General features: G+C 50.9%; 2 protein-coding genes and 1 pseudogene across 2 annotated transcripts in view; 1 reads left to right on the top strand and 2 right to left on the bottom strand.

Moving 5' to 3' along the window:
- Positions 1-36088: 36088 nt before the first annotated feature.
- Positions 36089-325986, top strand: ppp2r5d (protein phosphatase 2, regulatory subunit B', delta). Its single transcript, XM_072500311.1, has 16 exons — positions 36089-36198; positions 36389-36454; positions 137834-138011; positions 211637-211836; positions 231394-231504; positions 232252-232344; positions 253764-253894; positions 257180-257239; positions 262590-262698; positions 271663-271716; positions 273019-273189; positions 276376-276503; positions 276907-277008; positions 285533-285605; positions 291265-291381; positions 320463-325986. The coding sequence occupies exons 1-16, from the start codon at positions 36172-36174 to the stop codon at positions 320598-320600; spliced, it is 1758 nt and encodes a 585-aa protein (XP_072356412.1). The 5' UTR covers positions 36089-36171; the 3' UTR covers positions 320601-325986.
- Positions 102540-102735, bottom strand: LOC140411760 (cytochrome c oxidase subunit 7C, mitochondrial pseudogene; annotated as a pseudogene).
- Positions 325987-332404: 6418 nt separating the features above from the next.
- Positions 332405-431291, bottom strand: part of mea1 (male-enhanced antigen 1) — a 110186-nt gene continuing 11299 nt past the window's right edge. Inside the window, exons 2-3 of the mRNA XM_072500312.1 lie at positions 386128-386224; positions 332405-335189 (exon numbers count right to left, since the gene is read on the bottom strand). Of these exons, the coding sequence (XP_072356413.1) occupies positions 335023-335189; positions 386128-386224 (264 nt within the window). The 3' untranslated portion in view covers positions 332405-335022. The remainder of the gene's footprint in view (positions 335190-386127; positions 386225-431291) is intronic.

Here is a 431291-nt window from a genome sequence, read left to right as displayed (position 1 = left end):
CTGGGCAGTGTGAACTCCTCCTCATCATGTGCCAGGCTCAGTTTAATTCAGTTTAAGGTGGTGCATCGGGCCCATATAACGGTGGCAAGAATGAGTAAGTTTTTTGGGGTGGAGGACAGGTGCCCGATGTGTGCAGGGAGTCCGGCGAACCATGGCCATATGTTTTGGGCATGCCCGACGCTTAAAGAATTCTGGCAGGGGTTTGCGAGGGTGATGTCTAGGATTTTGGACACTCGGGTGAGTCCAACAATAGCGATATTTGGGGTGTCGGAGGATCCGGGAGTGCGGGAAGCGAAAGAGGCCGAGGTACTGGCCTTTGCCTCCCTGGTAGCCCGGGGACGGATCTTGCTAATGTGGAGGGACTCGAAACCCCCGAGTGTGGAGACCTGGGTTAGCGGTATGGCGGGGTTCCTCGGCCTGCAGCGAATAAAGTTCGCCTTGAGAGGGTCCTTGATGGGGTTCTCCCGGCGGTGGCAACCTTTCCTTGACTTTCTAGGGGAGCAGTAAGTGTCAGCAGCAGCAGCATCCTGGGGTGGGGGGGGGGGGGTACTGTTGATACAATGTGAGTTGGGCGTGGAGACAAAACCCACCCTGTTCTGTTTTTAAAAAAAATTCTGTTGTGTAAGTAGTTTCATTGTAAGCTTTGGGATATGTTTATTGTTATTTCTATTTTTGTTATGTAAAAACGCTCATTGGAAAAACTTTAATAAAACTTTTTTTTAATGTTGTACGTGGGGCCGACGCAGGCCACCGCCGTATGCACGTGTGGCCACGGAGCCGGCCACTCTGCGTCCGTATTGGCAGGGCTTTACGTGGTTGTAGCACCGTCAATATGATGCGAGGCAGGTTGAGGTAATGTCAATTGAAGGCTTTATTAAGCAGAACTTTATCCCCAGCAGCGTGGTTACAGAATGCAGCTGCTGAGGGAAATGGAGGGAAAAGCTGGGTTCTTATACCGGCATTTCTGGGTGGAGTCCAGTAGGTGGCAGATCCTATCAGGACCTGGCATCCCTCCACCAATAGCCTGTCGACACGTGGTGTACCGTATTACCCCTAATACATACCACCACATTCACCCCTTGTTGAAAAAGAACCCGGCGGGATGGTGGTTCGCATGGTGTTAGGGGTTTACAGAGTCGGTACTGTGCCGTAACTTTGAACAAAACACAAAATTATCGCTTCAACTGGGCCAACGGGCCAAACAGGGTCGGCATGATGCCATAACTATAACAAGACACAATAACTGAAAACGTTGAGAGTTAAAGTGATTCGATGAGCCGGATGGGCGTCCTGGTCGTCCTTTCCGATCGTCTTAGGTGTGGTGGTAATGGCGCTGGCTCGAGTCCCGTCGACTCTGGGAGCGTAGCGCTGTCCCCTGTGTCCTTACTCCTGGGTGGGTCTGGGAGGAGAACCGAACCCCCCGGGAAGGGGGTGGCTGCAGGATGAACCGGCGGGAGTGAGGAGGTGGTGATTGGCGTTGGGGGTGTGTGGGTAGTTCCGGCGGGCGCCAGGTCTCGCAGGGAAACCGTGTCCTGTCGGCCATCGGGGTACTCCACATAGGCGTATTGCGGGTTGGCGTGAAGGAGATGCACCCGTTCCACCAACGGATCTGACTTGTGCGCCCGCACATGTTTCCGGAGCAGAATGGGTCCCGGAGCTGCTAGCCAGGTCGGAAGTGGCGTTCCAGAGGAGGACTTCCTAGGAAAGAGGAGGAGGCGCTCGTGAGGCGTTTAATTCGTGGTGGTGCACAGCAGGGACCGGATAGAGTGAAGGGCATCCGGGAGGACTTCCTGCCAGCGGGAAATTGGGAGACTCCTAGACCGGAGGGCCAGCAGGACGGCCTTCCAGACCGTTCCATTCTCCCTTTCTACCTGCCCGTTCCCCCGGGGTTTGTAACTGGTCGTCCTGCTCGAGGCTATGCCCTTGCTGAGCAGGAATTGACGCAGTTCGTCACTCATAAAGGAGGACCCCTGTCGCTATGGATATAGTCGGGGAAACCGAACAGTGTAAAAATGGTACCGAGGGCTTTAATGACCGTGGACGCTGTCATGTCGGGGCAGGGGATGGCGAAAGGGAAACGGGAATATTCGTCAACGACGTTCAGGAAGTACGCGTTGCGATCGGTGGAGGGGAGGGGGCCTTTGAAATCCAAACTGAGGCATTCAAAGGGTCGAGAGGCCTTAACCATGTGCGCTCTATCTGGCCTGAAAAAGTGCGGTTTGCACTCAGCGCAGATCTGGCAGTTTCTGGTGACTGTTCGGACGTCCTCGACGGAGTAAGGGAGGTTGCGGGCCTGAAGGAAGTGGTAGAAACGAGTGACCCCCGGGTGGCAGAGGTCCTCGTGGAGAGCTTGTAGACGGTCCATTTGTACATTGGCACATGTGCCGCGAGATAGGGCATCGGATGGCTCGTTCAGCTTTCCGGGACGGTACAAGATCTCATAATTGAAGGTGGAGAGTTCGACCTCCACCGCAAGATCTTGTGGTTCTTGATCTTGCCCCGCTGTGCATTATCGAACATGAAGGCAACCGACCGTTGGTCAGTGAGGAGAGTGAATCTCCTACCGGCCAGGTAATGCCTCCAGTGTCGCACAGCTTCCACTATTGCTTGTGCCTCCTTTTCCACTGAGGAGTGGCGGATTTCTGAAGCGTGGAGGGTTCGGGAGAAGAAGGCCATGGGTCTGCCTGCTTGGTTGAGGGTGGCCGCCAGAGCTACATCCGATGCGTCGCTCTCGACCTGGAAGGGGAAGGACTCGTCGATGGCGCGCATCGTGGCCTTTGCGATATCCGCTTTGATGCGGCTAAAGGCCTGGCATGCCTCTGTCGACAGGGGAAAAGTAGTGGACTGGATTAGCGGACGGGCCTTGCCGGCGTATTGTGGAACCCACTGGGCGTAATAAGAAAAGCCCAGGCAACGTTTCAGGGCTTTGGCACAGTGGGGAAGAGGGAACTCCATGAGGGGGCGCATGCGTTCAGGGTCAGGGCCTATCACTCCATTACGCACTACGTAGCCCAGGATGGCTAGACGATTGGTGCGGAACATGCATTTTTCTTTGTTGTAAGTGAGGTTCAGGGCGTGAGCGGTCTGGAGGAATTTTTGGAGGTTGGCATCGTGGTCCTGCTGATCGTGGCCGCAGATGATGACGTTGTCGAGATACGGGAACGTGGCCCGTAAACCGTGCTGGTCAACCATTCGGTCCATCTCTCGTTGGAAGACCGAGACTCCGTTCGTGACGCCGAATGGAACCCTTAAAAAGTGGTATAACCGCCCGTCTGCTTCAAAGGCAGTGTACTTGCGGTCACCGGGACGGATGGGGAGCTGGTGGTAGGCGGACTTGAGGTCCACGGTGGAAAAGACCGTGTGCAATCCGATTGACCATGTCGGATATGCGGGGGAGAGGGTATGCATCTAGCTGAGTGTACCTGTTGATGGTCTGACTATAGTCGATGACCATCCTCTGTTACTCCCCGGTCTTAACGACTATCACCTGGGCTCTCCAGGGACTATTGCTAGCCTGGATGATGCCTTCCTTCAGCAGCCTCTGGACTTTGGACCGGATAAATGCTCGGTCCTAGGCGCTGTACCGTCTGCTCCTTGTGGCGACGGGTTTGCAATCCGGGGTGAGGTTCGCAAACAAGGAGGGCGGTTCAACCTTAAGGGTCGCGAGGCCGCAGACAGTCAGTGGGGGTATAGGGCCGCCAAATTTAAATGTTAAACTGGCGTCCGGGGTCCAAAATGGCGGGGTCCGTTGGTCGCACGTGGATCGCTGGGGGGGCTGGGTCTGTGGTCCCGTTTCTTCCCCGGAGATAGCGGCGACCCCGCGGGACTTGCACACCATCGTGTAGTGGCCCTTCTTCCCGCAGCTTTTGCAGGTAGCCGCGCGGGCCGGGCAGCCCTGCCGAGGGTGTTTCGGCTGGCCGCAAAAATAGCAGCGGGGCCCCCCCGGTTGGTCTGGTGTTTTGGCCGCGCAGGTTTGCGGGGGTGGGGGGGGTCGGAGAGTCGACCGCAGCGGGGGTCCACGGAGCCCAAGGGGCTGTAGTGCGGTCGGGCGTAGGCGCGGGCGTTACGCAAGGCCACATCGAGGGATGCCGCCAGGGCCCGAGCTTCTGTAAGTCCCAGAGATTCTTTCTCCAGAAGCCTCTGGCGGATCTGGGAAGAGGCCAAACCTGCCACATACGTATCGCGGACCAGGAGCTCTGTGTGTTCATTCGCTGTTACCGCCGGGCAGTTGCAGTTTCGACCCAGGATCTGCAGGGCGTTATAAAACACGTCCAGCGATTCCCCCGGAAATTGCCGTCGTGTAGCGAGCAAAAACCTGGTTGGCGGGCCGGATGTAGATATCCTTCAGCGCGGCGATGGCACCGGTGAAACCGTTCTCGTCCTCGATAAAGGAGTAGATGTCAGGACTCACCCTGGAATAGAGGACCTGCATCTTTTGTTCGTCTGTCGGTGTGCCGGGGGTCATTCGGAGATAGCCCTCAAAGCATGCCAGCCAGTGCTTGAAGATAGAGGCCGAGTTAGCTGCTTGGGGTGCGATGCGCAGGCACTCCGGGGTGATTCGGAGCTCCATGTTCCCACGTCGTTTTCTTCAATTTAAATTCTGCTTAATAAATTGTAGCACCATCAATATGACGCGAGGCAGGTTGAGGTAATGTCAATTGAAGGCTTTATTAAGCAGAACTTTATCCCCAGCAGCGTGGTTACAGAATGCAGCTGCTGAGGGAAATGGAGGGAAAAGCTGGGTTCTTATACCGGCATTTCTGGGTGGAGTCCAGTATGTGGCAGATCCTATCAGGACCTGGCATCCCTCCACCAATAGCCTGTCGACACGTGGTGTACCGTATTACCCCTAATACATAGCACCACAGTGGTGCAGCTGCTAGCCCCCCACCGGACAGGCATCAGTGCAGGGGCGCCGCCGACGTTTTTGTCATCCTCCGGATGTAGCCGCAGAATTCGAGAATCCAGCCCGTGAACTCATGTGAAAGGTAGTTCACATGGGTGGCATTTCATAGTCAGGTATTCCAGGTCCGGAGAGCAGGAGTTCGCCAGGGTCGCCACATCTGAGCTGCAGGAGGAGTTGATGGGGAGGCACACCCCTCCACCCTTTGCTTTGCCCGATGACGATGTGCGGTCCGTCCGGTGTATTGAGAAGCCATCAGGTTGTATGGCACAGTCCGGTGAGGCAGGGGTGAGACATGTATCTGTAAAACGGAGCACACAGCAGTCTCTTACTTCCCTCTGAGAGGTAAGTCTAGCGTTAAGCTCATCCAGCTTCTTTCGATCGCTTGGACATATGCCAGGAGTACGCTGGGAGAGGAGACTTGAAACCGTGTTGTTTCAGTCTGACCTGCAGACCACCACGTTTCCCTCACTTCCTCGGTCGTCGACTGCTTTTGGATGGTCCTGAGATCCAAAGGAGAAATCCGACCTTCTGGAAGGTAAGTGGTTGCGTCGGGTGGGGTCCCGGGCGCTGGTTGTGGATCACCGGGGAGGGGGGGGGAATGTTCGCGGTCCGATCAGGCCCCGAGGTTCCGCGAGGATGGGCCTACTATTCGCCGCCTTCGGGTCCTCACTGGTGTTTTGGGGGTGGTTTAGTCTGGGTTTGAATCGCAGGCAGGGTCTTCCTGGGTCAGGTTGGGCCAGGTCACGTGCTCAGTTCCAGCGTTGGTGGTCGAGTCAGGCGCTCCTGGAATTGGGCCTTGGAGTAGGCCCGATCGGGCCTCCAATGGATTAGTCTGCTTTCCTCCATCTGCCGGTAAGTCGGGGTACTGGGCGGGCCTCTCCCAGTCGGGTCGCTAGACGGGCCTCTCCGGGTCGGGCCGGATCTCGTGGATGGGGGCCGGGTCGGGCGTTCCGGGAGCTGGATCGGGCGCTCCGGGAACGGGCATCGCTTCCCAGGCTGAATCGGCACTCCAAGAACCTGGTTGTGTCCTACGTAAGGTTGGATATCTGGGTCAGGCCTCATCCGCTTCCAGGTCGAGGCCAGGGTGGGGTCGTTGGAGAAGTCCTGCCGGGTCATGTGGACTGGCCCACAGACGTCTGAGGATCTTCAGACCTGTAAGGGAACATAAAAGTGAAAGGTTTGAGATAGTGTTTGTGTTAGAATGAAGTTTTAAAACGTTAGTACAGTTATAAGAAATGTAGGAAGAGGATCAGTGGGAGAGAGCTCGCTGAGAGTCGCCATGCTCTGGCGCCACTTTGGATTCTGGTTGATCTGATCGTAACTGTAACTCCACATTTCCAGCTATCCCTGATGACCCTTTTCCTATCTCGCTCTGCCTTACAAATATACAAAGACTCTGCTTCAACTGCTTTATGAGGAAGAGAGTTCCAAAGACTGATGACCCTCTGGAGGAGGCCATTCACCGCATTATGCCGTGCCAGCTCTTTGAAAGATACATGATTTTCCCGTAGTCCTTTGAGTTTCCATTACAAGCAGCTCTGTAATTCTCTTTTGGAAATTGCTAATACACAGAATGTACAGCACTGAAACCGGCCAGTCAGTCCACATGGTCTGTCCCACTAATGAATCTGTCTCCACCCTTTCAAGACATTTCTGTCTTAAATGAGCCACTCCTTATTTTTATACAGTGACCCCTAGTTCTAGATTCTCCCACAAGAGGAAACATTCTTTGCACATCCACCCTGTCAAGACCCCTCAAGATGCTATATGCTTCAATCAAGTTGTAGCACAATCAATCACTCACGAGACGAGATGAGAAGGAGTCGCACGATGGCTTTATTACGCAGACCTGTTCCCCAGCAGCACAGTTACAGAATGCGGCTGCTGGGAGAACCCGGGCTCTTATACTCCGACTTGCTGGGTGGAGCCAGCAGGCAGCCTGATCCAATCGGGATCCAGTGTCTATCTACCAATAGCCTCTCAGCATCCCAGGGTACCTTAATACCCCTAATACACACCACCACATTCACCCCTTGTTAAAAAGGAACCCGGCGGGGTAGTGGGCCGTATGGTGGTAGGGGTTTCCAGAGTCGGTACCTAGGATGCCGCAAACACGGCGGCTCTGCTCCGATACTAACTACTTACAATGCCGCTTTTACAGGGCAGCCAAACCAAAAAAATTATTTACAGAGGCATGTCGTGCTTCATTATACAGATTCGATGAGTCGGATGGGTGCCCTGGTCGTCCTCGCCGATCGTCTTAACCCCGGTGGTGATGCAGGCACAGGTTCCGGCCTCGTCGTCTCTGGGAGCGTCGCGATGCATCGTCCCGCTTCAGTATCCCAATTCGGGGTCGGGGGAAGGACCGATCCACCCTGGAAGGGGGCGGCTGTGGGGTGGGCCGGCGGGAGGGAGGGGGCGATCGGTGTTGGGGGTGTGTGTGTGGCTCCAGAGGGGGGTCACTGGTGTTGGGGGGGTGTGCAGGGCTCCGGCGGGTGCCAGGTCCCGCAGGGAGACTGTGTCCTGTCGGCCGTCGGGGTACTGAGGGTTCTGGTAGGCGTATTGAGGGTTCGCGTGGAGGAGATGAACCCTCTCGACCAACGGGTCCGATTTGTGCGTCCGCACATGCTTTCGGAGCAGGATGGGTCCCGGGGCTGCCAGCCAGGTCGAAAGTGACGTTCCGGAGGAGGACTTCCTAGGGAAGACAAGGAGGCGTTCGTGAGGTGTTTGATTCGTTGATGTACACAGCAGCGACCAGATGGAGTGAAGGGCGTCCGGCAGGACTTCCTGCCAGCGGGAAACTGGGAGACCTCTGGACCGTAGGGCCAGTAGGACGGTCTTCCAGACCGTTCCGTTCTCCCTACCTGACCGTTCCCCCGGGGGCTGTAACTGGTCGTCCTGCTCGAGGCGATGCCCTTGCTGAGCAGGAATTGACGCAGTTCGTCGTTCATGAAGGAGGACCCCCTATCGCTATGTATGTAGGTGGGGAAACCGAACAGTGCAAAGATGGTGCCGAGGGCTCTAATGACCGTGGCCGCGGTCATGTCGGGACAGGGGATGGCGAATGGGAACCGGGAGTATTCGTAAATCACATTGCGGAAGTACGTGTTGCGATCGGTGGAGGGGAGGGGGCCTTTGAAATCCAGGCTGAGGCGCTCAAAGGGGCGGGACGCCTTTATCAGGTGCGCTTTATCTGGCTGGTAGAAATGCGGTTTGCACTCTGCGCAGATCTGGCAGTTCCTGGTGGCGGTCCTGACCTCCTCGATGGAGTCGGGCAGGTTGCGGGTCTTAACGAAGTGATAGAACCGAGTGACCCCGGGGTGGCAGAGGTCCTCGTGGAGGGTTCGGAGACGGTCCACTTGTGCGTTGGCACACGCGCGGGATAGGGCATCGGAAGGCTCGTTCAGCTTTCCAGGACGATACAAGATCTCGTAGTTATAGGTGGAGCGTTCGATCCTCCACCGCAAGATCTTGTCGTTCTTGATCTTGCCCCGCTGTGCATTATCGAACATGAATGCAACCGACCGTTGGTCAGTGAGGAGAATGAATCTCCTGCTGGCCAGGTAATGCCTCCAATGCCGCACAGCTTCTACTATGGCCTGGGCCTCCTTTTCCACTGAGGAGTGGCGGATTTCTGAAGCGTGGAGGGTACGTGACAAAAAGGCCACGGGTCTGCCCGCTTGGTTGAGGGTGGCCGCCAGAGCTACGTCGGATGCGTTGCTCTCGACTTGGAAGGGGAGGGACTCGTTGATTGCGTGCATCGTGGCCTTTGCGATATCCGCTTTGATGCGGCTGAAGGCCTGGCGGGCCTCTGTCGACAGGGGGAAAACCGTGTACTGGATTAATGGACGGGCCTTGTCCGCGTAGTTGGGGACCCACTTGGCGTAATAAGAGAAGCCCGGGCAGCGTTTCAGGGCCTTGGAGCAGTGAGGGAGGGGGAACTCCATGAGGGGGCGCATGCGTTCGGAGTCGGGGCCTATCACTCCATTTCGTAGCCAAGGATGGCTAGACGGTCGGTGCTAAACACGCATTTCTCCCTGTTGTATGTAAGATTCAGGGCGTTTGCGGTCTGGAGGAATTTCCGGAGGTTGGCGTCGTGGTCCTGCTGGTCGTGGCCGCAGATGGTGACGTTGTCGAGATACGGGAGCGTGGTCCGCAAACCGTACCGATCAACCATTCGGTCCATCTCCCGTTGGAAGTCCGAGACCCCGTTAGTGACGCCGAATGAAACCCTTAAAAAATGGTAGAGCCGCCCGTCTGCTTCGAAGGCAGTGTATTTTCGGTCACTCGGGCGGATGGGGAGCTGGTGGTAGGCGGACTTAAGGTCCACCGTGGAAAAGACCTTGTATTGTGCAATCCGATTGACCATGTTGGATATGCGGGGGAGAGGGTACGCATCCAGCTGCGTGTATCTATTGATGGTTTGACTATAGTCTACGACCATCCTCTGCTTCTCCCCGGTCTTTACAACTACCGCCTGGGCTCTCCATGGACTATTGCTAGCCTGAATTATGCCTTCCCTCAGCAGACGCTGGACTTCTGACCGGATAAAAGATCGGTCCTGGGCGCTGTACCGTCTGCTCCGAGTGGCGACTGGTTTGCAATCCGGGGTGAGGTTCGCGAACAGGGAAGGCGGATCGACCTTGAGGGTCGCAAGGCTGCAGATAGTGAGTGGGGGTATAGGGCCACCGAATTTAAACGTTAAGCTCTGGAGATTACACTGAAAATCCAACCCCAGGAGTGTGGCAGCGCAGAGGTGGGGAAGGACGTACAGCCGGTAATTTTTGAACTCCCTCCCCTGCACCGTGAGGTTCGCGATGCAGAACCCTTTTATCTCTACCGAGTGGGACCCCGCCGCCAGAATTTTTTTTTGATTACTCAGGTGGATCGGAAGGGAACAGCGTCTTACCGTATCAGGATGTATAAAACTCTCCGTGCTCCCAGAGTCGATCAGGCAGGGCGACTCGTACCCGTTTACGAATATCGTTTTTGATGCCGTTTGGAGCGTTCGGGGACGCGACTGGTCCAGGGTCACCAAAGCCAGTCGTAATTGTTGCACAGTGGCGTTTTCTTCAGGCCCTGTGTGGCCATCCATCCCGGGGTCCTTAGACGTCAGCCAAGATGGCGGCATCCACGGGTCGCACATGGTCGGGGTTGGGCAAGATGGCGCCGCCTAAGGCTCACACGTTGCCGGGCGGGGCACAAAATGGCGGCGCCCATCCTTCCTGCGTGGAGTCCGGGACCCAAGATGGTGGCGCCAGCATGGATCGCTGGGCGGGTTGAGTTTGGGGTTCTCCCCCGGAGATTGCAGCTACCCCCCGGGCCTGGCACACAGCGACGAAATGGCCCTTTTTCCCGCACCCTTTACAGAGGGCCGAGCGGGCCGGGCAGCGCATCCGGGGGTGTTTCCCTTGCCCGCAAAAGTAGCAGCGGGGCCCCCCCGGGTGATCTGCCGCTCTGGCAGCGCAGGCTGGCGGGGGCCCGGGGGTTCGGTCGTGACGGGGGTCCACGGTACCCAAGGGGCTGCCGCGCTGTCGGGGGCGTAGGCGTGGGCGTTTTGTGACGCCACATCGAACGAGGCCGCGAGGGCCTGTGCCTCTTTGAGGCCTAGTGTGTCTCTTTCAAGCAATCTTTGGCGAATTTGGGATGAAAGCATACCTGCCACGATTGCATCTCGGACCAGCAGCTCTGTGTGTTCATTCGCCGCAACCGATGGGCAGTTGTAATTTCTCCCCAGTATCAACAGTGCATTGTAGAATTCGTCCAGCGATTCCCCGGGGATCAGCCGTCTTGTCGCGAGCTGGTGGCGTGCGTAGACCTGGTTGACGGGTGAACGTAGATCCCAATCTGCATCGCGATCGCCGTCGAGAAATCCTCCGCATCCTCTATAAGCTTGTAGATATCAGGGCTCACCCTGGCATGCAGGACCTGGATTTTCTGTTCCTCTGTAGGTATGCCGGGGGCCGTTCGGAGGTATCCCTGGAAACACGCTAACCAATGTTTCTTTTATTAAATATTTTATTGAAAATTTTTGGTCAACCAACACAGTACATTGTGCATCCTTTACACAATATTATAACAACACAAATAACAATGACCTATTTTATAAACAAAACAAAAAAAAAAAAAAAGAATAAATAATAAATAACAAAAATGAAAACTAGCCCTAATTGGCAACTGCCTTGTCACAAGTAACACTCTCCAAAAATATAATTTAACAGCCCAATATATAATTATCTGTAGCAACGACCTATACATACTATACAGTATATATTAACAACCCTGAGAGTCCTTCTGGTTCCTCTCCCCCCCCCCCCCCCCCCCCCGATCCTGGGCTGCTGCTGCTGCCTTCTTTTTCCCATTCCGTCTATCTTTCTGCGAGGTATTCGACGAACGGTTGCCACCGCCTGGTGAACCCTTGAGCCGACCCCCTTAGGACGAACTTAATCCGCTCTAGCTTTATAAACCCCGCCATGTCATTTATCCAGGTCTCCACCCCCGGGGGCTTGGCTTCTTTCCACATTAGCAATATCCTGCGCCGGGCTACTAGGGACGCAAAGGCCAAAACATCGGCCTCTCTCGCCTCCTGCACTCCCGGCTCTTGTGCAACCCCAAATATAGCCAACCCCCAGCTTGGTTCGACCCGGACTCCTACTACTTTTGAAAGCACCTTTGTCACCCCCATCCAAAACCCCTGTAGTGCCGGGCATGACCAAAACATATGGGTATGATTCGCTGGGCTTCTCGAGCACCTCGCACACCTATCCTCCACCCCAAAAAATTTACTGAGCCGTGCTCCAGTCATATGTGCCCTGTGTAATACCTTAAACTGAATCAGGCTTAGCCTGGCACACGAGGACGACGAGTTTACCCTGCTTAGGGCATCTGCCCACAGCCCCTCCTCGATCTCCTCCCCCCAGCTCTTCTTCCCATTTCCCTTTTAGTTCATCTACCATAGTCTCCCCTTCGTCCCTCATTTCCCTATATATATCTGACACCTTACCATCCCCCACCCATGTCTTTGAGATCACTCTGTCCTGCACCTCTTGTGTCGGGAGCTGCGGGAATTCCCTCACCTGTTGCCTCGCAAAAGCCCTCAGTTGCATATACCTGAATGCATTCCCTTGGGGCAACCCATATTTCTCGGTCAGCGCTCCCAGACTCGCGAACTTCCCATCCACAAACAGATCTTTCAGTTGCGTTATTCCTGCTCTTTGCCACATTCCATATCCCCCATCCATTCCTCCCGGGGCAAACCTATGGTTGTTTCTTATCGGGGACCCCCCCAAGGCTCCAGTCTTTCCCCTATGCCGTCTCCACTGTCCCCAAATCTTCAGTGTAGCCACCACCACCGGGCTTGTGGTGTAGTTCCTCGGTGAGAACGGCAATGGGGCTGTCACCATAGCCTGTAGGCTAGTCCCCCTACAGGACGCCCTCTCTAATCTCTTCCACGCCGCTCCCTCCTCCTCTCCCATCCACTTACTCACCATTGAAATATTAGCGGCCCAATAATACTCACTTAGGCTCGGTAGTGCCAGCCCCCCCCTATCCCTGCTACGCTGTAAGAATCCCTTCCTCACTCTCGGGGTCTTCCCGGCCCACACAAAACCCATGATGCTCTTTTCAATCCTTTTAAAAAAAGCCTTCGTGATCACCACCGGGAGGCACTGAAACACAAAGAGGAATCTCGGGAGGACCACCATCTTAACCGCCTGCACCCTCCCTGCCATTGACAGGGATACCATATCCCATCTCTTGAAATCCTCCTCCATCTGTTCCACCAACCGCGTTAAATTTAACCTATGCAATGTGCCCCAATTCTTAGCTATCTGGATCCCCAGGTAACGAAAGTCCCTTGTTACCTTCCTCAACGGTAGGTCCTCTATTTCTCTACTCTGCTCCCCTGGATGCACCACAAACAACTCACTTTTCCCCATGTTCAATTTATACCCTGAAAAATCCCCAAACTCCCCAAGTATCCGCATTATTTCTGGCATCCCCTCCACCGGCTCCGCCACGTATAGTAGCAAATCGTCCGCATACAAAGATACCCGGTGCTCTTCTCCTCCCCTAAGTACTCCCCTCCACTTCTTGGAACCCCTCAACGCTATCGCCAGGGGCTCAATCGCCAGTGCAAACAATAATGGGGACAGAGGGCATCCCTGCCTTGTCCCTCTATGGAGCCAAAAATATGCAGATCCCCGTCCATTCGTGACCACGCTCGCCACTGGGGCCCTATACAACAGCTGCACCCATCTAACATACCCCTCTCCAAAACCAAATCTCCTCAACACCTCCCACAAATAATTCCACTCCACTCTATCAAATGCTTTCTCGGCATCCATCGCCACTACTATCTCCGTTTCTCCCTCTGGTGGGGCCATCATCATTACCCCTAACAACCTCCGTATATTCGTGTTCAGCTGTCTCCCCTTCACAAACCCAGTTTGGTCCTCGTGGACCACCCCCGGGACACATTCCTCTATTCTCATTGCCATTACCTTGGCCAGGACCTTGGCATCTACATTTAGGAGGGAAATAGGTCTATAGGACCCGCATTGTAGCGGGTCCTTTTCCTTCTTTAAGAGAAGCGATATCGTTGCTTCAGACATAGTCGGGGGCAGTTGTCCCCTTTCCTTTGCCTCATTAAAGGTCCTCGTCAGTACCGGGGCGAGCAAGTCCACATATTTTCTATAGAATTCGACTGGGAATCCATCCGGTCCCGGGGCCTTTCCCGCCTGCATGCTCCTAATTCCTTTCACCACTTCTTCTACCTTGATCTGTGCTCCCAGTCCCACCCTTTCCTGCTCTTCCACCTTGGGAAATTCCAGCCGATCCAAGAAGCCCATCATTCTCTCCCTCCCATCCGGGGGTTGAGCTTCATATAATTTTTTATAAAATGTCTTGAACACTCCATTCACTCTCTCCGCTCCCCGCTCCATCTCTCCTTCCTCATCCCTCACTCCCCCTATTTCCCTCGCTGCTCCCCTTTTCCTCAATTGGTGTGCCAGCAACCTGCTCGCCTTCTCCCCATATTCGTACTGTACACCCTGTGCCTTCCTCCATTGTGCCTCTGCAGTGCCTGTAGTCAGCAAGTCAAATTCTACATGTAGCCTTTGCCTTTCCCTGTACAGTCCCTCCTCCGGTGCTTCCGCATATTGTCTGTCCACCCTCAAAAGTTCTTGCAGCAACCGCTCCCGTTCCTTACTCTCCTGCTTCCCTTTATGTGCCCTTATTGATATCAGCTCACCTCTAACCACCGCCTTCAACGCCTCCCAGACCACTCCCACCTGGACCTCCCCATTATCATTGAGTTCCAAGTACTTTTCAATGCACCCCCTCACCCTTAGACACACACCCTCATCTGCCATTAGTCCCATGTCCATTCTCCAGGGTGGGCGCCCTCCTGTTTCCTCCCCTATCTCCAAGTCCACCCAGTGTGGAGCGTGATCCGAAATGGCTATAGCCGTATACTCCGTTCCCCTCACCTTCGGGATCAATGCCCTACCCAGCACAAAAAAGTCTATTCGCGAGTAGACTTTATGGACATAGGAGAAAAACGAGAACTCCTTACTCCTAGGTCTGCTAAATCTCCACGGGTCTACACCTCCCATCTGCTCCATAAAATCTTTAAGTACCTTGGCTGCTGCCGGCCTCCTTCCAGTCCTGGACTTCGACCTATCCAGCCCTGGTTCCAACACCGTATTAAAATCTCCCCCCATTATCAGCTTTCCCATCTCTAGGTCCGGAATGCGTCCTAGCATCCGCCTCATAAAATTGGCATCATCCCAGTTCGGGGCATATACGTTTACCAAAACCACCGTCTCCCCCTGTAGTTTGCCACTCACCATCACGTATCTGCCCCCGTTAGCCGCCACTATAGTCATTGCCTCGAACATTACCCGCTTCCCCACTAATATCGCCACCCCCCTGTTTTTCGCATCTAGCCCCGAATGGAACACCTGCCCCACCCATCCTTTGCGTAGCCTAACCTGGTCTATCAGTTTCAGGTGCGTTTCCTGTAACATAACCACATCTGCCTTAAGTTTCTTAAGGTGTGCGAGTACCCGTGCCCTCTTTATCGGCCCGTTCAGCCCTCTCACGTTCCACGTGATCAGCCGAGTTGGGGGGCTTCCTACCCCCCCCTTGTCGATTAGCCATCACCTTTTTCCAGCTCCTCACCCGGTTCCCACGCAGCTGTATCTCCCCCAGGCGGTGCCCCCCCGCCCATCCTCTCCCATACCAGCTCCCCCCTCTCCCCAGCAGCAGCAACCCAGTAATTCCCCCCTCCCCCCCCCCCCCCTAGATCCCCCGCTAGCGTAATTACTCCCCCCATGTTGCTCCCAGAAGTCAGCAAACTCTGGCTGACCTCGGCTTCCCCCCGTGACCTCGGCTCGCACCGTGCGACGCCCCCTCCTTCCTGCTTCTCTATTCCCGCCATGATTATCATAGCGCGGGAACCAAGCCCGCGCTTCTCCCTTGGCCCCGCCCCCAATGGCCAACGCCCCATCTCCTCCACCTCCCCTCCTCCCCCCATCACCACCTGTGGGAGAGAGAAAAGTTACCACATCGCAGGATTAGTACATAAAACCCCTCTTTGCCCCCCACATTCGCCCCACCACTTTGTTCGAACGTTCTTTTTAATAACCCGCTCATTCCAGTTTTTCTTCCACAATAAAAGTCCACGCTTCATCCGCCGTCTCAAAGTAGTGATGCCTCCCTCGATATGTGACCCACAGTCTTGCCGGTTGCAGCATTCCAAATTTTATCTTCTTTTTATGAAGCACCGCCTTGGCCCGATTAAAGCTCGCCCTCCTTCTCGCCACCTCCGCACTCCAGTCTTGATAAACGCGGATCACCGCGTTCTCCCATTTACTGCTCCGAGTTTTCTTCGCCCATCTAAGGACCATTTCTCTATCCTTAAAACGGAGGAATCTCACCACTATGGCTCTGGGAATTTCTCCTGCTCTCGGTCCTCGCGCCATTACTCGGTATGCTCCCTCCACCTCCAACGGACCTGCCGGGGCCTCCGCTCCCATTAACGAGTGCAGCATCGTGCTCACATATGCCCCGACGTCCGCTCCCTCCACACCTTCAGGAAGACCAAGAATCCTCAGGTTGTTCCTCCTTGCGTTGTTTTCCAGTGCCTCCAACCTTTCCACACATCGTTTCTGATGTGCCTCCTGCATCTCCGTCTTCACCACCAGGCCCTGTATATCGTCCTCATTCTCGGCTGCCTTTGCCTTCACGACCCAAAGCTCCCGCTCCTGGGTCTTTTGTTCCTCCTTTAGCCCTTCGATCGCCTGTAGTATCGGGGCCAACAGCTCTTTCTTCATTTCCTTTTTGATCTCTTCCACACAGCATTTCAAGAACTCTTGTTGTTCAGGGCCCCATGTTAAACTGCCACCTTCCGACGCCATCTTGGTTTTTGCTTGCCTTCCTTGCCGCTGTTCTAAAGGATCCACTGCAATCTGGCCACTCTCTCCTCCTTTTTCCATCCGTATCCAGGGGGGATTCCCTTCTGGTTTACCGCACAGTGTTTTAGCCGTCAAAATTGCCGTTGGGGCTCCTATCAAGAGCCCAAAAGTCCGTTTCACAGGGAGCTGCCGAAACGTGCGACTCAGCTGGTCATCGCCGCACCCGGAAGCCACGCTAACCAATGTTTAAACGTGGCCGCTGCGTTTGCCGCGTGGGGGCTGATTCGCAGACACTCCAGCATGATGCGGAGTTCCATGTCCTTAAAAGTTTGCGTAATAAATTGTAGCACAATCAATCACTCACGAGACGAGATGAGAAGGAGTTGAACAATGGCTTTATTAAGCAGACTTGTTCCCCAGCAGCGCAGTTATAGAATGCGGCTGCTGGGAGAACCCGGGCTCTTATACTCCGTCTTGCTGGGTGGAGCTAGCAGGTGGCCTGATCCAATCGGGATCCAGTGTCTATCTACCACTAGCCTCTCGGCATCCCAGGGTACCTTCATACCCCTAAGACCTACCACCTCTTATTCCTCTAATCAGTGGACAAGCTGAGCCTGCCCAAACTTTCCTCATAAGATAACCTGCCCATTCCAGGTATTGGTCCAGAAAATTTCTGAACTGTTTCCAATGCATTTACATCCTTCTGTAAATATGGAGACCAATACTGCCTGTAGTACTCCAGATGTGGTCTTACCAAGTACATATATAACTGAAGCATAACCTCCCTACTTTTGTATTCAATTCCCTTCACAATAAATGATAACATTCTATTAGCCTTGCTAATTATTTGCTGTATCTGCATACAAACCTTGAGATTCATACACTAGGACCCAAGATCCCCCTACATCGCAGCTCTGCAATCTCTCACCATTTGGATAATATACTTTTTCATTTTTCCCACAAAAATGAACAATTTCAAACTTTCCCACATTATATTCATTTGCCAGTTCTTTGCCCACTCACTTAACCTATCTGTTTCCCTTTGTAGCCTCTTTGTCGTCTTCACACCTTATCCACAGAATCCCCAAAGTGCTGAAGGAGGCCATTCAGCCCATCGTGTCTTCACCGACCATCTGAAAGAACACCCTAACTAGGCCCACTCCCCTGCTATATCCCTGTAACGCTCCCTAACCTGCACATCTTTGGATACTAAGGGAAATTTTCTTTAACATGGCCGTTATCCACCTAACAATCCACCTAACCTGCACATCTATGGAATGCGGGAGGAAACCGGAGCACCCGGAGGAAATCTACGCAGAAACGAGGAGAATGTGCAAACTCCACACAGACATTCACCCAAGGCTGGAATTGAAACCAGGTCCCTTGCTGGGTTTCCTCCGGGTGCTCTGTTTTGCTCCCACAGTCCAAAGATTTTTTTTTTTCCCCCACAGTCCAAAGATGTGCAGGTTAGGGATTGGTCAATCTAAATTGCCCTGTCGTGTCCAAAAGTTAGGTGGTATTGCTGCGTTACGGGGATAGGGTGGAGGTGTGGGCTTAGGTAGGGTGCTCCTTCAGGGGCCGGTGTAGACACGATGGGCCAATTGGCCTCCTTTTGCACTGTAAATTCTATGAGCCTGTCCATCATCTACAAGGCGCAAGTCAGTAGTGTAATGGAATACGTTTCACTTGCCTGGATGAGTGCAAGTCCAACAATACTCAGAAGTTTGACACCCATCCAGGACATAACAGCCTGTTTGATTGCTCCTCCTTCCACAAACATTCAAACCCTCCACCACTGACGAACAGTAACAGCCGTGTGTACCATCGACAAGGTGCACTGCAGCAACTTGCAAAGGTTCCTGATGCAGCATCTTCCAAACCCACGACCACTACCATCTAGGGCAAGAGCAGCAGATACCTGGGAACACAACCACCTGGAAGTTCCCCTCCAAGTCACTCACCATCTTGACTTGGAAATATGTCATCATTCCTTCATGTCATTGGATTAAAATCGTGGAATTCCTTCCCTAATATCACTGTGATAGTACCGACACCACATTTAGAAAAATGTGCCCATCCTAAGTTGCCCTTCAGAAGGTGGAGTTGGAGTCCCTGAGGAGTAGGTGCACCCTCGATGCTAGTGATCGTGGGTTTGGAAGGTGCTGTCAAAGGAGCCTTGGTGAGTTACTGCACTACATGCTGTAGATGGCACACATCTGCTGCCCCTTTGTCAAGAAGCAGATTTAGATTTGTATTGTTTAATTTTAGAAATAAGGTATAGGTTTATGTGGGTTTAATTTCGCAGTTCGTGTAGGACAGGGTACAATTCTAAATTATTTTTAAACAAAGGTGTTGCATTGTGGGAGTTTTGCTTTCAGTTCAAACTGTTTTTCTATTGCGCTTATGGAGAGTTTATAGAATGAAAAGTGAACACGAGCTTGAGGACAGAGTTGTTGTTGAGCAATCAGGGACCGTTCGGCTAGGTAGGTTTTTTGAGTTTAGTTTTAACTGGAATCCAGAGGAGAAAGAGCTCTGCAGCTAGAGAGCGAATATCTCTCTCAGCTTTGCTAGAAGAAAAGTTACAAAATGAAATAAGGAGCAAGGAAGCAGATGCTGAAAAACTAGATAACAGCTAGTTAAGAGAAATTTTTCAGAAGTCTGAAGTTAAAGAAACAGAGAAAACTGGAACAGATATTGTTCAAAGTTCTCAGACAGAGCTGAGAAGGAGTTGTCTAGTGAAAAGCCAGAAGGATTGGATTGGGTTGGATTTTGTTTATTTCACGTGTACCGAGGTACAGTGAAAAGTATTTTTCTGCGAGCAGCTCTACACATCATTAAGTACATGAAAAGAAAAGTGAACAAAAGAAAATACATAGTAGGGCAACACAAGACACACAATGTAACTAGATAACACCAGCATCGGATGAAGCATACAGGACTGTAGTGTTAATCAGGTCAGTCCATAAGAGGGTCGTTTGGTAACAGTGGGGAAGAAGCTGTTTTTGAGTCTGTTCGTGCGTGTTCTCAGACTTTTGTATCTCCTGCCCGTTGGGAGAAGTTGGAAGAGTGAGTAGGCCGGGTGGGAGGGGTCTTTGATTATGTTGCCCGCTTTCCCTAAGCAGCGGGTGGTCAATGGATGGGAGGCAGGTTCGTGCGATGGACTGGGCGGTGTTCACGACTCTCTGAAGTTTTTTGCGGTCTTGGGCTGAGCAGTTGCCATACCAGGCTGTGATGCAGCCAGATAGGATGCTTTCTATGGTGCATCTGTAAAAGTTGGTAAGAGTTAATATGGACATGCCAAATTTCCTTAGTTTCCTGAGGAATTATAGGCGCTGTTGTACTTTCTTGGTGGTAGCGTCGACGTGGGTGGACCAGGACTGATTTTTGGAGATGTGTACCCCCAGGAATTTGAAACTGCTAACATCTCCACCACTGCCCCGTTGATACTGACAGGGGTGTGGACAGTACTTTGCTTTCTGAAGTCAATGACCAGCTCTTTAGCTTTGCTGGCATTGAGGGAGAGATTGTTGTCGCTACACCACGCCACTAGGTTCTCTATCTCCCTCCTGTATTCGGACTCATCGTTATTCGAGATCCGGCCCAATATGGTTGTATCATCAGCAAACTTGTAGATGGAGTTGGAACCAAATTTTGCCACGCAGTCGTATGTGTACAGGGAGTATAGTAGGGGGCTAAATACGCAGCCTTGCGGGGCCCTGGTATTGAGTATTATTGTGGAGGAACTGTTGTTGTTTAATCTTACTGATTGTGGTCTGTGGGTCAGAAAGTCGAGGATCCAGTTGCAGAGTGGGGAGTCATGTCCTAGGTTTTGGAGCTTTGATATGAGCTTGGCTGGGATTATGGTGTTGAAGGCAGAGCTGCAGATCCAGCAGAGGGCAGTAGAACGGAGCTGCTGATTGGCTGTTGCCGGGGAAATTTGCATACGTCCGTGTGCTCACCCTAACTTGAAGGTAGTTTGTGGAGGAGCTGTTGTCAAGTGGCACTTAAACCCAAAACACTCCTTCAGTGTTTCCCTCCCTACCCCCTCCTCTAACCAAAGAAAAACAACCACTGTAAGGATCCCAGCCGAGAGGAAGGCTCGAGAGCAGGTAGAAGTCGAAATAAGTTGAACCGTGATGTCACAGCCTGCAGGTAAGGGACTGGCTGGTGACTGGTAAGTAGTTTTTTATTTTATTTTCTGCGGGGCGCAGAGGTTGCTGCATGAGTACTTGCTGAGAAGGGGAGTGAATAACAGGTAAGCTCTTTCTTTCTTTTTCTTTTTTTATCTAGGGAGGATGGCAGGGAAGGTAGTGCAATGTTCCTCCTGCAGAATGTTTGAGGTGAGGGACGCTGTCAGTGTCCCTGCTGATTTCATCTGTGGGAAGTGCACCCATCTCCAGCTCCTCAGAAACCGCGTTAGGGAACTGGAGCTGGAGCTGGATGAACTTCGGATCATTCGGGAGGCAGAGGTGGTCATAGATAGAAGCTTCAGGGATGTAGTTACTCCGAAGAATCAAGATAGATGGGTGACGGTGAGAGGGGCTGGGAGGAAGCAGTCAGTACAGGGATCCCCTGTGGACGTTCCCCTTAGTAACAAGTATACTGCTTTGGATACTGTTGGGGGGGGGGGGGACTTACCAGGGGTACGCCATGGGGTACAGGTCTCTGGCACAGAGTCTGTCCCTGTTGCTCAGAAGGGAAGGGGGGAGAGGAGTAGAGCATTAGTCATTGGAGACTCCATAGTTAGGGGGATAGATAGGAGATTCTGTGGGAATGAGAGAGACTCGCAGTTGGTGTGTTGCCTCCCAGGTGCCAGGGTGCATGATGTCTCGGGTCGTGTTTTTGGGATCCATAAGGGGAGGGGGAGCAGCCCCAAGTCGTGGTCCACATAGGTACCAACGACATAGGTAGGAAAAGGGATAGGGATGTAAGGCAGGAATTCAGGAAGCTAGGGTGGAAACTTAGATCTAGGACAAACAGAGTTATTATCTCTGGGTTGTTACCCGTGCCACGGGATAGCGAGACGAGGAATAGGGAGAGAGAGGAGTTGAACACGTGGCTAAAGGGATGGTGCAGGAGGGAGGGTTTCAGATTTCTGGATAATTGGGGCTCATTCTGGGGTCGGTGGGACCTCTACAAATGGGATGGTCTACACCTGGACCAGAGGGGTACCAATATCCTGGGGGGGAAATTTGCTACTGCTCTTCGGGAGGGTTTAAACTAGTTCAGCAGGGGCTTGGGAACCTGAATTGTAGCTCCAGTATACAGGAGGTTGAGAGTAGTGAGGTCATGAGTAAGGTTTCAAAGTTGCAGGAGTGTACCAGCAGACAGGAAGGTGGTTAAAGTGTGTCTTCTTCAATGCCAGGAGCATCCGGAATAAGGTGGGTGAACTTGCAGCATGGGTTGGTACCTGGGACTTCGATGCTGTGGCCATTTCGGAGACATGGATAGAGCAGGGACAGGAATGGTTGTTGCAGGTGCCGGGGTTTAGATATTTCAGTAAGCTCAGGGAAGGTGATAAAAGAGGGGGAGGGGGGTGGCATTGTTAGTCAAGGACAGTATTACGGTGGCAGAAAGGAGGTTTGATGAGGACTCGTCTACTGAGGCAGTATGGGCTGAGGTTAGAAACAAGAAAGGAGAGGTCACCCTGTTAGTGGTTTTCTATAGGCCTCCGAAAAGTTCCAGAGATGTAGAGGAAAGGATTGCAAAGATGATTCTGGATAGGAGCGAAAGCAACAGGGTAGTTGTTATGGGGGACTTTAACTTTCCAAATATTGACTGGAAACGCTATAGTTCGAGTACTTTAGATGGGTCTGTTTTTGTCCAATGTGTGCAGGAGGGTTTCCTGACACAGTATGTAGATAGGCCAACGAGAGGCGAGGCCATATTGGATTTGGTACTGGGTAATGAACCAGGACAGGTGTTAGATTTGGAGGTAGGTGAGCACTTTGGTGATAGTGACCACAATTCGATTAAGTTTACTTTAGTGATGGAAAGGGATAGGTATATACCGCAGGGCAAGAGTTATATCTGGGGGAAAGGCAATTATGATGCAATGAGGCAAGACTTAGGATGCATCGGTTGGAGAGGAAAACTGCAGGGGATGGGCATAATGGAAATGTGGAGCTTGTTCAAGGAACAGCTACTGCGTGTCCTTGATAAGTATGTACCTGTCAGGCAGGGAGGAAGTGGTCGAGCAAGGGAACCGTGGTTTACTAAAGCAGTCGAAATACTTGTCAAGAGGAAGAAGGAGGCTTATGTAAAGATGAGGCATGAAGGTTCAGTAAGGGCGCTCGAGAGTTACAAGTTAGCTAGGAAGGACCTAAAGAGAGAGCTGAGAAAAGCCAGGAGGGGACATGAGAAGTCTTTGGCAGGTAGGATCAAGGATAACCATAAAGCTTTCTATAGATATGTCAGGAATAAACAAATGACTAGGGTAAGAGTAGGGCCAGTCAAGGACAGTAGTGGGAAGTTGTGCTTGGAGTCCGAGGAGATAGGAGAGGTGCTAAATGAATATTTTTCGTCAGTATTCACACAGGAAAAAGACAATGTTGTCGAGGAGAATACTGAGATTCAGGCTACTAGACTAGAAGGGTTTGAGGTTCATAAGGAGGAGGTGTTAGCAATTCTGGAAAGGGTGAAAATAGATAAGTCCCCTGGGCCGGATGGGATTTATCCTAGGATTCTCTAGGAAGTTAGGGAGGAGATTGCTGAGCCTTTGGCTTTGATCTTTAATGTGGAGATGCCGGCGTTGGACTGGGGTCAGCACAGTAAGAAGTCTTACAACACCAGGTTAAAGTCCAACAGGTTTGTTTCGATGTCACTAGCTTTCGGAGCGCTGCTCCTTCCTCAGGTTCCATTCACCTGAGGAAGGAGCAGCGCTCCGAAAGCTAGTGACATCGAAACAAACCTGTTGGACTTTAACCTGTTGTTGTAAGACTTCTTACTTTGATCTTTAAGTCATCTTTGTCTTCAGGAATAGTGCCAGAAGACTGGAGGATAGCAAATGTTGTCCCCTTGTTCAAGAAGGGAAGTAGAGACAACCCCGGTAACTATAGACCAGTGAGCCTTACTTCTGTTGTGGGCAAAATCTTGGAAAAGTTTATAAGAGATAGGATGTATAATCATCTGGAAAGGAATAATTTGATTAGAGATAGTCAACACGGTTTTATGAAGGGTAGGTCGTGCCTCACAAACCTTATTGAGTTCTTTGAGAAGGTGACCAAACAGGTGGATGAGGGTAAAACAGTTGATGTGGTGTATATGGATTTCAGTAAAGCGTTTGATAAGGTTCCCCACGGTAGACGACTGCAGAAAATACGGAGGCATGGGATTCAGGGAGATTTAGCAGTTTGGATCAGAAATTGGCTAGCTGGAAGAAGACAAAGGGTGGTGGTTGATGGGAAATGTTCAGACTGGAGTTCAGTTACTAGTGGTATACCACAAGGATCTGTTTTGGGGCCACTGCTGTTTGTCATTTTTATAAATGACATGGAGGAGGGCGTAGAAGGATGGGTGAGGAAATTTGCAGATGACACTAAAGTCGGTGGAGTTGTGGACAGTGCGGAAGGATGTTACAAGTTACAGAGAGACATAGATAAGCTGCAGCGCTGGGCTGAGAGGTGGCAAATGGAGTTTAATGCAGAAAAGTGTGAGGTGATTCATTTTGGAAGGAATATCAGGAAGACAGAGTACTGGGCTAATGGTAAGATTCTCGGCAGTGTGGATGAGCAGAGAGATCTCAGTGTCCATGTACATAGATCCCTGAAAGTTGCCACCCAGGTTGAGAGGGTTGTTAAGAAGGCGTATGGTGTGTTAGCTTTTATTGGTAGAGGGATTGAGTTTCGGAGCCATGAGGTCATGTTGCAGCTGTACAAAACTCTGGTGCTGCCGCATTTGGAGTATTGCGTGCAATTCTGGTCGCCGCATTATAGGAAGGATGTGGAAGCATTGGAAAGGGTGCAGAGGAGATTTACCAGAATGTTGCCTGGTATGGAGGGAAGATCTTCTGAGGAAAGGCTGAGGGACTTGAGGCTGTTTTCGTTAGAGAGAAGAAGGTTAAGAGGTGACTTAATTGAGGCATACGCTAGTCTGTGAGTCTAGCTTGGTCTGATATTCTCTCTTGGCATCTCGGATGACTTTGCAGAGGTCGTACCTGCATTACTTGTATAGGTCAGGGTCGCCTTATTTGAACGCCTCAGACCTGTCCTTCAGTAGGGAGTCAATCTCGCGATTGAGCCATGGTTTCCGGTTGGGGAACGTCCGTACTGCTTTCTTTGGCACGCAGTCGTCCGCACATTTGCTGATGAACATAGAACATACAGTGCAGAAGGAGGCCATTCGGCCCATCGAGTCTGCACCGGCCCACTTAAGCCCTCACTTCCACCCTATCCCCGTAACCCAATAACCCTTCCTAACCTTTTTGGACACTAAGGGCAATTCATCATGGCCAATCCACCTAACCTGCACGTCTTTGGACTGTGGGAGGAAACCTGAGCACCCGGAGGAAACCCACGCAGACACGGGGAGAACGTGCAGACTCCGCACAGACAGTGACCCAGTGGGGAATTGAACCTGGGACCCTGGCGCTGTGAAGCCACAGTGCTATCCACTTGTGCTACCGTGCTGCCTGTCTGTGACGGTGGTGGCATACTCATTCAAGTTGGTCGCTGAGTTCTTAAATATGGACCAGTCCACTGTCTCTAAGCAGTCACGTAGGAGCTCTTCTGTTTCCTCGGACCAGCACTGCACAACCTTCTTAGCTGGATTCTCCCGCTTGAGTTTCTGCTTGTATGCCGGGAGAAGGAGCACCGTCTTATGGTCTGATTTCCCAAAGTGCGGTCGGGGGATGGAACGGTCGGCGCCCTTGATTTTTGAGCAGCAGTGGTCAAGAGTGTTGTCGCCCCTGGTGGGACAGGAGATGTGCTGGTGGAATTTTGGCAGTACACTCTTGAGGTTGGCCTTGTTGAAGTCTCCGGCCACGATGAACAAGGCCTCCGGGTGTTCTGTTTCGTAGTTGTTTATAACTGTGTATAGTTCGTCCAGCGCCTTCCTCACTACTCCCTGAGGTGGGATGTAGACTGCTGTGATAATGGCTGAAGTGAACTCACGTGGAAGATAGTGTGGGCGGCACTTCACGGTCAGGTATTCCAGGTTCGGAGAGCAGTAGGTCACCAGAATCGCCACATCCAAACACCAGGAGGAGTTGATGAGGAGGCAAACCCCTCCACCCTTCGCTTTGCCTGATGACGCCGTGCGGTCCGCCCGATGAATTGAGAAGCCTTCAGGTTGTATGGCACAGTCCGGTGAGGTGGGGGTGAGCCATGTCTCTGTGAAACAGAGCACACAGCAGTCTCTCACTTCCCTCTGAGAGGTAAGTCTAACGTTAAGTTCATCCAGCTTGTTTTCGATCGTGTTTGCCAGGAGTATGCTGGGGAGAGGGGTCTTGAAACCGCGTTGCTTCAGTCTCACCTGCAGACCGCTGCGTTTCCCTCACTGCCTTGGTCGGCAGCTGCAGCTGGATGGTCCTGGGATCCGATGGGAGAAGTCTGACCTTGTGGAAGGTAGGTGGTGTGTCTGGCGGGGGCCGGGGCGCTGGTTACGTTTCCGGGGTTGCGTTTGGCAGGGTCTTGGGTGCTGGTTGAGGTAGTGGGGTTGCTGGGGGGGGGGGGGTGGGGGGGGGGCAGGTTTGCGATCCAGACGTATCCCAGCGTTCTGCGAGCACGGGAATACCTTGCGGCACGTTCAGGTCCTCGTGCGGGGTCTCCGCCGTTTCGGGGATCCTGGGTCGTGGGCAGAGGCTTCCTGAGGCAGGTTGGGCTGGGTCCCATGTTCTGTTCCCTCCTTTGGCGCTCCTGGGGTCGGGTCTTGGAGTAGGCCCGGTTGGGCCTCCCCCTGGATTTTTCTTTCCTCCATCTCCATGTAGGTCGGGTTGCTGGGCGGGCCTCGCCGGGTTGTGTCGCTGGGCGGGTCTCTCTGGGTCGAGTTGGGCCGGGTCTCGTCGTTGGGGGTCGGGAGCTCCGGGGACTGTGCCGGGCAGTCTGGGGGCTGGCGTCAGTTGTTTGTCTGGGTTGGGCCCTCCGAGGTCCGGGTCGGATCCAAATCGAGGTCGGGTCATATTGAACTGATTCCATGGATATTGAACTGATTCTATGCTTCGTGATATCTTAATACAGCCTGTGAAGGGATAGTTTAAATAATTGTGGATCAATCATTGGCTGGATCTAGCATTCAAGACAAAGAATATTGACAGGAGAGTTGTAAAGTCTGGATGCAGATGCTTGTTGCTGAGACAGCTAAGAGAAAGCCTTGTGTCATGATATCCACATTAACATATCATGGTGCTATCACACACACACACACACTGATGGACAGGTAGTTGGACCAACCAACACACACACAACATCGCAGCCAATCACAGTGAGAGCACATGCACTATAAAACAGGGAACACCACAGTTCCCGCTCATTCTATCAGGAGATAGCTCAGAGCACAGAGCTCACAGCGCGTCACTCAGACATACACCATGTGCTGAGTGCCTCACTAAGATAGTGCTAGGGCTGGGTCCACAGGTTAGCTGGTGAAGTACGAACCACAGCCAGAAGTTAACAGTTATTATTGTACAGAACAATAAAACAGAGTTGTACCATCTACAACCGTGTTGGTTCGTTTGTGTATCGGAACACCCAACACGACATGATACCAGGACTGGAAACCCGCCAGCGACTGTGAGACCTACCTGCACCTCTTCAGAAACCCGCCATCCTGCACCATGGAAACCATCGGCCCGCTGCAGCCGCTCCGGATCGCTGGAAATCTTGGCGTCAACTGGAAGCTGTTTAAACAGCGCTTCCAGCTCTTCCTGGAAGCCACAGACAGGGAGAATGCATCGGACACCAGGAAGATCGCCCTCCTCCTCTCCACGGCGGGGCAACACGCCATCCACATCTACAACTCCCTGGCATTCGCGGAAGGCGAAGACAAGACGAAATACAAGACGGTCTTTCTAAAATTTGAGGAACACTTCAGCGTGGAAGTTAATGAGAGCTTCGAGAGGTACCTCTTCCAGCAGTGCCTGCAGGGTAAGGATGAGCCTTTTCAATCTTATTTGACACACCTCCGTATCCTCGCGCAGTCCTGCGGCTATGAGGCCACCTCCGACTCCATGATTCGGGATCAGATAGTTTTTGGGGTCACCTCGGACATCCTACGCTGGCACCTCCTGAAAAAAAAACCCTCAGCCTAGCCACCGCCATCGAGACCTGCGTCCTCCACGAAAACGCGACCAGCCGCTACTCCCAAATCCAGGCGGCCGAATCTGCACGGCAGGGGTCCTACGAGGGTCCAGTCGATCGGATTCCTCCTGGCCCGCGGCCCGGACGAGGGCGGCCATTTCGCGTGCTTTCTGAGGCCTCCCGCGCTTTTACACGCCAAAAGAGGGGACGTCGACGCAGAGGGAGGGGATGCGCAGGCGTGCTCTACGCAGGACCGCACCGCGCATGCGCGGTGGTGCAACGAGCGCCATGACATCACGACGTGCGGCAACTGTGGATCCGCACACTTAAGGCGGCAATGTCCGGCCAAAGCGCGACAATGCCTCCGCTGTGGCAGCATGGGCCACTACGCTGCCTGCTGTTGAGCAGCTCAACCTGCCAACTCTCCGCAATTCCGCCAGCCTCGCAGGGACGTGCGGGCCATTCAGCCCCCATACACCGAGTCATACCCTGACGACATGCAGACCGGTGATACCGACGATCGGGAACCCTTCCGCGTTGCGGTAATAAACAAGAACCGGATGTCCCCAAGTCGGACCCACCAGCCGATGCCAGTGCACAGCGTTAATCCGGGCGATGAATGGTGTGCCACCCTAACGGTCAACCGATCACCAATCACATTCCGCTTAGACACTGGTGCCTCCGCCAATCTCCTTGCATGGTCAGCCTCCCACACCTTGATGGTTAAACCACCGATTCTGCCATCCCACTGTCAGCTGGTTGATTATAACGGAAACGCTATCCCGGCCATGGGGTCCTGCCAGCTCGAGTTTACACACAATTCACATACAGCCCCACTGTCTTTTGAGATAGTCGGATCCTCGAAGGACTCTCTGTTAGGCGCGCAGGCGTGCAAGATCCTCCACCTCGTTCATCGGGTACATACTCTGTCTCCAGAAGGCACGTCCGATTTCCCGGATGCAGACTTTAGGGCGCAGCTCCACTCGCTCCTCGCCCACAACCAGGAGGTTTTCGAGGGCATGGGCACACTGCCCTACACATACAGAATACGGCTCAAACCGGACGCCACCCCGGTCATTCACGCGCCTCGTAGAGTCCCAGAACCACTCGAGGACCGCCTCAAGCAGCAGCTGCAGGACCTGCAGGACCAAGGAGTGCTTTCCCGGGTCACGGAGCCAACGCCATGGGTCAGCTCCATGGTGTGCGTATAAAAGCCCTCCGGCGAGCTCCAGATCTGCATCGACCCAAAAGACCTGAACAACAACATCATGAGGGAACACTACCCCATACCCAAACGGGAAGTATTTCACGAGCGAAATGGCCCGGTCAAAAATATTCACCAAGCTTGATGCCTCAAAGGGTTTTTGGCAGATTCAACTGGATCACTCCAGCAGGAAGTTGTGCACTTTCAACACTCCCTTTGGCAGATACTGCTGCAATAGGATGCCGTTTGGCATCATCTCGGCATCCGAGGTGTTCCATCGTATCATGGAACAGATGATGGAGGGCATCGAAGGGGTACGCGTCTATGTTGACGACGTTATCATCTGGTCCACCACACCACAGGAGCACATCAGTCGTCTCCAGCGTGTCTTTGCACGGATACGAGATCAGGGCCTGCGCCTCAACTGAGCCAAGTGCTCTTTTGGCCAGACTGAGCTAAAGTTTCTGAGGGACCACATATCCCAGTCAGGGGTGAGGCCGGATGCCGACAAAGTGGCAGCCATCGCAGCCATGCCGCAGCCGGCAGACAAGAAGGCAGTGTTACGCTTTCTCGGGATGGTCAACTTCCTGGGGAAGTTTATTCCCAACATTGCCTCCCACACAACGGCTCTTCGCCACCTGGTCAATGAAGACAACGGAATTCCAGTGGCTGCCCACACACCAGAAGGAATGGGAGGACCTCAAGATCAAGCTCACCACCGCCCCGGTATTGGCGTTCTTCGACACTACTCGAGACACAAAGATCTCGACTGATGCCAGCCAGTCCGGCATTGGGGCGGTACTCCTGCAACGGGACGACACTGCATCATGGGCCCTGGTCGCCTATGCCTCGCGGGCCATGACCCCCACAGAACAGAGCTACGCGCAGATTGAAAAGGAGTGCCTGGGTTTGTTGACCGGCATCGACAAATTCCACGATTATGTGTATGGTCTTCCGCAGTTCACTGTGGAGACCAACCATCGCCCCCTGGTCGGCATCATTCAGAAGGACTTCAACGATATGACCCCTCGCCTCCAGCGCATTCTGCTCAAGCTCAGGAGGTACGACTTCCAACTTGTCTACACCCCAGGAAAGGACCTCATCATCGCGGATGCTCTGTCCAGGGCAGTGAACACACCGCCCGAATCGGAGGGGTTCGTTTGTCAGGTCGACGCACAAGTAGCCTTCACATCGGCCAATCTGCCGGCTACTGACGCACGTCTGGCCCACATTCGCCGTGAGACTGCGGCTGACCCCCTTCTACGGAGTGTAATGCGCCACATGACGGAAGGGTGGCTCAAGGGGCAGTGCCCACAATTCTACAATGTCCGGGACGACTTGGCCGTCATTGATGCTGTCCTCCTAAAGTTGGACCGGATTGTGATCCCACACAGCATGCACCGGCTTGTCCTCGAACAATTGCACTAAGGCCATCTCGGAGTTGAAAAGTGCAGGCGGAGGGCCCGAGAAGCTGTGTACTGGCCGGGCATCAGCGACGACATCGCTAACATGGTGCTCAACTGCTCCACCTGCCAAAGGTTTCAGCCAGCGCAACCCCCTGAGACACTTCAGCCCCATGAGTTGGCCACGTTCCCCTGGGCAAAGGTGGGTGTGGACCTCTTTCATGCGCTCGGCAGGGACTACGTCATTATAATTGACTATTTTTCAAATTATCCGGAGGTCATACGCCTGCACGACATGACATCATCAGTTGTCATCCGAGCATGCAAAAAAACCTTCGCTCACCATGGAATTCCGCTCACCGTCATGTCTGACAACGGGCCCTGCTTTGCGAACCAAGAATGGTCTTCTTTTGTCGCTTCATGCGACTTCACACACGTGACGTCCAGTCCTTTGCATCCCCAGTCGAATGGCAAGGCGGAAAAGGGCGCCCATATCATGAAGCGGCTCCTCTGCAAGGCTGCTGATGCCGGATCTGACTTCTGTTTAGCCTTGCTGGCCTATCGCTCGGCCCCACTGTCCACGGGCCTCTCGCCAGCCCAGCTGTTGATGGGTTGCACCCTCAGGACCACTGTGCCATCCATTCATGTTCCTGAACCCGACCATGGTCCAGTACTGCAAAGGATGCGACAGCAGCGTGCTCAGCAGAAGGTGGCACATGACGCTCGGGCAACTGATCTTCCTGCCCTGGCGCCTGGAGACAACGTCCGCATACACCTACCGGTGGGTGGCTGGTCGGCAACAGCCGAGGTTCTCCGCCGTGTGGCTCCCTGCTCGTTCCTGGTTCGCATGCCTGATGGCTCCATTCGCCGGCGTAATCGGCGGGCCCTTTGGCTGTTTCCGCGCTCGCTACGAGATCATGCACCGGTGCCACGCCCTCCTGTTGTCCCTGATGTTGACTTCGTGGAGCTTCCTGCCACTCTGCCTATTCCTCTCTCGCCTGTGGCCAGGCCCATTCCTCAGCCAGTGGATCCTGATCCACCCTTGAGGCGGTCAACCCGAATTCGTCGTCCACCTAATAGACTGGACTTATGAGCCTGTTTGCACGTTGGACTCACTGAATTGTTTTACAGACTGTTAACGGGTTTCTTTCTTGTCGTTCCAGAAGTTCTCTTTCGATGTTTGATGATTGCACTTGTTTTGTTAGTGATACAACCTCGTTGCTCTGTTGCACCTGACACCTTCCTCTGTATATAGTTTAGCCTCATGTACATGTTGTAAATATTGCACACACATACTCAGATGCACTCAGTACACACCAATATTTATTAGCATGTAGGCACATATCCTTGTGAAAAGGAGGATGTCATGATATCCACATTAACATATCATGGTGCTATCACACACACACACTGATGGACAGGTAGTTGGACCAACCAGCACACACACATCGCAGCCAATCACAAGTGAGAGCACACGCACTATAAAACAGGGAACACCACAGTTCCCGCTCATTCTATCAGGAGATAGCTCAGAGCACAGAGCTCACAGCGTGCCACTCAGACATACACCATGTGCTGAGTGCCTCACCAAGATAGTGCTAGGGCTGGGTCCACAGGTTAGCTGGTGAATTACGAACCACAGCCAGAAGTTAATAGTTATTATTGTACAGAACAATAAAACAGAGTTGTACCATCTACAACCGTGTTGGTTCGTTTGTGTATCGGAACACCCAACACAACACCTTGTTTAAAAGGATAGATGGAAAACCTTGAAGTGGATACTTGATAAAAACAGCTGAGAGAAGGCATTAGTTTGGAAGAAGATTTTAAAGCATGTCATTTTGAGAGTAGAGTTTGGAAACACTTGTATGAGAAGAGTCAGGAGCAATCAACAGAAGACCGAAGGTGCAATGGCAAAATTCTCTCTTATTGAAGGCATTTGTCTGGCGTGAATGTTACTTGTCACATGTCAGCCTGTACCTGAATGTTGTCCAGATCTTGCTGCATTTTGACAAGGACTGTTCCAGTATCTGTGGAGTCATTATTGGTGCTGATCATTGTGCAATCATCCACAATTCTGACCTTACAATGGTGTCATGATAGTGTCATGTGAGAGTACCTTTAAGAAATGGATGTGTAAGCAATGTACCTTTAAGAAAACAGTGATATTAGAGAGTGGGTGGAGCTGAGCTCAGTTCAGCCATTTTGAAGTTTCAGTTTGGAAAAGTGCCTGGCTGGTTTTGCTGAGAGCAGTTTAAAAATGCCTGGCTGTTTTGCTGAGAGCTGCTTAAAAGGAGAAAGCCAGTTTGAGACAGCAGCTTGAGAAGTTCTGGTTTGCTGTGAGTTGCTTGAAGGGAGAAAGCCAGTTTGAAAAAGCAGCTTGGGTGTGTCTGTGTGTTTCCAGAGAGCTGCAGGAAGAAAAGCAAGGTGCTGGAGCTGAAGTCAACCAAGCTGATATATCTCTGCCATAAAACAGAAAATATATATTAACTGTGACCTGGTGTGTTACTGTTTTGAAGGTTTGAAGCCTTTTGGATGTTTGAAGGAACATTTTGAGGGATTATTTAGTGTTGTATTATGTTCGGGATTATCTTTGAAGTAAGGGGTGTTAAGGGATCCAATGTTTGTTTAAAAGGTTAAGTTGAGTTCATAGAATAAACATTGTTTTGTGTTAAAAACCACCTGTCCATAATTGTAATGTCACACCTGGGGAACAAGCCACGTGCTTCAAAAGCAACAATCCATTAAAGGGGGAGGTTGGTTGAACTCCATGATACATTTTGGGGTTCTGAAAACGCCTCGCCCATAACAATAGGGAGATATTATGAACTTGGGTCCAGAAATGGGATCCAAGATGTAGCAGGCAATGTAGGGGTTAAACACACTGAGGGAAAAGACTGCTAGCAGCAGAGTCAGTGGGATACACCAACAGCCTGGATTACCTTGTCCCATCCAGACTTAGCCTCATTCGTGGGAATACACAGGATGCCGCGGTTCAGCCAGGATGATCCACCCAGAATCCATTGTCATTTGGGTCAACCTTGTTTGACCAGCATTAGCCCATCACAGAGTCTAATGACCTATTTGTCCATCAATGGAATGTTAGTTGCATATAAATGGCATAGCTCTGCTCTTTTATACAAACAGGAGTGAGCAATCAGCCAAGGGACTATAATAGGTTCAAGTCTGGAAACCCGAAAGAACCTTTGTTTGAGGGCTGGACAGAGCTTAGAGAGAAAGAACAGTTCTGAACAGTTACAGGGAGAAGGCGGAGAAAATCGACCAGGTAAGTTGTGAAAGTTGCCACCAAGGCAGGCTTTGGAAAAGGATTCTGAACAAATGTCCCTAACAGAAGAAAAATTGCTTTGTAAATGCAAGTATTGCCTTGGCCTGTCTGTGTAAGCAGCATGAGAGTGGCAGGGTTATTTAAAGTGATGTTACGCATACTATTAGCTTGGAGGGACTCAAAGCCCCTGAAGTCGGAGACCTGGCTATCGAACGTGGCTAGCTTTCTCTGTTTGGAGAAAATCAAGTTCGCCTTGAGAGGGTCACTGTTAGGGTTCGCCCGGAGGTGGCAACCGTTCATCGACTTCTTCGCAGAAAATTAATCGTCAGCTGAGGGGGGGGGGGTTAGTTTAGCTTAGAGTAGGGGGTTAATAAAGGTGGGACCTGTAAAGGAGATGGCTTTTGCACTATGTTTATAGTTTCATGTACATTGTTTATTGTGTTGTTGTGATAATACCAAAAAATACCGCAATAAAATGTTTATTAAAAAAAAAGTGATGTTTAATGTGAACTAATGTGTTAAGATTCAGAAACTGCAGGTAATCTGTTAGTGTTAGAGCTGAATTAAAAGTTCAAATATTGTTTTCTTTTGTTGTCATAAAGTTTGTTTATAAAATAACCAAGCCCTATTTCTTATATTATCACTCCTGGAACAAATCGATCTTTCCGCACTGTATTAAAACTTTAAAAAATTATGACATCTGGTCTAGTCTCTTAGCCACTGTTGAGAGCTGACCTGGCATCCATAACACTGGAGGGAAGGTCATTGATGAAGCAGCTGAAGATGGTTAGGACTAAGACATTACCCGCAGGAACTCCTGCAGTGATGTCCTGAAACTGAGATGATTTATCACCAACCACAACCATTTTCCTTTACGCCAGGTATGACTCCAACCAGTGGAGAGTTCCCCCCGATTCCCAATGACTCCAGTTTTGCTGCGGCTTCTTGATCCCATTTTGGGTCAGTGCTGCCTTGATGTCAAGACAGTCATTCTCACGTCACCTCTTGAATTCAGCTCTTTTGTCCATGTTTGTGGCTGTTTTCCTTAGAGCACAGAAGGCTGAGGGGGACTTCATTGAAATGTACAAAATTATGCGTTATATAGAAAGGGGAGATTGGAAGAAATCTTTCCCCTTAGTAGAGGAGGTCAATTATTGGAGGGGGGGGGGCGCATCGATTTAAGGTAAGGAGCAGATTTAGAGCGGATTGAAGGAAAAAGGTTTTCACCCAGAGGCAGCACGATAGCACAGTGGTTAGCGCTGTTGCTTCACAGTGCCTGGGTCCCAGGTTCGATTCCCGGCTTGGGTCACTGTCTGTGTGGAGTCTGCACATTCTCCCCGTGTCTGCGTGGGTGTCCTCCGGGTGCTCCGGTTTCCTCTCACAAGTCCCGAAAGACGTGCTATTAAATAATTTGGGCATTGTGAAGTCTCCCACTGTGTACCTGAACAGGTGCTGGAATGTGGCGACTAGGGGCTTTTCACATTATCTTCATTGCAGTGTTAATGTAAGCCTACTTGTGACAATAAAGATCATATTTTTAAAAAATTAAAAAAGGATGGAGGGAATCTGGAACTCACTGCCTGAACGGATGATAGAGGCAGGAACCCTCGGAACATTTAAGGAGCATTTAGAGGAGCACCTGAAACACCACAGCATATAGGGCTGTGGACCAAATGCTGGCAAATGGGATTAGGATAGGTACTTGATGAGCTGTAAAACTCTATGACTCTACGAATCGACGAATCGGATTGGTTTTTACAGCAGTTGACCAAGTTTTTGTCGTCTCCCTTTTAAGGTGGGAGGTGAGGAGAATTTTTTCCTCCCAGCGGGTCTTTAGTCTGTGGAATTCTCTTCCCCAGAAGTCTGATGGGGTCGGGTCATTGAATTTATTGAAGGCTGAGTTGATAATTTTTTATTGACAAGGGCATCCAGGGTTAATGGGGGGGGGGGGGGGGGGGGAGACGGGAAAGGAGAGTTGAATGTTGGAGCAGATTCGACGGGTTAAATGCCTACTCCTGCTCCCAAGTTCCCATAAGAACAAAGGACGCTGGAAAAACTCAGCATCTATTAAGAGAAACAGAGTTAATGTTTCGAGTTCTATGTTGACTTGTTTGGATTATATGATACATTCCTGGGTGCATTGTTACATTTTCTGAATAGATTCAAACATTGTTGGCACATGGCACTCATTGAACTGACCCGTACAGATACGATGGGCAGTCAGACCTCCTCCTTGCTGCAATCAATGTTCACCATTGAGGTGGCTGTGCCCAGCCCCAGCTGGAGGGAGCTGTCCAGGTAGCGCTGGAAAGGAGCAGCTCCAGCACCAATGGAAACACCGAGAATGCGCATGCGCGAGAGGAAACAGCCATCAGCCAATAGGAAAGTCGCATAGCTGGGTTCCAGCCAATAGGAAAGCCGCTTAGCCGGGCTCCAACCAATAGGAAAGCCGCTCTGCCGGGCTCCAGCCATAGGAAAGCCGCTTAGCCGGGCTCCAGCCAATAATCACCGTGGACGGTCCTGGCCAATTGTTTGTCGATGACGCCCGTCCAATGGGGTTCGAGACAGGCTTTTCCAGCCAATGGATGAGAGGTCCCTCAGCGGGCTCCACCAATCAGCGTGTGTGTGCCTACGCGCACGCGCGGCCTGCAGCTCCGGCAGTCGAGCTCGAGCAGTCGAGAAAAAAAAAGCGGGCGGTGCGCGCGGCGGGAGCAACGGAAAATGCCGAATAAAAGCAAGAAAGACAAGGTAGAAAAACCCGCCGCTTCGCCTCGGCAGCTCGCCCGCGGCGCCGGGAGGGGGTCTTACTGTGAGAGAGATTCTCCCCCGCGCCCCCCTCCCTCCTGCGGCCTGGACACCCACTCGGCGCAGCCTCTTTTCTTTATTTCTTTACCTGTCTCTTGCTCGGTTGACGGTCATTTTCTGTCTCCCACTGCAGGAGCCCAATAAACCCGGCAAGACGGCCAAAAGCGGCGGCAAGGATGGCGCCGAGAGCACTGAAGAGGTAATAAAAATGAAAGTCGGTTGCAGCTCAGCGGCGTCCCGCCGCCCTCCCCCCTTCCTTCGCCCGCCCATCGCCCCCTCCTTCGTTCTCCCTCCGCCAGCCCACTGCCCGCCCGCTGCCCTCTGCCCGCCCGCTGCCCTCTGCCCGCCCGCTGCCCTCTGCCCGCCCGCTGCCCTCTGCCCGCCCGCTGCCCTCTGCCCGCCTGCTGCCCTCTGCCCGCCCGCTGCCCTCTGCCCGCCCGCTGCCCTCTGCCCGCCCGCTGCCCTCTGCCCGCCCGCTGCCCTCTGCCCGCCCGCTGCCCTCTGCCCGCCCGCTGCCCTCTGCCCGCCTGCTGCCCTCTGCCCGCCCGCTGCCTCTGCCCGCCCGCTGCCCTCTGCCCGCCCGCTGCCCTCTGCCCGCCCGCTGCCCACTGCCCGCCCGCTGCCCACTGCCTGCCCGCTGCCCTCTGCCCGCCCGCTGCCTCTGCCCGCCCGCTGCCCTCTGCCCGCCCGCTGCCCTCTGCCCGCCCGCTGCCCACTGCCTGCCCGCTGCCCTCTGCCCGCCCGCTGCCCTCTGCCCGCCCGCTGCCCTCTGCCCACCCGCTGCCCTCTGCCCGCCCGCTGCCCTCTGCCCGCCCGCTGCCCTCTGCCCGCCCGCTGCCCTCTGCCCGCCCGCTGCCCTCTGCCCGCCCGCTGCCCTCTGCCCGCCCGCTGCCCTCTGCCCGCCCGCTGCCCTCTGCCCGCCCGCTGCCCTCTGCCCGCCCGCTGCCCTCTGCCCGCCCGCTGCCCTCTGCCCGCCCGCTGCCCTCTGCCCGCCTGCTGCCCTCTGCCCGCCTGCTGCCCTCTGCCCGCCTGCTGCCCTCTGCCCGCCCGCCCTCTGCCCGCCCGCTGCCCTCTGCCCGCCTGCTGCCCTCTGCCCGCCCTCTGCCCGCCCGCTGCCCTCTGCCCGCCCGCTGCCCTCTGCCCGCCCGCTGCCCTCTGCCCGCCCGCTGCCCTCTGCCCGCCCGCTGCCCTCTGCCCGCCCGCTGCCCTCTGCCCGCCCGCTGCCCTCTGCCCGCCCGCTGCCCTCTGCCCGCCCGCTGCCCTCTGCCCGCCCGCTGCCCTCTGCCCGCCCGCTGCCCTCTGCCCGCCTGCTGCCCTCTGCCCGCCTGCTGCCCTCTGCCCGCCCGCTGCCCTCTGCCCTCTGCCCGCCCGCTGCCCTCTGCCCGCCTGCTGCCCTCTGCCCGCCTGCTGCCCTCTGCCCGCCCGCTGCCCTCTGCCCGCCCGCTGCCCTCTGCCCGCCCGCTGCCCTCTGCCCACCCGCTGCCCTCTGCCCGCCCGCTGCCCTCTGCCCGCCCGCTGCCCTCTGCCCGCCCGCTGCCCTCTGCCCGCCCGCTGCCCTCTGCCCGCCCGCTGCCCTCTGCCCGCCCGCTGCCCTCTGCCCGCCCGCTGCCCTCTGCCCGCCCGCTGCCCTCTGCCCGCCCGCTGCCCTCTGCCCGCCCGCTGCCCTCTGCCCGCCCGCTGCCCTCTGCCCGCCCGCTGCCCTCTGCCCGCCCGCTGCCCTCTGCCCGCCCGCTGCCCTCTGCCCGCCCGCTGCCCTCTGCCCGCCCGCTGCCCTCTGCCCGCCCGCTGCCCTCTGCCCGCCCGCTGCCCTCTGCCCGCCTGCTGCCCTCTGCCCGCCCGCTGCCCTCTGCCCGCCCGCTGCCCTCTGCCCGCCCGCTGCCCTCTGCCCGCCCGCTGCCCTCTGGCCGCCCGCTGCCCTCTGCCCGCCAGCTGCCCTCTGCCCGCCCGCTGCCCTCTGCCCGCCCGCTGCCCTCTGCCCGCCCGCTGCCCTCTGCCCGCCCGCTGCCCTCTGCCCGCCCGCTGCCCTCTGCCCGCCCGCTGCCCTCTGCCCGCCCGCTGCCCTCTGCCCGCCCGCTGCCCTCTGCCCGCCCGCTGCCCTCTGCCCGCCCGCTGCCCTCTGCCCGCCCGCTGCCCTCTGCCCGCCCGCTGCCCTCTGCCCGCCCGCTGCCCTCTGCCCGCCCGCTGCCCTCTGCCCGCCCGCTGCCCTCTGCCCGCCCGCTGCCCTCTGCCCGCCCGCTGCCCTCTGCCCGCCCGCTGCCCTCTGCCCGCCCGCTGCCCTCTGCCCGCCCGCTGCCCTCTGCCCGCCCGCTGCCCTCTGCCCGCCCGCTGCCCTCTGCCCGCCCGCTGCCCTCTGCCCGCCCGCTGCCCTCTGCCCGCCCGCTGCCCTCTGCCCGCCCGCTGCCCTCTGCCCGCCCGCTGCCCTCTGCCCGCCCGCTGCCCTCTGCCCGCCCGCTGCCCTCTGCCCGCCCGCTGCCCTCTGCCCGCCCGCTGCCCTCTGCCCGCCCGCTGCCCTCTGCCCGCCCGCTGCCCTCTGCCCGCCCGCTGCCCTCTGCCCGCCCGCTGCCCTCTGCCCGCCCGCTGCCCTCTGCCCGCCCGCTGCCCTCTGCCCGCCCGCTGCCCTCTGCCCGCCCGCTGCCCTCTGCCCGCCCGCTGCCCTCTGCCCGCCCGCTGCCCTCTGCCCGCCCGCTGCCCTCTGCCCGCCCGCTGCCCTCTGCCCGCCCGCTGCCCTCTGCCCGCCCACTGCCCTCTGCCCGCCCGCTGCCCTCTGCCCGCCCGCTGCCCTCTGCCCGCCCGCTGCCCTCTGCCCGCCCGCTGCCCTCTGCCCGCCCGCTGCCCTCTGCCCGCCCGCTGCCCTCTGCCCGCCCGCTGCCCTCTGCCCGCCCGCTGCCCTCTGCCCGCCCGCTGCCCTCTGCCCGCCCGCTGCCCTCTGCCCGCCCGCTGCCCTCTGCCCGCCCGCTGCCCTCTGCCCGCCCGCTGCCCTCTGCCCGCCCGCTGCCCTCTGCCCGCCCGCTGCCCTCTGCCCGCCCGCTGCCCTCTGCCCGCCCGCTGCCCTCTGCCCGCCCGCTGCCCTCTGCCCGCCCGCTGCCCTCTGCCCGCCCGCTGCCCTCTGCCCGCCCGCTGCCCTCTGCCCGCCCGCTGCCCTCTGCCCGCCCGCTGCCCTCTGCCCGCCCGCTGCCCTCTGCCCGCCCGCTGCCCTCTGCCCGCCCGCTGCCCTCTGCCCGCCCGCTGCCCTCTGCCCGCCCGCTGCCCTCTGCCCGCCCGCTGCCCTCTGCCCGCCCGCTGCCCTCTGCCCGCCCGCTGCCCTCTCTCTGCCTGCTGCCCTCTCTCTGCCTGCTGCCATCCCTCTTTTTGTTGCCCATTTGCTGCCTACCCTCCCTCTGCCCACTTGCCCAACCTCCCTCTGCCCACTTGCCCAACCTCCCACTGCCCACTTACCCACCCTCCCTCTGCCCACTTGCCCACCCTCCCTCTACCTACCCTCCCTCTGCCCACTTGCCCAACCTCCCTCTGCCCACTTGACCACCCTCCCTCTGCCCACTTGCCCACCCTCCCTCTACGTACCCTCCCTCTGCCCACTTGACCACCCTCCCTCTGCCCACTTGACCACCCTCCCTCTGCCCACTTGACCACCCTCCCTCTGCCCACTTGACCACCCTCCCTCTGCCCACTTGACCACCCTCCCTCTGCCCACTTGACCACCCTCCCTCTGCCCACTTGACCACCCTCCCTCTGCCCACTTGACCACCCTCCCTCTGCCCACTTGCCCACCCTCCCTCTACCTACCCTCCCTCTGCCTACTTGCCCAACCTCCCTCTGCCCACTTGCCCACCCTCCCTCTGCCCACTTGCCCACCCTCCCCCACCTACCCTTCCTCTGCCAGCTCGCTGCCCACCCTCCCTCTGCCAGCTCGCTGCCCACCCTCCCTCTGCCAGCTCGCTGCCCACCCTCCCTCTGCCAGCTCGCTGCCCACGCTCCCTCTGCCAGCTCGCTGCCCACCCTCCCTCTGCCAGCTCGCTGCCCACCCTCCTTCTGCCAGCTCGCTGCCCACCCTCCCTCTGCCAGCTCGCTGCCCACCCTCCCTCTGCCAGCTCGCTGCCCACCCTCCCTCTGCCAGCTCGCTGCCCACCCTCCCTCTGCCAGCTCGCTGCCCACCCTCCCTCTGCCAGCTCGCTGCCCACCCTCCCTCTGCCAGCTCGCTGCCCACCCTCCCTCTGCCAGCTCGCTGCCCACCCTCCCTCTGCCAGCTCGCTGCCCACCCTCCCTCTGCCAGCTCGCTGCCCACCCTCCCTCTGCCAGCTCGCTGCCCACCCTCCCTCTGCCAGCTCGCTGCCCACCCTCCCTCTGCCAGCTCGCTGCCCACCCTCCCTCTGCCAGCTCGCTGCCCACCCTCCCTCTGCCAGCTCGCTGCCCACCCTCCCTCTGCCAGCTCGCTGCCCACCCTCCCTCTGCCAGCTCGCTGCCCACCCTCCCTCTGCCAGCTCGCTGCCCACCCTCCCTCTGCCAGCTCGCTGCCCACCCTCCCTCTGCCAGCTCGCTGCCCACCCTCCCTCTGCCAGCTCGCTGCCCACCCTCCCTCTGCCAGCTCGCTGCCCACCCTCCCTCTGCCAGCTCGCTGCCCACCCTCCCTCTGCCAGCTCGCTGCCCACCCTCCCTCTGCCAGCTCGCTGCCCACCCTCCCTCTGCCAGCTCGCTGCCCACCCTCCCTCTGCCAGCTCGCTGCCCACCCTCCCTCTGCCAGCTCGCTGCCCACCCTCCCTCTGCCAGCTCGCTGCCCACCCTCCCTCTGCCAGCTCGCTGCCCACCCTCCCTCTGCCAGCTCGCTGCCCACCCTCCCTCTGCCAGCTCGCTGCCCACCCTCCCTCTGCCAGCTCGCTGCCCACCCTCCCTCTGCCAGCTCGCTGCCCACCCTCCCTCTGCCAGCTCGCTGCCCACCCTCCCTCTGCCAGCTCGCTGCCCACCCTCCCTCTGCCAGCTCGCTGCCCACCCTCCCTCTGCCAGCTCGCTGCCCACCCTCCCTCCGCCACCCGGTAGCCTCTCTGCCTGCCCACTGCTCTCCGATCAGCCACTCCCTTTCCGTGTGGATCTGATCTGATTTTTTTCTTCAGATCCAATTTTTTTACGTCATGGTTGAAGCCGTCTTCACCACGCACTTGGGCAGTGCATTTCTGATTCAAACCACTCACTTTTTTATTCACTGAATATGTGTTCGCTGGTTCTTAACCCATCTACCCATGGGAATGATTTCTTCCTATTTGCTGTGCACAGACCCCTCATGATTTAAAACACTTCTGTCAAATCTCCTGTCGGTCTCCTCTAAAGAGAGCCACTCCAACTTCACCAATTTATCCATGGAACTGACGCCTCTCCTGCCTGGACCATTCCTGTGAATATTTTCTGCATCATTTCTACGTCCTTCCTACAATATAGTGCCATTATTGGACACGATGCTTCAGTTGTGGCCAAACCACTGTTGTGTAAAGGTTCTTTACATTTTAAAAATTCATTTGTGAGGTATGAGTGTCATTGGCAAGACCAGCATTTATTGCCCATTCCTTATTACACTTTAATGTCTTGAACTGTCTTCCTGAATTGCTGCTCTTGCAGTGTAGGCATTCCCATGGTGCTGTTGGAGAGGTAGTGCAAGGGTTTTCACCCAGTAACAATAAAGGGAGGCCAATTTCATTTCAGGTCAGGAAGATGAGTCACTTGAGAGAGGAACTTGCAGGTGTTCTCTTGTGTCTACTGTCAGAGTTTGTCTAGGTGGAGACCGTGTCTTTGGAAAGTGCTGTCAAAGGAGGCTTAGCAAGTTGTTTCAGTGCTTCTTGTAAATACATATGAATTAGGAGGAGGCCATTCAACTCCTTGAGCCTGCTCTACCATTTTGTAAGAACATGCTGATCTAATTGTGTGTCCATGCTCTGAACCTTTTGATTTCTTTCTCTTAAAGGAATCAATCTAGCTCAGCCTTAAATGTATTCAATGACCCACCTTCCATTCTTCTTTGCTGAAGAGAATTCTACAGCGACACGGTAGCACGGTGATTAGCACTGTTGCTTCATAGCCGCAGGGTTCGATTCCCACTTGGGTCACTGTCTATGCGGTGTCTGTACGTTCTCCTCATGTCTGCGTGGGTTTCCTCCAGGTGCTCCGGTTTCCTCCCAGAAGTCCCGAAAGACGTGCTGTTAGGTGAATTGGACATTCTGAATTCTCCATCTGTGACCCGGACAGGCCCCGGAATGTGGTGACTCGGGGATTTTCACAGTAACTTCATTGCACTGTTCATGTAAGCCGACTTGTAACAATAAAGATTATTATTAGATTAAGGACTCCCTGAAGGTAAAATATTCTTGTCTCTTGTTAGAAATGGGAGACCCCTTGTTTTTAAATTGTCCCATGTTCTAGTCTCTTCCACATGGAGAAATCCTTTCAGCGGGCACCCTGTCAAAGTCCCCTCAGAATCTTTTATATGTTTCAATCAGTTCACCTCCTCCTTAACACCAATAACTCCTTCACCCCAGGAATCAGTTGAGTGAACCTTCTCTGGATGACTTTTAATGCAATTATATCCTTCCTGAAGTAAAGAGACTGAAACTGTGCACAGTACTCCAGATGTGGTCCCACCAACACACTGTATAGCTGCAGCAAAAATGCCTTACTTTTATACTCTATTCCTCTGACAATAATGCTGACATTCCATTCATTAAGCTTCGTAATCACTTGCTGTATTTGCATACTAACCTTTTGTGATTCATGTACCACGATGGCCAGATCCCTCTGTACTGCAGAGTTCTGCAATCTCTCTCTATTTAAATAAATGCTGTTTTAAGTTTTCCTGCCAAAGTGGACAAGTTCACATCTTACCGCATTACTCCATCTGCCAAATTCTTTTCTACTCATGTAACCTGCAGACTCCTTATATCCTCTTCACAATTTACTCTCCAACCCATGTGTGTCATCCGCAAGTTAGCAGCCAACCGTTCATCCAAATCATTGATATAAATAGTTGAGACCCCAGCACTGACCCCTATGGCACTCCACTCATGCAGCTTGCCAACCCAAAAATGACCCATTAATCCATTCTTTCTGCTTCCTGTTAGCTAGCAAATCCTCAATCTCACTATTTACGCAAGGAGGGAGAGAGAAAACGGGGAACTACAGATCTGTTAGTCTGACATCAAGTGGTAGGAAAGATGCCATAATCTATTATAAGGGATATGACACGTGAACAAAACCAGGGACCTGAGTTCATTTCTGACCTTGAGTGACTCTGTGTGGAGTTTGTGCGTTCTCCCCATGTCTGCGTGCGTTTCCTCCGGTTACCTCCCATAGTCCAAAGATATGCAGGTTGCGTAGGATTCTCGGGATGGGGTGGGGGAATGGGCTGTTTTGGAGAGTCGGTTGAGACTTGATGGGCCAAATGGCACCCTGCACTGTAGAGATTCTATGATTCTAATGGTAGGGGACACGGATTTGTCAAACATGTTGGAGTATTTTTTGAGGATGTAATTAGCAGAATCGGGTGGGGGTGGATCTGAATTTTCAGAAGTCTTTTGACAAGATCTCACGCAAGAGGTTAGTAAGCAAAATTAGAACGCATGGGATTGGGGTAATATACTGGCATGGATTGAGAATTGGTTACGAATAGAAAACAGTCGGAATAAACTGATTGTTCTCTGGTTCACAAGCTGTTACTATTGGGGTACAACAAGGATCAGTACTTGGGGCCCCAGCTGTTCACAATCTATATCATTGATTTGGATGTGGTGACCAAATGTAATATTTCCAAGTTTGCTGATAGTGTAAAACAGGGAGGGGGGGGGTGCAAAGAGGCCTCAAGGGGATTTAGACAGACTAAGTGAATGGGCACGAACATGGCAGCAGGAATACAATTTGAAAAAATGTGATATTATCCACTCTGTTAGGAAAAACTGAAATAAATGCAGAGCATTTTTAAAAGGTGAGAGATTGGGAAGTGTTGATGTCCAAAGGGACCTGGGTATTCTTGTTCATAAGTCACTGAAAGCTAGCATGCAGGTCTAACAATTAAGAAGGTAAATGATATGTTGGCCTGGCCTTCATCGCAAAGGGATTTGAATATAGGAGTAAAGATGTCTTTGCAGCAATTGTCTGAACCTGGGTGAGACCACACTTGGAGTACTGTGTATCGATTTGTTCTCCTTACCGAAGGAAGGATATATTTTCCATTGAGAAGTGCAAAATTCTTACAATGCTTGACATGGTAAATGAAGCACAGATGTTTCCCTTGGCTGTGGTTGGGGGAGGTCTAGAACCAAGGGACCAAGTCTCAGAATAAGGGCAGGCCATTTATGTCCAAGTTGTGGAATTTCTTCACTCAGAAGGTGGTAAATCTTAGGAATTCTCTGCCTCAGAGGGCTGTGGAGGTTCAGTCATTGAGTATCTTCTAGACTGCGATTGATTAAAATTTTTTGATAGTAAATACATCAAGGGGTACGGAGATTGCGCGAGGTGGGGTGATGAGGTAAAAGATCAGATAATGAATGGTGAAGAGGCATGTGAGACCAAATGACTTATTCCTGCCCCTATTTCATATGTTTCTATCCATGCTGATATGTTGCCCCTTCGATCACAAGCTCTTATTTAGTGTAGTGACCTTTGATGTGACATCTTCTCAAATGCCTTCGGAATTCATCTACGGGTTCCCCTTTATCCATGTTCTTTATCACTTCCTCAAAGAACTATTGCTAAATTAGTCAAACAAACATTATTTTCCCTTCATAAAACCATGTTTGCATTATGATTTTCTAAATGTGCTGCAAATACCTCCTTACTGATGGATTCCAGCATTTTCCCTAGGACAGATGTTAGGCTAATATGCCTGCTGTTTCCTGTCTCTTAATTTCTTGAATAGAGACCATAAGACATGGGAGCAGAATTAGGCCATGCGGCTCATCGAGTCTGCTCCGACATTCAGTCATGGCTGATATGTTTCTCATCCTCATTTTCCTGCCTTTTTCCTTGATCCCCTTATTAATCAAGAACCTATCTATATTTGCCATTTTCCAATCTAATGAGACCTTCCCAGAATTCAGGAAAATTACAGCTAATGCATGTAATGTCTCCATATTTGAGACCCGAGGTTGTAGGTCATGAGGTCCAAGGGGCTTGTCAGCCTTTGGTTCTCATAGTTTTCTCTAGTTAGTGTAATTGTTTTAAGCTCCTCCCTCCCTATGACCTCTTGATTTACAAAGTATTTCTGGGATGTTATTTGTATTCTACAATCAAGATGGGCCCAAAATATCTGTTCAACACTTATTCATTATTAATTCCTCAGAGCCACTCTTGAGAGGAACAATCCTTACTTCAGTTAATCATTTCCTTTTTTCCCCTGAATTTAGAGTACCCAATTCATTTTTTCCAATTAAAGGGGAATTTTGTGTGGCCAATCCACGTATCCTGCACATCTTTGCGTTGTGGGGGCGAAACCCACGCAAACATGGGGAGAATGTGCAAACTCCATATGGACAGTGAACCAAGGACCTCGGCGCCATGAGGCAGCAGTGCTAACCACTGCACCACTGTGCTGCCCAATCTTTTCCTTTTTTAAATGGTTGTAGAAGCTCTTGTTTTTATATTTCTCGCTTTCTCTCATTCATTAATTTCTCCTTAATTTTTTTTAGTTCTTTTCTGGTTTTTAAATTCTGTCCAACCTTCTGCCCAACGACTAATCATTGCTAAATTGTAGGCATTTTAATTCAATTTGATACTTGCTGTAGTTAGTCACAGATGGTGCATCCATCTAGAGTCTTTCTTACTTGAATGTATCTTTGCTGAGTGTTGTGAAATACCTCCTCAAACGTCTGCCATTGCACCTCTACTGAGCTAGCCCGTAACCTAATTTCCCAGTTCACTTCCGCCAGCTCTGTCTTTGTGTCCTTGTAATTGCCCTGGTTTAAATTTAAAACACTAGTCTTAGATCCCCTCTTCTCAACACTAATGCAAAATGTAATTATGTTGCAATCACTGCTATCTGGAGCTCACACTTATTATGTGGTCATTAATGAATCCTGTCTCATTGCATGCACATTGCCAGTCTAAAACGTTCTGTTCCTTGGTCTGTTCCAGAATGTATTCGTCTACGGCACTGTCCCAAATTATCAGATCTAGAAAAGCCTGCTCTCTCGTTGGTGCTAGAATGTGCTGCCCTAAGAAACTTCAGAAAACACTCCCATGAACTCATCTTCCAGGCTACTTATTCCAGTCAGATTTGCTAATCTATATGTAGGTTAAAATGCCCTGTGATTCATTGCAGTGATTTTTTTTTCTTAAATTTGATTCCTTCCTACATTTGGGGGACCTATAAAATACTCCTACAAGTGGCTTCCTACTGTTGCTATTTCTTACCCCCTACCCAACTGATTCTACATGTTGATTGTTAGAGCGAAGGTCCTCTCTCACTAATGTCATCCTTAATTAACAGAGCTACCTCACCACCTTCGCTTCCTGTCCTTCTGCAAGTGGATGGCACACCCAGCTGTCACTGTGTGCGAGCAGTGGAGGGTGATGGATGGGGTGCCAATCCAGGAGCTTGCTTTGTCCTGGTTGGCAGAGCTTTTTGAGTGTTATTGGAGCTGCACTCATCTAGGCAAGTGGAGAGTGTTCCATCACACTTTCTTTATTCTTTCATGGGATATAGGTATAATTGGCAAAGCCAGCATTCAACATTTCAGAGGAAAGTTTCAGAGTCAACCACATTGTCGTGGGTCTGGACTCTCATGCAGGCTAGACTGGGTATGGATGACAGATTTCCTTCCCTAAAGGACATTCGTGAACCAGATGGGTCTTTAAGTAAATCAATGATTGTTGTCATGGTCCCGTTACTGAAACTAACTTTTTTCTATTTGAGATGTATGAATTGAATTTAAATTCCCCCAGCTGTCATGGTGGGATTTGACCCAAGGTCCCCAGATCATTACCCTGGGCCTTGGGATTTCTAGTTTAGTGACATGACAGGTTGAGTATATTTTATCTCAAACCATTGGGGGCCGAATGTGTTTTGATATTCTGATATTTTCAGATCTGTATATGATGGCCTAGGTCTACTTGCATCACAAAGCAAGCTATAGTCCACAAATACTAGCTTGTGTCTCCATTTGCCAACTTTGTCTCACCCTACTTCTAGCTTGTTGATACTTACTAAACCTGTAACATATGACGTTGCTTTCTAAACATACAAATTAATTGCTCAGGCATGCAAATGTTCAATTTTTGGAGGTGTTTGGTTTTCAGATGTGTAGTTCAAGGATATTTGACTTGTACTATTATACCACCTTCTCTCCATTAATGCCTTGTAGATGGTGGATAGACTTTGGGGAGTCAGGCGGTGGGTGACTATGGAATTCCCAGCCTCTAACCTGCTCTTGTAGCCATTGTATTTGTATGGCTGGCCCAACTCAGTTTCTGGTCACTGGTAACCCACAGCAGGTTGATATTGGAGTTTGTGATGGTAATGCCACTGAATGATCAGGGTTAGATTCTCTCTTGATAGTCATTGCCTGGCACAAATGTTACTTTCCAATTATCAGGCCAAAACTGAATACTTAAGTTGGCAGACTGCTTCAGTAACCGGGGGAATGTTTGCTTTTGCACTCTCATACTCTTGTTTATAAAGTCCAGCATTCCGTATTCCCTTTTAATCATTTTAGTAGAGTTGACCAGGGAGAGCTGGCGGATCTGGTTTATATAGACTTTCAAAAGGCTTTTGACAAGGTCTCACAAAGCAGATTACTATGTAAACTTAAAGCGCATGGGATTGCGTGTAGTATCTTGAGACGGATAGAAAGGTGGTTAGCAGACAGGAAGCAAAAATTTGAAATAAATGTCCTTTTCTGATTGGCAGGCTGTGACTAGTGGGTTACATAGAACATAGAACAGTGCAGCACAGTACAGGCCCTTCAGCCCACGATGTTGTGCCGACCATTTATCCTAATCTAAGATCAACCTAACCTACACCCCTTCAATTTACTGCAGTCCATGTGCCTGTCTAAGAGTCGCTTAAATGTCCCTAATGACTCTGACTCCACCACCTCTGCTGGAAGTGCATTCCACACACCCACCACTATCTGTGTAAAGAACCTACCTCGGACATCTCCCCTACACTTTCCTCCAATCGCCTTTTGTGTCCACAAGTGACAGCCATTTCCACCCTGGGGAAAAGTCTCTGGCGATCCACTCTATCCATGCCTCATCACCTTGTACACCTCTATCAAGTCACCTCTCTGCCTTCGCTCCAGTGAGACAAGCCCTAGCTCCCTCAACCTTTCTTCATAAGACATGCCCTCCAGTCCAGGCAGCATCTTGGTAAATCTCCTCTGCACCCTCTCCAAAGCATCCACATCCTTCCTATAATGAGGCGACCAGAACTGGACACAATATTCCAAGTGTGGTCTAACTGGAGTTTTATAAAGCTGCAGCAAAACCTTGCGGCTCTTAAACTAAATCCTCCTGTTAGAAAGCCAACACACCATACGCCTTCGTTAACAACCCTATGAATTTTGGTGGCAACTTTGAGGGATCTATGTATGTGGACCTCAAGATCCCTCTGTTCCTCCACACCTCCAAGAATTCTGCCTTTAACCCTATATTCAGCATTCAAATTCGACCTTCCAAAATGAATCACTTCACATTTACCAAGGTTGAACTCCATCTGCCACTTCTCAGCCGAGCTCTGCATCCTGTCAATGTCCTGCTTTAACCTGCAACAACCCTCAACACTATCTACAACTCCCCCATCCTTCGTGTCATCGGCAAACGTATGAACCCACCCTTCCACTTCCTCATCCAAGTCATTTATAAAAACCACAAAGAGCAGAGGTCCCAGAACAGATCCTTTCGGGACACCACTGGTCACCGACCTCCAGGCGGAATACTTTCCATCCATTACCACTCGCTGTCTTCTTTCAGCCAGCCAATTCTGTATCCAGATAGCCAAATTTCCCTGTATCCCATGCCCCCTTACTTTCTGAATGAGCCTACCATGGGGAACCTTATCAAATGCCTTACTGAAATCCATATACACCACATCCACTGCCCGACCTTCATCAATGTGTCTCGTCACATCCTCAAAGAATTCAATGAGGCTTGTGAGGCATGACCTGCCCCTCACAAAGCCATGCTGACTATCTTTAATCAAACTATGTTTTTCTAAATAATCATGAATCCTATCGCTCAGAATCCTTTCCAATATTTTGCTCACCACAGATTTAAGACTGACTGGTCTGTAATTCCCAGGGATTTCCCTATTCCCTTTCTTGAACAGGGGAACAACATTCGGCTCCCTCCAATCACCCGGTACTACTCCAGTGGAGAGTGAGGACGCAAAGATCATCACCAACGGCGCAGCAATCTCTTCCCTCGCTTCCCGTAGTAACCTTGGGTATATCCCGTCAGGTCCAGTGGACTTATCTATCCTGATGCTTTTCAAAATTTCCAGCACGTCCTTCTTCTTAACATCAACCTGTTTGAGTCTATTAACCTGGTTCACACTGTTCTCATGAGCAACAAGGTCCCTCTCTCTCGTGAATACTGAAGCAAAGTATTCATTTAGGGCCACCCCCATCTCCTCAGACTCTAGGCACAAGTACCCTCCACTATCCCTGATCGGCCCTACTCTCACTCTGATCATCCTCTTATTTCTCTCAAGTGTAGAACGCCTTGGGGTTTTCCCTAATCCTTCCCACCAGGGATTTTTCATGCCCCCTTCGAGCTCTCCCATGTCCTTCCTGGCTACCTTGTAACCCTCTGGAGCCGTGCCAGATCGTTGCTTCCTCAATCTTACGTAAGCTTCCTTCCTCTTGACTAGAAGCTCCATTTTCCTTGTCATCCAACGCTCCTTCACCTTACCAACCCTTCCTCGTCTCGTGGGACAAAACTATCCAGCACCCACAGCAAGTGCTCCTTAAACAATCCCCACATTACTGTTGTGCATTTCCCCAAGAACAGTTGTTCCCAGTTTATGCTCCTCAGCACCTGTCTAATAGCAGTATAATTTCCCCTCTCCCTATTACATACCTTCCCATACTGTGTGTTCCTATCCCTCTCCATGACTAGGGTAAAGGTCAAGGAGTTGTGGTCACTGTCACTGAAATGCTCTCCTACCGAGACATCTGGCACCTGGCCTGGTTCGTTGCCGAGCACCAAGTCCAATATGGCCTCTTCCCTAGTTGGCTTATCTACATATTGAGTCAGGAATCCTTCCTGTACACACCTGACAAAATCTGCTCCATCCAAACCATTTGCACTAAGGAGGTTCCAGTCAATATTGGGGAAGTTGAAGTCACCCATGACAACAACTCTGTTACTTCTGCACTTTTCCAAGATCTGCCGCCCAATCTGTTCCTCTATCTTTCTGCTGCTATTGGTGGGGGTCTATAGAATACTCCCAATAAAGTGACTGCTCCTTTCTTGTTTCTGACTTCCACCCATACTGACTCAGTAGACAAACCCTCTTCAACTACCTCCTTTTCTGCAGCTGTGATGCACTTCCTAATTAACAGTGCCACTCCCCCTCCTCTTTTACCTTCCTCCCTATTCTTCTGAAAACATCTAAACCCCGGAACATCTAACAACCATTCCTGCCCCTGTGAAATCCATGTCTCCATAATGGCCACAACATCGTAGTTCCAAGTACTGATCAAATGCTCTAAGTTCATCTCCCTTTTTCCTGACACTTCTTGCATTGAAACCAACACACTTTAATCCACTCCACTGAGTGCAACTTTGCTCTATTAACTGTCTATCCTTCCTCACAGACTTGCTGCATCCTATTTCTGCTTGTTCAACAGCTACCCTATCCCGGGTACCGCAGGGATCTGTGCTCGGGCCCCAACTGTTCACATTATATATTAATGATTTAGACGAGGGAACTAAATACCAAATTTGCAGATGATACAAAGTTGGGTGGGAGTTTGAGCTGTGAAGAGGATGTGGAAATGCTTCAGTGTGACTTGGATAGGTTGAGTGAGTGGGCATATGCATGGAAGTATAATGTGAACAGACGTGAGGTTATCCACTTTGGTAGCAAAAATAGGAAGGCAAGTTATTATTTGAATGGGTTTAAATTAGAGAGGTGGATACTCAGCGAGACCTTGGTGTCCTCGTGCATCAATCGCTGAAAGTAAGCGCGCAGGTACAACAGACAGTAAAGAAGGCAAATGGTATGTTGGCCTTCATAGCGAGAGGATTTGAGTGTAGGAATAGAGATGTTTTGCTGCAATTGTAATAATAATAATCGCTTATTGTCACAAGTAGGCTTCAATGAAGTTATTGTGAAAAGCGCCTAGTCGCCACATTCCGGCGCCTGTTCAGGGAAGCTGGTACGGGAATTGAACCCGCGCTGCTGCCTCGTTCTGCATTACAAACCAGCTGTTTAGCCCAGTGTGCTAAGCCAGCCCCTTGTATAGGGCATTGGAGAGGCTACACCTGCAGTATTGTGTGCAGTTTTGTTGTCCTTATCTGAGGAAGGATGTTAATTATATACGTGTTGCATCCTGGTATTAAAACATACCAGGAATGTGTTTGGTGCCAACCGGCTGTATCTTGGTGTGCCACCTTCAGTGATGTGTTCATAGATATCCTCAGGATTCTGTTCCTGCACCTTTCCCACTCCAGAAGTCAGCTGAGCAAGAATATGGATAGCTGCTGAGAAGGAAGATAGAGGCTTGACTGCTTTTGTGCCTAAAAGTGTAAATTGAGCTTTACTTCTGGTCACCATGCTTTTAGGTGCAGAAGAGTTTTACCAGAATGGTTCCAAAGGATTATGCAAGAGTTTTAACTACAACGTTGGGTTGGAAAGGCTGGGCTGTTTTCTTTGGCGAATAGAAAATTATGGGGACATTGGTGTGGATTATGACAGGTTTGCATAAGATAGATGAGGAAAATTCTTCCCATTAGCTAATGGTACCAGAGCTAGGGATCAATCACCGGTTTGATTGAAGGGCAGACATGCAGGCAGTATGAGGAAGAACTTTTTATGTTTCATGGGTTGTGGTGGAACACTGCCCATGAGGAAGAGCAAATAAACAGTGATTTTGAAAGGAAATTTGGTGCTTGAAGGAAATAAACCTGCAAGGCTACAGGAATTAAACAGGAAAATGTGGCTGGATTGCTCCTTGGAGAGTTGGCATGAACTTGATGGGTCAAATGACCTTCTTGGCTGTAAATGATTCTCCAATTCTTTCACTTGGGCTGAACAGGAAATGAGAGCGAAATTGGCAATTTATAAGAACTATTTAAAATGTGTTCTGCTTGTGCATCTGGCTTTGTTCCATGGTTATTTAACAGTGTGGTAAGCTGGCATGGCGGCATATTATTTTGTACCTGGCTTTTAATTACCATATTGATGAGATCCCAAGTTAGTGGAGAATGTGTGATATTTGATTCTCAGAGAATCCGATGTTTGTCAGCCTTGTTTGCTTTTGGCTGGGAAAAGTTTACGACAAGTTCATAAGATAAATACAGATGGGGAGGCAATTTGAGCTCCCCATCCAAAATAAAAGATCTACAGCTGCCACCAACTAACTGTGAAAATCATTGTCGACAAGCCAGATTTTAATCTGCTGAAATTAATTTGCCAGCAGTAGATTCTGAATAACTTTCAGTTGGAGCTGTGTTTTTTTTTGTTCTCACCAGTGTGTAAGCATTCAGGCTTATTGTATCGCTCAGCTGCTAATGGCTAATTCAGACAGCCAGTAAATGTGAAACTTCACAGCTTGGCTCTTGGGAGACAACCTGACTGCACCGCCATGTTTTCTTATTAATTTAAAGTTCAGCATAATTTGGTCACTAAATCCAATACAGAATTCAGGGGAAACCTTTTTCCAGAGAATGGTTAGACTGTGGAACTCGCAACTGCAAGGCATCCATGTAGGTCCATTTTCTAACTTCCCGAGGTTGGCACCTAATTTTTAGATATGCTTTGTGCTGTTGCTCTCCTGCACTCTTCGATGAACCAGGGTGGTAAAGTAAGGGATATGCTGGGCCATGAGATTAGAGGTCTCTTGTGAAAAACAATTCTGTGGATGGTCTGCAGCATTTGGAGCTGCTGGATCTGCTTTGAATGTATACATTTAGCACAATGGCACTGTCACACAACACAATTTGAGGATATTCTGAGTGTGAAGATGGGACTTCCCCTTGACGGGGTTGTGTTGGTGGTCACTCCTACCAATATTGTCATATATATGCAACAGATTGGAGAGAATCTGAGTCTGACAGATATGACTTTCTGGACTGGCCTTCAATATTGCTACCGAGCCACTGTTGGTGATAGATGCTGAAGTCCCTCACTCAGAGCACATTGTGCCCTTGCTCGACTTGATGCTTTTTTTTTTCAAGTAATTTGGATATCTACATGCACAAATCCCTAAAAGCATTGGGAGGATATTGGACTTGGAGTGGGTACAGCACTGCCTTAACAATGATTTGAAGGGTTAAATTATTGAGATTTTTGGTTTGTACTCACTCGAGATAGGCTTTTAATCGATAAAGAGGTTTTTAAAAAATATATATATTTTATTCAAAACATTTTTCGGCCAAACAAAACAGTACAAAAATTTTTCCCTTTTACAACAATAAAACAATATAAATAATAGTGACTGTTTTTAACAAATAAATAAATAATATATAAACTAAATGGCAACTGCCATAACAAAATATTAACTCGTCCAAATAATAAAGTCAAACAAGCCAATATACATATCCAAGTAAAAATATCCATACAAAAACACCCCTGAGGACCCCCCCCCCCCCCCGCCCGGGTTGCTGCTGCTACTTTCCCAGTTCCTTTATCGTTCTGCGAGATAGTCAATGAACGGTTGCCACCGCCTGGTGAACCCTTGGGCCGAACCTCTTAGTGCGAACTTTATCCGTTCCAGTTTTATAAACCCTGCCATGTCGTTTATCCAGGCCTCCACGCCCGGGGGTTTAGCTTCCTTCCACATTAACAATATCCTTCGCCGGGCTACTAGGGACGCAAAGGCCAAAACATCAGCCTCTCTCGCCTCCTGCACTCCCGGCTCTTCTGCAACCCCGAATATAGCCAACCCCCAGCTTGGCTCGACCCGGACCCCCACCACCTTCGAAAGCACATTTGCTACCCCCACCCAGAACCCATGCAGTGCCGAGCATGACCAAAACATGTGGGTGTGGTTCGCTGGGCTTCTCGCGCATCTCCCGCACCTATCCTCTACCCCGGAAAATTTACTGAGCCTTGCTCCGGTCATATGCGCCCTGTGCAAGACCTTGAATTGTATCAGGCTAAGCCTGGCACACGAGGACGAAGAGTTTACCCTGCGTAGGGCATCTGCCCACAGCCCCTCTTCGATCTCTTCCCCCAGCTCTTCTTCCCATTTTCCCTTCAGCTCATCCACCATGTTCTCCCCCTCGTCCCTCATTTCCCTGTATATATCTGACACCCTACCATCCCCCACCCATGTCCCCGAAATCACTCTATCCTGAATCTCCTGCGTCGGGAGCTGTGGAAATTCCCTCACTTGTTGCCTCACAAAAGCCCTCAATTGCATATACCGAAATGCATTCCCCTGGGGCAACCCGTATTTTTCCGTCAGCGCTCCCAGACTCTCAAACATCCCGTCTAGGAACAGATCCCTCAGTTGCACAATCCCTGCTCTCTGCCATGTTCTAAATCCCCCATCTATTCTCCCCGGGACAAACCTATGATTGTTTCTTATCGGGGACCGCACCGAGGCACCCGTCATTCCCTTATGCCGTCTCCACTGCCCTCAAATTTTCAGCGTTGCCACCACCACTGGACTTGTGGTGTATTTCTTTGGGGAGAATGGCAACGGCGCCGTCGCCAATGCTTGTAGGCTGGTTCCTTTACAGGACGCCATTTCCAGTCTCTTCCTCGCCGCTCCCTCCCCTTCTCCCATCCACTTACACACCATTGAGATATTGGCGGCCCAATAATAATCACTTAAGCTCGGCAGTGCCAGTCCCCCCCTATCCCTGCTACGCTGCAAAAACCCCCTCCTCACTCGCGGGGTCTTCCCAGCCCACACAAAGCTCATAACACTCTTCTCAATTTTTTTGAAAAACGCCCTCGTAACCATCACCGGGAGGCACTGGAACACAAAAAGAAATCTCGGGAGGACTACCATTTTGACCGCCTGCACCCTGCCCACCAGTGACAGGGACACCATGTCCCATCTCTTAAAATCCTCCTCCATCTGTTCCACCAATCGTGTTAAATTAAGCCTATGTAGGGTTCCCCAGTTCCTGGCTATCTGGATCCCTAAGTACCGGAAATCTCTTGTTACCCTCCTCAGCGGTAAATCATCTATTCCCCTGCACTGCTCCCCCGGATGCACCACAAACAACTCGCTCTTCCCCATATTCAATTTATACCCCGAAAATTCCCCAAACTCCCTGAGTGTCCACATTATCTCAGGCATCCCCTCCACTGGGTCCGCAACATACAGCAATAGATCATCTGCATACAATGATACCCGGTGTTCTTCTCCTCCCCTGAGTACTCCCCTCCACTTCCTAGAGCCCCTCAGTGCTATGGCCAGCGGCTCAATTGCCAATGCAAACAGTAACGGAGACAGGGGACACCCCTGTCTTGTCCCTCTATAAAGACGGAAGTAGTCGGACCTCTGCCTGTTCAAGATCACCCTTGCCACCGGGGCCCTAAATAGCAGCTGTACCCATCCAATAAACCCCTCTCCAAAACCAAATCTCTTCAACACTTCCCATAGGTAGTCCCACTCCACTCTGTCAAATGCTCTCTCAGCGTCCATCGCCACCACTATCTCCGCCTCCGGCGGGGGCATCATCATCACCCCTAGCAGCCTCCGTATATTCGTGTTCAGCTGTCTCCCCTTAACGAACCCAGTTTGATCCTCGTGGACCACCCCCGGAACACAATCCTCTATCCTTGTCGCCATCACCTTGGCCAGGAGCTTAGCATCCACGTTCAGGAGGGAAATAGGCCTGTAAGACCCGCACTGCAGCGGGTCTTTTTCCTTCTTTAAGAGTAACGATATCGTCGCCTCCGACATAGTCGGGGGCAACTTCCCCCTTTCCCTGGCCTCATTAAAGGTTCTCGTCAAAAGCGGGGCCAGTAGGTCCATGTATTTCCTATAAAATTCCACCGGGAACCCATCCGGTCCCGGGGCCTTCCCCGCCTGCATGCTCCCAATCCCCTTTACCACCTCCTCCACCTCAATCCGTGCTCCCAGTCCCGCCCTCTCCTGCTCCTCCACCTTCGGGAATTCCAGCCGATCTAGGAAATGCATCATTCCCTCCTTCCCCTCCGGGGGCTGAGCCTTATACAGCCTCTCGTAGAATGCCTTAAACACCCCGTTCACCCTCTCCGCTCCCCGTTCCATCTCACCTTCCTCATCCCTCACCCCACCTATCTCCCTCGCCGCTCCCCTCTTCCTCAGTTGTTGGGCCAGTAACCGGCTCGCCTTCTCTCCATACTCATACTGTACTCCCTGCGCCCTCCTCCACTGTGCCTCTGCCTTGCCCGTGGTCAGCAGGTCAAATTCCATATGTAGCCTTTGTCTTTCCCTGTACAGTCCCTCCTCCGGAGCCTCTGCATATTGCCTGTCTACCCTCAGAAGTTCTCTCAACAGTCGCTCCCTTTCTTTGCTCTCTTGCTTCCCTTTATGGGCCCTTATGGATATCAGTTCCCCTCTGACCACCGCCTTCAGCGCCTCCCAGACCACTCCCACCTGGACCTCTCCGTTATCATTAAGCTCCAGGTACCTTTTGATACACCCCCTCACCCTTTGACATACCCCCTCATCTGCCAACAACCCCACATCCAATCTCCAGAGTGGGTGCTGCTCCTTTTCCTCTTCTACCTCCAGATCTACCCAATGTGGAGCGTGGTCCGAAATGGCTATGGCCATGTACTCCGTCCCTGTCACCTTCGGAATCAGTGCCCTTCCCAGGACAAAAAAGTCTATCCGTGAATACACCTTGTGAACATGGGAGAAAAATGACAACTCCTTACTCCTAGGCCTACTAAATCTCCAGGGGTCTACTCCTCCCATCTGCTCCATGAAGTCCTTAAGCACCTTGGCCGCTGCCGGCCTCCTCCCGGTCTTTGACCTAGACCGGTCCAGCCCTGGATCAAGCACCGTATTGAAGTCTCCTCCCATTACCAGCTTTCCCGCCTCCAGGTCCGGGATACGCCCCAGCATACGCTTCATGAAGTTTACATCATCCCAGTTCGGGGCGTATACGTTCACCAGAACCACCGCCTCTCCTTGCAATCTGCCACTCACCATCACGTATCTACCCCCACTGTCCGCCACTATGGTCTTTGCCTCAAACAGTACCCGTTTCCCCACTAAAATAGCCACCCCCCTACTCTTCGCATCTAAGCCCGAATGGAACACCTGCCCCACCCATCCTTTACGTAGTCTAACCTGATCTGCCAGTTTCAGGTGCGTCTCCTGCAACATGACCACATCTGCCTTTAAGTTCTTTAGATGGGCGAGTACCCGTGCCCTTTTAATCGGCCCATTCAGCCCTCTCACGTTCCATGTGATCAACCGGGTTGGGGAGCTCTTTACCCTCTTTCCCCCCCCCCCCCCAAGTCGACTAGCCATCCCCTTTTCTAACCCAGCTCCTCACCCGGTTCCCACGTACCCGTATATCCCACCGACGGTGCTCTCCCGTCCCGACCACCCTGCCCCATAACAGCTCCCCCTTCCCCTTATCAGCAGCAACCCAGTTAACCCCCCCCCCGCTAGATCCCTTTCTAGCGTAGTTGCACCCCCCATGTTGCTCCCAGAAGTCAGCAAACTCTGGCTGACCTCCGCTTCCCCCGTTTGTCCTCGGCCCCTCATTGTGCGAGGCCCCCTCCTTCCTGCGTCCCCGTTCCCGCCACAATTACCATAGCGCGGGAGCAAAGCCCGCGTTTCCCACTCGGCCCTGCCCCTGATGGCGCAGTTCCCTTCTCCTTCCCCTTTCCTTCCCGCTGGCGCCCACAGCTCCCCAAACTCCCCCCCCCCCCCCCCCCCCCAACGAGGGGAAAAGAGAAAAGTTACAAGATTGAAAAAATTCTCCCCCCCCCCCCCCCCCTTCCCCTTCCTCGTCCCACATAATCACCCCACCACTTTATTACAGAAGCTTTTTCTCTCGCCAGACTATTCCAGCTTCTCGTCCACAATGAATGTCTACGCCTCTTCTGCCGTCTCAAAGTAGTGGTGCTTCCCTTGGTATGTGACCCACAGTCTCGTCGGCTGCAACATTCCAAATTTAACCTTTTTGTGGAGCACCGCCTTGGCCTGGTTGAAACTTGCCCTCCTTCTCGCCACCTTCGCACTCCAATCCTGGTACACGCGGATCACTGCGTTCTCCCATCTGCAGCTCCGAGTTTTCTTCGCCCATCTTAGAACCATCTCTCTGTCATTGTAGCGGTGAAACCTCACCACTATGGCTCGAGGTATTTCTCCTGCCTTTGGTCTTCGCGCCAGAACTCGATAAGCTCCCTCCACCTCCAAAGGGCCTGTCGGGGCCTCCGATCCCATTAGCGAGTGAAGCATCGTGCTCACATATGCCCTGACGTCCGCCCCCTCTGTGCCTTCGGGAAGACCCAAGACTCTTAAATTCTTCCTCCTCGAGTTATTCTCCAGAGCTTCCAACCTCTCCACACACCTTTTGTGCTGTGCCTCATGCGTCTCTGTCCTTACCACCAGGCCCTGTATTTCATCCTCATTCTCCTCAGCCTTTGCCTTCACGACCCGAAGCTCCAACTCCTGGGTCCTCTGCGCCTCCTTTAGCCCTTCAATCGCCTGTAGCATCGGGGCCAACACCTCCTTCTTCAGCTCTTCCACACAGCGCCGCAGGAACTCTTGTTGCTCCGGGCCCCATCCCAAACAGCCACCTTCCAACGCCATCTTGCTTCGAGCTTCCCTTCCTTGCCGCTGCTCCAGTGGATCCACTGCAACCCGGCCGCTATCCTCTCCTTTATCCATATTTATCTGGGGGGATTCCCTCCTATTTCACCGCACAATGATTTTGGCCGTTAAAAATTGCTGTTGGGGCTCCTAATAAGAGCCCAAAAGTCCGTTTCAACGGGAGGTGCCGAAACGTGCGACTTAGCTGGTCATCCCTGCACCCGGAAGTCATCGATAAAGAGGTTTAACAGAGCATATACAGAAAAGCTATTTTCTCTGATGTGGCAATTCAGACAAAGGCCTAATCTTATAATTAGAGCGAGGCCATTTAGGAAGTAAATCAGGATGGTTTTTTCCCACATGCGCGGTAGTGGACATCTTTCCAAAAGGATGCAGATGCTCGGGTGCAATTTGAATTTTCAAGGCTTTGATCAATAGATTTTTCCGGGGTTTGACTATTAAGACAGGTAATTAACTCATTTTGGTACAGATTAGCCATGATCTGAATAAACGGTAAAACTCATGAATTGGGAATAGGCCACATGTCTTTTCAAGCCTGCTCCACCATTCAATATGATCATGGCTGATCTTGGGCTTCAATACCATTTTCCTTCCTGCTCCCCATTTCCCTTGATTCCCTGAGACACCAAAAATCTGTCTATCCCATCCATAAATGTATTCAACGATGAATCATCCGCAAACTCCATCCTGTACTTCACTAATGCCTCTGCTGATTTGAACAAAGAACAATACAGCACAGGCCCTTCAGCACTCCAAGCCTGTGCCGGTCATGATATCACCCTTGGCCAAAACTCTCAGCACTTCCTCATGCCGTCTCCCTCTATACTCATCCTATCCATGTATTTGTCGAGATGCCTTTTGAACACTTTTAATGTATTAATGTATCTGCTTCCACAACCTCCCCAGGCAACGTGTTCCAGGCACTCACCACCCTCTGTCTAAAAAAAATTTTTTTAAACCTGCCTCGCACATCTCCTCTAAACTTTGCCCCATGGACCTTAAACCTATGCCCCCTAGTGACTGGCCCCACCACCTGTCATAATATACACGCATGTATATAATGAAGTGCAGACAGGCAGTGATTGACACACAGGATGACCAGTAAGCACACAGCACAGTGCAGCCAACCACCAGACAGGACACCACCACTATAAAGCCAGAGGGCACTAGGTTTATCGCACTCTCGGGACCCAGCCACTGAGACAGTCAGAGTCCACGAGCTAGCACAGTGCAAACACCATGCGGTAGCTAGTAAGTCTGGTCAGGCTAGTACAAGGTCTCCAGTCAGTTCAGTATAGTGTCGACCCATAGTTAAATTAGTATGTCCGTTCTATCGTTCAATAAAACCGTGTTGGATCTTCTACAGTGTTAGAGGTCTGTTACTCGCATCACTGCATCAAGTGCAGTCCACACCGAACCGACCTGCCTAACACATCATGGTACCACGGAGTGATACGGAAAATTGACGGACCGACCTCGAGTGAATCAGCATTGACCAGCAAGCAGCCATCCGGTGACATGGAAAACATCCAGCCTCCTCCGCATCTCCGGCAACCTCGGCACAAATTGGAAGCTCTTCAAGCACTCCGCATCTCCGGCAACCTCGGCACAAATTGGAAGCTCTTCAAGCAAAAGTTCCTCTGGTACATCGAGGCCTCTGACCTCAAAGCAGCATCGGATGCCAGGAAGATCGCGCTATTTCTCTCCATCGCGGGGGACCACGCCACCCACATCTACAACTCCCTCACGTTCGCTGACGGTGAAGACTAAACAAAATTCAAAACCGTCCTGCTGAAGTTTGATAGCCACTGCGACATAGGTGAATGAGAGCTTTGAACAGCGTTTTCCAGCAGAGACTTCAGGGTAAGGATCAACCTTTTCAGTCCTTCGTCACCCATCTCCGCATCCTAGCGCAGTCACGTAACTATGACTCGACGGCTAATTCCATGATCCGGGATCAGATCGTTTTCGGGGTCCACTCCGACTCCCTTCGGCAGCAGCTCCTGACAGTCACACAGTTGACCCTCTCTGTCGTATCGAGACATGCGTTGTCCATGAGCATGCTCAGAATCATTACTCCCACATCAGGGCGGCAGAAACAGCCCGTAACAGCCTCCCCGAACAGGCGCCGGAATGTGACGACTAGTGTCTTTTCACAGTAACTTCATTTGAAGCCTACTTGTGACAAGCGATTTTCATTTTCAACTGTGAAGCTGGTCTCCCACGAGGCGGAACGGGTGCATGCCATTGCACAAATGCAGGGCCTGAGCATCGAGGACAGTGGCCGTTTTGCGCGCTTTTCCCGGGTCCCTGCGCATGCGCGCCACGACCGAGTGGATGACTAGGCTGACAACCCGACTGCGCAGGTGCGTACATCGCCCGACCGCACTGCGCATGCGCGATGGCGCACGGAACGTGCTGACATCGGCGTCATGGCGTGTCTGAATTGTGGCTCTGCCCACTTAAAGTGGCAATGTCCGGCAAAAGGACGCCGGCGTCTGCAGTGTGGCAAGCGTGGCCACTACGCAGCCCTTTGCAGATCTGCTCCACCGCTCAGCAGCCAGCGATCCCAGCTGAGGCGCAGAAGTGTCCGCTCAATACAACAAGGCATGCCAGAGTATGATCCCGACAGCCCAATGGACCCTGATGTTGAGTGCCTCAAGTCCCCATACCGGGTGGGCATCATAACTACACATGCGCTGCCTTCCACCACACCTACGCAACGCCTCTCGATCCTCAAGTGTGGATCCCGACGACGAGTGGTCTGCTGTCCTCGCAGTGAACAAGGCCCCCATCTGGTTCAAACTGGACACCGGCGCGTCGGCGAACCTCCTCTCGAAATCTGACCTTGACGCATTCTTCCACCGGCCTGCCAGCTCCTTGACTACAGTGGCAACGCCATAGCTGCCAGTGGCCCGTGTCAACTGGGGGTATCCAATAAGGTGATCAAGGCGATGCTGCGGTTTTAAATCATCGGACCTGACAGAGCATCTCTGCTCGGTGCTCGTGCCTGCAAATTCCTGAACCTTGTTCAACGTGTCCACACCATGTCATCATCACCGGCGACGGCCTCGCCTGATGGAAACTTGCAAGCCGAAATAGATGACATCATCACGCAGTACCACAGCGTGTTCGACGGAATGTGCACGCTCCCACACCGATACAAAATCCTGCTCAAGCCGAACTCCACCCCTGTAATTCATGCCCCTCAAGGATCGTCTGAAGAAGCGATTACAGGACCTCCCAAGACCAGTGCATCATATCAAAGGTTACAGAGCCCACAGACTGGGTCAGCTCCATGGTCTGCATCAAGAAGCCGTCAGGGGAGCTTAGCATTTGCATTGACCCGAAGGATCTAAACCGCAACATCATGAGGGAGCATTACCCGATACCAAAATGAGAAGAGTTGACCAGTGAGATGGCTCATGCCAAATTCTTTACTAAGCTCGACGCCTCCAAGGGTTTTTGGCAAATACAACTGGACGCGTCCAGTCGCAAGTTGTGCACGTTCAACACCCCGTTTGGTCGTTACTGCAACAACCGGATGCCTTTTGGCATCATGGAACAGATGATGGAGGGCATCGAGGGGGTGCAAGTGTACGTTGACAATATCATTATCTGGTCCACAACACCCCAGGAACACATTGCTCGCCTCAAGCACGTATTTCAAAGAATCCATGAACATGGTCTTCAACAGGGCCAAGTGCTCATTTAGTCAATCGGAGATCAAATTCCTAGGTGACCACATCTCGCAGCAGGGCGTACGGCCAGACGCCGACAAGGTCTCGGCGATCAACGCCATCAAGACCCCAGAGGAAAAAAGGCGGTCCTCCACTTGCTCGGAATGGTCAACTTCCTCGGGAAATTCATTCCCAATATGGCATCCCACACCACGGCCCTCCGCCATCTCGTCAAAAAGTCGAATGAATTCCAGTGGCTGCCTACTCATGAAGAGGAATGGCGTAAGCTGAAAGCAAAACTCACGACAGCCTCGGTCCTAGCGTTCTTCGACCCAACCAAGGAAAGCAAGATATTAACTGGTGCAAGCCAGGACGGCATTGGCGCGGTACTCCTTCAGCGGGATGACTCCGCGTCCTGGGCTCCAGTGGCGTATGCCTCCAGGGCCATGATGCCCACTGTGCAACGGTATGCTCAGATTGAGGAGGAGTGTCTGGGCCTCCTAACAAGGATAGTCAAGTTCTACGACTACGTTTATGGCCTGCCGAAATTCAAGGTAGAGACGGACCACAGGCCTCTAGTCCACATAATCCAGAAGGATTTAAACGACATGCACCTCGGTTACAGCGTATTCTTCTAAAGCTGTATGTTAGTTCCATCGTTCAATAAAACCGTGTTGGATCTTCTACAGTGTTAGAGGTCTGTTACTCGCATCGCTGCATCAAGTGCCGTCCACACCGAACCGACCTGCCTAACACATCACCACCCTGGGAAAGAGTGCCTGCCCATCCATTCTATTCATGTCCCTCATAATCTTGTAGACCTCTATCAGGTTGCCCCTCAACCTCCGTCGTTCTAATGAAAACAGTCTGAGTCTATTCAGCCTCTCCACATAGCTAACACCTTCCAGACCAGACAACAACCTTCTCTGCACCCTCTCCAAAGCCTCCACATCCTTCCGATAGTGTGGCGACTAGAATTGTGCACAATATTCCAAGTGTGGCCATACCAAGGTTCTACAATGTAGCCTGACTTGCCAGTTTTTACACTCGATGCCCCGTCCAATGAGGGCAAGCATTCCATATGCTTTCTTGACGACCGTGTCCACTTGTGTTGCCACCTTCAAAGATCTGTGGACATGCACACCCAGATCTCTCTGACTTTCTATATTCCAAAGAGTTTTGCCACTTACTGTATATTTCCCCTGTTAGACCTACCAAAATGCATTACCTCACATTTGTCCCCTTGTACTTGCTAAAAGCTTCTCTTTTCCTTCTCATTGTATCCTGAATGTCTCTGGCCAACCACGGTTCTCTGGGCTTGTTACTCCTTCCTATTATCCTAGAGTGAACACATTGGGGCTGGTTTAGCACAGTGGGCTAAACAGCTGGCTTGCAATGCAGAACAATGCCAGCAGCGCGGGTTCAATTCCCGTACCTCCCCGAACAGCCGTTGGAATGTGGCGATGGGGGCGATTCACAGTAACTTAATTGAAGCCTTCGTGTGACAATAAGCTATTATTATTAGGCTTGTACCTTCCCAGTTTCCTTTTGAATGCCCCCCCACTGCTCTTCTATAGATTTCCTCACAATTAACTCTTCCAGTCTACCTTGGCCAGATCCTGTCTTATTTAACTAAAATCCTCTCTTCCCCAATCCAAATGATCTATTCTTTGTCCATAACAGTCTTAAATTGTACCATGTTGTAGTTGCTGTCACCGAAATGCACCCCCTCCGATGCATCAACCTGCTGTCTGGCTTCATTCCCCAGAATTAGGTCGAACACCATGCTGTTCCTCGTTGGACCCTCTACACGTTGACCTAAAAAGTTCTCCTGCATACATTTTAAGAACTCCTTTTCATCTAATGACTATGACTATCTCAATCAATGTTGGGAAAGTTGAAATCTCGTAATATAATTACCCTATTGTTGTTTAATGCACCTCCACGAATTGTGCACATATTTGCTCCTCAATATCCTACTGACTTTCTGGGGGCCTATAATAAACACCCAGCAATGTAGCTGTCCCTTTTTTAAAATTCCTCTTTTTAATTTAAAATATCCAATTCCTCTTTTCCAATTTAGCATGGTCAATCCACCTACCCTGCACATCTTTAATTGTGGGGCTGAGACCCACGTAGACACGGGGAGAATTTGCAAACTCCACATGGACAGTGACCCGGGGCCGGGATCGAACCCGGGTCCTCAGCGCCGTGAGGCACCAATAGGCCGACTAGGGGAGAGGCCATATTGGATTTGGTGCTTGGCAATGAACCAGGCCAGGTGTCAGATGTCTCGGTGGGAGAGCATTTCGGTGACAGTGACCACAACTCCTTGACCTTTACCATAGTCATGGAGAGGGATAGGAACAGACAGTATGGGAAAGTATTTAATTGGGGGAGGGGAAATTATACTGCTATTAGACAGGAGCTGAGGAGCATAAACTGGGAACAGTTGTTCTTGGGGAAATGCACAACAGTAATGTGGGGGTTGCACTTGCTGTGGGTGCTGGATAGTTTTGTCCCACGAGACGAGGAAGGAATGGTAAGGTGAAGATGCCTTGGATGACCAGAAAAGTGGAGCTTCTAGTCAAGAGGACGAAGGAAGGACGAAGTAAGGTTGAGGAAGCAAGGATCTGGTACGGCTCTGGAGGGTTACAAGGTAGCCAGGAAGGACTTGGGAGATCGAAGGGGGCATGAAAAATCCCTGGCGGGAAGGATTAGGGAAAACCCCAAGGCGTTATACACTTATGTGAGAAATAAGAGGACGATCAGAGTGAGAGTAGGGCCAATCAGGGATAGTGGAGGGTACTTATGCCTAGAGTCTGAGGAGATCGAGGAGGCCCTAAATGAATATTTTGCTTCAGTATTCACGAGAGAGAGGGACTTGTTGCTCATGAGAACAGCGTGAACCAGGTTAATAGACTCAAGCAGGTTGATATTAGGAAGGAGGATGTGCTGGAATTTGAAAAGCATCAGGATAGATAACTGGGCCTGACGGGATATACCCAAGATTACTACCGGAAGCGAGGAAGGAGATTGCTGCGCGTTGGCGATGATCTTTGTGTCCTCACTCTCCACTGGAGTAGTACCGGATGATTGGAGGGAGGCGAATGTTGTTCCCCTGTTCAAGAAAGGGAATGGGGAAATCCTGGGAAGTACAGACCAGTCAGTCTTGCGTCTGTGGTGAGCAAAGTATTGGAAAGGATTCTGAGAGATAGGATTTATGATTATTTAGAAAAACATAGTTTGATTAAAGATAGTTAGCATGGCTTTGTGAGGGGCAGGTCATGCCTCACAAGCCTCATTGAATTCTTTGAGGATGTGACAAGACACATTGATGAAGGTCGGGCAGTGGATGTGGTGTATATGGATTTCAGTAAGGCATTTGATAAGGTTCCCCATGGTAGGCTCATTCAGAAAGTTAGGGGGCATGGGATACAGGGAAATTTGGCTATTTGGATACCGAATTGGCTGGCCTTAAGAAGACAGCGAGTGGTAGTGGATGGAAAGTATTCCGCCTGGAGGTCGGTGACCAGTGGTGTCCCGCAGGGATCTGTTCTGGGACTTCTGCACTTTGTGGTTTTTATAAATGACTTGGATGAGGAAGTGGAAGGCTGGGTTAGTAAGTTTGCCGATGACAGGGAGGTTGAGGGAGTTGTAGATAGTGTTGAGGGTTGTTGCAGGTTACAACAGGACATTGACAGGATGCAGAGATGGGCTGAGAAATGGCAGATGGAGTTCAACCTAGATAAATGTGAAGTTATTCATTTTGGAAGGTCGAATTTGAATGCTGAATATAGGGTTAAAGGCAGGATTCTTGGAAGTGTGGAGGAACAGAGGGGTCTTGGGGGCCATGTACATAGATCCCTCAAAGTTGCCACCCAGGTTGATAGGGTTGTTAAGAAGGCATTCATTAACAGGGGGATTGAGTTTCAGAGCTGCGAGGTTTTCCTGCAGCTTTATAAAACCCTAGTTAGACCACTTGGAATATTGTGTCCAATTCTGTTCTCCTCATTATAGGAAGGATGTGGATGCTTTGGAGAGGGTGCAGAGGAGATTTACCAAGATGCTGCCTGGACTGGAGGGCATGTCTTATGAAGGAGGGTTGAGGGAGCTAGGGCTTTTCTCACTGGAGTTAAGAAGGCAGAGAGGTGACTTGAGCGAGGTGTACAAGGTAATGAGAGGCATGGATAGCCAGAGACTTTTCCCCAGGGTGGAAATGGCTGTCACGAGGGGACATAATTTTAAGGTGATTGGAGGAAGGTACAGGGGAGATGTCAGGGATCGGTTCTTTGCACAGAGTGGTGGGTGTGTGGAATGCATTGCCAGGAGAGGTGGTGGAGTCGGACTCATTGAGGACATTTAAGCGACTCTTGGACAGGCACATGGACAGCAGTAAATTGATCTTAGATTAGGATAAATGGTCAGCACAACATTGTGGTCTGAAGGGCCTGTACTGTGCTGTACTGTTCTATGGTCTATGATCTCTGCCTCCTCCCCCTTCAGGATGCCCTGCAGCTGTTCAGTGAGCTCTCGGACTCTTTCACCAGGGAGTCAACACACCATCCTGGAGTCATGTTGACGGCCACAGTAGCATCTGTCCCCCCTCCATACAGACAGGCTGCTTGTGGTGCCAGAAGCTTGGCTCTGTCTGCACTTCCTGGAGGAATCTGCCTCCAAAATGGAATACCAATTTGTGAGTGGGACCCCAGGGGACACCTGATCTAATACATGTCTGTTTCTCTTGGACTCTTGGTGGTCACTCATTCCCTTCCTTTCTCCAGTCCCTTCAGCTGCAGTGTGACCACCTCTCTAAATGTACTATCCATGATGCTTTCAGACTTCACGGATGCTCCACAGCGTCCCGAGCTGCTGTTTCAGCTCTGAAACCCGAGCATCCGGGAGCTGCAGCTGGACACACTTCCTGCACTCGTACTGCTCCCAGGAACTGGCAATGTTTCGGACTACCCACATAGAGCAGGAGGAGCCATGGCTTTGAGCTCTCCTGCCATGACTAAACCCTTTAAATGTAAAATTTGAGAAGACTTTTATATTTAAAGAAGAGTAAATCAATTATGTCTCTACCTTTGCTGAAACAAATTTGATATAATTTGCAAAATACCCATCAGGACTTACACATTGGTCCCACGTCACTTTCTGAACTGTGCAGTCACCTCTTAATGTCTGCACTCCCTGGAGGAATTAGCCTCCAAAGTGGAATATCCTATTTGCGACCGGGCCCCAGGGGACTCCTGAACTACCTGACCTTGGACTGTCTGGTGGTCACCCATTCCATTCCTTCCTCAAGCCTCTCTCAACGTGCTATCCACGATGCTCCAAAGTGTCCCCAGCCGCCATTCCAATTCTGAAACTGAGATTCCAGGAGCTACAGCTGGACACACTTCCTGCACACATACTGGTCCCGGGGACTGGAAATGTGACCGGCAATCCACATAGAGCAGGAGCATAGCACAGCTTTGCTTAAACCCTTTAAATTTAAAAGTTAAGACTTAAAAAAAAAAAAAATCAAATAAGTCCACATCCTTACTAAAGCAATGACTTACAATTCAACATTGTTTGAAAATATTCACCAGACGTACTCGCCAATGAGCTGGCTCTGTTGGTTGCACTTCACCTAATGAACTGTGACGTCGCTTCTGAAAGCCGGTTTGGTGACCCTGATGATGGTCCTTGCTGCAAGGCTGCCACTCGCCTTTGAAGACAGGTAGGAAATGGAAGGAGCACCTTGCTTCCTCTTCACTGAACTCCCTCAGTCACAAAACTTCAACTTAAGCATCCACTGCAGCCCAAAGTCAGCACTCCAGTGTAAAATCCAGTGCAAAGATGAGAAATCGCGTACAAAGTTTGGAGGGCAGAGGTGAGAATGATGAACCAGCTGTTTTTCCAGGAATGTAGGGAGAATATAGAAGATAAATGTGAGAGCACCCTTGAATGGACTTTATAGAATTAGGTTGCGGAAAGGGACTTGTGGTGCAGGCAGCAGATGTACCTTCTAGCAAGAATCTGTTTTATAATTCAGACTGTGTTAGTTCCACCACCCTGAGTCCTAGTAATCCCAAACAGTTGGCTGTCACCCTCTCGCTGCTAGGCAATCGATAATTGTTCCCTGCAATGTGCTTGATAACTAACATTGGCGAGCTGTCCATTTGAACAGCGTTGACTCACCTATTTTCAAAGTAGCTTCAGTACAGGAGACAATTTTGTGATTTATTTCAGGGATACATCAGGCACCCTGTTTCAAAATCATCAAATTGTATAAGCACTGGTTGCTGAAATACCATCTTCTGCAATCACTCGCTAACGCGTATGTTGGCCATCTAAGAAACTCTGTGTTACTGGTCATGGGTTCTGTGGGTCCTTGCATGGCTGCTGTGCCTGACCCTAGGACCGCATCTTCAACTCGCGCACTTGGTGCACGTTCCCAGGAGGTGGGATTGATCCGGGCACTCTAGATTGCTTTTTATTCCTTTCTCGGGCTCCTTTTCTGGGCCATCTCTTGCCGTTGGGTGTCCTCGAAGAATTATGTCCCTTCAATCAGGAGGTTCCTCTAAATAGGTCTTCAGAGCAAGGATCTCCCAGGCATTGGCACAATGTTGTTTTGCTTGAGGTCAGCCTTCAGGATGTCTTTCAAGCGCTTCCTCTGTACTCATCTTGTTTGGAAGGCTTCCTTGGGCAAAGAAAATATTATTTGGCAGTCGGAACTCTGACATCCGAAGCACATGGCCGGCCCAAGGGAGTTGATTTCAGATGATCATGGCCTCAATGTTGGTGCCGTTGGCCCTTTCGAGGACACTGATGTTAGTACACCTGTCCTCACAGCTGTGAAGGGAATCCGTCTCAGACAGTGTTGATGGCACCTCTCCAGTGCCTTAGCGTGGCGGCTGTACGTAGTTCAAGTTTCTGAGGCGTATAGAATAGTTGGGAGGACGTACACTAGGATTTTAATATCAGCACGGATGTCACGGTTGTCAAAGCCTCTTGTCCTTGGGTGTCCGAAGGAGGCATCCATGGATTGAAGATGGTGGCGATGACGGCATCCCTGAGGTCGGCAGGAATTTTGTCTCTGGCCCAGATTTTCTGCAACAGCTGACTGAGATGATAGGTGATCTCTCCTCCTCCAAGTTTGTTCCTCCACTGGAATCGAATCCGCACCTGCGACTTTTCCATTCTTCATGTATTTAATGGCGAAATACCATAGGAAGTAAGACTGGTCCATCACAAGTGTTTGGCATGATATATGAGGTATAATGAATATTCTGGACTGCACAGACGTATGTTGTGAAGTGACCACAAAACCTGCTAAGATGGCTACAACTGAACACATGACTGGACAGTATTTGATCCTGTGGCCAATATTTAGTTAAACGAGGACCTGAATAAGAGTGCTTCACTACAACCTGTGAAGTTTAAACATCTCATTGTGTGGGAATGAAATGGCATTTGAAGGTGGTACGGTGGCACAGTGGTTCGCACTGCTGCCTCACAGCGCCAGGGACCCGGGTTTAATTCCGGCATCGGGTGACTGTCTATGTCGAGTTTGCACTTTCTCCCCTTGTCTGCGTGAGTTTCCTCCAGGCCATCCTAAATTGCCCTTCGTATTTAAAAAGGTTTGGTGAGGTTGCTGGGACAGAGTAGGACTCTTACCGAGGGTCGGTGCATACTTGATCGGCCGAATGGTGTCCTTCCGTACTGCAGGGAACTGAGTCTATGAACATGGGTTCTCTAGACTGTTGGTCTGACTGCTTAGATTTGCTAGCAATAAAGAGTATTTTGGAAGTAACATTGATTAATGAAGAAAAATTAATTAACGCATACTAAAAATGGCAGGATGACTGTAGAATGTGGGAGCACCTGGATGCTGGTGTGATCCAGAGCAAACACATTTGCAGTGTCTATGGCTTGAGGAACTTGGCTCAAGGAGGCTGAGCTGCAGACACTGCAACATTTGGGAGGGTGGAAGTTACATGGGTGTTTTGTACCTGGAGACAGTCTCACACCTTGCGATAGGGTCTTTTGATTTTGGGTCAGGGCTAGGAGAGTGTCACTACAAGTGAAGCAGGTAAGAGGACCGAGAAGGTAGAAGTGAAGGAGCCTCAGCCTTTACTATTGTCCAGCAGATTAGAGGTACTTCCAGCTTGTACTACTGAAAAGTTGGGGTTGCAGGGTGAATGAGTGAACTTACCAAGGCACCATGGTACAAGAAGCCATTCAAGTGGGGAGAGTAAACCGGAATGTAGCCATGTTGAGAACAGTGTAGTGAGGAGGACAGACACAGTTCTCTGTAGCGAAGAGCAAGAATCCAAATGGCAGTATTGCCTGCGGTACCAGGGTTCAAGACACCTGTTCTGGGCTGGAGAGGAACTGACCGTGGGAGGGGGAGGACCTAGTGGTCCTGGTGAGTGTACCAACGACCTAGGTCGGACGAGGAAAGAAGCCCTACTTTGGGAGTATGAACAGTTGTGGGCTAAATTAAAAAGCAAAGCCCCAGATGGTAATCTCTGGATTATTAGCTGAAAGAAATTTGGTGTGGGATCACTAAAATGAGTGTTAATGTGTGGCTCAGAGCTTAGTGCAGGAGCAGTAGGTTTTGATTCATGGGGCAGCAGGAGCTTTACATTTGGGATGGTCTTCACTTGAACCACGCTGGGACCAGTATTTTGGTGATTCATATAACTCTGGCAGTTGAGAACGCCAAACTAAATAGCAGGGGCAAAGAACAAAGTGTGGGAGGACCAGACAAGAGGTGATAATCAGAGTGTGATTTGAGTGTACCAGCAGATAAGGCCAGAAATGCAAAAATGATGATAAATACTGTTAATGGTTTTGTATCTGAATGCACATAGCATTCGTAACAAAACCGATGAATTCGACTCAAATAGAAATTTAAAAATGGCCATTACAGAGACATGGCTGCAAGATGTCAAACGCTGGGACCTGAATATTTAAGGATACATGACATATCAGAAGGACAGGAAATTGAGGATGGCAGTCGTACAGTAGAAAGAGATGACCTTGGTTCTAAAGATGTAGAATCACTTCAGGTAGAGAGGAGAAATAGTAGAAGAAGTCACTTGTGGGAGTGGTTCATCGACCCCCTAACGGAAACCACATTGAAGGGCAGGGTATACAGGAAGCAATAATGGGGGCTTGTGAGAAAGGTTGTGGATAATCACAGGTGATTGTAATCTACAAATTTATTGGGAGAGCAGATTGACAACGGTACCCTGTAAGATGAGTTGAGTGTATTTGGGACATCGTCTTAAAGCAACACATACTACAGACAACTAGACTGCAGTCTATCCGAGATCTGATGATTTACAATGAAATGGGATTAATTAATGTCCTCAATAAAGTCATCCCTAGGTAGCAGTGATCATAACATGCTTGAATTTTGCATTCAGTTTGAGGGGGAGTGGGTCTAAGATTAGTATTTTGAACTTCAGTGCAATTATGAGGGTGTAAAGACAGAGCTGGCTAAAATAACTGGGAAATTGGTAGGATCTCTTAGTTTCTAATAAGTGACGGGGTCCGGTGGTAGTTTGAGATTGAGTTTATTGCAAAACTTGGTTCGTTCACTTGCAAATACCAGTGCAAAAGAAACAAAAGTCCAGCAGGGCAAAAGAAACAAAACAATGGAAAGAGAACAAAGAAGAGAGAGTGAGAGAGAGACATGTGCCAAGAACTTTTTTCCTGCAAATTCTGATACGCGCCCTTCTCTGCACCCTATTGGTTACAAGTTTTGATTGTGACTTCTGAATTGTGTTTCACACCAGCCTTCACACTGGTATCTAACTTACTGGCTGTGCACATTTGCAGTCTGGATCCTGAAAGGCTGGTGTAACATTTTACTTTTATCACTGCCAAAATGCAAATTCCCCCCCCCCCCCCCCAAAAGACAAACTTGACCGTCTCCAGCCTCGGGAATTCCGGCAGGTCGCACACCCCCGCTTTCGGCAGCTCCGGGTCCTGCCACATGAGCAAAATCAGGGCTATCAGGATGACAAAAGCCAAAACATCGGCCTCCTCAAAAAAACGACTTGGGACGAACATTGGGAGGTTCTGGAACACAAACTAAAACCCTGGCACACCGTGATTTTTACTGTCTGGACCTGCCCTGAGAGTGACATCTCAGGTAGCACATCCCACCTCTTGAAATCCACTTTCATCTGCTATTTGAGGAGATATTTCATAATGTGCCATCCTCTACAACAATCCGAAATCCCTATCAGCTTCAAGAAGACGACCATCATCCCTGTACCAAAAAAAAGTCAAGCAGCGTGCCTTAATGACTATCGTCCAGTGGCTCTGACATCCATCATCATGAAGTGCTTCGAAAGGTTAGTCATGGCACAAATCAACTCCAGCGTCCCAGATTGCCTTGATCCACTACAGTTTGCCTACCGCTGCAACAGGTCCACAGCAGACGCCATCTCCATGGCCCTGCACTCTACCCTGGAACACCTAGATAACAAAGACACCTATGTCAGACTCCTATTTATCGACTACAGCTCAGCCTTCAACACCATTATTCCTACGAAACTCATCTCCAAACTCCGTGGCCTTGGCCTCGGCTCCTCCCTCTGTGACTGGATCCTGAACTTTCTAACCCACAGAGCACAATCAGTAAAGATAGACGACAACACCTCCTCCACGATCATCCTCAACACCGGTGTCCCACAAGGCTGTGTCCTCAGCCCCCTACTATACTCCTTATACACCTATGACTGTGGCCAAATTCCCCTCCAACTCGATCTTCAAATTTGCTGATGACACCACCGTAGTGGGTCAGATTTCGAACAATGACGAGACAGAGTACAGGAATGAGACAGAGAATCCGGTGAACTGATGCGACGGCGATAATCTCTCCCTCAATGTCAACAAAACAAAGGAGATTATCATCGACTTTAGGAAGCGTAGTGGAGAACATTCCCCTGTCTACATCAATGCGAACGAAGGAGAAAGGGTCGAGAGCTTCAAGTTTTTTGGTGTACAGATCCCCAACAGCCTGTCCTGGTCCCCCCATGCCGACACTAGTTAAGAAAGCCCACCAACGACTCAACTTTTTCAAAAGACTGAGGAAATTTGGCATGTCAGCTACGACCCTCACCAACTTCTACAGATGCACCATAGAAAGCATTCTTTCTGGTTGTATCACAGCTTGGTATGGAGCCTGCTCTACCCAAGACGGCAGGAAACTACAAAAGGTTGTGAATGTAGCCCAGTCCATCACGCAAACCAGCCTCCCATCCATCGACTCTTGTCTACAATTCCCGCTGCCTCAGAAAGGCAGTCAGCATAATTCAGGACCCCACTCACCCCAGACATACTCTCTTCCACCTCCTTCCGTCAGGAAAAAGATACCAAAGTTTGAGGTCACGTACCAACCGACTCAAGAACAGCTTCTTCCCTACTGCCATCAGACGTTTGAATGGACCTACCTCGTATTAAGTTGATCCTTTCTCTACACCTTGCTATAACTGTAACATTATATTCTGCAGTCTCCTTCCTTCTTTATGTACGGCATGCATTGTTTGTACAGCATGCAAGAAACAATACTTTTCACTGTGTACCAATACATGTGACAATAATAAATCAAATCAAATCCTTCGCTAATTAAAGATAGTATTTACTTGAAAGAAAAAAGCAACAATTCTGCAAATATTAGTGGGGTGTTATAAAACTGGGCAATATTAGTGGGGTGTTATAAAACTGGACAATATCAAATTTAAAAAAAACAAAGAATGGCTTCAAAAAAGGCAGAAATTAGAGCGTAAAGGGAGAGATTAAAGAGAGCCCAAAATATACAAACATATTACCAATATTGAAGAATGCAAAGAGTTTCTCCAGTGAATGTTGGCCCTTGAAAGAGTGGAAATGAGGAATTAATAATGGGAAATAAGGAAATGGTGGCTTAATTGATAGGTATTTTGCATGTTTTTCACGGTAAAGGATATAAATAACCTCCTAGAAATCAGTGTGCATCAAGAAGTGGGAGGGAAGAACTTAAAACAATTAGTCACCTGTAAAACTGCATGGAGAAAATTATTAGAACTAAAAGCGAACAAGTCCCCAGGTCCTGATGACTTCATCATAAGGTCTTAAAATAAATAGTTGCTGATATAGTAGATGGATTGGTATTAATTTTCCAAATTTTTCTAGATTGTGGAAAGGTCCCATCAGATTGGAAAACAGTGCAGGTAATTCCTCTTTTTAAGGTAGGAGTGGGGCATACAGCAGGAAACTACAGGTCCGTTGTTGTAACATCTGTCCTGGGGTGGAATCTGACAATGAAGAAGTTATAGTGGGGCACTTAGAAAATCTCACTGTACTGGAATGCACTGCCTGGGAGGGTGGTAGAGGCAGGATGCCTCACATCCTTTAAAAAGTACCTGGATGAGTACTTGGCAGGATTTAACATTCAAGGCTATGGGACAAGTGCTGGCAAGTGGGATTAAGTGGGCAGGTAATAATAATCTCTTAGCGACTTCCGGGTGCGGTGATGGCCAGCTAAGTCGCACGTTTCGGCAGCTCCCGTTGGAACGGACTTTTGGGCTCTTGATAAGAGCCCCAACGGCAATTCTAAACGGCCAAAATCACTGTGCGGTGAAATAGAAGGGAATCACCCCGGATATTGATGGAAAAAGGAGAGGATAGCGGCCGGATTGCAGTGGATCCACTGGAGCAGCGGCAAGGAAGGGAAGCTCGAAGCAAGATGGCGTCGGAAGATGGCCGTTCGATATGGGGCCCGGAGCAACAAGAGTTCCTGCGGCGCTGTGTGGAAGAGCTGAAGAAGGAGGTGTTGGCCCCGATGCTACAGGCGAATGAAGGGCTAAAGGAGGCGCAGAGGACCCAGGAGCTGGGGCTTCGGGTCGTGAAGGCAAAGGCTGCTGAAAATGAAGATGAAATTCAGGGCCTGGTGGTGAAGACAGAGACGCACGAGGCGCAGCACAAGAGGTGTGTGGAGAGGTTGGAAGCCCTGGAGAATAATTCGAGGAGGAAGAATCGAAGAGTCTTGGGTCTTCCCGAGGGCGCAGAGGGGGCGGACGTCGGGGCATATGTAAGCATGATGCTTCACTCGCTAATGGGATCAGAGGCCCCGACGGGCCCTTTGGAGGTGGAGGGAGCTGATCGAGTTATGGCGTGAAGACCAAGGGCAGGAGAAATACCTCGAGCCATAGTGGTGAGGTTTCGCCGCTATAATGACAGAGAGATGGTCCTAAGGTGGGCGAAGAAAATTCGGAGCTGCAGGTGGGAGAACGCGGTGATCCGCGTATACCAGGATTGGAGTGTGGAGGTGGCGAGAAGGAGGGCAAGTTTCAATCGGGCTAAGGCGGTGCTTTACAAAAAGGTGAAATTTGGAATGCTGCAACCGGCAAGACTGTGGGTCACACACCAAGGGAAGCACCACTACTTTGAGACGGCAGAGGAGGCGTGGACATTCATCGTGGACGAGAAGCTGGAATAGTCTGGCGAGAGAGAGAGTTTCTGGGACAAAGTGGTGGGGTGACTATGTGGGACGAGGAAGGGGGGGGGGATGATTTTTCAATTGTTAACTCTTTAATCCTGTAAATTTTCTCTCTTCCCCTCGTTTTGAGGGGGGGGGGAAGTATGAGGAACTGTGGGCGCCGGTGGGTAGGAAAGCGGGGCTGAGTGGGAAACGCGGGCCTCGTTCCCGCGCTATGGTAATTATGGTGGAAACGGGGACGCGGGAAGGTGGGGGCCTCGCACAGTGAGAGGCCGAGGGCAAACGGGAAAGCCGAGGTCAGCCAGAGTTCGCTGACTTCTGAGAGCAACATGGGGGGTGTAATTACGCTAGAGGGGAATCTAGCGGAGGGGGGGGGGGGGGAGGGAGCTAACTGGGTTGCTGCTGCTAAGGGGAAGGGGGAGCTGTTATGGGGCGGGGTGGTCGAGGCGGGAGGGCACCGTCGGTGGGATATACGGGCACGTGGGAACCGGGTGAGGAGCTGGGGTAAAAAAGGGGATGGCTAGTCGACAAGGGGGGGGTGGTAAAGAGCCCCCCCAACCCGGTTGATCACGTGGAACGTGAGAGGGCTGAATGGGCCGATTAAAAGGGCGCGGGTACTCGCACACCTAAAGAAATTAAAGGCAGATGTGGTTATATTGCAGGAGACGCACCTGAAATTGACAGATCAGGTCAGACTACGTAAAGGATGGGTGGGACAGGTGTTTCATTCGGGTTTGGACGCGAAGAATAGGGGGGTGGCTATTTTAGTGGGGAAATGGGTACTGTTTGAGGCAAAGACCATAGTGGCGGATAGTGGGGGTAGATACGTGCTGGTGAGTGGCAGACTGCAAGGGGTGGCGGTGGTTCTGGTGAACGTGTACGCCCGAACTGGGATGATGCAAACTTCATGAGGCGTATGTTGGGGCGTTTCCCAGACCTGGTGGCGGGAAAGTTGGTAATGGGGGGAGATTTCAATACAGTGCTTGATCCAGGGCTGGACCGGTCGAGGTCCAGGACCGGGAGGAGGCCGGCAGCGGCCAAGGTGCTTAAGGACTTCATGGAGCAGATGGGAGGAGTAGACCCTTGGAGATTTATCAGACCTAGGAGTAAGGAGTTCTCATTCTTCTCCCATGTTCACAAGGTATATTCACGGATAGACTTTTTTGTCCTGGGAAGGGCACTGACCCCGAAGATGACCGGGACGGAGTATACGGCCATAGCCATCTCAGACCATGCTCCACACTGGGTAGATCTGGAGGTAGGAGAGGAAAAGGAACAGCACCCACTGGAGAATGGATATGGGCCTGTTGGCGGATGAGGGGATATGTCTGAGGGTGAGGGGGTGTATCGAAAGGTACTTGGAGTTTAATGACAATGGAGAGGTTCAGGTGGGAGTGGTCTAGGAGGCATTGAAGGCAGTGGTCAGAGGGGAACTGATATCCATAAGGGCACACAAAGGGAAGCAAGAGAGTAAAGAAAGGGAGCGATTGCTGAGAGAACTTCTGAGGGTGGACAGGCAATATGCAGAGGCACCGGAGGAGGGACTGTACAGGGGAAGGCAAAGGTTACATGTGGAATTTGACCTGCTGACCACGGGTAAGGCAGAGGCACAGTGGAGGAGGGCACAGGGAGTGCAGTATGAATATGGAGAGAAGGCGAGTCGGTTACTGGCCCAACAATTGAGGAAGAGGGGAGCAGCGAGGGAGATAGGTGGGGTGAGAGACGAGGAGGGAGAGATGGAACGGGGAGCGGAGAGAGTGAATGGGGTGTTTAAGACATTCTATGAGAGGTTGTATAAGGCTCAGCCCCCGGAAGGGAAGGAGGGAATGATGCATTTCCTGGATCAGCTGGAATTCCCGAAGGTGGAGGAGCAGGAGAGGGCGGGACTGGGAGCACAGATTGATGTGGAGGAGGTGGTAAAGGGGATTGGGAGCATGCAGGCGGGGAAGGCCCTGGGACCGGATGGGTTCCCGGTGGAATTTTATAGGAAATATATAGACCTACTGGCCCCGCTTTTGACGAGAACCTTTAATGAGGCCAGGGAAAGGGGGAAGTTGCCCCCGACTATGTCGGAGGCGACAATATCGTTACTTTTGAAGAAGGATAAAGACCCGCTGCAGTGTGGGTCCTACAGGCCCATTTCCCTTTTGAATGTAGATGCTAAGCTCCTGGCCAAGGTAATGGCGACGAGGATAGAGAATTGTGTCCCGGGGGTGGTCCATGAGGATCAAACTGGGTTCGTTAAGGGGAGACAGCTGAACACGAACATACGGAGGCTGGATGATGCCCCCACCAGAGGGGGAGGCGGTGATAGTGGTGGCGATGAATGCCGAGAAAGCATTTGACAGGGTCGAGTGGGACTACTTGTGGGAAGTGTTGAGGAGATTTGGTTTCGGTGAAGGGTTCATTGGATGGGTACAGCTGCTATATAGGGCCCCGGTGGCAAGTGTGATCACGAACAGGCAGAGGTCTGACTACTTACGTCTTTATAGAGGGACGAGGCAGGAGTGTCCCCTGTCTCCGTTACTGTTTGCATTGGCAATTGAGCCCATGGCCATAGCACTGAGGGGCTCCAGGAAGTGGAGGCGAGTACTCAGGGGAGGAGAAGAACACCGGGTTTCATTGTATGCAGATGATTTATTGCTGTATGTTGCGGACCCAGTGGAGGGGATGCCTGAGATAATGCAGACGCCGGGGAGTTTGGGAATTTTCGGGGTACAAATTGAACATGGGGAAGAGTGAGTTGTTTGTGGTACATCCGGGGGAGCAGAGCAGGGGAATAGAGGATTTACTGCTGAGGAGGGTAGCAAGGGATTTCCGGTACTTGGGGATCTAGATAGCCAGGAGTTGGGGAACCTTACATAGGCTTAATTTAACACGATTGGTGGAACAGATGGAGGAGGATTTTAAGAGATGGGACATGGTGCCCCTGTCACCGGTGGGGAGGGTGCAGGCGGTCAAAATGGTAGTCCTCCCGAGATTCCTTTTTGTGTTTCAGTGCCTCCCGGTGATGGTCACAAAGGCTTTTTTCAAGAAGATCGAGAAAAGCGTTATGAGTTTTGTGTGGGCTGGGAAGACCCCGAGAGTGAGGAGGGGGTTCTTGCAGCGTAGCAGGGAGAGGGGGGGACTGGCACTACCGAGCTTAAGTGAGTACTATTGGGCCGCCAATGTTTCAATGATGTGTAAGTGGATGGGAGAAGGGGAGGGAGCGGCGTGGAAGAGATTGGTGATGGCGTCCTGCAAAGGAACCAGCCTACAAGCACTGGTGACGGCACCGTTGCCGCTCTCCCCGAAGAAATACACCACAAGTCCAGTGGTGGTGGCAACACTGAAAATTTGGGGGCAGTGGAGACGGCATAGGGGAATGACGAGAGCCTCGGTGCGGTCCCCGATAAGAAATAATCATAGGTTTGTCCCGGGGAGAATAGATGGGGGATTTGGAGCATGGCAGAGAGCAGAGATTGTGCAACTGAGGGATCTGTTCTTGGACGGGACGTTTGCGAGTCTGGGAGCGCTGACGGAAAAATATGGGTTGTCCCAAGGGAATGAATTTCGATACATGCAACTGAGGGCTTTTGCGAGGCAACAGGTGAGGGAATTCCCGCAGCTCCCGACGCAGGAGATTCAGGATAGAGTGATCTCAGCGACATGGGTGGGGGATGGTAGGGTGTCAGATATATACAGGGAAATGAGAGACGAGGGGGAGAACATGGTGGATGAGCTGAAGGGAAAATGGGAGGAAGAGCTGGGGGAAGAGATTGAAGAGGGGCTGTGGGCAGATGCCCTACGTAGGGTAAACTCTTCGTCCTCGTGTGCCAGGCTTAGCCTGATACAATTTAAGGTTTTGCACAGGGCACATATGACCGGAGCAAGGCTCAGTAAATTTTTTGGGGTAGAGGATGGGTGTGGGAGATGCTCGAGAAGCCCAGCAAACCACACCCACATGTTTTGGTCATGCCCGGCACTGCAGGGGTTCTGGGTGGGGGTGGCGAAGGTGCTTTCAAAGGTGGTGGGGGTCCGGGTCGGGGCTGGCTATATTCGGGGTTGCAGAAGAGCCAGGAGTGCAGGAGGCGAGAGAGGCTGATGTTTTGGCCTTTGCGTCCCTAGTAGCCCGGCGAAGGATACTGCTTATGTGGAAGGAAGCCAAGCCTCCGGGCGTGGAGACCTGGATAAATGACATGGCAGGGTTTATAAAACTGGAATGGATAAAGTTTGCACTAAGGGGTTCGGCTCAGGGGTTCACCAGGTGGTGGCAACCGTTCATTGACTACCTCGCAGAACGATAAAGGAAATGGGAAGGTAACAGCAGCATGGGGGGGTGGGCTCAGGTGGGTCCTCGGGGGTGTTTTTGTAAAGATATTGGTACTTGGTTATGTATATTGAATTGCAGATTTTATTGATTGGGAGAGCTATTATTTTTGTTATGGCAGTTGCCATTTAGTTTATATATTATTTATTTATTTGTTAAAATACGGTCATGGTTATTTATATTGTTTTGCTGTTGTAAAAAGGGGAAAAACCTTTGTACAGTTTTGTATGGCCGAAAAAGTTGAATAAAATATATTTAAAAAAAAAAAAAATCATAATAATCTCTTATAATCTTTATTATTGTCACATTGCAATGAAGTTACTGTGAAAATCCCCTAATCGCCACACTTCAGCGCCTGTTTGGGTACACAGAGGAAGAATTCAGAATGTCCAATTTACCTAACAATACGTCTTTCGGGACTTGTGGGAGGATACCGGAACACCCGGAGGAACCCCATGCAGACGCGGAGAACATACAGACACCATACATACAGTGACCCAAGCCGGGAATCGAACCTGGGACCTTGGTGCTGTGAAGCAACAGTGCTCACCACTGTGCTCTCATGACATCCAGGTCAGGACCTTTCATGTGTCGGTGCAGACATGATGGGCCCCAAGACCCTCTTCTGCACTGTCGTATTCTGTGATTCAATGAGGCAGTCAACATGATTTTTGCGAAAGGGAACTCGTGTTTGACTAATTTATTTGAGTTCTTTGAGGAAGTAACAAGTTATGTGGGTAAAAGGAAACCTGCGGATGTGCTGTACTTATCTAGAAGTCATTTGACAAGAATTACTACATGAGATAAGAGCTCATAGTGTAGGGGATAATGTATTAGCATGGATTGAGGATTTGTTAGCTAACAGGAAACTGAGTAGGCGTAAATGGTTTATTTTTTTGTTTTGAATTTCCACAGGGATCACTGTTGGAGCCTCAACTATTTACAATCTACATTATTGACATGGATGGGAGGGATCAAATGTATGGTTGCTAAATTTCTTGACAACACAAAGCTAGGTCTTAAAGTAAGTTGTGAAGATTGCAACAGGGTATAGGTGGGTAAGTGAGGAGACAGAAATTTGGCAGATGGAGTGTAACATTGGGAAAATGTGAATTTGTCCACTTGTGCAGGAAAAATACAGCATGTTATTTAAAATAGAAAGAGCCTCCAGTTCAGAGGGATCTGGGTGTCCTGGTACATGAATCTCAACACGTCATTATGCAGGTAATTAGAATGGTAGACAGAAAAAGACCATAAGATAGAGGAGCAGAAATAGGCCATTTGGCTGATGGAGTCTGTTCCGCCATTTAATGAGATCATAAGACCATAAGACATAGGAGCAGAATTAGGCCACTGGAGTCTGCTCTGCCATTCTCTGATAACGAAGATGAGATTTTGGGCCTGGCAATTAGAGTGGAGGCGCACGAAGATCTGCACAAAAGATGGAAAGAGAGGCTGGCAGATCTTGAAAACAGGTCAAGGAGGCAGAATCTGTGGATTCTGGGTCTCCCTGAAGGCGTGGAGGGGTCGGATGTATGTGACCACGATGCTGGGAACGCTGCTGAAGGGCGTGGGGGCTTTCTCGCGAATCCCTGGAGCTGGATGGGGCGCATAGAGTCCTGGCAAGGAGGCCTAGGGCGAACGAGCCGCCGAGAGCTATGGTGGTAAGATTCCACCACTTCACTGATAAGGAGTGTGTCCTGCAATGGGCGAAGAAGGAGCGAAGTAGCAGGTGGGAGAACTGTGAGATCCGTATTTACCAGGACTGGGGTGCAGAGCTGGCCAAGAGACGTGCGGGATTCAACCGGGCCAAGGCGGTTCTCCACAGCAAAGGGGTGAAGTTCGGGCTGTTAAAACCGGCGAGGCTGGGTCACATATCAGGACCAGCACCACTATTTCGATACGCCGGATGAGGCGTGGGTGTTGTTGGGGCATGCTGGTTGGGGGGGGGGGGGGTGTTTTGTTTTTTTTCCCCCCCCGTGTTCTCTTTTGTTTTTGTAGCCCCCTTTGCCCTGGGCCGTCGTTGTTCTGGGCTGGGTTGCAGTTGGGGAAGAGCTGCGTCACAGGTGATGGGGTCGGGCCAGACAGTGAGAGCAGTTTATCCGTTCAACGTTGGGAGTAGCACCCGAAGTTTGTTTGTTTGAGAGAGTTGTGTTTTTTCTCTGTACGCACGGGATGTAGGGGGGGGGACGGGACTCTCTTTAGAGTCGGGCTGGGTGGCTGGAGTGTGCGGGAGGAGCGGGCATATGGCTGGCCTAAAAAAGGAGATGGCTAGTCGGCAGGGGAGATAGTTAACCCCCCAACCAGGCTGATCACTTGGAACGTGAGGGGCCTGATGGGCCGGTCAAGAGGGCCCGTGTGTTTTCGCACTTAAGGGGGTTAAAGGCAGACGTAGCCATGCTACAAGAGACGCATCTGAAGGTCGCGGATCAAACCAGGCTGAGGAAGGGATGGGTGGGGCAGGTCTTCCACTCAGGGCTGGATACGAAGACCAAGGGGGGTCGCAATCTTGGTGAGCAAGCAGGTGGCATTTGAGGCGGGGGGTATTGTGGCAGATAAAGGGGGTAGATATATTATGGTGAGTGGCAAACTGCAGAGGTCCCGGGTGGTGTTAGTGAATGTGTATGCTCCGAACTGGGACGACACAGGGTTCATGAAGCAGATGTTGAGTAAGATTTCGGATTTGGAGTCGAGCAGTCTGGTAATGGGGGGGGTCTTCAATACTGTCCTGGACCCGGTACTGGATCGGTCTAGGACTAGATCGGGTAAGAGGCCGGCAGCGGCCAAGGTCCTGAGGGGGTTCATGGACCAAATGGGGGGAGTGGACATGAGACATGAGTGGAAATGGGAGATTCGCTAGGCCAAGGGCGAAGGAGTTTTCTTTCTTCTCCCATGTTCACTAGGCGTACTCGCGGATTGATCCTTTCGTGGTGAATAGGGCGCTAATCCCAAGAATGGAGGGGGTAGAGTACTCGGCCATTGCGATCTCAGACCATGCCCCGCACTGGGTGGAGTTGGGGCTGGGGGAGGAGAGAGGCCAACGCCCTCTGTGGAGGCTGGACGAAGGACTATTGGCGGATGAGGAGGTCTGTGGGCGGATTCGGAGGTTTATCCAAAGCTATGTGGCGACCAACGATACTGGGGAGGTTTCAGTGAGTGTTGGTCTGCGAGGCGCTGAAGGCAGTTATCAGGGGGGAGCTAATTTCAGTCAGGGCCCACAGGGAGAAGAGGGATAGGATGGCGAGGGAGATGTTGGTGGGGGAGATACTTAGGGTGGACAGGAGGTATGCGGAATCCCCCGAGGAGGGGTTGTTAAAAGAACACCGGAGTCTGCAGGCGGAGTTTGACTTGCTTACCACCGGGAAGGCAGAGGCTCAGTTGAGGAAGGTACAAGGAGCGGTGTACGAGTATGGGGAGAAGGTAAGCAGGATGCTGGCGCACCAACTGCGGAAGAGCGAGGCAGCTAGGGAAATTGGGGGAATTAGGGACGGGGGGGGTAACACGGTGCTGAGCTCGGCAAGGATCATTGAGGTCTTCAAGGACTTTTATGGTAAACTGTATGAGTCAGAACCCCCGGAGGGGGGAGAGGGGATGAAGCGATTCTTGGACCAACTGAGGTTCCCTAAGGTGGAGGAGGGGTTGGTAGAGGGATTGGGGGCCCCGATTGAGACGGAGGAATTGGTTAAGGGTTTGGAGGGTATGCAGTCGGGCAAGGCCTTTGGACCGGACGGATATCCCGTTGAATTTTGCAAGAAATTCTCAGAGCTGTTGGGCCCGTTATTGTTGAGAACCTTCAACGAGGCTAAGGAAAAGGGAGCCCTTCCCCCGACGATGTTGCAGTCTCTGATCTCGCTCATCCTTAAGCGAGATAAGGACCAGTTGCAATGTGGCTGCTACAGGCAGATATCGTTCCTTAATGTAGATGCCAAACTGTTGGCCAAGATCCTGTCCCGGGAGTGATCAATGAGGATCAAACGGGGTTTCTGAAGGGCAGGCAGCTGAACACGAATGTACGGAGGCTCCTGGATGTGATCATGATGCCCTCGCAAGGTGGGGATGCAGAAGTGGTAGCGGCAATGGACGTGGAAAAGGCCTTCGATCGGGTGGAGTGGGAGTACCCGTGGGAAGTGTTCGGCAGATTTGGATTTGGCAAGGAATTCATAGGGTGGGTTAAATTGCTGTATCAGGCCCCTGTAGCGAGTGTGTCAATGAACCGGCTGCGGTCAGAGTACTTTAGGCTACATCGAGGAACGAGGCAAGGGTGCCCCCTGTCCCACCTGCTGTTTGCCCTGGCAATCGAGCCGCTGGCCATGTCGTTGAAGGAGCCTAGAAACTGGAGGGGGCTGGTTCGCGGGGGGTGGGGGGGGAGCATCGGGTTTTACTGTACGCGGATGACCTGCTCCTGTACATTTCGGATCCGGTGGAGGGGATGGGGGAGGTCATGCAGATCCTTAAAGATTTTGGGGTTATAAGTTGAATGTCGGGAAAAGCAAGCTTTTTGTGATACATGCGAGGGGCCAGGAGAAGAGACTGGGAGAGCTACTGCTTAAGGTGGTGGAGAGGAGCTTTTGCTATTTGGGCAGACAGGTGGCTAAGAGTTGGGATGCCCTGCTCAATCTAGCGCGACTGGTGGATCAGATGGAGGAGGACTTTAAGAGGTGGGACATGCTGCCGCTTTTCCTGGCGGGCAGGGTGCAGTCCGTGAAGATGGTGGTCCTCCTCAGGTTCTTGTTCGTCTTCCAGTACCTTCCCATCCTCATCCCCAAGTCCTTCTTCAAGCGGGTGAATAGGATTATCACTGGATTTGTGTGGGCAAACAAGACCCCGCGTGTTAAGAGACTGTTCTTAGAGCGCAGTCGGGGTGGGGGTGGGCTGGTGCTGCTGAACCTCTGCAGCTATTATTGGGCAGCGAATATATCCATGATTCGGAAATGGGTAGTAGATGGAGGGGGGGCGGTGTGGAAACGGTTGGAAGCGGCATCTTGCAGGGATACAAGCCTGGGGGCATTGATAACGGCACCGCTGCCGCTCCCGCCGACAACGTACACCATGAGGCCGGTGGTGATGGCGACGTTGAGGATCTGGGGTCACTGGAGATGGCACGGGGGAGGTAGGGGCCTCAGTCTGGACCACGATACGAAACAATCACGGGTTCGTTCCAGGTAGAATAGTCGGTGGGTTCCGAAGCTGGCACAGAGCGGGTATTAAAAGGATGGTTTATTGACGGGACTTTTGCTAGCCTGAGGGCGCTGGAAGAGAAATTTGGGCTGCCCCCAGGGAATACCTTTCGGTACCTGCAGGTCCGGGCTTTCGTGAGGAAGCAGGGGTGGAATGTCTGCTGCTACCGGCCCAGAGGATACAGGACAGGGTGGTCTCGGGCGTGTGGGTAGGGGACGGAAAGGTATCGGACATATACCAGGAGCTGCGGGAGGCGGAGGAGGCCTTGGTGGAAGAGCTGAAGGGCAAGTGGGAGAAGGAGCTGGATGAGGGCCTGTGGGCAGACGCCCCGCAGGGTCAATTCCTGCTCATCTTGTGCCAGGCTTAGCCTGATTCAGTTTAAGGTGGTGCACCGGGCGCATATGACAGTGGCGAGAATGAGCAAGTTCTTTGGGGTGGAGGACAGGTGTGTGAGGTGTTTAGGGAGCCCAACAAACCATGTCCATATGCTTTGGACATGCCCGGCACTTACAGAATTTTGGGGCGGCTTTGCAAAGGCTATGTCCAAGGTTTTGGACACTCTGGTAAAGCCGAGTTGGGGGATAGCAATATTTGGGGTGTCAGAAGATCCGGGAGTGCAGGATTCGAAAGAGGCCGGAGTCTTGGCCTTTGCCTCCTTGGTAGCCCGGAGAAGGCTCTTGTTCATGTGGAGGGACGCGAAACCCCCAAGTGTGGAGACTTGGGTTGGTGACATGGCTGGTTTCTAAGTTTGGAAAAGATAAAGTTTGCCTTAAGAGGGTCCTTGCAGGGGTTCTCCAGGCGGGTAGCAACCGTTCCTTGACTTTCTCGCGGAACGTTAAGTGGAGGTCAGCAGCAAACCAGAGGTGGGGGGGGGTGGGGCGGGGGGGGTGGATAGATTTGACTGGTAAAGGGCAGATACCCCACCTTGTTTTTTGTTAAGTTGTTGAATTCGCTTTTCGCTTTTCTTTATTGTTATTATGTTTTTGTTGCTTTCTTTCTGTAGTGGTTTGTAAAAATTTTGAATAAAAACAAATGAAAAAAAAAAGAACCTATCTATCTCTGTCTTAAAGACACTCAGTGATTTGGCCTCCACAGCCGTCTGCGGCAAAAACTTCCACAGATTCACCACCCTCTGGCTGAAGAATTTCCTCCTCATCTCTGTTTTAAAGGATCGTCCCTTTAATCTGAGATTGTCCTCTGGTTCTAGTTTTTCCTACAAATGGAAACATCCTCTCCATGTCCACTCCATCCAGGCCATGCAGCTTACTGTAAGATCCCCTCTCATCCTTTTAAACTCCAACGAGTACAGACCCAGAGTCCTCAACCGTTCCTCATATGACAAGTTCTTCGTTGCAGGGATCATTCTTGTGAACCTCCTCTGGACCCTTTCCAAGACCAGCACATCCTTCGTTGGATATGGGGCCCAAAACTGCTCACAATACTCCAAATGGGGTCTGACCAAAGCCTTATACAGCCTCAGAAGTACATCCTGGTCTTGTATTCTAGCCCTCTTGACATGAATGCTGACATTGCATTTGCCTTCTTAACTGCCGACTGAACCTGCACATTAACCTGAAGGGAATCGTGAACAAGGACTCCCAAGTCCCTTTGAAATGAAAAAAATGAAATGAAAATCGCTTATTGTCACAAGTAGGCTTCAAATGAAGTTACTGTGAAAAGCCCCTAGTCGCCACATTCCGGCACCTGTTCCGCGAGGCTGGTACTGCAATTCAACCGTGCTGCTGGCCTGCCTTGGTCTGCTTTAAAAGCCAGCTATTTAGCCCTGTGTTAAACCAGCCCCTTTCCGAAGCATTTCCCCATTTAGAAAATAATCTATGCCTAGATTCCTCCTTCCAAAGTGCATAACCTCACACTTTTCCACATTGTATTTCATCTGCCACGTCATTGCCCACTCTCCTAGCTTGTCCAAGTCCTTCTGCAGCCCCCTTGCCTCCTCAATACTACTTGTCCCTCTACAGATCTTTGTATCATCTGCAAACTTAGCAACAGTGCCTTCAGTACCTTCTTCCAGATCATTAATGTATATTGTAAAAAGTTGTGGTCCCAGCACAGACCCCTGAGGCACACCACTAGTCACCTGAAAAAGACCCCACTCTTTGCCTTCTGCCACTCTATCCATGCCAGGATCTTACCCTGAACACTGTGAGCTCTTAACTTATTTAACAGTCTCCTATGCGGCACCTTGTCAAAAACATTCTGGAAATCTAAATAAATCACGTCCGCTGATTCTCCTTTGTCTAACTTGCTTGTTACCTCCTCAAAGGATTCTAACAGATTTGTCAGACACGACCTCCCTTTGACAAAGCCGTGCTGACTCAGTCCTATTTTACCATGCACTTACAAGTGCTTCGCAATCTCATCTTTAATAACAGACTCTAAAATCTTCTCAATGACCGAAGTCAGGCTAACCGGCCTATAATTTCCCGTCTTCTGTCTCCCTCCCTCCCTTAAACAGTGGTGTTACATTCGCCATCTTCTGGTCCTCTGGGACCATTCCTGCTTACAGTGATTCCTGAAAGATCATGACTAATGCCACCACAATTTCCTAAGCTATCTCTTTTAGGACTCTGGGGTGTAGTCCATGTGGTCCAGGTGACTTATCCACCTTCAGTCCTTCCAGTTTCCCCAGAACCTTCTCCTTAGTAATGGTCACTGCACTCGCCTCTGCCCCCTGGTTCTCCTGGAGCTCTGGCATCCCACTGGTGTCTTCCACCGTGAAGACTGATGCAAAGTAACTATTCAGTTTGTCTGCCATTTCTTTGTTTCCTGTTATTACTTCTCCAGCCATATTTTTGCCTCTCGCTTACCTTTTATATATTGAAAAAAATCTCTTCCTATCTTCCTTTATATTACTAGCTAGCTTGCACTCGTACTTTATCTTCTCCCCCTTATTGCTTTTTTAGTTGTCCTCTGCTCGCTTTTAAAGGCTTCCCAATCCTCTGGTTTCCCACTAATACTCGCCACTTTGTATGCTTTTTCTTTCGCCTTTATGCAGTCCTTGACATCCCTCGTCAGCCATGGATGCCGTGTCCTCCCCTTAGCATGTTTCCTCCTTGGGATGAATTTCTGTTGTGCCTCCCTAATAACCCCCCAAAAATTCTGCCGTTGCTGTTCCACTGTCTTCCCTGCTGGGCTCCTTCTCCAATCAACTCTGGCCAACTCCTCCCTCATGTCTTTGTAGTTACTCTTATTTAATTGTAATACCATGACATCTGATTGCAGCTTCTCCCTCTTAAACTGCAGGGAAAATTCGATCATATTGTGGTCACTGCTCCCTAAGGGTTCCTTCACCTTCAGTTCCCTAATCAAGTCTGCCTCAAATCTGCCTCATTACACATAACCAAAGCCAGAATTGCCTGTTCCCTAGTAGGCTCTGTCACAAGCTGCTCCAAAAAACCATCTCTTAGACATTCCACAAATTCCATTTCTTGGGATCCACTACCAACCTGATTTTCCCAGTACACCTGCATATTGAAGTCCCCCATGATTATTGTAATATTGCCCTTTTTACATGCCTTTTCTATCTCCTGATTTATTTTCTGCCCCACATCCTGACTACAGCTTAGGGGGACTGTACATAACTCCTATCAGGGTCTTTTTACCTTTGCAATTCCTCAACTCTATCCAAAGAGACTCTATGCCTTCTGATCCTATATCGCTCCTTGCTATCGATTTAACTTCATTCCTTACTAACAATGCAACTCTGCCCATCTGCCTGTCCTTTCGATAGGACACATATCCTTGGATATTTAGATCCCAGCCCTGATCCACTTGCAGCCACGTCTCTGTGATGCCCACAACATTGTACCGGCCAATTTCAATGTGCGCAACAAGCTCACTTACCTTGTTCCGTATACTGTGCGCATTTAGGTCCAACACCCTCAATCCTGCATTGGCCACCTCCCTTTTCGCACACTCCTCCGTCACTGTACCCTGCACTGTAGCCCTTTTTGATTTTTGACTGTGGCTTCTCTGCCTTACACTTTCCCCCTTACTGCTTTTTGTTTCTGGCCCCGTTTTACTTCCCCCCCCCCCCCCCCCAACTTCCTACATCGGATCCCATCCCCCGCCACATTAGTTTAAACCCCCCCCCCCCCCCCCCCCCCCCCAGCTCTAGCAAACCCCGCCCCAACGACATTGATTCCAGTCCTGCCCAGGTGCAGTCCGGTTTGTACTGGTCCCAGAACCGGTTCCAATGCCCCAGACATTTGAATCCCTCCCTCTTGCACCATCTCTCTCGAGCCACGCATTCATCCTATCTATCCTGACATTCCTACTCTGACTAGCCCGCGGCACTGGTAGCAATCCTGAGATTACTACCTTTGAGGTCCTACTTTTAAGTTTAACTCCTAACTCCCTGAATTCAGCTTGTAGGACCTCCCAGAATGTACTGCAGCCGCTCCGAGACATCCTTGACCCTTGCACCAGGGAGGCAACATACCATCCTGGAGTCTCAATTGCATCCGCAGAACCGCCTGCCTATTCCCCTTATGATTGAGTCCCCGATCACTATAGCCCTGCCATTCTTCTTCCTGCCCTCCTGCGCAGCATGACTGATATGATAATCCTCAAGTCTATTTTCCCACCGTATCTCCATAATCTTTGATTCCCATACTGATAAAAAATATCCATCTTGAACATACTTATTGATCCAGCCTTTCCAGCCCTTTGTGGTAAAGAATTCCACAGATTCACAACCATCAGAAGAAATTCCTCCTCACCTCTGTCTTAAATTGGTGACCCTTTAGTCTGAGATTATGCCCTCTGGTCCTAGACTCTGCTACAAAGGGGGAACAATCTCTCAGTATCTATCCTGTCAACTTCCCTGAGCATCCTATATATCTCAACAAAGTCACCTCTCTCATTCTTCGGAACTCCAGTGAGTACAGGCCCAATCCATTCCCTTTGATTTAAATACTAACGTTCCATCTGCCTTCCCTATTATCTGCTGAATTTACATGATAGCTTTTTGTGATTTATGCACGATGACCCCCAAATCCCTGTGCTGTAGCTTTCGGCAGTATTTCGCCATCTAAATAGTATTCATCTCCTTTATTCTTCACCAAAGCACATAATGTCACATTTTTCACTTCACATTTCCGACATTACATTCCATCTGCCAAGTTTTTGTCCACTCACCTGTCCTGACTATCCCTCTGTAGACTGTTATCAGCACTTGCCTTCCCACCTATTATTGTGTCATCTGTAAACTTGGCAATGATACATTCACTTCCCTCGTCCAAGTCATTAGTACATATTGGAAATTATTGTGGCCCCAACACTAATCTTTGTGACACTCCACTAGTTACAGGCTACCTTCCTGAAAATGTCACTCTTATCCCAACTCTCTGACTTCATAGAATTTATCATAGAATTTACAGTGCAGAAGGAGGCCATTCGGCCCATCGAGTCTGCACCGGCTCTTTGAAAGAGCACCCTTCCCAAGCCCACATCTGCACCCATCCCCGTAACCCAGTAACCACACGAAGGGCAATTTTGAACACTAAGGGCAATTTAACATGGCCAATCCACCTAACCTGCACATCTTTGGACTGTGGGAGGAAACCGGAGCACCCGGAGGAAACCCACGCAGACCCGGGGAGAACGTGCAGACTCCGCACAGACAGTGAACCGAACCTGGAACACTGGAGCTGTGAAGCAATTGTGCTAACCACCATGCTACCATGCTGCCGTGATGTCTGTCAGTTGACCAATCCTCTACCCATGCTAATGTGCTACCCCCAACAACATGGGCTCTTATCTTATTGAATAGCCTTTTGTGCGCTACCTTGTCAAAACACTTTATGAAAATCCATATGAAATGAAATGAAATGAATGAAAATCGCTTATTGTCACAAGTAGGCTTCGGTGAAGTTACTGTGAAAAGCCCCTAGTCGCCACATTCCGGCGCCTGTTCGGGGAGGCTGGTACAGGAATTGAACCCTCGCTGCTGGCTTGCCTCCGTCTGCTTTCAAAGCCAGCGATTTAGCCCTGTGCTAAACAGCCCCAGACATATATATTACATCTATCCAAAAATATTACAAATTTTGGTTCCCCTTAATCCTGCTCGAGGTGGTATCGTGGCACTGTGGTTGGTGTCATGAGAATGTCGCTTTAAGAAATGTTTGGCTGCTCATATTACTGCAGTGATGTCAGAGTGTGGGTGGAGCTGGACTGTCTGTCAGCTTTTTACTTTCGGTTTAGGCTGTTTGCTGCAGGGTGTGTTTAGTTTTGTTTTCAGAGCTGGATAGCTGCAGTCACAGCCAGAAGATGTATTAGAGTCTCTCGGTAATCTAAAGACTGTAAATCGATCCTGGTGATTTAAAACTAATAACAGTAGTGACTTTAACCTGATGTGCTTCTGGTAAAAGGTGTTTTAAGTCTTATGGATGTTAAAAGGAAAGCTTAAAGGATTACTTAGTGTTGTATTCTTTGGGGGTTGTATTTGAATTAATGGTTGCTAAGATGTTCACTGTATGTTTTAAAAAGGTTCACTTGAGTTCATAGAATAAACATTGTTTTGCTTTAAAAAATACTTTTCCATTTCTGCTGTACCATACCTGTAGAGTGGGCCGTGTGCTCCCCATACCGCAATCTATTAAAAGTTGTGGGTCAGGTGAACTCCATGATACACTTTGGGGTTCTCTAAACCCTGGCCCATAACATGAGCACTGTTGCATCACAGCTCCAGTGACCTCCGGATTCAATTCCAGCCTCTGGTGACTGTCTGTGTGGAGTTTGCACTTTCTCCCTGTGTCTGCATGGGTTTCCTCCCACGGTCCAAAGATGTGCAAGTTAGGTGGATCGGCCATGCTAAAATTGTCCCATAGTGTCTAAAAGGTTAGGTCGGGTCACAGGGATAGGGTGGAGGTGTGGGCTTAAGTAGGGTGCTCTTTCCAAGGGCCGGTGCAGACTCGATGGGCTGAATGAAGTCCTTCCATACTAAATTCTATGCTTTCTGCGTTACCTCCTCAAAGAATTCTAATACATTTTTCAGGATGACTCTGCTTGATTATATCATGTATTTCTAAATGTTCTGCTGTAATGGGCTTTATAATGGGTTTTAGCATTTTCCCAATGACAAATGCCAAGCTAACTGGCCAATAGTCACCTGTTTTTTGTCTCCCCTCTCTTGTGAATAAGGCAAACATTGACAGTTTTCCGATCTCCTGGGATATTTCCAGAATTTAAAGATTTTAGCAAAATTAACATTAGTGCACCTTTGTAGCTATTTCCTTTAATATCCTAGAATGCAACCGATCAGCCCCAGTGAACCTATCGGCCGTTAGTCTTGTTTCCCTAGAACAATAACTATGACTAGAGAAAAGGTATTTATTTCCTCCCCCTCTTTTGCCACTTGATTATTTAGTATCTTTGCAATGTTATTTGTGTCTTCCGTCATGAAGCCATTTCCTGGCTCCCCAATATTATTTCCCCAGTTTCATTCTCTCAGAGCCTTTGTTCATTTTGGCCTCTCTTTTTATTTATTTAAAGAAGCTGTTACTGTCCGGTTTTATATTGTTTGCTAGTTTACCCTCAGAATTATCTCTTTTTTTGGGGTCATCTTTTGTTGGTTTTTAAAACTTTCCCAATCCTCTGGCTTACCACTAATCTTGGTTTACCACTAATCTTTCCCCACAGTGTATGTTTGTTTCCATTTAATACTATCCTTAATATCTTCCTTGGTTAACCATAGTACGAAGTCTTACAACACCAGGTTAAAGTCCAACAGGTTTGTTTCGATGTCACTAGCTTTCGGAGCGCTGCTCCTTCCTCAGGTGAATGAAGGGGTATGTTCCAGAAACATATATATAGACAAATTCAAAGATGCCAAACAATGCTTGGAATGCGACCATTAGCAGGTGATTAAATCTTGACAGATCCAGAGATTGGGTAACCCACGTTAAAGAGACCTCTTTAACCTGGGTACCCCATCTCTGGATCTGTAATGACAGACATTGTCACATTCCAAGCATTGTTTGGCATCTTTGAATTTGTCTATATATATGTTTCTGGAACATACCTCTTCATTCACCTGAGGAAGGAGCAGCGCTCCGAAAGCTAGTGACATCGAAACAAACCTGTTGGACTTTAACCTGGTGTTGTAAGACTTCGTACTGTGCTCACCCCAGTCCAACGTCGGCATCTCCACATCTTGGTTAACCATGGTTGATTTGGCCCCTTCTTAAAATCCTGCTTCCTCACTGGGATATATCTTTGATGTGAATCATGAACTATTTTTATAAATGTCTGTCATTGCTGATCAACAGTCTTTTCTCAGTCCACTCCTCGTCAGCTCCTCATCCGTTCCTTTGTAGTTACCCCTATATAAGTTTAGCACAGTTATTTGTGACTCAAGTTTCTCACTCTAATGCTGAATCCTACCAGTTAGCTTCACATCAGTCATGGGGAAGATGCTAGAGTCTATTATAACAGGTGTGATGCGATAACCGAACATTTGGAATGCATGAATGGGATTGTTCAAAGCCAGCATAGGTTTATGAAAGGGAAATCCTGCTTAACAAATCTACTGAAGTTTTTTGAGGGTGAAACTAGTGGAGTAAATAAGGGAGAACAAGTGGAAGTGGTGAATTTGGACTTTCAGAAAGCTTTTGATAAGATACCAAATAAGAGCTTTGTGGGAAAAATTAAAGTGCATGGAATAGGGGGTAATGTATTGGCATGGATCGTGAGTTGGTTTCCAGACAGGAAACAGTGGTAATAGAATCATAGAATTTACAGTGCTGAAGGAGGCCATTCGGTCCATCGAGTCTGCACCGACCCTGAAAAGAGCACCCCACCCAAGGCCACACTCCACACACGTCCACACCTCCACCCAAGTCCACACCATCAGCCTAGGAAACTCTTTGTCATGGCTACATCTGCCAATTTGATTTTCCCAATCCACATGAAGGGCAGCACATTAGCATAAGTGGATAGCACTGTGGCTTCACAGCGCCAGGGTCCCAGGTTCGATTCCTAGCTGGGTCACTGTCTGTGCGGAGTCTGCACGTTCTCCCTGTGTCTGCGTGGGTTACCTCCGGGTGCTCTGGTTTCCTCCCACAGTCCAAAGACGTGCAGATTAGGTGGATTGGCCATGATAAATTGCCCTTAGTGTCCAAAACAGTTAGATGGGGTTATTGGGTTACGGGGATAGGGTGGAAGTGAGGGTTTAAGTGGGTCGGTGCAGACTGTATGGGCCGAATGGCCTCCTTCTGCACTGTTTGTTCTATGTTCTATCCCTGTGACCCAGCAACCCCAACCAAAAATTTTGGACACTAAGGGCAATTTATCATGGCCAATCCACCTAGCCTGCACATTTTTGGACTGTGGGAGGAAACCAGAGCACCCGGAGGAAACCCACGCAGACACGGGGAGAAAGTGCAAACTCCATACATGCAGTGACCCAAGCTGGGAATTGAACCTGGGACCCTGGAGCTGTGAAGCCACTGTGCTACCTAAATGGGTCTTTTTCCGAGTGGCAGTCAGTGACTAGTGGGATACTGCAGGGGTCAAAGAAAATTACAGAACAGGAACAGGCCCTTCGGCCCTCCCAGCCTGCGCCGATCCAGATCCTTTATCTAAACCTGTCGCCTATTTTCCAAGGATCTACTTCCCTCTGTACCCCGCCCGAACATATATCTGTCTAGATGCATCTTCAATGATGCTATTGTGTCCGCCTCTACCACCTCCGCTAGCAAAGCGCTCCAGGCACCCACCATCCTCTGCGTAAATAACTTTCCACGCACATCTCCCTTAAACTTTCCCCTTCTCACCTTGAAATCGTGACCCCTTGTAATTGACACCCCCACTCTTAGAAAAAGCTTGTTGCTTTCCACCCTGTCCATACCCCTCATAATTTTGTAGACCTAGTGTTTTGGTCCCAACTGTTCACAATATATAAATAACCTTGATGAGGGAACCAAATGTAATATTTCCAAGTTTGCTGATGCCCAAACTGGGCGGAATTGATGTGTGAGGAGAATGCCAGGAGACTTCAAGGTGGTTTAGACAATTTGAGTGAGTGGGCAAACACATGGCAGATGTGGCTAAATGTGAAGTTTTCCACTTCAGTGTGAAAACCAGACAGAAATGAAGAGTATTATTTAACAGTGAAATATTGGGAAGTGTGGATGTCCAAAGGCTTTTACTGGTAACCCAGTCAATGAAAGTGGACAGGCAGGTGCAGTAAACATTTAGGAAGGCAAATGGTATGTTGGCCTTCATTACCAGAGGATTTGAATTCAGAAGTAGAGATGTCTTACTGCAGTTATACAGGGCCTTGGTGAGACAGATGTGGGTGTGGCTTGAAACCCAGAAGTGTTAACCCTGCAGTCCTGCAGGTGAAACTAACTTTCAGGAACTACAGGATAATGCAACCTGAACAAAGCACATTCAGGAGAGGAACATCTGTGACTCCAAAACAGCTGTAAGTCTTCTAATGCAGCCCAAGTGTTGTCCTTGTTCAGCTTCCAAATCTACCCGAGAACCACAAATCTGGCTATTCGTTGATAAGAGGCTTTGCAGCTTCATGAGAATTCTTTTGTTTCGAAAAAGCCTTTACTCCACCTAAAAGTAGCGACTCAATTAAGACGACAACAGGCCAACATTGACATAGAGTAAAATTCCATATTTATAATTACTGCTTTAACTTAATCTCTTCTTTGCATGCACGCTAATGTGCATGAAACAAGTGAATGAGACATCACATTTAAAACATCCCGGACAAATGTGTGTGAATAAACACTTTTATTTTTTAAATCACCAAAACCCTGCTGCTATAATTTTTACATTAGGAAAAATCAACAAGGGTCAGTAAGTGTTACATCTTACACACAAACATCCCGTTGATGGACCAGAAGGGAGCACACATTCTGGCCATATCGAGGTATGAAAGATCAGAACTAACCTGTTGGATAGCTTTATTAAAGGACGAGAAATGGGATTAAGTTTGAGGTCAGACGTGGACAGTGTCAGTAAATGAAAGACTGTTCGAAGTGATAACTGTGGGTAGTTGTGAAATTCTGCAATCCTGATGGTTAATTGCAAGGCGATGGCGATTATTAAGTCTGCACTTTTTGCTGGCCACTTGTTTTCACCATGCACAAAAGGACAATTTGGATCAAGATCCTTGCCTCTTCCTGATCCTTCTTCAGCATATGTCATAATGTATCTTGGCTTTCCTGGGGTGGGGTAGGAAGTGTGAAGTTTGTAAAATTGGAGTAAAACTATATGGTTAGTTAAAATGCATGTTGTTGGTGTGGACTATGTAATTGTTGTAGGATTTGCACTCTTGATGTTCTACTGAAATAGATGTCAATCGTGAATAGTTTGTAAATCAGAAAATCCAAGATGATGATGGTTTTGGGCACATATTGTCAATATTCTCGAGTCAGGTGTAGGACAACGTGGACGAGTAAAATTCTGGCTCCAATTGGTGTTTCCCTTTGTTGTGAATGGCCTGTTCCAGTCAATGCAGGTTACCTTTAAATTTTTTTGCACTGCCAAGGAGACACATTTATCTTCAATGGGTGAGTGACCAGCATGGTGCTTTCTTGGTTGTTGCACACATGTGCATCTTAAAGGGAACATTAGCCCTGATCATAATGAAATGTCACTGCAACCATCAAATGTTTTTTTCCCTTTTCCCACACTAGCCATTACTGCATCTCCAGCTTGGTGAACTTTTTGGTGATGTTGCAAGATGTGGATCAGCCTTGCCATTGCGCTCTCACTGCATTACAGTGCTCTGATTAGGTGGAATACAAGGAATGGAGACGGCCCTGCATGATGCTGATCAGAAATCTTGCTCTGGTTTACCATTATGGGAATTTTTCATAATTCTGTTCTGTGCTTTTATTTACTGCTTAATCCAAACTTTTTACATCTAATATAGTCATTTAATTAGTTGTACACCTCTCCGATGTATAATTAGCTTTTAAAAAAGCTACAGCAGTCAGCACTTTATCTGGATATACTTTATCTGGATACACTATTCTGTACCAGTCCAAAATCATAAGATAAAACTTTGGCCCAAGTCTAACTTAAAAGCAAACATTTCTACAAATTTATAAAGCGAAAAGGAGTGGCTAAGGTCAACATTGGTCCTTTTGAGGATGAGAAGGGGGAATAAATAATGGGAAATGATGAAGTGGCTGAGGCATTGAGCAGGTATTTTGTGTTGATCTTCACAGTGGAAGACACTAATAACATGTAATAATTGTTGGCAAGGAGGCTGTGGCAGAACCTAGAAACGATAATTTTCACTGAGGAGGTAGTGTTGGGCAAGCTAATGGGGCTAGCGGAATGCACCCCAGGGTACTAAAAGAGATGGTAGGGGAAATAGCAAATGCGCTCCTGGTAATTTAGCAAAATGAGCTGGACTCTGGGGCGGTTCCGAAAGAATGGAAAACAGAAAATGTGACGCCATTGTTTTAAAGAGGAGGTAGACAATAGGTGGATAACTGTAGGCCTGTTTGCTTAACTTCAGATGGAGTACAATTTTGGTAAATGTGAGGTCATATAACAACAAAATAGACTATTATTTAAATGGTAAAAAATTGCAGCATGTGCTGTGCAGAGGGACCTGGGTGTACTTGTGCATGGATTGCAAAATGTTGGTTTGCAGATGCAGAAGGAAATTAAGAAGGCAAATGGAATTTTGTCCTTCATTGCTAGAGGGATGGAGTTTAAAAGCAGGGAGGTTATGGGTTATGTTGCAGCTATATAGGGTGCTGGTGAGGCCATACCTGGAGTACTGTGTACAGTTTTGTATCCTTACTTGAGAAATGTACTGGCATTGGAGGGGTTGCAGAGGAGATTCACTGGATTGATTCTGGAGTTGAGGGGATTGGCTGATGAGTAGAGACTAAGTAGGCTGGGACTAAACTGATTGGAATTTAGAAGAATGAGGGGGATCTTATAGAAACATATAAAATTATTAAGGGAATAGATAGGATAGAAGCAGGGAGGTTGTTTCCACTAGTGGGTGAAACTAGGACGAGGGCATAGTCTCAAAATACGGGGAAGCAGATTTAGGACTGAGTCGAGGAGGAACTTCTTCCCTCAAAAGGTTGTGAATCTGGAATTCCCTGCCCAGTGAAGCAGTTGAGACTACCTTGTTAAATGTTTTTAAGGCAAAGGTGGTCAGATTTTTGAACAGTAAAGAAATTAAGGGTTATAGTGAGCAGGTGGGTAAGTGGAGCTGAGTCCACAAAAAGATCAGCCATGATCTTATTGAATGGCTGAGGAGGCTCAAGGGGCCAGATGGTCTACTCCTGCTCCTAGTTCTTGTGTTATGGTAATCTCTAAACTAGTGAGACAGTTGTATTGTGATGGGAAAGGAAATCTTCGACCAGTAGCAGGGCTATGTACTTTTTTTGATGAGGGGAGGGATGGCTGTAGCAAACATTGAACATTTGAGGCAAAAATGTACACTATTGGAGCAGGTGACTTGGTCACATCAGTTGGGAGCCTGGGATTGGGGGTTGTTTGGTTGTAGGACGTTTTATAACTTCCTGCAAGAGCAGTTCCTCTTGTTATGCAAATTATTTAGTCTTCTGCTATGACTGTGGGTCCATGCAAATGCTGTTGTAAACTTAAAAAACAAACTAATGGATGTTCAATAATGAAGTCGCAGCCTCCAGATATTTGCACAATTCTTCATGTGCACAGGATTTTTCAGCATCCTAACTGAGACCATTATTTCCCTGACAAGTTTGTTTGCCACAATAACCCCCACCCACAATGCCTGCTTCCAATGTTCTGCAATGCTGGACTACTTGCCAGCACTTCATTTTTTGGCAGTCACTTTTCTTAAAACTACTTTGATTATAATGTGAGTTTACCCTTTTTGAATACTCATCATAAAAGGTCTTCAAATGGCAGCAGTTTGGGTTGTACTGTTCAATACCATTGCTGTGTTTACATTGTACTTGCCTGCTGTGCTCTAATGTTTCAAAGCACTCGTGAATTGATCATCTCCAATCACTTCCATGGTTACCACCACCTGTGAGTGATGCTGTATGTTCTGAGGTTATTGTTTAGTGATGAGTTAGCAGATTTCAGCTAGAACAGCAGCTCGTACAATAATAGGAGGTAATAGCACAAAATCAGGCCATTTGACCTATAAAGAATGTGTGATTATTTTTCTCCGTACTTTAATTCTGTAATAGAATGCACTTTAATTCTGGTGATCCAGTTGAGTTTCTGAAAATGGCATCTGTCCTGCTGGGCTATTGGGAAGGGTCTCAACCAGGATTCCTGCCCTTGATCTTTACACTAAAGCAGGAGGTGATCTTGGGATGGGCATCCGGCAACGAAAGTACTGGGCTCCGACATGTTGCCTACCAAGATCAGCTGTTTTGGACAGAGTACTGGGGAGCTGCTGACACCTAGAACTGTTAATGTGCTATCGGTCAGGCCACTTTGAGATTTGTTTATAATGAGTCAGAGCTAGGGTGCTGCGAGAGTTGGATTCTGCAGTGATCTGATGGCATCTCCTTCGTTTCTTGTAGTACCCAAGGATATTTCCTGCTTTTAGAAAAGGTGAATGAATGCTTTTGACAATGCTTCCAACTTTGACAGTCACCCAGACTCGTAATGTTCGCCCCCTTCTCTCTCCACAGAGACAATCAGACCTGCTGAGATTGTCCAGTGTTTTCTGTTTTTGAATGAATGTGCGTGGTTTATGTTGCATCCTCTGCTCTTGTTTCTTAGTTTGGAGCTTGATGTGATTAGTGTGCTAGATGTCAATCGGCAGCCTGGCAATTTAGGAAATTACCAGGCTCTAGTGTACAGCAGAACGTACCCAATTCATTTTTTTTCCAATTAAGGGACAATTTAGCGTGGCCAATCCACCTAGCCTGTACATCTTTAGAGGAGAATGTGTAAGTCCACGCAAATATTGACGCAGGGCCGATTTCGAACCCGGGCCCTTGAGGCCCTGAGGCAGCAGTGCTAACCACTGTGCCGCAACAGAACTTGGTTTTAGAAGCATTTCCTCTTGCTCTGCTAATTGTGCTTTTTTTTGTAGAACATCAAAATCCATAAGTAACAGTGTAAGCAAAGTGAGTAACTAACTGCTTTTTGCTGGAGCCTAACCTCACATTTGTAACTCTGGTACGAACTGCAATGACAGAACAAGCTAAGTTATGGTACATCGTGCCAGTGAATCAAGATTCACTTGAATTACTCTTTGCAGCTATCTGATTTGTGAGGTGTGGAAGTAGATCAGCTGATCAATTATTTCCACTGGCTGGTAAGGCCTGATCCTTTGTTGGGTGTGGTTGTTAATATGAATGGAAATGGGGAAAGTGTCTATAACTCCAAGCTGTACCTGCTCACCTATTATTTGGATTCTGTTTTCTGATTGAAATTGGGAATCAAATTGACTGAAAATTCCCATCTTGCTCCTGGACCTGACCTGACGATTTCCAAATTTTCTGGTCAACAAAATGCAGTGAGAAAATAAACCTCTAGTTAGGTAATTTGTAGTAACATAGAGTGTAGAGAGATAGGTGGACTTAATCTGGAACTGCTGGCTCACAGGACAGCATTTAAAAAATAAAATTCTCAAAAATAATGTACAAGTGACTGTGGATGGGATACTGAGATGGTGAAGTGACTCCCAGCACGGTAGCATAGTGGTTAGCACAATTGCTTCACAGCTCCAGGGTCCCAGGTTCGATTCCCGGCTTGGGTCACTGTCTGTGCGGAGTCTGCACGTTCTCCCCGTGTCTGCGTGGGTTTCCTCCGGGTGCTCCGGTTTCCTCCCACAGTCCAAAGATGTGCAGGTTAGGTGGATTGGCCATGATAAATTGCCCTTAGTGTCCAAAATTGCCCTTAGTGTTGGGTGGGGTTACTGGGTTATGGGGATGGGATAGGGTAGGGGTGTGGGGTTGGGTAGGGTGCTCTTTCCAAGAGCCGGGGCAGACTCGATGGGCCAAATGGCCTCCTTCTGCACTGTAAATTCTATGAAACCCCTCCTCCACCTCTCAATTCTGTGGCAAGAGAAACTTTGGCCCATATCCCTTAATATCTTAGCGTAACAAAAATCTATCTCGGATTTAAAATGAACATCTGATCTAGCTTCAACTGATGTTTGTGAGAGAGAGTTGCAAACCTCTGCCATCCTCTGAATGAGCTTCTTACTAACATCTCTCCTGAACGGCCTAGCCCTAATTTTTTAATTTGTTATAATTTTATTTACAAGAACACGGTAGCAGCACGGTAGCATTGTGGATAGCACAATTGCTTCACAGCTCCAGGGTACCAGGTTCGATTCCGGCTTGGGTCACTGTCTGTGCGGAGTCTGCACATCCTCCCCATGTGTGCGTGGGTTTCCTCCGGGTGCTCCGGTTTCCTCCCACAGTCCAAAGGTGTTCAAGTTAGGTGAATTGGTCATGATAAATTGCCCTTAGTGTCCAAAATTGCCCTTAGTGTTGGGTGGGGTTACTGGGTTATGGGCATAGGGTGGAGGTGTTGACCTTGGGTAGGGTGCTCTTTCCAAGAGCCGGTGCAGACTCGATGGGCCAAATGGCCTCCTTCTGCACTGTAAATTCTATGAACATCTCACTGGAAAGATTGACAGCAGAGATTCCCTCATGACGATTTAAGCTGCTCAGCAGACATCACACGACAGTTGAGATGGAGTCCTACTGAATAACATTGTCTCATTTCTTGAGCATTTGGTGCCAGACTAAAACAAATGGGGCAGCGAAGCTAGAACCAAAGAATACTGCCATCTTTGCCAACAGCCGCCACTTGGTTCTCCATAGAAAATGGCCAGTTTTTTCCCGGGCCTTCCTCATAGTGCGATCTGCAGATCAATGAAGTGCTGAAGTTACGGATCGTGCGTGCCAACAACATGTCTTCCAATTGCAGCCACTCGAACCGTCTTCCGAGCCCTAATTTTCAGACTATGCCCCCTAGTTTTAGAATCTCCAGGTCAGCACAGTTGCGGAGCGGTTAGCACTGCTGCCTCATGGCGCCAAGGTCCCAGGTTAGATCCCGGCCCTGGGTATTTGTCCATGTGGAGTTTGCACATTCTCCCTGCGTCTATGTGGGTCTCGCCCCCACAACCCAAAAGATGTGCAGGGTAGGTGGATTGGCCTTGATAAATTGCCCCTTAATTGAAAAAGAAAATTGGAAACTCTAAATTTAAAAAACATTCTCCATTGGAGAAAAAATTCTCCAACCAGTGGAAATAGTTTAACTTTATCTACCCTGTCCTTCCTTGTTGATACCTTCGATCACCCCTTAACCTTCTAAATTCTGGCGAAAACCAGTCTAATTTGAATAATCTCTCCTCGTAACTCAACCTCTCGTCCAGGTTTCAGTTTTGTAAACCTACTTTGCACTTACTCTAAGGCCAAAATATCCTTCCTGCGGTGTGGTGCCCAGAACTGCTCACAGTACTCCAAGTGGGGTCTTACTAGGGTTTTGTAAAGCTGCAGCATAACCCCTGTTTTTATATTCCAGTCCTCTAGATATAAATTATCAAAAAGACTAATTCTATTCGCCTTTTAAATTATTTTCTGCACTTATTCGTGGCATTTTAAGGATCTATGCACTTGAACCCCCGAATCCCCAAGTCTCGTTGGACATCCATTGTACCTCACTTCTTCCCATTTTGAGTGCAGTGCTCTAACCTTTTTTGGTCCAAAATGGAGAACCTCACACTTTCTGACATTAAATTCCAAACCAGCAGAAATCAAGAATTGCCCTCTATAGATACTTGATTAAATAGCAGATAGCCGTTTTTTGTGCTGAACCTAGATAGCAGCTCAGGGATTTGGCATCAGGACATAATATTCTTCATTATTGTCACAAGTAGGTTTACATTAACACTGCAATGAAGTTACTGTGAAAATCCCCTAGTTGCCACACTCCGGCGCCTGTTTGGGTACACTGAGGGAGAATTCAGAATTCTCAGCTGGTACGGGAATTGAAGTGTATTCATTTGCACATAAGCTGCATCAGTGGACCAGAAGATATGATTTATGTAGGATTGTTTCTCTTGACATCAGGATAATTGAGTACAGTCATAGTTTTTAATAGCTGTGATCTCTACAACCCCACACTTCATAAACCATGGGCGGGATTCTCCAATAATGGAGCTATCTCCCCATGCCCGCGGGAAAACAGGCGCAAATCACTGCAGAATTTTTTCTAGAAAGTCCGGAGTGATTCTCCGTTTTTAAGGGGGCTAGCAGGGCCCCGGAGTGCTCCACGCAGCTTCGGCTGCCGATACAGGGCCCTGCACCTCCGGCCGCGGGTCCGTGCATGCGCGCGGCGCCGGCCACGTGCGACATGGCAGATCCACACAGTGGGTTGGAGCCGAAGAAGGAGGCCCCCCCCCCCCCCATCCGGGACTTGGCCCACCCGCCCGCCGTTTGGTGATGCCTGATCGCGGGCCTGGCTGTTGTGGAGACCCCCTCCCCCGGTGATGGATCCCCCCGCCCCCACACCAAGACGTCCACCGAAACCATGACTCCGAGCTCCCGCCGGGTGGAACCATACGTGAAACACAGCGGCAGGGAATCGCTGCGGGGGCCTCTTTCAATGGCCCCCGACCAGCGCTCCACGTGCGCGACTGGCGCCGATTCGCCGGTTGCCAGAGAATCACGGTAAGCGTCGGACCCAATCGCAGGTCCGACACCCCAATCTCCCGCCCCCCCGCGCCAAGTGAGATTGTGGCGCTGTGGCTCTGAGAATCCCAGCCCTTATGCCACACGAGAGGAATTTCCTGATCCAGTAATTTGGAGACTGATCATTCTGCATTGATCATCCTCTTGTCCATCCATGGACAGTGGCTAGCCGACTTACCCAGTCACTGAGTTTGAATGTGCTCAATGATCAGTCTTCCTTTCTTCACTTGTGTTGCATTTAATGTTAACAAATAGCCCAACAGTCTTGTAGCTTATTTTATGAATATCTAATGATAAAGCGATACTGTGCAGATCATGAAGGTATCAGATTCAAAGAGCCAGGATGGTGACAATGCTCAAATGACTTTCCTTGCTGTGAGCCAGCAATTAAAAATTTAAGTTTGCTATCCTAGCCACAGTACAATCATCCCTAGCGGTGTACTTGGGTGAATACAAGATCAAACTTGATCGAGATACATTCTCTCTGGCCCCCTCCCACTGCGAAGTGATGTCTTTGGCAATTTGAAAGTTTTGTCTTAAATTTAGAGTGCCCAATTATTTTTTTTACCAATTAAGGGGCAATTTTGCATGGCCAATCCACCTACCCTGCACATTTTTGCGTTGGGGTGAGACCCACGCAGACACGGAGAAAATCCACACAGACAGTAACCCTGGGCTGGGATCGAACCTGGTTGCCATAGGCAGCAGTGCCACCATGCCACTTTAGCGAGGGTGAAAGTTATAGGTGTTTTTTTAAAAATTGTTCATGGAAAGTGGGCGGCGTAGGCTGGGCCAACATTTACTGCCCATCCCTAATTGCCCTAAAACAACAGCAGGTTCTTTTTCCAGTTTTAAAAAGCACAAAAACATTCAAGGATAGCAATGACAGATTTGAATGGAAAAATAACAAAACACTAATTGGGAAGACTGATTTTTACACCAATGTAACAGCACTATATTTTACACAGAGAACTTCTGGGTGACTTGTCTGCACATTTGGTAGGTTGCAAAATATTGACAAACCTAGGACTCCAAATTATACTCCGCAAAGCCAGAAACATCCAGCATCATATGGGGAGGCGGTGGCATAGTGGTATTGTCACTGGACTAGTAAACCAGAGACCCAGAGTAACCCAGAGTAATGCAGTGGGTTCAAATCCCGCCACTGCAGATGGTGAAATTTGAATTCAATAAAAATCTGGAATTAAAATGTCTAATGATGACCATGAAACCATTGTCGTAAAAACCCACCTGGTTCACCAATGTCCTTTAGGGAAGGAAACTTGCTTTCTGGTCTGGCCAACACTTGAGTCAGCAGCACTTTCTTTGATGTACAGATTTTGGAGTCCAGGCTGCAGCTTCAAGAACCTGATGCCACTGCATATTGTGCACTGCTTATTGTGGTACCGAGCCAATCGCTTTAGAAACATCAGAAATTGTTCACTTGTCTGCACTGAGCTGTCTGAGCATTGAAACTGACATCCATGTTGTTTGAAGGTGAGATTGGTTGCAGCTGTAGGATGCAGAATTATAGATTAATGATCATCTTTATTAGTGTCACAAGTAGGCTTACATTAACACTGCAATGAAGTTACTGTGTTGCCACACTCCAGAGGGTACACAGAGGAAGGATTCAGCATGTCCAATTCATCTAACGAGCACATCTTTTGGGACTTGTGGGAGGAAATCGGAGCACCCGGAGGAAACCCATGCAGACACGGGGAGGACATGCAGTCTCTGCACAGGCAGTGACCCAAGCCGGGAATCGAGCCCGGTCCTTGGTGCTATGAAGCAACAGTGCTAACCACGATGCTAACGTGTTTGAGTTGATCAATGAGTTGATCAACTCAAACAAACCACATTCTACCCTGCCGCATCCTAAAGTGCTAACACCTTTAAATAGTTGATCCCTGCTAAAATTATGGCTATGGTCACTTTGTAGATTGCTTAGAAGGCAGCACAACAAACACTGGTGATAGAGGCCTCTTGGCATAATACGCAAGCCAGATTCATCCATAATTCATTCATGATAAAACTATGGTAGCAAACCTCTCCCAGTCACCACCACTCCTGCCAATCTGAAGAAGAAGTAGTAATTAGGGGCTGGTTTAGCACAGTGGGCTAAACAGCTGGCTTGTAATGCAGAACAAGGCCAGCAGTGCGGGATCAATTCCCGTACCGGCCTCCCCAAATAGGTGCTGGAATGTGGCGACTAGGGGCTTTTCACAGTAACGTCATTGAAGCTTACTTGTGACAATAAGTTATTAATATTATTGTAAACAAGCAGGAAAGTTGTAAAACCTCTTGCCTTTAGTCGTTGGTGGTGTGACGTGAGCTTTTGGTGGAGGTCATTGTAGCAGCCAGTATATTTGGGTTGGAAATCATTGAAAGATGGTTGATCGTGTGAGCTCCAATGGAGATAGACGTGTTGATCCAAGTGAAATTAGGGATTTTACAGTTCTCCATTGGATAATGTGACTATGTAGATTGAAGCTGACCACATACCTCGCAGATCTTGGTTAGGAACAGTAGATCGAGAGGAGACACTCCGGACAAAAGGTCGATCCAAAGCCGTTTGTTGGAACTAACTGATGTTTACCATTCGAGGCAAAGATGACCATTTCCATCATCTGCAGTGTTTGGTGGGGTTCTGGTGGGTATATAGGTAATTATGAAAGTCAATCTACACCCAGAAGGTTCTGCTGCAAACAGGACAGGATACTGCAGACACTGTGTTTTTGTCAAGCTGTTGGCTTGGGATTTTCTCCCCTGGCTGTTTCTCTCTACCTCTGATATGCATTTGCTTTTGAAGGAGACTTAACCCCCCTTTTCATTTGGTTGGGTCGGGTGGCGTGATCATGAGCAATCTTCTTCCGGGGCTTGAAGTCAACATTAAACTCCCAGGTGGAGATTTCAGAATGTCTTTGCGGCATTCCTTTCACTGGCTTGAGAGCGTACCCTTGACTTGAACTCTCCAGAAGATTCACTTTGGTAAACAAGTGTCAGACATTCTGACAACATGACCAGCTCAGCTCAATTGTGACTGACTCAATATGGTGTGGATGCTTCACATGACAGCTTGAGGAAACATTTCAGTGACTGGTATTTTGTTCTATCTGTTCATCAACTTTGTGGTAAAACCAGAACGTGTGTGCGTGGTTTGCAGGCCCTCTCGAATATCGCTCACAACTATTCTCAACCTCCTCAAAAACAACTCATTCTGGCCTCGGTGAGATGTGCTCTGAACACCACCTTGAGTTGTATCAAACTTAATCTCGCGCAGAATGAAGTACCATTTACCTTGCGGGGAGAGCTGCCCTCCACACCACCTCCTCCATAATGGGACCCTGCTTCACCTCCTTCACCGAGACCTGCTCTTTCCCCATGATCCGTCCATATATCCCGGACGCGCTGCCCTCCTCCGGCCCTGCACAGGAAACTGTCCTTTCCAGCAAAGTGGATGGCGGCGCCACCGGGAATGTTGAAAAAGCTCGCCGGACCCAATTGCGCACCTGAAAGTACCTGAAATTATCCACCCAATGAAGGCCTGCTTTCTCTCTTAGCCCCTCCCAGTCAGCAAATTGACTCTCCAAAAATAAATACTTTATCCCAGCCCCCTACCTCTCCAACCCCCAAATGTGGCATCAAATTTCCCCAGCTTAAACAAATGATTCCCGCAGATAGGGACCACCATGACCCCGAGAATGGTTCCGGAGATGAAAAACTTCAGTTGTCTAGATAGGATTGAAAAGCTGGGACTGTTCTTCTTTTGGAAGAGAAGACTGAGAAGAGTAGATGGTGAGGAATTGTTTCTATTGGTGGAAAAATTTAAAGGAATTTGGATCATTGCAGGGCTACGCGGAAAAGGCAGTGGTGGACGGATGGGCATGTACCTCCTGTGCTGTAACCATTCTAATTCTTGTTGAGTTCAGGGTGCTTTCCCGTGTAACCAGAAGCAGTGGAGGAGATGTTAATGCAATTTCTCTGGAGCTCTCCTATCAGTCACCAAGATACAGATCAGTTCTCAACAGCAATACAGGAATGTGGGGGTCTCCAGTGTAAAACACTCACTGCTGTACTTTGTTAGAAGGCTCAGCAGGTACAGCTGATCTGGTGTTCAATCTCCTCATCAATGCTGGCCTTTTGAGAGAGTTGGTTGCCAAGATATGGGAATTACGCACCATATTCGAGAGCGAGTCTCTCAGTGTACATGAAAATGGAATATTTGACTAAGTGTGGGTTAATATGAGTTTTAATTTGGTGAGGCAGAGCCTCTTGTATCTAGAATCGAAGAGATAGAGAGTGGCTCACAAATTTGGCGTATTAGGCAATGATATTGCAGTCATCTGCAAACTGTAGATCATGTATGCATATGGTGATTGGTTTAGTTTTGGCACAGATGCAATTGAGGTTGGACTTTTCCATCCAGGCAAGACTTAATGCTGACACCAGAAGGCCGCTGATTATTTGAGGTGAATAGCTACTATCAGATTATCAATAGTTTAGTGTCCTTTAAGTCATTTTGAAGCATTGAGCAAAACTCCTGCAAAATCAACTTTGATGGACTGGACCCTGTGTTCAGTTGGCCAGAAAATTTCTCTTTTGCCAGTTTGATTGGGGAGTTGGGGATTTTTTTTGGGGGGGGGGATTTTTTTTGGGGGGGTGCACACGGCAAAGTGGAGTTGAGAAACAACCAGATCCACCGTGATCTTATTGCATGACGGAACAGGCTCGAAGGGCTGAATGGCCTACTTTTCCCACGTCTTTAGTTTTCAACTCAAATGGCCAACGTTCCGGGACAATAAAGGAAAAGCTTGAAAGACATTCTGAAGCTCTCCTTGAATCGCGCTGTCATTGAAATTAATGAGTTGTTGGCAATTTTTTGAAATGGCAAGAACATGTCCATCAAGTATATATAAATGATTTGGAGGAAAATGTAACTGGTCTGATTAGTAAGTTTGCAGACGACACAAAGGTTGGTGGAATTGCGGATAGCGATGAGGACTGTCTGAGGATACAGCAGGATTTAGATTGTCTGGAGACTTGGGCGGAGAGATGGCAGATGGAGTTTAACCTGGACAAATGTGAGGTAATGCATTTTGGAAGGGCTAATGCAGGTAGGGAATATACAGTGAATGATAGAACCCTCAAGAGTATTGAAAGTCAAAGAGATCTAGGAGTACAGGTCCACAGATCACTGAAAGGGGCTACACAGGTGGAGAAGGTAGTCAAGAAGGCATACGGCATGCTTGCCTTCATTGGCCGGGGCATTGAGTATAAGAATTGGCAAGTCATGTTGCAGCTGTATAGAACCTTAGTTAGGCCACACTTGGAGTATAGTGTTCAATTCTGGTCGCCACACTACCAGAAGGATGTGGAGGCTTTAGAGAGGGTGCAGAAGAGATTTACCAGAATGTTGCCTGGTATGGAGGGCATAAGCTATGAGGAGCGATTGAATAAACTCGGTTTGTTCTCACTGGAACGAAGGAGGTTGAGGGGCGACCTGATAGAGGTATACAAAATTATGAGGGGCATAGACAGAGTGGATAGTCAGAGGCTTTTCCCCAGGGTAGAGGGGTCAATTACTAGGGGGCATAGGTTTAAGGTGAGAGGGGCAAAGTTTAGAGTAGATGTACGAGGCAAGTTTTTTACGCAGAGGGTAGTGGGTGCCTGGAACTCACTACCGGAGGAGGTAGTGGAGGCAGGGACGATAGGGACATTTAAGGGGCATCTTGACAAATATATGAATAGGATGGGAATAGAAGGATACGGACCCAGGAAGTGTAGAAGATTGTAGTTTAGTCGGGCAGTATGGTCGGCACGGGCTTGGAGGGCCGAAGGGCCTGTTCCTGTGCTGTACATTTCTTTGTTCTTTGTTGTTAAGCTCCATCATGCTTTGAGTCACCTCATCTTAATGATGAGGCAGAACAACAGCAGAGAAGGAAGCAAATCCTGCACTTTGGATCTCAACCTGGTGGGACTTCTGCCCCATGTGCCTAAAGATCACGAATCAGCCTATCCAGTCACATTAAGATCCATGGCAGAAACTGCTGACCCTTAGTAGACACCATCCTCAAATTGAGAGTTGGCTATGGCATATTACTAGGACAATGAGAGAAGGCATACTACTCGCATACAACCTTCACCAGGCTTCATTTGGAAATTGTGTCCAGTTTCTGGTCCACTCACATGGTGGACAATATTATGGCTTTGGAAAGGGTTCATTGAAAGGCCACTGAACTCCGCTATACAAGGCATCTTGATTATCAAGATAGGCTAATGGATTTGGAACTCGAGAGAAGTATAGCCTTAATGGTGGTCTGACTTTAGGTTTCTAAAATTGCAAAGGTAATAAGATTGTATTCTAGTAGACTGTACAATTAGATAGATAAGGAATGACCAGGGCTATCAATTTGTGTAAGGCCAGAATAGGTTAAATGTCAAGAGATTGTTCCTTTTCTAGAAAATAGTGGACTTCTATGGTGGGTCATGGGGTTTCTTAGAGAGGGATGGACCCGTTCCATTTGGAAGCAGACAAATCACCAAAATATGGGCAAACCATGTCCCAGAGTGACTTCCTGGACTAGTTTCAATCATCTAAATGGGTCAGAGAAGCATTTCTTAGATTCTTCTCCTTTAAAATCAGCCTAGGTTCTCAATCTGCTTCTTTGCTGCTCTCAAATGATCACACAATTTTGGGTGAGGTACGGAGTGCATATATTAAGTTGGATGGTACGTTTTACAGCATGGAAAGAGGCCCTTTGGCCCATCGCGTTTGCACCAGCCATCAAGCACCTCTCTTAATAACTTTCCAGCACTTCACCAGTAGCCTTGTATGCAGTGGCGTTTCAAGTGTTCATCTAAATATTACTTAAATGCTGTGAGGGTTCCCACCCTCTGTGTGAAAATGTAACCCTGCAAATAAGGAGTACAGCTGCTTCCTACCCATCCTGTTCATACCCTTCAATCTTATGCACCTCAATCAGGTCTCTCTTCTCTTTCCCCCCCCCTCCCAATCTGCTTTCTCTGCTCTGAGGAAAGCAACCCCACCTATCCAGTATCTCTTCTTAGGATTGGATTGGTTTATTGTCACGTGTATTGAGGTACAGTAAAAAATATTGTTCTGTGTACAGCTCAGACAGATCATTCCGTACATTAAAAGAAAATACATAATCGGACAAACATAAAATGCACAATATACAGACATAGACACAGGCATCAGGTGAAGCATACAGGAGTGTAGTACTACTCAGTGGAGAAGATGTGTGAAGAGATCAGGTCAGTTCATAAGAGGGTCGTTTCGGAGTCTGGTAACAGCGGGGAAGAAGCTGTATTGAATCTGTTAGTGCGTGTTCTCAGACTTTGTGTCTCCTGCCCGAAGGAAGAAGTTGGAAGCACTCTTCCAGTAAGCCGGGGGGGGGGGGGGGTCTTTGATTATACTGCCCGCTTTCCCCAGGCAGCGGGAAGTGTAGACAGAGCCAATGAATTGGTGGCGGGTTTGTGTGTTGGCCTGGATAGTGTTCACAACGCTCTGTAGGTTCTTATGGTCTTGGGCCGAGCAGTTGCCATACCAGGCTGTGATGTAGCCAGATAGGATGCTTTCTATGGTGCACCTGTAAAAGTTGGCAAGAGTCAATATGGACATTCCGAATTTCCTTAGCTTCCTGAGAAAGTGTAGGCTCTCTTGTGCTTTCTTGGTCGTAGCGGTGACGTGGGTGGACGAGAACAGATTTTTGGTGATGTGCACACCTAGGAATTTGAAGTTGTCAACCATCTCCACCCTGGCCCCGTTGATGCAGACAGAGGTGTATACAATACTTTGCTTCTTGAGTCAATGACCAGCTCTTCCGTTTTACTGACATGAGGGAGAAATGAAATGAAATGAAAATGAAAAATGAATGAAATGAAAATGAAAATTGCTTATTGTCACAAGTAGGCTTCAATGAAGTTACTGTGAAAAGCCCCTAGTCGCCACATTCCGGCGCCTGTTCGGGGAGGCTGGTACGGGAATTGAACTGTGCTGCTGGCCTGCCTTGGTCTGCTTTAAAAGCCAGCGATTTAGCCCAGTGAGCTAAACCAGCCCAGAGATTGTTGTTGTTACACCACTCCACTAGGTTCTCTATCTCCCTCCTGTATTCTGACTCATCGTTGTTCAAGATCTGACCCACTTTAGCAAACCTGTAAATAGCTGAGACACTTGAGCCCAGACAACATCCTGGTGAACCCCTCTGCATTCTCTCCAGTATAATCGCTTCCTTTCTATAATGTGGAAACCAAAACTGCACTCAATACTCCAGCTGGGGCCTAACCAGCATTTTATACCGCTCCATCATGGCCTCCTGCTCTTATATTCTATGCCTTGGTTAATAAAGGCTAGTATCCCAAATGTCTTAACCACCTTATCTACCTATGAGCTATCACACTTGTGTGTGACTGGCTGTATGGACCACAGGGTCTTTAACTGACTAACCAGTTATTTTATATCTCTTTTAAGCCAATGATCCCATATTTTAGAAAGTATTTTCAACTTTCCCTGTCACCTTTTATATACATAAGCCCCTAGGTTTCTGTTCCTGCATATCATTTCCTGCATATCATTTAATTTCTCTTGCTTCTCTATTCTCCCCAGCGAAATACATCACATCACTTGCTTTCATCTGCCATTTGTTTATCCTCAAGTCCACTGCCATTTTCTTTGCTGTTTAATGCATTTTAATGTTCACGTCCTCTGAAGGTTTTGTCATTTTTGTCCTATATACCCAAGGCAAGGTCACCAATATAATATGCATATTAGTTGCATAATATGCATATGACTAGGGAAAGAGTAGGACCAGTCAAGGGCAGGGATGGGAAATTGTGTGTGGAGTCTGAAGAAATAGGCGAGATACTAAATGAATATTTTTCGTCAGTATTCACTCAGGAAAAAGATAATGTTGTGGAGGAGAATGCTGAGCCCCAGGCTAATAGAATAGATGGCATTGAGGTACGTAGGGAAGAGGTGTTGGCAATTCTGGACAGGCTGAAAATAGATAAGTCCCCGGGACCTGATGGGATTTATCCTAGGATTCTCTGGGAGGCCAGGGAAGAGATTGCTGGACCTTTGGCTTTGATTTTTATGTCATCATTGGCTACAGGAATAGTGCCAGAGGACTGGAGGACAGCAAATGTGGTCCCTTTGTTCAAAAAGGGGAGCAGAGACAACCCCGGCAACTATAGACCGGTGAGCCTCACGTCTGTAGTGGGTAAAGTCTTGGAGGGGATTATAAGAGACAAGATTTATAATCATCTAGATAGGAATAATATGATCAGGGATAGTCAGCATGGCTTTGTGAAGGGTAGGTCATGCCTCACAAACCTTATTGAGTTCTTTGAGAAGGTGACTGAACAGGTAGATGAGGGTAGAGCAGTTGATGTGGTGTATATGGATTTCAGCAAAGCGTTTGATAAGGTTCCCCACGGTAGGCTATTGCAGAAAATACGGAGGCTGGGGATTGAGGGTGATTTAGAGATGTGGATCAGAAATTGGCTAGCTGAAAGAAGACAGAGGGTGGTGGTTGATGGGAAATGTTCAGAATGGAGTACAGTCACAAGTGGAGTACCACAAGGATCTGTTCTGGGGCCGTTTCTGTTTGTCATTTTTATCAATGACCGAGAGGAAGGCGCAGAAGGGTGGGTGAGTAAATTTGCAGACGATACTAAAGTCGGTGGTGTTGTCGATAGTGTGGAAGGATGTAGCAGGTTACAGAGGGATATAGATAAGCTGCAGAGCTGGGCTGAGAGGTGGCAAATGGAGTTTAATGTAGAGAAGTGTGAGGTGATTCATTTTGGAAGGAATAACAGGAATGCGGAATATTTGGCTAATGGTAAAGTTCTTGAAAGTGTGGATGAGCAGAGGGATCTAGGTGTCCATGTACATAGATCCCTGAAAGTTGCCACCCAGGTTGATAGGGTTGTGAAGAAGGCCTATGGAGTGTTGGCCTTTATTGGTAGAGGGATTGAGTTCCGGAGTTGGGAGGTCATGTTGCAGCTGTACAGAACTCTGGTACGGCCGCATTTGGAGTATTGCGTACAGTTCTGGTCACCGCATTATAGGAAGGACGTGGAGGCTTTGGAGCGGGTGCAGAGGAGATTTACCAGGATGTTGCCTGGTATGGAGGGAAAATCTTATGAGGAAAGGCTGATGGACTTGAGGTTGTTTTCGTTGGAGAGAAGGTTAAGAGGAGACTTAATAGAGGCATACAAAATGATCAGGGGGTTGGATAGGGTGGACAGTGAGAGCCTTCTCCCGCGGATGGAAATGGCTGGCACGAGGGGACATAACTTTAAACTGAGGGGTAATAGATATAGGACAGAGGTCAGAGGTAGGTTCTTTACGCAAAGAGTAGTGAGGCCGTGGAATGCCCTATCTGCTACAGTAGTGAACTCGCCAACATTGAGGGCATTTAAAAGTTTATTGGATAAACATATGGATGATAATGGCATAGTGTAGGTTAGATGGCTTTTGTAGGGTTATTGCAATACTTTTATTTGCACCATGACTCATGATACAGCCGCCATCTTTGTTTCCTGCGAACAGATATTAACAAAAGTTAAAACTGACTTGAAAGAGACATCTCCAGGGAGGGACCGAGAGACGAACAAAGCCATTGGACTGCTGCAATCAATCGGGCAGTTAAAGGGTCCCACGCACACTATCTTGAATGAGAAACAAAAAACCTTGATCTTCTCTACAGGGCCAACATTGCTGCTGAGATATTTTTGCCATTTCAAAGCCTTCACTTCAGACAACGTAACACGGCAATTATGAAACAACAGGCCTGCTCTGAAACAGACCAAGTTAAATAGCATTTTCCTGTGTGTGTGTGTGTGTGTGTGTGTGTGTGTGTGTGTGTGTGTGTGTGTGAAATGAAAAAATGAAATGAAAATCGCTTATTGTCACAAGTAGGCTTCAATGAAGTTACTGTGAAAACAGTAATAGTCGCCACATTCCAGTGGCCTGTTCGGGGTGGCTGGTACGGGAGTTGAACCGTGCTGCTGGCCTGCCTGGGTCTGCTTTAAAAGCCAGCAATTTAGAGTACACGTCATTGTTGCTAGGTTATTTAAAATTGACATGCACACTCTGGTTAACAAATACACATTAGGACTTCCGGGTGCGGCGATGACCAGCTGAGTCGCACGTTTCGGCAGCTCCCTGTGAAACGGACTTTTGGGCTCTTGATAGGAGCCCCAACGGCAATTTTGACGGCTAAAAACACTGTGCGGTAAACCAGAAGGGAATCCCCCCTGGATACGGATGGAAAAAGGAGGAGAGAGTGGCCAGATTGCAGTGGATCCTTTAGAACAGCGGCAAGGAAGGCAAGCAAAAACCAAGATGGCGTCGGAAGGTGGCAGTTTAACATGGGGCCCTGAACAACAAGAGTTCTTGAAATGCTGTGTGGAAGAGATCAAAAAGGAAATGAAGAAAGAGCTGTTGGCCCCGATACTACAGGCGATCGAAGGGCTAAAGGAGGAACAAAAGACCCAGGAGCGGGAGCTTCGGGTCGTGAAGGCAAAGGCAGCCGAGAATGAGGACGATATACAGGGCCTGGTGGTGAAGACGGAGATGCAGGAGGCACATCAGAAACGATGTGTGGAAAGGTTGGAGGCACTGGAAACCAACGCAAGGAGGAACAACCTGAGGATTCTTGGTCTTCCTGAAGGTGTGGAGGGAGCGGACGTCGGGGCATATGTGAGCACGATGCTGCACTCGTTAATGGGAGCGGAGGCCCCGGCGGGTCCGTTGGAGGTGGAGGGAGCATACCGAGTGATGGCGCGAGGACCGAGAGCAGGAGAAATTCCCAGAGCCATAGTGGTGAGATTCCTCCGGTTTAAGGATAGAGAAATGGTCCTTAGATGGGCGAAGAAAACTCGGAGCAGTAAATGGGAGAACGCGGTGATCCGCGTTTATCAAGACTGGAGTGCGGAGGTGGCGAGAAGGAGGGCGAGCTTTAATCGGGCCAAGGCGGTGCTTCATAAAAAGAAGATAAAATTTGGAATGCTGCAACCGGCAAGACTGTGGGTCACATATCGAGGGAGGCACCACTACTTTGAGACGGCGGATGAAGCGTGGACTTTTATTGTGGAAGAAAAACTGGAATGAGCGGGTTATTAAAAAGAAAGTTCGAACAAAGTGGTGGGGCGAATGTGGGGGGCAAAGAGGGGTTTTATGTACTAATCCTGCGATGTGGTAACTTTTCTCTCTCCCACAGGTGGTGATGGGGGGAGGAGGGGAGGTGGAGGAGATGGGGCGTTGGCCATTGGGGGCGGGGCCAAGGGAGAAGCGCGGGCTTGGTTCCCGCGCTATGATAATCATGGCGGGAATAGAGAAGCAGGAAGGAGGGGGCGTCGCACGGTGCGAGCCGAGGTCACGGGGGGAAGCCGAGGTCAGCCAGAGTTTGCTGACTTCTGGGAGCAACATGGGGGGAGTAATTACGCTAGCGGGGGATCTAGCGGGGGGGGGGGGGGGTGGGAGGGGGGAATTACTGGGTTGCTGCTGCTGGGGAGAGGGGGGAGCTGGTATGGGAGAGGATGGGCGGGGGGGCACCGCCTGGGGGAGATACAGCTGCGTGGGAACCGGGTGAGGAGCTGGAAAAAGGTGATGGCTAATCGACAAGGGGGGGGGGGGTAGGAAGCCCCCCAACTCGGCTGATCACGTGGAACGTGAGAGGGCTGAACGGGCCGATAAAGAGGGCACGGGTACTCGCACACCTTAAGAAGCTTAAGGCAGATGTGGTTATGTTACAGGAAACGCACCTGAAACTGATAGACCAGGTTAGGCTACGCAAAGGATGGGTGGGGCAGGTGTTCCATTCGGGGCTAGATGCGAAAAACAGGGGGGTGGCTATATTAGTGGGGAAGCGGGTAATGTTCGAGGCAAAGACTATAGTGGCGGATAACGGGGGCAGATACGTGATGGTGAGTTGCAAACTACAGGGGGAGACGGTGGTTTTGGTAAACGTATATGCCCCGAACTGGGATGATGCCAATTTTATGAGGCGGATGCTAGGACACATTCCGGACCTAGAGATGGGAAAGCTGATAATGGGGGGAGATTTTAATACGGTGTTGGAACCAGGGCTGGATAGGTCGAAGTCCAGGACTGGAAGGAGGCCGGCAGCAGCCAAGGTACTTAAAGATTTTATGGAGCAGATGGGAGGTTGTAGACCCGTGGAGATTTAGCAGACCTAGGAGTAAGGAGTTCTCGTTTTTCTCCTATGTCCATAAAGTCTACTCGCGAATAGACTTTTTTGTGCTGGGCATTGATCCCGAAGGTGAGGGGAACGGAGTATACGGCTATAGCCATTTCGGATCACGCTCCACACTGGGTGGACTTGGAGATAGGGGAGGAAACAGGAGGGCGCCCACCCTGGAGAATGGACATGGGACTAATGGCAGATGAGGGTGTGTGTCTAAGGGTGAGGGGGGTCATTGAAAAGTACTTGGAACTCAATGATAATGGGGAGGTCCAGGTGGGAGTGGTCTGGGAGGCGTTGAAGGCGGTGGTTAGAGGGGAGCTGATATCAATAAGGGCACATAAAGGGAAGCAGGAGAGTAAGGAACGGGAGCGGTTGCTGCAAGAACTTTTGAGGGTGGACAGGCAATATGCGGAAGCACCGGAGGAGGGACTGTACAGGGAAAGGCAAAGGCTACATGTAGAATTTGACTTGCTGACTACAGGCACTGCAGAGGCACAATGGAGGAAGGCACAGGGTGTACAGTACGAATATGGGGAGAAGGCGAGCAGGTTGCTGGCACACCAATTGAGGAAAAGGGGAGCAGCGAGGGAAATAGGGGGAGTGAGGGATGAGGAAGGAGAGATGGAGCGGGGAGCGGAGAGAGTGAATGGAGTGTTCAAGACATATTATAAAAAATTATATGAAGCTCAACCCCCGGATGGGAGGGAGAGAATGATGGGCTTCTTGGATCGGCTGGAATTTCCCAAGGTGGAAGAGCAGGAAAGGGTGGGACTGGGAGCACAGATCGAGGTAGAAGAAGTGGTGAAAGGAATTAGGAGCATGCAGGCGGGAAAGGCCCCGGGACCGGATGGATTCCCAGTCGAATTCTATAGAAAATATGTGGACTTGCTCGCCCCGGTACTGACGAGGACCTTTAATGAGGCAAAGGAAAGGGGACAACTGCCCCCGACTATGTCTGAAGCAACGATATCGCTTCTCTTAAAGAAGGAAAAGGACCCGCTACAATGCGGGTCCTATAGACCTATTTCCCTCCTAAATGTAGATGCCAAGGTCCTGGCCAAGGTAATGGCAATGAGAATAGAGGAATGTGTCCCGGGGGTGGTCCACGAGGACCAAACTGGGTTTGTGAAGGGGAGACAGTTGAACACGAATATACGGAGGTTGTTAGGGGTAATGATGATGGCCCCACCAGAGGGAGAAACGGAGATGATAGTGGCGATGGATGCCGAGAAAGCATTTGATAGAGTGGAGTGGGATTATTTGTGGGAGGTGTTGAGGAGATTTGGTTTTGGAGAGGGGTATGTTAGATGGGTGCAGCTGTTGTATAGGGCCCCAGTGGCGAGCGTGGTCACGAATGGACGGGGATCTGCATATTTTTGGCTCCATAGAGGGACAAGGCAGGGATGCCCTCTGTCCCCATTATTGTTTGCACTGGCGATTGAGCCCCTGGCGATAGCGTTGAGGGGTTCCAAGAAGTGGAGGGGAGTACTTAGGGGAGGAGAAGAGCACCGGGTATCTTTGTATGCGGACGATTTGCTACTATACGTGGCGGACCCGGCGGAGGGGATGCCAGAAATAATGCGGATACTTGGGGAGTTTGGGGATTTTTCAGGGTATAAATTGAACATGGGGAAAAGTGAGTTGTTTGTGGTGCATCCAGGGGAGCAGAGTAGAGAAATAGAGGACCTACCGTTGAGGAAGGTAACAAGGGACTTTCGTTACCTGGGGATCCAGATAGCTAAGAATTGGGGCACATTGCATAGGTTAAATTTAACGCGGTTGGTGGAACAGATGGAGGAGGATTTCAAGAGATGGGATATGGTATCCCTGTCAATGGCAGGGAGGGTGCAGGCGGTTAAGATGGTGGTCCTCCCGAGATTCCTCTTTGTGTTTCAGTGCCTCCCGGTGGTGATCACGAAGGCTTTTTTTAAAAGGATTGAAAAGAGCATCATGGGTTTTGTGTGGGCCGGGAAGACCCCGAGAGTGAGGAAGGGATTCTTACAGCGTAGCAGGGATAGGGGGGGGCTGGCACTACCGAGCCTAGGTGAGTATTATTGGGCCGCTAATATTTCAATGGTGAGTAAGTGGATGGGAGAGGAGGAGGGAGCGGCGTGGAAGAGATTAGAGAGGGCGTCCTGTAGGGGGACTAGCCTACAGGCTATGGTGACAGCCCCATTGCCGTTCTCACCGAGGAACTACACCACAAGCCCGGTGGTGGTGGCTACACTGAAGATTTGGGGACAGTGGAGACGGCATAGGGGAAAGACTGGAGCCTTGGGGGGGTCCCCGATAAGAAACAACCATAGGTTTGCCCCGGGGGGAATGGATGGGGATATGGAATGTGGCAAAGAGCAGGAATAACGCAACTGAAAGATCTGTTTGTGGATGGGAAGTTCGCGAGTCTGGGAGCGCTGACCGAGAAATATGGGTTGCCCCAAGGGAATGCATTCAGGTATATGCAACTGAGGGCTTTTGCGAGGCAACAGGTGAGGGAATTCCCGCAGCTCCCGACACAAGAGGTGCAGGACAGAGTGATCTCAAAGACATGGGTGGGGGATGGTAAGGTGTCAGATATATATAGGGAAATGAGGGACGAAGGGGAGACTATGGTAGATGAACTAAAAGGGAAATGGGAAGAAGAGCTGGGGGAGGAGATCGAGGAGGGGCTGTGGGCAGATGCCCTAAGCAGGGTAAACTCGTCATCCTCGTGTGCGAGGCTAAGCCTGATTCAGTTTAAGGTATTACACAGGGCACATATGACTGGAGCACGGCTCAGTACATTTTTTGGGGTGGAGGATAGGTGTGCGAGGTGCTCGAGAAGCCCAGCGAATCATACCCATATGTTTTGGTCATGCCCGGCACTACAGGGGTTTTGGATGGGGGTGACAAAGGTGCTTTCAAAAGTAGTAGGAGTCCGGGTCGAACCAAGCTGGGGGTTGGCTATATTTGGGGTTGCACAAGAGCCGGGAGTGCAGGAGGCGAGAGAGGCCGATGTTTTGGCCTTTGCGTCCCTAGTAGCCCGGCGCAGGATATTGCTAATGTGGAAAGAAGCCAAGCCCCCGGGGGTGGAGACCTGGATAAATGACATGGCGGGGTTTATAAAGCTAGAGCGGATTAAGTTCGTCCTAAGGGGGTCGGCTCAAGGGTTCACCAGGCGGTGGCAACCGTTCGTCGAATACCTCGCAGAAAGATAGACGGAATGGGAAATAGAAGGCAGCAGCAGCAGGCCAGGATCGGGGGGCGGGGTGGGAGGGGTGGGAGGGGTGGGGGGGGGGGGGGTGGGAGGAGGAACCAGAAGGACTCTCAGGGTTGTTAATATATACTGTATAGTATGTATAGGTCGTTGCTACAGATAATTATATATTGGACTGTTAAATTATATTTTTGGAGAGTGTTACTTGTGACAAGGCAGTTGCCAATTAGGGCTATTTTTCATTTTTGTTATTTATTATTTATTCATTTTTTGTTTGCTTTTTTGTTTATAAAACAGGTCATTGTTATTTGTGTTGTTATAATATTGTGTAAAGGATGCACAATGTACTGTGTTGGTTGACCAAAAATTTTCAATAAAATATTTAATAAAAAAAAACCAAATACACATTAAAAAAAATTTTTTTAGAGTACCCAATTATCTTTTTACAATTATGGGGCAATTTTAGTTTGGCCAATCCACCTACCCTGCACATCTTTTTGGATTGTGGGGGTGAGACCCACGCAGACACTGGAAGAATGTGCAAACTCCACACGGACAGTGACCCAGGGCCGGGATCGAACCCAGGACCTCAGCACCGTGAGGCAGCAGTGCTAACCACTGTGCCACCATGCCGCCAATAAATACACACATTGCCTGTGATGACATATCTATAACACATTGAAAATTGTCTTTGACTTACACAATATATCTAATATGAAGCAGTGACCTTTATGAGAAATATCTCTCTTCGCCAATCTAAAAAAATGTTCATTGCTACTTCTTTCTGTACTGCTTCTTTGCATCCCTTGGGTTTAAAGGAACCCCATATCCCCTGGAGTCCAGATCCATCAGTCTCAGCATTGAACATACTCTAATGTGGCAATCTGCCTTCTGATCAACAGAGTAGATCGGGGAGACTGTTCCTATTCTTGAAGGGAGCAAGAGCAAGAGGGTACAGATTTTGTGATTTGCCAAAGTGGTAAATATGATATGATATAAAACTTCACACAGTGAATGGTTCAGGTCCGGAATGAACTGCCTGGCATTATGGTGGAGGTAGGTTCCATCGAGATATTCAAGAGGGTATGTGCAGAGATATGGGGGAAAGGCAAGAGAATGGCATTAAGTCATAATGCTTATTTGTAGAGCCGATCTGGACCCAATGGGCTGAATGGCCTCCTTCACTGTAACAATTCTGTTAAATTCTGAAGATTAACAATCCTCGAATTAAGGAAATATCTTCTCACCCCCGTCTTAAAATAGATGACCTCTTATCCATGCTTCCTAGTTCCAGGTTCTCCAGTGTGATAAATGTAGGAATTTTGGATTCATTGTATCATAGGTATTTGGTGCAGTAAGGGTGAAAAGCCTGTGTATGACTGCAGCTGTTGTGTTCTAAAAGAATCCTGGTTGAAACGGCAAATATGCTTTAGGAACCAGAGGTGCATTTAGGGCATCATAATAAGCTTGGACTAATACAGTTTTGTTTGGATTAAAGAGAGTTCGCTGTGGAGTTAATTAGATTTCAGCTTGGTAAGATGTAGTTATTGGGTGGAGCTAAGGTACCAGGCATTTTGTGGAAAAGCAGAGTTTCAGTTGAGAGTTGGATGGAAAAATAGAAAATACTGGACAATCTCAGGTCTGACCGCATCTGTTGAGAAAAGGGAGCTAACGTTTTGAGTCTGGATGACTTTGTCAAAGCTGTAAGACCTGCTGAGAGTGTCCAGTATTTTCTGTTGTTTACGATTCCAGCGTCCACAGTAATTTGCTATTATATATGAGAGTTGGATGGAGCTGTGAGCAGAAGTCGAGCATTTTGCTTTCACTGCAGTTCCGTTAAAGATATGTCTGTGGACAGATTAGCAGTCTTTCCAAGCAGTTCAGAATTGTCTGATTTAGGAGGTGAGCTGAAACAAGTTGAGAAGCCTCTTCTGGAGGAATACAGCCAAAATTTCTGCATGGTTTTGATGTGATTCAGGTCTTTTCTTTAAAGCAGTGTCAAATGATCTCTCTTTCCAAAGAGCATCTCTGTAAAGCAGGTATTCCTGAGTATTAAATGTATTTTAACAGTGGATTGAGAGCTGAGACGTTTTTTGTTGTTGTTTGAGTGGGGATAAAGATAGCAGTTAAGGGTTATTGTGCCACTGCATTGATTAACATTTTTTAAGGGGTAACTAGGTTATTTTCTGGTGTGACGTTAAAAATATTTTATACTGTGTTCAGAATAAAGTTTGTTTTAATATACCATTCCCGTATCAGCCTCCCCGAACAGGCGCCGGAATGTGGCGACTAGGGGCTTTTCACAGTAATTTCATTGAAGCCTACTCGTGACAATAAGCGATTTTCATTTCATTTCATGAAATCACTCCTGGAGCGCGAGATATCCTTTCCTCAGTCTTACAAAATTAAAATAAAATACTAGGGTTTCTAATAATAATGACCTTTATTGTCACAAGTAGACTTACATTATCATAGATTATCATAGAAATTACAGTGCAGAAGGAGGCCATTCGGCCCATCGAGTCTGCACCGGCTCTTGGAAAGAGCACCCTACCAAGGTCCACACCTCCATCCTATCCCCATAACACAGTAACCCCACCCAACGCTAATGGAAATTTTGGACACTAAGGGCAATTTATCATGGCCAATCCACCTAGCCTGCACATCTTTGGACTGTGGGAGGAAACCGGAGCACCCGGAGGAAACCCACGCAGACACGGGGAGAATGTGCAGACTCCGCACAGACAGTGACCCAAGCCGGAATCGAACCTGGGACGCTGGAGCTGTGAAGCAATTGTGCTATCCACAATGCTACCGTGCTGCCCTGCCCTGCCCTGCCCTTAACACTGCAATGAAGTTGCTGTGAAAAGCCCCTAGTCGCCACATTCCGGCGCCTGTTCACAGATACACAGGGAGAATTCAGAATTTTCAGCTGGTTATGGGAATTGAACCCGCGCTGCTGGCCTTGTTCTGCATCACAAACCAGCTGTCATGCCCACTGAGCTAAACCAGCCCCATTGTCTAGTGTCATAGCCACTGTTGGGGTCTGGTCTGGAATAGTAATTCCAGCCAAGGCGAATAGTCTCTTGACATTTGTGTTGTTTTGCAGAACTGTCCTTCATTCCTATTCACCCATCGCCACAACATCCCACAAAAAGATTTGATATATAATCAAGTCAATTCTACATGACTTGGAGAGAAACCATGAAATGTGTAACCTTGGGAGCCTGGGAGATACTATCATTATAAGCTTGGTGCATGCTGTGGATAGGACATACTTCAACCATAGCATCACAGTGTAGGATATGGAAAATCAGCCCAATTTGCTGGGGTGCTCATTGAGTGAAATACTTTGTTCTTGCTCGTGTCCTGCAGCTGAACCTTAGTAGAGAAGCTTTGAGGAGTCAGGAAATATGCCACTTTTGCAGAGCATCGAGACCTTGCCCCACCCCATTGTATAGCATGGTATTCACATGGCTTGTTAAGTTACATTTTAATCCGTAATGACCCTTGCCCGGGATGAGGCAACTTTTGAAGATCAGGGTACTGATTGTGCTTTTTTGTTTTGTTGGTTAGAGTCTTTATCTGGTCGGTATGTTGTGGATGCTCACTGCCAGTTGTCATCCCGGTGTGGATCTTGTTCAAATACTGCTTTAGACAAGTATGGACTGCTTTGTTAGCAGAAAAGTTGTGAATTGAGCTGAACGCTTTGAATTATCAGCAAACAGCTCCACTGTAGGTCAGTGATGGAAACAGTTGAAGGTGATTGTTGAAGGACACTTGGGGAATTCCTGCGCTGATGCCGTAATTGTTCATCGATAACCATGGCCTGATTCCTGTTGTGGAGATGCCGGCGTTGGACTGGGGTGAGCACAGTACGAAGTCTTACAACACCAGGTTAAAGTCCAACCGGTTTGTTTCGATGTCACTAGCTTTCGGAGCGCTGCTCCTTCCTCAGGTGAATGAAGAGGTCTGTTCCAGAAACACATATATAGACAAATTCAAAGATGCCAAACAATGCTAGGAATGCGAGCATTAGCAGGTGATTAAATCTTTACAGATCCAGAGATGGGGTAACCCCAGGTTAAAGAGGTGTGAATTGTCTCAAGCCAGGACAGTTGGTAGGATTTCGCAGGCCAGATGGTGGGGGATGAATGTAATGTGACATGAATCCCAGGTCCCGGTTGAGGCCGCACTCATGTGTGCGGAACTTGGCTTCACTTCAGCACTTCAGCAGTCAAGGGCATTCAGCCTCTGATCTCCGGGTAAGCATTCTCCAAGGCGGCCTTCAGGACCCGCGACAACGCAGAATCGCCGAGCAGAAACTTATAGCCAAGTTCCGCACACATGAGTGCGGCCTCAACCGGGACCTGGGATTCATGTCACATTACATTCATCCCCCACCATCTGGCCTGCGAAATCCTACCAACTGTCCTGGCTTGAGACAGTTCACACCTCTTTAACCTGGGGTTACCCCATCTCTGGATCTGTAAAGATTTAATCACCTGCTAATGCTCGCATTCCTAGCATTGTTTGGCATCTTTGAATTTGTCTATATATGTGTTTCTGGAACAGACCTCTTCGTTCACCTGAGGAAGGAGCAGCGCTCCGAAAGCTAGTGACATCGAAACAAACCTGTTGGACTTTAACCTGGTGTTGTAAGACTTCGTACTGATTCCTGTTGTCAGGCGTGGCTCTAACTGGGGGAAGATTATCCCGTTGATCTTTATTGACCTAATTTGCTTGGTATCCACCATAAAATCTGGCTTTTACAGCATTTTTGTTGTGCTTATTAATTAAACCTGTTCAGTTGTCTTAATGTTTAATAATTGAATTGGAGCAGATAGAGCAGGTGCTTTTCTATGCTCAATAAAATTTTGATGTCAATTTGTTGGAAGAGAGACCACCCGAAACCAAATTGGTCCAATTATAATGAAATTCAACAAGGTTAATGAGGCAATGAGCAAGTATTCCATATGCTTTAACCACAATTCACCTGCTCTTAAGGGACTAGTGTACATGCACACCAAGGTCCTCGGTGCTTCCCACGGTCCTGCCGTTTATCGTATATTCCCTTGTTTGTCATGCCCAAGTACATCACTTCGCACTTATCCAGATTGCAATTTCCACCCTCCGTATTCTCAAATTCATCTGAATCTGTTCCTAGTGATTATCAACTTTATTCACAGCCAGCTTTTCTGTTACCATCTCTTTATTGATTTTTAGACCATGTTTGTTTAGAGACAGGCACAAAGGGCCAAATGGCCTCCCGCACCATAACAATTCTGTGAATTTTCATGGTCATTTTAAAATGATGGTTTCTGGTTAGTGAGTTCCCAATCAGAAGAAATAGTCTTTCCCTTTTAATCATAGAATCACCACAGTGAAGAAGGCCATTTGGTCCATCGATTCTGAAAGGGTGCCCTACCTAGGGTTAGGCCCCCACCCTATCCCCTTAACCCAGTAACCCCACCGAACCTAATCTTTTGGGCACTAAGGGGCAATGATCATGGTCAAGCCCCTGAACCTGCACATCTTTGGACTGTGGGAGGAAACCGGGGCACCCGAGGAAACCCACGCACACACGAGGAAGAAATTACAAACTCCACAAAAACAATCACCCGAGGGTGGAATTGAACCCGGGTCCCTGGAGCTGTGAGGCAGCAGTGTTAACCACTGTACCACCATGCTTTGAAAACTCTCCCTAATTCTAAAAACTGCATTGCATTTTGTTCCTGTTGTCCCATTGGCTCAAGCCGATCCAAATTATTATTAGTTGCCATCTTTGGCAAAATTTAGTGCTGTCAGCATGGGTTGTTGGTGCAGAGACACTCATTTCACACCATCTAATCTGTAAAATTAACCAGTCATTTATTTGCAAGGCACTATTGTGACCATTTTTTAAAGAAGTTTCCAATCTGTATATTTCTAAACTATTAAACCACAGACTTTAACTTCTAAAGCCTGACTTGTCGAGTCGAAAATGAGAAGTTCTTAGAAAAAAATGCATCATTATCTGGTACAAAAGCAAAATATGAGGATGCTGGAAATCTGAAATAAAAGCAGAAAATGGTAGAAACACTCAGCAGGTTTGGCAGCAGAAGAGAAAATGCTGGAAAATCTCAGTACGTCTGGCAGCATCTGTAAGGAGAGAAAAGAGCTAATGTTTAAGTTCAGATGATCTTTTGTCAAAGCTAAAAGACGTAGAAAGTGGAAGATATGTATACTGTAGGGTGAGAATCAAAGATGAGTTATGGCCACAGAAACCAAGGGAAAAGAGTGATAATAGCCCCCGAAACCAAGGGAAACGAGTGCTAATGGCAGTCCCCAGAGAGAATAAAAGGTGTGAGAGGCCAAACAGCAGAGAAACTAACATCAGGTCTGGCAGCATCATGGAGAGAGATTCAGTTAACATTTCGGGTTGAAGGCCATTCATCAGAACTGGATTTTTATTTATATTGTGTTGCAGTTAGGGGTACAGTAACAAATCCCATCTCAGCAGCTAGGAAATTTAAATTGAGTTAATTAGCCCCTGCTTTTACAATGGCATCTCTTAGCATCCTTGAATGATCCAGGAGGGAAGGGACTTCAGGAAGAGCAGGCAGTTTGTTGACATTTCCTGTTTCCTTTTATCAAAGGGTGACAGGCATTCCATCTTCCACTTACTCCTTCATGTAATGTGTGAAGCAGTTGATTTTTTTAAAATCTCCTCTTTCTTTTCCCACATCCTAAAAAAGTGTTGTTTTCCTGCTTGTTCTCTTTCTGTTTATAGTATTTGTGCAACTCAAAAGATTGACGCCAACTTTATGATAAGGTATAACAGTTCAATCCATCCCTCAAAAATATTACTTGTGCGTAAGTGATCCATTACTTAATGCCTAAAAACTTTGATAGGGGCTTTTCACAGTAACTTAATTGAAGCCTAATTGTGACAATAAGCGATTTTCATTTCATTTCATCTAAAAATTTACACAAGTATGTATGGTATATGTGACTCCAGACTCGAGCATGGGTTGACTCTTAAGTGCCTTCAGAAATGGCCTAGCAAAGCATTTGGCTTTGGAGGGAAGCATAATAAACACTGACCTTGGCAATGACGCCCACAGTCTGAATGAATTGTAAGATTTACAATGCAGTAGTTTCTTCATGTACGTTTGCTGGGTTTAGCAGCTTTCATAACTATTGATTCAGGCTTTGGGGATTGGAAGGGAAATTTAAGTTATGAAATCTGTTCATCTGCCAGAAAAATACCAACCAAAAAAAATCAGTGTTAAAAAGTTTTTTTTTAAACCTGCAGATGCGGGCAAATCAAGCCAGAAAAGGCTGAATTGCTGTTGATGCTGAGCAAATAGAGAATCATTGAATGGTTGCAGCACAGTAGGAACCAATTCAGCCCATTGTGTCTGCTGGCTCTCTTCATGAATGTTCACCCCCTCTCTCTCTCTCTCTCTCTCTCCACTTCTCTCTCTCTTCATTTGAAGTCACAATTGAAATCCTGTCTCCATCACACACATTCCCAATCTTAACAGTTGCTCTGTTTAAAAAGAAAAAAATCTTCATGTCACTGTTGCTTCTTTTGCCAATCACCTTAAATCATTATCCTCTGGTTCTCAACTTCCACCAATGGGAACAGTTCCTCCCTATGCACCCAGTCCGGATGCCTCATGATTTAATAATAATAATCTTTATTGTCACAAGCAGGCTTGCATTAACACTGCAATGATGTTACTGTGAAAAGTCCCTAGTCGCTACACTCTGCCGCCTGTTCGGGTACACAGAGGGAGAATTCAGAATGTCCAATTCACCTAACAGCACATCTTTCAAGTCATGGGAGGAAACCGGAGCACCCGGAGGAAACCCACGCAGACACGGGGAGAATACGAGAACTCCACACAGACAGTGACCCAAGCAGGGAATTGAACCTGAGACCCTGGCGCTGTGAAACAACAGAGCTAACCACTGTGCTACCGTTTTGTCAATTTTAATTTTTATCAATTAAATCTCCCCTCCGTCTTCTCTTTTCCAAATAAAAGAGTCCCACTCCAATCTATCTATGTAATTGAAGCCCTTCATCCCTGAAATCATTCTTCTGAATTAATCCTGCACACTATTGGTGCCTCCTAAAGTGTGGTGCCCTGAATTGGACTCTGTGCTCCAGTTGAGGCTGAACTGGTGTTTTATACAGGTTTACTATAATTTCCTTGATTTTGTACCCTGTGCCTCATTTATAAAGCCCAGGACCCTGCATGTTTTATTAACCACTTGCTCAATCTGCCCTTCCACCTTGTGCCCATATACTCCAGGGTCCCAGGTTCGACTCCCGGCTTGGGTCACTGTCTGTGCGGAGTCTGCTCGTTTTCCCCGTGTCTGTGTGGGTTTCCTCCGGATGCTCCGGTTTCCTCCCACAGTCCAAAGATGTGCAGGTTAGGTGGATTGGCTATGCTAAATTGCCTTTGGGTTAGGTGGGGTTACGGGGATAGGGTGGAGGTATGGGCTTAAGTGGGGTGATCTTTCCAAGAACTGGTGCAGACTTGATGGGCCGAGTGGCCTCCTTCTGCACTGTAAATTCTGTGATTCTAAGGTCCCTCTGCTGCACTTTTATAATACCCTATATTTTATATTGTGTCTCCTTGTTCTTATTGCCAAAATGAATCACTTCACTTCTCTGCATTAAAATTAATCTGGCATTAAACCGTCGATTCCACCATCCAGTCCATATTTATTGAAGTTTATCGCTATCCTTCTCATAACTTGCAATCCTTCCAAGTTTTTGTCATCAGCAAATTCTGTCCTGTGCTCTGTAGTCTAGGTCATTAACACCCATCAAGAAGAGCAGGGATCCTGACACCAACCCCTGTTGAACTCAACTACGTATCTTCCCCAAGTCTGAAAAATAATCATTCACCATAACTTTCCGTTATTCAGCTAATTTACATACGAACTACGAGCAGGGATAGGCCAGGCAGCACCTCGGGTCTGCTCCACCATTCAGTAAGGTTTTGGCTGTAACTCCACATTTTTCTCCATTCCCGGTAACCCTTGTTAGCCAAGAATCTAACCACCTCTGCCGTAGAAATATTTGAGACCACTTCCACTGCCCTCTGGGGAAGAGAATTCCAAAGAATCACCGCTACCGTTTCAATTTCACACCCATGCTGCTTCTGTCCCTTTTTAAAAAGTAGAATCTACCTTTACTGACCAGGCCTAGTATGTTGCACTTCATCAAATACCTTGTGGAAATCTATGTATCACAGTGCATTAACCTAATCAACTCTGTTACCTCATCAGAAAACTTAAGCAAGTTGGTTGAACACTGTCTGTCCCCAAGAAAGCCATGGTGACTTTCCTTACTTCATCCACATTGGTGCAAGACTGTTAATTTTGTCCTGACTTACTGTTTCTGAAAAGTTTCTGGCAGCTGCCAGAAACAGACTCTTCCCCCCCCCGGTCATGTGGATGTACCTTTAAGAAATGGGTGTTTTATCAAATAGCTGCAGTGATGTCAGTGTGTGGGTGGAGCTGGGCTGGCTTTTACTTTCGTTTTGAGCTGAAAAGCTGCTCTTGGCTCTGTTTTTGGTTTTGTTTTCAGTGTTGGAGAGCTGCATTCAAAGCAAGAACATGTTCTGATCTCTCTCTACAAGCTAAAGAATGTCTTCAGCTCACTTGATGATTTCAAAGTAATCTGTAGATTACTGTTTCTATAGAGAATTTAAACCTGCTGTCTTTGTAAAAGGGTTGAACTTGTGGGCAGCACGGTGGGGCAGTGGGTTAGCACTGCCAGTTCACGGCGCCGAGGTCCCAGGTTTGATCCCAGCTCTGGGTCACTGTCCGTGTGGAGTTTGCACATTCTCCCTGTGTTTGCATGGGTTTTGCCTGCACAACCCAAAAGATGTGCTGATTGGCGGATTGGCCACAGTATATTGCCCCTTAATTGGAAAAAAATGAATTGGGTATTCTAAATTTATTTTAAAAAAGGGTTTAACTTATGGATGTTGCTAGGAAAGGTATTAAGGGTTACCTGTAGAGTATTGTATCTGTGGGGTTATGTGTGTTGGTAGTTGATAAGATGTTTACTGTGTGTTTATAAAATATTAAGTGGGTTCATAGAATAAGCATTGTTTTGTTTTAGAAATACTTTAAGGTCTCTGTTGCATAACACCTGTAGAGTGGACCCTGTGCTCCCCGTAACAGCTATACAGCGAGAGGACACCTCAGAGGGCAGTGAGGCTATATGGGTAGAGATCAGGAATAAGAAGGGTGCAGTCACAATGTTGGGGGTATACTACAGGCCTCCCAACAGCCAGTGGGAGATAGAGGAGCAGATAGGTAGACAGATTTTGGAAAAGAGTAAAAACAACAGGGTTGTGGTGATGGGAGACTTCAACTTCCCCAATATTGACTGGGACTCACTTAGTGCCAGGGGCTCAGACGGGGCAGAGTTTGTAAGGAGCATCCAGGAGGGCTTCTTAAAACAATATGTAAACAGTCCAACTAGGGAAGGGGCGGTACTGGACCTGGTATTGGGGAATGAGCCCGGCCAGGTGGTAGATGTTGCAGTAGGGGAGCATTTCGGTAACAGTGACCACAATTCAGTAAGTTTTAAAGTACTGGTGGACAAGGATAAGAGTGGTCCGAGGATGAATGTGCTAAATTGGGGGAAGGCTAATTATAACAATATTAGGCGGGAACTGAAGAACATAGATTGGGGGCGGATGTTTGAGGGCAAATCAACATCTGACATGTGGGAGGCTTTCAAGTGTCAGTTGAAAGGAATACAGGACAGGCATGTTCCTGTGAGGAAGAAAGATAAATACGGCAATTTTCGGGAACCTTGGATGACGAGTGATATTGTAGGCCTCGTCAAAAAGAAAAAGGAGGCATTTGTCAGGGCTAAAAGGCTGGGAACAGACGAAGCCTGTGTGGCATATAAGGAAAGTAGGAAGGAACTTAAGCAAGGAGTCAGGAGGGCTAGAAGGGGTCATGAAAAGTCATTGGCAAATAGGGTTAAGGAAAATCCCAAGGCTTTTTACACTTACATAAAAAGCAAGAGGGTAGCCAGGGAAAGGGTTGGCCCACTGAAGGATAGGCAAGGGAATCTATGTGTGGAGCCAGAGGAAATGGGCGAGGTACTAAATGAATACTTTGCATCAGTATTCACCAAAGAGAAGGAATTGGTAGATGTTGAGTCTGGAGAAGGGGGTGTAGATAGCCTGGGTCACATTGTGATCCAAAAAGACGAGGTGTTGGGTGTCTTAAAAAATATTAAGGTAGATAAGTCCCCAGGGCCGGATGGGATCTACCCCAGAATACTGAAGGAGGCTGGAGAGGAAATTGCTGAGGCCTTGACAGAAATCTTTGGATCCTCGCTGTCTTCAGGGGATGTCCCGGAGGACTGGAGAATAGCCAATGTTGTTCCTCTGTTTAAGAAGGGTGGCAGGGATAATCCCGGGAACTACAGGCCGGTGAGCCTTACTTCAGTGGTAGGGAAATTACTGGAGAGAATTCTTCGAGACAGGATCTACTCCCATTTGGAAGCAAATGGACGTATTAGTGAGAGGCAGCACGGTTTTGTGAAGGGGAGGTCGTGTCTCACTAACTTGATAGAGTTTTTCGAGGAGGTCACTAAGATGATTGATGCAGGTAGGGCAGTAGATGTTGTCTATATGGACTTCAGTAAGGCCTTTGACAAGGTCCCTCATGGTAGACTAGTACAAAAGGTGAAGTCACACGGGATCAGGGGTGAACTGGCAAGGTGGATACAGAACTGGCTAGGCCATAGAAGGCAGAGGGTAGCAATGGAGGGATGCTTTTCTAATTGGAGGGCTGTGACCAGTGGTGTTCCACAGGGATCAGTGCTGGGACCTTTGCTCTTTGTAGTATATATAAATGATTTGGAGGAAAATGTAACTGGTCTGATTAGTAAGTTTGCAGACGACACAAAGGTTGGTGGAATTGCGGATAGCGATGAGGACTGTCTGAGGACACAGCAGGATTTAGATTGTCTGGAGACTTGGGCGGAGAGATGGCAGATGGAGTTTAACCTGGACAAATGTGAGGTAATGCATTTTGGAAGGGCTAATGCAGGTAGGGAATATACAGTGAATGGTAGAACCCTCAAGAGTATTGAAAGTCAAAGAGATCTAGGAGTACAGGTCCACAGATCACTGAAAGGGGCTACACAGGTGGAGAAGGTAGTCAAGAAGGCATACGGCATGCTTGCCTTCATTGGCCGGGGCATTGAGTATAAGAATTGGCAAGTCATGTTGCAGCTGTATAGAACCTTAGTTAGGCCACACTTGGAGTATAGTGTTCAATTCTGGTCGCCACACTACCAGAAGGATGTGGAGGCTTTAGAGAGGGTGCAGAAGAGATTTACCAGAATGTTGCCTGGTATGGAGGGCATAAGCTATGAGGAGCGATTGAATAAACTCGGTTTGTTCTCACTGGAACGAAGGAGGTTGAGGGGCGACCTGATAGAGGTATACAAAATTATGAGGGGCATAGACAGAGTGGATAGTCAGAGGCTTTTCCCCAGGGTAGAGGGGTCAATTACTAGGGGGCATAGGTTTAAGGTGAGAGGGGCAAAGTTTAGAGTAGATGTACGAGGCAAGTTTTTTACGCAGAGGGTAGTGGGTGCCTGGAACTCACTACCGGAGGAGGTAGTGGAGGCAGGGACGATAGGGACATTTAAGGGGCATCTTGACAAATATATGAATAGGATGGGAATAGAAGGATACGGACCCAGGAAGTGTAGAAGATTGTAGTTTAGTCGGGCAGTATGGTCGGCACGGGTTCACCACTCTTATCCTTGTCCACCAGTACTTTAAAACTTACTGAATTGTGGTCACTGTTACCGAAATGCTCCCCTACTGAAACATCTACCACCTGGCCGGGCTCATTCCCCAATACCAGGTCCAGTACCGCCCCTTCCCTAGTTGGACTGTCTACATGTTGTTTTAAGAAGCCCTCCTGGATGCTCCTTACAAACTCCGCCCCGTCTAAGCCCCTGGCACTAAGTGAGTCCCAGTCAATATTGGGGAAGTTGAAGTCTCCCATCACCACAACCCTGTTGTTTTTACTCTTTTCCAAAATCTGTCTACCTATCTGCTCCTCTATCTCCCGCTGGCTGTTGGGAGGCCTGTAGTAAGCCCCCAACATTGTGACTGCACCCTTCTTATTCCTGATCTCTACCCATATAGCCTCACTGCCCTCTGAGGTGTCCTCCCGCAGTACAGCTGTGATATTCTCCCGAACCAGTAGCGCAACTCCGCCTCCCCTTTTACATCCCCCTCTATCCAGCCTGAAACATCTAAATCCTGGAACGTTTAGCTGCCAATCCTGCTCTTCCCTCAACCAGGTCTCTGTAATGTCAACAACATCATAGTTCCAAGTACTAATCCAAGCTCTAAGTTCATCTGCCTTACCCGTAATACTTCTTGCATTAACACATATGCACTTCAGGCCACCAGACCCGCTGTGTTCAGCAACTTCTCCCTGTCTGCTCTGCCTCAGAGCCCCACTGTCCCTATTCCCTAGTTCTCCCTCAATGCTCTCACCTTCTGACCTATTGCCCCCGTGCCCACCCCCCTGCCATACTAGTTTAAACTAGTTGCATCCTTGAAGAATTCCAGGAGATTTGCTCTGTCTGATCCTGCCACTATTTTCTAAGTATTCTGCTACAAAATCTGCTATAAAATCTTTGATATCTGGCGAATCATGTAACTCGGACGGTTGAGAGCTTTAACTAAAAATTAGTTATTAACTAAATAAACTAGAGACCTCTTCATTCACCTGAGGAAGGAGCAGCGCTCCGAAAGCTAGTGACATCGAAACAAACCTGTTGGACTTTAACCTGGTGTTGTAAGACTTCGTACTGTGCTCACCCCAGTCCAACGCCGGCATCTCCACATCATAAATATTGGGAGGTTGTGGGATTGAGGGATCGGGGGATCATGTGAGAGGTAATGGAGTATTAAAGTAATGGAGCCGGGCAACAGTTGGGTAAATAGTGTGCCGGGAAGAGACAGAATATACAATCTTTAAAAAAATATATTTAGAGTACCCAACTCATTTTTTCCAATTAAGGGGCAATTTAGCGTGGCCAATCCACCTACCCTGCACATCTTTGGGTTGTGGGAACGAAACCCACGCAAACACGGGGGGAATGTGCAAACTCCACACGGACAGTGACCCAGAGCCGGGATCGAGCCTGGGACCTCGGCACTGTGAGGCAGCAGTGCTAGCCACTGTGCCACCGTGCTGCCCTTGCATATACAATCTTAAGAGTTACAGTTAGAAAGAAAAAACTCAAGGGGTGGGCCCATCACCTGTGGTTAAGTGAAAAAGTTAAAGACAGTATTAAACTTAAAGAAAAAGCATATATTTGCACAAAGAAGCGTAGCAAATCAGAAGCTTGGGAAGAGTATAAGGAACATTAAAAAATTCCAAAAAGATAAACAAGGAGAGAAAACCTAGAGTATGGGAGAGAACATTAGCCAGTAATATAAAGACAGATAGAAAGAGTTTCTATAGATATTTAAATAAGAAAAGAGTTGACAAAGTGAACATTTGTTCTATAGAAAACGTGTCTGGGGAATTGGTAATGGGAACTAGGGCTAGGGTGAATGAATTAAACTGGTCTTGTGCATTTGTCTTCAGTATTGAAGACACAAGTAACATCCCATGAATGGCTCTAGATCAGGAAATGGGAGGGAGGAACTCAGGAAAGTTACAATCACCAGGGAACAAATTGTTGGGTCTGGAGGCTGACAAATCCACTAATCTGGATGGACTTCACCCTAAGGTCTTGGAAGAAGTAGCTAATGAGATAGTTGATGCACTGGTTTTAATTTTCCAAAATTCCCAGGATTTCAGGAAGGTTCAGGAATATACATTGAATAGTCGAACCCTCAAGACTATTGACAGTCAGAGAGATACAAAGAACAAAGAAAAGTACAGCACAGGAACAGGCCCTTCGGCCCTCCAAGCCCGTGCCGACCATGCTGCCCATCTAAACCAAAATCTTCTACACTTCTTGGGACCGTATCCCTCTATTCCCATCCTATTCATGTATTTGTCAAGATGCCCCTTAAATGTCACTATCGTCCCTGCTTCCTCCACCTCCGGCAGCGGGTTCCAGGCACCCACTACCCTCTGTGTAAAAAGAACTTGCCTCGTACATCTCCTCTAAACCTTGCCCCTCGCACCTTAAACCTATGCCCCCTAGTAATTGACCCCTCTACCCTGGGAAAAAGCCTCTGACTATCCACTCGGTCTATGCCCCTCATAATTTTGTAGACCTCTTATCAGGTTACCCCTCGACCTCCGTCGTTCCAGTGAGAACAAACCAAGTTTATTCAACCGCTCCTCATAGCTAATGCCCTCCATACCAGGCAACATCCTGATAAATCTCTTCTGCACCCTCTCTAAAGCCTCCACATCCTTCTGGTAGTGTGGCGACCAGAATTGAACACTATACTCCAAGTGTGGCCTAACTAAGGTTCTATACAGCTGCAACATAACTTGCCAATTCGTATACTCAGTGCCCTGGCCAATGAAGGCAAGCATGCCGTACGCTTTCTTGACTACCTTCTCCACCTGTGTTGCCCCTTTCAGTGACCTGTGGACCTGTACACCGAGATCTCTCTGACTTTCAATACTCTTGAGGTTCTACCATTCACTGTATATTCCCTACCTGCATTAGACCTTCCAAAATGCATTACCTCACATTTATCCGGATTAAACTCCATCTGCCATCTCCCTGCCCAAGTCTCCAGACAATCTAAATTCTGCTGTATCCTCCGACAGTCCTCATCGCTATCTGCAATTCCACCAATCTTTGTCTCATCTGCAAATTTACTAATCAGACCAGTTACATTTTCCTCCAAATCATTTGTATATACTACGAACAGCAAAGGTCCCAGAATTGATCCCTGCGGAACACCACTGGTCACAGCCCTCCAATTAGAAAAGCACCCTTCCATTGCTACTCTCTGCCTTCTATGACCTAGCCAGTTCTGTATCCACCTTGCCAGCTCACCCCTGATCCCGTGTGACTTCACCTTTTGTACCAGAGATCTAGGTGTACAGGTCCATAGCCCTTCAACCCATTACCAATTAAAAATCCATCTAACTCCTCCTTAAATTTACTCATTGTCCCTGCATCCACCGCATTCTGGGGTAGCAAATTCCACAGATTCACAACCCTTTGGGAGAAGTAGTTTCTCCTCATCTGTTTCAAAATCTTCTACCTTTTATTCTAAGATTATGACTTCTCGTTCTAGAATGCCCCACAAGAGAAAGCATCTGCTCCACGTCTACTTTATCCTTACCTTTTAGCATCTTGTATACCTCGATTTGATCTCTCCTCATTCAGGGGAAATAGTTAATGGGAACCTGAGGACCAAATGTTTAGCACAGAGGGTGGTAGGTGTGTGGAATGAGTTGTTGGAGGAAGTGGTTGAGGGACATTGACGACATGTAAAACGCATTTGGACAGATACATGGATAGGAAAGGTTTAGAGGGATTTGGGCCAAATGCAGGCAAATGGGATTAGCTTTGATGGGCTTTTTGGTTGGCAGGGACCAGTTTGGGCTGAAGGGCCTGTCTCCGTGCCATAGATTCTATGATTCTATGAAGTCTTGCTACTTGTTTTTATCTGATGAATAATTTACTTTGTCCTGGTATGAATTTGTGTACTTTGTTTCTAGTATAAATAGTACATCACTAATGTTCCCAGACAGAATCTGTATGGTGTATGCATGAACAGCCTCAGTTTACCCAGTGCCCTCTGAGGTGTGTTGGTTGGAAAAGGTTTATTCTGGTCGGAATAAGGTTTCCAAACCTTTTTCATGGAGCTGTAACAGGAAAACATTTTTGTTTATTCCAGGTCCAACAACAACCAGCTGCAAACAAACGTCCTAGTAACAGTGCTCCTCCTCAAACCCAACTCAATAAAATCAAATACTCTGGAGGGCCACAGATTGTGAAAAAAGAGAGACGCCAGAGTTCATCTCGCTTCAATTTGGCTAAAAATAGAGAGCTTCAGAAACTGCCAGCACTTAAAGGTAAGGCAAAATCCCTTTTACAGCCTTGTTTTAAAATAATGGTTTTCTTTCCCCTCTGAATGGTGACTGTTAATTTGGTCTGTGGCCCCCTCCTGCAATAGTTGTGAAGAAGGAAGACTTGACAGATTCATGAGAACATGCAGACTGGTGAATAGGACCAGCACTTGGCAGGTTTGAATTTAATGCAGAGAAGTGTGAAGTGATTAATTTGGGTAGCCAATGAGAAGAGGCAAAGGGTTACAGGAACAGACAAGTCTGGGGAATGTATGTACACGCATCTTTGAAAGTAGCAGGGCTATTGAGAACGCTGTTTAAAAAAAAAAAGTCATACACGTTCCTTTGTTTTATAAATAGGTATAGAGTACACAAGCAAGGATTTTATACCAAATCTTTTATCAATCTAGTGGTCCCCTACTGGAGTATTATATCTGTTTCTGGCCTCAGGATGGACAAAGAAGGTAGATTCAAGATTCATTCAAATTGTATGACGATATATGGAGAAACTGGGATTGTTATCTCTGGAGCAACGAAATGTAACGAGAGATTTGATAAAAGCATTCAAAGTCATGAAGAGTTTTGATGGAACAAGTAGAATGTTACAATCCTGATCAGAGACTGATAACTTTTTAAAAACAAGTGAATTTTCCAATCAGAAAGAAATTAAGGTTAAGATTTCATATTTTAAGATTTTTACTGTAGCAAATAAACTAAAATCAACAGAGATCAAACATTATTTAACAGGTAACTGGAATGTCCAATAGGTTTGAAGTTCTTTTAACTTTTTTGGATGAGAGTGGAGGCTGCAGGGTGGATGAGCTGACTGACCATGGCAGTGAGATACAGGAATCCATTCAAGTCTGTCGAGCACATAAGAACTTAGGTGTAGTAGGGGACACTATAGTGAGGAGGATTGACCGTGTTCTCTGTGGCAAGGAGCGACAGTCCAGGCGGCTGTGTTGCCTGCCTGGTGCCAGGGTTCGGGACATTTGCTGTGTGCTGGAGAGCAACTTGCAGTGGGAGGGGGCAGATCCAGTAGTTGTGGTCCATGTAGGTATCAACAACATAGGCGGGAAGAGGGAGGCAGTTTTGCATGGTCATAATGAGAAGCTAGGCACCAAATTAAGAAACAGAACCTGAACGGTAATAATTGATGCATTATTACCTGAGCCACGTACAAATTGGCATAGAACAAATACATTAAGGGAATGGGCGCATGGCTCTTAAGGATGGTGTGGGAAAAGTGGGTTCCGGTTTGTGGGGCATTGGCACAAGTACTGGGGAAAGTTGGATCTGTACCGTCGAGATGGTCTATGCAAGAAGCGTGTGCGCTGAAGTTTTCATGAGCTGCATAACTGGTGTTGCACCTGTTTCACTGTTAATCCAGGAAGTAAGACCTTTGTGAGGTAACAAGACCTTGGTCATGCAATAGCACCAGAGAAAATACCACTCTGTAATGTTATGTTTAAAATGCAACTAGATTTTTAGGCAGTGTGTAAAACTATATGCACAGTCTTACTCCTTGCATAGAACAGTACCACCGTTTACGTGGAGGTGATCAGTCTCCTATTCTCCAAGTTCGGCTGGTTTACTGAGTTCCAGACTCAGGATCTTATTGCCTCCAAATGTTGGTCCTAAGTTCTTCCTACGGAGCTGACCCTTTTTTTAATACCCCTTTAGAGAGACCCCCCTGCATCAGCTGAAACGTGCATGATCCTTCGTACTGTAATTAATTTAAAACACAGCTTAAACACCTAAAAATCCCCCCCCCCCCCCCCCCCCCATTGCATCTTGCAGCTGTTGATTAAATTAAGCAATCATATTGTCAAGTTCTCTATTCAAAGAACAAAGAACAATGCAGCACAGGAACAGGCCCTTCGGCCTTCCAGGCCTGCGCCGATCACGTGTCCTACTTAGACCAACTGCCTGTATGCTTCTCTGCCCCGTCTGTTCATGTGCCTATCCAGATAAGTCTTAAAGGTCGCTAACGTATCTGCCTCAACCACCTCACTTGGCAGTGCATTCCAGGCCACCACCACCCTCTGTGTAAAAAAAAAAACCTTCCCCACACATCTCCACTGAACCTTTTCCCCCCTCACCTTGAACTTGTGCCCCCTTCCAATTGTCATTTCGCCCTGGGAAAAAGCCTCCAACTGTTCACCCTATCTATACCCCAACTGTTCACCCTATCTATACCCCTCATAATTTTATAAACTTTTATCAGGTCGCCCCTCAACCTCTGTCTCTCTAGGGAGAACAATCCCAGTTTATTCAATCTCTCCTCAGATCCTCCATACCACGCAACATCCTGGTAAACCTATTCTGTACTCTCTCCAAAGCCTCCACGTCCTTCTGGTAGTGTGGTTACCTGAATTGGACACTATTCCAAATGTGGCTTAACCAACGTTCTATATAACTAACATAATTTTCGAGCTTTTATACTCTATACCCTGTCCTATGAAGGCAAGCATGCCATATGCTTTCTTTACCACCATTTCCACCTGTGCTGCCACTTTTAAGGATCTGTGGACCTGCATGCCCAGATCTCTCTGTGATTCTATGCTCCTGATGGCTCAGCCATTTATTTGAGAGCTCCCATCTGAATTGGATCTACCAAAATGCATCACCTCACATTTGTTCGGGTTAAATTCCATCTGCCATTTCTCTGCCCAATTTTGCAGCCTATCTATATTCTGTTGTATTCTCTGACAATCTTCATCACTATCCGCAACTTCTGCAATCTTCGTATCATCCACAAACTTGCTGATCAGACCCACTATGTTTTCTTACAAGTCATTTATATATATTATGAAGAACAGAAGTCCCAGTACTGATCCCTGGGGAACACCACTAGTTACAGACGTCCATTCGGAAAAACACCCTTCCACTGCTACCCTCTGTCTTCTATGGCCAAGCCAGTTCTGGATCCATTCAACTATATCACCCCTGACCCCGTGTGAGCTAATCTTTTGCACCAGCCTGCCATGAGGGACCTTATCAAATGTTTTACTAAAGTCCATGTGGACAACATCCACAGCCCTTTACCTCTTCAAAAAACTCTGGAATCAAATTAGTGAGACATGACCTCCCTCATACAAAACCATGCTGTCTGTCGCTAATAAGACCATTCACTTCCACATGTGTATAGATCCTATCTCTGAGAATCTTTTCCAACAATTTCACTATCACTGACGTCAAGCTCACTGGCCTATAATTACCCGGATTATCCTTGCAACCCTTCTAAAATAACAGGACAATATTTGCTATCCTCCAATCTGGAGCCATTACTGTTTCCATGGTACAACTTATCGTAACATTGCTTATAAAACACACATGGCTTCCTTAGCTTCACATATTGGACATGAACAAATTACAATACCATCACTTGATTCACACCGTGAAAGAGACGTTCCAATCATATTTCCATCCTTAATTATCAAGAATGGCAACTTATCATGACACCTGACATGCTCCTCTCCTCTTTTAATTCCCATATTTTCAACCTGATGCATTTCCATACCTTTTGTGTCTTCTTGGACAATGGGTATTCCCAGAACTATCCCAATACTAAATTTTCTCACGTTACTACACCCTCCTTCCCTCGGTCTGCTCTTACATTCATGCCCCATAAGTACTGCATACTCTTTTATTATAACCACTTTCAATATACCCTTTAGATTGCTTATAATTTGGTTGATTGTTTTTGCATGGCCTTCCAGCAGGGTAATTTCTTTTCCCACAATGCAAGTCAAGCTCACTCCTGTTCCTGCAGTTCTCTGTTTGTTCTTATTTCAATTATAATTTGCTGTAACTGATTTGATAGAATTCTTACCTTTTGGTCTACAACTTCCAAATCTAACGTATTTACACCTGAGGTCACTGTGTTAAATAAAGTACCCACATCATTAATTATACCTCATTCCCTTCTAATCTAATTTCCCTCTTGTTTGTTGTCCATTGCTTCATCTAGTTCCTGTCTAGTTAATTGTTTAAACAAAACACTGTATAACTTCTCCATTCAGGTAACTGAACATCGATACATTTGATGTTACTGGCATAATTTCCTGTTCAACATTACCATGCATCATTTGATCTAGCAAGTCCATTCTTGGGCCTTGGCGTTGGTTCAGGGCACCTTAGGTCTTTTGGTTCCTTTATGGCTCTTACCATTGTTTCCAAGGTAGACAGGCCAGAAGTTGGTGGTGTTGCTCGTTTTAGCCTTAGTTTAATTGCTCTTGTTCTATCACCTTTGCTCTTGATTCGCCAGGTATCTTTCTGATACCGCCACATGGTTCAAGTCCGAGTAATGATCAATAATCCAACACGACTTCCGGTTGCGGCTATGCGGAGCTAAGCCGCACGATTCAGCAGCTCCCGCGATTACGGACTTTCGGGCTCGCTAAAGGAGCCCCAACAGAATTTTCTTTACAGACAACCCGTGGGGAAGAGGAGAGAGAGGTCCCCTACCGACTTTTATGGACCGGACTCGAAGTGCAACGGCCAGAAAAGCGGCATTGGAGCAGCGGGAGAAGCGAGGGAAAAAACAAAATGGCGGCGGCCGGGGACAAAGAGGAGATGCAGGAATTCATCAAGCGCTGCTTCAAGGAGCTGCGTAAGGAGATGCTGGCGCCTATGCTGGCGGTAATCGAAGGACTAGGGATAACCCAGAAGGCCCACGAGGTCAAGATCCAGGAGGTCCAGAAAAGAGTGAGGGAGAATGAGGACGAGCTCTTGGGACTGGCGGTGAGAGTGGAGCGGCACGAGGCGCTACACAAGAAGTGGGCGGGAAGACTCGAAGACCTGGAGAACAGGTCGAGGAGAAATAATCTGAGGATCCTGGGTCTCCCAGAAGGAGTGGAGGGGGCCGATGCCGCGGCATACGCGGGCACGATGATCGGGGCGATGATGGGTGCGGAGGCCCCTTCGAGGGCGCTGGAGCTGGACGGGGCGCACCGGGTGCTGGCGAGAAAGCCCAAGGCAACTGAGCCGCCAAGGGCGATGATGGTGAGATTTCACCGGTTTACGGACAGAGAGAGGGTCCTGAAATGGGCCAAGAAGGAGCGGAGCAGCAAGTGGGAGATCTGAATATACCCGGACTGGAGCACGGAGGTTGCCAAGCGGAGAGCGGGTTTCAACCAGGCCAAAGCGGTGCTGCATCGGAAAGGAGTGAAATTTGGAATGCTGCAGCCAGCGCGACTGTGGGTTACATACAAAGACCAACATTACTACTTCGAAATGCCTGAAGAGGCGTGGACCTTTATACAAGCTGAAAAGTTGGACTCTAACTGAGGGTTTGTGAGGGTGGGGGGTGTTTAAGGGTTGAAGTATGATGGTTGTTGTATATAGGGGGTCAATCACGCGCAGGAAATGTTATATGGGCTGGGGGAGAGCGACTAGGCCGCGACAGGAACTGCGCCAGAGGGGGCGGGGCAAGCTTTGGAAAGCGCGGGGTTTTTCTCCCGCGCGCGGGAAGAAAGGCGGGAAGGGGAACGAAGGATTGATTAGGAGATTCCCACGGGGGGGGGGGGGTCCAAAGGGACGGCGGGGGAAGCCGGGGTCAGCAGGTGTCAGCTTACTGAGGGGAGTGATATGGGGGGAGCAAAAAAGCTAGACAGGGGTCTGGAGGGGGGCGGAAGGCGGGGGGGGAAAAAGGGTTGCTGCTGCACTGGCCAAAAGGGAATGGGACACAAGAGGTGGTCGGGACGGAGGTCCCCCGGCTGGGGGACTGGAGGGCGAGGGAGGCGCGGGCACGGGACTGGCCCAGAAAAGGAGATGGCTACTCGGCAGGGGGTGGTTGGTGTGAGAGACCCTCCAATCCGGCTGATAACGTGGAACGTGAGAGGCCTGAATGGGCCGGTGAAGAGGGCTCGAGTGTTCGCGCACTTAAAGGGACTGAAGGCGGACGTGGTCATGCTCCAAGAGACACACCTGAAGGTGGCGGACCAGGTCAGGTTAAGAAAGGGATGGGTAGGACAGGTATTTCACTCGGGACTGGACGCGAAAAATAGGGGGGTGGCAATTTTGGTGGGAAAGCATGTGTCATTTGAGGCCAAGACTATCGTAGTGGATAATGGAGGGAGATATGTAATGGTGAGCGGTAGGCTGCAAGGGACGTGGGTGGTGTTGGTAAATGTATACGCCCCAAACTGGGATGATGCTGGATTCATGAAGCGCATGTTGGGGCGCATTCCAGACCTGGAGGTAGGAGGCCTGATAATGGGAGGGGACTTCAATACAGTGCTGGACCCAGCACTGGACCGCTCCAGATCAAGGACTGGAAAGAGGCCGGCGGCGGCCAAGGTGCTTAGGGGGTTTATGGATCAGATGGGGGGAGTGGACCCATGGAGGTTTGCAAGACCGCAGGCCAGGGAATTTTCTTTCTTCTCCCACGTGCACAAAGCCTACTCCCGGATAGATTTCTTTGTTCTGGGCAGGGCGCTCATCCCGAGGGTGGAGGGGATGGAGTATTCGGCCATAGCCGTTTCGGACCATGCCCCGCACTGGGTGGAAATGGGGCTGGGAGAGGAGAGGGACCAACGCCCGCTGTGGCGGCTGGATGTGGGACTGCTGGCAGACGAGGTGGTGTGTGGGAAGGTGAGGGGGTGTATCGAAAGGTACTTGGAGGCCAACGACAACGGGGAGGTGCAAGTGGGGGTGGTATGGGAGGCGTTGAAGGCGGTGATCAGGGGAGAGATAATCTCCATCATGGCTCATAGGGAGAGGACAGAGGGCATGGAAAGGGAGAGGTTAGTGGGGGAGATTTTGAGAGTGGACAGGAGATACGCAGAGGCCCCGGAGGAAAGATTACTTGGGGAAAGACGACGGCTCCAGATGGAGTTTGACCTGTTGACCACGGGGAAGGCGGAGGCACAGTGGAGGAAGGCGCAGGGGGCGACCTACGAGTACGGGGAAAAGGCTAGTCGAATGCTGGCACACCAGCTCCGTAAGAGGACGGCAGCGAGGGAAATAGGGGGAATCAAAGATGGAAGGGGAGCCACGGTTCGGAGTGTAACGAAAATAAACAAGGTATTTAAGGCCTTCTATGAAGAGCTGTACAGATCCCAGCCCCCAGGGGGGGAAGGGGGGATGAGACGATTCCTAGACCAACTGAGGTTCCCGAGGGTGGAGGAGCAAGAGGTGGCTGGTTTGGGGGCACCAATCGGGTTGGAGGAGCTGAGCAAGGGTTTGGGGAGTATGCAGGCGGGGAAGGCCCCGGGGCCGGACAGGTTCCCGGTGGAGTTCTACAGAAAGTACGTAGATCTGTTGGCCCCGCTACTAGTGAGGACCTTTAACGAGGCAAGAGAGGAGGGGACCCTGCCCCCGACAATGTCGGAGGCGACAATTTCCTTGATCTTAAAGCGAGACAAGGACCCACTGCAATGTGGATCGTACAGGCCGATCTCGCTCCTCAATGTGGACGCTAAGTTATTGGCAAAAGTGATGGCCACGAGGATTGAGGATTGTGTCCCGGGGGTGATTCATGAGGACCAGACGGGATTCGTAAAGGGCAGGCAATTAAACACTAATGTGCGGTGGCTCTTAAACGTGATAATGATGCCATCGGAGGAGGGAGAGGCGGAGATAGTGGCAGCTATGGACGCGGAGAAGGCCTTTGACAGAGTAGAGTGGGAGTACCTCTGGGAGGTGTTGCGTAGGTTTGGGTTCGGGGGAGGGTTTATCAGCTGGGTTAAGCTCCTTTACAGATCCCCGGTGGCGGGTGTAGTGACGAACCGGCGGAGGTCGGAGTACTTTCGGCTGTACCGAGGAACGAGGCAGGGGTGCCCCATGTCCCCCCTGTTGTTTGCATTGGCGATCGAACCCTTGGCCATATCACTGAGGGAGTCTAATAAATGGAGGGGGATGGTCCGAGGGGGAGAAGAGCATCGTGTATCGCTATACGCGGATGACCTGTTGCTGTACGTGGCGGACCCAATGGAGGGGATGGTGGTGGTCATGAAGACTCTTAGGGAGTTTGGGGAGTCCTCGGGCTATAAGCTCAATGTAGGGAAGAATGAGCTCTTTGTATTACAGGCAGGGGACCAAGAAAGAGGGATAGGGGACCTACCGCTGAGGAGGGCGGTGGGGAGTTTTCTGTATCTGGGTATCCAGGTAGCCAGGACTTGGGGGGCCCTACATAAATTGAATCTGACGAGGTTGGTGGACCAAATGGAAGAGGACTTCAAAAGATGGGACATGTTACCGCTCTCGCTGGCTGGTAGAGTGCAGTCGGTCAAAATGGTGGTCCTTCCGAGGTTTTTGTTTGTGTTTCAGTGCCTTCCCATCGTGACCACCAAGGGCTTTTTCAAGAGAGTAGGTAGGAGGATTATTGGGTTTGTGTGGGCTAATAAGACCCCGAGGGTAAGGAGAGGGTTCCTGGAACGCAGCAGGGACTGAGGAGGGTTGGCGCTGCCAAACCTAGGGAGCTACTACTGGGCAGCAAATGTGGCGATGATCCGCAAGTGGGTTATGGAGGGAGAGGGGGCGGCATGCAAGAGGATGGAGATGGCGTCCTGTAAAGGAACGAGCTTGTGGGCGTTGGTGACGGCACCGCTGCCGTTCTCGCCGTCAAAATATACCACGAGCCCGGTGGTGGCGGCAACGCTAAGGATCTGGGGCCAGTGGAGACGGCACAGGGGTGCAGTGGGAGCCTCGGTGTGGTCCCCGATCAGGGGTAACCACCGGTTTGTCCTGGGGAAGATGGACGGGGGGTTCCAGGGCTGGCATCGGTCGGGGATTAGAAGAATGGGGGAACTGTTCATTGACGGGACATTTGCGAGCCTAGGGGCACTGGAGGAGAAGTTTGAGCTACCCCTGGGAAATGCATTTAGATATATGCAGGTTAGGGCTTTCGTGAGGCGACAGGTCAGGAAATTCCCGTTGCTCCCGGCACAATAAATTCAAGACCGGGTGATCTCGGGTGTATGGGTCGGGGAGGGCAAGGTTTCGGCAATACACCAAGAGATGAAAGAAGAGGGGGAAGCGCTAGCAGAAGAGTTGAAGGGTAAATGGGGGGAGGAGATCGTGGAAGGTTTGTGGGCTGATGCCCTGGGTAGGGTTAATTCCTCCTCCTCATGTGCCAGGCTCAGCCTGATACAATTTAAGGTGGTTCACAGAGCGCACTTGACGGGGGCGAGGTTGAGTAGGTTCTTTGGGATAGAGGACAGATGCGGAAGATGTTCAGGGAGTCCGGCGAACCATGTCCATATGTTTTGGTCATGCCCGGCACTGGAGGGGTTCTGGAGAGGAGTAGCGGGAGCAATATCTCAGGGGGTGAAAGTCCTTGTCAAGCCAAGCTGGGGGCTAGCAATATTTGGAGTAGTGGACGAGCCGGGAGTGCAGGAGGCAAAAGAGGCCGGCATTCTGGCCTTTGCGTCCCTAGTAGCCCGGCGAAGGATCTTGCTAATGTGGAAGGAGGCGAAGCCCCCTAGCGTGGAGGCCTGGATAAATGACATGGCTGGGTTCATAAAGCTGGAGAGAATTAAGTTTGCCTTAAGGGGGTCTGCGCAGGGGTTCTACAGGCAGTGGCAACCGTTCCTAGACTATCTCGAGGAACGTTAGAGGAAGGTCGGTCAGCAGCAGCAGCAACCTTGGGTGGGTGGGGCGGGGGGGGAATGGGGGATTGCTTGGGGGGATGGAGGAGCAGGAGATAACATGAAGGGTGGGGGAAACTGGCATGTGCGGGAGAGAGCCAGTGTATAAAGCTATGTAAATATACCATTTTGCCATGTATATATCTTGCTCAGTGCGTTTTCGTGTTATTTTGTTACCGGGGGGGGGTTATTGTTTGTAAGGTGAAAAAAATTGTGTTGGTAAAAAACTTTAATTAATATATTTAAAAAAAAAATCCAACACACCGCTTAGTAAGAGTTAAATCAACGCACATTTATTCTATACAGCAGTCAATACTTATACATTAATTCTACTTCTAAGCTACTTCCTACAAATAACAGGCCAATACTTAACTTTGGAAATGGCCCACCAGGTATGGGAAACAAATGGCCTTTCGTATGGGTTCTGAGCCTGCGGGATTCAAAGCTGGCACAGGTCGATAGTCAGGAGTGCCTATCTCGTAGCGAGCGTTGGAGTAAGTCTTACTGTTTCTTGCGGCTGTTGTAGAGGGTCAGCAGAAGGGTCTCGAAGGGTGCGGAGAGGAGGAGAAGGGAAGAAGGTTTGATTTGAACTTGGCCCCTATTCTTATAGTCCCCAGGGGTTTCCCGCCTCTCAGGGCGGACCTTGTACCTGGTTCCAAGTGATTGGACTTGGTCCCAATCACTTGGTTCGATGTTCTCCAATGCTGGAGCGATTCCTTGATCGAGGGGTGGTCATTCACCTCTCTTTGTGTAAGCTTCTGCTGGCACCGAAAAGTCTGGGTTGGCTTTGTGTTTCTAATTTGTAGCATATTGTTCCCGGGATTGCTACTTTATATGCAGGTGGCTGGTGTGTTGTTGTGTTGATGGCTGCAGGTATCGATTCTGTCTGACTTCCCCAGAGGCGAATACACTGTTTTACCTGCAGCTGTCTGTTTGAGTCCTGTTGGCTGATTTTCACATCAGCCTCTTCCGTTCGCCATTTTAAATCGGGGTTTGGCCATTCTAATCGGGAGTTAGCCATTTTACATGGCTACAGTGGCGTGTCATTGAAGCAGATTATGGCCATTGGTACCCTGTATACCTCGATATCTCGTCAGTTTTTATGGCACTACTTTCCACTGTTGGTCACTGCACGTCCCCTTTTGACAATTTGCATGCGGTCCCAGTTCCACGGTTGAGTTGTCTGTTACACACTGTGGGGAAACCACGATCCACTGACCCTGTGTCACTCCATGGTGAGAGTATACTCGTTAATTTTCATATTCCCCATCTGTGAGGTTAAACAGTACTCCAAGGGAGTCGCTGTGATGGTTCTATCAGTCAGTTGGCCTGGCCCTCATCACTGCCACAAGAATAACTGCTGGTCCTTGTATGGAATAATAATCTTTTAGATTTAGATTGTTTGGAGACTTGGGCGGAGAGATGGCAGATGGAGTTTAATCCGGGCAAATGTGAGGTAATGCATTTTGGAAGGTCTAATGCAGGTAGGGAATATACAGTGAATGGTAGAACCCTCAAGAGTATTGAAAGTCAAAGAGATCTAGGAGTACTGGTCCACAGGTCACTGAAAGGGGCAACACAGGTGGAGAAGGCATACGGCATGCTTGCCTTCATTGGCTGGGGCATTGAGTATAAGAATTGGCAAGTCATGTTGCAGCTGTATAGAATCTTAGTTAGGCCACACTTGGAGTATAGTGTTCAATTCTGGTCGCCACGCTACCAGAGGGATGTGGAGGCTTTAGAGAGGGTGCAGAAGAGATTTACCAGAATGTTGCCTGGTTTGGAGGGCATTAGCTATGAGGAGCGATTGAATAAACTCGGTTTGTTCTCACTGGAACGAAGGAGGTTGAGGGGAGACCTGATAGAGGTATATAAAATCATGAGGGGCATAGACAGAGTGGATAGTCAGAGGCTTTTCCCCGGGGTAGAGGGGTCAATTACTAGGGGGCATAGGTTTAAGGTGAGAGGGGCAAGCTTTAGAGTAGATGTACGAGGCAAGTTTTTTACGCAGAGGGTAGTGGATGCCTGGAACTCGCTACCGGAGGAGGTGGTGGAAGCAGGGACGATAGTGACATTTAAGGGGCATCTTGACAAATACATGAATAGGATGGGAATAGAGGGATACGGACCCAGGAAGTGTAGAAGATTGTAGTTTAGTCGGGCAGCATGGTCGGCACGGGCTTGGAGGGCCAAAGGGCCTGTTCCTGTGCTGTACATTTCTTTGTTCTTTGTTGTTCTTTATTAGTGTCACAAGTAGGCTTGCATTAATATTGCAATGAAGTTACTGTGAAAATCCCCCAGTCGCCACATTCCGCCGTCTGTTCGGGTATACCGAGGGAGAGTTCAGAATGTCCAATTCACCTAACAAGCACGTCTTTCAGAACTTGTGGGAGGAAACCGGAGCATCCGGAGGAAACTCACGCACACATAGGGAGAACGTGCAGACTCTACACGTGAAAGTGACCCAAGCCGGGAATTGGACCCTGGACCCTGGCGCTGTGAGGCTACCGTGTGGAAGCAGAAAGCTGAGTTCAATGGAGTAGAACGACATCTCCAAAGAAAGGGCAACACCATGTTATATTCAATGTGACCAGCCTGAAATGCCTCACTTCAAATCACAAGTTGTTAGAAACGGCAACCAAAAATACATCTATTCCCTACCTCTGTTCGGGAAGAATGGAAGAGCGCAGAGCAGGAAAGAATATTCAAGTATATTAGCAGTTTCATTCTTCCAAATTGTTACCTGTGGATCAAGCGTTTTGTCTGTTATTATATACATGCATTCAATATCTGACACTTATTGTTGAAAGGTATTGATTCCACATGAGGTCCCAGTTTTTGCTACTGGGCCTCTCGGATTGTGGGGTTTTACAATAATAATCGCTTATTGTTACAAGTAGGCTTCAATGAAGTTACTGCGAAAACCCCTAGTTGCCACATTCCGCCGCCTGTTCGGGGAGGCCGGTACGGGTATTGAACCCGCGCTGCTGGGCTTGTTCTGCATTACAAGCCAGCTGTTTAGTCCACTGTGCTTTTCATCACCTGATCCTGGGTCTGGCCTGTACCAAGCACATTGTAAACGATCTGGGTTTTGGAGTAATCCCATGAAGGAGCTAACTTCGACGATCAGTAGGCTAAGGCCGCATTAGGCGCCTCCTGTTTTCCTGACAACTCTCTGAATATCAGGTTCAGGCCCAAAGACAGATTGTCCCAAATGTCGGAGAGATCCAGACTGTCAATTATTACGTGGTGAGAATGGTTGTGATGTCTTCCATACCGTTTCAGTTAATTAGTGTTCAATCATTTTGTGCCTCCTATGTCCAGCAGGACTTTATATACTGAAGGCTGAACTTATTTGTAACACTATCTGGCCAGTGAATCGGAGTGACAGGAAGGTTCTTGTCTGATTTTGTCAGACCATGACTTGTTGTCCCATGTTGTCCTATATCCAGTTCATGGGAATTCACTTTACCATCAGAATAAACTTTGCTGACCTGCTTCCTCTTTCCCGTGTTTATCGCCACTGTAATTTTCATGGTTTCCAAATTATTCACTAAGTTTCTGATCACGCACTCTTGGCTCAGGGCATTAATTGCGGATTCTCAGAAATCCATTCCCAGTAACTTCCGATTCCTCTCGTATCTCCACCTGTCGTGAACTGGAAGGGTGTGTATCCTGTCGAACTAGGAATATTTTCTAATCGTCATACAAGCGTATGGCAGTATCATATTCCAGGTGGAATTGTGCTGTTGAACAGTTTTCCTAATCCTATTCTTGAGCATTCAATTCATTCTTTGCACAATACCGCTGGACACGTGGGATTTCTGCTGAATGCCCAATAACTTCACAACTTTCTGCATGACGTTACCAATGAAGTGGGATCCTTGTTCTGACTCAATGCTACCTGTTAGTCCCCCATCTCGTTCAATAAGGATTTCTGCTGTTTTGTGGACTGTATTAGTTTTGGTTGGGAATGCCTCTATCCATTTAGTAAATTCATCAATGATGACCAGGGTGTATTTATAACCACCCTTGCATTGTGGTAAAGGTCCTACAGAATTTATTTGTAGGTTTGCCAAGGGTCCATCTAAAGGCCTGGTGTGTCTCAACTCTTTAGTTGGTGAATTCTGCACTGTAAATTCCATGTTCTATGAATCGGTCTGGGTTGTTTCGTGCGCCTACCAGACAGTTCTAATATTTTGCATCCTCCATGTTTTAACAACCAACACAAATATGATACGGGGTACAGTCATCCATGTTTTTCCTCTAACAGTACTGCAGGGAACGAAGTGGGACCCACTGCTACTTGTACTACTAAGGACAGAGAGAGGAATGCCGGGGACATAGTCATTGCCTGCTTGAGTTCGGCCATGACATTCATGCATTCGGGGGTTCATTCCTACTTCCTTTTTTTTCTTTAGCAACTCGTGCAATGGGGTCGTATAGGGTATGAAACCCTCCTATGCGATTCCTGCAATAACTTACAATCTGAGAAAGGATCGTAGTTCTCTCGTATCACAGGGCAAGGGAAGGTCACCCATTCTCTTCCTGCCTGTGGAGTCTGAGCCTGAGGTGTGACCATCTCTCTATAAGTGCTATCCATGACACACTCCGGCTCACAGATGCTGCACCCCAATCTCCTCTCCAGCTCCGATTCTCGGGCTTCCAGGAGTTGCAGCAGGAGACACTTCCGGCACACATGCGGGTCTCGCACACTGGAGATGTTCCTGGCCTTCCACGTGGAGCAAGAGGAGCAAACCAAGCTTTTTAATTTTCCTGCTGTGACTTGCCCTTTTAAATTAAATAAGAAATTCTATTCCCAATAGTCAATAGTTAATTGCCTAGATCAGCCTGGCTTGCGCACTGACCACAGGGATAAGTATTAGTGGAGGATACCGGTCAGAGTACTCCTTGATCCATGAGACTCTCAACGACAGGGCAGCACGGTCTTCGGGCTTCAGGTGCAATGGGGCGAGGGTACAAACTCCCACTCTGCGCATTTTCACAGTAACTTCATTGCAGTTACTCCTGCTCCTAGTTCTTATGTTCTTATGCAAGTCTACTTGTGACAATAATAAAGATTATGAATAAAGATTGTTACTCTGGACTCACCCCGAGGTAGATTGATTCTCATGCGCAACCTTCCTAATACCACAATTAACCATATGAGAAACCTGTCCATGTTCCCTCATGAAATTGATGATATTTTCGCTATCCTGGTTAATCATATGGCATGGCTGTTTAAAAGAACAGTTTCCCATGATGACGGTATTGTAGCCACCTATAAAGCTCTGAGGATTATGCGCTCTTAGGTTAATATTAGGGAGTCAAGGTGTCCTTGTTGGTTTAACACCGTTCTGGATCATCCAGTATCCCATATGATTGTCCCAGCCCTCTTGTGCAGGGTATAGTCTTGGTGTAGTGACTGGGGACATCGGGTAGGATCTACCGTTCCTGCCTTCCAGAGAAGTTGCCTTCATGCGCACCTTACAGTAGCCTTGGGGATCCCTCTGAGGGGAATCAGGGTGAGCTTCTGGGCGCTGCAGTCGTGAGCACAATGTCCCTCTTTCCTGCAGTTATAGCATCCAGATTGGCTGCACCTTGCGGCCCTCTAGATCCCGATGATTGTCTTCTATCTGCCGGATTATTAGGGGTGTAATGGGGTGGTTTCTTGAGGGATCTGTCTTTTGGGAGTAGGGAGGTGGTAGACCTCTAAGAAAGGGTCTTCCATGATCTGTACCTTTCCTTCAACTCTCCAAGGTTGGCCACTTGCTTGATTGCATGGACCTTTCCTTGGGAATTTTGCTCTCTACCTCGCCATTTTGCTGTGTTAATCTGCCAGACTCTCATCATTCGACAAAGCGACCATTGTTCCACGTGAGTGGAGTCATCAGATTTGTACACTTCAGAGGCACGACGTCTAGTGTCTCTAGAATGGGAGACAAGAGGGTTCCAACCCATCTCCTCGCTTTGCCGACGGCCAAGTGCTGTCTGGTTAACACAGGCCTATACACCTGATCAAAATTAGCCCAAAAACAACTGGCGCATGCCGTTGGATGTTTACCCAACCTCTGCCAACACTAGGCTCTCGGTGGGGTCATCCCATGTACCCCTGACACCTCCATTATGGCCATTTTTTATTTACCTACTGTTCCTCCTCCATCTTGTTGTATCTGGCACAGGGCCGTGAAGAAGACACACTGTGTATCCACCTCTCTCAATTTACACACATTCAAATAATAATCTGCGTATTTTTGTCACCGAAGTGGATAACCTCACATTTATCCACATTATATTAAGACAATGCTGAGGCATTCGCAACAATCTTCAGCCAGAAGTGCCGAGTGGATGATCCATCCCAGCATGGCAGATGTGAGTCTTCAGCCAATAAGATTCACTCTATGTGATATCAAGAAACGGCTGAAGGCACTGGATACTGCAAAGGCTATGGGCCCTGACAATATTCTGGCAATAATACTGAAGACTTGTGCCCCAAAACTTGCAGCGCCCCTCGCCAAGCTGTTCCAGTACAGCTACAGTACTGGCATTTACCTGGCAATGTGGAAAATTGCCCAGGTGTGTCCTGTACACCAGAAACAGGACAAATCCAACCCGACCAGTTACCGCCCCATTAGTCTACTCTCCATCATCAGCAAAGTGATGGAAATAGTCATCAACAGTGCTATAAAGCACCACTTACCTGCCCCAGCCGATGAAGGCAAGCATGCCATATGCCTTCTGACTACCTTCTCCACCTGAGTTGCCACTTTCAGTGACCTGTGCACCCAGATTGCTCTGTCAGTACTCTTTTAAGGGTTCTGCCATTTACTGTATATTTCCTAACTGTATTAGACCATCCAAAATGCATTACCTCACATTTATCCGGTTTAAACTCCATCTTGCCGATGACTTTTTGTAACCCCTTTTAGCCCTCCTGACTCCTTGCTGAAGTTCCTATTTTCCTCACGGGCTTTGTCTGTTCCCAACCGCCTTGCCCTTCAAAATGCTTCCTTTCATTTTCATTTGTCAACCAGATTCTACATAAGGTAGAAAGGTTAATGCAGTAACAAAACTTACCAATCCCCCATTTAAAAGATTGTAATGCCAGGGTTGGCAGTGCCACTTTCCTTACTAAAATAGATTTATTGTAAGGTTACTGGCAAATAACTTTGACACCATAGCTAAGGCAATATCAGCTTTTGTTATGCTGAATAAGCTGTACCAATGCCGAGTGATGCCATTCAGGCTAAAAAATGCCTCAGCCACTTTCCAAAGCCGCATAAATCAAGCTGTAACCAGTGTTCCAAACCGTGCAGTTTACTTGGATGATCTATTGATTCACAGCAGCACCTGGAATGATCATTTAATATAATTGGAAACCCTATTTAAACAATTACAGTAATGAGCCTTGCCAAGAATGTGTAATCGCTGGCTTTGAAAGCAGGCCAAGGCAGGCCAGCAGCACGGTTCGATTCCCGTAACAGCCTCCCCGAACAGGCGCTGGAATGTGGCGACGAGGGGCTTTTCACTAACTTCATTTGAAGCCTACTTGTGACAATAAGCGATTTTCATTCATGAAAGCATGGGAAACCTATTTGGGCATGTTGTAGGGCTTGTTGCCAAGAAAGTGAAAGTACAGGTTTTGATGTAATTCCCTGTCCTTCCGACTAAACAGGAAATTGAGGCTTTTGGGGATGCACGGTTTCTGTCGCAAATTTGTGCCAAACTTCAACACAATAGCTGCTCTACTAGTTGATTAATTATAAAAGAAAGTAGTGGTGGTATGGTAAAGATGGGCTTTTCGGTTGGCATGGACCAGTTTGAGCTGAAGGGCCTGGCTCCGTGCTGTAGATTCTATGATATTGTTGGGAAGGATAACATATTTACTGATGCATTATTAAGAATTACATTTTTGAAGGATCTGAGAATCAAGACAACCATGACTGTACAGATTGACTTCACGGGAGTGAATGACATGAGTGCATGTTGGAATATTGTTTCATATATATATTGGACATATCTTTTCCTGCACACTTTGTGATGGAGCGCATTTGGAATTGGCATTTCATTTCTTCAGTGACGCGTTGAGAAACATATCTTCAAGAACTGTGAGCACAATTCAACGGAACAATTTCAAAGTCTGGCTTTGGGCACGTTGGGCAGGGTGTTTCGCGATGGCTGCATTGAATCATACAAACATCGAATCATAGAATTTACAGTGCAGAAGGAGGCCATTCGGCACATCGAGTATGCACCAGCTAATGGAAAGGGCAACCTACCCAAGCCCACACATCTACCCTATCCCCATAACCCCCCCCAACCTTTTTGGACACTAAGGGTAATTTAGCAAGTCCAATACACCTAACCTGCACATCTTTGGACTGGGGGAGTAAACCGGAGCGCCCGGAGGAAACCCACGCAGACACGGGGAGAACGTGCAGACTCCGCACAGACAGTGACCCAAGCCGGGAATCAAACCTAGGACACTGGAGCTGTGAAGCAACTGAGCTAACCACTATGCTACTGTGCTACCCATTGGTGGGATTGTGGCCTGTATTCAACGGCACTTGTGTCAAAAATGAGCCCCCACGAGATTCTCGACATTACTGTCACTCTCGGCATCTGATTTGACGCGTGCCGCAGCAGCTTGCCGCTAATCGGGGAATGAGTGGCATGGCACCGTATTCCCGTGAGAGGACTAGCAGCAGGGGGGAGGCAGTGGTAGTGACTGTCAATGCGGGTAGCATGGCAAGGAGGACCGCTGTCCAATGTAAGAAGAAGACAAACTCCTCCAATACACTGGTTGACATCCCGCACCCTCCCCACATCCAATCTCTGTTCTTCAGAACCCGGCCCCTCCTGGATCATCTTGGGCTCATCATACATTCCCTCCAGGGCCACCTCGGTCTCATCGCCCGGCCCCTCCTAGACCACCTACTATTTTTTTCTCTCTTCAACCCCCCCACCCCTCCTAGATCACCTCCTCCGCTTCCCAGCCCCTCCTGGACTGCTCCTCCCCCGGCCCCTCCTGAATCACCACCTCCCCCAGCCCCTCCTGAATCACTTCCTCCGCTCCCCAGCCCCTCCTGGAACGCTCTGCACCCCAGCCCCTCCTGGACCGCTCCTCCCCCGGCCCCTCCTGAATCACCTCCCCCGGCCGCTCCTGAATCACCACCTCCCCCGGCCTCTCCTGAATCACCTCCTCATCTGGCCACTCCTGGACCGCCACCGTTCCTAGATTGCCTCCTCATAGAGTGCCTCCTCCCCCGGCCCCCCTGGACTGCCTCCTTCCTCCTGGACAGTCTCATCCTCTGGCTGGTCTGAGTCCTCCAGCCCTTCCTGGACTGTGTCCTCCTCCGGCACACACCTGGACACCACCGCCCCTGGCCCCTCCTGAACCGCCTCCTTCTCCCGGCCGCTCCTGGACTTCCTTATCTCCCAGGCCCTCTGGGAAGGCCGGCCTCTCCGGGACCGCCACCTTCTCCGGGCTGCCTCCTCCTCCGGGACCACCACCACCTCCTCCTCCGGTCCCTTCTGGACTGCCACCTCCTCCTCTGGCCCCTCTGGGGCCAACTCTTCCTGGGACAGTCCCCTCCTCTGGCCCCTCTGGGATAGCCTCTTCCTCCGGCCCCTCTGGAACCGCCTCCTCCTCCGGCCCCTTCGGGACCGCCTCCATCATGCACTTGTGGGCGGGGGTCTGTGATATGTCGCACAGTTCTCTGCCCGACCAAACCCTCGATTGACCTGGGCTGCAGTCCACTGGGAGTGGGTATTCTCCTTCTCCAAGGATGCCATCCCTGCGAGAACATGGCACAGGTGCCGCACTGTCTCTCCGCTGAGATGCAATATTCTGTGGGACATGGTGTGAATGACCAACGGCTCCTGTATGCTGTGGGTTGTCGCTAGTTTCCCCTTTGAACCCAGCCTGTGTTGTCACTGCTACGGCATCTGTCCACTCGTCTGCCACAAGCAACGCAAGGGCAGCCTCCACGGGATCGACTCCAGCAAACAGTTTTATCTGGAAGGAAATTGGAGAAGGAGAGAGACCGACAATCAGTGAGAGTTTCCGCCCCGGGACCCTCAAATCCCCCAGTTAACTTGACATTTGTTGTTGGGAAGGTGTTAGAATTGGTAAATAAAGGGTTATAGCTGGGCAATTAGAAAAGCTCACTGTAATCGGGAAGAGTCAGAATGATTTTATGAAAGGGAAATCATGTTTAACTAAGTTCTTAGAATTCTTTGAAGAAGTGGCATGATCTCACAGTGGTTAGCACTGCTGCCTCAGCTCCTTGACCCGGGTTCAATTCCGGCCTCGGGTGACTGTGTGGAGTTTGCACGTTCTCCCCGTGACTGCGTGGGTTTCCTCCGGGTGCTCCGGTTTCTCCCACAGTCCATATGTGCAGGTGAGGTGGATTGGCCATGTTAAATTGCCCCTCAGTTCCCAAAGGATTCATTGGGGTTACTGGTTTACTGGGAATGAAATGAAATGAAATTAAAATTGCTTATTGTCACAAGAAGGCTTTAAATGAAGTTACTGTGAAAAGCCCCCAGTCGCCACATTCCTGAGGAAGGAGCAGTGCTCCGAAAGCTAGTGATATCGAAACAAACCTGTTGGACTTTAACCTGGTGTTGTAAGACTTCTTACTGTGCTCGCCCCAGTCCAACGCCGGCATCTCCACATCATGGCCACATTCCGGCACCTGTTTGGTGAGGCTGGTGTGGCAATTGAACCATGCTGCTGGCCTGCCCGGGTCTGCTTTAAAAGCCAGCTATTTAGCCCTGTGCTAAACCAGGTGGAGGCGTGGGCTTTGGCAGGGTGGTCTTTCCAAGGGCCAGTGCAGACTCGATGGGCTGAATGGCATCCTTCTGCACAGTAAATTCTATGATCTGAGCAATATGTGCTGTGGATAGAAGGGAGTCTGTAGACTTGCATTTCCAGAAAGGCCCCCCCCCAAACGGCTACCACCTCCGGACGAACCCTAACATTGACCTTGAGGCGAACTTTATTTTCTCAAGACTGAGAAGCCCGGCCATGTCGCTAACCCAGGTCTCTGATTTTGGGGGCTTTGAGTCCCTCCACATTAACAGTATCCGTCTCCGGGCTACCAGGGAGGCAAAGGCCAACACGTCAGCCTCTCTCGACCCCTGGACTTACGGCTCTTCCGACACTCTAAAGATCGCCACCTCTGGACTCAGCACCACCCTTGTTTTACGCACTGTGTACATGACATCAGCGAAACCGTGCCAAAATCCTCTAAGCTTCGGGCAATACATGTGGACATGGTTTGCTGGCCCTCTCGCACACCAGTCCCCAAAAACTTGCTCATCCAGGCCACTGTCATGTGTGCCCGGTGGACTACCTTAAATTGTATCAGGCTGAGCCTGGCACATGATGAGGATGTGTTAACTCTGCCTAAGGCATCCACTCAAAAACCTGCCTCTATCTCTCCCCCAGCTCATCTTCCCACTTGCCCTTTAGCTCCTCTATCTGAGTTTCCTCCGACTCCATAAGCTCTTTGTAGATATCCGATACCTTCCCCTCTCCCACCCCCATTCTGGAAACTACCCTGTCCTGTGTCCCCCGTGGTGGCAGGAGCGGGACGGCCGGAACCTGCCTTCTCAAAAAGTCCCGTACCTGCAGATATCTAAACCCGTTCCCTGCTGGCAGTTCAAATTTCTCCTCCAAATCCTTCAAACAGAGGAAACTCCCTTCTATAAATAAATCTCCCATCCTCTTGATCCCTGCCACCTCCGAAACCCTCCATCCAGCCTTCCTGGTACAAACCGATGGTTATTGTAAATCGGGGCCCGGACCGATGCTCCCTCCACTCTCGCATGCTTCCTCCACTGCCCCCAGACTCTCAGGGGCGCCACCAGCACCGGGCTTGTGGCGTCGGGGCTGGCGAGAACGGCAGAGGTGCTGTTATCAGTGCCCCCAGACTCGTGTCCTTGCACGATGCCGTCTCTACACGCTCCCACACCCACACACACACACACACACACACACACACACGCACACCCCCCACTACCCACTTTCTAATCATGGCTATATTTGCCGCCCAGGAGTAGAACCCCTCCTCCATATCCTCTCCCAACTCTTCCTCCCACTTTGCTTTGATCCCTTCCAGTGGTGCCTTCTCCTCTTCCAAAATAGCTCCGTAAACCGCTGACACTGCCCCCTTCTCCAGTCCCCTGTCGTCAGCACCTCCTCCAGCAATGTGGAGGCCGGCTCCACCGGGAAGCTCTGTATCTCCTTTCTGGCAAAATCTCGAACCTACATGTATCTAAATATTTCCCCATGCTCCAGCCCATACTTCACTTCCAGCTCCTTCAATCCTGCAAACCGACCCCCAAGAAACAAATCTTTTAGTGTCTTAATCCCCTTCTCCTCCCATTTCCGAAAATTTCCATCCCACTTCCCTGGGTCAAATCTGTGGTTCCCCCGAATCGACATTTCCCAAAACTGGTGAGTGGGGAACACACAAATAGCAGAGATGTTAAATCAATACTTTGCCTCAGTTTTCACAGTGAAGGACAGTAATACCCTTCCTAAAGGAATGGACAATTCAGAGGTAATAGAAAGGGTGGAATTTGGAACCATCAGCATCAATAGGGAAACGGTACTCAACAGACTCTTGGGATTGAGGGCACACAAGTCCCCAGGGCCTGATGGCCTACATCCCAGGGTGTTAAAGAAGTGGCAGCAGAGATAGTGGATACATTGGTTATGATAGTCCAAAATTCCATGGACACAGGAAAGGTTCCAGTGGATTGGGAAAATGTTAATGTAACGCCCTTATTCAAAAAGGGAGGGAGGCAAAATGTGGGAAATTGCAGACCAGTTAGTTTAACATCTGTTGATGGGAAATTATTAGAATCATTCATTAAGGCAATAATATCAGGATATTTGGAAAGCCAAAGCGCTATCCATCCGAGTCAGCATGGTTTAATGAAGCGCTATCCATCCGAGTCAGCATGGTTTAATGAAGGGCAAATCATGTTTGACTAATTTGCTAGAGTTCTTCGAAGATGTAACATGCAAAGTGGATAATGGGGATCCTGTAGATGTAGTATATCTGGATTTCTGGAAGGCGTTTGATAAGGTGCCGCACAGAAGTTAATTCACAAGGTGAATCAGATGGGATTAGGGTTAACCTATCAGCTTCGATAGAAGACTGGCTGACGGGCAGGAGACAAAGAGTTGGAATAAATGGGTCTTTTTCTGAATGGCAAGATGTAGCTAGTGGGGTGCCACAGGGTTCGGTACTTGGGCCCCAGCTATTTACAATCTATATAAACGACTTGGATACAGGGATAGAAGGTTCCAAAGTCAAATTTGCAGATGACACAAAAATAGGTGGGACAATAAGTTGCAATGAGGAAATAACCGTACAAACGGATATAAGTAGGTTAGGAGAGTGGGCCAAATTGTGGCAAATGGAGTTTAACGTAGATAAGTGGGAGGTCATTCGTTTTGGTTGAAAAAATGGAAAGGCAACTTATCTAAATGGGGAGAGACTTCGGGGTGCTCCAATGGAGAGGGATCTGGGTGTCCACGTGCATGAAAACAAGCATGCAGATGCAGCAGATAATTGGCATTGATAAGACCGCACCTGGAGTATTGTGCACAGTTTTGGTCCCCTGATTCGAAGAAAGATGTTTTGGCACTGGAGGTAGTTCAGAGGAGGTTCACTAGATTGATTCCAGAGATAAGGGGTTTGTTGTATGAGGAGAGATTGAACAGTTTAGGCCTATACTCTCTAGAGTTCAGAGGGCCAGTCTAATTGAGGTATACAAGATGCTAAAAGATATGGATAAAGTAGACGTGGAGCTGATGCTTCCCCTTGTGGGACATTCTAAAATGAGAGGTCATAATCTTAGAATAAGAGGTAGCAAATGTAAAACAGATCTGAGGAGAAACTACTTCTCCCAAAGGGTTGTGAGTCTGTGGAATTTGCTACCCCCAAATGCGATGGATGCAGGGACAGTGAGTATATTTCAGGTGGAGTTACACAGATTTTCAATTGGTGATGGGTTGAAGGGTTATGGAGAACGGGCAGGACGATGGAATTGAGGCCAGGATGTGATCAGCCATGATCACATTGAGGGAGTTAGGCTCAGGAGTCTAAATTGCCTACTCCCGCTCCTAGTTCATATGTTCTACAGAAGAGAAGCTCTGGATGCAGGGACAGTGAATTTCGTATGGACTGAAGCCTGGTATAATTAACAGGCCTATTGGTCTGACAAATAACTTTCACCAGTTGAACCTTCAGGTTTGCTGCTCGCAAGCACACAAGTGTAGTTTGCGCTTTGCTTTTCACAGTAGATGTGTCATGATTTAGAAAACTCCAGTTGCGCTCTGGACAGATCAACGCTACTATTGTTTCTGTCTGATGGGATGACAGCTAACTGGAGCAGTGTTGAATTGTTTTTTATACATGTAATAAATTGAATTAAAGAGACTTTCTGCAGGCCATGTACCTGTTTTTTTTTAACCTTTCGCTTCCTTGTGTGAATGTAAGTGAATGGTAGTTACCTGCTAGTATCTTGTGTTACCTTTTGTTGTTTTGTCCTGCTACTTGTAATTGCAATCAAAAGCATTTGTGTGTTACAAGTCAATGACCCCCCGCCCCCCGGGTTTTTTCTATTTTAATGAGCCTATGTCAGTGGAAGTGGGTAACTAGATCACCTCTTTAATCAAATTAGAAAGCTGTGATTAGACCGTTCATGACCAATGTTAGGGGGGAAAAATTGATCTAGGTTAGGGTCCATTTGAAACACTGCTTTCTGGGGAAAGGTTTGACCTTCTGCAGGTTAGCAGCCCATCCTATAAATAGGCCAGATAGTGGTTCTGGACTGGTGATACTGAAGAGATTTGTACCTTAATCTTCCAAATTGGATTAAGAATGAGTGTATTTTTTAAAAAAGGACCGTTTCAGTCAATAACACGCATAGCAATGTGTTTAAACTGGACCAGTCACTAAAGGATAGGGCATATAATTTGGGGGAAGTCTCATTGCAGTGAGGACGGACATCAGCTGCATTGCAGATCCTTGTGTATGATGAATGAGATCACCTTTATAAATCCTTTAATGTATTGAATGCTCTTTGCGGCTTTCAAAATGAGAAACATGAGCCAAGGTGATCTATTTGTGGTCAAACACTGCTGTGTGCCTCAAGAAGTTTGTATGTGTTGTAGAATACAATTTCCCACTCCTAACTAGGAGAAAACTGTCGGAATAACAAAATAATCAATCTCTAGATTTACATTTCTCGCGCAGATCCTTCAGTCTGATAGCCTCAAAGCAAGATATTCTGAAAAGGTGCAGGAAACCTATCTTGATCACAGTAAACTGTACAAAATAGTAAATCAATTTTATGGATTATCCTCCTCAAGGCTTAAACATAATCTTGGTGATCATAAATTGTCCATGATTTACAGTTAGGCATACAATGGCCTCTCCTCGATATCCTCAAACTGACCTGCAATGAAACAAAAAAGTCTCTCGGGGCAGTCCAAAAGGTTACACTTTTCATACCCCACTTTCTTTCAGACTCTCAACCAAAATTATCGATTATAACTCTTCAAGTTGTAACTTCATCTACTTGGGCTGTTTACCCATCCCTCTTCATTCACAGAATTATTCCAGTGCAGACCATTGGGCCCGTCATGTCTGCACCACCACTTCGGATGAGCAATTCACCAGGTGCCATTCTCCCGCCGTCTCCTTGCGCATTCTTCCTTTTCCAATAACACTCTAATTACTTTTTGAATGTGTCAATTGAACCTGCTTCCCACTGCATTCAGACTGTGCAGTCTTGACTATTGCCTCTCGCTGCATGAGAAGGCTTTTCCTCGTGCCACTTTTTTGCTTCTTTTGCCAATTACTTTGAATGCATGCTCTTTTGTTCTTGATCATAAAGGAACGACGATAGTAAAGGTACGGCGATATATTTTCAAGTCAGGATGGTGTGTGGCATGGATGGGAACCTCCGTGTGGAGCTGCTCTTGTTTTTCTAGGCGATGGTGGTTGTGGATATGGAAGGTGGTGCCGAAGGAACCTTGGTGAGTTCCTGCAGTGCACTTTGTAGATGGTACACACGGCTGTTACTGTTCGTCGGTGGTGGAGGGAGTTTGTGGAAGGAGTTGCAATCAAGCCTGATGCTTTGTCCCTGATGGTGTCAAGCTTCTTGAGTGTTGTTGGAGCTGCACTCATTTAGGCAAATGGAGAGTATCCTATTACACTCCGACTTGTAACTTATGGATGGTGGACAGGTTTATTGGAAGGGGGGGGGGGTGGTCAGGAGAGGAGTTTCTCGCTACTAACCTTCGACCTCTCATAGCCACAGTATTTATATGGCTAGTCCAGTTCAGTTAGTGGTCAATGATAACACCCAGGATGTTGATAGTGGGGATTCAGTGATGGTAATGCTATTGAATGTCATGGGGCGATGATTAGATCCTCTCTTAGAGCCATAGAGGGCTACAGTACAGAAAAGGCCCTTAGGTCCAGTGTGTCTGTGCCGGTCAAAAACAACCAGCTAACTATTCTAATTCTATTTTCCAGCACTTGGCACATAGCCTTGTGCCTTGGCAACGCAAGTACACATCTAAATACTTTTAAATATTATGAGAGTGTCTGCCTCCTTTTTCAGGCAGTGAGTTCCAGACTCCCACCACCCTCTGGGTGAAAAGGATTTCACCCTGTAACCCTCCTGCCCCTTACTTTAATCTCAGACAACACCTTCCAAACCCGTGAGCACTACCATCTGGAAGGACAAGAGCAGCAGATACCTGGGAACACCACCACCTGGAGGTTCCCCTCCAAGTCAATCATCATCCTAATTTGGAAATATATCGCCGTACTTTCTCTGTAGCTCTGAGAGGGAACACCTCTCTAACAGCACAGTTGGCGTACCTACATCATAGGGACTGCAGCAGATCAAGAAGGCAGCTCACTACCACCTTCTGAAGAGCATCTAGGGATAGGCAATAAAGGCTGGCCTAGCCAGTGACACCCACATCCTGTAAATGAATTTTTAAAAAAAATAGATTGGTTTATTTCTGGTTCCTGTTTTAATCCCCACTGTTGAGCTCTCCTGCTTCCATTCACCCAGGTTAATCTTTTCCAGATATGGATATCTAGGAACTGTCTCTTTACTGTCAGTGGAACTTATACGTTCATAATAAGTTAAGATATAGGAACAGATTTAGGCCATTCGGCACATCGAGTCTGCTCCGCCATTCTGCCATGGTTGATATGTTCCACATCTGCTACCTACAATGCTACGGACCAAGAGCTGGATTGCAAAATCAGCCAGAGTATCTCCTCCCCAGACCACATGACCTAGGAGCGGGAGTAGGCAATTTATCCTCCTGAGCGCCTCACTCTCAATGTGATCATGGCTGATCACATCCTGGCCTCAATTCCACCATCCTGCCCGTTCTCCATAACCCTTCAACCGATTACCAATTAAAACATTTCCATTGTGCCCATCCCCTGCAGTTTTCCTCTCCATCCGATGCATCCTAAGTCATGCCTCATCGCATCATAATTGCCTTTCCCCCAGATATAACACTTGCCCTGCGGTATATACCTATCCCTTTCCATCACTAAAGTAAACGTAATCGAATTGTGGTCACTATCACCAAAGTGCTCACCTACCTCCAAATCTAACACCTGTCCTGGTTCATTACCCAGTACCAAATCCAATATGGCCTCGCCTCTCGTTGGCCTATCTACATACTGTGTCAGGAAACCCTCCTGCACACATTGGACAAAAACAGACCCATCTAAAGTACTCGAACTATAGCGTTTCCAGTCAATATTTGGAAAGTTAAAGTCCCCCATAACAACTACCCTGTTGCTTTCGCTCCTATCCAGAATCATCTTTGCAATCCTTTCCTCTACATCTCTGGAACTTTTCGGAGGCCTATAGAAAACCACTAACAGGGTGACCTCTCCTTTCTTGTTTCTAACCTCAGCCCATACTGCCTCAGTACACGAGCCCTCATCAAACCTCCTTTCTGCCACCGTAATACTGTCCTTGACTAACAATGCCACCCCCCTCCCCCTCTTTTATCACCTTCCCTGAGCTTACTGAAATATCTAAACCCCGGCACCTGCAACAACCATTCCTGTCCCTGCTCTATCCATGGCTCCGAAATGGCCACAAGATTGAAGTACCAGGTACCAACCCATGCCGCATGTTCACCCACCTTATTCCGGATGCTCCTAGCATTGAAGAAGACACACTTCAAACCACCTTCCTGCCTGCCGGTACACTCCTGCAACTTTGAAACCTTACTCATGACCTCACTACTCTCAACCTCCTGTATACTGGAGCTACAATTCAGGTTCCCAAGCCCCTGCTGAACTAGTTTAAACCCTCCCGAAGAGCATTAGCAAATTTCCCCCCCCAGGATATTGGTACCCCTCTGGTCCAGGTGTGGACCATCCTGTTTGTAGAGGTCCCACCGACCCCAGAATGAGCCCCAATTATCCAGAAATCTGAAACCCTCCCTCCTGCACCATCCCTGTAGCCACGTGTTCAACTCCTCTCTCTCCCTATTCCTCGTCTCGCTATCACGTGGCACGGGTAACAACCCAGAGATAATAACTCTGTTTGTCCTAGATCCAAGTTTCCACCCTAGCTCCCTGAATTCCTGCCTTGCATCCCTATCCCTACCTATGTCGTTGGTACCTATGTGGACCACGACTTGGGGCTGCTCCCCCTCCCCCTTAAGGTTCCTGAAAACACGATCCGAGACATCATGCACCCTGGCACCTGGGAGGCAACACACCAACCGCGAGTCTCTCTCGTTCCCACAGAATCTTCTATCTATCCCCCTAACTTTGGAGTCTCCAATGACTAATGCTCTACTCCTCTCCCCCCTTCCCTTCTGAGCAACAGGGACAGACTCTGTGCCAGAGACCTGTACCCCATGGCTTACCCCTGGTAACTGTATTCAAAGCGGTATACTTGATACTAAGGGGAACAACCACAGGGGATCCCTGTACTGACTGCTTCCTCCCATCCCCTCTCACCGTCACCCATCTATCTTTATTCTTCGTAGTAACTACATCTCTGAAGCTTCTATCTATGACCACCTCTGCCTCCTGAATGATCCGAAGTTCATCCAGCTCCAGTTCCCTAATGCGGTTTCTGAGGAGAGGGAGATGGGTGCACTTCCCACAGATTAAATCAGCATGGACACTGACGGCGTCCCTCACCTCAAACATTCTGCAGGAGGAACATTGCACTACCTTCCCTGCCATCCCCTCTAGATAAAAAAAAGAAAGAAAGAGCTTACCTGTTATTCACTCCCCTTCTCAGCAAGCTATCACTCAGCAACCTCTGCGCCCTGCACGATAACACCTGAGGGAAAATAAAAGAAAAGTGTCATTTGACAACAGCTCCTCCACAAACCACCTTTCAAGTTAGGGTGAGCACACGGATGTATGCAAATTTCCCCTGCAACAGCCAATTGCAGCTCCACTGCCCATTGCTGGATGCTTGTCTTCACTTGAACAGCTAGGGTCTCTTGCTCAGGTACACCTTGCTTCAGGATGAAATATGGTTGACTCTTAATTACCCTCTGTAATGGCCTAACAAGCTACTCAGTTTAAGGGCAATTAGGGATGGTTTACAAATGCTGTCATTGCCAACAATGCCCACTTCCTTGAATCTTTTTTTAAAACTGCCCCATTTCTCATTGTTTTCCAGAATCTCTCAAAACTGTGAAACAACTTTCCTTGGTTTTCCTGCAATATTTCTCAACACCGAACAATGACAATTTTTTTTATTCTTTCATGTGATATGAGTGTTGCTGACATGACTAATTTCTTGAACTGCTGCTGTCCAGCTGGTGTAGATAAAGCCACAGTGCTGTTAGGAATGGAAGTTTCAGGTCTTGACCCAGAATTATCCCTCCTGTTTTTTTATGTTTCCAATTGACTAGTGCTTTGACTGTGATTTTAGTGGTGTGGGTTTCAAAAATTTACCACAAAAATGATTGGGTTATTTCAGATGGTGAGATGGAGAAGATTTATTGGAAGGGAGTAATCATCCTGAGGTGAAGGATAATTGTGCACTTCAAAGCAGTCCGAATCCCAGAACCAGATTTCAGGCTTGTAATAGCTGCTGCACATCTGTTAGTTTTGTAATATCAACTGAACTTCATGATGGTTTTATTCTACTTAGGATATAATGGCAGCTCTAAGCTGTTGAAATGTGACAGTGTTCTCACCGAAGAGTTTAAACAATGAAATCATTCTTTTAAGGATGGAAATTCAGTAATGTCACTGTGTACTCTTTGGCCAGAGTTTGGTCTCTTGGGTTTTGCTGACCCGTGGATTCATGCTTGCACTTTGAGCATCAGACTTTGACACCAAATTGTTTTAGTTAGCACCAGCTTCCCATTATATACTTGCTAACTCCGAAAGAGCAACTCATTTATTGTGAAATTTTGTCAACTAACATTGTCAGTTGTTGAACACTTAAGTTTTCTGTCTGCTGATTAATATTATCCAGCCCACTGTCTCTCTCCTCCTCTCAACCCACTCCCAAGGGGCTGAGTTTCATGTGTACACTTTGACATTGAGTATTGGCATCGTCTTTATTTGAGAGAGGGGTTTACAGCTGGGCTCAATTCTTTGTTCACCTGTTGTCCACATGTGCATTATGATAATCGTCAGGAGTCCAAATGTGGAAAAATCAGAATCTCTAAATATACACACTGGGTGTATCTATTCCTCTGTGTTTCAAATTGATGTTAGTATACCACAACCCTGGCTGTTGTTGTGTTTCACGGAGGTCCTGGTGAAAGCACCAAAGAGACTGATGGAGCTAAAGAGCATTGTTCTTTCTTTCATAATAGAAGCTGGTGAACAGATGATTTCCCAAAGGTTTTCTGAAGTAGAGCTAATGTAAAGTCTGAATAGATGCTAATGGAAAGGAGTGAGAGGAGGTGTGCAGACGACAAAGATCTTTAGTACTTCAAAAGAATCATAGCCTCCAAAAAGCTGACGAGAATTAAATGCTTTCTATTTGAAATGGCAGATTTACTCCTAATACAGCACAATCCTGCAATGCAGCATGTTGGACTGAGTGAAAGTTGCTCCTCTCTAAATTCATGCATCAACAAGATGACTCCACCAGTGTTGATCATGTATGGAACATACCTTATAATAATCTTTATCTTTATTGTCACAAATAGGCTTAAATTAACACTGCAATGAAGTTACTGTGAAAAGCCCCTAGTCGCCACATTCCGTAGCCTGTTCGGGTCACAGAGGGAGAATTCAGAATGTCCAAATTACATAACAGCTCGTCTTTCGGGACTTGTGGAAGGAAACCGGAGCACCCGGAGGAAACCCACACAGACACTGGGAGAACATGCAGACTCCACACAGACAGTCACCCAAGCCGGGAATCGCACCTGGGACCCTGGTGCTGTGAAGCAACTGTGCTACTGTGCTGCCCACCTTCGAACTGTGGGAGGAAACAACTCATGATAACAGAACAAATTTAGTGATTCTGCCATTTTAAAATGCAATTTTACTGGAAAACATTTTGAGCTATGTGTGGAAAACTCCCATCTGCGACTAGGTCTTTTGGCAGGGATATGTGGCATGTTTCCTGTGGCGGAGGTCGGCGGGAAACCATGCCAGATCTTCCAGCCTCGATCTCATTAATTATGCACCCGGGGGAATTTACTGTGGCGGGCAGGCATGAAGGAACGTGCCCCACCATCATATCTTGATGCCATATTGCAACGGCGCCCAACATCACTGACTCCACCATTGAAGAAAGAAGATGGGACTGACTGAGACCGAAGATGGATCCCAAGGATCACTCAAGAGGTTGGAACAAGAACCTCCTCGATGACACTAAAGCTGGAAGATCCACCTGACTGCTCCCGCCAACCACTGCAGTGATGTTACGGAGTCCAGGGTTGCTGGTGGCCTCCACCCCGAACTCCGGAAGCAGCTGCAGGCATTGTTCTGGTTGAGTTCCGACTTCCACACGCCACACTGTTCCAGCCGTGTTCTGCACTCGCATGTTTTATTGCTATGTTTTATACAGTGAATGGTAGAACCCTCAAGAGTATTGAAAGTCAAAGAGATCTAGGAGTACAGGTCCACAGATCACTGAAAGGGGCTACACAGGTGGAGAAGGTAGTCAAGAAGGCATACGGCATGCTTGCCTTCATTGGCCGGGGCATTGAGTATAAGAATTGGCAAGTCATGTTGCAGCTGTATAGAACCTTAGTTAGGCCACACTTGGAGTATAGTGTTCAATTCTGGTCGCCACACTACCAGAAGGATGTGGAGGCTTTAGAGAGGGTGCAGAAGAGATTTACCAGAATGTTGCCTGGTATGGAGGGCATAAGCTATGAGGAGCGATTGAATAAACTCGGTTTGTTCTCACTGGAACGAAGGAGGTTGAGGGGCGACCTGATAGAGGTATACAAAATTATGAGGGGCATAGACAGAGTGGATAGTCAGAGGCTTTTCCCCAGGGTAGAGGGGTCAATTACTAGGGGGCATAGGTTTAAGGTGAGAGGGGCAAAGTTTAGAGTAGATGTACGAGGCAAGTTTTTTACGCAGAGGGTAGTGGGTGCCTGGAACTCACTACCGGAGGAGGTAGTGGAGGCAGGGACGATAGGGACATTTAAGGGGCATCTTGACAAATATATGAATAGGATGGGAATAGAAGGATACGGACCCAGGAAGTGTAGAAGATTGTAGTTTAGTCGGGCAGTATGGTCGGCACGGGCTTGGAGGGCCGAAGGGCCTGTTCCTGTGCTGTACATTTCTTTGTTCTCTTTGTTCTTTGTAGTGTCGCGGTGAATCAGGCCATGGAAAAAGATTGAGGTATTGGTGATTACGGGTCTGCCACTATTTGGGAGAACTTTGAAATCATGAGACCATGAATTAGAGATCCTTCAAAGTCTTAATTAGAGATCCTACAAAGTCTTGGTGGCTCAGTGTTAAATCCGTGCAGCAATAAATCAGGAAGATTTCTTGTTATACCCTTATCTTCTGAATTTAGCTAATCTCAGCCAGAGTGGCAGTGTGGGTGCTACATCTGTACTGGTTTTCACAACTACCTGCAGTTGAGCATTCCTTGCTCGAAAGTGTGTACCTGAGTGATGGGTCAAGACACAATGGGCTGGATTCTCTGCCCTGCCGCACCACATTTCTGTTTCACCCCGCCAGCGGGATACTCCGTTATGCCGGCTGGCCAATGGGGTTTCCCATTGTGGGGCAGCCGTCGGGAAACCTCCGGGCTGCCGGCAAAACGGAGCATCCCGCTGGCGGAGAATCCAGCCCCATACCCTTCGAGTTGAGGTGGGGAATCAGCCATGATCTAATTTTAATAGTAGCACAGCTCGAGCAGCTGCATGGCCTATTTCTATTTCTGTGTCACTCATGGATAATGCTTACCTGAGCAATTTGCTGGATGGCAGCCACTATCCATGGATCTGTAGCCCAGTGAATGTTTAGCCATGGATAGTGATGGAGCATTGTGCTGAACGTTGTGTTAAATGGGGATTTGGTATTTAAAAACAAAACATTATTATTAACACAAAATATTAAACTCCTTAACATCACACCTGAAAATAGCTGACAATTACCGTAAACAATACAACTAAATACAGGAACTACTTAGTTACTATCTCTATTCCCAATTAAACAACAAGAGAAAAAAACAGCTCTCAATGCATCCCACATCTCAATGGCACAGAGTAATATTTGTTTTCCAGAACAAATTTTGTTCCTGTTGGAACCCATGCAGACTCTGGCTGGATGTCTTCAAAACCTATTTCAATTGGTTTGTTTCTGCTTTCGTAGATTATCATAGAATTTACAGTGCAGAAGGAGGCCATTCGGCCCATCGAGTCTGCACCGGCTCTTGGAAGGAGCACCCTACCCAAGGTCAACACCTCCACCCTATCCCCATAACAGTAACCCCACCCAACACTAAGGGCAATTTTGGACACTAAGGGCAATTTATCATGGCCAATCCACCTAACCTGCACATCTTTGGACTGTGGGAGGAAACCGGAGCACCCGGAAGAAACCCACGCACACACGGGGAGGATGTGCAGACTCCGCACAGACAGCGACCCAAGCCGGAATCGAACCTGGGACCCTGGAGCTGTGAAGCAATTGTGCTAACCACAATGCAACCGTGCAGTCCCTTTGTCCTCAGACAAGTCTGCTCAGCTTTAAATACTATTGCTCTTTTTAGCTATCCGACTGTAAGAACAGAAGACCTTACTTGTGGTCTAAAGGATAGCCAGATCAGAACTCAACTCAAAAAAGCTTTCTCAAAATGTCTGAATTCCTTGGTTCCACCCAGCAAAGGCATCATCTCCCCAAGCTGAGAACAAAGCAACTTCCCAGGCTGGAAACACATGGACTCCCTGTAGTCAAACAATAATGCATTAGCATAGGCGATTGACTGGTCAATGAAAATGAAATGAAAAATTAAATTAAAATCGCTTATTGTCACAAGTGGACTTCAAATGAAGTTACTGTGAAAAGTCCCTGGTCGCCACATTCTGGCACCTGTTCGGGGAGGCTGGTCCGGGAATTGAACCGTGCTGCTGGCCTGCCTGGGTCTGCTTTAAAAGCCAGCTATTTAGCCCTGTGCTAAACCAATTTCACCTCTGGTTCCTAAAAGCTTTTTGGTCTTGCAAAATAAGATTATTTTAAAAACATGCCCACTGCAGTCAAAGACAATCTAACCCCTGACTTTTAACCCTTAAATTGCCAAATATTTGTAATCCAATATATCCAATCTGGACTGCACAGTAGCACAGTTGTTAGCATTGTTGCTTCACAGCACCAGGGTCCCAGGTTCGATTCCCGGCTTCGGTCACTGCCTGTGCGGAGTCTGCACGTTCTCCCCGTGTCTGCATAGATTTTCTCCGGGTGCTCCGGTTTCCTCCCACAAGTCCCGAAAGACGTGCTGGTTAGGGGAATTGGACATTCTGAATTCTCCCTCAGTGTAACCGAAGAGGATTTTCACAGTAACTTAATGTAAGCCTTCTTGTGACACTAATAAAGATGATTATTATTATTTAAATCTTGCATTTGGCTCACATTTCCTTTGCAGTATCCAGCGCATTCAGCTGTTTCTTTTTTTTTTCAAGTATTTTTATTAAGGTTTTGTAGAATTTTTCATAAAACAGTAGTAACAATAGTAACAAAACAAACTAGAGTGAACATTAACATAGTGCAAAAAGACAATATACAATAACAATTAAATAGACATTACCCCATGCGACTCAGTCTTCCCACACCATCCTAATGAAGCACTCACCCCACCCCCCTACGGATTGCTGCTGCTGCTGCTGACATTTTAATTTTCCCCGAGAAAGTCGACGAACGGCTGCCACCTCCGAGAGAACCCTAGCGTAGACCCTCTTCAGGCAAACTTTATTTTCTCGAGGCTGAGAAACCCAGCCATGTCGTTAACCCAAGTCTCTACACTCGGGGGCTTCGGTCCCTCCACATTAATAAAATCCGTCTCCGGGCTCCTAGGGAGGCAAAGGCCAAGACGTCGGCCTCTTTCGCCCCTGAACTCCCGGGTCTTCTGACACTCCAAAGATCACTATCTCTGGACTCAGCACCACCCGTGTGTTAAGCACGTTGGACATGGCCCTCGTGAACCCTTGCCAGAACTCTCTAAGCTCCGGGCACGCCCGAAACATGTGGACATGGTTTGCAGGGCTGCCCTTGCACCTCATACAATTGTCTTCTACCCCAAAAAAACTTGATCATTCTCGCTGCTGCCATATGTGCCCAGTGGACCACCTTAAATTGAATCAGGCTGAGCCTGGCACATGAGGAGGAATTAACCCTGCCCAGGACCTCTGCCCACAGACCCGCTTCCAACTCCTCACCTAGCTCCTTCTCCCACTTGCCCTTGCACTCCTCCACCGGGGTTTCCTCCGCCTTCTGTAGTTCCTGGTAGATATCCGACACCTTCCCCTCCCTCACCCAGGTGCCGGAGACCACCCTGTCCTGTATCCTCAAGTGGCGGCAGCGTCGGAAAGACCACCACCTGTTTTTTCAGGCAGGCTCGTACTTGCAGATATTTAAAGGCGTTTCCTGGCGGCAGATTAAATTTGTCCTCTAGCGCCTTCGAACTGGGAAAGCTTCCGTCTATGAACAGATCTCCCATCCTTCTGATGCCTGCCCTCTGCCAGCTCTGGAACCCACCATCCATCCTACCTGGGACAAACCTGTGGTTGTTGCATATCGGGGTCCAGACCGACGCTCCCTCCACCTTCTTGTACCTCCTCCACTGTCCCCAGAACCGCAGTGTCGCCACCACCACCGGACTTGTGGAGGAACGGGTCGTTGTCAAAGGAGCCGTTATCAAAGCTCCCAGATTAGTACCATTACATGACGCCGCCTCCAGCTGCCCCCCCCCCCCCCCCCCATCGCCCACTTCCTAATCATAGCTATATTGGCCGCCCAGTAGTAGTTGCGAAGGTTCGGCAGCGCCAACAGCGATCTCCTTACTTGCGGTGTCTTATTCGCCCACACAAAGCCCGTATTGATCCTACTCACCCGCTTAAAAAAGGCCTTGGGGATGAAGATAGGGAGGCACTGAAAGACAAACAAATATCTGGGGGAGACAGTCATTTTCATGGTCTGCACCCTCCCTGCCAGTGACTGCGGGAGCATGTCCCACCTTTAAAAGTCCCCTTCCATTTGCTCCACCAACCGGGTCAGATTGAGCCTGTGCAGAGCATCCCATTTCCTGGCCACCTATATACCCAGGTAACGAAAACTTGTCTCAACCATCCTGAGCGGCAGCTCTTTCAGTCTCTCCTCCTGCCCCTTGGCCTGGATCACAAACAACTCGCTCTTTCCCATGTTTAGTTTGTACCCTGAAAAACTACCAAAATCCCTCAGGATCCGCAGAACCTCCCCTTCCCCTCCACAGGGACCGAAATGTACAGGAGCAAATCATCTGCAAATAGCGAGACAAGATGTTCCAACACCCCCACCCCCCATAACCAGTCCCCGCCAGTTCCTCCAGGCTCTCAGCGCCATAGCTAGCGGTTCTATAGCTAGGGCAAATAGTAACGGGGAGAGGGGACACCCCTGCCTCGTTCCCCGGTGAAGCTCGAAGTACCCCGACCTCAGCCGGTTTATACATACACTTGCTACAGGCGCCTGGTACAGCAATTTCACCCAGCCAATAAAGCTCTCACCAAACTCGAGCCTCCCCAGCGTTTCCCACAGGTACTCCCACTCCACCCGGTCAAAGGCTTTCTCTGCGTCCATCGCTGTTACCACCTCCGCCTCCCCTCCCTCTGAGGGCATCATAATAATATTCAAAAGTCTTCGGACATTGGTATTGAGTTGTCTGCCTTTAACAAACCCAGTCTGGCCTTCCTCTCCCCTGGGACTCAATCCTCAATTCATGTGGCCAGAATCTTAGCTAGCAATTTGGCTAGCAATCGGCCTGTATAACCCGCAATGTTCCGGCTCCTTCCCTCGTTTAAGAATGAGTGAGATCAAGGCCTGTGACATTGTTGAGGGGATGGTTCCTTTCTCTCTCGTCTCATTGAAGGCCCTCATCAGGAGTGGGCTCAATATTTCCGGAAATTTCTTAGAATTCTATCTGGTAACCATCCGGCCCCGGAGCTTTACCCGATTGCATGCCCTATATACCCTTGACAATCTCCTCCAATTCAATCGGGGGCCCCAGCCCCTCCACCAGATCCTCTTCCACCTTTGGAAACCTCAACTGGTCCAAAGATTGCCTCATCCCTACCGCTCCCGTCGGGGGCTCCGACCCCCCCCCCCCCCCCCCCGGATCCAAGACCATGTTACATAGAACATAGAACGATACAGCGCAGTACAGGCCCTTCGGCCCATGATGTTGCACCGAAACAAAAGCCATCTAACCTACACTATGCCATTATCATCCATATGTTTATCCAATAAACTTTTAAATGCCCTCAATGTTGGCGAGTTCACTACTGTAGCAGGTAGGGCATTCCACGGCCTCACTACTTTTTGCGTAAAGAACCTACCTCTGACCTCTGTCCTATATCTATTACCCCTCAGTTTAAAGCTATGTCCCCTCGTGCCAGCCATTTCCATCCGCGGGAGAAGGCTCTCACTGTCCACCCTATCCAACCCCCTGATCATTTTGTATGCCTCTATTAAGTCTCCTCTTAACCTTCTTCTCTCCAACGAAAACAACCTCAAGTCCATCAGCCTTTCCTCATAAGATTTTCCCTCCATACCAGGCAACATCCTGGTAAATCTCCTCTGCACCCGCTCCAAAGCCTCCACGTCCTTCCTATAATGCGGTGACCAGAACTGTACGCAATACTCCAAATGCGGCCGTACCAGAGTTCTGTACAGCTGCAACATGACCTCCTGACTCCGGAACTCAATCCCTCTACCAATAGAGGCCAACACTCCATAGGCCTTCTTCACAACCCTATCAACCTGGGTGGCAACTTTCAGGGATCTATGTACATGGACACCTAGATCCCTCTGCTCATCCAGACTTCCAAGAACTTTACCATTAGCCAAATATTCCGCATTCCTGTTATTCCTTCCAAAGTGAATCACCTCACACTTCTCTACATTAAACTCCATTTGCCACCTCTCAGCCCAGCTCTGCAGCTTATCTATATCCCTCTGTAACCTGCTACATCCTTCCACACTATCGACAATACCACCGACTTTAGTATCGTCTGCAAATTTACTCACCCACCCTTCTGCGCCTTCCTCTAGGTCATTGATAAAAATGACAAACAGCAACGGCCCCAGAACAGATACTTGTGGTACTCCACTTGTGACTGAACTCCATTCTGAACATTTCCCATCAACCACCACCCTCTGTCTTCTTTCAGCTAGCCAATTTCTGATCCACATCTCTAAATCACCCTCAATCCCCAGCCTCCGTATTTTCTGCAATAGCCTACCGTGGGGAACCTTATCAAACGCTTTGCTGAAATCCATATACACCACATCAACTGCTCTACCCTCGTCTACCTGTTCAGTCACCTTCTCAAAGAACTCGATAAGGTTTGTGAGGCATGACCTACCCTTCACAAAGCCATGCTGACTATCCCTGATCATATTATTCCTATCTAGATGATTATAAATCTTGTCTCTTATAATCCCCTCCAAGACTTTACCCACTACAGACGTGAGGCTCACCGGTCTATAGTTGCCGGGGTTGTCTCTGCTCCCCTTTTTGAACAAAGGGACCACATTTGCTATCCTCCAGTCCTCTGGCACTATTCCTGTAGCCAATGATGACATAAAAATCAAAGCCAAAGGTCCAGCAATCTCTTCCCTGGCCTCCCAGAGAATCCTAGGATAAATCCCATCAGGACCCGGGGACTTATCTATTTTCAGCCTGTCCAGAATTGCCAACACCTCTTCCCTACGTACCTCAATGCCATCTATTCTATTAACCTGGGTCTCAGCATTCTCCTCCACAACATTATCTTTTTCCTGAGTGAATACTGACAAAAAATATTCATTTGGTATCTCGCCTATCTCTTCAGACTCCACACACAGCTTCCCATCCCTGTCTTTGACTGGTCCTACTCTTTCCCTAGTCATTCGCTTATTCCTGACATACCTATAGAAAGCTTTTGGGTTTTCCTTGATCTTACCTGCCAAATACTTCTCATGTCCCCTCCTTGCTCGTCTTAGCTCTCTCTTTAGATCCTTCCTCGCTACCTTTTAACTATCCATCGCCCCAACTGAAACGTCACACCTCATCTTCACATAGGCCTCCTTCTTCCTCTTAACAAGAGATTCCACTTCTTTGGTAAACCACGGTTCCCTCGCTCGACGCCTTCCTCCCTGCCTGACCGGTACATACTTATCAAGAACACGCAGTAGCTGATCCTTGAACAAGCTCCACTTATCCAGTGTGCCCAACACTTGCAGCCTACTTCTCCACCTTATCCCCCCCAAGTCACGTCTAATGGCATCATAATTGCCCTTCCCCCAGCTATAACTCTTGCCCTGCGGTGTATACTTATCCCTTTCCATCATTAACGTAAACGTCACCGAATTGTGGGCACTGTCCCCAAAGTGCTCTCCTACCTCCAAATCCAACACCTGGCCTGGTTCATTACCCAAAACCAAATCCAACGTGGCCTCGCCTCTTGTTGGCCTGTCAACATATTGTGTCAGGAAACCCTCCTGCACACACTGTACAAAAAAACGACCCATCTAATGTACTCAAACTATATCTTTTCCAGTCAATATTTGGAAAGTTAAAGTCTCCCATAATAACTACCCTGTTACTTTCGCTCTTATCCAGGATCATCCGCGCCATCCTTTCCTCTACATCTCTAGAACTATTTGGAGGCCTATAGAAGACTCCCAACAGTGTGACCTCTCCTTTCATGTTTCTAACCTCAGCCCATACTACCTCGGAAGATGAGTCCCCATCTAGCATCCTCTCCGCCACCGTAATACTGCTCTTGACTAGCAGCGCCACACCTCCCCCTCTTTTGCCTCCTTCTCTGAGCTTACTAAAACACCTAAACCCCGGAACCTGCAACATCCATTCCTGTCCCTGCTCTATCCATGTCTCCGAAATGGCCACAACATCGAAGTCCCAGGTACCAACCCGTGCTGCCAGTTCCCCTACCTTATTTCGTATACTCCTGGCATTGAAGTAGACACACTTCAAACCACCTACCTGAACACTGGCCCCCTCCTGCGACGTCAAATCTGTGCTCCTGACCTCTATACTCTCATTCTCCCTTACCCTAAAACTACAATCCAGGTTCCCATACCCTCCTTATTCTTTACTCCCCCGATTTCCCTGGCCGCCTCCCTCTTTCGCAGTTTGGTGTGCCAGCATTCTACTTGCTTTCTCCCTGTACCCACACACTGCCCCCCCCTTGCCTTCCTCAGCTGTGCTACCGCTTTCCCTATGGTCAGCAGTTCAAACTCCGCCTGCAGACTCCGCTGCTCCCTCAGTAGCCCCGCCTCTGGGGGCCTCCGTGTATCTCCTGTCCACTCGGGAGTATCTCCTCCACCAGTCTCTCCCTCTCCGCTCTTTCTCTCTTTTCCCTACGGGATCGAATTGAAATGAGCTCCCCTCTGACAACTGCCTTCAGAGCCTCTCAGACCGTTGCCGCTGCTACCTCACCTGTAGCGTTTGTTTCTAGGTAATCCTGGATGTTCCTGCTAATCCGCCCGCAAACCTCTTCATCCGCCAGCAGCCCCACATCCAGTCTCCGGAGTGGGCGCTGCCCTCCCTCCTCACTTAGCCGCAGGTCCACCCAGTGCGGGGCATGTTCCGAGACTGTGATTGCTGAGTATTCTGTCCCCGTCACCTTTGGGATTAACGCCCTGCTCAAGACAAAGAAATCTATACGGGAATAAACCTTGTGAACGTGGGAGAAAAAAGAGAACTCCTTCGCTCTCGGCCGCATGAACCTCCAGGGATCCTCCCCCAAGTGCTCCATAAAACTCTTCAGTTCCTTAGCCACTGCCAGTCGCTTCCCTGTCCTGGACTTCGACCGGTCCAGCTCGGGGTCAATGACTGTGTTAAAGTCTCCCCCCATGATCAAGTTGTGTGACTCTAAGTCCGGGATTTTGCCCAGCATGCGTAAATTCCATATCATCCCAATTTGGAGCGTAGACGTTCACAAACAACACCCGGACCCCCTCCCACTTTCCACTCACCATTATATATTTGCCCCCCCTTATCTGCCTCGAATGCCACACCCTTACTGATCAGAATTGCTACCCCCCGGTCTTCAAATCCAGCCCTGAATGGAACACCTGGCCTACCCATCCCGTTCTCAATCTCGTATGATCTGCGAGCTTTAAATGTGTCTCCTGAAGCATTGCTACGTCTGCCTTTAACTCCTTTAGATGCGCGAACAAGCGTGCTCTTTTGACCGGCCCATTCAAACCCCTCACATTCCACGTGATCAGCCTGGATGGGGGGGGCTAAACCCCCCCCCCCCCAAATCCCCCGCCGACTAGCCCTCGCCCTTTTTTGGCCAAACTCGAGCCCTTCGCTTCCTCGAGCTCCCCCACAGGGAGCCCCCGACCCATTTGGCACCCCTAAATTGATACCTCCTCTGTCAGCAAAGCAGCACCCCTCCCCATGCTCCTCCCCCCCCCCCCCCCAACAGCCCCACGACCCAAAACCCCCCGCCAAGCACCAGCTGAGCACTTGCTCACCCCCCCACTACGCTCCCGAGAGTCAGCTGATCCATGCTGACCCCGACAACTCCCGCCCCTGCCGCCGATCAGACTGTCGCCTCATTGTCCGGACCCCTCTCCCCACATGAATAAACCAATTAAACTACCTCTCCAGCCCCAGTGAGTAAACAGTAAAACAAAACGAAAGATAAACAGAAGACACTAACATTGCTCCCGTGAGGGGACACTTGTTGAACCAAGGCTCCAACTTCCCGAAAAATCGCACTAAGTACAGGGCCCCCTCCCCCTCCGTATCTCAACTTTGCTGAAAACGCTACACCCTCCAGCCACCACCACAGCCCTTACACGCACCCAACATTGTATACAATCTTGTATTAGAAACGGTACCGTGTTATCCAGCCCCACCGCCGCATTCCACCAAAGCTTAACTGTCCTTTAATTCGAGTCCAGCTTATCTTGTTTGACGAATGACCAAGCCTCGTCTGGCGTCTCAAAATAGTGATGCCGCTCCTTGTACGTGACCCATAGCCTCGCTGGGTGTAGCATCCAAAATTTCACCCCCTTGCTGAAGAGGGTCGCCTTCACCCGGTTGAATCCAGCACGCCTCTCGGCCAGCTCTGCACCCAGGTCCTGGTAGATGCGTATCACGCTGTTCTCCCACCTGCTGCTCCGTTCTTTGTTTGCCCACCGCAAGACAGGTTCCTTGTCCGAGAAGTGATGAAATCTCACCACCATGGCCCTCGGCGGTTCATTCGCCTTGGGCTTCCTTGCGAGGGCTCTGTGCGCCCCGTCCAGCTCCAGGGTTCGAAGGAATGCCCCCGTCCCTATCAGCGTCTCCAGCATCTTGACACAAATGCTCCCGCATCCGACCCCTCCACACCTTCGGGGAGGCCCATATTTCTCAAGTTCTGTCTCCTGGACCTGTTTTCTAGGTCTTCCAGCCTCTCCTGCCACTTCTTGTGGAGGTCTTCCTGCGCCTCCACCTTAAGGGCCAATACGACCAATTCGTCCTCATGGTCGAATAGCTTTTTCTCCATCTCCTTAATCGCTTTCCCTTGTGTCGGCTGAGTTGCAATCATTTGGTCTATTGATGCCTTCGGGCATCACGGTAGCATTGTGGATAGCACAATTGCTTCACAGCTCCAGGGTCCCAGGTTCGATTCCGGCTAGGGTCACTGTCTGTGCGGAGTCTGCACATCCTCCCCGTGTGTGCGTGGGTTTCCTCCGTGTGCTCCGGTTTCCTCCCACAGTCCAAAGATGTGCAGGTTAGGTGGATTGGCCATGATAAATTGCCCTTAGTGTCCAAAATTGCCCTTAGTGTTGGGTAGGGTTACTGTTATGGGGATAGGGTGGAGGTGTTGACCATGGGTAGGGTGCTCTTTCCAAGAGCCGGTGCAGACTCGATGGGCCGAATGGCCTCCTTCTGCACTGTAAATTCTACGATAATCATAGGGGCCAGCATGTCCTTTTTATGATCAGCAAAGCAGCCCCTAAGGAACTCCTGTTGCTCCTGTGACCACTGCGCCCATGCACCCTGGTCTATACCGTCCGCCATGCCGTGCCTCGGCGCCCGCTCCACACGCTTCTGTTTGTTGGGACTTAAACGCCTCACACAGCCACTCCTGATCCAGCTATCCATACAACAGAGAGGGAATCCTTTTGGCAGTGTTCGCTTCATCAATCTGCCCCAAAAAGTCCGTGAAAACTCCTGAAAAAAAGTCCGAGAGTCCGTTAGTCCGTTCCAGACGGGAGCTGCCGAATGCGCGACCTACTCTCCATGGCCGCCACTGGAAGTCTCAGCTGTTTCTTGATATCACGTGGAGTGAATCGAATTGACTGAAGACTAGCATCTGTGATTCTGGGGATCTCCAGAGCAGACCGAGATGGATCATCAACTCGGCACTTGTGGTATTGCAGCAAATACCTTATCTTGTCTTTTGCACCAATGTGTGTGACTTCCCCATTATTGAGTATGGGGTTATTTGTGAAGCCACGTTGTTTAATTGTCAATCACCATTCGCTGCTGGGTGTGGCAGGATTGCAGAGCTTAGACCTGATCCATTTGTTGGGATTGCTTAGCTCTGTCTGTCACTAGCTGCTTTTGTTTGGCATGTGTTTAGTCCTGTGTTGTAACTTCACCAGGTTGACTCCTTATTTTTAGGTGTGCCTGGTGCAGCACCTGGAATGCCCTTCTAGAATATTACATTTACTTTCTTTTTTTTAAAGTTTAGAGTACCCAATTATTTTTCTTTTCCAATTAAAGGGCAATTTAGCGTGGCCAATCCACCTAATTTGCACATCTTCTGGGTTGTGGGGCTGAAGCCCACACAGACATGGGGAGAATGTGCAAACTCCACATGGACCGTGACCCAGGGCCGGGATTCGAACCCGGGTCCTCAGCACCTTAGTCCCAGCGCTAACCACTGCGCCACGTGCCGCCCCATTACATTTACTTTCATTGAACCAGGGTTGATCCAATGTCTTGGTGATAATTGTAGAGTGGGGAATATGCCGGGCAGGTTGTAGTTGTCAAAGCATGCAAAGAGGCCCTTCGGCACGTTGTGTCTATGCCGGCTGTCAAACACCTATCTACTCAAATCCCATTTTCCAGCAATTGTCCCGTAACCTTATGTGCTGTGGCGCTCCAAATGCTCATCTAAGTGTTTCTTAAATGCTGTGAGGGTTCCTGCCCCTCCCACCGTTTCAGGCAGTGAGTTCCAGATTCCCACCATCCTCTGGGTGAAAAACCTTTTCCTCAAATCCCCTCTTGCCCCTAATGTATCTCTTGGTTATTGACCCCTCTACCAAGTGGAAGAGTTTGCTATCTACCCTACCTTATCTATGTCCTTGATAGTTTAGTACACCGTGATCATGTTCTCTCTCCCCCCCCTCCCCCCCCACCCTGAGTCTGCTGTTGCCCTGAGGGCATTTAAGAGTTAACCACATTGCTGTGGGTCTGGAGTCACATGTACAAAGAACAATACAGCACAGGAACAGGTCCTTCAGCCCTCCAAGCCTGTAACGGTCATGATGCCAACCTTTGTGAAAACCCTCAGCACTTCCTTGTGCCGTATCCCTCTATACCCATCCTATCAATGTGTTTGTCAAGATGCCTTTTAAACGCCGTTAATGTATCTGCTTCCACAAACTCCCCTGGCAACGCATTCCAGTCACTTGCCACCCTCTGCCTAAAAAAACATGCCTCACACATCTCCTGTAAATTTTGCCCCACGGACCTTAAACCCCTGCTGACTGACCCCTCCACCCTGGGAAAGAGTGCCTGCCCATCCACTCTATCCATGCCCCTCATAATCGTGCAGACCTCTATCAGGTCACCCCTGAACCTCCGTTTTTCTAATGAAAACAGTCCGAGGCTATTCAGCCTCTCCACATAGCTAACACCCTCCAGACCAGACGACATCCTGGTAAACTTCCTCTGCACTCTCTCCAAAGCCTTCTGGCAGTGTGGCGACCAGGTAAGTGTCATGATATTCAGGTAAACATCATGGTACAAACATACATACTGATGGACAGATCAATGGACCAATCAACACATACACAACACCACAGCCAATCACAGGCAAGAGCATACACACTACAAAACAGCTCAGGGCACAGAGCTCACAGCAAGCCACTCAGACATCCACCATGTGCTGAGTGCCACTCCAATATAGTATTAGGAATAGGTCCACAGATTCTAGGGTTATGATCGAACCTCAGTAACCAGTTTACCACTGTAAATAAATGTTAGTAATAAAACTGCATTGTACCATTCGCAACCGTGTTGGTTCGTCTGTGTAGCAGAGTACCCAACACATCATAGTATCAGGAGCACGCCGCAGCCGCTACAAGTCGCTGGAAACCTCGGCGTCAATTGGAAGCTGTTCAAACAGCGCTTCCAGCTCTTCCTAGAAGCCAACGAAAAGGAGAGCGCTTCGGACACCAGAAAGATCGCCATCCTCCTCTCCACGGCAGGTCAACACGCCATCCATGTCTACAACTCCCTGGTGTTCACGGAAGGTGAGGGCAAGACCAAGTACAAGACCGTCCTTCTCAAACTCAACCAACACTTCAACGTCGAGGTCAACGAAAGTTTCGAGAAGTATCTCTTCCAGCAGCGCCTGCAGGGTAAGGATGAGCCCTTCCCTTCCAATCCTTCCTTACGCACCTCCGTATCCTCGCGCAGTCCTGCGGTTACGACACCACCTCCGATTCAATGATTCGGAACCAGATTGTTTTTGGGGTCACCTCGGGCACCCTACACCAGCAGTTATTAAAAATTAAAGGCCTCACCCTAGCCTCTGCAATCGAAGCCTGTGTCCTGCATGAAAACGCGACTAGCCGCTACTCCCAATTTCAAGCGGCCGAATCGGTGCGGCAGAGGTCTTACGCAGCCGGATCGGCGAGGCAGGCGTCCTACAAGGCCGAACGGGTCCAGGCGATCGAGTTCCTCCCGGCCCACGGCCTGGACAAGGGCGGCCATTTCGCGCACTTTCCGGGGCCTCCCGCGTTTGTGCGCGCCAAAAAAGACGTCGACACAGTGGGACGTGATGCGCAGGCGTGCTCGACGCAAGACCGAACTGTGCATGCGCGGTGGCGCAATGAACACCATGACGTCACGGCGTGCGGCAACTGCGGAGCCGCACATTCAAAGCGGCAATGTCTGGCAAGAAACCGACAATGCCTCCACTGTGGCAAGATGGGCCACTACGCTGCCTGCTGTCGAGCAGCTCAACCTGCCAATGTTCCCCAATTCCGACAACCTCGCAGGGACGTGCGGACCATTCAGCCTCCTTACTACAAGTCGTGCCCAGACGATATCAAGACCAGTGACACAGACGACCGGGACGCCTTCTGTGTTACGGTCATTGATGGGAACCGAATGTCTCAAGCCAGGACCCACCAGCTGTTGCAAGTGAACATTGTCAATCCGGGTGATGAATGGTGTGCCACCCTAACGGTCAACCGATCACCGATAACATTCCGTCTGGACACTGGCACCTCCGCCAACCTCATAGCATGGTCAGCCTTCTACGCCATGAAGGTCAGACCACCAATTCGGCCATCCCGTTGCAAGATGGTCGACTACAACGGGAACGTTATCCCGGCTATGGGATCCTGCCAGCTCCAGGTGACACACAACACACACACGGCCACACTCTCATTCGAAATAGTCGGATCGTCAAAGGACTCCCTGCTAGGCGCACAGGCATGCAAGGTTCACCACCTCGTGCAACGAGTCCACGCTCTGTCTCCAGAAGCACATCTGACTTCCCGGATGCAGAATTCAGGGCATAGCTCCAATCGCTCCTCGCCCACAACCAGGAGGCATTCGAGGGCATGGGAACACTGCCCTACACCTACAGAATACGGCTCAAACCGGACGCCACCCCGGTCATTCACGCACCTCGCAGGGTCCCAGCGCCACTCAAAGACCGCCTCAAGTAGCAGCTGCAGAATCTCCAGGACCAAGGGGTGCTGTCCCGGGTCACGGAGCCCATGCCATGGGTCAGCTCCATGGTGTGTGTTAAGAAGCCCTCCGGCAAGCTCCGGATCTGCATTGATCCAAAAGACCTCAACAACAACATAATGAGGGAACACTACCCCATACCCAAACAGGAAGAGATCACGAGCGAAATGGCCCGGGCTAAAATCTTCACAAAACTGGATGCCTCGAAGGGTTTTTGGCAGATCCAACTGGATCAGTCCAACCGAAAGCTGTGCACCTTCAACACCCATTTCAGCAGGTTCTGATATAACAGAATGCCATTTGGCATCATCTCGGCATCCGAGGTCTTTCACAGGATCATGGAGCAGATGATGGAGGGCATCGAAGGGGTGCGCATCTACGTGGACGACATCATCATCTGGTCCACCACACCACAGGAGCACATCAATCGTCTACAGCGCGTCTTTGCGCGCGTACGGGAAAACGGCCTGCGCCTCAACCGAGCCAAGTGTTCTTTCGGCCAAACGGAGCTGAAGTTTCTGGGAGACCACATATCCCGGTCAGGGGTCCGTCCGAATGCAGATTAGGTGAGCGCCATTACAGCCATGCCGCAGCCGGCAGACAAGAAAGCAGTGCTACGCTTCCTAGGCATGGTCAACTTCCTGGGGAAGTTCTTTCCCCACCTTGCCTCCCACACGACGGCTCTGCGCCACCTAGTCAAGAAGTCCATGGAGTTCCAGTGGCTGCCCACACACGAGAAGGAATGGGAAGAGCTCAAAATTAAGCTCACCACAGCCCCGGTATTGGCGTTTTTCGACACATCTCGTGACACTAAAATTTCGACTGATGCCAGCCAGTCCGGCATTGGGGCAGTACTCCTACAGCGGGATGACACTGCGTCATGGGCCCCGGTCGCCTGTGCCTCGCGGGCCATGACCCCCACAGAACAGCGCTACGCGCAGATCGAAAAGGAGTGCCTGGGTTTGCTGACCGGAATAGACAAGTTCCATGACTTGTCTCCCCCAGTTTACCGTTGAGACTGACCATCGCCCCCTGGTCAGCATCATACATAAGGACCTGAACGAGATGACCCCTCGTCTCCAGCGCATCCTACTTAAACTCAGGAGGTATGGCTTCCAACTGGTCTACACCTCGGGAAAGGACCTTATCATTGCGGATGCCCTATCTAGAGCAGTGAGCACACTGCCCGATTCGGAGGGGTTCGTCTGTCAGGTCGAAGCACAGGTGGCCTTCACATCGGCAAATCTGCCAGCTGACGACTCCAGTCTGGCCCGTATTCGCCGGGAGACTGCGGCTGACCCCCTTCTACAATGGGTAATGCGCCACATGACGGGAGGGTGGCTCAAAGGACAGTGCCCGCAGTTCTACAATGTCCGAGACGACTTGGCCGTCATTGATGGTGTCCTCCTATAGCTGGACCGGATTGTGATTCCGCACAGCATGCACAAGCTGGTCCTCGACCAACTACACGAAGGCCATCTGTGGGTCGAGAAGTGCAGACGGAGGGCCCAAGAGGCGGTATACTGGCCGGGCATCAGTGATGACATTGCCAATATGGTGCTCAACTGCCCCACCTGCCAAAGGTTTCAACCGGCGCAACCTCCTGAGACTCTTCAGCCCCATGAGCTGGTGACGTCCCCCTGGGCGAAGGTGGGTGTGGACCTTTTTCACGCGCCCGGTAGGGACTACGTAATCGTCATTGATTACTTTTCAAACTATCCAGAGGTCATACGCCTGCACGATTTGACATCGTCCGCTGTCATAAGGGCCTGCAAAGACACCTTTGCTCGCCACGGCATTCCGATTGCTGTCATGTCGGACAATGGGCCCTGTTTCGCCAGCCAGGAATGGTCGTCCTTTGCTGCTTCGTATGGCTTCACACACGTGACGTCCAGCCCTCTGCATCCCCAGTCCAATGGAAAGGCTGAGAAGGGCGTTCACATCGTCAAGCGGCTCCTCTGCAAGGCTGCTGCTGCCGGATCGGATTTCTGCCTAGCCCTGCTGGCCTATCGTTCGGCCCCACTAGCCACTGGCCTCTCACCAGCCCAGCTGTTGATGGGTCACACCCTCAGGACCACTGTGCCATCCATTCTGGTACCCACAACCAACCATGCACCGGTACTACACAGAATGCAACAGCAGCGCGTTTGCCAGAAGATGGCATATGACTCACGGGCAACTGATCTTCCCGCTCTGGCGCCTGGAGACGAGGTCCACATCCACCTACCAGAAGGTGGCTGGTCAGCACCTGCCGAAGTTCTCCGACGCGTGGCTCCCCGCTCGTTCCTGGTTCGCATGCCTGATGGATCCATTCGTAGGCGCAATCGCCGGGCTCTTCGCCTACTTCCACGTTCGCTATGGGAACTTGCACCGCCACCACGCCCTCCTGTTGTTCCTGATATCGACTTTGTGGAGCTTCCTGCCACCATGCCCCTTCTGTCGTCGCCCCTGGCCAGGCCCATTCCTCAGCCGGTGGATCCAGACCCACCCTTGAGGTGGTCAACCCGAATTCGTCACCCACCTACTGGACTGGACTTACGAGCCTGTTTGTACATTGAACTCATAATACCACTGTGTTAGTATGTTTCTGTTCTTCCTTGTTACAGGAGTTTGTTTTGTCGTTCAACATTTCCCCGTTCTTTGTTTATGGTACAACCTCGTTGCTATGTCACACCCGACATCACCCCTTGTATATAGTTTAGCCCCATGTACATGCTGTAGATATTGCACACACACATCCAGCTGCACTCAGTACACATCTCTATTTATAACCACATAGGCACCATGTTCTTGTAAAAAAAGGGGGATGTCATGATATTCAGGTAAACATCATGGTACAAACATACATACATACTGATGGACAGATCAACAGACCAATCAACACATACACAACACCACAGCCAATCACAGGCAAGAGCATACACACTACAAAACAGGGAACACGACACTTCCCGGGCATTCCAGCAGGAGACAGCTCAGGGCACAGAGCTCACAGCAAACCACTCAGACATCCACCATGTGCTGAGTGCCACCACAAGATAGTATTAGGAATAGGTCCACAGATTCTAGGGTTAGGATCGAACCTCAGTAACCAGTTTACCACTGTAAATAAATGTGAGTAATAAAACTGAGTTGTACCATTCGCAACCGTGTTGGTTCGTCTGTGTAGCAGAGTACCCAACACATCAGTAAGGATGACAGATTTCCTTCCCTGAAGGACATTAGTGAACTAGATGGGTTTTTACAACAATCGACAATGGTTTCATGGTCGTCATTAGATTATTAATTCCAGATTTTTAATTTTTTTAAATAGAATTCAAATTCCACCATCTGTCCTGGTGGGATTTGAACTCATATCCCCAGAGCATTACCCTGGATTACTAGTCCAGTGACAATACCACTGCGCCACTGCCTATTCTCCTTACTTATCTTGACCGGCTGCCGTCAGAGATTTTTGGCCAGGCACCTCATGGCCCTCTGTACTTCCTCGTGTCCTACCATTCATTGTGCATTGCCTTGCCTTGTTAGTCCTCCCAAATGCATCACCTCACACTTTTCAGGGTTAAATTCTATTTCTTTTCTTTACATTTATCTATCTACTTTTGTTTTTTGGCATTGTTATACAAGTTAACCAAAGGGTTAAGACCTGGCAGGAGATTCCAGACCCGTGTCATGCTCCTCTTGTGCGATGCGGGAGTTCAGGGACACTTGCTATATTTACTCGCTATAAATATGGCAGTCAATAAGGTTGCCCTTCGTTTGTCTAGTTATTGATATTATATTGCTTTCAGAGTCGCCAGGTATCAAACCATATCACCACAAGGTTCAACCGGATATCGATCAAAGACCCAACGGCCAGTTAGTTAGTTCAAGTTCAATAATACTTTATTTACACACAAGATTAACTTATACATAGAACTACGAGCTAAACTGCACCTAACAACTATGACAACCTGTACTTAACTTCAGGCACCCGACTTAGGTCGAGAAACAGTGGCCTTTGTTCGAATCTGGATCTGCTGGGTCTGGAGAAGTAACTGCGGTTCAGCTAGGATCATCCGTCTGGTAGCGGGCGTTGAACTTGGATTTGCTTCTGGTCGTGGTGCTGCAGTTGGCGATGGACGTTGCCGGAGCGCCAGGTCTAAAAGACATCGAGCACGTGGCAGTGTCTCTCTTTATCCTTGGGGAGGTTTTACGCGCTCTTTTGGGCGGTCCTTAGGTTTGGACCCAATTAATTGTGCAATTCTCGATCACTGCCTTCGATCTGAGCCAATAAAGGGTGTTGCTAATTGTGTTTCTCTTAATTTGGCTCTGAAGATGGCAGCCAATATGGTCGCCTTCCTTAATTCTAATTACGTTTGCTCTAGAGTCGCCAAGTATCTTTCGATACCGCCACAAGGTTCAAAACCGAATACTGATCAAAGACTCGATACACCAGTTAGTAAGTTTAAACTCGATGCTCATTTATTTACACACAGTCAAATCTACTCATGCATAAAACTCTACAAACTAAACTATCGCTACTGCTAAAAGCCTATACTTAGCTTTGGGCGCCCACTCAGTCAGAGGAACAATGAACGTTGTTCGGTTCTGAGGCTGCTGGGGTCGAATTGGTATGGAATAACAGCTAGGAGCGTCTGTCTCGTAGCGTGCGTTGACCTTGGACTTACTTGTTCTGATGTTGCTGTTGGGCAGGTCTCTCTTTGGTGAGAGCCGGAGCCACAAGAGAGCGATTCTCTCTTGGGGGATTCTTCTTAAACCCAAAAAGGGCTTTGCGCGCTTTTGGGCGGGCCTTGAACTTGGCCCCAATTAATTGGGCCGTTTCCCAATCGTTCCCATCGATTTCCTCCAATAGAGGGGTGGGTGCCCTGATGGCTGGGTGTGTCCTAGGTGGCCGTTGGCCTGCTTTGTTCTGGTCTCCTCTGGCGCCGGGGTGTCTGTCTTGGTATTGTTTACTTAAATGTTACCTTTTTGTCCCCGGGGATGGCTCACTAGTATGGTAATGGTTTGCAGTATCGGTCTTGCCTGGGAGCTATGGCTCCAATCAACATACAAACCTTGAATCTGCTTGCTTTCTCAGTATTGTACTTTTTCCCTGCAATCTTTGCAAAGTGTCCATTTTGTAATCGGAAGTGGCCATCCCAGATGGCTACACGCAGCTAGTGCCTTGATGGCTGGGCGTGTCCTAAACGTCCATTGACCTTGCTGTTTAAGCTTCCTGAGTAGAGGGAGTGGCGCCGAGGTGTCTGGCATTGTATCGGTTACCTGAGTATCAGTCCTTTGTCTTACAGAGATGGGTCATCAAAATGCTAATCGGCTGGGGATTTCGATGCTGTCTGGATTCTCTGTTCACAAATATACATGCAGGCTCTGTGCCTGCCTGAATCTTACATTGTCCATATTTCCCTTTAGGCTTTGCGAACGTCCATGTTTCTTCTTGTAAGTGGCCATCCCAGATGGCTACAACACGTTCTCTGTCCCCGGCACACCCGGCATCTTCACGTGCAAGAAGTGTGTCCAGCTGCAGCTCTTGTTAGACTGTTTGATGGCTCTGGAGCTGCGGATGGACTCACTTTGGAGCATCCACGATGCTGAGGAAGTCGTAGATAGCACGTTTAGCGAGTTGTTCACACCGCAGATAAAGAGTACTGAGGGATTTAGGAAACATGTGACCAACAGGCAGAGGAAGAATAGGAAGGCAGTGCAGGGGTCCCCTGCTGTCATCTTCCTCCAAAACTGGTATACCGTTTTGGATACTGTTGGGTGAGATGGCTCACCAGGGGAAGGCAGCAGTAGCCAGGTTCATGGCACCGTGGCTGGCACTGCTGCACAGGAGTGCAGGAAAAAGAGTAGTAGAGCTATAGTGATAGGGGATTCGATTATAAAGGGAGTAGACAGGCGTTTCTGCGGACGCAAATGAGACTCCAGGAAGGCATGTTGCCTCCCGGGTGCAAGGGTCCTGGATGTCGCAGAGCAGCTGCAGGACATTCTAGAGGGGGAGGGTGAACAACCAGACACCCAGCTGTCCTGGTGCATACAGGCACCAACGATATTGGTAAAAAATGGGATGAGACCCTACATGCTGAATTTAGGGAGTTGGGAGCTAAACTTAAAAAGTAGGACCCCAAAGGAATCTGGGGATTACTACCAGTATCACGTGCTAGTCAGGGTAGGAATCACAGGATGAATGCGTTGCTTGACAGATGGTGCAGGAGGGAGGGAATCAGATTTTGGGGACATTGGAACCGGTTCTGGGAGAGGTGGGACCATTACAAATCGGACGGTCTACACCTGGGCAGGACTGGAACCATTGTCCTCATGGGGTTGTTTGCTAGTGCTGTTGGCGAGGGTTTAAACTGATGTGGCAGGGGGATGGGAATCAATGTAGAGGGTAGTAAAGAAGGGATAGAAAAAGCCGGTAAGGAGAAAAGTGGAAGGCAGAGAAACCGATTGAACTGCATTTATTTCAATGCAAGTGGCCTAACTTGCAAGTCAGATGAACTCCGAGCATGGATAGGGACATGGAACTGGGATATGATAGCTATTACTGAAACATGGCTAAAGGCGGAGCAGGACTGGCAGCTCAATGTTCCGGGGTACAGATGCTATAGGGAAGATAGACTGGGGGATATAAGAGAAGAGGGAGTTGCACTTTTGATTAGGGACAACATCACCGCAGGATATATCCAAGGGTTTGCACACTGAATCTATATGGGTAGACCTAAAAAATAAGGCGGGTGAGATCACTTTGAGACTGTACTCTAGCCCCCCAAATAGTCAGCGGGAAATCGAGAAGCAAGGATGTAAGGAGATTACAGATAGCTGCTGGAAAAATAGGGTGGTAATTGTAGGGGACTTTAACTTTACCAATTCCTCATTCAATATGTGGATGGGCCGACTAGAGAGGGAACAAAACTTGACCTCCTCTTGGGGAATAAGGAAGGGCAGGTGACGGAAGTGTTAGTGAGGGATCACTTTGAGATCAGTGACCATAATTCCATTAGTTTTAAGATAGCTGTGGAGAAATGAAAAAAATGAAATGAAATGAAAATCGCTTATTGTCACAAGAAGGCTTCAAATGAAGTTACTGTGAAAAGCCCCTAGTCGCCACATTCCGGCGCCTGTTCAGGGAGGCTGATACGGGAATTGAACCGTGCTGCTTGCCTGTTTTGGTCTGCTTTCAAAGCCAGCGATTTAGCCCTGTGCTAAACAGCCCCAATGATTGTTCTGGCCCAAAAGTTAAAATTCTAAATTGGGGCAAGGCTAATTTCGATGGTATTAGGTGTGAACTTGTGAAAGTTGCTTGGAAGAGCCTATTTACAGGCAAAGGGGCAGCTGGTAAGTGGGAGTCTTTCAAAAAGGTGTTAACTAGGGTTCAGGGGGACTTTCGGTGCGGCGATGACCAGCTAAGTCGCACGTTTTGGCAGCTCCCGGTGGAACGGACTTTTGGGTTCTTAAAAGGAGCCCCAACGGCAATTTAAACGGCTAAAAACACTGTGCGGTAAGCTAGAAGGGAATCCCCCCGGACACGCATGGATAAAGGAGAGGATAGCAGCCGGATTGCGGAGGATCCTCTGGAGCAGCGGCAAGGAAGGCAAGCACAAAGCAAGATGGTGTCGGAAGGTGGCCTTTTGTTATGGGGCCCAGACCAACAAGAGTTCCTGCGGCACTGTGTGGAAGAGCTGAAAAAGGAATTGAAGAAGGAGTTGTTGGCCCCGATATTACAGGCGATTGAAGGGCTAAAGGAGGAGCAGAAGACTCAAGAGCAGGAGCTTCGGGTCGTGAAGGCAAAGGCTGCTGAAAACAAAGACGAAATACAGGGCCTGCTGGTGAAGACAGAGACGCACGAGGCGCAGCACAAAAGGTGTGTGGAAAGGCTGGAAGTACTGGAGAATAATTCGAGGAGGAAGAATTTAAGAGTTCTGGGTCTTCCCGAAGGCGCAGAAGGGGCGGACGTCGGGACATATGTGAGCACGATGCTTCACTCGCTAATGGGATCGGAGGACCCGGCGGGCCCTTTGGAGGTGGAGGGAGCTTATCGAGTTATGGCGCGAAGACCAAGGGCAGGAGAAATACCTCGAGCCATAGTGGTGAGGTTTCACCGCTATAATGACAGAGAGATGGTCCTAAGATGGGCGAAGAAAACTCGGAGCTGCAGGTGGGAGAACGCGGTGATCCGCGTATACCAGGATTGGAGTGCGGAGGTGGCGCGAAGGAGGGCAAGTTTTAATCGGGCTAAGGCGGTGCGTCACAAAAAGAAGATCCAGTTTGGAATGTTACAACCGGCGAGATTGTGGGTCACACACCAAGGGAAGCACCACTACTTTGAGACGGCAGAAGAGGCATGGACTTTCATTGTGGACGAGAAGCTGGAATAGTCTGGCGAGAGAAAGAACTTTTGGGGCAAAGTGGTGGGGTGATTATGTGGGGCGAGGAAAAAGGGGGGGGGGGGATGATTTTTCAGTTTGTTAATCTTGCGATCCTGTAACTTTTCTCTCTTCCCCATGATGGGGGTGGGGGAGGAGAGTATGAGGAACTGTGGGTGCCGGTCATTAGGGGCGGGGCCGAGTGGGAAACGCGGGCTTTGTTCCCGCGCTATGGTAATTATGGCGGGAACAGGGACGCAGGAAGGAGGGGGCCTCGCACAGTGGGGGCCGAGGATAAGGGGGGAAGCCGAGGTCAGCCAGAGTTCGCTGACTTCTGGGAGCAACATGGGGGGTGCAATTACGCTAGGAAGGGATCTAGCGGAGGGAGGGGGGGTTAACTGGGTTGCTGCTGCTAAGGAGAAGGGGGAGCTGTTATGGGATGGGGTGGTCGAGGCGGGAGGGCGCCGTCGGGCGGGAGACACGGGTACGTGGGAACCGGGTGAGGAGCTGGGTTAAAAAAGGGGATGGCTAGTCGACAAGGGGGGGGGGGGGTAAAGAGCCCCCCCAACCCGGCTGATCACGTGGAACGTGAGAGAGCTGAACGGGCCGATTAAAAGGGCACGGGTACTCGCACACCTAAAGAAATTAAAGGCAGATGTGGTTATGTTGCAGGAGACGCATCTGAAACTGATAGACCAGGTTAGACTACGTAAAGGATGGGTGGGGCAGGTGTTTCATTCGGGTTTGGATGCGAAGAACAGGGGGGTGGCTATCTTGGTGGGGAAACGGGTACAGTTTGAGGCAAAGACCATAGTGGTGGATAGTGGGGGTAGATATGTGATGGTGAGTGGCAGATTGCAAGCGGAGGCGGTGGTTCTGGTGAACGTATATGCCCCGAACTGGGATGGTGCAAATTTTATGAGGCGTAGAAATGGTTGTTGGAGGTCCCTGGTTATAGATGTTTCAATAAGATTAGGGAGGGTGGTAAAAGAGGTGGGGGGGTGGCATTATTAATTAGGGATAGCATAACAGCTGCAGAAAGGCAGTTCGAGGAGTATCACCCCATTGAGGTAGTATGGGTTGAAGTCAGAAATAGGAAAGGAGCAGTCACCTTGTTAGGAGTTTTCTATAGGCCCCCCAATAGTAGCAGAGATGTGGAGAAACAGATTGGGAAACAGATTTTGGAAAGGTGCAGAAGTCATAGGGTAGTAGTCATGGGCGACTTTAACTTCCCAAATATTGAGTGGAAACTCTTTAGATCAAATAGTTTGGATGGGGTGGTGTTTGTGCAGTGTGTCCAGGAAGCTTTTCTAACACAGTATGTAGATTGTCCGACCAGAGGAGGGGCAATATTGGATTTAGTACTGGGTAATGAACCAGGGCAAGTGATAGATTTGTTAGTGGGGGAGCATTTTGGAGATAGTGACCACAATTCTGTGACTTTCACTTTAGTAATGGAGAGGGATAGGTACGTGCAACAGGGCAAGGTTTACAATTGGGGGAGGGGTAAATACGATGTTGTCAGACAAGAATTGAAGTGCATAAGTTGGGAACATAGGCTGTCAGGGAAGGACACAAGTGAAATGTGGAACTTGTTCAAGGAACAGGTGCTACGTGTCCTTGATATGTATGTCCCTGTCAGGCAGGGAAGAGATGGTCGAGTGAGGGAACCATGGTTGACAAGAGAGGTTGAATGTCTTGTTAAGAGGAAAAAGGTGACTTATGTAAGGCTGAGGAAACAAGGTTCAGACAGGGCATTGGAGGGATACAAGATAGCCAGGGGGGAACTGAAGAAAGGGATTAGGAGAGCTAAGAGAGGGCATGAACAATCTTTGGCAGGTAGAATCATGGAAAACCCCAAGGCCTTTTACACATATGTGAGAAATATGAGAATGACTAGAGCGAGGGTTGGTCCGATCAAGGACAGTAGCGGGAGATTGTGTATTGAGTCTGAAGAGATAGGAGAGGTCTTGAACGAGTACTTTTCTTCTGTATTTACAAATGAGAGGGGCGATATTGTTGGAGAGGACAGTGTGAAACAGATTGGTAAGCTCGAGGAAATACTTGTTAGGAAGGAAGATGTGTTGGGCATTTTGAAAAACTTGAGGATAGACAAGTCCCCCGGGCCTGACGGAATATATCCAAGGATTCTATGGGAAGCAAGAGATGAAATTGCAGAGCCGTTGGCAATGATCTTTTTGTCCTCACTGTCAACAGGGGTGGTACCAGGGGATTGGAGAGTGGCGAATGTCGTGCCCCTGTTCAAAAAAGGGACTAGGGATAACCCTGGGAATTACAGGCCAGTTAGTCTTACTTCGGTGGTAGGCAAAGTAATGAAAGGATAGGATTTCTGAGCATCTGGAAAGACACTGCTTGATTAGGGATAGTCAGCACGGATTTGTGAGGGGTAGGTCTTGCCTTAAAAATCTTATTGAATTCTTTGAGGAGGTGACCAAGCATGTGGATGAAGGTAAAGCAGTGGATGTAGTGTACATGGATTTTAGTAAGGCATTTGATAAGGTTCCCCATGGTAGGCTTATGCAGAAAGTAAGGCGGCATGGGATAGTGGGAAATTTGGCCAGTTGGATAAAGAACTGGCTAACCGATAGAAGTCAGAGAGTGGTGGTGGATGGCAAATATTCAGCCTGGATCCCAGTTACCAGTGGCGTACCACAGGGATAAGTTCTGGGTCCTCTGCTGTTTGTGATTTTCATTAATGACTTGGATGAGGGAGTTGAAGGGTGGGTCAGTAAATTTGCAGACGATACGAAGATTGGTGGAGTTGTGGATAGTAAGGAGGGCTGTTGTCGGCTGCAAAGAGACATAGATAGGATGCAGAGCTGGGCTGAGAAGTGGCAGATGGAGTTTAACCCTGAAAAGTGTGAGGTTGTCCATTTTGGAAGGACAAATATGAATGAAGAATACAGGGTTAACGGTAGAGTTCTTGGCAATGTGGAGGAGCAGAGAGATCTTGGGGTCTATGTTCATACATCTTTGAAAGTTGCCACTCAAGTGGATAGAGCTGTGAAGAAGGCCTATGGTGTGCTCGCGTTCATTAACAGAGGGATTGAATTTAAGAGCCGTGAGGTGATGATGCAGCTGTACAAAACTTTGGTCAGGCCACATTTGGAGTATTGTGTACAGTTTTGATCGCCTCATTTTAGGAAGGATGTGGAAGCTTTGGAAAAGGTGCAAAGAAGATTTACCAGGATGTTGCCTGGAATGGAGAGTAGGTCTTACGAGGAAAGGTTGAGGGTGCTAGGCCTTTTCTCATTAGAACGGAGAAGGATGAGGGGCGACTTGATAGAGGTTTATAAGATGATCAGGGGAATAGATGGAGTAGACAGTCAGAGACTTTTTCCCCGGGTGGAACAAACCATTACAAGGGGACATAAATTTAAGGTGAAAGGTGGAAGATATAGGAGGGATATCAGAGGTAGGTTCTTTACCCAGAGAGTAGTGGGGGCATGGAATGCACTGCCTGTGGAAGTAGTTGAGTCGGAAACATTAGGGACCTTCAAGCAGTTATTGGATAGGTACATGGATTACGGTAAAATGATATAGTGTAGATTTATTTGTTCTCAAGGGCAGCACGGTAGCATTGTGGATAGCACAATTGCTTCACAGCTCCAGGGTCCCAGGTTCGATTCCGGCTTGGGTCACTGTCTGTGCGGAGTCTGCACGTCCTCCCCGTGTCTGCGTGGGTTTCCTCCGGGTGCTCCGGTTTCCTCCCACAGTCCAAAGATGTGCGGGTTAGGTGAATTGGCCAATGATAAATTGCCCTTAATGTCCAAATTGCCCTTGGTGTTGGGTGGAGGTGTTGAGTTTGGGTAGGGTGCTCTTTCCAAGAGCCGGTGCAGACTCAAAAGGGCCGAATGGCCTCCTTCTGCACTGTAAATTCAATGATAATCTATGATTAATCTAGGACAAAGGTTCGGCACAACATCGTGGGCCGAAGGGCCTGTTCTGTGCTGTATTTTCTATATTTCTATGTTTCTATGTTCTATGTATGTTGGGACGTATCCCGGACCTGGAGGCGGGAAAGTTAGTAATGGGGGAGATTTCAATACAGTGCTTGATCCAGGGCTGGACCGATCGAGGTCCAGGACCGGGAGGAGGCCGGCAGCGGCCAGGGTGCTCAAGGACTTCATGGAGCAGATGGGAGGGGTAGACCTCTGGAGATTTAGTAGGCCTAGGAGTAAGGAGTTCTCATTTTTCTCCCATGTCCACAAAGTATATTCACGGATAGACTTTTTTGTCTTGGGAAGGGCACTGATTCCGAAGGTGATAGGGACGGAATATACGGCCATAGCTATTTCGGACCACGCTCCACATTGGGTAGACCTGGAGGTAGGAGAGGAAAAAGAACAGTACCCCTCTGGAGAATGGATATGGGCTTATTGGCGGATGAGGGGGTGCATCGAAAGGTACTTGGAGCTTAATGACAATGGAGCGGTTCAGGTGGGAGTGGTCTGGGAGGCGTTGAAGGCGATGGTTAGAGGGGAACTGATATCCATAAGGGCACATAAAGGGAAACAAGAGGGTAAAGAAAGGGAGCGATTGCTGAAAGAACTTTTGAGGGTGGACAGGCAATATGCGGAGGCACCGGAGGAGGGACTGTACAGGGAAAGACAAAGGCTACATGTGGAGTTTGACCTGCTGACCACGGGTAAGGCGGAGGCACAGTGGAGGAGGGCACAGGAGGGCACATACTCATACAGTATGAGTATGGAGAGAAGGCGAGTCGGCTACTGGCCCACCAATTGAGGAAGAGTGGAGCAGCGAGGGAGATAGGTGGGGTGAGAGATGAGGAGGGAGAGATGGAACGGGGAGCGGAGAGAGTGAACGGGGTGTTCAAGGCATTTAATGAGAGGTTATATAAGGCTCAGCCCCCGGAAGGGAAGGAGGGAATGATGTGTTTCTTGGATCAGCTGGAATTCCCTAAGGTGGAGGAGCAGGAGAGGGTGGGACTGGGAGCACAGATTGAGATGGAGGAGGTGGTAAAAGGGATTGGGAGCATGCAGGCGGGGAAGGCCCCGGTGGAATTTTATAGGAAGTATATGGACTTACTGGCCCCGCTTCTGACGAGAACCTTTAATGAGGCGAGGGAAAGGGGGCAGCTGTCCCCGACTATGTCGGAGGCAACGATATTGCTTCTTTTGAAGAAGGAAAAAGACCCGCTGCAGTGTGGGTCCTACAGGCCCATTTCCCTTTTAAATGTAGATGCTAAGCTCTTGGCCAAGGTGATGGCAACGAGGATAGAGGACTGTGTCCCCGGGGTGGTCCACGAGGATCAAACTGGGTTCGTTAAGAGGAGACAGCTGAACACGAACATACGGAGGTTGCTAGGGGTAATGATGATGCCCCCACCAGAGGGGGAGGCGGAGATAGTGGTGGCGATGGACGCCGAGAAAGTATTCGACAGAGTGGAGTGGGATTATCTGTGGGAGGTGCTGAGGAGATTTGGTTTTGGAGAAAGGTATATCGGATGGGTACAGCTGCTGTATAGGGCCCCGGTGGCGAGCGTGGTCACGAACAGAGGTCTGACTACTTCCATCTTCATAGAGGGACGAGGCAGGGGTGTCCCCTGTCTCTGTTACTGTTTGCATTGGCGATTGAGCCCCTGGCCATAGCACTGAGGGGCTCCAGGAAGTGTAGGGGAGTGCTCAGGGGAGGAGAAGAACACCGGGTATCCCTGTATGCAGATGATTTATTGCTGTATGTAGCGGACCCAGTGGAGGGGATGCCTGAGATAATGCAGACACTCGGGGAGTTTGGGGAATTTCCGGGGTACAAATTGAATATGGGTAAGAGTGAGCTGTTTTTGGTGCATCCCGGGGAGCAGAGCAGGGGAATAGATGACTTACCGCTGAGGAAGGTGACAAGAGATTTCCGGTACTTAGGGATTCAGATAGCCAGGAGTTGGGGAACCTTACACCGGCTTAATCTAACAAGATTGGTGGAACAGATGGAGGAGGATTTTAAGAGATGGGACATGGTGTCCCTGTCACTGGTGGGTAGGGTGCAGGCGGTTAAAATGGTAGTCCTCCCGAGATTCCTCTTTGTGTTTCAGTGCCTTCCAGTGATGGTCACGAAGGCTTTTTTCAAGAGAATTGAGAAAAGTATCATGAGTTTTGTGTGGGCCGGGAAAAGGAGTGAGGAGAGGGTTCTTGCAGCGTAGCAGGGAAAGGGGCGGGCTGGCACTACGGAGTCTAAGTGAACACTACTGGGCCGCCAATATCTCAATGGTGTGTAAGTGGATGGGAGAAGGGGAAGGAGCGGCGTGGAAGAGATTGGAGATGGCATCCTGCAAGGGAACCAGCCTACAAGCAATGGTGACGGCGCCGTTGCCATTCTCCCCGAAGAAATACACCACAAGTGCAGTGGTGGTGGCAACACTAAAAATTTGGGGGCAGTGGAAACGACATAGGGGAAGGACGGGAGCCTCGGTGCGGTCCCCGATAAGAAATAACCATAGGTTTGTCCCGGGGAGAATGGATGGGGGATTTGGAGCATGGCAAAGAGCTGGGGTTGTGCAACTGAGAGAACTGTTTGTAGACGGGACGTTTGCGAGTCTGGGAGCGCTGACGGAAAAATATGGGTTGCCCCAAGGGAATGCATTTCGGTACATGCAAATGAGAGCTTTCGCGAGGCAACAGGTGAGGGAATTCCCGCAGCTCCCGACGCAGGAGGTCCAGGATAGAGTGATCTCAGGGACATGGGTGGGGGATGGTAGGGTGTCGGATATATACAGGGAAATGAGGGACGAGGGGGAGATCATGGTGGATGAGTTGAAGGGGAAATGGGAAGTAGAGCTGGGGGAAGAGATTGAGGAGGGGCTGTGGGCTGATGCCCTACGTAGGGTAAACTCGTCGTCCTCGTGCGCCAGGCTAAGCCTGATACAATTCAAGGTTTTACACAGGGTGCATATGACCGGAGCACGGCTCAGTAAATTTTTCGGGGTAGAGGATAGGTGTGGGTGATGCTCGAGAAGCCCAGCAAACCATACACACATGTTTTGGTCATGTCCGGCACTACAGGGGTTCTGGGTGGGGGTGGCAAAGGTGCTTTCGAAGGTAGTGGGGGTCCGGGTCGAGCCAAGCTGGGGGTTGGCTATATTCGGGGTTGCAGAAGAGCCGGGAGTGCAGGAGGTGAAAGAGGCTGATGTCTTGGCCTTTGCGTCCCTAGTAGCCCGGCGAAGGATATTGCTTATGTGGAAGGAAGCCAAACCCCCGGGCGTGGAGACCTGGATAAATGACATGGCAGGGTTTATAAAACTAGAACGGATAAGGTTTGCACTAAGGGGTTCGGCTCAAGGGTTCACCAGGCGGTGGCAACCGTTCATTGACTACCTCGCAGAACGATAAAAGAAATGGGAAGGTAACAGCAGCATGGGGGGGGGGGGCTCAGGTGGGTCCTCGGGGGTGTTTGTATAAATATTTGTACTAGGCTATGTAGATTAGACTGTTTGATTTTATTTTGGAGAGTTATTATTTTTGATAGGGCAGTTGCCATTTAGTTTATAAATTATTTATTTATTTGTTAAAAAGGCCACTGTTAGTTATACTGTTTTACTGTTGTAAAAAGAAAAACCTTTGTATTGTTTTGTTTGGCCAAAAATCTGAATAAAATATATATTTTTTTAAAAACTAGGGTTCAGGGTGAGCACATTCCTCTTAGACTGAAGGGTAAGGCTGGTAGAAGTGGGGAACACTGGATGACTCGGGATATTGAGGCCATGGTCAAAAGGAAGAAGGAGGCAAATGACATGTAAGAGAAGTCAGGAGTGCAAAAAGGGGACATGAGATTGTCTTGGCAGATAAGGCAAAGGAAAATCCAAAGAGTTTTTACAGATACATAAAGGGCAAAAGAGTGACTAGGGAGAGGGTAGGGCCTCTTCAGGATAAACAAGGTCATCTATGTACGGATCCACAAGGGATTGGATGAGGTCCTAAATGAATATTTCTCGTCAGTATTTACTGTTGAGAAAGGCACGAATGTTAGGGAGATTGGGGAAAAACAAAGTGATATCATGAGGAGTGCATATATTACAGAGAACGAGGTGCTGGAGGTATTAAAGTGCATCAAGATAGACAAATCACTGGGACCTGATGAAATGTATCCCAGGACGTTGTGGGAGGCAAGGGAGGAAATTGCCGGCCCCGGAGCTGAGATATTTAAATCATCGACAGTCACAGGAGAGGTGCCTGAAGATTGGAGGGTAACAAATGTTGTGCCCTTGTTTAAGAAGGGCTGTAGGGATCAGCCCAGGAATTACCGACCGGTGAGCCTTACTTCTGTAGTGGGTAAGTTGTTGGAAAGTATTCTGAGGGACAGGATCTACAGCCATTTAGACAGGCAAGGGCTAATTAGGGAAAGTCAGCATTGCTTTGTAAGGGGAAGTCATGTCTCACGAATTTGATTTGAGATTTTTGAAGGGGTAACCAAGAGGGCAGTGCGGCCAACTTTGTCTACATGGACTTTAGCAAGGTCTTTGACAAGGTCCCACATGGTAGGTTGTTGCAAAAGGTTAAATCTCACGGAATCCAGGGCGAGGTAGCCAATTGGACACAAAATTGGCATGGCGACCAAAGCTAAAGGGTGGTTGTGAAGGGTTGTTTTTCAAACTGGAGGCCTGTGACCAGCGGTGTGCCTCAGGGATCGGGGCTGGGTCCACTGTTATTTGTGGTATATATAAATGATTTGGATGAGAATGTAGGAGGCATGGTTAGTAAGTTTGTAGATGACACCAAGATTGTGAGGAAGGTTATATAAGATTGCAACGGGATCTTGTCCAATTGGGCCAGTGGGCCGATGAATGACAGATGGAGTTTAATTTGGATAAATGTGAGGTGATGTATTTTGGTAGATCAAATCAGGGCAGGACCTACTCAGTTAATGGTAGGGAGTTGGGGAGAGTTAGAGAACAAAGAGATCTAGGAATCATAGCTCCTTAGAAGGTGGAGTCGACAGGGTGGTGAAGAAGGCATTCAGCATGCTAGGTTTTATTGGTCAGAATATTGAAAACTAGAGTTGAGATGTCTTGTTGAAGTTGTACAGACATTGGTATGGCCACACATGGAATACTGTGTTCAGCTCTGGTCACCGTATTATAGGAAGAATATTGTTAAACTAGAAAGAGTGAGAAGAGATTATCCTTGATTAATCCTTGCCTCTCCAAATGGGGATTAATTCTGTCTCTCAGAATTCTTTCCAGTAATTTTCCTACCACTGATGTTAGACTCATTGGCCTGTAATTTCCTGTTTTTTCCCAACTTCCCTTCTTGAATAGTGGTATCACATCAGCTTTCCTCCAGTCCTCTGGCACCTCTCCTGTGGCCAGAGAGAATTTGAAAATTAGCGTCAGAGCCCTTGCAGAGCTCCCTCACCTCCCACAGTAGCTGAGGGTACATCTCATCTGGGCCTAGGAATTTAACTACATTCAAGCCTGCTAATATTGCCTCTGTTCAGTGAAATCACAGACCCCCCCTCCTTGCTTTCTATACCTACATCGTCCTTCTCCATAGTGAATACAGCTGCAAAATACTCATTTATTACCTCAACTACATCTTCCGGCTCCACATCTGCATTGCCACTTTGGTTCTCATGGGTCCTACACTCGCTGGTCACCTTCTTGACCTTAATATAAAACACTTTGGGATTTTTCTTTATATTGCCTGCCAGTTTTTTCATACCTCCTCTTTGCTTCCTCGTTTATTTTTAAAATACTGCTCTACACTTTATTTTCTCCTCTAGGGCATCCACTGTTTTCAGCCCCTTTATCTGCTGTCATGTGAGAGTACCCTTTAAGAAATGGGTGTTTAAGAAATGTACCTTTAAGAAATGGAGCTGCTCATGTTACTGAAGTGATGTCAGAGTGTGGGTGGAGCTGAGCTCTATTTCTGCTTTTTTAGTTTCAGTTTGAGAAAAGCTTGGGTGTGTCTGTGATCTGTACTGCTGTTGATCTTTGCCATCCAAAAACTATCTATGGATCATTTGGTGAATTCAGAAGAAGTATTAATGTTTTCAGTCTTGAATGTAAACCCTGATGTGCTCCTGTTTGGAGGTTTGTTAAGTCTTTTGGATGTTAAAAGAACAGCATGCAGATTACTTAGTGTTGTATTCTTTGGGGGGGGGGTGTATTTGATTTACTGGTTGCTCAGATGTTCACTGTTTGTTTTTGAAAGGTTAACTTGAGTTCATAGAATAAACATTGTTTTGTTTTAAAAACCACTGGTCCATTTTCTGCTGTACCACACCTGTAGAGTGAGCCGTGTGCTCCCCATACCACAATCTATTAAACGTTGTGGGTCAGGTGAACTCCATGATACACTTTAGGATTCTCTAAACCCTGGCCCATAACACTGCCATAAGCCTCCTTTTTCCCCCTTATCCAATCCTGTACATCCCTTGACATGAAGGTTTCTCTGGAGTTTTTTTCTCACCCTTTACCTTTGTATTCTCTGTTTTCTTTTTGAATGACTCCCATTACTCTGATGTGGATTTTCCTACAAGTAGCTGCTCAGAGTCCACTTTGGCCAGATCCTGTCTTACCCCATTAAAATCGGCCGTTCCCCAATTTAGAACCTTTATTTCCAGTACATCTTTGTCCCTTTCCATAACAATCTTAAATCTTACCAGATTATGGTCACTATCACCAAAATGTTCCCCCACAGACACCTTCTTTGAAGATGTAACTAGTAGAGTTGACTAGGGAGAGTCAGTGGTTGTGGATTATTTAGACTTTCAGAAGGCTTCCGATAAGGTCTCACATAGATTACTATTAAAGTGCATGGGATTGTGGGTAATGTATTGGGATGGATAGGAAGCTGCTTGGCAGACAGGAAGCAAGAGTTGGAATAACTGGTCTTTTTCTGATTGGCAGGCAGTGAATGGTGGGGTACCACAGTGATCTGTGCTGGGACCCCAACTGTTCACATTATGTATTCATGATTTGAACAAGGGATGTAAATGTAATGGGCGGGATTCTCTGTTGGCGGAATTCTCCATTTCGGCGTTAGCGCACTCCCGCCCGCAAATTTCCCGGTGGCATGGAGGTGGCCATAATGGGAAACCCCATTGACCGGCTGCCAGGGCGGAGAATCCCGCTGCCAGCGGGCACGCACCACGTCAGAAAACAGGTCTGGCAGGACAGAGAATCCTGCCCATTATCTCCAAATTTGCAAATGATACAAAGTCACACACACAAGAAATAGGAGCAGGTCATTCAGCCATTCAAATCCATTTCACCATTCAATGAGATCATGGTTTGTGGCACGGACAGGAGAGAGAGAGACAGGTAAACTGTACTTATTTCCTCTCGCCTATCCAGAAGAAGAAAGTGTTTTGAATCATTTTTGAAGGATGCTGTCGTGTTTTTTCCCGAACCCTTGGTGTGCGTGATCCAATTTACTGATCACCTACAGTAAATTTGCTTTATAATTAACTTGGAAGTTTAGTTAACTTCAAATTCAAAACCTGAGGGATGGGCGCTGTCAACATCCCCTCCACTACGCACAGCACAGTAAGTGATGGTTAGACTTTTGTGCTCAGCTGGCTGAAGATCGAAGTTGTAGAGTTCTTTTTACAGTTGGTACTGATACCACAAGTTGAAGTAGATATACAGAACCTGAATTGGTTCTGCAGGCGATAGTAGGAAATACTCCAGCAGAGACAGCTTTCGATGAGCAGGCTGTTAGAATCCATAGAATCCCTACAGTGCAGAAGCTGGCCATTCGGCCCATCGAGTCTGTACAAACACTCTGAAAGAGCACCCTACCTAAACCCACGTCCCAGTCCTATCCCCAGTAACCCCACCTAACCATTGGGACACTGAGGGGCAATTTAGCATGACCAATCCATTTCACCTGCACATCTTTGGACTGTGGGAGGAAACCGGAGCACCTGGAGGAAACCCACTCAGACGCGGGGAGAAAGTGCAAACTCCACATAGACTGTCACCCAAGGCCGGGAATTGAACCTGGGTCCCTGCGCTGTGAGGCACCAGTGCTAGCCACTGTGCCATTGTGCCACCCTTGTTCTACTTCTTTGGGTTCAGTGGTTGGATGTTGCACTGTAGACGGTCTGTGAGGCCAAAGATGTAATGTTAAAATGTCCAAAAGGCCAGAGTGTTGGTTCATGTGACATGGCCCATTAATGGTTAATTGCAGCTTAATAATCAGTTTCTGTGTTTCTGGCCAGAATTCTATTGCTCTTCCTTGGGAGAAAGACAAGGTGCTTATTATCATATCTTCTGATATAACAAGTTTCGATCTCTCTCTTTTGTGATAGTTCAGGTTGGGGAGCCAGTTCGTCTGCATTTCCATGCTTTCATTGATTACAAGGGGTCTGTGCAATGAGGTGTGAAATTCCAAATGCTGAGAAAAGAATACTTTTATTCTTGTCTTTCCTGGGTGTAGCCCCTAGAACAAAGAGCCAATGCTGTGGTCATGTGACCTCCAGCAGGCTTTTTTTTGTTTCAGCAGAAAGTCCTTTTTTAAAAACTTTGCAAAAGACTAGAGTTTTGGATTTGTTTTATATCATATGGACTTCAATTTCAACATTTTTTTGCACTACCCCATATCCTTTGTGTTAAATGTAGAAATCTATCAATCTCAGTCTTCAATCTTGTCAATGGCTGAGTCTCCACCCCTCTGGGGCAGCCCCCCCCCCCCCCCCCCCCCCACAATGAGTGAAGACATTTCTCCTCATCTCTGCTCTAAATGGCTTGATTCTAATTCAAAAACTGTGTCTCCTGGTTCGAGACCCCGCCAGCCAGGGCAAACATCCTTTTGGCATCTACCCTTTTCGATTCTGTAAGAATTGTGGTTATCCTGTTTGAGTTAGTTTATCTCTCATTCTTCTAAACTCCAGAGAGTAAAGACTCAGTCTATTTAATCTTTCCTCATCGGACAATCCCTCCATCCCAGGAATTTGTCTGGTTAACCTTTGTTGCACTCCTTCTCTGACAAGAATGTTTCCCTGGGTAAGGGGTCCAAAACCGTGCACACTACTCCAGGTACAGTCTCAGCTCTGCCCTATATAATTGCAGGAAGGCATCTTTATTCTTATATTCAAACTCTCTTATAATAAAGGATAAAATACCATTTGCTGCCTTAATTGCTTACTGTACCTTTTTTTTTTCTTTATAAATTTAGAGTACCCAATTCTTTTCTTTCCAATTAAGGAGCAATTTAGCATGACCAATCCACCTACCCTGCACATCTTTGGGTTGTGGGGGTGAGACCCGAGCAGACGGGGAGAATGTGCAAACTCCACACGGATAGTGACCCAGAGACACGATCAACCCTGGGTTCTCGGCGCCGTGAGGCAGCAGTGCTAACCGCCCTTCTGTTGTACAACCTGGCGGTTTTCATTGTTATTTTTGCTTAGTTTTATTCTGAAATATAATTTGAACCATTATTGTAGGACAACGCTGACAGATGTGTGGCAAGATTTAACTCCAATTCGATCTATAGGTTTGCGGATGATACGACTGGTGGGTCGTATCTCAAACAACGACAAATCAGACTACAGAAGGGAGATACATCACTTGGTTGCATGGTTTACCGAAAACAACCTCTCTAAATGTCAGCAAAACCAAGGAACTGCTCATCGACTTCAGGAAGCGTAGCACGACGACCCCCCCACCCCCCCAAATCTACATCAATGGCTCCAAAGTGGAGATGGTCGATTGCTTCAAGTTCCTGGGGGTCACCAGGAACAGTTTGTCCCGGTCCACTCGCGTTGATGCAAGTCAAGAAAACACAACAACGTCTCTACTTCCTACGGAAGCTAAAGAGATTTGGCATGTCTGCATCAACTCTCTCAAACTTCTACAGATGTGCCAAAGAGAGCATCTTATCCGGCTGCATCACAGCCTGGTATGGCAACTGCTCGGCCCAAGATCGCAAGAAGCTGCAGAGTGTGGTGAACTCAGCCCAATGCATCACATAAGCTTGTCACCCTCCCATTGATTCTGTCTACACCTCCTGCTGCCTCAGGAAGGTAGACAGCATTGTCGGAGACCCCTCACACCTAGGCTTTGCCCGCTTCCAGACCCTTCCATTGGGCAGAAGGTACAGAAGTCTGAAGACCCGCACATCCAGACATAGGAACAGCTTCTTCCCCACAGCTACAAGACTCCTCAACGACTCTCCCTCGGACTGACCTGAACACTGGGCTGGATTCTCCGCACTCCAACACCGAAATCGAGGCCGGTGCCGGGACAGAGAATCCATTTCCCTGCATGTAATCGGGACCGGCGTCGTTTCCCCGATTCTCCGGGCCTCGAAAAGCGAGTACACCGCGCCACATACCACCTACCTGCGGCTATTGCTGGAGGCCTGCCCTGCCATTCTCCGCCCCCGACTGGCCGAAGTCCCGGCGCGCGCGGATCTAACATGGTCCTGCCGGTCGGGATACTAGGGTGGCGGCTGCGGACTCAGTCCACCTTTATGCGTAGGCCAGCCGACCTTCAGATTAATTCTGAATCCTGATTTGCAGTGGCACAATTAACAAACCCACACCACAAGTAATCATCTTTGTTCCTGTATTTAGCTTTTTCTTCATGGGATGTTCACCAGAAACCCTGGAGTTCACACCAGCACTGCTGGCAGCTGTAATAAAGGAATCTCTTTCGAGCCCAGAACTCAAGACATCAGCGGAAGGGGCATGTGGCCTGCACTCTGCTGCAGCTCCAGGCAGGAAGACTCCAGCGATTTTCATTTTTTAAAAATCTGCCCCCAAGACAGCAGGCTGACATGAGGCGTTCTGCCCCGCTGGGCTCTGGGCCTGCGCACTGCTGAGCGGGCATGCATGCGAGGAACGGCAGGCATTCTGAAAGCCAGCTGACGCCGGCATTTTCAAAAGCCGGAAACGGCGATGGACACTTCTTCCCGCGATCAGGAATGTCCAGCCGCGCCGCGACCTTCCCGACACCTACGACCCACCTGCAGGTCGCGACCCTGGGTTTGAAAATTACTGGTGTACAGATTCTTGGGTATTGTTGGGAATTGAACCCCAGTCCCTGGCCTGCTCTTGTAGCCACAGTATTAAAGTGGCTAGTCCAATTCAGGCTCTGGTCAAAGATAACCCCCAGGATGTTGAGAGTGGGGGATTCAGTGACGGTAATGCCATTGAATGTCATAGTGCGATGGTTTGATTCTCTCTTATTGGTGATGGTCATTGCCTGGCACTTGTATGGCGCAAATGTTACTTGCCACTTGTCAACCCGAGCCTGGATATTGTCTAGCCTTGGTGCATGTGGACTGCTTCAGTGTCTGAAGAGTCACTAACGATTCTTAACATTGTGCAATCATGTGCAATATTTATAATAATTTTTATTGTCAAAATTAGGCTTACATTAACACTGTAATGAAGTTACTGTGAAAATTCCCTCGTCGCCACACTCTGGCGCCTGTTCGGGTACACAGAGGGAGAATCCAGAATGTCTAATTCACCGAACAGCACGTCTTTCGGGACTCGTGGGAAGAAACCCACACAGACACTGGGAGAACGTGCAGACTCCGCACACAGTGACCCAAGCTGAGAATTTAACCTGGGACCCTGGTGCGGTGAAGCAACAGTGCTAACCACTGTACATTAGAAGGAAGGTCATTGATGAAGCAGCTGAAGATGGTTGAGTCGAGGACACTACCCTGAGAAACGTCCTGCAGTGATGTCCCAGGACAGAGATGACTGACCTCCAACAACCAGAGCCATCTTCCTTTGTGCTACGTATGTCTCGGAACCAGTGGAGAGATTCCCCCCTGATTCCTATTGACTCCAGTGTTCTTGGGGTTCCTTGATGCCATATTCTATCAAATACTGCCTTCATGTCAAGAGCAGTCATTCTCACCTCACCTCACCTCTGGAGTTCAGTTGTTTTGTCCATATTTTAACCAAGGCTGTAATGAGGTCAGGAGCTGAGCAACCCTGGCAGAACCCAAACTGAGCATCCGTGAGCAGGTTATTGCTAATTAAGTGCCACTTGATAGCTCTGTTGATGACTCCCCTTCCATCACTTCACCGATGATTGGGAGTAGGCTGATGGAGAGGTAATTGGCCGGGTTGGATTTGTTCTGGTTTTTGTGCACACCTGGGCAATTTTCCACATTGCCGGGTAGATGCCAGTGTTGTATCTGTACTGGAACAGCTTGACTCGGGGCGCGGAAAGTTCTGGAGCACAAATCTAGTATGACTTTCCCTGCTGTTGGTTCCCCCTTTATGACCCGGCCAGCTCGGTCTGTGGTGGTACTACCGAGCCACTCTTGGTGATGGTCACTGAACACCCCTACCCAGAATATGGATAGGTACATGGAAATCAGCAGGAGGTTTCCGTGCCCATATTTTAAGTGACGCCATGAGACTTCATGGACTCCCAAGGCAACTCCCCCCCCCCCCCCCCCCCCCCCCCCCCCCCCCCGGACTGCCACCTCTGCTGGGCTGGTTCTATCCTGCTGGTGGGACAGGACGTACCCAGGAATGGTGATAGTGGTGTCTGGGACATTGTCTGTAAGGTAAGATTCTGTGAGTATGACTATGCCAGGCTGTTTGTAACAGTTTGATACAACGGAGTGGCTTGTTGGGCCATTTCAGAGGGCTGAGAGTCTGAAGTCACATATAGGTCAGACCAGGTGAGGACAGCAGATTTCCTTCCTAAAGGACATTAGTGAACCAGATGGGTTTTTTATAACAATGGTTTCATGGTCGTCATTACATGATATTTATTGGATTCAAGTCCCCTATCTGCCGTGGAGGGATTTGGACCCGGGTCTCCAGGGTATTACTTACCCTGGGTCTCTGGATCACCAGTCCAGTGACAATACCACTCGGTTACCGCCTAGTTTGAGCTTTGATGGCAAGTACAAACGTTTAAATTTAAGCCAGTGCATTTTAATGCAATATAACCTATTTCCTGCAATACCTAAGTCATCACTTCAAAATGCTGCCACTACTACTGCTAGTAGTGATGACAGACCTATAATCACCAATGTTTCACATGACAGCCTGAAATGTTTTTCCTATGTAATCTAATTTTGGAAGGACAAATTTTGGGACACATAATGGATTTTTTTCTTTTAATTTTCTTTCATTGGGTTCATTATGCACATTCACTCTTTATATTGGATTTGATTTATTGTCACGTGTACCGAGGTACAGTGGAAAGTATTGTTCTGCGTACAGTTCTGACCGATCGTTAGAACATAGGACATACATAAATACGCAATGTAAATGCATGGACACCGGCATCGGGTGAGCATACTGAGTGTTGTACTACTCAGTAGAGAAGATGTGTGATGAGATCAGTTCAGTCCATAAGAGGGTCGTTCAGAAGTCTGGTAATAGCGGGGAAGAAGCCGTTTTTGAACCTGTTGGTGCGTGTTCTCAGACTTTTGTATCTCCTGCCTAATGAAAGAGGTTGGAAGAGAGAATAACCTAGATGGGAGGGGTCTTTGATTATGCTGCCCATTTTCCCAAGGAAGCGGGAGGTGTAGACAGAGTTGGGCGTCGGGTTTGCATGATGGACTGGGCGGTGTTCACGACTCTTGGAAGTTTCTTGCAGTCTTGGGCCGAGCTGTTGACATGCCAGGCTGTGATGCAGCCTGATAGGATGCTTACTATGGTGCATCTGTAAAAGTTAGTAAGAGTCAATGTGGACATGCCGAATTTCCTTAGTTTCCTGAGGAAGTATAGGCGCTGTTGTGCTTTCTTGGTCGTAGCGTCGATGTGGGTGGACCACGTGATGCTATTATACATCATTCAAGTATTTTACAAAACTAGTTTATACACCTATTTTTATGAAGGTATTGTACAGATGTGGATGTTTTTAAAATCATGTTGAAGATGTCACGTGCTACCATAACCATTCAATGAAATATCAGTGACAACATTGGAGACATTCTGGAGGCAAATGTTCTGAGCAGATAATGAATGTTTTCAAACTGTTATGCTGGATAACTGCTTCATTGCTGTGTCTTTTCTCCTTTCCTAGATGCACAGACTCATGAGAGAGAAGAGCTGTTTGTTCAGAAGTTACGACAATGCTGTGTCCTCTTCGATTTTGTCTCTGACCCCCTCAGTGACCTCAAATACAAAGAGGTGAAACGGGCAGGTTTGAATGAGATGGTGGAGTACATCACACACAATCGGGATGTCATTACGGAGGCTATTTACCCTGAGGCTGTTATTATGGTATGCTGTGTGGATATCTGTTTTGTACACATTGGATAGAGAACAGACTAGTTTTTGAGGCTGATCTAATTAATATTTCAGTTATCGGCCTAGGCTCAGTGGTAGCAGTCTTGCAACTTGATCAGAATTCAAGCTCCTCTGCACCAGCATGAGTGCATAATCCAAGTTAGTAGCTCTGTTCTGGTCGAGGACCAGTCTTTTTATTCAGACATTAAGCCAAGTAAGAAGTTGATGTTTAAAATCCATGGCACTATTTAAAGAAGAGTAGGGAAATTGTCCCCTGTCAGTTTGGGAGCCACAAGGCTGTGAAAGGTACTATATAAATTGAAATTATTTTTTAATCTTTATAGTTATGATGTTGCCTGGTAATACTGAAAACTCAATAAGTAATGCATTTATATGTGAAACCCTTAAGGGTTTAGAGAGTTCAAACCTTGCTTTAAAGAGTGATGGTGACAAATGGCTAACTAGGAGATATGGGGGAAACTGAAAACACACTGGTTCTGGTCTCTCGGTTGCCCTGCTAATTGTTCTGGATGAAAGGTGTGGGATTTGTTCTGCTTAAAAAGTTTAAAAGGTACTAAGACCGTATTGAGAAAGGCAGAACTGCAGCTGATTGAAAAAAATCTCTTGGGAAATTACACCTCTTGACCCAAAGGCTATTAGAGACAGCTCTCAGCTAACTACCTTCCATAACTGGAAACTTCCACATCTGGAGTCTGTCAAGTTCGTCTTTAATGAATTGTAAAGACTACATTCCATAGGTAAGCTGTTTCAGAGGGTACTGACTGTCTGGGTAAAATAATGTTTGGTATCTAACTTAGCTCTAACATGTGGATTTTATATGCTTCTAGTCCTAGCATCCCAATCCATCTCAAATCCCCTCATTGTTGTATAAACGTTAATCATATGCGTCTTGCAGCATTGGCCCTATAAGGCTATGCCAGTGTTTGTTTCACAGGAGCCTCCTCCTACCTCTCTTCATCTAAGCAACATATTCATCTATTCTCTCTCCCCCCCCCCCCCCCCCACCCCCTTCATATGCTTGTATAGCTCCTTAAATTAACCTATGCTATTTGCTTCAACTACTCTTTGTGGTAGTGTCAGGAAAACTATTTTTTAAGTGAACTTTCTTTGTATTGTTAAATATTGGAAATAAGGTATAGATTTAAATGGGTTTAACTTAGTGGTTGTGTGTAAGAGTTAAACTCTAGTTAGATACTTAGTAGACAAAAGATGTGTGAGGGTTTTGGGCAGTTCAAACTGTACTTCTGTTGTGCTTACAGACGATAATGGTGTAAAATGTAAATAAAAGCTTGGAGAAGAAAATAGATGTTTCTTAGCAACCAAGGGAATCTTTAGGATAGGAAGGCATTTTATGATTGTTTTTAACTGAATTCATAGCAGTTGATGACAGGAAGCTAGAGGGTGAGCAGCTCTCAGTTTTGCTATAAGAAAAGCCATGCAATGGAGTAATGGTGAAGAAAGCCAGAAGTGCCAGAAATCTAAAGGGTAGCTCGCTAAGGAAACTAGAGAAATTAATTGGAGTTTCCAGGAAGCCTGATGTTAAAGGAATAGAGGAAACAGGGACTGGAATAGGGTACTGTCCAGTCAAGACAGACAGCTGAAAAGGAGTTGGCTAGTGAGAAGCCAGAAAGATACCCAAAGTGGTTCTAAGGTATGTGATATCTTACTATAGTTTGTAAGATGTTAATTGAAATAATTGTGGAGCAATCAGTGGCTGGATCCCTGAATTTGTGTAAAAGCATTCAAGAGAAAGGAATCCTGAAAGGAGAGTTGGAAAATCTGGAGGCAGATCCTTATTAAAACAGCGGAGAGGAAGCTTTGCTTGAAAGGACAGTTGGAAAACCCAGAGATAGATTATTGATGAAAATAGCTGATGGAAAGCATTGTTTAAATGAAGATTTTGAAGAGTGTCTTTTTGAGAGTGGTGTTTGGACGCACTCGTGTGACAATCATCTGGGGGGAACTGGAGAAGAAATCCACACCAGATTGATTGAATGGTATCTTCCATTTGGTTTCCGAAATCTACACAAGATCGATTGAATGGTATCTGCCATTTGGTTTCCGAGTGGGGCGTTATCCTTAAAATCTGTGTACATTTATGAAGATAAGGCATATTGAAGGAGGAAGGTATTATAATCTCTTTTCATGTTTAATAAATGTTCTTTTTCTTGTTTAAAAAACAAATTGACAGTCCTATGATTCTGTTCTCCACATTTTCTAAAAGAAAGTTACAATCTTGTGAGCCAGTGTTCCATTCTGGGATCTTCCCATCCAGTAATATCGTAACAATAGTGTATTATGTTGCACATTCTCCAGATAAAGATGTTTCTTCTGAATTGCTTATTGGATTTATTTGTGAACATCTTACGGTCTTTTGTTCTGGTCTTGCTTGCAACTGCAAACATCTCGGGCGGGATTTTCCATTGGCCGACGGCGGAGAATCTGTTCCGACGGCAAAATCGCGGCAATTCTCCGTCACCTCAACAGCGGCGTCAATGCATTCCGGAACGCACGTACAGTAGGCACCGTTTGCATGTCATTAGCGGCCCGACCTGGTATTCTCCGCGATTCCCCGCCTCTGATGTGCCGCATTCCCGACGGCGCGGTTGACTTGTGCTTTTAAAAATTGTGAAACCGATGTTTTGGCTGCTGAGGGAGGGAGAGAGGAGATAGGACCCAGAGAGGAACAGCTGCCGCCCCGGACACTGGCCGAGCTGGCTAGGATGGGGGAGGCCCTGCCGGGAGGTGGGGGCACAGGCCGAGAGGCCGGGGTGATCTTCATTCAAACAATGCTTTCACCCGGACCACCATTACCCCAACCATCTTGCTGCGCACCCACTGCCCACCCATCTTGGCCCCTGGTTCTGCAGTGTGACACTGGCTGTATGCGTGCCCTCACCCCTGCATGCCACCCCCCCAACCCTGCTGTCACTTACTGATGGCCCACAGTAGCCCCTGGTGAGGACAGTGCCAGCCAACGGTAACCCTGGCATCAGGAACAGGCGCCAGGGCCAGAGGCGCCCCATGGTGCCGGGCACCGACGGGGCCAGGGGTGCGGGGAGGGGTGGGGAAGGGACATGCGGAGGCGGATTCCACAGTGCCAACCGAGGCCACTATGTAGGATTTGACAGCATCTGCCACCTGTGCCCAGGCACGATGAACGACGGCAGCTGGCAGCCTCCACCGCGTCCAACAGGGTCTCTAGCTTGGCGTCTGTGAACCTCGGGGCTGCTCTCCTCGCCACCATCTTGCTGGCTGCGATGGTGTGTGTGGGGGGAGAATTTTTTATATGCGGTTGCAGCTTGTCAGCCTTTGGGTGTCAATCGCGAATCCAGCACCGTTTCCGATTAGAATTGATTGTGTTCCACGTGGCGCCGGTACAAGCCCCTTAAGGGTAGCAGAATCGGTTCAGGTGCGGCGCCTGTTTTTCTGGCCACGGATTCTGTATTGCCGTCAACACTTAGTCTCCGAAACGGAGAAACCCGCCCCTCGTCTATGTCTACCCTTTTTAATATAGGTTTTTATTATTATTTTTTTATTTTTATTAAATATTTTATTGAAAATTTTTGGTCAACCAACACAGTACATTGTGCATCCTTTACACAATATTATAACAACACAAATAACAATGACCTGTTTTATAAACAAAAAATGAATAAATAATAAATAACAAAAATGAAAACTAGCCCTAATTGGCAACTGCCTTGTCACAAGTAACACTCTCCAAAAATATAATTTAACAGTCCAATATATAATTATCTGTAGCAACGACCTATACATACTATACAGTATATATTAACAACCCTGAGAGTCCTTCTGGTTCCTCCTTCCCCCCCCACCTCGATCCTGGGCTGCTGCTGCTGCCTTCTTTTTCCCATTCCGTCTAGCGAGGTATTCGGCGAACGGTTGCCACCGCCTGGTGAACCCTTGAGCCGACCCCCTTAGGACGAACTTAATCCGCTCTAGCTTTATAAACCCCGCCATGTCATTTATCCAGGTCTCCACCCCCGGGGGCTTGGCTTCTTTCCACATTAGCAATATCCTGCGCCGGGCTACTAGGGACGCAAAGGCCAAAACATCGGCCTCTCTCGCCTCCTGCACTCCCGGCTCTTGTGCAACCCCAAATATAGCCAACCCCCAGCTTGGTTCGACCCGGACTCCTACTACTTTTGAAAGCACCTTTGTCACCCCCATCCAAAACCCCTGTAGTGCCGGGCATGACCAAAACATATGGGTATGATTCGCTGGGCTTCACGAGCACCTCGCACACCTATCCTCCACCCCAAAAAATTTACTGAGCCGTGCTCCAGTCATATGTGCCCTGTGTAATACCTTAAACTGAATCAGGCTTAGCCTGGCACACGAGGACGACGAGTTTACCCTGCTTAGGGCATCTGCCCACAGCCCCTCCTCGATCTCCTCCCCCAGCTCTTCTTCACATTTCCCTTTTAGTTCATCTACCATAGTCTCCCCTTCGTCCCTCATTTCCCTATATATATCTGACACCTTACCATCCCCCACCCATGTCTTTGAGATCACTCTGTCCTGCACCTCTTGTGTCGGGAGCTGCGGGAATTCCCTCACCTGTTGCCTCGCAAAAGCCCTCAGTTGCATATACCTGAATGCATTCCCTTGGGGCAACCCATATTTCTCGGTCAGCGCTCCCAGACTCGCGAACTTCCCATCCACAAACAGATCTTTCAGTTGCGTTATTCCTGCTCTTTGCCACATTCCATATCCCCCATCCATTCCCCCCGGGGCAAACCTATGGTTGTTTCTTATCGGGGACCCCCCCAAGGCTCCAGTCTTTCCCCTATGCCGTCTCCACTGTCCCCAAATCTTCAGTGTAGCCACCACCACCGGGCTTGTGGTGTAGTTCCTCGGTGAGAACGGCAATGGGGCTGTCACCATAGCCTGTAGGCTAGTCCCCCTACAGGACGCCCTCTCTAATCTCTTCCACGCCGCTCCCTCCTCCTCTCCCATCCACTTACTCACCATTGAAATATTAGCGGCCCAATAATACTCACTTAGGCTTGGTAGTGCCAGCCCCCCCCTATCCCTGCTACGCTGTAAGAATCCCTTCCTCACTCTCGGGGTCTTCCCGGCCCACACAAAACCCATGATGCTCTTTTCAATCCTTTTAAAAAAAGCCTTCGTGATCACCACCGGGAGGCACTGAAACACAAAGAGGAATCTCGGGAGGACCACCATCTTAACCGCCTGCACCCTCCCTGCCATTGACAGGGATACCATATCCCATCTCTTGAAATCCTCCTCCATCTGTTCCACCAACCGCGTTAAATTTAACCTATGCAATGTGCCCCAATTCTTAGCTATCTGGATCCCCAGGTAACGAAAGTCCCTTGTTACCTTCCTCAACGGTAGGTCCTCTATTTCTCTACTCTGCTCCCCTGGATGCACCACAAACAACTCACTTTTCCCCATGTTCAATTTACACCCTGAAAAATCCCCAAACTCCCCAAGTATCCGCATTATTTCTGGCATCCCCTCCGCCGGGTCCGCCACATATAGTAGCAAATCGTCCGCATACAAAGATACCCGGTGCTCTTCTCCTCCCCTAAGTACTCCCCTCCACTTCTTGGAACCCCTCAACGCTATCGCCAGGCGCTCAATCGCCAGTGCAAACAATAATGGGGACAGAGGGCATCCCTGCCTTGTCCCTCTATGGAGCCGAAAATATGCAGATCCCCGTCCATTCGTAACCACGCTCGCCACTGGGGCCCTATACAACAGCTGCACCCATCTAACATACCCCTCTCCAAAACCAAATCTCCTCAACACCTCCCACAAATAATCCCACTCCACTCTATCAAATGCTTTCTCGGCATCCATCGCCACTACTATCTCGGTTTCTCCCTCTGGTGGGGCCATCATCATTACCCCTAACAACCTCCGTATATTCGTGTTCAGCTGTCTCCCCTTCACAAACCCAGTTTGGTCCTCGTGGACCACCCCCGGGACACATTCCTCTATTCTCATTGCCATTACCTTGGCCAGGACCTTGGCATCTACATTTAGGAGGGAAATAGGTCTATAGGACCCGCATTGTAGCGGGTCCTTTTCCTTCTTTAAGAGAAGCGATATCGTTGCTTCAGACATAGTCGGGGGCAGTTGTCCCCTTTCCTTTGCCTCATTAAAGGTCCTCGTCAGTACCGGGGCGAGCAAGTCCACATATTTTCTATAGAATTCGACTGGGAATCCATCCGGTCCCGGGGCCTTTCCCGCCTGCATGCTCCTAATTCCTTTCACCACTTCTACCTCGATCTGTGCTCCCAGTCCCACCCTTTCCTGCTCTTCCACCTTGGGAAATTCCAGCCGATCCAAGAAGCCCATCATTCTCTCCCTCCCATCCGGGGGTTGAGCTTCATATAATTTTTTATAAAATGTCTTGAACACTCCATTCACTCTCTCCGCTCCCCGCTCCATCTCTCCTTCCTCATCCCTCACTCCCCCTATTTCCCTCGCTGCTCCCCTTTTCCTCAATTGGTGTGCCAGCAACCTGCTCGCCTTCTCCCCATATTCGTACTGTACACCCTGAGCCTTCCTCCATTGTGCCTCTGCAGTGCCTGTAGTCAGCAAGTCAAATTCTACATGTAGCCTTTGCCTTTCCCTGTACAGTCCCTCCTCCGGTGCTTCCGCATATTGTCTGTCCACCCTCAAAAGTTCTTGCAGCAACCGCTCCCGTTCCTTACTCTCCTGCTTCCCTTTATGTGCCCTTATTGATATCAGCTCCCCTCTAACCACCGCCTTCAACGCCTCCCAGACCACTCCCACCTGGACCTCCCCATTATCATTGAGTTCCAAGTACTTTTCAATGCACCCCCTCACCCTTAGACACACCCCCTCATCTGCCATTAGTCCCATGTCCATTCTCCAGGGTGGGCGCCCTCCTGTTTCCTCCCCTATCTCCAAGTCCACCCAGTGTGGAGCGTGATCCGAAATGGCTATAGCCGTATACTCCGTTCCCCTCACCTTCGGGATCAATGCCCTACCCAGCACAAAAAAGTCTATTCGCGAGTAGACTTTATGGACATAGGAGAAAAACGAGAACTCCTTACTCCTAGGTCTGCTAAATCTCCACGGGTCTACACCTCCCATCTGCTCCATAAAATCTTTAAGTACCTTGGCTGCTGCCGGCCTCCTTCCAGTCCTGGACTTCGACCTATCCAGCCCTGGTTCCAACACCGTATTAAAATCTCCCCCCATTATCAGCTTTCCCATCTCTAGGTCCGGAATGCGTCCTAGCATCCGCCTCATAAAATTGGCATCATCCCAGTTCGGGGCATATACGTTTACCAAAACCACCGTCTCCCCCTGTAGTTTGCCACTCACCATCACGTATCTGCCCCCGTTATCCGCCACTATAGTCTTTGCCTCGAACATTACCCGCTTCCCCACTAATATAGCCACCCCCCTGTTTTTCGCATCTAGCCCCGAATGGAACACCTGCCCCACCCATCCTTTGCGTAGCCTAACCTGGTCTATCAGTTTCAGGTGCGTTTCCTGTAACATAACCACATCTGCCTTAAGTTTCTTAAGGTGTGCGAGTACCCGTGCCCTCTTTATCGGCCCGTTCAGCCCTCTCACGTTCCACGTGATCAGCCGAGTTGGGGGGCTTCCTACCCCCCCCCCCCCTTGTCGATTAGCCATCACCTTTTTCCAGCTCCTCACCCGGTTCCCACGCAGCTGTATCTCCCCCAGGCGGTGCCCCCCCCGCCCATCCTCTCCCATACCAGCTCCCCCCTCTCCTTAGCAGCAGCAACCCAGTAATTCCCCCCTCCCACCCCCCCCCCGCTAGATCCCCCGCTAGTGTAATTACTCCCCCCATGTTGCTCCCAGAAGTCAGCAAACTCTGGCTGACCTCGGCTTCCCCCCGTGACCTCGGCTCGCACCGTGCGACGCCCCCTCCTTCCTGCTTCTCTATTCCCGCCATGATTATCATAGCGCGGGAACCAAGCCCGCGCTTCTCCCTTGGCCCCGCCCCCAATGGCCAACGCCCCATCTCCTCCACCTCCCCTCCTCCCCCCATCACCACCTGTGGGAGAGAGAAAAGTTACCACATCGCAGGATTAGTACATAAAACCCCTCTTTGCCCCCCACATTCGCCCCACCACTTTGTTCGAACGTTCTTTTTAATAACCCGCTCATTCCAGTTTTTCTTCCACAATAAAAGTCCACGCTTCATCCGCCGTCTCAAAGTAGTGGTGCCTCCCTCGATATGTGACCCACAGTCTTGCCGGTTGCAGCATTCCAAATTTTATCTTCTTTTTATGAAGCACCGCCTTGGCCCGATTAAAGCTCGCCCTCCTTCTCGCCACCTCCGCACTCCAGTCTTGATAAACGCGGATCACCGCGTTCTCCCATTTACTGCTCCGAGTTTTCTTCGCCCATCTAAGGACCATTTCTCTATCCTTAAAACGGAGGAATCTCACCACTATGGCTCTGGGAATTTCTCCTGCTCTCGGTCCTCGCGCCATCACTCGGTATGCTCCCTCCACCTCCAACGGACCCGCCGGGGCCTCCGCTCCCATTAACGAGTGCAGCATCGTGCTCACATATGCCCCGACGTCCGCTCCCTCCACACCTTCAGGAAGACCAAGAATCCTCAGGTTGTTCCTCCTTGCGTTGTTTTCCAGTGCCTCCAACCTTTCCTCACATCGTTTCTGATGTGCCTCCTGCGTCTCCGTCTTCACCACCAGGCCCTGTATATCGTCCTCATTCTCGGCTGCCTTTGCCTTCACGACCCGAAGCTCCCGCTCCTGGGTCTTTTGTTCCTCCTTTAGCCCTTCGATCGCCTGTAGTATCGGGGCCAACAGCTCTTTCTTCATTTCCTTTTTGATCTCTTCCACACAGCATTTCAAGAACTCTTGTTGTTCAGGGCCCCATGTTAAACTGCCACCTTCCGACGCCATCTTGGTTTTTGCTTGCCTTCCTTGCCGCTGTTCTAAAGGATCCACTGCAATCTGGCCACTCTCTCCTCCTTTTTCCATCCGTATCCAGGGGGGATTCCCTTCTGGTTTACCGCACAGTGTTTTTAGCCGTCAAAATTGCCGTTGGGGCTCCTATCAAGAGCCCAAAAGTCCGTTTCACAGGGAGCTGCCGAAACGTGCGACTCAGCTGGTCATCGCCGCACCCGGAAGTCAGGTTTTTATGATTTAAAGACAGGAGTACAACAATACAGTTGGTTCCGCTTAATCACTACACTTGGTGCCTCTTTATGTACCAACGATACACTAGAGCAGTGTTTATCAAACTTATTTTCCAGGGATTCATTTTTACCAAACGGCCAACCTTCGGGGGACACACCAGCTGACTGCCTCGACCCACGCCGGCCGACCTTGGCGACCGACGCCGGCCGAACTTGGCCACCCACACCGGCTGACCTTGGCGAACCACGCCGGCCGACCTTGGTCACCCACGCCGGCCGACCTTGGCCAACCATGCCGGCCGACCTTGGCCACCCACGCCGGCCAACCTTGGGGAACCACGCCGGCCGAACTTGGTCACCCACGCCGGCCAACCTTGGCGAACCACGCCGGCCGACCTTGGTCACCCACGCCGGCCGAACTTGGTCACCCACGCCGGCCAACCTTGGCGAACCACGCCGGCCGACCTTGGTCACCCACGCCGGCCGACCTTGGTCACCCACGCCGGCCGAACTTGGTCACCCACGCCGGCCAACCTTGGCGAACCACGCCGGCCGACCTTGGTCACCCACGCCGGCCGAACTTGGTCACCCACGCCGGCCAACCTTGGCGAACCACGCCGGCTGACCTTGGTCACCCACGCCGGCCGACCTTGGCCACCCATGCCGGCCGACCTTGGCCACCCAAGCCGGCCGACCTTGGCCACCCACGCCGGCCGACCTTGGCCACCCATGCCGGCCGACCTTGGCCACCCACGGCGGCCCGACCTTGGGCACACAAGCCGGCCCGACCTTGGTCACCCACGCCGACCGACCTTGGTCACCTACGCCGGCCCGACCTTGGTCACCCACGCCGGCCGACCTTGGCCACCCACGGAGGCCCGACCTTGGGGAACCACGCCGGCCGACCTTGGCCACCCACGCTGGCCCGACCTTGGGGAACCACGCCGGCCCGACCTTGGGGAACCACGCCGGCCCGACCTTGGTCACCCACGCCGGCCCGACCGTGGCCACCCACGGCGGCCCGACCTTGGGCACACATGCTGGCCGACCTTGGTCACCCACGCCGGCCGACCTTGGCCACCCACGCCGGCCCGACCTTGGCCACCCACGCCAGCCGACCTTGGCCACCCACGACGGCCGACCTTGGCGAACCACGCCGGCCCGACCTTGGCCACCCACGCCGGCCCGACCTTGGTCACCCACGCCGGCCCGACCTTGGCGAACCACGCCGGCCGACCTTGGCCACCCACGCCGGCCCGACCTTGGTCACCCACGCCGGCCCGACCTTGGCCACCCACGCCGGCCCGACCTTGGCCACCCACGCCGGCCCGACCTTGGCCACCAACGCCGGCCCGACCTTGGCCACCCACGCCGGCCGACCTTGGCCACCCACGCCATCCCGACCTTGGCCACCCACGCCGGCCCGACCTTGGCTACCCACGCCGGCCCGACCTTGGCCACCCACGCAGCCCGACCTTGGCCACCCACGCCGACCCGACCTTGGCTACCCACGCCGGCCCGACCTTGGCCACCCACGCCGGCCGACCTTGGCCACCCACACCGGCCCGACCTTGGCCACCCACGCCGGCCCGACCTTGGCCACCCACGCCGGCCGACCTTGGCCACCCACACCGGCCCGACCTTGGCCACCCACACCGGCCCGACCTTGGCCACCCACGCCGGCCCGACCTTGGCTACCCACGCCGGCCCGACCTTGGCCACCCACGCCGGCCAACCTTGGCCACCCACGCCGGCCCGACCTTGGGCACACATGCCGGCCCGACCTTGGTCACCCACGCCGGCCGACCTTGGCCACCCACGCCGGCCCGACCTTGGCCACCCACGGAGGCCCGACCTTGGGGAAACACGCCGGCCGACCTTGGTCACCCACGCCGGCCCGACCTTGGCCACCCACGCCGGCCGACCTTGGCCACCCACGCCGGCCCGACCTTGGGGAACCACGCCGGCCCGACCTTGGGGAACCACGCCGGCCCGACCTTGTGCACACACGCCGGCCCGACCTTGTGCACACACGCCGGCCCGACCTTGTGCACACACGCCGGCCCGACCTTGTGCACACACGCCGGCCCGACCTTGGGCACCCACGCCGGCCCGACCTTGGGGAACCACGTCGGCCGCACTTGGTCACCCACGCCGGCCGACCTTGGCCACCCACGCCGGCCCGACCTTGGGCACACACGCCGGCCCGACCTTGGGCACACACGCCGGCCCGACCTTGGCCACCCACGCCGGCCGACCTTGGGGAACCACGCCGGCACGACCTTGGTCACCCACGCCGGCCGACCTTGGCCACCCACGCCGGCCCGACCTTGGGGAACCACGCCGGCCGACCTTGGCCACCCACGCCGGCCGACCTTGGGGAACCACGCCGGCACGACCTTGTGCACACACGCCGGCCCGACCTTGGGCACACATGCCGGCCGACCTTGGTCACCCACGCCGGCCCGACCTTGGCCACCCACGCCGGCCCGACCTTGGCCACCCACGGCGGCCCGACCTTGTGCACACACGCCGGCCGACCTTGGTCACCCACGCCGGCACGACCTTGGCCACCCACGCCGGCCGACCTTGGCCACCCACGCCAGCCCGACCTTGGCCACCCACGCCGGCCGACCTTGGCCACCAACGCCGGCCCGACCTTGGCCACCCACGCCGGCCCAACCTTGGCCACCCACGGCGGCCCAACCTTGTGCACCCACGCCGGCCCGACCTTGGGGAACCACGCCGGCCCGACCTTGGTCACCCACGCCGGCCCAACCTTGGCCACCCACGGCGGCCCGACCTTGTGCACCCACGCCGGCCCGACCTTGGCCACCCACGCCGGCCCGACCTTGGCCACCCACGCCGGCCCAACCTTGGCCACCCACGGCGGCCCGACCTTGTGCACCCACGCCGGCCCGACCTTGGGGAACCACGCCGGCCGAACTTGGTCACCCACGCCGGCCGACCTTGGCCACCCATGCCGGCCGACCTTGGCCACCCACGCCGGCCCCACCTTGGGCACACACGCCGGCCCGACCTTGGGCACCCACGCCGGCCCGACCTTGGCCACCCACGCCGGCCCGACCTTGGTCACCCACGCCGGCCCGACCTTGGCCACCCACGCCGGCCCGACCTTGGCTACCCACGCCGGCCCGACCTTGGCCACCCACGCCGGCCAACCTTGGCCACCCACGCCGGCCCGACCTTGGGCACACATGCCGGCCCGACCTTGGTCACCCACGCCGGCCGACCTTGGCCACCCACGCCGGCCCGACCTTGGCCACCCACGGAGGCCCGACCTTGGGGAAACACGCCGGCCGACCTTGGTCACCCACGCCGGCCCGACCTTGGCCACCCACGCCGGCCGACCTTGGCCACCCACGCCGGCCCGACCTTGGGGAACCACGCCGGCCCGACCTTGGGGAACCACGCCGGCCCGACCTTGTGCACACACGCCGGCCCGACCTTGTGCACACACGCCGGCCCGACCTTGTGCACACACGCCGGCCCGACCTTGTGCACACACGCCGGCCCGACCTTGTGCACACACGCCGGCCCGACCTTGTGCACACACGCCGGCCCGACCTTGGGCACCCACGCCGGCCCGACCTTGGGGAACCACGTCGGCCGCACTTGGTCACCCACGCCGGCCGACCTTGGCCACCCACGCCGGCCCGACCTTGGGCACACACGCCGGCCCGACCTTGGGCACACACGCCGGCCCGACCTTGGCCACCCACGCCGGCCGACCTTGGGGAACCACGCCGGCACGACCTTGGTCACCCACGCCGGCCGACCTTGGCCACCCACGCCGGCCCGACCTTGGGGAACCACGCCGGCCGACCTTGGCCACCCACGCCGGCCGACCTTGGGGAACCACGCCGGCACGACCTTGTGCACACACGCCGGCCCGACCTTGGGCACACATGCCGGCCGACCTTGGTCACCCACGCCGGCCCGACCTTGGCCACCCACGCCGGCCCGACCTTGGCCACCCACGGCGGCCCGACCTTGTGCACACACGCCGGCCGACCTTGGTCACCCACGCCGGCACGACCTTGGCCACCCACGCCGGCCGACCTTGGCCACCCACGCCAGCCCGACCTTGGCCACCCACGCCGGCCGACCTTGGCCACCAACGCCGGCCCGACCTTGGCCACCCACGCCGGCCCAACCTTGGCCACCCACGGCGGCCCGACCTTGTGCACCCACGCCGGCCCGACCTTGGGGAACCACGCCGGCCCGACCTTGGTCACCCACGCCGGCCCAACCTTGGCCACCCACGGCGGCCCGACCTTGTGCACCCACGCCGGCCCGACCTTGGCCACCCACGGCGGCCCGACCTTGTGCACCCACGCCGGCCCGACCTTGGGGAACCACGCCGGCCGAACTTGGTCACCCACGCCGGCCGACCTTGGCCACCCATGCCGGCCGACCTTGGCCACCCACGCCGGCCCGACCTTGGGCACACACGCCGGCCCGACCTTGGGCACCCACGCCGGCCCGACCTTGGCCACCCACGCCGGCCCGACCTTGGTCACCCACGCCGGCCGACCTTGGTCACCCACGCCGGCCCGACCTTGGGGAACCACGCCGGCCGACCTTGGTCACCCACGCCGGCCCGACCTTGGCCACCCACACCGGCCCGACCTTGGGCACCCACGCCGGCCCGACCTTGGCCACCCACACCATCCCGACCTTGGCCACCCACGCCGGCCCGACCTTGGCTACCCACGCCGGCCGACCTTGGCCACCCACGCCGGCCGACCTTGGTCACCCACGCCGGCCCGACCTTGGGCACACATGCCGGCCGACCTTGGTCACCCACGCCGGCCCGACCTTGGCCACCCACGCAGGCCGACCTTGGCCACCCACGGCGGCCCGACCTTGTGCACACACGCCGGCCGACCTTGGTCACCCACGGCGGCCCGACCTTGTGCACACACGCCGGCCGACCTTGGTCACCCACGCCGGCCCGACCTTGGCCACCCACGCCGGCCGACCTTGGCCACCCACGCCGGCCGACCTTGGCCACCCACGCCGGCCGACCTTGGCCACCCACGCCGGCCCGACCTTGGCCACCCACGCCGGCCGACCTTGGCCACCCACGGCGGCCCGACCTTGTGCACACACGCCGGCCCAACCTTGGCCACCCACGGCGGCCCGACCTTGTGCCCACACGCCGGCCCGACCTTGGGCACACACGCCGGCCCGACCTTGGGCACACATGCCGGCCGACCTTGGTCACCCACGCCGGCCCGACCTTGGCCACCCACGCCGGCCGACCTTGGCCACCCACGGCGGCCCGACCTTGTGCACACACGCCGGCCGACCTTGGTCACCCACGGCGGCCCGACCTTGTGCACACACGCCGGCCGACCTTGGTCACCCATGCCGGCCCGACCTTGGCCACCCACGCCGGCGGACCTTGGCCACCCACGCCGGCCGACCTTGGCCACCCACGCCGGCCGACCTTGGCCACCCACGCCGGCCCGACCTTGGCCACCCACGCCGGCCGACCTTGGCCACCCACGTATGTGCAGTGTACCCGCATTTTTAAAGCCGCTCGCAGCTGGCATTTTTAAAAGCCGGCCGTTGCGCGTTAATTTCCGCGATCAGGAATGCCGCGATGGATGGCTCCACGACCCTCGCGACACCCACCCGAACCCACCTGCGGGTCGTGACCCCGACTTTGAAAATTACTCCACTGGAGAATGAGGGAGAAGAGGATAAGACCATGAAAACATGGTAAAATGGCGGACACCTTCCCACTGTGCTCGCACAGCCCACGAGAATTGGGCATGCACTAGAACACCTCTCCCACCTCCAATCACACCAGTTGCACCAATAACACATTATGACACCCTTTTCTCGCATACAATAACTGTCCGTACCTTTGCAGGAGCCAGTCAACGATTTTTTCACCCCAAAATAACAAAGACAAAAACTTGCGAGGATATTTTACATTTCACCACCAGAAGCAATCAATTCCCCAAATCCAGTACAGTCCAGAGCAATCATCATTCCACACATTTATACAAAGAAGACCAGCAAATATTCATTCTGTTGGTTCAGATAATAATCAATGCGGTCAGCGTCTCCCAACACACTTAACAATGACAGGATACAAAAATACTACCAAGAGCAGAGGATCTCAGGATAATAGGGTACCAGGACAAAGCCATGAGCACATGGTCTCTTGGCGCACACCCATCACCACAAGACAACAAAGGAAAAAGCTGCCCAATCAAAACTTCATTCACCCTCAAGACATCCAAGCCAAGAAAGAACGTCCCAAGCATAGGGGAACAACAAGATATCGACCACAGTTCAAGACATGGCTTGGCGTTGTGTACACACGTATTCAGGAACCAGTAAACCAAGGATACCCACACTACGCCAAGTCTCACTACACAACCAACCTCACTCCTCTATAGCCACATCAGAAACACCGCACTGGCGCACTGACATTGAAAGATTTACAGTATCCTCCACCAAGGAAACCTCACCAATAAGGAGAAGAAGAATCGTCAAGACATCCACAAACTGGGCGTCTCGGGAAGGGTATGATTCCCCCTCGACACGGTATACCAAACCAGGACCTGCATCAGCATGCTGCCGACCCGAGTAAGGAAAGGAAACCTCCAAAAAGTTGAGACAGCACTTCGGGATAACCAAAATGTCCCCTATGGTCGCCACCTGCGGCAATCACAGATTCCCCCAGCCATGCTAGATACCACCGTCAAAATTTGGAGGCGGGACGGGGGCACACTGTCGGGCGGGGACTTTTACGTAGGGTGCAGACTGGCGACACTGGATGAAATGACGAGGAAGTGGAAACTAGCAAAAGGACAGAAATTGAGACACCTCCAAATAAAGCACTTCCTCCACAAAGAGACAGTGGAGTACCCCGGGGCCCCAGAAAGCACACTGCTAGAGGACCTGATAGGCACAAGCAGCGAGAAGGGGGCGCTATATGGGAAAATATGCGGACAGCTACTGGACAGAGCCTGAACACCACTGGACGGGACCAGACAAAAATGGGAGGATGAACTGGGGACAGAGGTAGGATGGAGACTCTGGAGCAAAGCACTGAGCAAGGTGAACTCCACCTCCTCCTGTGCAAGGCTAAGCCTAATGCAGCTCAAAGTGGTGCACAGAGCACACCTGACCAGAACCCAAATGAGCAGGTTCTTCCCGGAAGTGGAAGACAAATGTGAGTGGTGCCAGAGGGGCCCGGCCAACCACACCCACCATGTTTTGGGCTTGCCCCAAGCTTGCTGGGTACTGGACCGATCCAGAAGGCAGCAAAATGTACGTACAGTTAGTCAAATGAAGGACAAAACAAACCTCTGTAAAATAAAGCAAATTAGTGCGGGCAAGAAAAATGTAATGTATATAAGTAACAACTGTTTATAAATATGAGAAAAGCCAATAAAATGATTTTCAAAAGAAAAAAGGGGAGAACTCGGGGAAGGGAAACCCACTCCACCTCCCAACATACACTTGACTCAGGTAAACATAGTTACTCATGCCGTAACCTACTCAATCAAGTGACCACTATCAATACCCATGCAGTCGAGAGAATATTGAAGAAGAGAAGTCTCACTCGCTCACACACACCTCTGCAAAGTCCCAGCAACTCGAGAGATGCCAACTACAAAGAAGAATCACAAAAAAGCCAGTCCTCTCTAGGATACAAGATCTGTCAGGACCTTCATAGGCGAAGAGCACGGATTCTATAATCCCAAAATAACAAAACTACCAAAGAAAAACTAGACTGATATTTCTAACTGGGTGCTTTCCTCTCCCATAACGAAGATTTACATAGCCTTGCCAACCACCACCACACCAAACTATCCAACCGCCACCCTGCTGTCTTCTCTATAAATAAAGTGACGCTTATCTAAAATGTGCTCCCTCTTTGTAAATGCAAGGATTACAACACATTTTTTTGTAAAAAGGCAAAACTGGGTAGATACTGCACAAACCTAATGTCACACTGCCGACTCAGTATGTCTTTTGCCATAACAGGACAACAGGTTACAACCATCTCTTTGCTCGACCAACCCCAGGCTTTGAAGACCATCAAGGAGACTACCTATATTGAGTAACAGGATTCTCTGCTCCGCTTCATTCTGATATTTTGCAGTTCATCAAAGTGAGCATGAACAACCTGCGTCAAGGAGTCGACACCATCATCCACAACATCATTCACAATGGCAGCCAGCAATTCTAAAGTCACAACCTTTTCAATTTTTCCTAATGATAGATATAACCTCTGATTATAATTCTAGTAAATCTTTTAGGCACCTTCTGCGTTGCTTCTCAACTGTGCACACTCCACGTATGCTCTAAGTTTAACCTAACGTTTCAATTCTATTAGTGTGTCAGCTGTGGCTCAATTCACAGCACATTTGCCTCCGAATCACAAGGCTCCGGGTTCAAGTCCACTTCAGGGCTTGAGTACAGAAGTCGAGGCTGACACTAATTCAGTACTGAGTGAGCATTACACTTTTGGTGGCGTTGTCTTTCAGATAACTCAGGTCCTGAGTAGCTGCTGTGTTTCCTACATTACAACAGTGACTACGTCAAAAAAAAGTACTTCATAGACTGTAAAGCACTTTGCAGTGTCGTTGGTTATGAAAATGCAAGTCTTTCTTTCCATCCCTTTGGAAATGAACCCCATTACTTTGTGTTTTTTATCTGTCTTACTGATTTATTTTGCTAATTTTAGTGTTCTGTGAATCTCCAAATCTCCCTGTTCTTCCCATGTCGGCACTTATTGCCAAGGTGTATGTGGCCGCATTCTCCCTACATATTCTCCCTACCAAAATGTATTACGTTGCATTTATCTAGATTGAAATCTGGACAAGCATGATGTACCTTTTGAAATCCATTTATATACGTCTCTAAAGATAATTCTTCGAACCATCCTGATAGCTGGTCATGCCACATACTCTAAAGCCTATTTGATTTCCCTGTGGCCAACTCCTGTTGCTTGTGCACCTTTTTGATGAATTATTAAATATGACCAGGTCACTTTCAGGATTGGTGACATTTTAAAGGCGTTCCTCATTATAGAAATACACTGGGAGGCTAAACAGCAACATGTACTAGTTGTTCCAATCAGCCTGCTTCCAAATTGTAATATCTTAAATTATGTTTAAAAATGAGTGGCATGAGGACCACACTGGCTAGTGCCCTATCTTATGAAATGAAAATGAAAATTACTTATTGTCACAAGTAGGCTTCAAATGAAGTTACTGTGAAAAGCCCCTAGTCGCCACATTCCGGCGCCTGTTCGGGGAGGCTGTTACGGGAATTGAACCGTGCTGCTGGCCTACCTTGGTCTGCTTTCAAAGCCAGCAATTTAGCCCTGTGCTATACCAGCCCCTGTCTAACTAGGTCTGCAAACAATTGATTTTGCTAATAATTTCTGGGTATGTTTTTGTATCTTCTACGAATATAAAGATGGAGATAAATGGTTTTATCCAAATTATTAATGGAAATAAACCTCCGTGCCGAAACCTTGAGCCCTGCAGGATTCCATTGTTACCTGGCCTCATACAGTTCTACTCTACAACCCTTTGCCTATCTGACTTTAATGATTTGCTATTAGTGTAGTGTTAAGCTCCAATGGTCACTCAATAATAAGAACTAGAAAGCAATTCTTAATCTTTTTGACTCCAAGTTCATTGTATTCAGCAATTACTTCAACAACACCACAGTGCCACTCGTAGCCGTTTTATATTTGGTATGGTCTATTAAGCAATAAGTGCAGTCTATTAAACAATTAAAACCCCAATTCCAATTTAAGTACTAGGGAACATTAACTCTCTTTTTTAAAATAAATTTAGCGTGCCCAATTCATTTTTTCCAATTAAGGGGTAATTTAGCGTGGCTAATCCACCTAGCCTGCACATCTTTGAGTTGTGGGGGCGAGATCCACGCAGACATGGAAAAATGTGCAAACCCCACATGGACAGTGACCCAGAGCCGGGAGCGAACCTGACACCTTGGCATCGTGAGGCAGCAGAGAACATTAACTCTTTCTTCACAGTGGTATCTGCCATACGAAATCATCTGGCTCTCCCAAAAAACATATGCTGAATAAACTGTTTCCCAAACATTGGCTCCTCCCACTTTCCAGAACTTTTCCAGAAGATTTGGCCTTTCCCCAAATCACGCATTATGCTAATCTGGGATGTTGTGCTCCACCTCCCTGGTTAGTAACTTTCAGCTAAAAAAAAAATCTAAAAATAACTAACTTAGGCTCTTCTGTTACAGGACTTCAAATGTTCAACTGTTTTCTTTTTATCTCTTGTCTCTAACTGTAAGAATTTTGTTCTCTCCAGTTTTCAATAAATCTGTTTAGGACATTGCCACCATCATCTAACCCCACTGGGGCGGAATTTGATCCAGAAGAAGATGAGCCCACACTTGAGGCTGCTTGGCCACATCTCCAGGTAAGATCCAGTATTGCTGAGACTGGTAGAGGTCACAGATATGTGACATTGCAATGCAAGTTGGTGTGGATTTCTTTAAAACTAGGGACAGTATTCAGGAGTTAATAATACAGAAGGTTACAGGTAATCATGCACCTGTAATACAGCAATTGAATTTAGAATACCAGCGTTTACACGGCTCTTGATTTTAGCTTCTGACAAGATCAACACTGAATAGGAGAAGGAGGGCACCCCGGGAAGTGCTGGTCACATGCAACCATGAGGGGAAGCAAGTGGCCACACCTTTGCCAGCCGAAGAGTCACACAAATGTAATGAGTTTGAGCAATCTTGATCGTGCTCGTCATGATTAGCGTGTGGACTAGAGTGAGTTTCATTCTCTGTCTAACCCTATCTGGCAGTACCACACCTGGCAGTACTCAAAGACAGAGCTAAGTGTCACAGTGGAAAAGTGTTCTGTTTTCTGACCCATATGATCCTTAACCTTCCTCTTTTTTAAGAAGTAAGCATTTAAAAAGAGGGGGAGCCTTGGCTTCTGGCTTTCTACAGCAGGCAGATTGCTGGCTGTAAGTCCGGAGATAACCTCGTCACAGTGTAAAAATCACACTTTCCATGTAGGCTAAAGGCTATTTTCACACAAAGGCCTGTCTTTTAAAAATAATGCTACACACGCACTCGTTTTAGAATTTAATTTCAGTCAAGGAATGGGAAGGCTGATTTATGTTTGTTTCTGTTCATTCTCCTTCTAGCTGGTCTATGAATTTTTTCTGAGGTTTCTGGAGTGTGCGGATTTTCAACCAAATGTAGCAAAAAAGTATGTTGACCAGAAATTTGTTCTATCGGTGAGTAGACGCATTATTACTTGCCGTGAAAAAACAAAAACTTCAGATGGGTAGTAGGATGGTGCATTCTTGGGTGGTTTATGTCATCAGATGTGCAACTATTGTCTCTAACTTTAGCAAGCAATAGAAGAATTGACAACTGGCTCGGATTTTCCGTATTTTATACGGAATATCCATTTGAATACGGAAATATGCTTTCTCTCATTGAAATATGGAAAAGTAGACAGTTGACTGTGCAGGGCCCTGTCGCCAAGGAAACCAATAAGCACCTCAATGTTTCATCTGCGAGACCGTGCAAAGGTCAAGATCATCTGGCACTGTCAGGTGATCCTAACCATCACGCAGTCTCTGAGGCATCGAGGTGCCTGGATTTTATTGGGATAAAAAAAATCACGTTGAGGGAGGGTAGACTCAACACTATCTCTATCACTGATCTTTGTAGAGCACTGCTATGTATTTAAAGAAAAGAAAGTGTGGGAAATACTCAGGTCAGGCAGCATCAGTGGGGAGAAAAGCAGAGTTAACATTTCTGAATTCTTGGAAAGGTCATCGATCTGAAATTTTAACTCTACTTCCCTCTTTCTTTTTGAAAAGGAAAATAATACAAAGAAAACAGGGTAATATGCCAACAAAACAACTTAACCCTCGAAACAATTAACAATTTAACACCCATCTCAAAGCAAAATGGGGCATGCGCCCCTTACAAAAAGAAAAAGAAATCAGCCCCCCCCCCACCCCGATTGCTGCTGACCTCCACCTAACGTTCCGCGAGGAAGTCAAGGAACGGTTGCCGCCGCCCGGAGAACCCCTGCAAGGACCCTCGCAAGGCAAACTTTATCTTCTCCAACCTAAGAAACCCCGCCATGTCGTTGACCCAAGCCTCTACGCTTGGGGGCTTCGCGTCCCTCCACATTAACAAGAGCCTTCTCCAGGCTACCAAGGATGCAAAGGTAAGAACTCCAGCCTCTTTCGACTCCTGCACTCCCGGATCGTCCAATACCCCAAATATCGCTATCCCCCAGCTCGGTTTTACCCAAGTATCCAAGATCTTGGACATAGCCTTGCGAAGCCCTTGCAAAATTCCGTAAGTGCCGGGCATGTCCAAAACATATGGGTGTGGTTTGCTGGGCTCCCCGAACACCTCACACACCTGTCCTCTACACCAAAAAACTTACTCATCCTCGCCCCTGTCATATGCGCCCGGTGCACCACCTTAAACTGGATCAGGCTGAGCCTGACGCAAGATGAGGAGGAATTGACCCACCCAGGGCGTCAGCCCACAGGCCCTCATCCAGCTCCTCACCCAGCTCCTCCTTCCACTTGCCCTTCAGCTCCTCCACCGAAGTCTCCTGTAGCTCCTGGTATATCTCCGATATCTTACCATCCCCGACCCACACGCCCGAAACCACCCTGTCCTGTATCCTTCGGGCAGACAGCAGTAGGAATTCCCCTACCTGCTTTCTCACGAACGACCGAATCTGCATATACCTAATGGCATTTCCTGGAGGTAACCCAAATTTCTCCTCCAGTGCCCTCAGACTGGCAAAAGTCCCATCGATGAATAAATCCCCCATCCTTTTAATTCCCGCCCGGTGCCAGCTTAGGAACCTACCTTCTATCCTACCTGGAATGAACCTATGATTGTCCCGTATCGGAGCCCAGACTGAGGCCTCTACCTCCCCCCTATGCCGTCTCCACTGCCCCCAAATCCTCAATGTCGCCGCCACCACCGGGCTCGTGGTATTCCGCTTCGGCGGAAGCGGCAATGGTGCCGTCACCAATGCCTCCAGACTAGTACCTAAACAGGACGCCGCCTCTAACCTTTTCCACGCCGCCCCCTCTCCCTCCATTACGCACTTCCGAATCATAGACACATTCGCTGCCCAGTAATAGCTGCACAGGTTCGGCAGCGCCAACCCACCCCCCCACTGCGCTCCAAGAACAGCCTCTTAACCCTCGGGGTCTTATTTGCCCACACAAATCCCATAATGCTCCTGTTTACCCGCTTAAAGAAGGCCTTGGGGATGAGAATGGGCAGGCACTGAAAGACGAACAGGAACCTGGGGAGGACCATCATCTTAACGGACTGCACCCTACCCCCCAGGGAGAATGGCAACATGTCCCACCTCCTGAAGTCCTCCTCCATCTGGTCCACCAGCCGTGCCAGATTGAGCTTATGCAAGACCCCCCAACTCTTAGCCACCTGGATACCCAAATAGCGAAAACCCCTCTCCACCATCCTGTGTGGTAGCTCCTCCAACCTCTTTTCCTGGCCCCTCGCATGCACCACAAACAGCTCGCTCTTCCCCACGTTGAGCTTATATCCCGAGAAGTCTCCAAGCTCCCTAAGGGTCTGCATAACCTCCCCCATCCCCTCCACCGGGTCTGCAATGTACAGCAGCAAGTCATCCGCATATAGTGAGACACGGTGCTCCTCCCCCCACCCGAACCAACCCCCTCCAGTTTCTGGACTCCCTCAACGCCATGGCCAGCGGCTCAATCGCCAGGGCCAAGAGCAGGGGGGACAAAGGGCACCGCTGCCGCGTTCCACGGTACAACCTAAAATACCCTGACTGCAGCCGGTTCGTCGATACACTCGCCACCGGGGCCTGGTCCAGCAATTTAACCCACCCAATGAACTCCCCGAACCCAAATCTGCCTAACACCTCCCACAGGTACTCCCACTCCACCCGGTCAAAGGCCTTCTCCGCGTCCATTGCCGCTACCACTTCTGGTCTCCTCCTCCTTCCCCCCCCCCCCCCCGAGGGCATCATAATCACATTCAGGAGCCTCCGCACGTTTGCAGCTGCCTGCCCTTCACAAACCCCGTCTGGTCCTCATATATCACTCCTGGGACACAATCCTCAATCCTGGTGGCCAAAATCTTTGCCAACAGCTTGGCATCCACATTGAGGAGTGAAATCGGCCTATAAGAGCCACATTGCAGCGGGTCCTTATCCCGCTTGAGGATAAGCGAGATCAAAGCCTGCGTCATCGTCGGGGGAAGGATTCCCTTTTCCTTCGTCTCACTAAAGGTTCTCAGCAACAACGTGCCCAACAGCTCCGAGAACTTCCTGTCGAACTCAACCGGGAACCCATCCAGCCACGGGGCCTTGTCTGCCTGCATGCTCCCAACCCCTTAACTAGCTCCTCCATCTCGATCGCGGCCCCCAAACCCTCTACCCGCCCTTCCTCCACCCTTGGGAACCTCAGTTGGTCCAGGAACTGCCGCATCCCCTGCCCCCCCTCCGGGGGTTCTGACTTGTACAACTTACCATAAAAGTCCCTAAAAACCTTGTTTATTTTAGCTGGACTCCGCACCGTGTTCCCCCCTCTATCTCTGACTCCCCCAATCTCCCTTGCCGCCTCCCTCCTCCGCAGCTGACGCGCCAACATCCGACTCGCCTTCTCCCCATACTCATACACTTCTCCCAGTACCCTCCTCCACTGGGCCTCAGCTTTCCCTGTGGTCAGCAAGTCTAACTCCGTTTGGCGGCACCGGCGCTCCCTCAGCAGCCCCTCTTCGGGGGATTCCGCGTATCTCCTATCCATCCTCAGTATCTCCCCCACCAATCTCTCCCCCTCCATCCTCTCCCTCTTCTCCCTGTGAGCCCTGATTGAAGTTAGCTCCCCCCGACCACTGCCTTCAGCGCTTCCCAGACCACACTCACCGACACCTCCCCATTATCATTGGCCTCCACATATCTTTGGATGCACCCCCGAACCCGTCCACAAACCTCCTCGTCCGCCAGCAGTCCCACATCCATTCGCCACAACGGGCGCCGGCCCCTCTCCTCCCCCAACTCAAGCTCCATCCAGTGCGGGGCGTGATCTGAAATCGCAATGGCTGAATACTCCACCCCCTCCACACTCTGGATCAGTGCCCTGCTTACCACAAAAAAGTCTATTCGCGAGTTGGCCTTCTGCACATGGGAAAAGAAGGAGAACTCCCTCGCCTTTGGCCTGGCAACCTCCACGGATCCACTCCCCCCATCTGACCCATAAACCCCCTCAGGACCTTGGCCGCTGCCGGCCTCTTACCCGACCTCGACCTAGACCGATCTAGTGCCGGGTCCAGTACCGTGTTGAAGTCCCGTCCCCCCCATCATCAGATTACCTGCCTCCACATCCGGGAGCTGACTCAACATCCGCTTCATGAACCCTGCATCGTCCCAGTTTGTGGCATACACATTCACCAGCACCACCCAGGCCCCCTGCAGCCTGCCACTCACCATCACATACCGACCCCCTTTATCCACCACAACACCCACCGCCTCAAATGCCACCCGCTTACTCACCAGGATTGCGACCCCCCTGTTCTTCGCATCCAGCCCTGAGTGGAATACCTGCCCCACCCATCCCTTCCTCAGCCTGGACTGATCCGCGATCTTCAGGTGCGTCTGCTGTAACATCGCCAAGTCAGCCTTTAGCCCCTTTAAGTGCGCAAACACCTGGGCCCTCTTGACCGGCCCATTCAAGCCTCTCGCGTTCCACGTGGGGGACTACCTCCTCCTCCGCCCACCCCACCCCCCCCCCCAACCCCCGACTAGCCATCTCCTTTTTTAGGCCAGCCCCGTGCCCATGCCTCCCACACTTTCCAGCCCCTCAGGCGGAGGCTCCCCGCCCCGACTCTCCCTCTTACCTTCAACTCCCCCTCAGTCAGCACAGCAGCAACCCAGTTCCAACCGCCCCCCCCGCCCCAAGCAACTGCTTAACCCCCCTACTCCCCCCATTGCACTCCCGTAAGTCAGCTGACTCCTGCTGACCCCGGCTGCTCCTGCCTCTGTCCCCGATCCCCCTATTGGATTCCCTCTCGAAGTCTCCAGCCCTCCCCCACTAAAGTGGGGTGGCCAAAGTACCCCCCCCCCTACACCAATGTGGACACCAAGCCAGTACCGCCCCCCCCGCCTCAAGCCCCGTCCCCCCTTTTCGCAGGAAAAAGCCCGCGCTCCCTGCCTGGGCCGCCCCCACCCCCTGTGGCGCAGCTCCTTCCTCCTGCAACCTCACCCCAATCCCCGAAGGGCCACAGGCCCACACAACCCCAAGATAACGCGGGGGACACCCCCCCCCCCCCCTTCCAAACAAGCCCACATAAAGAAAAAACATCGCCCCCTTCCACTCCCCAGCATCCCCCATAACATACTACAAACCATTAATTTGAGTCCAACTTCTCATTTTTGATAAAGGTCCACGCCTCATCTGGCGTATCGTAATAGCGCTGACGGTCCTGATACGTGACCCACAGCCGCACCGGCTGTAACAGCCTGAACATGCACTTAGGAGCATGGAGGTGGCGGAAAGCGTCATAGATCGCAGTTCTATAAATGTGGTCACACCCAAGGTGCAGACAGAGAAATGGGTGACCACCAGAAAGGGCAGGCAGTCAGTGCAGGAATCCCCTGTGGTTGTCCCCCTCTCGAACAGGTATACCCCTTTGGATACTGTCGGGGGGATAGCCTATCAGGGGAAAACAGCAGCAGCCAGAGCAGTGGCACCACGGCTGGCTCTGATGTTCAGAAGGGAGGGTCAAAGCGCAGAAGAGCAATAGTAATAGGGGACTCTATAGTCAGGGGCACAGATAGGCGCTTCTGTGGACGTGAAAGAGACTCCAGGATGGTATGTTGCCTCCCTGGTGCCAGGGTCCAAGATGTCTCCGAACGGGTAGAGGGCATCCTGAAGGGGGAGGGCAAACAGGCAGAGGTCGTTGTACATATTGGGACTAACGACATAGGCAGGAAGGGGCATGAGGTCCTGCAGCAGGAGTTCAGGGAGCTAGGCAGAAAGTTAATAGACAGGACCTCTAGGGTTGTAATCTCGGGATTACTCCCTGTGCCACGTGCCAGGGGGGCTAGAAATAGGAAGATAGAGCAGCTAAACACGTGGCTAAACAGCTGGTGTAGGAGGGAGGGTTTCAGTTATCTGGACCACTGGGAGCTCTTCCGGGGCAGGTGTGACCTATATAAGAAGGACGGGTTGCATCTAAACTGGAGAGGCGTAAATATCCTGGCCGCGAGGTTTGCTAGTGTCACACGGGAGGGATTAAACTAGTATGGCAGGGGGTTGGGCACGGGAGCAATAGGTCAGAAGGTGAGAGCATTGAGGGAGAACTAGGGAATAGGGACAGTGTGGCTCTGAGGCAGAGCAGACAGGGAGAAGTTGCTGAACACAGCGGGTCTGGTGGCCTGAAGTGCATATGATTTAATGCAATAAGTATTATGGGATGAACTTAGAGCTTGGATTAGTACTTGGAACTATGATGTTGTTGCCATTACAGAGACCTGGTTGAGGGAAGGGCAGGATTGGCAGCTAAACGTTCCAGGATTTAGATGTTTCAGGCGGGATAGAGGGGGATGTAAAAGGGGTGGCGGAGTTGCGCTACTGGTTAGGGAGGATATCACAGCTGTACTACGGGAGGACATCTCAGAGGGCAGTGAGGCTATATGGGTAGAGATCAGGAATAAGAAGGGTGCAGTCACAATGTTGGGGGTTTACTACAGGCCTCCCAACAGCCAGCGGGAGATAGAGGAGCAGATAGGTAGACAGATTTTGGAAAAGAGTAAAAACAACAGGGTTGTGGTGATGGGAGACTTCAACTTCCCCAATATTGACTGGGACTCACTTAGTGCCAGGGGCTTAGACGGGGCAGAGTTTGTAAGGAGCATCCAGGAGGGCTTCTTAAAACAATATGTAGACAGTCCAACTAGGGAAGGGGCGGTACTGGACCTGGTATTGGGGAATGAGCCCAGCCAGATGGTAGAAGTTTCAGTAGGGGACTTCCGGGTGCGGCAATGCGGAGCTGAGCCGCATGATTCGGCAGCTCCCACTACCACGGACTTTCGGGCTCGCTAGAAGAGCCCCAACGGAACTTTTTTCGAAACTAACCCGGGGTGGAAGGTCAGAGGGAGGTCCCCCTCCAACTTGTATGAAACGGACTCGAAGCGTAATGCGTAACGGCATTGGAGCAACGGGAAAAACCGGGGAAAAAAGACAAAATGGCGGCGGCCAGAGACAAAGTGGAGGTGCAGGAGTTTTTTTTAAAAAATATTTTATTGAAAGTTTTTGGTCAACCATCACAGTACATTGTGTATCCTTTACACAATAATATAACAGTATAAATAACAATGACCTGTTTTATAAACAAAGAATAAATAATATATAACAAAAACTAAAACTAAATGGCAACTGCCTTGTCTCAGATAAACACTCTCCAAAAATATGATTTAACAGTCCAATATACAATTATTTATAGCAACGACCTATACATATTATACATATATATTAACAACCCTGAGAGTCCTTCTGGTTCCTCCCCCCCCCCCCCCCCGGGCTGCTGCTGCTACCTTCTTCTTTTCCATTCCCTCTATCTTTATGTAAGGTATTCGACGAACGGTTGCCACCGCCTGGTGAACCCTTGAGCCGATCCCCTTAGGACGAACTTAATCCGTTCCAGCTTTATAAACCCTGCCATGTCATTTATCCAGGTCTCCACCCCCGGGGGCTTGGCTTCCTTCCACATCAACAGTATCCTGCGCCGGGCTACTAGGGACGCAAAGGCCAAAACATCGGCCTCTCTCGCCTCCTGTACTCCCGGCTCTTGTGCAACCCCAAATATAGCCAACCCCCAGCTTGGTTCGACCTGGACCCCCACTACTTTCGAAAGCACCTTTGTCACCCCCATCCAGAACCCCTGTAGTGCCGGACATGACCAGAACATGTGGGTGTGATTCGCTGGGCTTCTCGAGCATCTCGCACACCTGTCCTCTACCCCAAAAAATTTACTGAGCCGTACTCCAGTCATATGCGCCCTGTGTAACACCTTAAATTGTATCAGGCTTAGCCTGGCACACGAGGACGATGAGTTTACCCTACTTAGGGCATCCGCCCACAGCCCCCCCTCAATCTCCTCCCCCAGCTCTTCTTCCCATTTCCCTTTCAGCTCATCTACCATAATCTCCCCCTCGTCCCTCATTTCCCTATATATATCTGACACCTTACCGTCCCCCACCCATGTCTTTGAGATCACTCTGTCCTGCACCTCATGCGTCGGGAGCTGTGGGAATTCCCTCACCTGTTGCCTCGCAAAAGCCCTCAGTTGCATATACCGGAATGCATTCCCTTGGGGCAACCCATATTTTTCGGTCAACGCTCCCAGACTTGCGAACTTCCCATCCACAAACACATCTTTCAGTTGCGTTACTCCTGCTCTTTGCCATATTCCAAATCCCCCATCCATTCTCCCCGGGGCAAACCTATGGTTATTTCTTATCGGGGACCCCACCAAGGCTCCCGTCTTTCCCCTATGCCGTCTCCACTGTCCCCAAATTTTCAAAGTCGCCACCACCACCGGGCTTGTGGTGTATTTCTTCGGTGAGAACGGCAATGGGGCCGTTACCATAGCTTGTAGGCTAGTCCCCCTACAGGACGCCCTCTCCAATCTCTTCCACGCCGCTCCCTCCTCTTCTCCCATCCACTTACTCACCATTGAGATATTGGCGGCCCAGTAGTACTCACTTAGGCTCGGTAATGCCAGCCCCCCCCTATCCCTACTACGCTGTAAGAATCCCTTCCTCACTCTCGGGGTCTTCCCGGCCCACACAAAGCTCATGATACTCTTTTCGATCCTTTTGAAGAAAGCCTTCGTGATCACCACCGGGAGGCACTGAAACACAAAGAGGAATAGCGGGAGGACTACCATTTTAACTGCCTGCACCCTCCCTGCCAGTGACAGGGATACCATGTCCCATCTCTTGAAGTCCTCCTCCATTTGTTCCACCAATCGCGTTAAATTTAACCTATGCAATGTACCCCAATTCTTGGCTATCTGGATCCCCAAGTAACGAAAGTCCCTTGTTACCTTCCTCAGCGGAAAGTCCTGTATTTCTCTGCTCTGCTCCCCTGGATGCACCACAAACAACTCACTTTTCCCCATGTTCAGTTTATATCCTGAGGATTCTCCAAACTCCCGAAGTGTCCGCATTATCTCTGGCATCCCCTCCGCCGGGTCCGCTACATATAACAACAAATCATCCGCAAATAGAGATACCCGGTGTTCTTCTCCTCCTCTAAATACTCCCCTCCACTTCTTGGAACCCCTCAATGCTATTTCCAGGGGCTCAATCGCCAGTGCAAACAATAATGGGGACAGAGGGCATCCCTGCTTTGTCCCTCTATGGAGCCGAAAGTATGCAGATCCCCGTCCATTCGTGACCACACTCGCCACTGGGGCCCTATACAACAGCTGCACCCATCCAACATACTTATCTCCAAAACCAAATCTCCTCAGCACCTCCCACAGATAATCCCACTCCACTCTATCAAATGCTTTCTCGGCATCCATCGCCACCACTATCTCCGCTTCCCCCTCTGGTGGGGGCATCATCATTACCCCTAGCAGCCTCCATATATTCGTATTCAGCTGTCTCCCCTTCACAAACCCAGTTTGGTCCTCATGGACCACCCTCGGGACACAATCCTCTATCCTCATTGCCATTACCTTGGCCAGAATCTTAGCGTCTACATTTAGGAGGGAAATAGGTCTTAAGGACCCGCATTGCAGCGGGTCCTTTTCTTTCTTTTGGAGAAGCGATATCGTTGCCTCTGACATAGTCGGGGGCAGCTGTCCCCTTTCCTTTGCCTCATTAAAGGCCCTCATCAATAGCGGGGCAAGCAAGTCCACATATTTCCTGTAAAATTCAACTGGGAATCCATCCGGTCCCGGAGCCTTCCCGCCTGCATGCTCCTAATTCCTTTCACTACTTCCTCTATTTCAATCTGTGCTCCCAGTCCCACCCTTTCCTGCTCCTCCACCTTGGGAAATTCCAGCCGGTCCAGAAAGCCCATCATTCTCTCCCTCCCATCCGGGGGTTGAGCTTCGTATAATTTTTTATAAAATGCCTTGAACACTCCATTCACTCTCTCCGCTCCCCGCTCCATCTCTCCTTCCTCATCCCTCACTCCCCCTATTTCCCTTGCTGCTCCCCTTTTCCTCAATTGGTGTGCCAGCAACCTGCTCGCCTTCTCCCCATGTTCGTACTGTACACCCTGTGCCTTCCTCCACTGTGCCTCTGCAGTACCCGTTGTCAGCAAGTCAAATTCTACGTGTAGCCTTTGCCTTTCCCTGTACAGTCCCTCCTCCGGTGCCTTCGCGTATTGCCTGTCCACCCTCAGAAGTTCTTGCAGCAACCGCTCCCGTTCCCTACTCTCCTGCTTTCCTTTATATGCCCTTATTGATATCCGCTCCCCTCTAACCACTGCCTTCAGCGCCTCCCAGACCACTCCCACTTGGACCTCCCCATTATCATTGAGTTCCAAGTACTTTTCAATGCACCCCCTCACCCTTAGACACACACCCTCATCTGCCATTAGTCCCATGTCCATTCTCCAGGGTGGGCGCCCTTCTGTTTCCTCCCCTATCTCCAAGTCCACCCAATGTGGAGCGTGATCCGAAATGGCTATAGCCGTATACTCCGTTCCCCTCACCTTCGGGATCAACGCCCTTCCCAAAACAAAAAAGTCTATTCGCGAATAGACTTTGTGGACATAGGAGAAAAACGAAAACTCCTTACTCCTAGGTCTGCTGAATCTCCACGGGTCTACTCCTCCCATCTGCTCCATAAAATCTTTAAGCACCTTGGTTGCTGCCGGCCTCCTTCCAGTCCTGGACCTCGACCTGTCCAGCCCTGGTTCCAACACCGTATTGAAATCTCCCCCCATTACCAACTTTCCCACCTCTAGGTCCGGGATGCGTCCTAGCATACGCCTCATAAAATTGGCATCATCCCAGTTCGGGGCATATACGTTTACCAAAACCACCGTCTCCCCTGTAGTTTGCCACTCACCATCACGTATCTGCCCCCGCTATCCGCCACTATAGTCTTTGCCTCAAACATTACCCGCTTCCCCACTAATATAGCCACCCCCCTGTTTTTCGCATCTAGCCCGGAATGGAACACCTGCCCCACCCAACCTTTGCGTAGTCTCACCTGGTCTATCAGTTTCAAGTGCGTTTCCTGTAACATAACCACGTCTGCCTTAAGTTTCTTCAGGTGTGCGAGTACCCGTGCCCTCTTTATCAGCCCGTTCAGCCCTCTCACGTTCCACGTGATCAGCCGGGTTGGGGGGCTTTTTACCCCCCCCCCCCTTGTCGATTAGCCATCCCCTTTTTCCAGCTCCTCACCCAGTTCCCACGCAGCTGTGTCCCCCCCAGGCGGTGCCCCCCCGCCCATCCCATCCCATGCCAGCTCCCCCCTCTCCCCAGCAGCAGCAGCCCAATAATTCCCCCCTCCCACCCCCACCCCACTAGATCCCCCACTAGCGTAGTTACACCCCCCCATGTTGCTCCCAAAAGTCAGCAAACTCTGGCCGACCTCGACTTCCCCCCGTGACCTCGGCTCGCACCGTGCGACGCTTCCTGCTTCCCTATTCCCGCCATGATTATCATAGCGCGGGAACCGAGCCCGCGCTTCCCCCTTGGCCCCGCCCCCAATGGCCAACGCCCCATCTCCTCCACCTCCTTTCCTCCCCCCACCACCTCCTGTGGAAGAAAGAAAAGTTACCACATCGCAGGATTAATAACATAAAACTCCTCTTTCCCCGCTTTTTACCCCCCTCTTCGCCCCCCATACTCGCCCCACCACTTTGTTTCAAACGTTCTTTTTTTAATAACCCGCTCATTCCAAGTTTTCTTCCACGATAAAAGTCCACGCCTCATCCGCCGTCTCAAAGTAGTGGTGCCTCCCTTGATATGTGACCCACAGTCTTGCCGGTTGCAGCATTCCGAATTTTATCTTCTTTTTGTGAAGCACCGCCTTGGCCCGATTAAAGCTCGCCCTCCTTCTCGCCACCTCCGCACTCCAGTCTTGGTATACGCGGATCACCGCGTTCTCCCACTTGCTGCTCCGGGTTTTCTTTGCCCATCTAAGGACCATCTCTTTATCCTTAAAACGGAGGAATCTCACCACTATGGCTCTAGGAATTTCTCCTGCTCTCGGTCCTCGCGCCATCACTCGGTATGCTCCCTCCACCTCCAGCGGACCCGCCGGGGCCTCCGCTCATATTAACGAGTGCAGCATCGTGCTCACATATGCCCCGACGTCCGCTCCCTCCGCACCTTCAGGAAGACCAAGAATCCTTAGATTGTTCCTCCTCGCGTTGTTCTCCAGCGCCTCCAGCCTTTCCACACATCGTTTGTGGTGTGCCTCGTGCATCTCCGTCTTCACCACCAGGCCCTGTATGTCGTCCTCATTCTCGGCAGCCTTTGCCTTCACGACCCGAAGCTCCCGCTCCTGGGTCTTTTGCTCCTCCTTTAGCCCTTCGATCGCCTGTAATATCGGGGCCAACAGCTCCTTCTTCATTTCCTTTTTGAGTTCTTCCACGCAGCGTTTCAAAAACTCGTGTTGTTCAGGGCCCCATATTAAACTGCCACCTTCTGACGCCATCTTGGTTTTTGCTTGCCTTCCTTGCCGCTGCTCTAAAGGATCCACCGCAATCCGGCCACTTTCTCCTCCTTTTTCCATCCGTATCCAGGGGGGATTCCCTTCTGGTTCACCGCACAGTACTTTTAGCCGTTAAAATTGCCGTTGGGGCTCTTATTAAGAGCCCAAAAGTCCGTTCCACCGGGAGCTGCCGAAACGTGCGACTCAGCTGGTCATCGCCGCACCCGGAAGTCCTGCAGGTGTTTATTAAGCACTGCTTCGAGGAGCATCGCGAGGAGATGCGTAAGGAAATGTTGGCGCCTATGCTTTCGGCAATCGAAGGACATGGGATCACCCAGAAGGCCCACGAGGTTCAGATCCAGGAGATACAAAAAAGAGTTGGTCCGAACGAGGACGAGATCTCGGGCCTGGTGGTGAGAGTGGAGCAGAACGAGGCGCTACACAGGAGGTGGGCAGGAAGACTCGAAGACCTGGAGAACAGGTCGAGGAGAAAGAATCTGCGGATCCTGGGTCTCCCTGAAGGAGCGGAGGGGGCTGATGCCGGGGCATACGCGAGCACGATGGTCGGGGCGATGATGGGCAAGGGGGCCCCTTCGAGGCCGCTGGAGTTGGATGGGGCACATCGGGTGCTGGCGAGGAGGCCCCGGGCAAATGAGCCGCCAAGAGCGATGGTGGTGAGGTTCCACCGGTTCACGGACAGAGAGTGGATCCTGAAATGGGCCAAGAAGGAGCGGAGCAGTAAGTGGGACAATGCAGATATCCGAATATACCCGGACTGGAGCACGGAGGTTGCAAAGAGGAGAGCAGGTTTCAACCGGGCCAAAGCGGCGTTGTACCGGAAAGAAGTGAAATTCGGAATGCTGCAGCCGGCGCGACTGTGGGTCACATACAAGGGCCAACACTACTACTTTGAAATGCCTGAAGAGGCGTGGACATTTATACAAAGCGAAAAGTTGGATTCTAACTGAGGGTTTGTGAGGGTGGGGGGGATATTTGAGGTTTGATGTGTGACGGTTGTTGTATATAGGGGGTCAATCACAATCACGCGCAGGAAATTTTACAAGGGCTGGGGGAGAGAGACAGGAGAGATAGGAGCTGCGCCAGAGGGGGCTGAGCGGACTTTGGAAAGCGGGGGGTTTTGTTTTTCCCGCGCGCGGGAAGAAAGGTGGGAGGGGGAACTCCCACGCGGAGAGGTCAATGGGATAGCGGGGGTAGCCGGGGTCAGCAGGTGTCAGCTGACTTACAGGAGTGACATGGGGGAGCAAAAAAGCTAGACGGGGGTCTAGCGGGGGGGAGGGAAGGGGGGGGTGGGGAAGGGTTTCTGCTGCACTGGCCGAAAGGGAATGGGACATAGAAGAGGTGGTTGGGACGGGGGTCCCCCGTCTGGGAGACTGGAGGGTGAGGGAGGCATGGACACGGGACTGGCCCAGAAAAGGAGATGGCTAGTCGGCTGGGGGAGTGAGGGTGAGAGCCCCTCCAATCCGGCTGATAACGTGGAACGTGAGGGGGCTGAATGGGCCGGTGAAGAGGGCTCGAGTGTTCACGCACATAAAGGGACTGAAGGCGGACGTGGTCATGCTCCAAGAGACTCACCTGAAGGTGGCGGACCAGGTCAGGTTAAGAAAGGGATGGGTAGGGCAGGTATTCCACTCGGGACTGGACGCGAAGAATAGAGGGGTGGCAATATTAGTAGGAAAGCGGGTGTCATTTGAGGCCAAGACTATTGAGGTGGACAATGGAGGGCGATATGTAATGGTGAGCGGTAGGCTGCAGGGGACGTGGGTGATGTTGGTAAACGTATCCGCCCCGAACTGGGATGATGCAGGATTCATGAAGCGCATGTTGGGGCGCATTCCGGACCTGGAGAAAGGAGGCCTGATAATGGGAGGGGACTTCAATACAGTGTTGGACCCAGCACTGGACCGCTCCAAATCAAGGACTGGAAAGAAGCCGGCGGCGGCCAAGGTACTTAGGGGGTTTATGGATCAGATGGGGGGAGTGGACCCATGGCGGTTTGCAAGGCCGCAGGCCAGGGAATTTTCTTTCTTCTCCCATGTACACAAAGCCTACTCCCGGAAGATTTTTTTGTTCTGGGCAGGGCGCTCATCCCGAGGGTGGAGGGGACGGCGTATTCGGCCATAGCCGTTTCGGACCATGCCCCGCACTGGGTGGAACTGGAGCTGGGAGAGGAGAGGGACCAACGCCCGCTGTGGCGGCTGGATGTGGGACTGCTGGCGGACGAGGTGATGTGTGGGAAATTGAGGGGGTGTATCGAAAGGTACTTGGAGGCCAACGACAACGGGGAGGTGTGGGTAGGGGTGGTATGGGAAGCGTTGAAGGCAGTGGTCAGGGGAGAGCTAATCTCCATTAGGGCTCATAGGGAGAAGACAGAGGGCATGGAAAGGGAGAGGTTAGTGGGGGAGATTTTGAGAGTGGACAGGAGATATGCAGAAGCCCCGGAGGAAAGATTACTTGGGGAAAGACGACGGCTTCAGGCGGAGTTTGACCTGTTGACCACAGGGAAGGCGGCGACACAGTGGAGGAAAGCGCAGGGGGGCGACCTATTAGTATGGGGAAAAGGCTAGTCGGATGCTGGCACACCAGCTCCGTAAAAGGATGGGAAATAGGGGGAGTCAAAGATGGAAGGGGAGCCACGGTTCGGAGTGCGACGAAAATAAACGAGGTATTTAAGGCCTTCTATGAAGAGCTGTACAGATCCCAGCCCCCAACGGGGGAAGAGGGTATGAGACGATTCCTAGACCAGCTGAGATTCCCAAGGGTGGAGGAGCAAGAGGTGGCTGGTCTGGGGGCACCAATCGGGTTGGAGGAGCTGAGCAAGGGTTTGGGGAGTATGCAGGCGGGGAAGGCCCCGAGACCGGACGGGTTCCCGGTGGAGTTCTACAGGAAGTACGTAGACCTGTTGGCCCCGCTACTAGTGAGGACCTTTAATGAGGCAAGAGAGGAGGGGACCCTACGTCCGACAATGTCGGAAGCGACAATTTCTTTGATCCTAAAGCGGGACAAGGACCCACTGCAATGTGGATCGTACAGGCCGATCTCGCTCCTCAATGTGGATGCAAAGTTGCTGGTAAAAGTTCTGGCCACGAGGATCGAGGACTGTGTCCCGGGGGTGATTCACGAGGACCAGACAGGATTTGTAAAGGGTAGGCAGCTAAACACCAATGTGCGGCGGCGCTTAAACGTGATAATGATGCCATCGGTGGAGGGAGAAGCGGAGATGGTGGCAGCTATGGACGCGGAGAAGGCCTTTGACCGAGTAGAGTGGGAGTATCTCTGGGAGGTGCTGCGTAGGTTTGGGTTCGGGGGAGGGTTTATCAGTTGGGTTAAGCTCCTTTACAGAGCCCCGGTGGCGAGTGTAGTGACGAACCGGCGGAGGTCGGAGTACTTTCGGCTGTACCGAGGGACGAAGCAGGGGTGCCCCCTGTCCCCCCTGTTCGCATTGGCGATCGAACCATTGGCCATGTCATTGAGGGAGTCTAATAAATGGAGGGGGGTGGTCCGAGGGGGAGAAGAGCATCGGGTGTCGCTATATGCGGATGACCTGTTGCTGTACGTGGTGGATCCAATGGAGGGGATGGTGGAGGTCATGCAGACTCTTAAGGGAGTTTGGGGAGTTTTCGGGCTATAAGCTCAATGTAGGGAAGAGTGAGCTCTTTGTATTACAGGCGGGGGACCAAGAAAGAGGGATAGGGGACCTACTGCTGAGGAGGGCGGAGGGGAGCTTTCGGTATCTGGGGATCCAGATAGCCAGGAGTTGGGGGGCCCTACATAAACTGAATCTGACGAGGTTGGTGGAGCAAATGGAGGAGGATTTTAAAAGATGGGACATGCTACCGCTCTCGCTGGCGGGTCGAGTGCAATCGGTCAAAATGGTGGTCCTTCCGAGGTTTTTGTTTGTGTTTCAGTGCCTTCCCGTCGTGATCACTAAGGCCTTTTTTAAGAGAGTAGGCAGGAGTATTATGGGGTTTGTGTGGGCGAATAAGACCCCGAGGGGAAGGAGAGGGTTCCTGGAACGCAGTAGGGACCGAGGAGGGTTGGCGCTGCCAAACCTGGGGAGCTACTACTGGGCAGCAAATGTGTCGATGATCCGCAAGTGGGTTATGGAGGGAGAAGGGGCGGCATGGAAGAGGATGGAGATGGCGTCCTGCAAAGGAACGAGCCTGGGGACGTTGGTGACGGCACCGCTGCCGCTCTCGCCGACAAAGTATACCACGAGCCCTGTGGTGGCGGCAACGCTAAGGATCTGGGGCCAGTGGAGACGGCACAGGGGTGCAATGGGAGCATCGGTGTGGTCCCCGATCAGGGGTAACCATCGGTTTGTCCCGGGGAAGATGGACGGGGGGGTTCCAGAGCTGGCATCGGGCGGGGATCAGAAGAATGGGGGACCTGTTCATTGACGGAACGTTTGCGAGCCTAGGGGCACTGGAGGAGAAGTTTGAGCTACCCCTGGGAAATGCCTTTAGATAGATGCAGGTGAGGGCTTTTGTGAGGCGACAGGTGAGGGAATTCCCGTTGCTCCCGGCACAAGAAATTCAAGACAGGGTGATCTCGAGTGCATGGGTCGGAGAGGGCAAGGTGTCGGCAATACACCAGGAGATGAAAGAAGAGGGAGAAGCGCTGGTAGAAGAGTTGAAGGGTAAATGGGAGGAGGAACTGGGGGAGGAGATCGAGGCAGGTCTGTGGGCTGATGCCCTGGGTAGGGTTAATTCCTCCTCCTCGTGTGCCAGGCTCAGCCTGATACAATTTAAGGTGGTCCACAGAGCTCACTTGACGGGGGCGAGGTTGAGTAAGTTCTTTGGGGCAGAGGACAGATGTGGAAGGTGCTCAGGGAGCCCGGCGAACCATGTCCATATGTTTTGGTCATGCCCGGCACTGGAGGGGTTCTGGAGAGGAGTGGCGGGAGCAATATCTCGGGTGGTGAAAGTCAAGCTGGGGGCTAGCAATATTCGGAGTAGTGAATGAACCGGGAGTGCAGGAGGCGAAAGAGGCCGGCATTCTGGCCTTTGCGTCCCTAGTAGCCCGGCAAAGGATCTTGCTAATGTGGAAGGAGGCGAAGCCCCCCAGCGTGGAGGCCTCGACAAATGATATGGCTGGGTTCATAAAGTTGAAGAGGATTAAGTTCTCCTTGAGAGGGTCTGCGCAGGGGTTCTACAGGCAGCAGCAATCTGGGGGGGGGGGCTGCCTGGGGGGGGTGGATGAGCAAGAGATAACATGAAGAGTCGGGGAAACATGGCACGTACGGGAGAGAGCCAGTGTACAAAGCTATGTAAATATACTATTTTGCCATGTATATATCTTGCTCCGCCCGATTTCTCGTTTCTTTTTTTTTTGTTACGGGGCGGGGTTTATTGTTTGTAAGGGAGAAAAATTGTGTTAAAAACTTTAATAAATATATATTTTTTTTAAAAAGAGGTACCAGTAAGGGACCATTTCAGGAACAGTGACCACAATTCAGTAAGTTTTAAAGTGCTGGTGGACAAGGATAAGAGTGGTCCTCGGATGAATGTGCTAAATTGGGGGAAGGCTAATTATAATAATATTAGGCGGGAACTGAAGAACCTAGATTGGGGGCGGATGTTTGAGGGCAAATCAACATCTGCCATGTGGGAGGCTTTCAAGTGTCAGTTGAAAGGAATTCAGGACCGGCATGTTCCAGTGAGAAAGAAGGATAAATACGGCAATTTTCGGGAACCTTGGATAACGAGAGATATTGTAGGCCCCGTCAAAAAGAAAAAGGAGGCATTTGTCAGGGCTAAAAGGCTGGGAACAGATGAAGCCTGTGTGGAATATAAGGAAAGCAGGAAGGAACTTAAGCAAGGAGTCAGGAGGGCTAGAAAAGTCATTGGCAAATAGAGTTAAGGAAAATCCCAAGGCTTTTTACACGTACATAAAAAGCAAGAGGGTAGCCAGGGAAAGGGTTGGCCCACTGAAGGATAGGCAAGGGTTCCTGTGTGGAGCCAGAGGAAATGGGCGAGGTACTAAATGAATACTTTGCATCAGTATTCACCAAAGAGAAGGAATTGGTAGATGTTGAGTCTGGAGAAGGGTGTGTAGATAGCCTGGGTCACATTGAGATCCAAAAAGACGAGGTGTCGGGCGTCTTAAAAAATATTAAGGTTGATAAGTCCCCAGGGCCTGATGGGATCTACCCCAGAATACTGAAGGAGGCTGGAGAGGAAATTTCTGAGGCCTTGACAGAAATCTTTGGATCCTCACTGTCTTCAGGTGATGTCCCGGAGGACTGGAGAATAGCCAATGTTGTTCCTCTGTTTACGGAGGGTAGCAAGGATAATCCAGGGAACTACAGGCCGGTGAGCCTTACTTCAGTGGTAGGGAAATTACTGGAGAGAATTCTTCGAGACAGGATCTACTCCCATTTGGAAGCAAATGGACGTATTAGTGAGAGGTAGCATGGTTTTGTGAAGGGGAGGTCGTGTCTCACTAACTTGATAGAGTTTTTCGAGGAGGTCACAAAGATGATTGATGCAGGTAGGGCAGTGGATGTTGTCTATATGGACTTCAGTAAGGCCTTTGACAAGGTGCCCCATGGTAGACTAGTACAAAAGGTGAAGTCACACGGGATCAGGGGTGAGCTGGCAAGGTGGATACAGAACTGGCTAGGTCATAGAAGGCAGAGAGTAGCAATGGAAGGATGCTTTTCTAATTGGAGGGCTGTGACCAGTGGTGTTCCGCAGGGATCAGTGCTGGGACCTTTGCTGTTTGTAGTATACATAAATGATTTGGAGGAAAATGTAACTGGTCTGATTGGTAAGTTTGCAGACGACAAAAAGGTTGGTGGAATTGCGGATAGCGATGAGGACTGTCAGAGGATACAGCAGGATTTAGATTGTTTGGAGACTTGGGCGGAGAGATGGCAGATGGAGTTTAATCCGGACAAATGTGAGGTAATGCATTTTGGAAGGTCTAATGCAGGTAGGGAATATACAGTGAATGGTAGAACCGTCAAGAGTATTGAAAGTCAGAGAGATCTAGGAGTACAGGTCCACAGGTCACTGAAAGGGGCAACATAGGTGGAGAAGGTAGTCAAGAAGGCATACGGCATGCTTGCCTTCATTGGCCGGGGCATTGAGTATAAGAATTGGCAAGTCATGTTGAGCTGTATAGAACCTTAGTTAGGCCACACTTGGAGTACAGTGTTCAATTCTGGTCGCCACACTACCAGAAGGATGTGGAGGCTTTAGAGAGGGTGCAGAAGAGATTTACCAGAATGTTGCCTGGTATGGAGGGCATTAGCTATGAGGAGCGGTTGAATAAACTGAGTTTGTTCTCACTGGAACGACGGAGGTTGAGGGGCGACCTGATAGAGGTCTACAAAATTATGAGGGGCATAGACAGAGTGGATAGTCAGAGGCTTTTCCCCAGGGTAGAGGGGTCAATTGCTAGGGGGCATAGGTTTAAGGTGAGAGGGGCAAGGTTTAGAGTAGATGTACGAGGCATGTTTTTTTTACACAGAGGGTAGTAGGTGCCTGGAACTCGCTACCGGAGGAGGTGGTGGAAGCAGGGATGATAGTGACATTTAAGGGGCATCTTGACAAATACATGAATAGGATGGGAATAGAGGGATACGGACCCAGGAAGTGTAGAAGATTGTAGTTTAGTCGGGCAGCATGGTCGGCACGGGCTTGGAGGGCCGAAGGGCCTGTTCCTGTGCTGTACATTTCTTTGTTCTTTGTTCACCCCCTTTCCGTGGAGAACCGCCTTGGCCCGGTTGAACCCTGCCCGCTTCTTGGCCAGCTCTGCACTCCAGTCCTGATAGATGCAGATTTCGGCATTCTCCCACCTACTGCTCCACTCCTTCGCCCATCGCAGGACACACTCCCTGTCGGTGAAGCCTCAAAAAAAAATTTTTACAAATAAATTTAGAGTACCCAATTCATTTTTTCCAATTAAGGGGCAATTTAGCGTGGCCAATCCACCTAGCCTGCACATCTTTGGGTTGTGGGGGCGAAACCCACGCAAACACGGGGAGAATGTGCAAACTCCACACGGCACACGAAAATAAACGAGGTATTTAAGGCCTTCTATGAAGAGCTGTACAGATCCCAGCCCCCAACGGGGGAAGAGGGTATGAGACGATTCCTAGACCAGCTGAGATTCCCAAGGGTGGAGAAGCAAGAGGTGGCTGGTCTGGGGGCACCAATCGGGTTGGAGGAGCTGAGCAAGGGTTTGGGGAGTATGCAGGCGGGGAAGGCCCCGAGACCGGACGGGTTCCCGGTGGAGTTCTACAGGAAGTACGTAGACCTGTTGGCCCCGCTACTAGTGAGGACCTTTAATGAGGCAAGAGAGGAGGGGACCCTACGTCCGACAATGTCGGAAGCGACAATTTCTTTGATCCTAAAGCGGGATAAGGACCCACTGCAATGTGGATCGTACAGGCCGATCTCGCCTGGGTCGAGGATCGTCGAAGAGCCAGGATCGAACCTGGGACCTCGGTGCCGTGAGGCAGCAGGGCTAACCCACTGTGCCACCATACTGCCCCACAGCCTCAAAAAGGATTTGTTCTACATAATTGGTGCAAAATGTTCTGTTAATATGCTGTGGTCCAAGACAATGTGCGTAGTCTGACACTGTCACTGCGCAAGTTTCTGTTTCAACTTTGGCCCTTTGAATATTTACAACCTGAAGAAAAACTTTGTTGTTTTGTTGCCCAGCGCTGTCCTGTGTAAAAATGCAGTTTCTACTCACTTTTGGTTTTGTATTGAAATTATAGAGTCATTTCTCAAATCTTTTATTTTAATTTAGATTACTAGCAAGTGGCTAAAAATTGTGAAATAGAATGTATTATGAATGGAAATATTGGTGGAACTGACACTTTGTAAAATGGCACAATACATTACCCTTGAAATACAGGCTAATGCTGTTGGAGCACACACACATATTATGTAAAAGAGTACATGTCAAGCAATCACAGCAAATTTTGTATGTGTTTGTTCCTTCTCATAGCTGTTGGAATTGTTTGATAGTGAGGATCCAAGGGAGAGAGATTTTCTCAAGACTATTCTTCATAGAATCTATGGCAAATTCCTGGGATTGAGGGCATACATCCGGAGACAGATCAATAATATCTTTTACAGGTAATTGTGTCCTTTCATTCGCTGGAGAGGAGCAAAGAGGGATTGTTGTGGAAAGTAGTTTTGAGTATATTTTACACTTGTAGAATGCCATGATTTTTTACTTTTTCGAACCAAAGTTGGCATGTCTAGCTGGGTCCTTGAAGGAAACATGTTGAGTTCTGAATACATTGCCTGACAAGGTAGTGGAAGCAGGCACAATAATAATTCTCAGGTGGGAATGGGATAAATACTTGAATAGAAACTTTTCCAGGGAGAAAGAACAGGGGAGTGGAACTAATTAATTGGCTCTTTCAAAGAACCAGCACAGTGGGCTGCATGGCCTGTTCCTGGCCTCATTGTTTCCAACAATCTACAGGTGACAATCTTTCACGTTTCACCGACCACTTTCCAGCCTATTAGTGGCATCAGAAACAGTGGACCAGTGTTGGGTTAATGCGCTCGGTTGACCGTTTCCCACGTGCTTCTTCTATCCTATGGGTATTAGATTATACTGATTCAGAGCTTAATGTCTGTAGGTTGTTGTGCAATGTACTAATGGTGCTGCAGCTTATTCATCTAGTTGCTTTCTCCCATTAATGAAATGCCAACTTCAGTTGCAATCTAATCTGCTTAAAATAAATGTTCCATCGCTTCACCTCCTTTGTTTAACATTAACATTCAGCATGGAATTGTTTCAGTATGTTTGCATCATTTTAAATTATCAACATCCTGGGGGTTAGCATTGATCGGAAACTGAACTGGACCAGCCATATGAATGCTGTGGCTCTAAGAGCAGCTTAGAGACTATGTATTCTGCAGCGAGTAACTCACCACTGCACTCCCCAAAGCCTGTCCACCATGTAATGGTGTAATGTTAGGGTCCCGGATGAGAACCCAACTGTTTCCAATTTGTAAAATTGTGAGGAAATGTTACTGCACCACAGGTGGGATGACACTGACCCGTAGGTATCTTTTATGTTAGAACCAACTTTAATTTAAACAAAGAATTAACCACATTAACAACAGAGAAATAACTTGACGGTTAATAGTTACAACAGTTCTTAAGTTAAAGGAGTAACTTTTATTTATTTTTGAAACCTACCTCTCTATTCCAGTTAAGCAAATCTATATAATCCAAATATTACTCATGAATAAAGTTAACAACTAGGTTTCCACTTTCTGGCTGTGCCGTATCTTTGGAGAGCCAACCTCTCAGGACCAAATCTGAAGCGTTTCCGTTCAGATTAAAATCCTAGGAAGAACTAACTTTTCAGACAAACATGACTCCTCCCCTTAATTACATCATCATAGTGACTTTTAAGGGGCGTCTTGACAGTACATGAATAGGATGGGAATAGAGCGATATGGTTCCCGGAAGGGGAGAGGGTTTTAGTTCCGACAGGCAGCATGGTTGGTGCAGGCTTGGAGGGCTGAAGGGCCTGTTTCTGTGCTGTAATTTTCTTTGCTCTTTGTTCTATCTGTACCCAAAGCATAATATATTCTTCTGTCTCCTCCCGCAAGATGTCCCATGATCTGTTTAGCCAGGACCAAACACAATACCCCATATAAATTATTTACACACCAGTTGTCCTTTAATTGTAAACAATATTCCATTCGCAGAACACTTCACCTGACAAATCAATGATTACCTCACTTTTAAGACCCCTTAATCGCAGGTTTAGCAGACATATTGTCTGTCTGCATCTTAACCCAGGTTTTAATAACATTACTGGGGAAAAAATATATAAAATAAGGCAATTTCTTACTTTAATCACAGTAATGAGGATGTTGTAATGCAATGCTCTTCAGTTGCCTGGACCAAAGCATCGCCAACAATATTCAAGAAGCTCTACACCATCCAGAACAGAGCAGTTCACTTGATTGAAATCCCATTCACCGCCTTCGACATTCAGTCCCTCCACCACCAATGCACAATGGCAGCCATGTGTGCCATCTACAAGATGCACTACAGCAACTCATCAAGTCTCCTTTGGCAGCACCTTCCAAGCCCACAGCCTCTCCCAGCTAGAAGGACAGATGCATGGGAAGACCCATCACCTACCTGGAGTTTCCCCTCCAAGTCACACAACATCCTGACTTGGAAATAATCACTGTTTCTTCACTGTCGCTGGGTCAAAATCCAGGAACTGCCTCTCTGACAACACTGTGGGTGTACCCACACCACATGGCCTGCAGTGGTTCAAGAAGGCTGCTTGAGAGCAATTAGGGTGGGCCATAAATGCTGACCTTGTCAGTGAAGCCCGCATCCTATGAAAGAATAAATAAAAAACAAATCCGCACGGGTGTTGCCAGACCTTGTGAACATTTTCAGTTTTACCAAAGAAAAGTACAGCACAGGAACAGGCCCTTCAGCCCTCCAAGCCAGCGCCAACAATGCTGCCCGTCTAAACTAAAATCTTCTACACTTCCGGGGTCCGTATCCCTCTATTCCCATCCTATTCATGTATTTGTCAAGATGCCCCTTCAACGTCACTATCGTCCCTGCTTCCATCACTTCCTCCGGCAGCGAGTTCCACGCACCCACTACCCTCTGTGTAAAAAAACAATTACCTCATACATCTCTAAACCTTGCCCCTTGCACCTTAAACCTATGCCCCCTTGTAATTGACCCCTCTACCCTGGGGAAATGTCCCTGACTATCCACTCTGTCTATGCCCCTCATGATTTTACTTCACTCTTTCTGCGATGTGAATATGGACAGGATCAAGCTGAGCTAAGTACTGATGGGGAGTCCGAGAGCGCCACCTTGAGGCGAGAAAGAGGAGTGTTGAAGGAATGTGTTGCCTGTTAAAGCTTCATGTTCCATTGGCCACACTAAATTTTGAGGCTTTTCGTTTTCTCCCGTAAACAGTAACTCCTCTTGAACGTTGGAAAACTTGTTTTTTGCCCTAGTAGGCTTCTCCTAAATTACTTATTTGAGGCTTAGATGCTGGCTGTTCAGTGCATTTCCAACACTTCATCTCCATTTGATTTGCAGCATTCATAGTTTCTTGTTTTGTCTTACAATGGGTGGTTTTCTGCCAATTAACCAAATGATTTTCAGCATGAGTATGACTATGTCTTTGACATTTTAAATAAAATATAAAATCCTGAAGGAAGTGGAAAATGTTTGGTAATTTAGTGTGCATTTACAAGGTGTGTATTTGTAAAGGAGAAATTTGCAAGGCAACAGAAAGACCAGGGGAGTGGGATTAATTGAACAGCTATTTTAAAGCTGCCAATGGCCACCTCCCATCCTGTGATGTTGATTGTTGTTAAAACTTCAATTTTTACTCACTTTATTAGGTTTATATATGAAACCGAACACCACAATGGGATTGCAGAACTTCTAGAAATTCTGGGCAGGTAAGTGGTGTTCTGATTTGTATAGCTAATAAATGTAAAAGAATAGTTCACTGTAGATTATTATTGGTTGTGTCTGAACAAAGTTACTGGTATCAGAGACTATGGGGAAATTCAATTCAGAACATTGATCTTTGTTGAGGCAATCCATATTACATGTGTCTGCTAAAAAGAGAAAATTATCCATCATATGTTTTCAAAATGCATTCCAGTCAAATGAATCTGTATATGGAAAGTCGGGCACCCAGTGTACAAATCTGGTGTTACACTTTTCAAAGCATCACATGTTTATGGGAGGGTAGCATGTTGGCCCACAAATCGGGGAGGGTGGAACTGTGAACCCGGGATTGGGGAGGGTGGAACTAGGAATCGGGATAATAGAACGATGGACCAGGATCAGGGATTGTGGATCGGGGGGGGCGGGGGTAGAACCTGGGAATGGGGAGGATAGAACTGTGGGCCCATGATCGGGGAGGCTAGAATCGTGGCCGCGGTATTCAAATAAACAAAAAGCATTCCATCACACTCCTGACTTGTGCCTCATAGTTGGTGGAGAGAATTTGAGGATTCAAGAGGAGGGCTATTTGCTGCAACTTGGTCTGTATAAGTTTCTGCTCAGCGGTGAACAGCAGCATAATAATTGTTGAACCCCAGCAAACCATACGGGGACATGATTAAACTCATGTTGATGGCACTTACTTGCAAATGTTACTTGCTCTTGTGTGCCCAAGATTGGATGTTTTCCAGGGCTTGCAGGGATAAACATTTAGAATCTGAGGAGTGGAGAATGGTAGTGACCACTGCAATCATCAGCGAACATCCCCACTCCTGACCTTGAGGTGAAGTGAGAGTCTTTGATTAACATAAAGCATTTGGATTGGGTGCGGCTGTTGGGAGGTAAAATCAACATCGGACATGTGTCCATTTGCCATTTCTCTGCCCAAGTCTGCAACCTATCTATGTCCTCCTGTATCCTCAGACAAATGAGAGGTAATGCATTTTGGTAGGTCTAACATAGAGGGGAAATATACCATAAAAGGCAAAACTCTTAGGAATATAGAAAGTCAGAGATCTAGAGGTGCAGGTCCACAGATCTTTGGAAGTGGCAACACAAGTGGACAAGGTATTCAAGAAAGCATTTGGAATGCTTGCCTTCATTGGACGGGGCACCGAGTATAAAAACTGGCAAGTCATGCCACAGTTGTATAGAACCTTGGTACAGCCACACTTGGAATATTGCGCATAATTCTGGTCACCACACTACCAGAAGGATGTGGCGGCTTTGGAGAGGGTGCAGAGGAGGTTTACCAGGATGTTGCCTGGTCTGGAGGGTGTTAGCTATGTGGAGAGGCTGACTAGACTCAGACTGTTTTCATTAAAACAACGGAGGTTGTGGGGTAGCCTGACAGAGGTCTACAAGATTGAGGGGCATGGATAGAGTGGATAGGGTAGGTACTCTTTCCCAGTGTGGAGGGGTCAGTCACCAGGGGGCATAGCTTTAAGGTCCGTGGGGCAAAACTTAGAGGAGATGTGCGAGGCAGGTTTTTTTACACAGAGGGTAGTGAGTGCCTGGAACGGGCTGCCAGGGGAGGTTGTGGAAGCAGATACATTAATGGCGTTCAAAAGGCATCTCGACAAATAAATGGATAGGATGGGTATAGAGAGATATGGCACGAGGAAGTGCTGAGGGTTTTGGCCAAGGGTGGTATCATGACCGGTACAGGCTTGGAGGGCCAAAGGGCCTGTACCTGTGTTGTATTGTTCTTTGATCACTGCATGTGCTGAAGGTACTCCCACAGTGCTGTTAGTTATCAAGGATTTTGACCCAGCGACTATGAAGGAACAGCAATATATTTCCACGTCAGGTTTGGAGGGGGACTTACAGGTGGAGGGCACAGATTTGGACGGTGCTGTCAAAGAAGCCCTGGTGATTTGCTGCAGGGCATCTTGTGCCATGGTGTGCCATTGGTAAAGGAGTTAAATGTTTACAGTGGTCGATTTTGTGCTGGTCAAGTGCGCTGCTTTTTGTCTGCATGGATCTCGAGTAGAGATAATTCCATCAAAACTGATTGCACCTTGTAGATGATGGGGAGTCTTGGGGAGTCCAGAAGTGTGTCCCTCACCACCGAATACTCAGTTTCTGGCCTGTTTATGTGGTCACAGGATTTATGTTACGTTTCTAGTTAAGAGTGATGCTACCTCCCCCAGAATGTTGATTGATGGGCAATCAACAATACATTGCTATTGAATGTCTCCTGTTGGAGATGGTGATTGCTTGATACTGGTGCTATGAATGTTTCTTGCCACTCAACAGTCCAAGGCTTAATGTGTCCAGATTGGCACGGACTTCTTCAGTATCTGAGGAGTTGCAAATGGTACTGAACATTGCAATAAGCTCTGACTTCAGTGCATGCGTGCGACGGCATTGATAAAGCTGCTGAAGATGCCTCATCCTGAGAACATTACCCTGAGGAACTCATTCTGGGACTGAGATAATTGGCCACCAACAACCAGAACCATCTTTAGTGTGCCCTTCACACTGCATCGAGTTTTATGCCTAAATTATTTGCTCAAAAACTTTGAGGAACTGCTGGGTTTGATTGTGTTCAATAACTCTGGCACAGGCTGCTCTTTGTCAGGACTGGAATGTTGTTTGTACAAGTCTATTTAATGGGAATTTTCTGACATGAGGCGAAGTTCCTTCAGTCAAAGGGTTGTTATTCTTGGGAATCCTTGACACCAGAGGGTTGTGAATTCTCAGACACTGAGCATATTTGAGAACGAGATTAATAGATTATTTGGGGATAGTACAGAAAGGTGGGGGTGAGATAGAAAACAAACCATGATCATGCTGAATGACAGAATGACTAAATACTTTTTAAAAAATTATTTCATGGGATGTGGGAGTCGCTGGCACAGTCAGCATTTGGTGCCCATCCCTAATTACCCATGAATGGAGTGGCTTGCTAGGCCATTTCAGAGGACAGTTGAGAGTCCACCACATTGCTGTGGGTCTACAGTCACATATAGGCTAGGATGGTAAGGACAGCAGATTTCCTTCCTGAAAGGACATTAGTTTGGGTTTTGATGACAATTGACCATGGTTTCATGGTTATCATTAGACTTTTTAATTGCAGGTTGTATTGAATTTGAATTTTGCCATCTGCCGTAGTGGGATTCGAATCCGGGTCCCCAGAACACTACCCTTGGTTTCTGGATTACTCATCATGACAATACCACTGTGCCAGCACCTCCCCTATTGAAATAACCTCCTCCTATTTCTTGTTTTTGAAGAAAATCTCATTTCATCTACTTAGAAAAATGTAGTCCGTAAGCTGAAGTCCATGTGTAGGTTCACTGTTGAGTGCACATACCTGAGTTGTACAATCTAGATGTACACCAGATTCAATCCTTGCTGAGCTAGTAGCTGTTGGAGCTAAAGGGCATATTTGCCAGAATTTCTGCTTCAGTACTTCTTACTTGACTGTGCACAGTGTCAGAGTCATTCCTGTTCCGCCTTGGTAATTCCTTGTCTGCTTCCTTGTTTCCCCCTTTTATGTTTTGCCATTACATTGTTGGCCCATGGTTGATTTATGGACATGTGTCTTTAAGGCAGTCTGCCACCTTTATTTAACCAGAAGAAAGCGGTAGCCTGTGCCTTTAATTTAAATAGAAGGATCCAGGTGGCTGTGCTGATTTAAATTGTGGATTTGCACAAACAAAAGGGATTGGCTGGCACTCTGTTTGATTGATGTGGCTGGTGGCCCGTAAATTGGCCTAAAAGGCTGTGGTCTGCCCGGTAACCGGTGGTGATTTGATATTATCCCTCTGGAATATTTTTCAAAGGCAGCATGTTGCATTTTAGTTCCACTTTGATTCTGATAGCAGAGGTAAAAGAGCCAGCAAAATCCTCTCCAGAAAACTGCTGCTAAGCCTCTTCAAAAAAGACCCAGCTAACCCTCTCTTGCCAGTAAGCCACTGGGTTTAGAATTCCTGAAGGCAGGGAAACTGAGAGCGGGGAAATTGTGAGAGTGCAGGCTGCAAAACAGGACTGTGATTCCCAATCTTACTGTAGAGAAAGCATGCAAGGTCCCATAATCTGAAGCAAAGACTCCGTTATCTTTCATTTACATTTATTCCCCTTTTCTCCCCACTCTGTTTGTTTGTCATGTGTGTGCCTGTGTGTAAGTCACAGTACGAGTTAGGTACTTATTCATATTTAACCAGCTGGAGCTGCTGAGTATTTCACCATTAATCTTGTTAAAAATAAACAGTAATTGTGTTTCAACTTACTAACCTAGTGACTGTAATTATTGGGTCGCCAACGACCAAAGATTTCTGGAATTTTATCCGAATTTTTGGTTAATTCACTTGTGACTCCGGAGCACGAGGGCCGGAATTGACCGCGCACTTGCCCAGGGTAGCGTAACAACAGGCAAAGACAAGATTAGGTTGGTTGTTAATTTCCTCCAGAGCTCTGATACAGCACAGCTACTTGGGTGAAGTAGTGGAGAGCTGGTAGCAGTTGTGACAAGAGTCAGCAGCTTTGAGAGAAATGGGCAGTAAGTTACCATGTGGACACCAAAAGGAAAGTTTTTTTTCTGCTCTTTCGTGTGATGTGGGAAGGGCCAGCATTTGTTGCACACCCCTGTTACCCTTCAACTGAGTGACTTGTTCAGGTCAGTTAAGAGTCAACCACATTGCTGTGGTTTTAGACTCGCGTGTAGGCCAGACCAGGTAAGGACAGCAGATTTCTTTCCCTAAAGGACATTAGTGATCCAGATGGGTTTTAATGACGATCGATAATGGATTCATTGCCACCATTAATGAGACTAACTGTATATTTCAGATTTTAGATTCCAGATTTTATTAATTGCATTTAAATTCCACCAGTGGGATTCAAAACTGTGTCCCCAAAACATTAGCCTGGGCGTGGCATTATCACTTTGATAGTCTCCATTTGAAAGAAACTGTTTTATTAGTTTTGAGGCTTTTAATCTATGTTCTGTGCAGGGTTCATATATTGATATGACATATTCATGATGAACAGGTGATTTTGGAAGTGTGGTTCCTAAGGCACGGGATTTTAATGTGCATACTTTCTAGGTCTACTGTATACCAATTGTTAGTGTTGAATCATGATGAGTCAATAACTGAATTATTGTTGTATCATGCCGCCATCTGGGCAGTCGAAGGTGAACTAGGGGGCCTCTATGGGAATTGCTAGACAAATAAACCTCCAAAAGCACTCAATGTCAAACTCAGTTAATAATTTATACGCAGTGGAATTTTGAATACTCCTGTTAATTGTCAAGGTTTTAATTTCTCTATCTTCTCCTCTTTCCTTGTCCAGTATCATCAATGGATTTGCATTACCTTTGAAAGAAGAGCATAAAATGTTCCTGATCAGAGTATTACTACCATTGCACAAGGTGAAAAGTCTCAGTGTCTACCACCCACAGGTAAGGAATATTTCACCTCATAGGGATTCAAACCTGCACACATTATTTTGTATGATGGAGATGCTCCAAAGGATTTTTGACTTTGGGTTGATTTGAGGGTAGGGTGTGGTGCGTGGTGATGGTGGTCAGTACAGCTGGATATGCTGCTGTGGCCCTTTTGAACAATGGGGGTGTTGGTGTCTCAAGCAGTTAGTGTTAGGGGCCTCGACAAGGTTTTGTAGTTCCAGCCAACACCAGAGTGGGTGGCACAGTGGCTAGCACTGCTGCCGCCAGGGTCTGGGTTTGATTCTGACCTTGGGTGACTGTGTGGAGTTTGCACGTTCTCCCCGTGTCTGCATGGGTATAGCTCCCGTTTCCTTCCACAGTCCAAAGATGTATAGGTTACATGAATTGGCCATACTAAATTGGCCCTTCGTGTCCAAAGGTTAGGTGGGGTTCAGAAGATTAGGGATGATCAAATGTTCCAGATATTAGGAGAACAGCTAAGGTAGATGGAGATAAAATATTTCTGCTGGTTGGTAAGTCTAATACTATAGCACATGGTCTAAGAATTAATAGTTAGATCAACTAAGATCAGAGAACCTTTACAGAGTAGAGGGAAGCTGTTTGGCCCATCAAGTCTGCACTGGCTCTCTGAAAGAGCATTCTACCTACTCCCACTCCCCTACCTCATCCCCGTAACCTTGTAAATAGCAGTTTAATTTCCTATTGTTGACCTCGATCAAACCTGCTTTTCCTTTATTCCATTTGATAGAATTTTGCTCACAAGGCAGCACGATGGCGCAGTGGTTAGCACTGATGTCTCAGTGCTAAGGATGTGGGTTTGATCCCAGCCCCAGGTCACTGTCCGTGTGGAGTTTACACATTCTCCCCGTGTTTCTCACCCCCACAACTCAAAAGATGTGCTGGCTAGCTGGATTGGCCAGGCTAAATTGCCCCTTAATTGAAAAAAAAAATGTGGTACTCTGAATTTAAGAAAAAAAATAATTTTTCTCACAAGTCTGTTGTGTGGCACTCTTATCAAATGCCTTTTGAAACTCCATATATATCACATCAACAGTATTGCCCTTATCAACCTTCTTTGTTATCTCCTCAAACAAAAACAAGTTAGTTAAACATGATTTACCCTTATGAATCCATGCTAGCTTTCCTTCATTATCCTGCAATTATCTAAGTCATTATTGATTTTGCCCCATAGTTTCCCAGTCACTGAAGTGAGAATAACTGGTCTATAGTTGGTCTCACTGAATGTCAACTAGCCAACTATGGCAGGGCCTACACAAGATCACAGGCTATAAAACAAGGACAGGTGGAATATCTGGGGCTGGAGCATCCCTACCCGATGATCTGAACAAGTTCTATGCCCACTTTGAGCAGTCAGCCAATGTATCAGTGCCACCTGCGCCGACAGCTCTGGACACACCCACACCCACTATTACAGCACCAGAGGTAAGAGCTGCCTTCTTGAAAGTGAATCCGCGGAAAGCGACGGGCCCCGACGGAGTCCCTGGGCGAGCACTCGGAGCCTGCGCAGACCAGCTGGCGAGTGTTTTTGCAGATATCTTCACCACCTCACTCCTCCGCTCTGAGGTCCCCATCTTCTTCAAGAAGACCACCATAATAAGAGTACCGAAGAAGAACAAGGTAGCCTGCCTCAACGACTACCGACCGGTGGCCCTAACGTCTGTTTATCATTTTTTTTTTAAAATAATATTTTATTGAAAATTTTTGGTCAACCAACACAGTACATTGTGCATCCTTTACACAACATTGTAACAATACAGATAATAATGACCTTTTTTATTTAAACAAAAACAACAACAAATAAATAAATATTAAATAACAAAAATAAAAACTAGCCCTAATTGGCAACTGCCTTGTCTCAGGCCACCCCCCCCCCCCCCCCCACCCCCATCCCTCTCTCCCCCTCCCCCCCCCCAAGTCCTGGGCTGCTGCTGCTGCTGCTGCCTTCTTTTTTTTTTCCCCCATCTATCTTTCTGCAAGATATTCGACGAACGGTTGCCACCGCGTAGTAAACCCTTGAGCCGACCCCCTTAGGACGAACTTAATCCGCTCTAACTTTATGAACCCCGCCATATCATTTATCCAGGTCTCCACCCCCGGGGGCTTGGCTTCTTTCCACATTAGCAATATTCTGTGCCGGGCTACTAGGGACGCAAAGGCCAAAACATCGGCCTCTTTCGCCTCCTGCACTCCCGGCTCTTGTGCAACCCCAAATATAGCCAACCCCCAGCTTGGTTCGACCCGGACTCCTACTACTTTCGAAAGCACCTTTGTCACCCCCATCCAAAACCCCTGTAGTGCCGGGCATGACCAAAACATATGGGTATGATTCGCTGGGCTTCTCGAGCACCTCGCACACCTATCCTCCACCCCAAAAAATTTACTGAGCCGTGTTCCAGTCATATGTGCCCTGTGTAATACCTTAAACTGAATCAGGCTTAGCCTGGCGCACGAGGACGACGAGTTTACCCTGTTTAGGGCATCTGCCCACATCCCCTCCTCGATCTCCTCCCCTAGCTCTTCTTCCCATTTCCCTTTTAGTTCGTCCATCATAGTCTCCCCTTCGTCTCTCATTTCCCTATATATATCCGACACCTTACCGTCCCCCACCCATTTCTTTGAGATGACTCTGTCCTGCACCTCTTGTGTCGGGAGCTGCGGGAATTCCCTCACCTGTTGCCTCGCAAAAGCCCTCAATTGCATGTACCTGAATGCATTCCCTTGGGGCAACCCATATTTCTCGGTCAGCACTCCCAGACTCGCGAACTTCCCATCCACAAATAGATCTTTCAATTGCGTTATACCTGCTCTTTGCCACATTCCATATCCCCCATCCATTCCCCCCGGGGCAAACCTATGGTTGTTTCTTATCGGGGACCCCCCCAATGCTCCGGTCTTTCCCCTATGTCGTCTCCACTGTCCCCAAATCTTCAGTGTAGCTACCACCACCGGACTCGTGGTATAGTTCCTCGGTGAGAACGGCAATGGGGCTGTCACCATAGCCTGCAGGCTGGTCCCCCTACAGGACGCCCTCTCTAATCTCTTCCACGCCGCTCCTTCCTCCTCTCCCATCCACTTACTCACCATTGAAATATTAGCGGCCCAATAATACTCACTTAGGCTCGGTAGTGCCAGCCCCCCCCTATCCCTACTACGCTGTAAGAATCCCTTCCTCACTCTCGGAGTCTTCCCGGCCCAAACAAAACCAATGATACTCTTTTCTATCCTTTTGAAGAAAGCCTTCGTGATCACCACCGGGAGGCACTGAAACACAAAGAGGAATCTCGGGAGGACCACCATCTTAACCGCCTGCACCCTCCCTGCCATTGACAATGCTACCATATCCCATCTCTTGAAATCTTCCTCCATCTGTTCCACCAACCGCGTCAAATTTAGCCTGTGCAATGTGCCCCAATTCTTAGCTATCTGGATCCCCAGGTAACAAAAGTCTCTTGTTACCTTCCTCAACGGTAGGTCTTCTATTTCTCTACTCTGCTCCCCTGGATGCACCACAAACAGCTCACTCTTCCCCATGTTCAATTTATACCCTGAAAAATCCCCAAACTCCCCAAGTATCCGCATTATTTCTGGCATCCCCTCCGCTGGATCCGCCACATATAGTAGCAGATCATCCGCATATAAAGATACCCGGTGTTCTTCTCCTCCCCTACGTATTCCCCTCCATCTCTTGGAAACTCTCAGCGCTATCGCCAGGGGCTCAATCGCCAGTGCAAACAGTAATGGGGACAGAGGACATCCCTGCCTTGTCCCTCTATGGAGCCGAAAATATGCCGATCCCCGTCCATTCGTGACCACACTCGCCACTGGGGCCCTATACAACAGCTGCACCCATCTAACATACCCCTCTCCGAACCCAAATCTCCTCAACACCTCCCACAGGTAATCCCATTCCACTCTATCAAATGCTTTCTCGGCATCCATCGCCACTACTATCTCCGTTTCACCCTCTGGTGGGGCCATCATCATTACCCCTAACAACCTCCGTATGTTCGTGTTCAGCTGTCTCCCCTTCACAAACCCAGTTTGGTCCTCATGAACCACCCCCGGGACACATTCCTCTATTCTCATTGCCATTACCTTGGCCAGGACCTTGGCATCCACATTGAGGAGGGAAATTGGTCTGTAGGACCCACATTGTAGCGGATCCTTTTCCTTCTTTAAAAGAAGCGATATCGTTGCTTCTGACATAGTCGGGGGCAGTTGTCCCCTTTCCTTTGCCTCGTTAAAGGTCCTCGTCAGTAGCGGGGCGAGCAAGTCCAAATATTTTCTGTAAAATTCAACTGGGAATCCGTCCGGTCCCGGGGCCTTTCCCATCTGCATGTCCCTAATTCCTTTCACCACTTCTTCTACCGTGATCTGTGCTCCCAGTCCCACCCTTTCCTGCTCTTCCACCTTGGGAATTTCCAGCCGATCCAAAAAATCCATCATTCTCTCCCTCCCATCCGGGGGTTGAGCTTCATACAATTTTTTATAAAATGTCTTGAACACTTCATTCACTCTCTCCGCTCCCCGCTCCGTCTCTCCATCTTCGTCTCTCACCCCCCCTATTTCCCTCGCTGCTCCCCTTTTCCTCAATCGGTGTGCCAGCAATCTGCTCGCCTTCTCTCCATATTCATACTGTACACCCTGCGCCTTCCTCCATTGTGCCTCTGCAGTGCCTGTAGTCAGCAAGTCAAACTCCACATGCAGCCTTTGCCTTTCCCTATACAGTCCCTCCTCCGGTGCTTCCGCATATTGTCTGTCCACCCTCAAAAGTTCTTGCAGCAACCGCTCCCGTTCCTTACTCTCCTGCTTCCCTTTATGTGTCCTTATTGATATCAGCTCCCCCCTAACCACCGCCTTCAACGCTTCCCAGACCACTCCCACCTGAACCTCCCCATTGTCATTGAGTTCCAAATACTTTTCAATGCATCCCCTCACCCTTAGGCACACCCCCTCATCCGCCATTAGTCCCATGTCCATTCTCCAGGGTGGACGCCCTCTTGTTTCCTCCCCTATCTCCAGGTCTACCCAGTGTGGGGCATGATCCGAAATGGCTATAGCCGTATATTCCGTTCCCCTCACCCTCGGGATCAATGCCCTACCCAACACAAAAAAGTCTATGCGTGAATAGACTTTATGGACATAGGAGAAAAACGAGAACTCCTTACTCCTAGGTCTACTGAATCTCCACGGGTCCACCCCTCCCATCTGCTCCATAAAATCCTTAAGCACCTTGGCTGCTGCCGGCCTCCTACCAGTCCTGGACTTCGACCTATCCAGCCTTGGTTCCAACACCGTGTTAAAGTCTCCCCCCATTATCAGCTTTCCGGTCTCTAGGTCTGGGATGCGTCCTAGCATTCGCCTCATAAAATTGGCATCGTCCCAGTTCGGGGCATACACGTTTACCAAAACCACCATCTCTCCCTGTAATTTGCCACTCACCATCACGTATCTGCCCCCGTTATCCGCCACTATAGTCTTTGCCTCGAACATTACCCGCTTCCCCACTAATATAGCCACCCCCCTGTTTTTCGCATCCAGCCCCGAATGGAACACCTGCCCTACCCATCCTTTGCGCAACCTAACCTGGTCTATCAGTTTCAGGTGCGTTTCCTGTAACATAACCACATCTGCTTTAAGTTTCTTAAGGTGTGCGAGTACTCGTGCCCTCTTTATCGGCCCGTTAAGCCCCCTCACGTTCCACGTGATCAGCCGAGTTGGGGGGCTTCCCACCACCCCCCCTTGCCGGTTAGCCATCATCTTTTTCCAGCTTCTCACCCAGTTCCCACGCAGCTGTATCTCTCCCAGACGGTGCCCCCCCGCCCATCCTTTCCTGTACCCACTCCCCCCTTTCCCCAGCAGCAGCAACCCAGTAATTCCCCCCCCCCCCCCCCCCCCCCCCCCCCCCCCCCCCCCCGGCTAGGCCCCCCGCTAGCGTAATTACTCCCCCCATGTTGCTCCCAGAAGTCAGCAAACTCTGGCTGACCTCGGCTTCCCCCCGTGATCACGGCTCGCACCGTGCGACGCCCCCTCCTTCCTGCTTCTCTATTCCCGCCATAATTATCATAGCGCGGGAACCAAGCCCGCGCCTCTCCCTCGGCCCCGCCTCCCTTGGCCAACGCCCCATCTCCTCTCCCTCCCCACCTCCCCCCATCACCACCTGTGGGAGAAAGAAAAGTTACCATACCGCAGGATTAAATCATAAAACCCCTCTTCGCCCCCCCCCCCCCACTCGTCCCACCACTTTGTCCAGACGTTCATTTTCGTAATCCAATCATTCCAATTTTTCTTCTACAATAAAAGTCCACGCTTCATCCGCCGTCTCAAAGTAGTGGTGCCTCCCTTGATATGTGACCCACAGTCTTGCCGGTTGCAGCATTCCAAATTTCATCTTCTTTTTGTGAAGTACCGCTTTGGCCCGATTAAAGCTCGCCCTCCTTCTCGCCACCTCCGCACTCCAATCTTGATAGACGCGGATCACCGCGTTCTCCCATTTACTACACCGAGTTTTCTTCGCCCATCTAAGGACCATTTCTCTATCCTTAAAACGGAGAAATCTCACCACTATGGCTCTGGGAGTTTCTCCTGCTCTCGATCCTCGCACCATAACTCGGTATGCTCCCTCCACCTCCAACGGACCCGTCGGGGCCTCCGCTCCCATTAACGAGTGCAGCATCGTGCTCACATATGCCCCGACGTCCGCCCCCTCCACACCTTCAGGAAGGCCAAGAATCCTCAAGTTGTTCCTCCTTGCGTTGTTTTCCAGTGCCTCCAACCTCTCCACAGATCGTTTCTGGTGTGCCTCCTGTATCTCCGACTTCACCACCAGGCCCTGTATATCGTTCTCATTCTCTGCTGCTTTCGCCTTCACGACCCGAAGCTCCTGCTCCTGGGTCTTTTGTTCCTCTTTCAGCCCTTCATTCGCCTGTAATATCGGGGCCAACAACTCTTTCTTCATTTCCTTTTTTATCTCCTCCACGCAGCGTTTCAAGAACTCTTGTTGTTCAGGGCCCCATATGAAACTGCCACCTTCCGACGCCATCTTGGTTTCTGCTTGCCTTCCTTGCCGTTGTTCCAAAGGATCCGCTGCAATCCGGCCACTTTCCTCTCCTTTTTCCATCCGTGTCCAGGGGGAACACCCTTCTGGTTTACCGCACGGTGTTTTTAGCCGTTAAAATTGCCGTTGGGGCTCCTATCAAGAGCCCAAAAGTCCGTTCCACCGGGAGCTGCCGAAACGTGCGACTTAGCTGGTCATCGCCGCACCCGGAAGTCCCCTAACGTCTGTTATCATGAAATGCTTTGAGCGGCTAGTCATGAGACGGATCACTGCCAGCCTCCCAGGCGGTCTCGACCCACAGCAGTTTGCCTATCACCGCAACTCGTCCACAGCAGATGCTATCTCACTGGCTCTACAATCACCACTCGAACAGCTCAACAACAAGGACACCTATGTAAGACTGCTGTTCATAGACTACAGCTTCGCCTTCAACACCATTATCCCAACAAGACTAATAACCAAACTCCACAATCTTGGACTTGACCCCTCCCTGTGCAGCTGGATCCTCGACTTCCTCACCAACAGACCGCAATCTGTCAGGATAGGTAACAGCACCTCCTCCATAATAGTCCCCAACACCGGGGCCCCGCAAGGATGTGTGCTCAGTCCTCTACTGTACTGCCTATACACACGCGACTGTGGCAAGATTTAACTCCAACTCAATCTATAGGTTTGCGGATGATATGACTGTGGTGGGCCGTATCTCAAACAACGACGAATCAGACTACAGAAGGCAGATAAATCACTTGGCTGCATGGTGTACCGAAAACAACCTCTCTCTAAATGATGGAAAGACCAAGGAACTGATCATCGACTTCAGGAAGCGTAGCACGACGCACACTCCCGTCTGCATCAATGGTTCCGAAGTGGAGATGGTCGATAGCTTTAAGTTCCTCGGGTCACCATCACCAACAGTCTGTCCTGGTACACTGATGCAACAGTCAAGAAAGCCCCACAACGTCTCTACTTCCTACGGAAGCTAAAGAAATTTGGCATGTCTGCATCGACTCTCCCAAACTTCTACAGATGTGCAATAGAGAGCATCCTATCCAGCTGCATCACAGCCTGGTATGGCAACTGCTCGGTCCAAGATCGCAAGAAACTGCCGAGTGTGGTGAACTCAGCCCAACGCATCACACAAGCTTGCCATCCTCCCATTGATTCTGTCTCCACCTCCCACTGCCTCAGAAAGGCAGACAGCATTATCAGAGACCCATCCCACCCAGGCATTGCCTTCTTCCAGACCCTTCCATCAGGCAGAAGGTACAGAAGTCTGAAGACCCTCACATCCAGACATAGGAACAGCTTCTTCCCCACAGCTACAAGACTCCTCAACGACTTCCCCTCAGACTGATCTGTTCCCTGTAAGAACACTATTCACGACGACCTATGCTGCTCTTGCTCATGTATTTGCTTTGTTTGGCCTCTTGTTCCACACTGTAACCAATCACTGTTTGTCAATGTACCATTTGTCAATGTTCTCTGTTGATTATTCTTTTGTCTACTATGTACGTACTGTGTACGTTCCCTCGGCCGCAGAAAAATACTTTTCACTGTACTTTGGTACATGTGGCAATAAATCAAATCAAATGCCACAAAACAGGCTCAAGGGGCGAAACGGCCATTGTTTGTTCCTGTTTTAATGTTGAATTTTGTTTGATGCACTCCTGTAATGTGCTTTAGGATGTTTTGCTACATTAAAATGCAATCTGGGGTTTCATCCCAGCAGTCTGAACAGGATTTGAAACCAATTCTCAGAAGTGAGAGACCAGTGACCTAATATCCGCACTGCTCGATCTTCAAGTTGTCTCCTGTAGGCTTCGTTGGGAGATGGGTAATGTGTGTACTTAAGGATCATGGTCTCCTTTCTGTCTCTGCAGCTGGCCTACTGTGTGGTGCAGTTCCTTGAGAAAGACAGCAGCCTTACAGAGCCGGTGAGTAAAAAGCAATTGACGTCTTGTTGGTCTGATATAACTGTTCTGAAACTTGCATGTTTTCTTTGTTAAATATTTTTCACCCCTGTCCCTAAACTGGGTGACCTTGTCTTGCACATTCAGATCTAAATTGACCAGTTTCTCCATTTTGCTTCCCTCAGAACCACCTTGGGCTCTGCTGGCAGTTGAAAGAAAATCATTTACCATTTTCTCAGTCTGCCCCTCCCCACAACATTGATTTCATAAGTGCCTCCTCTATATCTCCGCTTACTTATTAATGCAGAAGCCTAAACTAAATATGGAAAGATGCTTCTTCACAGCCCTATAATTTCACAGCTGCAATTCAATAACTATAGTTGAAGGTGCTTCTGGAATCTACCTTTTTGGGGGCTTAAGTGCTTTGTGTGGGGGTGTGGGGATTGATTTTTGATCATCAAACTGCGTTGTATTGATACAGATCTGTCTCTCGTGGTCACTAATGGATGCCTGTGATATCGTTCTGACTGATGGTTACTGATTGTGGCTGTCTGTACATGCAACTCTGATTATGACATGACTTTCTTCTGTTCTTGGTTCTAAATTGAGTAGAATATGTATTGACCTCACTTCTGATACTCATCTTATTGAATTATTTTTCCTAAACCAGCAGGTACTATTCTAAGCCTGATTAAATAGGTGTGTCCTGCTTATTTCCATGTTATCACCACGAGAGCGGCACAGTAGCACAGTGGTTAGCACTGTTGCTTCACAGCGCCAGGGGCCCAGGTTCGACATCCGCCTTGTGTCACTGTCTGTGGGGAGTCTGCACATACTCTCTGTGTCTGCGTGTGTTTCCTCCGGGTGCTCCGGTTTCCTCCCACAAGTCCCGAACGATGTGCTGTTAGGTGAATTGGACATTCTGAATTCTCCTTCAGTGTACCCGAACAGGCGCCGGAATGTGGTGACTAGCGCATTTTCACAGTAACTTCATTGCAGTGTTAATGTTAAGCCTACTTGTGACAATAAAGATTATTATTTATTAGACTAACTTCACAGTCAGGTGAATCATTTTTAAAAATAAAATTTTCTTCAATCCATATATATTCAGAAAAAAACTCCACTCAAATGCATGACATTACAGAGAAGAATAAAAAACTGCCAGCAATGTATGTGGGGAGGAATGTTGAAGTCACAGTACCGCTGTACCACCCAGTGTATAATCCTGTTGCTGAACCACTTGCTGTACATGCGCCTATCCCAGGATTCCAGTCTGTTACTTCTAATGTGAAAATATGTCTCATATCTGCCTTGTTTCCATGCCAGGTGATCGTAGGTTTGCTCAAGTTCTGGCCGAAAACACACAGTCCAAAGGAAGTGATGTTTCTAAACGAACTGGAAGAAATTCTCGATGTCATCGAACCCTCCGAGTTTGTGAAAGTAATGGAGCCACTTTTCCGACAACTCGCTAAATGTGTTTCCAGTCCACACTTTCAGGTAACCGCAGCATTCCCAGAAACTCTTACTCTGGAATTTCCTTGCTAATGAGGGTAAAATGGCCACTTTTGTTTTCCTTGCTGCTTTTGAATTTCTTGTGTGCCCCTTCCCTCTTCCACTTTTGCCAAATCAAGGTGTCCTTTCCAATTAAAACAGACACTGATGAGTGCTCAAGTGTGCAGTGATTATTCTGCAACTCTTCTTCTACCCTGCGCAGCAGAGCCTGGCAGCATCTAGAGTCGTGTGTGGTGATTGTTAGTCCAATTCATGCACATCCTGCATCTGTCTTTATCCTTTCCCATTGCCTGACCTTTGTTTAACTGAAAGGCTTGCACGGGAGCACAGTGATTAGCACTTTTTTTGTTTTGCTTCACTGCACCAGGGCCCCAGGTTCGATTCCTGGCTTGGGTCACTGTCTGTGCGGAGTCTGCATGTTCTCCCTGTGTCTGCATGGGTTTTCGCCGCGTGCTCCGGTTTCCTCCCACAAGTCCCGAAAGACATGCTTGTTAGATGAATTGGACATTCTGTATTCTCCCTCTGTGTACCCGACAGGCGCTGTAGTAGGCGATTTTCACTGTAACTTCATTGTATTAATGTAAGTCTACGTGTGACACTAATAAAGATTATAATTAAAGAATATTATTAGAAGTTGCAGTAACTCTCCACTTGTTGAGGGAAGCCCTGCGAAAAGCAACAGGGTAGTTGTTATGGGGGACTTTAACTTTCCAAATATTGACTGGAAACGCTATAGTTCGAGTACTTTAGATGGGTCTGTTTTTGTCTAATGTGTACAGGAGGGTTTCCTGACACAGTATGTAGATAGGCCAACGAGAGGCGAGGCCATATTGGATTTGGTACTGGGTAATGAACCAGGACAGGTGTTAGATTTGGAGGTAGGTGAGCACTTTGGTGATAGTGACCACAATTCGATTAAGTTTACTTTAGTGATGGAAAGGGATAGGTATAAACCGCAGGGCAAGAGTTATATCTTGGGGAAAGGCAATTATGATGCGATGAGGCAAGACTTAGGATGCATCGGATGGAGAGGAAAACTGCAGGGCATGGGCACAATGCAAATGTGGAGCTTGTTCAAGGAACAGCTACTGCGTGTCCTTGATAAGTATGTACCTGTCAGGCAGGGAGGAAGTGGTCGATCAAGGGAACCGTGGTTTACTAAGCAGTCGAAACACTTGTCAAGAGGAAGAAGGAGGCTTATATAAAGATGAGACATGAAGGTTCAGTTAGGGCGCTCGAGAGTTACACGTTAGCTAGGAAGGACCTAAAAAGAGAGCTAAGAAGAGCCAGGAGGGGACATGAGAAGTCTTTGGCAGGTAGGATCAAGGATAACCCTCAAGCTTTCTCTAGATATGTCAGGAATAAACAAATGACTCGGGTAAGAGTAGGGCCAGTCAAGGACAGTCGTGGGAAGTTGTGCCTGGAGTCCGAGGAGATAGGAGAGGCGCTAAATGAATATTTTTCGTCAGTATTCACACAGGAAAAAGACAATGTTGTCGAGGAGAATACTGAGATTCAGGCTGCTAGAATAGAAGGGGTTGAGGTTCATAAGGAGGATGTGTTAGCAATTCTGGAAAGTGTGAAAATAGTTAAGTCCCCTGGGTTGGATGGGATTTATCCTAGGATTCTCAGGGAAGCTAGGGAGGAGATTGCTGAGCTTTTGGCTTTGATCTTTAAGTCATCTTTGTCTACAGGAATAGTGTCAGAAGACTGGAGGATAGCAAATGTTGTCCCCTTGTTCAAGAAGGGGAGTAGAGAAAACCCAGTGAGCCTTACTTCTGTTGTGGGCAAAATCTTGGAAAGGTTTATAAGAGATAGGATGTATAATCATCTGGAAAGGAATAATTTGATTAGAGATAGTCAACAAGGTTTTGTGAAGGGTAGGTCGTGCCTCACAAACCTTATAGAGTTCTTTGAGAAGGTGACCAAACAGGTGGATGAGGGTAAAGCAGTTGATGTGGTGTATATGGATTTCAGTAAAGCATTTGATAATGTTCCTCACGGTAGGCTACTGCAGAAAATACAGAGGCATGGGATTCAGGGTGATTTAGCAGTTTGGATCAGAAATTGGCTAGCTGGAAGAAGACAAACGGTGGTGGTTGATGGGAAATGTTCAAACTGGAGTCCAGTTACTAGTGGTGTACCACAAGGATCTGTTTTGGGGCCACTGCTGTTTGTCATTTTTGACCTGGAGGAGGGCATAGAAGGATGGGTGTGTAAATTTGCAGATGACACTAAAGTCGGTGGAGTTGTGGATAGTGCGGAAGGATGTTACAAGTTACAGAGGGACATAGATAAACTGCAGCGCTGGGCTGAGAGGTGGCAAATGGAGTTTAATGCAGAAAAGTGTGAGGTGATTCATTTTGGAAGGAGTAACAGGAAGACAGAGTACTGGGCTAATGGTAAGGTTCTTGGCAGTGTGGATGAGCTGAGAGATCTCGGTGTCCATGTACATAGATCCCTGAAAGTTGCCACCCAGGTTGAGAGGGTTGTTAAGAAGGCATATGGTGTGTTAGCTTTTATTGGTAGAGGGATTGAGTTTCGGAACCATGAGGTCATGTTGCAGCTGTACAAAACTCTGGTGCGGCCGCATTTGGAGTATTACGTGCAATTCTGGTCGCCGCATTATAGGAAGGATGTGGAAGCATTGGAAAGGGTGCAGAGGAGATTTACCAGGATGTTGTCTGATATGGAGGGGAGATCTTATGAGGAAAGGCTGAGGGACTTGAGGCTGTTTTCGTTAGAGAGAAGAAGATTAAGAGGTGACTTAATTGAGGCACACAAGATGATCAGAGGATTGGATAGGGTGGACAGTGAGAGCCTTTTTCCTCGGATGGTGATGTCTAGCACGAAGGGACATAGCTTTAAATTGAGGGGAGATAGATATAGGACAGATGTCAGAGGTAGGTTCTTTACTCAGAGAGTAGTAAGGGCGTGGAATGCCCTGCCTGCAACAGTAGTGGACTCGCCAACGCTAAGGGCATTCAAATGGTCATTGGATAGACATATGGACGATAAGGGAATAGTGTAGATGGGCTTTCGAGTGGTTTCGCAGGTCGGCGCAACATCGAGGGCCGAAGGGCCTGTACTGCGCTGTAATGTTCTATGTTCTATGCGTGGTAAATGTTGTGAAGTAGGTTTTTTAATTATACTGATGTTGTCCTGTTTCAGGTGGCAGAGCGAGCTTTGTATTATTGGAACAATGAGTATATCATGAGTTTGATCAGTGATAATGCTGCCAGGATCCTCCCTATAATGTTCCCTGCACTCTATAAAAACTCTAAAAGTCACTGGAACAAGTAAGTCTGCCTTCATTTACCGTTTTGCAGCAGATTGTGTGGCTTGACGTGTGGGATAAAGTGGGAAGTCATTTGGGGCACCTTACTTAGCCACGGTGGGTCCACAGCCTAAAGAGCCGAGAAAGTGGGGCTGGGAGATGTAGTAATTTCAGCGAATCCTTCAGTGGTCACTTCTGAACCCATGTTAGTCAGTTTGGGCTTTGGGCATTTTTGGAGGTTTAGTAATTGAGTGCAATAGCTGGTTGTCATTTCCTCTGGTAAACTGAAGTGAGTATCTTCTCAGTACATGTTATTGGTTGTTAAAATCTTTGTAAAATGTAGGTTAATGTACATTGAAGCGAGCTAAATTGTATTAAATCTACAGCAAGCTCTCCTAATGTTAAAATGTCTTATCTCTATTCAGGACAATCCATGGATTGATTTACAATGCATTGAAGCTATTTATGGAGATGAATCAGAAGTTGTTTGATGATTGCACTCAGCAGTACAAAGCAGAGAAACAGAAGTAAGAAAGTTTTATTGGATTTAAAGGGTATATTGTGTCGGAGACAGAAGGGAGTTTACACTGGCATTGGTGCCAGTACTGGGGAAAGAGGGAGCTGTGCCTTTAGGCGCCGAATGATCACCTCCAATACTGTAAAGATTCTGTGTCCTTGCTGGTCGACAATTAGCTATCCAAGGGCAGCAGAGTGGTTAGCACTGGGACTACGGCGCTGAGGACCCGGGTACGAATCCTGGTCCTGCGTCACTGTCTGTGGAGTTTGCACATTCTCCCCCTGTCTGCATGGGTTTCACCCCCACAATCCAAAGATGTACTGGTTAGGTGGATTGGCCACACTAAATTGCCCCTTAATTGGAAAAAAATAATTGGGTACTCTAAAAAAAATTTTTTTTTTTAATTTTAAAAAGACAATTAGCTATCCAGTCTAATCCCTCGTTCCTGCTCTTGGTCAATAACCTTGTAGGGTACAGCACTTCGAGTACACATTCAAGCAATTTTTAACGGTATTGAGGATTTCTGCCTCTACTATGCTCTCAGGCAGTGAGTTTCAGATTCCCACCACCCTTTGGGTGAAATACTTTCCCCTCAAATCCCTTCTGAACCTCTTACCTTAAATTCATATGCCCCTTTTTATGGACCCTCAACCAAAGATCTTCCTACCCCACATATTTCATACACTTTATCTTGGTCTTGCCTCAGCTTCCTCTCAAACTTCCGAAAGAAAACAGCTCCAGCCTATACAATCATTCCTCAGAATTCAAATTTTTCACTTCAGGCAACATCCTTGAAAGTCCCCTTTGTACCCTCTCCAAAGCCTGTCTGATCTGATTGTGACCATATCCCATTTTCCTGCCTGTTTCTTATAACTCTTGAGTCCCTGATCGGTCAAAAATCTAACTAACTCAGCCTAGAATATATTCATTGGCTCATCCTCCAGTGCTTAATGTGGAAGAGAGTTCCAAACACAACTGCACTGGATCCTCGACTTTCTGACCCACAGACCACAATCAGTAAGAATAAACAACAACACCTCCTCCACAATAGTCCTCAATACTGGGGCCCCGCAAGACTGCGTACTTTGCTCCCTCGTCTACTCCCTGTACACACACCACTGCGTGGCAAAATTTGGTTCCAACTCCATCTACAAGTTTGCTGACGATACGACCATCATGGGCCGGATCTCGAATAACGACGAGTCAGAATACAGATGGGGGATAGAGAACCTAGTGGAGTGGTGCAGCGACAACAATCACTCCCTCAATGCCAGCAAAACTAAAGAGCTGGTCATTGACTTCAGGAAGCAAAGTACTGTACACACCCCTGTCGGCATCAACAGGGCCGACGTGGAGATGGTTAGCAGTTTCAAATTCCTAGGGGTGCACATCTCCAAAAATCTGCCCTGGTCCACCAACGTCAACGCTACCACCAAGAAAGCACAACAGCGCCTATAATTCCTCGGGAAACTAAGGAAATTTGGCATGTCCACGTGAACTTTTACCAACTTTTACAGCTGCACCATAGAAAGCATCCTATCTGGCTGCATCACAGCCTGGTACGGCAACTGCTCTGCCCAGGACTGCAAGAAACTTCAGAGGGTCGTGAACACAGCCCAGTCCATCACACAAACCTGCCTCCCATCCATTGACTCCATCTACACCTCCCGCTGCCTGGGGAAAGCGGGCAGCATAATCAAAGACCACTCCCACCCGGCTTACTCACTCTTCCAACTTCTTCCATCGGGCAGAAGATGCGGAAGTCTGAGAACACGCACGGACAGACTCAAAAACAGCTTCTTCCCCACTGTTACCAGACTCCTAAACGACCCTCTTATGGACTGACCTCATTAACACTACACCCTGTATGCTTCATCCAATGCCGGTATTTATGTAGTTACATTGTGTACCTTGTGTTGCCCTATTATGTATTTTCTTTTATTTCCTAGGCTTTTCATGTACTTAATGATCTGTTGAGCGGCTCGCAGAAAAATACTGTTCACTGTACCTCTGTACACGTGATGAGAAACAAATCCAATCCAATCCAAAGACATGACATAATCCTCTTGAGAGAAGAAATTCCTCATTTCCATCTCAAAAGGATGACCGCTTATTTTTAAACTCTGTCACCACCTTGTGGAAGAGGAAACATCCTCTCAGCATCTGCCTTGTCAAGTCCCCTCAGAATCTTAAGTTTCAATAAGATTGCATCTAATTCGTAACTCCAATGAGTATTGGCCCAACTTGCTCAGCATTTCTCATAAGACTATCTCTGGAATCAGCGAATTGAACTATCAAACTTTTCCAGTACAAGCACATCCCTCCTTAAATAAGGAGACCAAATCTGTACACAGTCCTCTCGGTGTGGCCTCACCTATGCCCTGTACAGCTGTAGCAAGACTTTACAACTTTTAAACTCCATTCCCCTTGCAATAACGCCAGCATTCCATTTCCCTTCCTATAAACATGCTGTACCCGCATGCTAACGTTTTGTAATTCATGTACAAGGACACCTAGATCCCTCTGTACTGCAGCATTCTGCAGTCTCTCTCCATTTAAATAGTGTCCTACTTTCTATTCGTCAAAAAGAAAACAACCTCACATATTCCCATATTATATTCCATCTGCCAAATTGCCCACTTGGGAATCATCAGCAAATTTGGCTCCAGTTTATTAACATAGATGGTAAATAGTTGACGCCCCAGCACTGATCCCTGTGGCATTTCACTTGTCACAGTTTTCCAAACTGAAAATGACCCACTCATCCCACCTCTCTGTCAACCAGTCCTCTGTCCATGCTAGTATTTCACTCCAAAAACCATGAACAACTCTTCTATTGTGAAATAACCTTTTATGTGGCACCTTATGAAATGCCTGTTAAAACTGCATGTACACAATATCTACTGGTTCCTGCTTGTTACATCCTCAAAGAACTCGAACAAATTTGTCAGACATTATTTCCCATTCATAATACCTTATTGACACTGCCTGTATTATAATTTTCTAAATTTCCTGCTACAGCCTCCTTAATGGATTCTAGCATTTTCCCAATAACAGGTGTGGCCTATAGTTTCCTGCTTTCTGTCTCGCTGCTTTCTAGAACTGAGGTGTTACATTTGTGACTTTCCAATCCGCTGGACCCTTTCCAAAATCGAGAGGATTTTGAGAGATTACAACCAATGCATCCACTATTTCTAAAACCATTTCATTTAAGTCCCTTGGATGCAGGCCATCGGGTATGGGGGACGTGTCAGCATTTAATCGTACTCGTTTTCCGAATATTTTCCCTAGTGTTCATACAGCTGGATACAGCAGAACGAGGCGCCTTCCCCCATTTGGCCACTGGAAAACCATGTTTTTTGTTTTTGTGGAAAAATTCAACGTCTATCTCGTTAGAAAAGAAACTCTGAAAGAGTTATTTTGTTCTCAAGGGAATAAATTCCTGCAACTTCTTTGTCACAGGAAATGGAAGGTTATGACATCTGATCAAAATTCAGTCTGGCCAACTTCCTTGTCCTCTGAGGATGTGACTTCCCTGTGGACTCTGGAGGGGCCCTGCAGTGTGATATAAAGTACTCAATTAAGCGCTAAATGAAAAGCTTCTGGCCAAGCTTTGAAACCATGGAGTTTCAGAACTGGCTGAGGGATAGGAGATGAAGCGTACTGATTCAAGAAGTTGTGAGAGTGTGGGGTGGGATGCCTCAGCTGCGACTGTTACTGTTTCTAGTTGGTATCAATGATTTTGATTCAGAATTGCAGTGAAAATTTGTTTAATTTTTAGGAAGCACAGTGGAACTGTAAGAAATCAGCTTGGGAACTACAAAATAAATTGGACAAAATGTATAAGATGGTGAAACAGGCAACTGAAATTTAAATTTAAAATTACAAAATGTTAGCATGTCTGACAGCACCTGTGGAGAGAAATGAATGTTTCAGATATGGATCCTTCATTAGAACTGGGCAATTAAAAGTTCAAGTGGACAGGTATAAGATGTTCCACAGGAAAAGGAAGAACGTGAGGCAGGTTCTCATGTAGGATATTGAACGATCTAAGGATGACACTGAACGATCCAAAGATCTTGGTGGGACTCGGTGCTTAACATGTCCGAACATTGCTAAGCATTGAGAGTTTGGATCAAAGAACAAAGAAATGTACAGCACAGGTACAGGCCCTTCGGCCCTCCAAGCCCGTGCCGACCATGCTGCCCGACTAAACTACAATCTTCTACACTTCCTGGGTCCGTATCCTTCTATTCCCATCCTATTCATATATTTGTCAAGATGCCCCTTCAATGTCCCTATCGTCCCTGCTTCCACTACCTCCTCCGGTAGCGAGTTCCAGGCACCCACTACCCTCTGCGTAAAAAACTTGCCTCGTGCATCTACTCTAAAGCTTGCCCCTCTCACCTTAAACCTATGCCCCCTAGTAATTGACCCCTCTACCCTGGGGAAAAGCCTCTGACTATCCACTCTGTCTATGCCCCTCATGATTTTATATACCTCTATCAGGTCTCCCCTCAACCTCCTTCGTTCCAGTGAGAACAAACCGAGTTTATTCAATCGCTCCTCATAGCTAATGCCCTCCATACAAGGCAACATTCTGGTAAATCTCTTCTGCACCCTCTCTAAAGCCTCCACATCCTTCTGGTAGTGTGGCGACCAGAATTGAACACTATACTCCAAGTGTGGCCTAACTAAGGTTCTATACAGCTGCAACATGACTTGCCAATTCTTATACTCAATGCCCCGGCCAATGAAGGCAAGCATGCCGTATGCCTTCTTGACTACCTTCTCCACCTGTGTTGCCCCTTTCAATGACCTGTGGACCTGTACTCCTAGATCTCTTTGACTTTCAATACTCTTGAGGGTTCTACCATTCACTGTATATTCCCTACCTGCATTAGACCTTCCAAAATGCATTACCTCACATTTGTCCGGATTAAACTCCATCTGCCATCTCTCCGCCCAAGTCTCCAGACAATCTAAATCCTGCTGTATCCTCCGACAGTCCTCATCGCTATCCGCAATTCCACCAACCTTTGTGTCATCTGCAAACTTACTAATCAGACCAGTTACATTTTCCTCCAAATCATTTATATATACTACAAAGAGCAAAGGTCCCAGCACTGATCCCTGTGGAACACCACTGGTCACAGCCCTCCAATCAGAAAAGCATCCCTCCATTGCTACTCTCTGCCTTCTATGGCCTAGCCAGTTCTGTATCCACCTTGCCAGCTCACCCCTGATCCCGTGTGACTTCACCTTTTGTACTAGTCTACCATGAGGGACCTTGTCAAAGGCCTTACTGAAGTCCATATAGACAACATCTACTGCCCTACCTGCATCAATCATCTTAGTGACCTCCTCGAAAAACTCTATCAAGTTAGTGAGACACGACCTCCCCTTCACAAAACCGTGCTGCCTCTCACTAATACGTCCATTTGCTTCCAAATGGGAGTAGATCCTGTCTCAAAGAATTCTCTCCAGTAATTTCCCTACCACTAAAGTAAGGCTCACCGGCCTGTAGTTCCCGGGATTATCCTTGCTACCCTTCTTAAACAGAGGAACAACATTGGCTATTCTCCAGTCCTCCGGGACATCCCCTGAAGACAGCGAGGATCCAAAGATTTCTGTCAAGGCCTCAGCAATTTCTTCTCCAGCCTCCTTCAGTATTCTGGGGTAGATCCCATCAGGCCCTGGGGACTTATCTACCTTAATATTTTTTAAGACACCCAACACCTCGTCTTTTTGGATCACAATGTGACCCATGCTATCTACACCCCCTTCTCCAGACTCAACATCTACCAATTCCTTCTCTTTGGTGAATACTGATGCAAAGTATTCATTTAGTACCTCGGCCATTTCCTCTGGCTCCACACATAGATTCCCTTGCCTATCCTTCAGTGGGCCAACCCTTTCCCTGGCTACCCTCTTGCTTTTTATGTACGTGTAAAAAGCCTTGGGATTTTCCTTAACCCTATTTGCCAATGACTTTTCGTGACCCCTTCTAGCCCTCCTGACTCCTTGCTTAAGTTCCTTCCTACTTTCCTTGTATTCCACGCAGGCTTCGTCTGTTCCCAGCCTTTTAGCCCTGACAAATGCCTCCTTTTTCTTTTTGACGAGGCCTACAATATCACTCGTCATCCAAGGTTCCCGAAAATTGCCGTATTTATCTTTCTTCCTCACAGGAACATGCCAGTCCTGTATTCCTTTCAACTGCCACTTGAAAGCCTCCCACATGTCAGATGTTGATTTGCCCTCAAACATCCGCCCCCAATCTATGTTCTTCAGTTCCCGCCTAATATTGTTATAATTAGCCTTCCCCCAATTTAGCACATTCATCCTCGGACCACTCTTATCCTTGTCCACCAGTACTTTAAAACTTACTGAATTGTGGTCACTGTTACCGAAATGCTCCCCTACTGAACCATCTACCACCTGGCCGGGCTCATTCTCCAGTACCAGGTCCAGTACCGCCCCTTCCCTAGTTGGACTGTCTACATATTGTTTTAAGAAGCCCTCCTGGATGCTCCTTACAAACTCCACCCCGTCTAAGCCCCTGGCACTAAGTGAGTCCCAGTCAATATTGGGGAAGTTGAAGTCTCCCATCACCACAACCCTGTTGTTTTTACTCTTTTCCAAAATCTGTCTACCTATCTGCTCCTCTATCTCCCGCTGGCTGTTGGGAGGCCTGTAGTAAGCCCCCAACATTGTGACTGCACCCTTCTTATTCCTGATCTCTACCCATATAGCCTCACTGCCCTCTGAGGTGTCCTCTCGCAGTACAGCTGTGATATTCTCCCGAACAAGTAGCGCAACTCCACCTCCCCTTTTACATCCCCCTCTATCCCGCCTGAAACATCTAAATCCTGGAAGGTTTAGCTGCCAATCCTGCCCTTCCCTCAACCAGGTCTCTGTAATGGCAACAACATCATAGTTCCAAGTACTAATCCAAGCTCTAAGTTCATCTGCCTTACCCGTAATGCTCCTTGCATTAAAACATATGCACTTCAGGCCACCAGACCCGCTGTGTTCAGCAACTTCTCCCCGTCTGCTCTGCCTCAGAGCCACACTGTCCCTATTCCCTAGTTCTCCCTCAATGCTCTCACCTTCTGACCTATTGCTCCCGTGCCCACCCCCCTGCCAGGGCCAGGCAGGATCAGCCAGGGCCACTCCGCTCCTGACCTCGTTACAGCCTTGATCCAAACGTGGATAAATCAAATGAACTCAGGAGGCGAGGTGACTGAATGATTGAATTAAGGCAGCATTTTATCTGGCATCAAGGAACCCTAGCAAAACTGGAATCAATAGAAATTGTGGCTACAAGAGCCGGTCAGAGGCTGGTAATTCTTCAGAGAATAACATAGAAAATAGGAGAAGGGGGAGGCCATTTGGCCCTTTCAGCCTGCTGCACCATTATGATCACAGTTGATCATCCAATTCAATAGCCTAATCCTGCTTTCCCCCATATCCTAGAAACATAGAATATACAAGTGCAGAAGAAGAGCATTCCAGGGCATTCAGCCTCTGATCTTTGGGTAAGCGTTCTCCAAAGTGGCGTTCAGGACGCGCGACAACGCAGAATCGCCGAGCAGAAACTTATAGCCAAGTTCCGCACACATGAGTACAGCCTCAACCGGGACCTTGGATTCATGTCGCATTACATTCATCCCCCACCATCTGGCATGGGCTTGCGAAATCCTACCAACTGTCGTGGCTTGAGACAATTCACACCTCTTTAACCTGTGATTATCCCTCTCTCCAGTCGCTCCATCTGGACCTGTAAAGACTTAATTACCTGCAAAGGCTCGCATTCAAAGTATCGATTGCATCATTGACTTTGTCTATATGTGTGTTCTGGAACTCACCTCTTCATTCACCCGAGGAAGGAGCAGTGCTCCGAAAGCCAGTGATTCAAAACAAACCTGTTGGACTTTAACCTGGTGTTGTAAGACAGTCCCACCCCAGTCCAACACCGGGTGCATCTCTGCATCATGATACAAGTTAATAAGAGCACAGACTTCAACTTTACACATGCCTAGGATTTCATAGTAGAGAGACTAAAAGCTTGGAAACTGCTGTTAAAGTATTCTACCTGAACGATTTGTCCACAGCACGGTGGCAGAGTGGTTAGCACTACTGCCTCAGCGCCAGGGACCCGGGTTACATTCTGACCTCAGGCCACAGTCTGTGTGGAATTTGCACATTCTCCTTGTGTCTGCGTGGGTTTCCTCCGAGTGCTCTGGATTCCTCCCACATCCAAAGATGTGCAGGTGAGATGGATCGGATATGTTAAATTGTTCCTAGGTGGGGTTACAAGGATAGGTGGTGATTGTGCCTGGGTTAGGGAGCTTTTTCAGAGGGTCGGTGCAGACTCGATGGGCCGAATGGTCTTCTCCGTTGAAGGGATTCTACAATTCTATTGCCCTTTCAAAACTTTTGAAACATGTTGTTGGCCTTGTGAATTGCAGAATCTTCTACCTTCGTCCTCCGAGGAGTTACAAAGCACAACAATGTTTGTTTTTGTATTTCAGGGAGAAATTCAAACTTAAAGAGCGTGAAGAGATCTGGCAAAAAATCGAGGATCTGGCTCAACATAATCCTCAGGTATCAAAATATCATTAATTCCCTCCTCTCATTCCCCCCCCCCCCCCCCCCCTCCCCCTGCCACCACCACCACTCTTCTCTCCTGCCCCTCCTCAGTCCCCCGTCTCAGACTGTTAACTGGTCAACAGTGCGGAGCAGTGAAATCTTTTGTTTTAATCATTCATTTAATTTCAATTTCATTTCATTTCATTTCTTGGAACATGGATGATGCTTTGAAGGCTGGAATGTATTATCCATCCAGCTTTCCTCAAAGACAGCAATGAACTTGCACATTCTGCCCGTGTCTGCGTGGGTCTCACCCCCACAAACCCAAAGATGTGCAAGGTAGGTAGATTCCCCGTATTAAAAAAGTTTATCTGGAGAGGGGTAGACTGGGTGGTGGCCTGGCTTGCCCTAAGTTTCAGCGTTACTACTGGGCTGCCAATATTGTCATGGTCCTGAAATGGGTGTTAGATCAAGGGTCGGTTTGGTGTAGGGTGGAGAGGGACCTCCTTAAGGGCACTGGCTTCAGCTCCTCTACCATTCTCACCAGGTAGAGACTCATCAAATCCAGTAGTAGTTTCCACTTTGAGTGTGTGGAATCAGTGGCAGCTACATTTTGGCCTGGAGGGCATGTACAGAAAGGCCCCGATCTGTGGTAACCTTAGATTTGTCCCAGCGAGATTGGATGCCAAGTTTAAGCAGTGGGACCTTTGGGGAATCCAATGCTTCGAGGACCTGTTTCTGGATGGGAAATTTGCAGACCTGAGCTGACAGAGGCTTACCAATTGGCCAGTGGTAACGGGTTCAGATACCTCCAAATTAAAGGCCTTTTGCCGAGATGGGTTCGTTCCCAATGTTGTTGCCCTTTGGTTTTCAGGACAGGCTCCTCTCGGAGGATGATATTGGGGAGGGCAAGATGTCTAATGTGTACATCAAGTTGGCCAGGAAGGAAGAAGTTTCAATGATGACAATGCGGCAAAAATGGGAGGAGGAATTGGGAGGCATGGTGCGAGGTTGGATTTGGGAAGAAGCACTGTTTAGGATTATTGCATCCTCGTCATGTGCTAGATTTAGTCTTATTCAGCTTAAAGTTGTACATAGGGCATATATGACGCCAGCAAAACTGAGCCGATTCTTCCCAGAAGTGGTTCAATCAGTGTACACGATGTGCCAGATTCCGAATGAATCATGCCCATGTGTTCTGGTCCTGTCCAAAATTGGTGGGATTCTGGTGGGGAGTCACGAATGTATTGTCTCAGGTGGTGGGAATGATGGCCACGCCTTCTCCATGGGTGGCTATTTTTGGAGTTTCTGAAGATCCAGGTGTTTTGGTGGGGAAGGAGACCGATGTTGGGTCTTTTGCCTCCCTGCTAGTCCGTAGGAGAATTCTGCTGAACTGGCAGTCCTCTGATCCACCAGGTATATGGTGATGGATGCAAGACTTTGCTGAGTTCCTTCATTTGGAAAAAATTAAGTTGGCCATTAGCGGTATGGATGAGGGGTTCTTCGTGAGGTGGAAGCTTCATCGACGTTTTCAAGAAGTAATAGAGCGGGGCAGTAATTGGGGGGGTACATAACTATTGGCTATTAAGGGGTAGGGGTACTTTATTTCTGTTTAAAAATCTTTTGGGGGTGTGGCTGATGTATTTGTATATATGGGGGGGTTTCTGTTGTGTTATATTGCTCTAGTGTTATATGCACTGTTACTATATTATGGAGAGTTCGATACTGGTTTGTTTTACTGACTTCCTGTTTTTGTATTTTCTGGATAAACCTTCAATAAATTAACGTTTTTTAAAAAACTGTTCCCAATAGCCCCAGCAAAACCCCCTGGAAGGAAATCAGTTTGTCTCTATTTAGGTGCAATCCATCCGGCCTGTACAGGCCTGATCTTCCCCCAGAACCTGTCCCAAGAATCTATCGACCCTTCCTCCTGCACCATCTTTCCATCCACTTTATCCTTCTGTTTCTATACTCTCGCACATGGTACTGGGACAAGTCGCCATGGTCCCAGATGACCGCAGGCTGCTTTCCACATTGAGGGGGAGAGCTGACTAATGGTTTAACCTGAGGATCACCACACCTCTGGCGAGGGGCAAGGTTGAGAAGGCCAGACCTTCATGAATAACCTCAGTCGGTACGGGAACTGTAGTAATCTGTAGATGACTACATTTGAACTCCTGCCTTGTAATTTCCTACCTAGTTCTATAAATTCTGGCTGCAGGACCAGATCTCTCTTTCCATCAATGTCGTTTGTACCAATGTGGGCCATGACTGCTGGATGTTGCCCTCCTCCCCCGGTGTTCTGCAGCAGTTCGGCGACACACTTGACCCACAGAGGCAGCACGTCGGCTGCCATGGATTTGGCTGGAGCTGCACTCTGCGGGTGAACCATCACTCTCAGCGGTATTAAAAACTTAATGCTAGTTGGAGAATGGGATGCACTCGGGGGACTCCTGTACTATCTGCTTGTTCCTTTTTGACTGTTTGGTTGTCATCCCATCCCCCCTCTTCCTGCGTACTCTGAGATTAAAAGAATAGAAGCAGGAGGAGGCCATTCAGCCCTTCGAGCCTGCTCCACCGTTCATTATGATCATGGCTGATCATCACATTCAATACCCTGATCCCGCCTTCCTCCCAGATCCCTTTAGCCCCGAGAGCTATATTTAATTCCTTTGAGAAATCACACAACCTTTTGGACTCAACCACTTGCTGAGGTGGTGAATTCTATAAATTCACCACTCTGGGTGAAGAAATTTCTCCTCACCTCAGTCCTTATCCTCAAACTATGACCCGGAGTTCTGGACTAAAAAATCTCTCTTCATGTTACAGTCCTACCATCCCAGGAATAAGTCTGGTCAACCTTCGCTGCACTCCCTCCATAGCAAGAACATCCTTCCAACTGCACACACTACTCATGGTGTGGCCTTACCAATGCCCTGTACAATTGCAGTAAAACACCCTAGACTCAAATCCTCTCGTTATGTAGGCCAACATACCATTGGCCTTCTTTACTGCCTGCTGTACCTGCTCACTTACTTTCAGCGACTGATGCATGAGGACACCAAGGTCTCGCTGAGTATCCACCTCTGTCAATTTATACACATTAAAAGCTCTTAAGCTCCCCAAAAAGGGGATGGCTGATCGGCGAAGGGTTGGGGGGGGGGGGTGGTGTCAGGGGGCGGCAGGGGGCAATGAGCCTCCCAACTAGGCTGATCACCTGGAATGTTCCAGGGTTAAATGGGCCGGTCAAGAGGGCACATGTGTTCACGCATCTTAGGGGACTGAAGGCAGACGTGGTAATGTTGCAGGAGATGCACCTTAGAGTAACTGACCAGATTAGATTGAGGAAAGGCTGGGTCAGTCAGGTCTTTCACCGGGACTAGACTCAAAGACTACAGGGGTCGCGATCCTGACCAGTAAGCGGGTGGTGTTTGAGGTGGGTAGAATAGTCTCGGATGTGGGAGGTCGGTACATTATGGTCAGTGGGAAACTGGAGGGGTGCAGGTGGGATTAGTAAATGTGTATGCGCCAAATTGGGATGATGTGGAGTTTATAAAGAGGATGCTGGGGACGATACCGGACCTGGACTCGCACAGGTTGGTCATGGGAGGGGACTTCAACACAGTTATGGACCCTGGCTTGGACCGGTCAAGCTCGAAAACGTGCAGGGTGCCAGCAATGGCAAAGGAACGAAAAGGGTTCATGGAGCAGATGGGGTGGGATCCATGGAGATTTGGGCAGCTGAGGGTGAAGGAGTTCTCCTTCTACTCACACGTGTATAAAGTGTAAGGCAGGGCCTTACTGGCAGGGGTGGTGGACACTCGGCAATCGACCATGCTCCGCACTGGGTTGACCTGCAGGTTAGTAAAGACAGTAACCAACGTCCACAATGGAGGTTAGATGTGGGACTTTTGGCTGACGAAGGGGCGTGCGAGCGGCTGAGGAAATGTATTCAGAACTACCTGCAGGTCATCGACGCGGGGGAAATTTCAGCAGCGGTGGTCTGGGAAGCACTGAAGGCGGTGGTCAGAGGGGAGCTGATCGCGATACGGGCCCATAGGGAGAAGGTGGACAGGGCAGAGACAGACCGACTGGTAAAAGAGATACTACAGATGGATAGGAGACCCCAGAGGCAGGGCTTTTAAGGGAATGGCAGAGGCCACAGGCGGAGTTCGGCTTGTTAACCACAGGGAGAGCGGTGGAGCAGCTGAGAAAGGCGAGGGGGCGATCTATGAGCATGGAGAGAAGGACAGCAGAATGCTTGCACAGCAGCTTAGAAAGAGGGAGGCAGCCAGGGAGATAGGGAAAGTAAATGACAGAGATGGGAACCTGGTTGGAGATTCAGCAGGGGTGAATAAGGCGTTTAGGGATTTCTGCAGTAGGCTGTACAGGTCGGAACCCCCTCTGGGGCCAAAGGGGATGAGGCACTTCTTGGAGGGGCTGAATTTCCCAAAGGTGGACAGGGATCTGATAGAAGGGCTGGGGTCCCCGATCGGGTTGGAAGAGATAGTGGTGAGTCTGAAGGCCACGCAGTCGGGTAAAGCCCCGGGGCCGGACGGGTACCCGGTGGAGTTTTATAAAAAGTTCTCTGGGATATTGGGGCCGGTATTGATGAGGATATTCAATGAGGCAAGGGAAAGAGGGGTGCTGCCCCAGACGATGTCACAGGCCACGATTCCGCTGATTCTGAAGCGGGACAAGAACCCAGAGTTGTGTGGGTCCTAAAGGCCGATATTCCTGTTGAATGTGGATGCTAAATTGCTGGCCAAAAGTTTGTCCTCCAGGATTGAGGATTGTGTTCCGGACGTTATTGGGGAGGACCAGACGGGGTTTGTTAAGGGTAGGCAGTTGGTGGCCAATGTAAGAAGGTTGTTAAACGTGATCATGATGCCCCCGGAAGGTAGGGAGGTGGTGGTAGTGATCGCAATGGATGCAGAAAAGGCTTTTGATCGGGTGGAATGGGATTATCTGTGGGAGGTACTGGGATGGCTTGGATTTGGGCGGGGCTTTATTGACTGGGTCAGGTTGCTGTATCAGGCTCCTGTGGCAAGCGTACGGACGAATAGGACAACATTGGACTATTTTAGGCTGCACCGGGGGACGAGACCGGGATGCCCCCTCTCCCCACTGTTCGTGCTAGCTATAGAGCCGTTGGCATTTGCTCTGAGAGCCTCAAGGGGCTCGTCCGGGGTGGGGTGGGGGGGGTTAATAAAGGTGGGACCTGTAAGGGAGGGAGACTGCTTTTGCACTATGTTTATAGTTTCATGTACATTGTTTATTTTGTCGTTGTTGCAATACCAAAAATACCTCAATAAAATGTTTATTTTTTTTAAAAAGCTCTTAAGCTGCAGGTGACAGTATTGATTAAGTAGTTAATACTACTATTCATAAATCTTTACTAATACTAATAGAACCTATATAATAAACTATATTTTTTTAAAGGACTCACAAGCTACTTCTTTCTTTTAGTCCCTAACTTTGAAAAGGGACAACCCAATAGAAATACCGATCACCTCACAGCATTCCTGTACTATCACCGTTTGATTTTTTTTTTCTTTCCCCCACTTGTTTTCAACTTCAAGGGCACCCCAGAAATGCCTGCTGCTGCTGTAGGTAAGTGCAAGGTCCTGATGCTGGCCCTCAATTTTAACATTTCTGTTTTCATCTTTTTCAGTCCAATGCGTACATTGAGTGTTTAGCTATCAGTCCCGTGTTCTCCATGGAGACAGAGACTCCCACTACTGAGGATATCCAGCTGCTGAAGAAGGCTGTGGAGACTGAGGCTATTCAGGTAATGTCACAGCTTCTATAATCTAACAGAGTAACATGATTTTTACACTTCTGGCTGCCTCACTGGTATATACAACTCCAGAGCATGAAGGTCACACATTTGATCCCTCTTCTCTGCTACATCAGCTGTTGCTAATCTCTAGGTTTGGTGGGGAAAGAGAGGACACAGGATTTCTGTTACTGACGTCTGAAAATGAAAAATGAAAAAATGATAAGGATTCCACGTCCACATGTCATGGACTTGGTAGAGCAGGATGCTTGTGATACTACAGAAAAATTGTGCTTCAGAACTAGACCGCCCCCATCCAAGCTGTTCCAGTACAGCTACAATACTGGTTCTTACCCGAGAATGTGAACACTTGGTCAGTATGTCCTGCCCACAAAAAGCAGGACAAACCCAACCTGGCCAATTACCACCACATCAGTCTATTCTCAAACATCAGCAAAGTGATGGAAAGTGTCTCCGACACTGCTATCAAGCAGCACTTACTCTGAAATAACTTGATCAATGATGCTCAGTTTGGATTCACTAGAGCCACTCAGCTCCTGACCTCATTACACCCTTAGTCTAAACATGGACAAAAAAAGCTGAACACAAGAGGTGAGGTGAGAGTGACTGCCATTGATGTCAAGACAGCACCAATGAAGAAACAACGTTTTCATTCCAAGTCAGGATGGGGAGTGGCTTGGAAGGGAACCTTCAGGTGGTGGTGTACCCATGTGCCTGCTGCACATGTCCTCCTTGGTGATGGGGCCGCGGGATTGGAAGGTGTTGTTGAAAGACCTTTGGTGAATTGTTGTAGTGCCTCTTGTAGCTGGTAGATGCTGTTGCCACTTATGCTGGTGGTGAAGGAAGCGAATAGTGAAGGTGGTGGATGGGGTGCCAATTAAGCAGGCTGCTTTGTCCTGGATGGTGTGAAGCTTACTGAGTGTTGTTGGAGCTGCATTCATCCAGGCAAGTGGAGAATATTCCATTACACTCCTGACCTTGCAGATGATGGACAGGCTTTGGGTAGTCAGGAGATGGGTAACATGTTGCACAATTCTGAGCCTCTGACTTACTCCTGTAGTCAAAGGCAGACATTTTCTGGCTCCGCCATGGCAGGACCTGCTGCGCAGGATGTGATGGACTAGCAAAAACTCCATTGTTTTTTGGCGAACTGCAATCCCAATGGTGGGCAGGTCTGAAAAATCCCAGCCAGAGGATTTATATGGCTAGTCCTGTTCAGCTTTGAGGTAATGGAAGTTGATAGTGGGGGATTCGGCGATATTAATGCCATTGAATATCATGTGGAGATGGTTAGATTCTCCCTTTTTGAGATGGTCATTGCCTGGCACTTGTGTGGCGTGCTTGTTACTTGCCACCTATCAGCCCAAGATTGAATATTGCCTTGCTGCATTTGGGTACAGACTGTTTCAGTATCTGAGGAGTCATGAATGGTGTTAGACATTCTGCAATCATCAGCGAACATCCCCACTTCTAACCTTATGATTGTGGGAAGTTCTTTAATGAAGCAGCTGGGGCAGCACGGTGGCGCAGTAGGTTAGCCCTGCTGACTCACGGCGCCGAGGTTCGATCCCGGCTCTGGGTCACTGTCCGTGTGGAGTTTGCACATTCTCCCCGTGTTTGCGAGGGTTTCGTTCCCATAACCCAAAGATGTGCAGGGTAGGTTGATTGAACACGCTAATGTGCCCCTTAATTGGAAAAAAAATGAGTTGGGTACATTAAAAAAAAATTTAAATGAATGAAGCAGCTGAAGGTGGTTGGGCCTGGATACCACTCTGAGGAACTCCTGCAGTGATGTTCCAGGGCTGAGATGAGCCACTCTTGGTGATGGACATAGAAGTCCCCCACCCAGAGTACATTCTGTGCCCTTGCCATCCTCAGTGCTTGTTCCAAGTGGTGTTCAACATGGAGAAGAACTGATACATCAGCTGAGGGGAAAGATGCATGGTAATCAGTGCGTTTCCTTCCTCAGGTTTTTTCTGGTGCTATGAGACATCGTGGGGTCTATGGTCCATGTTGTGGACTCCCATGGCAACTCGGTCCTGACTGTACCACTGTGCCACCACCTTTGATGAGTCTGTCCTGTCATGGGATGGGACATGATCTGTAGGGTATGATTCCATGAGTATGGCTGTCAGGCTGTTGCTTGACTAGTCTGGGTGACACCTCTTACAATTTTGGCACATGCCCCCAGATGTCTATAAGGAGCACTTTGCAGGCTCGATTTTACCGTTGTCATTTCCGGGGCCTATGTTGATGCTGGGTGGTCAATCCATTTAAGAGTCAACCACATTGCTGTGGGTCTGGAGTCACATGCAGGCCAGAGCAGGTAAGGACGGCAGATTTCCTTCCCTAAAGAACATTAGTGAACCAGATGGGTCTTTATGACCGTGGTTTCATGGCTATCATTAGACTTTTCAATTCCAGATATTTTTTTGGTTGAGTTTAAATTCCATCACCTGCTGTTGTGGAATTCGAACCAGGGCCCCAGATTAGTATTCTGGGTCTCCAGATTACTCGTCCAGGGACAATACCACGATGCCACCTCCTCCAGTGATCAGTAGTTCAACCTCGAGTTTTAACGCACGCTGTATGTTGAATTTAACATCAGCTCTCCCCTTTGCTTGACTATCACTCACGTATTGAGTCACTTTGGTGGGTTCAGGGTCCTAGTGCATAGGGTCCTGTTTAATATTGATGGACAGCTCGGGTCCTGTTTAATATTGATGGACAGCTCGGGTACTGTTTACTATTGATGGACAGCTCGGGTCCTGTTTAATATTGATGGGAAGATCGGGTCCTGTTTAATATTTGAAAACAGCGCGAGTGGAGAGTGAGCCGGGACATTGAAAACAGCGTGAGTGGAGAGTGAGCCAGGACATTGAAAACAGCGCGAGTGGAGAGTGAGCCAGGACATTGAAAACAGCGCCAGTGGAGAGTGAGCCGGGACATTGAAAACAGCACGAGTGGAGAGTGAGCCGGGACATTGAAAACAGCGCGGGGAGGAGAGTGAGCCGGGACATTGAAAACAGCACGAGTGGAGAGTGAGCCGGGACATTGAAAACAGCGCGAGTGGAGAGTGAGCCAGGACATTGAAAACAGCGCCAGTGGAGAGTGAGCCGGGACATTGAAAACAGCGCGAGTGGAGAGTGAGCCGGGACATTGAAAACAGCGTGAGTGGAGAGAGAGCCGGGACATTGAAAACAGCGCGAGTGGAGAGAGAGCCGGGACATTGAAAACAGCGCGAGTGGAGAGTGAGCCGGGACATTGAAAACAGCGCGAGTGGAGAGTGAGCCGGGACATTGAAAACAGCCCGAGTGGAGAGTGAGCCGGGACATTGAAAACAGCCCGAGTGGAGAGTGAGCCGGGACATTGAAAACAGCCCGAGTGGAGAGTGAGCCGGGACATTGAAAACAGCCCGAGCGGAGAGTGAGCCGGGACATTGAAAACAGCGCGAGAGGAGAGTGAGCCAGGACAGTGAAAACAGCGCGAGTGTAGAGAGAGCCGGGACATTAAAAACAGCGCGAGTGGAGAGTGAGCCGGGACATTGAAAACAGCGCGGGAGGAGAGTGAGCCGGGACATTGAAAACAGCGCGGGAGGAGAGTGAGCCGGGACATTGAAAACAGCGCGGGAGGAGAGTGAGCCGGGACAGTGAAAACAGCGCGAGTGGAGAGAGAGCCGGGAGATTGAAAACAGCGCCAGTGGGGAGAGAGCCGGGACATTGAAAACAGCGCGAGTGGAGAGAGAGCCGGGACATTGAAAACAGCGCCAGTGGAGAGTGAGCCGGGACATTGAAAACAGCACGAGTGGAGAGTGAGCCGGGACATTGAAAACAGCGCGAGTGGAGAGAGAGCCGGGACATTGAAAACAGCGCGAGAGGAGAGTGAGCCGGGACATTGAAAACAGCGCGAGTGGAGAGTGAGCCGGGACATTGAAAACAGCGCGAGTGGAGAGTGAGCCGGGACATTGAAAACAGCCCGAGTGGAGAGTGAGCCGGGACATTGAAAACAGCCCGAGTGGAGAGTGAGCCGGGACATTGAAAACAGCCCGAGTGGAGAGTGAGCCGGGACATTGAAAACAGCCCGAGTGGAGAGTGAGCCGGGACATTGAAAACAGCGTGAGTGGAGAGAGAGCCGGGGCATTGAAAACAGCGCGAGTGGAGAGTGAGCCGGGACAGTGAAAACAGCGCGGGAGGAGAGTGAGCCGGGACATTGAAAACAGCGCGGGAGGAGAGTGAGCCGGGACATTGAAAACAGCGCGGGAGGAGAGTGAGCCGGGACATTGAAAACAGCGCGAGTGGAGAGAGAGCCGGGACATTGAAAACAGCACGAGTGGAGAGTGAGCCGGGACATTGAAAACAGCGCGAGTGGAGAGAGAGCCGGGACATTGAAAACAGCGCGAGAGGAGAGTGAGCCGGGACATTGAAAACAGCGCGGGGAGGAGAGAGAGCCGGGACATTGAAAACAGCGCGAGTGGAGAGTGAGCCGGGACATTGAAAACAGCCCGAGTGGAGAGTGAGCCGGGACATTGAAAACAGCGCGAGTGGAGAGAGAGCCGGGACATTGAAAACAGCGTGGGAGGAGAGTGAGCCGGGACATTGAAAACAGCCCGAGTGGAGAGTGAGCCGGGACATTGAAAACAGCGCGAGTGGAGAGAGAGCCGGGACATTGAAAACAGCGCGGGGAGGAGAGAGAGCCGGGACATTGAAAACAGCGCGAGTGGAGAGTGAGCCGGGACATTGAAAACAGCCCGAGTGGAGAGTGAGCCGGGACATTGAAAACAGCGCGAGTGGAGAGAGAGCCGGGACATTGAAAACAGCGTGAGTGGAGAGAGAGCCGGGACATTGAAAACAGCGCGAGTGGAGAGAGAGCCGGGACATTGAAAACAGCGCGAGTGGAGAGTGAGCCGGGACATTGAAAGCAGCGTGAGTGGAGAGAGAGCCGGGACATTGAAAACAGCGTGAGTGGAGAGAGAGCCGGGACATTGAAAACAGCGCGAGTGGAGAGTGAGCCGGGACATTGAAAACAGCGCGAGTGGAGAGAGAGCCGGGACATTGAAAGCAGCGCGAGTGGAGAGTGAGCCGGGACATTGAAAGCAGCGTGAGTGGAGAGTGAGCCGGGACATTGAAAACAGCGCGAGTGGAGAGTGAGCCGGGACATTGAAAGCAGCGTGAGTGGGGAGTGAGCCGGGACATTGAAAACAGCGCGAGTGGAGAGAGAGCCGGGAGATTGAAAACAGCGCGAGAGGAGAGAGAGCCGGGACATTGAAAACCGCGCGGGAGGAGAGTGAGCCGGGACAGTGAAAACAGCGCGAGTGGAGAGAGAGCCGGGACATTGAAAACAGCGCGAGTGGAGAGTGAGCCGGGGCATTGAAAACAGCGCGAGTGGAGAGAGAGCCGGGAGATTGAAAACAGCGCGAGTGGACAGAGAGGCGGGACATTGAAAACAGCGCGAGTGGAGAGAGAGCCGGGACATTGAAAACAGCGCGAGTGGAGAGTGAGCCGGGACATTGAAAACAGCGCGAGAGGAGAGTGAGCCAGGACGTTGGAAACAGTGCGAGTGGAGAGAGTGAGCCGGGACATTGAAAACAGCGCGAGTGGAGAGTGAGCCGGGACATTGAAAACAGCGCGAGTTGAGAGAGAGCGGGAGATTTAAAAAGCGCGGGAGCAGAGAAAGCCGGGACATTGAAAACAGCGCGAGTGGAGAGTGAGCCGGGACATTGAAAACAGCTCGAGTGGAGAGTGAGCCGGGACATTGAAAACAGCGCGAGTGGAGAGAGAGCCGGGACATTGAAAACAGCGTGGGAGGAGAGTGAGCCGGGACATTGAAAACAGCCCGAGTGGAGAGTGAGCCGGGACATTGAAAACAGCGCGAGTGGAGAGAGAGCCGGGACATTGAAAACAGCGCGGGGAGGAGAGAGAGCCGGGACATTGAAAACAGCGCGAGTGGAGAGTGAGCCGGGACATTGAAAACAGCCCGAGTGGAGAGTGAGCCGGGACATTGAAAACAGCGCGAGTGGAGAGAGAGCCGGGACATTGAAAACAGCGTGAGTGGAGAGAGAGCCGGGACATTGAAAACAGCGCGAGTGGAGAGAGAGCCGGGACATTGAAAACAGCGCGAGTGGAGAGTGAGCCGGGACATTGAAAGCAGCGTGAGTGGAGAGAGAGCCGGGACATTGAAAACAGCGTGAGTGGAGAGAGAGCCGGGACATTGAAAACAGCGCGAGTGGAGAGTGAGCCGGGACATTGAAAACAGCGCGAGTGGAGAGAGAGCCGGGACATTGAAAGCAGCGCGAGTGGAGAGTGAGCCGGGACATTGAAAGCAGCGTGAGTGGAGAGTGAGCCGGGACATTGAAAACAGCGCGAGTGGAGAGTGAGCCGGGACATTGAAAGCAGCGTGAGTGGAGAGTGAGCCGGGACATTGAAAACAGCGCGAGTGGAGAGAGAGCCGGGAGATTGAAAACAGCGCGAGAGGAGAGAGAGCCGGGACATTGAAAACCGCGCGAGTGGAGAGTGAGCCGGGACATTGAAAACAGCGCGGGAGGAGAGTGAGCCGGGACAGTGAAAACAGCGCGAGTGGAGAGAGAGCCGGGACATTGAAAACAGCGCGAGTGGAGGGAAAGCCGGGACATTGAAAACAGCGCGAGTGGAGAGTGAGCCGGGGCATTGAAAACAGCGCGAGTGGAGAGAGAGCCGGGAGATTGAAAACAGCGCGAGTGGACAGAGAGGCGGGACATTGAAAACAGCGCGAGTGGAGAGAGAGCCGGGACATTGAAAACAGCGCGAGTGGAGAGTGAGCCGGGACATTGAAAACAGCGCGAGAGGAGAGTGAGCCAGGACGTTGGAAACAGTGCGAGTGGAGAGAGTGAGCCGGGACATTGAAAACAGCGCGAGTGGAGAGTGAGCCGGGACATTGAAAACAGCGCGAGTTGAGAGAGAGCGGGAGATTTAAAAAGCGCGGGAGCAGAGAAAGCCGGGACATTGAAAACAGCGAGAGTGGACAGAGAGCCGGGACATTGAAAACAGCGCGAGTGGACAGAGAGCCGGGAGATTGAAAACAGCGCCAGTGGAGAGAGAGCCGGGACATTGAAAACAGCGCGAGTGGAGAGTGAGCCGGGACAGTGAAAACAGCGCGAGTGGAGAGAGAGCCGGGACATTGAAAACAGCGCGAATGGAGAGAGAGCCGGGAGATTGAAAACAGCGCGAGAGGAGAGTGAGCCGGGACATTGAAAACAGCGCGAGTGGAGAGAGAGCTGGGACATTGAAAACAGCGCGAGTGGAGAGAGAGCCGGGAGATTGAAAACAGCGCCAGTGGGGAGAGAGCCGGGACATTGAAAACAGCGCGAGTGGAGAGTGAGCCGGGACATTGAAAACAGCGCGGGAGGAGAGTGAGCCGGGACATTGAAAACAGCGCGGGAGGAGAGTGAGCCGGGACATTGAAAACAGCGCGGGAGGAGAGTGAGCCGGGACATTGAAAACAGCGCGAGTGGAGAGAGAGCCGGGACATTGAAAACAGCACGAGAGGAGAGTGAGCCGGGACAGTGAAAACAGCGCGAGTGGAGAGAGAGCCGGGAGATTGAAAACAGCGCCAGTGGGGAGAGAGCCGGGACATTGAAAACAGCGCGAGTGGAGAGAGAGCCGGGACATTGAAAACAGCGCCAGTGGAGAGTGAGCCGGGACATTGAAAACAGCACGAGTGGAGAGTGAGCCGGGACATTGAAAACAGCGCGAGTGGAGAGAGAGCCGGGACATTGAAAACAGCGCGAGAGGAGAGTGAGCCGGGACATTGAAAACAGCGCGAGTGGAGAGTGAGCCGGGACATTGAAAACAGCGCGAGTGGAGAGTGAGCCGGGACATTGAAAACAGCCCGAGTGGAGAGTGAGCCGGGACATTGAAAACAGCCCGAGTGGAGAGTGAGCCGGGACATTGAAAACAGCCCGAGTGGAGAGTGAGCCGGGACATTGAAAACAGCCCGAGTGGAGAGTGAGCCGGGACATTGAAAACAGCGTGAGTGGAGAGAGAGCCGGGACATTGAAAACAGCGCGAGTGGAGAGTGAGCCGGGACATTGAAAACAGCGCGGGAGGAGAGTGAGCCGGGACATTGAAAACAGCGCGGGAGGAGAGTGAGCCGGGACATTGAAAACAGCGCGGGAGGAGAGTGAGCCGGGACATTGAAAACAGCGCGAGTGGAGAGAGAGCCGGGACATTGAAAACAGCACGAGTGGAGAGTGAGCCGGGACATTGAAAACAGCGCGAGTGGAGAGAGAGCCGGGACATTGAAAACAGCGCGAGAGGAGAGTGAGCCGGGACATTGAAAACAGCGCGGGGAGGAGAGAGAGCCGGGACATTGAAAACAGCGCGAGTGGAGAGTGAGCCGGGACATTGAAAACAGCCCGAGTGGAGAGTGAGCCGGGACATTGAAAACAGCGCGAGTGGAGAGAGAGCCGGGACATTGAAAACAGCGTGGGAGGAGAGTGAGCCGGGACATTGAAAACAGCCCGAGTGGAGAGTGAGCCGGGACATTGAAAACAGCGAGAGTGGAGAGAGAGCCGGGACATTGAAAACAGCGCGGGGAGGAGAGAGAGCCGGGAGATTGAAAACAGCGCGAGTGGAGAGTGAGCCGGGACATTGAAAACAGCCCGAGTGGAGAGTGAGCCGGGACATTGAAAACAGCGCGAGTGGAGAGAGAGCCGGGACATTGAAAACAGCGTGAGTGGAGAGAGAGCCGGGACATTGAAAACAGCGCGAGTGGAGAGTGAGCCGGGACATTGAAAACAGCGCGAGTGGAGAGTGAGCCGGGACATTGAAAGCAGCGTGAGTGGAGAGAGAGCCGGGACATTGAAAACAGCGTGAGTGGAGAGAGAGCCGGGACATTGAAAACAGCGCGAGTGGAGAGTGAGCCGGGACATTGAAAACAGCGCGAGTGGAGAGAGAGCCGGGACATTGAAAGCAGCGCGAGTGGAGAGTGAGCCGGGACATTGAAAGCAGCGTGAGTGGAGAGTGAGCCGGGACATTGAAAACAGCGCGAGTGGAGGGTGAGCCGGGACATTGAAAGCAGCGTGAGTGGAGAGTGAGCCGGGACATTGAAAACAGCGCGAGTGGAGAGAGAGCCGGGAGATTGAAAACAGCGCGAGAGGAGAGAGAGCCGGGACATTGAAAACAGCGCGAGTGGAGAGTGAGCCGGGACATTGAAAACAGCGCGGGAGGAGAGTGAGCCGGGACAGTGAAAACAGCGCGGGGAGGAGAGAGAGCCGGGACATTGAAAACAGCGCGAGTGGAGGGAAAGCCGGGACATTGAAAACAGCGCGAGTGGAGAGTGAGCCGGGACATTGAAAACAGCGCGAGTGGAGAGAGAGCCGGGAGATTGAAAACAGCGCGAGTGGACAGAGAGGCGGGACATTGAAAACAGCGCGAGTGGAGAGAGAGCCGGGACATTGAAAACAGCGCGAGTGGAGAGTGAGCCGGGACATTGAAAACAGCGCGAGAGGAGAGTGAGCCAGGACATTGGAAACAGTGCGAGTGGAGAGAGTGAGCCGGGACATTGAAAACAGCGCGAGTGGAGAGTGAGCCGGGACATTGAAAACAGCGCGAGTTGAGAGAGAGCGGGAGATTTAAAAAGCGCGGGAGCAGAGAAAGGCGGGACATTGAAAACAGCGAGAGTGGACAGAGAGCCGGGACATTGAAAACAGCGCGAGTGGACAGAGAGCCGGGAGATTGAAAACAGCGCCAGTGGAGAGAGAGCCGGGACATTGAAAACAGCGCGAGTGGAGAGTGAGCCGGGACAGTGAAAACAGCGCGAGTGGAGAGAGAGCCGGGAGATTGAAAACAGCGCCAGTGGGGAGAGAGCCGGGACATTGAAAACAGCGCGAGTGGAGAGAGAGCCGGGACATTGAAAACAGCGCGAGTGGAGAGAGAGCCGGGACATTGAAAACAGCGCGGGGAGGAGAGAGAGCCGGGACATTGAAAACAGCGCGAGTGGAGAGAGAGCCGGGACATTGAAAACAGCGCGAGTGGAGAGTGAGCCGGGACATTGAAAACAGCGCGAGTGGAGGGAAAGCCGGGACATTGAAAACAGCGCGAGTGGAGAGAGAGCCGGGACATTGAAAACAACGCGGGGAGGAGAGAGAGCCGGGACATTGAAAACAGCGCGAGTGGACAGAGAGCCGGGAGATTGAAAACAGCGCCAGTGGAGAGAGAGCCGGGACATTGAAAACAGCGCGAGTGGAGAGTGAGCCGGGACATTGAAAACAGCGCGAATGGAGAGAGAGCCGGGAGATTGAAAACAGCGCGAGTGGAGAGTGAGCCGGGACAGTGAAAACAGCGCGAGTGGAGAGAGAGCCGGGATATTGAAAACAGCGCGAATGGAGAGAGAGCCGGGAGATTGAAAACAGCGCGAGAGGAGAGTGAGCCGGGACATTGAAAACAGCGCGAGTGGAGAGAGAGCCGGGAGATTGAAAACAGCGCCAGTGGGGAGAGAGCCGGGACATTGAAAACAGCGCGAGTGGAGAGAGAGCCGGGACATTGAAAACAGCGCGAGTGGAGAGAGAGCCGGGACATTGAAAACAGCGCGAGTGGAGAGATAGCCGGGAGATTGAAAACAGCGCCAGTGGGGAGAGTGCCGGGACATTGAAAACAGCGCGAGTGGAGAGAGAGCCGGGACATTGAAAACAGCGCGAGTGGAGAGAGAGCCGGGACATTGAAAACAGCGCGGGGAGGAGAGAGAGCCGGGACATTGAAAACAGCGCGAGTGGAGAGAGAGCCGGGACATTGAAAACAGCGCGAGTGGAGAGTGAGCCGGGACATTGAAAACAGCGCGAGTGGAGGGAAAGCCGGGACATTGAAAACAGCGCGAGTGGAGAGAGAGCCGGGACATTGAAAACAACGCGGGGAGGAGAGAGAGCCGGGACATTGAAAACAGTTAGAGGGGTGCAGTGCTCTGACTGTGAGATGTGGCAGGTCCGGGAGGCTTCCAACGTACCGGATGGCTTCATCTGCAGAAAGTGCACCCAACTGGAGCTCCTCACAGACCGCATGGTTCGGTTGGAGCTGCAGTTGAATGCACTTAGGAGCATGCAGGTGGCGGAAAGCGTCATAGATCGCAGTTATATAAATGTGGTCACACCCAAGGTGCAGGCAGAGAAATGGGTGACCACCAGAAAGGGCAGGCAGTCAGTGCAGGAATCCCCTGTGGTTGTCCCTCTCTCGAACAGGTATACCCCTTTGGATACTGTCGGGGGGGATAGCCTATCAGGGGAAAACAGCAGCAGCCAGAGCAGTGGCACCACGGCTGGCTCTGATATTCAGAAGGGAGGGTCAAAGCGCAGAAGAGCAATAGTAATAGTGGACTCTACAGTCAGGGGCACAGATAGGTGCTTCTGTGGACGTGAAAGAGACTCCAGGATGGTATGGTGCCAGGGTCCTGGATGTCTCCGAACGGGTAGAGGGCATCCTGAAGGGGGAGGGCAAACAGGCAGAGGTCGTTGTACATATTGGTACTAACGACATAGGCAGGAAGGGGCATGAGGTCCTGCAGCAGGAGTTCAGGGAGCTAGGCAGAAAGTTAATAGACAGGACCTCTAGGGTTGTAATCTCGGGATTACTCCCTGTGCCACGTGCCAGTGAGGCTAGAAATAGGAAGATAGAGCAGCCAGACACGTGGCTAAACAGCTGGTGTAGGAGGGAGGGTTTCCGTTATCTGGACCACTGGGAGCTCTTCCAGGGCAGGTGTGACCTATATAAGAAGGACGGGTTGCATCTAAACTGGAGAGGCATAAATACCCTGGCCGCGGGGTTACAGGAGTTCAGGGAGCTAGGCAGAAAGTTAATAGACAGGACCTCTGGGGTTGTAATCTCGGGATTACTCCCTGTGCCACTGCCAGTGAGGCTAGAAATAGGAAGATAGAGCTAAACGGGAGGGTTTAAACTAGTATGGCAGGGGGTGGGCACGGGAGCAATAGGTCAGAAGGTGAGAGCATTGAGGGAGAACGAGGGAATAGGGACAGTGTGGCTCTGAGGCAGAGCAGACAGGGAGAAGTTGCTGAACACAGCGGGTCTGGTGGCCTGAAGTGCATATGTTTTTATGCAAGAAGTATTACGGGTAAGGCAGATGAACTTAGAGCTTGGATTAGTACTTGGAACTATGATGTTGTTGCCATTACAGAGACCTGGTTGAGGGAGGGGCAGGATTGGCAGCTAAACGTTCCAGGATTTAAATGTATCAGGCAGGATAGAGGGGGATGTAAAAGGGGTGGCGGAGTTGCGCAACTGGTTCGGGAGAATATCACAGCTGTATTGCGGGAGGACACCTCAGAGGTCAGTGAGGCTATATGGGTAGAGATCAGGAATAAGAAGGGTGCAGTCACAATGTTCGGGGTTTACTACAGGCCTCCCAACAGCCAGCGGGAGATAGAGGAGCAGATAGGTAGACAGATTTTGGAAAAGAGTAAAAACAACAGGGTTGTGGTGATGGGAGACTTCAACTTCCCAATATTGACTGGGACTCACTTAGTGCCAGGGGCTTAGACGGGGAGGAGTTTGTAAGGAGCATCCAGGAGGGCTTCTTAAAACAATATGTAGACAGTTCAACTAGGGAAGGGGCGGTACTGGACCTGGTATTAGGGAATGAGCCCGGCCAGGTGGTAGATGTTTCAGTAGGGGAGCATTTCGGGAACAGTGACCACAATTCAGTAAGTTTTAAAGTACTGGTGGACAAGGATAAGAGTGGTCCAAGGATGAATGCGCTAAATTGGGGTTTTTTATAAGGCTAATTATAACAATATTAGGCGAGAACTGAAGAACATAGATTGGGGGCGGATGTTTGAGGGCAAATCAACATCTGTCATGTGGGAGGCTTTCAAGTGTCAGTTGAAAGGAATTCAGGACCGGCATGTTCCTGTGAGGAAGAAGGATAAATATGGCAATTTTCGGGAACCTTGGATAACGAGAGATATTGTAAGCCTCGTCAAAAAGAAAAAGGAGGTATTTGTCAGGGCTAAAAGGCTGGGAACAGACGAACCCTGTGTGGAATACAAGAAAAGTAGGAAGGAACTTAAGCAAGGAGTCAGGAGGGCTAGAAGGGGTCACGAAAAGTCATTGGCAAATAGGGTTAAGGAAAATCCCACGGCTTTTTACACGTACATAAAAAGCAAGAGGGTAGCCAGGGAAAGGGTTGGCCTACTGAAGGATAGGCAAGGGAATCTATGTGTGGAGCCAGAGGAAATGGGTGAGGTACGAAATGAATACTTTGCATCAGTATTCACCAAAGAGAAGATATTGGTAGATGTTGAGTCTGGAGAAGGGTGTGGAGATAGCCTGGGTCACATTGAGATCCAAAAAGACGAGGTGTTGGGTGTCTTAAAAAATATTAAGGTAGATAAGTCCCCAGGGCCTGATGGGATCTACCCCAGAAAACTGAAGGAGGCTGGAGAGGAAATTGCTGAGGCCTTGACAGAAATCTTTGGATCCTCACTGTCTTCAGGTGATGTCCCGGAGGACTGGAGAATAGCCAATGTTGTTCCTCTGTTTAAGAAGGGTAGCAAGGATAATCCAGGCAACTACAGGCCGGTGAGCCTTACGTCAGTGGTAGGGAAATTACTGGAGAGAATTCTTCAAGACAGGATCTACTCCCATTTGGAAGCAAATGGATGTATTAGTGAGAGGTAGCATGGTTTTGTGAAGGGGAGGTCGTGTCTCACTAACTTGATAGAGTTTTTCGAGGAGGTCACTAAGATGATTGATGCAGGTAGGGCAGTGGATGTTGTCTATATGGACTTCAGTAAGGCCTTTGACAAGGTCCCTCATGGTAGACTAGTACAAAAGGTGAAGTCACACGGGATCAGGGGTGAGCTGGCAAGGTGGATACAGAACTGGCTAGGTCATAGAAGGCAGAGAGTAGCAATGGAAGGATGCTTTTCTAATTGGAGGGCTGTGACCAGTGGTGTTCCACAGGGATCAGTGCTGGGACCTTTGCTGTTTGTAGTATATATAAATGATTTGGAGGAAAATGTAACTGGTCTGATTAGTAAGTTTGCAGACGACACAAAGGTTGATGGAATTGCGGAGAGCGATGAGGACTGTCAGAGGATACAGCAGGATTTAGATTGTTTGGAGACTTGGGCGGAGAGATGGCAGATGGAGTTTAATCCGGTCAAATGTGAGGTAATGCATTTTGGATGGTCTAATGCAGGTAGGGAATATACAGTGAATGGTAGAACCCTCAAAAGAGTATTGAAAGTCAAAGAGATCTAGGAGTACAGGTCCACAGGTCACTGAAAGGGGCAACACAGGTGGAGAAGGTAGTCAAGAAGGCATACGGCATGCTTGCCTTCATTGGCCGGGGCATTGAGGAGAAGAATTGGCAAGTCATGTTGCAGCTGTATAGAACCTTAATTAGGCCACACTTGGAGTATAGTGTTCACTTCTGGTCACCACACTACCAGAAGGATGTGGAGGCTTTAGAGAGGGTGCAGAAGAGATTTACCAGAATGTTGCCTGGTATGGAGGGCATTAGCTATGAGGAGCGGTTGAATAAATTTGGTTTGGTCTCACTGGAACGAAGGAGGTTGAGGGGCGGCCTGATAGAGGTCTACAAAATTATGAGGGGCATAGACAGAGTGGATAGTCAGAGGCTTTTCCCCGGGGTAGAGGGGTCAATTACTAGGGAGCATAGGTTTACGGTGAGAGGGGCAAGGTTTAGAGTAGATGTACGAGGCATGTTTTTTACGCAGAGGGTAGTGGGTGCCTGGAACTCACTGCCGGAGGAGGTGGTGGAAGCAGGGACGATAGTGACATTTAAGGGGCATCTTGACAAATACATGAATAGGATGGGAATAGAGGGATACGGAGCCAGGAAGTGTAGAAGATTGTAGTTTAGTCAGGCAGCATGGTCGGCACGGGCTTGGAGGGCCGAAGGCCTGTTCCTGTGCTGTACATTTCTTTGTTCTTTTAATATTGATGGACAGCTCGGATCCTGTTTAATATTGATGGACAGCTCGGATCCTGTTTAATATTGATGGACAGCTCGGATCCTGTTTAATATTGATGGACAGCTCGGATCCTGTTTAATATTGATGGACAGCTCGGGTCGTGTTTAATATTGATGGGAAGCTCGGGTCCTGATTAATATTTATGGGAAGCTCGGGTCCTGTTTAATATTGATGGGAAGCTCGGGTCCTGTTTAATATTGATGGACAGCTCGGATCCTGTTTAATATTGATGGACAGCTCGGATCCTGTTTAATATTGATGGACAGCTCGGATACTGTTTAATATTGATGGGAAGTTCGGGCCCTGTTTAATATTGATGGACAGTTCGAGTTCTGTTTAATATTGATGGGAAGCCCTGGTCCTTTTAATATTGATGAAAAACTCGGGTCCTGTTTAATATTGATGGACAGCTCGGGTCCAGTTTAATATTGATGGACAGCTCGAGTCCTGTTTAATATTGATGGGAAGCTCGGGTCCTGATTAATATTTATGGGAAGCCCTGGTCCTTTTAATATTGATGGGAAGCTCGGGTCCTGATTAATATTTATGGGAAGCCCTGGTCCTTTTAATATTGATGAAAAACTCAGGTCCTGTTTAATATTGATGGACAGCTCTGATCCTGTTTAATATTGATGGGAAGCCCTGGTCCTTTTAATATTGATGAAAAACTCGGGTCCTGTTTAATATTGATGGACAGCTCGGGTCCAGTTTAATATTGATGGACAGCTCGAGTCATGTTTAATATTGATGGACAGCTCGGATCCTGTTTAATATTGATGGGAAGCTCGGGCCCTGTTTAATATTGATGGTAAGCTCGGGTCCTGTTTAATATTGATGGGAAGCTCGGGTCCTGTTTAATATTGATGGGAAGCTCGGGTCCTGTTTAATATTGATGGACAGATCGGGTCCTGTTTAATATTGATGGACAGCTCGGGCCCTGTTTAATATTGATGGACAGCTCGGGCCCTGTTTAATATTGATGGGAACCTCGGGTCCTGTTTAATATTGATGGACAGCTCGGGTCCTGTTTAATATTGATGGACAGCTCGGGTCCTGTTAATATTGATGGGAAGCTCGGGTCCTGTTTAATATTGATGGACAGCTCGGGTCCTGTTTAATATTGAAGGACAGCTCGGGTCCTGTTTAATATTGATGGGAAGCTCGGGTCCTGTTTAATATTGATGGGCAGCTCGGGTCCTGTTTAATATTGATGGGAAGCTCGGCCCTGTTTAATAATGATGGAAAGCTCGGGTCCTGTTTAATATTGATGGACAGCTCGGGTCCTGCTTAATATTGATGGATTTCTCGGGGCATGTTTAATATTGATGGACAGCTCGGGTCCTGTTTAATATTGATGGGAAGCTCGGGCCCTGTTTAATATTGATGGAAAGCTCGGGTCCTGTTTAATATTGATGGACAGCTCGGGTCCTGCTTAATATTGATGGACAGCTCGGGTCGTGTTTAATATTGATGGACAGTTCGGGTTCTGTTTAATATTGATGGACAGCTCGGGTCCTGTTTAATATTGATGGACAGTTCGGGTTCTGTTTAATATTGATGGACAGCTCGGGTCCTGTTTAATTTTCATGGCAAGCTCGGGTCCTGTTAATATTGATGGAAAGCTCTGGCCCTGTTTAATATAGATGGGAAGCTTGGGTCCTGTTAAATATTAGAACATAGAACATAGACCATGTTACATAGAACATAGAACGATACAGCGCAGTACAGGCCCTTCGGCCCACGATGTTGCACCGAAACAAAAGCCATCTAACCTACACTATGCCATTATCATCCATATGTTTATCCAATAAACTTTTAAATGCCCTCAATGTTGGCGAGTTCACTACTGTAGCAGGTAGGGCATTCCACGGCCTCACTACTCTTTGCGTAAAGAACCTACCTCTGACCTCTGTCTTATATCTATTACCCCTCAGTTTAAAGCTATGTCCCCTCGTGCCAGCCATTTCCATCCGTGGGAGAAGGCTCTCACTGTCCACCCTATCCAACCCCCTGATCATTTTGTATGCCTCTATTAAGTCTCCTCTTAACCTTCTTCTCTCCAACTAAAACAACCTCAAGTCCATCAGCCTTTCCTCATAAGATTTTCCCTCCATGCCAGGCAACATCCTGGTAAATCTCCTCTGCACCCGCTCCAAAGCCTCCACGTCCTTCCTATAATGCGGTGACCAGAACTGTACGCAATACTCCAAATGCGGCCGTACCAGAGTTCTGTACAGCTGCAACATGACCTCCTGACTCCGGAACTCAATCCCTCTACCAATAAAGGCCAACACTCCATAGGCCTTCTTCACAACCCTATCAACCTGGGTGGCAACTTTCAGGGATCTATGTACATGGACACCTAGATCCCTCTGCTCATCCACACTTTCAAGAACTTTACCATTAGCCAAATATTCCGCATTCCTGTTATTCCTTCCAAAGTGAATCACCTCACACTTCTCTACATTAAACTCCATTTGCCACCTCTCAGCCCAGCTCTGCAGCTTATCTATATCCCTCTGTAACCTGCTACATCCTTCCACACTATCGACAATACCACCGACTTTAGTATCGTCTGCAAATTTACTCACCCACCCTTCTGCGCCTTCCTCTAGGTCATTGATAAAAATGACAAACAGCAACGGCCCCAGAACAGATCCTCGTGGTACTCCACTTGTAACTGAACTCCATTCTGAACATTTCCCATCAACCACCACCCTCTGTCTTCTTTCAGCTAGCCAATTTCTGATCCACATCTCTAAATCACCCTCAATCCCCAGCCTCCATATTTTCTGCAATAGCCTACCATGGGGAACCTTATCAAACGCTTTGCTGAAATCCATATACACCACATCAACTGCTCTACCCTCGTCTACCTGTTCAGTCACCTTCTCAAAGAACTCGATAAGGTTTGTGAGGCATGACCTACCCTTCACAAAGCCATGCTGACTATCCCTGATCATATTATTCCTATCTAGATGATTATAAATCTTGTCTTTTATAATCCCCTCCAAGACTTTACCCACTACAGACGTGAGGCTTACCGGTCTATAGTTGCCGGGGTTGTCTCTGCTCCCCTTTTTGAACAAAGGGACCACATTTGCTATCCTCCAGTCCTCTGGCACTATTCCTGTAGCCAATGCTGACATAAAAATCAAAGCCAAAGTTCCAGCAATCTCTTCCCTGGCCTCCCAGAGAATCCTAGGATAAATCCCATCAGGACCCGTGGACTTATCTATTTTCAGCCTGTCCAGAATTGCCAACACCTCTTCCCTACGTACCTCAATGCCATCTATTCTATTAGCCTGGGTCTCAGCATTCTCCTCCACAACATTATCTTTTTCCTGAGTGAATACTGACGAAAAATATTCATTTAGTATCTCGCCTATCTCTTCAGACTCCACACACAACTTCCCATCCCTGTCCTTGACTGGTCCTACTCTTTCCCTAGTCATTCGCTTATTCCTGACATACCTATAGAAAGCTTTTGGGTTTTCCTTGATCCTACCTGCCAAATACTTCTCATGTGTCATATTGATGGGAAGCTCGGGTCCTGTTTAATATTGATGGCAAGCTTGGGACCTGTTTAATATTGATGGACAGTTCGGGCCCTGTTTAATATTGATGGGAAGCTCGGGTCCTGTTTAATATTGATGGACAGCTCGGGTCCTGCTTAATATTGATGGACAGCTCGGGTCCTGTTTAATATTGATGGGAAGCTCGAGTCCTGTTAATATTGATGGGACTGCTCGGGTTCTGTTTAATATTGATGGACAGCTCGGGTCCTGTTTAATATTGATGGACAGCTCGGGTCCTGTTAATATTGATGGACAGCTCGGGTCCTGTTTAATATTGATGGACAGCTCGGGTCCTGTTAATATTGATGGACAGCTCGGGTCCTGTTTAATATTGATGGGAAGCTCGGGTCCTGTTTAATATTGATGGACAGCTCGGGCCCTATTTAATATTGATGGGAAGCTCGGGTCCTGTTTAACATTGATGGGAAGCTCGGGTCCTGTTTAATATTGATGGGAAGCTCGGGTCCTGTTTAATATTGATGGGAAGCTCGGGTCCTGTTAATATTGATGGGACAGCTCGGGTCCTGTTAAATATTGATGGACAGCTCGGGTCCTGTTTAATATTGATGGACAGCTCGGGTCCAGTTTAATATTGATGGGAAGCTCGGGTCCTGTTTAATATTGATGGGAAGCTCGGGTCCTGTTTAATATTTTTTTTTTTAAATAATATTTTATTGAAAATTTTTGGTCAACCAACACAGTACATTGTGCATCCTTTACACAACATTGTAACAATACAGATAATAATGACCTTTTTAAATTTAAACAAAAACAACAACAAATAAATAAATATTAAATAACAAAAAATAAAAACTAGCCCTAATTGGCAACTGCCTTGTCTCAGGCCACCCCCCCCCCCAAGTCCTGGGCCGCTGCTGCTGCCTTCTTTGTTCTCCCCTATCTATCTTTCCGCAAGATATTCGACGAACGGTTGCCACCGCCTAGTAAACCCTTGAGCCGACCCCCTTAGGACGAACTTAATCCGCTCTAACTTTATGAACCCCGCCATATCATTTATCCAGGTCTCCACCCCCGGGGGCTTGGCTTCTTTCCACATTAGCAATATTCTGCGCCGGGCTACTAGGGACGCAAAGGCCAAAACATTGGCCTCTTTCGCCTCCTGCACTCCCGGCTCTTGTGCAACCCCAAATATAGCCAACCCCCAGCTTGGTTCGACCCGGACTCCTACTACTTTCGAAAGCACCTTTGTCACCCCCATCCAAAACCCCTGTCGTGCCGGGCATGACCAAAACATATGGGTATGATTCGCTGGGCTTCTCGAGCACCTCGCACACCTATCCTCCACCCCAAAAAATTTACTGAGCCGTGTTCCAGTCATATGTGCCCTGTGTAATACCTTAAACTGAATCAGGCTTAGCCTGGCGCACGAGGACGACGAGTTTACCCTGTTTAGGGCATCTGCCCACATCCCCTCCTCAATCTCCTCCCCTAGCTCTTCTTCCCATTTCCCTTTTAGTTCGTCCATCATAGTCTCCCCTTCGTCTCTCATTTCCCTATATATATCCGACACCTTACCGTCCCCCACCCATTTCTTTGAGATGACTCTGTCCTGCACCTCTTGTGTCGGGAGCTGCGGGAATTCCCTCACCTGTTGCCTCGCAAAAGCCCTCAATTGCATGTACCTGAATGCATTCCCTTGGGGCAACCCATATTTCTCGGTCAGCGCTCCCAGACTCGCAAACTTCCCATCCACAAATAGATCTTTCAATTGCGTTATACCTGCTCTTTGCCACATTCCATATCCCCCATCCATTCCCCCCGGGGCAAACCTATGGTTGTTTCTTATCGGGGACCCCCCCAGTGCTCCGGTCTTTCCCCTATGTCGTCTCCACTGTCCCCAAATCTTCAGTGTAGCTACCACCACCGGACTCGTGGTATAGTTCCTTGGTGAGAACGGCAATGGGGCTGTCACCATAGCCTGCAGGCTGGTCCCCCTACAGGACGCCCTCTCTAATCTCTTCCACGCCGCTCCTTCCTCCTCTCCCATCCACTTACTCACCATTGAAATATTAGCGGCCCAATAATACTCACTTAGGCTCGGTAGTGCCAGCCCCCCCCTATCCCTACTACGCTGTAAGAATCCCTTCCTCACTCTCGGAGTCTTCCCGGCCCAAACAAAACCCATGATACTCTTTTCTATCCTTTTGAAAAAAGCCTTCGTGATCACCACCGGGAGACACTGAAACACAAAGAGGAATCTCGGGAGGACCACCATCTTAACCGCCTGCACCCTCCCTGCCATTGACAATGCTACCATATCCCATCTCTTGAAATCTTCCTCCATCTGTTCCACCAACCGCGTCAAATTTAGCCTGTGCAATGTGCCCCAATTCTTAGCTATCTGGATCCCCAGGTAACGAAAGTCTCTTGTTACCTTCCTCAACGGTAGGTCTTCTATTTCTCTACTCTGCTCCCCTGGATGCACCACAAACAGCTCACTCTTCCCCATGTTCAATTTATACCCTGAAAAATCCCCAAACTCCCCAAGTATCCGCATTATTTCTGGCATCCCCTCCGCTGGATCCGCCACATATAGTAGCAGATCATCCGCATATAAAGATACCCGGTGTTCTTCTCCTCCCCTAAGTATTCCCCTCCATCCCTTGGAACCTCTCAGCGCTATCGCCAGGGGCTCAATCGCCAGTGCAAACAGTAATGGGGACAGAGGACATCCCTGCCTTGTCCCTCTATGGAGCCGAAAATATGCCGATCCCCGTCCATTCGTGACCACACTCGCCACTGGGGCCCTATACAACAGCTGCACCCATCTAACATACCCCTCTCCGAACCCAAATCTCCTCAACACCTCCCACAGATAATCCCACTCCACTCTATCAAATGCTTTCTCGGCATCCATCGCCACTACTATCTCCGTTTCACCCTCTGGTGGGGCCATCATCATTACCCCTAACAACCTCCGTATGTTCGTGTTCAGCTGTCTCCCCTTCACAAACCCAGTTTGGTCCTCATGAACCACCCCCGGGACACATTCCTCTATTCTCATTGCCATTACCTTGGCCAAGACCTTGGCATCTACATTGAGGAGGGAGATTGGTCTGTAGGACCCGCATTGTAGCGGATCCTTTTCCTTCTTTAAAAGAAGCGATATCGTTGCTTCTGACATAGTCGGGGGCAGTTGTCCCCTTTCCTTTGCCTCGTTAAAGGTCCTCGTCAGTAGCGGGGCGAGCAAGTCCAAATATTTTCTGTAAAATTCAACTGGGAATCCGTCCGGTCCCGTGGCCTTTCCCGTCTGCATGTTCCTAATTCCTTTCACCACTTCTTCTACCATGATCTGTGCTCCCAATCCCATCCTTTCCTGCTCTTCCACCTTGGGAATTTCCAGCCGATCCAAAAACTCCATCATTCTCTCCCTCCCATCCGGGGGTTGAGCTTCATACAATTTTTTATAAAATGTCTTAAACACTTCATTCACTCTCTCCGCTCCCCGCTCCGTCTCTCCATCTTCGTCTCTCACCCCCCCTATTTCCCTCGCTGCTCCCCTTTTCCTCAATTGGTGTGCCAGCAATCTGCTCGCCTTCTCTCCATATTCATACTGTACACCCTGCACCTTCCTCCATTGTGCCTCTGCAGTGCCTGTGGTCAGCAAGTCAAATTCCACATGCAGCCTTTGCCTTTCCCTATACAGTCCCTCCTCCGGTGCTTCCGCATACTGTCTGTCCACCCTCAAAAGTTCTTGCAACAACCGCTCCCGTTCCTTACTCTCCTGCTTCCCTTTATGTGTCCTTATTGATATCAGCTCCCCCCTAACCACCGCCTTCAACGCCTCCCAGACCACTCCCACCTGAACCTCCCCATTGTCATTGAGTTCCAAGTACTTTTCAATGCATCCCCTCACCCTTAAGCACACCCCCTCATCCGCCATTAGTCCCATGTCCATTCTCCAGGGTGGACGCCCTCTTGTTTCCTCCCCTATCTCCAAGTCTACCCAGTGTGGGGCATGATCCGAAATGGCTATAGCCGTATATTCCGTTCCCCTCACCCTCGGGATCAATGCCCTACCCAACACAAAAAAGTCTATGCGTGAATAGACTTTATGGACATAGGAGAAAAACGAGAACTCCTTACTCCTAGGTCTACTGAATCTCCACGGGTCCACCCCTCCCATCTGCTCCATAAAATCCTTAAGCACCTTGGCTGCTGCCGGCCTCCTACCAGTCCTGGACTTCGACCTATCCAGCCTTGGTTCCAACACCGTGTTAAAGTCTCCCCCCATTATCAGCTTTCCGGTCTCTAGGTCTGGGATGCGTCCTAGCATTCGCCTCATAAAATTGGCATCGTCCCAATTCGGGGCATACACGTTTACCAACACCACCATCTCTCCCTGTAATTTGCCACTCACCATCACGTATCTGCCCCCGTTATCCGCCACTATAGTCTTTGCCTCGAACATTACCCGCTTCCCCACTAATATAGCCACCCCCCTGTTTTTCGCATCCAGCCCCGAATGGAACACCTGCCCTACCCATCCTTTGCGCAACCTAACCTGATCTATCAGTTTCAGGTGCGTTTCCTGTAACATGACCACATCTGCTTTAAGTTTCTTAAGGTGTGCGAGTACTCGTGCCCTCTTTATCGGCCCGTTAAGCCCCCTCACGTTCCACGTGATCAGCCGAGTTGGGGGGCTTCCCACCCCCCCCCCCCCTTGCCGGTTAGCCATCATCTTTTTCCAGCTTCTCGCCCAGTTCCCACGCAGCTGTATTTCTCCCAGACGGTGCCCCCCCGCCCATCCTTTCCCGTACCCACTCCCCCCTTTCCCCAGCAGCAGCAACCCAGTAATTCCCCCCCCCCCCCGCTAGACCCCCCGCTAGCGCAATTACTCCCCCCATGTTGCTCCCAGAAGTCAGCAAACTCTGGCTGACCTCGGCTTCCCCCCGTGATCACGGCTCGCCCCGTGCGGCGCCCCCTCCTTCCTGCTTCTCTATTCCCGCCATAATTATCATAGCGCGGGATCCAAGCCCGCGCCTCTCCCTCGGCCCCGCCTCCCATGGCCAACGCCCCATCTCCTCTCCCTCCCCACCTCCCCCCATCACCACCTGTGGGAGAAAGAAAAGTTACCATACCGCAGGATTAATCATACAATCCCTCTTCGCCCCCCCCCCCCCCCACTCGTCCCACCACTTTGTCCAAACGTTCATTTTCGTAGTCCAATCATTCCAATTTTTCTTCTACAATAAAAGTCCACGCTTCATCCGCCGTCTCAAAGTAGTGGTGCCTCCCTTGATATGTGACCCACAGTCTTGCCGGTTGCAGCATTCCAAACTTTATCTTTTTTTTGTGAAGTACCGCTTTGGCCCGATTGAAGCTCGCCCTCCTTCTCGCCACCTCCGCACTCCAATCTTGATAGACGCGGATCACCGCGTTCTCCCATTTACTACACCGAGTTTTCTTCGCCCATCTAAGGACCATTTCTCTATCCTTAAAACGGAGAAATCTCACCACTATGGCTCTGGGAGCTTCTCCTGCTCTCGATCCTCGCACCATAACTCGGTATGCTCCCTCCACCTCCAACGGACCCATCGGGGCCTCCACTCCCATTAACGAGTGCAGCATCGTGCTCACATATGCCCCGACGTCCGCCCCCTCCACACCTTCAGGAAGGCCAAGAATCCTCAAGTTGTTCTTCCTTGCGTTATTTTCCAGTGCCTCCAACCTCTCCACAGATCGTTTCTGGTGTGCCTCCTGTATCTCCGACTTCACCACCAGGCCCTGTATATCGTTTTCATTCTCTGCTGCTTTCGCCTTCACGACCCGAAGCTCCTGCTCCTGGGTCTTTTGTTCCTCTTTCAGCCCTTCAATCGCCTGTAATATCGGGGCCAACAACTCTTTCTTCATTTCCTTTTTTATCTCCTCCACGCAGCGTTTCAAAAACTCTTGTTGTTCAGGGCCCCATATGAAACTGCCACCTTCCGACGCCATCTTGGTTTCTGCTTGCCTTCCTTGCCGTTGTTCCAAAGGATCCGCTGCAATCCGGCCACTTTCCTCTCCTTTTTCCATCCGTGTCCAGGGGGAACACCCTTCTGGTTTACCGCACGGTGTTTTCAGCCGTTAAAATTGCCGTTGGGGCTCCTATCAAGAGCCCAAAAGTCCGTTTCACAGGGAGCTGCCCAAACGTGCGACTCAGCTGGTCATCGCCGCACCCGGAAGTGCGTCCTGTTTAATATTGATGGACAGCTCGGGTCCCGTTTAATATTGATGGACAGCTCGGGTCCAGTTAATATTGATGGGAAGCTCGGGTCCTGTTTAATATTGATGGACAGCTCGGGCCCTGTTTAATATTGATGGGAAGCTCAGGCCCTGTTTAATATTGAAGGGGAGCTCGGGCCCTGTTTAATATTGATGGACAGCTCGGGTCCTGTTTAATATTGATGGACAGCTCGGGTCCTGCTTAATATTGATGGACAGCTCGGGTCCTGTTTAATATTGATGGGCAGCTCAGGTCCTGTTTAATATTGATGGACAGCTCAGGTCCTTTTTAATATTGATGGACAGCTCGGGTCCTGTTTAATATTGATGGACAGCTCGGGTCCTGCTTAATATTGATGGACAGCTCGGGTCCTGTTTAATATTGATGGACAGCTCAGGTCCTTTTTAATATTGATGGACAGCTCGGGTCCTGTTTAATATTGATGGACAGCTCGGGTCCTGCTTAATATTGATGGACAGCTCGGGTCCTGTTTAATATTGATGGGAAGCTCGAGTCCTGTTAATATTGATGGGACTGCTCGGGTTCTGTTTAATATTGATGGACAGCTCGGGTCCTGTTTAATATTGATGGACAACTCGGGTCCTGTTTAATATTGATGGACAGCTCGGGTCCTGTTTAATATTGATGGGAAGCTCGGGTCCTGTTTAATATTGATGGGAAGCTTGGGCCCTGTTTAATATTGATGGGAATTCGGGCCCTGTTTAATATTGATGGGAAGCTCGGGTCCTGTTTAATATTGATGGGAAGCTCGGGTCCTGTTTAATATTGATGGACAACTCGGGTCCTGTTTAATATTGATGGACAACTCGGGTCCTGTTTAATATTGATGGGAAGCTCGGGTCCTGTTTAATATTGATGGACAGCTCGGGTCCTGTTTAATATTGATGCACTGCTCGTGTCCAGTTTAATATTGATGGACAGCTCGGGTCCTGTTTAATATTGGTGGACAGCTCGGGTCCTGTTTAATATTGATGGGAAGCTCGGGTCCTGTTTAATATTGATGCACTGCTCGTGTCCAGTTTAATATTGATGGACAGCTCGGGTCCTGTTTAATATTGATGGACAGCTCGGGTCCTGTTTAATATTGATGCACTGCTCGTGTCCAGTTTAATATTGATGGACAGCTCGGGTCCTGTTTAATATTGATGGACAGCTCGGGTCCTGTTTAATATTGATGGCCAGCTCGGGTCCTGTTTAATATTGATGGACAGCTCAGGTCCTGTTTAATATTGATGGACAGCTCGGGTCATGTTTAATATTGATGGACAGCTCGGGTCATGTTTAATATTGATGGGAAGCTCGGGGCCTGTTTAATATTAATGGGCAGCTCGGGTCCTGTTTAATATTGATGGGAAGCTCGGGTCCTGTTTAATATTGATGGACAGCTCGGGTCCTGTTTAATATTGATGGACAGCTCGGGTCATGTTTAATATTGATGGACAGCTCGGGTTATGTTTAATATTGATGGGAAGCTTGGGCCCTGTTTAATATTGATGGGAATTCGGGCCCTGTTTAATATTGATGGGAAGCTCGGGTCCTGTTTAATATTGATGGGAAGCTCGGGTCCTGTTTAATATTGATGGACAACTCGGGTCCTGTTTAATATTGATGGGAAGCTCGGGTCCTGTTTAATATTGATGGACAGCTCGGGTCGTGTTTAATATTGATGGACAGCTCGGGTCCTGTTTAATATTGATGGGAAGCTCGGGTCCTGTTTAATATTGATGGGAAGCTCGGGCCCTGTTTAATATTGATGGACAACTCGGGTCCTATTTAATATTGATGGGAAGCTCGGGTCCTGTTTAATATTGATGGACAGCTCGGGTCGTGTTTAATATTGATGGACAGCTCGGGTCCTGTTTAATATTGATGGGAAGCTCGGGTCCTGTTTAATATTGATGGGAAGCTCGGGCCCTGTTTAATATTGATGGACAGCTCGGGCCCTGTTTAATATTAATTGGCAGCTCGGGTCCTGTTTAATATTGATGGGAAGCTCGGGTCCTGATTAATATTGATGGACAGCTCAGGTCCTGTTTAATATTGATGGACTGCTCGTGTCCTGTTTAATATTGATGGGAAGCTCGGGTCCTGATTAATATTTATGGGAAGCTCGGAGCCAATTTAATATTGATGGACAGCTTGGGGCCTGTTTAATATTGATGGACAGCTCGAGGCCTGTTTAATATTGATGGACAGCTCGGGTCCTGTTTAAAATTGATGGGAAGCTCGGGTCCTGTTTAATATTGATGGGAAGCTCGGGTCCTGTTTAATATTGATGGGAAGCTCGGGTCCTGATTAATATTGATGGGAATTCGGGCCCTGCTTAATATTGATGGGAAGCTTGGGCCCTGTTTAATATTGATGGACAGCTCGGGTCCTGTTTAATATTGATGGGAAGCTCGGGTCCTGTTTAAAATTGATGGGAAGCTCGGGTCCTGTTTAAAATTGATGGGAAGCTCGGGTCCTGTTTAATATTGATGGAAAGCTCGGGTCCTGTTTAACATTGATGGGAAGCTCGGGTCCTGTTTAATATTGATGGGAAGCTCGGGTCCTGTTTAATATTGATGGGAAGCTCGGGTCCTGTTAATATTAATGGACAGCTCGGGTCGTGTTTAATATTGATGGGCAGCACGGGTCCTGATTAATATTGATGGACAGCTCGTGTCCAGTTTAATATTGATGGGAAGCTCGGGTCCTGTTTAATATTGATGGGAAGCACGGGTCCTGTTTAATATTGATGGACAGCTCGGGTCCTGTTTAATATTGAAGCACTGCTCGTGTCCAGTTTAATATTGATGGACAGCTCGGGTCCTGTTTAATATTGATGGACAGCTCGGGTCCTGTTTAATATTGATGGACAGCTCGGGTCCTGTTTAATATTGATGGACAGCTCGTGTCCTGTTTAATATTGATGGACAACTCGGGTCGTGTTTAATATTGATGGACAGCTCGGGTCCTGATTAATATTGATGGACAGCTCGGGTCCTGTTTAATATTGATGGACAACTCGGGTCGTGTTTAATATTGATGGACAGCTCGGGTCCTGTTTAATATTGATGGACAGCTCGGGTCCTGTTTAATATTGATGGACAGCTCGGGTCCTGTTTAATATTGATGGACAGCTCGTGTCCTGTTTAATATTGATGGGAAGCTCGGGTCCTGTTTAATATTGATGGGAAGCTCGGGTCCTGATTAATATTGATGGACAGCTCAGGTCCTGTTTAATATTGATGGACTGCTCGTGTCCTGTTTAATATTGATGGGAAGCTCGGGTCCTGATTAATATTTATGGGAAGCTCGGAGCCAATTTAATATTGATGGACAGCTTGGGGCCTGTTTAATATTGATGGACAGCTCGAGGCCTGTTTAATATTGATGGACAGCTCGGGTCCTGTTTAAAATTGATGGGAAGCTCGGGTCCTGTTTAATATTGATGGGAAGCTCGGGTCCTGTTTAATATTGATGGGAAGCTCGGGTCCTGTTTAATATTGATGGACAGCTCGGGTCCTGTTTAAAATTGATGGGAAGCTCGGGTCCTGTTTAATATTGATGGGAAGCTCGGGTCCTGTTTAATATTGATGGGAAGCTCGGGTCCTGTTTAATATTGATGGGAAGCTCGGGTCCTGTTAATATTAATGGACAGCTCGGGTCCTGTTTAATATTGATGGGAAGCTCGGGTCCTGTTTAATATTGATGGACAGCTCGGGTCCTGTTTAAAATTGATGGGAAGCTCGGGTCCTGTTTAATATTGGTGGGAAGCTCGGGTCCTGTTTAATATTGATGGGAAGCTCGGGTCCTGTTTAATGTTGATGGACAGCTCGGGTCCTATTTAATATTGGTGGACAGCTCGGAGCCTGTTTAATATTGATAGACAGCCCGGGTCCTGTTTAATATTGATGGACAGCTCGGGTCCTGTTTAAAATTGATGGGAAGCTCGGGTCCTGTTTAATATTGGTGGGAAGCTCGGGTCCTGTTTAATATTGATGGGAAGCTCGGGTCCTGTTTAATGTTGATGGACAGCTCGGGTCCTATTTAATATTGGTGGACAGCTCGGAGCCTGTTTAATATTGATAGACAGCCCGGGTCCTGTTTAATATTGATGGGCAGCTCGGGTCCTATTTAATATTGGTGGACAGCTCGGGACCTGTTTAATATTGATGGTAAGCTCGGGTCCTGTTTAATATTGATGGGAAGCTCGGGTCCTGTTTAATATTGATGGGAAGACTGGGTCCATTTGACGACTAACTGTAAACTCCTGTTCCTCCAGGTGAAGAAGGAGATAAAGAAAGAGAAGGCTTTACTACGCCGAAAGTCGGACCTGCCTCAAGATGTGTACACTATAAAGGCCCTGGAAGCACACAAGCGGCCAGAGGAGTACCTCAGCTCGAACCAGGAGGCTCTCTGACGGGATCCGAAGTCAGGATGCTGGAAGAGGCGCCCTCTGTCAGTGTAAAGCAGAGATTGAACTGTTGATCAGTGTTTATGTAAAGCTGCATTCATTCTTTTGTCATCTGCTTATTTTGAGTTTTCCTCCATTTCTGTTGTTGCTCCCCTACCCCTCCACCCCCTCCTTTTCTGTCTGTTTTTTTCGATTGGTTTTTGTTTCACTCAAATGGAAGATAGGAAGCCGAACACATCCAGAGATAGGAGGAAAGAAAACAGATGCCAGTGTCCAAAGATATGTCCCTGTGACTGTGCCCAGCCTGTATCTGTCCAGCCTGGGGTGCCCTGCACTGTCCCTGTGACTGTGTCCAGCCTGGGGTGACCCGCACTGTCCCTGTGACTGTGTCCAGCCTGGGATGACCCGCACTGTCCCTGTGACTGTGTCCAGCCTGGGGTGTCCTGCACTGTCCCTGTGACTGTGTCCAGCCTGGGATGACCTGCACTGTCCCTGTGACTGTGTCCAGCCTGGGGTGTCCTGCACTGTCCCTGTGACTGTGTCCAGCCTGGGGTGATCTACACTGTCCCTGTGACTGTGTCCAGCCTGGGGTGACCTGCACTGTCCCTGTGACTGTGTCCAGCCTGGGGTGACCTGCACTGTCCCTGTGACTGTGTCCAGCCTGGGGTGACCTGCACTGTCCCTGTGACTGTGTCCAGCCTGGGGTGCCCTGCACTGTCCCTGTGACTGTGTCCAGCCTGGGGTGACCCGCACTGTCCCTGTGACTGTGTCCAGCCTGGGATGACCCGCACTGTCCCTGTGACTGTGTCCAGCCTGGGGTGTCCTGCACTGTCCCTGTGACTGTGTCCAGCCTGGGATGACCTGGACTGTCCCTGTGACTGTGTCCAGCCTGGGGTGACCTGCACTGTCCCTGTGACTGTGTCCAGCCTGGGGTGTCCTGCACTGTCCCTGTGACTGTGTCCAGCCTGGGGTGCCCGGCACTGTCCCTGTGACTGTGTCCAGCCTGGGGTGTCCTGCACTGTCCCTGTGACTGTGTCCAGCCTGGGGTGTCCTGCACTGTCCCTGTGACTGTGTCCAGCCTGGGGTGACCTGCACTGTCCCTGTGACTGTGTCCAGCCTGGGATGACCCGCACTGTCCCTGTGACTGTGTCCAGCCTGGGGTGTCCTGCACTGTCCCTGTGACTGTGTCCAGCCTGGGATGACCTGGACTGTCCCTGTGACTGTGTCCAGCCTGGGGTGACCTGCACTGTCCCTGTGACTGTGTCCAGCCTGGGATGACCCGCACTGTCCCTGTGACTGTGTCCAGCCTGGGGTGACCTGCACTGTCCCTGTGACTGTGTCCAGCCTGTCTGTCCAGCCTGGGGTGACCTGCACTGTCCCTGTGACTATGTCCAGCCTGGGGTGTCCTGCACTGTCCCTGTGACTGTGTCCAGCCTGGGGTGCCCGGCACTGTCCCTGTGACTGTGTCCAGCCTGGGGTGTCCTGCACTGTCCCTGTGACTGTGTCCAGCCTGGGGTGACCTGCACTGTCCCTGTGACTGTGTCCAGCCTGGGGTGTCCTGCACTGTCCCTGTGACTGTGTCCAGCCTGGGGTGACCTGCACTGTCCCTGTGACTGTGTCCAGCCTGGGGTGTCCTGCACTGTCCCTGTGACTGTGTCCAGCCTGGGGTGATCTACACTGTCCCTGTGACTGTGTCCAGCCTGGGGTGACCTGCACTCTCCCTGTGACTGTGTCCAGCCTGGGGTGTCCTGCACTGTCCCTGTGACTGTGTCCAGCCTGGGGTGATCTACACTGTCCCTGTGACTGTGTCCAGCCTGGGGTGTCCTGCACTGTCCCTGTGACTGTGTCCAGCCTGGGATGACCTGCACTGTCCCTGTGACTGTGTCCAGCCTGGGATGACCCGCACTGTCCCTGTGACTGTGTCCAGCCTGGGGTGACCTGCACTGTCCCTGTGACTGTGTCCAGCCTGGGGTGATCTACACTGTCCCTGTGACTGTGTCCAGCCTGGGGTGACCTGCACTGTCCCTGTGACTGTGTCCAGCCTGTCTGTCCAGCCTGGGGTGACCTGCACTGTCCCTGTGACTGTGTCCAGCCTGGGGTGTCCTGCACTGTCCCTGTGACTGTGTCCAGCCTGGGGTGACCTGCACTGTCCCTGTGACTGTGTCCAGCCTGGGGTGCCCTGCACTGTCCCTGTGACTGTGTCCAGCCTGGGGTGTCCTGCACTGTCCCTGTGACTGTGTCCAGCCTGGGGTGATCTACACTGTCCCTGTGACTGTGTCCAGCCTGGGGTGTCCTGCACTGTCCCTGTGACTGTGTCCAGCCTGGGGTGATCTACACTGTCCCTGTGACTGTGTCCAGCCTGGGGTGTCCTGCACTGTCCCTGTGACTGTGTCCAGCCTGGGGTGTCCTGCACTGTCCCTGTGACTGTGTCCAGCCTGGGGTGTCCTGCACTGTCCCTGTGACTGTGTCCAGCCTGGGGTGACCTGCACTGTCCCTGTGACTGTGTCCAGCCTGGGGTGCCCTGCACTGTCCCTGTGACTGTGTCCAGCCTGGGGTGTCCTGCACTGTCCCTGTGACTGTGTCCAGCCTGGGGTGATCTACACTGTCCCTGTGACTGTGTCCAGCCTGGGGTGTCCTGCACTGTCCCTGTGACTGTGTCCAGCCTGGGGTGATCTACACTGTCCCTGTGACTGTGTCCAGCCTGGGGTGTCCTGCACTGTCCCTGTGACTGTGTCCAGCCTGGGATGACCCGCACTGTCCCTGTGACTGTGTCCAGCCTGGGGTGTCCTGCACTGTCCCTGTGACTGTGTCCAGCCTGGGATGACCTGCACTGTCCCTGTGACTGTGTCCAGCTTGGGGTGTCCTGCACTGTCCCTGTGACTGTGTCCAGCCTGGGGTGACCCGCACTGTCCCTGTGACTGTGTCCAGCCTGGGGTGTCCTGCACTGTCCCTGTGACTGTGTCCAGCCTGGGGTGTCCTGCACTGTCCCTGTGACTGTGTCCAGCCTGGGGTGATCTACACTGTCCCTGTGACTGTGTCCAGCCTGGGGTGTCCTGCACTGTCCCTGTGACTGTGTCCAGCCTGGGATGACCTGCACTGTCCCTGTGACTGTGTCCAGCCTGGGGTGACCCGCACTGTCCCTGTGACTGTGTCCAGCCTGGGGTGTCCTGCACTGTCCCTGTGACTGTGTCCAGCCTGGGGTGACCTGCACTGTCCCTGTGACTGTGTCCAGCCTGGGATGACCTGCACTGTCCCTGTGACTGTGTCCAGCCTGGGGTGACCCGCACTGTCCCTGTGACTGTGTCCAGCCTGGGGTGACCTGCACTGTCCCTGTGACTGTGTCCAGCCTGGGGTGTCCTGCACTGTCCCTGTGACTGTGTCCAGCCTGGGGTGACCCGCACTGTCCCTGTGACTGTGTCCAGCCTGTCTGTCCAGCCTGGGGTGACCTGCACTGTCCCTGTGACTGTCCAGCCTGGGGTGATCTACACTGTCCCTGTGACTGTGTCCAGCCTGGGGTGTCCTGCACTGTCCCTGTGACTGTGTCCAGCCTGGGGTGATCTGCACTGTCCCTGTGACTGTGTCCAGCCTGGGGTGACCCGCACTGTCCCTGTGACTGTGTCCAGCCTGGGATGACCCGCACTGTCCCTGTGACTGTGTCCAGCCTGGGGTGTCCTGCACTGTCCCTGTGACTGTGTCCAGCCTGGGGTGTCCTGCACTGTCCCTGTGACTGTGTCCAGCCTGGGGTGACCTGCACTGTCCCTGTGACTGTGTCCAGCCTGGGGTGTCCTGCACTGTCCCTGTGACTGTGTCCAGCTTGGGGTGCCCTGCACTGTCCCTGTGACTGTGTCCAGCCTGGGGTGTCCTGCACTGTCCCTGTGACTGTGTCCAGCCTGGGGTGTCCTGCACTGTCCCTGTGACTGTGTCCAGCCTGGGGTGACCCGCACTGTCCCTGTGACTGTGTCCAGCCTGGGGTGACCTGCACTGTCCCTGTGACTGTGTCCAGCCTGGGGTGTCCTGCACTGTCCCTGTGACTGTGTCCAGCCTGGGGTGACCTGCACTGTCCCTGTGACTGTGTCCAGCCTGGGGTGCCCTGCACTGTCCCTGTGACTGTGTCCAGCCTGTCTGTCCAGCCTGGGGTGACCTGCACTGTCCCTGTGACTGTGTCCAGCCTGGGGTGTCCTGCACTGTCCCTGTGACTGTGTCCAGCCTGGGATGACCTGCACTGTCCCTGTGACTGTGTCCAGCCTGGGGTGACCCGCACTGTCCCTGTGACTGTGTCCAGCCTGGGGTGTCCTGCACTGTCCCTGTGACTGTGTCCAGCCTGGGATGACCCGCACTGTCCCTGTGACTGTGTCCAGCCTGGGATGACCCGCACTGTCCCTGTGACTGTGTCCAGCCTGGGATGACCCGCACTGTCCCTGTGACTGTGTCCAGCCTGGGATGACCCGCACTGTCCCTGTGACTGTGTCCAGCCTGGGATGACCCGCACTGTCCCTGTGACTGTGTCCAGCCTGGGATGACCCGCACTGTCCCTGTGACTGTGTCCAGCCTGGGATGAACTGCACTGTCCCTGTGACTGTGTCCAGCCTGGGATGACCCGCACTGTCCCTGTGACTGTGTCCAGCCTGGGATGACCCGCACTGTCCCTGTGACTGTGTCCAGCCTGGGATGACCCGCACTGTCCCTGTGACTGTGTCCAGCCTGGGATGAACTGCACATCCTGACTGTCCAGCCATCCACCACTGACTTTTCTGTGGGCTTTGTAGTTGGCTGTCTGTTGAGAATTGAATGGGTTTGTTCTGTACAAATCAATGTAAAGACTGAAATGTAGATTTACAGATCTGGCATTTGAGTCCCTCCAGTGCGCCGTGTCTTTTTATTTTCTGTTATGCTTCTTTCCGGTTTCCCTTCCTCTCCTAAAGGGTTTTGACTAATGCTGTGGTATGATTCTACAGGTGCCTGCTATCCTCCAGCCAAGTGCTAAAGCAACCATTTAGTGCAGTCAGGCTGTTCGACCATAGAATGCATCACAGTCTGCCCCTGTCCATTGCAGCACTTTTAGGGGTAGCAAGCAGGAGAAGCATGGTTGATGTATCCATTACTAACCCAGGAGAACAAAAGCCAGTTGTTTCTACCCAACCGTAGATTCACCGCAGAAGGAATTGATACCAGTTTGTATATCTCAAAAGCATACCAGTCAGTGCACCTCATCTGTCTGAACAGGGTGAAGTTCCATTGTTCGGGTGACACTCTCTGGCATACAGTTGAATCTGTTGCCCTGTAATTTGTGTCTTACCCTGCTGTTTATTTTTTTTTACCCTATTTGTGCAATCAACAGCTATGTAACATTCAATGAGTGACAGATATATGAATATAACATTGAAATACTTCAGTGTGTGGCAATGATCATCCTTGAAATCCAGCACCAGTCCTTGCATTGAAGTGCTGTACTATCAAAGCGCCAAGCTATCCCTATGGCGACACTTACACAAAGTGTTTTGACAAGCAATCGTAATGATGGGGATTGTACCCTGGGACATTGCTGGTGTGAGCAGTCTTGCCAGCTTCTTCCAGCCTGTCGAGTTGCCACATTCCTTTCCCACAAATGAAAATAAAGCTCTTGGTATTATGCGATTTTTCCTCTTAACAGAATCATGTCAAAGTATTGAATGGAGTGACAAAGACTGTTTAATTTGCTAACACCATATTGATGCCTGGCTGGAGCAGAGGCTGCAGACATCCAATTGTTGCAGAGTCCCTGGGGATTGGTGAAAAATCCAGATGCACAGACTGCCACAGAGTGGGGGATTGTCCTCATCAGCCAGTCCGAGGACCTCAGCTTCTCCGTATAATGGGAATAACGTCCATTTGTGCATTGGTGTGTAGAAGTGGGATTTCCAGAACTCACTGATGTTTTATACATGTGGAGCCAATAAAATGAAGGGTGCAAAAAATAAAATAAAATTACTGCAGATGCTGGAATCTGAAACCAAAGAGAAAATGCTGGAAAATCTCAGCAGGTCTGGCAGCATCTGTAGGGAGAGAAAAGAGCTGACGTTTCAAGTCCAGATGACCCTATGTCAAAGCTGAGATTTTCCAGCATTTTCTCTTTGGAAAATGGGATGAATGCATTTCACCTGCAGAAACTGAATGGGAATCTTGGGTTTGTGCTGGGGTGGAGGTGGAATCTCTGATTAGAGTATCCGAGTCTCACACACACTTTCCCTCCCACCTTGGCACCAGGGTCTGTTCACTTGCTTTCTGAGAATCATGAGGTGTGAGAGCAGACAGTCAATGTGGCAGGCAGTAGTGGGAACCTTGCTGTCTTCCCCATCCCTGACCTGGCCATTGAGATCAGCTGTCATACTCTTTACTCTTTCATTAATTTGATGTAAAACTAATAAGCCTTCCGTCCAACTAGCAATGCGTTCCCATCAAGTGGGACATTCAAGCCCAGTAAAATTGATACATTCTGTTATAAGACTGGAAATATGTATTTTAAATGAAGGACTCTGCCCCACGAGGTATGATCTAGAGATATAGACCAGGGAGGAGATGGACTCCATTCTTTACTTTGGGTGAATAATTGCCCCAGTCAGGCCATCCATACAGTATTCAGTATCCATAAAGGTGTTTATTAAATAGTACAGCACATCTACAAACCACATTGCTTTACCAGATTTTCTTCATTTTGGTAGCATTATTCATTGTGTATGTTGGATATAGGAATTTATACTACTCGCAACCACTGAACATTAGTGACAGCCTGATTTCATTGCTAATGCTTTCTCAGAGTCAGACGGTTGTGGTTTCAGGGCCAGTTTCATTGCTGGTCCATTATTGGTGTGGGAGGGAGGGGGGTCGGCAGTAATTCACTGCCAGTGTTGCTGTCATTCAGAATTGCTAAAATGAGGTCCTGTCAGCTTATTCAGATGCATGTTGAAGATTCCATGACACTAAGAGGGACAAGACATTTCTTAGTATCTGACTCTATATTACTCAGTCAACACCACTGCAGGAAGATGATGTTATTTATTCGCATGCTTGGAATAGGAAATGAATTGGAATATTTGATCAGTAGGAAATGGATTAGCCAGTGATATAAATACAAGGCACTCGTGTTAATGGGAAATTGCACGAAGGAGACTAAAAGCATCAAAAAAGGGAAATGGAATGATGTAGGTTGTCCTTGGGATCTGTGCTGGGGCCTCTGTTTACCATGTATTCAAAAATGATTTGGCTACAAGCATGGGAAGAATTATCTATCAAGATTGCTGGTGCCAAATTAGGGGCCAGGTAAACTGTGGAAAGAATGCAGGCAGAAACCGGCTCACACAGTGGGCAGAAACCGGCTCGCGCAGTGGGCAGAAACCGGCTCGCGCAGTGGGCAGAAACCGGCTCGCGCAGTGGGCAGAAACCGGCTCGCGCAGTGGGCAGAAACCGGCTCGCGCAGTGGGCAGAAACCGGCTCGCGCAGTGGGCAGAAACCGGCTCGCGCAGTGGGCAGAAACCGGCTCGCGCAGTGGGCAGAAACCGGCTCGCGCAGTGGGCAGAAACCGGCTCGCGCAGTGGGCAGAAACCGGCTCGCACAGTGGGCAGAAACCGGCTCGCAGTGGGCAGAAACCGGCTCGCGCAGTGGGCAGAAACCGGCTCGCGCAGTGGGCAGAAACCGGCTCGCGCAGTGGGCAGAAACCGGCTCGCGCAGTGGGCAGAAACCGGCTCGCGCAGTGGGCAGAAACCGGCTCGCGCAGTGGGCAGAAACCGGCTCGCACAGTGGGCAGAAACCGGCTCGCGCAGTGGGCAGAAACCGGCTCGCACAGTGGGCAGAAACCGGCTCGCAGTGGGCAGAAACCGGCTCGCACAGTGGGCAGGCAGGTGACATGAAAAAAGAAACGTAGTTTAAATTTGGGTAAAAGACTGATCAAAAATACAGCCTCAATGATGAGATTATTTTGGGTGGTAAAATTAGAATAAGAGATGCAGAAAGAAAGTAATATTTAGACATAGGCAAAAAGACAAATGTAATTCTGGGTTTTAGATATGACTGTAAAATGAAGTGATATGAATTCATGCGGGAGGTTGGTTCGGTCACAGCTGGAGGATTGTGTGCAGATTGAGCATCCCATTCTAAGATGGATATTCAAGGTAAAGGGAACAATAGTGTTTCTAGAATGCTCCAGCCTCTTCCTCACCAGGATCATGAGGAAATGGAGGCGACCCAGCTTTCACAGTCCAGGTGGAAGAGCCTGATCCATTGCCCCATTTGTAATACATTGGACCAATGCTGTGTAAATGTGGCACCAACAACAGTTTGAGGTTGTAGCCCTAGTTAGTGCATAAGAAAGGTACCAAGAGCAACCACTGACCTGAGGGAACCTGGGGTAGAAGTCCTCATACTGCCTCGTGGTGCAGCTTTACTGGCCTGGGTGTAGAGTCCATCCTGCATTCTGATGGTGAAACTTCACTGCTGTCTCCAGTCTGCCGTCAGATAATTGTTATATCGTGTATGTCTATATTAGTTGTACCAGCCTTTCCTTTCTGTGTAATCATTCAGCAATCCAGCAGGTAGCTATTTCTTGTTCAGTAATCTAGACAGGCAGGTATTTGGTTGTGGGCACTGCACACCCTGCCCCAGATTCCCAGCTCCAACAAGTAGAGCACATTGGTAGGCACCAACCTATTTTCTTGAAGTCGGCCACATGGTGGCACAGTGATTAGCACTGCTGCCTCAGTGCCAGGGACCCAAGTTCAATTTCAACCTTGGGTGACTGTGAAGTTTGCACGTTCTCCGTGTCTGCTTGTGTTTCCTCTGGGTGATCCGGTTTCCTCCCACAGACCAAAAATGAGCATGTTTGGTGGATTGGCCACGCTAAAATTGCTCCTTAGTGTCCAAAAGGTTAGGCGGTGTAACTGGGTTGCAGGGATAGGGTGGGCACTCTTTTGGAGGATCAGTGCAGACTTGGTAGACTGAATGACCTCCTGCACGGTAGGGATTCTGTGATCCTGGTTTTTGGAATGTGCATCAAGCATTGACAGGGTGGCCTAAGTCCCAATAATGAACCCTGGTCCTAGATAAACCTGCTCTACCGACCCTGGTAAATGTGTACTGATGCAAACTGCTGAACTGTTCCTCCAGAATAGTCCAATGAGAATGTAGCTTGCCTTCTAGGAATCTTAAAATTATAGAATCTTTTTGAAGACTTATCCAGGAGCTGTGAAGTGGTTCACACTGAACAAAGCCATTGGAGATGTAATTGGGATGTAAAATGAACAGGAAATTCTGCTAGCAAAGCTGAACAGGGCACGATGAGAAGTGTCGGGGATGTTGCACTTTTTCAAAGAGGTTTTCAGGGTGTTCTTGAAGCGTCCTCAAGGCAGACATTATACTCCAGTACTTACATCCCTGGAGACAAGTAAGCATGTGGCAACTGCTTTAAAAAAACAAATCTAAAATGATTGGGGCAGCAGCTGTGGTCCTCAGCCCAGAATGGTTTCGAAGCCACCACACTACAGATTTCTTTAATCATATAGATGTTTTGAAAATCCCCCAGTGAGGTGACAGTAGGGCTCTCTGTGGAAGTGAAGTCTGAAAGAACAATGAACCTGCCCTCCCCAAACTCACTGAATTTAGCACTCTGTGGCACAAACAGCAGATTTCTGGCACTGCTTTTCAAATCTGTATCCATTTGACAGTGAAGTAAATATTCCAGCTTCTTCCTATTTAACTACAAATCAAAGTTTCTGAAAAGAATGGTTTGTCAGCCTCTGTGGCCAGTCATGGAAAGGGAGTGTTAGAGTTTGCCAGTCTCTCTCCACCTCAATGTCATTTTATGCTTACCTTGTTTTAAGTACAATGTGTTAAGCAACATGTTTAGGCATACTCCGAAAGAGTGCCCACCCTATAAGCAGTATGTTATAATCAGATATCTCTTGGAACATATACAATGTCAGTGAATCCTTACTCAGACTGTAATTTTAAGGTTCAGGCTTGTTCAGGGAGCTTGTATTCAATGTTGCACATATTCATGTACTGTATACTGTTGTATCACTGAGGGTTGTAAAAGAAAACCCCTTCTTGCCTCAGTCTCCTCCCATCCTACCACCAAATACAAGTGTAAAGCCTGTGACAATGCAGCTTTTTTTCTCATTCCAGCAGCTTCTTAATCATTCCAGTCTTAGTTTGGGTCACTTTGGATCCAATTGCACCGTGGTATTGCTGTTGATAGGATTTGGTAGCTATGGGCGTACTAGACCATACCTGCTGGATTCAGGCCTTTAGGTAACTTTGTCCCTACTTACTTTTCGCTCACATTTAGTGCAGGCAAGGGTTGGATTAATTCATTAAGTACGTTAGGACCAATTATTCCTCATCCCAACTACATTGCAACATCAATGTTTTTATAAATTCACAGGATGTGGACATTAACGGCTACACCAGCATTTATTGCCCATCTGTAATGATACCTGGTTTTATATAATTTTTGCCTCCACCAAGATTTTATTCCAAATGTTGATTACCCCTCCCTCTTGGTAATTTTCAAGATTATAATTTTCCAAACTGCTTTCTATATCTTGGTTTGCTCAAGCACCTCCTAGGAATTGTTTCAAATATCTTTGTCTGCCCAGTAGAATGTTTTGTCTAACCTATTAAGAACCATCTGCCCCTCGAACTATAGTGGCATTGACCAATTAGCAATTAAATGGCCACCATCCATTGGCAATGTAGCTAATAGCATCAGGTAAATGACCTTGAGAACTTAGAATGTTGGTGGGCAGAGTAAGACAGCTTCTCTAGTCCTTTGATGAGGGAGTTTAACCCCCCCACACACCATCCTGGTATTCCAAAAGCCATTTCTAGACCCAGCGTTGGCGAGAGCCGATAAGCTACCAGCCTGCTTTCTGTTCGCGAGCAGTATGCATCACTGTAAAGAGAGGCGCAAAAAGACAAGCAACCCAGGCAATATCTTGATAAACTGCCATTCAAGACATCTGTGGACCAGTCACACTGAACCACACTCTGTTTTGTAGCATTCCCAAGAGGGATAGCACCTCTCGCAGCAGAGATGCTGGTATTTTGGCAGTTTTAATGGTTTGTTAAATATTCATGGAGCACTTCTTGAAGGAATCAAAGTCAAGTTTAAAACAGACTTATGAACTGATTTCAGGACATGCTCATTCATTCTGTTCCACTGAAGTGGTTAGCTTTTTTAACTGCTTCCCCTGAGCAAAGATATCACTTTCACCTGTTGTGAAAAGTGCACAGCTGCACCCAGCATTGACTACTGTCAGCAATATTAAATCATTGAGTTGGTGAGTAGAGCCAGGGCAATTTCTTTGGACTGGGACTTGATTTCACATCTGACGGAGGCCTTTAACCATTGCCTGGAATGTGCCAATGCGGTCTGCCTGAATGGTCAAGTCGATGGAAATGTAGCAGTTTCCATTTTGCAGCACATAGGCACTGTTTTAAACTTGCCCAATCGTCCTCATCTTGAACTCACTGAAAGGGGTCAATTCTGTGCAATGAATCATCAACACCTGATCATGGAGTTTTATATATGGAATTTTTTTTCAATTATGGAATTAAGCAACCTCAAAACTAGAGGCAATGGGTTGACAAGCTAAATGAGTAACTGAGGGTCTCCCAGGGAGCTGTAGTGACATTGGACTCTGCTAACTTTCTCAACCCTACTGCAATTGGTATGTGATGATGGCGGGGGGTGGGGGGGGGGGGGGGGTTGAAGAGAAGAGATTCCCAAAAGTAAAATGTCTCAATTTTCTGACTGACACTATTAAGCTGCTCACAGTTAATATTTGTACATATGTTGTACTTTATTTTAGGTAGAGTATTACATAGTATTGAACTGTCATTTTGTACAGATGTTCATGTATGTACAGAACAAATAAAATGGGTCTCAAAACAAGTTTTTTTTCCCTGAATGCAGTCAGGCTAGTTTGTTAAAGGAGGAGGTACTGCAAACAGCCAGAAGCCCAGGATTAGCTTCAACACTGCTCTCACCATCCCTCTTCTCAGAAAGGAAAGGAAATCAATGGGAAAGTAAAGTAAAGGAGTGAATCAAACACAAGAACAGTTATGGTAGGAGAGAAAGTATGCTTCAGATTTAGGATTTGCACTCTCTGCTGCCAGCCAAAATGAAAATCATCCCCAGTCCATCTTGCAAGCAGGCAGCACAGTGGACTGCTACCTCGGCACCGAGGGCCCAGGTTCAATCCCGGCTCTGGGTCACTGTCCGTGTGGAGTTTGCACATTCTCACCCCCACCACCCAAAGATGTGCAGGGTAGGTGGATTGGCCACACTAAAATTGACCCTTGGAAATTTAAAACAAATTCTTGCGAGCAAAGTGGATGTCAAAATCAGCCTCTACATCTTTGAGTTCATGGGGAAATAAACTGACGCTCGTTCCTGTACTCACTAATTACATACTTGAGAATACAAACCATGTTTATCTAACCTACCAAGAACAGCTTGGAGACAGATACCATAGCTGTTTACATTGTCAGACAAAACAGAAAACTGGGCATCACACCACATGTATGGTGATGGTAGCTCACCAAGTGACGGCCTTCTGAATATATGGTTTTAATGTTTTTGGATTTACAGAGCAGATAAATACAGACAGGTGAAGTTTGGCACAAACACCAAGAAATCACAGCATGCTAAATGAGCTGGCATTACAACCATTCAGAATTACGGTTAAGTATGGAGCAGGGACACAAAAAAATGCTCTTTTGATTCTGAACCTTTATCATCGGGGCCCAAACTTCTCGGTCAGACCAGAAACAACATCGCAGCAGCAGCCGGGTTTGAAGATTGACCTACAGGCACAAGCAGGGGGCTGCTGGCAACATTTACTGCCCATCGTGACAAACAGGGTTAATTAAGCTCAACAGTGAGGAATGTTAACAATGAAACACAAGTGTCGGCTGCAAATATTCCCAGGATAGGTACAGCACTGGGTTCAATACAGAGTAAAGCTCCCTCTAACCGGTCCCTATCAAATATTCCCAGGATAGGTACAGCACTGGGTTCAATACAGAGTAAAGCTCCCTCTAACCGGTCCCTATCAAATATTCCCAGGATAGGTACAGCACTGGGTTCAATACAGAGTAAAACTCCCTCTAACCGGTCCCTATCAAATATTCCCAGGTTAGGTACAGCACTGGGTTCAATACAGAGTAAAACTCCCTCTAACCGGTCCCTATCAAATATTCCCAGGATAGGTACAGCACTGACTGATACAGAGTAAATGCCGCCACAGTCCCAGAGGAGCATAGGCTGCTCTCTCAGAGTGCTGACTGGTAATGATTTAACCTGAGGGTCACCATACCACAGGCAAGGAGTATGGGTGAGAAGGCCTTTATGTATGAATCACCACAGCCAGTACAAGAAATTAACCTATGCTGTTGGCATCGCTCCGTGTCACAAACCAACCATCCAGCCAAATGAGCCATAGCGGGTAAAATAAGTCCCGGACAGATTATCATCAGTGTGACAATTATAATTTTCCCACACCAGCTATCCTGTGATGTGTCTCAGATTTCCAATTTCAGGTGTTACTATGCTCCGGTTAGCCAGCCTCACGACACGGACACTTTCATCCCACCAAGCTGCAATAGGTCTGAGCTCAAAGATGCAAAGCCACTATCAAAAATGTTCAGAAACTGCTCGTCTCCCTTGAGAGCTGTGAAGTCAATGTGAACTTGCCCCAAACAGCAGTTTAAACTGTTAATGTATAAAATGGCAGGATTAGCACAGTACAAAGAGCAGGGTGTGGGATTAACCTAATTTGAGGAGGTAGTGGTTGACCAGGTTAACTGGGATTGGTTAATTTTTCTCAGTCGGAATTTAAATAAGATTCCTGCTGGACTGCCCTGTGATAGCTGCCACTTAGCAGCCTGAAGCCAGGAAAAACAACCTGGGAACAGGGCACCCCAAAGCCAGGAAGAACACAGTGCCTCTATCACTCAGTTAGATCCAATCGTCTTTATAATTCACCGCCACTTATAACTTGTTCTTCATTATCATAAGGCAAGGAGATGGCAAAGTGAACACCTGCAGAATGATCATAGCCAGGTTGTCTTTGCCAGTGGAACTTCCAGCAGTGGATGGATTACATACTCGTTCATTGGTCTGGGTGATTCAGTTTACATCCTCCAGTCTGGCAAATTCTCAACCTCAACTCAGACACAGATCTGGTCTTGGGCCAAGGAGAGACAGCAGGCCCTGCACAAGGCTGGTTAGCTTCTGATTGGGGAAGTGATCAAGTGATAAGTGAACGATCGGAACAAGTCAGGAATGGGCTCAACAACAAACACAAAAAGCTGGAAAGGACTGTGGCCCTAGAGAATGAGGACCGTTTCCAGCCATCTGGCTTGTTGCAGGAGAATTTGCAGAATGGAACCGGGGTCATTGCTGCCCCGCCTCCTTCACTGCCACTGTTGACCGTCTGGTTTCTATTGTTTGTCGAACAACAGACTGCCACTGTTCATCAGAGATCTCTTGAGCCCAGGATGGGACCCCCAGGCTGGGGATCTTGATTGCAGCCATGGTCCTCTTCACCAATTCCACATGCTCTGCAAGAGAAAGACAAAAACAAGGACTGGAGAAGAAATTATAATAATCTTTATCACTGTCACAAGTAGACTTACATTAACACTGCAATGAAGTTACTGTGAAAAGCCCCGAGTCGCCACATTCCGGCACCTGTTCGGGTCACAGAGGGAGAATTCAGAATGTCTAAATTACCTAACAGCACGTCTTTCAGGACTTGTGGGAGGAAACCGGAGCACCTGGAGGAAACCCACACAGACTCAGGGAGAGCGTGCAGCACAGATAGTGACCCAAGATGGGAATCGAACCCGGGTTCCTGCCGCTGTAAAGCTACAGTGCTAACCACTGTGCCACCCATTGATATGGACACAGAAAACATGTGCAGGAGGAACAATTTGCTTAGTTACCACTCCCCTGCCTTCTTCCTTTGGTCCTGCATATTCTTCCTCATCAGGTAATAATTCAATTCCCTCAAGCGCCTCGTTTGAACCTGCCTTCACCAAAACACTTGGGCAGTGCATTCCACACCCAAACCACTAACTGGAAATGCTTTCCCTCATCACCATTGCTTATTTTGCTGATTACCTTTAATCGGTTTCCTTACATTCTCAATCCTTACATGAATGGGAACTTCTTTACCCCAACCACTTTGTCAAGACTGCTCATTATTTTAAATACTTCAATCAAATGTACCTTCAACCATCTCTTCAGAGAGGTACGCAAGATGTGAGGAGGTAGTCTGAGAAACAGGATTGACAGGCATTTAGACAGGCAAGGGCTAATTAGGGAAAGTTGAGTGGAAAACCATGTCTCACGAATTTGATTGCATTTTTTGAAGGAATAACCAAGAAGGTAGATGAGGACAGTGCCGTTGACGATGTCTACATGGACTTCAGCAAGGCCTTTGGCAAGGTATCGCAAGGTAGGTTGTTGCAAATCTCATGGAATCCAGGGTGAGATGGCCAATTGGATACAAAATTGGCTTGACGACAGAAGACAAAGTTGCAGAGGGTTGTTTGCCTCAGGGATCAGTGCTGGGTCCACTGTTATTTATAGGGTGGACAGTGAGAGCCTTTTTCCTCGGATGGTGATGTCTAGCACGAGGGGACATAGCTTTAAATTGAGGGGAGATAGATACAGGACAGATGTCAGAGGTAGGTTCTTTACTCAGAGAGTAGTAAGGGTGTGGAATGCCCTGCCTGCAACAGTAGTGGACTCGCCAACGCTAAGGGCATTCAAATGGTCATTGGATAGACATATGGACGATAAGGGAATAGTGCAGATGGACTCGAGTGGTTTCACAGGTCGGCGCAACATCGAGGGCCGAAGGGCCTGTACTGCGCTGTAATGTTCTATGTTATATATTAATGATTTGGATGAGAATATAGGAGGTATGGTTAGTAAGTTTGCAGATGACACCAAGATGGGTGTCATAGTGGATAGTGAAGGTTATATAAGATTTCAACAGGATCTTGATCAATTGGGCCAGTGGGCCGATGAATGGCAGATGGAGTTTAATTTGGATAAATGTGAGGTGATGCATTTTGGTCGATCAAATCATGTCAGGACCCACTCAGTTAATGGTAGGAAGTTGGGAGAGTTACAGAACAAAGAGATCTAGGGGTACAGGTTCATAGCTCCTTGGAGGTGGAGTCGCAGGTGGACAGGGTGGTGAAGAAGGCATTCGGCATGCTTGGTTTCATTGGTCAGAACATTGAATACAGGAGTTGGGACGTCTTGCTGAAGTTGTACAAAACATTGGTAAGGCCACACTTGGAATACTGTGTTCAGTTCTGGTCACCCTATTATAGGAAGGATATTATTAACCTAGAAAGAATGAGAAGAGATTTACGAGGATGCTACCAGGACCTGATGGTTTGAGTTATAAGGAGAGGCTGGATGGGCTGGGACTTGTTTCCCTGGAGCGTAGGAGGCTTGGCGGTGATCTTATTGAGGTCTATAAAATAATGAGGGGCATAGATAAGGTAGATAGTCAACATCTTTTCCCAAAGGTAGAGGAGTCTAGAACTAGTGGGCATAGGTTTAAGGTGAGAGGGGAGAGATACAAAAGAGACCAGAGGGGAAATACTTTCACACAGAGGGTGGTGAGCATCTGGAACGGGCTGCCAGAGGCAGTGGTAGAGGCGGGTACAATTTTTTCCTTTAAAAAAGTTAGACAGTTACATGGGCAGGGAGGGCATAGAGGGATTATCGTAGATTATCATAGAATTTACGGTGCAGAAGGAGGCCATTTGGCCCATCGAGTCTACACCGGCTCTTGGAACGAGCACCCTACCCAAGGTCAACACCTCCACCCTATCCCCATAACCAAGTAACCCCACCCAACACTAAGGGCAATTTTGGACACTAAGGGCAATTTATCATGGCCAATCCACCTAACCTGCACATCTTTGGACTGTGGGAGGAAACCGGAGCACCCGGAGGAAACCCACGCAGACACGGGGAGGATGTGCAGACTCCGCACAGACAGTGACCCAAGCCGGAATCGAACCTGGGACCCTGGAGCGGTGAAGCAATTGTGCTATCGCTGGGCCTTCATCTACAATGTGTACTCCAGGAACATCGGAACCCCTGTATCGGTGCCTATAAGACTAACTCATCTCGCTGTGCCTTCTCCCATCGGAAAGGTCCTCACTTCTGGAAAGATGGATTACCCTACAACAGTTTGAGCCTGCTAACCTCTGAAGGCATTAGCCACTGGACACTTCATTCTGGACTCGTGACTCACGTGAAAATAGAACTTTTGCTTTTATCATGGCCTTGTCCTGACCAGGGTGGCACATTAGTTAGCACTGCTTTCTCAGTGCCAGGTACCCGGGTTCAATCCCAGCCTTGTGACAGCGGAGTTTGCACGTTCTCCCCGTGCGTGGGTTTCCTCCGGATGCTCCGGTTTCCCCTCTCAGAACCAATATGTGCAGGTTAGGTGGATTGGCCGTGATAAATTGCCTCTTAATGTCCAACGGTATTATGGTGATAGGGCGGGGGAGTGGGCCTAGGTCGGGTTTCAGGGACCACTCCCTCCCTTCCCTATCTGCGATTACCTGGGACCACTCCCTCCCTCAGGGATTACCTGGGACCACTCCCTCCCTCCCCCTCAGGGATTATCTGGGACCACTCCCTCCCTCTCTGCGATTACCTGGGACCACTCCCTCCCCCTCAGCGATTACCTGGGACCACTCCCTCCCTCTCAGCGATTATCTGGGACCACTCCCTCCCTCTCTGCGATTATCTGGGACCACTCCCTCCCTCTCTGCGATTACCTGGGACCACTCCCTCCCCCTCAGCGATTACCTGGGACCACTCCCTCCCTCTCAGCGATTATCTGGGACCACTCCCTCCCTCCCTCTCAGCGATTACCTGGGACCACTCCCTCCCTCTCAGCGATTATCTGGGATCACTCCCTCTCTCCCTCTCAGCGATTACCTGGGACCACTCCCTCCCTCCCAGCGATTACCTGGGGTCACTCCCTCCCTCTCAGCGATTACCTGGGACCACTCCGTCTCTCCCTCAGGGATTACCTGGGACCACTCCCTCCCTCTCAGCGATTATCTGGGACCACTCCCTCCCTCCCTCTCAGCGATTACCTGGGACCACTCCCTCTCTCCCTCTCAGCGATTACCTGGGACCACTCCCTCACTCCCTCTCAGCGATTACCTGGGGTCACTCCCTCCCTCTCTGCGATTACCTGGGACCACTCCCTCCCTCCCTCTCACGGATTACCTGGGACCACTCCCTCCCTCTCAGGGATTACCTGGGACCACTCCCTCTCAGCGATTACCTGGGACTACTTCCTCCCCCTCTCTGCGATTACCTGGGACCACTCCCTCTCTGCGATTACCTGGGACCACTCCCTCTCTCCGATTACCTGGGACCACTCCCTCTCTCCGATTACCTGGGACCACTCCCTCCCTCTCAGCGATTACCTGGGACCACTCCCTCTCAGCGATTACCTGGGACCACCCCCTCTCTCCGATTACCTGGGACCACTCCCTCCCTCCCTCTCAGCGATTATCTGGGACTACTCCCTCTCTCAGCGATTACCTGGGACCACTCCCTCTCAGCGATACCTGGGACCACTCCCTCTCTCTCAGCGATTACCTGGGACCACTCCCTCCTTCTCAGTGATTACCTGGGACCACTCCCTCCCTCTTAGGGATTACCTGGGACCACTCCCTTCCTGCGATTATCTGGGACCACTCCCTCTCTCCCTCTCAGGGATTACCTGGGACCACTCCCTCTCTCCCTCTCAGGGATTACCTGGGACCACTCCCTTCCTCCCTGCGATTACCTGGGACTACTCCCTCTCAGGGATTACCTGGGACCACTCCCTCTCTCCCTCTCAGGGATTACCTGGGACCACTCCCTCCCTCCCTCTCAGCGATTACCTGGGACCACTCCCTCCCTCTCTGCGATTACCTGGGACCACTCCCTCTCAGGGATTACCTGGGACCACTCCCTCCCTCTCAGCGATTATCTGGGACCACTCCCTCCCTCCCTCTCAGCGATTACCTGGGACCACTCCCTCCCTCCCTCCCTCTCTGCGATTACCTGGGACCACTCCCTCCCTCTCTGCGATTACATGGGACCACTCCCTCCCTGCGATTATCTGGGACCACTCCCTCTCTCCCTCTCAGGGATTACCTGGGACCACTCCCTCCCTTCCTCTCAGGGATTACCTGGGACCACTCCCTCCCTCTCAGCCATTACCTGGGGCCACTCCCTCCCTCTCTGCGATTACATGGGACCACTCCCTCCCTCCCTCTCAGCGATTACCTGGGACCACACCCTCCCTCCCTCTCAGCGATTACCTGGGACCACTCCCTCCCTCCCTCTCAGGGATTACCTGGGACCACTCCCTCCCTCCCTCTCAGGGATTACCTGGGACCACTCCCTCTCCCTCTCAGCGATTACCTGGCACCACTCCCTCCCTCCCTCTCAGCGATTACCTGGGACCACTCCCTCTCCCTCTCAGCGATTACCTGGCACCACTCCCTCCCTCCCTCTCAGCGATTACCTGGGACCACACCCTCCCTCCCTCTCAGCGATTACCTGGGACCACTCCCTCCCTCCATCTCTGCGATTACCTGGGACTACTCCCTCCCTCCCTCTCAGCGATTACCTGGGACCACTCCCTCCCTCCCTCTCAGCGATTACCTGGGACCACTCCCTCCCTCCCTCTCAGGGATTATCTGGGACCACTCCCTCTCCCTCTCAGCGATTACCTGGCACCACTCCCTCCCTCCCTCTCAGCGATTACCTGGGACCACACCCTCCCTCCCTCTCAGCGATTACCTGGGACCACTCCCTCCCTCCCTCTCAGCGATTACCTGGGACCACTCCCTCCCTCAGCGATTACCTGGGACCACTCCCTCCCTCAGCGATTACCTGGGACCACTCCCTCTCAGCGATACCTGGGACCACTCACTCCCTCCCTCTCAGCGATTACCTGGGACCACTCCCTCTCAGGGATTACCTGGGGCCACTCCCTCCTTCTCAGTGATTACCTGGGACCACTGCCTCCCTCCCTCTCTCTCCGCGATTACCTGGGACCACTCCCTCTCAGCGATTACCTGGGACCACTCCCTCTCTCCCTCTCAGGGATTACCTGGGACCACTCCCTCCCTCTCAGGGATTACCTGGGAACACTCCCTCAGCGATTACCTGGGACCACTCCCTCCCTCTCTGCGATTACCTGGGACCACTCCCTCTCTCCCTATCAGCGATTACCTGGGACTACTCCCCCTCTCCGATTACCTGGGACCACTCCCTCTCAGCAATTACCTGGGGCCACTCCCTCCCTCCCTCTCTGCGATTATCTGGGACCACTCCCTCTCAGCGATTACCTGGGACTACTCCCTCTCAGGGATTACCTGGGACCACTCCCTCCCTCTCAGCGATTACCTGGGACCACTCCCTCTCAGCGATTACCTGGGACCACTCCCTCCCTCTCAGCGATCACCTGGGACCACTCACTCTCTCCCTCTCAGGGATGACCTGGGACCACTCACTCTCTCCCTCTCAGGGATGACCTGGGACCACTCACTCTCTCCCTCTCAGGGATGACCTGGGACCACTCCCTCTCTGCGATTACCTGGGACCACTCCCTCTCAGGGATGACCTGGGACCACTCCCTCCCTCTCAGCGATTACCTGGGGCCACTCCCTCCCTCAACGATTACCTGGGACCACTCCCTCTCAGCGATACCTGGGACCACTCCCTCTCTCCCTCTCGGCGATTACCTGGGACCACTCCCTCCTTCTCAGTGATTACCTGGGACCACACCCTCTCAGCGATTACCTGGGACCACTCCCTCTCAGGAATTACCTGGGACCACTCCCTCTCAGGAATTACCTGGGACCACTCCCTCCCTCTCAGGGATTACCTGGGACCACTCCCTCTCAGCGATTACCTGGGATCACTCCCTCCCTCTCTCTCTGCGATTACCTGGGACCACTCCCTCTCTCCCGATCAGCGATTACCTGGGACCACTCCCTCTCTCCGATTACCTGGGACCACTCCCTCCCTCCCTCTCAGCGATTACCTGAGACCACTCCCTCCCTCCCTCTCAGCGATTACCTGGGACCACTCCCTCCCTCTCTCTCTGCGATTACCTGGACCACTCCCTCCCTCCCTCTCTGCGATTACCTGGGACCACTCCCTCCCTCCCTCTCAGCGATTACCTGGGACCACTCCCTCCCTCCCTCTCGGCGATTACCTGGGGCCACTCCCTCCCTCCCTCTCGGCGATTACCTGGGACCACTCCCTCCCTCAGCGATTACCTGGGACTACTCCCTCCCTCAGCGATTACCTGGGACCACTCCCTCTCAGCGATACCTGGGACCACTCCCTCCCTCCCTCTCAGCGATTACCTGGGACCACTCCCTCTCAGGGATTACCTGGGGCCACTCCCTCCTTCTCAGTGATTACCTGGGACCACTCCCTCCCTCCCTCTCTCTCCGCGATTACCTGGGACCACTCCCTCTCAGCGATTACCTGGGACCACTCCCTCTCTCCCTCTCAGGGATTACCTGGGACCACTCCCTCCCTCTCAGGGATTACCTGGGAACACTCCCTCAGCGATTACCTGGGACCACTCCCTCCCTCTCTGCGATTACCTGGGACCACTCCCTCTCTCCCTATCAGCGATTACCTGGGACCACTCCCCCTCTCCGATTACCTGGGACCACTCCCTCTCAGCAATTACCTGGGGCCACTCCCTCTCTGCGATTATCTGGGACCACTCCCTCTCAGCAATTACCTGGGACTACTCCCTCTCAGGGATTACCTGGGACCACTCCCTCCCTCTCAGCGATTACCTGGGACCACTCCCTCTCAGGAATTACCTGGGACCACTCCCACCCTCCCTCTCAGGGATTACCTGGGACCACTCCCTCCCCCTCTCTCTCCAATTACCTGGGGCCACTCCCTCCCTCCCTCTCAGCGATTACCTGGGACCACTCCCTCTCAGCGATTACCTGGGACCACTCCCTCTCTCCGATTACCTGGACCACTCCCTCTCTCCGATTACCTGGGACCACTCCCTCTCAGCGATACCTGGGACCACTCCCTCTCTCCCTCTCTCCAATTACCTGGGGCCACTCCCTCCCTCTCAGCGATTACCTGGGACCACTCCCTCTCAGCGATACCTGGGACCACTCCCTCCCACCCTCTCAGGGATTACCTGGGACCACTCCCTCCCTCGGCGATTACCTGGGGCAACTCCCTCTCTCCCTCTCAGCGATTACCTGGTACCACTCCCTCTCTCCCTCTCAGGGATTACCTGGGACCACTCCCTCCCTCTCAGGGATTACCTGGGAACACTCCCTCTCAGCGATTACCTGGGACCACTCCCTCCCTCTCTGCGATTACCTGGGACCACTCCCTCTCTCCCTATCAGCGATTACCTGGGACCACTCCCTCTCTCCGATTACCTGGGACCACTCCCTCCCTCCCTCTCTGCGATTACCTGGGACCACTCCCTCACTCCCTCTCACGGATTACCTGGGACCACTCCCTCACTCCCTCTCACGGATTACCTGGGACCACTCCCTCACTCCCTCTCACGGATTACCTGGGACCACTCCCTCCCTCTCACGGATTACCTGGGACCACTCCCTCCCTCTCAGGGATTACCTGGGACCACTCCCTCTCAGCGATTACCTGGGACTACTCCCTCCCTCTTTCTCTGCGATTACCTGGGACCACTCCCTCTCTCCCTATCAGCGATTACCTGGGACCACTCCCTCTCTCCGATTACCTGGGACCACTCCCTCCCTCCCTGCGATTACCTGGGACCACTCCCTCTCAGCGATTACCTGGGACCACTCCCTCTCTCCGATTACCTGGACCACTCCCTCCCTCCCTCTCAGCGATTACCTGGGACCACTCCCTCGCTCCCTCTCAGCGATTACCTGGGACCACTCCCTCCCTCTCTCTCTGCGATTACCTGGGACCACTCCCTTTCTCCCTCTCAGGGATGACCTGGGACCACTCCCTCCCTCTCAGCGATTACCTGGGGCCACTCCCTCCCTCCCTCTCAGCGATTACCTGGGGCCACTCCCTCTCAGCCATTACCTGGGGCCACTCCCTCCCTCTCTGCGATTACATGGGACCACTCCCTCCCTCCCTCTCAGCGATTACCTGGGACCACACCCTCCCTCCCTCTCAGCGATTACCTGGGACCACTCCCTCCCTCCCTCTCAGCGATTACCTGGGACCACTCCCTCCCTCCCTCTCAGCGATTACCTGGGACCACTCCCTCCCTCCCTCTCAGGGATTACCTGGGACCACTCCCTCTCCCTCTCAGCGATTACCTGGCACCACTCCCTCCCTCCCTCTCAGCGATTACCTGGGACCACACCCTCCCTCCCTCTCAGCGATTACCTGGGACCACTCCCTCCCTCCCTCTCTGCGATTACCTGGGACCACTCCCTCTCAGCGATTACCTGGCACCACTCCCTCCCTCCCTCTCAGCGATTACCTGGGACCACACCCTCCCTCCCTCTCTGCGATTACCTGGGACTACTCCCTCCCTCCCTCTCAGCGATTACCTGGGACCACTCCCTCTCTCCCTCTCAGCGATTACCTGGGGCCACTCGCTCCCTCCCTCTCAGCGATTACCTGGGACCACTCCCTCCCTCAGCGATTACCTGGGACCACTCCCTCCCTCAGCGATGACCTGGGACCACTCCCTCTCTGCGATTACCTGGGACCACTCCCTCCCTCCCTCTCAGCGATTACCTGGGACCACTCCCTCTCTCCCTCTCAGCGATTACCTGGGACCACTCCCTCTCAGGGATTACCTGGGACCACTCCCTCCTTCTCAGTGATTACCTGGGACCACTCCCTCCCTCCCTCTCTCTCCGCGATTACCTGGGACCACTCCCTCTCAGCGATTACCTGGGACCACTCCCTCCCTCTCTGCGATTACCTGGGACCACTCCCTCTCTCCCTATCAGCGATTACCTGGGACCACTCCCCCTCTCCGATTCCCTGGGACCACTCCCTTCCTCTCTGCGATTATCTGGGACCACTCCCTCTCAGCGATTACCTGGGACCACTCCCTCCCTCTCAGCGATTACCTGGGACCACTCCCTCTCAGGAATTACCTGGGACCACTCCCACTCTGCGATTACCTGGGACCACTCCCACCCTCCCTCTCAGGGATTACCTGGGACCACTCCCTCCCCCTCTCTCTCCAATTACCTGGGGCCACTCCCTCCCTCCCTCTCAGCGATTACCTGGGACCACTCGCTCTCAGCGATTACCTGGGACCACTCCCTCTCTCCGATTACCTGAACCACTCCCTCTCTCCGATTACCTGGGACCATTCCCTCCCTCTCAGGGATGACCTGGGACCACTCACTCTCTCCCTCTCAGGGATGACCTGGGACCACTCACTCTCTCCCTCTCAGGGATGACCTGGGACCACTCACTCTCTCCCTCTCAGGGATGACCTGGGACCACTCCCTCTCTGCGATTACCTGGGACCACTCCCTCTCAGGGATGACCTGGGACCACTCCCTCCCTCTCAGCGATTACCTGGGGCCACTCCCTCCCTCAACGATTACCTGGGACCACTCCCTCTCAGCGATACCTGGGACCACTCCCTCTCTCCCTCTCGGCGATTACCTGGGACCACTCCCTCCTTCTCAGTGATTACCTGGGACCACACCCTCTCAGCGATTACCTGGGACCACTCCCTCTCAGGAATTACCTGGGACCACTCCCTCCCTCTCAGGGATTACCTGGGACCACTCCCTCTCAGCGATTACCTGGGATCACTCCCTCCCTCTCTCTCTGCGATTACCTGGGACCACTCCCTCTCTCCCGATCAGCGATTACCTGGGACCACTCCCTCTCTCCGATTACCTGGGACCACTCCCTCCCTCCCTCTCAGCAATTACCTGAGACCACTCCCTCCCTCCCTCTCAGCGATTACCTGGGACCACTCCCTCCCTCTCTCTCTGCGATTACCTGGACCACTCCCTCCCTCCCTCTCTCTCTGCGATTACCTGGGACCACTCCCTCCCTCCATCTCAGCGATTACCTGGGACCACTCCCTCCCTCCCTCTCAGCGATTACCTGGGGCCACTCCCTCCCTCCCTCTCAGCGATTACCTGGGACCACTCCCTCCCTCAGCGATTACCTGGGACCACTCCCTCCCTCAGCGATTACCTGGGACCACTCCCTCTCAGCGATACCTGGGACCACTCCCTCCCTCCCTCTCAGCGATTACCTGGGACCACTCCCTCTCAGGGATTACCTGGGGCCACTCCCTCCTTCTCAGTGATTACCTGGGACCACTCCCTCCCTCCCTCTCTCTCCGCGATTACCTGGGACCACTCCCTCTCAGCGATTACCTGGGACCACTCCCTCTCTCCCTCTCAGGGATTACCTGGGACCATTCCCTCCCTCTCAGGGATTACCTGGGAACACTCCCTCAGGGATTACCTGGGACCACTCCCTCCCTCTCTGCGATTACCTGGGACCACTCCCTCTCTCCCTATCAGCGATTACCTGGGACCACTCCCCCTCTCCGATTACCTGGGACCACTCCCTCTCAGCAATTACCTGGGGCCACTCCCTCCCTCCCTCTCTGCGATTATCTGGGACCACTCCCTCTCAGCGATTACCTGGGACTACTCCCTCCCTCTCAGCGATTACCTGGGACCACTCCCTCTCAGGAATTACCTGGGACCACTCCCACCCTCCCTCTCAGGGATTACCTGGGACCACTCCCTCCCCCTCTCTCTCCAATTACCTGGGGCCAATCCCTCCCTCCCTCTCAGCGATTACCTGGGACCACTCCCTCTCAGCGATTACCTGGGACCACTCCCTCTCTCCGATTACCTGGACCACTCCCTCTCTCCGATTACCTGGGACCACTCCCTCCCTCTCAGCGATTACCTGGGACCACTCACTCTCTCCCTCTCAGGGATGACCTGGGACCACTCACTCTCTCCCTCTCAGGGATGACCTGGGACCACTCACTCTCTCCCTCTCAGGGATGACCTGGGACCACTCCCTCTCAGGGATGACCTGGGACCACTCCCTCCCTCTCAGCGATTACCTGGGGCCACTCCCTCCCTCAACGATTACCTGGGACCACTCCCTCTCAGCGATACCTGGGACCACTCCCTCTCTCCCTCTCAGCGATTATCTGGGACCACTCCCTCCTTCTCAGTGATTACATGGGACCACACCCTCTCAGCGATTACCTGGGACCACTCCCTCTCAGCGATTACCTGGGATCACTCCCTCCCTCTCTCTCTGCGATTACCTGGGACCACTCCCTCTCTCCCGATCAGCGATTACCTGGGACCACTCCCTCTCTCCGATTACCTGGGACCACTCCCTCCCTCCCGCTCAGGGATTACCTGGGACCACTCCCTCCCTCCCTCTCTCTCCGCGATTACCTGGGACCACTCCCTCTCAGCGATTACCTGGGGCCACTCCCTCTCTCCCTCTCAGGGATTACCTGGGACCACTCCCTCCCTCTCAGGGATTACCTGGGACCACTCCCTCTCTCCCGATCAGCGATTACCTGGGACCACTCCCTCTCTCCGATTACCTGGGACCACTCCCTCCCTCCCTCTCAGCGATTACCTGAGACCACTCCCTCCCTCCCTCTCAGCGATTACCTGGGACCACTCCCTCCCTTCCTCTCTGCGATTACCTGGGACCACTCCCTCTATCCCTCTCAGGAATTACCTGGGACCACTCCCTCTCTCTCAGCGATTACCTGGGACCACTCCCTCCCTCCCTCTCTGCGATTACCTGGGACCACTCCCTCCCTCCCTCTCAGCGATTACCTGAGACCACTCCCTCCCTCCCTCTCAGCGATTACCTGGGACCACTCCGTCCCTTACTCTCTGCGATTACCTGGGACCACTCCCTCTATCCCTCTCAGGAATTACCTGGGACCACTCCCTCTCTCTCAGCGATTACCTGGGACCACTCCCTCCCTCCCTCTCTGCGATGACCTGGGACCACTCCCTCTCAGCGATTACCTGGGACTACTCCCTCTCAGGGATTACCTGGGACTGCTCCCTCTCAGGGATTACCTGGGACCACTCCCTCCCTCTCAGCGATTACCTGGGACCACTCCCTCTCAGGAATTACCTGGGACCACTCCCTCCCTCCCTCACAGGGATTACCTGGGACCACTCCCTCCCTCCCTCTCTGCGATTACCTGGGACCACTCCCTCACAGCGATTACCTGGGGCCACTCCCTCCCTCCCTCTCTGCGATTACCTGGGGCCGCTCCCTCTCTCCCTCTCTGCGATTACCAGGGGACCACTCCCTCCCTCCCTCTCAGCGATACCTGGGACCACTCCCTCCTTCAGCGATTACCTGGGACCACTCCATCTCAGCGATACCTGGGACCACTCCCTCCCTCCCGCTCAGGGATTACCTGGGACCACTCCCTCCCTCCCTCTCTCTCCGCGATTACCTGGGACCACTCCCTCTCAGCGATTACCTGGGGCCACTCCCTCTCTCCCTCTCAGGGATTACCTGGGACCACTCCCTCCCTCTCAGGGATTACCTGGGAACACTCCCTCAGCGATTACCTGGGACCACTCCCTCTCAGCGATTACCTGGGACCACTCCCTCTCTCCCTATCAGCGATTACCTGGGACCACTCCCTCTCTCCGATTACCTGGGACCACTCCCTCCCTCTCTGCGATTATCTGGGACCACTCCCTCACAGCGATTACCTGGGACCACTCCCTCTCTCCCTCTCAGCGATTACCTGGGACTACTCCCTCTCAGGGATTACCTGGGACCACTCCCTCCCTCTCAGCGATTACCTGGGACCACTCCCTCTCAGGAATTACCTGGGACCACTCCCACTCTGCGACTACCTGGGACCACTCCCACCCTCCCTCTCAGGGATTACCTGGGACCACTCCCTCCCCCTCTCTCTCCAATTACCTGGGGCCACTCCCTCCCTCCCTCTCAGCGATTACCTGGGACCACTCCCTCTCAGCGATTACCTGGGACCACTCCCTCTCTCCGATTACCTGGACCACTCCCTCTCTCCGATTACCTGGGACCACTCCCTCCCTCTCAGCGATTACCTGGGACCACTCACTCTCTCCCTCTCAGGGATGACCTGGGACCACTCACTCTCTCCCTCTCAGGGATGACCTGGGACCACTCCCTCTCTGCCATTACCTGGGACCACTCCCTCTCAGGGATGACCTGGGACCACTCCCTCCCTCTCAGCGATTACCTGGGACCTCTCCCTCTCAGGGATGACCTGGGACCACTCACTCTCTCCCTCTCTGGGATGACCCGGGACCACTCCCTCTCTGCGATTACCTGGGACCACTCCCTCTCAGGGATGACCTGGGACCACTCCCTCCCTCTCAGCGATTACCTGGGGCCACTCCCTCCCTCAACGATTACCTGGGACCACTCCCTCTCAGCGATTACCTGGGACCATTCCCTCTCTCCGATTACCTGGGACCACTCCCTCCCACCCTCTCTGCGATTACCTGGGACCACTCCCTCCCACCCTCTCTGCAATTACCTGGGACCACTCCCTCACTCCCTCTCAGCGATTACCTGGGACCACTCCCTCTCAGGGATTACCTGGGACCACTCCCTCTCTCTCAGCGATTACCTGGAACCACTCCCTCTCAGGAATTACCTGGGACCACTCCCACTCTGCGATTACCTGGGACCACTCCCTCCCTCCCTCTCACGGATTACCTGGGACCACTCCCTCCCTCTCAGGGATTACCCGGGACCACTCCCTCTCAGCGATTACCTGGGACCACTCCCTCTCTCCCTATCAGCGATTACCTGGGACCACTCCCTCTCTCCGATTACCTGGGACCACTCCCTCCCTCTCAGGGATTACCTGGGAACACTCCCTCAGCGATTACCTGGGACCACTCCCTCCCTCTCTGCGATTACCTGGGACCACTCCCTCTCTCCCTATCAGCGATTACCTGGGACCACTCCCTCTCTCCGATTACCTGGGACCACTCCCTCCCTCTCTGCGATTATCTGGGACCACTCCCTCACAGCGATTACCTGGGACCACTCCCTCTCTCCCTCTCAGCGATTACCTGGGACTACTCCCTCTCAGGGATTACCTGGGACTACTCCCTCTCAGGGATTACCTGGGACCACTCCCTCTCAGGAATTACGTGGGACCACTCCCTCTCAGGGATTACCTGGGACCACTCCCTCTCTCCCTCTCAGCGATTACCTGGGACTACTCCCTCTCAGGGATTACCTGGGACTACTCCCTCTCAGGGATTACCTGGGACCACTCCCTCTCAGGGATTACCTGGGACCACTCCCTCCCTCTCAGCGATTACCTGGGACCACTCCCTCTCAGGAATTACCTGGGACCATTCCCTCTCTCCGATTACCTGGGACCACTCCCTCCCACCCTCTCTGCGATTACCTGGGACCACTCCCTCACTCCCTCTCAGCGATTACCTGGGACTACTCCCTCTCAGGGATTACCTGGGACCACTCCCTCCCTCTCAGCGATTACCTGGAACCACTCCCTCTCAGCAATTACCTGGGACCACTCCCACTCTGCGATTACCTGGGACCACTCCCTCCCTCTCACGGATTACCTGGGACCACTCCCTCCCTCTCAGGGATTACCTGGGAACACTCCCTCAGCGATTACCTGGGACCACTCCCTCCCTCTCTGAGATTACCTGGGACCACTCCCTCTCTCCCTATCAGCGATTACCTGGGACCACTCCCTCTCTCCGATTACCTGGGACCACTCCCTCCCTCCCTGCGATTATCTGGGACCACTCCCTCACAGCGATTACCTGGGACCACTCCCTCTCTCCCTCTCAGCGATTACCTGGGACTACTCCCTCTCAGGGATTACCTGGGACCACTCCCTCCCTCTCAGCGATTACCTGGGACCACTCCCTCTCAGGGATGACCTGGGACCACTCCCTCCCTCTCAGCGATTACCTGGGGCCACTCCCTCCCTCAACGATTACCTGGGACCACTCCCTCTCAGCGATTACCTGGGACCATTCCCTCTCTCCGATTACCTGGGACCACTCCCTCCCACCCTCTCTGCGATTACCTGGGACCACTCCCTCCCACCCTCTCTGCAATTACCTGGGACCACTCCCTCACTCCCTCTCAGCGATTACCTGGGACCACTCCCTCTCTCCCTCTCAGCGATTACCTGGGACTACTCCCTCTCAGGGATTACCTGGGACCACTCCCTCTCTCTCAGCGATTACCTGGAACCACTCCCTCTCAGGAATTACCTGGGACCACTCCCACTCTGCGATTACCTGGGACCACTCCCTCCCTCCCTCTCACGGATTACCTGGGACCACTCCCTCCCTCTCAGGGATTACCTGGGACCACTCCCTCTCAGCGATTACCTGGGACCACTCCCTCTCTCCCTATCAGCGATTACCTGGGACCACTCCCTCTCTCCGATTACCTGGGACCACTCCCTCCCTCTCAGGGATTACCTGGGAACACTCCCTCAGCGATTACCTGGGACCACTCCCTCCCTCTCTGCGATTACCTGGGACCACTCCCTCTCTCCCTATCAGCGATTACCTGGGACCACTCCCTCTCTCCGATTACCTGGGACCACTCCCTCCCTCTCTGCGATTATCTGGGACCACTCCCTCACAGCGATTACCTGGGACCACTCCCTCACAGCGATTACCTGGGACTACTCCCTCTCAGGGATTACCTGGGACTACTCCCTCTCAGGGATTACCTGGGACCACACCCTCTCAGGAATTACCTGGGACCACTCCCTCTCAGGGATTACCTGGGACCACTCCCTCTCTCCCTCTCAGCGATTACCTGGGTCTACTCCCTCTCAGGGATTACCTGGGACTACTCCCTCTCAGGGATTACCTGGGACCACTCCCTCCCTCTCAGCGATTACCTGGGACCACTCCCTCTCAGGAATTACCTGGGACCATTCCCTCTCTCCGATTACCTGGGACCACTCCCTCCCACCCTCTCAGCGATTACCTGGGACTACTCCCTCTCAGGGATTACCTGGGACCACTCCCTCCCTCTCACGGATTACCTGGAACCACTCCCTCCCTCTCAGGGATTACCTGGGAACACTCCCTCAGCGATTACCTGGGACCACTCCCTCCCTCTCTGAGATTACCTGGGACCACTCCCTCTCTCCCTATCAGCGATTACCTGGGACCACTCCCTCTCTCCGATTACCTGGGACCACTCCCTCCCTCTCTGCGATTATCTGGGACCACTCCCTCACAGCGATTACCTGGGACCACTCCCTCTCTCCCTCTCAGCGATTACCTGGGACTACTCCCTCTCAGGGATTACCTGGGACCACTCCCTTCCTCTCAGCGATTACCTGGGACCACTCCCTCTCAGGAATTACCTGGGACCACTCCCACTCTGCGATTACCTGGGACCACTCCCAACCTCCCTCTCAGGGATTACCTGGGACCACTCCCTCCCCCTCTCTCTCCAATTACCTGGGGCCACTCACTCCCTCCCTCTCAGCGATTACCTGGCACCACTCCCTCTCAGCGATTACCTGGGACCACTCCCTCTCTCCGATTACCTGGACCACTCCCTCTCTCCGATTACCTGGGACCACTCCCTCCCTCTCAGCGATTACCTGGGACCACTCACTCTCTCCCTCTCAGGGATGACCTGGGACCACTCACTCTCTCCCTCTCAGGGATGACCTGGGACCACTCCCTCTCTGCCATTACCTGGGACCACTCCCTCTCAGGGATGACCTGGGACCACTCCCTCCCTCTCAGCGATTACCTGGGACCTCTCCCTCTCAGGGATGACCTGGGACCACTCACTCTCTCCCTCTCAGGGATGACCTGGGACCACTCCCTCTCTCCGATTACCTGGGACCACTCCCTCCCTCCCTCTCAGCGATTATCTGGGACTACTCCCTCCCTCAGCGATGAGCTGGGACCACTCCCTCTCAGCTATATCTGGGACCACTCCCTCTCTCTCTCTCAGCGATTACATGGGTCCACTCCCTCCTTCTCAGTGATTACCTGGGACCACTCCCTCCCTCCCTCTCTCTCCGCGATTACCTGAGACCACTCCCTCACTCCCTCTCAGGGATTACCTGGGACCACTCCCTCCCTCTCAGGGATTACCTGGGACCACTCCCACCCTCTCTCTGCGATTACCTGGGACCACTCCCTCCCTCCCTCTCAGCGATTACCTGGGACCACTCCCTCCCTCCCTCCCTCTCTCCGATTACCTGGGACCACTCCCTCCCTCCCTCCCTCTCAGCGATTACCTGGGACCACTCCCTCCCTCCCTCTCTCCGATTACCTGGGACCACTCCCTCCCTCTCTCTCAGCGATTACCTGAGACCACTCCCTCCCTCCCTCCCTCAGCGATTACCTGGGACCACTCCCTCTCTCTCCGCGATTCCCTGGGACCACTCCCTCCCTCCCGCTCTGCGATTACCTGGGACCACTCCCTCACTCCCTTTCAGCGATTACCTGTGACCACTCCCTCTCTCCCTCTCAGCGATTACCTGGGACTACTCCCTCTCAGGGATTACCTGGGACCACTCCCTCCCTCTCAGCGATTACCTGGGACCACTCCCTCTCAGGAATTACCTGGGACCACTCCCTCTCAGGAATTACCTGGGACCACTCCCTCTCAGGAATTACCTGGGACCACTCCCTCCCTCTCTCTCTGCGATTACCTGGGACCACTCCATCTCTACCTCTCAGGGATTACCTGGGACCACTCCCTCCCTCTCAGCGATTACCTGGGACCACTCCCTCCCTCTCTCTCTGCAATTACCTGGGACCACTCCCTCTCAGCGATTACCTGGGACCACTCCCTCTCTCCGATTACCTGGACCACTCCCTCCGATTACCTGGGACCACTCCCTCACTGCGATTACCTGGGACCACTCCCTCTCTCCCTCTCAGGGATGACCTGGGACCACTCCATCTCAGCGATGACCTGGGACCACTCCCTCTCTGCGATTACCTGGGACCACTCCCTCTCTGCGATTACCTGGGACCACTCCCTCTCTCCCTCTCAGGGATGACCTGGGACCACTCCCTCCCTCTCAGCGATTACCTGGGACCGCTCCCTCTCTCCCTCAGGGATTACCTGGGACCACTCCCTCCCTCTCAGTGATTACCGAGGACCACTCCCTCTCTCCCTCTCAGCGATTACCTGGGACCACTCCCTCCTTCTCAGTGATTACCTGGGACCACTCCCTCCCTCTCTCTCTCTGCGATTACCTGGGACCAGTCCCTCCCTCTCTCTCTGCGATTACCTGGGACCACTCCCTCTCAGCGATACCTGGGACCACTCCCTCCCTCCCTCTCAGGGATTAACTGGGACCACTCCCTCCCTCTCAGCGATTACCTGGGACAACTCCCTCTCTCCCTCTCAGCGATTACCTGGGACCACTCCCTCTCTCCCTCTCAGGGATTACCTGGACCACTCCCTCCCTCTCAGGGATTATCTGGGAACACTCCATCTCAGCGATTACCTGGGACCACTCCCTCCCTCTCTGCGATTACCTGGGACCACTCCCTCTCTCCCTATCAGCGATTACCTGGGACCACTCCCTCTCTCCGATTACCTGGGACAACTCCCTCCCTCCCTCTCTGCGATTACCTGGGACCACTCCCTCACTCCCTCTCACGGATTACCTGGGACCACTCCCTCACTCCCTCTCACGGATTACCTGGGACCACTCCCTCACTCCCTCTCACGTGTTACCTGGGACCACTCCCTCCCTCTCACGGATTACCTGGGACCACTCCCTCCCTCTCAGGGATTACCTGGGACCACTCCCTCTCAGCGATTACCTGGGACTACTCCCTCTCTCCCTATCAGCGATTACCTGGGACCACTCCCTCTCTCCGATTACCTGGGACCACTCCCTCCCTCCCTGCGATTACCTGGGACCACTCCCTCTCAGCGATTACCTGGGACCACTCCCTCTCTCCGATTACCTGGACCACTCCCTCCCTCCCTCTCAGCGATTACCTGGGACCACTCCCTCGCTCCCTCTCAGCGATTACCTGGGACCACTCCCTCCCTCTCTCTCTGCGATTACCTGGGACCACTCCCTCTCTCCCTCTCAGGGATGACCTGGGACGACTCCCTCCCTCTCAGCGATTACCTGGGGCCACTCCCTCCCTCCCTCTCAGCGATTACCTGGGGCCACTCCGTCTCAGCCATTACCTGGGGCCACTCCCTCCCTCTCTGCGATTACATGGGACCACTCCCTCCCTCCCAGCGATTACCTGGGACCACACCCTCCCTCCCTCTCAGCGATTACCTGGGACCACTCCCTCCCTCCCTCTCAGCGATTACCTGGGACCACTCCCTCCCTCCCTCTCAGCGATTACCTGGGACCACTCCCTCCCTCCCTCTCAGGGATTACCTGGGACCACTCCCTCTCCCTCTCAGCGATTACCTGGCACCACTCCCTCCCTCCCTCTCAGCGATTACCTGGGACCACACCCTCCCTCTCAGCGATTACCTGGGACCACACCCTCCCTCCCTCTCAGCGATTACCTGGGACCACTCCCTCCCTCCCTCTCTGCGATTACCTGGGTCCACTCCCTCTCTCCCTGCGATTACCTGGGACCACTCCCTCTCAGCGATTACCTGGGACCACTCCCTCTCTCCGATTACCTGGACCACTCCCTCCCTCCCTCTCAGCGATTACCTGGGACCACTCCCTCGCTCCCTCTCAGCGATTACCTGGGACCACTCCCTCCCTCTCTCTCTGCGATTACCTGGGACTACTCCCTCCCTCAGCGATTACCTGGGACCACTCCCTCCCTCAGCGATTACCTGGGACCACTCCCTCTCTGCGATTACCTGGGACCACTCCCTCCCTCCCTCTCAGCGATTACCTGGGACCACTCCCTCTCTCCCTCTCAGCGATTACCTGGGACCACTCCCTCTCAGGGATTACCTGGGACCACTCCCTCCTTCTCAGTGATTACCTGGGACCACTCCCTCCCTCCCTCTCTCTCCGCGATTACCTGGGACCACTCCCTCTCAGCGATTACGTGGGACCACTCCCTCCCTCTCTGCGATTACCTGGGACCACTCCCTCTCTCCCTATCAGCGATTACCTGGGACCACTCCCCCTCTCCGATTACCTGGGACCACTCCCTCCCTCTCTGCGATTATCTGGGACCACTCCATCTCAGCGATTACCTGGGACCACTCCCTCCCTCTCAGCGATTACCTGGGACCACTCCCTCTCAGGAATTACCTGGGACCACTCCCACTCTGCGATTACCTGGGACCACTCCCACCCTCCCTCTCAGGGATTACCTGGGACCACTCCCTCCCCCTCTCTCTCCAATTACCTGGGGCCACTCCCTCCCTCCCTCTCAGCGATTACCTGGGACCACTCCCTCTCAGCGATTACCTGGGACCACTCCCTCTCTCCGATTACCTGGACCACTCCCTCTCTCCGATTACCTGGGACCACTCCCTCCCTCTCAGCGATTACCTGGGACCACTCACTCTCTCCCTCTCAGGGATGACCTGGGACCACTCACTCTCTCCCTCTCAGGGATGACCTGGGACCACTCACTCTCTCCCTCTCAGGGATGACCTGGGACCACTCCCTCTCTGCGATTAGCTGGGACCACTCCCTCTCAGGGATGACCTGGGACCACTCCCTCCCTCTCAGCGATTACCTGGGGCCACTCCCTCCCTCAACGATTACCTGGGACCACTCCCTCTCAGCGATACCTGGGACCACTCCCTCTCTCCCTCTCGGCGATTACCTGGGACCACTCCCTCCTTCTCAGTGATTACCTGGGACCACACCCTCTCAGCGATTACCTGGGACCACTCCCTCTCAGGAATTACCTGGGACCACTCCCTCTCAGGAATTACCTGGGACCACTCCCTCCCTCTCAGGGATTCCCTGGGACCACTCCCTCTCAGCGATTACCTGGGATCACTCCCTCCCTCTCTCTCTGCGATTACCTGGGACCACTCCCTCTCTCCCGATCAGCGATTACCTGGGACCACTCCCTCTCTCCGATTACCTGGGACCACTCCCTCCCTCCCTCTCAGCGATTACCTGAGACCACTCCCTCCCTCCCTCTCAGCGATTACCTGGGACCACTCCCTCCCTCTCTCTCTGCGATTACCTGGACCACTCCCTCCCTCCCTCTCTGCGATTACCTGGGACCACTCCCTCCCTCCCTCTCAGCGATTACCTGGGACCACTCCCTCCCTCCCTCTCAGCGATTACCTGGGGCCACTCCCTCCCTCCCTCTCAGCGATTACCTGGGACCACTCCCTCCCTCAGCGATTACCTGGGACCACTCCCTCCCTCAGCGATTACCTGGGACCACTCCCTCTGAGCGATACCTGGGACCACTCCCTCCCTCCCTCTCAGCGATTACCTGGGACCACTCCCTCTCAGGGATTACCTGGGGCCACTCCCTCCTTCTCAGTGATTACCTGGGACCACTCCCTCCCTCCCTCTCTCTCCGCGATTACCTGGGACCACTCCCTCTCAGCGATTACCTGGGACCACTCCCTCTCTCCCTCTGAGGGATTACCTGGGACCACTCCCTCCCTCTCAGGGATTACCTCGGAACACTCCCTCAGCGATTACCTGGGACCACTCCCTCCCTCTCTGCGATTACCTGGGACCACTCCCTCTCTCCCTATCAGCGATTACCTGGGACCACTCCCCCTCTCCGATTACCTGGGACCACTCCCTCTCAGCAATTACCTGGGGCCACTCCCTCCCTCCCTCTCTGCGATTATCTGGGACCACTCCCTCTCAGCGATTACCTGGGACTACTCCCTCTCAGGGATTACCTGGGACCACTCCCTCCCTCTCAGCGATTACCTGGGACCACTCCCTCTCAGGAATTACCTGGGACCACTCCCACCCTCCCTCTCAGGGATTACCTGGGACCACTCCCTCCCCCTCTCTCTCCAATTACCTGGGGCCACTCCCTCCCTCCCTCTCAGCGATTACCTGGGACCACTCCCTCTCTCCGATTACCTGGACCACTCCCTCTCTCCGATTACCTGGGACCACTCCCTCCCTCTCAGCGATTACCTGGGACCACTCACTCTCTCCCTCTCAGGGATGACCTGGGACCACTCACTCTCTCCCTCTCAGGGATGACCTGGGACCACTCCCTCTCAGGGATGACCTGGGACCACTCCCTCCCTCTCAGCGATTACCTGGGGCCACTCCCTCCCTCAACGATTACCTGGGACCACTCCCTCTCAGCGATACCTGGGACCACTCCCTCTCTCCCTCTCAGCGATTACCTGGGACCACTCCCTCCTTCTCAGTGATTACCTGGGACCACACCCTCTCAGCGATTACCTGGGACCACTCCCTCTCAGCGATTACCTGGGATCACTCCTTCCCTCTCTCTCTGCGATTACCTGGGACCACTCCCTCTCTCCCGATCAGCGATTACCTGGGACCACTCCCTCTCTCCGATTACCTGGGACCACTCCCTCCCTCCCTCTCAGCGATTACCTGAGACCACTCCCTCCCTCCCTCTCAGCGATTACCTGGGACCACTCCCTCCCTTCCTCTCTGCGATTACCTGGGACCACTCCCTCTATCCCTCTCAGGAATTACCTGGGACCACTCCCTCTCTCTCAGCGATTACCTGGGACCACTCCCTCCCTCCCTCTCTGCGATTACCTGGGACCACTCCCTCCCTCTCTCTCTGCGATTACCTGGGACCACTCCCTCTCTCCCGATCAGCGATTACCTGGGACCACTCCCTCTCTCCGATTACCTGGGACCACTCCCTCCCTCCCTCTCAGCGATTACCTGAGACCACTCCCTCCCTCCCTCTCAGCGATTACCTGGGACCACTCCCTCCCTTCCTCTCTGCGATTACCTGGGACCACTCCCTCTATCCCTCTCAGCGATTACCTGAGACCACTCCCTCCCTCTCTCTCGGCGATTACCTGAGACCACTCCCTCCCTCCCTCTCAGCGATTACCTGGGACCACTCCCTCCCTTCCTCTCTGCGATTACCTGGGACCACTCCCTCTATCCCTCTCAGGAATTACCTGGGACCACTCCCTCTCTCTCAGCGATTACCTGGGACCACTCCCTCCCTCCCTGCGATTACCTGGGACCACTCCCTCTCAGCGATTACCTGGGACTACTCCCTCTCAGGGATTACCTGGGACTGCTCCCTCTCAGGGATTACCTGGGACCACTCCCTTCCTCTCAGCGATTACCTGGGACCACTCCCTCTCAGGAATTACCTGGGACCACTCCCTCCCTCCCTCACAGGGATTACCTGGGACCACTCCCTCCCTCCCTCTCTGCGATTACCTGGGACCACTCCCTCACAGCGATTACCTGGGGCCACTCCCTCCATCCCTCTCTGCGATTACCTGGGGCCACTCCCTCCCTCCCTCTCTGCGATTACCAGGGGACCACTCCCTCCCTCCCTCTCAGCGATGACCTGGGACCACTCCCTCTCTCTCTGCGATTACCTGGGACCACTCCATCTCAGCGATACCTGGGACCACTCCCTCCTTCAGCGATTACCTGGGACCACTCCATCTCAGCGATACCTGGGACCACTCCCTCCCTTCCGCTCAGGGATTACCTGGGACCACTCCCTCCCTCCCTCTCTCTCCGCGATTACCTGGGACCACTCCCTCTCAGCGATTACCTGGGGCCACTCCCTCTCTCCCTCTCAGGGATTACCTGGGGCCACTCCCTCTCTCCCTCTCAGGGATTACCTGGGACCACTCCCTCCCTCTCAGGGATTACCTGGGAACACTCCCTCAGCGATTACCTGGGACCACTCCCTCCCTCTCTGAGATTACCTGGGACCACTCCCTCTCTCCCTATCAGCTATTACCTGGGACCACTCCCTCTCTCCGATTACCTGGGACCACTCTCTCCCTCTCTGCGATTATCTGGGACCACTCCCTCACAGAGATTACCTGGGACTACTCCCTCTCAGGGATTACCTGGGACCACTCCCTCCCTCTCAGCGATTACCTGGGACCACTCCCTCTCAGCGATTACCTGGGACCACTCCCTCTCAGCGATTACCTGGGACCACTCCCTCTCAGGAATTACCTGGGACCACTCCCACTCTGCGATTACCTGGGACCACTCCCACCCTCCCTCTCAGGGATTACCTGGGACCACTCCCTCCCCCTCTCTCTCCAATTACCTGGGGCCACTCCCTCCCTCCCTCTCAGCGATTACCTGGGACCACTCCCTCTCAGCGATTACCTGGGACCACTCCCTCTCTCCGATTACCTGGACCACTCCCTCTCTCCGATTACCTGGGACCACTCCCTCCCTCTCAGCGATTACCTGGGACCACTCACTCTCTCCCTCTCAGGGATGACCTGGGACCACTCACTCTCTCCCTCTCAGGGATGACCTGGGACCACTCCCTCTCTGCCATTACCTGGGACCACTCCCTCTCAGGGATGACCTGGGACCACTCCCTCCATCTCAGCGATTACCTGGGACCTCTCCCTCTCAGGGATGACCTGGGACCACTCACTCTCTCCCTCTCAGGGATGACCTGGGACCACTCCCTGTGTGCGATTACCTGGGACCACTCCCTCTCAGGGATGACCTGGGACCACTCCCTCCCTCTCAGCGATTACCTGGGGCCACTCCCTCCCTCAACGATTACCTGGGACCACTCCCTCTCAGCGATTACATGGGACCATTCCCTCTCTCCGATTACCTGGGACCACTCCCTCCCACCCTCTCTGCGATTACCTGGGACCACTCCCTCCCACCCTCTCTGCAATTACCTGGGACCACTCCCTCACTCCCTCTCAGCGATTACCTGGGACCACTCCCTCTCTCCCTCTCAGCGATTACCTGGGACTACTCCCTCTCAGGGATTACCTGGGACCACTCCCTCTCTCTCAGCGATTACCTGGAACCACTGCCTCTCAGGAATTACCTGGGACCACTCCCACTCTGCGATTACCTGGGACCACTCCCTCCCTCCCTCTCACGGATTACCTGGGACCACTCCCTCCCTCTCAGGGATTACCTGGGACCACTCCCTCTCAGCGATTACCTGGGACTACTTCCTCCCCATCTCTCTGCGATTACCTGGGACCACTCCCTCTCTCCCTATCAGCGATTACCTGGGACCACTCCCTCTCTCCGGTACCTGGGACCACTCCCTCCCTCTCAGGGATTACCTGGGAACACTCCCTCAGCGATTACCTGGGACCACTCCCTCCCTCTCTGCGATTACCTGGGACCACTCCCTCTCTCCCTATCAGCGATTACCTGGGACCACTCCCTCTCTCCGATTACCTGGGACCACTCCCTCCCTTTCTGCGATTATCTGGGACCACTCCCTCACAGCGATTACCTGGGACCACTCCCTCTCTCCCTCTCAGCGATTACCTGGGACTACTCCCTCTCAGGGATTACCTGGGACTACTCCCTCTCAGGGATTACCTGGGACCACTCCCTCTCAGGGATTACCTGGGACCACTCCCTCTCTCCCTCTCAGCGATTACCTGGGACTACTCCCTCTCAGGGATTACCTGGGACTACTCCCTCTCAGGGATTACCTGGGACCACTCCCTCCCTCTCAGCGATTACCTGGGACCACTCCCTCTCAGGAATTACCTGGGACCATTCCCTCTCTCCGATTACCTGGGACCACTCCCTCCCACCCTCTCTGCGATTACCTGGGACCACTCCCTCACTCCCTCTCAGCGATTACCTGGGACTACTCCCTCTCAGGGATTACCTGGGACCACTCCCTCCCTCTCAGCGATTACCTGGAACCACTCCCTCTCAGGAATTACCTGGGACCACTCCCACTCTGCGATTACCTGGGACCACTCCCTCCCTCTCACGGATTACCTGGGACCACTCCCTCCCTCTCAGGGATTACCTGGGACCACTCCCTCTCAGCGATTACCTGGGACTACTTCCTCCCCCTCTCTGCGATTACCTGGGACCACTCCCTCTCTCCCTATCAGCGATTACCTGGGACCACTCCCTCTCTCCGATTACCTGGGACCACTCCCTCCCTCTCAGCGATTACCTGGGACCACTCCCTCTCAGCGATTACCTGGGACCACCCCCTCTCTCCGATTTAGTGGACCACTCCCTCTCTCCGATTACCTGGGACCACTCCCTCCCTCCCTCTCAGCGATTATCTGGGACTACTCCCTCCCTCAGCGATGAGCTGGGACCACTCCCTCTCAGCTATACCTGGGACCACTCCCTCTCTCTCTCTCAGCGATTACATGGGACCACTCCCTCCTTCTCAGTGATTACCTGGGACCACTCCCTCCCTCCCTCTCTCTCCGCGATTACCTGAGACCACTCCCTCCCTCTTCGGGATTACCTGGGACCACACCCTCTCAGCGATTACCTGGGACCACTCCCTCACTCCCTCTCAGGGATTACCTGGGACCACTCCCTCCCTCTCAGGGATTACCTGGGACCACTCCCACCCTCTCTCTGCGATTACCTGGGACCACTCACACCCTCTCTCTGCGATTACCTGGGACCACTCCCTCTCTCTCTCAGCGATTACATGGGACCACTCCCTCCTTCTCAGTGATTACCTGGGACCACTCCCTCCCTCCCTCTCTCTCCGCGATTACCTGAGACCACTCCCTCCCTCTTCGGGATTACCTGGGACCACACGGTCTCAGCGATTACCTGGGACCACTCCCTCACTCCCTCTCAGGGATTACCTGGGACCACTCCCTCCCTCTCAGGGATTACCTGGGACCACTCCCACCCTCTCTCTGCGATTACCTGGGACCACTCCCTCCCTCTCAGCGATTACCTGGGGCCACTCCCTCCCTCAACGATTACCTGGGACCACTCCCTCTCAGCGATTACCTGGGACCATTCCCTCTCTCCGATTACCTGGGACCACTCCCTCCCACCCTCTCTGCGATTACCTGGGACCACTCCCTCCCACCCTCTCTGCAATTACCTGGGACCACTCCCTCACAGCGATTACCTGGGACCACTCCCTCTCTCCCTCTCAGGGATTACCTGGGACCACTCCCTCTCTCTCAGCGATTACCTGGAACCACTCCCTCTCAGGAATTACCTGGGACCACTCCCACTCTGCGATTACCTGGGACCACTCCCTCCCTCCCTCTCACGGATTACCTGGGACCACTCCCTCCCTCTCAGGGATTACCTGGGACCACTCCCTCTCAGCGATTACCTGGGACCACTCCCACTCTGCGATTACCTGGGACCACTCCCTCCCTCCCTCTCTCCGATTACCTGGGACCACTCCCTCCCTCCCTCCCTCTCAGCGATTACCTGGGACCACTCCCTCCCTCCCTCTCTCCGATTACCTGGGACCACTCCCTCCCTCTCTCTCAGCGATTACCTGAGACCACTCCCTCCCTCCCTCCCTCTCAGCGATTACCTGGGACCACTCCCTCTCTCTCCGCGATTCCCTGGGACCACTCCCTCCCTCCCTCTCTGCGATTACCTGGGACCACTCCCTCTCTCCCTCTCAGCGATTACCTGGGACTACTCCCTCTCAGGGATTACCTGGGACCACTCCCTCCCTCTCAGCGATTACCTGGGACCACTCCCTCTCAGGAATTACCTGGGACCACTCCCTCTCAGGAATTACCTGGGACCACTCCCTCTCAGGAATTACCTGGGACCACTCCCTCTCAGGAATTACCTGGGACCACTCCCTCCCTCTCTCTCTGCGATTACCTGGGACCACTCCCTCTCTACCTCTCAGGGATTACCTGGGACCACTCCCTCCCTCTCAGCGATTACCTGGGACCACTCCCTCCCTCTCTCTCTGCAATTACCTGGGACCACTCCCTCTCAGCGATTACCTGGGACCACTCCCTCTCTCCGATTACCTGGACCACTCCCTCTCTCAGATTACCTGGGACCACTCCCTCACTCCCTCTCAGGGATGACCTGGGACCACTCCCTCCCTCTCAGCGATTTCCTGGGACCGCTCCCTCTCTCCCTCAGGGATTACCTGGGACCACTCCCTCCCTCTCAGTGATTACCTAGGACCACTCCCTCTCTCCCTCTCAGCGATTACCTGGGACCACTCCCTCTCAGGGATTACCTGGGACCACTCCCTCCCTCTCAGTGATTACCTAGGACCACTCCCTCTCTCCCTCTCAGCGATTACATGGGACCACTCCCTCCTTCTCAGTGATTACCTGGGACCACTCCCTCCCTCCCTCTCTCTCCGCGATTACCTGAGACCACTCCCTCCCTCTTCGGGATTACCTGGGACCACACCCTCTCAGCGATTACCTGGGACCACTCCCTCACTCCCTCTCAGGGATTACCTGGGACCACTCCCTCCCTCTCAGGGATTACCTGGGACCACTCCCACCCTCTCTCTGCGATTACCTGGGACCACTCCCACCCTCTCTCTGCGATTACCTGGGACCACTCCCTCTCTCTCTCTCAGCGATTACATGGGACCACTCCCTCCTTCTCAGTGATTACCTGGGACCACTCCCTCCCTCCCTCTCTCTCCGCGATTACCTGAGACCACTCCCTCCCTCTTCGGGATTACCTGGGACCACACCCTCTCAGCGATTACCTGGGACCACTCCCTCACTCCCTCTCAGGGATTACCTGGGACCACTCCCTCCCTCTCAGGGATTACCTGGGACCACTCCCACCCTCTCTCTGCGATTACCTGGGACCACTCCCTCCCTCTCAGCGATTACCTGGGGCCACTCCCTCCCTCAACGATTACCTGGGACCACTCCCTCTCAGCGATTACCTGGGACCATTCCCTCTCTCCGATTAACTGGGACCACTCCCTCCCACCCTCTCTGCGATTACCTGGGACCACTCCCTCCCACCCTCTCTGCAATTACCTGGGACCACTCCCTCACTCCCTCTCAGCGATTACCTGGGACCACTCCCTCTCTCCCTCTCAGCGATTACCTGGGACTACTCCCTCTCAGGGATTACCTGGGACCACTCCCTCTCTCTCAGCGATTACCTGGAACCACTCCCTCTCAGGAATTACCTGGGACCACTCCCACTCTGCGATTACCTGGGACCACTCCCTCCCTCCCTCTCACGGATTACCTGGGACCACTCCCTCCCTCTCAGGGATTACCTGGGACCACTCCCACTCAGCGATTACCTGGGACTACTTCCTCCCCATCTCTCTGCGATTACCTGGGACCACTCCCTCTCTCCCTATCAGCGATTACCTGGGACCACTCCCTCTCTCCGATTACCTGGGACCACTCCCTCCCTCTCAGGGATTACCTGGGAACACTCCCTCAGCGATTACCTGGTACCACTCCCTCCCTCTCTGCGATTACCTGGGACCACTCCCTCTCTCCCTATCAGCGATTACCTGGGACCACTCCCTCTCTCCGATTACCTGGGACCACTCCCTCCCTTTCTGCGATTATCTGGCACCACTCCCTCACAGCGATTACCTGGGACCACTCCCTCTCTCCCTCTCAGCGATTACCTGGGACTACTCCCTCTCAGGGATTACCTGGGACTACTCCCTCTCAGGGATTACCTGGGACCACTCCCTCTCAGGGATTACCTGGGACCACTCCCTCTCTCCCTCTCAGCGATTACCTGGGACTACTCCCTCTCAGGGATTACCTGGGACTACTCCCTCTCAGGGATTACCTGGGACCACTCCCTCCCTCTCAGCGATTACCTGGGACCACTCCCTCTCAGGAATTACCTGGGACCATTCCCTCTCTCCGATTACCTGGGACCACTCCCTCCCACCCTCTCTGCGATTACCTGGGACCACTCCCTCACTCCCTCTCAGCGATTACCTGGGACTACTCCCTCTCAGGGATTACCTGGGACCACTCCCTCCCTCTCAGCGATTACCTGGAACCACTCCCTCTCAGGAATTACCTGGGACCACTCCCACTCTGCGATTACCTGGGACCACTCCCTCCCTCTCACAGATTACCTGGGACCACTCCCTCCCTCTCAGGGATTACCTGGGACCACTCCCTCTCAGCGATTACCTGGGACTACTTCCTCCCCCTCTCTGCGATTACCTGGGACCACTCCCTCTCTCCCTATCAGCGATTACCTGGGACCACTCCCTGTCTCCGATTACTGGGACCACTCCCTCCCTCTCAGCGATTACCTGGGACCACTCCCTCTCAGCGATTACCTGGGACCACCCCCTCTCTCAGATTACGTGGACCACTCCCTCTCTCCGATTACCTGGGACCACTCCCTCCCTCCCTCTCAGCGATTATCTGGGACTACTCCCTCCCTCAGCGATGAGCTGGGACCACTCCCTCTCAGCTATACCTGGGACCACTCCCTCTCTCTCTCTCAGCGATTACATGGGACCACTCCCTCCTTCTCAGTGATTACCTGGGACCACTCCCTCCCTCCCTCTCTCTCCGCGATTACCTGAGACCACTCCCTCCCTCTTCGGGATTACCTGGGACCACACCCTCTCAGCGATTACCTGGGACCACTCCCTCACTCCCTCTCAGGGATTACCTGGGACCACTCCCTCCCACTCAGGGATTACCTGGGACCACTCCCACCCTCTCTCTGCGATTACCTGGGACCACTCCCTCCCTCCCTCTCAGCGATTACCTGGGACCACTCCCTCCCTCTCTCCGATTACCTGGAACCACTCCCTCCCTCCCTCCCTCTCAGCGATTACCTGGGACCACTCCCTCCCTCCCTCTCTCCGATTACCTGGGACCACTCCCTCCCTCTCTCTCAGCGATTACCTGAGACCACTCCCTCCCTCCCTCCCTCTCAGCGATTACCTGGGACCACACCCTCTCTCTCCGCGATTCCCTGGGACCACTCCCTCCCTCCCTCTCTGCGATTACCTGGGACCACTCCCTCACTCCCTCTCAGCGATTACCTGTGACCACTCCCTCTCTCCCTCTCAGCGATTACCTGGGACTACTCCCTCTCAGGGATTACCTGGGACCACTCCCTCCCTCTCAGCGATTACCTGGGACCACTCCCTCTCAGGAATTACCTGGGACCACTCCCTCTCAGGAATTACCTGGGACCACTCCCTCTCAGGAATTACCTGGGACCACTCCCTCTCAGGAATTACCTGGGACCACTCCCTCTCAGGAATTACCTGGGACCACTCCCTCCCTCTCTCTCTGCGATTACCTGGGACCACTCCCTCTCTACCTCTCAGGGATTACCTGGGACCACTCCCTCCCTCTCAGCGACTACCTGGGACCACTCCCTCCCTCTCTCTCTGCAATTACCTGGGACCACTCCCTCTCAGCGATTACCTGGGACCACTCCCTCTCTCCGATTACCTGGACCACTCCCTCTCAGGGATGACCTGGGACCACTCCCTCCCTCTCAGCGATTACCTGGGACCGCTCCCTCTCTCCCTCAGGGATTACCTGGGACCACTCCCTCTCAGGGATTACCTGGGACCACTCCCTCTCAGGGATTACCTGGGACCACTCCCTCCTTCTCAGTGATTACCTGGGACCACTCCCTCCCTCTCTCTCTCTGCGATTACCTGGGACCAGTCCCTCCCTCTCTCTCTGCGATTACCTGGGACCACTCCCTCTCAGCGATACCTGGGACCACTCCCTCCCTCCCTCTCAGGGATTACCTGGGACCACTCCCTCCCTCTCAGCGATTACCTGGGACAACTCCCTCTCTCCCTCTCAGCGATTACCTGGGACCACTCCCTCTCTCCCTCTCAGGGATTACCTGGGACCACTCCCTCCCTCTCAGGGATTACCTGGGAACACTCCCTCTCAGCGATTACCTGGGACCACTCCCTTCATCTCTGCGATTACCTGGGACCACTCCCACTCTCCCTATCAGCGATTACCTGGGACCAATCCCTCTCTCCGATTACCTGGGACCACTCCCTCCCTCCCTCTCTGCGATTACCTGGGACCACTCCCTCACTCCCTCTCACGGATTACCTGGGACCACTCCCTCACTCCCTCTCACGGATTACCTGGGACCACTCCCTCCCTCTCACGGATTACCTGGGACCACTCCCTCCCTCTCAGGGATTACCTGGGACCACTCCCTCCCTCTCAGGGATTACCTGGGACCACTCCCTCCCTCTCTGCGATTACCTGGGACCACTCCCTCTCTCCCTATCAGCGATTACCTGGGACCACTCCCTCTCTCCGATTACCTGGGACCACTCCCTCCCTCCCTGCGATTACCTGGGACCACTCCCTCTCAGCGATTACCTGGGACCACTCCCTCTCTCCGATTACCTGGACCACTCCCTCCCTCCCTCTCAGCGATTACCTGGGACCACTCCCTCGCTCCCTCTCAGCGATTACCTGGGACCACTCCCTCCCTCTCTCTCTGCGATTACCTGGGACCACTCCCTCTCTCCCTCTCAGGGATGACCTGGGACCACTCCCTCCCTCTCAGCGATTACCTGGGGCCACTCCCTCCCTCCCTCTCAGCGATTACCTGGGGCCACTCCGTCCGTCCCTCTCTGCGATTACCTAGGACCACTCCCTCCCTCAGCGATTACCTGGGACCACTCCCTCTCAGCGATACCTGGGACCACTCCCTCTCAGCGATTACCTGGGACCACTCCCTCTCTCCCTCTCAGGGATTACTGGGACCACTCCCTCCTTCTCAGTGATTACCTGGGACCACTCCCTCCCTCCCTCTCTCTCCGCGATTACCTGGGACCACTCCCTCCCTCTCAGGGATTACCTGGGACCACACCCTCTCAGCAATTACCTGGGACCACTCCCTCTCTCCCTCTCAGGGATTACCTGGGACCACTCACTCCCTCTCAGGGATTACCTGGGACCACTCCCTCTCAGCGATTACCTGGGACCACTCCCTCCCTCTCTCTCTGCGATTACCTGGGACCACTCCCTCTCTCCCTATCAGCGATTACCTGGGACCACTCCCTCTCTCCGATTACCTGGGACCACTCCCTCCCTCTCAGCGATTACCTGAGACCACTCCCTCCCTCCCTCTCAGCGATAACCTGGGACCACTCCCTCCCTTCCTCTCAGCGATTACCTGGGACCACTCCCTCTCTCCCTCTCAGGGATTACCTGGGACCACTCCCTCCCTCTCTGCGATTACCTGGGACCACTCCCTCTCTCCCTCTCAGGGATTACCTGGGACCACTCCCTCTCTCCCTCTCAGGGATTACCTGGGACCACTCCCTCCCTCTCTCTCTGCAATTACCTGGGACCACTCCCTCTCAGCGATTACCTGGGACCACTCCCTCTCTCCGATTACCTGGACCACTCCCTCTCTCCGATTACCTGGGACCACTCCCACACAGCGATTACCTGGGACCACTCCCTCTCTGGGATGACCTGGGACCACTCCCTCCCTCTCAGCGATTACCTGGGACCACTCCCTCTCTCCCTCTCAGCGATTACCTGGGACCACTCCCTCTCTCTCTGCGATTACCTGGGACCACTCCCTCCCTCCCTCTCTGCGATTACCTGGGACCACTCCCTCTCTCCCTCTCAGGGATTACCTGGGACCACTCCCTCCCTCTCAGCGATTACCTGGGACCACTCCCCCTCAGGAATTACCTGGGACCACTCCCTCTCTCCCTCTCAGGGATTACCTGGGACCACTCCCTCCCTCCCTCTCTCTCTGCGATTACCTGGGACCACTCCCTCTCTCCCTCTCAGGGATTACCTGGGACAACTCCCTCCCTCTCAACGATTACCTGGGACCACTCCCTCCCTCTCTCTCTGCAATTACCTGGGACCACTCCCTCTCTGCGATTACCTGGGATACTCCCTCTCTCCCTCTCAGGGATGACCTGGGACCACTCCCTCCCTCAGCGATTACTTGGGACCACTCCCTCCCTCAGCGATTACTTGGGACCGCTCCCTCTAAGCGATTACCTGGGACCAGTCCCTCCCTCTCTCTCTGCGATTACCTGGGACCACTCCCTCTCTGCGATTACCTGGGACCACTCCCTCTCTCCGATTACCTGGGACCACTCCCTCACAGCGATTACCTGGGACCACTCCCTCACAGCGATTACCTGGGACCACTCACTCTCTCCCTCTCAGGGATGACCTGGGACCACTCCATCTCAGCGATGACCTGGGGCCACTCCATCTCAGCGATTACCTGGGACCACTCCCTCTCTCCCTCTCTGCGATTACCTGGGACCACTCACTCCCTCCCTCTCAGCGATTCCCTGGGACCACTCCCTCTCTCTCTGCGATTACCTGGGACCACTCCCTCTGTCCCTCTCTGTGATTACCTGGGACCGCTCCCTCTCTCCCTCAGGGATTACCTGCGACCACTCCCTCCCTCTCAGCGATTACCTGGGACCACTCCCTCTCAGGGATTACCTGGGTCCACTCCCTCCCTCAGCGATTACCTGGGACCGCTCCCTCTAAGCGATTACCTGGGACCATTCCCTCACTCTCTCTCTGCGATTACCTGGGACCACTCCCTCTCTGCGATTACCTGGGACCACTCCCTCTCTCCGATTACCTGGGACCACTCCCTCACAGCGATTACCTGGGACCACTCACTCTCTCCCTCTCAGGGATGACCTGGGACCACTCCATCTCAGCGATGACCTGGGGCCACTCCCTCTCCCTCTCAGCGATTACCTGGGACCACTCCCTCTCTCCCGATCAGCGATTACCTGGGACCACTCCCTCTCTGCGATTACCTGGGACCACTCCCTCCCTCCCTCTCAGCGATTACCTGCGACCACTCCCTCTGTCCCTCTCTGTGATTACCTGGGACCGCTCCCTCTCTCCCTCAGGGATTACCTGGGACCACTCCCTCCCTCTCAGCGATTACCTGGGACCACCCCCTCTCTCCGATTACGTGGACCACTCCCTCTCTCCGATTACCTGGGACCACTCCCTCCCTCCCTCTCAGCGATTATCTGGGACTACTCCCTCCCTCAGCGATGAGCTGGGACCACTCCCTCTCAGCTATACCTGGGACCACTCCCTCTCTCTCTCTCAGCGATTACATGGGATCACTCCCTCCTTCTCAGTGATTACCTGGGACCACTCCCTCCCTCCCTCTCCGCGATTACCTGAGACCACTCCCTCACTCCCTCTCAGGGATTACCTGGGACAACTCCCTCCCACTCAGGGATTACCTGGGACCACTCCCACCCTCTCTCTGCGATTACCTGGGACCACTCCCTCCCTCCCTCTCAGCGATTACCTGGGACCACTCCCTCCCTCCCTCCCTCTCTCCGATTACCTAGGACCACTCCCTCCCTCCCTCCCTCTCAGCGATTACCTGGGACCACTCCCTCCCTCCCTCTCTCCGATTACCTGGGACCACTCCCTCCCTCTCTCTCAGCGATTACCTGAGACCACTCCCTCCCTCCCTCCCTCTCAGCGATTACCTGGGACCACTCCCTCTCTCTCCGCGATTCCCTGGGACCACTCCCTCCCTCCCTCTCTGCGATTACCTGGGACCACTCCCTCACTCCCTCTCAGCGATTACCTGTGACCACTCCCTCTCTCCCTCTCAGCGATTACCTGGGACTACTCCCTCTCAGGGATTACCTGGGACCACTCCCTCCCTCTCAGCGATTACCTGGGACCACTCCCTCTCAGGAATTACCTGGGACCACTCCCTCTCAGGAATTACCTGGGACCACTCCCTCTCAGGAATTACCTGGGACCACTCCCTCTCAGGAATTACCTGGGACCACTCCCTCTCAGGAATTACCTGGGACCACTCCCTCCCTCTCTCTCTGCGATTACCTGGGACCACTCCCTCTCTACCTCTCAGGGATTACCTGGGACCACTCCCTCCCTCTCAGCGATTACCTGGGACCACTCCCTCCCTCTCTCTCTGCAATTACCTGGGACCACTCCCTCTCAGCGATTACCTGGGACCACTCCCTCTCTCCGATTACCTGGACCACTCCCTCTCTCCGATTACCTGGGACCACTCCCTCACTCCCTCTCAGGGATGACCTGGGACCACTCCCTCCCTCTCAGCGATTACCTGGGACCGCTCCCTCTCTCCCTCAGGGATTACCTGGGACCACTCCCTCCCTCTCAGTGATTACCTAGGACCACTCCCTCTCTCCCTCTCAGCGATTACCTGGGACCACTCCCTCCTTCTCAGTGATTACCTGGGACCACTCCCTCCCTCTCTCTCTCTGCGATTACCTGGGACCAGTCCCTCCCTCTCTCTCTGCGATTACCTGGGACCACTCCCTCTCAGCGATACCTGGGACCACTCCCTCCCTCCATCTCAGGGATTACCTGGGACCACTCCCTCCCTCTCAGCGATTACCTGGGACAACTCCCTCTCTCCCTCTCAGCGATTACCTGGGACCACTCCCTCTCTCCCTCTCAGGGATTACCTGGGACCACTCCCTCCCTCTCAGGGATTACCTGGGAACACTCCCTCTCAGCGATTACCTGGGACCACTCCCTCCCTCTCAGCGATTACCTGGGACCACTCCCTCTCTCCCTCTCAGGGATTACCTGGGACCACTCCCTCCCTCTCAGCGATTACCTGGGACCACTCCCACTCTCCCTATCAGCGATTACCTGGGACCACTCCCTCTCTCCGATTACCTGGGACCACTCCCTCCCTCCCTCTCTGCGATTACCTGGGACCACTCCCTCACTCCCTCTCACGGATTACCTGGGACCACTCCCTCACTCCCTCTCACGGATTACCTGGGACCACTCCCTCCCTCTCAGGGATTACCTGGGACCACTCCCTCTCAGCGATTACCTGGGACCACTCCCTCCCTCTCTGCGATTACCTGGGACCACTCCCTCTCTCCCTATCAGCGATTACCTGGGACCACTCCCTCTCTCCGATTACCTGGGACCACTCCCTCCCTCCCTGCGATTACCTGGGACCACTCCCTCTCAGCGATTACCTGGGACCACTCCCTCTCTCCGATTACCTGGACCACTCCCTCCCTCCCTCTCAGCGATTACCTGGGACCACTCCCTCGCTCCCTCTCAGCGATTACCTGGGACCACTCCCTCCCTCTCTCTCTGCGATTACCTGGGACCACTCCCTCTCTCCCTCTCAGGGATGACCTGGGACCACTCCCTCCCTCTCAGCGATTACCTGCGGCCACTCCCTCCCTCCCTCTCAGCGATTACCTGGGGCCACTCCCTCCGTCCCTCTCTGCGATTACCTAGGACCACTCCCTCCCTCAGCGATTACCTGGGACCACTCCCTCTCAGCGATACCTGGGACCACTCCCTCTCAGCGATTACCTGGGACCACTCCCTCTCTCCCTCTCAGGGATTACCTGGGACCACTCCCTCCTTCTCAGTGATTACCTGGGACCACTCCCTCCCTCCCTCTCTCTCCGCGATTACCTGGGACCACTCCCTCCCTCTCAGGGATTACCTGGGACCACACCCTCTCAGCAATTACCTGGGACCACTCCCTCTCTGGGATTACCTGGGACCACTCACTCCCTCTCAGGGATTACCTGGGACCACTCCCTCTCAGCGATTACCTGGGACCACTCCCTCCCTCTCTCTCTGCGATTACCTGGGACCACTCCCTCTCTCCCTATCAGCGATTACCTGGGACCACTCCCTCTCTCCCTATCAGCGATTACCTGGGACCACTCCCTCTCTCAGATTACCTGGGACCACTCCCTCCCTCTCAGCGATTACCTGAGACCACTCCCTCCCTCCCTCTCAGCGATAACCTGGGACCACTCCCTCCCTTCCTCTCAGCGATTACCTGGGACCACTCCCTCTCTCCCTCTCAGGGATTACCTGGGACCACTCCCTCTCTCTCTGCGATTACCTGGGACCACTCCCTCTCAGGAATTACCTGGGACCACTCCCTCTCTCCCTCTCAGGGATTACCTGGGACCACTCCCTCCATCTCTCTCTGCAATTACCTGGGACCACTCCCTCTCAGCGATTACCTGGGACCACTCCCTCTCTCCGATTACCTGGACCACTCCCTCTCTCCGATTACCTGGGACCACTCCCTCACAGCGATTACCTGGGACCACTCCCTCTCTGGGATGACCTGGGACCACTCCCTCCCTCTCAGCGATTACCTGGGACCACTCCCTCTCTCCCTCTCAGCGATTACCTGGGACCACTCCCTCTCTCTCTGCGATTACCTGGGACCACTCCCTCCCTCCCTCTCTGCGATTACCTGGGACCACTCCCTCTCTCCCTCTCAGGGATTACCTGGGACCACTCCCTCCCTCCCTCTCTCTCTGCGATTACCTGGGACCACTCCCTCTCTCCCTCTCAGGGATTACCTGGGACCACTCCCTCCCTCTCAACGATTACCTGGGACCACTCCCTCCCTCTCTCTCTGCAATTACCTGGGACCACTCCCTCTCTGCGATTACCTGGGACCACTCCCTCTCTCCCTCTCAGGGATTACCTGGGACCACTCCCTCCCTCAGCGATTACTTGGGACCGCTCCCTCTAAGCGATTACCTGGGACCAGTCCCTCCCTCTCTCTCTGCGATTACCTGGGACCACACCCACTCTCCGATTACCTGGGACCACTCCCTCACAGCGATTACCTGGGACCACTCCCTCACAGCGATTACCTGGGTCCACTCCCTCACAGCGATTACCTGGGACCACTCACTCTCTCCCTCTCAGGGATGACCTGGGACCACTCCATCTCAGCGATGACCTGGGGCCACTCCATCTCAGCGATTACCTGGGACCACTCCCTCTCTCCCTCTCTGCGATTACCTGGGACCACTCCCTCCCTCCCTCTCAGCGATTCCCTGGGACCACTCCCTCTCTCTCTGCGATTACCTGGGACCACTCCCTCTGTCCCTCTCTGTGATTACCTGGGACCGCTCCCTCTCTCCCTCAGGGATTACCTGCGACCACTCCCTCCCTCTCAGCGATTGCCTGGGACCACTCCCTCTCTCCCTCTCAGGGATTACCTGGCTCCACTCCCTCCCTCAGCGATTACCTGGGACCGCTCCCTCTAAGCGATTACCTGGGACCAGTCCCTCCCTCTCTCTCTGCGATTACCTGGGACCACTCCCTCTCTGCGATTACCTGGGACCACTCCCTCGCTCCGATTACCTGGGACCACTCCCTCACAGCGATTACCTGGGACCACTCACTCTCTCCCTCTCAGGGATGACCTGGGACCACTCCATCTCAGCGATGACCTGGGGCCACTCCCTCCCTGCGATTACCTGGGACCACTCCCTCTCTCCCGATCAGCGATTGCCTGGGACCACTCCCTCTCTGCGATTACCTGGGACCACTCCCTCGCTCCCTCTCAGCGATTACCTGAGACCACTCCCTCCCTCCCTCTCAGCGATTACCAGGGACCACTCCCTCTATCCCTCTCAGGAATTACCTGGGACCACTCCCTCTCTCTCTGCGATTAGCTGGGACCACTCCCTCCCTCTCTGCGATTACCTGGGACCAGTCCCTCACTCCCTCTCAGCGATTACCTGGGACCACTCCCTCTCTCCCTCTCAGGGATTACCTGGGACTACTCCCTCTCAGGGGATTACCTGGGACCACTCCCTCCCTCTCAGCGATTACCTGGGACCACTCCCTCTCAGGAAGTACCTGGGACCACTCCCTCCCTCCCTCTCTGCGATTACCTGTGACCACTCCCTCACAGCGATTACCTGGGGCTACTCCCTCCCTCCCTCTCTGCGATTACCTGGGGCCACTCCCTCCCTCCTCTCTGCGATTACCTGGGACCACTCCCTCCCTCCCTCTCAGCGATGACCTGGGACCACTCCCTCCTTCAGCGATTACCTGGGACCACTCCCTCCCTCCCGCTCAGGGATTACCTGGGACCACTCCCTCCCTCTCAGCGATTACCTGGGACCACTCCCTCTCTCCCTCTCAGGGATTACCTGGGACCACTCCCTCCCTCTCAGGGATTAGCTCGGGAACACTCCCTCTCTCTCTGCGATTACCTGGGACCACTCCCTCTCTCCCTATCAGCGTTTACCTGGGACCACTCCCTCTCTGCGATTACGTGGGACCACTCCCTCCCTCCCTCTCAGCGATGACCTGGGACCACTCCCTCTCAGGAATTACCTGGGACCACACCCTCTCAGGAATTACCTGGGACCACTCCCTCCCTCCCTCTCAGGGATTACCTGGGACCACTCCCTCCCTCCCTCTCTCTCTGCGATTACCTGGGACCACTCCCTCCCTCTCAGCGATTACCTGGGACCACTCCCTCCCTCTCTCTCTGCAATTACCTGGGACCACTCCCTCTCAGCGATTACCTGGGACCACTCCCTCTCTCCGATTACCTGGGACCACTCCCTCACTCCCTCTCAGCGATTACCTGGGACCATTCACTCTCTCCCTCTCAGGGATGACCTGGGACCACTCCATCTCAGCGATGACCTGGGACCACTCCCTCTCTGCGATTACCTGGGACCACTCCCTCTCTGCGATTACCTGGGACCACTCCCTCCCTCTCAGCGATTACCTGGGACCGCTCCCTCTCTCCCTCAGGGATTACCTGGGACCACTCCCTCCCTCTCAGCGATTACCTAGGACAACTCCCTCTCTCCCTCTCAGCGATTACCTGGGACCACTCCCTCTCAGGGATTACCTGGGACCACTCCCTCCTTCTCAGTGATTACCTGGGACCACTCCCTCCCTCCCTCTCTCTCTCTGCGATTACCTGGGACCACTCCCTCTCTCCCTCTCAGGGATTACCTGGGACCAGTCCATCCCTCAGCGATTACCTGGGACCGCTCCCTCGAAGCGATTACCTGGGACCAGTCCCTCCCTCTCTCTCTGCGATTACCTGGGACCACTCCCTCTCAGGGATTACCTGGGACCACTGCCTCTCAGCGATACCTGGGACAACTCCCTCTCAGCGATTACCTGAGACCACTCCCTCTCTCCCTCTCAGGGATGACCTGGGACCACTCGCTCCCTCTCAGGGATTACCTGGGAACACTCCCTCTCAGCGATTACCTGGGACCACTCCCTCCCTCTCTGCGATTACCTGGGACCACTCCCTCTCTCCCTATCAGCGATTACCTGGGACCACTCCCTCTCTCCGATTACCTGGGACCACTCCCTCCCTCCCTCTCTGCAATTACCTGGGACCACTCCCTCACTCCCTCTCACGGATTACCTGGTACCACTCCCTCCCTCTCAGGGATTACCTGGGACCACTCCCTCTCAGCGATTACCTGGGATCACTCCCTCCCTCTCTCTCTGCGATTACCTGGGACCACTCCCTCTCAGCGATACCTGGGACCACTCCCTCTCTCCCTCTCAGCGATTACCTGGGACCACTCCCTCCTTCTCAGTGATTACCTGGGACCACACCCTCTCAGCGATTACCTGGGACCACTCCCTCTCAGGAATTACCTGGGACCACTCCCTCCCTCTCAGGGATTACCTGGGACCACTCCCTCTCAGCGATTACCTGGGATCACTCCCTCCCTCTCTCTCTGCGATTACCTGGGACCACTCCCTCTCTCCCGATCAGCGATTACCTGGGACCACTCCCTCTCTCCGATTACCTGGACCACTCCCTCCCTCCCTCTCAGCGATTACCTGGGACCACTCCCTCCCTCTCTCTCTGCGATTACCTGGGACCACTCCCTCTCTCCCTCTCAGGGATGACCTGGGACCACTCCCTCCCTCTCAGCGATTACCTGGGGCCACTCCCTCCCTCCCTCTCAGCGATTACCTGGGGCCACTCCCTCCCTCCCTCTCTGCGATTACCTGGGACCATTCCCTCCCTCCCTCTCAGCGATAACCTGGGACCACTCCCTCCCTCAGCGATTACCTGGGACCACTCCCTCTCTCCCTCTCAGGGATTACCTGGGACCACTCCCTCCCTCCCTCTCCGCGATTACCTGGGACCACTCCCTCCCTCTCAGGGATTACCTGGGACCACTCCCTCTCAGCAATTACCTGGGACCACTCCCTCTCCCTCTCATGGATTACCTGGGACCACTCACTCCCTCTCAGGGATTACCTGGGACCACTCCCTCTCAGCGATTACCTGGGACCACTCCCTCCCTCTCTCTCTGCGATTACCTGGGACCACTCCCTCTCTCCCTATCAGCGATTACCTGGGACCACTCCCTCTCTCCCTATCAGCGATTACCTGGGACCACTCCCTCTCTCCGATTACCTGGGACCACTCCCACCCTGTCAGCGATTACCTGTGACCACTCCCCCCCTCCCTCTCAGCGATTACCTGGGACCACTCCCTCGCTTCCTCTCAGCGATTACCTGGGACCACTCCCTCTCTCCCTCTCAGGGATTACCTGGGACGACTCCCTCTCTCTCTGCGATTACCTGGGACCACTCCCTCTCAGGAATTACCTGGGACCACTCCCTCTCTCCCTCTCAGGGATTACCTGGGACCACTCCCTCCCTCCCTCTCTCTCTGCGATTACCTGGGACCACTCCCTCTCTCCCTCTCAGGGATTACCTGGGACCACTCCCTCTCTTCCTCTCAGGGATTACCTGGGACGACTCCCTCCCTCTCTCTCTGCAATTACCTGGGACCACTCCCTCTCTCCGATTACCTGGACCACTCCCTCTCTCCGATTACCTGGGACCACTCCCTCACAGCGATTACCTGGGACCACTCCCTCTCTCCCTCTCAGGGATGACCTGGGACCACTCCCTCCATCTCAGCGATTACCTGGGACCACTCCCTCTCTCCCTCTCAGCGATTACCTGGGACCACTCACTCTCTCTCTGCGATTACCTGGGACCACTCCCTCCCTCCCTCTCTGCGATTACCTGGGACCACTCCCTCACTCCCTCTCAGCGATTACCTGGGACTACTCCCTCTCAGGGATTACCTGGGACCACACCCTCCCTCTCAGCGATTACCTGGGACCACTCCCCCTCAGGAATTACCTGGGACCACTCCCTCTCTCCCTCTCAGGGATTACCTGGGACCACTCCCTCCCTCCCTCTCTCTCTGCGATTACCTGGGACCACTCCTTCTCTCCCTCTCAGGGATTACCTGGGACCACTCCCTCTCTGCGATTACCTGGGACCACTCCCTCTCTGCGATTACCTGGGACCACTCCCTCTCTCCCTCTCAGGGATTACCTGGGACCACTCCCTCCCTCAGCGATTACCTGGGACCGCTCCCTCTAAGTGATTACCTGGGACCAGTCCCTCCCTCTCTCTCTGCGATTCCCTGGGACCACTCCCTCTCTGCGATTACCTGGGACTACTCCTCTCTCCGATTACCTGGGACCACTCCCTCACAGCGATTACCTGGGACCACTCACTCTCTCCCTCTCAGGGATGACCTGGAACCACTCCATCTCAGCGATGACCTGGGGCCACTCCCTCCCTGCGATTACCTGGGACCACTCCCTCTCTCTCTCTCAGGGATGACCTGGGACCACTCCCTCCCTCTCAGCGATTACCTGGGACCACTCCCTCTCTCTCTGCGATTACCTGGGACCACTCCCTCCCTCCCTCTCAGCGATTACCTGGGACAACTCCCTCTGTCCCTCTCTGTGATTACCTGGGACCGCTCCCTCTCTCCCTCAGGGATTACCTGGGACCACTTCCTCCCTCTCAGCGATTACCTGGGACCACTCCCTCCCTCTCTCTCTGCGATTACCTGGGACCACTCCCTCTCTCCCTCTCAGGGATTACCTGGGACCACTCCCTCCCTCAGCGATTACCTGGGACCGCTCCCTCTAAGTGATTACCTGGGACCAGTCCCTCCCTCTCTCTCTGCGATTCCCTGGGACCACTCCCTCTCTGCGATTACCTGGGACTACTCCCTCTCTCCGATTACCTGGGACCACTCCCTCACAGCGATTACCTGGGACCACTCACTCTCTCCCTCTCAGGGATGACCTGGAACCACTCCATCTCAGCGATGACCTGGGGCCACTCCCTCCCTGCGATTACCTGGGACCACTCCCTCTCTCTCTCTCAGGGATGACCTGGGACCACTCCCTCCCTCTCAGCGATTACCTGGGACCACTCCCTCTCTCTCTGCGATTACCTGGGACCACTCCCTCCCTCCCTCTCAGCGATTACCTGGGACAACTCCCTCTGTCCCTCTCTGTGATTACCTGGGACCGCTCCCTCTCTCCCTCAGGGATTACCTGGGACCACTTCCTCCCTCTCAGCGATTACCTGGGACCACTCCCTCCCTCTCTCTCTGCGATTACCTGGGACCACTCCCTCTCTCCCTCTCAGGGATTACCTGGGACCACTCCCTCCCTCAGTGATTACCTGGGACCGCTCCCTCCCTCAGTGATTACCTGGGACCAGTCCCTCCCTCTCTCTCTGCGATTACCTGGGACCACTCCCTCTCAGCGATTACCTGGGACAACTCCCTCTCTCCAATTACCTGGGACCACTCCCTCCCTCCCTCTCAGCGATTACCTGGGACCACTCCCTCCCTCTCAGCGATTACCTGGGACCATTCCCTCCCTCTCAGCGATTACCTGGGACCATTCCCTCCCTCTCAGCGATTACCTGGGACCACTCCCTCCCTCCCTCCCTGCTATTACCTGGGACCACTCCCTCCCTCTCAGGGATTACCTGGGTCCACTCCCTCTCTCTCTGCAATTACCTGGGACCACTCCCTCCCTCTCCGCAATTACCTGGGACCACTCCCTCCCTCCCTCTCTCTCTGCGATTACCTGGGATCACTCCCTCTCTCCCTCTCAGGGATTACCTGGGACCACTCCCTCCCTCTCAGCGATTACCTGGGACCACTCCCTCTCAGCGATTGCCTGGGACCACTCCCTCTCTCCGATTACCTGGGACCACTCCCTCCCTCCCTCTCAGCGATTACCTGGGACCACTCCCTCCCTCCCTCTCAGCGATTACCTGGGACCATTCCCTCCCTCTCAGCTATTACCTGGGACCACTCCCTCCCTCCCTCTCTGCGATTACCTGGGACCACTCCCTCCCTCTCAGGGATTACCTGGGTCCACTCCCTCTCTCTCTGCGATTACCTGGGACCACACCCTCCCTCCCTCTCAGCGATTACCTGGGACAACTCCCTCCCTCCCTCTCAGCGATTACCTGGGACCACACCCTCTCTCCCTCTCAGCAATTACCTGGGACCACTCCCTCCCTCCCTCTCAGCGATTACCTGGGACCACTCCCTCCCAGGGATTACCTGGGACCACTCCCTCTCAGGGATTACCTGGGACCACTCCCTCCCTCTCTCTCTGCGATTACCTGGGACCATCCCCTCCCTCTCAGCGATTACCTGGGACCACTTCCTCCCTCCCTCTCTGCGATTACCTGGGACCATTCCCTCCCTCTCAGGGATTACCTGGGTCCACTCCCTCTCTCTCTACGATTACCTGGGACCACTCCCTCCCTCCCTCTCAGCGATTACCTGGGACCACTCCCTCTCAGCGATTACCTGGGACCACTCCCTCCCTCTCTGCGATTACCTGGGACCACTCCCTCCCTCTCAGCGATTACCTGGGACCACTCCCTCCCTCCCTCTCAGGGGATTACCTGGGACCACTCCCTCCTTCTCAGTGATTACCTGGGATCACTCCCTCTCTCCCCCTCAGGGATTACCTGGGACCACTCCCTCTCTGCGATTACCTGGGACCACTCCCTCCCTCTCTCTCTGCGATTACCTGGGACACTCCCTCTCAGTGATTACCTGGGACCACTCCCTCTCTCAGATTACCTGGGACCACTCCCTCTCTCAGATTACCTGGGACCACTCCCTCCCTCCCTCTCAGCGATTACCTGGGACCATTCCCTCCCTCTCAGCGATTACCTGGGACCACTCCCTCCCTCTCAGGGATTACCTGGGTCCACTCCCTCCCTCTCAGGGATTACCTGGGTCCACTCCCTCCCTCAGCGATTACCTGGGACCACTCCCTCTCTCCCTCTCAGGGATTACCTGGGACCACTCCCTCCCTCTCTGCAATTACCTGGGACCACTCCCTCCCTCCCTCTCAGCGATTACCTGGGACCACTCCCTCTCAGGGATTACCTGGGACCACTCCCTCTCAGGGATTACCTGGGACCACTCCCTCCCTCTCAGCGATTACCTGGGACCACTCCCTCTCAGCGATTACCTGGGACGACTCCCTCCCTCTCTCTCTGCGATTACCTGGGACCACTCCCTCTCAGCGATTACCTGGGACCACTCCCTCTCTCCGATTACCTGGGACCACTACCTCCCTCCCTCTCAGCGATTACCTGGGACCACTCCCTCCCTCTCAGCGATTACCTGGGACCACTCCCACGCTCCCTCTCAGCGATTACCTGGGACCACTCCCTCTCTCTGCCAGTTCCTGGGACCACTCCCTCTCTGCCAGTTCCTGGGGCCACGCCCTCTCTCTGCCAGTTCCTGGGGCCACGCCCTCTCTCGGAGAGTTCCTGGGACCACTCCCTCTCTCTGAGAGTTCCTGGGACCACTCCCTCTCTCTGAGAGTTCCTGGGACCACTCCCTCTCTCTGAGAGTTCCTGGGACCACTCCCTCTCTCGGAGAGTTCCTGGGACCAGTCCCTCTCTCTGAGAGTTCCTGGGACCACTCCCTCTCTCGGAGAGTTCCTGGGACCACTCCCTCTCTCGGAGAGTTCCTGGGACCACTCCCTCTCTCGGAGAGTTCCTGGGACCACTCCCTCTCTCGGAGAGTTCCTGGGACCACTCCCTCTCTCGGAGAGTTCCTGGGACCACTCCCTCTCTGAGAGTTCCTGGGACCACTCCCTCTCTCTGAGAGTTTCTGGAACCACTCCCTCTCTCGGAGAGTTCCTGGGACCAGTCCCTCTCTCGGAGAGTTCCTGGGACCAGTCCCTCTCTCGGAGAGTTCCTGGGACCAGTCCCTCTCTCGGAGAGTTCCTGGGATCACTCCCTCTCTCGGAGAGTTCCTGGGGCCACTCCCTCTCTCGGAGAGTTCCTGGGGCCACTCCCTCTCTCGGAGAGTTCCTGGGGCCACTCCCTCTCTCGGAGAGTTCCTGGGGCCACTCCCTCTCTCGGAGAGTTCCTGGGGCCACTCCCTCTCTCGGAGAGTTCCTGGGGCCACTCCCTCTCTCGGAGAGTTCCTGGGGCCACTCCCTCTCTCGGAGAGTTCCTGGGGCCACTCCCTCTCTCGGAGAGTTCCTGGGGCCACTCCCTCTCTCGGAGAGTTCCTGGGGCCACTCCCTCTCTCGGAGAGTTCCTGGGGCCACTCCCTCTCTCGGAGAGTTCCTGGGGCCACTCCCTCTCTCGGAGAGTTCCTGGGGCCACTCCCTCTCTCGGAGAGTTCCTGGGGCCACTCCCTCTCTCGGAGAGTTCCTGGGGCCACTCCCTCTCTCCGAGAGTTCCTGGGGCCACTCCCTCTCTCCGAGAGTTCCTGGGGCCACTCCCTCTCTCCGAGAGTTCCTGGGGCCACTCCCTCTCTCCGAGAGTTCCTGGGGCCACTCCCTCTCTCCGAGAGTTCCTGGGGCCACTCCCTCTCTCCGAGAGTTCCTGGGGCCACTCCCTCTCTCGGAGAGTTCCTGGGGCCACTCCCTCTCTCGGAGAGTTCCTGGGGCCACTCCCTCTCTCGGAGAGTTCCTGGGGCCACTCCCTCTCTCGGAGAGTTCCTGGGGCCACTCCCTCTCTCGGAGAGTTCCTGGGGCCACTCCCTCTCTCGGAGAGTTCCTGGGGCCACTCCCTCTCTCGGAGAGTTCCTGGGGCCACTCCCTCTCTCGGAGAGTTCCTGGGGCCACTCCCTCTCTCGGAGAGTTCCTGGGGGCACTCCCTCTCTCGGAGAGTTCCTGGGGCCACTCCCTCTCTCGGAGAGTTCCTGGGGCCACTCCCTCTCTCGGAGAGTTCCTGGGGCCACTCCCTCTCTCGGAGAGTTCCTGGGGCCACTCCCTCTCTCGGAGAGTTCCTGGGGCCACTCCCTCTCTCGGAGTGTTCCTGGGGCCACTCCCTCTCTCGGAGAGTTCCTGGGGCCACTCCCTCTCTCGGAGAGTTCCTGGGGCCACTCCCTCTCTCGGAGAGTTCCTGGGGCCACTCCCTCTCTCTGAGAGTTCCTGGGACCAGTCCCTCTCTCTGAGAGTTCCTGGGACCAGTCCCTCTCTCTGCCAGTTCCTGGGACCAGTCCCTCTCTCTGCCAGTTCCTGGGACCAGTCCCTCTCTCTGAGAGTTCCTGGGACCACTCCCTCTCTCGGAGAGTTCCTGGGACGACACCCTCTCTCTGAGAGTTCCTGGGACCACTCCCTCTCTCTGAGAGTTCCTAGGACCACTCCCTCTCTCTGAGAGTTCCTGGGACCACTCCCTCTCTCTGCCAGTTCCTGGGACCAGTCCCTCTTGCAGAGAGTTCCTGGGACCACTCCCTCTCTCGGAGAGTTCCTGGGACCACTCCCTCTCTCGGAGAGTTCCTGGGACCACTCCCTCTCTCGGAGAGTTCCTGGGACCACTCCCTCTCTCGGAGAGTTACTGGGACCACTCCCTCTCTCGGAGAGTTACTGGGACCACTCCCTCTCTCGGAGAGTTCCTGGGACCACTCCCTCTCTCGGAGAGTTCCTGGGACCAGTCCCTCTCTCTGCCAGTTCCTGGGACCAGTCCCTCTGTCGGAGAGTTCCTGGGACGACTACCTCTCTCGGAGAGTTACTGGGACCACTCCCTCTCTCGGAGAGTTCCTGGGACCACTCCCTCTCTCTGAGAGTTCCTGGGACCAGTCCCTCTCTCGGCCAGTTCCTGGGGCCACTCCCTCTCTCTGAGAGTTCCTGGGACCAGTCCCTCTCTCTGAGAGTTCCTGGGACCAGTCCCTCTCTCTGATAGTTCCTGGGACCACTCCCTCTCTCGGAGAGTTCCTGGGACCACTCCCTCTCTCGGAGAGTTCCTGGGACGACTCCCTCTCTCTGCCAGTTCCTGGGACCAGTCCCTCTCTCTGAGAGTTCCTGGGACCAGTCCCTCTCTCTGAGAGTTCCTGGGAGCACTACCTCTCTCTGAGAGTTCCTGGGACCAGTCCCCCTCTCTGCCAGTTCCTGGGACCACTCCCTCTCTCTGCCAGTTCCTGGGACGACTCCCTCTCTCTGCCAGTTCCTGGGACCAGTCCCTCTCTCTGAGAGTTCCTGGGACCAGTCCCTCTCTCTGAGAGTTCCTGGGACCAGTCCCTCTCTCTGAGAGTTCCTGGGACCACTCCCTCTCTCTGAGAGTTCCTGGGACCACTCCCTCTCTCTGCCAGTTCCTGGGGCCTCTGCCTCTCCCTGCCAGTTCCTGGAGCCACGCCCTCTCTCTGCCAGTTCCTGGGGCCACGCCCTCTCGGAGAGTTCCTGGGACCACTCCCTCGCTCTGAGAGTTCCTGGGGCCACGCCCTCTCTCGGAGAGTTGCTGGGACCACGCCCTCTCTCGGAGAGTTCCTGGGACCACTCCCTCTCTCTGCCAGTTCCTGGGCCCACGCCCTCTCTCGGAGAGTTCCTGGGACCACTCCCTCTCTCTGCCAGTTCCTGGGACCACTCCCTCTCTCTGCCAGTTCCTGGGACCACTCCCTCTCTCTGAGAGTTCCTGGGACCACTCCCTCTCTCTGCCAGTTCCTGGGACCACTCCCTCTCTCTGCCAGTTCCTGGGACCACTCCCTCTCTCTGCCAGTTCCTGGGACCATTCCCTCTCTCTGCCAGTTCCTGGGACCACTCCCTCTCTCTGCCAGTTCCTCCGACCACGCCCTCTCTGCCAGTTCCTGGGGCCACGCCCTCTCTCGGAGAGTTCCTGGGGCCACGCCCCCTCTCGGAGAGTTCCTGGGACCACGCCCTCTCTCTGCCAGTTCCTGGGGCCACGCCCTCTCTCTGCCAGTTCCTGGGGCCACGCCCTCTCTGCCAGTTCCTGGGGCCACGCCCTCTCTCTGCCAGTTCCTGGGGCCATGCCCTCTCTCTGCCAGTTCCTGGGGCCACGCCCTCTCTGAGAGTTCCTGGGACCAGTCCCCCTCTGAGCTCCTGGGACCAGTCCCCCTCTCTGCCAGTTCCTGGGTCCACTCCCTCTCTCTGCCAGTTCCTGGGACCAGTCCCTCTCTCGCAGAGTTCCTGGGACCAGTCCCTCTCTCGGAGTTCCTGGGACCACTCCCTCTCTCGGAGAGTTCTTGGGACCACTCCCTCTCTCGGAGAATTCCTGGGACCACTCCCTCTCTCGGAGAGTTCCTGGGACCAGTCCCTCTCTCGGAGTTCCTGGGACCACTCCCTCTCTCGGAGAGTTCCTGGGACCACTCCCTCTCTCGGAGAATTCCTGGGACCACTCCCTCTCTCGGAGAGTTCCTGGGACCACTCCCTCTCTCGGAGAGTTCCTGGGACCACTCCCTCTCTCGCAGAGTTCCTGGGACCAGTCCCTCTCTCGGAGTTCCTGGGACCACTCCCTCTCTCGGAGAGTTCCTGGGACCACTCCCTCTCTCGGAGAATTCCTGGGACCACTCCCTCTCTCGGAGAGTTCCTGGGACCACTCCCTCTCTCGGAGAGTTCCTGGGACCACTCCCTCTCTCTGCCAGTTCCTGGGACCAGTCCCCCTCTCACTGGATCATTACCTGACTCCATTGCCCTTGCATTGCCATTTGCTCTCAATCTCTACCTGGGTCCATGGGTATAGACTGTCGATTGTCTCGTGCTGCATCCTCCTCCTCATCATCACTCTCTGCTGGGGCCTCAGGCAGGTAAAGGCGTAATTCCTGCAAAGACCATGTACAATGTCAGGAGCTCATCCCAGCTGCATCAAGGCATCATTAACAAAGAAGCTTTGATGAACAAACTATTTGGCTCTCTCACGGTGATGTGGAAAATGACCAAGTACAGAAAGAAGTATACTGGGGGTGAAATGGTTCAAGGTGTGGGCCAGCTTCTGTTTGTTACCAGGTGGAAAGAATTCCTTAAAGATCCAATTGAAGGAAGTTCAAACTTGTTTATATTCAAAGTTTTGATCACGTAACATTTTTAGCAAACAGCATTGCAAAGTAAAAACTGCCCGCTTGACCCCACTTTACCCCATCCCCGTAACCTTTACCAAACACCCCACTTTACCCCCATCCCCGTAACCTCAACCAAACTCCCCACTTTACCCCCCCAATAACCTCTACCAAACACCCCACTTTGCCCCCATAACCTCAACCACACACCCCACTTTACCCCCCCCATAACCTCAACCAAACACCCCACTTTACCCCCACATCGTAACCTCAACCAAACACCCCACTTTACCCCCTCAGTAACCTCAACCAAACACCCCACTTTACCCCCTCACCCGTAACATCAACCAAACTCCCCACTTTACCCCCATCCCCGTAATCTCAACCAAACTCCCCACTTTACCCCCCCCCCATAACCTCAACCAAACACCCTACTTTACCCCCATCCCCGTAACATCAACCAAACACCCCTCTTTACCCCCTCAGTAACCTCAACGAAACACCCCACTTTACCCCCATCCCCGTAACCTCAACCAAACACCCCACTTTACCCCCACCCCGTAACCTCAACCAAACACCCCACTTTACCCCCACCCCGTAACCTCAACCAAACACCCCACTTTACCCCCATCCCCGTAACCTCAACGAAACACCCCACTTTACCCCCATCCCCGAAACCTCAACCAAACACCCCACTTTACCCCCATCCCCGTAACCCCAACCAAACACCCCACTTTACCCCCACCCCGTAACCTCAACCAAACTCCCCACTTTACCCCCATCCCCGTAACCCCAAACAAACACCCCACTTTACCCCATCCCCGTAACCTCAGCCAAACACCCCACTTTACCCCCTCAGTAACCTCAACCAAACACCCCACTTTACCCCCATCCCCGTAACCTCAACCAAACACCCCACTTTAGCCCCATCCCCGTAACCTCAACCAAACACCCCACTTTACCCCCCACCGCCGTAACCTCAACCAAACACCCCACTTTACTCCCTCAGTAACCTCAACCAAACACCCCACTTTACCCCCCGTAACCTCAACCAAACACCCCACTTTACCCCCATCTCCGTAACCTCAACCAAACACCCCACTTTACCCCCATCCCCGTAACCTCAACCAAACACCCCACTTTACCCCCCTCAGTAACCTCAACCAAACACCCCACTTTACCCCCATCCCCGTAACCTCAACCAAACACCCCACTTTACCCCCTCAGTAACTTCACCCAAACACCCCACTTTACCCCCACCCCGTAACCCCAACCAAACACCCCACTTTACCCCCTCAGTAACCTCACCCAAACACCCCACTTTACCCCATCCCCGTAACCTCAACCAAACACCCCACTTTACCCCCATCCCGGTAACCTCAACCAAACACCCCACTTTACCCCCTCATAACCTCAACCAAACACCCCACTTTACCCCCATCCCCGTAACCTCAACCACACACCCCACTTTACCCCCCCATAACCTCAAACAAACACCCCACTTTACCCCCTCAGTAACCTCAACCAAACACCCCACTCTACCCCCATCCCCGTAACCTCAGCCAAACACCCCACTCTACCCCATCCCCGTAACCTCAGCCAAACACCCCACTTTACCCCGTCCCCCGTAACCTCAACCAAACACCCCACTTTACCCCGTCCCCCGTAACCTCAACCAAACTCCCCACTTTACCCCCATCACCGTTACCCCATCCAAACACCCCACTTTACCCCCTCAGTAACCTCAACCAAACACCATACTTTACCCCCACCCCGTAACCTCAACCAAACACCCCACTTTACCCCCCCATAACCTCAACCAAACTCCCCACTTTACCCCCATCCCCGTAACCTCAACCAAACTCCCCACTTTACCCCCTCAGTAACCTCAACCAAACACCCCACTTTACCCTCATTCCCGTAACCTCAACCAAACACCCCACTTTACCCCCACCCCCGTAACCTCAACCAAACACCCCACTTTACCCCCATCCCCGTAACCTCAACCAAACTTCCCACTTTACCCCCGCCCCCTAACCTCAACCAAACACCCCACTTTACCCCGTAACCTCAACCAAACACCCCACTTTACCCCCGCCCCATAACCTCAACCAAACACCCCACTTTACCCCCGCCCCATAACCTCAACCAAACACCCCACTTTACCCCCTCAGTAACCTCAACCAAACACCCCACTTTACCCCCACCTCCGTAACCTCAACCAAACACCCCACTTTACCCCCATCCCCGTGACCTCAACCAAACACCCCACTTTACCCCCATCCCCGTAACCTCAACCAAACTCCCCACTTTCCCCCATCAGTAACCTCAACCAAACACCCCACTTTACCCCCCTCAGTAACCTCAACCAAACACCCCACTTTACCCCCATCCCCGTAACCTCAACCAAACTCCCCACTTTACCCCCATCCCCGTAACCTCAACCAAACTCCCCACTTTACCCCCATCCCCGTAACCTCAACCAAACACCCCACTTTACCCCCATCCCCGTAACCTCAACCAAACTCCCCACTTTACCCCCGCCCCATAACCTCAACCAAACACCCCACTTTACCCCCGTAACCTCAAACAAACACCCCACTTTACCCCCGCCCCATAACCTCAACCAAACACCCCACTTTACCCCCTCAGTAACCTCAACCAAACACCCCACTTTACCCCCACCTCCGTAACCTCAACCAAACACCCCACTTTACCCCCATCCCCGTGACCTTAACCAAACACCCCACTTTACCCCCATCCCCGTAACCTCAACCAAACTCCCCACTTTCCCCCATCAGTAACCTCAACCAAACACCCCACTTTACCCCCCTCAGTAACCTCAACCAAACACCCCACTTTACCCCCATCCCCGTAACCTCAACCAAACTCCCCACTTTACCCCCATCCCCGTAACCTCAACCAAACTCCCCACTTTACCCCCACCCCGTAACCTCAACCAAACACCCCACTTTACCCCCATCCCCGTGACCTCAACCAAACACCCCACTTTACCCCCTCAGTAACCTCAACCAAACACCCCACTTTACCCCCATCCCCGTAACCTCAACCAAACACCCCACTTTACCCCCATCCCCGTAACCTCAACCAAACTCCCCACTTTACCCCCTCAGTAACCTCAACCAAACTCCCCACTTTACCCCCATCCCCGTAACCTCAACCAAACTCCCCACTTTAGCCCAATCCCCATAACCTCAACCAAACACCCCACTTTACCCCCATCCCCGTAACCTCAACCAAACACCCCACTTTACCCCCCTCAGTAACCTCAACCAAACACCCCACTTTACCCCCATCCCCGTAACCTCAACCAAACTCCCCACTTTACCCCCACCCCGTAACCTCAACCAAACTCCCCACTTTACCCCCATCCCCGTAACCTCAACCAAACTGGCCACTTTACCCCCATCCCCGTAACCTCAACCAAACTCCCCACTTTACCCCAATCCCCATAACATCAACCAAACACCCCACTTTACCCCCTCAGTAACATCAATCAAACACCCCACTGTACCCCCATCCCCGTAACCTCAACCAAACACCCCACTTTACCCCCTCAGAAACCTCAACCAAACACCCCACTTTACCCACATCCCCGTAACTTCAACCAAACACCCCACTTTACCCCCACCCCCGTAACCTCAACCAAACACCCCACTTTACCCCCACCCCGTAACCTCAACCAAACTCCCCACTTTACCCCCTCAATAACCTCAACCAAACACCCCACTTTACCCCCATCCCAGTAACCTCAACCAAACTCCCCACTTTACCCCCACCCCATAACCCCATCCAAACACCCCACTTTACCCCCTCAGTAACCTCAACCAAACACCACACTTTACCCCCACCCCGTAACCTCAACCAAACACCCCACTTTACCCCCCCATAACCTCAACCAAACTCCCCACTTTACCCCCATCCCCGTAACCTCAACCAAACTCCCCACTTTACCCCCTCAGTAACCTCAACCAAACACCCCACTTTACCCTCATTCCCGTAACCTCAACCAAACACCCCACTTTACCCCCACCCCCGTAACCTCAACCAAACACCCCACTTTACCCCCATCACCGTAACCTCAACCAAACTCCCCACTTTACCCCCGCCCCATAACCTCAACCAAACACCCCACTTTACCCCCGTAACCTCAACCAAACACCCCACTTTACCCCCGCCCCATAACCTCAACCAAACACCCCACTTTACCCCCTCAGTAACCTCAACCAAACACCCCACTTTACCCCCACCTCCGTAACCTCAACCAAACACCCCACTTTACCCCCATCCCCGTGACCTCAACCAAACACCCCACTTTACCCCCATCCCCGTAACCTCAACCAAACACCCCACTTTACCCCCACCCCGTAACCTCAACCAAACTCCCCACTTTACCCCCATCCCCGTAACCTCAAACAAACTCCCCACTTTACCCCTCAGTAACCTCAACCAAACACCCCACTTTACCCCCATCCCCGTAACCTCAACCAAACACCCCACTTTACCCCCATCCCCGTAACCTCAACCAAGCTCCCCACTTTACCCCCTCAGTAACCTCAACCAAACTCCCCACTTTACCCCCATCCCCGTAACCTCAACCAAACTCCCCACTTTACCCCCTCAGTAACCTCAACCAAACACCCCACTTTACCCCCATCCCCGTAACCTCAACCAAACACCCCACTTTACCCCCATCCCCGTAACCTCAACCAAACTCCCCACTTTACCCCCACCCCGTAACCTCAACCAAACTCCCCACTTTACCCCCATCCCCGTAACCTCAACCAAACTCCCCACTTTACCCCCACCCCGTAACCTCAACCAAACTCCCCACTTTACCCCCATCCCCGTAACCTCAACCAAACACCCCACTTTACCCCCACCCCCGTAACCTCAACCAAACACCCCACTTTACCCCCACCCCGTAACCTCAACCAAACTCCCCACTTTACCCCCTCAATAACCTCAACCAAACACCCCACTTTACCCCCATCCCAGTAACCTCAACCAAACTCCCCACTTTACCCCCACCCCAGAACCCCATCCAAACACCCCACTTTACCCCCTCAGTAACCTCAACCAAAAACCCCACTTTACCCCCATCCCGGTAACCTCAAACAAACTCCCCACTATACCCCCTCAATAACCTCAACCAAACACCCCACTTTACCCCCACCCCATAAACCCATCCAAATACCCTACTTTACCCCCTAAGTAACCTCAAACAAACACCCCACTTTACCCCCTCTGTAACCTCAACCAAACACCCCACTTTACCCCCCTCAGTCACCTCAACCAAACACCCCACTTGACCCCATCCCTGGAACCTCAACCAAACTCCCCACTTTACCCCCACACCCATAACCTCAACCAAACACCCCACTTTACCCCCCATCCCCGTAACCTCAACCAAACACCCCACTTTACCCCCATCCCCGTAACCTCAACCAAACACCCCACTTTACCCCCACCCCGTAACCTCAACCAAACACCCCACTTTACCCCCACCCCCGTAACCTCAACCAAACTCCCCACTCTACACCCAACCCCGTAACCTCAACCAAACACCCCCACTTTACCCCCATCCCCGTAACCTCAACCAAACACTCCACTTTACCCCCTCAGTAACCTCAACAAAACTCCCCACTTTACCCCCCTCAGTAACCTCACCCAAACACCCCACTTTACCCCCATCCCCGTAACCTCAACCAAACACCCCACTTTACCCCCATCCCCGTAACCTCAACCAAACACCCCACTTTAGCCCCCATAACCTCAACCAAACACCCCACTTTACCCCCTCAGTAACCTCAACCAAACACCCCACTCTACCCCCATCCCCGTAACCTCAACCAAACACCCCACTTTACCCCCCCATAACCTCAACCAAACACCCCACTTTACCGCCTCAGTAACCTGAACCAAACACCCCACTCTACCCCCATCCCCGTAACCTCAACCAAACTCCCCACTTTACCCCCTCAGTAACCTCAACCAAACACCCCACTTTACCCCCATCCCCGTAACCTCAACCAAACTCCCCACTTTACCCCCTCAGTAACCTCAAACAAACACCCCACTTTACCCCCATCCCCGTAACCCCAACCAAACACCCCACTTTACCCCCATCCCCGTAACCTCAACCAAACACCCCACTTTACCCCCCATCCCCGTAACCTCAACCAAACACCCTACTTTACCGCCTCAGTAACCTGAACCAAACACCCCACTCTACCCCCATCCCCGTAACCTCAACCAAACTCCCCACTTTACCCCCTCAGTAACCTCAACCAAACACCCCACTTTACCCCCATCCCCGTAACCTCAACCAAACTCCCCACTTTACCCCCTCAGTAACCTCAACCAAACACCCCACTTTACCCCCACCCCCGTAACCTCAACCAAACACCCCACTTTACCCCCATCCCCGTAACCTCAACCAAACACCCCACTTTACCCCCACCCCCGTAAACTCAACCAAACTCCCCACTCTACCGCCATCCCCGTAACCTCAACCAAACGCCCCACTTTACCCCCCTCAGTAACCTCAGCCAAACATCCCACTTTACCCCCACCCCCGTAACCTCAACCAAACACCCCACTTTACCCACATCCCCGTAACCTCAACCAAACACCCCACTTTACCCCCATCCCCGTAACCTCAACCAAGCTCCCCACTTTACCCCCCTCAGTAACCTCAACCAAACTCGCCACTTTACCCCCATCCCCGTAACCTCAGCCAAACTCCCCACTTTACACACATCCCGGAACTTCAACCAAACTCCCCACTTTACCCCCATCCCCGTAACCTCAACCAAACACCCCACTTTACCCCCATCCCCATAACCTCAACCGACCTCCCCACTTTACCCCCATCCCCGTAACCTCAACCAAACACCCCACTTTACCCCTATCGCCGTAACCTCAACGAAACACCCCACTTTACCCCCATCCCCGTAACCTCAACCAAACTCCGCACTTTACCCCCATCCCCATAACATCAACCAAACACCCCACTTTGCCCCCTCAGTAACCTCAATCAAGCACCCCACTGTACCCCCATCCCCGTAACCTCAACCAAACTCCCCACTTTACCCCCACCCCATAACCCCATCCAAACACCCCACTTTACCCCCTCAGTAACCTCAAACAAACACCCCACTTTACCCCCTCAGTAACCTCAACCAAACTCCCCACTTTACCCCCCTCAGTAACCTCAACCAAACTCCCCACTTTACCCCCACCCCATAACCCCATCCAAACACCCCACTTTACCCCCTCAGCAACCTCAAACAAACACCCCACTTTACCCCCTCAGTAACCTCAACCAAACACCCCACTTTACCCCCATCCCAGTAACCTCAAACAAACTCCCCACTTTACCCCCTCAATAACCTCAACCAAACACCCCACTTCACCCCCACCCCATAAACCCATCCAAATACCCTACTTTACCCCCTAAGTAACCTCAAACAAACACCCCACTTGACCCCATCCCTGTAACCTCAACCAAACACCCCACTTTACCCCCATCCCCGTAACCTCAACCAAACACCCCACTTTACCCCCATCCCAGTAACCTCAACCAAACACGCCACTTTACTCCCACCCCGTAACCTCAACCAAACACCCCACTTTACCCCCACCCCCGTAACCTCAACCAAACTCCCCACTCTACCCCCATCCCCGTAACCTCAACCAAACACCCCACTTTACCCCCATCCCCGTAACCTCAACCAAACACCCCACTTTACCCCCATCCCCCGTAATCTCAACCAAACTCCCCGCTCTACCCCCATCCCCGTAACCTCAACCAAACTCCCCACTTCACCCCCTCAGTAACCTCAACAAAAGTCCCCACTTTACCCCCCTCAGTAACCTCACCCAAACACCCCACTTTACCCCCACCCCGTAACCTCAACCAAACACCCCACTTTACCCCCATCCCCGTAACCTCAACCAAACACCCCACTTTACCCCCCTCAGTAACCTCAACCAAACACCCGACTTTACCCCTCAGTAACCTCAACCAAACACCCCACTTTACCCCATCCCCGTAAGCTCAACCAAACACCCCACTTTACCCCCATCCCCGTAAACTCAACCAAACACCCCACTTTACCCCCCACCTCGTAACCTCAACGAAACACCCCACTTTACCCCCATCCCCGTAACCTCAACCAAACACCCCACTTTACCCCCACCCCCGTAACCTCAAAAAAACTCCCCACTTTACCCCCACCCCATAACCTCATCCAAACACCCCACTTTACCCCCATCCCTGTAACCTCAACCAAACTCCCCACTTTACCCCCACCCCATAACCTCATCCAAACACCCCACTTTACCCCATCCCTGTAACCGCAACCAAACTCCCCACTTTACCCCCACACCCATAACCTCATCCAAACACCCCACTTTACCCCCATCCCCGTAACCTCAACCAAACACCCCACTTTACCCCCATCCCCGTAACCTCAACCAAACACCCCACTTTACCCCCACCCCCGTAACCTCAACCAAACTCCCCACTCTACCCCCATCCCCGTAACCTCAACCAAACACCCCACTTTACCCCCATCCCCGTAACCTCAACCAAACACCCCACTTTACCCCCATCCCCCGTAACCTCAACCAAACTCCCCACTTTACCCCCTCAGTAACCTCAACAAAACTCCCCACTTTACCCCACTCAGTAACCTCACCCAAACACCCCACTTTACCCCCACCTCGTAACCTCAACGAAACACCCCACATTACCCCCATCCCCGTAACCTCAACCAAACACCCCACTTTACCCCCACCCCCGTAACCTCAACCAAACACCCCACTTTACCCCCTCAGAAACCTCAACCAAACACCCCACTTTACCCCCACCCCCTCAGTAACCTAAACCAAACACCCCACTTTACCCCCCTCAGTAACCTCAACCAAACACCCCACTTTACCCCCACCCCATAACCTCATCCAAACACCCCACTTTACCCCCATCCCTGTAACCTCAACCAAACTCCCCACTTTACCCCCATCCCATAACCTCATCCAAACACCCCACTTTACCCCATCCCTGTAACCTCAACCAAACTCCCCACTTTACCCCCACACCCATAACCTCATCCAAACACCCCACTTTACCCCCATCCCCGTAACCTCAACCAAACACCCCACATTACCCCCACCCCCGTAACCTCAACCAAACTCCCCACTCTACCCCCATCCCCGTAACCTCAACCAAACACCCCACTTTACCCCCGTAACCTCAACCAAACTCCCCACTTTACCCCCATCCCCGTAACCTCAACCAAACACCCCACTTTACCCCCCTCAGTAACCTCAACCAAACACCCCACTTTACCCCCTCAGTAACCTCAACCAAACACCCCACTTTACCCCCCACCTCGTAACCTCAACGAAACACCCCACTTTACCCCCTCAGTAACCTCAACCAAACTCCCCACTTTACCCCCACACCCATAACCTCAACCAAACACCCCACTTTACCCCCATCCCCGTAATCTCAACCAAACTCCCCACTTTACCCCCACCTCGTAACCTCAATCAAACTCCCCACTTTAGCCCCATCCCCGTAACCCCAACCATACAGTTCACTTTACCCCCCCAATAACCTCAACCAAACACCCCACTTTACCCCCATTCCCGTAACCTCAACCAAACACCCCACTTTACCCACACCCCCATAACCTCAACCAAACTCCCCACTTTACCCCCACCACGTAACCTCAACCAAACAGCCCTCTTTACCCCCCTCAGTAACCTCAACCAAACACCCCACTTTACCCCCTCAGTAACGTCAACCAAACACCCCACTTTACCCCATCCCCGTAACCTCAACCAAGCACCCCACTTTACCCCCACCTCGTAACCTCAACCAAACTCCCCACTTTACCCCCATCCCCGTAACCCCAACCAAACACCCCACTTAACCCCCCCAATAACCTCAACCAAACACCCCACTTTACCCCCCAGTAACCTCAACAAAACACCCCACTTTACCCCCATCCCCGTAACCTCAGCCAAACACCCCACTTTACCCCCACCCCGTAACCTCAACCAAACACCCCACTTTACCCCATCCCCGTAACCTCAACCAAACACCCCACTTTATCCCCATCCCCGTAACCTCAGCCCAACACCCCACTTTACCCCATCCCCGTAACCTCAACCAAACACCCCACTTTACCCCCCCAATAACCCTAACCAAACACCCCACTTTACCCCCATCCCGAATACCTCAACCAAACACCCCACTTTACCCCCATCCCTGTAACCTCTACCAAACTCCCCACTTTACCCCCATCCCCGTAACCTCAACCAAACTTCCCACTTTACCCCCTCAGTAACCTCAACCAAACACCCCACTTTACCCCCCACCTCGTAACCTCAACCAAACACCCCACTTTACCCCCATCCCCGTAACCTCAACCAAACTCCCCACTTTACCCCATCGCCATAACCTCAACCAAACACCCCACTTTACCCCCTCAGTAACCTCAACCAAAGACCCCACTTTACCCCCATCCCCGTAACCTCAACCAAACACCCCACTTTACCCCCTCAGTAACCTCAACCAAACACCCCACTTTACCCGCATCCCCGTAACCTCAACCAAACTCCCCACTTTACCCCCTCAGTAACCTCAACCAAACACCCCACTTTACCCCCATCCCCGGAACCTCAACCAAACTCCCCACTTTACCCGCACCCCGTAACCTCAACCATACACCCCACTTTACCCCATCCCCGTAACCTCAACCAAACACCCCACTTTACCCCCCCCCCCAGTAACCTCAACCAAACACCCCACTTTACCTCCACCCCGTAACCTCAACCAAACATCCCACTTTACCCCCACCCCCGTAACCTCAACCAAACTCCCCACTCTACCCCCATCCCCGTAACCTCAACCAAACACCCCACTTTACCCCCATCCCCGTAACCTCAACCAAACACCCCACTTTACCCCCATCCCCCGTAACCTCAACCAAACTCCCCGCTCTACCCCCATCCCCGTAACCTCAACCAAACTCCCCACTTTACCCCCTCAGTAACCTCAACAAAACTCCCCACTTTACCCCCCTCAGTAACCTCACCCAAACACCCCACTTTACCCCCATCCCGTAACCTCAACCAAACACCCCACTTTACCCCCATCCCCGTAACCTCAACCAAACACCCCACTTTACCCCCCTCAGTAACCTCAACCAAACACCCCACTTTACCCCTCAGTAACCTCAAACAAACACCCCACTTTACCCCCCCAATAACCTCTACCAAACACCCACTTTACCCCCATCCCAGTAACCTCAACCAAACACCCCACTTTACCCCCACTCCCAATAACCTCAACCAAACACCCACTTCACCCCCATCCCCGTAACCCCAACCAAACACCCCACTTTACCCCCCCAATAACATCAATCAAACACCCCACTTTACCTCCAAAAACCTCAACCAAACACCCCACATTACCCCCATCCCCGTCACCCCAACCAAACTCCCCACTTTAACCCCAATAACCTCAACCAAACACCCCACTTTACCCCCCAAAAACCTCAACCAAACACCCCACTTTAACCCCATCCGCGTAACCTCAACCAAACACCCCACTTTACCCCCTTCAGTAACCTCAACCAAACACCCCACTTTACCCCCCCCCATAACCTCAACCAAACAGCCCACTTTTCCCCCCCAATAACCTCAACCAAACACCCACTTTACCCCCACCCCGTAACCTCAACTAAACTCCCCACTTTACCCCACAAAAACCTCAACCAAACACCCCACTTTACCCCCTTCAGTAACCTCAACCAAACACCCGACTTTACCCCCACCCCCAGAACCTCAACCAAACACCCCACTTTACCCCCCCCAATAACCCCAACCAAACACCCCTGTTTACCCCCCCATAACCTCAACCAAACACCCCACATTTCCCCCCCAACAACCTCAACCAAACACCCACTTTACCCCCACTAACGAAACCTCAACTAAACTCCCCACTTTACTCCATCCCCGTAACCTCAACCAAACACCCCACTTTACCCCCATCCCCGAAACCTCAACCAAACACCCCACTTTACCCCCCATCCCCGTAAGCCCAGCCAAACACCCCACTTTACCGCCCCAATAACCTCAACCAAACACCCCACTTTACCCCCCCAATAACCTCAACCAAACACCCCACTTTACCCCCATCCCCGTAACCTCAACTAAACTCCCCACTTTCCCCCCTCAGTAACCTCAACCAAACACCCCACTTTACCCCCATCCCCGTGACCCCAACCAAACACCCCACTTTACCCCCACCCCGTAACCTCAACCAAACACCCCACTTTACCCCCACCCCCATAACCTCAACCAAACGCCCCACATTACCCCCCCCCCAATAAACCTAACCAAACACCCCACTTTACCCCCCATAACCTCAACCAAACACCCCACTTTACCCCCTTCAGTAACCTCAACCAAACACCCCACTTTACCCACATCCCCGTAACCTCAACCAAACACCCCACTTCACCCCCACCCGCGTAACCTCACGCAAGCACGGTAGCCTTGTGGATAGCACAATTGCTTCACAGCTCCAGGGTACCAGGTTCGATTCCGGCTTGGGTCACTGTCTGTGCGGAGTCTACACATCCTCCCCGTGTGAACGTGGGTTTCCTCCGGGTGCTCCGGTTTCCTCCCACAGTCCAAAGATGTGCGGGTTAGGTGGATTGCCCATGATAAATTGCCCTTAGTGTCCAAAATTGCCCTTAGTGCTGGGTGGGGTTACTGGGGTATGGGGATAGGGTGGCGGTGTTGACCTTGGGTAGGGTGCTCTTTCCAAGAGCTGGTGCAGACTCGATGGGCTGAATGGCCTCCTTCTGCATTGTAGATTCTATGAAATTCTACCTCAACCAAACTCCCCACTTTACCCCATCCCCGTAACCTCAGCCAAACACCCCTCTTTACCCCCACCCCCGGTAACCTCAACCAAACACCCCACTTTACCCCCACCCCGTAACCTCAACCAAACACCCCACATTACCACTCCCCAAAAATCTCAACGAAACACCCACTTTACCCCCATCCCCGTCACCCCAACCAAACTCCCCACTCTACCCCCATCCCCGTAACCTCAACCAAACTCCCCACTCTACCCCCATCCCCGGAACCTCAACCAAACTCCCCACTTTACCCCCATCCCCGTAACCTCAACCAAACACCCCACTTTACCCCCACCCCATAACCTCATCCAAACACCCACACTTTACCCCCATCCCTGTAACCTCAACCAAACTCCCCACTTTACCCCCATCCCATAACCTCATCCAAACACCCCACTTTACCCCATCCCTGTAACCTCAACCAAACTCCCCACTTTACCCCCACACCCATAACCTCATCCAAACACCCCACTTTACCCCCATCCCCGTAACCTCAACCAAACACCCCACATTACCCCCACCCCCGTAACCTCAACCAAACTCCCCACTCTACCCCCATCCCCGTAACCTCAACCAAACACCCCACTTTACCCCCGTAACCTCAACCAAACTCCCCACTTTACCCCCATCCCCGTAACCTCAACCAAACACCCCACTTTACCCCCCTCAGTAACCTCAACCAAACACCCCACTTTACCCCCTCAGTAACCTCAACCAAACACCCCACTTTACCCCCCACCTCGTAACCTCAACGAAACACCCCACTTTACCCCCTCAGTAACCTCAACCAAACTCCCCACTTTACCCCCACACCCATAACCTCAACCAAACACCCCACTTTACCCCCATCCCCGTAATCTCAACCAAACTCCCCACTTTACCCCCACCTCGTAACCTCAATCAAACTCCCCACTTTAGCCCCATCCCCGTAACCCCAACCATACAGTTCACTTTACCCCCCCAATAACCTCAACCAAACACCCCACTTTACCCCCATTCCCGTAACCTCAACCAAACACCCCACTTTACCCACACCCCCATAACCTCAACCAAACTCCCCACTTTACCCCCACCACGTAACCTCAACCAAACAGCCCTCTTTACCCCCCTCAGTAACCTCAACCAAACACCCCACTTTACCCCCTCAGTAACGTCAACCAAACACCCCACTTTACCCCATCCCCGTAACCTCAACCAAGCACCCCACTTTACCCCCACCTCGTAACCTCAACCAAACTCCCCACTTTACCCCCATCCCCGTAACCCCAACCAAACACCCCACTTAACCCCCCCAATAACCTCAACCAAACACCCCACTTTACCCCCCAGTAACCTCAACAAAACACCCCACTTTACCCCCATCCCCGTAACCTCAGCCAAACACCCCACTTTACCCCCACCCCGTAACCTCAACCAAACACCCCACTTTACCCCATCCCCGTAACCTCAACCAAACACCCCACTTTATCCCCATCCCCGTAACCTCAGCCAAACACCCCACTTTACCCCATCCCCGTAACCTCAACCAAACACCCCACTTTACCCCCCCAATAACCCTAACCAAACACCCCACTTTACCCCCATCCCGAATACCTCAACCAAACACCCCACTTTACCCCCATCCCTGTAACCTCTACCAAACTCCCCACTTTACCCCCATCCCCGTAACCTCAACCAAACTTCCCACTTTACCCCCTCAGTAACCTCAACCAAACACCCCACTTTACCCCCCACCTCGTAACCTCAACCAAACACCCCACTTTACCCCCATCCCCGTAACCTCAACCAAACTCCCCACTTTACCCCATCGCCATAACCTCAACCAAACACCCCACTTTACCCCCTCAGTAACCTCAACCAAAGACCCCACTTTACCCCCATCCCCGTAACCTCAACCAAACACCCCACTTTACCCCCTCAGTAACCTCAACCAAACACCCCACTTTACCCGCATCCCCGTAACCTCAACCAAACTCCCCACTTTACCCCCTCAGTAACCTCAACCAAACACCCCACTTTACCCCCATCCCCGGAACCTCAACCAAACTCCCCACTTTACCCGCACCCCGTAACCTCAACCATACACCCCACTTTACCCCATCCCCGTAACCTCAACCAAACACCCCACTTTACCCCCCCCCCAGTAACCTCAACCAAACACCCCACTTTACCTCCACCCCGTAACCTCAACCAAACACCCCACTCTACCCCCATCCCCGTAACCTCAACCAAACACCCCACTTTACCCCCATCCCCGTAACCTCAACCAAACACCCCACTTTACCCCCATCCCCCGTAACCTCAACCAAACTCCCCGCTCTACCCCCATCCCTGTAACCTCAACCAAACTCCCCACTTTACCCCCTCAGTAACCTCAACAAAACTCCCCACTTTACCCCCCTCAGTAACCTCACCCAAACACCCCACTTTACCCCCATCCCGTAACCTCAACCAAACACCCCACTTTACCCCCATCCCCGTAACCTCAACCAAACACCCCACTTTACCCCCCTCAGTAACCTCAACCAAACACCCCACTTTACCCCTCAGTAACCTCAAACAAACACCCCACTTTACCCCCCCAATAACCTCTACCAAACACCCACTTTACCCCCATCCCAGTAACCTCAACCAAACACCCCACTTTACCCCCACTCCCAATAACCTCAACCAAACACCCACTTCACCCCCATCCCCGTAACCCCAACCAAACACCCCACTTTACCCCCCCAATAACATCAATCAAACACCCCACTTTACCTCCAAAAACCTCAACCAAACACCCCACATTACCCCCATCCCCGTCACCCCAACCAAACTCCCCACTTTAACCCCAATAACCTCAACCAAACACCCCACTTTACCCCCCAAAAACCTCAACCAAACACCCCACTTTAACCCCATCCGCGTAACCTCAACCAAACACCCCACTTTACCCCCTTCAGTAACCTCAACCAAACACCCCACTTTACCCCCCCCCATAACCTCAACCAAACAGCCCACTTTTCCCCCCCAATAACCTCAACCAAACACCCACTTTACCCCCACCCCGTAACCTCAACTAAACTCCCCACTTTACCCCACAAAAACCTCAACCAAACACCCCACTTTACCCCCTTCAGTAACCTCAACCAAACACCCGACTTTACCCCCACCCCCAGAACCTCAACCAAACACCCCACTTTACCCCCCCCAATAACCCCAACCAAACACCCCTGTTTACCCCCCCATAACCTCAACCAAACACCCCACATTTCCCCCCCAACAACCTCAACCAAACACCCACTTTACCCCCACTAACGAAACCTCAACTAAACTCCCCACTTTACTCCATCCCCGTAACCTCAACCAAACACCCCACTTTACCCCCATCCCCGAAACCTCAACCAAACACCCCACTTTACCCCCCATCCCCGTAAGCCCAGCCAAACACCCCACTTTACCGCCCCAATAACCTCAACCAAACACCCCACTTTACCCCCCCAATAACCTCAACCAAACACCCCACTTTACCCCCATCCCCGTAACCTCAACTAAACTCCCCACTTTCCCCCCTCAGTAACCTCAACCAAACACCCCACTTTACCCCCATCCCCGTGACCCCAACCAAACACCCCACTTTACCCCCACCCCGTAACCTCAACCAAACACCCCACTTTACCCCCACCCCCATAACCTCAACCAAACGCCCCACATTACCCCCCCCCCAATAAACCTAACCAAACACCCCACTTTACCCCCCATAACCTCAACCAAACACCCCACTTTACCCCCTTCAGTAACCTCAACCAAACACCCCACTTTACCCACATCCCCGTAACCGCAACCAAACACCCCACTTCACCCCCACCCGCGTAACCTCACGCAAGCACGGTAGCCTTGTGGATAGCACAATTGCTTCACAGCTCCAGGGTACCAGGTTCGATTCCGGCTTGGGTCACTGTCTGTGCGGAGTCTACACATCCTCCCCGTGTGAACGTGGGTTTCCTCCGGGTGCTCCGGTTTCCTCCCACAGTCCAAAGATGTGCGGGTTAGGTGGATTGCCCATGATAAATTGCCCTTAGTGTCCAAAATTGCCCTTAGTGCTGGGTGGGGTTACTGGGGTATGGGGATAGGGTGGCGGTGTTGACCTTGGGTAGGGTGCTCTTTCCAAGAGCTGGTGCAGACTCGATGGGCTGAATGGCCTCCTTCTGCATTGTAGATTCTATGAAATTCTACCTCAACCAAACTCCCCACTTTACCCCATCCCCGTAACCTCAGCCAAACACCCCTCTTTACCCCCACCCCCGGTAACCTCAACCAAACACCCCACTTTACCCCCACCCCGTAACCTCAACCAAACACCCCACATTACCACTCCCCAAAAATCTCAACGAAACACCCACTTTACCCCCATCCCCGTCACCCCAACCAAACTCCCCACTCTACCCCCATCCCCGTAACCTCAACCAAACTCCCCACTCTACCCCCATCCCCGGAACCTCAACCAAACTCCCCACTCTACCCCCATCCCCGTAACCTCAACCAAACTCCCCACTCTACCCCCATCCCCGGAACCTCAACCAAACTCCCCACTTTACCCCCATCCCCGTAACCTCAACCAAACACCCCACTTTACCCCCACCCCGTAACCTCAACCAAACACCCCACTTTACCCCCATCCCCGTAACCTCAACCAAACACCCCACTTTACCCCCTCAGTAACCTCAACCAAACACCCCACTTTACCCCCACCCCGTAACCTCAACCAAACACCCCACTTTACCCCCATCCCCGTAACCTCAACCAAACTCCCCACTTTACCCCCCAGTAACCTCAACCAAACACCCCACTTTACACCCTTCAGTAACCTCAACCAAACTCCCCACTTTACCCCCATCCCCGTAACCTCAACCAAACTCCCCACTCTACCCCCATCCCCGTAACCTCAACCAAACTCCCCACTCTACCCCCTCAGTAACCTCAACCAAACTCCCCACTTTACCCCCATCCCCGTAACCTCAACCAAACATCCCACTTTACCCCCATCCCCGGAACCTCAACCAAACTCCCCACTTTACCCCCATCCCCGTAACCTCAACCAAACACCCCACTTTACCCCCACCCCGTAACCTCAACCAAACACCCCACTTTACCCCCATCCCCGTAACCTCAACCAAACACCCCACTTTACCCCCTCAGTAACCTCAACCAAACACCCCACTTTACCCCCATCCCCGTAACCCCAAACAAACACCCCACTTTACCCCCCCCAATAACCTCAACCAAACACCCCACTTTACCCCTCAGTAACCTCAACCAAACTCCCCACTTTACCCCCATCCCCGTAACCTCAACCAAATTCCCCACTCTCCCCCCATCCCCGTAACCTCAACCAAACACCCCACTTTACCCCCATCCCCGTAACCTCAACCAAACACCCCACTTTACCCCCTCAGTAACCTCAAACAAACACCCCACTTTACACCCATCCCCTTTACCTCAATCAAACACCCCACTTTACTCCCATCCCCGTAACCCCAACCAAACACCCCACTTTACCCCCCATAACCTCAAACACACACCCACTTTACCCCCACCCCCGTAACCTCAACCAAACTCCCCACTTTACCCCCATCCCCGTAACCTCAACCAAACACCCCACTTTACCCCCATCCCCGTAACCTCAACCAAACACCCCACTTTACCCCCATCCCCGTAACCTCAACCAAACACCCCACTTTACCCCCTCAGTAACCTCAACCAAACTCCCCACTTTACCCCCCCCCCCAATAATCCCAACCAAACACCCCACTTTACCCCCATCCCCGTAACCTCAACAAACAACCCACTTTACCCCCATCCCCGTAACCCCAACCAAACACCCCACTTTACCCCCATCCCCGTAATCTCAACCAAACACCCCACTTTACCCCCATCCCCGTAACCGCAACCAAACACCCCACTTAACCCCCACCCCGTAACCTCAACCAAACACCCCACTTTACCCCCATCCCCGTAACCGCAACCAAACACCCCACTTTACCCAGTCAGTCACCTCAACCAAACACCCCACTTCACCTCCACCCCGTAACCTCAACCAAACACCCCACTTTACCCCCATCCCCGTAACCTCAACCAAACACCCCACTTTACCCCCACCCCGTAACCTCAACCAAACACCCCACTTTACCCCCCTCAGTAACCTCAACCAAACACCCCACTTTACCCCCATCCCCGTAACCGCAACCAAACACCCCACTTTACCCCGTCAGTAACCTCAACCAAACACCCCACTTCATCTCCACCCCGTAACCTCAACCAAACACCCCACTTTACCCCCATCCCCGTAACCTCAACCAAACACCCCACTTTACCCCCACCCCGTAACCTCAACCAAACACCCCACTTTACCCCCCTCAGTAACCTCAACCAAACACCCCACTTTACCCCCATCCCCGTAACCGCAACCAAACACCCCACTTTACCCCGTCAGTAACCTCAACCAAACACCCCACTTTACCTCCACCCCGTAACCTCAACCAAACACCCCACTTTACCCCCATCCCCGTAACCTCAACCAAACACCCCACTTTACCCCCATCCCCGTAACCTCAACCAAACACCCCACTTTACCCCCCATCCCCATAACCTCAACCAAACACCCCACTTTACCCCCATCCCCATAACCTCAACCAAACACCCCACTTTACCCCCACCCCGTAACCTCAACCAAACACCCCACTTTACCCCCACCCCGTAACCTCAACCAAACACCCCACTTTACCCCCATCCCCGTAACCTCAACCAAACTCCCCACTTTACACCCCAGTAACCTCAACCAAACACCCCACTTTACACCCTTCAGTAACCTCAACCAAACTCCCCACTTTACCCCCATCCCCGTAACCTCAACCAAACTCCCCACTCTACCCCCATCCCCGTAACCTCAACCAAACTCCCCACTCTACCCCCATCCCCGGAACCTCAACAAAACTCCCCACTTTACCCCCATCCCCGTAACCTCAACCAAACACCCCACTTTACCCCCACCCCGTAACCTCAACCAAACACCCCACTTTACCCCCATCCCCGTAACCTCAACCAAACACCCCACTTTACCCCCTCAGTAACCTCAACCAAACACCCCACTTTACCCCCATCCCCGTAACCCCAAACAAACACCCCACTTTACCCCCCCGCAATAACCTCAACCAAACACCCCACTTTACCCCTCAGTAACCTCAACCAAACTCCCCACTTTACCCCCATCCCCGTAACCTCAACCAAATTCCCCACTCTCCCCCCATCCCCGTAACCTCAACCAAACACCCCACTTTACCCCCCTCAGTAACCTCAAACAAACACCCCACTTTACACCCATCCCCCTTTACCTCAATCAAACACCCCACTTTACCCCCATCCCCGTAACCCCAACCAAACACCCCACTTTACCCCCCATAACCTCAAACAAACACCCACTTTACCCCCATCCCCGTAACCTCAACCAAACACCCCACTTTACCCCCATCCCCGTAACCTCAACCAAACACCCCACTTTACCCCCATCCCCGTAACCTCAACCAAACACCCCACTTTACCCCCACCCCGTAACCTCAACCAAACACCCCACTTTACCCCCATCCCCGTAACCCCAACCAAACACCCCACTTTACCCCCATCCCCGTAATCTCAACCAAACACCCCACTTTACCCCCATCCCCGTAACCTCAACCAAACACCCCACTTTACCCCCATTCCCTTAACCTCAACCAAACACCCCACTTTACCCCCTCAGTAACCTCAACCAAACTCCCCACTTTACCCCCCCCCAATAATCCCAACCAAACACCCCACTTTACCCCCATCCCCGTAACCTCAACAAACAACCCACTTTACCCCCATCCCCGTAACCCCAACCAAACACCCCACTTTACCCCCATCCCCGTAATCTCAACCAAACACCCCACTTTACCCCCATCCCCGTAACCGCAACCAAACACCCCACTTTACCCCCACCCCGTAACCTCAACCAAACACCCCACTTTACCCCCATCCCCGTAACCGCAACCAAACACCCCACTTTACCCAGTCAGTCACCTCAACCAAACACCCCACTTCACCTCCACCCCGTAACCTCAACCAAACACCCCACTTTACCCCCATCCCCGTAACCTCACCCAAACACCCCACTTTACCCCCACCCCGTAACCTCAACCAAACTCCCCACTTTACCCCCCTCAGTAGCCTCAACCAAACACCCCACTTTACCCCCATCCCCGTAACCGCAACCAAACACCCCACTTTACCCCGTCAGTAACCTCAACCAAACACCCCACTTCACCTCCACCCCGTAACCTCAACCAAACACCCCACTTTACCCCCATCCCCGTAACCTCAACCAAACTCCCCACTTTACCCCCCATCCCCATAACCTCAACCAAACACCCCACTTTGCCCCCATCCCCGTAACCGCAACCAAACACCCCACTTTACCGCCATCCCCGTAACCTCAACCAAACACCCCACTTTTCCCCCATCACCGAAACATCAACCAAACACCCCACTTTACCCCCCATCCCCATAACCTCAACCAAACACCCCACTTTACCCCCACCCCGTAACCTCAACCAAACACCCCACTTTACCCCCCATCCCCATAACCTCAACCAAACACCCCACTTTACCCCCATCCCCATAACCTCAACCAAACACCCCACTTTACCCCCCATCCCCATAACCTCAACCAAACACCCCACTTTACCCCCCCAGTAACCTCAACAAACAACCCACTTTACCCCCATCCCCGTAACCCCAACCAAACACCCCACATTACCCCCCCCAAAAACCTCAACCAAACACCCCACTCTATCCCCTCAGTAACCTCAACCAAACACCCCACTTTACCCCCAGCCCCGTAACCTCAACCAAACACCCCACTTTACCCCATCCCCGTAACCGCAACCAAACACCTCACTTTACCCCCCTCAGTAACCGCAACCAAACACCCCACTTTACCCCTTCCCCGTAAACTCAACCAAACACCCCACTTCACCCCCTCATTAAACTCAACCAAACTCCCCACTTTATCCCATCCCCGTAACCTCAACCAAACACCCCACTTTACCCCCTCAGTAACCTCAACCAAACACCCGATTTTACCCCCACCCCATAACCTCAACCACACTCTCTGTAATTCTGCTCTCTCCTGTGCTGTATTCTCTGTAATTCGGCTCTCTCCTGTGTTGTGCTGGGTGTAATTCTGCTCTCTCCTGTGTGGTACTGGGTGTAATTCTGCTCTCTCCTGTGTTGTGCTGGGTGTAATTCTGCTCTCTCCTGTGTGGTACTGGATGTAATTCTGCTCTCTCCTGTGTTGTACTGGGTATAATTCTGCTCTCTCCTGTGTTCTCCTGGGTGTAATTCTGCTCTCTTGTGTGTTGTACTGGGTGTAATTCTGCTCTCTCCTGTGTTGTACTGGGTGTAATTCTGCTCTCTCCTGTGTTGTACTGGGTGTAATTCTGCTCTCTTCTGTGTTGTACTGGGTGTAATTCTGCTCCCTCCTGTGTGGTACTGGGTGTAATTCTGCTCTCTTCTGTGTTGTACTGGGTGTAATTCTGCTCTCTCTTGTGTTGTACTGGGTGTAATTCTGCTCTCTTCTGTGTTGTACTGGGTGTAATTCTGCTCTCTTCTGTGTTGTACTGGGTGTAATTCTGCTCTCTTCTGTGATGTACTGGGTGTAATTCTGCTCTCTCCTGTGTTGTACTGGGTGTAATTCTGCTCACTCCTGTGTTGTACTGGGTGTAATTCTGCTCTCTCCTGTGTTGTACTGGGTGTAATTCTGCTCTCTCCTGTGTGGTACTGGGTGTAATTCTGCTCTCTCCTGTGCTGTACTCTCTGTAATTCTGCTCCCTCCTGTGTTGTACTGGGTGTAATTCTGCTCTCTCCTGTGTTGTACTGGGTGTAATTCTGCTCTCTCCTGTGTTGTACTGGGTGTAATTCTGCTCTCTGCTGTGTGGTACTGGGTGTAATTCTGCTCTCTCCTGTGTTGTACTGGGTGTAATTCTGCTCTCTCCTGTGTTGTACTGGGTGTAATGCTGCTCTCTCCTGTGTTGTACTGGGTGTAATTCTGCTCTCTCCTGTGTTGTACTGGGTGTAATTCTGCTCTCTCCTGTGTGGTACTGGGTGTAATTCTGCTCTCTCCTGTGTGGTACTGGGTGTAATTCTGCTCTCTGCTGTTTTGTACTGGGTGTAATTCTGCTCTCTCCTGTGTTGTACTGGGTGTAATTCTGCTCTCTCCTGTGTTGTACTGGGTGTAATTCTGCTCTCTCCTGTGTTGTACTGGGTGTAATTCTGCTCTCTCCTGTGTTGTACTGGGTGTAATTCTGCTCTCTCCTGTGTGGTACTGGGTGTAATTCTGCTCTCTCCTGTGTGGTACTGGGTGTAATTCTGCTCTCTCCTGTGTTGTACTGGGTGTAATTCTGCTTCTCCTGTGTTGTACTGGGTGTAATTTTGCTCTCTCCTGTGTGGTACTGGGTGTAATTCTGCTCTCTCCTGTGTTGTACTGGGTGTACTTCTGCTCTCTCCTGTGTTGTACTGGGTGTAATTCTGCTCTCTCCTGTGTTGTACTGGGTGTAATTCTGCTCTCTCCTGTGTTGTACTGGGTGTAATTCTGCTCTCTCCTGTGTGGTACTGGGTGTAATTCTGCTCTCTCCTGTGTTGTACTGGGTGTAATTCTGCTCTCTCCTGTGTGGTACTGGGTGTAATTCTGCTCTCTCCTGTGTTGTACTGGGTGTAATTCTGCTCTCTCCTGTGTGGTACTGGGTGTAATTCTGCTCTCTCCTGTGTTTTACTGGGTGTAATTCTGCTCTCTCCTGTGTTGTACTGGGTGTAATTCTGCTCCCTCCTGTGTTGTACTGGGTGTAATTCTGCTCTCTCCTGTGTTGTACTGGGTGTAATTCTGCTCTCTCCTGTGTGGTACTGGGTGTAATTCTGCTCTCTCCTGTGTGGTACTGGGTGTAATTCTGCTCTCTCCTGTGTTTTACTGGGTGTAATTCTGCTCTCTCCTGTGTTGTACTGGGTGTAATTCTGCTCCCTCCTGTGTTGTACTGGGTGTAATTCTGCTCTCTCCTGTGTTGTACTGGGTGTAATTCTGCTCTCTCCTGTGTGGTACTGGGTGTAATTCTGCTCTCTCCTGTGTTCTACTGGGTGTAATTCTGCTCTCTCCTGTGCTGTACTGGGTGTAATTCTGCTCTCTCCTGTGTTTTACTGGGTGTAATTCTGCTCTCTCCTGTGTTGTACTGGGTGTAATTCTGCTCTCTCCTGTGTTGTACTGGGTGTAATTCTGCTCTCTCCTGTGTGGTACTGGGTGTAATTCTGCTCTCTCCTGTGTGGTACTGGGTGTAATTCTGCTCTCTCCTGTGTTGTACTGGGTGTAATTCTGCTCTCTCCTGTGTGGTACTGGGTGTAATTCTGCTCTCTCCTGTGTGGTACTGGGTGTAATTCTGCTCTCTCCTGTGTTGTACTGGGTGTAATTCTGCTCTCTCCTGTGCTGTACTGGGTGTAATTCTGCTCTCTCCTGTGTTGTACTGGGTGTAATTCTGCTCTCTGCTGTGTGGTACTGGGTGTAATTCTGCTCTCTCCTGTGTTGTACTGGGTGTAATTCTGCTCTCTCCTGTGTTGTACTGGGTGTAATTCTGCTCTCTCCTGTGTGGTACTGGGTGTAATTCTGCTCTCTCCTGTGTTGTACTGGGTGTAATTCTGCTCTCTCCTGTGTTGTACTGGGTGTAATTCTGCTCTCTCCTGTGTGGTACTGGGTGTAATTCTGCTCTCTCCTGTGTTGTACTGGGTGTAATTCTGCTCTCTCCTGTGCTGTACTGGGTGTAATTCTGCTCTCTCCTGTGTTTTACTGGGTGTAATTCTGCTCTCTCCTGTGTTGTACTGGGTGTAATTCTGCTCTCTCCTGTGTTGTACTGGGTGTAATTATGCTCTCTCCTGTGTGGTACTGGGTGTAATTCTGCTCTCTCCTGTGTGGTACTGGGTGTAATTCTGCTCTCTCCTGTGTTGTACTGGGTGTAATTCTGCTCTCTCCTGTGTGGTACTGGGTGTAATTCTGCTCTCTCCTGTGTGGTACTGGGTGTAATTCTGCTCTCTCCTGTGTTGTACTGGGTGTAATTCTGCTCTCTCCTGTGCTGTACTGGGTGTAATTCTGCTCTCTCCTGTGTTGTACTGGGTGTAATTCTGCTCTCTGCTGTGTGGTACTGGGTGTAATTCTGCTCTCTCCTGTGTTGTACTGGGTGTAATTCTGCTCTCTCCTGTGTTGTACTGGGTGTAATTCTGCTCTCTCCTGTGTTGTACTTGGTGTAATTCTGCTCCCTCCTGTGTGGTACTGGGTGTAATTCTGCTCTCTCCTGTGTTGTACTCTCTGTAATTCTGCTCTCTCCTGTGTGGTACTGGGTGTAATTCTGCTCCCTCATGTGTGGTACTGGGTGTAATTCTGCTCTCTCCTGTGTTGTACTCTCTGTAATTCTGCTCTCTCCTGTGTGGTACTGGGTGTAATTCTGCTCCCTCCTGTGTGGCACTGGGTGTAATTCTGCTCTCTCCTGTGTTGTACTCTCTGTAATTCTGCTCTCTCCTGTGTTGTACTGGGTGTAATTCTGCTCTCTCCTGTGTTGTACTGGGTGTAATTCTGCTCTCTCCTATGTTGTACTGGGTGTAATTCTGCTCTCTCTCCTGTGTGGTACTGGGTGTAATTCTGCTCTCTCCTGTGTGGTACTGGGTGTAATTCTGCTCTCTCCTGTGTGGTACTGGGTGTAATTCTGCTCTCTCCTGTGTTGTACTGGGTGTAATTCTGCTCTCTCCTGTGTGGTACTGGGTGTAATTCTGCTCTCTCCTGTGTGGTACTGGGTGTAATTCTGCTCTCTCCTGTGTTGTACTGGGTGTAATTCTGCTCTTTCCTGTGTTGTACTGGATGTAATTCTGCTCTCTCCTGTGTGGTACTGGGTGTAATTCTGCTCTCTCCTGTGTGGTACTGGGTGTAATTCTGCTCTCTCCTGTGTGGAACTGGGTGTAATTCTGCTCTCTCCTGTGTTGTACTGGGTGTAATTCTGCTCTCTCCTGTGTGGTACTGGGTGTAATTCTGCTCTCTCCTGTGTTGTACTGGGTGTAATTCTGCTCTCTCCTGTGTTGTACTGAGTGTAATTCTGCTCTCTCCTGTGTTGTACTGGGTGTAATTCTGCTCTCTCCTGTGCTGTACTGGGTGTAATTCTGCTCTCTCCTGTGTTGTACTGGGTGTAATTCTGCTCTCTCCTGTGTTGTACTGGGTGTAATTCTGCTCTCTCCTGTGCTGTACTGGGTGTAATTCTGCTCTCTCCTGTGTTGTACTGGGTGTAATTCTGCTCTCTCCTGTGTTGTACTGGGTGTAATTCTGCTTCTCCTGTGTTGTACTGGGTGTAATTCTGCTCTCTCCTGTGTGGTACTGGGTGTAATTCTGCTCTCTCCTGTGTTGTACTGGGTGTAATTCTGCTCTCTCCTGTGTTGTACTGGGTGTAATTCTGCTCTCTCCTGTGTTGTACTGGGTGTAATTCTGCTCTCTCCTGTGTTGTACTGGGTGTAATTCTGCTCTCTCCTGTGTGGTACTGGGTGTAATTCTGCTCTCTCCTGTGTTGTACTGGGTGTAATTCTGCTCTCTCCTGTGTGGTACTGGGTGTAATTCTGCTCTCTCCTGTGTTGTACTGGGTGTAATTCTGCTCTCTCCTGTGTTGTACTGGGTGTAATTCTGCTCTCTCCTGTGTGGTACTGGGTGTAATTCTGCTCTCTGCTGTGTGGTACTGGGTGTAATTCTGCTCACTCCTGTGTTGTACTGGGTGTAATTCTGCTCTCTCCTGTGCTGTACTGGGTGTAATTCTGCTCTCTCCTGTTTTGTACTGGGTGTAATTCTGCTCTCTCCTGTGTTGTACTGGGTGTAATTCTGCTCTCTCCTGTGTTGTACTGGGTGTAATTCTGCTCTCTCCTGTGTTGTACTGGGTGTAATTCTGCTCTCTCCTGTGTGGTACTGGGGTGTAATTCTGCTCTCTCCTGTGCTGTACTGGGTGTAATTCTGCTCTCTCCTGTGTTGTACTGGGTGTAATTCTGCTCTCTCCTGTGTGGTACTGGGTGTAATTCTGCTCTCTCCTGTGTTGTACTGGGTGTAATTCTGCTCTCTCCTGTGTTGTACTGGGTGTAATTCTGCTCTCTCCTGTGTTGTACTGTGTGTAATTCTGCTCTCTCCTGTGTTGTACTGGGTGTAATTCTGCTCTCTCCTGTGTGGTACTGGGTGTAATTCTGCTCTCTCCTGTGTTGTACTGGGTGTAATTCTGCTCTCTCCTGTGTGGTACTGGGTGTAATTCTGCTCTCTCCTGTGTTGTACTGGGTGTAATTCTGCTCCCTCCTGTGTTGTACTGGGTGTAATTCTGCTCTCTCCTGTGTTGTACTGGGTGTAATTCTGCTCCCTCCTGTGTGGTACTGGGTGTAATTCTGCTCTCTCCTGTGTGGAACTGGGTGTAATTCTGCTCTCTCCTGTGTTGTACTGGGTGTAATTCTGCTCTCTCCTGTGTGGTACTGGGTGTAATTCTGCTCTCTCCTGTGTTGTACTGGGTGTAATTCTGCTCTCTCCTGTGTGGTACAGGGTGTAATTCTGCTCTCTCCTGTGTGGTACTGGGTGTAATTCTGCTCTCTCCTGTGTTGTACTGGGTGTAATTCTGCTCTCTCCTGTGTTGTACTGGGTGTAATTCTGCTCTCCTCCTGTGTTGTACTGGGTGTAATTCTGCTCTCTCCTGTGTTGTACTGGGTGTAATTCTGCTCTCTCCTGTGTTGTACTGGGTGTAATTCTGCTCTCTCCTGTGTGGTACTGGGTGTAATTCTGCTCTCTCCTGTGTTGTACTGGGTGTAATTCTGCTCTCTCCTGTGTTGTACTGGGTGTAATTCTGCTCTCTCCTGTGTGGTACTGGGTGTAATTCTGCTCTCTCCTGTGTGGTACTGGGTGTAATTCTGCTCTCTCCTGTGTTGTACTGGGTGTAATTCTGCTCTCTCCTGTGTGGTACTGGGTGTAATTCTGCTCTCTCCTGTGTGGTACTGGGTGTAATTCTGCTCTCTCCTGTGTTGTACTGGGTGTAATTCTGCTCTCTCCTGTGCTGTACTGGGTGTAATTCTGCTCTCTCCTGTGTTGTACTGGGTGTAATTCTGCTCTCTGCTGTGTGGTACTGGGTGTAATTCTGCTCTCTCCTGTGTTGTACTGGGTGTAATTCTGCTCTCTCCTGTGTTGTACTGGGTGTAATTCTGCTCTCTCCTGTGTTGTACTGGGTGTAATTCTGCTCCCTCCTGTGTGGTACTGGGTGTAATTCTGCTCTCTCCTGTGTTGTACTCTCTGTAATTCTGCTCTCTCCTGTGTGGTACTGGGTGTAATTCTGCTCCCTCCTGTGTGGTACTGGGTGTAATTCTGCTCTCTCCTGTGTTGTACTCTCTGTAATTCTGCTCTCTCCTGTGTGGTACTGGGTGTAATTCTGCTCCCTCCTGTGTGGTACTGGGTGTAATTCTGCTCTCTCCTGTGTTGTACTCTCTGTAATTCTGCTCTCTCCTGTGTTGTACTGGGTGTAATTCTGCTCTCTCCTATGTTGTACTGGGTGTAATTCTGCTCTCTCTCCTGTGTGGTACTGGGTGTAATTCTGCTCTCTCCTGTGTGGTACTGGGTGTAATTCTGCTCTCTCCTGTGTGGTACTGGGTGTAATTCTGCTCTCTCCTGTGTTGTACTGGGTGTAATTCTGCTCTCTCCTGTGTGGTACTGGGTGTAATTCTGCTCTCTCCTGTGTGGTACTGGGTGTAATTCTGCTCTCTCCTGTGTTGTACTGGGTGTAATTCTGCTCTTTCCTGTGTTGTACTGGGTGTAATTCTGCTCTCTCCTGTGTGGTACTGGGTGTAATTCTGCTCTCTCCTGTGTGGTACTGGGTGTAATTCTGCTCTCTCCTGTGTGGAACTGGGTGTAATTCTGCTCTCTCCTGTGTTGTACTGGGTGTAATTCTGCTCTCTCCTGTGTGGTACTGGGTGTAATTCTGCTCTCTCCTGTGTTGTACTGGGTGTAATTCTGCTCTCTCCTGTGTTGTACTGGGTGTAATTCTGCTCTCTCCTGTGTTGTACTGGGTGTAATTCTGCTCTCTCCTGTGTTGTACTGGGTGTAATTCTGCTCTCTCCTGTGCTGTACTGGGTGTAATTCTGCTCTCTCCTGTGTTGTACTGGGTGTAATTCTGCTCTCTCCAGTGTTGTACTGGGTGTAATTCTGCTCTCTCCTGTGCTGTACTGGGTGTAATTCTGCTCTCTCCTGTGTTGTACTGGGTGTAATTCTGCTCTCTCCTGTGTTGTACTGGGTGTAATTCTGCTCCTCTCCTGTGTGGTACTGGGTGTAATTCTGCTCTCCTCCTGTGTTGTACTGGGTGTAATTCTGCTCCCTCCTGTGTGGTACTGGGTGTAATTCTGCTCTCTCCTGTGTTGTACTGCGTGTAATTCTGCTCCCTCCTGTGTGGTACTGGGTGTAATTCTGCTCTCTCCTGTGCTGTACTGGGTGTAATTCTGCTCTCTCCTGTGCGGTACTGGGTGTAATTCTGCTCTCTCCTGTGTTGTACTGGGTGTAATTCTGCTCTCTCCTGTGTGGTACTGGGTGTAATTCTGCTCTCTCCTGTGTTGTACTGGGTGTAATTCTGCTCTCTCCTGTGTGGTACTGGGTGTAATTCTGCTCTCTCCTGTGTTGTACTGGGTGTAATTCTGCTCTCTCCTGTGTTGTACTGGGTGTAATTCTGCTCTCTCCTGTGTTGTACTGGGTGTAATTCTGCTCTCTCCTGTGTTGTACTGGGTGTAATTCTGCTCTCTCCTGTGTGGTACTGGGGGTAATTCTGCTCTCTCCTGTGCTGTACTGGGTGTAATTCTGCTCTCTCCTGTGTGGTACTGGGTGTAATTCTGCTCTCTCCTGTGTTGTACTGGGTGTAATTCTGCTCTCTCCTGTGTTGTACTGGGTGTAATTCTGCTCTCTCCTGTGTGGTACTGGGGGTAATTCTGCTCTCTCCTGTGTTGTACTGGGTGTAATTCTGCTCTCTCCTGTGTGGTACTGGGGGTAATTCTGCTCTCTTCTGTGTGGTGCTGGGTGTAATTCTGCTCTCTCCTGTGTTGTACTGGGTGTAATTCTGCTCTCTCCTGTGTTGTACTGGGTGTAATTCTGCTCTCTCCTGTGTTGTACTGGGTGTAATTCTGCTCTTTCCTGTGTTGTACTGGGTGTAATTCTGCTCTCTCCTGTGTTGTACTGGGTGTAATTCTGCTCTCTCCTGTGCTGTACTGGGTGTAATTCTGCTCTCTCCTGTGTTGTACTGGGTGTAATTCTGCTCTCTCCTGTGTGGTACTGGGGGTAATTCTGCTCTCTCCTGTGTTGTACTGGGTGTAATTCTGCTCTCTCCTGTGTTGTACTGGGTGTAATTCTGCTCTCTCCTGTGTTGTACTGGGTGTAATTCTGCTCTCTCCTGTGTGGTACTGGGGGTAATTCTGCTCTCTTCTGTGTGGTACTGGGTGTAATTCTGCTCTCTCCTGTGTGGTACTGGGGGTAATTCTGCTCTCTCCTGTGTTGTACTGGGTGTAATTCTGCTCTCTTCTGTGTGGTACTGGGTGTAATTCTGCTCTCTTCTGTGTGGTACTGGGTGTAATTCTGCTCTCTCCTGTGTTGTACTGGGTGTAATTCTGCTCTCTCCTGTCTTGTACTGGGTGTAATTCTGCTCTCTCCTGTGTGGTACTGGGTGTAATTCTGCTCTCTCCTGTGTGGTACTGGGGGTAATTCTGCTCTCTCCTGTGTGGTACTGGGTGTAATTCTGCTCTCTCCTGTGTGGTACTGGGTGTAATTCTGCTCTCTCCTGTGTGGTACTGGGGGTAATTCTGCTCTCTCCTGTGTTGTACTGGGTGTAATTCTGCTCTCTCCTGTGTTGTACTGGGTGTAATTCTGCTCTCTCCTGTGTGGTAGCTGGGGGTAATTCTGCTCTCTCCTGTGTTGTACTGGGTGTAATTCTGCTCTCTCCTGTGTTGTACTGGGTGTAATTCTGCTCTCTCCTGTGTGGTACTGGGTGTAATTCTGCTCTCTCCTGTGTGGTACTGGGGGTAATTCTGCTCTCTCCTGTGTGGTACTGGGTGTAATTCTGCTCTCTCCTGTGTGGTACTGGGTGTAATTCTGCTCTCTCCTGTGTGGTACTGGGGGTAATTCTGCTCTCTCCTGTGTTGTACTGGGTGTAATTCTGCTCTCTCCTGTGTTGTACTGGGTGTAATTCTGCTCTCTCCTGTGTGGTACTGGGGGTAATTCTGCTCTCTCCTGTGTTGTACTGGGTGTAATTCTGCTCTCTCCTGTGTGGTACTGGGTGTAATTCTGCTCTCTCCTGTGTTGTACTGGGTGTAATTCTGCTCTCTCCTGTGTGGTACTGGGGGTAATTCTGCTCTCTCCTGTGTTGTACTGGGGGTAATTCTGCTCTCTCCTGTGTTGTACTGGGTGTAATTCTGCTCTCTCCTGTGTTGTACTGGGTGTATTTCTGCTCTCTTCTGTGCGGTACTGGGGGTAATTCTGCTCTCTCCTGTGTTGTACTGGGTGTAATTCTGCTCTCTCCTGTGTTGTACTGGGTGTAATTCTGCTCTCTCCTGTGTTGTACTGGGTGTAATTCTGCTCTCTCCTGTGTTGTACTGGGTGTAATTCTGCTCTCTCCTGTGTTGTACTGGGTGTAATTCTGCTCTCTCCTGTGTTGTACTGGGTGTAATTCTGCTCTCTCCTGTGTTGTACTGGGTGTAATTCTGCTCTCTCCTGTGTTGTACTGGGTGTAATTCTGCTCTCTCCTGTGTGGTACTGGGTGTAATTCTGCTCTCTCCTGTGTTGTACTGGGTGTAATTCTGCTCTCTCCTGTGTGGTACTGGGTGTAATTCTGCTCTCTCCTGTGTTGTACTGGGTATAATTCTGCTCTCTCCTGTGTGGTACTGGGTGTAATTCTGCTCTCTGCTGTGTTGGTACTGGGTGTAATTCTGCTCTCTCCTGTGTTGTACTGGGTGTAATTCTGCTCTCTCCTGTGTTGTACTGGGTGTAATTCTGCTCTCTCCTGTGTGGTACTGGGTGTAATTCTGCTCTCTCCTGTGTGGTACTGGGTGTAATTCTGCTCTCTCCTGTGTGGTACTGGGTGTAATTCTGCTCTCTCCTGTGTGGTACTGGGTGTAATTCTGCTCTCTCCTGTGTGGTACTGGGTGTAATTCTGCTCTCTCCTGTGTTGTACTGGGTGTAATTCTGCTCTCTCCTGTGTGGTACTGGGTGTAATTCTTCTCTCTCCTGTGTGGTACTGGGTGTAATTCTGCTCTCTCCTGTGTGGTACTGGGTGTAATTCTGCTCCTCCTGTGTGGTACTGGGTGTAATTCTGCTCTCTCCTGTGTTGTACTGGGTGTAATTCTGCTCTCTCCTGTGTTGTACTGGGTGTAATTCTGCTCTCTCCTGTGTTGTACTGGGTGTAATTCTGCTCTCTCCTGTGTGGTACTGGGTGTAATTCTGCTCTCTCCTGTGTGGTACTGGGTGTAATTCTGCTCCCTCCTGTGTGGTACTGGGTGTAATTCTGCTCTCTCCTGTGTTGTACTGGGTGTAATTCTGCTCTCTCCTGTGTTGTACTGGGTGTAATTCTGCTCTCTCCTGTGTGGTACTGGGTGTAATTCTGCTCTCTCCTGTGTTGTACTGGGTGTAATTCTGCTCTCTCCTGTGTTGTACTGGGTGTAATTCTGCTCTGCCTGTGTGGTACTGGGTGTAATTCTGCTCTCTCCTGTGTGGTACTGGGTGTAATTCTGCTCTCTCCTGTGTTGTACTGGGTGTAATTCTGCTCTCTCCTGTGTTGTACTGGGTGTAATTCTGCTCTCTCCTGTGTTGTACTGGGTGTAATTCTGCTCTCTCCTGTGTGGTACTGGGTGTAATTCTGCTCTCTCCTGTGTTGTACTGGGTGTAATTCTGCTCTCTCCTGTGTTGTACTGGGTGTAATTCTGCTCCCTCTTTGTGTGGTACTGGGGGTAATTCTGCTCTCTTCCTGTGTGGTGCTGGGTGTAATTCTGCTCTCTCCTGTGTTGTACTGGGTGTAATTCTGCTCTCTCCTGTGTGGTACTGGGGGTAATTCTGCTCTCTCCTGTGTTGTACTGGGTGTAATTCTGCTCTCTCCTGTGTGGTACTGGGGGTAATTCTGCTCTCTTCTGTGTGGTGCTGGATGTAATTCTGCTCTCTCCTGTGTTGTACTGGGTGTAATTCTGCTCTCTCCTGTGTTGTACTGGGTGTAATTTCTGCTCTCTCCTGTGTTGTACTGGGTGTAATTCTGCTCTTTCCTGTGTTGTACTGGGTGTAATTCTGCTCTCTCCTGTGTTGTACTGGGTGTAATTCTGCTCTCTCCTGTGTTGTACTGGGTGTAATTCTGCTCTCTCCTGTGTTGTACTGGGTGTAATTCTGCTCTCTCCTGTGTTGTACTGGGTGTAATTCTGCTCTCTCTGTGTTGTACTGGGTGTAATTCTGCTCTCTCCTGTGTTGTACTGGGTGTAATTCTGCTCTCTCCTGTGTTGTACTGGGTGTAATTCTGCTCTCTCCTGTGTGGTACTGGGTGTAATTCTGCTCTCTCCTGTGTTGTACTGGGTGTAATTCTGCTCTCTCCTGTGTGATACTGGGTGTAATTCTGCTCTCTCCTGTGTTGTACTGGGTGTAATTGTGCTCTCTCCTGTGTGGTACTGGGTGTAATTCTGCTCTCTGCTGTGTTGTACTGGGTGTAATTCTGCTCTCTCCTGTGTTGTACTGGGTGTAATTCTGCTCTCTCCTGTGTTGTACTGGGTGTAATTCTGCTCTCTCCTGTGTGGTACTGGGTGTAATTCTGCTCTCTCCTGTGTTGTACTGCGTGTAATTCTGCTCTCTCCTGTGTGGTACTGGGTGTAATTCTGCTCTCTCCTGTGTGGTACTGTGTGTAATTCTGCTCTCTCGTGTGTGGTACTGGGTGTAATTCTGCTCTCTCCTGTGTTGTACTGGGTGTAATTCTGCTCTCTCCTGTGTTGTACTGGGTGTAATTCTGCTCTCTCCTGTGTGGAAGTGGGTGTAATTCTGCTCTCTCCTGTGTGGTACTGGGTGTAATTCTGCTCTCTCCTGTGTGGTACTGGGTGTAATTCTGCTCCCTCCTGTGTGGTACTGGGTGTAATTCTGCTCCTCCTGTGTTGTACTGGGTGTAATTCTGCTCTCTCCTGTGTTGTACTGGGTGTAATTCTGCTCTCTCCTGTGTTGTACTGGGTGTAATTCTGCTCTCTCCTGTGTGGTACTGGGTGTAATTCTGCTCTCTCCTGTGTGGTACTGGGTGTAATTCTGCTCTCTCCTGTGTTGTACTGGGTGTAATTCTGCTCTCTCCTGTGTTGTACTGGGTGTAATTCTGCTCTCTCCTGTGTGGTACTGGGTGTAATTCTGCTCTCTCCTGTGTTGTACTGGGTGTAATTCTGCTCTCTCCTGTGTGGTACTGGGTGTAATTCTGCTCTCTCCTGTGTTGTACTGGGTGTAATTCTGCTCTCTCCTGTGTGGTACTGGGTGTAATTCTGCTCTCTCCTGTGTGGTACTGGGTGTAATTCTGCTCTCTCCTGTGTGGTACTGGGTGTAATTCTGCTCTCTCCTGTGTGGTACTGGGTGTAATTCTGCTCTCTCCTGTGTGGTACTGGGTGTAATTCTGCTCTCTCCTGTGTTGTACTGGGTGTAATTCTGCTCTCTCCTGTGTTGTACTGGGTGTAATTCTGCTCTCTCCTGTGTAGTACTGGGTGTAATTCTGCTCTCTCCTGTGGGGTACTGGGTGTAATTCTGCTCTCTCCTGTGTGGTACTGGGTGTAATTCTGCTCTCTCCTGTGTTGTACTGGGTGTAATTCTGCTCTCTCCTGTGTAGTACTGGGTGTAATTCTGCTCTCTCCTGTGTTGTACTGCGTGTAATTCTGCTCTCTCCTGTGCTGTACTGGGTGTAATTCTGCTCTCTCCTGTGTGGTACTGGGTGTAATTCTGCTCTCTCCTGTGTGGTACTGGGGGTAATTCTGCTCTCTCCTGTGTGGTACTGGGTGAAATTCTGCTCTCTCCTGTGTGGTACTGTGTGTAATTCTGCTCTCTCGTGTGTGGTACTGGGTGTAATTCTGCTCTCTCCTGTGGGGTACTGGGTGTAATTCTGCTCTCTCCTGTGTGGTACTGGGTGTAATTCTGCTCTCTCCTGTGCTGTACTGGGTGTAATTCTGCTCTCTCCTGTGTTGTACTGGGTGTAATTCTGCTCTCTCCTGTGTGGTACTGGGGGTAATTCTGCTCTCTCCTGTGTTGTACTGGGTGTAATTCTGCTCTCTCCTGTGTTGTACTGGGTGTAATTCTGCTCTCTCCTGTGTTGTACTGGGTGTAATTCTGCTCTCTCCTGTGTGGTACTGGGGGTAATTCTGCTCTCTTCTGTGTGGTACTGGGTGTAATTCTGCTCTCTCCTGTGTGGTACTGGGGGTAATTCTGCTCTCTCCTGTGTTGTACTGGGTGTAATTCTGCTCTCTTCTGTGTGGTACTGGGTGTAATTCTGCTCTCTTCTGTGTGGTACTGGGTGTAATTCTGCTCTCTCCTGTGTTGTACTGGGTGTAATTCTGCTCTCTCCTGTCTTGTACTGGGTGTAATTCTGCTCTCTCCTGTGTGGTACTGGGTGTAATTCTGCTCTCTCCTGTGTGGTACTGGGGGTAATTCTGCTCTCTCCTGTGTGGTACTGGGTGTAATTCTGCTCTCTCCTGTGTGGTACTGGGTGTAATTCTGCTCTCTCCTGTGTGGTACTGGGGGTAATTCTGCTCTCTCCTGTGTTGTACTGGGTGTAATTCTGCTCTCTCCTGTGTTGTACTGGGTGTAATTCTGCTCTCTCCTGTGTGGTGCTGGGGGTAATTCTGCTCTCTCCTGTGTTGTACTGGGTGTAATTCTGCTCTCTCCTGTGTTGTACTGGGTGTAATTCTGCTCTCTCCTGTGTGGTACTGGGTGTAATTCTGCTCTCTCCTGTGTGGTACTGGGGGTAATTCTGCTCTCTCCTGTGTGGTACTGGGTGTAATTCTGCTCTCTCCTGTGTGGTACTGGGTGTAATTCTGCTCTCTCCTGTGTGGTACTGGGGGTAATTCTGCTCTCTCCTGTGTTGTACTGGGTGTAATTCTGCTCTCTCCTGTGTTGTACTGGGTGTAATTCTGCTCTCTCCTGTGTGGTACTGGGGGTAATTCTGCTCTCTCCTGTGTTGTACTGGGTGTAATTCTGCTCTCTCCTGTGTGGTACTGGGGGTAATTCTGCTCTCTCCTGTGTTGTACTGGGTGTAATTCTGCTCTCTCCTGTGTGGTACTGGGGGTAATTCTGCTCTCTCCTGTGTTGTACTGGGGGTAATTCTGCTCTCTCCTGTGTTGTACTGGGTGTAATTCTGCTCTCTCCTGTGTTGTACTGGGTGTATTTCTGCTCTCTTCTGTGCGGTACTGGGGGTAATTCTGCTCTCTCCTGTGTTGTACTGGGTGTAATTCTGCTCTCTCCTGTGTTGTACTGGGTGTAATTCTGCTCTCTCCTGTGTTGTACTGGGTGTAATTCTGCTCTCTCCTGTGTTGTACTGGGTGTAATTCTGCTCTCTCCTGTGTTGTACTGGGTGTAATTCTGCTCTCTCCTGTGTTGTACTGGGTGTAATTCTGCTCTCTCCTGTGTTGTACTGGGTGTAATTCTGCTCTCTCCTGTGTTGTACTGGGTGTAATTCTGCTCTCTCCTGTGTGGTACTGGGTGTAATTCTGCTCTCTCCTGTGTTGTACTGGGTGTAATTCTGCTCTCTCCTGTGTGGTACTGGGTGTAATTCTGCTCTCTCCTGTGTTGTACTGGGTATAATTCTGCTCTCTCCTGTGTGGTACTGGGTGTAATTCTGCTCTCTGCTGTGTTGTACTGGGTGTAATTCTGCTCTCTCCTGTGTTGTACTGGGTGTAATTCTGCTCTCTCCTGTGTTGTACTGGGTGTAATTCTGCTCTCTCCTGTGTGGTACTGGGTGTAATTCTGCTCTCTCCTGTGTGGTACTGGGTGTAATTCTGCTCTCTCCTGTGTGGTACTGGGTGTAATTCTGCTCTCTCCTGTGTGGTACTGGGTGTAATTCTGCTCTCTCCTGTGTGGTACTGGGTGTAATTCTGCTCTCTCCTGTGTTGTACTGGGTGTAATTCTGCTCTCTCCTGTGTGGTACTGGGTGTAATTCTTCTCTCTCCTGTGTGGTACTGGGTGTAATTCTGCTCTCTCCTGTGTGGTACTGGGTGTAATTCTGCTCCCTCCTGTGTGGTACTGGGTGTAATTCTGCTCTCTCCTGTGTTGTACTGGGTGTAATTCTGCTCTCTCCTGTGTTGTACTGGGTGTAATTCTGCTCTCTCCTGTGTTGTACTGGGTGTAATTCTGCTCTCTCCTGTGTGGTACTGGGTGTAATTCTGCTCTTCTCCTGTGTGGTACTGGGTGTAATTCTGCTCCCTCCTGTGTGGTACTGGGTGTAATTCTGCTCTCTCCTGTGTTGTACTGGGTGTAATTCTGCTCTCTCCTGTGTTGTACTGGGTGTAATTCTGCTCTCTCCTGTGTGGTACTGGGTGTAATTCTGCTCTCTCCTGTGTTGTACTGGGTGTAATTCTGCTCTCTCCTGTGTTGTACTGGGTGTAATTCTGCTCTGCCTGTGTGGTACTGGGTGTAATTCTGCTCTCTCCTGTGTGGTACTGGGTGTAATTCTGCTCTCTCCTGTGTTGTACTGGGTGTAATTCTGCTCTCTCCTGTGTTGTACTGGGTGTAATTCTGCTCTCTCCTGTGTTGTACTGGGTGTAATTCTGCTCTCTCCTGTGTGGTACTGGGTGTAATTCTGCTCTCTCCTGTGTTGTACTGGGTGTAATTCTGCTCTCTCCTGTGTTGTACTGGGTGTAATTCTGCTCCCTCTTTGTGTGGTACTGGGGGTAATTCTGCTCTCTTCTGTGTGGTGCTGGGTGTAATTCTGCTCTCTCCTGTGTTGTACTGGGTGTAATTCTGCTCTCTCCTGTGTGGTACTGGGGGTAATTCTGCTCTCTCCTGTGTTGTACTGGGTGTAATTCTGCTCTCTCCTGTGTGGTACTGGGGGTAATTCTGCTCTCTTCTGTGTGGTGCTGGATGTAATTCTGCTCTCTCCTGTGTTGTACTGGGTGTAATTCTGCTCTCTCCTGTGTTGTACTGGGTGTAATTTTGCTCTCTCCTGTGTTGTACTGGGTGTAATTCTGCTCTTTCCTGTGTTGTACTGGGTGTAATTCTGCTCTCTCCTGTGTTGTACTGGGTGTAATTCTGCTCTCTCCTGTGTTGTACTGGGTGTAATTCTGCTCTCTCCTGTGTTGTACTGGGTGTAATTCTGCTCTCTCCTGTGTTGTACTGGGTGTAATTCTGCTCTCTCCTGTGTTGTACTGGGTGTAATTCTGCTCTCTCCTGTGTTGTACTGGGTGTAATTCTGCTCTCTCCTGTGTTGTACTGGGTGTAATTCTGCTCTCTCCTGTGTGGTACTGGGTGTAATTCTGCTCTCTCCTGTGTTGTACTGGGTGTAATTCTGCTCTCTCCTGTGTGATACTGGGTGTAATTCTGCTCTCTCCTGTGTTGTACTGGGTGTAATTGTGCTCTCTCCTGTGTGGTACTGGGTGTAATTCTGCTCTCTGCTGTGTTGTACTGGGTGTAATTCTGCTCTCTCCTGTGTTGTACTGGGTGTAATTCTGCTCTCTCCTGTGTTGTACTGGGTGTAATTCTGCTCTCTCCTGTGTGGTACTGGGTGTAATTCTGCTCTCTCCTGTGTTGTACTGCGTGTAATTCTGCTCTCTCCTGTGTGGTACTGGGTGTAATTCTGCTCTCTCCTGTGTGGTACTGTGTGTAATTCTGCTCTCTCGTGTGTGGTACTGGGTGTAATTCTGCTCTCTCCTGTGTTGTACTGGGTGTAATTCTGCTCTCTCCTGTGTTGTACTGGGTGTAATTCTGCTCTCTCCTGTGTGGAAGTGGGTGTAATTCTGCTCTCTCCTGTGTGGTACTGGGTGTAATTCTGCTCTCTCCTGTGTGGTACTGGGTGTAATTCTGCTCCCTCCTGTGTGGTACTGGGTGTAATTCTGCTCCCTCCTGTGTTGTACTGGGTGTAATTCTGCTCTCTCCTGTGTTGTACTGGGTGTAATTCTGCTCTCTCCTGTGTTGTACTGGGTGTAATTTTGCTCTCTCCTGTGTGGTACTGGGTGTAATTCTGCTCTCTCCTGTGTGGTACTGGGTGTAATTCTGCTCTCTCCTGTGTTGTACTGGGTGTAATTCTGCTCTCTCCTGTGTGGTACTGGGTGTAATTCTGCTCTCTCCTGTGTGGTACTGGGTGTAATTCTGCTCTCTCCTGTGTGGTACTGGGTGTAATTCTGCTCTCTCCTGTGTGGTACTGGGTGTAATTCTGCTCTCTCCTGTGTGGTACTGGGTGTAATTCTGCTCTCTCCTGTGTTGTACTGGGTGTAATTCTGCTCTCTCCTGTGTTGTACTGGGTGTAATTCTGCTCTCTCCTGTGTAGTACTGGGTGTAATTCTGCTCTCTCCTGTGGGGTACTGGGTGTAATTCTGCTCTCTCCTGTGTGGTACTGGGTGTAATTCTGCTCTCTCCTGTGTTGTACTGGGTGTAATTCTGCTCTCTCCTGTGTAGTACTGGGTGTAATTCTGCTCTCTCCTGTGTTGTACTGCGTGTAATTCTGCTCTCTCCTGTGCTGTACTGGGTGTAATTCTGCTCTCTCCTGTGTGGTACTGGGTGTAATTCTGCTCTCTCCTGTGTGGTACTGGGGGTAATTCTGCTCTCTCCTGTGTGGTACTGGGTGAAATTCTGCTCTCTCCTGTGTGGTACTGTGTGTAATTCTGCTCTCTCGTGTGTGGTACTGGGTGTAATTCTGCTCTCTCCTGTGTTGTACTGGGTGTAATTCTGCTCTCTCCTGTGTTGTACTGGGTGTAATTCTGCTCTCTCCTGTGTGGTACTGGGTGTAATTCTGCTCTCTCCTGTGTGGTACTGGGTGTAATTCTGCTCCCTCCTGTGTGGTACTGGGTGTAATTCTGCTCCCTCCTGTGTTGTACTGGGTGTAATTCTGCTCTCTCCTGTGTTGTACTGGGTGTAATTCTGCTCTCTCCTGTGTTGTACTGAGTGTAATTCTGCTCTCTCCTGTGTGGTACTGGGTGTAATTCTGCTCTCTCCTGTGTGGTACTGGGTGTAATTCTGCTCCCTCCTGTGTGGTACTGGGTGTAATTCTGCTCCCTCCTGTGTTGTACTGGGTGTAATTCTGCTCTCTCCTGTGTTGTACTGGGTGTAATTCTGCTCTCTCCTGTGCTGTACTGGTGTAATTCTGCTCTCTCCTGTGTTGTACTGGGTGTAATTCTGCTCTCTCCTGTGTTGTACTGGGTGTAATTCTGCTCTCTCGTGTGTGGTACTGGGTGTAATTCTGCTCTCTCCTGTGTTGTACTGGGTGTAATTCTGCTCTCTCCTGTGTGGTACTGGGTGTAATTCTGCTCTCTCCTGTGTTGTACTGGGTGTAATTCTGCTCTCTCGTGTGTGGTACTGGGTGTAATTCTGCTCTCTCCTGTGTTGTACTGGGTGTAATTCTGCTCTCTCCTGTGTTGTACTGGGTGTAATTCTGCTCTCTCCTGTGTGGTACTGGGTGTAATTCTGCTCTCTCCTGTGTGGTACTGGGTGTAATTCTGCTCTCTCCTGTGTGGTACTGGGTGTAATTCTGCTCTCTCCTGTGTTGTACTGGGTGTAATTCTGCTCTCTCCTGTGTGGTACTGGGGGTAATTCTGCTCTCTCCTGTGCTGTACTGGGTGTAATTCTGCTCTCTCCTGTGTGGTACTGGGGTAATTCTGCTCTCTTCTGTGTGGTGCTGGGTGTAATTCTGCTCTCTCCTGTGTTGTACTGGGTGTAATTCTGCTCTCTCCTGTGTGGTACTGGGGGTAATTCTGCTCTCTCCTGTGTTGTACTGGGTGTAATTCTGCTCTCTCCTGTGTGGTACTGGGGGTAATTCTGCTCTCTTCTGTGTGGTGCTGGGTGTAATTCTGCTCTCTCCTGTGTTGTACTGGGTGTAATTCTGCTCTCTCCCGTGTTGTACTGGGTGTAATTCTGCTCTCTCCTGTGTTGTACTGGGTGTAATTCTGCTCTTTCCTGTGTTGTACTGGGTGTAATTCTGCTCTCTCCTGTGTGGTACTGGGTGTAATTCTGCTCTCTCCTGTGTTGTACTGGGTGTAATTCTGCTCTCTCCTGTGTTGTACTGGGTGTAATTCTGCTCTCTCCTGTGTTGTACTGGGTGTAATTCTGCTCTCTCCTGTGTTGTACTGGGTGTAATTCTGCTCTCTCCTGTGTGGTACTGGGTGTAATTCTGCTCTCTCCTGTGTTGTACTGGGTGTAATTCTGCTCTCTCCTGTGTGGTACTGGGTGTAATTCTGCTCTCTCCTGTGTTGTACTGGGTGTAATTCTGCTCTCTCCTGTGTTGTACTGGGTGTAATTCTGCTCTCTCCTGTGTGGTACTGGGTGTAATTCTGCTCTCTGCTGTGTGGTACTGGGTGTAATTCTGCTCACTCCTGTGTTGTACTGGGTGTAATTCTGCTCTCTCCTGTGCTGTACTGGGTGTAATTCTGCTCTCTCCTGTTTTGTACTGGGTGTAATTCTGCTCTCTCCTGTGTTGTACTGGGTGTAATTCTGCTCTCTCCTGTGTTGTACTGGGTGTAATTCTGCTCTCTCCTGTGTTGTACTGGGTGTAATTCTGCTCTCTCCTGTGTTGGTACTGGGTGTAATTCTGCTCTCTCCTGTGCTGGTACTGGGTGTAATTCTGCTCTCTCTGTGTTGTACTGGGTGTAATTCTGCTCTCTCCTGTGTGGTACTGGGTGTAATTCTGCTCTCTCCTGTGTTGTACTGGGTGTAATTCTGCTCTCTCCTGTGTTGTACTGGGTGTAATTCTGCTCTCTCCTGTGTTGTACTGGGTGTAATTCTGCTCTCTCCTGTGTTGTACTGGGTGTAATTCTGCTCTCTCCTGTGTTGTACTGGGTGTAATTCTGCTCTCTCCTGTGTTGTACTGGGTGTAATTCTGCTCTCTCCTGTGTGTACTGGGTGTAATTCTGCTCTCTCCTGTGTTGTACTGGGTGTAATTCTGCTCTCTCCTGTGTGGTACTGGGTGTAATTCTGTCTGCTCTCCTGTGTTGTACTGGGTGTAATTCTGCTCCCTCCTGTGTTGTACTGGGTGTAATTCTGCTCTCTCCTGTGTTGTACTGGGTGTAATTCTGCTCTCTCCTGTGTTGTACTGGGTGTAATTCTGCTCTCTCCTGTGTTGTACTGGGTGTAATTCTGCTCTCTCCTGTGTGGTACTGGGTGTAATTCTGCTCTCTCCTGTGTTGTACTGGGTGTAATTCTGCTCTCTCCTGTGTTGTACTGGGTGTAATTCTGCTCTCTCCTGTGTGGTACTGGGTGTAATTCTGCTCTCTGCTGTGTGGTACTGGGTGTAATTCTGCTCACTCCTGTGTTGTACTGGGTGTAATTCTGCTCTCTCCTGTGCTGTACTGGGTGTAATTCTGCTCTCTCCTGTTTTGTACTGGGTGTAATTCTGCTCTCTCCTGTGTTGTACTGGGTGTAATTCTGCTCTCTCCTGTGTTGTACTGGGTGTAATTCTGCTCTCTCCTGTGTTGTACTGGGTGTAATTCTGCTCTCTCCTGTGTGGTACTGGGTGTAATTCTGCTCTCTCCTGTGCTGTACTGGGTGTAATTCTGCTCTCTCGTGTTGTACTGGGTGTAATTCTGCTCTCTCCTGTGTGGTACTGGGTGTAATTCTGCTCTCTCCTGTGTTGTACTGGGTGTAATTCTGCTCTCTCCTGTGTTGTACTGGGTGTAATTCTGCTCTCTCCTGTGTGTTGTACTGTGTGTAATTCTGCTCTCTCCTGTGTTGTACTGGGTGTAATTCTGCTCTCTCCTGTGTGGTACTGTGTGTAATTCTGCTCTCTCCTGTGTTGTACTGGGTGTAATTCTGCTCTCTCCTGTGTGGTACTGGGTGTAATTCTGCTCTCTCCTGTGTTGTACTGGGTGTAATTCTGCTCTCTCCTGTGTGTACTGGGTGTAATTCTGCTCTCTCCTGTGTTGTACTGGGTGTAATTCTGCTCCCTCCTGTGTTGTACTGGGTGTAATTCTGCTCTCTCCTGTGTTGTACTGGGTGTAATTCTGCTCTCTCCTGTGTGGTACTGGGTGTAATTCTGCTCTCTCCTGTGTGGAACTGGGTGTAATTCTGCTCTCTCCTGTGTTGTACTGGGTGTAATTCTGCTCTCTCCTGTGTGGTACTGGGTGTAATTCTGCTCTCTCCTGTGTTGTACTGGGTGTAATTCTGCTCTCTCCTGTGTGGTACAGGGTGTAATTCTGCTCTCTCCTGTGTGGTACTGGGTGTAATTCTGCTCTCTCCTGTGTTGTACTGGGTGTAATTCTGCTCTCTCCTGTGTTGTACTGGGTGTAATTCTGCTCCCTCCTGTGTTGTACTGGGTGTAATTCTGCTCTCTCCTGTGTTGTACTGGGTGTAATTCTGCTCTCTCCTGTGTTGTACTGGGTGTAATTCTGCTCTCTCCTGTGTGGTACTGGGTGTAATTCTGCTCTCTCCTGTGTTGTACTGGGTGTAATTCTGCTCTCTCCTGTGTTGTACTGGGTGTAATTCTGCTCTCTCCTGTGTGGTACTGGGTGTAATTCTGCTCTCTCCTGTGTGGTACTGGGTGTAATTCTGCTCTCTCCTGTGTTGTACTGGGTGTAATTCTGCTCTCTCCTGTGTGGTACTGGGTGTAATTCTGCTCTCTCCTGTGTGGTACTGGGTGTAATTCTGCTCTCTCCTGTGTTGTACTGGGTGTAATTCTGCTCTCTCCTGTGCTGTACTGGGTGTAATTCTGCTCTCTCCTGTGTTGTACTGGGTGTAATTCTGCTCTCTGCTGTGTGGTACTGGGTGTAATTCTGCTCTCTCCTGTGTTGTACTGGGTGTAATTCTGCTCTCTCCTGTGTTGTACTGGGTGTAATTCTGCTCTCTCCTGTGTTGTACTGGGTGTAATTCTGCTCCCTCCTGTGTGGTACTGGGTGTAATTCTGCTCTCTCCTGTGTTGTACTCTCTGTAATTCTGCTCTCTCCTGTGTGGTACTGGGTGTAATTCTGCTCCCTCCTGTGTGGTACTGGTGTAATTCTGCTCTCTCCTGTGTTGTACTCTCTGTAATTCTGCTCTCTCCTGTGTGGTACTGGGTGTAATTCTGCTCCCTCCTGTGTGGTACTGGGGTGTAATTCTGCTCTCTCCTGTGTTGTACTCTCTGTAATTCTGCTCTCTCCTGTGTTGTACTGGGTGTAATTCTGCTCTCTCCTATGTTGTACTGGGTGTAATTCTGCTCTCTCTCCTGTGTGGTACTGGGTGTAATTCTGCTCTCTCCTGTGTGGTACTGGGGTGTAATTCTGCTCTCTCCTGTGTGGTACTGGGTGTAATTCTGCTCTCTCCTGTGTTGTACTGGGTGTAATTCTGGTCTCTCCTGTGTGGTACTGGGTGTAATTCTGCTCTCTCCTGTGTGGTACTGGGTGTAATTCTGCTCTCTCCTGTGTTGTACTGGGTGTAATTCTGCTCTTTCCTGTGTTGTACTGGGTGTAATTCTGCTCTCTCCTGTGTGGTACTGGGTGTAATTCTGCTCTCTCCTGTGTGGTACTGGGTGTAATTCTGCTCTCTCCTGTGTGGAACTGGGTGTAATTCTGCTCTCTCCTGTGTGGTACTGGGTGTAATTCTGCTCTCTCCTGTGTGGTACTGGTGTAATTCTGCTCTCTCCTGGTGTTGT

The sequence above is a fragment of the Scyliorhinus torazame genome, chromosome 4, assembly GCF_047496885.1.
Source record: "Scyliorhinus torazame isolate Kashiwa2021f chromosome 4, sScyTor2.1, whole genome shotgun sequence".
NCBI classification, from domain to species: Eukaryota; Metazoa; Chordata; class Chondrichthyes; order Carcharhiniformes; family Scyliorhinidae; genus Scyliorhinus; species Scyliorhinus torazame.
This window is presented reverse-complemented; position numbering and strand designations above follow the sequence as displayed.

Coding starts and splice junctions, on each gene's coding strand:
- ppp2r5d (XM_072500311.1), top strand. CDS start 36,172: ATGCCGAATAAAAGCAAGAAAGACAAG. Junction 231,505..232,251: donor CTGCTTGGCCACATCTCCAG/GTAAGATCCAGT, acceptor TTCTCCTTCTAG/CTGGTCTATGAATTTTTTCT. Junction 276,504..276,906: donor TCTAAAAGTCACTGGAACAA/GTAAGTCTGCCT, acceptor ATCTCTATTCAG/GACAATCCATGGATTGATTT.